This window comes from Pan troglodytes, chromosome 14 (assembly GCF_028858775.2).
Source record: "Pan troglodytes isolate AG18354 chromosome 14, NHGRI_mPanTro3-v2.0_pri, whole genome shotgun sequence".
Classification (NCBI taxonomy): domain Eukaryota; kingdom Metazoa; phylum Chordata; class Mammalia; order Primates; family Hominidae; genus Pan; species Pan troglodytes.
In genome coordinates this window covers 118244911-118785691 of record NC_072412.2, presented here as the reverse complement: position 1 = coordinate 118785691, position 540781 = coordinate 118244911, and the positions used below count along the sequence as shown (strand labels likewise).

General features: G+C 52.3%; 5 protein-coding genes, 3 long non-coding RNA genes and 1 pseudogene across 63 annotated transcripts; 2 read left to right on the top strand and 7 right to left on the bottom strand.

Moving 5' to 3' along the window:
• Positions 1 to 4539: 4539 nt before the first annotated feature.
• F10 (coagulation factor X) lies at positions 4540 to 30928 on the bottom strand. Its single transcript, XM_509746.8, has 8 exons — positions 30779 to 30928; positions 24118 to 24278; positions 15560 to 15584; positions 14571 to 14684; positions 13002 to 13133; positions 9956 to 10200; positions 6549 to 6666; positions 4540 to 5153 (listed from the first exon to the last, which is right to left on the bottom strand). Exons 1-8 carry the CDS (start codon positions 30846 to 30848, stop codon positions 4552 to 4554), a joined length of 1467 nt encoding a protein of 488 aa, XP_509746.2. The 5' UTR covers positions 30849 to 30928; the 3' UTR covers positions 4540 to 4551.
• LOC129136879 (uncharacterized) lies at positions 21405 to 25584 on the top strand. The gene is made up of 3 exons (XR_010150586.1): positions 21405 to 23795; positions 24857 to 24999; positions 25309 to 25584. It is a non-coding gene; the product is annotated as an uncharacterized LOC129136879 (long non-coding RNA).
• A 2748-nt stretch (positions 30929 to 33676) lies between the features above and the next one.
• Positions 33677 to 50823, bottom strand: F7 (coagulation factor VII). 4 transcript variants are annotated; one of them, XM_054665611.2, is made up of 9 exons: positions 50002 to 50823; positions 48790 to 48876; positions 46695 to 46855; positions 39811 to 39835; positions 39624 to 39737; positions 37774 to 37914; positions 36689 to 36798; positions 35968 to 36091; positions 33677 to 35268 (listed from the first exon to the last, which is right to left on the bottom strand). In XM_054665611.2, exons 1-9 carry the CDS (start codon positions 50222 to 50224, stop codon positions 34673 to 34675), a joined length of 1581 nt encoding a protein of 526 aa, XP_054521586.1. In that variant the 5' UTR covers positions 50225 to 50823; the 3' UTR covers positions 33677 to 34672. The 4 variants fall into 4 exon arrangements, with proteins under 4 accessions (XP_054521586.1, XP_063648435.1, XP_054521584.1 ...); XM_063792365.1 differs by lacking the exon at positions 48790 to 48876 and having other exon boundaries at positions 46695 to 46960; positions 49999 to 50823; XM_054665609.2 differs by lacking the exon at positions 48790 to 48876 and having other exon boundaries at positions 49999 to 50822.
• A 6578-nt stretch (positions 50824 to 57401) lies between these two features.
• MCF2L (MCF.2 cell line derived transforming sequence like) lies at positions 57402 to 272164 on the bottom strand. 38 transcript variants are annotated; one of them, XM_024348361.3, is made up of 32 exons: positions 191345 to 191833; positions 142013 to 142096; positions 131855 to 131969; positions 110529 to 110619; positions 93970 to 94089; positions 90087 to 90203; positions 89322 to 89471; positions 88237 to 88361; positions 86216 to 86330; positions 81815 to 81934; positions 81190 to 81381; positions 80221 to 80412; positions 79166 to 79325; positions 77834 to 77907; positions 77531 to 77604; positions 74662 to 74728; positions 73399 to 73514; positions 71874 to 71943; positions 70949 to 71041; positions 70755 to 70847; positions 69622 to 69747; positions 68434 to 68655; positions 68068 to 68160; positions 67315 to 67393; positions 67093 to 67159; positions 66070 to 66188; positions 65638 to 65730; positions 64615 to 64689; positions 61178 to 61299; positions 59493 to 59605; positions 59323 to 59426; positions 57402 to 59202 (listed from the first exon to the last, which is right to left on the bottom strand). In XM_024348361.3, the coding sequence occupies exons 1-32, from the start codon at positions 191592 to 191594 to the stop codon at positions 59117 to 59119; spliced, it is 3717 nt and encodes a 1238-aa protein (XP_024204129.3). In that variant the 5' UTR covers positions 191595 to 191833; the 3' UTR covers positions 57402 to 59116. The 38 variants fall into 38 exon arrangements, 37 of the variants coding, with proteins under 37 accessions (XP_024204129.3, XP_024204142.3, XP_054521565.2 ...); XM_024348374.3 differs by lacking the exon at positions 191345 to 191833 and adding an exon at positions 190409 to 190636; XM_054665590.2 differs by lacking the exon at positions 65638 to 65730 and having other exon boundaries at positions 64615 to 64830.
• Positions 118458 to 131847, bottom strand: LOC129135245 (uncharacterized). The gene is made up of 2 exons (XM_063792366.1): positions 125301 to 131847; positions 118458 to 125269 (listed from the first exon to the last, which is right to left on the bottom strand). Exons 1-2 carry the CDS (start codon positions 125439 to 125441, stop codon positions 125081 to 125083), a joined length of 330 nt encoding a protein of 109 aa, XP_063648436.1. The 5' UTR covers positions 125442 to 131847; the 3' UTR covers positions 118458 to 125080.
• LOC107968004 (uncharacterized) lies at positions 175726 to 179379 on the bottom strand (annotated as a pseudogene).
• LOC129136880 (uncharacterized) lies at positions 254498 to 269902 on the top strand. The gene is made up of 3 exons (XR_008538920.2): positions 254498 to 254636; positions 266144 to 266406; positions 268720 to 269902. It is a non-coding gene; the product is annotated as an uncharacterized LOC129136880 (long non-coding RNA).
• A 7209-nt stretch (positions 272165 to 279373) lies between the features above and the next one.
• On the bottom strand, positions 279374 to 477454 carry ATP11A (ATPase phospholipid transporting 11A). 14 transcript variants are annotated; one of them, XM_009427277.5, is made up of 30 exons: positions 477270 to 477454; positions 379294 to 379416; positions 361742 to 361831; positions 360499 to 360579; positions 356063 to 356170; positions 350244 to 350372; positions 346673 to 346776; positions 346130 to 346180; positions 342673 to 342737; positions 341656 to 341737; positions 340501 to 340651; positions 338974 to 339171; positions 334277 to 334450; positions 332872 to 333035; positions 331236 to 331307; positions 329647 to 329720; positions 323252 to 323355; positions 314264 to 314445; positions 310942 to 311193; positions 309393 to 309567; positions 307551 to 307653; positions 307181 to 307326; positions 306017 to 306076; positions 305055 to 305182; positions 303115 to 303250; positions 294369 to 294434; positions 292732 to 292835; positions 290474 to 290639; positions 288113 to 288199; positions 284452 to 284541 (listed from the first exon to the last, which is right to left on the bottom strand). In XM_009427277.5, exons 1-29 carry the CDS (start codon positions 477306 to 477308, stop codon positions 288122 to 288124), a joined length of 3405 nt encoding a protein of 1134 aa, XP_009425552.3. In that variant the 5' UTR covers positions 477309 to 477454; the 3' UTR covers positions 284452 to 284541; positions 288113 to 288121. The 14 variants fall into 14 exon arrangements, with proteins under 14 accessions (XP_009425544.3, XP_509744.4, XP_009425545.3 ...); XM_009427271.5 differs by lacking the exon at positions 288113 to 288199 and adding an exon at positions 285768 to 285871 and having other exon boundaries at positions 284468 to 284601; XM_009427272.5 differs by lacking the exon at positions 288113 to 288199 and adding an exon at positions 285768 to 285871 and having other exon boundaries at positions 284477 to 284604.
• A 5765-nt stretch (positions 477455 to 483219) lies between these two features.
• LOC107972219 (ATP11A upstream neighbor lncRNA) lies at positions 483220 to 488671 on the bottom strand. 3 transcript variants are annotated; one of them, XR_010150582.1, is made up of 3 exons: positions 488091 to 488671; positions 484348 to 484450; positions 483220 to 484097 (listed from the first exon to the last, which is right to left on the bottom strand). It is a non-coding gene; the product is annotated as an ATP11A upstream neighbor lncRNA (long non-coding RNA). The 3 variants fall into 3 exon arrangements; XR_008538917.2 differs by lacking the exons at positions 484348 to 484450; positions 488091 to 488671 and adding exons at positions 486597 to 486670; positions 487133 to 487145 and having other exon boundaries at positions 484012 to 484097; XR_010150583.1 differs by lacking the exons at positions 484348 to 484450; positions 488091 to 488671 and adding an exon at positions 486597 to 486681 and having other exon boundaries at positions 484012 to 484097.
• Positions 488672 to 540781: the final 52110 nt, after the last annotated feature.

Below are 540781 nucleotides of genomic sequence, written 5' to 3'. Positions count from 1 at the left end.
AGATTTTCTTTCAGGATCGGGGAGACTTCTGGAGTAGAAAAGCCACTCCTGAACCCCTCCTCCGCCTCCCCCACGCCCCGCCTCCCCCACGCCCCGCCTCCCCCACGCCCCGCCTCCCCCACGCCCCGCCTCCCCCACGCCCCGCCTCCCCCACGCCCCGCCTCCCCCACGCCCCGCCTCCCCCACGCCCCGCCTCCCCCACGCCCCGCCTCCCCCACGCCCCGCCTCCCCCACGCCCCGCCTCCCCCACGCCCCGCCTCCCCCACGCCCCGCCTCCCCCACGCCCCGCCTCCCCCACGCCCCGCCTCCCCCACGCCCCGCCTCCCCCACGCCCCGCCCGTGCCCCTGCCCTCCGCGCAGCATGGGGTCCCTGCGTCCCGGCTCCACGGTGCGGGAGTCCTCCATGGTGGCTGAATTCGCCTTTCAGGCCCTATGTTCAGGATTTGTGATCTGGGTTTTAAAAACATTTTTTTAGAAGTCATTGGTAATTAAAAACAGTAAGTTTTTTATTGTGGTAAAATATACATAAAATTTACCACAGTAATCTTTTTTTAAGCGTACAGTTGGCTGACCCTGAGTGAATTCGCTGTTGATAATCTGCTCCTCTCTGAGCTGCTGTCGCCCACACTCACCGCTGGCCGTGCTTGTTTTTCTCCTGGAACTGGGGCCTGTGTCCCTGTTGACCTTGTCCTGGGTAGCTGAGCCCAGGGGACTCTCCTGCTTAGGGCTACCGCTCAGTATCTGCACAGCCACAACGTCCAGCCAGGGAGGGCATCCGAGACCCTCAGCACCCACCCCGGGGGGCCCGGCCCGTGTCAGGCTGCGAGTTCCCGAGTCCCTGGACCCAGCTGTGCCTGCTGGGGTCAGCGCAGTCTGTGAGCCTCAGCCCCCAACTGTTCAGCGTCATCAGCAACCCCCAGCTCCCAGCAAGGCCTGTCGGAACCCAGCAGAGGCTGGCGGCTGGGGCTTGTCCTCGAGCAGGGGGGCAGGACACGGGGCGCGGGGCTCCTGGCCTTGTAGCGTCCTGTCAGGATGGACGACCCAAGCCAGACGGTGCTCCCTCCCGCCACACCTGGCCATACTGGCCTCCACCCATGCCGGTGCTGCCGAGGCCCCCGTGTGGGACAGGCCCCCCCCACTCCCGCCTGTCCTCCTGGCTGCATCTGCATCCGCCCGTACCCGCACCGGGCCTCACTGGCCCCTTCTGAGACCTGCACAGCCAGGTCTTCCCTAAGCACCGCAGGTCGGGGTGGCTGGGCGTTTTGTAAGGACAAACTGCGACTGTGAACACTGGGACGGCTCAGCACCCAGGCAGCGCGGCCTCTGAACGCTGTCTGCGGACTCCTCTCTCCTCTCCACTGGCCCGGCCACACGTCCGTCCAGCCCCGCTGTCTCCCTCTTTCTGTTTCTGTCTCTCCGCCCTCTTTGTGTCTTGGTGTCTCCTCTCTCTCTCGCCCTCTCTCTCTCCCTCTCCCTGTCTGTCTCTCAGCATCTCTCTCTGTCTCTGTCTCTCTCCTGTGTCTCACTGTGTCTTTCTCTGTGTCTCTATGTCTCTGTTTCTCTCTTGTTTTATTCTCAATTTTTTTTTTTGTTTTTTACCTGGACTTACTCCCTCCTCTCTGTTTCTCTTTCTCTGTCTCTCTCTTTCTCTCTGTCTCTGTCTCTCTTTCTTTTTGTCTCTCTGTCTCTGCCTCTCTCCCTCTCCCCTCACCCCCGCTGAGTGCTGTCTGACGGGAACCCCCAGCAGTCTCCCTCGCTCTCCTGGCAGCCTGTGGGCTCCTCTGGTCTCACTGAATGCAGAGTCACTGGCTGTTTCTGGTCTTTGCTGACGCTGACGTTTTTTAGGAGTCTATGGTTTCCTCCATTTGGACTTGCCTGACTCAGGATCAGGCTCTGCTTAGACAGTGTTTTGGCAGCCCCCTGCCCTCGGCTCAGGAGGAGGCTGGGTCCCCAGGTTTTGCCACGCTGAAGGCATGCTTTCCTGGCATAGTTAACAGGCCAGTTCTGAGGTGATCCTCTGAGTCTCGAGGGTGTCCAGTTTCTCAGTGCCCTTCCACCAAGGTGGGGTCTTCATGGCAGGCGCTTGCCCACATCAGTGGCTACCCCGTGGCTGTGGAGTGGGGTCCTTCTAAACGGGAGCTTAACCCCCAGCCCTGCTGAGATGGCTCCATGACAGTGATGGTGGGGCCGAGGTCTGCCGTCCACCAGCTGTCCTGGCTGAAGCTCTCATTCCTGCTTCCTCTTCCTCACAGCCTGGGCTGCGTGTTCCCGGACAGCAGGCCCATCTCCCCATCCAAGCGCAGCTCTGGACCCACACAGGCTGGTCTCCCAGCACCCACAAGGGCCTCCCTGCCCCACCAGGCCCCCGACACCCGCTCTCACCTTCGTCCTCCAGAGGTGGACCCCCCAAAGCTCCCCTTCCTGCTCAGGGGGAGGGGAGGTGTCACTGGGGGAGGCGATGGGGCTGCTGCAGGTTCTCTCTCCCTCACTCTCAGGCGGAATCACTTTTCCCCTCTTTTTTCCCCACCGTGACCTCCTGCTGCTCTCGGTCCTCAGGGTCTCACCTGGGTTCTCTCTCCCTCTCAGGCGGAATCACTTTTCCCCTCTTTTTCCCCCACTGTGACCTCCTGCTGCTCTCGGTCCTCAGGGTCCCACCTGGGTTCTCTCTCCCTCACTCTCAGGCGGAATCACTTTTCCCGTCTTCGCTCCCCACCATGACCTCCTGCTGCTCTCGGTCCTCAGGGTCTCACCTCGCACAAACAGCCGCTTCAGTTATTTCCCGAAACAGAGCTGGGCCTCCCTCAGGGAATTCTGGGGGTCTCAGGTCACAAAGTGTCCCCTGGCCCAGGCCTAGACTATTCTGAGTTAACACAGAGATGACATAGGTTTAGCCCACTTGCCTTTACTTATGAAGAAGATATTTAGGCAGAGAGAAGATCCCTGCCACGCAGCGCAGGAGCCTGCAGAGCTGAGACTTCAACCCCCAGCGCGTGTCCAGGACTGGGGCCTCTCTGCCTGCTGTCTCCCTCCCGAGGCTCCCTCCCACACCTCCCAGGACGAGAACCTATTTCTAGATGGGGCTTCGGCAGACGCTGAGCTACGACCCATCAGGTCCCTCTCTCTGCAGCCTCCAGTTTCCTTTCTATCCTGAGACGGGCACGGGCACCAGACACCCAGTGTGGCAGGAACCAGGGTGCAGACAGTGATGGCGATGGGGGGTTTCAACTGTAAATTTTTTCCCAGAGTTCTCTCTGGACCCCACTCAACCTTTGATTTCCAGAAACGGGAATCCAAGTCCAGGGTTTACCTCTGGGGCCCTGGGGACCACGTTGCTGCCTAGGAAACTCCGAGGCAGAAGCCTTTTCTCCAGGAAGGGCCGGCGAGGAGCCCGACAGCCAGCTCCACGGAGAAGGCCTCAGAGCGGGCAGGCCAGGAATGCCCTCCCGCCCACCCTGGGAGACCGGCCCTTCCTCAGACCGTTTCTGGGAGGTCGAACACCTGTCCACTTTGATTTTCCCTGACTTCGCAACATCTGTTTACGAACGGTTTTGCCCAGCTCATGACTTTTTGGGGAGTTTTTGTACTAGAACTGTTGAACTTTGCTTAGGGACATTACACAAGACGCAAACTGCAGGGGACGTTTGGGAGACACACGGCAGGCCTTGTCCGGAATCTTTTCTGTTTACTGAAAGTTCATTTGGTTTTCATGGCCAGTTAACTTGAGGCCTAGGGACAGTGCCGGATTGCAGCAGGGCAAGGACTAAACATCTGGACCCGAGGAGAGGAGGAGCCCCCCGAAGCCCCTCCTGCCACGCCACCACCACTCAGCACCTGAGGAGCTCCAGAAGCTTCCGGAAGCTCCTGGCCAGCTTCACTCCAGAGACTGATTTCAGTGGCCAGGCTGTGGCCTGGATGCAGGCATGCTAAAGCCCCCAGGGGGTTCTAAGGGTGGCCACGGTGGGGGCCAACTGTGCCAGGTCAGGTCGCTGCCTGGTGAGCAGGTCACCTGCCCGGGGGATGCCTGTGGCCCCCACCACACAAGCCTGAGCTGGGGTGGGGCCTGGCACCGTGCAGTTGAAGAGCACCTGGTTGTTTAAGTTAATGTAAAACGTCCGCCCCAATGAGAAGCTTTCTGGACGTTTCCCTCCCAGGGAGTCTGCGGGTCATAGGCAGTCACCGGGGAGGTGTCCAATTCCCAAGAGGAACAAGAGAGACCAGGCCAAGTGGGGGGCCTTGGGGAGGCTGCGTCAACGTGTGGGCCCCTCCCGACGCCACGGGGCCTGCACAGGCTCCCATCTGCCTCTGGGCGTGGCCCAGACGCAGGAAGGTATCTGGGGAAAGGAATGCCCATGGCAGTCATGGCACAGTATCATCCCTGGAGCCTCCATCCTGCCCCCACAGACTAGAATATTCCCTGGAGGAATCCCCAGCCTAGCTGGGAAGGGCGGAAGCTGGTGTTCCAGACAGACACTTCACCTTCCCATCTCAACAGGGCGGGAGAAGCCAGGGCAAGGTGGCAATCGAGAGACAAACCAGGCCTTGAGTGGGATCTCACTTTAATGGAGAGGACGTTATGACCTCCGGGGCATGGCTCTTGGCCTTGGGCAAGCCCCTGGTTTTCATGGACCTGTCGATCCACTTGAGGAAGGCGGTGACCTTGGTGTAGATCCCGTACTTCCCCTTACGGGCACAGCCCTCTCCCCAGCTGACGATGCCTGTCACGAAGTAGGTGTCCTTGAAGCGGGTGACGTGCGGGCCCCCGCTGTCCCCCTGGCAGGCATCCTCCTGCTTGGTGTCGTAGCCGGCACAGAACATGTTCTGGGTGATGATGAAGCTGCTGGACAGCTTGCAGCTGTTGCGGTCCACGTAGGGCACCTCCAGCATCTTGAGCCTGGTGGACTGCCGGCCCTTCTCGTGGGTGCGCCCGAAGCCGCTCACAATCCCCGTCTTCTGCGTCATCAGCGTGGACTCGGCCCAGTCACGCTCGGGGAGGCAGGCGGGCGCCACGTTCATGCGGAAGGTGATGGGGGTCTTGAGCCGGAGCACGGCGATGTCGAAGTCATAGGTCTCCTTTGTGAACCGGTTGTGCTTGATGACCACCTCCACCTCGTGCACCGCCTCACCGCCCTCCTCCTGCTCCGTGTTCCGGTCCCCTGGGACAGACGGGTGGGACTGTGCTCAGCTCAGCCGGGGACATGCTCTCGCACATCCGTTGCTTTTTAAGGAAGTTATATATATTTTTTTAAATTAAAAATGGCACGTGATCACTTTTGAAAATTTGAAAAATAGAGGGAAGTGCAAAGCAGCAAATAAAAGTGCCTGTCAGCCTTGCTACCCAGGGAACCACTGGTCCTGTCTCACACGTTTAGTTCTTTAGACGGCCGCCACTCTTGTGTCCTTCGGCGGGTGCATCGTCTGTGCCAGTCGTGGGCACCAACGAGGCGTCCCAGGGCCGAAGGCTTTTGGCATCCCAGACCCAGATTGTGCGGTGTGGCCGCCGGCTGAGAGTGTAAAATAGTTGTGCCATGAATGTAAAATAGAGACTTAGCATGAAAGAAAATGTGCGGAATGTGTTATTACACCTTTAACATGATTACACATGGAAAAAGTAATATTTTCAATATGTTGAGTTAAATAAGATATATTATGGAAATCTGTGTGTGTGTGTGTGTGTATATATATATATATATATATATATATTTTTTTTTTTTTTTGAGACAGAGTTTTGCTCTGTCGCCTGGGCTGGAGTGCAATGGCACAATCTCAGCTCACTGCAACCTCCGCCTCCCGGGTTCAAGTGGTTCTCCTGCCTCAGCTTCCCAAGTAGCTGGGATTACAGACCTGTGCCACCATGCCCGGCTAATTTTTGTATTTTTTAGTAGAGATGGGGTTTCGCCATGCTGGCCAGGCTGATCTCGAACTCCTGACCTCAGGTGATCTGCCCGCCTCAGCCTCCCAAAGTGCTGAGATTACAGGCATGAGCCACCACACCCAGCCTGTTTTTTTATATTTTAAAATGTATAATAGAACATTTAATGTTAGAAAAATATCAGTTTACATATATTGCTTGCATTTGTAGCTTGTGTTGGGTTTGTACTGAGCAGCTCTAGGGTCTAGTGGACAAAGACAGATGTTAATGAAACAATCCCACAAATAAAAATAGAAGAGACAGAGGTGCTTGGTGTTCAGAGTATGTTAAAGAGCAAGGGAGGTCTGGAAGGCTCCCAGTAAAAGACACTGAGACACAGAACATTAGCTGGACATGCAGACCCAGAGACCCAGGACCCAGAGACTCGGAGACCCGAGACCTGGACACCCAGTGGGAGAAGGGCTGGGCTGGTTCCCCTCCCCTCCCCGTCCTCCTCCCCACTCTTCCCCTTCCTCTGCTTCCTCATCTTCTTCCTCTGTGAAATGCCCCTAACCCCTACAAATAGGATTTCAGGATTTCAACCAGTGTTCCCAACAAATTCCATCAGCTTTAGTGGTTTCTGAAAAGCAGACAGTGACAGTGCCCCCCACCACGGCCCTGGGGGCTGTTGGTCACTTACCTACCCTCACCTTGAATCTCTTGGCTTGGTAGAGACAGTGGGCTGCCGTTAGGATGTAGAACTCACTCAGAATGGTTCCACCACAGAACCCCTCGTTTTCCTCATTGATGAGCAGGGCCTGTGACAGACGTGACAGGCTCAGTGTGGCTGGCCAGGTGGACAGGTGTTGCCTGACTGAGAAGCCAGCTCTTCAGGTGGCACTGCCCGGCCCTCCCCATGCCAAGCTGTCCTCTTCGGTCTCCTGCCATCCACCCAAGGACAGTTCCTTGTCTGTCTCTTTTCTCTGCCTGTGCCACACACTCACTGATATAGGGAGTCATCTCTTCTTTCTACCAACTCCATCACAGAGCTCTCTAAAGTCTCATGCACACGACACATCTGTCCATGCTTTGGAAAAGATGCTCCCTGTGGGAGCAGCCTTTCCTGTCTCTGTGGCAGGATTTCTACCTGGGACCAGGAGACGCCAGTCTGTGCAGAAACATCTGCCACAACCGGTGTGCCTGCCTGGTGTCCCGACGGTTCAGCAGTGTGAGCCTGTCCCCCATGGTGCACGGACACCTCCACCCCAGGTGACTTCCTGGGGGTCCCTGTGGCAGCTCCTGTGAAGGGTCTCCTACCTGCCAGGACTTGGAACACGGTCCCAGGGGAGCAAGCACTGACAGGGGTGCCACATGCTGTCCCTAGGGAGCTGGACTTGCAAGTTTGGAGCCCGGGCATATTTTGGTTTTCTTTTCTCTGGGGAGTTTCCCGTCCTGTGATAGTGGCTGGGCACATGTACAGACCAATGAAACTACTGACAATACTGAGTCTTAAAACATTTCTTAAAACATTCATGGCTAGAAAAGGGGTCATGTTTTTGCCTCTTTTTTGCATAATTTGTCAACTCATCATCCAGCTTACATGAGGGAAAGTCAGGCTTTCTAAGACATGAACACCAACCGTTCTTCCTAAAGATGCAGATGAGGCCACTTGCCAAGACTCGAACCAGGAAACAAGAATCGCAAACCTCAATAGACTGGGCGAGGGCCCCTCCAGTGAGCCCTCCAGGGCGCCCCGCCCTGGTCCCCCAGCCCAGGACCCCCTCCAAAACCCCGCCTGCAGCTCCAGGTCCAGCTCCTCAGCCCCACAAGAAGCTTTTCCTGCTCATCCTCTGTGGGGTCTCCTGCATCGAGGTTCTTGCCCCAACCACACAGTGCCTGGGACTGGGAGGATTTCGGTCTCAGCTCCCTAACTAGGTTGAGATTTCTGTGTATTGGTCACAGAGAGGCTTCACGGTTTCATATCCCACCTACACAGCACCCGGCTCAGTGCCTGACACACAGAAGGCCCTCAACAAACATGCATTGCAGAGCCACCTCAGTGCATCCCTCTCTCGCTTGGCTCTTTATAGTTAGACAGAGGCTCACCCGCCACACAGTCTGGGGTAGGGGAAGACCTGGGGGAATTCATGGGGGCGCTGGCAGCTCTGAGATTCTTGCTTGTAGGAGAGGACATTCTGGTTTTGGGCGCTGAAAATTCAAGTCCAAGTGAGGATTGCCAGAGAAAATACAGGATGCCCAGCAACAAGGTTTGGCTGTGTCCCCACCCAAATCTCATCTCAAACTGTAGCTCCCATATTTCCCATGTGTTGTGGGAGGGACCTGGTGGGAGGTAACTGAATCGTGAGGGTGGTTTCCCCATGCTGTTCTGGTGGAAGTGAATAAGTCTCACAAGAGCTGATGGTTTTCTAAGGGGAAACCCCTTTTGCTTGTTCTCTCATTCTCTGTCTTGCTGCTGCCATGTAAGACGTGCCTTGCGCCTTCCACCGTGATGGTGAGGCCTCCCCAGCCATGTGGAACTGTGAGTTCATTCAACCTCTTTTTCTTTATAAATTACCCAGTCTCGGGTATGTATGTATCAGCAGTGTGAAAACTAATACACCTAGTTTGACTTGAATCAGATAAACAGCAAATAATTTTTCGCATATGTATGCTTCATGCGATACTTGGAACATACTTACACTGAAAGTATTTCTAGTTTATGTGAAATTGACATTTAATTGAAAGTATTGTGTTTTTATTTGTTTAATGTATTTCTAGTTTATGTGAAATTGAAATTTAATTGAAAGTATTGTGCTTTTATTTGTTTAATCTGGCAGCATTAGTCCAAATCAACAATCAAAGATTAAGACCTGGTATAGTGGCTCACACCTGTAACTCCAGCACTTTGGGTGGCTGAGGAGGGTGGATCACATGAGGCCTGGAGTTTGAGACCAGCCTGGCCAACATGGTGAAATTCCTGTCTCTATTAAAAATAAAAAAATTAGCCAGGCATGGCCGGGCACAGTGGCTCACGCCTGTAATCCCAGCACTTTGGGAGGCTGAGGTGGGCAGATCACCAGGTCAGGAGATGGAGACCATCCTGGCTAACACGGTGAAACCCCATCTCTACTAAAAATACAAAAAAAATTAGCCGGGCGTGTTGGCGGGCGCCTGTAGTCCCAGCTACTCGGGAGGCTGAAGCAGGAGAATGACGTGATGAACCCGGGAGGCGGAGCTTGCAGTGAGCCGAGATCGCGCCGCTGCACTCCAGCCTGGGCGACAGAGCGAGACTCCGTCTCAAAAAAAAAAAAAAAAAAAAAATTAGCCAGGTGTAGGTAGCGGGCGCCCGTAATTCCAGCTACTTGGGAGTCTGAGGCATGAGAATCGCTTGAACCCAGGAGGTGGAGGTTGCAGTGAGCCGAGATCGCGACACTGCACTCCAGCCTGGGCAACAGAGCAAGGTACTGTCTCTTAACAAAAAAACCTCAAAGAGTGATTTTCTTTTTTACCTTTGAAAATAAGTAGATGTGTTTTTCTCTAAGGTACTATCTACCTCCATAGGATTTAGGTGTTTGGGTAAAAAAATTCCAAAATTAGAAATGAAGCGAGGACACCAACTCTTTCTGCCTCCCGTCAAACAGAAGAGCAGATGGAGGCCTTGCCCACCCGGCACCGTCCTCCTGCCCGCTGATGCCCCTGCAGCGTGGGTGGCTCCCTGGCTTTAGCCCTGTCTCCTGGTGTAGGGGAGGTTTGAGGACACTTGAGCGTGTGGCTGCGCCTTCTCCCTCTCTTCTGTTTCACAGGACAGCATCGTCCTGGGCATGCCACGGGCAGCCATGGAAATGCCCAGTGGGAAGGGGCTGAGGGGGGCGTTGCCTGGGCCCAGCCTCTCCCTCAGCCCCGGCCACTTCCCTGTGGAGCTCACAGCCTCCTTGGCTGCCTGGAGGGACGGGACAGGCAGGCAGGCTTGGGTGGCGGAGCCCCTCTGTCCTAGTTCGGAACAGTTCCTTCCCGGATTGCTATTCCAAGTGTCAGGCTGGCCTCCCCGAGGTGCACAGCGGGACAGGTGGTCTCTCCAGCAGGCCCGAGGGGACATCCTACTGTTACCTGCCAGGGACACTCCCCGTCCTTGCATTCCTGGCCTCCCACGATCCTGGTGAGGTTGTTGTCGCCCCTCTCAGGCTGCGTCTGGTTGAAGTCAAGCAGGTCGAAGGGATTCTCGGTGGGGTCCAGGTCGGCTGCGTCATACGGCTTCCATGTGATGCTGTCAGGGGCCTCCCCGCTGCTGCTGGTGGCCTGGGCCACTGACCTCTTCCTGCGTTCCAGGGTCTGTTTCCCACAGGGGTAGGGCCCTGAAAGAAAGAGGATGGCCGGGGCCTTCAGCACAGAGAGAGGCTCCCCGTAGCCTGCACAGCTTACCCTGCGGGAGAAGAGTCAGAGAGCCGGGAGGCAGAGCGCAGGGGCAGCCGGAGGGGCAGCAGGCTTGCGGGGCGAGGCCCCACGTCATCGGCAGGGGTCGGATCTGCAGGTGAGCACAGCTGTCCCAGCGTTGGCCTCCCCTGAGGTGACCGCCTGTGAACACTGGACGCCAGGCAGCAACCCAGGCAGCGAGGGGAGTGTTGGCGTCTGCGGTTTGCCTGAAAAGGCACCAAGAAGTCAAGAAAGCTTGACGGATGGACAGAGACAAACGGGCTGGGCGAAATGGGATGAATGCATCTGGCCGGAGGATGCCAACAGGAGAACCCAAGTGCTGGGCGTGTGCGGCTCCCTGCAAAATTCTTTCCAGTGTGCTGTGTGTTGGAAAACTTTTCCTAATGAAACATTGAAGAAAAAAAAGTTTTCAGGCAGAAGGAATAGCGCACGCAAACAACTGGAGGCACAGGAGAGCGTCTGGAATAGCACAGCTCCCAGAGAGGCCACGCTGAGATGTTAGGAAGCTTCCTTTTGTATAACGGCCAATTAGGGCACCAAGGCCAAGAGAATGGCTGAAACATGGTGGAGGAAGGCAGGGGTGTGGGGGAGCAGGAGAGGAGAGGAGGGGGGAAATGGATGGCAAGGGGCTTCTCTGTGGCCACACGTGTCTGGGGTCAGATGGGCACAGCTTAGCTGTTTACTTGCTGTGCTCCTGCACAGTCTGAGGAGGCTCCGGTGAATTTGCCAGCCGCAGGGGCCTTCACCCCGCTGTGCCTCAGCTCTGTCCATGTGTGCAGTCACCACCCTTCCAAGTTCTGAGTTCATCCATTATTTGGAACTGAACTTTTTTTTTTTTTTTGAGATGGAGTTTCTCTCGTCTCCCAGGCTGGAGTGCAATGGCATGATCTTGGCTCATTGCAACCTCCACCTCCTGGGTTCAGGCGATTCTCCTGCCTCAGCCTCCCGAGTAGCTGGGATTACAGGGGTGCGCCACCATGCCCAGCTAAGTTTTTGTATTTTTTTTTTATAGAGACAGGGTTTCACCATGTTGGCCAGGCCGGTCTTGAACTCCTGACCTCAGGTGATCCACCCACCTTGGCTTCCCAAAGTGCTGGGATTACAGGCGTGAGCCACCTTGCCCAGCCTGAACTTTTTGCACTATGAAGTAGATTATGTAATTTTATTTTCACACATCACATTTGCCTTTTGATTTTTTTTTTTTTTTTTTTTTGAGACAGAGTCTCACTCTGTTGCCCAGGCTGGAGCGCAGTGGCGCAATCTCGGCTCAGTGCTCAGTGCAAGCTCCACCTCCCAGGTTCACGCCATTCTCTTGCCTCAGCCTCCTGAGCAGCTGGGACTACAGGCGTGCACCACCATGCCCAGCTAATTTTTTTTTTTTTTTTTTGTATTTTTACTAGAGACGGGGTTTCACTGTGTTAGCCAGGATGGTCTCCATCTCCTGACCTCATGATCCGCCCGCCTTGGCCTCCCAAAATGCTGGGATTACAGGCATGAGCTACTGCACCCGGCCCACACTTGGTTTTAAATGGATTTGTGATTGTTTCTAGAATTAAAAAATATTCGTGTGTATGTCAAGAAATGACTTCAGTTAAAATATTTTTTAACCAGCTTAAGCTTGAATGTCATTGCCAGTAGCAAGGTCAGCCACAGTGTCTTTCACTTGCTGAGATGTTTCAGGCACATAATTGAAGCAGCGCTTGAAGGATGCATATGGAACCTGGTCTTTTCTTGATCACTCATCTTTGGAAGTAAATTGTTTTCGGTAAGAAGGATATGAAAGGAAGAGTGACAGAACACTCGGGAGTAACCTGTGTCTGGAGGGGACAGTCATGGTAGCCAGGGGCAGAACACGGTCTGGGGGCTGAGCCGCACCTGAAGCCGGAAGGTGAGCTGGGTCACCAGGCTCTTGAAAAGGCGGGCCTGGAACTCTGCCCTTCGAATATGCCCCTGGGTGAGGCCAACGCTGCGGGTCGGGCCAGCTATGAGTGGGAGTGGGGTCGCTGTGCAAGGTGCAGCTGTGATGCCTAGGCCCCACCTTCGAGGGCCTCACCTGTGCTGGCCGTGTGGAAGTGCCGGCAGCCAGGCAAGCCCAGCGTAGGCAATGCCCACGGGGTCAGGACAGGGAGGCTCGTCCCCACCCTGCCCAGTCCCCTGCCTGTCCTGTGCTCACTGCCCTCTGGCCGCCTGTTGTCCACATTCATCAAGGAAAAGAAAAACTACGTTCAATGCACACTGGTCCTGGTAAAAGGAGCTCAGAGCCTGAGCGTCCTCTGACTCCCATCCCAGCCCCGCACCTTAGCTCCAGTTCCTCGGGCCAGCTCTGCCCTTTGCCTGCCCTGGTGCTTTGAGCCCTTGCACTGGATCCCCCCACAGTCCAAACGCAGACTGAGGGCCTGCGGTGGGCCAGGCATCGTGCAAAGTGCTCCAGGGATCACCCAAGCAGTCAGGCAATAGTGTTGGTCCCATTTGTCAGATGGGGAAGCTGAGGTTAAACAGCAGATCTGGCTTACAGAAATAATGGGTCTGTTTCCAAACCTCATGGTCTTCATGTTTGAACCACCTGGGCCCAGAGCCCAGGGCTCAGTCCTGTCCTCTTGGTGTCACTGTTACCTGCCAGGCCCGCCCAGAACATGCCTGTGTCCCCGCCCCCCGGCATGGGCTTGTCCTCCCTGGCCCGGCCCAGCGGCAGCTGGCGGCTGTGGCCCAACGTGCCTCCTACCTGTGGGAATGCAGGCCTTGCCGTTGTCAGCCAGGGTGTACCCGCGGGCGCAGGAGCACACCACAGAGTTCTGTTCCTCGTGGCAGAACTGGTCACAGTCCCCGTTGTCCAGGCTGCAGAGCTTCCGTGTGACTGCAAAGAAGAGGCACGTTGGCTCTGGGGACAGCTGGAGAAATGGAGGCTGGGCTGGCCCAAGGGTGCCAGCTACATCCACTTGCCTGTCAGCCACAAAGCGGCCATTGGGTTGAGCAAAGGGCCAGAGCCAGGCGACAGGTACACTTGCCTTGAAGGGCAACCTCACGGGTCACGGGGAGCTCGTGGTGCAGTGCCCGGTGTAGCCAGAAGCCAGGCTCCAGGTACCTGCCCCTCACACCTCCGGGATGGCCGGTACCCCCTGCCCCAGCAGCACTCACATTACGGTCACTCCACATCCCTCTGTGTGGGTTTTGATGAAAAAGTAATCACAGTGCAAAGATCAACATGCCTGAAATTTTAGAAAATGTGCATAATAGCCCTGGGAGCCTGAACAGGGTTATGCCTCATAAGTTACCAAATGGTGTTCCAGGGAGGCGACTGCGGACTTGGAATGGAATGATGCGTAATTGATATTCTCATCAGGGAAAACTCAAAAGTAATCCTATCTAAGAACACAGTCTAAAGATGATCAATTAGGCTGGCGCTGTGCCTCACGCCTGTAATCCCAGCACTTTGGGAGGTCGAAGCGGGCGGATCACCAGGTCAGGAGATCGAGACCATCCTGGCTAACACGGTGAAACCCCGTCTCCACTAAAAAATTAAAAAAAAAAAAAAAATTAGCCGGGCCTGGTGGCCGGGGCCTGTAGTCCCAGCTACTCAGGAGGCTGAGGCAGGAGAATGGCGTGAACCTGGCAGGCGGAGCTTGCGGTGAGCTGAGATCGTGCCACTGCACTCTAGCCTGGGCCACAGAGCGAGACTCCGTCTCAAAAAAAAAAAAAAGATGATCAATTAAGTACTTTAAAAGAAATGCAAATCTTTTTCCTTAGGGAAATTGATCTAACAGTAGCCTAACTTTTTATTTAAAACTTAATCACCACATTAGAGAAAGCACTTAGTGATTTTTCCACGTAGAACTAATTAAATGTATCACATTTTTATAATTGGGCAATCACAAATATTCACAAATATTGACACCTGCATCCATACACATAAATAAGAGGTGATTTAGAATCACTGCACAGGGTCATAAGGAGCAGGAATAACAGGGCAATGCACTTGGCCCCAAGGAAAACAGAGAGTCCACTCTTGTTTACACATGAATGGATCACACGCTTCATCAATGTTCTACAGTCTCTCTCGGAGGAGCAGAGAAGTGACTGTGTCTCTCTCATCATGCCCCCAAACCGAATCGTTTGGGGGACATATTGGGGCTTTTTTTTCTATTGCTATAGTGGCACGGTATAATAGAGCCCAGACTTTGTAAATCAGAAATGACTTAAGATTGTTTCATTAGGCGTTTTCACTTCTTCCCCCGCCCACCTGCCACTCTTCAGGGGCATCTGATCTGAAGGTACACCAAGCAGAGGAACCTACATAATTCACAGTTTTTGCCTTCGAATCCTTCTAAACAGGTGCAGGTGTATTCCCCGAGGCCGTCTTTACATTTGCCCTGGTTCTGGCAAGGACTGGTCTCACACTGGTCGCCATCTGCAAAGAGAGGATTTCGAAACTGGAGTCTGCAAGCTGTTTCCGGCATCATGGAAACAGTTTTGCTGTGCTAACCTTGGCCCTGCCGTTCAGATAACTGGAAGAGTCTTCCGGTTTCTCTGTAAACAACTCCCCCTCTTTGGACTTTATTTGATCCACCCCCTTTTGTGGCCATGTGTACGTGATGCCTTTATCTAGGTGGATCACCGGCCCAGCTTTTTGATTTTTGCCGGTGTTTTGCAGTGTGTTTACAGTCAGAGGTGATCACAGGGACCAACTGGAAGGATGGAGGAAAGGTGAGAGCCTGATGCTCATTTCTGGGCTGGGCCTTGATGGGAGAGGAGGTTAGGGTTCCTCTTTCCAAATCATCCTGGGGCAAAATGAGAAGGCAAACACTAACACGGGGCTTCCCATTTCTTGGAGGATTTACACAATCTCATTTAGAGATAGGCCCAGTTGTCATTTTGAGAAATGTGAATACTGTTACCAGGTAGTCATGACTGAGGCCACTTCAGATGCTATTAAGCATTAAATCAAGGTGGTTACCTTAGTCGGGAATCTAATCTTTCAGACTCTGTTTTTTGCTTTTACCGAATACACTTTTATTTAAGAAAAGTTATCATGGAATTTGGTATCCTCAAATGAGAATGAACTGATTTAAATATATATCTCTAACTCAATAACAAAACTAGGATTAGTATAAAATTACTCTAAAAACTCTTTTACAATAACTATTATGGAAACACCCTGAAGGAAAAAGTCTTAAATGAGTAAAATTAGAACAAAAGCAGAAAGGAAATTCAGGAAGTATTTTCAAAATTCAAATATCCTAATGAACCCCTCTCACTGAAGGTTAAAACAGAAAAAATACTGACCTTTGTATTTATTCCAGAATTCATTCTAAAAGGAAAAAAGAGATTTAAAAATATATTAGGGAAAACAGAGACATTTTATACCAATAACAACCATAATTAAGTGGCTCAAGCTGAATAGGATATTTTCCCCAATGGAAGTCACTTTTAGGAATGAATTGTTCTAGAGCTATTCAATCTAAAGAGGAAAGCTATTCAGATCTTCTGCATCTGTGAAGATGTGGCTTCAGTCCTCTTAAATGAACCATCTTTGTTGAATATTGAAAATATTTTCAAGTTAATTACCTAGAAACGGGTTGCACCAAGAATGGCTTGCTCTGTTTGCTACTCCCGAGCTGGTCAATGGATGGTTTTTAGTTGCTATGCCTGAGTTAACATTCAGACAAGGGTCACGTGCTTGTCAATAGTCATTACGTTAGCTGAAAAATATTCATTGCTGATTAGCTTAAAACAGGTCATCAAGAGCCTAGATTACACTAAAAAATGTCCACAGTCTTATTGTTTTTTAACTCTCTGCAGTTGGTTGAATAGTGTCCTCCCTGCTAATTCAGGTCCACCTGCAGCCTCAGAATAGAACCTTAATTGGAAATCAGGTCTTTGCAGATGTTAACTAAGCCAAGGCTGTAGATGAGATCATGCTGGGTCAGTGTGGGCCCTAAATAAAGGAGAATGTCCTTACAAGAGACAGAAAAAGTCACACAGAGGCACAGAGAGAGAAGGCCATGCGAAGATGAAAGCAGAGACAGGAGCGACGCATCCGCAGCCCAAGGATGCCCATGATTGCCGGGTGCTCCTGGAAGCGAGCAGAGAGCCTGGGACAGAGACTCTCTCAGAGCCTCCAGAAGGAACCAACACTACTGACACCCTAATTTCAGACTTGTCTCCAAAGCTGCGACAATAAATCCCTGTTATTTTAAGGCGTTTGTAGTGCTTTGTTATGGTTGCCCTAGGAAGCAAATACACTATCTTCTTACTTTTTTACTTTTAAAATTCTCACACAGCAAAACCAATGTTTTGGTGTACACTTCTATGAATTTCAACACATGGAGAGACTTCTGTAGCCACCAGCATCATCAGAATGCAGTACAGGTCCATCCTTCCCCCCAAATACCCCATGCCATCTCCCGCACCTGCCAACCCTTGGCAAACCCTGTCCCACCACTAATCTATTCTTTATCACAATGATAACAACTTATTGAGCATGTCATGTAAATGAAAGTGTATATTATAGGACCTTGTGAAACTAGCTTTTCATTCAATACAAAGCCTTTGAAATTCATGCAAGTTGTATCAATACTTTCTTACTTGTTGTTGCTGACAACTATTATATTGTATGGGTACACCCAGCAAAAGACATTTATCTTACTTCCAGCTTTTGGCAATTAAGAATAGAGTTGCTGGCCAGGCATGGTGCCTCACGCCTATAATCCCAGCACTTTGGGAGGCTGAGGTGGGTGGATCACTTGAGGTCAGGAGTTCGAGACCAGCCTGGCCAACATGGTGAAACCCCATCTCTACTAAAAGTACAAGAATTAGCCTGCCATGGTGGCACACACCTGTAATCCCAGCTACTTGGGAGGCTGAGGCAGGAGAATCACTTGAACCTGAGAGGAGGAGGTTGTAGTGAGCCGAGATTGTGCCATTGCACCCCAGCCTGGGCAACGGGAAGACTCTGTCTCAAAAAATAAAAATTAAAAAAAAAAAAGACTAGAGTTGCTATAGACATCTATGTACAGGATTTTATGTGGAAATAAGTTTTCATTTCTCTAGGGTAAATGCCCAGAAATGGGATTGCCGAGTCCTGTGGTAACCTTATATAACTTTATAAGAAACTGTCAAATTCCTTTTCAAAGTGGCCGTGCCATTTTGCATTCCCACGAGCAGTGTATCAAAGTTCTGCTTTCTCCGTGTCTTAACCAGCACTGTTCTGTGTCAGTGTTTTTTACTCTACGAGTATATAGTCGTTCTTATTGTGGTTTTTATCTGCATTTCTGTAATAGCTAATAATGTTGAGTATCTTCTCACATGTTTATTTTCTATCCATATATCCTCTTTGGCGAGTTGGCTGTTAAGGTCTTTTGTTTAACTGGGTGTTTATTTTCTTCTTCTGATCTGTTAAGATTTCTTTATATATTCCGAATATGATTCCTTTGTTGGATATGTGATTTGCAAATATTTTCTCTTAGTTTGTAGCTTGTGTTTTCATCCTCTTAACAGTGTTTATTTCTGAAGTGCAAAAGTTTTTAATTTTGATAAAGTCCAATTTATGACTTTTTTCTTTTATTAATCATTCTTTTGGTGTCATGTCTAAGAATTTTTGCCTAGCTCCATGTCATAAATTTTGTTGTATTTTCTCCTAAAAGTTTTATAGTTTTGTATTTTATGTTTGGATCTATTATCTATATTGTGTTAATTTTTGTATAATTGTGAAGTTTGGGTCAGGTTCATTTTTTTGCATATAAATATATAATTGTTCCAACACTGCTATGGTCTCAACATGCCCCCCATACATAAGTTAAAATTTAATCGACAATGTAATAGTATTAAGGGTGAGATCTTTAGGAGGTGATTAGGCCATGAAGGCTCTGCCCTTGTGAATAGGATTAATGTCCTTATAAAAGAGGCTTCACACAGTGTTTGTCCCTTCTGTGCTTCTGCCTTCTGTCAGGTGAGGATGCAGCCATGAGGCACCGTCTTGGAAGCAGAGACCAGGCCCGCATCAGGCCCCATATCTGCTGGTTTCTTGATCTTGGAGGACTTCCCGGCCTCCATAACTGTGAGCAATAACCTTATTCTGTTTATAATTTACCCAGTCTGATCTATTTTGTTATAGAAGCACAAACAGACTGAGACTAATATAATTTGTTGAAAAAGACAATTCTTTCTTTTTTTTTTTTTTTTTTTTTTTTTTGGAGACAGAGTTTCGCTCTTGTTGCCCAGGCTGGAGTGCAATGGCTTGATCTTGGCTCACTGCAACCTTCACCTCCCAGGTTCAAGTGACTCTCCTGCCTCAGCCTCCCGAGTAGCTGGGATTACAGGCTCACACCACCACGCCCAGCTAATTTTTGTATTTTTTTAGTAGAGACGGGGTTTCACCATGTTGGCCAGGCTGGTCTCGAACTCCCGACCTTAGGTGATCCACCCACCTCGGTCTCCCAAAGTGCTGGGATTACAGGCATGAGCCACCGCACCTGGCCGAAAATTGATATCTTAATATGTTGAGTCTTTCAATCCATGAACACTGTATGTGTCTCTATTTATTTAGGTCTGTTTAAATACTTTCATTGGAATTTTGTAGATTTTGGGATAAAGATCATGTATATGTTTTATTAGCTTTACAAATAAGTATATAATTTTCTTTGAAGCAATTGTAAGTGGCATTTAAAAATTTTTGGCTTACAAATAACTGTGCATTGCTATTACATAAAAATGTGATTAACACGTGTGCTGACCTTGTATTCTGTGACCTTGTTACACTCATTTGCAAATTTTAGGAGCATTGATATGGTTTGGCTTTGTCCCCACCCAAATCTCATCTTGAATTGTAGTTCCCATAATCCCCATGTGTAGTGAGAGGGACCCAGTGAGAGGTAACTGAATCATGAGGGTGGTTCCTCCATGCTGTTCTCGTGGGAGTATGTTCTCATGAGATCTGATTTTTTTTTTAAGAGGATTCCCCTTTTGCTTGGCTCTCATTCTTCTCCCTCCTACAGCCATGTGAAGAAGAGCACGTTTGCTTCCTTTTCTGCCATGATTGTAAGTTTACTGAGGTCTCCTTAGACATGTAGAACTGAGTCAATTAAACCTTTTTTCCTTTATAAATTACCCAGTCTCGGGCAGTTCTTCACAGCAGCGTGAGAAGGGACTAAAACAAGCTTTTCCCCCTTCACATTCTTTAGGATTTTCTATATGCATGATCATGTCATCTTCAAATAGTGATAACTTTATTTCTTTTTCTTGACTTACTGAAGGCCTTCCTTAGAGCTAGGACTTCCAGTATAATGTTGAATTAGGAGTGTTGGGAATGGACATTCTTGTGTTGTTCCAGTCTCAGGGAGAAAACCTTCAGTTTTCACCTTTAAGTATAATATCAACTGTAGACTCTTTGTAGATGAACTTTATTATGTTGATAAAATTCCCTCCTATTCATATTCTGCTGATAGGTTTTTTATAAAATCATAAATGGATGTTAAATTTTGCCAGATTTGTTTGTTGCATCAATTGACATTATTATGTGGATGTTCTCTTTTGTTTATATGGTGGATTACATAATTATTTTAAAATATTGAGCCAGTCATGTGTGCCCCAGAAAAACTCACTTGGTCATGGTGTATTATTACTCTTTTAAAAATATATTGCTGCACCGTTTGCTAATATTTTGTTGAGGATTTTTATGTCTAGATTCATGAGAGATATTGTTACGTAGGGTGGTTTTTGTTTTCAGTATTTGTCTGGTTTTGACATCAGGGTAATGCTGGCCTAAAACAAACTAAGAAGTGTTCCCTCTTCTATGTTCTGGAAGAGTTGTATAGAATTGGTGTTCTTTTTGAAATGTTTGGTAAAATTCTACCAGTGAAACCATCTGTACCTGAACATTACTTTTTCAGAAGGTTTTAAATTAAGGATTGAATTGGCAGGTATCTCTTTCATCTTGTGTATGTTTTGGTGGCTTGTGGTATTGAAGAATAGGCTCATTTCATCCAAGTTCAAATCTCATGCAAATTTATATATGCAGAGTTGTTCAAAGTATTTTCTTATTATACATTTAACATCTACAGTTTCTGTAGTGATGTCCCCTCTCTTCCATTTCCAACATAGGTCCTTTTTCTTGTTTTTGTTTGTTTTTTTTTATTCCTGTCAGTCTTGAGTTTCATCAGCTTATTAATTTTGTCTATTATTTTTGTTTTAAATTTCTTTGATTTCTGCTTTTTCAATTTCCTTTTGGTTTATTTTTTTCTTTTTTTCTAGTTTATTAAAGTGGAAGCTTACATAAACAATTTGAGACCGTCTTTCTTTTCCCATATGAGCATTTAATGCTATAAATTTCCCTTGAAACACTGCTTTTTTAGCTGCATCCCACAGATTTTATGTTACATATTCATTTTTGTTCAGCTCAAAATACTTTCTTACTCCCCTTAAAATTTTCTCTTTGACTCACAGATTATTTATACATGTGTGACTTAATTTCCAAGTACTTAGGGAAGTTTCCAGTTATTTTTCTGTTAGTAATTTTTAGTTTAATTCCATTATGGTCAGAAAACATACTTTATGTGAGTTCAATCTTTTTATTGAGGTATGCTTTAAGACACAGGATATAGTCTACCTTGAGGAATTTTCCATATGTGGAAGGAAAGTGTACTTTGCTATTGTTGAGAATCCTATAAATGTCCATTAGATTCAGGTCAAGCGATGTCTGGAAGACTGGAGGAAAAAATGATAAACTCACAGCCAGTTGTATCATATCATACATCTAATTGTAGTCTTATTCTGCAATACACTGCGATTTACTTTTTAGGGTCCTCAAATAGCTGCTACATGCATTCTATCCATGTTTTGGAGCTACACTCAGTGGGAGAGGCAGTGTGGAATGTGATTTCTTCATCTTATCTGGAATTGGAACTTGTTGATAACCTTTAATTCAGTCGTCTCTCTCTGGAGAAGCCACTCTTAGATGATAATCTAGAAGAAATGCATGCATATGTGTTTTCTTAATAGCAATATTTAGAAATAACTTATATGGCCAAACTCTGAGAAGAGTAAATGCATCATACAATAAAATATAGCTTAGCTATAGGGTAGCTATGTATAAGTAAAGAAGAGTGTTTGAGAAACGATGCTGAGTGAAACATAAACTTGGATCAGCATTATTTACTTTTACTAAAGAAAAATTCTACCAGTGGAAAAAAATATATGTATATATAAGAAGTATTTGAAAATATTTCCGAAAATTCTAAATTTTTTCTGTTAGAGACAAGTCATTTATTTGCTAACAAGTAATAAAAAGGAATTCTTAATTTAATTAAGAATTAGAGTAGACCTTGATCTTTTGCAGAAATGCAAAGATATCTGAGTCACACAACTTAGACAATTAAAATTTTCTAGATAGAAGTGTCAATGTTGCGCTTTCCATTGTATTAGTGGCTGCTACATTCTCTTTCTTCAAGTTTCATGCCAGGAGTCAGAAATATTTCCTTGATGTTGTGGGAGTCTGTGAGAAACATGGTAACACATTTGATTGTCACGCTCCAACCAGCTGTGGGCGGAAGCCCATATTCCAGGGTTGCATGGAAGCTTTCATCTATGAATGTGGCCTCATCATCTTTGCTGGCCTTGTCTTGTTTGTCAACAGCTGCTGCTGTTGCTGCATGGAAACATTCAGCTATCTTCATGACAAATAGCTCAAAGTGCTCAGTGAGACCCTCTTAGAGTGATCATTTGGTCAAAGAGCTCATTATCTGCAGGTGATAACAGATAAATGTGGGACTGATGTAAGTCACTTTCAGGAACTCCTTGACAAGTTTATCAAGGCGCCTGAATATGTTCTGAGGTAGAAGACTTTCAAAAGCTTTTGTTACATAGATATCACCAAGAATTTTTTGAGTTTCTTCAGTTCCAAAGAGGTTAGTTTCTGGCAGCGTCACACCCAGCACTTTTTCAAGCTCTTCTACCACACCGATTCTCCAGAAGGGTGAGGAGAAGTCAACCCATAGGTTTGGCTTTCTGAGCCATCTGGATGGTGGGTGACCTTGTAACCACCTGTGATGTGCTTCATCCCTGACATAATCTTTTCTTGGATTTCAATGAGATCATGACAGTCTGCACAGACCATATAGGGTGGCAAATCAAATACATTCTCTTATTCCTTAACTGGCATCCAATTTCATAAATCCAGTCAATGCTACTAACCAGCATCTGAAGGTAGAGTCCTGGAGCAATTCTCAAATACAAGTTAATGTCCAGCTTGTTGTAGCAGGTGATGAAAGGCTTAGCCCCTGCTACCCGGGATGACGTTCATCATGAGGGTTTCAATGTCTAGAAATCTCAACTCATCCAAAAACCTTGTCATATATGTGGTGATCTTAGGGCAGATGATACACTGCTTTCTCAGAAAGTCACTCAGGATCAAATCCAAGTACTCAAATAATATTGGGTCTCCTTGCCTTTGAGGCTAAAGTAAGGATGGGGCAACATGTGAGCCAGGAGGCAGCAGTGCAATTTTGCAGGGGCTGATGCTGCGCTCGCCCTTCTTGGTGTTTCCTAGATTTTCCTGGACTCTGAGAACGTCTCCCTGAGGCAGTTTATTTATTGACTTATAATTCCTTGACCTGGCCATAACTTGTAACTTCACCCTGGTCCGCAGGGGTCATTAGAAGGCGAACTTTCCCCAGCTCTTTTGGCATGGATCTCCAGGGTGACATCAGTCAGGTGGTCCCAGGCTGCAGGTGACTGCACTACGGGATGAAGCAAGCGAGTAATGTCCACATGGAAGCTGCAGGGGTCTTCCCCAGTAACCTTCGGCGGTGGCCTGCGCTGGGGGACCTGTAAGGGGCCTCAAAGTTTCCATTTGGGTCCACAGTTAGTGGTGTGGCTGATGGCACCAGCCGCGGCTGGCCTAGCTGTTGCTCACTGAGCTCCGGCTTGGCCCCCTTCTCGGCTACTTTCTTCTCTTCAGCTCATTCTTGTCAGTTCGGCATCACCACCGCCCACTTCCACTTCAGAGCCCTGTCCTGCAGGCACCTTTCCTGACGCCTGGGGTGAGGAAGTCGAGACCTCTCGGCCATTTCCAGGTTCGCTCGAAGCCCCGCCTCTTCGGGGGAGAGGAGGGTAGCGTCTTCCGCGCGGGGCTGCTGCGGCTGCGCAATCGCGGCCTGGTGTCATTGCTCTCCTCCTACTGCGCAGACGCGGTGCTGGGTTCGTCGTCCGGTGTGGATGCCGGTCTGCCTGCTGCGCAGGCACCGTGCTGGGCTCGCGGCCTGGCCTCAGTGCGTGTCCTTTTGCTGCGCAGGCGCAGTGCCGGGTTCGCGGCCCAGCCTCAGTGCTAGTGCTTCTGCTGTGCAGGCGCAGTACTGGGTTCGTGGCCTGGCGTCAGTTGTGCGCCTGCGCGCTGGCGCTCTAGGCTGTGGCTCTCAGCGACTACGGAGGCCAAGGCAGGACGCGGGCTGCGGGCGTGGGAGGGCACGATCTCAGCTCACTGCAACTCGGCGAGGCGCTGGCCGAGACCATGACTATTGGTTTTTAGGTTAACATTTTATTTTTAAATAGAACTTAACTTTGGCAGAAGCCCTGTGACCTTCAAGGGACTTGGGCGCATCTCTCCCCGCTGAGTCCTCGCCGGGAAGGAGTCAGCGCGGGGGCGGCACTGATGTCCCTGTGGGCGGCACTGATGTCCCTGTGGGCAGGACTCCGCCGAGGCCTCGATTTGCTGGGCCCCGCCCCTGAAAGCCTTCGCGCACGCTGCCCCTTCCTCCAGGCCGCCCCCCTGGATGGACGGAGCAGCGGGGCCAGCGAGGGCGCTGTGGCCTGAGCTCCTTACCAACAGCCAGGCTATCCCCAGCCCTTACCGTCTTGTCGCTGTCCTCAAAGACCTCGCGGGCCTCTTCGTATGAGCAGGTCTCTTCCATGCACTCTCTTTCGAGGTGTCCTTTCTTCATCTCTTCGAGAAAGGAATTGGCCCTCGTGACCCTCGCCAGGATGTTGTTGGCCTGCTCCCTGCGGATGAACACTGGAAGGCAGGGAGGACAGGGTTAAAAGCTCTGGTCACCCTCACCCAGGCCCCTCTTCACCCAGGCTCCCCCTCACCTATGCTCCCTGACTGCCATGTCCCTTGCCATATCCAGATCACAAAAGGCGGATCACTCTCTTGTAAACCAAAAATAAAATTCTAAGCCCCCAACTCACTGAGTGGACCCCTCCTCTCTGCCAAGGGAATTCCATAGGAACCTGAAAGACTAGTTGAGGCCATGAGGGGAAGCAGGTCCCACACGCCTCATTATTTCTTCCTTTGGAATTCAGGCACAGCTGACCAGCATTCACATTAAGAGACCTTGAGGCTGACCAAACAGATTCTTTGTAGCAATAAGATACCAGTTTCCAACCTGACTTCTCTAGTATAGGATCACATGACATATAGCAGGCCCTAAAATAAATGATTTTACTCCAAATTGTATTTGTTTGACATATTTTGAAATGGCCCTGCAAAGCTATCTCAGGGAAATCTACATTCTGTAGAGAACCCCCTTACCTTTCCAGGTCTTTTTCTGAGCTGAGAGTCTAGCACCTTTTTTTTTTTTTCTCTTTAAGGTGGTGTTTTGCTCTGTCATCCAGGCTGGAGTGCAACGGCACAATCTCAGCTCACTGCAACATCTGCCTCCCAGGTTCAAGCCATTGTCCTGCCTCAAGAGGAGATTCTACTGTCTCAGCCTCCCGAGTAGCTGAAACTACAGGCAAGCACCACCACACCCGGCTAATTTTTGTATTTTTAGTAGAGATGGAGTTTCACCATGTTGGCCAGGCTGGTCTTGAACTCCTGACCTTAAGTGATCCACCTGCCTCAGCCTCCCAAAGTGCTGGGATTACAGGATGAGCCAAGGCGCCTGGCCATGTGTGTAGCACCTTTTAAAGGTCTGAAGAGGAAACAGTTGCCATCTATTCCCTCTAAGGGTGGCCACCTATGAGTCTTCATCTACATAACAAGAACCTTGGTCTCCACAACCTCTTATCTTAACCCAGATACTCCTTTCCCTTTATTCCAGGTCTTTAGATAATAACGCTTTCAACTGATTGCCAATCAGAATATCTTTGAAGCCACCTATGACCTGGAAGCCCCCACCTTCCCGTTTTCTGGAACGAACCAGTGTACAACTTATGCTTATTGATTGGTGTCTGTATGTAACTTCTGTCCCCCTAAAATACATAAAATCAAGCTGTGACCCAACTACCTTGGACACATGTTCTCAGGACCTTCCAAGGCTGTGTCATGGGTCATGGTCCTCACATTTGGCTCAGAATAAATCTCTTCAAATATTTTACAGAGTTTGGCTTCTTTATCAACACTTTCCTCAGGCACTTTGGGGGCTGTGGAGGGAAATGCCCATTTCCCCCCCTCCCCCCAGTTCTCTATGAGGTACAGCATGAGGCACCTGCTCTAGACTCATGCACCCTTCTCTGGAGAAGTAGACACATCCCACCCAATCAGCTCACCAGCCTCCTCACATGCTCACGCTGGCTCAGCCTGGCCACCCAAGCCCCCTTCCTTGAATTCTCCCTCCCTAGGGTGCTTTCAGCCCACTGCTCTGTGCTTTGGCTCAAGCTGTGCCCCTTCAGCCTGGCCCCACTCGTCTTTAAGGTCTCTGCTCTTTGTTATGTGGGGATTGGTGATGCTGTTTCGATTACAAACTATAAAAGTACAATTTATGAAGTGCCAGGACACACATACATGCCAACTTTCAAGAAATAGTATTTATTAGTATTTCCTAAAATACAGTACTTAGTACAAAGTTTTCTATTTGATTCTACTCTTTAAAAAAAAATACTGAGTTGATTTCATGACTGGCAAATGAGTCTTGATCTGCTGGTTAAAATGCCCTGGATCCGAGAGTCTGTGTCCCTTGTAGAGTGTGTGTCTGTGGGCTGTGCTGTCCGCATCTCTCTGCCTGTGTCTTCTTTGTCTCTCACCCACTCCTCCTCTTTTCATTTTGACAGCCTCAGTTTCTTTTCTTGACCCTCTGTAGTCTTTTTCTGTGCTTTTTTTCCACTGAAAAATTCAATGTCTCACTACAATAAAGATGACTCTTCTAACTGATCTCTCTAGCACTGACTTTTGTCCTGAGCTCCATGTTTTCAGCTCTCTCACTATGACAGATGCCTTCCCTCATCTCAGAACTCCAAACTCTCCATGTCCAAAATTTAAAACAAGACTGCAGAATCAAGCAATCTTGAGCTTCAAAAACACCTTAGTCACTTATTATTTATTATTGGCAGAAGGGAATTATAATATCTACTCTTAGAGTTGTTTTAAAGATTGTATAAACTCCTAGTGTTGAGTTTGGTATACAGAAGGTGCTTAGTAAATCTTGGGTTCATTCCTACCTCCAGTTACTTTACCTTCCAAATTCCCCATTTCTTTTAGTGACACTGACATTATCCTACCAACGCTAGGCTTAGATTTATTATTTGTTGACCCTGCCCCATTACTCTGCGTGTCTGCTCCACTGCCACACACTTGCTCTGAAATGCAGCCCACACGTGGCTCCCTGCAACCTGTAGCCTCATGTCACCTCCACTCCACAAAAGGCACTGAGGAAGCTGAGGGGTGGGGAATGCCCATCTCCTTGGGACCCCTGGCTCTCATGTTGGGATGACCACAGCCTCAGACAAGCTGTCCAAGCCTGGCTTAGTGTTTCCCAAACTGGGACTTGCAGGCCTCCTGGGCTCCAGTTGGGGTCTGAAGACTGCGTTCTGCCTTGCCCTCGGTGTTCTGACGCACCTCCATGTGAACACCTCTCTTGGTACCTTCTCTCTTCCCCTTGGTCTCCTTCCTTGTGGCCAGATGGACATATGCCTGCTTTTTTCTCTGCTGCCCTAGAGCCACAGTGATGGTTCACAGACTTACCACAAGGATTGGTCCCCACTCAACCGGAGCCTGACGCCCTCACTGTCTCTGGTCAATCCCTTGCGCCTCCTCTGACCTCTTAGAGGAACTCGCTGTTCTGTGATAGCGGCCACAGCTCTGTTCCCCTTGGCATCCACCCCCGAGCATCCCCAGGCTGATTGACCAGTAAGAAGTCACCTTTCCTTTGCAGCCCTTGTCCAGTTCCCGCCTTTTCCCATCTCCCTGAATGAAGCCTGCTCAGCTCTCCCCAGCTCATGGGGGTAGGACACTGCCTATAAGGTTGAGCTGGACTGTGTGAGGAAGAGGGTACAGGTGGCAGGCACGGGGTGGAAAGGGTGATGCAAGGAAGTCAAGGACCACCCAGAATCTGCCTCTAGTGGTCTTAGAACAGAGCCCAGGGTCTTCCCATGGCCAGGCCTCCCAGGCCTCACCACCTTCAACTCTGCCCTCATTCATCTCTCTCTGCCACACTGGGCTCTGCGCTGACCCTGGCTGAGCCCAACACTCACACCCCAGGACTTTTGCACCAGTCACCTCCCTGTCTGGAACATTCTTTCCACAGATACCCAAGTGGCTCAGGCCCAGCGCCCTCCGAGACACCCTCCCTGACCACACCCTCTGACGTTGCCCCCACTCGTGTCTCTTTCATCCCCTTACACTGTGCTATTTGTCTTCTAGCACCCAACCCCTCTCTGACATTACATGCTGACAGGCTCATCCTTCCCTCTGCTGGAAAAAGACTTGACGTGTTTGGTCACAGCTGTATGCCCGTGCCTAGCACGGCCGGAACTTAACCAATATGTGTTGACGGAATGAAGGAAAGATGGCGTGCCTGGCTCGGCCCTCTGGACTGAATCTGGGCGCTTCTGCTATCTGTTATGGCTGAGTCGCATCAACGCTTCAGTCAGACTGAGCAGGCCGGGTCTCGGCCACGTGGCCACACTTTCTGATGTGAGTAAAATGGGATTGGCAAAACGAAATTAAAACAAGGTTTTTAGATACTTGTCTCAAGAAATTAATGGAACACTCTAGAACTCTGATGTGGAGCATCCAGATTGGTAGACATTTGTCGTGTGGTTTGTTTCTTCAGAAGCTGTTGGGAGCATTGCAATCCTCGAGCACACGGTTGTGTTTGTTGTTTTGGCAACATCAGTGAATTCCACAGTCAGCAACTGCATTTGAGCAAGTTTTACCAGCAAGCAAAATTTTCAGTCAGTAAGGTCCAAACTCATGAAGAATGGGTTTAAACTTGTTGAATGTAAAGATTGAAACTGAAGCCACGTAGCTTTAATGATTGCCAGTACAACAGCAGTAGTTTAAAGGCTGGCACTGCAGGTGCTCTGCATATTCTGATTTTATTAAAATAAAAAGTTGGATTGCAGAAAACACTCACAGGTGGCAGGACAGGGCTGAATAATGTCCCTCCAAATTCATGTCTTTCCCAGAACCTCAGAACCTGACCTAAATTGGAAATAGAACTTTTGTGATGTATTTAGTTAGGAAGACATTTTATGGGAGTAGGGTGAGCCCTAAATCCAATGACTGGTGTCCTTCTGAGAGAAAAGAAGACAGAAAAACAGCCATGGTGAGAACCCCATGCAATTATGGAGGCAGCGATGGGAGCAATGCTCCCACAAGCCACGGGCTGCGAGGCCGCTGGCACCCCGAGGCCAGGAAACAGGCCTAGAGCAGACTCTCTCCCAGCCTCTGGAGGAACCAGCCCCGCTGACGCCTTGATTTTGAACTTCCAGCCTCCAGAGCTGTGGGAGAAATGTTTCTGTTGCTTTAAGCTACTTGGTCCATTGTCCTTTCTTGTAGCAGTACCAGCAAAGGAATGCTGAGGTCCCACCACCCCAGAAGAACTTCCGTGACTGCCAGGACAGCTGTGCTCGTTTAAAGGCTAGACTGCAGATGCTGTGCGCATTCTGATTTTATTAAAATCAAAAGTGTGCACAGCAGGGTCCTGAGTGGGACCTTCTGGGACCTGTGTTCAGCCCCACCCACCCCACAGTGCAGCTGCCAAGGCCTCTGAGGCAGAGTAGGGCAGGGAGATGGCCTGGCCCTGGCTCTCCGGGGCTGGCCATGTCCACCCAGGGTCCAGGCCGGCCCCCGGGGACACCACAGGCCATGGTTATGAGCCAGGCCCGCATCACACAGCTAAGGGTGTCAATACCCTGTGGACCCAGAGGTCCTCGAGGTGGGCGCCTGCATTTCCCATTGGCAGGAAGGGAAGCTGGCGCTCCACCAGGACTCTGCATAACTCCCCTAGTTTCCTCCTGTGGGTCTGGGTGGGCTCCTGGCCTGTCCTCTCATCCCCACCCTCTGCTTCTTCCCAGGAAGAGGAGTCCTGCCAACTTCCATTCCCAATAAGCCAGAGCAGCTTCCAGAGCCCCGGGCCGGGCTTAGGGCCTCAGGATCCTAGAGCATTCCGGCTGCAGAATTTTCTACCAATTCACAGAAGCATCTGTCTGTTTGCAGAGTAGCTTTGCTGTCGATGATGATGGCATGGGTCCTTCCAGGGCCTTGTTCCACCCACGCTGATCTCATCCCACCACAAGCATCACAGTGGGCTCCTGCACAGGGCAGTGTGGCCCGAGGAGGAGGAAGAAGGCTGGGCGAGTTGGAGCCACACAGTGCCCCATGAAGACGGGAGTCCCGTTCCGCGTGGGAGACAGGAAGATGTGGCTCAGGGGACAGAGGCTGGGGAGGGCAGGGGGTTGAGGGTGGGATGGAGAAGACCCCCGTGTGATGTGACTGGAGCTCCAAGTCAGCAGGCGGAGGGGCCGTTTAGGTCAGTGATGCACTGAGGATCCACTCAGCCTTCCCAGGGGTCTCCCCTTTCCACCCCATGAGGGTCTCCCCCTGCTCCGTCTCTCCCTCACACATTCCCTTCCCAGGCCTGGGTCCCCTTGGTGCCCCTGCCTGTCCACTTTGTCCAGGATGCAAACAAGTCTAGGGTCCCTGTCTCTCGTGTCCCCACCAGAGGGGCCTCCTCTTCCTCCGCTGTCCCCAGGCTTGCCTGGCTTCTGTCCTGTCTGGGCCTCTGCTTTTGGACAGACCCGGGGGTCCTGGACAGCCCTGCTGCCCCCACCTGTCCAGCTGTGCATTAGGCAGCTCCTTCCCAGACGGAGCCAGTCCGAGAGTGGTGGCACTGGCTCGGCTCAGCCTCCTCCTCCCTGGGAGCTCCTTTGCTGTGCCCCTCGTCCTGTGCCTCCCTGTGATGGCCGATGGCTAACTGTCCTGTCTCTGCCTGCCCCAACCCCTCCCTCTCTCTCTGTCTCCGTCTTTCTACCTCTGTCTCTGCCTCTTGGCCTCCCATCTCACTGTGTCTCCGTTTCTCCCTCCCTCTCCCTTTCTCTCTCTGACTCTGTCCTTGTGTTTTTGTCTCTGTGACCTCTGATCCGCCCGTCTGACTCTCAGCCACAGGGAGCCACAGCTGGCCTTGAGGATGCCGTTGGCTGGAAAGGCCAAGCCCAGCCATCCGAGCCCAGCCTCTGGCAGCACTCAAGGCACCCACCGTCCAGGCTGCAGAGATGAGAGGGTTTCCCCAACTGCCGCCCCTCCCTGCTCCCTGGCGCTGCTTTTGGGTCTGAAGGGCGAGGGGCACTTACGACTTTCCCCGAGCAGCAGGAGGCCAGCCAGGGAGGCACTGAGCAGGACGAGGTGCAGTGGGCGCCCCATGGTGTGGCCGAGTACTGTGTCCCTGTCCTCACTGGGACAGGCTGCTGGAGCAAAGTCCACGCCCCAGCTGGGATGGCTGTTGTCTGGCTGCTTATCACTTGGCTTAGGCCTCCTGATTGGAGCCGAGACCTGCTGGCGAGGCAGGGGAGTGACCACGCTGGGAACACATCCACTCTGGCCCCACCTTCCCCAGGCAGAGCTGGGCGGCCAGAGAGGCCCCGTGGAACCTCATCCTCATCAGTCACCAGGGCCGCGGGTGTGGGGACTTTCTGTTCTAAGAATAAAAACATCATTTCGTGCTCATTTTGTAGTTTCCAGATGTTTACATTTAACTCTCAGTCCTCACAATCACATACAAATATCATTTTCCCCATCATTTTTCCAGAACAGAAAACTAAGTTTAGAGAGCGCAGAAGCCTGAGCCGAGGCCGCTGGCAGTGAGCGTGGGATCTGAGCCCAGGACTTCTGCCCCAAGGCCCTGCTTGTTTCTGGGCGGGCCCTTCCGCTCACAGCCACTCTCTGGGTGGTGTCAGGTGGTCTCATGTCACGGGGGGCTTGGCATCTGCACCATGGCCTCCCACAGGCCAGGCTGGCACCTGCCCCACCCACCCCCAAACCTTCTGTGCCCGCATGGCCCCAAAACGTAGTTCTGTGGGGAGTGACCTTCCCGTGACCATCTGGAGGGACAGGCTGTGTCTGAAGCCCCTCCTGACCTGCCCACCACTGGCCACACTGTTCCGAGGCTGAGAGGGCTTCTGGGCTCGTTCTCCAGCGCAGAAACCTCCCATCACAAGGTCCTGAGCGTCTCTGCTCAATGGCTGTGGGAGTCACTGGGAGGTGCAGCCGGGCTTTTTGCCTCTGGGGTCTCTGGAATAAATGGTCTAAACCTTGGCCAGTGTGGCGATCACTGCCTGCTATGCCGTAGTGGCCGGGGAGCAGTGCCCCTAAAACCCACAGCACTGGCCACTGCCTCATGGTGCGTCTGCCTTGATGGGCCGCCCTGTCTCGCAGCCACCTGCACATGAGCCTGGTGTGCACACATTGTGCGTCATTGTGCCTGGCACACAGGAGGCACTCACTGAGCCCCACCTGACTGCACAAACTGATGATGCTGGATGCCAACGCCAGGCTGGCCTCCCATGGCGGGCACCACGAACAGCCTGGTCCTCTGAGAGGGGCCTTCCTGGTGGCACCAGATGTCTGACTCCTGCCTCTCCTGGTCTCCACCCTCTGACATCGCCTCTAGGCATGTTCGTATGGAGAGACCAATGCGGTGTGTGCACCAACAGCAGGATGCTCATGGCAGACACGCAGTCTTTGTCATCAATGCTGGGTGGTGATGCTGGCTTTGGTGGCCCAAGCCTGCCGCCTCATCCCACCCTGTCCCAGGCCCATGGCCAGTGGCCTCCCCGTATTCTATCTCGCCACTCACAGAACGCTGGAGCTGAGCCGTGGCAGGTGGCACGTCCCATATGAAACATGTAGCCTTCGGGGGCGCCCAGGCCCTTCAGCGAAGCCTCTGGGGAGTCCCGGGCCCCCTCCTCCGGCAGCACCATGAGGTGGGCACCTGCATTTCCCATTGGCAGGAAGGGAGGCTGGCGCTCCACCAGGACCCCGCATGACTCCCCTAGTTTCCTCCTGTGGGTCTGGGTGGGCTCCTGAACTGTCCTCTCATCCCCACCCTCCGCTTCTTCCCAGGAAGAGTCCTGCCAACTTCCACTCCCAAGAAGTCAGAGCGGCTTCCAGAGCCCTGGGCTGGGCTTAGGCCCTCAGGAGCCCCGGGCATTCTGGTTGCAGAATTTTCTACCAATTCACTGAAGCATCTGTCTGCAGAGTGGCTTTGCTGTCGATGACGATGGCATGGTTCCATCCATGCTGATCTCATCCCACCATAAGCATCACGGTGGGCTCCTGTTTTACAGATGAGGAAACTGAGGCACGGTCACTCGGACAAAAGAGAAAGCAGAGCCAGCTCTGACCTGGATCAGGGCCCGCCCCTGGCTCCCGTCCCGTTTAGGGGGCATTAGGAACCGGGGTCTGGCCAGGGTCAGCAAGCATCTTCGGCAGAGGTCCTGACACTAACCATGCTGGGCTTGGCGGGTCAGCTGGTCTGTCCGGCTGGACGTCTCTGCCATGGCCACTCCATGGACACTAATATGGGTGTGTTCCCATAAAACTTTATTTACAAGAGCAGGGTGCCTTGGAAGCAGCCCACGGCTGTAGTTCACAGACCCTGTCTGCTCTGAAGTAGATGATGCCTGAGTGCCCCCAAGGTGGGTTGCTGGTGCCTGCCTTGCTGCTGTGCCACTGGTGCCCACCTTGCTGCTGTGAGTGCCAGTGGTGCCCAGGACGGCCCTGCAGGGATGGCATTGAGTCCACTCTCTGAGCCGTGCTTGCCGGAGTCTGAGTGGGGGCACTGTCTGTCAGCTCCCCATTTCTCTGTTCATGTGTTTCTCATTCTTCTTCCACCACCCTGGGGACTCAGCAAGAGTGCAGCTTGCCAGGTCCTCCCACTGCAGCCAGGGCCTGGGAACTTGCATTTAGTGATGTGTGTGTCCCTGACTCTTGAGCAGGTGCTCCCAGGGTCTCTGTGAAATATCATTGACAAGGGCTGTGGCAGGGAGAGAACATCCAATTCCACAGGATCCTGGGAGCTACAGCCTCAAACATCTATCAAACAGCTTTTGTTTTTAAAAAATAGCTTCCATGTGAGGGTTCATTTCAGTGATGTTGAAAATTGTGAAAGAAAAGAGCATCTCAGAGGATGAGCACCGGGGGCTCCAAAAATGAATCATGGGCAACCCAGTGGGTGGCAGGCACCACAGGTGTGCGGAGGAGACGCAGCTGTTTATTGTGAAGCTGGGAAGCAGGTGGGGAATAGTCTGTGCAGCCCGGCACCCAGCGAAGGGAGAAATACATTTGGGGGAGAGTTTGGGGGCATTCGCCACCATGCATGGTGATGCTTCTGAATTGTCTGAAGTGAGGATGATAATGGATAAGAACCAGAAAAGTGAGAGCTAAACAATTGCCTTCAGAGGACAGCACACATGGAGTCAGCATCGGTGTGTGTGCATCTGTGTGTGTACATCGGTGTGTGTGCGCATTGGTGTGTGTGTGCTCATCCATGTGTGTGCATATCTGTGTGTGTGCGCACATCGGTGTGTGCATATCTCTGTGCATCCGTGTGCACTGATGTGTGCGTGCATTGGCGTGTGCGTGCATCCATGTGTATATCTGTGTGTGCATCTGTGTGTGCATATCTCTATGTGCGTGTGCATCGGTGTGTTTGCGTATCTCTGTGTGACCATCTGTGTGTGCATCCATGTGTGTGCATATCTCTGTGTGTGTGCATTGGCGTGTGTGTGTGTGCATCCATGTGTGTTCATGCCTCTACTGTCTCCAGCAATGAAGGCAGAGCAGCAGCCTGAGGCCAGCAGATCACGTGCAGGTGGGCTTGGCTGAAGGGAGGTAAGGAGGCTCAGCTGGGCTGTCTGCCTCCAGGACAACCTTGGCACTCCCCTGCCCCTCTGTCCAGCGCCTGTCTGCCTCTGCCTCTCATCTTTTCTATTCCATCTCTGTGTCTCTATTAGTCTCTTTGAATCTTGGAGTCTCTTTGAGTCTCTCTCCATGTCCTCAGAGTCTCTCCCTCAGTCTCTCTCTGTCTCTTTGTCTCTCTCTCTGTTTCTGTCTCTGTCTCCCTCCCCACCTCTCCCTCCCTCCCATGCCCTCCTCTACCCCATGAACTGCAGAAGAATATATGGGATTTGGTGCCAGGACAGTTCTACGCAGCCTTGGCTTTCTCTCCACAGGCCAGGGCTGCTGGGCTAGGGAAATGGGGCTCGCAGGAGGACTCCTGGGCGTGGCTCTGAGCGCATGAGCTTTTGCAGCCACTCGATGTACTGGGAGACCCTGGTGTACACCCCAAAGTGGCCCACGGATGCGCAGCCCTGGCCCCAGCTGACGATGCCTGTCAGGTACCACGTGCCCCGGTAGTGGGTGGCATGTGGGCCTCCACTGTCCCCCTTGCAGGAGTCCTTGCTGCCATCCGAGTAGCCGGCACAGAACATGTACTCCGTGATATTTGGGGAGTCTCCCACCTTCCGTGACTGCTGCAGGCAGTCCTGGGTCATCAGCCGGGGCACATTGAGGACCATGAGCTCCAGGGCCGTGGCGCCACGGTCCAGCAGCTGACCCCAGCCGCTGACCAATGAGAAGCGCACGAAGGCCAGCGTCCTCTCGGAGAATGCCCGTTCGGGCAGGCAGAGGGGCACCACGTGGTCAGTGAGGACCACGGGCTGGTGCAGGCGGAGCAGCGCGATGTCGTGGTTGGTGGTGCCCGGGATGTACGTGCTGGGGATGATGACCTGCGCCACCCGCCGGCTCTGCTCGTCCCCGTCGTGCTCGCTGAGGTCGTGCTCGCCTGGAAGGAAGAAGCCCCCCTCAGGCCCTTTCCACCACCTGCCACCTCGCCCCCTGGTGCATGGGGATGGGCTGTGGCCATTTCTAGGTCTGCAGGGGCTGCAGTCTCCTTCTGGGGCAAGGGGGCCTGCATCTAACCCCAAGGTGGGGCCAGCCTGCCCCAGGTGGCAGCCTGTGGCTCGTGTGGGGATAAGTGAACTGGTGAATCTGGGGTCTGGGTGTTGAGGTGGGGAAGGGATGCTGTGCCCTGGCAGCTGGGAGGACAGGGCGTGCCCCGATTCTCCACAGTTCTTCCCGGCCCAGTGGCCCTCCTGGGAGTGCTCGTCTCACCCATAAACCCAGTGAGCAGAACCCCTGCCAGCCGGTGGTCCCATGAGGCCCTGGGCGTCGCATCCTCTTCTGGGCTCTTGGTCAAGTGAGGCAGGATGGGCAGAACCCCCCAGTCTTTTATCGTTTTATTTGGGCATGGGAAAGTGGCTGAGAGCACGGTGGCCACAGCAGTTGTGCCCAGCATGGTCACTCCCCTTTTGGGGATGTCTGTCTGTGGAAGTGACAGCACGAAGCCCAGAGCCACGGCCCCTGAGACACTTGAGAGCTGCGGTCGGACAGGGGAGAGTGGCACCCACCCAGCACCGCGGTCGGACAGGGGAGAGTGGCACCCACCCAGCACCGCGGTTGGACAGGGGAGAGTGGTACCCACCCAGCACCGCGATCAGGTTCCTCCAGTTCTTGATTTTGTCGAAACAGTGGGCCGCGGAGACCACCCAGATGGTGTTGATCAGGGTCCCCCCACACAACTGAGCTCCATTCACCAACAACAGGACCTGGGCGGGGGGACAGGAGGTGTGGAAGTCACATTGCTGTCATTGTTTCTCTGATGACTCGCCCTCCCGGGCATGCCAAGGGACCTCTGGCATTGCACAATTTCTTTCTGAAATCCTGGGGTCTTTGCAGATTCCTCCCGGGCAAAGCTGCTCAGACCTGGCTCTGGGAGGCTGTGCCCCTCTCTAGCCGAGACGTGCTCTTGGGCACGGCCCAAGAATACAAATGTCGCTGTGAGATTTCACTGTTCACCTCACAGAATCTTCACATAGCTTTGATCCAATGCTCCTGATTTTGCAAAGATCAGGCAAAGATCCCACCTCAAAGAGTAACCGTGAGGATGACGTGACAACTCGGATGGGGCATCTCGCAGGGTTCTCTGCACAGGGTAGACCCTCAGTGAGTGTCGTTTTCTTTTCTCCTTCCTTGCCCCACTATAAGCATGGGGGTGCCGCGAGCTGGAGGAGCTAGGTGTGCTGACTTGGAGCCTGGTGGGCTTGGGGCTGACCTGCCCATTTTCCCTTCCAGAGCTGTTGTTCACATTCAAAAGGCTCCAAGACCCTCAGGGCTTGGAATCCTGAAGCCAGGGGAAGCCTTACCTGCCATGGACACTCCCCTTTGGGGCACACCTTGCCCCCCACAATTCGGCCTTGGGGTTTGCTGGCATTTCTTTTTTCTAGAATAGGTATTTTTCCACATGGATATTCAACTGTGTAAAACAAAAGTCAGAAAGATGCAGAGATTTGTGAGGGATGAACGTGCCACTAGGAAAGATTCAGAAACACCCATCCTCTGAGAGGCCCTGAGGCCGAGGCTATGGGAGGCCCCAGGAGCAGGAGCTTCCAGGGCCCAGGGGTGGTGGAAGGCAGGGCCTCGGCTGGGCCTGACTGGTGGGGCCCGGCCATGAGAGGCCCTTGAAGAAGTGGCTGGCTGAGGAGACAATGGTCAGGGCTGGTTTTGGAGGAAACAGAGGGCTTACGTCTTAAAACCGCCCTCTGCTCACTTTTCAGGGAGAAGATGTGTTGCTTGACTTTAGTAAAAGGTGAATGAAATTCTACCTAAAGATGAATCAATGTCACAAACAACTGTGTTGTTTTGATCCCATGCTTAGTTTTGATCGGCTTCAGTCAAGGTCTTGGGCCAGAAAGAAAACCCGAGGAGGTGGCAGGCTGAGTCCCAGGCTGTGTGGCCAGGGTGGGCACGTCCACCTCTTTGAGACACAGTGGGTGTGGGGTGTCCCTGCTTTTGGAAGTGCAGCCCATCCGTTCCAGGCTGGTTTGGAGAAACATCCCATTTTCCCAGGAGCCTTTACGAGTTTTGGAATGCAGAGTGGGCAGCAGTCAGTACAGACATTGGCTGTGCCGAAGTAGATTCATGAACCCTGGCAGAGGTCCTGCGAGTGGGAGTTGGACGTGAGATAGTGCCTTGCTTGGCTCCCCTGGTCTGCCTAGAATTGGCAGGGGGCCTGAGGCCATTCAGGGATTGCCCCCAGGGTGCCCATCCTAGTCACTGTCGCTCTGGCCTGTGCCACCCTTGGTGCCCAGATCCCGCCTCACAATTGGTCAGTGCATAGCTAGTGCTCAGTAGATGTGAAGCCACTCCCACCCGTCTTTTGTCCAGTAAGATAATCCGTAGTGGGACAGGGAATGGTGTCATCTGGGACTGGGACATGAAGCCTGGTCACCTGTGGGTGTGCAGGACACCCCGTCTGCCAGCAGAGAGTACCCCTCGTGGCACCGACAGGAGCGCTTGGTGCCCGTGTGGTCACTGCAGTACTGCTCACAGCCGCCGTTCTCGTTCACGCAGATCAGCTGGTCATCCTTGTCTGGGGACAGGAAGGGGACACCCTGAGAGGGGCTTCTGGGGGTCAGCGAGAGCCAGCCCCCGGGGTGGCCATGCCCTGGGTCAGCAGTGGTGTTCTGCCTGGAAGGTGGCACTGAGCTGTGGGTGACAGAGCCTGAGCTTGGCACCACCTGCTCCGTGGACTGATCCAAACGACAAGGCGTGGATCAGAGGAGCCACATGTCTGAACAGCCTTGCCAGTGGGTGGCAGTGCTGGCTGCGGTTGCATTTGGGGGGTGCCTGGCTGGTGGGCAGTGGCCTCCAGGGTGACCACTCTTCCGAGCAGCTGATGGGAGCCTGGGGGAAAGTGAAAGTCCCATGGGGATGGTAAAAGTGTCCAAGGGACTTTCCAATCAGAGACCCAACTGACGAGAGGACCAGAGAGCTGAGACAGTTCTCCAAGCTGGCCTCGTACCACCGTGAGCCCGCCTGGGGACAGTTAGTCCCAGCACTGGTCATGGGCTCAGACAGAAGAAGCAGAACCGGCAGCCCGACTTTGGTTGACATGGGCAAGGGGAGTGGCCCTGAGCAAGTCCAGGACTCCGGCGGGAAGGCCTGCCCTGCAGGATGCACACCAGGGCTGCTGGGCACCAGGGCTGAGCAGAGATCTCCAGGCGTTCTGGACCCAGATGACCAGCAGGAAGCCTCTCTCTTCAGCCTCCTCCAGCTTGCTGGGCTCTCTTCTGCTTAGAGAAGAAAGTGGCTGCTGCACAGGAGAGCTCGTTCAGTGTAAGAATGTGGTCTTGGGCGGTCAAGGATGAGCTGCTGTGCCAGAGAAAGGGTAGCCTTTGCCTTGGCTCCTGGGAAATGACCACTAAGCCCTTGGAAGGTCTTGCCTGAGGGAATGTTGGTGTTTACCTGGGCCTTGAGCCATGCTGGATGGTCTAGCTGACAATGTGATGTATGGCGGGGCCTTGGGCCGCACTATCGGCATAGCCTCTGGAGGGGCTGAGACTGAGGTCAGCCATGTGGGTGGTCAGCTGGGTCTATGTGATTGAGCCCTGATAAAACCTCTGGACACCGGGGCTCGTAGAGCTTCCCAAGTTGGCAGTACTTCCCACGTCTCGTCACACGTCATTCTGGGAGAATTAAGGACTGTCCACATGACCCCACAGGGAGAGGACAAGGGGAAGCTTGTGCCTGGTCCCTCTGCAGACTTAAGCCTGCATCCTTTGCTGTAATAAACGGTACCTGTGAGTGTATCCACTTCAGTGGGTTCTATGAGTCCTTCTAGTGAATTACTGAACCCAAGGGAGGTTGGGGGCCTCAAACTTTGTGATAATTTAATATTCAGATGGTAAAAACAAACAAACAAAAAAAAACAACCCTCAAACCTTTGTAATGGAAAGTAGAGAAGGGGAAGTTTACCAAGCGGTCCTGCGTGGTGGGATGTGGAAGTGGGACAGGGACACAGGGACTCTCAGCTGGGCCATCTCGAGGGCTGAGAATTGCCCAGGGCCGGGAGCCCAAGGGGCCACTGAGTCTGAGAATTAGAACCTTGGGTCCCTGTCAAAGACCTCAGACTGGAAGGGATTTCAAGGTCACCTAGACCAATTTCCAACTGGGGCTGAGCCCTGAATGCCCGGTCCACACACCCCACCAGGTTGTGCACCCTGCAGCCCGGTTGGCCAGGCCACCTCCACCAGCTCCCCAGGGCCCTCTGCAAATATGCGACCCAAAGTGGGGCCTTACACGTCTCACAGTTCCGGCCCTCGAAGGCAGGGAGGCAGAAGCAGATATAGGACTGGAGCTGGTCCTTGCAGGAGCCCCCATTCTGGCATGGACTTGAGGCACACTGGTCCCCATCTGTGGAGTGGGCTGGTGTCAGTTCGCTGAGGAGAAGGGTTGCAGGCAGGACTGGTGGTGATCATCCACTCACCACTGTAAGAAATCCAGAACAGCTTCTGAGGGAACAAGAGAGGAAGCCTCGTGAGATGCACCTTCACCAGAGCACCCAACGGTAAGCACTGGACACACCATGAACTGGGGTTGGGGGACTTGGACCTGGGTCTGGCGGGGTGGGCTCAGGAAGCCAGACTTTCCTCTGGAGCTGAGGTAGGTTTCTTCTAATCTTGGCCCCTCCCCAGGACATCTGGAACTATGGGTGACCACACATTTCCTGCTCCCAAGTCAGAACACCCGAGGTTCAACCCTGACTCTTCTGTCGCTGAGCTGTGGACCTGGGACGAGGTACACAGGCTCTGAGCCACAGTTCCACCTCTGACAGGGTGGCCACACATACGGGGAGAGGGTGCAGTAGCAGATGCAAAATATTCCACAAACAGCAAAAGCACTCCACGGAAAAAAGTGATTGCTGAAGAAACTGTTGGCCACCTGAACTTAAACTCACGGGGTGCTGTGAGAATACAACAGATGAGAAATGCTTTCAAAACTAGGTGTATAAAGATGCTAGGCACGACCGTCCTCAATTTGTCTGGAAAGGGTCATGTTAGCCTTTGCCTCAGACAGCTGGACCTCCTGTGAGTGTGAGGCTTCCTTGAGCATGAGGTGTCCTGAGTGTGAGGTGTCTTGTGCATATGAGATGTGGTTCTGTGAGTGTGAGGCATCCTGTGAGAATGAAGTGATCTGTGAGTATGAGGTGATCTGTATGAGGTATGGTGACCTGTGGGAGTGAAGTGTGCCCTGTGTGAGGTGTCCTGTGTGAGGTGACCTCTGTGAGGTGTGCTGTGAGTGTGAGGTGACCTCTGTGAGGTGTCCTGTGAGTGTGAGGTGACCTCTGTGAGGTGTCCTGTGAGTGTGAGGTGTCCTGTGAGTGTGAGGTGACCTCTGTGAGGTGTCCTGTGAGTGTGAGGTGACCTCTGTGAGGTGTCCTGTGTGAGGTGACCTCTGTGAGGTGTCCTGTGAGTGTGAGGTGACCTCTGTGAGGTGTCCTGTGAGTGTGAGGTGACCTCTGTGAGGTGTCCTGTGAGTGTGAGGTGACCTCTGTGAGGTGTCCTGTGTGAGGTGACCTCTGTGAGGTGTCCTGTGAGTGTGAGGTGACCTCTGTGAGGTGTCCTGTGAGTGTGAGGTGACCTCTGTGAGGTGTCCTGTGAGTGTGAGGTGACCTCTGTGAGGTGTCCTGTGAGTGTGAGGTGACCTCTGTGAGGTGTCCTGTGAGTGTGAGGTGACCTCTGTGAGGTGTCCTGTGTGAGGTGACCTCTGTGAGGTGTCCTGTGAGTGTGAGGTGACCTCTGTGAGGTGTCCTGTGAGTGTGAGGTGACCTCTGTGAGGTGTCCTGTGAGTGTGAGGTGTCCTGTGAGTGTGAGGTGACCTCTGTGAGGTGTCCTGTGAGTGTGAGGTGACCTCTGTGAGGTGTCCTGTGAGTGTGAGGTGTCCTGTGAGTGTGAGGTGACCTCTGTGAGGTGTCCTGTGAGTGTGAGGTGACCTCTGTGAGGTGTCCTGTGGGTGTGAGGTGTCCTGTGTGAGGTGACCTCTGTGAGGTGTCCTGTGAGTGTGAGGTGACCTCTGTGAGGTGTCCTGTGAGTGTGAGGTGACCTCTGTGAGGTGTCCTGTGGGTGTGAGGTGTCCTGTGTGAGGTGACCTCTGTGAGGTGTCCTGTGAGTGTGAGGTGACCTCTGTGAGGTGTCCTGTGAGTGTGAGGTGACCTCTGTGAGGTGTCCTGTGTGAGGTGACCTCTGTGAGGTGTCCTGTGAGTGTGAGGTGACCTCTGTGAGGTGTCCTGTGGGTGTGAGGTGTCCTGTGAGTGTGAGGTGACCTCTGTGAGGTGTCCTGTGAGTGTGAGGTGACCTCTGTGAGGTGTCCTGTGAGTGTGAGGTGACCTCTGTGAGGTGTCCTGTGAGTGTGAGGTGACCTCTGTGAGGTGTCCTGTGAGTGTGAGGTGTCCTGTGAGTGTGAGGTGACCTCTGTGAGGTGTCCTGTGAGTGTGAGGTGACCTCTGTGAGGTGTCCTGTGGGTGTGAGGTGTCCTGTGAGTGTGAGGTGACCTCTGTGAGGTGTCCTGTGAGTGTGAGGTGACCTCTGTGAGGTGTCCTGTGAGTGTGAGGTGACCTCTGTGAGGTGTCCTGTGAGTGTGAGGTGTCCTGTGAGTGTGAGGTGACCTCTGTGAGGTGTCCTGTGAGTGTGAGGTGACCTCTGTGAGGTGTCCTGTGGGTGTGAGGTGACCTCTGTGAGGTGACCTCTGTGAGGTGTCCTGTGAGTGTGAGGTGACCTCTGTGAGGTGTCCTGTGAGTGTGAGGTGACCTCTGTGAGGTGTCCTGTGAGTGTGAGGTGACCTCTGTGAGGTGTCCTGTGAGTGTGAGGTGACCTCTGTGAGGTGTCCTGTGAGTGTGAGGTGTCCTGTGAGTGTGAGGTGACCTCTGTGAGGTGTCCTGTGAGTGTGAGGTGACCTCTGTGAGGTGTCCTGTGTGAGGTGACCTCTGTGAGGTGTCCTGTGAGTGTGAGGTGACCTCTGTGAGGTGTCCTGTGAGTGTGAGGTGACCTCTGTGAGGTGTCCTGTGAGTGTGAGGTGTCCTGTGAGTGTGAGGTGACCTCTGTGAGGTGTCCTGTGAGTGTGAGGTGACCTCTGTGAGGTGTCCTGTGGGTGTGAGGTGTCCTGTGTGAGGTGACCTCTGTGAGGTGTCCTGTGAGTGTGAGGTGACCTCTGTGAGGTGTCCTGTGAGTGTGAGGTGACCTCTGTGAGGTGTCCTGTGTGAGGTGACCTCTGTGAGGTGTCCTGTGAGTGTGAGGTGACCTCTGTGAGGTGTCCTGTGGGTGTGAGGTGTCCTGTGAGTGTGAGGTGACTTCTGTGAGGTGTCCTGTGAGTGTGAGGTGACCTCTGTGAGGTGTCCTGTGAGTGTGAGGTGACCTCTGTGAGGTGTCCTGTGAGTGTGAGGTGACCTCTGTGAGGTGTCCTGTGAGTGTGAGGTGTCCTGTGAGTGTGAGGTGACCTCTGTGAGGTGTCCTGTGAGTGTGAGGTGACCTCTGTGAGGTGTCCTGTGGGTGTGAGGTGTCCTGTGAGTGTGAGGTGACCTCTGTGAGGTGTCCTGTGAGTGTGAGGTGACCTCTGTGAGGTGTCCTGTGAGTGTGAGGTGACCTCTGTGAGGTGTCCTGTGAGTGTGAGGTGTCCTGTGAGTGTGAGGTGACCTCTGTGAGGTGTCCTGTGAGTGTGAGGTGACCTCTGTGAGGTGTCCTGTGGGTGTGAGGTGACCTCTGTGAGGTGACCTCTGTGAGGTGTCCTGTGAGTGTGAGGTGACCTCTGTGAGGTGTCCTGTGTGAGGTGACCTCTGTGAGGTGTCCTGTGAGTGTGAGGTGACCTCTGTGAGGTGTCCTGTGTGAGGTGACCTCTGTGAGGTGTCCTGTGAGTGTGAGGTGTCCTGTGAGTGTGAGGTGACCTCTGTGAGGTGTCCTGTGAGTGTGAGGTGACCTCTGTGAGGTGTCCTGTGGGTGTGAGGTGTCCTGTGAGTGTGAGGTGACCTCTGTGAGGTGTCCTGTGAGTGTGAGGTGACCTCTGTGAGGTGTCCCGTGAGTGTGAGGTGACCTCTGTGAGGTGTCCTGTGAGTGTGAGGTGTCCTGTGAGTGTGAGGTGACCTCTGTGAGGTGTCCTGTGAGTGTGAGGTGACCTCTGTGAGGTGTCCTGTGAGTGTGAGGTGACCTCTGTGAGGTGTCCTGTGAGTGTGAGGTGACCTCTGTGAGGTGTCCTGTGAGTGTGAGGTGTCCTGTGAGTGTGAGGTGACCTCTGTGAGGTGTCCTGTGAGTGTGAGGTGACCTCTGTGAGGTGTCCTGTGGGTGTGAGGTGTCCTGTGAGTGTGAGGTGACCTCTGTGAGGTGTCCTGTGAGTGTGAGGTGACCTCTGTGAGGTGTCCTGTGAGTGTGAGGTGACCTCTGTGAGGTGTCCTGTGAGTGTGAGGTGTCCTGTGAGTGTGAGGTGACCTCTGTGAGGTGTCCTGTGAGTGTGAGGTGACCTCTGTGAGGTGTCCTGTGGGTGTGAGGTGTCCTGTGTGAGGTGACCTCTGTGAGGTGTCCTGTGAGTGTGAGGTGACCTCTGTGAGGTGTCCTGTGAGTGTGAGGTGACCTCTGTGAGGTGTCCTGTGAGTGTGAGGTGTCCTGTGAGTGTGAGGTGACCTCTGTGAGGTGTCCTGTGAGTGTGAGGTGACCTCTGTGAGGTGTCCTGTGGGTGTGAGGTGTCCTGTGTGAGGTGACCTCTGTGAGGTGTCCTGTGAGTGTGAGGTGACCTCTGTGAGGTGTCCTGTGAGTGTGAGGTGTCCTCTGTGAGGTGTCCTGTGAGTGTGAGGTGACCTCTGTGAGGTGTCCTGTGAGTGTGAGGTGACCTCTGTGAGGTGTCCTGTGAGTGTGAGGTGTCCTGTGAGTGTGAGGTGACCTCTGTGAGGTGTCCTGTGAGTGTGAGGTGACCTCTGTGAGGTGTCCTGTGAGTGTGAGGTGACCTCTGTGAGGTGTCCTGTGGGTGTGAGGTGTCCTGTGAGTGTGAGGTGACCTCTGTGAGGTGTCCTGTGAGTGTGAGGTGACCTCTGTGAGGTGTCCTGTGAGTGTGAGGTGACCTCTGTGAGGTGTCCTGTGAGTGTGAGGTGTCCTGTGAGTGTGAGGTGACCTCTGTGAGGTGTCCTGTGAGTGTGAGGTGACCTCTGTGAGGTGTCCTGTGAGTGTGAGGTGTCCTGTGAGTGTGAGGTGACCTCTGTGAGGTGTCCTGTGAGTGTGAGGTGACCTCTGTGAGGTGTCCTGTGTGAGGTGACCTCTGTGAGGTGTCCTGTGAGTGTGAGGTGACCTCTGTGAGGTGTCCTGTGAGTGTGAGGTGACCTCTGTGAGGTGTCCTGTGAGTGTGAGGTGACCTCTGTGAGGTGTCCTGTGAGTGTGAGGTGTCCTGTGAGTGTGAGGTGACCTCTGTGAGGTGTCCTGTGAGTGTGAGGTGACCTCTGTGAGGTGTCCTGTGAGTGTGAGGTGTCCTGTGAGTGTGAGGTGACCTCTGTGAGGTGTCCTGTGAGTGTGAGGTGACCTCTGTGAGGTGTCCTGTGAGTGTGAGGTGACCTCTGTGAGGTGTCCTGTGGGTGTGAGGTGTCCTGTGAGTGTGAGGTGACCTCTGTGAGGTGTCCTGTGAGTGTGAGGTGACCTCTGTGAGGTGTCCTGTGAGTGTGAGGTGACCTCTGTGAGGTGTCCTGTGAGTGTGAGGTGTCCTGTGAGTGTGAGGTGACCTCTGTGAGGTGTCCTGTGAGTGTGAGGTGACCTCTGTGAGGTGTCCTGTGAGTGTGAGGTGACCTCTGTGAGGTGTCCTGTGGGTGTGAGGTGTCCTGTGAGTGTGAGGTGACCTCTGTGAGGTGTCCTGTGAGTGTGAGGTGACCTCTGTGAGGTGTCCTGTGAGTGTGAGGTGACCTCTGTGAGGTGTCCTGTGAGTGTGAGGTGTCCTGTGAGTGTGAGGTGACCTCTGTGAGGTGTCCTGTGAGTGTGAGGTGACCTCTGTGAGGTGTCCTGTGAGTGTGAGGTGTCCTGTGAGTGTGAGGTGACCTCTGTGAGGTGTCCTGTGAGTGTGAGGTGACCTCTGTGAGGTGTCCTGTGAGTGTGAGGTGTCCTGTGAGTGTGAGGTGACCTCTGTGAGGTGTCCTGTGAGTGTGAGGTGACCTCTGTGAGGTGTCCTGTGAGTGTGAGGTGACCTCTGTGAGGTGTCCTGTGAGTGTGAGGTGACCTCTGTGAGGTGTCCTGTGAGTGTGAGGTGTCCTGTGAGTGTGAGGTGACCTCTGTGAGGTGTCCTGTGAGTGTGAGGTGTCCTGTGAGTGTGAGGTGACCTCTGTGAGGTGTCCTGTGAGTGTGAGGTGACCTCTGTGAGGTGTCCTGTGTGAGGTGACCTCTGTGAGGTGTCCTGTGAGTGTGAGGTGACCTCTGTGAGGTGTCCTGTGGGTGTGAGGTGTCCTGTGAGTGTGAGGTGACCTCTGTGAGGTGTCCTGTGAGTGTGAGGTGACCTCTGTGAGGTGTCCTGTGAGTGTGAGGTGACCTCTGTGAGGTGTCCTGTGAGTGTGAGGTGACCTCTGTGAGGTGTCCTGTGTGAGGTGACCTCTGTGAGGTGTCCTGTGAGTGTGAGGTGACCTCTGTGAGGTGTCCTGTGAGTGTGAGGTGTCCTGTGAGTGTGAGGTGACCTCTGTGAGGTGTCCTGTGAGTGTGAGGTGACCTCTGTGAGGTGTCCTGTGGGTGTGAGGTGACCTCTGTGAGGTGTCCTGTGAGTGTGAGGTGGCCTGTGAGTGTGAAGTGTGCCCTGTGTGAGGTATCCTCTTTGAGGTGATCTTTGAGTGTGAGGTGACCCGTGAGTGTGAGGTGGAGAAAGTCCCAGGTCCCTAAATGTTGTTTCTCCCCGACATGTGCCCTGAGGAGGTGCCGCTGGTGGCATGCTGTGGGCCGCGAGCGGCTCCCCCGGGCCCGCTTCTCAGCACGTCCCTTCTGCGAGCCGCGCGCGTCTGTGATGCGCAGGCTGCCCCGGATCCTTAGGGGATTGGGGGGACTCCCTTGGGAAGTTAAGGGGGACACCCTAAGTGTGCTTTTCAAATCGTATTTTCTGATGTGAAAACTGGCATGCGCGGTGTGGCCGCGTAGGGAGAGCGTGTGCCTGGGCGTGGGGGGCGTCCCTGGAAACGGGGAGGGAGGGGCATCGCCCAGGAAAGCGGAGTCACCCCAGGCGGAAAGCGACCCCCGCAGGAAGCGCCGTGCGGGCGCCGCTGCGTGTTCGCCGCTCACAGCCACAGCCAAAGAGACGCAGGCGGCCCCACACGGCCTGGTTCACCGCCGCCTGCAGGCTCAGCGGCGCGGGGCGCCCCGAGGCTGGGCTCACCGTCCTCTCCAGGTCCTTGAAGATCTCCCGGGCCTCCTCGAAGGAGCACTGCTCCTCCTTGCACTCCCTCTCCAGGGAGCCCGGCCGCAGCTCCTCCAGGAACGCGTTGGCGCGCCGGCGCCTATGCAGGACGCCGTGGGCTTCCTCCTGGGTTATGAAGACTGAGAAATGCGAGTTCCGTGAAACGCTCACCGCTTGCCCCGCCCAGTGCCTCGGAGACCGCCCCACGGCCCACGCAGCGGGGGCATCGCAGGTTCCCGCCCGTCCTGGAGGAGGGGAGCCGCGCTGCTCGCAGGTCTGGCTGGGTGTCCTCCCTGCCGTGCTCCCAGGTCAGTCACCCCCGTCGCCCATCCTTCCCGGCCTGGCCTCTCTGCTTCCAGGAGCTGATCCCGAGGGCGCGCTCAGGGGCACGCGCGGAAGCTGGGCCGAAGGGGGCTGCGGGCGCCGCCGCGTAAATGTGAGGCTGGGGGTTGATGCCGGCGAGGAGAAGGCGGCGCGGCCCGGGTGCTGGGCACCCCCCTGGGGCCCACGTGAACCGCGCGCCAACGCCGCCTTGGCCCCGTACAGCCGCCCGCGGAAATCCAAATCCCTCGTCTCCACCCGCCCCGCGTCTCCGGCGGCCAGATCTGCCTTCCCCAGGCCTCCGTCCTGGTCCGAGGCGCGGCCCCTGCCCGGCTCCCCCGACAGCGAGCCCCAGGCTTCCTCGCCAGCTCTTGGCGGTCCTGGGCTTCTGCCGCCTTCCCCGCCTCCGCTTGGGGCCCCTCTGTCCCCTGCGACCCCTCAGAGCTCCAGACCTCGCGCGGATCCTCCTGGGGCCGGTCCTGAGAGCAGAGCCCCCCGCTGCAGCTCCTGGCCTCTCCGTAACCCCGACGGTTACTTGTAGGCAAACAGGACCCCCGTTTTGCCCATGGTGAGGGCCAAAGACGCCCAGGGCGAGGCAACCCCGTGCGCTCAGCTCCGAGCAGGCCGTTCTTCAGGACGCCCTACAGCTGAGGGGACCGTCACCCGGGAGCGCTGTGAGCTGTGGACACCACGCGGTGGTGGAGTGAAGAGTGACCCCCCCCCGGGGCGGCCGCGCTGCCTGAACCTGCCTCAGCCCGCGAGGGGAGACGGGCCGTAGGGGCAGGCGGGAGAGGGAGGCCCCGGGAGGAGGCGAGCGGGGCTGAGAGGACGCGCGGGAGGGGCTCTGGAGAGGCCGCAGGAGGCGCGTTCGGGAGGGACGACCTTTGCTGGGAGGACGAGGCCTCAGGTGGACGCTGTTGGCCGGTGGGCAGGAGCCCGAGTTCTGCAGGAGCGGCCTAAATTGGTTACTGAGCGCGGAAGAAGGGACGGAAAGTGAGCGCTACTGGGCCACGTGGGGCCGAGAGAAAGGCCACCGCCTGTTTTCTTTAAAATCAGTTTCACACGTCGACGCCCCTAGAGAACTAGGGGGCGTCGGATGCACGTCGGAAGGAGGCTGAGGATGCAGGCGGGGACACCAAAGAATCGGGCTCAAGGAGGTGGGAACTCATGGACTCCGAGTCCTCACAGGAGGTGCCCTGGGCGGCAGGAGTGGGAGGGGAGGCCCATGTCCCTGCAGTCCCCGACACCGACGCTCCCGGGACACCCACACCCCCGGGACACCCACGCCCCCTGGACACCCACGCCCCTGGGACACTCACACTTCTGGGATACCCTCGCCTCCGGAACACCTACACTTCCGGGACACCCACGCTCCCGGGACACCCACGCCCCCGGGACACCCACACTTCTAGGACACCCACACCCTTGGAGGCTGGTGTGAGCAGAGCCGGTGACCGCCCTGGGATGAAAGCAGATTTGCATCAGAAAACCTCTCAAGAACTGAGGAAAACCTGATGAAGAACACACGATTATCTGGAAGGAACAGAATGGAGCAAAGAAGATAAAATCGCCTGCACCCCAGTCCCAGGGAAGGCCAAGCTGGAGCGGTCACTTCCTCTCGAGCAGGGAACACCCTCCTTGGGGGGCACTGTGGTAGCCACCCCGCGGGCTGGCTCTTTGCCATGGGAGGCGAAGGAGGTGATGTTGGCCCCCACTGGGCCCCGGGACAAAACCAATGGCAGTCCCTGCTCACCTCTGTGAGGCCCCGGCTTCCACGGCATGTCCCGTGTTTTCTCCTCCTGAGGCCTCAGCGACCCCGCCTGGGGCAGGAAGGTGGCCGGGGTCATAAGGCCATGCTGTGAGCTAGGGCTGCAGCCCCACATCCCAGGCACTGTCCCTCACAGCCCACCCCCACTCGCCATCCCCACACGCCATCCCCACGCCCCACTAGCCATCCTCACGCCACACCCCCTACTCGCCATCCCCATGCCCCACTCACCATTCCCAGGCCCCAGCCCCACTCGCCATCCCCACCCCCCACTCCCCATCCCCATGCCACACCTGCCATCCCCATGCCCCACCCCCCACGCCATCCCCTCACCCCATCCCCACACCCCACACACCCTTTCCATGCCCCATCCCCCACTCCACACGCCCCATCCCCCACACCTCCATGCCCCATCCTCTGCACCCCACACGCCCTTTCCATGCCCCATCACCCACACCCCACATGCCCCATCCCCGACACCCCACACACCCCATCCCCCACACCTCCATGCCCCATCCCCTGCACCCCACACGCCCTTTCCATGCCCCATCCCCCACACCTCCATGCCCCATCCCCTGCACCCCACATGCCGTTTCCCACGTCCCATCCCCCACACCCCACACACTTTTCCACACCTCACCCCCACACCCCATGCCCCATCCCTCATCCCCCACATGCTGTTTCCCAGGCCCCACCCCCCCACGGCCCATCCCCCACACCCCACACGCCATCCCCACCCCCGATCCTCCACACCCCATCCCCTACGCCCCACATGCCGTTTCCCACACCCCATCCCCCATGCCCCAGGCGCCATCCCCCACGCACCGTCCCCTACCTGTGCTCCCCAGCCTGGGAGCACCCTGTGCGCACTTCCTGCACTCTGAGAGGCCCCAGACTCCCTGCGCTTGTCCGACCTCACAGGCAGGGGCCCATGGGGGCCAGGAAAGCACCACCCACTCCTAAAGTTCTTTGAAAAATAATCCCGCCAAAGCCTGGGCCACCAAGAAGGGCCTCCCCTCCTGTGCCTGGATGCTGGTTTCTAGGAGGAAAGAAATTGAACAGGAGCCGCCAGAAAACCCTCCTGGTGGATGGGGGTGTCCGGAGCAAGGGCGGGGTTTGGGAAGCCCGGGCTGGCTCCTGGATTTGCCCACTGCCCTTCCACCAAGTTTATGGAGAAAACCTCCCCGGACGCACCTGCAGCCAGGCAGCCCTGAAGCCCAAGCAGAAGGCAGAGGAGCCTGAGGGCCTGGGAGACCATGATGAAATCTCTGCAGTGCTGCCCCTGCCTGTTGACATTCCCCATGGGACTGACGGGCAAAGTTCTCTGCCTCCAAGGGTGACAGAGGGATGGGGGAGGGGAGGACAGAGGCGTCCTCTGAACACCCCAGCTGAGAGCTGCACCTGGCCGGCCAGTGGCCATGCATCCCCTGCTGCCCAGCCACTGAGCTCAAGTAGGGGGGACAGGAGAAAGGTCAGGCGACCCCAGCTGTGCTGCAGAGCGGACGGTTTTGTTGCCAGCGTGCAGGTGTTAAGGTGTGTGTGGCACCAACACTTCAAATACGATCTAGAATTCCAAACCCCTAGGATATAGGAATGTAAGTTGGGAAACAGATTTAAACTGCAGATGAAAACTTGTCCCATAGCAATCATGCGAGTCAAATCTCAAGAGCGTATCTTGGGTGTGGATGTAAATATTTGAAGAGAGCCTCCAGACCAGGCCAGCTAGGCCGTTGCCTGCAAGGGAGGCTGGTTTCTTAGGTGAGCCACAGAGCCTCACTGAGAAGTGCCGGGAATAGGATCATTCTGGCCCTGAGCTGGGCACCCCCACTCCGTTTTGACTGCAGGCAGCACCCCCATTCTCCAGCGGTCCACATCTTACGTCTTTTTGTTTGTTTTGTTTTGTTTGTTTGAGACAGAGTCTTGCTCTGTTGCCAGGCTGGAGAGTGCACTGGTGCAATCTCACTGCAACCTCCACCTCCCGGGTTCAAGTGATTCTTGTGCCTCAGCCTCCTGAGTAGCTGGGACCACAGGTGCACGTCACCATGCCTGGCTAATTTTTATATATATATATATATATATATATATATATATATATATATATTTTTTTTTTTTTTTTTTTTTTTTAGCAGAGATGGGGTTTCACCGTGTTGACCAGGCTGGTTTCGAACTCCTGACCTCAAGTGATCCACATGCCTCAGCCTCCCAAAATGCTGGGATTACAGGCGTGAGCCACTGTGCCCGGCTGGCGGCAGTCCACGTCATTTCTACCTGTTGTCATGGGCCCAAGCCACAAGCTGTGGTGACTAACCACCCCAGGTTGCCCAGGGACTGAGGGTTCTCAGAATGTGGAACTTTCCATCCCAAAAACACTGGGGTAGACGGTCATCCAAGCCTCCTGGGTTGCCCAGCAGGCCTGTCTGACCCCTCAAGCAGGGAGTATCCTCCATGTGAACAGTTGCATTGCTGATGACTTCTTTGGAAGCTGATGTCCAGTTCTTTTTACGGCTGGAGGGAGGGAGGTGATTCCTTCCCACCAGCCAAGTCTTAGCTCAGGGGTGCCTTTCAAAGCAGCCCCCAGCACCCCCAAAGCCTCCCTGCTTGCTGCTGACCTGCATCTCAGTCCAGAGAGCAGAGCACTTGCTGAGGGGCCGACAGGGCATGTTTTCTCTTCCACTCAGCACAGCTGAAGCCCATCTGTGCCCCTCCATGATATCGATCCCAGGGAGATCGCTTACAAAGTAGCTGCTCGGTCTGGAATAAAGCTCACGTCCAGCTCAAATCTGGTCCCCGCGGCTCTCGGCCAGCACAGCCCAAGGTAATTTCAGGACGTGGAGGGGAGGGGGCCATATCTAAACCCTACCCCTTTCCCACCTGAGAGTAGATGGCTGGCTGGTCTTGGGGTACCCTTCCCCTTTGGGGCTCCAGGTCAGAGGTCCTCAACCCTCTCTGGGCAGCAGAATGACCTGGGGAACCTCAAGCGCCAAAACCCCCTGAGAGATTCAGCGGCTCATGGCCTGGGGGCTGGTGAAGCTCTTCAGGTGATGGACCCTCACCTGCATGCAGCCCTCTCTGTGCGGACAGGCGGGAGGGGGCAGGAACCGGGCTATCTGGCTGGGCTCTCTGCCCGTTTCACTGCTGGCCAGGGCGGCTGCAGGTGCCCGCCTATGGCCATTGTCCTGGTGTGGGTCCTTGAGGACACAGGTGTGAGGGGCTCCACCTGGCCCCGGGGACCCGCTCCATACCTCCCTGAGGGGGCCCTGCCTGCTGGTCTCCCTCCCACGTCTGTCCCAGGGGCGTGCCTGGAACCTTGCCTGGGGCTGGACCTGGCCACATGGAGCAGCAGGTGTGGGGGCTGCTACACCATCCCTCTCACAAAACCCCACTTCCTCCCTTCAGGGAGGCTAACCAGGCTCTCCCAGGACTCCCGGGACCTCCTCTGAGGCCTCCTTGGACATGCTGTGGCCCTGTCACTAGGATGGGAGGGTCCTTCAGCCCCCACCCTGGGGAAGGGCATGGTCACAGCTCTGTTCCCAGGCCAGGCCTCCCTCTCTCCTGTGGCAGCCTCTGTTGATCCACCCATCCACTCATTCCCGCCTGCAAGAAGGGCTGGGCCCCTCCGCCTCACAGTCACTCTTGAGTGTGGAGGACACAGGAAAACTTTGGTTGTCATCTCAAGGCAAGTTGCTTGTTTGGGGGCTACAGAAACCACGTCAGCACCTTGTTCATCTGCAGCCATCCCTGACTGTGGTGGTGGGCATACGTGAGCTGTCCAGGGAGTGTGTGAGTCAGATGTCTGTGACATCAGAATCTCTTGGGTGGTGGCTCATGCCTGTAATCCCAGCACTTTGGGAGGCTGAGGACTGAGGATCGCTTGAGGAAAGGAGTTCCAGACCAACCTGGGCAACATAGCAAGACCAAAGCTAGACAAAAAATAAAAAAATTAGCTGGGCTTGGTGGTTCATGCCTGTGGTCCCAGAGACAGAGAACCCGGGAGGCAGAGGTTGCAATGAGCTGAGATTGCGCCACTGCACTCAAGCCTGGGCGACAGAGGGAGACCCTGACTCCTTCCCTACCAAAGAATCTCCATGCTCACACTCGTACATGAGCACCACGCTTGCACAACCCAAACTCACGCCATACACACACCACACACACACACACCGTACACATGCCACACTCATACCCCAAAGTCACACCACATAAACACACCCCTATACACATGCCACACACCTACACACACGCAATTTCCAGGCTCTTCCACACCCATAAGGAATTGGAATCTACGGGCAGGTCCCGGGAATAGTATTGAACAAACATCCAGGGAAACTGCTATGTGTTCTCGTTTTGGGAACCGGTGAGCACATCCCACCTGGTGCCAAATGCATCTCGGCAGGACGCATGTATGCCAGGGAAACAGGCAGCCGCTAACAGGATTTGAGCTTGGGCACCAATTGGTTCCAAATCCTATTTGGTGCAATCCTAGAAGCAAGCGTTTCCTTGTGACGGAGGGTGCGGGGCATGGGAGGACAGAGGAGCTGCGTGCACGGATGCCTGTGTGCCCTGTGCCTGCAAAGCCGCCACAGCAAGCTGTCTTGCAGGCCAGTTCCAATGGCTGACAGTTGTGCACTGGCGAGGAAAAGCCTGTGCTAAGCGGAACTCTGCTGTCTGTGCAGAGAAGGGAGCTGGGCCTGGGCACCACTGTCAGCCAGCAGAGCACGGGGCTGCTCCCTCCACCCCACCCGGGTGCTTTGCCTTCTTGGGGCCACAGCTGGAGGCAGCTGAGCCCTCGGGCCTGCCGGGTGTCACACCAGTGCTGTAGGATGCTAACTTTCAGTTTAAGAGAGAGAATGTATGCAAGGTTGAACAGTTATGATTTTGAGCAGAATTTTTCTTCTCTGGGCCTTGGTCCTGCTTTTCACCCTTGTCCGGGGTCTTAGTGTGGAGAGAAATTCACCATGGGATGTGCTCAGATTGTCCATCTTATCTTTTTGTCCATCTCTTAAAGTGTAGCTTGTCTTTTGTAAGAAATCTATCCTTGCCCTAGGCAATAAGAATATTCTGTTTCCTCATAATAATGTTTTAATCTTAAGTTTGGGGGGGGCTATACTTTTATGCCATCATCCACATGGAAAGGCAGCTGTCCGAATAACACCCGTTCCTGAAGAGGCCATTCCGTGCCAAAGATTGACCAGCCCCAGGACAAGCCAGGTCCCTGCACACATCCCTGCCTGGGAATCTGAATTCTGCTCGACCGGTTTAGCCTCTCTCCCCCTTGTCACGACTGATGACAGGTTTATGATCTATCCAGATGCCTGGTAGGTGAGCCCTCCCCCTCCTGCCTCTGCTCCCCGAATCACCACGGCTATACTCAGACCTTTATCTTCTATGTTTATTACAATCAACTTCCTAATTCCACAAAGAATTCTGTTGGAATTTTGATGAAATACACAGATTAACTTGGGGGAGAGTTAACACTTTGGTGATACTGAATTGTCCCATCCATAAAAATCTCCCATTTAGGCCTTCTTTTATGACCTTCTATCATGTTTCATAATTTTGTCCAAAACTTTTGTTACATTTATTTTAGTATTTAGGTTGCTGTTAAAATAGTATTGTTATTGCTAGGAATGTTAATAACTTTTTGTGGGTTGATCTTGTGGACTTCTTAGTTTCAATAGTTTATGAATTCACCTGGTTTTTCTAGATATGAAAAGTTATTTTTCAATTAGCATGCCTTGGTTCCTTTTTCTTTTTTTGAGACGGAGTTTCACTCTTGTTGCCCAGGCTGGAGTGCAATGGCGACATCTCGGCTCACGGCAACCTCTGCCTCCTGGGATCAGGCGATTCTCCCGTCTCAGCCTCCTGAGTAGCTGGGATTACAGGCATGCACCACCACACCCGGCTAATTTTGTATTTTTAATAGAGACGGGGTTTTTCCAAGTTAGCCAGGATGGTCTCGATCTCCTGACCTCGTGATCTGCCGCCTCGGCCTCCCAAAGTGCTGGAATTACAGGCCTGAGCCACCGCGCCGGCCTTGTTACCTTTTTCTTTGTGGTGGTAATCACTAGTACTGCGGCTAAATGGCACTGGAGAGTAGTGGGGCCCCGTTCAGTTCTGCTGCCAATGGGGATGGTTCTAAAGGATTTCAGTACTTAAAATTTTTGCTGCAGCCGGGCGCGGTGGCTCACGCCTGTAATCCCAGCACTTTGGGAGGCTGAGGTGGCAGATCACGAGGTCAGGAGATCGAGACCATCCTAGCTAACGCAGTGAAACCCCGTCTCTACTAAAAATACAAAAAATGAGCCAGGCGTGGTGGCAGGCGCCTGTAGTCCCAGCTCCTCGGGAGGCTGAGGCAGGAGAATGGTGTGAACCCGGGAGGCAGAGCTTGCAGTGAGCCAAGATCGTGCCACTGCACTCCAGCCTGGGCGAAAGAGCGAGACTCCGTCTCAGAAAACAAACAAACAAACAAACAAACAAACAAAAGTTCGCTGCAAAGATTTTGTTTGATATATATTATTTAGTTAAAGAAATTTTCTTCTACTCCTAGTTGGCCTAACATGACAAGTACATGTTGAATAAAAATTGAATTATTGTTTTGCATTTGTTAAGCTGGTGATTTTACCCTTCACTTCATTAATATGGCAAATTATAGCCATATTAACATACTACCCCTTGCATTCCTGGGATGAATTTACTTGCTTAGAAAGTATTACCTTTATTTATAACACAGAATTGGGTTTTACTTAATTATATTTCATTTGGAATTTTTGCATTCATCTTCATAATTTTATTTTTTCTTACATTGTCTTTTTGTTTGGTTGATTTTGAGAGACAGGGTCTTGCTCTGTTGCCCAGGCTGGAGTGCAGTGGCATGATCATCATAGCTCACTGCAGCCTTGGACTCCTGGGCTCACTTGTAAGGTCTCAGCTTCCCAAGTAGCTGGGACTACAGGTATGTGCCACCATGCCCGGCTAATTTTTAAATTTCATGTAGAGATGGTGTCTTGCAATGTTGCCCAGGCTGGTCTCAAACTCCTGGTCTCAGACAACTCTCCCACCTCGGCCTCCCAAAGTACTAGAAGAACAGATGTGAGCCACCTGGCCCAGCTGATTCTTTTCTTACATAATCTTTGTCAGGTTTGGGTACCAAGGTTAAATTTGATTCATAACTTTATTGAGTTGCTTTCTCTTGTTATATTCTTTTAAATAGCTTTTATAAATATGTTTGTATGCTTACAAAATCACCTAGATCTGGTATCTGTTTGGGGTATTTTTTTTTTAATTGCAATGCAATTTCTGTAACTGTTATTCATCAACCCAAGTATTTCATTTCTTCTTGACCAATTCTAACAATAAATCCTATTTATCTGTTTTCAAATATATTGGCAGAAAGGTGTTCATAATGGTTCTCTCATATTTAAAATTTTTTATTTGATATGGAGTTTCTTAGGTTTTCTATAAATTAGTCAGTTTTATTAGATTTTTCAGGTACAAAGTTTGAGTTTTGCTTTTGATTTTGTTATTCTCTTTTCTCAACTGTCCTAATTGACAGAAGTATTTAAATACTTTCTTTGGGTTACGCTGGTCTTATTTTTTTGGCTTAAATGGTTAACTCGTTTATTTTGTCATGTATAAAATCAGACACCACTAAGCTGTCGACACCAATCTGAGCTGGCCGTGGCTGCTCCCTCCCGTGGCTCTGTGCACGCTGTCCAGTTCTAGAGAGCAGACTGCCCGCATCTCGTGAGTTAGAAACAAGCTTTTAAATTGCCAAACAGTGTTTCAATGCTCTTCCCATTGTTTTGCAAATATTTTGTTTGTGCTCCATGTGTGCTGGAAAATAACGCAGATTTCTCTACGTTTAGGGGCAAACAGGGATCACTTTTCATGACAGTCAACATTGCTGTCTGCCGACTGCCAACTTTGCTGTGTTTTGAGCTTTATAGTCAGTGGCTTATGAGTTCCTGATTGCCACGCAGCCCCCTTTACTCTATGAACTGTCCTGAATTCCATTTCAGGTCATTGATACTGCTACACCAGCTTTCTTATGGTGTTTGTCTGTTCTGTCTTCTTTTATTTTAAATCTCCAATCTATATATAAATTTGCTTGATGGTCTCTAAGCAGTGACTTGTCACGTCTGATCCGATGCTCTTCCAGGCCAGCATAACATGATCACGTCTGTTGTGAGCCAGACACATCTGGGCTGTCTCTTCCGTTACATGTTGTTTCCTGTTAACCATGCTTTCCCCTTTCTCCACCCTTCCCTTCTTCTATTGGATCAATACCCTTTCTTTATGCTCCCTTTTCTGGTCTGGAGCGTGTCGGCTGCATTGTGATTCTGTAATGGTTCCGCTACGCTTCCTCTGCTGCCTTTGCGTTTCTGACACGCACAACCTTGTTGCTATTTTGTCATCATCGCCGTCTGACAGAAGAAAGCAAAGCGGTTGCTCGGTGCCTGAGCCGCACGCTGGGCCCTGCCCACTGCCGGCTTCTTTTCCGTCCCAACAATGACTTACCATGTGCAAGCACAGTGCACTGCGGCCCTGGAAACCCCGACCGCTGAGACGTTCTGTGTCTTGACAGACAAAGGCAGATGGCAGGAGTTGCTGATATTTATTCAAACGTCATCCATACAATAAAGAACTCTGCTTTTAAAATTCCATTTACATCAGCAGTTAAAAAAAAGTGACAGTGGATGAAACATGAAGCTGTAAAGTGCCTTTATGGGGAGGGTCACACAAGGGCGCGCAGCTGTGCGACGAGACGGAGGCACCGCGCCTGCACAGTACATCAGGGACATCGCAGGGCACAGCACGCATTCCAAATAACTTACACATCAGAGGAAAAACTGCCGAGTCTCTGCATGCTTCCTATTTGATTCCGCATCCTGGAGGTCTGGCCAGTGACGGCTACAAGCCGCTGGGAGGGTAGCGTGAGGGGAATGCAGCCACGCCTGCCTCCACTGTGCTGGGGCTGGGAACCATGAGGCTGTGAGGCGGCCCTCCCAGCAGCATGGGGACAGCGAATATGTCCTTTCCAGCAAGACACATATGTACACACATGGTCAGAGGTGCACACATACAAAAACATCTGCAGACTAGACGCCGAAAGGGCTTCAAAAGTTTTGAACAGAATATGTTTCTGAAACACAAGAAGTTGGTAAAACAGAAGAGTTTTTTTCCAGTTCTGCTGTGACTTGAATAAAATACTCTCCCCACTTTCACTTCTGTACTCAAGGTGGTCACCAGGTGGCAGGTGGACCTGGGTGGGAGGCAGGGGGCGCGTGGGGAGTGGAGTGGAGGTGCGGCCTCCGAGGAGGCTGCAGTGCAGTGAGGCAGGGGCAGGGCTCTCTGAGCTATGGTCGGCAGCACTGGTCCACGCCACACCCTGCAGAAACTGCATCTTTGTATTTTCTTTAAAAGCAATAAAAATATCCTAATTCAGTGAAGCTCTTTAAAAAAAATCAAGTCCCTGCATTTTTTTTGTAGAAAAGAACGTTAATTGTTTAAATTATAGTTTAAATTTTCTTTTGAAAATGAACCCTAGGTAGATAAAGGAATCTCCTTGGCTTCTAACTGCTTTTGGTGGTGGAGACACCACCTGATGTCACCCACGGACACGTTTTCATCCACCTGTGACCAGGGAGCTTCAGGGAGTGCCATCCGTTTCCATGGGAGAGCCCCCCCAAAGTCATTTAGTGGTATAAACAACGTGCTTCTATGTAAACCCCGGGAACAAAAAAATAGTTTTCTATCAAATACAGTATCAAATTGTCATTTCATGTAAACACAGTGATTCCTGGTAAAGAATTGAGGCCAAAGTACCACAAAAAATGGCCACGGGATTGATCCCTGCTTAAAAAAATCCTAAAACTTGTAAAAGATAAAGAGACCCCGTGCCCCGCTCTCCTCAGGCCGTTGGCCAGAGGATCCTCCACTTCTCCGGAAGCAGCTCCACCACGGTCCGCGCGTCCCCTGAAAGCACCGTCCAGAGGCAGAAGCAGCACTACGGTGGAGCCAGGAGGAGATGCCGCTGCCCGGCGCCTCCTGCCCGGGGCTGTTCCCTGCGGCCCCTCCTCTGTGGGCTCTGGAGTCTCCGGGGAAGCCCCAGCGGGCCGGGGTCTTCCGTGGAACCTGCCTCTGCCCTGGAGGGGTCCTCTGCAGCCCGCACGGCCAGGCGCTCTGGGTCGGGGCGGTGAGGTGCCCCTTCCTCGGGGCGTCCGGGGGCACTGCGCCCTCCCCACGCCACACCAGCCCTCGCAGCGGCAGCCCCAGACAGCGCGCGGGTCTCCGGCGCCGAGACTGCGCGGCGCTACCCCTGCAGGTCGGAGAAGGGGGCCTGGCCGCCCTCGCTGCAGCTGGACGAGTTGCTCAGCACGGCCGACCCCGGGCTCGACTCTGCGGGGAGATCAGGCGGGGACAGGCTTCGGCGTCTGCTCTGCCGGGCACACACGGAGCAGCTTCCTCGCACGGGCCCTCGGCAGCGTCACGGGTGGGCTCGGGGCACGTGGGCCTTACCTGAGCTGCTCAGGCACTGGGCCGAGCCGGACGGGCCGAGCTGGACGGACAGGCTGCTGGCCGGCACCCAGCCCTCCTTGCCAGTGGTCGGGTCCCTGACGTACCTGCAAGGGGCGAGGGTCAGCGGCAGCCACGTGCGGGGCAGTCCGGGGGTGAGCGCGGGGTCTTACCAAAGGCCCTCGTCGCCCTCCTGCACCAGCTCCACCACGTCCCCGCTCCTCACGAGCAGCGCATCGGGGCCTCCCTTCTCGTGGTCCGCCACGACCGTATATTTACCCGGAACCTGGTGGGAGACGGGCAGGGGCACAGACAGCGTCAGCACCGGCCCCGGCAGCAGCCCCACAGCAGCCAGGCGGAGTGCTGGGCCTTAGCGCCCTGCCCCGGTGGGAGCTCCTGGCCACGGCCAGCTCAGGGGAAGGGCTCCAGCCTTGGGAGGAGGCTACGCCGCAGGTCATGACTACGGCAGCGGCGATGGAAGGCGTCTGTGAATCTGTCTTTGGGCCCAGCTGCCCCAGCCCATCACGCTGGTCTCCACACAGAGCTCTCGGCCCCAGGGCCTCTGCGCCTGCATACCCGCCTCCCGGAGGGCCCTTCCGTGCTTTCAGGTCTTATTTCCATGCTGCTTTGCTGAGGCCTTCCTTGGTACTCCCCGACTCGCCCGTCCTCTGCCCTCCCTCTCCCTGCAGCTGTCCTGCCCAACCTCCCCAAGCCTCACTCCTCTTTCTCTCCTCACTGTAAGAGTGGAGGTTCCTGTCTGTGCTGTTCCCGCTTTGTCTCCAGGGCCTAGAACTGTGCCTGGCACACAGCGGATGCTGCACAGATGTCATGGAACACGTTCCGTTGGGGAATGGGGACCCGGGAAGCGGCAGCTGTTCCTACAGAGTGGGGAGATTCACAGCCTCCTGGTGCTGCGTGTGGTGGGCTGCGGAGGGGTGCTGCCGGCTGCAGGGCCTGGAGCAGGAGGACAGTGACTGGGCCACCTGCTCTCACATGATGGCCTGGAGCAAGAGGACGGTGACTGGGCTGCCTGCCCTCACGCGATGGCCTGTACTGGCTCCTGCCTCTGTGGTGCCCAGAGTAGCCAGGATCACTCCCCACACCCCAGAAAGAATGAGATCCAAATCCCTCCCCAGGCCCCGTGCACCCTGTTCCACCAGCCTGTTTCCCCTCCTGCCACGTGGCCTCCGCCTCTGTGTCCCCCACATCTGTTCTCACGCCCAGGCCTTCCTTCATGCCGTCTCTGTGGGAGAGGCCAGAGGCCCCGAGGGCTCTCCCTACCCTTCCACGCCTGGCTTCTCTGCCCTTCCAGAGCCTCCGGGACCTGTCCCCTTTGCACCTCCAGCCTTGGTGCATGGACCACGCACAGCACAGAAGGTGCAGCAGACGCTTCTTGGTGTAACCCTCACTGGAATGATTAACACATGGCAGCTTTTTCTTGCTTCTGACATTAACAATGAATGTTTCAAATGCAAATCCATGCTTAGCAGTTCCATTTTCTTACAAAATGAGAGTTGTGTGTATAGTTAGGAAGGCTCAGTGACAGCATTCTATGACATAAAGGGTAGGGGGGTGGGGACTGTCTCCTCTGAGGAAGGTGCACCCATGAGTGGGCTCTACAGGAGGCTGGGTGGGCACCTGGAAATTAACCCAGAAACACAAAGTGCTGCTGAGACAGAGGAGCTAGGAGGAGCTGGGGCTGCGTCCTAAGACACAGGCCCAGGTGGACCTTCCAGAGAGAGTTAGGAGGAGCTGGGGCTGTGTCCTAAGACCCAAGCCTGGGTGGACCTGCCAGAAGCACCCCTAATCCCCGGAGGGCAGCCCCCACCCCAAGTGCCCACAGGGAAGCCATGGTTACCAGCTTCTTGGGGCCCAACCCGCCGTCCTCCTCTGCGTCGGACGAGTTAATCTGCTCCTCTGCACTTGACCAGCCCCCGTCGTCCTCAGGTGCCTCCAGTGAGTGGGATGTTTTGCTCCAACCTAAGAGAGACAGACACCCGTGAGGGACCCCCCGGTGATGAGCCGCTGTCTGCATCTGTCTGAGGTGGGGTCAGTTAAGTCCCACAGACCCCCTGAAATGTGTGCCGTGGGCCCCCAACAGAGCCTGTCATCTTCCTGGGTTCATAAAGAGCTGAGCAGGACACCCCTGCAAACTTCCAGAATGCCTGGCACGTTTCAGGGTTTGAGACCATCTGCTTCCAATTGCTGGGCCACCCTGTGGGAGACCTCGATCCCCAGGCCCTGGGAAGCCACGCCCTTGTCAGGCAGGGCAGTGCCCCTCAGCCAGGAGGGAAGCAGCCTTCCTGCCGCAGATGCCTTCCCAGGCAGGTGTTTTCAGTGAGTGCCACGGTCATGTTCAACACCTAGCAGACCGAGCCGGGAAGCAGTTTCTAAAGTGAATGACTGAGGCTCACTGAGAGGGCCTGACGCCCTTGACCTATGGGATACTGAGGGCTGTGGTCCCCACTGGCAAGAGAGTAGCCCCCGGCACAGCGGCACCGAACCGGAAGGCTGAGACCATGCAGGTGCCGCGGTGGAGATGGGCTCCCATCAGCCACACAGCTCCCAGCGGGAGAAGAGGAAGGAGCTTCTTCCAGACTTGGGACCACACATGCCCCCCTCCCCAACCCAGTGTTCCTCCTGCCAGGCTCCCAGAGGGCAGCACCTGCCTTTCCCATGCGGGGGAGATGGGAGACGCCATTGGGGCTAAATAAACACGCAAAGGCAGCAACCAGGCAGCAGGCCCAGCGCATCCCACCTGGTGCCAAATGCATCGAGGCAGGACACATGCACACCAGGGAAACAGGCAGATGCTAACGAGATTTGAGCTTGGGCACAAACTGGTTCCAAATACTATTTGGTACCACTGGAAGCAAGCGTTTCCTTGCGATGGAGGGTGCGGGGCATGGGGAGGACAGAGGAGCTGCATGCACGGATGCCTGTGTGCCCTGTGCCTGCAAAGCCGCCATGGCAAGCTGTCTTGCAGGCCAGTTCCAATGGCTGACAGCGTCTGCGCTGGCGAGGAAAAGCCTGTGCTAAGCGGAACTCTGCTGTCTGTGCAGAGAAGGGAGCTGGGCCTGGGCACCACTGTCAGCCAGCAGAGCACGGGGCTGCTCCCTCCACCCCACCCGGGTGCTTTGCCTTCTTGGGGTCACAGCTGGAGGCAGTTGAGCCTTCCAGGCACCACACCAGGCCTGCATCTGTGTGAGAATTGAGGACTGTGATTTTCCGGTTGCAGACCTGCAGCTTGGCCTCCTGAGTGCACCTGCAGCTGCCCCCAGCAAGGGAGGCTGAGACACAGCAAGGGTGGGGGCCCAGGTGCCTCCTCTACAGCAGCAGGGACTGGCCTGTGGGGCCTGGCTGCCAGCGTGCCCTCCCCGTCCAGGCCCCCAGTCACTCTGAGGCACCGCACGTGGGGCCTCTGGCCGGACAGAACCAAAAGTCTGATTGAGGACAGTGGGAACAAAAAAAGGGGGGCTGCTGTGTGTGCACAGGAGCTGGTGTGGCGTGGGCAGGACCTTACACACGAACCTGTCCACAGGGGCAGCGAGGCCGGCCTGTGCGGGGTGAAATCCAAGCGACTCTGCCCCTGGCACCATCAGAGACACAAAAGGATTCTTGAGCTGCCCTGGCCGTGGGTGCTCAGTGCTCCCCAGAGCCTCTCTGCGGGCCGTCAAGAGCGCCGTGCTGGAACAGGGCACGGGGGAGGCCAGCAGCAAAACGCAGAGGTCTGACCGTGATGGGAACGGCAGTGCCTGGGAGCGGGCAGCCACAGGCCAGGCCAGCACTGCTGCACCAGGAGCTGGGGGATTCTGTGTGAAGGCAGGGGGCCGGGTGATGGCCAGGAAGGTGCCCTCTGTTTTCTGTAAAACAGCCATTGGCCTTTGCTCATTGGAGTCACCACCTGCAGGGCTTGGGGAGTGGGTGCTGGGCAGCGCTCAGGCCACCCAGAGCCACCTGGGCTCACTACCACCGACCACAGCAGAAATGACCCACGGGCAGTGGCCCGGCTTCGACGCCACACTGGCCACAGTGGAAATGACCCACGGGCAGTGGCCCGGCTTCGACGCCACACTGACCACGGTGGAGATGACCCACGGGCAGTGGCCCGGCTTCAACACCACACTGGCTTTCTCGAGACCCTGCAAGGCTGTACTGTCTTCATTCATGGATGACGAGACGGAAGCAGAGGCTGAGCTTGGCCAAAGTGCAGCAGAAGTGGCGTTTGGCCCACAGGGCCCACCTGGCCCACCTTCTCCACCAGGGACCGGCTCTGCCGACTCCAGTTAACAAGCGGAGAGGGTTTGACAGACAAGAATAGCCTCTCCCAGGAGACTGTCAACAGGGAAATGACTCCCTTCTCCCAAGCACTCCTGGGGCCTCGAAGCAGCAAGCCGGGCGCCCACCCACTTGCAGGCAGGACAGTCAGTAACGCCGGGCCAGCTCCCTGCCTCTGAACTCACGCCCAGGGTGGCCACAGCTTCTGCCTGGATCTGTGAGGCTCACCGTGTCATGTGAGGAGGCTGTGGAGGCGGGCGGGATGGGAAGGCTGGTTCTGCTTACATCCCTGGGAACCTTTGCAAATTTTTGAAAACTCAAGATTGCAAACATGAGCCCCCTCCCTGCACTTGAAGGTCCTCAACAGGCCAGGGGAGGTCTCTGGGCTTCGCAGGGCAGTTTTCACCCTGAGAATATAAGGGAGGCAGGAAACGAGAAGGGCCAGGTTCCACAGGGAGCTCAGCCTCGTCGGCCCGGGAAAGGAGGGTCCGGGTCGGACAGGGAGCTCGGCCTCATTGGCCCCGGGAAAGGAGTGTCCGGGTAGGACAGGGAGCTCGGCCTCATCAGCCCCGGGAAAGGAGGGTCTGGGTCGGCCCTGCCAGTTGCTATGCTCTGTGTTCCCAGCAGGAAGTGTTGGGGCAAACTGTGCCACAGGGAAGGGCAGGGAACAGGGTGCCCTATAGCCGACAGCAGCCACTGGGCAGTGAGACCCCACCCAGCTCCACCCAGCACGGCCAGGTGACCAGCGCAGCAGCCGTGGCCAGCAGTCACCGACGGGGTGGGCAGTTCCGCAGGCTCCAGATAGACCTGCTGTGAGGAGTTGGCTGAGAGGCGTGCTGTCCTCGAGGACCTGTCACCAGAGCATCACACATTGAACACAACCGCGTGTCTGCCTCCGCAGCATAAAGACCCACGCGAGCATCCCCCTTAGGTGGCCTTGACGGCCACCTGACAGCCAGCTGGGCCATGCTTCCTGCCGACGCAGAGTGGGTGCCGTGCCCGAGGGTGCCACTCTACCTCGCACACCAAAGGGAGTCGGGTCGCTCTTTACTTCATGCCGCTTGGCTTTTTTGTCAGGACTGGTAGGAGAAGCTGCAAGAGGAGGAGGAGGCAGAAATACAACCGGAGAGAGAGTGTGAAGGACGGAGGGAGGCGGCGAGGAGGCTGACCCGCGCTCGTGCTGGAAGGGGACACCCACGTTGTGGCCCCTTTCCACCGATGAAAAAGGAGCTTCTGTGAGCAAAACACAGGGAGCCGAGGGGCCGCGCAGTGAAGGAGGGGCCGGGAGGGCATGGGAGTGGGGGCTGCGGCACTCAGAGGCGTCCTTTCGGGGCCCGTCTCTAGGGACGTTTTCTTAGTTCTGCGCTAGCAGAGTTTGCAGCACCAGAATCTGTTGTTTGTTTGTTTGTTTCAAGTTTCAGGCCAACTTAAAAGCATTTTATAAATTGGAAAACACTCCTACTTCTCTGGAAAGAGCCCTTGTCCACGCTGGCCTTCAGGGCTTCCCAGAAGAGCCGCCTGCACGCCAGGGCCGGCTTCCAGGGCCTCCTGGGCCCATTTCCCCGCCATGTATTTCCCATCGTGGAGCTCTCGCAGGTGAGCAGGGCATTAGACGTCTCCGTCTCAAGGGTCCCATCAGCCCCGTTCACTAGCGGATGCCCCAGAAGATGGCTGAGGGGCCTCTGCCACCAGGCGGAGCAGAGACACGCAGCCGGCAAGGTCAGCACCCTGCAGGGAACTCACCTGAGAAGGCGGGGGTGGGGGGCAGGGAGAGGAAGGAGGGGGCCTGGAAAGCCAAGGGCAGCTCCGTTTCTGAGCAAGCCTCCATTTGAAAAGCTCGCCTTCATTTTCCCGAAGGCAAGGCATCTCTAAATAACTCTGGTGTCTGCGCGAGACACGGCGTCAGGGAGCACGTGATTGGGTGGAAAGAAACGCTTTTGCGTGGCCGCCCTTGTGACGAAGGAGGCACGAATGGTCACACACGATGCATGACAGACGCCACCGCGGTGAGGGTGGGTTTCGGGCAGGCACTACTTTTACCTTTCTGACCTTTGAGGTTAGCAAAGCCCTGCAGGGTAAAGCGCTTTCTGGAAAGCGCAGAGCTTTCTGAGGCAGAGCTAGTGACCGTGTCATCTATGAAGGAAGAGAAAGAAACTATGCAGAGGGCATCGCAACCCGATGCGGAGGCGGGTCTGGCTGTCGCAGGGAGGGCCCAGGGCGGCTCCGGGTTGCACGCTTGGCCGAGGCTCCTTCTGGGGCTGGCCTTGCTGACGCAGGGGTGCAGAGCAACGGAGAGGGAGGGGCTCTTCTGTGGGGTCCTAGGGCTCTGTTAAGAGGGGAGCAAGGGGCCCTGAACGCTCTGCAAAGCTTCTTCACACTGCAGGAAGCGCAGGTTTCTCGGAGGCAGTGAGCACTCCGTGAGCAGCTCCGTGTGAGGCCTCCGTGTGAGGCCCGGTCCCTGCACACACCCACCTTTGCCCTTTTCGGGGGGCTTTGTCAGTGGCGCTGAGTTGACGTATCCCTCCAGGCTTAGGGGGTCTGTTTTCCTTTCTTCCAGCTTCTTGATGTTCCTTGAGTTTCCTCTTGAGGGACTGATGACATCAGACAAATCAAAAAGGAAATAGTGTGTTGCCTGGTTAGTCTTTCAGAACGCCCTGAGGACCTGAGGCATTCAGATATCTCTGAGCTCCCGGCCTGATCCTAAAGCAGCATCTCCTGCACGTGTTTCTAAGTTAAACCCGGACGGGCTGGATGAGAGCAGACGCCCACCCTCCTGCTTCTGAGGGGCCACACACTTCTAAGTTAAACCCGGACGGGCTGGATGAGAACAGACGCCCACCCTCCTGCTTCTGAGGGGCCACACACTTCTAAGTTAAACCCGGACGGGCTGGATGAGAACAGACGCCCACCCTACTTGCTCTGAAGTATGAGGCTTTTTTTTTCGGGGGGTGGGGCGGGGGAGTGTTTCTTTTTTAAAACTACTGTTCTACGGATTATTTATTTAGGCCATATCCTGTTCCATGAATGATTAAAGGTAGCTTATATAAGAAACAGGATAAAGTGAAAAAAATAAGTGGATGAACAAAATAAAGAAAAAACAAGGGCAGAAGAGACACGACGAAGCCACGGTCAGGGTCGGAGTCTGAAACGTGCCCACATGTGTGCTGGGCCATCAGTGCCGGCTCCCAGCTGAGCCCCGACTGTCTGAGGAGTGCTGGGGCGTGGCTGTGATCTGGACAGGCCGTGTGCGCGCTGCCGTGCTGTGGAACAGCCCACCCCGGGAAGAGCTGGAGAGGGACTGGGCATTGTCGGAGGCACACATCTGTGAAGTGCACCCTCTGGGACGGACCTGTCAGCACATAAACACCAGGGGCCTCAAGGAAAACCCCAATAACCACAGGGTCCCACTGACAGAGGCCGAGGACCCTGGCGTGCAAATGCCCTGCTCGGGACTGCTCCAGAAACGCAGGCCTGCGGCAGCGTGTCCATTCTCACCTGGTGCTGGTCGGGGCCGGCAGGGGCAGGCTCTGTGACTGCTCCAGCGCCCGGTGCTGGCTGGCTTCTGCGAGGAGGGAGCAGACAAACCACGTGAACGAGCGTCTTTACTTCAACGCCGAGGCACCTTGCGCATGCGGGGACTGTGCGGTTGCTCTGAACGTGGTAAAAATGCACCTGGAGCGGAAGCTACGGGAAACAATCGCTTGAAGACAGCCTCACCTCTGCAAGCCTGCAGCTGGCTGGTCAGCACTTTCCGAATTTCATTCACCCACGCGGCTTTAATCTCAGGAGTTGGCGCCTGTTTCCCCAAAAGAAACGCCAGGAGGTGAGTACTCAGGCCCCCGAGGAAACACGCTTTGGTTTCACTCTCGGAACATCCAAAGATAATCTTAGGAGTCAAAGGTCAGGTGGCTGCGTGTGAGGGGAGAGGAGGAAAGCACTGTGGGTGGCCCCGCATTGCGGGACCCTCTGTGCCCCATGCACGGGACTGACTGAAGAACTGTGCCTGGCACCCAGGGCACGGCACCCTCCCCACCGTGAGAATCGGCCCTGCGTGCCGGATGCACACTTGCACCGTCCAGGGACACATGAGCTCCCCTGGGGAGGGCGAGCCCGTTTCCTCGCAGCACCCCCTCTGATGTGTACTTTTCCCCACATTTCATCCTGGGTCCAGCTCAGGGTGAAGACAGCCCAGGGCAGCATCCTGAAGTGTACAGCGGCTGCTCCTGGGCTCGATGCAACTTCATGGCAGATCCTTGCACTGGTTCCCATGAGAAACCATTCGTGGCAATGTGTGAGAAACCATTCGTGGCAATGTGTGAGAAACCATTCGTGGCAATGATGTGTGAGAAACCATTCGTGGCAATGTGTGAGAAACCATTCGTGGCAATGTGTGAGAAACCATTCGTGGCAATGTGTGAGAAACCATTCGTGGCAATGTGTGAGAGGCCAGGGGTAGGGTGGGTGACCCACCTGGACAATGTAGACCTCCTCGCGTGCGTTGTACCAGATCTCGAACTTCTTAGCATCTCCCTTCACGTTCTCCGTAATGCCAACGGCAGCCATCTGCGAGCAGAGAGTGGAGACGGGGTTCGCGTGCACAGTGAACCCACTGCCTTGTTTTTAAAAGGTGTTGGTGCAGGCACGAAATGATGGAAATACTTTGGGGGTGAGGGCTAAGAATGGCAGGATACCCCACCCCTACACCTAAGGCTGAGAGCTGGGTGTCAGCGTGGCCACCTCAGACCGAGGTTTGTGGCAACAGAGACCCAGTTACAGACCTCCCCCCGTCGGGGTCTGTGGCCAGGAGCGTGCTGCTGCAGACCCGGCCTCACTTACGTTTAAGGACTGCTTGTAGCTGTAGGAGGGAGCTTTCTCATACCCCTCCCCATTCTCCTCCCTCTTCTTGCAGAAGAGCACTGCCTTCTCGTGCAGGAACAGGTGCCGCTGCATGGGCTTGAACCTGGCCAGCTCCTTCACCTTGGTGTGGCCCCTCTTGTGGTCGGTCCAGACGCTGAACGAGCCCTGCATCAGCAGCTTGCCCAGGTCGCCGAGATTCCCCTAAATGTGCGACAGCAGGGGTGTGTTCAGGACGGGATGGGCCTGGGGCCATGGACGCGCATCGCTGAGTGAAAGCAGCCACTCTGCAAAGCCCACCCATGGTGGGATTCCAGCTGCAGGGCGTCCCAGGAAAGGCAAGCTCGTGGAGACCATGACAGGTCAGTGGGTGCCAGGGGCTGGGGGAGGAGGGATGGACTGGCGGGGCACATGGGCTTCTAGGACAGTGAAGCTGCTCTGTGTGATGCTCTAGCGCTGGGTGTAGGATGTTACACGCCTGTCCAAACCGCAGAATGCACAGCACCCAGAGTGAGCTCCGAGGGGAACGGCCCTCAGTCACTAATCAGCATCAGCGCTGGTTCACCACGTGTGGCGGGTGTGGCACCCATGCTAGATGTCAACACTAGGGGAAGCCTCAGGGCCTCTGATTTATACTCGATTATCTCACAAACCAAAAATTGCTGCAATAAATCAACTCTATTAGTTAAAAAAAAAACACCTGAGAATGAGTGCTGGGTGGACATAAAGACGGGCAAAAGACGAATAAGCTGTGACCTCATGTGGGGCTCTACGGGGAAAGTGACATCTGCCTTCTGGGGCCACTTGCTCTAAGTCACCAGCCTGCAAATCGCAGCCCAGAAAACAGAAGTCACGTCTGCTCCGAGCCACGCCTCCTCCCCAGGAGAAGACAAGGAGTGAGGAGGTCTGAGCTGCATTCCTGCTGGAGATGCGTGCCCTCCAAGCAAGGGACGCTTCCTGATTTTCTCCACGTCCCAGAGAGCCCAGTGGGGTCTGTGGACCCGGCTGTGGGGCTTGGGAGTGGGCTTATCTAGGGACCACCCCAGACCTCCTGCCCAGAACCTGCACATTCACACCAAAGCGTGGGGGGTGTGCAGGGAGGCCGCCGAGTTGCTGGGCTGGTGTATTCCACGGAGGCGGCGGGGAAGACCGGGCGTCTGGGCGCCTTACGTCATAGCCGGTGATAGCGATGAGGTGCATGGAGTCGTTCACGGCCTTCAGGATGCCCAGGATGGAGCTCAGCGCCTCCTGCAGGTCCTCAGCCCCCTCGCAGTTCCTGCTGTATTTCAGCATTTCCTGAGGGGCATGGGGTGAGGCAACTGCGTCGGGACACGGAGAGCCCTGGCTCCCCTGGAACAGACCCCTCAGGAGCTTGGCACGAGGTAGGGATGCTGCTCACCCTCCCCTGGTCTGTGGGGAGCTGCCCTGCCTGCCCTCCTGCAGCTGGGACAGACTGAGTGGTGCTGCAGATGGGGCAGCACCCCTGCCAGGTGCAGACCCTTGGCACCTGCTCCCCGGGGAGTTTCCTCCTACCACCCTGATGCCAGGTGCAAACCCCTCGCACCTGCTCCCTGGGGAGCTCCCTCCTGCCACCCGGATGCCAGGTGCAAACCCCTCGCACCTGCTCCCCGGGGAGCTCCCTCCTGCCACCCTGATGCCAGGTGCAAACCCCTCACACCTGCTCCCCGGGGAGCTCCCTCCTGCCACCCTGATGCCAGGTGCAAACCCCTCGCACCTGCTCCCCGGGGAGCTCCCTCCTGCCACCCTGATGCCAGGTGCAAACCCCTCGCACCTGCTCCCCGGGGAGCTCCCTCCTGCCACCCTGATGCCCAGGTGCAAACCCCTCGCACCTGCTCCCTGGGGAGTTTCCTCTCACCACCCTAACCCTGGCCAAAGGCATGGAGTTGCAGTTTCCTGCCTGAAGGTTAGAGGGACCCACATGGCAAACTCATAGCTGGAATCCCCAGTCTAGGCCGCCCCATGTCCCTGCTGTGTGCCAGATAATCCGGGCACGGCTGCACCCTGGAGGGACGGGTCAGCCAGCACATCACACAGAATCCCATGTGGGCTGGGCTGTGTGCCAACCCATGGGGACGGGGACTCGTCTGCTCACCCGCGTCCTCAGACCCCTAACAGCGGCGCACAGTAGGGCCTCGAAAGGCATCCCAGCCTCAGCACAAGCTCGGAAGAGGTGCCCTTGACCTGGGAGGGGCAGGGCGCGATGGGGACGGGGCCCCAGGGTGGCACAGACACCTGGCCAGCAGGTGCTGGGGAGGCCGGGCCACGGTCACCGCGGAGCCTACCTTGAGCAGCAGCTGGTACTTGGTGATCCTCTGCACTGGCTTCAGCAGGTAGGAGTCCAGGCTCAGCTTGTGGTCCAGCTTTCTCTGGCATTCCTGGAACCAACCCAGAGCCTTTGGTTTGCACAATTTTCATTATTCCTCAGGAGTCGGCTAGGAAAGGGAGTAACGTTCTAAAGGAAGGTCTGGGGACAAACCTGGAAAAACGGGCAGTCGGAGCACTGTCTCCACAGGCTCTCAGAGCGGGGCTTGTTCTGACAGTACTTCTCGTAGATCTGGAAATCCTCCATCTGCACCGAGGGACAGGCACCGCATCACGCAGTGAGGGACGGGCAGCGCATCACGCGGTGAGGGACGGGCACCGCATCACGCAGCGTCTTCCCGGCCCTGCGAGGCATTGCTGCTGGCCCCACAGCTTCCGAGGGCCGGCACTGGCTCCCAGGCTCCGCTGGGGGGCCTGCCCTCCATTAATGGGGCTCCCTGTCCCAGAGCCCCTGACTTCCCAGAGCACAGGCGTGGAGTGGAGACGGGGTTCCACCGCAGCCATTCTTAGAAGGCCGTTTATGGTGTGGTTTGTTGATTTGTTTATATAATAGAACTTCTAGCATTTTCTCTGGCAGTTTTACAAATTACCTGTTATTCAGCAAAAAACAGACCCTAGCCCCATTGTGAAGTGCAATTGCTCCTGGGTGCCTCTAGGGCACAGATGGTTCTAGGGGCACAGAAGGTTTTAAGGCACAGGGCTCAGAAGTTTCTAAGGGACAGGAAGTTCTGGGGGCAAAGGAGGTTCTGGGGGTATAGAAGGTTCTGGGGTTCAGGAGTTCTGGGGTTCAGGAGGTTCTGGGGTACAGGAGGTCCTGGGGTACAAGAGGTTCTGGGGGTTCAGGAGGTTCTGGGGGTTCAGGACGTTTTCTGGGGTTCAGGAGGTTTTCTGGGGTTCAGGAGGTTCTGGGGGTTCAGGAGGTTCTAGGGGTACAGGAGCATCATGGTATCTCAGCCAAATTGAAAACATCATATTTTGTGATTTCAGTTGGTTAGAATAGGAACTTGCAGTAGAATCTGAAGTCATTATTCAGTAATTTTAAGAAGTTGTGACAAAATACACGTCAAAACACCACCTACCCTCTCCAGAAAGCATCTTCCAACCAGTTCTGGGCAGTCAGTGTAGTTTTCCAGCTCCCTGAGGAATATCCTAGACAAAGAAGGTTTTTAAGTAGTATGAAAGACAGGACGAGTCACGTGGACCAGTGACAAGTGGATGGACGTCATTTTTCAGAAGCCTGTTACGCCTTGCTCTGGGCAATCTGCCCCGCATGACTTGGGGACGCCGCAGCCACGCCTGTCCTGAGCACCAAGCTCTCAGGCACCAGCAGGTGCAGCCCCACGCTGAGTCTCCTTATATTTCTGGCCTTGGCTGCACACAGAAGTTGGAGGGAGCTGCTTTTCCCTCAGCACACACACGGCTCACAGAGCCACAGGCAAAGACAGAGATGGGACCTTTCAGGGCCCTGGAGGCGCCACCCCCATAACTGGCCGTGGGTCTGTGGGTTCTCTGCAGACACACCCTGAGCCCTGGCCCTAGGCAGCGCCGCCCCCAGGCTCCTGGGCTGTTTTCTGTTGCATCTGTCCCCTGGAGGAAGTCCGGCTGGAGGGGAAAACCGTCTGGGGGATGGATTTGGGGCATGAGCACAACAGCTGAAAGCTGTGGGGACCCCTGCGTGCAGGACTGGCTGAGACCCTGGGGGCCATGAGGACAGATACTAAGGGACACTAAGGTTCTGCCCAAGCTCCGTGGACGTGGAAGGCTCCTTGGTGGTCAACTGCAGACCTGCTGCCTCCTTGTAAGTGGCAGGTGAGGTGATGAGGGGGCAAGAAATAGGTATCAGAACAACGTCCCAAGCACTGGCGATTCCCATGGCCAGTGGGGCACGCTGGTCCCCAAGCACATGGCCGCACGGGAGCCACTCACATGGGTTCCTTCCAGGACATGCAGCGGGGGCTGTCCACTGCAGCCTCCCTGGCATTCTGCACTGCGTGTGCACCCTACACCTTCCCATGAGCTCCCCAAAACTGTGTTAAAGCAGCCAAACAGCTCAGAGGAGTGGAGGACAAGAGGCCAGACAGGCCACCTGCACTGGAGAGGCCACGGGTCGCTTGGGGGACAAGCAGCCCCCGTGATGGGTAAGGAACGCCTAGTTTGCCGTCCTTTTCAAGAGCTTGGGAACAAAAGAGGCCTTGCTATGTGGTATGGCCTTCGGTGACCCCCTAAAGGGCCGAATACACACCTGGGAGGGGGTTCCGGCTTCCACCTGCCCAGCAGGATGAGGAGGGGATGAGGGGCAGGCGGGTCCCATTTCCTGCACCACAAAACAGGGTGCACTCGGGCTCAGAGCCCTCTCCTTACGGCTGGCGGCTCACTTACAACTCGGCTGCCTAGACACAGGCCACCAGGTACGGTGCCACGTGGGCGCTCAGAGATGGCCCCATGTACCCACACTCATGCCTGTGCCTCTGTGAGTCCACCCCTTGGGCGCCCCTCCCTAGCCAGGCATGGCCTGGCCTCCACCCCCATTCCAGCCCCCTGAAGCCAGCACCATTAGCTGCAAGAGATCACGGGTGCGTGCCTGTGTCGGGGGGAAGGGCCCACCTGTTGTGGAAGTGATAGATTTCCTCCATGTTTCCAAACAAAACATCCTTCTTGTTGTGAAGGCCTGTTGACAGGAGGTGAGCCATCAGCGGGTTATCCATCTCCGCGGCGTAGCCCTGCAGGGAGAGCGCAGAGGTCGGCGGGGGTCCTGGGCCTGATGCTGTGGGGGGGCAGGTGGGCCAGGGATGCCGGCTCATCTGTGGGCCAGGCCAGCCCTTCATCTTTATTCTCGGGTGATTTCTAAGTTACCGGGACAGGCATCCATCAAAGCAAAAGCATTATGAACAGCACCAATTTGGGGGAATGGGGTGGAGGTTCTACCCTTCTCCCTTTTAACCTTTTATGATTCAGGTGTAACTGAAACAGAGGGCACAAATCTTATGTCTACACTCGGGTGACCTGCTCACACTCAGTAAATCAGACACCCGACTACACTCAGGTGACCACCACCTGTGCACACTCGGTGACTCAGACACCCGTCTACATTTGGGTGACCACCACCTGTGCACACTCGCTGTCTACACTCAGGTGGTCACCACCTGTGCACACTCGCTGTCTACACTCAGGTGATCACATGTGCACACTCGCTGTCTACACTCAGGTGACCACATGTGCACACTCAGTGAATCAGACACCTGCCAACACTCAGTTGACCACCACCTGTGCACACTCGGTGAATCAGACACCCGTCTACACTTGGGTGACCACCACCTCTGAACACTCGGTGATTCGGACACCCGTCTACACTCAAGTGACCACCACCTGTGCACACTCGCTGTCTACACTCAGGTGATCACTACCTGTGCACACTGGGTGAATGAGACGCCTGTCTACACTCAGGTGACCACCACTCACATCAAGCTCACCCAGGCAACAGCCCACTGCCAAGGTCACCTCTAATCTGCCTCCCACCTCCGACGAGTTTTGCTTGCCCTGGAGTGCCCTGTGCCGGGAATCGCACGCACCCTGTGGCCTGTGTTGGTGACGATGTGTGTGTGGTTTGTGCATCTGTTGTGTGTCAGCTCCTCTTTCTTATCACTACACTTGTCCCCTGTGTGGACTCCCCTGAGCTGCCTGGTCTGTGTCTTGTTGATAGGCCCCGAGGGGCTCCCCGTCTGGGGCCCGACCAGGCTGCTGTGGGCGCTCTCTCACATGCATTTGGTGGACAGCAGGCTGCTCCGAGCAGCAGTTGTCAGAGGAAGCCCCACCAGCTGGCCCAGGGGAGTCCGCGTGGCAGTCGGCCCTCCCCAAGTCCAGCCTCACCTCCAGGACGCACAGCAGCTCCTCCACGTAGGCCCGTTCTGTGTCCAGGAGCTCGCTCATCACGTGCCTGGTGGCAGGTCATGTGGAGAACAAAAAAGGTTAGCACTGGGAGAGCAGGAATGGTCTGCTCCACAGTCTCACAGGTGCCACCTAGAATGATGGCCTGCCCAGCAGGAGGGGACTGGCGGCGACCCAAAGCCCACGGGCTGGACGCTCCTCGGGGTTCCCCTCCCAGCTCGCGGCCTCAGACCCTGCAGATGGCGGCTGAAGCCTCCCTGGTTCCCAGACTGGCCGGCAGTGTCTTGCCCCTGGCCCGGCACACACCGCCTGGTAGGAGGGATTCCCAGACTCGCCTCCTGAGCTTTTGGGTCCCACCTGTGCAAAATGAGCTGAGTTCCTCACGCTCATGGGCAAGTCATCCTACTCCTAGGACCCATCCCTAGAATCCACCTGAGTCTCTTCTGCCAAGAAGACGCCCGCTTGCTGCCCGGCCTCCCTGAGCCTTCCTCGTGGTGGGTATCTGTGTGGCCCCTCGTGGCCAGGGCGGGGGTCTGGCATCGCCGGAGCTGCCCCCTGCCCATGCCCTCACACACAGCAGGTGGGCAGTGGTGGTCCGGGGAGTGACCCTGCACCCACCACACTGGATCCAGAAGGGGAGGGTGCACAAGCTGGCTGCGCAGGTCTTGCTGTGGGTGTGAGCACCTTTCAGCAGCCTACGGCCCTGCCTGCTTATGTGATGCACAGAAACTGGAGCCAGGGGGCTGGTCCTGGGTTGAGGTTGTTCAGCAAGTTTGTTCTAAGACAGCTGTCGGCCCGCAGAGGCCCCTGCCTCGGCACAGGGGAGAGGACTGGGGAGTAAGAGGGCTCTGGACTCCCTCTCACAACCCAGGAACTGCCAGCCGAGGGCCACTCCTTGTGCGTCTCAGGGCCGAGCACTTGCTGCTCCTCCCTGCGGACGCCCCTCTGCCTAGACCCTCCTCCGTGGACACTCCTCTGCCTGGACCCTCCTCCGTACAGACACTCCTCTGCCTGGACCCTCCTCCGTGGACACTCCTCTGCCTGGACCCTCCTCCGTACAGACACTCCTCTGCCTGGACCCTCCTCTGTACAGACACTCCTCTGCCTGGACCCTCCTCCATACGAACACTCCCCTGCCTGGACCCTCCTCTGTGTGGATGCCCCCCTGCCTGGACCCTCTTCCGTATGGACTATCCTCTGCCTGGCCTCTCCTCCATACGAACACTCCCCTGCCTGGACCCTCCTCCATACGAACACTCCTCTGCCTGGACCCTCCTCCGTGGACACTCCTCTGCCTGGACCCTCCTCCGTACAGACACTCCTCTGCCTGGACCCTCCTCCGTACAGACACTCCTCTGCCTGGACCCTCCTCCGTACAGACACTCCTCTGCCTGGACCCTCCTCCGTACAGACACTCCCCTGCCTGGACCCTCCTCTGTGTGGATGCCCCCCTGCCTGGACCCTCTTCCGTATGGACTATCCTCTGCCTGGACCCTCCTCCATTCAGACGTTCCTCTGCCTGGACTCTCCTTGGTATGGACACTCCTCTGCCTGGACTCTCCTCCGTGGACACTCCCCTGCCTGGACCCTCCTCTGTGCGGATGCCCCTCTGCCTGGACCCTCTTCCGTATGGACTATCCTCTGCCTGGACCCTCCTCCATTCAGACGTTCCTCTGCCTGGACTCTCCTCCGTATGGACACTCCTCTGCCTGGACCCTCCTCCGTGCGGATACCCTTCTACCTGGACCCTCTTCTGTGTGGACGCTCCCTTGCCTGGACGTTCCTCTGCCTGGACCCTCCTCCGTGCAGACGCCCCTCTGCTTGGACCCTCCTCCGTGTGGACAATCCTCTGCCTGGACGCTTCTTGGCAAGCCCCTCTTCCTTCCCATCCTGTTTCACCAGCTTCCATCAGAAGCCGGAAGTGACAGACTCAGCTTTCACACCAAGCTCAGTTTCCTGTAATTCCCAATTTTGCTCCGTCTCCCAACCCTGCAGGGTCACACTGGCGCTGCCTGCGGACACCTGCTTGTCAACACATCAGGAAGAGCCTTTTCTTCTTTCCTGATTTTGGAGTTTTGATGGTGAAAGGGGGAGACGTGGTTCCAAGCGTCTCTTGCAAACATATTCCGTGCAAATACTAAAAACGGAGACAGTGCAAAGTGTGAAGCCAGTGGCGGGTGCCTGGTCGGTGTGTGGCCTCCTCCTCTTCCTCGAGGGCCTCTGGGAGGGAGCCGCGTGTGCCTCATGGGTGTTTGGCTCCTTCCCAGTTTTGCTCTGGGGACCTGCATTCCCTGGCCCTGCACCAGTGAGGTCTTTCTTTCTTAAAGGTGAAGGAGGAAAGAGAACTGCTTTTGTTTGCACAACACTCCCTGAGTTTGAGGGTCCAGGAATCCCAGGGGAAAAGGAGGGCTGGAGACGATGCCGTCCCACACACCAGCTGCCTGGCACCACTGCCTGCCACACTGAGCCCTGAGCAGCTGGTGACTGCTGCTGCAGCTGGTGCTGGTTGGGGCCTTTGAGTGGTGTCTCCTGTGAATGGCAGTGGCGGGTGGAGGCTCTCGCTGGGGCGAAGATGCCCCTTCACTGTTGCGTTCAGCCATCGCCCTCTCTTCCCTCCTGAATCCCCTGAGTGGTGTGTGTGCGGTATGTGTGTGCTTCACGCGGTGGGGACCAGGACACACGCTCGAGCCACGGCAGGCCCTCTGGGTATCGGTTGGTGCAAAAGTAAGAACCACAATGACTTCTGCACCAGCCTTCTATCTGTGAGGCATCTGCTCGAGTGCCTGACGGCATCTGGTGGTTCAGGCTGCAGTCGGAGGGCCCCGTGAGGACAGAAGGGCAGCGCACCCACCTGCGCAGAATGGCCAGGCTTTCCTCCTCCTCCCCCGCTGAGCCGCGGCCCTGCCGGCTCTCACTCATCTCACTCTGGGGAGAAGAACAGCGTCAGGTCTGAAAGGCGGGACGGAACCTCAAGGGCCAACTCTCAAGGCCAGAGCCCACCAGTTCCCGTATGGGGACAGGGCTGAGTTCCCATGATGGGGAGCTGGCCAGGTAGCTGGGCAGTGCCCGGGAGGGGGGGCCACACAGAGAACCAGGCCCGGCGTGAACCGAGGAGGGGGGTGTGGATGGCGGGGTTGTCTTGGGCAAGCCTCACCTTGGCCCTCCGGTAGGGCCCTCTCCGGAGAGCACCGCCCTCGGAGCTGGAGTTCTCAGAGCCTCGCCGAATGCCTGTTGGGAAGAAGGGGAGCGGGGCATGAAGTCCCCTCTGACCCTCTGGAGAGGGGAAGTGCACCCAGCGGGAAAAGGCCCCGAGGAGAGGGTAGGACTCGGCCTCTGAGGCCACAGGGGGTGGCATGGGCAGGACTTGGCCTCTGAGGCCACAGGTGGTAGTGTGGGCAGGACTTGGCCTCTGGGGCCACAGGTGGTGGCGTGGGCAGGACTTGGCCTCTGAGGCCACAGGTGGTAGCGTGGGCAGGACTTGGCCTCTGGGGCCACAGGTGGTGGTGTGGGCAGGACTTGGCCTCTGAGGCCACAGGTGGTGGCGTGGGCAGGACTTGGCTTCTGAGGCCACAGGTGGTGGCGTGGGCAGGACTTGGCCTTTGAGGCCACAGGTGGTGGTGCGGGAAGGGGGAGGACGGTGGGGCCTCACTGCCCTGAGTCACCCCACGTTCCCACAGCCCACGGGGACACAGCGCCTGTGGGCTCCGACCTGGGAGAGCTCCCAACAGGCAGAAAATAAGGTCGCCTGGGACCCAGCACAGAAAGGCAAGAGCCTGGCCCCCGGGGCCCCTGAGATTGACAGCTGACTTTCGCCAAAGCTGGGGCAGCAGCTCGCCTGGTGGGTTCGTGTGTGAGAAACCAGCAAGGATGGGAAGAGGGTTCGTTTTGAGACACGGAGGTGGCGGGAAAGTCTCTGGGAAATGGCGCGGCGCCTGGCTCGGCATAGAGGGCGGGTTTGGGACCAGCAATGCGCGCCGGACTGAGGTGCGCGGACGTGGCTCTTCAGGGCTCCTGGAGCCCAGGTCTGGGCCGTGTGTGAGGAATGTTGTTTGGCAATAGCACCGGGAAAGGACGGACTGTGGAGAGGCTGGAGCTGGGAAAGCCGGAGGTGGTTCCTCTGTGGGAGCTCTGCGTTTCCAGTTTTGGGCCACGTGGGCTTCACTGAGACCACTGAACCCTGCCAGCCTCATGGAAAAGCAGCCACAACGATGCCTACAAGATGGGCGTGGCACAGGATGGGCGTGGCACAGGATGGGCGTGGCACAGGATGGGCGTGGCCGGGTCCTGACAAAACTCCATTTATAAACATGGGTGAGGGGTGGCGGGAACCGGCCCTCAGGCCCTGAACTGGGGCCCGGAGGTGGAAGGGGAGGAGGCGTGTGGAGACAGTTTTCGCAGGTGGCTGCCTCAGATGTACCAAGCTCTCAACGCCCGGGGCTCCCCCGAGGGTCCCACAGCACCCGGGGCACCGGGCGGCCACACAGACCTGGGGAGGGGCAGGGCGACTTTGCCAGTGCCTCGGGTCTGGGGGCCACCGGCTGCACGGGCCGCGTCTGCCTGGCCGCCAGCTTCTTCAGGCTGGCCTGCCTGCGGTGGAACACCTCCTCCATGCTTGCCTGCTTCTGGAAGACCTTTCGCACGTGCTCCTGAAACCGCATGCTCAGTAAGGTGCCTTGCACATGTTGGTGTCATCACTAAAAATACACAATCAGGCCCAGAACGTGCCGGGGCACGCCCAACCCCCGCTTTAAATGTTCTCCATGCGGGGTCTGTCAGCGCAGCGCAGCTGTGTCCAGCCCTGGCCACTACGGACGGAGAGGGGGATGCAGCCCCCACATGGGACGGGGCCCCGGCCTCGGGAAAGGGCAGCTCCATGCGAGGGAGGGGCCTGCAGCCTTCCCCAGGCATGTGGAGGGCTCAGGAGGAGCCTGGTCTCAAGGGCATCACCAGGTCCCAGGGCCAGGCCCTTCCTGAAGAACACACCCATGCCACAAAGTCTGCCAGCGGAGGCGGGATGGCCACCTCGCAGGGTTGGCGTGGAAATAATTTCTGTGTTGAAAGGAAAATTCAGCTTGACCTCGCAACTGTGTGTTTCTCTCATATGCCCATTATTTGGTAGTAATTCATTAAATGGCCAGGTGCGGTGGCTCACACCTGTCATTCCAGCACTTTGGGAGGTCGAGCTGGGTGGATCACCTGAGGTCAGGAGTTCGAGACCAGCCTGGCCAACATGGTGAAAACCCGTCTCTAATAAAAATACAAAAATTAGCCAGGCTTGGTGGTGGGTGCCTGTAATCCCAGCTACTCAGGAGGCTGAGGCAGGAGAATCACTTGAACCTGGGAGGCGGAGATTGCAGTGAGCCAAGATCGTGCCACTGCACTCCAGCCTGGGTGATAAGAGCGAGATTCCGTCTCAAAAAATAAATAAATAAATAAATAAATACAAATAATTCATTAAATGATTCTTTCAAACTTCCCACAGAGGAATGCCTCACTGCTCGGGACAGCAAGCTGCAAATGGAGAGCCCGAGTCAGCGTTACCATGAGATCTTGGTTGAGGATGGATTCGTATTCCTTGTAAATCGCGTTGAGCTCCTGGATCTTATTTTCCGCACCGGTCTCCAAAAACTTCTCGATTTCCTGGAGGGCAGCCTCCGCGCCGTCCTGGGACTGGCACTTGTCCACAGGTTGTGAGGCCAGCAGGTAAATCCCTTCATCACACCACTTCATGGACTGGAAACACAGAGCATTGCCGAGGGCAGGACGCCGTGAGAGGGTGAGCACGTCACCCTGTCCAGGCACACACTGCCAGGGTGTCCTCCCGACAGATCCCGGGCCACCGACTCCTCGTGCTCCCGCCACCCTGTCCAAAGCACCCCAAGGGGACACAGTGCTGGACAAGGCCAATCCCAAGGGGACACAGTGCTGGACAAGGCCAATCCCAAGGGGACACAGTGCTGGACAACACCAGTGAATTACCCAGGGCGGGGCCTGGAGAGGCAGGGTAAGTGCAGTAGGATCAACCAGGCCTTAAGCTTCTGGATCTTTTAAAGAAATCATTATTGGCTGGGCAGGATGGCTCATGCCTGTAATCCCAGCACTTTGAGAGGTGAAGGTGGGAGGATCACCTGAGCCCAGGAGTTCGAGACCAGCCTGGGCAACATAGTGAGACCCCATCTCTATCACACACACACAAAATACAAGAATTAGCTGGGTACGGTGGCATGCACCTACAGTCCCAGCTACTTGGGGGCTGAGGTGGGAGGATCCCTTGAGCCCAGGAACCAGAGGTTGCAGTGAGAAAAAAAAAAAAAAAAGAAATAAAACTGTGGCAAATGAATTCTAGAAAAAGACCCGCTAGGTCAACAAGACCAGAAACGAAGGGTACAAGGACATTTTCCAGCCAAAGAGCTGCCCTCCCCACGACAAGGGTCAGCTGGTGGTGGATGTGGGAGGAAGAGGCTGGTTCCGCAGCTGGGGGGGAGTGGGGTGGGGTCCGGCTCGGCCTACCGTCTCCAGGCGGCGGTGCAGCTCCAGGGACTTGCTGAGCAGCCCCCTCCTCCTTGTGATCTCCGCAGAGAACTGGTCACAGAGGTGCCGGAGCTCCTGGCACTTTGGGCGGATGGAGTCTACCGCGTAGTGTTTGTTCCCAATGAGCTGCTCGCCGTCCAGAGACAGGGCCCGGGCCCTCTCCACGGCCACCTGTGGACGGCCACCCAGAGGACCAGCTCAGGCCTCTTTCTGTTCGAGGCAGACAGTGCCTTGCTGTATGGGATGTGTGTCCCGGGGCACACGTGTGTCTTGATTTCTTTGTTTACTGCTGCGGATGCCTGAGATGCTGCCTAATCCCCGAAGCTGTTCTGTGGCAAGTGCTTCTGGGGGCTGTGGTGGTCCCAGCAAAGGCATTGACCGTCTGCAGGGACCTGACCCAGAGGAGGCCGGGCAGGGCCATGTGCTGTGGGTGGGGTGTGGGAGGGGAGGGGTACAGGCAGCAGCCCCCCCACCCCGTGGACATCCCCGGGGGGCTGTGGGGTCCGTTCTCCGTAGGCGGGAGGCCCATTCCTGCGCCTTCCTGAGCAGCACTTGATGATGCTGCCCACACTCTCCCGCCGCCCCCTCCGGGACCCCGCCTTACGCCTGATTTCTCCTCGAAACTGGCCAGGTCCCTCAGCAGGTGCTCCACATGCGCCAGGCTGTTGCCGATGTCTGTGAAGGTTGCTATCTTCTGGGACGCTGCGTCCAAGATGGCTTTGACCTGGAACAGAGGAGGGCCCATCTCAGGGGGGTGTCTCCCTCACCTGAACAGAGAGAACCCACTCCAGTGCTCCAGATCAGGGAAATGACAGAATTCAAAGTCGGGCCAAGTGGTCATCAATCAAGCAGGGACCACAGTCAGACAGGTGCAAAGTCGGCCCCGAGTGGTCACCAATCAAGCGGGGACCGTGGGGCCTCTGGGTCGACGCTACCCACCAGTGACCTCACTGGCAGAACAATTGTTTCTCTGTGGCTTGTGTGTGCCTCCGTTTATCAACCACACGCCTGAAAACAGCATGAGGAGAAGATGAGATCACGCAAGGACAAAGGCCCTGGGAGCCGAAAGCCAGCAGCAATATGGACACTGGAATTGTCAGCATTCCTACTGGATCCTAGGTGTGGAGAGTTATGTAACTCAGTCCCTTCTAGCTTGCTACTAACTTCTAATGTCTACGATTTCTGCTGTTGGCAGGAAGACAATGGGTGTCATAGAAATGATTTTTATTTTAATTTTTAATTTTTTTTTTTTGAGACGGAGTTTTGTTCTTGTTGCCCAGGCTGGAGTGCAATGGCGTGATCTTGGCTCACTGTAACCTCTGCCTCTCTGGTTCAAGTGATTTTCCTGCCTCAGCCTCCCAAGTAGCTGGGATTACAGGCACCAGCCATCATGCCCAGCTAATTTTTGCATTTTTAGTAGAGATGGGGTTTCACCATGTTGGCCAGGTTGGTCTTGAACTCCTGACCACAGGTGATCCACCCGTCTTGGCCTCCCACAGTGCTGGGATTACAGGCGTGAGCCACCATGCCTGGCCTGATTTTTAAAACATATAACCACTTATTCCTTTAAATACAAAAGCTTTTAATTTTTGTTATTGGAAATGATCCTGAGAATGGGTGTGTACGCAGACATCCCAGTGCCAAGGGGGTTGTAGTTCAGATGGCCTGGGGTTGAAGGCCAGGAAGGCAGGATTCTTGTCTATCCTTGAACACCCTGCATCTGGCACAGCTGATGAGTGAGACTTCTCTCCATGTTACGCACAGCCACTGAGTTATGGATAATGCACCACCTCTCAGAAACTAGCTCGGATATAGAAGAACTCAATACCATCAACCAACAGGATCTAACTGATATGTATAAAACTTCACCTAACAATAGCAGAATACACATTCTTTTCAAGTGAGGAACATATACCAAGAAAGACCATATTCTTGGGCTGTAAAACAAATCTCAACACATTTATAAGAACAGAAATCATACAGAGTATGTTCTCTGATCACAATGAATCAAACTTGAAATCAAGAATTGGAAAGACAACGGGAAAATCTCTGAACACTGGAAGCCAAACAACATACATTTAAAGAATGGATGGGTCAAAGAGGAAGTTCCAAGGGAAATTGGAAAAAAAAAAAAAGCTGGACTAAATGAAAAAGAAAATACAATACATCAAAATTTGTGGAACACAGCTAAATCAGTGATGAGAGGGAAATTTATAGTGTTCTTATTAAATATGTATGTTAGAAAAGAGGAACAGTCTCAAATAAAGAATGTAAGTTCCCACCAAAGCAATTTGTAGAAATAATAAAGGTAGGACCAGAAATCAATTAAACTGAGGACAGAAAACAACAGAGAAAACTAATGAAACAAAGAATGAGTTCTTTGGAAAGATGAGGAGTGATACATCTCAATCTAGATTGACAAAGAAAAAAGGAAAAGATGCAAATTACAAATATCAGAAATGAAACAGGGAATATCACTACAGACCCTGCAGACGTCAAAAAGATAAAAAAGAATACTATAAACAACCCTACACATTGCCTTGAAAAGCACACTACTATATCTCATTGTGAAACAGATAGTTTCAATAGTTGCGTAACTATTAAGGACACTGAATTCATAATTTTAAAAGTCTCCCAAAGAAATCTCTAGGCCCAGATAGTTTTATTGAGCATCTACAAGGATCCTACAACTAACATTACACCTGACAGTGAAAAACTAAACACTTTCCTCCTAAGGTTGGGGACAAGGCAGAGATGTCCAGTCTCGCCACACTTATCATATGGTGGAAGCTCTAGTTGGGGCAGTACGCAGTGGGGCAGGGTGTTGCGGGTGGGGGGGTAGAATAAAAGGCATATCTTCAAAAAGGAAGAAACCAAACTGTCCTTATTTGCACATGACATGATGGTCTATACGGAAAATTTCAAGGACTTCACAAAAAACCATCTCAAATACGTGTGCTCAGCAAGGTCGCAGGAGACAAGATAAATATACAAAAATCAATCGTGTTTCTATATGCAGCAATGAATACATAAATGCCAAAATTAAAAATATAATACTGTGATGACTTCTTAAAATGGAATATTAAAGGTAAGTCAAACAAAATACGTACTGAACTTGTGTGCTGAGAACTACTCGACGCTGATGAAAGAAATCAAATGTTGAGAATACCATGTTTGTTGACTAGAAGAGTCAACACAGTAAAGACATTGATTCTCCTTAAAATATAGGTTTAACACAACTCCTATGAAAACCCCAGGAAATTTGTTTTCATATACGTAGATAAGATAATTTTAAAATTGGCATGAAAAGGCAAAAGAACTAGAAGCTAACACAATTTTGAAAAAGAAAACAAAGAGGGAAGAATGAGTGTACTTGATTTCAAGACATTATATAGTTGCAGCAATTAAGACCTTGTGGTACAGACTGAGGAAGAGGTATGTACATAAACGTAATTGAATAGAGAGTCTCCAGAACAGACCCACACAAATGTGCCCAGAGCTTTGACAACGGTGGAGAAGAAATCCAGTGGAAGAAAGGGCCTTTTCAACAAACAGTGCTACAGCAATTGGACATCCAGAGGTAAAACAAATCATGATCTAATTCTCATACCTTATACAAAAATTAGCTCAAATTAGGTCATAGACTTCAATGTAAAACTATGAAATTTGAGGGGAAAAAGGCTTAGGGGAATATACTTGGAATCTAGGACCAAAAGTATAATCCTTAAAAGGAGAAATTGACAAACTGGAGTTCGTCACAATTAAATGCTTTGGCTACGTGAAAAACCCTGTTAAGAGGATGAAAAGACAAGTTACAGACCAGGAGAAAATATTCGCAAACCACATATGTGACAAAGAACTAGCATCTGCAGTATATAAGGAATTCTCAAAATGTAACAAAACCGTAAAACAAAAGCACAAAACCAAACAATCCAGTTAGAAAATGGGCAACAGAAATAAGACATTTTACCAAAGAGGATATGCGAATGGCAAATAAGCACGTGGAAAGGTGTTTAGCACCATCAACACTGGGGAAACACTACGGAAAACCACCGTGAGATGGCACACACATCAGGATGTGAGCATAATATGAAGAATCACTACCCCACCACGTGCTGGGGAAAGGGGAAGCAACTAGTCTCTCATACACTGAGAACCGTTTGGCATTTTCTTAAACGAAACATGCAACTACTATATAACCCTGCAATTACATTCTGGGCACTTAAGTCCAAGAAATGAAAACTTACATTTACACCAACATCAGTATATCAATGTTTGTAACAGCTTTATCTGTAATACTCAAATCCGGAAACAACCCAGATACCCTTCAACAGGTGAATGATTGAAAGAACTGTGGTCCATCCACACCGGGGAACACAATGAGTGAGCCACCGGCACCTGGGGGTCTGCAGAGAGCTGTGCTGAGCAAACAAACCAATCCCGAGAGTGACATTCTGTGGGATTCATTAATGTCACATTCTTGAAATGGCAAAAGTACAGCCACGGAAACAGATGAGTGGTTGCCGGGGGCTGAGGAGGGGTGGACTGGGAGGAACATGGGTGAGTCCACGAAGGGCTGCAGGAGGGAGACGTCTGGGTCTGGCTGCACTGGCCGTGTCGCTGTGCACCTCATGACTGTGACGCCGTCCTACAGTCTGGCACACAGCAGGCACATCCTACATGCATGTTGAATAAAAGGGCATGCAAATGACTATGAAGGGAGAGCAAAGGCTTCCTGCTACTTTACGAATAATGCAGTGTAAGTGCATCCCAGTGAGCTGATTTTCAATCACCTTTCTATACAATGATGCAGTCATCAATCGTGCATTTCAAGGCTCAGCCTGACTTAATCTCACAGGCTCCACCTGGCAAGCGGAGACTTTTCTGCATTAAGCCCAAGTCAACTGGGTGGCACGGCTCAGCTCCCGGCACTGGGACCGGGGCACAGGCACAGGAGGCCCCGTGGGCATCAGGGCGGCTGCCGGCTCCACCCAGGGCCACTCACCTCCCGGAAGCCCTGCTCAAAGTGCCGGAGCTGCAGACACTGCTCCAGTTTCTGCTGATGCTTTGCCCAGAACTCATCAAAGGCAGCCTCAGTTTCGTTCAGCTGGGCCAGGAGCCTGGGAAAGAGGAGGAGTTGACCGTCTGTGTGGCCCACGGCGCCCCATGCAACGTGGAGCGCGGTGGGTGTTCAAGCGACCCCAAGGCTCATCTCCACCCCGGGCCTTCCTGAGATGCTGGCCTCCGCTCACTCCCTGCACTTAAACCTGGGATCCACGGGCACGGGCACTCAGGGCTGTCAGCATGGGAGGGAGGCCCTGGAGAAAGCATCAGGGGCTGTGTCCTTTCCTTCCTGCTTCTCTCCCTCTAGGTCACTGCGACTAGGCTGAGCCTCCGAGTTTGTTCATTTTTATTTTTTAAAAGTTTAAACACTTTTTTTAAAATTTATTTTTTGAGATAGGGTCTGGTTCCATCACCTGGGCTGGGTGCAGTGGTGCAGTCTCGGCTCACTGCAACCTCTGCCTCCGAGTAGCTGGGACTCCAGCTGTGCACCACCCAGGTGCAATCTCGGCTCACTGCGACCTCTGCCTCCGCGTAGCTGGGACTCCAGCTGTGCACCACCCAGGTGCAATCTCGGCTCACTGCGACCTCTGCCTCCGCGTAGCTGGGACTCCAGCTGTGCACCACCCAGGTGCAATCTCGGCTCACTGCGACCTCTGCCTCCGAGTAGCTGGGACTCCAGCTGTGCACCACCCAGGTGCAATCTCGGCTCACTGCGACCTCTGCCTCCGAGTAGCTGGGACTCCAGCTGTGCACCACCCAGGTGCAATCTCGGCTCACTGCGACCTCTGCCTCCGAGTAGCTGGGACTCCAGCTGTGCACCACCCAGGTGCAATCTCGGCTCACTGAGACCTCTGCCTCCGAGTAGCTGGGACTCCAGCTGTGCACCACCCAGGTGCAATCTCGGCTCACTGCGACCTCTGCCTCCGAGTAGCTGGGACTCCAGCTGTGCACCACCCAGTCAGCCCCACGCCCACCCTGCCAGGTGTGTGCACGGATCAGCATCACTTTACAGATGAGGAAACTGAGTCTTTGGGAAGCTGACAAGGTGCCCGACACAGGCCAGGGCAGGGCCCACCCTCATGGGCTGTGCTGCAGCCTCTGCCTCATGGGTCACGGCACCCCATCTACGAGGAGCCCCTCAAGGATGCGCCGTCGAGTCCCCGGGGCCTCTGGCGTGTCCCTGGCAGAGAAGGCAGCTCAGGGTGTGGGCCACGCTGCGTGGGAGTCAAAGGCAGCTGAGAGTCAAAAGGACCAGCTTGGTCCAGGCCTGGGTGCACCCTGCACGGCCCTGCCGGACAAGCCGCTGTCCAGCTGTGCGGGCCCTGCTCCTCAGCTGGGAGGTGGGGCTGATAGCACCCACCAGCGAGATGGGACAGGGGAGGCTTGGGGAGTCTTGGGGAGTCTGGGACGGGGGAGGCTCGGGGAGTTCTGGGGGGGTGAGGGGGAGGCTCGGGGAGTTCTGGACATCCTAGAGCACCATGCCAACCACACGAGTGCCCTACCCTGTGCTGCTATAAAGCTGGAAGCCCAAGGGAGAAATATGAGAATCACACCTTTCACAATGAAAGTAAGAAACACTAGCTGCAGCAAGGAGAACCCCAGGCTTTCTCCCTGTCCGTGGAAGCCCCGCTTGGAATGCAGAAGCCCCAGGTCTAAGGCACTCCATCGCCTCTGCTTCCCCTAACGCCTCCTTCATGCCGGCAAAAGGGCGTTTGCTCTAGGAAATTGTCCCCAAAACAGTGGCTTTCTGTGGGGTTCGAGAGAAAAGCATTTCAGCAGGAGGAGCCAGGCCCACACAGAGGCTCGGAGGCCGGCTGCTGTGCTGGCCCTGGCCAGGAGTGGGGTTGCCTGCCACGCTGCTTGCTATTTCCGTGGCCTCTTTCTTTTGCAGAAGCTGTGTGCCTGAGAGGATCCTGCCCTGGACTGGGACAGGATGAGGGCAGGAAGGCAGCCGGGCCTCACCTCTGCACGGTGGCCTGGTTGTCAAGCTGGTCCTGGTTCACACTGGGCTCTGAGCCCTCAGCCTGCAGCTCCCTGAGGCTCTCCAGGACACTGTGCCCCTCTTTCAGTGCCAGCCTCAAATCCTCCTGTGGAGAGAATGCAGCCTCACGTCCCGGCCCCGTCCAGGTACACAGCGCAGGCCGGTGGTGAGGCCTCGTGGGGCCTTGCTCTTGAGGGAGCAGGGACTGAGGAAGGGGTCAATCCCCAACCCCCGAGTCTTCCCAGTCTCTTCTGTGGGGTCGTGCGGGCAGGCGGGGTGATGTGGGGGCCTCCCTCACTCCTGTGTGCCCCGGGGCAGAGCTGCCATTACAGGTCACTCAGGGCAACGGGTTAAAGTGAAAGAGTCACTGGAGACCAGGCTTTCTCATGGTGCCTGCTCCTGGTCCTCAGTGTCCTCACGGTGGAGCGGCCCAGTGAGCACAGAGGCACAGTCCTCGGGGACACACCAGCAGGTCATGGCCCTGGGCTACCATTGCTGCAAAGCCAGCAGCGTGCCGGTGGGCCAGGGGCAGCACAGAGCAGGGAGCACGTGCTCATCAGAATAGGTTTGTTCCAGCAAGCGCTGTGGACACGTGAGCACTGGGAGTGTTCTGCAAACAGGAATTCCAACCGCCACTTCATCGCCTGCTCGGCATGAGAAACCGGCACAGACATCCTGTCTCGGTCACACTCAGAAGCAAGAGATGTCTATTCGGGAGCTCCCCGCACAGACAGCCAAAAGCGCTCCTGAGGGGAGCCACCCCTGGTCCCACTCCTGAAGCCACGGCCGCCCAGGGCCAATGGTTGACCCAACGCCAGAATGGCAGGCGCAGCCAGCAATCTACAGGGTTCATTTACACTCCTTTTATTCCGTTCTCGTCGGAGAGGTTGCCGAGCTAATTGCCATCAAAAGGCATCTCAAGCCTGCTGACTTCTTGGTCTTACGTGCTGCTGACACAAACTCCCGCTGGGACGAAAGACCCCCCGCAGCTTCCGACCGGAGCCCCGCGCAGCTTCCGACTGACCAGAGCCCCCCACAGCTTCCAGCCGGAGCACCCCCCATGTACCTTCGCCTTGTCCTTCTTCTCTGTGTGCGCACACAGCACTGAGCTTGTCGACTGGACGTCGTTGGGCAGCTCTGTTTCGGCCAGCTCGGTCCCGAAGGACTGCAGCATCTGAGCCGTCTGCTTCACCATGAGGGCGAAACTTTCGATGGCCTTGGGGACAGAGAAAACACAATTGCATGGCTTGTGCACTGCACCCACCTCCTGCTGCCCTGAAAGCAGACACCGGCGGAAACCGTTCCCACACAGACCCATCAGGCGACACCGGCTGACGCGAGGACGGTGAACGCCCTCCCATAGCGTCCTGCCCTCCTTGACCTCTTCAGAAACATACCAGGCACACTCTACACGCGTGCCCGTCACCTAGAGTCGCCTGTGCCTGCGCTGCCTCTCCCTGTTGAGACCCGTCACCTAGAGTCGCCTGTGCCTGCGCTGCCTCTCCCTGTTGAGACCCGTCACCTAGAGTCGCCTGTGCCTGCGCTGCCTCTCCCTGTTGAGAGCACTGAGTGTTGCAAACCACAACGCAAGGGTTTTTTTTTTTTTTTTTTTTGGTCTCCAAGCCCAGAGAAAGCCACTCCCAAACTTATGACTCACGTTACTTCTTTACAATGACTAAGGTCCACTGAGACCATCTCCTCATTCTTGGGAAAGAAAACGACTGTTAATGTGAACATGTTTTTGGAAAGGGCCGTGTTGTAATGCAAGAGCAATTCTGTGGAAGTACTCGAGCTGGTATCAGCCAGCCCCGCTGGACCCGACGCGGCTCACCGTGCGCTGGCACAGCCACCGGGAGTGGCAGTAGTCCAGGGTCCCACCCAGGTCCTCGGTCAGCTGCGACTTATCGATGTAACCGTGTAAGTCTGGTACGGAGCTCAGCATTATGACCTGGAGGAGAAAGGGAATGCGTGGTAGTGTTTGGGATTATTGTTGGCTCCCAAAAGAGCTGCCCCATCAGCAGAACACCCAGCAGCACAGAGAGGACCATGTCTGCCTGGATGCTGCGGGCGGCTGTGCGGGTGGGGGCACCTGGACGCTGCGGGTGGCTGTGCGGGTGGGGGCACCTGGACGCTGCGGGTGGCTGTGCGGGTGGGGGCACCTGGACGCTGCGGGTGGCTGTGCGGGTGGGGGCACCTGGACGCTGTGGGTGGCTGTGCGGATGGGATGCAGCTCAGCGCCCCGCCGACACCTCCTCTCTTGGTGGCTTGTGTGTGTTATGGCCCTTATGATGGAGAGAACTCTGTGCGCCCTCCTTCCCTGCTATTTGGCAGGCACTGCACACTAGCCATAGGCTTTGTGACCACAGACGTGTCACGGGGAGCAAGACCGACCTCACGGGTCATCCATGCCACAGGCTCCCCTGCACAACGGCTCCACAGCAAGCCGTCAAAATGGGTTTCACAGAAATCACCGGCATCTTCAAACTCACAGCCCCACTTAGATAATTCTTGAAATTAGAGTGGATGATGTGAAGGATGCAGTTCTTGACACGTGTGTGTCCGTGTTTCAGTGCCATGTGCTGAACTCAGCCGTAGAAAGGAGACATGAGGGAGAACAGTGGCCCCGGCACCTCTGCTGCTGTGACTATCTGGCAAAATCACCCCCAGTGGAGTCCCCACTCTAGACTGATACGGTATTTAATAAAACATGATGTGGTGTCAAATAACCCCTGAGCTAAACCTCAGGAGACCCATTTTGTGGTCCTGTCTGACAGCTTGCAAAGCCAAGCCTAGATTTTATCCAAACCCTGGACACCGTGGGCGGCTGTGCGGACAGGGGCGCCTGGACGCCGGGGGCGGCTGTGCGGACAGGGGCGCCTGGACGCCGGGGGCGGCTGTGCGGACAGGGGCGCCTGGACGCCGGGGGCGGCTGTGCGGACAGGGGCGCCTGGACGCCGGGGGCGGCTGTGCGGACAGGGGCGCCTGGACGCGGGGGGCGGCTGTGCGGACAGGGGCGCCTGGACGCCGGGGGCGGCTGTGCGGACAGGGGCGCCTGGACGCCGGGGGCGGCAGTGCAGGCAGGGGTGTCTGGACACTGTAGGCAGCTGAGCGGATGGGGGCGCCTGGACATTGTGGGTGGCTGTGCGGACAGGGGCGCCTGGCTTCGGACCTGTGTGGACCCGGATGTGGGTCCCACTCGCCCGCAGGCCAGCCGCCCACTCTGTGTCTCAGCTGCCTCCTTCGTAAGTGGGCACGTTGTGCCTGAGCTCATCATGCCACGGTGAGCAGCAAATGGTGCTGTTGGAGGTGCACAAAACTCAACACGAGTGCGGCCTGTGATGGCCAAGGACACGCAACAGGCATTTACACCTCCTCCAGCAACATCATCAAACAGTGCTCTGATGGGAAAGATGATCATTTTTGTCCCTGTTCCTGCCGAAAATACCCCGCGGTCATTGTAGACACCAGTTGAAATCAACACACCACCACTGAGGCCGGACGGGGAGAGTGGCTGGCAGTTCCCACATGGTTATGGTTATGTGGAAAACCTGTGGTTGCGACGGCCACATAAGCTCCTCTACACACGCCTTGTCTTCATTTTTCTGCATTTCTCTTGCCCTTTTTGAGGTCACTCCATCCATGGGTTTGGATAGTCAGTCACGGCAGCAGAGGTGCCAGGGCCACTGTTCTCCCTCATGTCTCCTTTCTACGGCTGAGTTCAGCACATGGCACTGAAACACGGACACACACGTGTCAAGAACTGCATCCTTCACATCATCCACTCTAATTTCAAGAATTATCTAAGTGGGGCTGTGAGTTTGAAGATGCCGGTGATTTCTGTGAAACCCATTTTGACGGCTTGCTGTGGAGCCGTTGTGCAGGGGAGCCTGTGGCATGGATGACCCGTGAGGTCGGTCTTGCTCCCCGTGACACGTCTGTGGTCACAAAGCCTATGGCTAGTGTGCAGTGCCTGCCAAATAGCAGGGAAGGAGGGCGCACAGAGTTATCTCCATCATAAGGGCCATAACACACACAAGCCACCAAGACAGTAGCTGTCTGCGGGGCGCTGAGCTGCACAAGCCACCACGAGAGGTGCTGTCTGCAGGGTGCTGAGCTGCACACGCCACCACGAGAGGAGCTGTCAGAGGAGCTCTGAGCTGCACACGCAATGCCTAGCTCATCCTGGTGTCAGGACATGAGCCTCTCACTGCCCACGAGTCCCTGCTCTGCACGGTTTTGTCGCTGGTCGTCTCTAAGGAATGGACTGTTCAGACACTAAGGCTTCTCCAAGGCTACAAAAAACGGTACATGCACAGAGTTTCCCAATGGCTTGGAAGCTGGTGGTTCTGGGGCCACCAAAGCACGATGGCACAGAGCCCCATGGGTGCCATGCAGAACACCCTGCACCTGCAGTTACTGCTCCAGGCCAGGCACCAGGGTCACGGGTGACACCTGGAGTGGACTGCGTGGGGGTGGGCAGAGTGGATGGGGCCTTGTGACCCCCAGGGCTGTCTTGGGTAGGGGGAGAAGAGGGGGAAGGGGAGGAGGAGGGGGAGGGGGAAAAGAGGGGAGGGGAGGAGGAGGGAGGGGGAGGGGAGAGAAAAGAGGGGAAGGGGGAGAGGGAGGGGAGGGGAAGGGGGAGAGGGAAGGGAGGGGAAGGGGGAGAGGGAAGGGAGGGGAAGGGGAAGAGGGAGGGGAGGGGAAGGGGGAGGGGAGGGGAGGGGAAGGGGGAGGGGAGGGGAAGGGGGCAGTACATGGGGAAAGGCCCCAGGTCGTTTTCTTCCCTGTCAGAGAAGGGCTCTTGCACGTTTGGCATTGAGGCTGTAGCGCAACGAGGGTGGGGAGGGAGGGCTGGTGCCACCTGATTCCCAGCGCACAGGGAGTAGCTTCACAGTGAGCGACCTGCACCCCAGATTGCCTGGTTTCCAGCAGCATCTGGCTGGTGCCATGGGGGGCTCTGCGGTGCCTGGTGCTGGCCCATATGTCTCTGTTCTCTTTGTGGCAGAGAAGATGTGAGCTCGCCGAGGCAGCTGACCAGGGCTCTCCGGGGGAGCTACACAGCTCGGGCTGGTGACCGGGCTCCACAGGCTCTAAGGGACTTTGTGAAGCCTTTGTTCTTTAAAGGACAGCAGATCAGGACTGAAGGTGCTTTCTCAGTGGGCAGTGTTGGGAGATGCTGCCCTGTGCCGGGATAGTGTGGTGGCGATGGGGCAGGGGTCACCCTGTTGGCTGCTCCAGGACAGGTCCGGCCCATCCCTGTCAGCAGTGGGTGCTCCCTCCCAGGTCCAGAGATGCTTACAGCCCCCTCCCCAGCCCTTCTCTCATCCCTGGGGTGCAGGCAGGGCCTGGGCTGAGTTCCTCGCAGGTGGGCCAGGGGGACTCTCAGCCCTTAGGGTCTCAAGTTCTGTAGTTTTCCTGGGGGTATGAATGTCGCGTGACCCGCGTCCTGATGGGACGCCCACACGGTGGCCTGTCTGAGGTTGATGCTCTGTTCACCTCTGGCGGGGTGGGGGCTGGGGGCGGGGGTGGGGGAAGAAAGGATTGTGCTGCTTCTGACAGCATTGAGGAGGTGCAACTTCCCACCAGGTCCTGCGGGGTTTTGTTGACTGTGTGGCCCTGAAGTCAGCTCCTCGAGGATTTCGATGATCACAGATGGGCCAGGACAGCAATGAGTTCCGTTCTGCTACCGCAGGATGGAGGCGGGGCGCACTTACCGGCACCTTCATCTTAAAGTCATCTCTATTGAATTTGAAAGCGATGTCGGAGAGAGTCCTTTGGAAAAAACCCGTCGGGCGAAGCACGAGGACGAGCTGCAGGTTTGCCGGGAAAGATGCCTGTGAGAGAGGGAGAGAGACAAGAGCCTGCAGCGTGCTCTGCAGACAGCAGCCCCCGTAGTGCGGTGCCTGCACGCTGGGCTGACCGGGGGCACGCAGCTCGCGGCCAGGCATCCTCAACGCAGCAGGTTTATGCTGGGATAAACATGGTAGAGATGCTGGCCTCTGTGAAAGGCATCACTCTTTCCTAAAAGAAAAGAGGAAAAGCCTCATGTCTTGGCAGAACGTTATGCTGCTTACAAATGTAAAAGTCCAAAGCTTACGACAGTTGTTAGGGGCTGAGCTGTGTCCCCCCAAATTATGATGTCGAAGCCTAACTAACTCCCAGTGCCTCCGAACATGACCTTGGCTGGTGACCGGGTCTTTACAGAGGTAACCAAGCTAAAGTGAGGTCATTAGGGCAGGCCCTGATCCCAGCACCGCGTGGAGAGCTCCCAGAGAATTTGCTGGTGGAGGCCAGGGCGGTGCTTCCACACCCAGGGAGACCCAGGAGGCAGCCAGGCCAGAAGCTGGGGAGAGGCCTCGAGCAGAGAGACGGGGAGAGGCCTCGAGCAGAGAGACACTCCCCATAGCCTTGGAAGGAGCCCCCTCCGGCCACACCTGAGTTCAGACTCCGCCTCCAGGGCTGGGAGGGAACAGCTTCTGTGCGTCCAGTGGCCAGTCTGTAGTTACTTTGTTACCATGGCCCCAGGAAACCAAGACACTTGTCAAATTTTATAAAAGCAACATAGACACATGTGTGTGTTACCTACAAAAATAAAAATAATCTTGTGCCCTGGTGTGCACACACGGCCTTGGACACAGTTACATGAATTTATTTGGAAACTGGCTCTGCCTCTTACAAGGCGTGGGAACTTGGGTAGGTCACTCCCCTTCTCTGTGTCTCAGCTTCTCCATTGGGAAAGTGGGGAGACCGGCAGTGCCTACTCATGACACCCTTTCGAAGATGAAATGGACCACGGCGTGCGTGGCGTTCAGTGGACGCCTGCACCAAGGAAGCGCTCAAAAGCCGCGATGACAGACGTGCAGTGACGGCTGCTCTCGACGCCAAGTTATGTCCAGATGCTGAAATCCAGGGAGACCCCATCACCAAAAAAGAAACTGAAGCAACTGAGTTTGATTTCTGGATAACTAAGTTAAATGCATCTAAAATATGACATATAGAAAAGAATGGCATTGCCCTAAAGCCCGAAAGGAATATAGCAGCAAGGACTAGAGGAGGAGTGACCAACTCACCAGGATGTCCTGCCTGGGCACTGCCCCAGCCACACTCCAATGTTCAGGCTGGCCTAGCGAGGACCATAAGAAGAGGGCCCTGAGGTTAGGAAGCTGGGGTAGGGTCTGAAGTCAGGGGACGCGTGGGGCGTGGGCCAAGGCTGGGCCCTCCAGCCACGCTGGCTGCAGGGACACCTGGGCTCATCTCTACTGCTGACAACATGGTCTCAGGCGGGAATTCTAGATCGCGCACCCCAAGTTCCGACCCAGCTCTGGGATTGCAACATAAGTGGCTGGGACCTCACTTAGGATTATACAATGCCTTTTCCACAGTTGTGGAATCCTAGTAGCAAGACCTTGACAAGTCTGTCCTCAGCACCCAAACACTCAGCGCCCACTCAGCACCCAAATGGCACTGAAACACTCAGCACCCAAACAGCGCTGAAACACTCAGCACCCAAACACTCAGCACCCAAACAGCGCCGAAACACTCAGCACCCAAACACTCAGCACCTAAACACTCAGCGCCCACTCAGCGCCCAAACACACAGCGCCCACACATCACCCAAACAGCACCCAAACACTCAGCGCCCAAACACACAGCGCCCACTCAGTGCCCAAATACACAGTGCCCACTCAGCCCCCAAATACTCAGCCCCCAAACACAGCGTCCACTCAGCGCCCGCACAGCGCCCACACAGCACCCACTCAGTGCCCAAACAGCGCCCATTCAGTGCCCACTCAGCGCCCAAACACACAGCGCCCACTCAGTGCCCAAACACTCAGCACCCAAACACACAGCAAACACACAGCGACTAAACACTCAGCACCCAAACACTCAGCAACCACACAGCAAACACACAGCTACTAAACACTCAGCACCCACACAGCGCCAAAACACTCAGCATCCAAATGCTCAGCTCCCACCACTCAGCACCCAAACACACAGCACCTAAGCACTCAGCACCCACTCAGCACCCAAACACACAGCACTCAAACACACAGCACCCACTCAGCACCCAAATACTCAGCACTGAAACACTCAGCACCCACTTAGCACCCACTCAGTGACCAAACACACAGCACCCACTCAGCACCCAAACACAAAGCACCCGAACACTCAACGCCCAAACACTCAGTGCCCAAACACTCAGCACCCACTCAATGCCCACACAGCACCCACTCAGTGCCCTCAGCGCCCACACACTCAGCGCCCAGACACTCAGCGCCCAAACACACAGCGCCCAAAAACTCAATGCCCACATAGTGCCCACTCAGTGCCCAAACACACAGCGCCCACTCAGCACCTAAACACTCAGCACCCAAACACTCAGCGCCCAAACACTCAGCACCCAAACAGCACTGAAACACTCAGCACCCAAACACTCAGCACCTAAACACTCAGCACCCATTCAGTGTCCAAACACTCAGTGCCCAAACACACAGCACCCAAACAGTGCCAAAACACTCAGCACCCAAACACACAGCACCTAAACACTCAGCACTCAAAAACACAGCACCCAAACACTCAGCACCCAAACACACAGCGCCCACTCAGCACCTAAACACTCAGCACCCAAACACTCAGCGCCCACTCAGCACCCAAACAGCACCGAAACACTCAGCACCCAAACACTCAGCACCTAAACACTCAGCACCCATTCAGTGTCCACTCAGCGCCCACTCAGCACCCAACACTCAGCACCCACTCAGCACCCAAACAGTGCCAAAACACTCAGCACCCAAACACTCAGCACCCAACACTCAGCACCCAAACACACAGCACCCAAACACTCAGCACCCAAACACTCAGCATCCAAACACTCAGTGCCCAAACACACAGCGCCCACTCAGCGCCCACACAGTGCCCACTCAGCACCCAAACACACAGAAAACATGCAGCTACTAAACACTCAGCACCCAAACACTCAGCACCCACTCAGCACCCAACACTCAGCACCCAAACAGTGCCAAAACACTCAGCACCCAAACACTCAGCACCCAACACTCAGCACCCAAACAGTGCCAAAACACTCAGCACCCAAACACTCAGCACCCAACACTCAGCACCCAAACACACAGCACCTAAACACTCAGCACCCAAACACTCAGCACCCAAACACACACCACTCAAACACACAGCACCCAGACACACAGCAAACATGCAGCTACTAAACACTCAGCACCCAAACACTCAGCACCCAAACACTCAGCACCCAAACACTCAGCACCCACTCAGCGCCCACTCAGCACCCAACACTCAGCACCCAAACAGTGCCAAAACACTCAGCACCCAAACACTCAGCGCCCAACACTCAGCACCCAAACACACAGCATCTAAACACTCAGCACCCAAACACTCAGCACCCAAACACACAGCACTCAAACACACAGCACCCACTCAGCACCCAAACACTCAGTGCCCAAACAGCCCCCAAACACTCAGCGCCCACACAGCACCCACTCAGCGCCAAAACAGCACCCATTCAGCACCCACAGTACCCAAACACAGCACCCATTCAGCACCCAAACACACAGCACCTAAACACAGCACCCAAACACTCAGTACCCAAACACACAGCACCTAACACTCAGCACCAAAACACACAGCACCTACTCAGCACCCAAACATTCAGCACCCACTCAGCACCCAAACACACAGCACCCAAGCACTCAGCACCCAAACACACAGCACCCAAACACTCAGCGCCCACTCAGAGCCCACTCAGCACCCAAACACACAGCACCCACTCAGCACCCACTCAGCGCCGAAACACTCAGCACCCACTCAGCACCCAAACACACAGCACCCACTCAGCACCCACTCAGTGCCAAAACACTCAGCACCCAAACACACAGCACCTAAACACTCAGCACCCAAACACACAGCACCCAAACACTCAGCGCCAAAACACTCAGCACCCAAACACACAGCACCTAAACACTCAGCACCCAAACACACAGCACCTAAACACTCAGCACCCAAACACACAGCACCCAAACACTCAGCGCCGAAACACTCAGCACCCACTCAGCACCCAAACACACAGCACCTAAACACTCAGCACCCAAACACTCTGCACCCACACAGCACCCAAGCACTCAGCACCCAAACACTCAGCACTCACTCAGCGCCAAAACACTCAGCACCCAAACACTCAGCGCCCACTCAGTGCCCACTCAGCACCCAAACACACAGCACCCACTCAGCACCCACTCAGCGCCGAAACACTCAGCACCCAAACACACAGCACCTAAACACTAAGCACCCAAACACACAGCACCCAAACACTCAGCGCCAAAACACTCAGCACCCAAACACACAGCAGTTAAACACTCAGCACCCAAACACACAGCACCCACTCAGCGCCGAAACACTCAGCACCCACTCAGCACCCAAACACACAGCACCTAAACACTCAGCACCCAAACACTCCGCACCCACACAGCACCCAAGCACTCAGCACCCAAACACTCCACACCCACACAGCACCCAAGCACTCAGCACCCAAACACACAGCACCCACTCAGCACTCACTCAGCGCCAAAACACTCAGCACCCAAACACACAGCACCCACTCAGCGCCCACTCAGTGCCCACTCAGCACCCAAACACACAGCACCCACTCAGCGCCGAAACACTCAGCACCCAAACACACAGCACCTAAACACTCAGCACCCAAACACACAGCACCCAAACACTCAGCGCCAAAACACTCAGCACCCAAACACACAGCACCTAAACACTCAGCACCCAAACACACAGCACCCAAACACTCAGCGCTGAAACACTCAGCACCCACTCAGCACCCAAACACACAGCACCCAAACACTCAGCACTCACTCAGCGCCAAAACACTCAGCACCCAAACACACAGCACCCAAACACTCAGCGCCCACTCAGTGCCCACTCAGCACCCAAACACACAGCACCCAAACACTCAGCGCCCACTCAGTGCCCACTCAGCACCCAAACACACAGCACCCACTCAGCGCCGAAACACTCAGCACCCAAACACACAGCACCTAAACACTCAGCACCCAAACACACAGCACTCAAACACTCAGTGCCAAAACACTCAGCACCCAAACACACAGCACCCAAACACTCAGCGCTGAAACACTCAGCACCCACTCAGCATCCAAACACACAGCACCTAAACACTCAGCACCCAAACACTCCGCACCCACACAGCACCCAAACACTCAGCACCCAAACACACAGCACCCAAACACTCAGCACCCAAACATGGACCAGGTCACCTGCCTTGTAGGAATTAAAACCAGAGATGTGCCCATGCCCCAAGTGCATAAACTAAGGGCTCGGTCACTGCCCTCCCCGTCCAGGGCAGGTGGACAATGTCCTGTCGCTGGGTGGACACTGCACACCTTTCCCACAGGACCCCTCCCATGGAGACCTCTGCTTCATCTGCATTGCGTGGGGAGGGCAGGGACCACGGCCCTCAGTGGCCGGCACACTTGGCAGGTCCTCTGCGGGTGTCTGCTGCGGAGTGGATGAGGGAGGGGAGGCTGATGGCTTCCGGGGGACTCTCCTGTCTCCGCTGCTCTCCACACCCGTTCCCTCCAGCCGCGGCCCCCAGGGAAGTGCTCTGGAGGGGCCCTGCATCTGCGGCCTCTCTGCCCCACCATCTCACATGACGCCTGGACATAGACTAAGGCCACGGCCATTCACCTTCTGCAGGGAGCACGTGTGGGTGAGATGCTGTGACGGACAGGCTGAATTACAAGCAGGGAATCGTGAGCTGAGCATCTGCCGGGAGTGCGATCCTGGTGGACGAGGCGCCTGGGCAGTCCTCCTTCGAGAAGCAAGCCCCAAAGAGTGGGACGCCCCAGGGCAGATTCTGTGTCTCAGCAAGGGGTGGACTGAAAATCCCTCACACTGCTGTGAAATTGGACACCACTATTTACGGAAAACCAGTCTTTTTCTGATGGTGCGATGAATCATGCTCTTCTACATTTCACTGTCGTTTTTATCACCTGGATCTTTAAGGACAAGCTGAGAGCCTGAAGCTCGGAGATGAAGCCAGGTGTGTGTGTGTGTGTGTGTGTGTGTGTGTGTGTGTGTGTGTGTGTGTGTGTGTGTGTGTGTGTGGCGGGGGGGGGGTCCACGTCTCCAGCAGGTGCAACTATTTGCCCCTAAAGCCTCTGGGAGTGAAGCATACCCCTGCAGCAAGGCTGGTCCCTGAGGCTCTGCCAGCATCAAACATGACCCCCTCTTCCTTGGCTCAGTTTTAGGGTTTCGTATTTTAAGTTATTGGATCATTATATTAAATAGAATAAATTGGAAGATCCTAGCTGAGTGAGAAGGTGCTAACGATGTACACAAACACATACTCTGAATAAATATAACAGCAAATTAAATTTTCTCTGAATTGGAGTCGACCATTTGTATTAAAAGCTGGGGAAAGTTCTAAAATAAAAACTTTATTTTAAAAGATGGGGGTAAGTATAAATGGTAACTGGATGAAGAATTTGGGGTGGAGGCTGTCAAGTCTTTTTGTAAATTACTCAACAGTAAAGTAATCCTATAGGTTTCTATCTAATATGAAAACAATATTGCTCATTTTCTGGGCTGACCTGGATGAACTTAGGAACACATATGTGTGATGACCACAGCACTGTAGTCTGGAGATAGAAAAAGAGTTCACTGGTTTCTGAGTTAATATTCTTAGAGACTCACAAAACAATCACTGCATGTATTTACCAATGCAGCTAAAGCAACAGGACATGCTGGGAACTTTGTAGAACTGGGTACTTTGGGGAACCCTGTTTGAAAAACCCTCCCCAAGTTCAAATCACCTTCCTTAAGGTCTGCTCCAAGCCACACCTATCCAGCTTGACATTATATATTTAATTTCAGAGCAGCTGAAACCTCACCAATTACATTTGTCTGACAGTAGCCAAACAGTAAACACAAGTTTATATAAAAATATGCATTTGAAAGTTTGTTTGTGTCTCTGTGTTAACAGATGAAGAAGACGTTAGAGCCGGAATCAGAGACACTGGACCGGGTGAGGAAAACAATGGGCGTGGACCCTGTTCCTGCAGATGTTCAGACACAAGTGCTCAGGATGGCCGCTGCCGTGTGCGTGAGGCCATCACTCCTAAAACCAATCCTAAAAGCGCGGCCGTTTGGGGACTGGTCCCCTAGCAAATGGTCCTCTAGAAAGCCTGGGAGAAAATACAGGGAGAATCTGCAGACACACATCCAATCGCACTCCCACTCCAGAATGTACAATAATCTCCATGAATTTCACGGGAAGCAGACCTGGAGAACAGGCGTACATCCAGGATCCTGAGATTGGACTCGAATGACATTTGGGCGGGGACTACTATGAAAATAGGACAGTCTGCTGATTGATTGATGGGAGGGAGCTCGCCGTCTCTCCCACACTCACCCCACAGCTCAAGCCAAGCCCCAGAACCTCCCCTCGGCTTCTCAGCAGACACTAGCAAAGTTCTGCCAAGGTTCTGCCCAGCGCTGGTTGCGTTTCACCGATTTGGAGCCGTGTGAACTGAGCTCCCATCAAGAGTTGAGGAGTATTCGGGTTGTTTTTCTGGTCAACTTGTTAACCAGCTCCCTAAGGACCAGGACCCTGAAGGGGCGTGCATGTTTACTTTGCAATCAGTGCAAAACCTCACCCTGCAGAGGCGGAGAGTACAGGCAAGATCACTGGAGACACAGCTGCAGGGACACAGGAGGAGACAGAGTAACAAATGGAAGGAGGCTCCAGGCAGGTGTGGATGCAGACGCCAGGCACCTGCTGCTTCCCTTGAAAACACAGCCCTGTGGCAACCACCACCGAACCACCCATTCAGGCAGAAACGGTCAGTGGACACCTCAGCCACGGGACCTTCGCCCCGTCCTGAGCATCACCACACATGACCCACTGATTACCAAGAGGAGAGGCACCTTCTCCTGGGGAAATCCGGACGTCTCCTTGGCCGTCTGAGCACACAACACCGCCCCAATCACGGGACACATGGACATCCTGGGCCTCCACGGGCTGCCCCAGAAGCTCACCCACCAGGATTCCCGCCCCAAAGGACCACGTGGAACCTAATTACAAGGAAACCAGATGAAAGGATATTCCACAAAGCAACTGGCTTCAACCCTTCGCAAATCTCAATCTCACAAAAGACAGAAAGCAAAACAAAAACCAACAACTGGGTGGATTAGAGACGACTGAGAAGGGTGGACAGCTGACGGGGGCGCCGTCCTTCACTGGACCTGGATTTTAACAAATACAGGAAGGACATGACGGGGCACGTGGAGAAAGCCCCATGTGTGGGCGTCCAGAGGGCAGTGTGGCCGCGATGCAGACTCGCCTGTGGTTATGCAGAGGGCGGCTCCACTCAGGAGACACCACGTCAGCAATCCGGGATGAACTGACACGATGGCAGAGCCGGCTCTCACCAGCAAAACGTGTGTGTGTGTGTCTGTGTTTATGTGATGTGTGTATATGTGTATATATGTGTGTGTTTGTGTGTCTGTGTGTGTGTGATGTGTGTCTCTGTGCCTGTGTGATGTCTCTGAGTGTATGCATGTCTGTGTGATATGTGTGTGTGTTTATGTGATGTATGTGTGGGTATATGTGTATATATATGTGTCTGTGTATGTGTCTATGTGATGTGTTTTGTGTCTGTGTGATGTGTGTACATGTCTGTATCTATGTCTGTGTGTTTTTGTACACACACACACACACACACGAATGGGCACTTTGTTTATGACCACAGCTGAGGTTTGTTCACTGTGAGACTCTCCCAAGTTTTCCGTAGGTCTGAAATTTTTCTGAACTGAAAGTTGAGAGGAAAAAGACACGAGGCTGCTGCAGCTCACAGCTCTTCTCCTCCATGCGTGGGGCAGCTGCATCTCCCCTCCCTCCTGATCCAACCTTCACTCAAATGCCTGAGCCACCAGGATGCAGGGGCTCTGACTCTGTGCAACGAGCTCTAAGCTGAAAAAAATAAACCAGGCAAATAGTCTCGCTCCAGGCATCAAGGGGAGTGAAGAGCAGCGCTGGAGAAGCTCAGCCAGCAGTCCCTGGCCTCTCACCGGCAAGGCCTGGCTCTGGGTTTATCAGTCAGGGAAGCTGGCGTGGCCTGCAGGGTCCACGGCCCACATGGAGCCTCATGAGGCACCTGGTCCCAGGGACCCCCGGGCTCCTTCCTCTTCTCTGTGAGAAAAAGCCGCTGAGTGAGCTCGGGTCTCAGAGCTCTTTCTTTTTCTCTGTTTATCTTTTTTAAAAAATGTTTCTACATTTAACTGACAAATCATGATTGTATCTACTTACGGGGCACCCAGTGATGTTTTGCTATAGGTATCCTCAGTGGAATGATTAAATCAAGCCAATTAACCGATCCGTCACCTCACCCACTCACCAGTTTTCTGTGCTGAGAACATTTAAAATGGATTCTTTTAGCAATTCTGAAATATACATTTGGTGTGGTTGGAATGTTCCTCCCTACCAAACTTCGAAACTGATGGCAGCATTGAGAGGCAGTACCTTTCAGAGGTGACTGGGTCAGGACGGCCCCACCCTCATGAATGGATTCATCCATTCACGGATTCTCGGATTAACGGGCTGTCGTGGGGGTGGGTGGGGGCCTGGTGGCTTTGTAAGCAGCGGGGGCAGCCCTGGGCTGGCTCACTCTCCCCTCGCCAGGTGAGGTCCCGCACCGCCTCAGGACCCACCAGCAAGAGGGATCTCACCAGATGAGGCTCCTCAACTGTAAGGCATGAATTCTTTTTCGTTGTAAAGTGCGCAGTTTCAGATACTCTTGACATATAAGCAGCAGACCCGGACTAAGACAACCTTGTTATTCACTGTGTCGCCTCCGAGGTCTTTAGAGAGAGAAGCAAAGTGGCTCGTGCCGCCCGTTATTGGACCCTTGGATTCCATGTTCCAGGAAATACACAGTGAAGAAGGGCTTGGGGCCTCTGGATCTCCCACCCCTGCTAGATACCTCAAGGCTGTTAAATCCACCCTTAGGTGGGAGGAGCGAACCCTCGGATGAAGGACAGTCGTTTAAATAGACGCTCTCAGCGTCGTGGAAGCCTCACGGGCTGTCTCTCCCTGCAATATTCTGCATGACCGGCACCGCCCACCGCCGTGGCCCTGGGACCACCGGAGTAGGGAGAGAGCTCGGGCTTCAGAGACAGAAAGGCCCAGGCCGCCCCCAGAGCCGCCCCACCCCATCGGCAGGTTCCCTCGTCGCCCCGAAGCCCAGCTCCTCCCCTGTAATCGGCGGTTGATGAACGCGCAGGGTGCGCTGAAATGCATTTGCCACAGCAGCTGGTGCGTAGGAGACAGCCTGCAGATCCTGGTCCCCTTCTGTCCACCACGGTGGGACTGTGCTCACCTGGGCAGGTGCTTGCTGCACACAGCAGCGGTGTTCTGAGAAAGCTCAGCCACACTGGGAAGAGCTGGGTCCCCCACCCCCATGTCGCCACAGTTATGCAGCGCGCATTTCAGTTCCCTGCCCTGGGGGACCGTCTCGCCTCTTCAGAGAGGGGCACACGGACCTGGCCCTCTCTCCCTCGGCAGCCAGCTGCTTTGTGTTCCCAGGGGAAGCTCCTCGCCCCACTCCATCTGGACAATTCCTCCTCCCGTCAGGCTCTCACCAAGCATCACCTCTGCCGGGAAGTCCTCCTGGAGTTAGCACCGCTCCCACCGCCCCCTGCCGCCCGCCTCCCCCCCCACCCCCTGCTCCTCCCGCCCCCCCCGCTCCCCCCGCCCCCGCCCCCACCGCTCCTCCCGCCTCCCCGCTCCCCCAGCCACCCCCCCTCCACCCCCCTCCACCCCCCCTCCACCGCCCCGGCCCCCACGGCTCCCACGGCTCCCACCGCCCCCACGGTGAGCTCCTCCGCAGAGCCCCAGTAGCTGGCACAGGGGAGGAATCTGGTCGCGGGGCCGCATACAATCGTACTTTGCAAATGTGAAAGATTTGCTGGACGACCTAGAAGTCCGGGGTCCCTCAGACACCTTGTTTTCTACCTTTCCTGCACACACAGACTGCACCGGCGTTACAGGAAAGAGAGTTCTGGCCCCATGCAGTCTAAAAATCAGATTCACTTTCTCCAGCCACCTACTTGAGGATCTAGATTTAGTTTGATTTAGGCTAGCTCTAAACATGAATATATATACTCTATTACAAATTCCCAAAATGTGAACACGCACACACACACATTCACTCTCACACGCACACACACTCACAAGTCTCACACACATTCACTTACACTCCCACTCACGCGCACACACACACTCGCACACACAGTCACACACTCACACTCGCAGTCTCACACACTCACACTCACACACTCACACATGCAGTACAGTGGAAGAGGGTTAGATGTTGCAACAGCATTTTATAAAAGATGCTTCTATCTGAGGACCGCACAACTGCCTAAGGGAGAAGAGACGTGTGAGTTCTCAGAGGATCTCATCTTTCTGCCCCCGGGTGGGTAGCTGTGAACCTATCCTGCTCCCACACGCCCTCAGCATCACATGGGTCTTGCTCTGGATTGGGAGCCTGGTTTTAGGAACACTGGATTTTGGCTCTTCCAATGTCTAATTTTTCTGTTCCAAGCCATGCTGAAGGCATCCAGAAAAGAAAAAAGAACACCCCAAATTAGGGAGAGCTCAGCTCTTAAGACAGCACATATGGTGGCTAAAAATAGCCCCGGATCCCGGCACATTATGTAAGCACTGCGTCTTCCTTGGTGGCCGAGCGCTTGGAGGCAAGTCTCTGCCACGGGCTTGCTTTGTGGCGCCCGCAGCACCATGAGCTGGGCACCCTGGTGGGGTCGGGCAGCTGGAGCCTGTGCCTGTTTGGAAACCTGCTTGAGGGCTCGGCTGGCCTGGGCTGTTGCTAAGTGCTAGTTTTCCCAAAGCCACTTTAGGTGGAAGCCTAGGCCAGCCAAAGCTCGCTGTCAAGGCCTGGAGCCCAGGGTTTGGCACCCAGGTGCCCCTCTGCAGCCACTACTTGGTGTCCCCACGTCAGGTCAACTGCACCATCTCCAAAAAACTGAATCAAGATGCCCAAGGGGTCATCCCTGGTCTGCCCTCTCCAAGGAGTGCGTGGCTCATGGACAGAGCCTGGGGCCTCCCCCCCAGCCCCACCACCCACCCCTTCCCCACTGCAGAGACCCTCACCCCTCCTGGTCTGCCCAGGACCCAGGCTTGGCCGGGTCCACAGCTGCCCTCACTCCTTTGACCAGTGACCCTCTAAGCCTCAGCACATGCACAGCCAGCTCCTATGACAGTGCCACCACTGCCCGCCTCCTGCCTCCTTGGCCTTGTGGCCCACTTCTCCTTCATGAAACCAGGGCTGTGAGCTCCATGTCTCCTGGCCCATCCAATGTCCACCATCATCGTCTCCTGCCGGTTGCTCATGCCCCTCCTGCACCAAACCCTTCTGGAGGTGGCTGGGCTCCTGGGTAGCAGGGGCCTGGGGACAGGAAGACACCCTCTCCGGGGTCACAGCCCAGGTGGATGGGGCCTGGCATGTGGGGCCTGACTCTGCCCCCTCCCCATGGCTCAGCCACCCTCCTGGCTGCTCCCTGCCACCCCTGCCTGTGACCCCATTGTGATGCCCCTCAACTGTCCTCGCCCAGCTGGCGGTGAGCCTTGCTCACTTCCTCCCTCACATCCGTGATGCCCGGGCAGTGCCTGGGACAGAGAAAAGCCTCAGGACATGCTAACTACACAGAGTCTGTGTATTAATATGACCATAAGCCGGGCGCGGTGGCTCACGCCTGTAATCCCAGCACTTTGGGAGGCCGAGGCGGGCGGATCACGAGGTCAGGAGATTGAGACCATCCTGGCCAACGTGGGTGAAACCCCATCTTTACCAAAAATATAAAAAATTAGCTGGGCACGGTGGCAGGTGCCTGTAGTCCCAGCTACTTGGGAGGCTGAGGCAGGAGAATGGCGTGAACCTGGGAGGCAGAGCTTGCAGTGAGCCGAGATCGCGCCACTGCAGTCCAGCCTGGGTGAAAGAGTGAGACTCCGTCTCAAAAAAAAAAAAAAAAAAAAGACCGTAAATTATTATAGCAAGAAAGCACTGGTGTTCAGAGAGAATTCTGGGTGATTCTGCTGGAAAATGCTGGCTTCTGTTACTTCCAAACCAATGTCGGTCAACTCTGAGAATTAAAGGAAGAACAGAAAAAGCCGTATTTTTATGGTGTAAGAATCAATGCAAAAATAAAAACTCAAAACACTAACTGTTCAGTTATGATGTTCACAAGACAGAGCTTTCAAGATGAGCCAACCTGCTTAAGAAATTCATCCGATCACACACTCGGTGGACAGAACAGGACACTCGGCCGCTGAAGATCGACACCTAAATCACGGGTCTGCTGTGGGCTGCTTCGCTATCCTGTAGGGTGACCTCGCAGAAATACTTTGCTTTTAGAAAATGATTTTTGTATTTCTTAAAAAGTAACCTCGTATCTGGGGAAGCTCTTGTCATCTAACCCGGGAGTGACTGATTAATCTGAGACACACACATGGTGATGTGTGTGCGAGGGCACTGGGGCACGCGTAGCGAGGCGCGAGCGGAGGGGCCGGGGCACGCGCAGCGAGGCGCGAGCGGAGGGGCTGGGGCACGCGTAGCGAGGCGTCAGCGGAGGGGCCGGGGCACGCGTAGCGAGGCGTGAGCGGAGGGGCCGGGGCACATGTAGTGAGGCGTGAGCAGAGGCTCCGGGGCACATGTAGTGAGGCATGAGCCGTGTGAGGGACGGGCTGTGGCAGGCGTGTGAAGATGCAGGTGCCTGGACCCCACGGGCATGAAAGGCACCCAGGTGCGTCCTGACACCGCAAGTGCCCTGGCAGGGAGGCCGACTCCTACACCCACGTGTTGCTAAGAGTCGTCCTGATGGCTGGTTTATATCAGCGGCAGGTAAGCGTAAAAGATGCAGCTGTAACGGTGTTGTCTGTTGTTTAAACGACGACGTGCCTGCTGGGAGCATTGCGGGACCCGCCCAGGACAGATGGGTGCTTCCCAAGAGTATCTGTTGTTCGTCCATGTGTGTCTGACCCCGTGGGTTCTTATGATTTAATTTTTAGAGTTGCCTATGACTTCACGGGCAAACTCATTTAAAACGTACAATAATGAAAGGCACACATGGCTGTTAGCTGGTGATGGCTTTTATCTAAAGAACTTTCTGCATTTCTGGGGATGCTTGATATGGATGGGATTTTTGTCCCCTCCAAGTCTCATGTTGAAATGCGATTCCCAGTGCTGAGGTGGGGCCTGGCGGGAGGTGATTAAGTCTGGGCGTGACCCCTTATGAATGGCTCAGCGCCATCCCCTTGGTGACGGGTGAGTTCTCGCTCAGTAAGTTCACTGGAGATCTGGCTGTTCAAAAGTCTGGGACCTCCCCCTTCTCTCTCGCTCCCTCTCTCACCATGTGATGCCGGCTCCCCGCTGCCTTCCACCACAACTGGCAGCTCCCTGCTGCCTTCCACCACAACTGGCAGCTCCCTGAGGCCCCCTCAGAAGCTGAGAAGATGCAGGTGCTAAGCCTGTGCAGCCTGCAGAACTGTGAGCCAATTACGCCTCTTTCTTTATCAATTGCCCAGCTCAAGTACGTCTTTATAGTGACGCAAAAGCAAACGAACGCACTGTTAAAACAAAGGAAGACCGATTCTATACACGTCTACTTTTTTGGAAGCATCCTGAAGCGTTTTGAATTATTTCAGATAACGATGCCATAGGCGGTGTGTGCCAGGTTGAGGCAGGGTCAGGAATGGGGATCCGCCGCGGCGAGGGGCAGAGAGGTGCCGTGGGGGTGCAAGGAGATGCCTCATCCTAAAGACTTCAATGAGAACCAGCGGCTCAGGGACAGGCTCGCACCAAAACGATGAAGGTTGTGGGCATCGGAGCAGATATGGGGTCTCTAATTCTTGTAAAAGATGAAGGAATGAGGCAATGTGCGGGGAAAGGAATGACTTTTTTCACTATACCTCGAACCTTGACGCACCAGCCAGCAGCCACCGAGAGGCTGGGGAACCCAAAGGTAGTCTGAATGCAGAAGCCAGGAAAGGCCAGGAGAATCTGACTTCACTGGGAGAATCTGACTTCACCGGGACAATCTGACTTCACCGGGAGAATCTGACTTCACCGGGAGAATCTGACTTCACTGGGGTTTGGTGCTGGGGAATGCTTGGAGCAATTGTGCCATCACAGCTGAGGACCCAGGGTCCCAGAGCCTGGGAGGGACGGGCTGTGGCGGGCGTGCGAACATGCAGGTGCCTGGACCCAGGCTCTGGGTCACCTCCTGGCAGATAGGCAGCCTTTTTTGGTCCTTTGGCAGCAATGAAATTTGGACTGACAGGCAGGGAGAGCGAGCGTGGGTGAAAAATGCTCCCTGCCGGGGTCATGCATACGGGTGGGAGCTACCGACAAAAATAAGATTTGGAGGCTTCTGCTGACTTAATCTCTTCCCTCTTAAATGATTACTCTGGGTTAAAACCAACAGCAAACCCAGCTCCTCTTCTGCTACGGAAGCCAGCGTGCAGAATCTGCAAACAGACCCTCGGACGCCCAAGGGAAAGTCCTTGGAAAGGAGGGTGGCTACATGCGAGGCTGGGTTACTGGGGAAGGGAGGCGGTGGTGGCTAGTTCAGTGTCGCAGCTAGATGGCCCGATTTGGAAAGGAGAAAATCACGTAGAAAAGCTGTGCAGTACCACTTCAAACTTCCAGCCTGGAGCGTCTCTGCACACAGCCCCCGTCCTGCCTGTTCAGGACTGTTGTGCTTTGTGTAAGAGGAAGTGCATGTTCAATCCCACTGGGGAAGGGAGGCGGTGGTGGCTCGTTCAGTGTCACAGCTAAAGATAGACGGCCCAATTTGGAAAGGAGAAAATCACTAATGAATAAATATGTAAGAGGCATATTCAGTCCCGAGCATCTCAGACTTGGTGTTCGGAAACATATGGGCTGCCCTGTCTGAGGAAATTGTTTGCAAGTCACACTGGGCTCCCTAAGAGTTCCCTCATCTGGGAAAACTCACACCCAGGCACCAGTGCCTTGGGAGCCCAAGCAGGGGGGGCCTTGGCGCCGGCCTCCACCTGCCGGGACTGGGCTCTGTCCCACTCAGCACAAAGCAGGAACTGCGGCAGACACAGAGGAAGGGCACCATGCGGTCATGCAGCCCAGGGAGGGGCCGGGTGCAGGGCAGAGCCCCGGGCGGCACTTACTGCGATGCGCAGGACGGACGCCTTCACGGAGGTCCATTTGTCCCGTCGCCGGTCTATCACCAGGATGAATCCGATGCCAGCGTCCTGCAGGCTGCAGTGAGGAAGAGACGCCGCCGTTAATGTGTGCAGGTGGGAAGCCGGCTGCCCACGAAATCCCTCAGAAAACCTCTTGGGAGAGCGATCCCCCATATTCATGATGCCATTTCTGCAATACCAGGTGAGAGGCATGGCACACGGGGGCCCCGGCAGCCCCATCCCCGCAGTCCCAGAACCTGCTCTCATCTACGGAAGGGCAGGCACTTTCGGTGTGTTCTTATTTCTCAGCCTAACACCAACCACCTCGAGTCACAGATTGAGGCAGAACCATCTCTCCCGAGCTCAGTCATTTGCTATTCCACAGTAAGAGCCGAGTCATTTTCCTTTCCTGGGTGACCAGCTGACTAAACCCTCCAAAACAGTCTTATGGCGCATACATCACGCCGGTCCTGGCATCTGAGGTGCCCGTGCTGGTCCACGTTAAGGGTTCACTCGTGGTGGCATGGCTACGGTGCTGGGAGAAAATCCCCAAGACTTCTGAAGGTTCCCAAGCATCTGCTGGAAACGGGAGAGGAGGCAGCACTCTCTGCGACAGCCACATCTGTGACAGAGACCACATTTGCGCGTTGTATAACGACAGCCTCCGTCCTCGGATGAGCCTGGTAGTAGAAGCCTGAGTCACAGAGTGGGTGCGGAGAGCCCTCTTCCGCGGGCTCACTCTGCAGCCAAGCCAATTGCGTGATGCCAGCAGCTGCTACCACCAGCCAATCCAAAGCAGAAACAACCACACGGGCATGCCTAAGGCAGGGGCTAGAATCGCTAACTTCCAAGTCTCTGAACATGTCCTAGGTTTACATGAAAATCAGAATTCTGCAGGATGGAGATAAATTATGCAGTCTGTGGGCATGGCCGCTCTCTGTGAGCATCATTAACAAGCCAGGGATTTATATCGGGTGTCTCAGATCCTTCTGACGCTCGGATTTAAAGACAGAAACAGCAACTCCCAAGACATGAAGACGAGGCAGTGACCCCCGAACGTTCATGTGTGGTGGGTGCTGCTGCGTCTGTGTCCCTGTCTGCATCTGGCTGTGAAAAATGCCTCACATGTAGGGTAATTTGATTCAATAACAGCAGAAACCTTCTGGGTGAGTGCACGAATAAACACTAGCTTTCATTCAAAGCAGCCTTCTGCAGTGGGCACTAAGCACGTGCATGAGCATGGCGAGTCAGCGACTCCATTTCACAGCTGTGGGGGCCACAGACAGAATTCGTTTTCTGATCTGGCTTAGTTCTTACGGAGCTAAGATTTTTTTTAAAGTTATATTTTCAGCTGGGCATGGTGGTTCATGCCTGCAATCCCAGCACTTTGGGAGGCTAAAGTGGGTGGATTACTGGAGCCCAGGAGTTCGAGATCAGCCTGGGTAACATGATGAGACCCTGTCTCTACGAAAAATACAAAGATTAGCTGAGTGTGGTGGCGCATGCCTGTGGTCCCAGCTACTTGGGAGTCTGAGGTGGGAAGATTGCTTGGCCCAGGAGTTTGAGCTGCAATGGTGCCACTGCACTCCAGCCTGGGCAACAGAGCGAGAATGTCTCAAAAAAAGAAAGAAATAAAGTCATGTTTTCATATTTCCTTAATTACTTCTTGAGTCTGAGCACTTTGACGACTTTTTCTGAACTGTGAGACACAGTGGGTATGGGGAATCTTACTTCCCGTGTAGACCTGTGTGCTCCCTTGGGAGAGGCACAAAGTTACAGGTTATCCTCCAGTAACGGGTGCTACACGTGCCTTTTCCACAAAGGGACCTTGGATGTGCCAGGCCACGGAGACGGAACCCAGCGGCCCTCCCTCTTGCCCCAGGCGGCGTGGTCAGAGCTGCTTTTGGACTCCAAGCCAGGGAGCTGATCCCGGAGCTCTCTGGGTCCCAGTCCTCCTAGAGTGAAGGAGAGAAGAGCCCAGAATGACTAATTTCCACCGAGCACGTAATCCTCAGGCCAGCGAACCCAGTCAAGTGCTTTCAAGTCCTGAAGCAGGGGTGATGCTAGCTGAGAAACGCCCCAAGCTGCCCACCTGCAGGTTTGCTCAAGAGCCCCTGCCAAGGGGCTGTGTGTTGGGCGGGAGGGGCTCACCGCCTCTGCGACACTGGCGGGCTCTGGTGGGCCCCGCAAAGGCATCACCCTGGACAGGTGACTCGGCTGTGAACCATCTCTGCTTCCTTTTCTGTAAAAATGAGGATAATCGTAGAATCCACCCCCAGCGGTTACCGTGAGAGTGAAATGAAGCCACTGAGTATGCTGGAACCCGCAGCGCTGGCTGAGCGGCGTCACTGTTTTGCAGAACAACAAAGCCTGACTCAATTTCTCCCCTTTTCCCTGGAATAGAGCTCTGATTGGGGTGGAATTTCAGCCTCTGGGTTCGCCCATGAATGCCCCCGCTACTCCACAACAGGCCGGACCAGCAACGGGGACCACGACTGCCATGTGAGAGCTGCTGGATGCAGAATGCACCCCCCAGACCTCTGTGGCCCAAACACATCCAGTTATAGCCAGAACGCACCCCCCGCCCCCAGACCTCTGTGGCCCAAACACATCCAGTTATAGCCAGAACGCACCCTCCCCCAGACCCGTGACCCAAACACATCCCATTCTAGCCATGGAGCTTCTGCCCCACACGCGGCCAAGCTCCTGCCTCACTGCCCACATTGCCCGGTGCCTCCCACATCTGGCTTCTCACGCCGTTAAGTGCGCGTCTGTCTCACACCCGGCAGTGCAGGCTGACGCTGCAGCCACGAAAAAGGCGCCCGATGCCACTGGATGCCGCCCGGCCTGCCTGTGTGGGGCTTCCACTCACTCTACGTTTAAATCTTTGTGTTACATTGTAATGGGAACACCAGTATCACAAATAGGCATCCGTTTTCAATGAGAAACCAGTTACCAACGACTAAAACATTTTTTAGAAGTCAAAATTGCAAGTGAAATCTAAGGTGTCGTAAATTTATTCGATTCAAAAAATGCATACTAGAAAATCAGTTTCTCAACGAGAAGGACGGACTGGTTTCCAGGTGGTGTTAACGGGGCAGTCACTGTCGCTCAGCTGCAGAAGGTGTGGGTCCTGGGCAGGAAGACAGCGCTGGTTCCTCCTGCCCCAGCCATGCTCACCATCGTGGGTGCGGGCATGGGGCGTGCGTGGGAACGGGGTGCGGGCACAGGGCATGTGTGGGAACGGGGTGCAGGCAGGAGGCATGCTTCTTCAGGGTTAGGGACTATCCTCAGCTGTGCTACGGACCAGGCACTGTGCCAACAGCCCTACAGCTATTCATCAAGCTCCAGCGACCATCCCATGAGGTTGGTGCTATGATCCTCTCCAGGCACAGAGAGCTTTAGTCACTTGCCCAAAGTCACATAGCTGTGAGCACGGACAGGGGAACCTGGCTCAGACACCACGTGTGCTGCCCCTAAGGCCACGTCCACCCTGGCGGCCTCCTAATGTTCCCACCAAGCAGGGACCTGACCCCAGATGCCCACACACCAGCACTCAGCCTCCTGCCCTGCGCAGCCCCCACCACGACCTTGCCCCCTACGCAGGGCCCAGGTGGACACTCATCCACACCCCCTCAGCCCCATGTCTCCTCTCCTACCACATTTCGGGAACACTGACTCAGAAGGTGCAAAGCCTGGACTAAAAAAGCCTCTGACGTGAGGATGTAAAGAGCCCCTAGCACCTCCTCTACCCATACTGACTGTGGTCACGAGGGCAGGGCCACGTGATCCCCCACCATGGCCCACGGCATTCCCAAGGCTCCTCTACCCATACTGACTGTGGTCACGAGGGCAGGGCCACGTGATCCCCCATACTGTGGTCACGGGGGCAGGGCCACATGATCCCCCATACTGACTGTGGTCATGGGGGCAGGGCCACGTGATCCCCCATACTGACTGTGGTCACGGGGGCAGGGCCACGTGATCCCCCTTACTGACTGTGGTCACGGGGGCAGGGCCACGTGATCCCCCATACTGACTGTGGTCACGGGGGCAGGGCCACGTGATCCCCCTTACTGACTGTGGTCACGGGGGCAGGGCCACGTGATCCCCCATACTGACTGTGGTCACGGGGGCAGGGCCACGTGATCCCCCATACTGACTGTGGTCACTGGGGCAGGGCCACGTGATCCCCCATACTGACTGTGGTCACGGGGGCAGGGCCACGTGATCCCCCTTACTGACTGTGGTCACGGGGGCAGGGCCACGTGATCCCCCATACTGACTGTGGTCATGAGGGCAGGGCCACGTGATTCCCCGCCCCCCCATGGCCCATGGCATTCCCGAGGCTGCACTGCCCAAAACCGTGAGGCAGGACCTGGATCTGCTCACAGGAGTGAGGACCCAGGGCTCACGGAGCTCGGATCTATGCCCACATCTGTGGCCTGTGTCTGAGGGAGAGGGTGGTGTGGCTTCTGCCCAGTTTCAGCAGGAAGCAGTCCCCAGAGTCACCAGAGGGATGAAGGTGATGGTGCCGGAGGAGTTGGGGTAGAATAACTCAAGCTGGCAGCCACCCCAGAAATGTCCCTCGCACCCAGGGCACAAACACAGCCCATAGATGCCCCATCAGCTGCCAACTCCGCAACAGTTGGCCTTGGAGGGGCTGCCCTGGCCAGTTTCCCAGCAGCTGAGTTTGAGGCCAATGAGCTCACTTTTGGCCCAAATAAGTAAAAAAGGCCCAGTGGTCTCATAAAGTTTCAGGAATGTTCCAACTGGCTGCGTCTTCTGTGACAGAGACCCAAACTGCTCAGGGCTCGTGACCTTGGGAGCCCCATGGTCCCCCACCCATGTGGGCAGACAGCCCACTGGCCTGCGGGTGCAACCACAGCTCACTGGACAGGAGCAGAGCGTGAGGGATGGTCTGCAAGCAGAGGCTGGCTCCTCTCTACCAGTGGGGCGGGGAGGCCCCAGCACCACGTTCCCCCAGTGCCTGGCCATCTGCCTCTGTGCGTGGACATGGTGGGGGCGAGGAGGATGCTTTGTCCCAGGGTGGGGGCAGGTGGAGGCCAGGACACGGGAGGAGCAGTGCTTGCAGAGGGTGGCAGACCTTAGGAATCAACAGTGCATGGCCAGGAGGGGCTGAGGGGACGTGAGGCCTGGGTGGGAGGAAGGGGACCCTTGGTGTCTTTGCTTCTCAAACGTCAACCTGCACCCAAGACGGGAAGAGGAGTCTGGGAGAAAGGTCCCTGCACAGCAGGGTGGCTGTGTCCTCAGGAAAAGAAAACACACACACACACACACACAGGAAGGCCCTCCCTGCACAGTGCGACTCGGTTACCTTGGCCCATCTGGGATACAGTAGGTGGCACCTAAGTTCTTTTCCTTGGAGGACACCATTCTTTTTGTGAATACTTTGTCCAATTATAATGCACATCATGCAAAAGCACAGAGTGTGAGTGACGGCAGCGAGTGCCCAGACTGAGAGGCCGTTCCCACCATCCAGGGTGCCCCATCCCGACTCCCGTCACCATAAATTAGTTTTGCCTGCCGTTGAATTTTGTCCAAATAAAAATATACAATATGTGCTTTTTTGCTGTCTGGCTTCTTTCAACATTGTGGGATTCACCCATGTTGTTGCAGTAGGGTGTCTGTTCATTCTTGTTGCTGGGTTATGGTATACATATATGATGAAATATGATTTATTAATAAATTCTACTCTTAATGGACATTTGGGTTGTTTCCAGTTTGGGGCTAAACTGAACATAAGACAATGAGCATTCTTATACATGTCTTCTAGTGCACACAATACACACTCCTGTTGGACATATTCTTAGGAATTGCTGTAATTATGTAGATGTGGACAAATATACACCTGCCAGAAATGCACGTGACTTCTGGTTGCTCCATGGTTTTGTCAGCACTGGATACTGTCTGTCAGTAGAATTTTAGCCATTCTTGTGGGTACAGAGTGGCGTCCTGATATGGCTTTAATTGGCATTTCCCAGAGGCAGGAAGCCTTCTGTGTTTAGTGGCTGTCCTCTTTTATGATATGCCTGTTCACATCTTTTGGTTGTTTTTCTACTAGATTCTCCTTTATCTTGTTGGTGTGTAGTTCTCTGTATAAGCTAGAAACAAGTTTCTTATTGGATGTGCATATTGCAAACATCTGCTTCCACACTGTGGCTTTCCGTGTCGATCTCTTCATGTTTCATTTTGATGAAAAGAGTAACTTAACTTTAATGTAGCCCAACTTACTGACCTTTTCCTTTCTGATAATTGCTTTTTTGATAACTGCTTTTTAAACCTTGCGTAAGAAATCTTTTCTTACTCTGAGATAGGCATTTTCCTATGTTTGTCAATAATAGAGACTATATTACTTTAGGGTTCACATTTACACCTGTGATCTATTTGGAATTAACTTTTGTATATGGTGTGAGGCAGGTATCAGCATTCATAATTTCCCACACAGACAGCCAATCACATCCACTCCTCTTACTGAGGACGTCCATCCCCCTCTGTGCTACAGTATCACTTAAGAAATAAATCGAGAGACTGCAATGGCCGGGCGTGGTGGCTCACGCCTGTAATCCCAGCACTTTGGGAGGCTGAGGAGGGCAGATCACGAGGTCAGGAGATCGAGACCATCCAGGCTAACACGATGAAACCCCGTCTCTACAAAAAATACAAAAAAAAAAATGAGTGGGGCGTGGTGGCAGGCACCTGTAGTCCCAGCTATGCAGGAGGCTAAGGCAGGAGAATGGCATGAACCTGGGAGGTGGAGCTTGCAGTGAGCCGAGATAGCACCATTGCACTCCAGCCTGGGTGACACAGCGAGACTCCACCTCAAAAATCAATCAATCAATCAATCAATCAAGAGACTGCAGATGTGTGGTCTGTCTGGATTCAATATTCTGTGCTGCTGCTCTTCTGTTTGCACCATCTGTGTTAATCACTGTCACTTTAATAATGTCTTAATATTTGGCAGTATCAGCTTTCAACTTTTTTCTTCAAAATTGGGTGACTATTCCTCACCCCTTGCATTTTCATATAAAATGTAAAGGCAGCCTACCAATGTTCACACCTAAATAAAGAAAAACCTGCTGGAATTTTATTTGGGAACTGCATTCGATCTATATGTTTATTTAGAGAGAATTAACATTGTTATAATACTAATTGTCTTCTAATCTGTGAACTAAAATATTCTTCCATTTATTCATGCTACTTAAATTTTTTTTTTTTTTTTTTTGAGATGGAGGCTCGCTCTGTCGCCCAGGCTGGAGTGCAGTGGTGCCGTATCAGCTCACTGCAAGCTCCACCTTCCGGGTTCAGGCCATTCTCCTGCCTCAGCCTCCCAAGTAGCTGGGACTACAGGCGCCCACCACCACACCCAGCTAATTTTTTGTATTTTTAGTAGAGATGGGGTTTCACCATGTTAGCCAGGATGATCTCGATCTCCTGACCTCGTGATCCACCCACCTCGGCCTCCCAAAGTGCTGGGATTATAGGCATGAGCCACTGCGCCTGGCCACTTTAATTTCTTTCAATAACATTTTGCAGTTTTCTGCTTAGAAGTCTTGCACGTCTTTTATTAGATATGATTTTATTCCTATGTACTCAATTTTGATGTGATTATAAGTGATATCTATAAATTTCATTTTCCAATTGTACATCGTTGATATATATAAAAATACTAAAATACAATTAAGTTTAGTATATTGACCCCTGCCCATTGATCTTGCTAAATTACTTACTCAGCTTAAGAGTCTAACTGTTACTTAATTTGGATTTTCTTCATACACAACCACATTGTCTACAAATAATGAATGATACCTGTGTTTCTTACTGTTTCAATCCTTAAGACTTTTCTTTTCTTGTCTTGTTGTCTGCCTGGTACCTCCAAGCACAATCCTGAATAGAAATGAGAACAGTGTTCCTGACCTCAGGGGCAAAGCATTCAATACTTCACCATGAAATGCAGAAAGTGGGGCTCACCTCTGTAAAATTCCAGAACCTGGCTCCCAAAGTCCTGGCTGCCTCTGCAGCCTCTCAATCCCTCAAACATATTTTTAAACAAAATTTTACCCAGGTTTTACAGTTGCTCTTGGTGGAAATATCAGTTGGCTACAAGATACTCTATTAGAGCCAGAATGGAAGTAGGTAGTGGGTTTTGAACCTGTTTCCATCTAACAGAAACATTTACATGAATGATGACAAATATAACCCAGGTCGAAAGGGGTATCCTGGCTCTGAACCAGTTTAGTCTGACCTGAGTCTCCGACCCCATGCTCTGCAGATGTTCAACCAACTCTCCAAGGTCCCTACAAATGGTGCCGCTGGGCAGGGGTGGTTTCATCTTTGGTTACAATTCCCTGCTTCCCCAGAACTTGTGTTCTTCACTCTGTCTAGCTCAACTCTGCCCTGGCCTGCCCTCCACCTTCTACTCCTAGGGGCTCAGCAAGGTGCTTTCTATCGTGGTCATTATCATCATCCTAACAGCACACAGAGCTTAGGACGCAAGCCAAGGGTTGAGCCAGCCTGTGGGGCTCCACTGTGCACAGATGCCAAGAACACGGCAGGCTGTTAGTTGAGAGGAATTCTTCTAGGATGACACGCTTGCACCTCCCCCAGCCCCTCTCTGCACCGAGATGGACAGGAGGGCCGCTGGACCGCACGGCACTAAGTTCAAGTCTGGGGGTTCCAAACACCAGTGTGCAGACCAGTGCCAGATGGATGCAAGAGAAACATCCGGGAGCTTGCTACAACACAGGTCTTCTCGGGCCACTCCTGGATATTCTGATGTGATGATTTGAGAGTGAGGCCTAGGAATTCATGGTTGTTAAAAGTTCCACTTGGTATCTGAACCCCATGGACTGGATAGGAATAACACAAATAGAGGCTGGGGGTCCCCTGAGAGTCAGGGTCTGGTGGAGGAGTTGGGGGGCCACCCACTGGCAGCAGCCAGGAGGCAGGAGGAACACAAGGGGAGCATGATATCGCAGACACCTGAAGAAGAAAGGCGCGAGCTCAGAGGGCTCCTGGGTGAGAGGACAGGGTCGCCTGCGACACACGCACTCCTGGGGATGCGGGGCCAGGACAGCGCGTCCTTCTGTGGGTGGCTGCTGCCACTCACCCACCCCGCACCTGCCCCCACCACTGCCATTGCCCTCCATGGAATCAGCCCCACCTGATGCCCTGGCCTGCTTTATTCTCCTGCCCTCCGTGCCCAGTTGCCTGTGGGCAGCTGGCATCTCACGCAAAGCTCGTAGGAAAAGCCCCCCAGAGCACAGAGACACAGGCGGCCTTGGTTGCCCAAGCACATCTGTGATCCCTAAAACCCAACACATTCATAAAGAAATAGCGAAAGAAAAGTGTTACTTAAAATTGTCTTAGAACTCTGGCTGTGGAAAGCAAACCAGCCTCAGTTAACTTATGTATAAAAGGAAGGAAGACCTATGACACAATTAAAAGAGAATGGTGGCGTCATTCTCATTTCCAAAGACTCCTCTGTGAGCTTCTGCAACGCTGGCCAACTGCGAACCCAGAATCAGGCTGGGGTCTGTGGGACTGAGGTGCCTCTGGGCATGGAGAATGGGTCCTTGGAATTATAGACACGAGTGTCCTCTATAATAACAAAATCCACTAATGTGACTGCAGCAGTGTTGTTTGTGATGCAAAATCCTGACCTGCAGCCATCCTCCACCCGCTGAGGCCAAACATCCCTCAGGCCCCTGCTGTACCAGAGAGGAAGGCCCCATCGCCCGTCACACAGACTCACTACCGAAGGGGCCTCTGCCATTTTAAACGTGCAGAAACTGAGGAACGCAGAAGTGAATGACATATCCAGGGTCAAACAGCTAACAAGTGGGGCGCTGGGGTCTGAGCCCAGAGCCTACCTGGTAAACACTGGGGTCTCTGATCGCTCACACCACAGTAAGACCTTAAAATCGCCATCCTCCAAGGAGCTTCGCGCGGAGGGCAGATAACACAGGAGCTCCCTGCAGGACCTGTGCCCACCCGAATCCATGGAGGCGGCCGGCCACGAAGCTGTCCTGGGGGACACTGGAACCGCATCCTCATGGAAGAAAAAGGCAGCAGGCGAAGGAGCCAGGGAGGGGGCCGGAGGAGGGGAGACAGGACCCCTGAGGGATCAGACACCCAGAGCTGCACACCGCAGAGGGGGTTTGAGGCGGAAAACGGCAAAACAGACTGCAGAGCCGGGTGAGGTCAGAGGACCTGGTTTCCCGCCAAGGAAGTCTCTGTGGCTGCAGGAAATAATTCTGTGGCTTGTAAATATTAAAAACCTCACTGTCAGGACGTCTTACCTGAGTAGGGTCATTTATTAGGGTTTACAGACAGGCCTTAGAGTAAAATATGCACGATTCATAAGTGCACTACATGGTAGTTATAGCAGGACACAAAAATTAAACGTGAAGCAATGAGAGCGTCAGAGTCACCCAGAGAAGCCGCCCCAGTTTCAACATTTTTCCAAAAGCTGCGGTTGCCCAGCTGCGCCCTCGTGTGGTTGGAAGTGAATATCGCAAGTGTTCCCGTCGGGAATGGTGAGGTCTGCACGGGGGTGCTGAAGGTGGACAGGAACCCTTCCTCCCGAGGGGCTTCACGGGGGCCATGCTCTTCCTCCTTTTCCCGCCCTCCGGTGTGGGCGCCATAGGTCCCTTGCTATCAGGGCGCCCACCCTGATGCCACCGCCCGGGACTGCGGGCCTGCCTTGCCTCAGGCAGGCCTTCCTCACCTCTGATCTGTGGCTCTTTGGCCACAGCAGCCCCTAACCTCCGGGGACTGTCACTCCCCAAGGAAGGTCGGTCCTGAGCTGTGTCCTGGACCCTGAGCACAGACACTGCAACCCCGGGCCTTGTCTTTCTGCTCATGCCAGTGAGACCTGGGCAAGGGCGAGGGCGCGGGTGAGACCAGGGCGAGGATGAGACCAGGGTGAGGGCGAGGGTGAGACCAGAGCGAGGGCGAGGGTGAGACCAGGGTGAGGGCGAGACCAGGGCGAGGGTGAGGGTGAGGGTGAGGGCACTCACTCCTCCAGGACGGAGCCAGCATAACCATCGTGCAGCCCAATAAGCAGCCATTGGTCATGTGTGAATGAAAATGAGGCTGCCTGGCCGGGCATGGTGGCTCACGCCAGTAATCCCAGCACTTTGGGAGGCCGAGGCAGGTGGATCATTTGAGCCCAGGAGTTTGAGACCAACCTGGGCAACATGGTGAAACCCCATCTCTACAAAAAATACAAAAATTAGCCGGGCGTGGTGGCATGCGCCTGTCATCCCAGCTACTCGGGAGGCTGAGGTGGGAGGATCACCTGAGCTGGGGAGGTTGAGGCTGCAGTGAGCCAAGATCACGCCACCGCACTCCAGCCTGGGCAACAGAGCCAGACGCATCTCAAAAAAAAAAAAAAAAAAAAAAAGAGGCAGCCCTGCCTGCCATGGGCTGGATTTTTAATATTATTTTGCTTTCATTTTACATTTAAATGGCCACAGGTGGTCAGTAGCTGTTGAATTCAACAGCAGTAACAGAAAAGGACGTGGAGAACACGTTTTGGGAAGGTGTGGGGAGAGGACCTCGGGGGAGGTGGTCACCGCGGTGCGTGCAGAACCCGGAGGAAGGAATGGCAGGGCCTCCGCAACGTGTCCCCAGTGCTCAGAAGCAGCAGACTCCATGAACAAAATGCTGATGTGGAGACGGGAAACACACCTGAGAGGTGGCTTCCCACCCAGCGCAGCGCGCAGACACCTGGGCCGCGTGATGTCTCCCGGTTCCTCCTAACGAGACTGGCTGCGGGTGGCAGAGCTGCCACTCAGGGCTTCAGACCATGCAGGGCGACCGGGGCCAGCACAGCCTCAGGCCAGCCAGGGATGGCAGACAAGGGCGGCCCTGAAACTGCCAACTCCGTTGGGGTGGGGGTGGGGGGGAAATCATCCAGCTGGAGCATTTGAGAACTGCCAGAAACAGGGCACAATCTCACAGACAGAACACCATGGCGGGGCGACCCTTTACAGCAGTGACCCTAACAGGGAAACAGTGGGGACCACGAAATGCCCGCAAACAGGCCCAAGCGAGCACACGGGGTCCACTCACGTCACGGGGGCCACTCACGCCACGAGGTCCACTCACATCACGGGGGCCACTCACGTCATGGGGGCCACTCACGCCACGGGGTCCACTAATGTCACGGGGGCCACTCACGCCATGGGGTCCACTAATGTCACAGGGGCCACTCACGTCACGGGGTCCACTCACGTCACGGGGTCCACTCACGTCACGGGGGCCACCCCAAGTGAGCACACCGGGTCCACTCACGTCACGGGTTCCACTCACATCACGGGGTCCACTCACGTCACGGGGGCCAGCCCAAGTGAGCACACCAGGTCTGCTTACATCACAGGGGCCAGGAAGCCTTTAAAAGGAAGGCACAGGCGGGCACGGTGGCTCACATCTGTAATCCCAGCACTTCGGAGGCCAAGGTGGGTGGATCACTCGAACCCAAGAATTCTAGATCAGCCTGGGTAACATGGTGAGACTCCATTTCTACAGAAAATACCCAAATTAGCCGGGTGTGGTGGCTCATGCCTGCAGTCCCAGCTACTCAGGAGACTGAGGCAGGAGGATCACCTTGGGCCCAGGAGGCTGAGGTGGCAGTGAGCTGAGATCCTGCCACTGCACTCCAGCCTGGGTGACAGAGCAAGACCCTGTCTCAAAACATGAAAAAATATATATAAAATGAAAGGCAGCAGCAAATGGCGCCAAGGTAGAAGGGCGCCACGACGCACCGCTGAACAGAAGCAGCAAGCTGCGAGGCGGCATGTCCTGTGCTGTCCCACCACACGTGGATGAACAGCCTGGGTGTCACCCCAATGCAGCTCCACAGTTAGCTGTGGGGGAGGGAAGCAGGAGGTGAAGCGGAAGCTTCACTTTTTAATGCACACGTATTAAATTGTTTAGCACGCTCACACACGCTCACAGACACTTCCTGTCCTTATATTCCAAAGCCAATTCAAAGTTCAATAGGAAATCAAACCCACAGCGAGAAGTGGGGCTCTTCCAAGGGCTGGGGTCCAGCTGCCCTCCAGCTCAGACAGCAGGACAGGGTGCTCAGGTCACCACAGGGGGACGACAAACCGAGTTGGCTCCAGGTGCTCATCTTAGAATCAGCGAGATAGGAGGACTCTCCTCTTGACTGGGAGCCTAGTGATTACATTCGTGTTTCTGTTGCGTCCCACACGCACCCTCCCCATACAGTCCACACAAACTGTGCATGCATGTGGAGTGTACATGTGCAGGTCTGTGGGGGGGTATGCATGCACTTGCATGTGTGTGTGTGTGCACGTGTGTGGTTATACACATGCACATCTGTGTATGTAAGTGCATGAGTGCCTGCGTGTCTGCGTGCATCTGTGTGTGTGTGTGTGTGGCATGTGCAAGCCTGTGTAGGTGCGTGTGTGCATCTGTATGTGTACATGCCTCTTATGGGCTGAATGTGACCCCTGTCCCAGCAAGCTGGCTGGTAGATGGAGTCCCTACCTCCCAAGGAGCTGGGAGCTTTGAGCCAGGCCCATGGAAAGTAAGCGTCATCATCAGCTTCAGTGAATTCCTTCCACACTGCTCCTCCAGCAAGCTCCAGGCTTCCCACCTCGTCCCTTCTCTGAGGGCCGCCGCCCTCCTCCCCATCTCCCAGCTCCTCCCTCCACCCCGCATTCTCCCTCCACCCTGCATTCTGGCAGCTCATGAACTCTTTGGCACCCACTTCACAGAAAACACAGCCCCTCAGAAAAGGCTCCACATACCCTGTCTCACCTCCCAGACTCTGTCCCTACAGCCCCCGACTCCCCGGCACTCTGTCCTGCCCCCTGGTGTGTTCGCTGCCCCCAGAGATGCCGCTGGCGCCCTCCTGGGGTCTCTGTGACGAATGCTTCCCAGTTTACATTAAGTTCCTTGTCTGCAGTGATGCTGCCGCCCCTGCCCTCTGCCTCCCTCGTGCTCTCTTTATCTCTGTGTCTCCGTGTCTCTGTCTGTCCCTATCTCTGTCACTCTGTCTCTTCTCTCTGTCTCTCTCTGTCTCTGTCTCTCTCTGTCTCTGTCTGTCACTCTCTGTCTCTTCTCTCTGTCTCTCTCTGTCTGTCTCTCTGTCACTCTCTGTCTCTGTCTCTGTCTCTCTCTCTCTGTATCTGTCTGTCTCTGTCTCTCTGTCTCTCTTTCTTTCTCACATTGTTTTCCCACAGCCCTGCTGCCCTGTACGCCCTCCATAGCTGACATATTGTCTCAGCACCACAATTTTCTCTGTTTATTTGCTGTTGTGTTCCCAGTGTGCGCTGACCACTGAGACTTCTCAGCAAGCAGTGCCTGGACACACAGGTCTGACCGTCTACCTGTGCATCTCCTCCCCGGCCATGTGGCTCTAAGGGGGCCATACAGGGTCTGGAATCTGCTTGTCGCTGGTCTCTATCGCCTGAGACCTTGGCTCCTATCAAGGCCTGGCCGGTGTTGGTTAAATGGGGCTCCATTAGGAGTAGGAAGGGCTATAGGGTTTTCAGAGATCTGAACCTGCCCTCTGACGAACGAGGGCCCACACCTGCGTCGGCGGACACCTGAGCGTCCACACCTGCATCAGCGGACACCTGAGAGTCCACACCTGCGTCGGCGGACACCTGAGAGTCCACACCTGCGTCGGCGGACACCCGAGGGCCCACACCTGCGTCAGCGGACACCTGAGAGTCCACACCGGGCGTCGGCGGACACCTGAGAGTCCACACCTGCGTCGGCGGACACCCGAGGGCCCACACCTGCGTCAGCGGACACCTGAGAGTCCACACCGGGCGTCGGCGGACACCTGAGAGTCCACACCTGCGTCGGCGGACACCCGAGGGCCCACACCTGCATCAGCGGACACCTGAGCGTCCACACCTGCGTCAGCGGACACCTGAGAGTCCACACCTGCGTCAGCGGACACCTGAGAGTCCACACCGGGCGTCGGCGGACACCCGAGGGCCCACACCTGCATCAGCGGACACCTGAGAGTCCACACCGGGTGTCGGCGGACACCCGAGGGCCCACACCTGCATCAGTGGACACCCGAGGGCCCACACCTGCGTCAGCGGACACCTGAGAGTCCACACCTGCGTCAGCGGACACCTGAGAGTCCACACCTGCGTCGGCGGACACCCGAGGGCCCACACCTGCATCAGCGGACACCTGAGAGTCCACACCCGCGTCGGCAGACACCCGAGGGCCCACACCTGCATCAGCGGACACCTGAGAGTCCACACCGGGCGTCGGCGGACACCCGAGGGCCCACACCTGCGTCAGCGGACACCTGAGCATCCACACCTGCGTCAGCGGACACCTGAGAGTCCACACCGGGCATCGGCGGACACCCGAGGGCCCACACCTGCGTCAGCGGACACCTGAGAGTCCACACCGGGCATCGGCGGACACCCGAGGGCCCACACCTGCGTCAGCGGACACCTGAGAGTCCACACCGGGCGTCGGCAGACACCTGAGGGTCCACATCAGGCATTGGCGGACACCTGAGTCAGCAAAGCACGAGGTCACCCCCTTCGCCCTGATGAGTCATCTTTCCAAGGACCAAAAATTTGGTTTATATTAACAGGTGTCCCAAACCATTTGGGGCAAACCTATTTTAGTCTAATATTCCAAAAATGATGAGTATAGTCAGATGTAGTGCTTAAATTGGGACACCTGGCATTTGCGTATGAAAACAGAAGGAAAGTTAAAATTAGAATACAACATTCTTTCTAAATTGATAAAAGTGATGCTTGGTTTAGAATGTAACAGTTGAAACCCCTTAAAAGCAGCCTTCCTGAGAGATTTGTCCATTTAATTTGCATTGACATGTGAAAGAACAGGCCTGGTCAATTTCACTTTTTTCCCACTTAAAGAATGTGCTGGCTGTGCAGCTGTCTGGAAACTGCGTGCTGGGGAACCGCCTGTGCCAGGGTCTCGTCCACCATCTCCTGGAAGAAAAGGTCCAAGCTCCCCTCCCTCTCTTGGTCTCCCAGGGATGTCCCGGGACCGAGCCGCAATGCTCCGCGTCTCCAGCAGAGGGCAGCCCCGCCCCCACCTTGGGAAGAGGGTCCCCCGCAGAGGGTACTTCCCGGGGACACAGCACCCTCAGGGCGCCGTGGGCAGGTCTCCTCCTTGTCACTAGCCTGGCAATTTTGCTCGCCAGGGATGCAGAGACTTCCTCTGGGACGGTCCCCTCCGCCAAGCTGCACCTGCAAGGCTTGCGGGGACCCTGGTTTTATCTGCAGAGGCCATGATTGACCCCCACGTTTTTAACACACTCTGCACTTCTCAAGAAGGCATCCCTTAGATGCCCTTAGGAAGAAGATTTCCCTTAGAAATGTGTCAAGAATTGTTCACTCTCTCTGGAAGGACATGCCCAATGGCAACACCCTGGAGGCACGGGGTCCCCACAGCACGCCTGCAGCCCCCGTGCTCACAGAAATCCAGGGGAGCTGCCACGGCTGCTGCGCCCTAGGATGCCGGGACAGCCAGGGGACAGGTGGCTCTTACAGGCCCACAGCTTCCCTTCTGTGGGTCCTTCTGATCAGGGCACACGGGCGTCCTCCCAAATTCACACAGGTTGGGTTTTGTTATCAAAGAGTTTTATTTCCAGATAGAAAGGGAGCATTGGGTCTGACACTGATGAGACCTACCTGGGAAGAAAGGAAATGTGGGTAGAATGCACGCATACACTCGCGCTCACACACACCCCACACACGCCACACACACCCCACACACACCCCACACATGCCTCACATAGTACACACATACCACACACACCACTCACCCCACACATGCCACATGCTCACATTACACACACACCACACACACCTCACACTCACCCCACACACACCTCACACTCACCCCACACACGCCACACATACTCCACACACACCACACACCACACACTCACCCCACACTCACCCCCCACACACACCACACACACCACACTCACCCCACACATGCCACATGCTCACATTACACACACACCACACACACCTCACACTCACCCCACACACGCCACACATACTCCACACACAACACACAACAAACACCCCACACACGCCACGTGCTCACCCCACACACACCACACACCACACTCACCCCACACATGCCACATGCTCACATTACACACACACCACATACACTACACACTCACCCCACACTCACCCCACACACACCACACACACCACACACTCACCCTACACACTACATGCTCACATTACACACACACCACACAGGGAAGAAGAAAGAAAATGTGGGTAGAATGCATGCATACATTCACACTCACAGACACCACACACCCCACACACCACACACCCCACACACCACACTTACCCCACACACACCCCCACACACCACACACTCACCCCACACACACCACAGGCTCACATTACACACACACACCACACAGACACGCCACATGTTCACACTACACATACCACACACTGACCCCACACACTCAGACACCCACACTGAGTCTGGTGGGGGAAACAGATCCACGGTCAGCAGCACTGCTCATGGCTGAATGAAGCTGGCATTTCCAGGATCTGATTTAGAGCGTTTGGTGATACAAAGGCCTCTTCCACTTTTTATTATCTAAGTGTGACCAGAAAACCTGAGTTTCCATACACAGGTGAACAGTGGGGATCCATGGAGCTGCCTCTGAGCAACCTGGGGCCTGCGTGTCCACAGCGGGGACTGGGCCTGCGCTCCGGCCACCTTCAGCCAGACCAGGCTGTGCGACTCACAGACGCGCAATCTACAGAGGTGGCTGAGTGGGTCTTGTCCTGCAGGAGTCTGGACCCATCTGAGATTCCTGGATCTCAGGAGAAGCAGACAGACAAGTGGGGCAGCAGCAAGGAGGCCATGGAAGGTTCCAGAATATCAGATAAACAGAGGCGTGCACACATGAACACGTGCCACCTACCACACTCTTATGGCCTTGATGGGTGGCCTTTGAGTGCTGCAGATTCTAGACAAATCTCAAGAAAAGGGATGTGGGTAGCTAAGGAACTCCGCAGATTCTAGAAAAATCTTGAGAAAAGGGATGTGGGTAGCTAAGGAACTCCACAGATTCTAGAAAAATCTTGAGAAAAGGGATGTGGGTAGCTAAGGGACTCCATGAAGTTTCTAAGACAAAAGAGACAGGAAGGTTCAACAAACAGGAGGCGCCCCAGCTCATGGCTCCAAGTAGCAAGCACTGACAACAGCCCTGATTTCTGAGCATGAGTCTGACCAGTCAGCATTCAGTGTGGACGCCACAGAATCTCATTTAGCCCCATGCCAGGAGGTGCCATCAGGGGGTGGATGTACCTGTCAGGCCGGCCGTCCCCTGGGACACAGGCCCTTCCTCCTGTGCAGGTGACAGACAAAGGCCTGGAGGCTTGGAGATGACCGCCCTCCCCAGGACACCCCTCTGGCCACAGCACACCTGGAGCCTACGTCCTCGGGGTACGGCCATGTGGTCTGAGCCTTCGGGCGCTCCCCTGCCCAGCCATCCCCTTTCTCCAGCCATCACCGCGTTATTAAGCCTCATCTATAACATGGGCTTAATAACTGCCTTCCTGCCACAGTGTGGCTGAGAACCAGGGAGGAATGTGTGGAAACCGCCTGCAGCATCGCAGCCTTGCCCCACCAAGCCGGTCCCATCAGCCCCTCAGGGAGCTCGGCCGCTCGGCCCGAGACCCAGCCCCTCCACCGTGCACTCAGCTCAGCCAGCAGAGCCTGGCGCATGGGGGGTGCAAGATTCTCACAAAAGACAAGAGACTGAGGTCAAAACCACAAACCCAACACACAGTGATTTGGGGCTACCAGGACACCGCCGTGTCCAGGGCTTTGACCATAGTCAGTCACGAGCCCCCTTCTTTCTGCCCACCAAGACGTCCTGCCCCCGAAAGGCCCACCAGTGAGGGTCCCCGCTCCGCCAGCTCCCACCTCAACCCGCCAAGTGGACAGAGGTGCCCACCGCTCTCCCTCTCCTTGAGGCATGACTGCAGAGGCTGGCTGCTGCCAACTGGTGGTTATGTGATATTTATCGGGATCAATGTGCTGTTTTCCAGGTCAGGCCAATGCGCTGAGCTCTCAGTTACCAGGCCCAGTGCGCTGTTGTCTTTAAAGACTGAAGAATGAAGAACCTTCACGGTAATGGCTACGGCTGCACTTTCACGCTGATGGTTAAACATCTCCTCTGTGTTTTGCCACCTTATGTAATGTGAGGGATACAGATGCCATATTTAAGGATATTTCTGTTTTTACTTGGTGTGTGTTCACTATACCCCAAATGGAAGCAGCAACTACACTGTCTGGTGTGAGGCTGACATTCTCAGCATCTTCCTGGAGGCTGGGATGAGCACATCAGATGCGAGACCCCCGCGGCACCCCTCCCAAGTCAGCCTGCAGCTCACCGGCCTGACGCTGCTCTCCTGCCGGCCGCTGGGGAGACACAGAACTGGGCTCCCTACCTTTTCAGAGGACGGGGACCCAGCTCTGCCTGGAACAAAACAAAAAACTGCAGCCTGAGGGAACCATTTTTGTTAACCGGATTTTCTGGTACCTCTGGGGTCAGTTCTTTCCTGGAAAGGGCAGGAGGCGGCCACGCCCCCAGGGCCTGGCCACGCCCCCAGGGCCTGACCACGACACAGACAGGCCACATGGACGGGCTCTGCTCCCATGAGCATCAGGCCCCGTGCAGACGGGCTCCTCGGCATTAAGAACACAGAAGCCCTCGCACCGCAGAACTCTGCTGATCGAACGGGCATGCGCAGTGACGGTATACGAGGGAGCACAGCAGCGCTCAGGCTAAGTCAGATCCTGACTGCTGAGCAACTGGGCCTCCAGGTGGGCCTCCGAGCTCCAGGAAAGAACGGCAGCTCGGGAGCGAAAAAGCTGGATTCGGACCCCAGATCAGATCTGAGGCAGACTCCTGAGCTCCTCGGAACCATGACGCTGACAAAGCTCTAACCCCTCAGCAAAGCCACGGGGAACTCAACGATGGCTCCCAGAGACCCTAATTCATCCTGCAGTCATGGGGACCCCACCATGGTGGAACCTCACAGAGACTCTGCCCCGACCCACAGTCACGGGGACCCCAGCCTGGTGGAACCTCACAGAGACTCTGCCCCGACCCACAGTCACGGGGACCCCACCATGGTGGAACCTCACAGAGACTCTGCCCCGACCCACAGTCACGGGGACCCCAGCCTGGTGGAACCTCACAGAGACTCTGCCCCGACCCACAGTCACAGGGACCCCACCATGGTGGAACCTCACAGAGACTCTGCCCCATCCCAAAGTCATAGGGACCCCACAATGGGGAAACCTCACAGAGACTCTGCCCCATCCCACAGTCACAGGGACTCTGCCCCAACCCACAGTCACGGGGACCCCAGCCTGGTAGAACCTCACAGAGACTCTGCCCCGTCCCAAAGTCACAGGGACCCCACAATGGGGAAACCTCACAGAGACTCTGCCCCAACCCACAGTCACAGGGACCCCATGACGGGGAAGCCTCACAGAGACTCTGCCCCAACCCACAGTCACGGGGACCCCACAATGGGGAAACCTCACAGGGACTCTGCCCCAACCCACAGTTACGGGGACCCCACCCTAGTGAAACCTCACAGGGACTCTGCCCCGTCCCACAGTCACGGGGACCCCACAAAGGAGAAATCTCACAGGGACTCTGCCCCGACCCACAGTCACGGGGACCCCACCATGGTGAAACCTCACAGGGACTCTGCCCCAACCCACAGTCACGGGGACCCCACCCTAGTGAAACCTCACAGGGACTCTGCCCCGTCCCACAGTCACGGGGACCCCACAAAGGAGAAATCTCACAGGGACTCTGCCCCGTCCCACAGTCACGGGGACCCCACAAAGGAGAAATCTCACAGGGACTCTGCCCCGTCCCACGGTCACGGGGACCCCATAACGGGGAAACCTCACAGAGACTCTGCCCCGTCCCACGGTCACGGGGACCCCACCCTGGTGAAACCTCACAGAGACTCTGCCCCGACCCACAGTCACGGGGACCCCACCATGATGAAACCTCACAGAGACTCTGCCCCGACCCACAGTCACGGGGACCCCATGACGGGGAAATCTCACAGGGACTCTGCCCCGACCCACAGTCACGGGGACCCCATGACAGGGAAATCTCACAGGGACTCTGCCTCATCCCATAGTTGCAGGGACCCCACCCTGGTGAAATCTCACAGGGACTCTGCCCCAAACCACAATGTCTGCCGGGCTCTGGGCGCACGTACCTGGGGATGCTGGTGAGGTAGGTCATGACATTCTGGAACTCCTTGTCCGGAATCTCGCTGAAGGCCGGGTAGTCAGGGAAGGTGATGACCGGGCTTCCGTCCTGCCCCCGCCCACCTGGGGAGAGACCAGAGGCAGACCCTTAGCCGAGGGCTCCATGCCCCCGGGGGTTCCACAGATGTCGGCCTGTTTTCATCAGCACCCAGTATTTCAGTTAAAACCGAGGCATGTTCTTCATCGTTACATAATTTTTATTTGAAAGAAATGTGTGCTGCTTGAAGAAAATATTTGGAAAGTACACAAAAGTGATGTGAATTTAGACAATCACTCATTATTTTGGCCACCATGGGACAGCTACCGTGACAATTCAACATGTTTCTTTCCAAGCCCTTTTCTATGGGCTTTTTTAACCTTGTTGAGGTGATACTGCATAGAGAAGCTTGTCTCCTGCCTCCTTCCTGACACTGAGAACAAACCGTTTCCATGCTTTTAAACAATGTAACCATTATTTTAAATATTGCATAATATTCCATATACGCATGTGCACTAATAACCTGCCTAACTGTACTGTTTGTGGGTATCGTCTAGCTTCTCCGACATTGGCACCTTTTAAGCAATTCAATTCCAAAGAGCTCCATTCGAACACTGACTTTGGAGTCACACAGGCTGGGCTCCAGGTCTGCCTGCTGGAGCCGGCCACTGACCCTGCCACACTGCCTCGGCCGGACGGAGTCCATTTCCCTCCCCCGAGCCTGGGTCCGGCCTTGCGATCTGTTTTGCCCACAGGACTTGGCGGAAGTGAGCCTGGGACTCAGGACACTGCAGCTGCCCTCTCATGCCCTGTAGTCATTGGGCAGGTGGTCCCACGACCCTGCATCCACCTGCTCTGAGGAGGCCAGTACCCAGGGTTGAGGGTGGACTTTGTGAAAGGGCAGGGAGGTGGAGGTGCGGGACTGCAGCCCCCAGGACCTCCCAGCCCAGCCCCCACGAGGACACAGCGGCAGCCCCCAGGACCTCCCAGCCCAGCCCCCACGAGGACACAGCTGCAGCCCCCAGGACCTTCCAGCCCAGCCCCCACGAGGACACAGCTGAGCAGAGGACACAGTCAGTGCCCCGTGGAGTGAAGAACCACCTGGCTGAGCCCTTTTGGAACTTCTGAGCCACTAAATGAAGAATAAATCTGTAAAATAGGGCTTCTCAAGCTAACTAAGTTTAGGGTAGCTTTGTATGGAGAACAGATCATGGTGGGTTCGCCGCCCTCATCCACGTCCTCACTGAGGAGACCCAGGGCGCACACAGCCTCCGACAACTGCAGCTTTGTCTCGTAACAGCGACAGTCCCCCGCCGCCTCGCGCCCCCCACAGCCACTACCTCCAGCTTCCGGAACTTCTGCTTCTGGGTCTTGGCCAAGCCCAGCCACGCCAGGCAGGGCGGCTTTACCATCCAGTGATCCCGGGACGCTGGGCCCGCGAGGCTCCTTGCGGGCGTCTCCTCAGTACAGGGCTCCGTGGCCTCCTCCCGAGTCCTTGTCGGCACCCCTCAATGGGACACGACTCATTATCTGATACAATTGTTCTCACTTCGGTCAGGATGTCACACAAGCATATCTTTTCTCCCTCGCTCCTTCCTAACCTCCTTTGAGGGCTTATGCCTTGAGCCCATCCTGGCTGCCGAGTCTCTTAGAGGGCTGAGCCGAGGGGCGTCCACACACCGTGACGGCCCCCCTTCACCTGGGACAGCTCAGTACCTGCAATGCTGCATTCTAAGGAAGCCCCCGAAGGGGAAGGCGGCTGCAGGGTCTGGCTTCATTGTGCTCTGAGGACTTCTGTCCTCCGAACTCTCCCAGCCCTCGAGGGCTCTTGACCTCTGCCCCCGTCTCTGGTGGCACACAATGCCCCATGCAGTGCTCAATAGAACGTGCCTGTCACTCACTCACAAACCTTTCATCATTGTTAATTTGCACTTCCTCTCGGAAAATTCCTCAGATCCCAATGATAAGAGGCCCTGGAGTGAACACTGCAGCCCTGTGTCCTCCTGTGCGAGTAAGACAAGCCTCCCCTCAGCCGCTGCCGCGGTGGGGGCTCAAAGCCCCCTGGGATGTGGCTCACGCACGTCTCAGCTTCACGCAGCACCTACCACAATGATCAGGAACTCGTGGCAACTTTTCAGTCGCCATTAAAGGTAAGAGTGTTCTGCCGGGACAAGGCGAGGCAAGCCGCACGCCCCAGCTACGAGGTGGATCGTGGAAACGGCCGCAGCCTGCGCCTGCCTTTCCTTTCCCTGAAACGGGGCCTGGGGGGAACGTTCAGGGGCCAGAAGCTTCCAGCACCGCCCAGAAGCCTATGTGTGTGGAGTGACGCCGACGGCAGCTGGGGGCGGACCCTGCCTGTGTGTGAGACCCCCTGCGTCCCTGTGCAAATGGGCATGGGCCATGGCATGAGGACCCCTGGCCGGCGGGGGTGGGTGGGAGGGAGAAGCTGCTCCTTGGGGTACACTGGCTGTGGAGGGCCCAGCTAGGAAGAGGAGCGGATGCAACGAGATCCCCTCATGCCCAAACGTGGAGGCAGCCTGGGAGCTTGGAGTGGATGGTGGACACAGAGGTGGAGGCAGCCTGGGAGCTTGGAGTGGACGGTGGACACAGAGGTGGAGGCAGCCTGGGAGCTTGAAGTGGACGGTGGACACAACGTGGAGGCAGCCTGGGAGCTTGGAGTGGACGGTGGACACAACGTGGAGGCAGCCTGGGAGCTTGGAGTGGACGGTGGACACAGAGGTGGAGAGTGGCTCCTTCTCAGCACTGGCTGGCCCACCCACAGTGTGGAGGTGGCATCTGGGAGCTGCTGCCTCACTGGAACCACAGAGACCGGGGACCCCCAGAGGCCAGCCTGAGCCACAGGGTCGAGGGTGCAGTCAGCCGGGCAGCCTTGGGGCGGGAGCTATCCACAGGAAGGCCTGGAGCCTCCAGCTGCCCAGGGGAGAGGATGGGGGCCAGGTGACCCGGAGCTGAAATCGCACGGCGGCCTGGCCTGGGCCGCACAGCCTGGTTCAGTTGGTAGCTGGTGCTGGTCTCAGGCTGCTGCTACCCTGGATATCTCTGAACTCTCTGTGCTCCACCGCAGCCTCAATGCAAAGCAAAGACCCTGTTCTTTCTTTCCAAGTCAGGAGTGGAAATCCCAGTCTGTCCACTGAGACTGAAAAGCAGGCGCCAAAGCTCCCAGTACCTGCAGGTTATGAGGCAGCAAAACACCGCTGGATGCGGAGCTGGGGGCACAGCCCCTCTCTGGAGAAACCCTCCCCACCAAGGTGGGCAGTGCCAGGACCCGGGGCCAATGGCACCAAGAACAGGCTCTACTTCTGGGTCTACACCCGGCCTAGTAACTGGAGGCGGACTGAACGCCGCAGAGGACAGAGGGCTCCGAAGCTCCTCTGTGGTTCAGAACAGCACCCTGTCCACACAGCACCAGGGGCAGCCTCCGGTCCCCACCCACGTCCAAAAACCACTGTCCTGGCTGAGACCTGTCACACCTGCACGTGAACTCTCACACTCAAGCAACTGGGACTACATCCACTCGCTAGGGGCAGAAGGCAGATGCAACTCCCTCTCATCTCCATCACCAGAAAGAAGTGTGGTTCCTACGGGATCTGCTTTAGTGTGAGATACACACTCAGTTTAATACACACACAGCTACACACACACACAGCTACACACAGCTACCTATACACACATACATGTACATATACACACATACAGTTACACACACAGCTACTTATAAACACAGACACACATATGTACACAGCTATACACAGATACATAGCTGCACATACAGCTAGACAAACACCTACACACACATGTATACACAGCTGCACACATATGCATGTGGATGTGTAGGTATGTATATGTACATATATGTACAAACATACACACCTATACATACACACATGGATATACACACACAGCTACATGCACATACACAGCTACCATACAGATACACAGCTACACATACACACACATACACATCTACAAGTACACACATATACACATACACAGCTACACATGCACACGCATACACCCTACACATACACACACATACACACATCTACACATACACACATATACACATACACACATATACACACTACACATACATGCAAACATACATAGCTACACATTCACACGCGCACACACTATACATACGCACATCTACACATACACACAGCTACACATACACACTGTTATGGACTGGATATCTGTCTTCCCCTGAATTCATGTGTTGAAATGCTGACCCCCACGGGGACAGTGCTGGGAGGTGGGGCTTGTGGGAGGGGAGGAGGCCGTGGGAGTGGGGCTCCCGTGAATGGGATTCTGTGGGCTTGCTCTGCTCGCCTGGCCACATGAGGACAGTGAGAAGGCGGCAGTCTGTAAATCAGGAAGTGAGCCCTCACCAGGCAGCACATCTGCCGGTGCCTTCATCCGGGACTTCCTGCCCCAGAACCAAGAAAAATAAACTGTGGCTTAAACCACTCAGTCTAGGGGACTTTGTCACAGCAAGCAGCCTGAGTTGAGACACACAGGTAGATACACACACGCACACGCATCCTGGGCAGGAGGCATGTGTGACGGCCAAGCCGGGTGACCAAGGGTGTGACGACTCACACGTGTGTCCTGCTTTGTTTTCTCCATGGACGTGATGCATCTTAGGGACACCCTCTTGTGTGATGCCTCAGCCCAAACATGGCTTCAGAAACTCACCCACACGAGCTGCTTAGGAATGAAAGCATTCCAGTGATTAATTTACTATGACATCTGTATCCTAAGTTAACTGTCGGGTAGAAAAATCTTAAAGTAAGAACTAAATAAAAACCTCCTCCTGCCAACGTGGAGATGACATCAAGAAGGCGTCACATTCTGAAACTAGACACTACTCAGCCACGCGGAACTCCTACCTGGACAGGATGCCTCTGTCAACACCACTCGTTTATGGCTCGCATTTTCACACAGGCTGTTTGTTGGTCTGTCTGGGTGGCCATAACAAACCACCATAGGCTGGGAGGCCCAAACAACAGAAATTTATCTCACAGCTCTGGCCAGGTAAGTCCAAGATGAAGGTGCCCATAGACTTGGTGTCTGGTGACGGCGGCTTCCCCATTCAGAGGTCTCCTTGAGGCATGACCATGCTGCGGAAGGAGATCTGGTCTCTTCAGCCCCTTATAAAGGCTCTGATCCCACCTGGGAGCTCCACCTTCATGACCTAATCTCCTCCCAAAGGCCTCACCTCCCCAAACATCACCTCTGGGGTTAGGGTTTCAACATCTGAGTTTGGAGGGACACAAACATTTATCCTATAGCAACTGGTTGGAGGTCGTGCAACCATCGGATTCCTTGAAGCAGGTCCAGAAAGGAGCACGTGCGACTCTGCCCAAACCTAACGGGATTCCTGTCTCCGTCTCATGACTTTGATTCTCCACAGAACACCCAGGGCCACCCCAGTGACCTTCTGTCCATTTCTGTTTCTCTCCAGCAAGGGCAAACCCCCACGGGCAGGGAGCAAGGGAAAACCCCCACGGGCAGGGAACGTCTGTCTGTCTGTGGCTGAAGCCTGGGTGTCAAAAAGCCATCGGCCTCAGGGAGCGCAGGATCGGATCGGTCCTTCCAGGTTGGAGCAGCCGTCGGGCCTTGGTGAGTGTAGACTGAGCTTCGGGTCTGGTGGCTGGAGCCTCAGACCATGTGCCAGGGAGACTCCGGGGTCCTTCCCCACTTCGAATCCCTCTCTCAGGACTGCCCAGGCAGGTGCCATGCTGGAGCCCTGCAGCTCACCTGAGAACTGCAGCTCAGCTGCACAAACACTTAATCCTTAGGACGAGATGTAAGCTGGGACCAAAACCGAAATGGGGTGGGAGAAGGGGCAAGGCAGGAGGGGGCTTGTGCAGCGAGCGCTTGGGGAAGGTGAGGAAAGGAGAAGAGACGAAGGTCTCCAGCGTTCTTCCCGGGAGGAGAGCACAGGCCAGGGGGGAGGGTCTCCTAAGTCTGCCCTGTCTCCACGCACCTGAGGCTGCCTGGACATGGGATGGAACAATCCTGTCAAATCCAGGTCCCTGGATGGCTGATGGCCACCGCTGACCATGCCACATTCCCGTAAAAGCAAAATGAAATTCCCAGGAGCCGCCTGGGCAGTGGGAGGGGGGCCGCCGTCCATTGCAGGGAGTGAGACACACAGTGGCGGTGGCCTCTGCCTTCCGGGCAGGGCCTCCATTTCAGCTTTGTGGTTTTCACCGGTGGCAAGTCTGTTCTCTGCGTTTTTCACTTCAGATCATAAGTTCCTCACTGGTAAATTCTCCCGCCCTGTTTTTAGCTCTTGCTGACGGTCGGCAAGTTGAAGCGTCTTTTCTAGGATGACACAAGGACTGAGTTCTGAGCCCACGACCTCCTCGGGGCCTGCTCCGACTGCCATGCCAGGGGACGCGCCATTGCCTCTGGGTTTGGAGCACCCATGCACCCCCCCAACCCTCAGCCTTCAGTAAGAAAGAGTCAAACGGATGACTCAGGAGGCAGCTCTGCCCGGAAGGACAAGAATAATCAAGAATTTACATGTAGGATATTTCCTGATTTTACACCCAATTCCTTGTTCCTCAAATATCAGAAAACTAGAGGGGACAGTAGGGTGGCAGGTCTCGTAGCTTCAGGGTTAAGCGAAGCGCTTTTGGGGCAGACGTCACTGTGAGTAGAGGGTGTGGATTATGAGGGACGCAGGCTGAATGGGGAGCTGCTATCTGCGGATGACAGACACAGAGTCCAGGTGTGACTTCCGCAGCTTGTCCTGACTTTGGGCGGCAACGTACAGGAGTCCGGAGCCCCCGAGGTTTACGCATCCCTCACGTGGCCGCCTTTCAAAAGCTGCCTCATTTGGATCCAGGATCCGGACAGAGCTGTAGGGTTCTGCATGGCACCTGTGCATCTACAGACAATGGAGGGAGAAGATGGGACTGCATATGTCACAGTGGCAGCCATGGCTCCACGGCAGACAGCACAGGGCTGGCGCGAACGTCAGCAGGGAGGGGAAATCAGCAGGGCAAGTGGAAAGAAACGCAGTCTCCTCTTGAAAAGGAAAATTCGGAGCCGTTCCTTCCTGACATCTTTAGTTTTTTGCTCCGGCACTTCACGGAAGCCATTCCAGGCATCCAAAGACCAGGGAATTAAGCAAAAGTCCACGGAACAGGCTGGGGCTTCAACCTGTGGGCTCCAGTCACAATGAGGGGCCTCACCCAGCTGGGCCCCAGCCCCATGGTGGTCAGTGTGCAGGAGTGGCGGGCGGGGGAGTCTGTGTTTCCTTCGAGTGGAGCGAGACAAGGAGAGCGAGTCCCATGGGTGATGCTGGGGCGGGAGGGGAGCCCCCTTGAGGGCAGCTGTCAAGACAGCAAATCTCTGAGCCAGATTTACCCTGAGTCCAAGGCGGCCCCTGAAAGGCACGTCCACTCCCTGTCCCAGGAGCCTGTAAACGTGACTTTGTTTGGAGAAGTCTTTGCAGCAGAGGTAACAAAGTTTTCAGGGTGAGACCATAATGGATTATACGGTGGGCCCTAAATCTCGTGATGGGTGTCCTGGGAGAAAGGCAGAGGGGCTTTGAGGCAGAAGAGGAGACACCGACGTACAGGTGAGGCGGCTGCATGAAGATGCCAAGGGACACCAAGGAACACCTGCGTCCCCAAAGCAGGAGGAGCCTCCGGAAGGGGCACAGCCCCACGGAACCTGAGAGACGAGCCCCAGTTGTTTCGGTCCCCCAGTGCATGGCCTTTGTCATGAGGACACAAAAGGGGGCTTCATGGCAGGAACCCGGAGTGCAGGCGCAGCCTCAGGACACAGCAGTGCTGGACGCGGTGAGGAGGGGACGGGGCGATTGGAAACGCACACACCCGAGGCTGCCACAGGCTTTATCCAAATCCGCGCACATCTGCAGGAGAAGCGCCAGCCGACACTGATCCGTCTCAGACATGGTACTGCTGCTACGACCTGGATCCTGAGAACAGCGTGGTGTGCCAGGGTCCCACCCCAGATGGGCCCGTGGCTGAGCCCTCAGTACATGGCTCTGAGGCTGGGTGCACCTCTAGAAGCCGGGAGGCAGCTGTGAACAAGCCCAGCCCTCAGGAGGGACCCACGCCACACACGGGAGGACGTGAGGTGGTGTAACGAAGGGGGCGGAGCAGAGCGCAGGCGAGGAGGGAGAGGGCACGTACGAGGGCATGCCTCTGAGCCAGGGCCTGAGGGGCCGGGCCAGCCACGAGCCCCGCGGAAGAAATTCGCTGCATGGAGACTGCCGGCTGTGCAAAGGCCCCGAGGTTGGCGGGAGGCAGGGGGATGGGGAGGCAGCCTGCCTCCAGGGGGTGGGCAGGATACGACACGGGGGCAGCATACGACGCGGGGGCAGCAGTACCACAGGGGACTCCAGCTTATATTCCAGGAGGGAGAGGAGCCGACGGAGGCTTTGGTGTGGTTCCCAAGACCATTGACGCTCAGGCACTTATCAGCTTGCGGGTCTCTGCTCAGGGTCTCTGGGCCCACATGGAGGGGTTGCCAGGCTGTGATTCTGAGCCCAGTCTCTCCAGCTCCCCCAGGGGCTTGGCAGAGCTCTGCCCCCAGCTACAGTGTTGAGGCCCCGGGTTCCTGGCGGCTGCCCGTGGGGCGGCTCTTGTCCTGGTCAGGCGGCCTCTGCCTCCTTCGGGGCCACACAGAGAACCCCCTTGTGTCAAATCCTTCTTGCACCTGGGATCCCTCATGCCAGGAAGAGCCCCATCTCTTCTAAGGGCTTAGCTGAGTGGGTCAAGCCCACCAAGGAAGATCTTAAAGTTAGCTGATTTGGGGCCTTAAATTCATCTGCAAAATCCCCCCCCAGAGCTCCTGGGCTGGCGTCTGAGGAACGATTGAGAAAAGGTGGGTGGCTGGGGCCGTCCTGGGACTCTGCCCTCCCAGGCACCGCTGGGGTGGGGGCACTGCCTGGCAACTGGAGGAAGGTCAAGGCTGGAGGCCCAGGTCGGGGCCCTCCTGGTGGCAAAGCTGTGAGCCTCTTTGGGGTCGTGAAAGGGGCAGGGAGAGGCTGGGGACGCAGGAGGAACCGGCAGAAACCACGGCGCCTCTCCTGAGCCATCACCACGCCTGGTCCCCGACACAGGGGGATTGGAGCCCTTGTCCTCTGGGAGTTTTCAGTTCTCCAGAGACCCCCTGCTTTCTCTCCTTCCTCCTCCTGGGCCACTTGGCCATGGGAGGCAGGGACCGAGTCACTGCACAGCACTTCTCCTCTGGCCATCATGTTGCTGGCTGCCTCTTCAATTTTGGTCTCATAAAACTCACCAGCTGCACCTCCCAGTCAGCCTCCCTCAGACCCCAAGGCCCGGCCTGGGGTGCGGGCTGGCTCTGTAGGTGCAGGTGCGGGATGGAGGCCCCACCGTGCCAGCCATGGATTGGGGGCCGGGATGCTGACGGGAATGCAGAGGGGCAGAGGCTGAGCTCCCAAGAGCACCGCGTCCTCGGTATCGGGGCACCCTCCTCAGCATCGGGGCACCCTCCTCGGCATCGGGGCACCCTGATGGCCCAGGGTGGGCACACATGTGCATGGTTTTTTTTCTGACGGGTCCTGTTGGGCAGATTTGTTCACATAAGAACAGCATCTGCACAGCTCGGGGCCACTGCAGGTGCCCTTGCTGTACCCACACAGGGGTGCTAGGAGCCTCATTATGTCCCCATGACTGCAGGCACCACCTCCACAGGTGTGCCAGACGCAGGGCTGGAGGCCACGGTGGACAGAGGCGTGGCCTGGGAGGTGCCCAGATGCAGCAGGAACTGGGGTTCACTGAGGCCCATGGGCTGGGCCACCCACACACCACTCCATCTGTCCCTGGAGGCTGCTGTCAGGGGTGCCCAGGCCACATCCCCCTGGGGACCCTGACCCTCCTCCACCCACCTCCTCCCAGTGGCCATGTGCCAACTGGCATGGAGCTGCCCACTTCACAGAGATGGGGAGAGCCAGGTCACAGGTCAGACCCAAGGCAGTGAATACGCAGCCCCTCGCATGACCCTTCTCAGCTCCAGCCCGGGCCAGGCCACGGGGGCTGCTCGGCCCACACCCGGCCCCAGACCCCTCCCTCTCCACCCCATCCCGGCTTCTGGAACTCACCGGACAGGTAAGCAAAGCGCTTCTTTAGCTGGTCCTGGATGTCGGCAGCACAGAGCGGGACGATGTCCTGGTGCATGATTTCATCTGCACGGAAAGAGCAGACGGCACGTGTCAGTCCCAGGAAGCTGCCTCACCCTGCAAGCGCCCACCCGATCCCACACGGAGCTGGCACATCCACAGGCACCTACGGGAGCGGCGTCACGTGGCTGGAAAAAGGCTTTTCAGTTTCCAATACGTGGAGGCCTTTGTTTCTCAGCGCACAAAACTGTGTGTTGAGTGATTCACCATCAATTTTGAAAGTGTGGTATAAGAGGTTCAGAGAGAGGGACTGAGAGACAGAGAGAGGGAGGGACAAAGAGAGAGACCTGGGCAGAGGGGAGGCAGGGGAGCAGTGGGAAAGGGCTTGGTCCTGGCTCCTCGGATAAATACGCTTTGGTCTGAGTCCCACCCACATTAGGGAAAATGTTCAGGCGACCCCTGCCCCCCACCTGTTGCAGGTGCAGTAACTTGTGGCCCAGGAGGAAAACCTGGCCACGGAATGGGCCTCTGCCTCCACACACACAGGACCCTCGGGGGTCTGTGCCACAACCCTGGCCTCGCCATTAGACGGACACAAATGAGGCAAGATGGCAACAGCAGGGTCGACCCCCACACCCATCCCCCCACCCAGCAGGTTCCAGATGGCTCTGGACGCACTGCAGCACCTGCAGCCACCAGGCCAGCACTGGCTGGGAGCACGGGGGGAGCATGGGGCCAGCACCAGCTGGGAGCACTAGGCCAGCATCAGCTCGGAGCATGGGGTCAGCACCAGCTAGGAGCATGGGGCCAGCACCAGCCAGGAGCACGGGGCCAGCACCAGCCGGGAGCATAGGGTTAGCACCAGCCAGGAGCACGGGGCCAGCACCAGCCAGGAGCACGGGGCCAGCACCAGCCAGGAGCACAGGGCCAGCATCAGCTGGGAGCATAGGGTTAGCACCAGCTAGGAGCATGGGGCCAGCACCAGCCAGGAGCATGGGGCCAGCATCAGCTCGGAGCATAGGGTTAGCACCAGCTAGGAGCATGGGGTCAGCACCAGCTAGGAGCATGGAGCCAGCACCAGCCGGGAGCATGGGGCCAGCAAGACCCTCCAGGGAAAGCTGTACGGACTGACAGGCTGGTGGTCTCTGCCACAGAGCGGCTGCCAGGCCACTGTGCCTGGGGGACACTGACCACTGACCACGGAGCAGACATGATTTCTGGCCAACGCTCTCATCATATAGCCACATTTGCAGTCTTGAACATCCACACAATTTCTCTCTAAAAGATGCAGGACTCATGCTGATGACCTGAGAATGGCTTAAACGCTCAATTTTTCCACACCTGAGGACCCAGGCCACTAACAGCCTGAAGATATGGGACAGAGGTGTTTGTACCTGGAAATTCCCAGCGGAGGCTGCAAGATAATATCTACCTGGCATCAGACTTAAATCTTGCTCTTCCAGTCTTGCAGACAAACAAGTGTAAACACGGGACACAGTGGAACACAAAGGGGCCCCTCCTGGGCCGTGCTGGCTGTGGCCCTGCCAGCTATGGGACGGCTTTGCCTCCGAGCCAGAGACAACCCTGGTGTTGGGGGGGAAGCAGCAGGGCCACGGTGTCACGGGACCTGCCAGAGCCAAGCAGATGTCAAGGCCCTTCCGCAGAGCCTTGCAGGGCGAGCTCAGGGCACAGACCCATTCCCAGTACGCAACCACGTCTCGGCGATGGCTTCTTTTGTGGGAGAAAGACAGAAACAGTCAATCAGTAAAGCATGAAATACTATCTCATGCTCCTGGCAAGGTGACTTCCACTGGTGCACACCTCTCTGGAATGTGTGTCTGGTGCAGCCGACGGCAGCCTAGACTGCGCAGTTGGATGTTCAGATTTTACGGTAAGTTTTTCTCTCTCACCAGGAGTGACTGTAACCTGAGAGGAAACCAGGAGGCACTGTCCTCAATCCACTGCCTGCCTCACAGACCGTGGGGGCACTGTCCGCATCACAGTGTCCACTGTCCACACCGCCTGTCCACCGTCCGCATCACAGTGTCCACCGTCCACACTGCCTGTCCACCGTCCACACCACCTGTCCACCATCCACACTGCAGTGTCCACCATCCACCCCGCCTGTCCACCGTCCACACCGCCTGTCCACCGTCCACCCCGCCTGTCCACCATCCACACCGCCTGTCCATCGTCCACACCGCCTGTCCACCGTCCACACCACCTGTCCACCGTCCACACTGCCTGTCCACCGTCCACACCACCTGTCCACTGTCCTCATCGCAGTGTCCACCGTCCTCATCGCAGTGTCCACCATCCACCCCGCCTGTCCACCGTCCACACCGCCTGTCCACCATCCACACCACCTGTCCACCATCCGCACTGCAGTGTCCACCATCCACACTGCCTGTCCACCATCCACACCACCTGTCCACCGTCCACACTGCCTGTCCACCGTCCACACCACCTGTCCACTGTCCTCATCGCAGTGTCCACCATCCACCCCGCATGTCCACCATCCACACCACCTGTCCACCATCCGCACTGCAGTGTCCACCATCCACACTGCCTGTCCACCATCCACACCACCTGTCCACCATCTGCACTGCAGTGTCCACCGTCCACACCACCTGTCCACCGTCCACACCACCTGTCCACCGTCCACACCGCCTGTCCACCATCCGCACTGTGGTGTCCACCATCCACACTGCCTGTCCACCGTCCACACTGCCTGTCCACCGTCCACACTGCCTGTCCACTGTCCACACCACCTGTCCACCATCCACACTGCAGTGTCCACCGTCCACATCGCCTGTCCACCGTCCGCATCACAGTGTCCACCGTCCACACCACCTGTCCACCGTCCGCATCACAGTGTCCACCGTCCACACCACCTGTCCACCGTCCTCATCGCAGTGTCCACCGTCCACACCACCTGTCCACCGTCCACACCGCCTGTCCACCGTCCACACCACCTGTCCACCATCCACACTGCAGTGTCCACCGTCCACACCGCCTGTCCACCATCCACACTGCCTGTCCACCGTCCACACCGCCTGTCCACCATCCACACCACCTGTCCACCATCCGCACTGCAGTGTCCACCATCCACAACGCCTGTCCACCGTCCACACCGCCTGTCCACCATCCGCACTGCAGTGTCTACCTGCTGGCAGCCCCCAGTGCCTCTGGACTCTGGGCCAGGACAAACTCTAAATATTGTCCCTCAGATCAAATGCCTCATTTTGGGTTTGAAAAGCAGGGTTCCCCCTGTGTGTGATCAGAAACTGCACACAGCTAAGCCCTCATACAAACAAACTCTAAAATATCGCTACATCTGAAGTGGTCACTGGCCACTCTGTGAACCTGAAGAGGCCTGTGGATGCTCTCTGACCCACACCAGAGTGTTGGCCTTCTCCCGTTCTTCATGGAGGCCTTCTGCAGGCGGGGCCCTGGGATTTTCAGGGCGCTGGGCGTTTCTTCCATTTATGTGTGTAAGTTTTCATTCTTCTTGATTTTTTGAACCCACTCAAGAATGATGGGAAAATCTGCCCTTATGATCATAGTTTCTTTAAAAGTTCCAGTCTACTTAATTTTGCAGCCATAAGACTAAGAAGCACACGGAGGAACAATAGTGGCCACTCAGTTCAGGAGACAGGTCCCCAGAGGAGACGCAGGCAGGCGAGCATGGCCTCTGTGGGGCTCTGTGCTGTCAGATGTCTGGGAGGTCGTGGGCCCCTGACCCGTCTGTGCCACCCAAGGCCAGGCCAGGCCCAGCTCCCTCACTGAGCCCTGCTCCAACCAACTCCCCAGTGATGACCCCATTGCTCAGAGGCAGGTCTGAGAGGGGAGGGTTAGGGCCTCACATCTGAGGCCGGGCAGAGGCTGCCCCGTCCATTCCCCTGCCACGTGGGCAGAGGCAGCAGGTGGGGCAGACGAGGGGGTGGCCAGGCCTGCCCCTGCCCATCCCCAGCACCGACCACAGCAGCCCCACCTGGGAGGGCCAATCTCTTCTGGCCACTACGGGGACGACATGGTGAGATTTCCCAAGCGTGGGAAGGGCAGACGTGCCCTTGGCTCACCTGATACACAGGTGAGGCCCCACCACCGAGTTTTCCTCACAGAAACAGGGTCCTGGCAATGGCAGTCCAGGGAGGGGGACCATGTGTCTATCCTTAGATCTCTTTGTTCCAACAAAACCAGACGACTGAAGCAAACTTCCTTCCTCTTGCAAGTTGACTCAAAAGCTTGCTTTATTTGAGGACAATTTCATCCTGAAAACCAGGAGCGGGGTGTGGGGGGGTGGGAGGACGGCCAAGACGTCTGAGCAGCATCCCAGGCACCCCTTCCAGCCCAGGGTGACCTCGAAAGCAGCAGAGAGAACGGGGACTGGAGGCGGGTGGGCCCTGGAAATCCTCTCACGGTGGGGGTCGGGGGGGATGTGGGGGGTGGACTGTCACAGGTGGAGGCAGCAAGGCAGCTCCTGGCAGCAGGAAGAGGCCCAGGTGCAGCAGGAAACCCCGTTCCTGGTGCTCACTGGTGACCGTGGGCAGAGGAGAGGACAAGTCTCTCCACACAGCAGCCTGGGGCCGTGGGGTACAGTCCATCTTTTGCCAATTGTCTTCTTTTATTTATTCTGGCAAAAAGCCCATTCCCAAAGGCTTCTGCATCCTGTCCATCAGACAGGACAGTCGTGCCTTTTCAAAGTCCAAGGCTGAGCGTCAGATGGGATTACGTCACCAGATCATCCGGCCGGAGGCCTTCCCGAAGCCCATCCTTGAGGATCTCCAAACCCAGGAAGAGCAGGGCCACAGAGCAGGGCAGTAAGAAGAAACACAGGCCACAAAATCGGAACAAAATCTAAATTCAGTAAGGAGGAGGCTTGAAACCACAGCCTTCAGATAAGGACACCCCAGGAGGCCAGCATCCCCGTCCCCTCCAGACAAGCTCCTGACACCATGTGGGTCAGGGAGGAGAAACAGGACACCCTGGGGGCCAGTGCCCCGTCCCTGCCATTGGGACAAAAGGGGCGTCCACACCTCTGTTTGTGATGTGTGTTAAAGGATCTGTTTGATTTTGCATTCCCGATGTTTAAGGTTTATCCTGACTTGGTTGGCAGAATTCTCACTTACATTAAATCTCAAATATGTTTAACGAGCCATTTGCTAGTGGGTTAGGTATAAATATTTCATGTCACATACACAGTGACTTAAATCACATGGTTCACTAAATATTCTTTTTCTGATCTCAGAAAGCTTAACCTTTACACATTTTAAAAATACAAGGCCCTGCCAGAAAAGATGGTCAAAAGAAGCGGTGATCAGGGAAACCCCGCTCCTACCGCGGGGGCGTCATCTCAGACCCGCAACACCAACCGGCAAGGGCCAGGAGCCGGCGGACTCCCACGTGGGGGGCAGGTGTCAGTGCACAGCCGCCCCGCAGAACCCTCCGGACGCCCTTTGGAGTGAGACAGTTTGCGCCTCGGGCAGGGAGGACTCGTACATCCGCACTTGGCCAATCTCCTCTGGGGGTCGTCTCCAGAGCTTCGCTCTCCGCTCTCCACGCTGCCTCGCCCGCCCGCCTGCCCGCCCGCCCGCAAGCCCTGGGGGCCGTCTCCAGAGCTGCGCTCCCTCTCCACGCTGCCTCGCCCACAAGCCCTGGGTTCTCTGATGCAGGCGGGCGTAAGAATCCCCTGGAGCCTGTCCTCAGCACACGTGGGTGTGTTGTTTGGGACCAAGCTCCTGCCTAGACCCCAACAGATCAGACTGAAAATCAAAATGAAGTCCCCACACTCCAAGGGAAACTGAGTTGTTATCGGACCTTGGAGAAAACAGGAGACAGAGGAGAGGCCAATCTTCCAACCAGGCCAGGCTCTGTCTTCCTCGGCGTGGTCACGGAGGTCCCTCTTTTTGTTGTTCTTGTTCTCAACTTGTTTAATATGTAAAAGGACAATCAAAACAGTGGTCAGAATTTCCACTTTTGATACATTCTTAGGATGCAGCCCATCCAGAGAGCATCACTTCAAATAGATGAAGAATTACCCAACTTTTTCTGTCTTAAAGACAGTTTGCTTAGATTTTAAAAAGACTTAATTCCATGAGTTACGGCACTGAATTTAACCATGAGAATTAAATATAAAAACATGGAGGCTCTGAGCTGCCCGCAGAGGTGGGACTCCTATGAGGGTGACTGCTGGAGTCCAGGGGCTGAGACACAGCCACTCACAACATTACCGTTCCCCTGTAACAAAGGATTAAGACTTTATCATAACTTAATTATACATTCATTATGGTGCTTTAAAACAGTCAAGACTAAATAAATTCTTCACACTGCCAAAAAGATACACGTTACTTGGCCGGGCACAGTGGCTCACGCCTATAAATGCCAACACTTTGGGAGGCCAAGGTGGACAAATCACTTGAGGTCAGGAGTTCAAGACCAGCCTGGTCAACATGGCGAAACCCCCTCCCTACTAAAGATACAAAAATTAGCTGGGCATGGTGGCAGGTGCCTGTAGTCCCAGGTACTCAGGGGGCTGAGGCTGGAGAATCTTTTGAACCTGGGAGGTGGATGTTGCTGTGAGCTGAGATTGTGCCACTGCACTCCAGCCTGGGTGACAGAGCGAGACTCCATCTCTAAAAAAAAAAAAAAAAAAAAAAAAAAAAAGAAAAGATACACATACTAAAAACCCATTTAAGCACAAAGTTTGTCACGTGACAGCTCTTGGTCTGGGCCACACGCGTGTGCAGGGATCTTCTGCTTCTTCAAGCTTGACGTAAGTCCGGCAATCACCTAATGTGAAACTGATCCTTACGACACAGAGCCGCCTGAAGGGGCCAGTCGGTCACGTTTCTCCCGCCGACTCTCCAAGCTTACAAAGGACAGTGACTGAGGCCGCCGAACCGCGTTTGCACAGTTTCTGCTTTCTTCAGCCCTGTCCGTACAGCCGGCCCCGCACTGCGTGTTTCACTGGAGCTCTTATTCTAGTTCATGGAATGCAGTGCTGCCCCACTCTAGAATCGCCAACACAGCCCAGTGAGATCTTTAAATTACACGGATTGCAATTTGATCTTCTGGCAGGTATTTCCTCTTTCTCTGCCTCACGGTGGCCACGGCCCACTCAAGTGATTTCAGAACCACAATGCAGGGGTCTCAAGGTGAGGCTCCCAGGTGACACGGACGCTGGGGTCAGGGGTTAGACCCCCGCTGTTCTCAAGGTCACACTGTCTGAGCCAGGGGCACCAGGAGGGTCTGTCATGAAGGGGGGCACTTGCCTGCTCACCAGCTTGCATTTTCATGAACGTTTCCTGACATCAGTAAAATGGCCTGAGTGCAGTTTCAGCCAGGTGGGCCTGGCGGGCTCTGCACGGACCCTGGATCTGTGTGCACTCATGCCCTGGCTGGGGTGTAGTCACACCATACACGCAATGGCTTCTGAGCTAGAACAACTTAAAAAATCATGGGGCAGAGGGACCAGAGACCAAAGTGACTGAGAGCCACTGTCTGAGAGACACAGGAGGCCGGGTTTCAGGATGAGGGACGCAGGTCCTTCCAGAGTTCAGAGACCCTGGCCCTGCCACCCTCTCCCCCAAGGGCCGGGCTGGCTGCTGGCTTTGCCACCTCCAGTCACAGCCCTACCCGCTACATAGTACCCATGGCTCCGCTGCCTCCCCACACCCTGCCACAGACCTGGGCCTGCCCTTGGGGGCTGAGCCAAACCCCCGCACATGTGAGGCTCCGGGCCGAGCCTCCTGGGCCAGATGCTCGGGGCGTTCTCAAGTGACTGCTGAGTGGGCAGGGCTGGTGGCACCCTCAGGGAGCATTTCCACAGGGCCCAGACCCGAGGGTCTTGAACACCTTAGTGTCTCCCGCCAGCCCCCACTGAGATGCACACGTCTCCCTTTCTCTCCTGGAGGCTGCCCAGGGTGCGCCTGCTCTCCCAGCCACTGCCTGCCAGCGCCTTTCCGGTTCAGAGGCAGCTGAGCCCTCACACGGACCTCCTGTCCGCAGGAGGGGTCGCACTGGCAGCTGCACCTGGAATGACTGGGGGTCCAGGGAGAAAGTGCATGCCAGGGAGACCCCCTCGGGGTTCAGATGAGGACCACCCTGTGCTCCTGGGGGGAGGATCAGGCCAGAAAGGCAGGTTTCCTACTCACACCTGGCTCCAGTGCATTGAGTGAGTCCTCGCAAGGACCTAGGGAGCATGAAGCCTTATCATCCTTGTTTTAAAGACGGGGAATTCAAGGTCAGGCTCAGCTGTGAGCAGCCCAGGACTGCAGGGCGGGCAGTGCCAGGACTGAGCCCACGCCGTCTGCTCCAGCGCCTGGGACCTTCACTGCCACGGGCTCAACAGCGAGGCTATGGAGAGGCTCTCGCAGAGGGGCTGGGAGGGTGCCCACATGCGTCTGTTTCCAGGCTGATGGGTGAGTGAGACCCCAGTGGCTGGGACAGGGCAGGCTTGTGGGCAGGAAGGCAGGGACATGGCAGGGCACGGCCTCCCATTGCACAGGAGTTGCCCAGAGTCACGGAAGATGTTGGAGCCATCAGGGAGCTTCGAGTCCGATGATTTTCGCTAAGCAGCCCCATTTACTCAGCTCTGTTCACTGTGCAGGGTGTTGTGAACGGAGCCCTTGGCTGGCTCATCACTTCCTGAGCTTACAGCTTCTGGCTATTTTTTCCAGCTATATTGAGAAAAATAATTGTATATATTTAAGGCACACACGTGCTGTTTTGATATAGTTCACGTTGTGAAACCATAGCCACCACCAAACTCACTGGTGACTGACTGTCACCTCCCACAGCTGCCATTTCCTTTTACAGTTAGAATACCCAACATCCACTCCCAGCAAACCTCAGGTACAAATACAGCGTTAACCACAGTCACCACAAACAGGCCACGGCCACCTTGAACAGATCACAGCCACCGCGAACTGACCATGGCCACCACAAACCAACCACAGCCACCACGAACAGCCCACGGCCACCACAGACTAACCACAGCCACCATGAACCAACCATGGTCACCACAAACAGACCATGGCCACCACAAACCAACCATGGCCACAACAAACACGCCACGGCCACCACAAACTGACCATGGCCACCATGAACAACCACGGCCACCATGAACAGACCACAGTCAGTCACCACGAATAGTCCATGGCCCACCACGAACAGACCCCTAGACTTCATTCATTTGGCACAACGGAAACTCTGTGTCCTCCGGCCAGCATCTCCCCAGGCTTCCCCACCCCAGCCCCCAGTAGCCACCGTGCTTGTCGGCGTCTCTGACACCCCACACGCGTGGGGCCGTGGCTTTGCCTTTCTGTGCCTGCAGCTGATTTTACTCAGCAGGCCGTGGCTTTGCCTGTGGCTGATTTTGCTCAGCACGGTCCTCCAGGCTCATCCGTGTTGTCTCGAATGACGGGCTTTCCTTTTTAACAAAGGCCCAGCAGCACTCCACTGTGTGTGCCCCACATCATCTTTACGCGCCCATCCACTAACGGCCACTGGGGTCGATTCCATGTGTGGGCTGGTGAGCTCCAGAGGGCGGGCAGCTCTTTAACACGCTCACTTCTTTCCCCTGATACCCGCCCACAGTGGGGACTCCTGGCTCCAACGACAATGCTCTTTTCAATTTCTTGAGGAACCTCCATACCCCACACTGTTTTCCGTGATACCTGCACCAACTTACATGCCCACCAACAGCATGCACGGGCTGCCATGCCTCCGCAAACTCGTCTTCGTAAGGTCCAGAGAGAAATGGGCACCAACGTGAAGCCCACGCAGCAACTGAACACACGCGTGGTCTGTGGGCTTGGTGTCATCACCACACACGTGGGCCAGCGGCTGCCACAGGAAAGACACTCACTGGCCCTGCGGGAGCACAGACCTCACCCTGAACACAACCTCCCTGAGCTGTGTGACTCTGGGCAGCTGCTTTCTCTCTCTGGGCCTCCTCCTCCTCTGTAAAGCTGAGACAAGGCTTCCTTGTGGGACCATGGCTGCAATTCAGCCGGTGATGCAGGCAGACGGCTTTGGTGATGGCTGCCCCCCACCAGGTGAGCAGACCCAGGGGGATCTTCCTGCCCCCAGGTTATGTTAGGGAGACTACAGGGACCCAGAGGAACCCCCCAGCACTGCGCCATGGGGGCTGGCCAGGGCCCCAGCTGCAGACATGGAGTGGCGGCTGCAGACTGAGGTCCATGGAGGAGGTGGTGTTGGCTACGACGCAGGATGCTGTGCAGGTGGGAGGTGCGCTCAACAAGAGGCCAAGGTGAAGAGGACCACCAAGTGTGGCCGCACACTGACGGGCAGATGGACGCTTCTCTGCAGGGTGGTGCCCCGTCCTCCTCTGCCAAGTGACACCAGGTGGCCTCTATGTAGTAGGGACCAGCTCCCCGAGGACACTTGTGCCCCGGAGGGTCATGCCAGAGCCAAACCTCCCTACTCGCTGGGCCGGGGGGAGGTGTGGCCTGCACCAGCCACGAGGGAAGGGCCACAGCCTGGTCTGCCTGGAACACATGTTAAAAATGCCTAAAGGAGAATGAGAACAGTCGTCATAACAAATTCTTTCCTTTAAAATTAAAAACAACAGTCTGGACTGTACCACGGTGACCTCTCTGTGGAATCCAAGTGTCTCAGTCCTTCTGCGCCTCCCCCAACTGGCACCCTCTGGGCCCGAGGACAGACTCTCCAAGGCCAGTGGGGCTCGCCCCACCCTGCATTTTACCTTCTGAGAAAGGTCACCCACAGGTGGCAAGTTCCTTCCAGGTCCCTAGGCCTCTGCAGGAGGGGCACAGTGAGGAACACAGGCCTGGCTGACCCTGGCTGACCCTGGCTGACCCTGGCTGACCCTGGCACCGACAATGCTTCTTCAATGTACCCTAAGAGGACGTGAGACACTAAAACAGAGCCTGGAGCAGGTCCCGGGTCTGATCAAGGAACCGTCAGGGCTCAGAAGGACAATCCCTCCTCTTGTCCAGGGTGGTCCTGGCTTTGCCTGGTCCTTCAGGAGGGAACTGCAGGATGGAGTGGCCAGGGCATCAGGGGTGTGAAACCAGGGGGCACCCAGGGGACACAACCTCTCTTAAAGCAGCCACCTGCCCCTGCTCACACCGGAGCCTTCCACGGTGCCCCACAGCCAACCTCAAAACCCAGGGGGCCACCTGCCCCTACTCAACCCAGAGCCTTCCGCGGTGCTCCACAGCCAACCCCATAACCCAGGGGGCCACCTGCCCCTACTCACCCCAAAGCCTTCCACGGTGCTCCACAGCCAACCCCATAACCCAGGGGGCCACCTGCCCCTACTCACCCCGAAGCCTTCCATGGTGCCCCAAAGCCAACCCCAAAACCCACGGGGGCCACCTGCCCCTGCTCACCCTGGAGCCTTCCCCAGTGCTCCACAGCCAACTCCATAACCTGGGGCGGCCACCTGCACCTGCTCATGCCCTCACCCAGGCTAGAGTACAGTTGTGCAATCATACCTTATTGTAGCCTTGACCTCCTGGGCTCAAATGATTCTCCCCTCTCAGCCCCCCAAGTGGCTGGGACTACAGGCACACGCCACCACACCCAGCCTATTAATTTTTTTTTTTTTTTTTTTTTTTTTTTTTTTTTTTTTTACAGATGAGGTCTTGCTATGTTGCCCAGGCTGGTCTCAAACTCCTGGGCTCAAGCAATCCTCTAGCCTTGGCCTCCCAAAGTGCTGGGATTACAGGCGTGAACTGCTGTACCCACCCAGTTCTTTACTTTAAAATTGGAAACTTTAGATGTTTATTCATTGCCGTTGATAGTTAAGGTCTGATTCAGTAAAATTCACAAAGATGCTTATTTTATGAATTATTCATCAATACTTGGCATAAGTACCCACTGGAAAATATAATTAGGACAAATCTCTTGAAAACGAATACTCCATTCTTAGAAAAGCATCAGCAAAACCCAGGCTGTTTCCTCCCCACGTGGCCCCTTCTCCAGGGACCTTGCCCCAAAGCTCCAATTGTCAGGATGGGGCCAGTGTGGACCAGCAGCCCCTGAGCCCTGACCAGACCAAACGCACCCAAACCTGAGACCACAGAGGCCGCCCAGCCGGGTTCACAGGCTTGGCCAGGGGCCTCCCACGTCCTGCTTACCTAGAGAGGGCAGCTTGTCATGCCTTGCACCACGGGTGGCCCCGCTGTGGGGACAGCAGTGGCTGGGCGTCCCCTCCAAGGAGGAGCCGCAGCCCCTCCACCAGCCAGACGTGGGCGCTGCCCTCATTTGTCCACATAGCCTGTCTATGAAAAACCTCGAACAAAGGAGCCAGTGGAAAGGTGATCCCAGACTTCTGGGACCAGCACAGACAGTCCCTCACAGGCCAAGGGCAGAGGCGGCCCCACTGCTCACCAGGGACCCCAGGGCCATGGCCCTAAACCATCCATCGGGCAAGGCCCGTGCACACCTTCCCTGCCAAGGAACAGGGCTCCTCTGGTCTCGGAGGCACCCACCCCAACATCCATCCCCGGCATCCCCCAGCCCCGGGCTTCTGCCCCAGCAGCCTCTGAGGACAGGGCTGGGCCCAGAACGTCCACCCCCACCCTGCATCCCCGCACTGTCCCCCCACGACACCTTCCGGGGAGGCGAGGACCCGCCCGCGCCCCACGCACCTGCGCCGGCCTTCAGCAGCAGCCACAGCGCCCAGAGGTCCCGGCACAGCAGTGACAGCCGGCTCACCGTCATGCTGCCCAATGCGAGTCAGGAGTCCCGGACCCGGCTCCCGGAACGCCCTTCCCGGGCACACAAAGGATGGCGCAGCACCAGCACCATCTTGGCCGCGAAGCGGGGACGCCACACCTTCCTGGGTTTGCTGCGCAGACCTGGCCTCTGCAGGGCAGCCAGCCGGCTGCTCCTCCCAGGGCCTCCGATTCGATGTCCCTGATTAAGGAGCAGCATCGGCTCACTTATCCTGCTGCAGGCAGCTTAACTGTTGCGATCCTGGCGACAGCTGAGCCCTGGCCGGGGAGGCTTCAGGTTCCTGGTGTTGCTTGTCTAGACCCTCCCTGCAGGGGCCCCACACTCCGCCAAAGTCCCATCCACTGAGTGGCAGGGACCTGAGCTGGCAGGGGCCATGCTTAGCAGAGATCCGTCCCCTGAGCCAGCCCCACAGCTGTGGGGACCTAGGCTGAGGTCCACATCCCCTGTGCTAGCCCCAGGGCTGCAGGGACCTGGGCTGGCAGGGATGAGCTGTCCGGAGAGTATGCTGACCCAGGGGGCCAAGCCTTCTGCCCCTGGCAACACACGCCCATGGGGAGTTGAGCCTTTGAGTGCCCGGGAGGCAGCTGCGTCTGCTGTTCTCATCCGTCTGTGGTCACTGAGTTCCTTTTAAACCCATGTGAGCAGGGGCCGTTCTCAGAATACCCCTGCACCGAGAACACAGAAGGCAGGCTCCCGGCTGCCTCTCTACTTTTCCAGGACCGGGAGGGGGATACTTAAATACGTCACTTGAAAACTGGCAGTCCAGGAGGGGGCTCCTAACCGCTGCCCTGGGTGGGAGTCCCACAGAGAGCTCGTTCAAACTCAGGTTCTGTCCCTGACGAGCTCCCAAGTTACCTGAGACCATTTGTCCAGGCCCAGAGTTTGAGCCGAAAATCCCAAGGAGCTAAGGGGACCAACGCACATCTCCTGAGAATATCACACCCAGTGCTGGAGTCAACGCACATCTCCTGAGAATATCACACCCACTGCTGGAGTCAGCCCCAGCCGAGAAGGCCTGGGAGGGGTGCTGGGTTTGGGTGGGACCCCGGCCTGCTATGTCCCTGCTGGCCCGGGCCTCTTCCGGCGCCTTTCTCCGCAGAGCCTCACATGTGCACTGCCTCCTGCCCTGCGTGTGCCCAGCACAGCACAGCCAGCCCTCCAGGCTTCAGCTTCTCCCGCTGGGAACACTGGCTTCCGGGGGTGGCTGACCCCAAACGCCAGACACCTGGCTCCTGCCTCTGGAAACCTCGGCTCCCTCAGGTCCAAATGCTTGCTGGAGAGGAAAGCGTGGCCTCGCCAGGCCCTGCCTCTGGGAACATCAGCCATGGAGGCTTTTCTTGCAGCCATGATTGCGCTGACAAGCACCAAAGCTAAGTCTGGAAGCTCACTCTTCCTCCTGGGCCAAGACTCTCATCTCCACGCTGCACACAGTTAGGGGAGGGATGCCTAAGAGGGGCCACTGCTTCCTCCACGCCTGGGTCCTCTGAGAGGCAGCCTCATCCCTGGGGCAGGAATGTCGCTTCTGCAAGCCCCTCTGCACCCACTCACGACCACCGAGGGGCTGTGATGTCCATCCATAATTATTTGTCCTCCCCAGCCCAGCCATCCTTCCCTGTAAGTTTGGACCTAGGGCTGGCTGGTGCCCACGGTGTGAGCTGCCCCCTGAGCCACAGCAGGTTTGGGCTCTGCACATTGACCCAGACCTCCTGTGTCTGGGATCTCTGTGTTCCTACCTTCTGCCGTCAGAACGCATCCCAGATGAGCTATCCCTGGAACACGAGCCCCGGGGGAGGCCACGGCATCATGGCCCCTCACGCCGTCACCACGGCACCAGCCAATGCACCTGCCACCTGCACCTCAGCCCTGCCTCCGCTCTCGGGCCTGCCGGCGTCTTCATTCTCGGCCCACTCGCCACCTGTGCCTCAGCCCTGCTTCCACTCTGGGGCCCTCCAGTGTCTTCATTCCCAGCCCACTCGCCGCCCGCACTTCAGCCCTGCCTGTGCTCTGGGGCCCTCCGGTGTCTTCATTCCCAGCCCACTCGCCACCCGCACTTCAGCCCTGCCTCCGCTCTGGGGCCTGCCGGCGTCTTCATTCCCGGCCCACTCGCCACCTGTGCCTCAGCCCTGCCTCCACTCTGGGGCCCGCCGGCATCTTCATTCCCAGCTGACTCTAATGTCCGAAGCATGTTTTGCAGGCACAACTCCTACATTATCAGCCGGCAGGGGCACAGGAGCAGATCACGGTGCCACACGGTGGGTCCCCTCACAGCTGAGCACAGTCCAACGTGTCCTCACCTCCAGCTTCCAACCCCCAACAGCAAAGCACGCCCAGAGGCCTCAGGCTTGGGACACACGTACCAAACACCCCCTCTCCCACAATGTGCTCAAGGCCTGCAGAGACCCCCGAGGCCCAAGGCCCACCTCCTCCCTCGGTGCTCCCAGCACTGGAGGACACGGAGGGCTGGGACGTCTCAGGCAGCCAGCCGCACAGCGGCCGATGCAGATGGAGCGAGCAAAGATCAGCCGAAAAAGAAGACTGTGTTCTGAGCAGGAGGCTCTCACAGAAGGGCCTCAGTTTTTAAACAGAGGGACAGTGAGCGGTGCCAGAGGCTGTCCTCTAAGGAGAGGGCGTCGTGTGGGGAAGGAAGGGCCCCTGGTACAGATGCAAGGACCCCGAGAAATCAGCTGCTCCCCTCTTCTGTGCGTCTCTCCTGGCCCCCGATGTCTTGTCACGCTGAAGTTTCTGGTGGGCAAAGGCCGTGCTCCTTCAGGGTACACAGTGGAGTCTCACGGATTTGCTCAACAAGCAAGGGGGGCACGCAACAGTCACCACAGGGCAGACCCAGGCGGTCTGGCCCCAAGCCGGGGAGGACCTGGCCATCTTCAGGAGGGACTGGCTCACAATGGCCCTGTGCCAGGGAGGCCTGGCCCTGCTCTGTGTCCCTGGGGGGCCACAGTAATGCCCATCAGAGGCCGGAACACGTGGCCCGAATCACACACGGGAAACCATCCCGGGCTCATCGCTGTGGCCATGGCTGCTCACCCACCGTTTCTCACTCAGTCCAGGAGACTGAGGGCTCCCCACCCACAGCTCTTGACCCTTCCAGCTCCCTGCTGACCAAGTCAAGGCCAAAGGCATCCCTGCAGCTTCTCTGGCTGGAGATGGGAAACAGCTTTCCTCCAAGGGCCGTGGGAGCTCGCACGGCCTCAGGCTGGTTTCTGTCCAGTTTCCGATTCATAAAAGCTGTTCCAAGCACCTGGACCTTTAGCCAGAGACAGTGCACGTGAAACCACACCCACAGCAGAGGCCTCCAATCGGCGCAAGACAGAATCGACCCCACACCTGGGATCGGGAGCGCAGTAGAGAAGCCAAGGCCAGGCCAAGTCGATGCCAGACACACAGCCGTTCCCCAGGGACACACATTTTGAACACACGACCATCCCATCCCCCAGGAAAGCACATTTCTTGTGATTTCTTGCAGGCTTCCCTTTGGTGTGATTTCAGACCCGTCCTGGGAGCCCAGTCAGCTCCATGAATAATGTAACCAATCACTCCAGCCTCCTTGGTGAGGCCTCCAGGACCCTCCAGAACCCTCCAGAAATGTCCCCAGCCCATTTCCCCAACAGCCCCGGCCAGGCCTGTGGCTCACGGCCTCCTCACGCTTGGCCTGGCTCTGAGCTCCCCCTTCCCTGACATGCCAGGGCCCTGGGTTTCTAGTTGTTGTATTTGGTATGCTGTTTTCCAGCTTTTTTACACATTTAAGTTCTGCCTTCCCAAGAACAGCAGTGAGGAGACTTCATGCTTTATTTGGCCCTTACTTTTTATTTGTGTGTTGTGCTTTACAAATGTGCCTAGAAATTACGTGAATGACCATGTCTAGGAGCTGCGCTGTGCACGGGGTTCGGAACACAGGATGGAAAGTGGCCCAGGCACTGCAGTTTGAGCCCAGCAGGTGCCCAGTGGACCCCGGGGCCCTCAGTGAAGTGCAACACAAAGGCCCCGCACACATGGGCTCACGCAGGGCACAGAGCCGACGCACCGGCTTCAGACAGCTGCTGCTGCGGGTAGGCCCAGCACCTCAGCCAAGAGCCCACTCCTGCCCTGTCCCAATCAGTTAAACAGGAAGGTGCTCCCTGCCTGGAGAGGAAACCACACACGCCAGCCCCGGATCAGCAGCTCTGAACAATGAGCGTCGCCACGCTGGTCCCTGCACCTTGGGGACACCCGGGGGGCCTGAGGCCCGTGTCCAGCAGGAACTTGACCCATCGCTTCCCACCCCCAGGAGCTGTGGGAGTGATGGCACCAGGTGTGACGGAAGAGGGTGGGGTGACCGACCTGGATGGGGGGTTGCTTTCTCCACCTCCCGGATGGACAATTTCATTTTACAAACCTGGTCAGCCCTGTCTGGAGACATCAGGCTGTGGGGTGGGACCTGCTGCACAAAGCAAACAGCTAAACCTTAAGTCAAATAAAACACCTCTGTAGCAGCAGATGCAGAGGGCGCGGCTCACCAGGTGGCTGGGGCTGAAGGGACAGAGGACACGGGGCAAGGGTCAGTGACACCCATGCCCCCCAATCTGCTGTCCACGTACGGGGTCCCAGCTATGGGTGACGTGGATGTCTACACAGGTGTCTGCAGGAGCTGCCTGTGTAACACTGCTCCGAGAGTCTGTCTGCCAGCTCCTCGGCTCCCACCCTGTGCAGGGGCAACAGCAGCAACCCCATCGCAAACCTGGAAGCGCAGATGGCATCTGCTGCCTGGGTTCAGTGCAGCAGAGAGAGGGAGGGCAGTGTGTTTTCCTGGGCCAGACCCACCGTGGTCTTGGTCTCAAGACTCACCCGAGGCTCTCGATGGGAATTCGGGGCTCTGGGTCTGCCACTGAGCTGGGAAGTTGCTCTCCCCAGATGGAGACGTGAGGACGAGATGATCTCAGAGTCCCTCCGTTCACGGGAAGTGGCCGCTCAGCTGGGAAAGCAGTGCAGGCGAGGGCGGCCCGGGGCTGGCAGCAGCACCCGCCTAGGCCCAGCTCCCGCAGCTGCCCGGCCACACCTGAGATAGTGAGGGCGGGACTGGCCCGGCGGCTGCCAGGGTGTGTCCAGATCTGTGCAGGAGTTTCATGGGGGTGGCGAAGCCAGAGAAAGCAGCTGAGGATCCTAGGCAGGGGCTCAGCTGTGCACAGACGCAGACAACACAACACAGCCCCCATCTGGGTGCCGTGGGCGGCACTGCCAGCCATCAGGACTCAGGAGAGAGGAGGGGCGGCACCAGGTCTCCACCCACAGGGCTCACCAGGAGCCTGGATGCCATCCTGGGCCATGAACCCATCTGAGGACGACAGTCTCGGGACCATCGGGCGCATCCGAGAAGGGCATTCCCGGGCCCGTGGGGCACACCTGAGGAGCACGGTCGCAGGATGCCGTGGAGAAAAGATGGAGACGCAGAGCCTCTGAAGGGCACTGCACACTCTGGAACACCATTTCCCCAACAGACGTTCCACATGGTGGGAAACATTTGCGACATTCTGGGTGGAAAATCACAGCACAGGTCGAGCCTGGCCCGTCCCAGCCCCGCTGCACACATAGCCCAGGGTAGCACGGCCCATCCTGGCGTGTTGGGGTCACTACAGCTGGCTAGATGCAGGGACCAGAAACATTTCCATTCTTTTGTCAAAAACTCTCTAAAGTCAACGCCTTTTATTTATTTTTTCTAGGCAAGGCCTCACTCTGTCACCCAGGCTGGAGTGGAATAATGCGATCTCGGCTCACTGCAGCCTTGATCTCCAGAGCTCAAGTGGTCCTCCCGCCTTAGTCTCCTGGGGTTACAGGTGCACGCCTCCAAGCCTGGCCTACATTTTATTTTAAATGCCATTTACCTTTGTGATGTAGGATAACCTTAGAAGATGACGAGGGCTGGCCCAGCCTTGGAGACTGCATGAGTCTGGTGGCTTCGGGAAAAGGGGAGGTCTCTAAATGGGGCCCTGGGAGGGGAACTCGGGACTATGTGGGGAGAAGACGTCAGGCTTGGATCTGGTGAAGGTCAGCCTGGCGTGGGGTGAGGGCAGGGCTGTACTGTGCTTGGGATGAATGTAAAGGCTGCACCCGGCATCACTCCCCGGTGGCCCCCAGGTGCTGCTTGGCATGGGGATGTCAGTTCCTGTGGGTGCGCCCAGGACTGAACGGACTTCCGGGCCACACCTGCTCACTCACCTGGTAAGTCAGATCCCACCCTTCTGATGCCACAGGGAGAGAGGAGTCTGGGGTAGAGGGCACACTCTCCCACTGCTCTCCCACTCATCCCCCCGTTCCTGTGGAAGGAGGGTTCGGTGACAGGATGCCAGCAGCCCGCCACCTCCACCCCCAGAGCCACACTCGTCCCTGCATCCCGCACGGTCCCACACGGGGCACATCCCGGGGGTGACTTCAGGCCAGCAGGCCTTGGAGCCACAACGCCGCAGGCTCACCCCACCACCGACCCCACCTCGGCCGCCAGCTCCCCTCTGCTCTCCTGGGGCAGAAGTGGCAGCCCCGAGACACTGCCACCCCGCAGCAGCTCACACAGCGGCAAGGACAGCAGTTGCAGTGCCAACACGTACTAAGCACCAACTGTATACTGGATGCTGCCCTAAGCTCTCATACAGCTTAGTGCTGACGGTATACTGGGCGCTGCCCTAAGCTCTCAAATGGACCCTCTTTCCTTCTTTCTCTTAATCATATGCTCAGCAAACAGGCATGTTCAGGAGGCGGACAGGCTCGAGAGCGAGCCCCGGTCTACATCCCCATTCTGCTGGCTGACAGGAGCTTCGTGCCCTCAGAGACGCCCTGAGCCTCCGTGAGCGAGTCTGTAAAACGAGGGGAGCCCGGGGCACGGGCACAGTGCCTCGACACAGCGGTGTGCCACCAAACAGCCGCATCCTGGAGAGGAGAACACGGGAGGGGCAGACACACGTGAGTGCCACGCAGGTCAGAGGATGCGACACCGTGTGCAGAAAGGTGACAGGACAGGAGGGGATGGAGGGAGGCGCCCCTGGGGACCGTCCTGGAGCCGAACCTGGGGAAGTCTCCGCAGCCCGGTGCACACGGACGCCGGCGTTGTTCCCCTTTTTGGGCGATAAAACCGAGCCACACACAGGTCGAGGGCTGCCTGAGCTCACAGGGGAAGCGCAGGCCTGGGTTTGAGCCCAGCCCGCTGGCTGCGCAGCCCCCAACCTCGGTGGCCTTTCCGACTCACTCTACCCGACCTGTGTAGATGGGACGGCTTGGGAGGCCCTTATGTCCTGCCCGCAGCGGCGACCCCAGGCAGGAGAGCGTGTGCCCGGGAGGACGCCCCACCCTCGGGGCTGGATTTACTGCCCGGGATGAAGGACATCGCGCGGCCTCACCGCAGGCTTCCCCGCAGGCTTCCCGGCTCTCCACACATTGGTCACCGCGCCCAGCTGTTCAAGCAGCCACATCCCTGACCAGCGGGAAGAAACGAGACAGCTCACCAAAGGGGAATCCAAATGTCTGAAAAGATTTTCACCCATATTTTCCCCACTCTCACACACTTTTACAAACTCAGCTCAGAGATTCATGAGGAACTGCCCCACCGACAGCCACCTGGGCAGCCCTGCCAGCCCCTGCCCGAGACACCGGCACAGACAGTGACGTCAGCTTGGCGTCCCCACGCGCCGCGCCCCGTTGGCAGCCACGCCCCTGCCTGAGACACCGGCACAGTGACGTCAGCTTGGCGTCCCACGCACCGCGCCCCGTTGGCAGCCACGCCCCTGCCTGAGACACCGGCACAGACAGTGACGTCAGCTTGGCATCCACACCTGCCCCTGCCCGAGACACCGGCACAGACAGTGACGTCAGCTTGGGGGGTCCCAAGCGCCGCACCCCGCATGAAGGTGCTTTTTTTTAATCAGGAAAAAGACGAAGGCGGAGGGTCGGCTGGGACCCTGTCCTGGGTACTGCCCTCCCACCCCACCCCTCCTCTGCTGTCTTTAAAATGAAGTTGTGTTTGCTGCTGTTGTGATTGTGCCTTTTATCTGAAGGGAAATCGAGCTGTGGATCTCACCTTCTTCGCCTTCCGATCTAAGGGAGGGGAAAATCCTACCCACCCAGGAGGCAAACACGTCTCTTAACTGGAGGCAGATCTCCAAGGTATCTGTGGTGTCATCTTCACCCAGGACCCCATTCCCAGCTCACACAGCCACTTCTGGTGCTAAAATGGGACGGGATCACCTAACCTCTCCCTCTGAAGTCTGTCTTGACTGATGGCACCACCGTCCACCCCAAATTCCAAGCCCGACATCGTGGGGCCATTGACGATGACTTCTCGCTCCCTCTCTCCAGGAAACATCCCTAAGCCCCGTCCCTCCTGCCCTGAAACCTCTCTCCAGGCACCCTCCCCCTCCCCTCCCACTGCCACTTCTGTGGCTGCGATCCTGGAGCCTCATCCCACGCCTGAACGACTAGGGTGGTCCTAAGCCACTTGTTTCCATGCAGTCCCTCCCGACTGCCACCTGCTCCCTGATTACCTTGCTGAAAGCGGAGTCTCATTTCACATATCTGCTAAAAGCCCTCCTGGCGGTCTCTGTGGCTAACAGTCAAATTCCTGGACCGGTGTTGACACCAGAGCCCCCAGGTCGGCCCCTACTGCCCACCAAGCCTCTGCCCAGGAACACCCGCCATGTTGTGTGCCCGGCGCTCCCCCGCCGCCATGTTCACACGAAGACATCACGTGGCTTCACCGGGGCTGTGCCATCTGCGTCTCCATCACCAGATCCTCCCCCTGCCTCTGTCAGTACAGCCTCTCTGTGGCCTCCCCACGCCCCGCGCGACCTCTCCCTCCGCGGCAGCGCGTGGTAATCTCTGGCTTAAAAGCCACCTTACTGCAGAAGCGGGAGCTTCTCAAGGCAGCGAGCCGCTCTCTCCTCACCCCCATGGCCCATGGACTCCTGCCTGATGCCCGCGCACGTTTGGCAGAGACTGAGCCGGGGCTGCCACTGTAAGTATTTTGGGGTTTGCACCAGGGTCTGACCTCAGTGTAGACACCCTTACGAGATGAACACACATCGCAGAGAAATGTTTTCTTTTGTCCCAGCTCAAATATAATGTGAAAGTCAGTGCTTTTAAAGCCAGAACTGAGGTGAACTTTTCAGTGTTCCCGATGTTCTGTAGATTTACAGTATAGGAGACCTAATGCAATAAAAATGATTGGCTACGAAACACCAAGGGGAGAAGGGTAAGTTACGTAAGTGCCAAGTTCCACCTTTCCCCAACTAGAATATTCGGTGTCCATTTCACAAAAACGAGACTGGGCTGAGAAGCTTCCACATCATTATTCAGTGGGCCCAGCTCACTGCTTCAAACTCAGCTTCCTACAGGCCACGCTTATTTCCCTAATCCACTCCCAAGGAACAGACGTGCAGCCACTGAGGATGAGAAGTGGCCACCACAGACGCACGGCGGGAACGTCTGGAGCGCCCTGGGCGGGTGGTGGCTCTCCCCACAGGAGCATGGCTTCCCCTTCCACCGCCCTCACTGAGACGGGGAAGTCGGGCAAATTCAGACTGGGCCTCATGACATCAGGAAGCACGGTCCAGGTTTAGGCAGATTCTTAGATACACATCCATTGGCTCCCACTAAACATGGCCAAGTATCTCCTACAGGCTGGGTATCCCGTATCCAATATGCTTAAGGCCAGAAATGTTTCGGATTTTGGATTTTTTTCAGAGTTTGGACTATTTGCATATACATAATGAGACATTTGGGACGTGACCCGAGTCTAAACACGAAATTCATTTATGTTTCACGCACACCTCATACACGTAGCTTGAAGGTAATTTTATACACTGTTTTAATTTTGTGCATGAAGCAAGTTTTGACTGTGACTGTCGGGTCAGGTGTGGATTTTCCACCTGTGATGTCATGTCAGAGCTCAAAAGTTTCAGGTTTTGGAGCATTTTGGATTTTCTAATTGGGGCACTCAACCTGTAATAAAAAGGGAATACTTGCCTTGTTTAAATAAATATTTTAAATACAGTGAGATCACTAGGGAGGGTAAGACAGGTGCTTTTAACAAGAAATTGTTTTCGTGGGCTGAATCCCACATAGGCCAAGCCCTGTGGAGTCGGCTGTGGTTGAGACCAGAACCAGCCAAATCCTGCCCTGCCAGACATGACTTCCGGTAACTTAACCCGCAGGGAAGGGATCCTGGCTCTGAGCAAATGACCCCCTTTCCCCGCCAGGGAGCACAGCCTGCTGCAGAGCATGAAAATCAGGGTCACAAACAGCAAACGCCAAATACACTCAAAAAAGCAAATTTCAGTTGCATCCTGAGATGTCATCTTGAGGGTCTGTCTTTATAAAATCATTTGCAAACTTCTGATAGATTTTTGAAATACTTAGCAACTTCTAATAAAATTTCCAATGTTCTAATGAAGTCACACTTTAAAAATCTGCTATTATTTCCTTGTGGAATGAGTACCGTAACTGGATAATGTGTCTGAAAGGTGTTCGTATCCTGAGAGACACCCCCCAAAACACGGCGAATCAGGTCCTCGGAGACACCCCCCAAAACACAGCAAATCAGGTCCCGGGAGATGCCCCCCAAAACACAGCGAATCAGGTCCCGGGAGATGCCCCCCAAAACACAGCGAATCAGGTCCTGGGAGACGCCCCCCAAAACACAGCGAATCAGGTCCCGGGAGATGCCCCCCAAAACACAGCGAATCAGGTCCCACACAATGTGTACAAGGTTAACAGAAGCAGGTGGCAGGCGGCCGGATTTCGCAGAAAGCCTCAGTGAGGGCAGTGCTGTGGCCACGCTCAGGTTCAGCTGAGACTGCTTCCTGGAAGGAAAGATCCTGTCCCGTCCCCTCCTGCAGGCCCCACAGAGCAGCTGGACCCAGGTACAGAGCCCCAGGTGCAGAGCCAGGTGGCCGAGGCCGAGCAGGCTTTCTTTGTTTTTGTCTCTGTGGCAACAATGTGCCAGCAAACACCTGTAGTTTACTGTCACATGGCTGCAGGGTGGAGGCTCAGGGGAGGAGGCCGCGGGTTTTCAGGAGCCCGTTCAGCCAGCTGTGCTCTCCTCAAAGCTGATAAGCACGCCGGTTCTCCTTACCCCAGGTCATCCCTGCCCGTTGTTTAGGGAACAGGGGGTGATTTTTGCTTTCCCTGCAGCATTGGGCCTGGCCTGGCCTGGCACAGAGCAGACGCTGGGCACACCCTTCCCAAGTAAGTGAAGAAGGACACGATGAAGAAAAGCACCCCTGGGACCTTTGTCATCTTCTGCTAATTCATTTGTTCTTAGCTCCACACAGAAAACAGTTTTGTTTTCTGAAAATTCGTGCCTGTACATAGAAGTCGTGGAAAGTCCTCTGAACTGCTCTTGGCAATCATGGAAAGCAAAGGTCTCCTTGCAAGAGCAGACCCCTCCATGTGATTCTGAAGGAAACTGTGCGAGGGTCTCTGCCAGCCACTGCTCCCCGCCTCGGCCACCGGGTGGTTTATTATGTCACACTTCTCAAGGCACCGTATGTGGGATAAGCACTTGCACTGGGTTTGCTTAGCACACTCTTTACTTTGTCCTTGAAAAACAGGCTTCTCTGGGGTGAAGACAAAGTGGTCTCCTGTCCCCGAACTTACCTGACACTGCAGGGTTTGGAACAAATATCCCACGACAGGGCTGGACCTGGTGTAACCACCACATTCTGTAAGTTCCAGGGGTCTTTAAACATAAGAAAGTGATGAAGGGTGTGGTAGTTCCTGCACTTTCAGGATAGACAAGGTTCCCACAAATCTGAATGGTTTAACACAGGGGTCTCCAAGCCCCGAGCCACAGACCGGTACTGGTTGGGCTGCACAGCAGGAGGTGAGCGGCAGGTGAGTGAACAGGGGGTAAGCAGGAGGTGAGTGGCGGGTGAGTGAGGACTGCCTGAGCTCCGCCTCCTGTCAGATCAGCAGTGGCGTTTGATTCTCCTAGGAGCAAACCTATGGTGAACTGTGCATGCGAGGGATCTAGGCTGTGAGCTCCTTATGAGAATCTAATGCCTGATGATCTGAGGTGAACAGTTTTACCCTGAAACCATCCCTACCCCTGATCTGTGGAAAAGTTATCTTCCATGAAACTGGTCCCCGGTGCCAGAAAGATTGGGGACTGCTGGTTTAAGAGATTGGCAAATTAGAAAAGAAAGCATCACTGAACTCGCATGGAGTCTAAGAGCTCAGGAAGGACTCGGGCGTGGTAGCTCCATCCCCTGTTCAGGAAGGACTCAGGCGTGGCAGCTCCATCCCCTGCTCAGGAAGGACTCGGGCATGGCAGCTCCATCCCCTGTTCAGGAAGGACTCGGGCGTGGCAGCTCCATCCCCTGCTCAGAAAGGACTCGGGCGTGGCAGCTCCATCCCCTGCTCAGGGAGGACTCCGGTGTGGCAGCTCCATGTCCTGCTCAGGGAGGACTCGGGCGTGGCAGCTCCATGTCCTGCTCAGGGAGGACTCGGGCGTGGCAGCTCCATGTCCTGCTCAGGGAGGACTCGGGCGTGGCAGCTCCATGTCCTGCTCAGGGAGGACTCCGGCGTGGTAGCTCCATCCCCTGCTCAGGGAGGACTCCGGCGTGGTAGCTCCATCCCCTGCTCAGGGAGGACTCGGGCGTGGCAGCTCCATCCCCTGCTCAGGGAGGACTCCGGCGTGGTAGCTCCATCCCCTGCTCAGGGAGGACTCGGGCGTGGTAGCTCCATCCCCTGCTCAGGGAGGACTCGGGCGTGGTAGCTCCATGTCCTGCTCAGGGAGGACTGGGGTGTGGTAGCTCCATCCCCTGCTCAGGACAGAATGTCCCTCCAGGCCGCACAGAGCTGCCGAGAATTAAAACACACCACACCCGTGCACCCACAGGCACCAGCTCCGCAGGGAAAGGTTCACGTGCCCGGGCCCTGCTCCCCACACCAGGCAGGTGCTGGCCTTCTCCACGACTTTCCTTTCCACTATTTTAGAAATACATTCTTATCATGGCAGGGCTGTACCCCAAAGGTGCTTAACAACCTTTTTGGCTCACCATGTAGAATTAAAAAAAAAAAACACAGTAGACGAGGACCACAGAGAGCATCATGCATCCCGGGCAGAGGCAGCTGCACCACCACACACGGTGTGTGCATGTGCGCTGCCACAGACGCCGTTGACTTCCCTCTGAATTGGTGCAAACTCCTGGTCTCAGCCCCAAGACGAGTGGCGTGTGCACCTCCAGAAGGAGGCCTCCTCGCCCCGCAGCCTGACCCTGTGACTCTCTTCTAAACACACTGTTTATTCAGAGCAATCTTCTGATGCCCAGCCCTTTTCCCCTTCTCTGAAGAACAAAAATATAGAGCAGGATTCCAAGTAACTGTGACAATGGGTGTGTGTTGCTTGGATGAGGCTGTCCCCTTGTGGGCTGGGCAGGGTCAGTTCTGGTCATTTCTCACAGGTCCGCTGTGATGAGCGGGACAATCCCACCACTGTCCACCCACAGCGATGGTGCTCATGGGTACTTCCCACACCCCTGCCAGACTTCACACTTTCCAGACACACACTGGCCCCTTCCAGGCCCTGGACAGGGATGAGAGGCCGGATGGGGGCGAGGGAGCCCAACGCCCAACCCTCTCACCACCGTGCAAAGACCAGCAAGCCACAGTATGGAGGACTTCCCTTTCCTCTGCCACTACCATGGAAGTGAAAACGTTGCATGCAGCGCAGGCCGAGGCCTCACACCCGGCCTCCTCCTTAGTCTGCCAGACCGTTTTGGGCAGAGCAGCTAAAATCTCTGAACTCCAGGACTCAACTGTGCGGCTGCAGAAGGCCAACTCTGCTTCCCCTGCTGGGCCTCTCCGACTTGGTTTTAATTTGTCTGAGGAAGGGAGTGTGAGCAGTGAGTGAAAAGCAAGAGAGGAAAAAGACCAATGGGTGCTGGTGCTGACCTTGTGCTGGGTGGACCAGGGGGCAGACAACGAGCCCTGGGCTGCGTCCACAAGGTCCCTGCCCCCCACCGGGGGCTGCAGGTGCTCCAGGCCCACGCCACCCTCTGCGTGGCTGCAGACAACAGCGTTTCGGGAAAGCGCTGGAAGGGGCAGGTGGAGGGAGATGCCTTCTGGGACCCCATCCAACCTGAACCTGAACAAGCTGCAGAGACCCTGCGGCCCTTGCTGTCTGCGGCCCTGCAGCCGGGTGAAGAAATGGCTTCAGGGAAAGGCAGCTCCACTGAGTGAGTTCACTGGGTGCCATCTGCGTAAAAGGACCCACCGAGATGGAAATGCGGCAGCCCAGGGTGGCTGTGGCCCCGTGACCTCATGTGCTCCAGCTCCGACACTGGCTCCGAGTTCCACCTGAAACCTCCCCGGAGCCTTGGGCAGGACGCCAGCTTGTTTTCTTATCAAATCTAACTGCATATTGGCCAAGAGTGGCTCCTGCCACCCTTGAGGCATCCCCACAGTCCTGAGAGAACCCTAGACAGCCCTGGCAGAGTGCAGCGTACGCGCCACTGTCGGGGGAGTCCCCACGGTCTGTGAGGCAGGCAGGGGAGTGAGGGCGCAGTGCACACCCGGCTGCAGGACTGAGGCCCCGTGGGCAGGGTTGGCACCCTAGGCCCAGTGTCTACCCACAGGCAGGCAGGCCCGCCCAGCAGACCCTCCGATAGGGCTTCCCTCCCTCAGGGGGTCCCCAGTGTCACAGAGAGGTTTGCGTGGCTCTTGCGTTTCTGTCCTAACCAGGGGGCCCAGGGGACCGCCTGTCCTCAGAGACATCCCGTGGTCTCCCGGGAGCGCCGCCACTGTCTTAAACACCCCTGTGCGGTGGGTCCTCCGAGGGCAGTGGGACCGTGGGGAGGTGGGAGGTTTGGGGGAAGCCCAGGTGTGAATGGGGCGGTGGTGGTGCTGACGTCTACTAAGTTCCTGCTGTGTCCTCCCGCACCATTCGTGGGACGCTCTGACAACCCTGTGATGCGCATTTCTCTCCGTGACTTCCTGACTCTCCTCATCTGCAGAACGGGTGAGTTCAGAAGAGAGTGGATGCAGTTTTATAAACAGCAAAGCTGCGACTCTGAGGACAAGGACTCAGCACTCTGGGCCCTGGGAAAGCGCCACATGGCATCCGGCCGCGGCCCCATCCTCACAGAGACTGTGTCTTCACAGGCAGGATCAGACCCCGACCGCAGGTCATGCCAGGCAGACACACAGATGGCATTCAGCCAGTGAAGGGGCGAGCCCTCGTTCCAGGGCATTTTCTGGATTTCAAGGTGGAATGAAGGAAATGCCTTCTGAGGCAGGAGACCTGCTCAGCCCCACGCATGGCCCTGGGGGCTCACTGACCATGGGACAGGAAGAGGAAGAGTGGCCGGGGCTCACAGCTCCCTGCACGGCTGACCGTGGGAAGCTCTGCATAAACCGGGCTTCGGTGTGCCGGGGCCGATCCTCAGGCACGTCACCGGGTGTCCCATGGTCAAGGGGACCAGCAAAGTGTTCGGTCACGGCCTTGTCTCTGTCCTGCACCTGCAGCCGTGGCCCCCGGACATCAGAGCTCTCAAGACGCGGGGCAGCCTGGTGCAGGCTGAGCCTCCAGCTGTTTGCACAGTTTGTGAGGCTCAGGCTTGCCAGACAAAAGGAGGTTATTTGCTTTTGGTAACTGTGACATAAATTAGGGTCAGATGATAACTTTAGGGTGAAAAGCTCATTTGCTTCTCGTCCCCACTCCCTGAGCTACTGCAAATTCCACAGGGGACACAGACTGCCCTGTGGAGCACGGGGCATCCACAGAGGGCACCTCCACGCCGCCTCACCCAGAGGCCGCCTCGACTGCTCCGAGCACACCACCTGCGAGGGACTCACAGGGGACGAGGAGACTCACCCTCAGCCACGGACAGCAGCCAGGAGCACCACTCAGAATACAGGTAGTAGCTTTTCATTTCTGCCACAGAAATCCGGACAGCCTTTCCATCCCCCATGGCGAGGATCAGCTGCCGGGGAGGACGCGCGCTGCCCTGGGCTCACCACAACCCTCTCCTTGTAACAGGACCTTTCTATGCTGAACTTTGTCCCCTAAAATCTGCATGAGGGACCAGCTGGCTTTTTACTTTCATTTCACCCACTACCTGGGACAGAGCACGCCAGGCAATTACCCTCCTGGAGGCCGATTCCTGCTCCGCCCTGATGTTTACATGCAGGTCCAGGCGACACACCGTGCCCGCCCGAGAGGAACTTGAGGAAAAAGGAACAAGCCTGAGCTGTTCTTGCCTTGGGTCCAGGCACAAGGGACCCCGCTGGGGGCATGGCCTCCCTTGCTTTAAACAGGCAGCCGGAAGATGAAACGCAGCAGGTCTTCCGCCGTGCCTGGGGAGCAGCATATTCCTGGGGAGGCTGAGCCAGAGAGTCCTGTCGGGGGTGACTGCTTGCCAGTCTTCCTCCATCTGATCACGGCCCCAAATGCTGACACCACTGGCAATTGGAGGGATGGACAGAAGCAGAGGGGCCTCTGAAGGAGGATAAGCTGCACAGAGACACCGGGACCCGCATCCTGACGCCCTCTCCCCTTCCAGCTTTCCCTCGAGGGAGTCAAGTGTGATTGCCGAGGGATTGGTTCCTCCCAGAACAGCTTTTGTTTGTGCACGATCTTCGATCCACATGTTTTCCTTTTTGCACGCGCTACCAGGAAGCTTAAAGGGGAATTCCGCTGAGATCACTCACCCCGGGTGCCTCAGATGTATTTATCTGCTTCTTATGGTGAATCCTGATTCTGTTTGAAACTTCCTGTGCCAATCTCAAACACGTTTTATGAAGAGAATTTCTAGGCCAGGCGCAATGGCTCACGCCTGTAATCCCAGCACTTTGGGAGGCTGAGGCGGGCGGATCACATAAGGTCAGAAGTTTGAGACCAGCCTGGCCAACATGGCGAAACTCCATCTCTACTAAAAATACCAAAAAAAAATTAGCCGGGTGCGGTGGCACATACCCGTAATTCCAGCTACTCGGGAGGCTGAGGCAGGAGAATCGCTTGAACCCAGGAGGCAGGGTTGCAGTGAGCCAAGATCACACCATTGCACTCCAGCCTGGGTGACAGAGCGAGACTCCATCTCAAAAAAAAAAAAAAAGAAAAAAAAAAAGGAGAATTTCTAAATTCTAAGTAAAACAATCTGTTTTTCTTGGCTTAATTGGAACTCAGCTCCAAATACCCCAGGGCAGAGCAGCACAGGTGGACCCTGGGAGATCCGGCACCCGGCGAGGGTGCTGCTGTCTCTGAAGTATGGTGGTATCTCTGCCACCATGCCATGCAGGACAGAGGGGAGATGGACAACCCTGGCACCGGCCCCAACCTCCACTCAGTAAACAGACAACATCCACTCTTGGTTATCAGAAAATCTCCACCTGCAGCTACATTTTCTCCCAGCACCGTCTCCTCCGGGCAGAGGAGGCTCCTCCTCCACGTGAGTGGAAGTCCACCTGCCTCCTAACCCAAAGGGGCTCTTTTCAGTGCTCAACCCAAGGAAAACAGCTGCAGCACGGGGAGAGGTCTGTCCACAGTGATGCAGAAGCCAGCCTGACCCAGACACACGGGTGGACGGGTGGAGGAGGAGGAAGCCAGGCAGAAGGGAAGGCCCAGGAGGCTGCAGACACCACGCTTCCCCGGGGCCACAGTGCGTCAGAGCACTGAAGTGTCCGTCACCGCCTCACATCCTGATGACCAAGGGCAGAGCCAGCGAGATAAGGCAGGCGACAGAGCTGTAAAGAGGCCACAGGCATCCGACGCTCCTCCCGCCTCCCTGTCTCCGCCTCCCTGTCTCCGCCTACGGCTCTGCCGTGCCCAGCACCACGGGCTTTGGAGATGGGAACCTGCAGCGTGGCGGGCCTCAGATGTCGGGTGCCGCATTTACAGAGCTTGACTTAAGCCCCGCTGCCCCTCGAGGTGCAGGGCAATGCCTGGAGAAGGCCACCTGCCGGATAGAAGGGAGGAGGCTCATCCTGCAATTGTGAGGTCCGGCCTGGGTTTCCGCAGTGCCACTGGGCACACTCCCCAGCAGATGGGAAGCCAAAGACATGTTAACTTTTTTATTCTCACGACACAGAATTAACTTCTAGGAGTTTCTGGTGAAAAATCCCATGGTGAATCTTACTGGAGCTTCCCGTCCCTACCCAGCTGCCATGAACCTGCAACCCTAGACCTGTGTGAGGGGCCCTGCTACCCCCTCACCTCCAACAAACCCTGAGGTACCTGCTGAGTGCTGCGTCCCTGCTACAGCCCGTGGGCCGCACCTGAACCTCACCTCAGGCCTTGCACTGAACCGGCCTGGCTGCCCCCACCACTTTCCACGCCCAAAGGCATCAGGAAGTGCTTTCCCCAACCTCCCCACCGGAACCAGCGCCTCCTGAGCATCACAACCATGGACTCGGGGACGAGCTGCGCCCCAGCCCCAGCCCCAGCCCAGCTCCTGAGGGTTCTTCCACCGACACCCCCTCCACACCTCGGCGCCCCTCAAGCTTCCATCCTCGCCCTTGTTCTCTGCAATTTCCCTGATCATCCTGTCCTTTGTCACGGCTCCAGCTGGGTGTCAGCTCCAGCCCAGACGTCACTTCCAACCACAGACACGATCACAGACATCACGCCAAGCCCCTTATGCAGCACGGGCTCAGCCACTGCTGGGACAGCTCACCCTGTCCTGAGGGTCCGCGGCATGGTCCCTGCCCAGCTCTCCCTCACCACGTCTCCCCCCTCCCACAGCACGCGAGAGCAGGCCTCTCGGCACAGCTGTGACGCCCGCCTCCCACCAGACACAATGAGGGCTCAGCAGCCTTCCGTGGCGCACACCCTCCTCCGCAGGAGGCCCCCCAGACTCCCCATCTGCCGCACCTCCCACCTGATGGGCAGAGGGGGCAGAGCCTTGGGGAGATGCCCCCGGCGACCTGCCACGGAGCCTGGGCTCGCTCTATCCCTAGGTCCCCTGCTGCCACCCACTCTGTGGCTTCCTGCAGTCCGCAGGCTCCAGGCCCCATGGATGCGGCCACCCTTGGCCCAGCGTCCAGTCCTCTCCACTGCACGGCCAACATCTTGGAGAAAGCCTCCATCACTGCTCTTCCTACGCCACCACATCCTGTGCCTTCGGCCCCAGCTCAGAAATCCCCTTCACGAGGTGGGCACGGCCTCTATTACTAGGAGTACGTGGGGCTTCTCTGCAAATCCCCTTCACGAGGTGGGCACGGCCTCTATTACTAGGGGTACGTGGGGCTTCTCTGCAAATCCCCTTCACGAGGTGGGCACGGCCTCTATTACTAGGGGTACGTGGGGCTTCTCTGCAAATCCCCTTCACGAGGTGGGCACGGCCTCTATTACTAGGGGTACGTGGGGCTTCTCTGCAAATCCCCTTCACGAGGTGGGCACGGCCTCTATTACTAGGGGTACGTGGGGCTTCTCTGCAAATCCCCTTCACGAGGTGGGCACGGCCTCTATTACTAGGAGTATGTGGGGCTTCTCTGCAAATCCCCCTCACGAGGTGGGCACGGCCTCTATTACTAGGGGTACGTGGGGCTTCTCTGCAAATCCCCTTCACGAGGTGGGCACGGCCTCTATTACTAGGAGTATGTGGGGCTTCTCTGCAAATCCCCCTCACGAGGTGGGCACGGCCTCTATTACTAGGGGTACGTGGGCCTTCTCTGCAAATCCCCTTCACGAGGTGGGCACGGCCTCTATTACTAGGAGTATGTGGGGCTTCTCTGCAAATCCCCCTCACGAGGTGGGCACGGCCTCTATTACTAGGAGTACGTGGGGCTTCTCTGCAAATCCCCTTCACGAGGTGGGCACGGCCTCTATTACTAGGGGTACGTGGGGCTTCTCTGCAAATCCCCTTCACGAGGTGGGCACGGCCTCTATTACTAGGGGTACGTGGGGCTTCTCTGCAAATCCCCTTCACGAGGTGGGCACGGCCTCTATTACTAGGGGTACGTGGGGCTTCTCTGCAAATCCCCTTCACGAGGTGGGCACGGCCTCTATTACTAGGGGTACGTGGGGCTTCTCTGCAAATCCCCTTCACGAGGTGGGCACGGCCTCTATTACTAGGGGTACGTGGGGCTTCTCTGCAAATCCCCTTCACGAGGTGGGCACGGCCTCTATTACTAGGGGTACGTGGGGCTTCTCTGCAAATCCCCTTCACGAGGTGGGCACGGCCTCTATTACTAGGGGTACGTGGGGCTTCTCTGCAAATCCCCTTCACGAGGTGGGCACGGCCTCTATTACTAGGAGTATGTGGGGCTTCTCTGCAAATCCCCCTCACGAGGTGGGCACGGCCTCTATTACTAGGGGTACGTGGGGCTTCTCTGCAAATCCCCTTCACGAGGTGGGCACGGCCTCTATTACTAGGAGTATGTGGGGCTTCTCTGCAAATCCCCCTCACGAGGTGGGCACGGCCTCTATTACTAGGGGTACGTGGGGCTTCTCTGCAAATCCCCTTCACGAGGTGGGCACGGCCTCTATTACTAGGAGTATGTGGGGCTTCTCTGCAAATCCCCCTCACGAGGTGGGCACGGCCTCTATTACTAGGAGTACGTGGGGCTTCTCTGCAAATCCCCTTCACGAGGTGGGCACGGCCTCTATTACTAGGGGTACGTGGGGCTTCTCTGCAAATCCCCTTCACGAGGTGGGCACGGCCTCTATTACTAGGGGTACGTGGGGCTTCTCTGCAAATCCCCTTCACGAGGTGGGCACGGCCTCTATTACTAGGGGTACGTGGGGCTTCTCTGCAAATCCCCTTCACGAGGTGGGCACGGCCTCTATTACTAGGAGTATGTGGGGCTTCTCTGCAAATCCCCCTCACGAGGTGGGCACGGCCTCTATTACTAGGGGTACGTGGGCCTTCTCTGCAAATCCCCTTCACGAGGTGGGCACGGGCTCTATTACTAGGAGTATGTGGGGCTTCTCTGCAAATCCCCCTCACGAGGTGGGCACGGCCTCTATTACTAGGAGTACGTGGGGCTTCTCTGCAAATCCCCTTCACGAGGTGGGCACGGCCTCTATTACTAGGGGTACGTGGGGCTTCTCTGCAAATCCCCTTCACGAGGTGGGCACGGCCTCTATTACTAGGGGTACGTGGGGCTTCTCTGCAAATCCCCTTCACGAGGTGGGCACGGCCTCTATTACTAGGGGTACGTGGGGCTTCTCTGCAAATCCCCTTCACGAGGTGGGCACGGCCTCTATTACTAGGGGTACGTGGGGCTTCTCTGCAAATCCCCTTCATGAGGTGGGCACGGCCTCTATTACTAGGGGTACGTGGGGCTTCTCTGCAAATCCCCTTCATGAGGTGGGCACGGCCTCTATTACTAGGAGTACGTGGGGCTTCTCTGCCCTCCTTGGAGCCCACTAGGCCCCTGGACCTCTTTCCAAAGCTCCTGAGCTCTTGTCCCTTTGTCCCTCTCATTGGCCCCATGCTCTCTGCTGGGGCCCCCACTGCCTGACCCCTCAGACAAGGCCTCCACTGCTGCACTCTGGGCCTAGTTTCCCACAACCTTCAGGTCCAACACGAGCTGAGCATCTTCCCCCAGCCCTGACCGGGGCCTGCCCAGTCCAGGCCTGGAAACACAAAGGGGCATCTGTGACTCCTCCACCTTCCAATCGGAGACGCACATCCTGGGACGAAAACCTGTGAGGTGCCGAGCTCCTGCCGAGGGAGACAGCCAGGGCTGGGAGACGGCCGGACAAGGCTCAGTCCCCAGGCGCCCATGCCAGGTGGGTCACGCTGGCGGCCCAGGCAACAGGAGGCAGAGGGCACTGGGCTCTGAGCCGCACCCGCACCGCCCGGCCTGGAGGGGGAGGCCCCACACCTGGGCTATGCGTCCCCCTGCCTGTGCCTCGGGGTGTGGACCCTGCCGGGAGCTGGTGGTCATCCAGTCTCAGGCTCGCAGGCCCAGGGACCCAGAGTCTGCCTCTCACTACGCCCAGGTGATCTGTGCCACGGAGGCCGCTCCCCCCAGATGCCACGGGACCAGGGCTCGGTGCACACTTCCTTACAGGATGGGGGTGTCTCACCGCCCTCACATTCCAGCCAAGGGCAGGACGTGGCTCAGTGAGTGTGAACGTCGTGGACGATGTCTTCACGGGGGACCAGAGCACCGCAGAACTCACAGCGGATGACACTCTCATCGCCTTGTCTCCCAACACTGCCACCGCAGAGAGGCCCTGTCGCTGTGAGAGTTACAGGGACAAGTTCACTGTAGCTCCTGCATTCTCCTGCTCCCACAAGGAACAGGGTGCTACCCCATGGTGTGGAGACATCTCGGAGGTCCTTATGTACAGTGAGGGGATGTCTCAGGAGTTCTCAGGCACAGGAAGGGACGTGTCGGGGTCCCCAGTGCACAGGAAGGGACGTGTCAGGGTCTCCAGTGCACAGGAAGGGACGTCTTGGGGTCCCCAGTGCACAGGAAGGGGACGTGTCAGGGTCCCCAGTGCACAGGAAGGGGACGTGTCAGGGTCCCCAGTACACAGGAAGGGGACGTGTCGGGGTCCCCAGTGCACAGGAAGGGGACGTGTCAGGGTCCCCAGTGCACAGGAAGGGGACGTGTCAGGGTCCCCAGTACACAGGAAGGGGACGTGTCAGGGTCCCCAGTGCACAGGAAGGGGACGTGTCAGGGTCTCCAGTGCACAGGAAGGGGACGTGTCAGGGTCCCCAGTACACAGGAAGGGGACGTGTCAGGGTCTCCAGTGCACAAGAAGGGACGTGTCGGGGTCCCCAGTGCACAGGAAGGGGACGTGTCGGGGTCCCCAGTGCACAGGAAGGGGACGTGTCGGGGTCCCCAGTGCACAGGAAGGGACGTGTCGGGGTCCCCAGTGCACAGGAAGGGGACGTATCAGGGTCCCCAGTACACAGGAAGGGACGTCCTGGGGTCCCCAGTGCACAGGAAGGGACGTGTCGGGGTCCCCAGTGCACAGGAAGGGACGTGTCGGGGTCCCCAGTGCACAGGAAGGGACGTGTCGGGGTCCCCAGTGCACAGGAAAGGGACGTGTCGGGGTCCCCAGTGCACAGGAAGGGGACGTGTCGGGGTCCCCAGTGCACAGGAAGGGGACGTGTCGGGGTCTCCAGTGCACAGGAAGGGGACGTGTCGGGGTCCCCAGTGCACAGGAAGGGACGTGTCGGGGTCCCCAGTGCACAGGAAAGGGACGTGTCGGGGTCCCCAGTGCACAGGAAGGGGACGTATCAGGGTCCCCAGTGCACAGGAAGGGGACGTATCAGGGTCCCCAGTGCACAGGAAGGGGACATGTCAGGGTCTCCAGTGCACAGGAAGGGGACGTGTCGGGGTCCCCAGTGCACAGGAAGGGGACGTATCAGGGTTCCCAGTGCACAGGAAGGGGATGTGTTGGGGTCCCCATCTCCAAGCCCCCACTGTGCTCATGTCCAGGGTCTTAAGACTTCAGCTTTGGGAGGGTGGTGGGGCGTGAATGGAGCACTGGTCACCCTGGCTGTGCGGGATTCACGCACAGCCCCTGGCTGCCTCCCTCACACGGTGCTGTGGTGGATGTCAGTGGACTCGGAGGGAAGCTGGGATCTGTTATTTTAGCCCTGGGGTACTTGCACCCACACGGTGCACGCTCAGCTGACCGGTAGTGAGTGACACAGCCCTCCTCAGTGTTACAGGCTCTGTCCATGCCCAAGGCGGGGGAAAGGGGAAGGCAGGGGAAAGGGAAAGGCGGGGGAAAGGGGAAGGCGGGGGAAAGGGAAAGGCGGGGGAAAGGGAAAGGTGGGGGAAAGGGAAAGGCGGGGGAAAGGGGAAGGCGGCAGCCTGAGAGGCTCTCCTGTGCATGGTGGCCCTCCTGGCCGGCGCCGCTCAGCCCCAGGACAGTCAGGCATCGCCTGGATGTGTTCGCTGCCTCCCTTTCCTCTCCCTGACGCCCACCTGCCAATGCCCAGCCGCCGCCCATCCATCTCTTAAATAAACGCTCCCAAACTCCGTGGGGAGCCAAGTCAAAGCAGGGGCGGGGGCTGGCCCCAGCCAACTTCTGCCCCACGTTCCACAGCCCACCGTGGTTCCAGGTCGCCAGACAGGGGAAAGGGCAGGATGGAGCGGAAATCAGCAACAAGCTCCTTTCTCCCCCTCAAGCCAGCAGAATGCCCTTGCTCCTCTGAAGTGAACAAAAGCACTGGCTGTGACTTGTGAGAGTTTAGGCTGTTCCATCGGGCCGAGCAAACGTGCTGTTCCTGAATGGCATTGTTGGTCCACCTGGCCTGGGCCACGCCTGTGACAGCTCTGCACCCTCATCCCACCCAAAACACACCTCTTGTGATGCAAAGGACACCCACCTGCCCACAGACCGCGTGTGCCCGGGGAGCCTCATTAAACCCACCACTGCCGCTTCCCTCGCTTTGAGTCCACTCGTCTTTCCAATCAGAGCGGAAATTCGTAAGCCCAGGTTCCAGAACTGCAGGACAGGGCCGACCCAGAGATGTACAAAGAAAACTGGACCCACAGACCTGGAGCGGGATGCCCAGCAGTCATCTCTACCTTTTTAAAAAGTCTCCGAGCTGCACAGGTTTTTGCTGGTCAAGTGGTGAGAGAAATACCCCAGGGAGGCACCTGCCCGCAGAGAGGACACCTGCAGAGGGGACACAGCACCTGCCCCCATGCCCTGCGACCCCATTGTATCTCACCTGGCCTCGAGCGCCCTGCAGTTCCCCGGCGCCTCCTGGGCAGTGACCACAGCCGCCGCAGGGTTCCCCGGGATGCTCCCTTCTCGGCCATCGAACCGCCCTGTCACAAAGGCTGCTACAAAGCGGACGCAGCTCTGGTTCTTCACGCAGGGACCACAGGCGACCCCCTGATGCTGGAGCCACAGCCTTCGGGTCTCTGCTGCGACAGCTAAAAGCCGGGCGGGTGCCGCATGGTCACAAGAGACAGGTGCTCAGGACCCTGGTGACTCTGGGCTTCGCCAACTCACAAGAAAGAACCCAAGAGGGCTGAGCCACCTCCTCAGAGTGCCCGGCCTCCCGGAGCCTGGCCCGAGCCACCACTGCCCTGCACGCCTGGAAGAGCAGGCAGACAATGCCGAGGTGCTAGAGAAACCCAGCCGCCGGGCCTGCCCTGCTGTGTGCAAGTTCTGGGCCTTTCCTTCCTCAAACAGGGCGGGGGCTTGTGTGGGCTGGACCTCCTTGCCTTATGGAGCAAGCCAAAAACACCTTCCAGGCCTCAGGAAGTCTCAAATTCAAACAAACAACTACAAACCCAGAGGAAGGGAGGGACGTGCTGCTGGCTGTCCTGAAACAAAGTGGGAAGTTCCACGCCTGTGGCCCCCGTCTGCTGCCGAGCTCCTCGAGGGAGGAAGTGATGAGGTTGCTTTGCGTGGCCAGAGATGCTTTTCCCCAAGAAGTGTTGAGCCCGTCCCAAGCCAGCAGCTCCCACCCTCTGCCCCATGGCTGCTTCCGAGGGGTGAGAGGTGACAGCGTCCAGGGCTCCCAATGGCCCCCGAGGTGACGTGCCACCCTCAGGCTCTCAGAGTCCCTGGGCACCGTGCTGGGCACACACAGGGCTCCAGGCCTCACAGCTGATGTGCAAGGCCGTGCAAATGGCCTAGTGCCATTTTAACTCATTATTATATGCTCCAGGCCACAGGAAGAGAAGGTGGCAGGGCTGGCGCTCAGGCCTGCTTGTGAAAGCCCACATGCTGTCTGGAGCACCACATGTGCCCTTCTGTGAGCTGATGTGATTAGAATACGCATCTGGTTTGCAGCAAAAGAAGGCATTTATTCAACATCGTTTACTGAGTGCACACCCGTCCTGCCACCCTGCACAGGCGCTCCCAGAACGTATGGAGGGTCCCTGCCTATCATGTCCTCCCACTGGCATCGGGGACATCAAGAGGAAAAGGCTGCTTCCACAGCCTGAGAGGTGGCGCCTTGGTGTCCTATTAGCCTCCACAAATACAGTGATTCTGTTCAAAGTGTTCTGTGCTGGGTTTGCTCCTCTGAGAGCTACAGGTGTTGAGAGCCAGCTTCTGCCAGGAAAGACAGAGCTCCACATACCATCCCCCTCCTGCCTTCCACACCCACCTGCCAGATGCAACAAGGTGGTCCCAAGGCTGCCGTCCCCTGAAGCAGCTGGAAGCTTGCTGCCTGTGCTGCATCCTCCAAAACAGCTACAGAGGAAAGCAGGGTGAGGGGATCAATGTCTCAGCCACCCAGGAGCAGAGACCACGAACCCCGTTTTGTTGGGGGCTTGTGTGCGAGCCCAGGACAGGTCAGCCCTAACCTGACTCACATGAAAATGGGGAAACAGATGGCGCATTTCGCGTGGTGTTTCCAGAGCTCAGGCCTCTTTGGTTTTGTTTGTTTGTTTGTTTGGAGACAGAGTCTTGCTCTATCCCCCCGGTTGGAGTGCAGTGGCATGATCCCAGCTCACTGCAACCTCCACCTCCTGGGTTCAAGCAATTCTCCTGCCTCAGCCTCCCAAGTAGCTGGGATTACAGACCCCTGCCACCACACCCGGCTAATTTTTGTATTTTTAGTAGAGACCAGGTTTCACCATGTTGGCCAGGCTGGTCTCCAACTCCTGACCTAAGGTGAGCCTCCAAGGGCCTCTTTGAATAACCAGGAAATCAAGCCCTAAATGTTGGTTTCATCCACAAGGACAGATGCAGACAGGCTTTGTATTCACGGAAGCAGTGAGCGGTGCGCACGGGAGCCATCAGGGTCGCCTCTGGGGTCAACACCAAACCTCTCTCTCTGCCTTTCCTTCCCTTGTGCATGGTAAGGTGCTGAGGAAGTCAAGGAAATTGGAACGGCAGGGCCACTTCCAGCTGAGCCGATTGGATGTGCACACACGTTCATCATTCAATGTCCTAAACATCTAAATAGTTTTAAAGATGTTACTAATTAAAACCATTTTTCAAAAATTAATCCTGAGATATGAACCTCACTCACGATCTGCTGATTTCTTCTCATATGTAGCGCATACAAGCTTTGGCTTCAGCGACCATCGTGAAAACGCGGCCGTCCTCTCCTGGCTGGTGGGGGCCACTTCCTCCCTAAGCTCCTTGGTAGCCCCTCCATGAGAAAACACAAAAAACCCATGTGAGATCCAAGTTCTTCCTGTCACCCCGCTGGTTGGCCTCAGGGAGGCTCGAGAATGGTTGGGCCCCTGAGAAGTGGGTTGACTTTTGTGAACCCCGGGAGTCTATTTTATACAATGTGGCCCCAAGCTACTGTTAAGAAATCCATATCAGTAAGTGGTATCATTTTTGGCAGTAAAAGAGTCTTACATTAACCACTCCATTAGTCGTGGAGTAGGGAGTTGTTTAGGGCTGGTCTTAAATGAGCTGTCGGGTGATTTAAAATTCAGCGCTCCTGGGCTGATGCGGGTGGGAGCCGCCGTGCACACCTGGGTTGCGGCACAGACGAAGGTGTCTCGTTTCCTCTCTCAGTAAAGCGTGGGGTGCAGGGAAGGACAGAGCGTGCTTGTGGAAACCGATGACTCCCCCATGCAGCCCCCACAGGGTAGTGACAGCAGCACTGGGAAGCCCCGCACTGTCCGACTGGGCGACCCCAACCCCTCTGCGCCAGCCCTGCTGGACCAGGTCCTCGTCTCCGGGTTTCCCGCTGCCCAGGAGGCCTGTGTGTCCGGTTTGGTGTGTGTCTCCTCACGGCTCTGTCGTCTTCCCGCCATGGTGTCTGAGAGGCCACTCACCGAGCAGCCCCTCCTCTCCTTCAGTGCCAGCCCGGGACCCGCCAGGGAAGGTCGTGGCTCCGGTCTGGCGGAGGCACCTTTGGTGAATGGCTGGGAAGGCCACACAGCTCTGCCTCAGAGGTGCAGGTGACCCAGTGCTGCTCCCTACATGAGCATCACACACTGCCCTCCGCCACAGCCTTGCCGCCCCATGAGCGACCTGAAGGCCGAGCCCAGAGCCGCGTGTGGTCCCCTGTGCAGCGTTTAACAGGTGCTCCAGCTGGAATGCTTCTCTTCATTGTCCATGACAAGTTTCGTTTTAAAAGATAAGGCATTCTTACAGAAACGAAGTCTTGTTTGGGGCATTAGCTCACCATCTCTAATATATTGCCAAAAATGTCATTAATGAAACTTAATACTAGTTCTTTCCTTTAGTGAATTAAGTAGCACAATTAAGTAATATGACTAATGCTGAGAAATTGGTTTTCATGCTTTGGGGATTTGTCTCATTTCTTTAACATTATTAATAAAGGAGTAAAGCAAACACACACACACACACACACACACACACACACACACACACAAAACAAGCAAATAAAAAAAACCCGGAACATTCGCTGAGAGCCCAATTTAGAGGCAAATGCCAGGCAATCCCATAATTTAGAAGGAACAATCGGATCTGTTGTATTTTCAAACTCGCAACTGTAAGTTTTCTTGAGTGTCTCTTCCCAAAGGTTCAGTTTCTTCTCAGCACTGCACATCTCCTGGGATTTACACTGGACAAAGGCTCCTGGGGTGGAAGGAGGGAGGGAGGGCAGGAGCTCGCTATGGCAGAGGGGCCTGTGAGGTGCTGCGTGCTGAAGCCCGGGCTCATGCTCTCTGCGACCATGGGCGTCTGGGAGAACAGTGACCACGGATGTCACCTCTATCACCGTGCGACCGCAGCGAGGTCAACCACAGACCGTTCCTCTCAGAACCTTCCTTTTCCTTCTCATTTACCTGGAAAATCCCCACATACTTCATTACTGGGATCGTCAGTATGGTCACACACCTAACTGTATGTGAGGATGACCACGGCAGCGGCTCCCTGCTGTGCACAGGCACTCATGGCGGGCACCCGCCGGCACTAACCAGGTGCACAAGTGACCCCAACAGCAAACGGGTCCCCACAGCTTCCTGCCTGCTGGGTGCTTCTCAGTGCTTTTCATGCAGATTTAACTTATTTGATCGTCACATCAACCCTAGCAGGTAGGTGCTCTCCTGAGTCCATTCTACAGATGAGGAAACCGAGGCACCACACAGCCACAGACGGCAAAGCTGGGGTTTGACCTCACAGGTCACGGGTCCAGCACCAGTGATGTTAACCTAATAGTCAATGCAACCCTTCACAGGGGCCCCGCTAACCTCACAAGGTGCAAACCTCATCCCACATCTTATCCACATATGACCACAGGACATTAGACATTCTAACTTCAGTACTTCGCTAGAATTCCAACGTAGGCAGCTCCATTTTTGTGTGTGTATCAGACAAGGCCAGTTAGCTCGTAAACATTCCGAAAGGCGTAACAGATGCTTCTTTCTCCACACCCAGAGTTATAAGATGAATGTGACCAGATACATTCTGAGTTAATCCGAAAGGTAGAAGTGTGAAAATACTACTTACAGTGGTATCCTTCCAACTGTACGGATGGTGACATGAGCTGACGTGGAAACGATAGTTCTGGTGAAAGAAGGGGCTATGTTGAGAGTGCTGCCTACACGTCGTGGGTGGCGGAGGAAACGAAACACACAGAAAAGGCAGCTGAGCTTTCCATAATTAGGCTGCAGAACTAACTTGGCTCCAGAAACTGTATTTGGTTAAATTATGAATCAGTAGACCCTAGGGTCTGTTAAAATTATTCTCTACTCATGAAAATGTGTTTATCAGACATAACATGCCTTTCATGAGCAGCTGAAGCTTGGAGAACTTCTGATTGTGATGCTTATGCCTTGTTTTTTATTATGGCGAAAGCAGGTCTCCCGAGCCAGCTTCTCTCATATTTACTAGTCCCTAAAGTACTAATTCTGGAGTTCACCCTCCAGTATCTCTCATATTTACTAGTCCCTGAAGGTCTAATTCTGGAGTGCACCCTCTGGTATTCAGCTGGTATCAATGATCAACAAATGTGATTTTCCCCAGAACGTCTGCAAAATGAGTGGAACCCCTAAAATCCATGCACTTTCCACACCCAAGGGGCCAGGCTTACAAAAAGCAGCAGAACAGCAGCATGCCAGGGGTGCAAAAGTCCAAGCAAACTCATCCAATGAGGTTGGCCACGCCGGGGGCTTCATGGACTCAGAGGCTGGCCATGCCAGGGGCTTTGCAGACTCGGAGGTTGGCCACGCCAGGGGCCCTTGCAGACCTGGAAGTCAGCCACGCAAGGGGCTTTGCAGACTCAGAGGTTAGCCATGCCCGGGTGCCTTTGCGGAACTGGCGCCCCTAGTTCTGAGGGGGAGTTTGCACCACTATAGAAGGTGGTCTTACCCTTAGGGAAGCCAAATGCAGGGAACTCCAAACGTAAGACTAAAGGAGGAGGAAGCCAGCAGGTGATGTGGAGCGGCAGGTGATGAAATGCCAGATAAGGAAGTGCCGGGCAGTGAGGCACCAGGTGAGGAAGCGCCAGGATGGGAGCTGATGAAACAGTGGGGGATGGGGTCAGAGGGGGCAGTGGAAGAGTCAGGAGCGGCTTTGAAGACGGAGATCGGGAAGACGCTGGAAGGCGGCCACCATCCCAAGGCACAGGTGCAGCGTGAAAAGGGGCCAGTGACTCAGGAGGCGGTGGCCAACACAAGTCCCCACGAAACTCGGAACGCACCTCGCAGGCATCCCCTTCTCAGGTGCTGCCTGGCATCACTCACTCCTGAGACCTTGCCTGTGGTCACTCAGCGCCAGCCCCTGGAGCCACGGGTCTCCCTGAAGGGCGCTCCAAGCAAACACAGGGCCAGCCCCCGAGTGTCCTCAGAGCAGGCTGGAACTGAAATCCCCGGGAGCTCATAAGTCTGCCCCTGGTTCCACAGGTGAAGCCATGCTCGCGCCGTCTTCGCATGGAGGGCGTCGGACTCACCCAGCTGGGAGGCCTGAGCGCTGCGTTCTCAGGAGCTCTCGGGAAGCACTGAGCCGTGGCGTCAGATCACAGAAGGTCAGCAACACGGGACACCAAGGATGCTCAGAGGACTCACTGTTTCCTCACAAGCCTCCCTCCGCTCAAATCTCTAAAACCTGCTCCGGAATCCCTACTAACAAGATCCATAACAACATCCCATGAAAGCTAATTGTTTCTTAAATGTTTCTGTACTTTATAGTCACACCTATCTAATTAGAGACCTAAATTTCATGTTACAAAATAGTCAGCAACCCACACAGACGTACCTCATTTGGCTGCATGGTTTTTCTCCTAAAGGGCCTCAGCACATTTAAAAAATGGACAAAGAAATCATGGCTCCTTGAGGAGACGCCAATCACTGAGGCCAAAGGCAGAGGCGTGAGAGGGGAGTGCTAAGGCATCCGTCAGAAACCGCTGGGCTGGCTAATGAGCAGGTGGCATTTTGCCAGGGAGCCGCACCTACTCCACTGAGAGCTCTTCAATTCCACACAGAAATGCACGACCCTGCCTCCTGGGCGCGTCCCCCCAGAGCTTTTCCTCTGACACCTGCAACTGGGGGGCGGTGCCAAACAGCTGTGCCTGTGTGGTGGTCCTGGGAAGCCCCCTCATCCCCCAAAGCCCCTCCGTGCTGCTGTGTCCCTCAGCCCATTGCTCAGGCCACAGGCCCCTTCCCAGGAAGAGCTTAAGGACAGGAGGCAGCACACAGCTTTTGCTCATCCATCCATCCATCCACTTATCCATCCACCCACCTTCCATCCATCCATCCACTCCTCCACTCCTCCATCCATCCACCCACCCATCCACCCATTCATCCATACATCCAATCACTCACACACCTACACATCCACCCATCCATTCATCCATCCATCTACCTACCCATCCATTCATCCATCATCATTCATCCATCCATCCAGTCATCTATCCATCCACCCACCCACTCACCCACCCATCCATCATCATCCATCCATCCAGTCATCCATCCATCCATCCATCCATCCACTTATTTACCCACCCACCCATCCATCTACCCATCCATCCATCCACTCATCCATTCATCTATGCATCCACCCACCTGTCCATCCAGTCATTCTGTCCATCCACCCACACATCCATCTATGCATCCATCCCTCCCTCCCTCCATCCATCCACCCACCCATTCATCTATCCAGTCATCCAGTCATCCATCCATCCATCCATCCACTTATCCATCCATCCACTCACCCACCCATCTACCACCCACCTATTCATCCATCCATCCACCCATCCACCCACCCATTTGTCTAGTCATCCATCTGTTCACATACCCATTCACCCACTCACCCATCCATCCATCTACCTTACATCCATTCATCCACTCATCCATCCATCCATCCATCCATCCACCCATCTATCTACCCATTCATCCATCCACCTTCCATCCATCCATCATCCATCCATTCACTCACCCATCCATCCACCCACTCACTCATTCATCCATCCAGCCACCCATCCATCTATCCATCCATCATCATCCATCCACTCACCCACCCACACATCTACTCATCCACCCACCCACACATCCATCCAGCTACCCATCTACCCATTCATCCACCCATTCATCTATGCATCCATCCATCCACTCATCCATCTATCTGCTCATTGATGCATCCACCCACCCATCTACCCACCCATCTATCCATCCATTCCATCCTCCACCTACCCATCCATCCAGTCACCCAGTCATCCATCCATGCATCCACTCATCTATGCATCCATCCCTCCCTCCCTCCATCCATCCACCCACCCATTCATCTATCCAGTCATCCAGTCATCCATCCATCCATACACCCATCCACCTACCCCTCCATCTACCTTACATACATACATCGACTCATCCATCTATCTACCAACTCATTCATCCATCCATCCATCCACTCATCCGTCCAAGCATCCACTCATCCATCCAACTACCCATTCATCATCCTCCATTTATCTATTTATCCATCCATCCACCTACACATCCATCCATCCACTCACACATCCATCCATCCATCATCATCCATCCATCCATCCACCCACCCACACATCCATTCATCCACCCACCCACCCATCTACCCATTCATCCATCCATCCACTCATTTATCCATGCATTGTCCATCTATCATCATCTGTCTATGACAAGAGTTAGTATTAGGTCAACTAATGGAAAAGGTGGGGCTAGATTTAAAGATTCTTCTACTACAGTAGTTCCCCAAGTTTGATTCCTGAAGAACTTCATCAAGAACTTAAGAAATGTCAATTATCAGACCCTACCCCAGACTTCCTGAATCAGAAACTCTGAGGGTGGGCCCAGCAGCCTGTGCTTTAACAAGCCCCCAAGGTGATGCATATACATGCTGTAGTTGGAGGACCACTGTTCTGTTTCATCGAATGCTTAAATCAACTAGATCCATAGCATTGCTCCCTCGAATGTCTTCTACCTTTTCACCAATGACTAAAATTCCAAAGAGAAAACCAAAACAGACGAAAATGAGCTCTATCACATAGAAGGGGGGCCAGGGAGAAGTTGCCACTGGAAAGTGCCCCTGGCCTTGTTACTGAAGATCAGGTTCAGAAGAGTATATAAAATGTCAATTCTCAAGGTCAAAGGCTACAGATTCACAGACCATATGGACAGCACACATTATCCTCCTTTACATGCAGATTAGCCTAGATAATGAAGGTTCTAGGTGACAGAAGAAATGCATAAATCTGAAATTAAAACACAGCAGCATGTTCTGGACAGCAGCAAAGATAAAATGCCTGTGGGTTGGGGGTGAATCTACAGAGGGTGAAGCTCTGCACAGCTGAATGAGGCAGCTGCTCTAAGGCCAGCCGCTGTACGCAATCCCTCAGCTGTGACCCAGCCCCGCCACTGCCCTGAGGACCTACACCAGCCGCCACATCAGTGTCCTGTTGCCATCAGCTTTTACCTGGCACAGATCCTAGCATGACCCCGGAAGGAGAAGCAGCTCCATGACCTCCCGCTGAAGAGTGTTTGGCTGCAGGTGGGGAACTCTCCTGAAGAAGTGCTTGGAATTTAAACCCGAGGTGGGGATCAGGTTTACCTTGACCTTCACCCCTACCAGAGAATGTGCACCACACACCCCTACACTCTGTGGTAGCATCATGTCAATACTGCATCATAAACCCCCCTCATGATGGTTTTACAGCCTTCAACCTAATAACTTGCCTCCGCTGAGCAGTACCTCACACAGCGTGAGCAGAAAATGGGTTTGTGCTGAAGGAAGAGGCCAGTGTTAATGGGTGGTAAGTGGAGTATGATGCAGGGTCACCTCCCCTACCTAAACACTACAGGGTGCTCATAACCGAGGATATCTGGTAAGCTGGATTTGAAAGCCCTGGTGAAGCATGCAATTATCGGTAATGCAGATGTGTGGGAGGACGCACATCTCACTGCCTGTTCCAGATGAGACGATGGCCCACACCGAGCGCCCGGCTCGTACGACATTCAGTGAGCAGCCAGTGTCACTGCTGCTCTTCTGAGATAGCCTTTTTCCAATTAAAAATGCGCACACGTCTCTCGGAGCTCATGAAGAAACCCCAATCCCTAAAAACCTGGGGAATGACATCAGCCTCTGGAGAGGTTCCCACTCTGTGACTCTGACACCGAACAGCACGCAGAGGCACGCAGTGCAAGGGGGGCTTTCTCCTCCACCCCCACAGCCGATCGGAAGCCTCCCTGTGAACCTGGCATCCACGCAGCCCTTCACCATACTCAAACCCTGCAAACCCTGCACGGAAAAGCTCCACTCAAGCTTCAGAAAAAGAGCTGATTCTCTAAGAATCAGGGAGCAGACGGCATGAAAATGGTTTTGTTTTCTTTCGACCCACATACAATAAACCCAGCAGCTTTGATCATAAAAGCCTTCATTAAAAACATCTTGATTAGACCATCCCATACGATGGTGCTTATGCTGATTTAATCACTGGTTCACTCTCAGAATCCATCGGGGTGGGTAGAGAAAGAGAACCACACCCAAACCAAGCAACTGACATTTTAATCTCCCAGGCAAGTACTAGTTAGACAACTAGTAATGGCATATATGACATAACATATGGCAACATCAGGCAAAACACTTGGCAACTTACTTTTAATGATATATCATTATTTCCTCTTCACGTCAAGGAAAACGAGTTAAGGATGCCTCTCCCTTCTGCATAACACAGCCTGAGAACTCAGATGCGACCGCCTGAAAGCCACGGCCAGATGCAAGCTGTCAGCCCAGTCTCTGCTTACACCTAAAAGAATCGATCTGAACTGCTCTTCAAAGCTTATTTGAAGTAATATTTCGATTAATACTGAAAATGAACGTCCAGTCCACTCTTTACCCATATCGTCTCAAACATTTGTCTTAGGTTTAAATTGCATTTAATGAAGAAAAGAACCACCTGATTAGTCCAGGTTTTTTCATCCTCAAAACGAGCTTCCAGGTAGCTTCACCATCCCTACCCCTGGCTCTGAAACCCCAAGCTCTGAAAGCCCTTGGCTCAGATCATTCTCCATTCGCAATGCATTCTCCATTGCGAGGGCTGCGGACAGGCAGGTTGATGGGCAGATTTCAGACACACAAATGGCTCCGCATGCAGACCCAGCAACCCTGAGAGAGCCAGTGTCACCAATGTGCAGTCATTTTGACTATCCCGGGCAGCATACGATCGCCGACAGCCTCTGAAAACACACCAGCTACCAACCAGTGCCCCCCATGTCACAGCTACCACGGCTAGAAAGGAACACGAGGGCGGCTTACAAAAATCAGACGCATTTCCCCACATTTCAGCCCATGATGTCAAGCTTAAGCACAGATCACTGACGGCCAGCACCTCCTCCTACCCGTGTGCTTGGAAACCGCATTTAATCTCTGCACCATTTCTTCCAAGGCCATCTCTTCAGTCCTCAGCCAAAACCTCATCCTCCGACACAACAAAAATGATCCTGGCAGATCCGCTTCCTCCGCACGGGGGGCGCCTGCGGGTGGCGCCGTGCGAGTGGGGAGGGGGCGCGGCGGAGGCGGGGAGGGGGCCACGGCAGCGCTTTCAGCCTGGAGCCACCGCCTCCCTGCTCAGGATTGGTTCCGCGCCACCGGGAGGGGGGCGCGCGCTGCGCCGCGGGGGGCGGGGGGCGGCTCGGCGGAAGCGGAAGCGGCGCGCGCCCGCCCCGGTGTGTCACCACCGCGGGTCACCTGGGAGTCCTGTGAGTGCACCGCCGAGGTCACCTGGGAGCCCCGCGGGTCACCGCCGAGGTCACCTGGGAGCCCCGCGGGTCACCGCCGAGGTCACCTGGGAGCCCCGCGTGTCACCGCCGCGGTCGTCGGGGAGCCCCGGGGCTCACCAACGAGGTCACCTGGGAGCCCCGCGGGTCACCGCCGAGGTCACCTGGGAGCCCCGCGTGTCACCGCCGCGGTCGTCGGGGAGCCCCGGGGCTCACCAACGAGGTCACCTGGGAGCCCCGCGGGTCACCGCCGAGGTCACCTGGGAGCCCCGCGGGTCACCGCCGCAGTCACCTGGAAGTGTCACCTGTGTCACTAGGTCACCTAGTGTATCACACAGGTCACCTAGAAATTCGTGTCACCGCCAAGGTCACCTAGAAATTCGTGTCACCGCCGAGGTCCCTTGGGAGCCCCGCGGGTGCCGCACAAGTGCCCCCGCCCTTCCCCCCGGTTCCGGGTCTCCACGCCCTCCTGGTTTGCGGGCAGCCGCGAAGCCGCGAGTGGACCGAGCGAGTGCAGCTGCCTCCGCGGGGCCGCGCCTGGCCGCCGCCTCCCTTTACCTCCGGCCGCCCCGTGGCAGGTGCAGAAGCTGCAGAGGCCGCAGCAGCCCAGCGCGCCCCTTCCGTGTGGCCGCATGCCACCCGCGCCGCGCCCAGGTAAGCAGGTCCGTGGGTCGCTGGGTCCATGCGTGGGTCCGTGGCTGGCCGGGGATGGACCAGCCCCTCCCCGCAGGGGCATTGCCTGCCCAAGGACGCAGGACCCAGTGAGGGAAGCGCGCGCTGCAGGCACGGGGCTCTCCACCCTCGCCATGGTTGGCACCAAGCCACACTGTGCACTCGACACACGCAGCGTCCTGGCTGCCACCTGCAGATTCCAGCTCCTGTCTATGCAGGGCCATGGCCGCCATCACAGGGCCATGTGCAAGAAACTTTCTGAGCTCTCCTCGCCCCAAACCGCGGCTATCCTTTTGTGGTTTGGTATTGTAGGTAACATGACCTTCCTTAAAGAAACAGTATTTCAGGCCTGTAGTCCCAGCTACTCCGGAGGCCGAGGCAGAAGCTGAGGCAGAAGCAGGAGGATCATTTGAGCCCAGAAGTTTGAGCCTGGGCAATGTAGCAAGACCCCCCCCCCCCACCTCACTCCCCAATCAGTTAAAAAAGAGAGAGAGAGAGAGAGAGAATTCCAGCAGGAAGAAGTACACATTTCCATGAATGGTTTGGGAATTCAAGCATCATATGGCTGAGGTTTGAACTACAGCTCATGCCAATAACATGTGCACATGCGCCAGCATTCCAGCGTCCAACAGAGCATGCGTGCACCATTCCAGCATCCGGCAACAATGCACCAGCATTCCAGCGTCCAACAGAGCATCCGTGTACCATTCCGGCATTTGGCAACAACGCACCAGCATTCCAGAGTCCAACAGGGCATGCGTGCACCATTCCAGCATCCGGCAACAATGCACCAGCATTCCAGCATCCAACAGAGCATGCGTGCACCATTCCGGCATCCGGCAACAATGTACCAGCATTCCAGCGTCCAACAGAGCGTGCGTGCACCATTCCAGCATCCGGCAACAATGCACCAGCATTCCAGCGTCCAAAAGAGCATCCGGCAACATCCCGGTGTCCAGTGGCACATGTGCACCTGGACGTTCCAGTGTGGTGAGCTTTCAGGCACGGAGCAAGGCCAAAGGGATAAAAAGATGAAGGTGACGCAGTACTCCCCCTTATAGTGCCTACCGGCCTTATAAGCCAGACAGATCTGGAAATAAATAATTCATAATAAAAAATAATTACAGAATAAGAGGCATAATAACCAGATAGAAAGTATTGAGTAAATCTGTAAGAAATGGCTGCTTTGTTTTTGTTTTTGTTTAACATGAGAAACGTATTGAGTATCAGCAGTTTCACTTGGTTCTACAGAATCTCTTTGGAGACCAGTGAAAGGAGAACTCTGGAAAGGCCTCAGAGTGGATGGGAGCCTCTCCCTCTGTGGACAAGTGTTCCCTGGGCTGCCCAGGGTGCCTACGGCTGCACAATTGCTACCTCTTGTCTACACATGGTCTGCAAAAAGTGCCCTCAAATGGGTCTGCTCCTAACTCATTCCCTGTCAGTTCAGGGAACCTTCACCACTCCCCATCCCCCACCGCCCCCCTACCCCAACCCTGCCCCTCCAGCTTCAGGGAAAGCCTGTCATCAGGCAGAAGGGTCCTGAAATGCAGGCCCTGCCCTTTCCACTAGTCTAAGGCACAACACCCTCCCTGGTCCTCAGCCCACACGGCCCTAGGCCACACTCCCTCTGAGCACCTGCCCTCTTCTCCTGGCCGCTCTCCTGGCATGCAGGTGCCCTCCAGCCTGCCCAGCCTTGGGCTGCGTCAGGATCTACCGAGGGCTTGTTAAGCTCACACAGCTGGGCTCTGATGGCTCCTTGCTGATCCAGGAGGTCTGGGATGGGGCCCGAGGATGTGCATTTCTAGCAAAATTTCCTGGGATGTTGAATGTGCTGGTCCACACTTTGAGAAACACTGCTGAAATCTGTTGCATCTTAAAAGCAAGATGAAAGGAAAGGGCCACACCCTCTGGCCTGTCCCGCTTCTCCGATCTCCCTCTTCACCCCTTGGGCATTTCCACACATGCTATTGGCTTCTTTCCTCAACCCTGTGCCATCCACTCTGTCCCCTGGCCAATATCCTCTGGCTGGCACCATGTCGGGGCACCAGGGTGGAGACCCTTGGTCTCTGTGGTCATTGGCTTTATTACTTGTCAACTTGGCTGGGCCACCGTGCCCAGATATTGGGTCAAATGCTAGGTTAGATGTCTCCGTGAAGGTATGTTTAGATGAGATTGGCACTTATATCAGTAGACTTTGAGTAAGGCGTGTGACATAACGTGGGTGGGCCTCACCCAATCTATCAAGGGGCTTGAGAGAAAAAGACAGAGGTTCCCTGAGGAAGAGGGAGCTCTGCTCCCAGACAGCCTGGACTGCAACCCAACTCTCCCCAGTTCCCAGCTGCCCCTGGACCTTCCAACACCCACAATTTCAGGAGCTGATTTGTTAAACTACGTCTCTCTCTAGCTCTGTCAAGTCTTTATTCTGCCTTAAATTATAGCACAGATGATGCCATCTTTCCATAAACATCATTTAATACTTGCCTAAAGAACGATTGTCACCATTACACCTGGCATTAGGGAGCACTAGGCGCTCCAGGTACCTGCCAGAGTGCTCCCCATGCTGTAAACTATTGGTCTTTACAGAGAGCTGGGAAAAGGCACTGTTTTTCGCATTTTACAGAATATGCAGAGAGGTTCAGCGACTTGCCCCAGGCCACACAGAGGCACAAAGATGCAGACCTGTGGTGTCTGCATCGGGGACGCCTGTAGTGTCGCGAGGGGAATGGCATCGAGTTCCCGACAGGTAGACCCAGGACACTTAGGTAAGGTCCCAAGCCGTGTGTCCCAAGGGATGGGCTTCTTTCCATCCCTGGCTCGGCCTCTCTCCCGGGAACCAGAGGCGCCCCAGGAGGGAGGCTGAAGGTAACGCGACACCTGGATACCAAACATCCTCATGGCGACCTTTCTGGATGATCAGCCACAAAGCGGAGGTGAGAAATGGGAGCTGGAGCAGGCAGGGCCAGGCTCCCAGAGCCAACCCCGAGGCTAGGGGAGCAGGGCTATGGAGTGGCACAGTGGCCCCGGCCACAGAAGGGCAGGCATAGGTGTTTTCTGCACAGCCTCACTCCATGTCTTGGGAGGGGTATCAGAGAGGGTAGAGACTGGAAAAGGACTGTGAGGAAATTCACAAGCTCATTGTGACTGGGAGAGCCCCGCGGGACAACACCCAGCACATCAGGGATGCACTGGAGCCGTGGCCCCAGAAATCTGGAAACGAACCCTCGATTCCGGACAACCAGGGCTGGCTCTGAGTTGCAGCACTGAGCAAGGCTGGTGACTCCTGCATGCCCAGAGCTCATGCTGCAGCGGAGGTGACACGGCACCTGGGTATGTGACAGCCTCCACGCGGTGATGGGAGGGCACCTGCTGGCACCTCCCCCTCCGGGGCCAGTGTGACGTGTGAACAGGTCCCTGTGTCCCAGCAGCAAGCAGGTCCTGGTCCACACACGGACGACTGAAGGACTGCACTTCTGAAGTGGGGGACAGGGAGGGGAGGGGCAGGAGAGGAAGGAAGAGGAGGAGCTGCCGGACTTCTGACTTTTTTTATGGCTTTGCCCAGCAAGGAAGTCTGGAATTCACATAAACTACAAACGCAGAATCAGTTGATGAGGACAGTTAGTGAGGAGATGGTCTTTTGGGGATAAAATCTGGCAGGATTGCTGACCTGGACTCCATCGTCTAAAGTTCTCACACAAATGACCATTACATTGTGACGCATGAAACAAGTAACTTAATATGTATTTTTGTCTGAGTACAAAATCCTTGTGTTCACTTTGGAAAATATAGAAAATAAAAATAAAATATACTTTAACAGCATCACCTAGAGGTCTTTATCCTTCTGATGCCTTTTTATACAAAATTGTAACAGCAATGTCTATTCTTTGTAACAAATTTTTCACTCAAACGTTTTTTCATGATGCTGCTACTCTACATGATTTTAAATAGCTGAGTGAATATTTCCTGGGATGTGTGTTTCAAATTTTAATCAGGTTTTCTAGTGATTCTTGACTGTCATAAACACTGTGGCAAAGAAACACACAGGCAAATCATTATCTCACATCCGATTGTTTCTCTGGGTTAATTTCCTACAAGTAGAGATACAGGACAAAGGGTATGGCTATTTTAAAGTTTCTGAAATCTGTACATGATTTTTATATGTGCAGTGTTATGGTAACATGCATCCACATGAGCAGACACAGGGCGCTGTGGGATTCTGCACCTTGTTCCTTGGCAGGGGTTCCCTGTCGCAGGGAGCATCATGATGGGTTCATGCCATCCTGGGGGCAGCCCGGGTATTGCTAGGATGGGTTTGTTTGGTTAAAAAACAAAAGGCAAACTCACTTAAGCTAGAGACCATTTCTGCATGGTGGGGAGACCTGCTCCTGAGGCAAGAACCACAACTCAAAGCTTGACATCAACGTGGGCAACCGTAGAACCTGGGGTGCCGGGGCCGCCTCAAGGGAACCTCGAGAGTTGTCGCCGTGGGCAGGGGCCATCCAAGGTGGGCTATGCACAGCCCCAGCTGGGCCCCCCCGCCCCCTGCAACCCTGCACTGAGGTGCACCTGCAAGTGGACGCCGTCTCCTCCCAGGCAGCCTGGTTAACCCAACCTCTCTGTTACATCGAATGTGTCAGAACCCCATCCACAGCCCTTCCAGTGGGGGCTGCAGGCCAAGCCTCTCTGAGTCCCCTGCGTCCTTGGGGTGGAATCTCTGGGGCCTGGAGCAAGTGGGTGGTTGGCGTGGCCGTGCACACTGAAGCCAGTGGAGGAGCCGCCCTGCCTCTGCCAGCTTCTGGGGGGCCAGCACTCTTGGCTGTGGCCCCACCCAGCTGCAAGCTGGTCTCCCTGTATCTCTCCCCGTCTTCCATGGACACCGGTGGTTGGATGGCGGTTCCTACTCCAGGGCGACTCCATCTGAGCTCATGCATCTGCAGAGGCAGCGGCCCTACCTCCACATGAGGCCACACCCACAGGCGCTGGGGGTTAGAACTCAACACATCTTTTCAGGGGACGCAATTCTACCCACAATAGCAGGAAAGGGACCAAGACAGGCTATGGAGCAGCAACATGCAGGACTGGCTGGAGACACGGGTGCAGGGAGGTGAGTGGCCCTGGGGACCCCCTGAGGGCCCTTGCTGACAGACCTGAGGTTCCACCTGGTGCCTATCCCAGTCCCCACACAAGTCATTCCCTCCTAGCCATGCCGCGCTGTGGAGTCCTGAGCAAAGAGAGCGCTCTGAGGAGCTGCGGAGGCTCAGTGACCCTCCACCCGCTCTGATGCCAGGCCCCAGAATCCTGGCCAGGAGGAGCACGCTCAGACCCTGCCAGAGGAGGAGAAGGAATCTGCTCCATGGAGAAAGAATTCCTTCAAAAGCAACTTTAGATTCCACGAGACATGCCTGGGCCCCAGTTTGGGAGGAGGACATGAAGAGACAGCGGCATTCCCTGCTGAGAGCGGTGGAGGTGGGTGGGAGCCACGGGCCCTTTCAGAGGGGACGTCTGTGCCCAGGGCAGAGCTGAGCCAGGCGTGAGAGAAGGCTGCCATGACAGATCTGGCACCAGCCTGGAATATTCCAGAACCCCTTCGTCCACCTCCCAGAGCTCCAGGCCCAGACAGGTTCTCACCCACGGGCCCCACCCCTTCAAACATCTTTTAGCTGCTCAGAGAGGGGAAGCACACCCCGCATCTGGACAGGCCAGATGCTTGGTGAGCAGTGGGTACCAACGGGATTCTTCCTGGAAGAGCCAAAATGAAGGCAAAGATGCCTGGATTCTGGGTTCAGCAAACTACTGTGTTGAGGGCATCGGCTGCCTGGGGGGCTCCCCTTCTGCCTGTACCCTGGAGAAAGGGGCAGAGCCGGTGCACACGGGGGGCTCCTTCCTCATACCCTCTCTGGGTAGGGGTTGGGGCCTTCCCTCCCAGAGCCTGGGGGGAGGTCCCGGGAGAACGGCTAGGGAGCTGGGGCCTTCAGGGGTTCTGCTCCGGAGTTAGGCCTGTGCTTTGCCCAGCAGCCCTAAGCTGAAGGAGAGGGAGTGCCTGATTGCTGCAGTCTGGGCAAGAAGGGTCTGTCCATGCTGTCAGGTGTGAAGGCTGCACTGGCCAGGGACCAGGCCTGGGCACCAGGGATGTGGCCACCAACTGGGTCAGCTAGAAGTGAGGCCCACCCCCATGGCTGGCTCCTCACAGCACAGCAGGCCCAGCCGACACCACACAGGGACCGCAACCCACCAGCACATGCAGGCCTCTGAGGAGACAGCACCACCTCACTAGATGGAAAATCCACGTGTGTTTGTATGTGTGTGTGCACGTGTGTATGTGTATGTGCATGTGCCTGAGTGTGTGCGCATGCGTGTGTGAGCGTCTGTGCCTGCACGTGTGAGCATGTCTGCAAGCGTGTGTGCATGTGTAAGTGTGACTGTGTGCATGTGTGTGAGCATGTTTGTGCATGTGTGTGTGTGCATCTGTGCATGCACAGGTGTGAGCATGTCTGCATGAAAGTGTGTGTGTGCATGCGTGTGCGTGTCCGTGCGTGTGTGTGCATGCCTGGGTGTGAGCCCATGTGTGAGCGTGTTTGTGTGTGCATGTGTGTGTGCATGTCCCCTCGCTGTGCAACGGAGAAGCTGGCGCAGGCAGAAACTGGAGGAGGTGGGTGAGTGAGGAGCAGAGCGGGAGGGTGGGAGTGAGGGTGAATGGCCTCTCGTGGTCACAGCAAGGCAGGAGGCCCCTCTGATTCCGTACCCCAGCAGGCCATCCATCAGTGGCCTCTCCTGGGCTGGGGCGAGGACTCAGTGTCACAGGAAGCACCTTCTGGAAGGACCTGAACTAGGAGGACAGAGGGGCTCACTGAGGGTGACCGCAGCTCCCGGGAAGTAGCAGTGGGGATGCCCTCAACAGCCCAGCTGTGTGTGTGGCCACAGACATGGGAAGGAGGGCTGCAGGTCCCGGCCAGGCCATGGCAGGAAGGGCCTCGAGAGGGGTGGGCTCTGGCCTGGGCCTGGGACCCCACACCAAGCCCACAGCAGCAGGAAGGGAACGGCAGGGCCAGTCCCACCAGGCCTGACCATGTTCCCTGAGGAGGAACCAGAGCTCCTCAGATTTTAAAGGAAGACTTGAGGCCCTGTCCCCCAGCCCTGCTGCACGATTGCCCCTGGGGAACCAGGCATCTCCTCACAGGGCCAACCGAACCCCAAGGCAGAAGACTGCTCGTGGGAAGGCAAATGCTTGCCTAAGTACAAAGCAGTGAATACCTGCAAAGATCACTCGACACTTTCAAATTAGTGCCCAGTTGTATTTTATTATAATGACAATACAATAACAGCAGAGTCACTTCATCACATTTTGTATTATTTTAAGACGTGGTATATGCAGAAAGCTTAGCAGCCTGCATCTTCAGAAGTTTTCAGGGCTCTGCCGTGTGCTCACATGGACACACGTGGAGAACAGGTGCAACGTGGAGGCATAGCAGACTCCCCTTGGTAGGAATGCATGGGAAGAGCAGGGGCAGGGAGGACCCCAACATCCCTGGAAGTGTGTGTTTCGATGCCTGGTCACTGCAGCCCAAACACTGGAGGCCCCTCAGGGGTCTCCACTTGACCTGCGGCATGGCCTGCAGTCACTCACGGTAGAACCTGGGCCCCCACGTACCACACAGAGCCATTGGGGGCTATCCAGGAGATCCAGGGTCATCCCCGGGTCCTTCCAGCAGGGCAGCAGGAGGCTCAGGCAGGGAGGAGATGTGAGGATGGATGCAGGGGTCTGGGTGGTGTGGCCATGAGCCCAGGAATGCAGGCAGCACCTGGGGCTGGACAGGGCGAGGAAAGGATTCTTCCTGGAGCCTCCAGAAGGGACTAGCCCTGCTCACACCTTGGTGTTAGAACTTCTGGCCTCCAGAGCTATAGACCATGAATGTGTGTGGTTAGCCAGTATTTGCGGTGATCTGTCAACTGCAATAGGAAACTGACACAGCCCTGGACACCGAAACCCCAAAGCCCCCCTTCCCCAGAATGACGGCCTATCCCGCCCCCTTGGAGAGAAACTCCAGCATCCATCACACCCACGTTTCAATGCAACAACCAAAATGAGCAGGGGACAAGGCAGTCTGCTGGGGTTTAATGTGTCCCCCAAAGGTCGTGTGTGGGAAACCTCACCCCCAATGCCGCCGTGCTGGGACATGGAGCCTAAGAAGAGGTGACCAGGTCTGAGGACCCTGCCCTCGTGACTGGACGAGCGCTGTTTCAGTTGTGAGAGCGCGCTTGGCCCCCTCTCGGTCTCTCCGCTCTCTCGCCGGGTGAGGCCGTCTCTTGGAAAGATGCAGCTCAGGGGCCCTCACCAGATGCAGCCCCTCAATCTTGGGCTTCCAAGCCTCCAGGACCATGAGCCAACTAAACTTCCATTGTGTGTAAATTACCCAATCTGTGACACTCTGTTATAGCAGCAGAAAACAGACAAGACACAGCCCCTGAGGGCAGGCGTCCGGGACAGAAGGCCTCTGCCCTGAAGTTACCGAGGGACCTCGGTGACACAGGCACCTCTGCTGCAGCCCGACGCGTGAGAACAGAGAGAGGGCTTTCCCCACACCTGCAGGAGGCGCTGCTGCCGTCACAGACAGCACAGGCCACGGCGTGTCCACTGTGCATCTCCCATGATGTAGACAGGCACGACCATTCAGAAAGCCTCGTGAGCCTGTGTGCACTCCAAATAGTCTAAATTCGGTTTCCAGCACCGGTGCGTTGCTGCTGTGGACACACCATGCCAGGCCACTGTGCAGCTTGGTTGTCGTGGGTGTGTGCTGCACGTGGGTTGCTACCAATAATTCACCTTTGGGTTTTGACATCCCTCTTGCCAACAGATATTCCCCCTCTGTCTATGCTAGGGGAATGAGATATTCCCTCTAATAGGGAGAAAATCTAACCTAGAAGTCAAACGCATGGAAACACGGAGAATACCTTTGAACAGCTCAGACCTAGACAGCCATGGACAGTATCCTCCTGTCCTATTGTTCCGTATGCTGCCAGGAGTTCTCCCCCCAGGATGACCCACCTCCCTCACTGCAGGAACAAAGCACACTGTGTTCTCGAGAAGGAACAGCTTCCCAGAGAGAGGAAACCCCTAAACACCGAGGCCGTGCCAGAGAGTAAGGAGAACGCGCTTGTTCTGAAACAAAGGACCCACTGATGTCACACCATGTCCGAGAAACTCTCGATGAGAGCCCCAGATGGCAGGATGTATAATATAAATATAACTGACACGCCAACTGCTGGGGCCAGAGTGGAGAGACCCGGAGGACGGGGGGTGGTGAGGGAGAATGATATGAGGGTGATCCCAGCACATTTCATTAAATTCTTTCTAAAAGAAAAACTAGAGGAAAAAAGCATATGGTATGTCTTGAACAAGCAGAATTGGTAAAAACAAGACTTTAAAAATTAAACTGGAACTTTTCAGATAAAAACCTCTAGGTTAACATTTATCCGCAATACCACTACCAGGCATTTGGGATGCGACGCTCATTCTGTGCGTACGGAAGTTTCTGGAAGAGGCGTAGCGGCCACAGGAGACCTCTGCTTTTCCTGCAGGACCCCGGTGCTCTCCGGGGGGAGGTGCAGCCGTCCTCTCGCCCAGGATTTGCTTCCACGGCAGCTTCTGTGTTCACGGCTCTCCCACGAGCCATCCAGACCCAGTGCAGGAGGGTCTCAAAGAAGTCCCCTTGAGCCTCCAGGTGCTCTTAGCCCCAAGGCAGAACCTGGAATCCCACCAGGAGGTGCCTGGCACACGTATCCCACACACGAGCAGGGCTGGGGGCATTCCAGGCCTGAGGAGCCGCATGAGGAGAGGCCCCAGGGGTAATGAAGGCACGGGAAGTAACAAACCCTAGGAGACAGCAAATGGTCCGTGCGGTCAGCCTGGGCGTGTGCCGGGCAGGTGGCCAGGAAGGAATGATGCATTTCAGGGAAATGAGGAAGGTGAGTCAGGATGCAGCCTGGTCTCGGGTGGGTCAGGGGTCAGCCTGCTGAGGCCCCAGCCCCAGCCACCCAGTCCCACCCTCGTCGGGGGCTGTGCGGGTGTCCTGTGGATGTGGCTGATTAACACCTGTGGTCAGCTGGCTCCGAATGGAGCATGTGCCCCTCCACAGTGGGCTGGGCCTCATTCAATCCCTGCATGGCTTTAAGAGAATAGGACAGGGTCCCCTGGAGAAGCGGACACCTGCCTGCAGACTGTCACATGAAAATCCTGCGTGGGTCTCCAGCCTGTGTCTGCACTACTGAGGTCAGACATGCCAGCCGCACAATTACATAAGCCAGCCCATGACACGGGGCACAGACGAACCACGCACGTCCACGCATCTCCTAAGGTTCTGCTTCTCTGAGAATGCAGCAGGCCTGATCTCGAGAGCCCAGGAAGAGCTGAAAGTCTTTATTTGTTGGCACAAGAGGCATCAGGGAAAGAGAAACACCTCAACAAACTGGCATCTGAGGAAGACTGACGGCGACGGCTGGGGAACGTCCCAGGTAAGGGAGTCAGAAGAGTTGGATGCTGAATGAAGAAATTTTAGGAAAATCTAACCAAGTTATTTTGCTTAGCTTCCCTTTGTGTATATACAACACTGATAGTAAAAATCTGAATAAGTCAAATAGGCTCTTTAAGTATAAAATAAAAACTAAGTGATAAAATTAAATTCACTTTCTTTGAGTTGCTCAAAGCATTATTCTAAATGAAATGTATGTTAATTAACTTCACAAAAGTCATCCACCAAAGCAGAATTCCCACATTAGGATACACAAGGCGGAAGAAGAGACTGCAAGGGTCACAGGTTAGAGGTAACTTAAGTTATAAAAACCCATGAAAATGAGATATTGTAATAAAAACACACACACAGAAATGTACGTAATACATGAACCATATTCTACTTCATGAACAAAAAAATCAATAAAACAAAAACCTGACTGGAATAAGACCTTGAAACAGCACGACTGGCCACGTCTATCTGGCGTCTATCTGGCGAGGAGGCGCGGCATGGAGTCCAGGGTGGAAGCCCAGCTCACGTGGCTCAGGACCCCGGGGCCTCGGCCTCTCGTCTGCAAACCAAGATTAAACTAGGGCAGTAGGATCCTAAATCTCTATCGTTCTATGAAGAAAGTGGGCCAAAAAGTCCAAAGCCACTACAGTTGGGAGGCATCACAGCTGACTGCTGCTGACTGATGAGCACACATGTGAACTCCATTTCTGAAAATACTGCGTCCTCTGAAAGGAAACCAGGGGCCCCGGAAAATGCCAAGCATTGGCCGCCTGTGCTGCGATGGCATTTGTAAGAGCAGCCCCTGCTGAGCTGAGCGTACTGTCTGTGAGCAGCAGGGGCCGGTGGGGGAGGATTCTCCCATTTGTACAGTTCAGTTAGAGCTCTCCAGGGTCACGTCAACAGATAATGCACCATTATCCTTTGCTCTCGGGGGCGGCCTGTAAATAAGGCTCTGCACACAAAATCACAAAGCCATCACAAGAACGACACGCAGCAGCCACGGTTCCTCAGCAGCCAGGAGGTGGGCAGAAACACACACATGCTTCTAAAACATGCACCAATGGGCAGAATGTGACCAGATCTGGGTAGTGAATGCCTTCCTGGCTGTAAGTAAGGCTTGGTTTACTCGGAGCTGATGAAATCCAGAGATGTCATATGAAATGCATGTAGAGTTTGATAGGAAAACCTCATCGTGTGTCCCGGTCAGGAGAGTTTAAGGAGTGTGAGAGTGTAGACACAGCAGGCCTGGATTCCCAGTAGACCTGGCCTCAAAGTGGACAACCTCGAGGCTGGACCTGGATGCACCTAGCAGGGCGTCACCTATGTGGCCACCCTCGCTGCAGCAGCAGCAGCTGCTCCACACAGGTCTGCATCCGGCCACTGTCCCAGCAGCCTGAAAGCCGCAGCCACTGGCAGGGAGCTGTGCACTGTCCTCCAGCATCCTCTGAAAACTCTGCCTCCTCATCATCCGTGGGCCAGACGCTTCCAGCATTACTCGATTTTAACAATGAATTTTATAAATTTATAAATGCATAAATATATCAGGGGTCCTGTTATACTAGCAGTGGATCTCTTTAAACAGTGAGGTTTCAGAATGTCATTAACACTTAATTCTCAGAACAGTATTTTCATGAGCCTTTTTCAGGCCATATTTCTTGATGTTTTGGCTCTAAAAAGATGATCTGGGTATAGAACAAATGCAGGTCTTAAGTATGATATTTTTTAAAAGGTGAAACATTTTCTTTTTTTAACCTGGATCTCTGGCAAAAAGAAGCTGCTGCATTGAAATTTAGCTGCTCCCTTGACTCCAGGACCCTCCCGTCACCTCCGTGCCTGCGCCCAGGCTTTGCGGCACAGACCGGCCTCTGCGGACCAGGGATGCCCTCCCAGGCCAGCCCTACACGCACGGCTCTCGAGGAACAGCCCACGCCACGGCCTCCACACAGTTTGCCATTTTGGCTCTTTGTTAATCACGCCTCCTGGGAAAAAAGAAACTAAATCAATACTCTGACATCCAGACTTGATTTCTACGTTCCAAATACTGAAAAGAAACCAAATGAAAAGCCAGAGGGAAGAATGCCTCTGGCCCCTGGGTGCGGCATCCATCCTCCGGAACTAAATGCAACGTCTAAACGCTGGCAACCTGAGCTGACGTTTATTCTCCAGCGTTTCTGGGGATCTCCTGGATATCTGTATTTTAAAGGCACCCACATTCAAGATGTGTGTAGATGGCCACTCTCGGACAGCAGACAAGCCCTCGATCTTAGCTTCCACATTCAAAGCTCGCAAAATGCTGAGCGCAGGGGCTCTTTTGGGGAATGGAAACAGCCTCCAGCGCAGTCTGCCTTATGGCAAAGGGGTTCAGAGTTTGGGTCCCAGAGTCACCTGCCTGGGTTCCAGTCCTAGTTATCAGGGGGTGACCTTGAGGGAGTTACTCAATCTCTCTGCCTCAGTAGCCCCATCTGTAAAATGGGGTCACAAAGTCCCCACCTTGTGGGTTATTTCGAGGATTAAATGCATATAATTGATTTGAACAGTAACCTGGCACATGGTGAGCAATAAATAAATATCAGCCAATGTCACAACGTTCAGACAATCAGAACCTGAACACAAAAATGGGCCATGGAAATAGCCATACCCAATCAGACCCACCGGGTGCGGCTCCCATGTCTCCGTTTGCTGGTAGCTTCCTGAGGGGCTGCTGGGAGCCTCTGGCTACTGCCTACGGGACCCAGGACGGAGGGCTGGGCTCCACTCATCCTGCTCTGATGCAGGTTTAGGACGTGTGAGGCCTCCTCTGTGTCAGACACTTCATGCTGGGGACCCAGCACTGAGCAATGGGACAGGGTCCCCACCTCATGAGCCCCTCACTCCTCTCCTGCTGCCTCAGACAGCTTTCCCTCGGGTCCCTGAGTCCCCAGAGAGGCTATGCCTGGGACCAGGGTCCCGGCCATGTTGCCCGTCACTCAGCAGAGCTCTGGAGGTCTGATGCATGCAAGTATCCATGTCACCAACGGCACAGCATCTACATTAAACTGTGGCTGCTGGATTCCACTACAGCTGGGACCCTGCAGCCACAGCCATCGTGACCAACTCACCCTAAACAGCATGAGTTCCCATGGCTCCCGCAGGCCCCCCAGGTGCTGGACTTGCCCCACAGATGACAGCAGGAAGGTGTAGCACACACAGCTCTAAATATTCAGGATTGCTTTTCTCTTTTCACAGCAAAGCAGCAACTAGGAGCACCTGCTATTTACACAGCAACGTGCCAAGCTCCATAAAGAGTGCAAAAAGCACCCCAGAGGTCCTGGAGCAGCTGTTCTGCACCATGGGGCAGGTTAGAGCCACTGGGGCTGAAAACACCCTGAGCCCACCCATGCCCCCTCGGGAGCCAGTCAGAGCCCGGTGGGAAGAGCCCACTGAGGGCCATGCCACAGAGGGAGGCCCGCTCCAAGCAAAGCAGTCATTCCATGCAAACCCTCCTCTGGTTCCACCCTGTGGACTCCACTAAGTCCAAAGGATAGTGAAGTTAAATGAGGAGGGAGTGAAAATGACCGCAGGTCCTCCACATCGCAATGGGAAGCAGGGCATCAACAGCACGTCAGGATGCAGCTGGCAGAAGCCGAGGGTGCTGCTCCTCGAGGTTTCAGGAAAGGGTGGTTGCCTCGGCCACTTTCCAGCCCCAGGAGGTGTCCTGGAGCAGGGAGGAGGGGTGTGGACAGGTGAGAAGGCTCAGCTGAGAAAGCCCAGGACAGTGCTTGGTGGGCAGAGCTGGGCACACTTTCTCTTCCAATGTGGCTTTGTGTGAAGCCTGGAAACAGGAGTTCCAGGGAGACAGAGCAGGCCCCAGGCTCCAGGCCACCTCCCCTCTCCTCGGGTGACAAGACAAGTGCATAGCAAGTCCCAGGATGAGTGCACATTCCACAATGGCCTCACCTCACTTCGCAACATCAGGCACAAGATCAACAATAAAATGACATTCTGAGGGCAGTGGCGCACAAGCCAAGCCCAGCATGCCACAGCGTTCTCAGAGCAGACAGTTCCGTTGGCCACACAGAGACCCTTTTCCCAACCTAGACACTCATATGCGACCTGGAAACATGCATGGGGAGGAGAGGTGAGGCAGCGAGTGCCCACAGCGGGGCCCTGGCAGCCTCCTCGTCCTCCCTGCCTTTGCCGTCTGACCCAGCCCCTACCAGGTGGCTGAACACTCCTGTCAGGCTGGGGTCTGGCTGGGGTCAGGCTCAGCCCCAGGTCTGCACTTCCCCTGGGCAGGGAGGGCTCTGACGCAGGACCAAGGCAGGCCTGGCCTCAGGTGGCTGGGAACCCAGGTCAGCCGGGGGCAGACACAACATAGACTGAGCTGGTCTCCTGCCCAGGCCCCTAGAACCACCGGCCACAGGTGAAGTCTTCAGGCAGGATCTTTCCCACCCCTGCTTTCTGCCTGACCCTTGTTCCTGCCTCTGCAGAGGTAAATTACGTGGAACAGAGCAGGCACTGTGGTCTTCGAGCTCCCAACACCCTTGGCAGATCTGTGGCTCCGTGCATACCGGTTAGCTTGTTTTTGAGAGGGGAGCGGACACCATATCAATTCAGCACCAGTGACCACCTCTCACCGAGGAGCCCCTCCCCGCAGCTGTGCTGTTGTCTGGGCCATGTTCCCTGGGAGCTCCTTCAGTGAGAAGGGGGCCAGGCAACCCCACCCACCCTTTGTCCATGGGGGCTGGAGGAGGAGGACGCCAAGGCTGACACAGTTGTCAGATGGCCAGAGCTTCCCCACATTCCTACAGAAAAGCAGACCTGGAAACGTACCTTCCAGTTCACCAAGAGCACACCAAGTAAATACTGATTGCAAAACACGGCTCCAAGCAAGGAAGGCTTGTGTTTATTTAACTCTTGAAGTAAACAGAGGCCATTTCACTCTCTCCAGGAGGAGTGGGGCCCAAGTCCAGGCCGCAGGACAGAGGATCACCCAGAAGAGCAGCCCTCGGGCCCATCCTATTTAGACCTTCTGAGAACCAACTGCCCCCCGTGTAAACAGTCCATTCCAAAAATGGGCATTTAGTGTCGCCTGCTTTGTGGCTGATCACACGGGGTGCCCCGTGTTCTCTCTGGCCAGTGGCTCTGACATTTTGATGGAGAGGAAGCTGGAACAATGGACACCCTGGGACCATAAAACGCTAGGTTTTGGGAGCTCCAGCACAGTGGCACCTGAGTGCTGACGCAACTGATGCTATGTTCCTGCTCCACATGACTCCAGTCCCAAACAGCAAATGCTGGGGACATGCCAGTTTCTAGTTAGCTGGTGTTCATTGCCCTGTTTAGAAATTTACTAATAGTAATGCATTTACCCTTCATTTTATTGCTTATTTTCAACTTTCAGATTCTCCCCACCAGATATGCCCCAAACAATCCACAAACTATTGAAAAGATAAGGAGAAGGAAGGCAAAGTTATTCAGATTCTAAACCCTTGGGGTCCTCATTTTGCCAAGAGGATCCGGTGACTGGTCTGTGGGAGACCCAAACATTTGAAGAAAACGGAGATTCCTCCTCACCTCTCCTTTAGAAGGAGGGGGTTGGCAGGAAATTGTGATGCAGCAAGTTCACGATCACATTGGGATCCCCAGAAAACAAACCTGCCACTTGAAGCATCCCTGGGCCACCCACACCCACCTGGCTGGAGGGAGAGGTGGGGCTGCAAGGTCTCTGAGCCTGAACCAGAGGAGGCTTCAGTCCAGGCTCACAGAGAGCAGGAGGGAGCCCAAAGCACAGTGTAGCCTGCTGCCTTCCACCTCCCTCTGCCCGGCTCTGAATATTTGAACACACCCGATTCAACCTTAGAACTGTTACTTATTCAAGCCTTAACTGGGAGGCAGTGTTTCAAAGGCTCAACACCAAGGTCACTGAAATTGAATTAACCTACCTTGACATCTATTTAAACTTTTAGATCTGGACCTGCAAATCTGAAGCAAATATTGATTTTAAGTCAGTCAAGGTCATAATTCCCTAAAAGGAAAGCCCTTTTCCCTCTTCCCACTTCACATGATTCCACATATTGGTAAAGCCCTTGTAATGCGGTGCGTGTATGTGGGTTTGTTGACAGAGAGTGAATAGGTGTGAACTGATTTTTCTTGCTTTAGATAACTGTAGGTTCACATGCAGTTGTGAGAAACAGTAAACAGAGGTCTTGTGTACCGTTTTTCTCCAGGGGTAGCATCCTGCCAAACTACAGCACACGACTACAGCCAGCATACTGACAATGACGCAGCCAGACCCGGGCTGTCTCCATCCACAGGACCCTCTTGTGGCCCCTCCTGGACACACCCACGTTCCTCCCAGATCACCCCTCGTGGACCCCCCCGCAACCACTGAACTATTCTCCACAGCTACACTTTTGCCATTTCAAGAATGTTATGTAAATGGAATCATACAGTAACCTTTTGGAATTGGCTTTTTTCACTCAGCATAATTCTCTGGAGAGTTCATCCAGGTTGTCACAGGTATCAATAGTTCATGGTGCGGACGTACAATTTAACGTTTCACCCACCGAAAGACATTGGGGTTCTTTCCAGTTTTTGACTGCGACAAATAAACGAATATAAACATTCATATGCCTGTATTTATGTGCACATAAATTTTGATTTCCCTGGGATAAATTCCCAGGAGTGCAATTGCTGGGTCATATGAGAGTTGCATATTTTGTTTTAAAAGAAACTGCTAAATTGTTTTCCAAAGTGGCTATACTATTTAACATTCCCACCAGCAACTTACGAGTAACCCAGTTTATCCACATCCCTGCCAGCATTCGAAGTTGGCACTATCTTTTATCTTAGCTCTCCTGAGGGTGTGCAGTGGTACCCAGGTCTTGCACTTCTCCACTGGCTGCTATTGACTGACACCTTTCCGTGTGCTCTTCTGCCATCACTGTGGCATCTTTGGTGGAATGTCTCTATGTCTGTTGCCCATTTTCTAAGCGAATTGTTTGTTTTTGTACTGGTGAGATTTGAGATTTCTTAATCCTTTATCAGCGATGTGGTTTGCACATATTTTCTTCAGTTTGTAGCTTGTCTTTTCATCCACTTCGCAGGTGCTTTCACAGAGCATAAGTTTTCAATGCTGGTAAGGTCTAATCTATCATTTTTTCCTTTTATGGATCATGCTTTTGGCATCAAGTCTAAGATCTCTTTGTTCAGCTTCAGGTCCTAAGTGTTGCCTACCATATTTTTTCCTAAAACTTTTATAGTTTTATATTTCATGTTTAAATTTGTAATTCATTGTTAGAACTTATCATTCTAATATAAGGTGTAAAACTTAGCTCATGGGTTCTTTTGTCTCCCTGTGGACGTCCAATTACTTCAGCACTATTTGTTGAAAAGACTATCTTTCTTCCACTGAATTGATTTCGCATCTCTGTCAAAAATTAGTTGGGCATATTTGTGTGGGTCTGTTTCTGAGTTCTCTGTTCTGTTCTATTATCTGTCAGTCTGCCCAGGACCACACTGCCCTGATTACTGTGGCAATAATAAGCCCTAGTATTGGGTAGAATGATTCCTCTCATCTTATTCTTCTTTTTCAAGATTGATTTAGGTATTCTAGCTCCTCTGACTTTCCATACAAATTTTAGGATAATCTTGACTATACCTACAAAAAAAATCCTGTTGGGATTTTGATAAGAATTCTGTTCATCTGTTTGAGGAAAACTGACATCTTTACTATATTGTGTCTTCCAGTCCTTGAACATGGTATGCCTCTCCATGCATTTAGATCTTCCTTGATTTCTCTCATCAGCATCACGCAGTTTCCAGCACAAAAGTCTTGTATATATTTGGGTGAATTTACACTTAAGTGGTTTTTTTTTGTAATTTTAAATGGTATTGTATTTTTAATTTTGGTGTACATAATTTTGGTATTTATGCTATACAAAGAAAGACAATTGACTTTTCTATGTTTATCTTGTATCTTGCAACCTTTTTGAACTTGCTAGCTTTAGGAGTTTTTTTTTTTTTTTGTAGAATCCTTGGGATTTTATAATCAGATGATCATGTCATCTGTAACCAGAGACTGTTTTAATTATTTCATTCCAATCCATATGCCTTTTATTTTTCTTGATTTATTACACCAGCTAGAACTTCCAGTACAATGTTGAATAAAAGCGATGAAGGCAGACAACCTTACCTTGTACCTGATATTATGGAGAAAGTATAGTTTTCACCATTTAGTGTCATGTTAGTTGTGGGTATTTTTTGTAGGTAGTCATTAATAAGTAAGACGGTCCCCCCTCTACTCCTATCTGTCCTAGAGTTTTGTTGTTTTTTTTTAATCATGAATGTGTGTTAAATTTTGTCAAATACTTTTTCTGCACTGGTTGACACGATTATATGATTTTTCTCCATTAGTCTATTAATATGGTAGATTACGTTGATTAATTTTCAAATATTGATCCAGCTTTGCATCCTTGGTATAAACCAAAACTTGGTCATGGTGGATAATTCTCTTTATCTATTGCTTAATATATTTACCAATATCTTGTTATGGGCTTGTGTGTTATATTCATGAGGGATACTGGTCACTAGCTTTCTTTCTTGTTTTTGTCTGGTTTTGGTATCAATGTAATACTGGCTTCATGAGATGACTGAGAAGTATTGCCTCCTCCTCTATTTTTTGGAAAAGATTGTGTAGAATTGGTGCTAATTTTTTAAATGTTTGGTAGAATTCTTTAGAAAAACCATCTGGGCCTGAATGTTTCTTTATTGAAATTATGAATTCAATATATTCAATAGCTATAGGGCTATTCAATGATCTACTTCCTGTTGGGTGAGTTGTGGTAGTTTGTGCTTTTTAAGAAAGTAGTACAATTTGTCTAAGTTATCAAATTAATGTGTATACAGTTGTTTGCAGTTTTTTCCCTTATTATCCTTTTGATGTCTGCAGAGTCTGTAGTGATACCTCTGGGGAGTCTTGCTCTTTCACCCAGGCGGGAGTGCAGTAGCACAATCTCGGCCCACTGCAACCTCCGCTTCCCAGGTTCAGGCAATTCTCCTGTGCCTCATGAGTAGCTGGGACTACGGGTGCATGCCACCATGCCTGGCTAATTTTTGTATTTTTAGTAGAGACGGGGTTTCACCATATTGGTCAGGCTGGTCTCGAACTCCTGGCCTCAGGTGATCCACCCACCTTGGCCTCCCAAAGTGCTGAGATTACAGGCATGAGTGACCATGCCCAGCCACTTTTCTGTGTTTTATTTCATTGATTTCAGTCATTTCCTTCCTTCTGCTTTTTCTTTGGGTTTATTTTGCTCTTCATTTTCTAGAGAGGTAGACAAGAAGTTCTTGAGGTAGAAGCTGAGATTGATTTGAGACTTTTCCTATTTTCTATTGCATGCATTTTAGTGCTAAAAATTCCCCGCTCAGTACTGCTTTAGATGTGTCCCATAAATTTTGATATGCTGTATTTTCATTTTCTTTGTCACAAAGTGGCAAAAAACTTGACTGAATTGTGTCCATGTCCTAGGACTTTGTGGAAGGCAGAGCTTAAGAGTGATGAACTAAGATAATTTGGCAGAAGAAATCTCCAAGCAGCAAAGTATTCAGAATAGATTTCCTTAACTGCTTATGGTAAAATTTGAGAACAGAAAATTATTTAAGGACAAAATTTATAATTAAAAGGGAAGCAGAATATAAAGATTTAAAAATTCTCAGCTTGGCCATGTAAAGAACAACAAAGAGTATTGAGGGAAGAAAACCAACAGTGTGGCCTACTTTCATATGAAGATTAGTATGGATTGAAGGAAGCCTGGTGTTATTCATAAAGATTATGGACTAACGGCCCCAAGGGCATTTCGGAGATCTTCAGGGTTGCCATGCCCATCACAGCACAGAATAGTTTAGGGAGAGAAGCCCAGGACACCCATGCAACCTCACTGCCCACAGCCATCTGAGGTCTCTATTCTCCACATTCTGGCACAGCACTCCTTGGTCACACAGCTATGGCTCAGGTGTCCAGAGGATGCAAGCAGTCATCCTTGGCAGAGTCCACGTGGTGCTAATTCTGCAGGCACACAGAGTGCAAGAGCTGTGGGGGCATGGCTTTCTCCTCCACCCAGATTTCAAAGTATGCTGTGGATAGCCTGGGTGCCCAGGCAGAGACTTGTTGTAGGGACAGAGCCACCACAGAGAGTCTCTACCAGGGCAATGCCTAGTATAGCTATGGAGGTAGGGCCACCCCTGAGACTCCAGACCTACCGAGCCACCAGTGTGTAGCCCCAGCCTGGGAGAACTGCTGAGGTGAACTGAGCCCAGCAACCCATGGGGGCAGGGCTGCCTGAGACCTGGGGTGCCCAACCCCACCCCAGGGTGTCCAGAAGGTGGGGCATGGAGTCGAAGATGATTCTGCAGCCTTAAGATTTAATGTTGTTTGCCTTGTTGAGTTTTGGACTTACTTGGGGCCCGTTACTCCCTCTTGCCTATTTTTCCTTTTGGAAGGGAAATGTCTGTCCTATGCCTGTCCCACCATTGTACTGTGGAAGCACAGAACTTGTGCGATTTCACAGGCCCACGGTTGGAGAGGAATTTGCATCAGATGAATCGTTCCTTGAGTCTCAGTCACACCTTATTTAGAGGAGACTCTGGAATTTAGATTTTTGAGTTGGTGTTGGAATGAGCTAAGACTTTTGGGGTATTGAGATGGAATAAATGTATTTTGCATGTGAAAAGAACATGCATTTTGGGGAGCTGGGGGTGGAATGCTATGGTTTGTATGTGTCCCCTCAAAAATCACACATTGAAACCTAATAGCCAATGCTGTGAACAGGCGGGGTCTTTGGTAGGTGGTTAGGACAAGGGCTCCTCCCTAACAGAGGCTTCACTGGCCCTCCTGCCTTTCACCCTGTGATGCTGGCTCCTTGATCTTGGACTTCCCAGCCTTGGGAACCATGAGGAAATAAATTTCTGGTTTTAATAAATTACCCAGTCTGTGATGTTTTGTTATAGGAGCACAAACACACCACAGTAGACAAGCCCCGCGTTTAGGACGCACGAGACCAAAAGAAACCCTGGGAACTCACCCTGCCACTGCTCCCTGGGTCCTCAGGCCCGTGACTATTCTGCCTCCTCTTCCCCCCCTCAGAGTTGTCCTGTGTGTGCTTCCTACATTGAGTCCAGGGTTCTTTGTTTTACTCATGGGAAGAGCAAGAAAAAGTATATGTGTTCCACCTTCCTGGGATGAAGTCTTTTGTGAGTTAGTTTCTAAAGTAAAGCCACGGGATACGCATCCTCACAGCGCCTCTTCTGACTACGAGTCCTAAATACACCCTTTATTCAGGTTCTCTACCTAAATTCATTCAAAAGGAAGTCCTAAGACAACAAGGAGTGTTAGGTGTCAGTTTCACCACCTAAGAGGAAAACAATGACCTTGAGGAAACCTCATCTGTGACACCCATTTTCATCACAGCAAAATCTCAAGGGGGCTGGATCAGCAGACACAGAACTCTAAGTCCCTCTGAGCCCTCTGGAATACAACCCTGACTTGTCTTTGTAGTTCCCACTTCCAGCCCATTTGTACAATGTTTAATTTCCTATAGTAAGGCATGTACTTCAATATAGGTTTTAAAAATTAAACAAAGCAATACGTTTACCACAAGGTATCTAGCTACTGATTATCTCATGTGGGTCACAACCACGTGTGTTTTATTTATTTAGGGATTAAAGTTACTATAGTTTTTTTTTTTATCAGAAAGGGAGAAACATTATCTTTAGTCATATGTATTTCTTGGAGGATCTTGGATAGTTTTAGTCAGAATACTTCGGCAGGGTGGCAAAATGATGCTTCCTACATAAATTTTGACATTTCAAATAAAAAGATGATAAAGCGAAAAGTGATTTAAAAATTTTAGCATGAGTTATCAAAAGCTCTAGAATTTCAACAAATACAAATGGAAGAGAGTTTAAAATTTCAAAGAGAAATATTCTCAAAACATGATACCCCAGAAGAGCCCGGGCTTGCGTGCTGATGAGCTCAGGTTTCCAGTCTGAACACGCAGCAGCTCCTCACCTGTCTGAAGCCACATGGAAGCCACAGGGACAGTCCCAAAGAGAATAAGAAAATTAGAAGAATAAAGTACACGGCACAAACCCATCTCTCCATGGGCCCCTCCTCATCAATTCACCATCTACATGTTACTTTTGTACATCTATGATGAATGTCAGTGCCAACCCAATTATTGCTTTTGACAACCACACTTACTGAAGGTACAGACTGTGCCAGGCACACTTTATCACTCTCCCACTAGACAGAACCGCCATGATGCAAGATGCCATCCCATTTCACAGACCAGGGCATGAGGCCATGTGAGCATCCAGGCTTGTCTCCCACTCACTGTGTCTTCCTGCTCAGCAGGGCAGGAACTGCTGCTCAAGGTCAAAAAGGCATCCCAGAAGAATGGTGCCATCACTGCAAAGCAGTCACTACTTTAAACAAATCTCATAAAAAAAGATCCCAAAGATAGTGAATCAAAATCATTTCTTTATATAATAAGCACTTTAAAAAACATTAATAGACTTTATATTTTAGAGCAGTTTTGGGTTTTACAGAAAAATTGAGCAGAAAGTACAGGGAGTCCTCATATACTCCCCCTCTGCCCCACTTCCTTCCACAGTTATTATAACTTCTTGCATTGGTGGCCCATACATTACAATTTGATACATCATTACTAACTAAAGCATATCGTTTACTTGAGGGTTCATGTTTCCTGTTATGCAGTTTTGGGTCTTGAGAAGCGCATAATGTCATGGATCATGCAGAATAGTTGCACTGCCCTAAAACTCCCCTGTGTGATAAACACTTTTTAAAATCAAAAAGGCAATGGAACTTTCTGTATGAGACTGCAATGGTAGATATGTATATAGAGCACCAAGACTGAGCCTAAACAGCAGCTCCAGGCAGGACCCCACTCCCTTCAGGGCCCACCCTGCATCATCTTCCTCAAATGTTTTAAACACAAAAAAAATAGTGGTGCCTAATTGGCATTGCATCGATTTTCTTAAGAGCCAGGACTAACACAAAGTGATTTCAAAGCTTCCATTAGGACACCATGAACACTGGGCCCACGGTGGTGGCATCAGGCAGACCTTGCTCCCTTCTGCACAGAGCTTGCAGAGAAAGCCCAGGCAAGTAGGGTGGAGGGCCTTCCCTAAGAGGCTGATTCCCTGGCTCTTTCAGAAGTTCAGGTTTGGCCGGGCGCGTTGGCTCACGCCTGTAATCCCAGCACTTTGGGAGGCCAAGGCGGGCGGATCACAAGGTCAGGAGATCGAGACCATCCTGGCTAACACAGTGAAACCCCGTCTGTACTAAAAATACAAAAAATTAGCCGTGAGCCGAGGTTGCGCCACTGCACTCCAGCCTGGGCGACAGAGTGAGACTCCGTCTCAAAAAAAAAAAAAAAAAGAAGTTCAGGTTTAGCGGGACAGGACTGACAGATTGACAGCTCTTCTGCGGCTTAGCACTGGTGGTGCCTAGCCTTTCTGGAACGCATACTAGGAACGCGACCCTTGAGCAGGCGGCATCCCCCAACTCCACAGACAGACCCAGGTGTTCACCCAGGCCAGATGGAGCCGTAACAACGTCTGTGCTGCCCCCAGACACCAGAGCACACATACGCTGTACGGATTGGCCCAGTCTGCGAACCCCACTCATGACGGGGCCAGAGCAATGGATTCCCAGTAAATGAGGGTCATGAGCTTGCTCTTCACCCGGGACCCTCCCTTCATGGCCCGGGACCCACCCCTCACCCGGGACCCTCCCTTCATGGCCCGGGACCCTCCCCTCACCCGGGACCCTCCCTTCACGGCCCGGGACCCTCCCCTCACCCGGGACCCTCCCTTCATGGCCCGGGACCCACCCCCCTGTCGGGACCCTCCCCTCACAGCCCGGGACTCCCCTCACGGCCCGGGACCCTCCCCTCACGGCCCGGGACCCTCCCCTCATCCCCCGGGACCCTCCCCTCACGGCCCGGGACCCTCCCCTCACGGCCCGGGACCCTCCCCTCACGGCCCGGGACCCTCCCCTCACCGCCCGGGACCCTCTCTGCGCCCCTGGCCCGCAGGGCTCAGCTCCTCAATGCTGGTCTGAGAGGCCCGAGAGCGTCTCCCTCTCAGTTCTCAGTTCTCGGGGCCGCGCTGTCCCCGCTGCCACCGAGATCCCCTCACCCCGCCTACTACGCCTCCCGCCAGGTCCTTCCTGTCCGCCTGAAGCCTGTGGAGGCTTCCAGAAAGTGCTCCCAGATCTCCGCCGGCCCGAGCCGAGCCACCGCAGGCTGCTCGGGCCCCCGGCGGTGTGGTCCCTCCGGAGGGAACTGCGAGCGCTCCCGCCTTCCCCGTCTGTCCCCGGGTAAGGGACTGGCCGGCAGGGTCCCGCCCCCCGCGCGTCCTCTGCCCCCAAGCCCCCGACCCCAGGCCCTGGGCGCCTGCACGGGGCCTCCTCCTTGAAAGGCGCGGAGTGTCGGCTCTGGCTGCGGTGTTGCAGGCGCAGGCTCCCTGGAAGGCACCGCGCCGGGAAGAGCGGCCCGTCTCTCAAAGCCCGGGCCGCCGCGCCCCGGCCCCTGCAACCAAGGCGGCGCCTCTCCCGGGCGCCGGCGCCCTCCGTTGGGCCTGCTGGGCGTTCACGCCTGCGGCGCGGAGCCGGGAACCGGGAGCTGGGAGCCGCCGCCCTCCCCGCGCCTGGGCTCTGCGGCCGGGGGCCCTAGAGCTCGACCGCGACCCCCCAACCACAGCCTCGGGAGTGCGGCGCACAGCGTCGGGACTCAGCACCCGCGCCGCGGGCACAGGCGTGGCCGCCCCACCTGAACTCAGGCTGCTCAAGGAGGCGAGGCCTCCCGCGGTGCGAAAGCCCAGGGCCCACGCAGGCGGCGGCGAGCACCGGAGCAGCCCGAGACGCACGAAGGCCGCGCGCGAGGCCCGCGAAGCAAGGCGCGCAGTGTCCTTGTCCTGACCTAGCCGAGGGCTCCAAACATTGTGCTTGAATAGTAGAACAAGCAAACGATTTTGCCCCATAGAAGATCCGATGAGCCCTAAATACATATTCCTCCTCCAGCTCGTCTGTCCTGGCAGCGCCGGCAGGGACCAAAGGGGCGGACGCGCTGCGCCCCCACTCCTGAGCCGCCCCGGCCCTCAGGAAACTCAGAAGGAACCGCGGGCCCCTATGAGCCCGAGGGAGCACCACAGAAACCCTTGGAGGAGACACAGGAGAACGTCCTTGTAGTCTTAGATTAGGTGGTGGCTTCTTAGCACACAAAAAGCACAACTAACAACAACAACAAAAAATAGACCAATTAAACTTCATCACAATGTAAAACTTTTATGTTTTATAAAACACCATCAAGAAAGTGAATACAACCTACACAATTGGGAGAATGTTTGCAAATTTGTATCTAATAAGCGATTTGCCTCCAAAACACATTAAGAACTCCCACAACTCAACAGTAAAAAGACAACCGTATTCACGTGTGAGTAAACCCTTAAAGATAAAATGGCCAATAAGCATATGAAAAGATGGTCAACATCATTAGTTGTAAGGGAAATGTAAATTAAAACCACAATGATATACGCTTCACCTGCACTGGGACGGCTAGAATAAAAAAAGACAGAAAAGACAGATAAGAACAGCTGTTGGGGAGGATGTGGAGAAATCAGAACCCTCCCACATGCCTGCTGGGAACACAGAACAGTGCAGCCGCTGTGAAAGACAGTCTGTCAGTTCCTTACAGAATTAAACAAAGGCCGGGCGCGGTGGCTCATGCCCATAATCCCAGCACTTTGGGAGGTCGAGGCTGGAGGATCGCTTGAGTCCAGGTGTTTGAGACCAGCCTAGGCACATGGTGAAACCCTTTCTCTACTAAAAATACAAAAAAGTAGCCGGATCTGGTGCTGCGCACCTGTAGTCCCAGCTACTTGGGAGGCTGAGGCAGGAGAATTGCTTAAGCCTGGGAGGTGGAGGTTGCAGTGAGCCGATATCGCACCACTGCACTCCAGCCTGGGTGACAGAGCGAGACTGAAAAAAAAAAATAATAATAACATACAGTTACCGTACGACCAGGCGATTCCACTCTTACCTATATCCTTAAAAGAAATAAAAACAACTTACATCCACATTAAAACTTGTACATGAATGCTCACAGCAGCACTATTCACAATGGCCAACAGCAGAAACATCCCAAATGTCCACCATCTGATGAACGGATGAAGTGTGCTCTATCCAGACAAGGGACTATTAGGCAGCCATAGGAAGGAGGGAGGTTCTGATCCATGCTACAACATGGGTGAACCTTGAAAACTGCTGAGGGAAGGCAGCCAGACACAAAAGGCCACAAGTCATATGATCCCATTTACATGACATGTCCAGGATGGGCGACCATAGCAACAGAAAGTAGATTCGTGGTTACAAGGGATTGAAGAGAAGGGGGGATGGGGAGCAACTGCTAATCGGTGTGTTTGCTTTTGGGGTGATGAAAATATTCTAAAATTAGATAGTGGAGATCACTGTGCAACTCTGTGAATATGCCCAAACCACTCAATTGTACACACTGTATGGTGGATTGTTACGGTGTGAGCTATGCCTAAATGAAGCTGTTATTAAAAGTAAAGTGAATGCTGGACCAGACAATCTGCACATATCCACCAGCACCTCGTGGACAATGACAGTGGGGCTTTTTGAATGAATTCCCCTCATAGACTTTCCCTGCAAACCAGCCAGAAGCCAGTGAGAAACATGGTGAGGACACAAGTCCACTGAGGGCGGTCACCTGCGATCCTTTAAGTCACATCTGCTGAGCCCTAGGCTGGATGCTCCTTGCAGCTATTTCTGACAGCCTTCACCTCAAAGTTTACCAGGTTTTTGCTAGAAATCTCTCAGGCCTCTCTGAGCGTCTTCCTGGCTCTGCATTTCCATTTCTTCCAAATGGCATTCCAAAATGTCCCCATTATCTTCACACACCATATCCTTTGGACACATGTCAATCCTAAATAGAAGGAAAAATAGAACAGCAGCTCACGAGGGTGCTGTCCCACCTTTCCTGCCCAACAGCACCCTCTGCTGGCATGTGGGGATGGTGCGGAGAAGGACTTAGTAGGACATGGCCACGCCTACCAGGTGGGTGGAGAGAATGTTAAGTCACCCACAATAGGGGAGCAGAACCACATCAAGAGATGTCCCTGCCTGCACCCCCTGCACATTCCTGCAGGCAAAACTTGGTTACCTGCATCTGAACTCATTCACTTCATTTTACACGTAACTAGACAGAGTTTTTTTTACTAATTTAAAACTAGACTAGATTTTCTTAGAATAAATTATTGTGTAAATCAAACAGGTGGACTGTAGGGTCCAGCCCCACAGGGTCAGTGGGTTTTCTCCCCGTGTGTGGAGACGAGAGAGTGTAGACATAAAGACACAAGACAAAGAGATAAAAGAAAAGACAGCTGGGCCTGGGGGACCACTACCACCAAGACACGGAGACTGGTAGTGGCCCCGAATGCCAGGCTGCACTGATATTTATTGGATACAAGACAAAGGGACAGGGTAAGGAGTGTGAGCCATCTCCAATGATAGGTAAGGTCATGTGGGTCACGTGTCTACTGGACAGGGGGCCCTTCCCTGCCTGGCGGCCGAGGCAGAGAGAGAGAGAGGAGAGAGAGAGACAGCTTACGCCATTATTTCTGCTTATCAGAGACTTTTAGTACTTTCACTAATTTGCTACTGCTATCTAAAAGGGAAAGCCAGGTGTACAGGATGGAACATGAAGCGTGACCACTGAAGCACAGCATCACAGGGAGACGATTAGGCCTCCAGATAACTGCAGGTGGGCCTGACAGACCCTCCACAAGAGGTGGAGGAGTAGAGTCTTCTCTAAAATCCCCCCAGGGAAAAGGAGACTCCCTTTCCCGGTCTGCTAAGTAGTGGGTGTTTTTCCTTGACACTGACGCTACCGCTAGACCACGGTCTGCTTGGCAATGGGCGTCTTCCCAGATGCTGGCGTTACCGCTAGACCAAAGAGCCCTCTGGTGGCCCTGTCTGTGCATAATAGAAAGCTCGCACTCTTGTCTTCTGATCACTTCTCACTATGTCCCCTCAGTTCCTATCTCTGTATGGCCTGGTTTTTCCTAGGTTATGATTGTAGAGCAAGGATTATTATAATATTGGAATAAAGAGTAATTGCTACAAACTAATGATTGATATTAATATATAATCACATCTAAGATCGATATCTAGTATAACTATTCTTATTTTATATATTTTATTATACTGGAACAGCTCGTGCCCTCGGTCTCTTGCCTCGGCACCTGGGTGGCTTGCCGCCCACAGTGGACCATGGTTTTAGGAACTTTATCCAGAGGTTTTGCAATTTCAGAAAACTCCATGACAACATCAAGGCTGTTTGTGAACTCGATCACCTGACATCCACACCTGCGCCCACCTACACCTGTGTTAACTCAGGATGCTCCACACACAGTGTGCTCAATACTAATAGATTTACATTTTACTATAAGTTATTTTCCTTTTACACCTAAAGGAAATGTACAAGGAATTTTATTTCAAATAGAAATTATATAATATATTCAAATATATATATTTTGATATAATTTCTATTTGAATTATATATAATATATAATATGAAATATATATATATGGCTTATGGGCTTCCAGAGTGCCACCACACACACCACACAGACCTGTACCCTGGGCTTTGTGAACAGGACACATCCCAGGAACTATGTTTCTAAAGCAAACCAAGATAGCACCAAGATAAAACAAGGTGGCATTACGGGCTGATGACCTGAATTTTTGTAGGTTACATTTTTATGTGATAAGCACGATGGCCACTCTGACCCTGCGGAAAAGATGGTAAAAATATGCTCCCTATGGTGGTGCCAGACGCAGCGGGGCTGCTAGGTGGATTTCACATCCAGAGCCCATGTGTCTGATTCACTCACTCTGGGCTTCATGCTCCCAGGCAGTCCTCTTCCAGGACTGTACAAGGAGGAGGGTGGGCTCAGCGATCATGACCCCAGAGCAAAGAAAGGTGCTGGCTGCCTTCTAAATCACATGCCACCCAAATGCTGGGGTCTGCGTAGGTAGCTAAGTAACTACAGAGCAAGCCCATGAAGATGTGATTTTTTTTAAGTGCTCATGAAATGAACCATTGATATTTGGCATACATATACAAATATGTGCACAGTGAATACATTATGCCATTTTTGTAGCTATATTTATGTTTATAATAATACACATAAAGCTATACAGAAGATTGACTGCAAAACAATATATTCTAACTGCAAAAACTGATTTAAATGTACACGTACATTTACGAAAAGATTCATATTCAAGTGTTGGCACACGAGGTTTCAAAGTCAAAATGGAAGTTGTCTATTTTGCCGTGTCCCTGAAACCCACTGAGAGGTGACCCACATAGGCAGCGGGTAGGGAGCTGGGCCAGGCGGTACACAGCCGGCAGCGCCTCAGGGCCTTCCCCGCCCCAGCCGACCACGGGAAGTGACTGCCCACAAGGCCATCTGGCTTGCCTGGCGCCCCCGGAATTCTGCATTCAGTTCCATTCAAAGCCTGGGCACCTTCCCCGTGCTGGCACTGGAGATGCATTCATGAAACTCCCTGTCTCCAGACAGATGAGACAGTGAAATGAACAACTAGAGTTTCTGGCCGTGTCCAAATAAACCAGTTACAAATTACTTATCATAAAACACAGATTTACATGAAAAAGTATCAAGATGTTTTTAAAGACAAAATATTTATTATGAAAACAATGAGAAATGAAATTCTTGTGTAAGGAAACTGACGCACCTCAACATTATAGAGGGACCGACTTAATGATATGGATGCCCCCACTCCCCATTGTATAAAAACTTGATAAACTGCCCTGAAGAAGGCCTCTGACCCAATCACCACCCCCAGCTGCAAGTATCCCCTGTAAGCCCGCTCTGCACCTGCCTAGAACTTTTTTTTTTTTTTTTTTTGAGATGGAGTCTCACTATGTCTTCCAGGCTGGAATGCAGTGGCACCATCTCAGCTCACTGCAACCTCTACCTCCTGAGTTCAAGTGATCTCCTGCCTCAGCCTCCCACGTAGCTGGGATTACAGGCATGCCAACATGCCCAGCTAATTTTTTGCATAGAGATGAGGTTTCATCATGTTGGACCGGCTGGTCTCGAACTCCTGACCTCTGGTGATCTTCCCACCTCAGCCTCCCAAAGTGCTGGGATTACAGGCGTGAGCCACTGCATCCGGCTTGCCTAGCACTTTTGATACTAAGAAGAGTGTCTCTCCCTCTGCTGCACATCCGTAGGACGCTTTCCATTTAACCCAAAGTGTCCAGGTACAGAGTTAGCATCAGTGGATCTTCAGGTGACTGACAGCCAGGCAGACATGGGGTCCACGCATCCAGCAATACAAGACATCCCTGGAGAGTATGTTTGTGGTTGGATTTTTATTTCTCTTATTAGAGACCAGAGGTTGATAACCAAGAGACAACTTTGTCCCCTGGTGTGGGGGCAGTGGGGGCATGCACTGGGCAATTTCTGGAGACAATTTTGGTGTTGCCACTGAGGAAAAGTCCTGGCATGGAGTGGGTAGGGTCCAGGGATGCTGCTGAGACCTCACACTGCACAGGTTGGGCACCCAAAACCAAGAGCCACCCAGCCCCAGATGTCCACGACGTGGAGGCTGAGAAACCTGCCGGAGGCCCTCAGATGCCAAGGAGACCTTTTGACCTTCGTTTGCTCAGACTATAAAACAAAATTCTTTATGTGTCGTTCTGTGAAGTGTCACAGATGAAAGTGAACCATCAGTTGTATCTGGAAATTGAAACCCAAAAGTGACATTTTTCTTTCTTCTGTGTGAATAATTTTCCTTTCTTAAAAAGCTACACTGCTTATATTTCATGTTATGTACATATTCATAGCTCTTCCTGTCCTCGTGCAAGAGGGACTTGGGGCAGCTGTCACACAGCCCTGAGAACTCAGCCCACATGTGTGGTTCACTCCAAAGCTGGAAGAACCTGCCTGGCCCCCACGTGGCAAGGCAGGAGGTCTCTGCCTCCAACCCAAGACCTCCCACCCCCTGCGCTGGCCCTGTTGCCCTCCAAGTTGCCCCAGCTCTCCTGCCTGGCCACAGCGTCTGCCTCGGTGGTTGTGGGAGCTGGGTTAGTGAATGTGTGCTCCCCAGAACCTTGCCCTGGTAGCGCCAAAACTTTGATTGTTACACAGGCTACCCAAAAGGCAGGTCTTTTATATTAAATAGTTGACATGAGCATGATAAAACTGAGGCCAAAAATGTGTTCAATTTTCAAATTGATCATTTTGGTTTAAAAAACAAAACAAAAGAAAAAGCGTCTTCTCTTAACACCCCAGTTTCAGGTCCCAAATCTGCCGTCAATGCTGCCGCAGTCATATTCCTGCAATTCCTTCATTTCACAATGAAACAAATTGTGAACAAATGTGGACCCGAAAGAGCCCACCCGGAGTGCCCAACTGGGCCTATGTTTAAAACAGCCCCAAGAGGCCACTTGCTGACAATAGGCCACATGCTTTGAGCCCCCAGAACTCGCACCTCCAGTCAACTTCTGGACTTTCAGGGCTCACCTGAACCAACCATTCAGAGCTCACCTGAACCAACCCCTCAGCGCTCACCTGAACCAACCCCTCAGCGCTCACCTGAACCAACCCCTCAGCGCTCACCTGAACCAACCCCTCAGTGCTCACCTGAACCAACCCCTCAGTGCTCACCGGAACCAATCAACCAATCAAAGCTCACCTGAACCAGCCACTCAGCGCTTACCTGAACCAGCCCATCAGGGCTCAACTGAACCAGTCCATCAGCACTCACTTGAACCAACTCATCAGAGCTTCACCTGAACCAACCAACCACTCAGAGCCCACCTGAACCAACCACTCAGAGATCAGCTGAATGAACCAACCACTCAGAGATCACCTGAACCAACCAACCAATCAAAACTCACCTGAACCAGCACATCAGCACTCACCTGAACCAACCAATCACAGTTCACCTGAACCAACCAATCAGAGCTCACCTGAACCAGCTCATCAAAACTCCCCTGAACAAATGCCTCAGAGCTCACCTGAACCAACCAACCAATTAGCGCTCACCTGAACCAACCACTCGGAGATCACCTGAATAAACCAACCACTCAGAGATCACCTGAATGAACCAGCCAACCAATCAGAGCTCACCTGAACCAGCACATCAGAACTCACCTGAACCAACCAATCACAGTTCACCTGAACCAACACCTCAGAGCTCACCTGAACCAACCACTCAGAGCACACCCGAACCAACTTATCAGTGCTCACCTGAACCAACCCCTCAGAGCTCACCTGAACCAGCACATCAGTGCTCACCTACCTTGGCTAATCAGGGCTCAGCTGCATCACCCAATCAGGGCTTAGCTGTATCAACCAATCAGAACTAACCAAATTTGAATCCTTCATGTGCATAAATGGACCTGAATGGGACCTGGGCAGGACCCATCACTATAAAACCCAAACCCTCCCTGAGTTCTCTGGAATACACTTTCTTTCACACCAAAGGCTGCAGCTTCCAGGTTTGTAAACTGTTCACTGGAATAAAGTTTCTTTCCTCCAAACTCCTTTTCAAAGAACTTTTGTTCGTAAAATAATTTACCATCAGCTTTACCTAAGGCTTATAAACAATATATTAAGAAAATGTTCTAAATTTTTTCTGAAGTGAAGATAACGTCCACCATACTATAATTTCAAACCTGGAGTTTAAAAAACATACGTAATCATCCCAGCACTTTGGGAGGCTGAGGTGGGCGGATCACTTGAGGTCAGGAGTTCGAGATCAGCCTGGCCAATATGGTGAAACCCCATCTCTACTAAAAATACAAAAAATTAGCTGGGCGTGGTGGCAGGTGCCTGTAATCGCAGCTACTCGGGAGGCTGAGGCAGGAGAATAGCTTGAGCCCAGGAGGCAGAGGTTGCAGTGAGCCATGATTGAGCCACTGTACTCCAGCCTGGGGGACAAAGCGAGACTCTATCTCAAAAATAAATAAAAAAAAATATGTAATCATTTTAAGTAAAATTATTGTACTTTACAGTGACTGCGAACAGTCATATCTGTGAGGTTTGGATTTCTAGATTCAATATACTGCACATTGAAATATTCTATTGCATCTGTACTGAACATAGACTTTTTCTGATGATTATGTCTCAAACAATACAGTGTAAAAACTATTTCACAGCATTTACATTATATTAGGTGTTATAAGGAACCTGGAGCTGATTTAAAGTCTACAAGGGAATGCACAGAGGTTACATGCAAATTCTATACCATTTTACATCAGAGAGATGATGGTATCTACACTCCATTGTTATGAAAAGACATGTCCTAGGAAACAATTTCCTAATATAATCTGAATTATAAATGTTTGGGAGCATACTGTAAAACATTTCAGATTATTTCCAGATTAGGGAAAGATCTTTTACCAGCAGTTTGAGGTAAATAAACTTGCTAAGACATCCCTGAATTTTCTGCTGCCAGTGAATAAATCACACCCCTTGTCACCTCCTTCTCTTCTTCCCCAAAAACACCTTTTCCCAAATAACCAGCATTAGATCAAAGCCTTTCACCCAAAGCTCATTAACTGCATTAGATGGCAGAGGGTGATTAGGAAAACTGTGTTTACTTCCTGGGCTGCAGAACCAAAGCACCATAGATTGGGTGGCATAAAAATATAGTAAATTTATTCTGTCTGCTCTGGAGGCTGGAAGTCCAAGGTCAAGGTGTCGGCAGGACTGGGTCCTTTTGTTTTGTTTTGTGTTGTTTTTTTGAGACAGAGTCTCACTCTTTGCCCAGGCTGGAGTACAGTGGCACGATCTCGGCTCACTGAAACCTCTGCCTCCCGGGTTCAAGTGATTCTCCTGCCTCAGCCTCTCAAGTAGCTGGAATTACAGGTGCATGCCCCTGTACCCGGCTAATTTTTGTATTTTTAGTAGAGACGGGGTTTCACTATGTTGGCCAGGCTGGTCTTGAACTCCTGACCTCAGGTGATCCAGCCACCTCGGCCTCCCAACGTGCTGGGATTACAGGCAAGAGCCAACATGCCCGGCCAAGGGCTGGGTCCTTCTGAGGCTGCGAGGGAAGGATCAGTTCCAGGCCTCTCCCAGCTTCTGCTAGCTGCTCCTGATCCCTGGTGCTCCTTTGCTTGTGGCCGCATCAACCCCATCTTGGCCTCCATCATCACATGGCCTTTTCCCTGTGTCTGTGTCCAGATTTCCTCTTTCTATAAGGATACTAGTCATATTGGACTAGGCAACCCCCACTCCTGCATGACTTCATCTTAACTACAGATTCTCCTCAATGTATGATGGGGTTATGTCCGATAAACCCAGTGTATGCTGAAAGTATCATAAGTAGAAAATGCACTGAATACACTCGACCTACCAAACATCACAGCTCAGCCCAGCTATCTCAACTCACTCAGAACACTCACATGAGGCTACGGTTGGGCAAAATCATCTCACAGAAAGCCTACCTTAAAATGAAGTATGGGGTTGGGTGTGGTGGCTCACGCCTGTATTCCCAGCACTTTGTGAGGCCGAGACAGGTGGATCACCTGAGGTCAGGAGTTCGAGACCAGCCTGGCCAACATGGTGAAATCCCATCTCTACTAAAAATACAAAATTAGCCAGGCATGGTGACACGTGCCTGTAATCCCAGCTACCCAGGAGGCTGAGGCAGGAGAATCGCTGGAACCCGGGAGGCGGAGGCTGCAGTGAGCTGAGATCGTGCCACCGCACTTCAGCCTGGGTGACAACAGCGAGACTCCATCTCAAAAAAAAAGTATGGAATATCTCATGTAATTTATTGAATACTGTACTGAAAGTGCAAAGCAGAATGGCCGTATGGGTATGTGAGGTATGGTTTCTAGTGAATGCACATTGCTTTTGAGCCATCATAATGTCAAAAAATTAAACCCAACCACTGTAAGTTGAGGGCCATCTGTGATTACATACATCGGCAGTGCCCCTAACACAGTTTGAGGTACTGGGGTTTAGGGCTTCAACATACAAATTTTAAGGGGACACAATTCAACCACCTTGCTGGATTTCAATCTTGTAATGTGATCTTATCACATTTTCTAAAGTATTTATTTGTTGGGGAACATGAACACTAACGTGTCCAGGACCAGGAAGCAAAGTCAAGCCTCAAATGACTCCATTAGTGTCTCTGGCCCAAGCATTGCGGGGAGTGGCGGGGGCGCCCAGGGGAAAGGCTGGCCTATTTGTAATGTGGGGTGTCTGAACATCTCCGGGAGGCCAGCAGTGCCAGGCAGTGCTCAGTGGCCTCCAACCTTCCACCTGCCTGTGGAAGGGCCGCCCCGGCACACAGCCCCAGCACACGCGACCTCTTACCCCAAGTCACGGTGACAGCATCTGCCTGCAACTGGGCGGCTGAGAGCGGGCAGCACAGCCAGAGACAGACTTGAGGTCCCAACCAGTGGTTCTCAAAGTGGGGTCTCCAGACCAGCAGCAGCAGCAGCAGCAACAGCATCCCCTGGAAATCTGCACACTCTTGGAGCCCACATCAGACCTCTTGAATCACAGACTCTGGATGTGGGGCCCAGGGGTCTGAGTTGCACAAGCCTTGAGGGTCCTGAGGCACAGTGCAGTTTAAGGCACTGTTCTAGCTCACCCTGCTGGCCCCTTCTCTGGCCCCGTGGCAATCCCGTGACAGGCAACTGGATAAAGATGTGCAGACCACATGCCCGGCTCAGGGCAGGTCCCTCTAGAGACAGTGCTGAGCCTCCCCGCTGTGGACCATGCTTCCTGTTGCTACAGTGGGAAGGACGTGTGCCCTGCAGGCTGCTGGGGGCCTCAGGGGCGTGCTGCATATGGTGACAGTCACATTCCTGTGGCGAGCAGGGGGCTTCCATGCATCTGCCACCAGGGTCCCTGCCAGGGAGGTGGATGCACAAGTGAATGGCCAGATCCTGGCCCCTGGTGGGAAATAGGGTTAAGACATGGTTTCCTTATACCTTTAAAGCCAGGAACCCAGTGAGCAAATAAATGAATGGGCAAAAGGCTGGATGAAGTTTTATGAAATGAGCAAAATGAGAATTTTGATTTCTATTTATTTACTAGTGGGCAGAGCTCAGGAGGAGGTCAGTACCTGCAGATGGCATCAGCACTGGACACAGACTGCCCAACAGAAGCCCAGGCCATGCCAGCTGAGCGGCCTTTCCTCCTGCAGGCATCTGTTAAGAAATGTATCCTCGGCCTGCCACAGGGGCTGCAGGGCAGAGCCGTCAGGGACACAGCCTTGGGTTCTCCTGCCTGCTCTTCGCTGACCGATGGCCAAGGGCCAGCTGCGTCATGATTTCTGCTATGAAATGGGTTAATAAGACTCGGGCACACCTCACAGGGTTGTCATGAGGATGAAGAGTTAACATCAACATATTCCATCTTTGTGCACTACTAGAAATATTTGTGCTGAAATAATAAAAACACCTGCTCACAGATTAAAAGAAAAATACCGAAATCCCAGACCCAATCCCCCACTTTCTGAATCTGCAGCAGGGCCAGGGCTGTCCTGGGGCCTCTCCTGTTCTCCTCCATCAGCGCACGGTCCCAGCACTCAGGTTTGGAAGGCGGGCGGCACGAGGCTGGACCTGGTTGGTCCTGACCCACGGGGCCATCAAGCCTCTTGCTAGAGCCAGGGCTGGGAGAGCAGACGCAGGGCTGGTGACAGAACACACCTCAGTATTCCTGGAGCACAGCTTCCACGGAGCTCCTGGTGGGACGAACAACTGGCAGAGGAACCTCCGAAATTCCAACCACGCAGACCTCTCTGCACACAGAGCCCAAGGAGACGGCAGCCTGGGCGTCTATGAAAGTCCCATTGGATCAGACACACAACTGGAGCCAACCCCTGCGGGGCCAGAGCCCGGACCTCCAGGAGGCTGTGGGTCTCCCAGAAGGCTGTGGGCCTCCCAGAAGGCTGTGGGTCTCCCAGAAGGCTGTGGGCCTCCCAGGAGGCTGTGGGTCTCCCAGAAGGCTGTGGGCCTCCCAGAAGGCTGTGGGTCTCCCAGAAGGCTGTGGGCCTCCCAGAAGGCTGTGGGTCTCCCAGAAGGCTGTGGGCCCAGCACTCCTGCTCCTCAGCTTGTGGTTAAGTTCGTTTCTTTCTTTTCTCCTTCCTTCCTTCATGTTTGTTTGTTTGTTTGTTTATTTATTTATTTTGAGATGGAGCCTTGCTCTGTCACCCAGGTTGGGGGGCAGTGGCACAATCTTGCCTCACTAAAATCTCCACCTCCTGCGTTCAAGCAATTCTCCTGTCTCAGCCTCCTGAGTAGCTGGGATTACAGGCGTGTGTCACCTCACCAGGCTAATTTTTGTATTTTTAGTAGAGACGGGGTTTCACCGTGTTGGCCAGGCTGGTCTTCAACTCCTGACCTCAGATGATCCACCCGCGTTGACCTCCCAAAGTGCTGGGATTACAGGTGCGAGCCACCGCACCCAGCCAAAGTCGTTTATTTCTCTTTTGCTAAAATACAGATACCTATGAGGGGCCACAGAGGCCCACTGACGGTACTGAGATGCTTCTTTTTTAAGTAACTTTGTTTAACTTTGTTTAGCTTTGTTTAGAACAGCTTTAGATTTACAGCAAAACTGACATAGAACAGGGCTCCCACACACCCCTCCCCCAGTGTCCTCCAATATTCATATCTTAAGCTTATGGTGCCTTTGTTGCAATTAATGAGCCAATATTGGTACATCATTATCAACTATGCACAGTTTATTCAGGTTTCCACAGTTTTTGCCTAATATATTCTTCTGTTCTAGGATTCAGTCATCCTGTCTCCTTCAGGTCCTCTTGGCTGTGACAGCTTCTCAGAGCTCCCTTGTTTTTGATGACTTTGACAGTTTTGAGGGCTACTGGTCAGGTATACTGGAAGCCTCTGTTGGAACTCTGACGTCCTTCTCATGACTGGAGTGGGGAGGAGGACTACAGAGGTCAAGTGCCATCCCGGTCACGCCTTACCCAGGGCACATGAGTCTACACGCCTGGTCGCCATCGGTGCTGACCTCGATTGCCTGGCTCAGGTCGTCAGGTCCTCTGCTGGGAAGTTACTCTTTCTCCCTCTTTTCGTCTTGAACTCTTCGGAACCACATAGCTGCGCACAACCCACACTCAGGAAGTAGGGTTCTGAGCTCCCCTCGTGACAACAACTCATCTACATGAAGGATGGGGAATTCTTCTGCAAGGGAGACTTATCTCTTGTCTCCAGTCATGTATTAATATCTATTCAATCGTTTACGTCAGTGTGGACCCACGCTTCTTCATCTTGTTCTTGGGGTTATAATACAACGCGACTTGACTTTGCTGCTCAAATTGTTCTGCTTTGGTCATGGGGAGTGTTCGGTGGTTCCTGCGTCCCTCTGGCCTGCCCCCATCCACGTGGGTTTGGGTTTGTTTGTTTTGTTCCTCCCTTTCTGTCACTGTAAGATGATCCAGTCTCATCTTGCATACTTCCTGCCTCCATCCTGGAATCCGCGGTTTCTCTAAGAAGCCCAGTTGCTTTTACTGAAGAATGGAATTAGAAACCAAGATCTGGCCACTGGGGGCGCTCGTGGACACTGGCTGCTGCTGCTTCCAGGCCCTCTCAGCTGTCAAGGCGAGGAGAGGCAGGCGCGTGCTATGGGGTGCGCACAGTATTTCTATATGTCGCCACCTGTATCTGCACTAAGCTAAGCGTCAGTTCACACTGACGCCGCACACCTGCTCTGTTACAACACGGGTGTAGCCTCTCCTGGAACAGTGAGAAAGCAGCTCCCATCCGCAGACAGCTGCTCACCTAATCGCTCAGTTTCAGCTTCCGGCAGAGCAGCGTCAGCACTGCCGACCTGTATCTATGGGAAACGACGTAATTAAGTGGAGCCTGGGGCGTTTGTGTGGCTTCTTTTGCCTCTAGTCTCACAGACCCCACTCCTGCCCAGAGTCACGCAGGTCAGCACCCTGTTCCTCTTCTTCCGTGAGGCGGTTTCATGCATCTTCAGCACAGGTTGGCTCTCTGCCTCCTGTGCAGGCAGGAGAAAGGGATGTGGAAACACAGAGTGCCACTCCCTCCCCACTGGGAGGCCCCAGAAGACACAGCCAGGACTCTGAACCTCTGTTTGTCATCTGCACGCTGAACCGCTCAGGTGAGAGGCGCGTCCTGGCTCTAACACGCTCCAGTAAAGCTGGCTTGTGTCTCCTGGTTCCTGCATTCCTTCCGGGGACCCCTCTGACCTCCGAAATGATTTTTACTATTTATTTATTTATTTGAGATGGAGTCTCACTCTGTCACCCAGGCTGGAGTGCGATGGCGTGATCTTGGCTCACTCCAACCCCTGCCTCCTGGGTTCAAGCAATTCTCTTGCCTCAGCCTCCTGAGTAGCTGGGATTACAGGCACGCTCCACCATGCCTGGCTAATTTTTGTATTTTTAGTAGAGATGGGGCTTCACCATGTTGGCCAGGCTGGTCTTGAACTCCTGACCTCAACTGATCTGCCCTCCTCAGCCTCCCACAGTGCTGGGATTACAGGCATGTCCTAAATGATTTTTAAATTTGCAGGTATTAAGATTTACTCTGTGCTGTGCATCTGTATGGGTTTTGACAAATACATGATATCATATACAGTAGTTTCACTGCCCTAAAATCCCCAGAGCTCCACCTACTCACCCCTCTCTCCTCTCAGCAACTATGGATTTTGTCACTGTCTCCATAGTTTTGCCTTTTCCAGAATATCACAGAGTTGGAATCATACAGTCTGTGGCCTTTTCAGATTGGCTTCCTCCTCTTGGCAATAAGCATCTAAGTTTCCTCTATGTCTCTTCATGACTTAGCCCATTTCTTTTCACTGCTGAGTAATATTCCATCATCTGGATGGAATATTTTTGTTTGTTTATTCATCTACCGAATGACATACTGGTTGCTTCCAGGTTTTAGTGCTTGTGAATAAAGCTCCTATAAACACTTATGTGCAGGTTTTTGTGTGGACATGTTTTCAACTAGTTTGGGTAAACACCAAGAAGCAAGATCACTGGACTGTATGGTAAGAGTGCATTTAGCTTTGGAAGTAACGGCCATACTGTCTTCCCCACTCCCTCCACTCCATCCCAGCGAACGAGAGCTCCCCATGCCCTGTGTCCTCGCCAGTACCAGGCGTCGTGAGGTTTTGTGGAAGCCGATGCTCTAACAGGTGTGTAGGGGCATATGTAACTCTCTAATGACAAATGATTCTGAGCATGTTTTCTGGCACTGTTTTTTATTAGAGCGTTATCCCAGCAATGGCTTTCAATGACAAATGGGAAGAATGAACGTCACAAAACAGGGGTCACCTGGGAAAGAAAGGATCGCCACAAACGGAAGAAAACAACAAGCAGCCAACTGCTAACTCAGCCACAGTGACCGTCCCAAGTCACTTCCCGAGCCTGTGGTCACTCGCCATCCCGACCATGCGGTCCGTGATGCAGGCGTCATCATCTGCTTTCTGCAGAAGAGGAACCCGAGGCCGGAGGTTCTGGGCAGGGTGCTCAGGATGCTGTGGCCAGCGGTAAGGGGCCAGGGTCTGGAGCTCCACCCACCTGGTGATTCTGACACCTGCTGTGGAGGGGCCTGAGGGCAGGGGCAGACTCCATGCACTTCACAGATTTCATCAGGAGTGTGAAGAGTTAACCTGGAAATGAGTTTCAAATGAACTCCCTGTTGTTTTTCCCGAGTGGTTTTACTAATGCATTTAAGAGAAGGCAGAAAGGGCAGGCTCCCATCCCGATAAAAGATAAATGGCTTTATCCCATTTCCTGGCCTATAAGTGGCAGTGTGCCAAGAAGACCAAACTGCTGACAGCGTCCTGCAGCCACGAAGTTGAACAAACCGCAGCGTTGCTGCAGCCGCGCAGTAATCGGGGAAAGAGATTCACATTAAGGACAACCACGAATCCAGGAATAAAGAGCAAACACCCCTTTGAAGAGGGAGACCCAGTGGCCATTTACGGAACCAATATAAAACTGATCAGGTAAGTCCCTGATTTCTCCATGGCAGGAAAAGGCAAAATGAGCCAACAGCTGGAGCTCCCTGTGCAGGCAGGAGAAAGGGATGTGGAAGCACTGAGTGCCACTCCCTCCCCGCTGGGAGGCCCCAGAAGACACAGCCAGGAGGACTCTGAACCTCTGTTTGTCATCTGCACGCTGAGTAGCTCAGGTGAGAGGCGCGTCCTGGCTCTAACATGCTCCAGTAAAGGCTGGCTTGTGTCTCCTGGTTCTGTGTCCACAGGTGCCAGCCACCGACAGCCCCACTGCAGATGCCACAGACTGTCAGCTGGGAGGAGGCGCAGACCTCCATCCATGTATGTGGCCAGAAAAGGCCCTCGGCCGGGAAGTCCTCTCAAGGAGGATCTGAGGAGCACGCACATCCATCTCCCCTGCAGGGAAGCGTCAGAGCTGCTGGAGACTGTTTTTAAAAAACATATGGTCCTTTCCCCGTGCCAAGACCACATGCATTTTACATGTGTCTCTTAGTCCTGTGTGTGTCCCATACAACAGGCAAACTAAAGTTTCAGAGTGCACACTCCAGCTATTCACAGACACTAGCGATGCCAATGCTCCTATAAAACAAATACTAGGAGTAGACAGTCATCATGACTTTTTTGGGGGTGAAGGGAGGAAAAAAGCACCATATTTATTTGAAAGATGTGGACATAGTTCCTTTCCATTTAGATAGCATCTTTGCAAGTCACAGTAACGGCTGGCATGGCTAGACAGAAATAGGCTCTGTGCACATTTCCAAGGATTATAACGAGGCACATTCACGCAGAGAATTAATTATGACTGTGAGGAAAAAAGACCACAGCAGTGCTTAGAAGACTGAGGAATCAAGCAGGTAGGGCAGTGTCTGCCATGCAACTTACATTATAGAAAGTTTTCTTTAAATCATAGAAATTTCAAACGAGTGCAAAAACATCAGAAACGGTGCAATGACTGCAACAACGTTGGTGCACGGCCGGCCGCGTTTCACCCGCATCCCCAGCAATGGCTGCCCACCACCATCAATCCAAGGCAAACCCCAGACAGCACAGAACTGTTACACGTACAGAGTTCAGCAAACATTCCTAAAAGGTAATGACTTTTTATACACATAAACACAATACAATCAATTCCACAGCCACAATACAATAATTATTCAGAATTAAATATCTAGCCAGTGTTAACGTTTCTCCTGTTATTTTTTCTCTGTGTTTTCTAGACACATTCTGTTTGAACTAGGATCAAAATCTTATCCAGTCCATAGCCTGCAATTGGCTGCTATTTCCTGAGTCTGTTTTGATAGACAGGTTTTCTTGCTGATTCTCTTTTCTTTGCATTTTTGTTGTTGTTGTTGGAGAAACCAGGTCATTTGTCATGTGGAGCTTCACATGAGGTGGGTTTTGTCGATTACGCCCCCTTGGAGGTGTTTATCATGTGCCTCTGTCCCCGGTATTTCCTATAAATTGACAGTTACATCTAGGTGCCTGGTCAGATTCTGGTTCAGCTTTTACTTTTACTTTTTTGGCAGGAGCAGTTCACCAAGGGAGGTGCTAATGTCCAACTCGCCTTCTGTGATGCCAGCAGCTTCCTGATCAGAGGCTGTGGAATTGACTGTATTGTGTTGATGTTTTATAAAGAGTCATTCATTACCTTTTAGTCTTGCACTTGCTGGTAGAACAAGATGTTGTAGGCTCGTTGGAAACATTTTTCCCCAGACCTGGTCATTTCTCCAAAGACCTCCAGATCTTCTCAGTGGGAATGACATGAGGAGACCACAACTGGGCTCTCTGTGTTCAGTTTTTTCCATGGACAGGTCTAGAAACCATGTATTTTAAGATAAAAGACACTGGACTTATACAGATGCTTCCAGTTCAACATCAAGACTAGAAGACTATTAAAAAATTGCAAATAACTCTATTTCTGCCAGAGTACTTTTGGGACAGATTCCTAGAAGTGGAATTGCTGGTCAAAGGGCAAACGTGTCTATGACCTCGCTAGATACTGCCAAGTTCACATGATGAGGTCATGCCATTTGCCGCAGCCATGCCACGGGAGAGTTCAGCCCTCCCCACTTCTCCAGCTAAACTTCTGATTAGCAAGAGGCAGTATGTCAGTGTGCTTTTAATTCATATTTCTCTGTAAGTGTGATTTAGCATCTTTTTTCTTTTAAATTGACAAAAACTGTATTTATAGCACACTACATGATGGTCCGAAGTACGTATGCACAGTGGAAAGGCTAAATCGAGCTAATTAGCACATGTCTTAACTCACATGCTTATTTCTTAGTGGTGGGAACACTTAAATCTACTCTTAGCAATTTCAGAAATTCATTAGTTATAGTCACCATACTGTACAATAATCCCTGACCAACATCTTCCCAGCGCGTCCCACCCCGCCCCCTGCCCCAGGCAACCACCACTCTGCTCCTATGAGTTCCCCTTTCTGCGAGTACACATGTAAGTGAGAACATGCAGGATTTGTCTTTTTGTGCCTGGCTTATTTCACTTAACAGAATGTCCTTTGGGTTCATATATGTTGTCACAAATGATAAGGTTTCATCCTTTTCCAAGGCTATACAGCACTCCACTGTATATACAGATGAAGCCACACAGCACTCTGCTGTGCATATCGACCAGGTGGCACAGCACCCCCCTGTGCATGTAGACCAGGCCATGCAGCACTCCGCTGTGTATATAGACCAGGCCGTACAGTACTCCGCTGTGTATATAGACCAGGCCGTACAGTACTCCGCTGTGTATATAGACCAGGCCGTACTGCACTCCGCTGTGTATGTAGACCAGGCTGTACTGCACTCCACTGTGTATGTAGACCAGGCTGTGCAGCACTCTGTTGTGTATGTAGACCAGGCCATACCGCACTCCACTGCGTATGTAGACCAGGCTGTGCAGCACTCTGCTGTATATACAGACCAGGCCGTGCAGCACCCCGCTGTATATACAGACCAGGCCATGAAGCACTCCGCTGTGTATATAGACCAGGCCGTACTGCACTCCGCTGTGTATATAGATTAGGCCATACAGTACTCCGCTGTGCATATAGACCAGGCCATACTGCACTCCGCTGTGTATATAGACCAGGCCATACTGCACTCCGCTGTGTATATAGATTAGGCCATACAGTACTCCGCTGTGCATATAGACCAGGCCATACTGCACTCCGCTGTGCATATAGACCAGGCCATACTGCACTCCGCTGTGTATATAGACCAGGCCGTACTGCACTCCGCTGTGTATATAGATTAGGCCATACAGTACTCCGCTGTGCATATAGACCAGGCCATACTGCACTCCGCTGTGCATATAGACCAGGCCGTACTGCACTCCGCTGTGTATATAGATTAGGCCGTACAGTACTCCGCTGTGCATACAGACCAGGCCATACTGCACTCCGCTGTGTATATAGAGCAGGCCGTACTGCATTCCGCTGTGTATACAGACCAGGCCATGCAGCACTCTGCTGTGTATATAGACCAGGCCATACTGCACTCCGCTGTGTATATAGAGCAGGCCGTACTGCACTCCGCTGTGTATATAGACCAGACCATACTGCACTCCGCTGTGCATATAGACCAGGCCGTACTGCACTCCGCTGTGTATATAGATTAGGCTGTACAGTACTCCGCTGTGTATATAGACCAGGCCATACTGCACTCCGCTGTGTATATAGAGCAGGCCGTACTGCACTCCACTGTGTATGTAGACCAGGCCTTACTGCACTCCGCTGTGTATGTAGACCAGGCCTTACTGCACTCCACTGTGTATGTAGACCAGGCCGTGCAGCACTCCGTTGTGTATGTAGACCAGGCCGTACTGCACTCCGCTGTGTATGTAGACCAGGCCGTGCAGCACTCTGCTGTGTATACAGACCAGGCCGTGCAGCACCCCGCTGTGTATGTAGACCAGGCCGTACTGCACTCCGCTGTGTATATAGATTAGGCCGTACTGCACTCCACTGTGTATATAGACCAGGCCGTACTGCACTCCGCTGTGTATGTAGACCAGGCCGTGCAGCACTCTGTTGTGTATGTAGACCAGGCCGTACTGCACTCCGCTGTGTATATAGATTAGGCTGTACTGCACTCCACTGTGTATATAGAGCAGGCCGTACTGCACTCCGCTGTGCAAACAGACCAGGCTGTACAGCCCTCTGCTGTGGATACGGACCATGTTCTGTTTATCCCCTCATCTGTGACCGATCCCATATCTTGGCTACTGTGATGGATTTCTTTTTCTGTGAACTACTGGTTGATATCTCTAGATTTTTTTTTCTATAGGGATAAAAATTATGCTATTCTTTACTTTAGAAACTATATATTAAATAGCAACCTTTCATTTTGATAATTGCCAATATTTTTTCCAGTCTGTCACAGGACTTTTCACTTTGCTTCTTGTTTTCTTCTCATGCAAAGTTTAAAATACGTTTAATGTAATCAACGCAATGCTTTCTTGTGTGGTTTTGCTTTATGTTAAGATTCCTTTACTAGATATAGGAACATGCATGGAGCAGTTTATCACATCAAACGTATGTATGTACCCAGTGACCACTGCCCAGGTCAGCTAAAGAACATTTCTAGTACCCCAGGAGGCTTCCTGGCCCCTTCCCAGCCAGTATTTCCCAAGAGGTAGCAGCCATTAATACTATGACCACTACCAGAGAAGCTAGTTTTGCCTGATCTTGAGATTGATGTGTGAGCTGCAGGCATGTTGTAGTGGTTTATTTCTTCTCGTGTAGCTTTGTGGGGTATGAATATGATGCCCTTTATTTAACCCGTTTTCTCTTAAGGCTCCTAGAGGTTAGGGTGTCCAGCGTGGGGCTCCTGGGCATCAAGCTGCTGTGAACGTCCACATACGTACACGTGCAGAAGTACTCCTTCCTTTTGGGTGCACAGTTAGGGTGGAATCGGAGGGCAGGCACAGGCTCATCTTTAGACCCTGTCTGTGTTTCCAAAGTGGTCATAGCAATATGCCTTCCCACCAGGAAATGTGAGCACTGGTATCCCACTTCTGCACCAACCACTTGGAATAGCCAGTCTTTAATTTTAGCCACTCTGGTGGACGAAGAATGGTACCCTATTGTGGTTTTAGCGTACATTTTGCCCTTGAATCATGATGCCAACCACATTCTCATATGCTTATTGGATATGCCTATTGGATTACTTTTTACATTTAAATCACAGGTCCATCTGGTACTTATCCAGGTGAAAGGTGTGAAGAAGACCTGACTTTCATCTTTTTCCATGAGGCTATCCAGTTATCCCAACACCATTGATAACCAAGGTCATCTTTTCCAGCACAAAATTTATATGCTGCCTTGAGCTACATGGATCATCCCCAGGCAGCCTGATTTGCTTCTGGATTTTTATTCTGTTCCATTCACCTGTCCTCGTTCTTATGCCGGGACCCACACCATTTTCATTAAAGAGGCTGTATAGAAAATTTTAACGTCTGGGCAGCCCATTCCCCTCTGATACTCTCCAGGGTTTTCTTAGGTGTTCATGTTTGTTTCTCTAAGTGGGTTTTATAATCAACTTGTCTAGCACCTTGAGGAAAGAAAAAGATGATGTGTTTATTGGGGCTCCTTAAGTGTATGCATTAATTCAGGGAGAACTGATGTCTTTGTCATGTGGAGCTTCCCTATCTAAAGCTATCATATACCTTTTCCATGTGTTCAAGTCTTCTGTGTCTCAGGAGTATTTTATAGTTTTCCTCGTATCAGCATTTATTAAACGAGAATGCTAAAAACAGAGGTACTTTATTTTTGCTACTATAAATATTATCTCTCCCATTAGATCTTCTCCTTGGTTTTTGTTCCTACATATGATTTCTACATGTTAAGCAGCAGGGTATAAAATTTATTAATTCCCTTATTTTTTTGTAGCATTTTATCCAATGATTATTTTGGGTTTTCCAGAAATGTAACAACTGCATACAGAGAAATTGAAAATAGAGATAATGAAAAGGAAAAGGTAAACTCCCGTGTCTGTGCTGTCTCTGTAGCCCAGCTGCGTGGGGGGGCACTCTAACGACAACACATCGTGTGGGGGTTGTGGGGAGCTTCACTTTGTTCTTGGCTTCAGTGGGAGAGCTTCCAGCATTTCCTGCTGAGTAGGATGCTGGCTTTGGGGATAATGTGTGTGTGTATTTTTAGGTCATGTTACGGAAGCTCTCCCTTCTTAACCATGTCGTCAAATTTAACACCACCAGTAACGGGATAAACCGGTCTCGTATGCTTCCTGATAGAACGCTCTGGGAAGGACACATCAGCATTTCTGGGCCAAAAATGCATCTCCTGGATTTAGCAATAAACATTAGACAAACCCCAATTTAGGAATGTTCTACAACATAACTGGCCTGCCCTCTCCAAAGTGGCGGTGTCATGAAACAAAGAAATGCTAAGGGGCTGCTCCAGAGTAAAGAAAGATAAAACACAGGACAACTGAATGCAGCTCCTGCTCCAAATTCTCATGCTCCTGAATTTTCTTTTGCTTTAAAGGACATTTAGGGGGACAACTCATAGACTCTGGATCTACATACAAAACAGCAGTGATTAGAGAAGAGTGTGTTGAAGTTAATTACCTATTAGGTTGCTGCAAAGGTAATTGTGGGTTTTGCCATTCAAAGTAATGGCAAAAAACAAACAATTTGGAGAATTATACTCTAGTTTTATAGGCGAACAAATATATTTGTTAAGAAGTAAACACTGGCCAGGTGCGGTGGCTCACACCTGTAATCCCAGCACTTTGGGAGGCCGAGGCAGACAGATCACCAGGTCAGGAGATTGAGACCATCCTGGCTAACACGGTGAAACCCCATCTCTATTAAAAATACAAAAAAATTAGCCAGGTGTGGTGGCGGGCACCTGTAGTCCCAGCTACTCAGGAGGCTGAGGCAGGAGAATGGCGTCAACCCAGGAGGCGGAGCTTGCAGTGAGCCGAGATCATGCCACTGTACTCCAGCCTGGGTGACAGAGCAAGACTCCGCCTCAAAAAAAAAAAAAAAAAAAAAAAAGAAGCCAACACTGAAGTTCATGGAGATAAAAGGGTAGCCTGTCTGTCACGTACTCTGACACCTAGAAAATAATAATGTATATTTGTGTAATATGCACACATGAGAGAAGAAAGCAAACATGGTTAAACATAATATTGAGGAATCTGAGTGTTTTATATACGAGAATTCTTTGTGCTACCCTTGCCATTGTTCTGTACATCTGAAATTGTTAAAATAAAGGTTACAGAAAAAAGTATCCACCAATTCCTATGTGACTGGATTTCTTTTAACATAAAGAGGCACTGCATTTGTCGAGTGCTTTTTCCACATCTATGAAACTTACATGATTTCTCTCTATGCATTAATGGATTCTAATGTTAACCATCTTTGCATTCCTTGAATAAACCCCTAATTGTCACGATGGTTTTTGTTTGTTTGTTTGTTTGTCTGTAAAGATGGAGTCTTGCTCTGTCGCCCAGGCTGGTGTGCAATGGCATGATCTCAGCTCACTGCAACCTCCGCCTCCCAGGTTCAAGCAATTCTCCTGCCTCAGCCTCCCAAGTAGTTGGGACTACAGGCACGCGCCACCACGCCTGGCTAATTTCTTCTGTGTTTTAGTAGAGACAGGGTTTCACCATTTAGCCCAGGCTGGTCTCGAACTCCTGAGCTCAGGCAATCTGCCCGCCTCGGTCTCCCAAAGTGTTAGGATTACAGGCGTGAGCCACCGCGCCTGGCCAATGGGGTTTTTTTTTTTTTTTAATGTGTTGTGAATGCTTTCAGATTTTTACTTCAATGCTGAGAAATGAGATTGAGATCAGTCCATAGTTTATTTCTGCCAAAGTACTATGTTGCCAGGTTTGGGGATCAATGTTGAAATCACTACATAAAGTGACATTAGAGGACAGAAAAAGAAAACCTCGCAAAGCAGTTTAAGTTGCACTGAAATTGTATGATCTTTAGAGATCTGGAAGACGTTCCGTGTGGAATAATCTGGCTTGCTCTTTTGGGGAAGAGCTCTTTCCTTTCCCCATTTATTCTAGACTTTGGCTCTATCAGGATCAAATTTGGAAAGCTGTAATTTTCTGAAAAACTATCTGTTTCTTCTACGCTTTCAAATTTATTGAGTTTTGGTTGTACAAAGTCGACTATTGTATAAAGTGCCCTCTGGCAGGGGCTGCTCCCGGCCCACACGTTTCCAGCTCTGGGCCTCTGGACTTTTCCTCCATTCACTGTGAGCTGGGGCCTCATGTGTCTCTTTCAAAACAGCTTTTGGATTTATTATTTTTATTATTTCTATCCTTATTTTCTGCTTTTATCTACTTTTTGTGGCTTGTTTTATTGTTCTTTTTCTACCATTTTTATGTAGGTATTTGCATCCTTTTTACATTTTTACTGATATGAGTATTGATATAATCTTCCTGACACTCTCTCCTGCCATATTTCTCCTACACTCTCTCCTGCCATATTTCATGGATTCGCTAAGTTGTGTGTTGTACTTTTAGGAACTCTCCACTTTAGCTGGCATGGTCTCCAACTCAAAAGCTGCTTAGTGGCATTTTTGTTTTGTTTCTTTTCCAGCCTCCTGATTTTATTATTAACGTCTAGGACAGTGTTCCTGTATTATTCATATCCCTGGGAATTTGAGGGTGTCTCTGTCGTCCAAAATACAATCAATTTTCTAGAAACTGTGTCTCGTGTATCTAACAGGAAGGTTTATTTTGCAGCAGTGTTTGCAGGTTGACAGACTCTATGGGACTTCCCTCAGGGTTTCTGTGTCTTGACAGAATTTTCTTTGATCTATCTTAGACGAGGAGGTGGGAGGTCGTTTGGTTCCTGATTGTTTTCCACACAAATCCTATAGACTCTGATTTATTAAAGTTATTGCTGCACTCCTGGATGCTGACAGATAAACAGTGTGTGGAGCCTCCCTGCAAATCTCAGACTTTATCAATGGAGGCGTCTTTATCCTTCAAGGCTTTTGCTCTGAATTCTGCGTTGTTAGGCATCAAACTTGCAACCTCTGTTTTCTTACTTGGTTTGACCAGCCTGCCCTATTCGTCCTTCTATTTTAACTTCTTCTGGCTGTTTTTTTGTTTTGTTTTCTGTTTTGTTTTGTTTTGTTTTTTGTTTTTGAGACGGAGTCTTGCTCTGTTGCTCAGGCTGGAGTGCAGTGGTGCAATCTCAGCTCACTGCAAGCTCTGCCTCCCGGATTCACGCCATTCTCTTGCCTCAGCCTCCCCGGTTCACGCCATTCTCCTGCCTCAGCCTCCTGAGTAGCTGGGACTACAGGCGCCCGCCACCACAATCGGCTAATTTTTTGGATTTTTTTTTTTTTAGTAGAGACGGGGTTTCACCGTGTTAGCCAGGATGGTCTCAATCTCCTGACCTCGTGATCCGCCTGCCTCGGCCTCCTAAAGTGCTGGGATTATAGGCTTGAGCCACCGCGCCTGGCCATGGCTGTGTTTCTTTCAGGAGTGTCTCTTGTGCAGAGTGAGTGGCTGCACTGCTCTTTGTGAGCCAATCTGTGCCCTCAGCCTGTGGGGCTCTTCCTCCTCTCCACCTTCTGAATCCTGTCCACCTGGAAGAGCTCGGTCGGGTCCTCCCTGCAAGCCCCCCGCCTGCCCACCACCAGCACCCACCCACAACCTGACTGTCCCTGCAAGCCCTCCCCCTGGCACCCACCCACAACCTGACTGGATTACTGTTGACTAACTGCTCCCCTCCAGCTTCAGAGCAGCCCGGTAACCGAAGGGCGGCAGGCCATACAACGTGCAGGCTACTTGCCATCCTGTCCTGTGTTCTGGGGTCACTGGCCATCCACAGGCATCTAGTTTCAACAGATGGTAAATTCTAGTCTTTCTGCATTTAACCACATCTCAGGAATTCAGCTCAGCTCAACAGGTACAATGTGCCCCATGAATATCAGATAACTGATCACAAACACGTGTGCGCACACACACACACAAGCCAGCAGCAACACACAGACATCACTCTTCATAGCTGATTTTGAATGCAGAGTTTTCTTCTGCATTGTGCACCAACTACAAACAACGAAAACTCTACGTTTTCTGTTAGAGAACAACAGAACTGTACTCTACAGACACACGCCTCCTCCCACCTCTCCGCCATGCACCCATACATGAGCTCTTCGCTCTGCAGTTCAGCCAGGTAACACGGGCTTGTCCGCCAGATTCTCTCCCTTAAACACCTAACTGTCCAGGTAGCATGGTTACCTTCCTGATTCTAACTTGAGACCCAGAAAAACTCCAAACTGTGGGAGGGACAGCACAGCTTGACATGAAGGAAACCTAACAGTCACTCCAAATGCAGGAAAACACTGATTTCATGGAGGAGGGGTGCCTCGCTACCATAAGAAAAGAAGGAAGGAGACATCGGAAACATCCATAATTCAGCCATGCCTTGATATTTGAGGGAAGAGAAATTACACTGGTTTTGGGGTCCTTCAAAGCATGAAAAATTTGATATTGCATCTCAAATACATTTCATGGTCTACTTAGTTTAATTTAAAAAATTGCATTTCGGAGTTACAGATGGTACTGATAAAATGAATGAATACTGTTACCAAGAGTGTAACTAAAAAATCTGTCTAGTAGGTATGGAGAACAAATGTTAAACTAGCTAAGAAAAGACTACAAATACAAACTCTTGGGAAAAACACCCATTTAATAACAATTACTCTCAGAATTTGCAGGCTTTATGTGCTTTCTATTTTCTCAAGGCGTTTCTAGGCATTTTTTTTTAAACAAAACAGTGATTCCTAACAGTTTTGAAAGAAAAATTTCATTTAAATATTATAAAAATTGCAAATTCTTACCTGATAGTCTTTTGTTAGAATATATAATTGAAAAAATGCCTAAAAACTAAAAGTTATATTGTGTGGTTTTATATCTTGTAAATGAATTTGAATTAATGAAATTGTTGCTACGCACAAGGAAAGAGAATGAAGGAATAGTAAGAGAGGCACGGGGCCCACAGACCACAGGTGCCAGCATAGAGGTCTGAGAGCCTTTCAACAGCGCCTCTGCCAGCAAGTCCAGGGCCGTGTGCAGTGGAAGGGGGCGCGCGTCAGGGAAGCGCAGGGGCAGAGCCCACAGGTGGGGACACGGTGGATGGGGCACTTCAAGAATCCGTGTAATCCAGACGGGCCTCAGCTCCTGCACTGGGAAAATGGGACCCCGCTTGTGAAAGTCTGGGCTGATGCTTCAGTCAGGTCTCTTACCAAAACGACTCTCCAGTCCACTTTTGCTCAGTGAATTAAAATGCTGCATCCCTAACCAGAAAGCGCTGCTGCTCTGCATATAATGTTTATATCCACAGCACCTCCCAGGAGACAAAAGCAGGAAATGCCAGCCAGCTGAGTGACAGACACCAGCTCTGCCCCTGTTCATCATTGGAATCTTCCAAGGCAGCTGACTTCGGAGACACCCCACGCCCCTGCATCCCCCAGGCTGCATCCCCCCAGGCCTAGGTTTTTCAAACTGGCCTTTCCGGGGTGTGGTCCCCTCCCTACTCTCTCCCCATGGACATTCTCTCCATATGCAACCCAACAAGGACAAGGGCCTGCACACCCTCAACTTGCCGAGGTGTGGGAAACCCCACGGGGAAGTGAACTGCGTCAGTTAGTCCTGCTCTCCCTCCCAGTCTACTGGAGTTCCCCAACACGGAGCTTCCACCAAGCTGGCTTCCCAAAATGACGTTCTCGTGACGTTCCTGTGATCCTCATCCCCAGTGTTAGGGTAGTAACAGTTCTCCCCTCAATGGGACTGTCAGCGCTGTTTCCAGGGACCCTCCTTATCCCTAACATGCACTCAGGAGCTTCAATGCCTCCCCTGCAGATGCCTTCCCGGACACAGTGCGTTCCCTTAATTTGCGATTGCTAGGAATTATGAAGGCAGCACAATGACTCAGAGACAGGTCCTGCCTTCAAGAAGTTAACACCCAACTAGGTGAAGACAAATACTCAAATAATTATGCCACCGGTTAGAAAAAGTGGCAAGTTATCTGAAAAGATACAAAGTCCCAGCGGACTTCGAACAGACCAGGAAATGGTACTGGACTGTGGGCTCAACCCTGAAGGTGCCCTGAAAGGACTGAGTTCACCTGGGGACGCAAGCCGGCCCGGAGTAGGGAGGTGGGCAGGTGAGGTTAGGTCAGAGTCCAGAGGGTCTAGAAGCCAGCTTTCTTGTAAGTCTTCACCCTTAGTAAGGAGAACCCCCGCAGCAAACAAGAGAAGGGAAAATCACATTATGAAATGAAACCTACAAACACACAAACTCCCATCCAGTGGAAGTACCTCCAGGTCAGAGCTGAACAGGAAGACACCAAGGAGGGCCTGGAAGAACATCAGGGGGAACTGCGGCCTACTCTGGAGGTCTCTCAGGAGAGGGTCCCACCCAGAGGGAGGAAGGAAGGCACGAAGGGCCAGGTGGGCCACCCGGAGAGCGCTGTGTTTACCCTGCTGAACTGAGGATTTCAGCAGAGAAGGGCCCGCACTCACCTTCGAGAGGTCACCGCTTGCTGTTCTGCGAGATGGCGGTGGGGAGGGACAGGCGCAGAGGCAGCGCGACCTCAAGGTGGGAGACAGGGCGGTAGCCTGGCTGGATTCTGGATCTGTTCTGGAGGCACAGCCAACAGGATTTCCCGGGAGGTCGGATACGGGCATGAGTGAAAACACAGATGAGGACGATGGGGTTTCTGGCCAAAGGAACTGGACGGAGAGGTGCAGTGAACTATGGTGGATGGAGCTGCAGTGGATGACGCGGCTCTGGGAGACCTGTGGGATGCGGGTGGAGGCTCTGCGGAGGCAGGGCGGTGCGGTGCCCGGGGGAGGGGTCCGGACTGGAGCTGTGGACTAGGAATCATCACACTCAGGTGGGTCACAAGCCAGGGGACTGAGATCGCCGAGGGGCTGAGTACAGATGGAGAGATCAGGCAGGTTTAGACAGGAGAAACGACAGCACCTTTGAGTTGACAGGAATCCGGGGAGAACTCAGACTTGACGATGAGGGAGGATGACTGCCCTGGAGTGGGAAGAGGGATGGGGACACAGACCAGTGTGGGGAGAGCGTGCAGGACCCTCAGAGGTCCGGCAGGAAGGCAGGGGTGTGGTGCAGAGCAGAGGTTCAGGGACAGGCAGGGGACAGGCAGGGACGCTCTTCCAACTGGTTCAGCTCCGTCAAGCAGGAGTCCAGGCCACCCATTAGAAGTGAGGATGGGGAAGAGGCCTTGGGGGCGAGGGGAGAAGCAAGGCGTGAACTGGTCGTTCGGGGAGTGGCCCTGAGGACCACTCTGAGGACCACTCGGAGGACCACTGTGGCTCAGAGACTGGAGGATCAACACCGTCTGCCCGGTGGAACGCTTCATGCAGCTATACTGAGCTATGCTCGGCACACGACAGCCACCTATACAGACCCCAGTGCAGGGGTGGAGCTCAACAGGGTGCTGGTGCAAGGAATTCAGAGGACACGGGAGCCGAGGGGTCAGGGCGTGACGCTGGGTGAGAAGGGAGAGGACCTCACGGGTGAGGCACGCGAAAGCACGGAGGTGCGGAGACTCATCCCACCACCTCCCCAAAGACTGATGAAACACCAGTGAGTCAAGCAGGAGCTCAGAAGATTTTCTAAAGAAAAGGACAAGAAGTAGAGGCAAAAGCACAAATCAATGAATCAGAAATTGGAAAATCAGTAGAACTACATTTTGAAAATGGCTTCTGGGAACAAAAACAATAAATAGATAAACTATCCGCTAACCTAATCAAGGAAAAAGAGAGAAAGGACAAATACTTAAAATAGGAAATGAAAGGGGAAAAGTCACCTCGGAATCAGAGAAGCTTAACAGTGACACGCAATCACTTTGTATACCTGTGCGGTGAAGGGTGAAACCCCGGGTAAATGGTGACTTGCAGGGCACATACACTGCACCTAACAGTTCCGGTTTCACGGAGGAAAGAAAGCTGTTGAGCAGCTCCCTCCAAAGGCATCAGACCCAGAGGACTTCGAAGGGGGATTCCATCAAACCTTGACGGAATGGATAATTCCAAAGCCATTTTACAGCCCGGGCATAAGAAGTGAACAACTTCCAAATTATTTTCATGAAGAGAATGGAACATTGATTCTAAAATCTGACAGAGACCAAATAGCAGGAATATTATGGTTTAATCTCACCTGTAAGTATCCATGTACAGAGTCTTAAGTAAAATGGTATCTAGTCCCCCACTCCTCAGGCGTGGGCTGTGCATGGGATGTTTTTCCCAGTGAAGGCAAGAGCATCTCCGGGTGCAGAGCCTCGAGAAGAGTGGCCTCGCCGGGCCATCCGGGCAGCACCACGGGGACAGTGGGCATCCTGACGCGGTGTGGTGAGAAGGGACTCCACCTCTGTGGCGTTTCTCCCAAAAACTCTTAACCCCAGTCTGATGGGAGAGAAACACCAGACAAATTCCAACAGAGAGAGGCATCCTGCAAACACCTGACCAGCGCTCCTCAAAGCTTCCGGCTCACTGAGGAAAGGAAAGTCTGAGAAAGAGTCCCAGCCAAAGGGACCTAACAAAGAAGACCCCGGTGAAAACTACAGAGGCCTGTACAGAAAGGGGACTCCAGGGACTCCGGTGAAAACCACGGAAGCCTGAACAGAAAGAGGACCCCGGTGAAAACCACGGAAGCCCGAACAGAAAGAGGACCCCGGTGAAAACCACGGAAGCCCGAACAGAAAGAGGACCCCGGTGAAAACCACGGAAGCCCGAACAGAAAGAGGACCCCGGTGAAAACTACGGAAGCCCGAACAGAAAGAGGACCCCGGTGAAAACCACGGAAGCCCGAACAGAAAGAGGACCCCGGTGAAAACTACGGAAGCCTGAACAGAAAGAGGACCCTGGTGAAAACCACGGAAGCCTGAACAGAAAGAGGACCCCCGTGAAAACTACGGAAGCCTGAACAGAAAGAGGACTCCGGTGAAAACTACGGAAACCTGAACAGAAAGAAGACTCCAGGGACGCCGGTGAAAACTACGGAAACCTGAACAGAAAGGGGATTCTGGTAAAAACTATGGAAACCTGAACGCAGGCTTTATTAGACGATGATGTATCCATACTGCTTCATCAACTGTAACAAGTGTATCGTAAACTTATGAGGTGTTAGTAATTAGGAAACGTGTGGGGTGTGTGGAACGCCCGGTATCATTATCATAACTTTCCTGTTAACCTAAAACTGTTCTCTGAAAATTTAGGTCTATTAGAAAAGAGGATTGTCAAATAGGTAATTGAACTGTGTCACATCTGAAATACAAAAAATGAGGTCAATCTAAGTAAAGGAAATGGAAAGATTTCCAGGTGTGAACCAGAAATAAAATCCTAAGCCCCACAACAGACCGAATGGACCCTGCTCTTGGCCAAGGGGAATCCACAGGAACCTGAAAGACCAGTTCAGGCCCTGACCAGAGGGAGGGGGATCGTACAGGCCTTGGTATTCCCTCCTCCCTTTAGAATTCGGGTACAGCTGACCAGCACCAATATTAAAACCGAGACCTTAAGACTGACCCAAGCAAACTCTTTATAGCAATGAGACACCAAATTCCAACAGACTCTAGAACAGCATCACATGGCAGACAGCAGGCCCTGAAAGAAAGTGAAGTATTTGACCCCAAAATACATTTCTTTGACATGTTTTGAAGTGGCCCAGCAAAGCTCTCTCTCTTGGGGAAATCTACATTCTGTAGAGAACTCCCTTCCCTCTCCAGGTCCTTTCCTGATCCAGGAGAGATGAACTGAGAGACTGGCTTGGCTTTTAGCTCTGATTGGAGACATTTACCATCTGTTCCTGCTACCTGGGGGCTTCCTCTGTGTAGTAAGAACCTTGGTGTCTTTCTGTGTAAGAACCTTATCTTAACCCAGTCACTCCTCTCTACTGATTCCAGCTCTTTAGGTAGTAACTTAACTCTTTCAACCAATTGCCAATCAGGAAATCTTTGAATCCACCTATGACCTGGAAGCCCACTCCCCCGACTCGAATTGTCCTACCTTTCTGGACAGAACCAATGTATACCTTACACGTATTGACTGAAGTCTGCCTGTAACTTCTGTTCCCCTAAAATGTATAAAATCAAGCTGTGACCCAAGTACCGTGGGCACATGTTCTCAGGACCTGGGCTGTGTCACAGGCTTTGGTTACTCATATTTAGCTCAGAATAAATCTCTTTAAATATTTTACGGAGCTTGATTCTTAGTTGACACAGGACGTATTATATATAAATATCAAACTAGAAAGAAGGAAGGGGAGGGGAGGGAAGGAGGGAGGGAAAGAGGGAGGGAGGGAGGAAGGCAGGAAGGAAGGAAGGCAGGAAGGAAAGGACAAACATCCAGTAGAATCCAGCATCATATCCCAAGGGTGACGTCATGACTGGCGGGCTTTATGCCAGGAACACAGCAAGAATGTTGCAGGGGATTAAATATGGGAATATTCACTAATGTAATGCCTCATGATGTCATACCTAAATAAAAATGTGATGATTATCTCCACAGATATTGAAGAAACATTTGTTAAATTAAACATTTATTCTTGATTTTTAAAACACTCAATGAAGGACATTGGTGGGTAGTCGAAAGTGATCTTACACACACTAAAGTACCCATCTCATGAATGAGCTCTGGGGTCTAATGCTCAGCCTAGTGACTGTAGTTAACAATAACACATTGTACATCTGAAACTGCCTAAAGGTAGATCTTAAGTGTTCTCACCGCACACACAAACGGTACCCATGTGAGGTGATGGACATGTTAATTACCTTGACTATGGCCATTACTTCAGTGCAAACATACATCCAAACACCACGTGGTACACCTTAAATACAGACAGTAGTTATCCATTCATTATAACTCAATAAACATGGGGAAAATTTTTTTTTTTTTTGAGACGGAGTCTCGCCCTGTCCCCAGGCTGGAGTATAGTGGCGCAATCTCAGCTCACTGCAACCTCCGCCTCCCAGGTTCACGCCATTCTCCTGCCTCAGCCTCCTGAGTAGCTGGGACTACAGACAACCGCCATCATGCCCGGCTAATTTTTTTTTTTTTTGTATTTTTAGTAGAGACGGGGTTTCACCGTGTTAACCAGGGTGGTCTCGATCTCCTGACCTCGTGATCCACATGCCTCGGCCTCCCAAAGTGCTGGGATTACAGGCGTGAGCCACTGCGCCCGGCCTGTTTTTAATTTTTAAAAAATTAAAACAACAACAACAACAACAAAGTACTCATCTCAGCCTGAAGGCCAGTATAATATTGAATAGGGATATTACAGAAGGCAGGATCACCAAACCCGAACATCACTATTACTACTTAATCACGTCCAGGAGATGCTGGGCAATCCTTTGGGACGAGATGGGAAGCACAAAAATTGACAAGAAAGAAAACCATGATTATCTGCAGATTTGTCCATGCAATCATGTAATTAGATAACAGGAACTTTGGTTCCTAGGAAAAGGTACACTAGCAAGAGTGTCCAGGAAGCTCTTACCAAGGACAGCAGTGAAACGAGACCACCAGCCCCAGTAATTAAAGTAGTGGGTGCGGGAAAATGGAAGGCAAGCAGAAACGAGACAGAACAGGGAGTCCAGAAACAGACTCAAATATGTATGAAAATTCAATCTATTTTAATGGTGGCAACTGCTGATGCGTGTAGTGAGGATGGATTTTTTTTTTTTTTTTTTTTTTTTTTGAGACAGAGTCTTGCTCTGTCACCCAGGCTGGAGTGCAGTGGCGCAATCTCAGCTCACTGCAACCTCCGCTTCCCGGGTTCAAGCGATTCTCCTGCCTCAGCCTCCTGAGTAGCTGGGACTACAGGTGCGCACCACCACACCCGGCTAATTTGTTGTATTTTTAGTAGAGATAGGATCAGCCAGGGTGGTCTCGATCTCCTGACCTTGTGATCCACCTTTCTTGGCCTCCCAAAGTGCTGGGATTACAGGCTTGAGCCACTGCACCCAGCCAACATGGAGATTTTGATGAACAGTGTTAGGATCCCCAGGTCAGAAAAGCAAACTTGGACCCATACTTGACGCCATACAACAGAATCAATCCAAGTGGGTCAAAAGTTTAAATGCAAATAAAATATTAGGAAAAAAACGGGTGAATTCCTTTATAACCTCAGAATAGGAAGACCTTTTCAACTACGACTCAAAATCCAGAAGCCCCCAAATACTGAGATTCAACTACATATTTTAAGGGGCAAAAGAAAAAAAAAAAGGAAAGTCAAGACAATGACGATTTGAAAAAAATACTTTCAACTCAAATCACTACAGCTAAACTCCCTAATTTATGAAAAGCGCCTAGAAAACATTAAAAGATTAGCAACCCAGCTAAAATATGGGCAAAGATAAAAACATAAATGAGAAGCAGTTCAATTTCACGCATGAGATGCAAGTGACGAAAGTCTGCACTGAGAGAGCAGCTCACCATTCTCAGGTTGGAGCAACCATCAGACAAGGACATCAGCCTCTCCCATCAGACACCTCTGCAGGGAGCCGCTCCCATGATCACGTGGCTCACAGAGCGAGTGTGTGAGTACCTGAGGAATACTGTCAAAAAGCCTTTATTCTTTCACTCAGCCTCCGGGAATGTGAGATCCATCCACCAGTACACACGCTGAAGGGCATGTATACTAGGTTACTAATTGCACCATTGCAATAGTGCCCATCAGCAGAGACGGGTGAATACAGTGTACCCACTGCCCACTGTGCAAGAGAATAAGGATGCTGCTTCTTCATGGATGTGGAGTAGTCCTGAAGACAGAGCGAGGGGAGAAGCGTGCAGACGCTGTTTACCATGTGCTACCTTTTGTACAAAACAGGAGGAAAGTGTGAACGTGTGTGTCAGCTCGCGCGTGGCAAGGCCCTCTTGGGGGACGCACCAGGTCCTGGCGGAAGGACCAGTGTAGAGCAAGAATCCTCAAGCCGTATCTTCTTTATTATTTTGATTTCTTAACCACAAGACTGTATATTACTTATTACAAACCCAAAAAAGAAAGAAGGAAAACAGGGAAGAAAGGAAAAAGAAAAGAACCCAGGCTGGCTCACAGGGGGAGAAGGGGCTGGAGATGCTAACGGGGAATTACGTCCCAACGCAACGCTAAGGAGTCTGGACGCGAGGTGCAGGCATTGGGGGGCTGATGGATTCTTGGCAGGAAAAGAACATAGTCCCAACGTCTGCCTGTCAAGTGAGCGAGAAATAGTCTGCAGTGCTGAGAAGACAGAGCTGTTTAAAAATAAATGTTTTAAATGTGCACCTGTTGTATGAAATGGAGTGCAAAATTAAAGACATTTTTAAAAGCACACATTCGTTGAGAGGACGTCAACGAATCTATCTGTTGGGCTGAATCCTTCCCCAGCATCCCTGAGGCAGCCGTGAGCCACACAGGGCACTAAGCCCTGGGGTAAGGGAGGTGGCAGGACAGACTGACCCACGGATGGACGTGCAGAGAAGCAGCCTGCCCCATGCACTTGAAGGAGGAAAAGGCAACGCATATTTGCCACAAATGTTTACCAGCAGCCCATCCTCCCACACCGAGGCATTTTAAAATTATTAAGTAAACTCATTCTCAACTCAATGATCAAAGATCACATTTGTCCCTGAGAAGAAAGGTGCCAGCTGCAGCAAACATAACAGGTAACTTTGAAAAATTCCTGCAGCTGAGACATAATGACGGCCACACATCTCTCTGAAAGCTTTTTGTTTTGCCAGGTGAGGTGAGTGATAATGTTCTCTTCTGGGTTTGCCATATACACAAAAAATCACACAAAGACACACACACATAAACACAGACACACAATCACACACAGACACACCCCATAGACACAGAGATACACCAGACACACACACAATCACACAGACACACCCCATACATACAGACACAGAAATACACCAGACACACACACAATCACACAGACACACCCCATATACAGAGATACACCACAGACACACACACAATCACACACAGACACACCCCATATACACAGAGATACACCACAGACACACAATCACACAGACACACCCCATACATAGACACAGAAATACACCACAGACACACACAATCACACAGACACACCCCATATACACAGAGATACACCACAGACACACACACAATCACACAGACACACCCCATATATACAGACACAGAGATACACCACAGACACACACACAATCATACAGACACACCCCATACATACAGACACACACACAATCACACACAGGCACACCCCATACATACAGACACAGAGATACACCACAGACACACACACAATCACACACAAACACACCCCATACATACACACACAGAGATACACCACAGACACACACACAGACATGTGACACACACACAGGCACACAAAGACACAAGCCATTTATATAAGAAAAGAAGGATATAAAATATATATGGGGATATTTATTAGGTGACTTCCAGCAAATAAATCAAAAAGAAATGACACAATGAGGACATTTGCAGCTCTTAAGAATAAATTGGCCAGGCATGGTGGACTCACACCTGTAATCTCAGCACTTTGGGAGGCCAAGGCGGGTGAATCACCTGAGGTCAGGAGTTCGAGACCAGCCTGGCCAACATGGTGAAACCCCGTCTCTACTAAAAATACAAGAATTAGCTGGGTGTGGTGGCGTGCACTTGTAATCCCAGCTACTTGGGAGGCTGAGGCAGGAGAATTGCTTGAACCCAGAAGGCAGTGGTTGCAAGTGAGCCCAGATTGCACCACTGCACTCCAGCCTGGGTGACAGAGTGAGGCTCTATCTCAAAAAAAAAAAAAAGAATAAATTAATAGATTTAAGCAACAATGACCCCTGGCTGCCAATGTCCCCGGACACTCACACCCAGACATTACCCACTCCTGAGATGGAGAGCACCACTCTGAAATTGCCTGAAGAGAAAGGTGCCCTCCTGGAGCTGGTTCAGGTTCTGAATAAACTAAACACAGGGGACAGAGACACATGTTAACTGACACTCTGAGGATGTGACTGCTGGGCCCGGGGATGGGAAACTTCACAGAACAAGGGACTTGGGCCACATGCACGGCCACCTCCCCAGCCACGTGACTCTTGGTGAGGGTGGGGTAGAACTTACTCAATGAAGACATTGTTTTTTCTTTTTAAAAAGAATTCAAAGTTCATCTCATTCCTATTCTTGGCGGATTGGCCACCTAGCCTGCATGTAGCCTTTTTCTTCTCTGCTGCTAAACAGAACCTCTTTTCCTTGAGGTACCTGAAGTCTAAGTTCTGATGACACAGCTCAGTAATGTTTAGGGAAAACCCAGTAACCAAAGATCACATTTGTTTCTAGAAGGAAAGAAGTCGGAAGAGAGGAAGACGGAAGAAATCGTTGCTCAGCGCATCCGCGTGAGGTCCTGGGTATTCTGTGAGGAAAGGCTGGCGCAGGCCCGCCGCGCCCTCGGCCTCGGGGAAGGAGGTGAACACAGAAGGGGGTGCCGGGCCCACGGCTGAGACACCTGAGAGGACGCCTGCAGCCCGGGTGACCACAGCAGGGGCTTGGGTGAGGCCCGGGGCCCCGGTCTCTGGAAGTGAGGGAGGGTTTCAGAGGAGCATGGTGGGCGGGCCATTCCCAGAGGAGCCTGCGGCAGGCAGGATCCGGGGATCACGGCCAACATGGCGGCCACGCTGGGAGAGAAGAACCTGGTGTGCGCACAGGACGAGCGGCGGGGCCGCTCTCCCAGGCAGGAGAGTGTCTGGGTCTACACCCTGCATGGATGGTCCCGGGCGGAGCTGCAGACAGACCCCGGGACCCAAGGCTACATGTGTAGACACAGGGGTCCGCCAGCCAGACCCATCCTGGCCGTGGGACATTGCAAACGGGCTCCCTCTGGCCATCACCTCTGACCAGACCCAGCTTCTGGGTCTTCTGGAGTCACTGACATGGTATGGAAAATAAAGCTGGGCTTAGGCTCCTGAGGGGGCCTTGGCATTCGCCACCCACCGCCAGGACAAGCTCCCGAAGACCCGCGGGGGTTCAACACCAGCTCCATCACCATGCATGCACCAGCTGACGCCGGGGAGCGGCCAGGTCCCCGGGCAGGGGCGAGAGAGTCAGCCCCACCCCCGCCCCGCCCCCACCCCTCAAATTCTGGGAAAGTGCTGGGCCCCCTGGCCTGCGTTTTGGCTGCGGCTTTATTTACACGCAGCTGTTTCTCCAAGGTGCCTCCAGCAGAATTTCAGACGAATTCTCCCACGAAATATTTTCCCCTTGAAAAGTGTTAGGTAATTAACATCCCCCAGGTCACCAGCGGCACAGTCCCGGCGAGACAGCCACCAGGAAGGTGAAGGCGAGAAGAGCTCTCCACTAGCGTCAGCAGCAAACCAGGGGACCGGGGGGCAGGAAGCCCGAGCCCCCCTCGTGCCTGTTTTCAGTCTAATTTCCTTTTCTAAGAAACATTTATTCTGACATAGATAAGAAGGTTTCCTTATGCAGAAAAACAAAAAGAACAACAAATGGCACATGTATGATTAAAAACATTTATATTTAGGTGCATATCTTAAGTCTTTTACAAAACTGCACATATTTGTTGTTTACAAAATTGAAGACCGTGTATCGTTTTTATAACTGGCAATTTCACTTACTATAGTGTAAGATGTGCCAGGGAGAATTATGATCTCAACAACTAAATCATTTCCAAACCCTTACTGCTGTAATTTTGCTTTCCTGCAAGTGTTCATAATTATAAATAACGGCTGTGATGATCACCTTTGTTCATGAATGTTTGTGACAATATTTTTATCATTTTCTTCGTTTAAATTCTTAGAAGTGAACATTGCTGACGAAAACTAAAAATATTTGAAGACTTTTACTGACATCAGTTGTTTTCCAGTATATTGATAAGGACTGGCATTCCTACCAGCAGGCTTGGAATTTTTGGCCATAAAAATGGAAAGAGAAAGAGACCTTGTGGTCAGCATTACATTTCTTTAAACTGAACAGGTCAGCCTATTTCTGTGCAAGCTTTATATTCACTTTCTATGAACGTGTGCCTCCTTTTCACTCTGCTATGTAAGACAGATGCATAGATAAATATCTATCCTTTGTTGCCATTTTTTTCCAGGTTTTCATTTGCTGGTCAGTCTTCTTGGTGATTTCTCAGGAACAGTTTTAAGGTTCAGGTAGTAAAATCTCTTCATTTCCTGGCCAGGCACAGTGGCTTATGCCTGTAATCCCAGCAATTTGGGAGGCCAAGGCGGGCGGATCACTTGAGGTCAAGAGCTTGAGACCAGCCTGGACAACATGGTGAAACCCCGTCTCTACTAAAAATACAAAAATTAGCTGGGATGTCAAAGTGCATGCCTGTAATCCCAGCTACTTGGGAGGCTGAGGCAGGAGAATAGCTGGAACCCGGGAGGCGGAGGCCGCAAGGAGCTGAGATTGCACCACTGCACTCCATCCAGCCTGGGCAACAGAGCAGGACTCTGTCTCATAAAACAAACAAACAAACATACAAAAAACAGAGCAAGACTCTGTCTCATAAAACAAAACAAAACAAAACAACCCTCTTCATTTCTTGTTTCCATCAGATCCTTCAAAGAGATTCATCCTCTTGGTTATTAGACTCTCCTCCGAATGCCACTGAGCACTACCTGCATCCAAGTTGACAGACCCGCTGGCTGCGCACCCTCTGCGCTAGTGTAGGAATTCCCAAGTGCGCTCCTGACGAAGACGTTTGCACAGGACGCTGGGGTGAATGCTCAGGCCTGCCCCAAACCCCTGCAGACAGCCCCTTGGGATCAACGCCTTAGCCTGGCTTCAACCCATGCTGGGCGGGGAGGCCGGGTCTGTAGACACAGAGGTGAAGGATGTACTCACACTGCCGAGTGCCTCCCGAGACTGGCAGGACACCAGCTCACTGTGGACGAGATGCCAAGACCTCTGCTGGAATCACAAGCAAGGGATTAGACATCTGGGGAGAGGTTGGTTAGAGGGGCTCCCTCGGGAACAGGCAGTGTTTTTGCCAGTCCTGGACTTAACCCAGAAGCGGACAAGGCAAGCAGGAGGGAGAGAATTTCTTTGCAGTGGGAACAGTTCAAACCAAGTGAATCCCCCTACCCAGATCATCCCCTCGGCAAAGCCGAGAGCAGCGTGGATAAACATAAGCATGGGCAGGGCGTGGTGGCTAACACCTGTAATACCAGTGCTTTGGGAGGCTGAGGCAGGCAGATCACGAGGTCGGGAGGTCGAGACAATCCTGGCTAACATGGTGAAACCCCATCTCTACTAAAAATACAAAAATTAGCCAGTTGTGGTGGTGTGCACCTATAGTCCCAGCTACTTGGGAGGCTGAGGCAGGAGAATGGCGTGAACCCAGGAGGCAGAGGATGCAAGATCATGCCACTGCGCTCCACCCTGGGCAACAGAGCGAGACTCTGTCTCAAAAAAAAAAAACACAAAAAAAACAAACCAAAACAAAACAAAAAACATGAGCCTGGTGTTTGTGTCTGACGCGCTGGTGACTAGTGATGCTTGCCTTTGATTCTGTCATGTCAAACACAGTTTCTTCAGAGGAGAAATCTGACTTTAATCATAGAGCACATATTGTAGAGCACTCAGGCAGAAACCCCTAACTTTCTGATAAAACACCCACAGAATCATGTGTGCTCTGGGGCGTGCAAAAGCGGCTCTGGCTCTGAGAAGGGGCTCTTGGGAGAGAAGCTGCCTGCTGTCTTCAGACACCTTCCGTTCACCTGAGGAGTCTCTCCAGCAGCTCAGAACAGTTACTCCTGGTTTCAGGTAATACGCCACATCCATTTTAATTAAAAGATGAAAAATACTGCAGCCAATTCCATTCAGAACAGTCCATTTAGGCACCCTTGAATCAGAGGGCGCTCGGGAGACCAGAGGACCCCTGTGCAAGCTGGCGCGGTGGTCCACCCCATCCCCCTAACACGGGAGCCCTGGTAAGTCAGAGCACCTGTGCCCCCATGCCAGCATCTCATCTGGCCTTGGGAAGCTGCCCACACCCTTGGCATCGGACACGAGCAGATACCAGCCATGCTTCCAACATTCACCAGTAACATAATTCGTTCCCAAATGTCTGGAGGTTCATATGCACTGAACATATGTCTTAAAAAAATTAGGAATTCCTGCCAGCTTCCTGAGTAATACACAAAGTCCAAGTAGAAAGATGCTGAGGAATCAGGAAAGGTTGAAAACAAGAAGTTAATCATTGACAGCCACACTACAAGTACCATTTCCACAAACAACATGTTCATCTTCAGAGGCCGTCTCACTCGAGACTCAGAACTATAAAGAAAAGATGAGTGGAGGGAGCAGTGGGTGCTCATTCTCCCAACATGCGCTGTTCTTTAACACGGCGTGCTGCTGAGATCGCCTTTTCTCAGAGCTGTTTTCTGCAACACTAAATGGCATGCAAGGAGAAAGCAATGAATCTCCCAAGAAAATCATGAGCTTTGAGAACTGCATGAAGAACCAGGAAGTTTCAAGTCCAGAGTCTACCAAATTATTAAAGAACATTTTCTGTGGGCCAAGAGAAACCAGTCCATCAGCATACAACAGCTAGCACCCAACCACAGAAGGAGCCTGAAGATGTGAAGAAACACATCTTCCCCCGTCAGATTCACGAATGCACAACTACAGCCCCTGCAAAGGCCACAGTTGCCAGGATTCAGCCATTCTCCACCAAGCCGCGACTGACCCATGCTGGAAACACCGAGGATTCTCCACCAAGCCGCGACTATGACCCATGCCAGAAACACTGTGGATAGCCAAAAAGCCAATTTCCTTCCAAGTATCTGTTTCTTGTGGTCATTTTCCCCTTCCCCAAAGTACATTTTCAGCTCCAGCTAATTGTTTCTGCAAACCCCTCTGTGAGACTCATATCTGAATGCTGCAGCCCCATCACTTCTCAAGGCTGGGGCAAGTCTAGGTCCTTCCCGAAGTGCTTCCCAACCCTCCCGCGTGCCCCCAGGTGGAGACAAGGTCCCCCCTCAGAATCCTGTGTAATCTCCTACCATAAAGCGTGGAAGTATTAGGTCCAGCCACGGAATCATCCATGCTCCAAGGCTTCTGACATAGAAACAGCAATGTCGCGACTCCACCCAAGGCGGCAAATGTGTCTGTTTCTTCGCTGCTCTTCTTCACCCTAAGCCCAAGTCAGGGATTGTCTTCCACTTGTTCTTTTATCCTCAAAGCTTTGCCCAGCACCTGAACAGTGTGATGCTCAAAGGTTTGCTGGGATGAAAATCACTGGCATCTTTAAAGACACCACTGACCAACGGGGATAGATGGAGTTTCTAACAGGAGGCCCCGCGAGCCACCCTAGAGCTAGAGGTGCTCGCCTGTGCCGGGGGCACCTCACCTCTGCTGCGCAAGGAAGTTGTGGGCGAACCTCTTGCTCTCTCACGCTCAATTCTAAGATGATAGCGGTCCTTCCAAAGAGGCTGAACAACATGTTCCCAGGCCTCTGCTCTCACCTGGCCCACCAGAGCCAGAACGCATTACGCACCACTGAAGAGCAAGACCACGCACTCACGGCGGAGCGGGCGCTGGTGTTTTGATAGGAAAGCACTGCCAGGGAGAGGAGAGCCAGACAAGCTCCACACGCACCCCATGGAACTGCACTGTGTGTGCGTGTGTGTACATATGCGTGTGTGCATGTTCCTGTGGGCACCTGCTGTTCTCAGTGAGACAGGCCCTGCAGAGGGTGAGCTCCAGAAGCCACAGGGAGCTGATGCTGGCCACGCCTTCCCCATTCACCTGCAAATCCTGCAGCACAGCTGTGAGAGCTGACCTTTAGTGGAGTGAGTCAGCTTACAAAACGCTGCAGGCTCAGGCAGGAGCCCTGAGGAGGCCTGTCTGCAGTGTGTCCCCTCGGATTAGAGGCCCTTCCATAGCTGACTGTGAAACAGTTAATCGCAGAGTCACTGAAACAATGTGGTGGAACACTGTCACGATAGCTGAAATGAAGAAGCCTGAAGGAAACCAAGAGCAAACAGAGCAGCTTCAGACTGCACCGAGCGAGCTGGAAAATAAGCTCATCAATGTTTACCCAGCAGGACCCAGGCCTCCTGTGACCTTCTCAAAGACCAGTGTCTGTTGACTGAGAACAGGGAAGTTGGACGGGACACTGTTCATCGCCCAGCAGGAAAATAAAGGTAGAACCAGGGGGAATCACCTTCTATCATGGTTTCAAAATAAATAGTTGCATGATGCGGCAATTCCACTTCTGGGGAGGCAACCCCAAGGCCTGAAAGCAGGGGCCTGCACAGGTATTTGCACACTGTGTTCATAGGAGTGTTATTCACAATAGCAGAGGCGGCTGTGACCCAAACGTCCGTGGATGAATGTGTGAAGAAACAAATGTGGTCCATCCACACTATGGAATATTACTCAGCCTTAAAAAGGAAGGAAATTGTGTCACACGGTACAACACAGATGAACCTCAGAACGTTATGCCCAGTGTAATAACCTGCAGTTACATGAGCTCCCTAGAGTTGTCCATTTCATAGAGAAAGAAAGTAGGATGGTGGGTGTCGAGCTGGGGGCAGGGGTGTTGGATACAGTGAGTTCCTCTTCAAAGGTTCCACTTGTTCAAATCCCTCATCTTTGTCCGTTATGCTCAAAGCCTAACTTCCTTGCCTCCTTGCCCCTAGTTACTGTAAACAAACTTCCTGCCGTTCCCAATCTGTAACTCACATTCATTCCCAATCTCTAACCCACATCCATTCCCAATCTGTAACAACCCACATCTATTCCTTATTTGGTGCCTTTAGTTCTGAAACTGCTCTTCCCACCACTGTAGCCCCCACCCCTGTTCCATTTGAAGTAGCCAATCAGGATCAGCTGAGATTGTGTAGTCTGACTCCAGCCAATGGGGACTGAACACAGTAGCAGGGACTGACTGCGTTAGGGATAAAAACCCCTCTCCTCCTTTGTTCGGTGTGCTCTTGCAGTGACCAGAAGAGTGAGCAGCACCCTTCTGCAGAAGTAAATTTGCCTTGTTGAGAAATCCTTTATTTAAGTGCTCATTTTCTTTGCAACTCTGAGTTCTTATTTCCAACAGGGGGAATGGGAGTGTGTGTTTAATGGGGAAAGAGTTTCAGAGAGATGAGAAAGTTCTGAAGATGGACACTGGTGGTGGTTGTACAACAGTGTGAGTATATTTCATACCAGGGAACTCTACACTTAACAGTAGTTAAAATGGTAAATTTCATGGGTGTCTATTTTATGACAAAAAAAACTATTACTGATTTCAAAATTGTTCTGATACAAACAGGTTTCATCACCACCAACTGTCTCCAGCCAGCTGGGCTAGGACATTGCCAAGGCCCCAGGTCACCTGGAGACGGAGCAGGTGTGGTGCAGGCAGGGCCTGAGAGCCGAGTGCGGTTCTCCTGCAGGCCGCAGTCCACGCCGTGCACTTCTCCTTCCACAGAGCAGATGAGGCGAGGACAGCCAGAAGGGCTTCACCGCTCAGAACTCTAAGCAGATTATCTTCCAATTCCCTGGAGTCCAGGGTTGGAGGGAAGCTGCCTAAGGGGTTTTCTTGGTAAAGCCAGCCCTGGGCCTCCAGGACTCAGGGATCAGAGAGGTTTTGCGAGTTAGGGGAGGAAGCAGTCAGATGTGACATTATTAAGAGCCACAGCTTGCTGAGTGGGTGCTCTGACCAGCCACACGTCCGGGCTCCTCACAGCAGCTGCCTGGATGCTACTACTGCTGCCCACACTTCAGAGGCTTCTCAACCCGCCCAAGCTTGTGGGGACGGCAGGGGCAGGAAAAAAGCCAGAGCGTGGGCCCAGGCTCTGCTCCACGGCTGGTGCACGGTGGACCCCGACACGCTCCTGAGCCTGGGAGAGCTCGGTACGTTGAGAAATAATAGGAGCACTTGGTTCAGCTGTGAGGGTTCCCTAACCCTAGTCCTAAATCTGCCTTACCCCAAACGCTACCCCTACCCCTACTAACACCTACCCCTACCCCAGTCCCAACCCCTAACCCTAACCCTAACCTCTAACCCTAACCCTAACCGCAGCCAGCTCCCTCAGTCCCCAGAGCTGGTCCACGCGAGAGTTGGGCGCTCAGGGAAAGGCACCAGTCCGAGGTTCTGAGCGGCCATGGGCAGTTAATTCACAGCCAAGCTGAGCGCGGGAAGACTCAGCAACCTTCCAGTTGCAGACAGAGGTCAGGGCAGCCAGCTGTCGGCACGCGCCAAGTAGCCCCTCACTCCCGCCCTCTTCTGAAGCCCCCTGCACAACAGCTAAGCTGTGTGCAGCACTGTCCTGACAGCCCCGCTTCACTCTTGTAGGAAGTAGCTGTCTCCTCGCTCACAGGGTTTCTCAGGTGTGTACATCCCAGAGAAGCAGGCGGTGTGCCAGGGAATAATGAGAGCACCTGGTTCTCAGTCCGGGAGAGGTCCCAAGAGGCTCAGTCTTCACCTCTCATTCGTGACAGTCACTGACAAGGGAAGTGATGGAAATCAAATTCTTAATCCCGCAAAACTAAGCACATACCCTGACTGGGGTGACTATACCGAAACGCAGCCCCCCAGCCAGCCAGCTCTAAACCAACAGCCTGCGTTTCCAAGTGCAAGAGTCTACACAAGTTGTGGCCCAGAACCACTGGGCCAGGGAACCACAGACAAGCGGCAGTCACCAGGTGGAATCTCTTTCTACAGCAGCAGACACACAGAGCTGAGCTCTGAAGACAGGGCCAGGGCAGTTCTCACCTGAAGACACGAAACAGGAGGGAATCCCCAGGCACCAGCCCTCAGGGCAGCAGCCGTGGGATGGGGACAGGATGGACTCTGAACGCGAAAGTCTCAGAATGATGCCTTGACCCAGCAACTCCCAAGACTCCACTAATCAGCACAAATGCCAGCTCAGCACAAGGCCCAGAAAAGCACCAGATTTAGAGCAGGCAGCAGAATTATCAAAATCCCTTCTCAGCTCAGTGGCCACCCCATTGGTGCTGGAAGCCTGCACGTCCTGTCCAGCCAGAGGATGGATTTTGCAATGCCAGGCCAGCACCCGGCCATCAAATCCATGCCTGCCCTCAGTGGTGAGTGCCCACACTGGCTTTGTCTAGTGACAAATTTTGGAATCAATTTGGGAAGAAATGGCAACAAATAATTAAATGCAGGCAAAACTAGGAACAGAGAACTCAGCCCCTTGCTCAGGTTAGAAAATACATGCAGAACATTCAGACAGGCAGGGGCTGGAGAGAGAAGCATTGTCTGGCCTGGATCAGGAGGTCAGGCTGAGCTTGGAGAGGCCACTCACACCCCAGGCCTACCCAGCTCTCACCTCGGGGTACAGCCAATTCCAGACGCCCAGGCAGGGGCACTGGTCTGGAGACCAGCTGAGGCTTTGCCATGTTAATATGAAAACATACAAATTCAGACAATAGCTCTTTTGTTTCTAAAGAATGAAGCAAAGCCTACAAATTGTTCCCTTCAGGTATACTGTGCTTTATTTGGAACCCAAAGAAACATTTCTCATGATCTCTAACCGGAGCCAAACTCATTTTAAAATACTCACTTAGATAACCAATGCCAAGTCAAACAAATGACCACACATCTTGAGACAAGTTGTCCCAACTTGGACCTGGGCAGGTAAAAGCCACGTGAACCCATTCGAAGCCCCTCCCACAGCCTGCTACCTGGGGGGTCATGCATTCCCAGGATCTAAACCTTGTCAATCTCTAAAAGGACCGGAATAGCAAAGAACAGCACAGGTCTGATCAGCAGTGAGACCCGCAAAATCAAATGAGGCCGCAGCACCAGGCGCCTACCTGTGGCCATGGCCGTCGCCTCCGGTGTGTCTTGAACAAGCCTGATGACGTCAGACACATCAATTTGGTGATCCGTTTCCTCCTTTTTGGCCTCATTGGGCCGTTGTGGGGAAGAATAACTGTTGCTTCCAGATCTCTTGCACAGGATAAATCTCCAACAGTCAAACATGAGGCTGCAGAAAAAAGATTTTAAAAGCACGATGAGGTCATGCTGCAGAAAGACTTAAGAACTGTTGCTCTGAACAAAACCGAAATAACTAGTTACAACCTTCGTGGTATTTATTCTGCAATGAAGATAGTATGTTTGAAACTAAATTCATTCTTCTCCAGTCAATTTCTAGTGTATCAGGGTTCACTTAAACAAGGAACCTTCTTCTATAACTCTGACACAGAATAAAGGGTCGCAGGAGCAAAACATATTATCGACTTCTGCTGCTGAAGAAAAGAAAAAAAACAACAACCGAGGTTTTCCCCTCGACATTTAGACTCCTGTTTCAAAGACACAGACGTCCCTAGTTCTCCAGGTTTCAGTATCTAATTCGCCGAACTGGCAAACTTTCAAAATCAGTGCTGATTGCTTATTCAGATTACCTAAAAACATTTCTAAATCCCCTAAGCAGAGAATGTCCTCCGAGTTCCAGAAACTTTAAAGCATAATTCCTCACTGAAAGTTTGGCAAAGAAACTTACACGAAGTTTTTGGGAAGAATCTTAAATGTAAAGAGAAAACTAGTAGCTGCATTTCCAACCGAAGCCTCAGAGTCATTCGCCGGCAGCCCTTCCCTCCCAGGCGGTGACCTGTGGTGCCTTTCCGTGCTGTCTTTCAGCACATTTATGGCTCACTGCTACTTCCCACTGTTGGCGTCCCGCCCGCAGGACCCCTTCCCTAGGAATAAAGACAGCAACAGTTTACTTAAATAAACCATAATGTGGCTCACGCCTGTAATCCCAGCACTTTGGGAGGCCGACGCCGGCAAATCACCTGAGGTCAGGATTTCAAGATCAGCCTGGCCAACATGGCGAAACCCCGTCTCTACTAAAAATACAAAAATTAGCCGGGCGTGGTGGCCGGCGCCTGTAATCCCAGCTACTCACGAGGCTGAGGGACGAGAATCACTTGAACTCAGGAGGCGGAGGTTGCAGTGAGCTGAGATTGCACCACCGCACTCCAGCCTGGGCACAACAGTGAAACTCCGTCTCAAAAAAAATAAAATAAAAAATAAACAGTATCGGTGGCGCCACCAGGGATGTCGCTTTCTACGCCACTGTTCACACTGCATCCTGTCGCCCAGTTCTGCTGCTGCCTGGGCCTCAGCTCCCTGGGGAAATCCCTCCTGCCCTGGTATTCCCCTGGGAAGGGGCCGCCTGCCTCCCTCCAACCTTAAATCCCTGCTCCAGCCGCTTAGAGGCCCCTGCTGGGATGTCTCCCCCTTTCATTGTCTTCAGCTAAACCCCATCCCCATCCCTCAGGTCAGACCTGCAGGTGCCCAGACCACCCCACAGGTGCTCTCAGGGCCAGTGCTGTCAGTCCCCAGGGAGCTTTGCAAACACCAATGCCCAGCCCTGGAGAGCAGGCCCGTCCCGAGAACCACTGCCCCACTACATGGAGCCCTGAAGGACGAAGCCTGCCCAGGACAGGGTGATACCCATCGCCAACGCACAGTCCAGGTCCCAAACACTCTGGGGACACCAGGGCCACACCCATGCCCCTCACAGCAGAGGCTGTGCTTCTCCACCTGCCCCACTTCCCCCAACACACAAGCTCCACAGCCTTGACTCCCACCCCACAAACACACTCACCCCTTGGTGTTCATCAGGGCACAGGCCTTCGAGACCACCCCACAAACACTCACCCCTCGGTGTTCAACTCATCCCTTTGCTGCTACTGTCCAGAACTTGTTACACGTCCTGGCTCCTGTGTGGTTTTCATACATGTCTTTTGCTCACGTGTGGCGTGTTCTCCAGCTGACTTGCAGAGCCTGCCACGAGGCTGCCTGCGCGTCTCATGCCCACCCTCAGTGGCTGGCACTGGGACCCAGCTGTGCTCACCACCTTGTCCGGGCACCTGCTTCATCTCTGCAGAAAGGTCCGGGAGGGGCACAGACCTGAGGACAACCTGGCGCAGGTCTAAAGGCTTATTTTCTGGTTGCTTAAATCTAATTTCAATGATTAAAAAGTAGGAAGAAAAATGTCCCTGGTTAAAAAAACAAAAGCAAAATGCTATTTTGTCCTTTTTCTCTTCCAAATTCTCCTCAGGGAATTTCAAACATGAGCTGGCTGATCGTGATCTGAAACCTCCAAAAGGGAAAATGAAAGGCCAGGTGTGCACAGTCACGTTTATGCCCCTGGCTGCAATCGCGTCCCCAAGCTGGGCTCTGCAGACACCAGGCATGAGGGCCACATCCTCCCCATCCTGAAACCAACCCAAGGGGCTGTTCCGCTGTTTCTCTCCACTATGAGGCAAGACTCTGCAAGCATTCCTAACCACTTGATCTCAAGATACGGTGGAAAAGATCCAGGTGAGGGACCTTCACTTTTATCCAGTGAAGGCTGCAGATGGCACGCGCGGCCCGTCATACTGACATGGTGGAGAAAGGGATGCAGCAATCCCTCCATCCACAGAGCAGGTCCAGGCCATCCTCTTCCGCAGCAGGTGCCAGTCAGCTCCGGGGTCCTGAGGACCCCTGGGTATTGTGTGAGGACACCTGGGGCCAGGAGTCTTGGGGCAGGTGTGGCCCCTGCTTAGAGGTTCCTCCTTCCTCTAGGATCTCACTCCTCCAGCTGCTTCGGACAACAGCTCTCACGTGGTGAAGGACATCAGAGTTAACCCCAAGATACGTGGGTAGAGAGAGTCTGGAAACTGCTGTTTCTCCAGCAGTGGGTTTTCCTGAGGGCAAGAAAACAGACTTTCCCGCCCCGAGAGGATGGATGATGAAGCCAGACGCAATGCTGTTCACGTCTGTTCTCTTCAAAATCCCAAGACCGGCCTGACCACAGGGCACCCAACAGGCGCCGCCACCCTTGGAGCTTCTGCTTTCCCCTGGGCAAAGCCTTGAGAAGCCGTCAGCAGCGAAGGCCAAAGGCTGGACCGAGAGCCAGGCCCCCTGGGTTTTGTGGTCCTGGGCTGAGCGAGGCGCCTCGCGCGCACACACACACACACACACACACACACAATTAAATCTGTCTACAGATGCAGACACGGTCACAGGCGGCTAGAACTCGGCCCAGCCCCACGGAAGCACCAAGTCAGCACGGCTTTGTGACTCGTTTGCTCGGTCCTCGTTTATGACGCAGGTGCCGAGGACACAAATGTCAGGGAAGCTCCTGTCCCCGAGGAGCTCGGATCCCAGGGAGAGCCAGCTTCTCTGCAGGTTCAGCAGCCACCACCAAGCGGGGGCAGACCTGGCATGGAGGGAGGGGGCCCTGCCCAGTGCTCCCTGGGAGGGGGCACAGGGTGGGGTGGTGGGATGGGGTGGTGGTGGGTGCAGGGCCTGAAGCAGGTGGCGAGAAGTCAGGCAGGATAGGGGCAGAAGCTCAGGGCCAAGAGTGGCACCTGGGGCCTGAGAGCAGCTGACACTGACCGGTGGGGAGGGATCCCGAGGAGAGAAGCAGGAGGCAGAGGTGTGATGGGCAAGGGGAGTCTGGAGATGATGGCAGCTGGGGACTCAGGGACTTGGGGGGCAGGGAGGCCGTCTGGGCTTCTAGCCTGAATAGCTGGTGAAGTGACACAGGCAGCCGAATAGCAAATGGAGGAGGGGAGGCGAGTGCTGACGGTCCCAGGGGTGGGAGCACTACAGGGGAGGGAAGGGCGCTGGGGCAGGAGGAGCAGGGCCTGCATGGCCGTGGGCGTTACCCCTGCTGCTGCCGCGTCTGGCAGGATGGGCCTGAGGGAGGCTGCGAGTGGCCAGTGGTGAAAGGCTGGACCTGGACTCAGTTCCGGCACCTGCCGAGCTCGGTTCACGGGGATGGTGCCTTTACCCAGCAGCAGCGTGGGCAGCCTCCTCCGCACACAGGTTCCAAGCGAACAAAACAAACACGCACCCACCTCACGCCCCACAACCAGCTCGGGTAGAGCGCGGAGAGGCCCAGAGGCCGTGTAGCACCTGTCCGTGCTGGGGGAAGCTGCTGAGGACTGGGTGGACTTTACGTCGGCCACACATGCGGGGGAAGCAGTGAGCTGGCAGTCACACAGTGTGTCTCATCCCAGGCACTGGGCACTAAAGATAGGAAGGTCCCCGCCGCTGCCGCATGGCTTCCACTCACGACACCGTGTCATCCACTGTAAATCGCCAGTATTAATAATAACGTGAAGGAGAGGTGGGGGCAGCGGCCCTAGGACAGGTGGAGCTGGGAGACCTTCCCTAAAGAGTGAAGGCTGCAAAGTCATGACCCAGGGCCAGGGCTGGGGCCGGGGCGGGGGCCGGGGCTGGGGCTGGACGGGCCACATGGCACCTCCAGGGCTGTCTCTGATGCTGCAGGGTGAGAGGTCAGCTGGGCCTTGGCACAGAGCGGGTGCCAGGCCGACACCCCTGACTGCAGCCCTCACTCCAGTCCCCACTGCCAGTCAGCACCGCCCTCACCACGGCTCCACCTGCCATGTCTCTGCCTCACTCTAGTCTGCCCACCTGGACACAGAAGTGGGCCTGTCCCCACAGGAGTCAGTCCTGCTTTCTTTCTGCCATTTCTCTAATGAATGAAAAGTGAAGATGGTGACTGTGAAGAAAACACGGTTACCCTCTCCGGTCTCCACGGCATCACTTTCTCACTAGATTTGCTTTGATTTCCTTACATCATGATGGAAATGTCAGTAATGCTCTTCACTTTCTCAACAGGTGGGGCTGCATGGCCCCCAACAGGGACTTACATCCTACATTTCATCTGGGACGTCCCACAGCTTCCCAGCTCTGGTTCCAATGGCCGCTTGAGCCATCATTGTCCCTGCTGTGGAACCCCATGGGGACGACCTTTCAGGGCTCCGAGGAGATCCCAGGCATGGCTGGGGAGGAGGAGTGGGCTTCCTGCGAACCCCGCAGAGCTGGCTGGGGCAGCCCTGATGCTCAACTGAGTCCGGTTCATGCTGGGCTCCTGACCACCACGTTCACGATGGTGGCCCTCATGGATGTCCAAAAGCTTCTCGGTGGCCATACCGTGTCCCGTATCCTACCGTGGGCTGAAAGCTCAGAGAGGTTCACTTTAGGAAGCCAGGAGCGACCCTCATGATGTAGCTTTCCCAAAGCGGGGCTTGCCATGAACAGGCCTGTGAGTCAGAGGCCACCAAGGCCTCTGGACAAGACTTGAAATTCTCAAAGCGCCACTGCTGCTTCCAGCTGGCCACGCACTAAAGACTCTGCCACCCGCACTCCGAGCTGGGGCCCTGTGCTCTGCCGGCCTGGCCTCCTCTCAGGGTGGGCTCTCAGCCTGCATGGCCCCTGACCAGTGCCCTGCTGTCCCCTGAAGGACCCTCCACAGGGAATCCACTGATGACTCAAGTTGGAACCTAGAAACACCACTGAGTACCTGCCGAAGACGCAGGGCCCTGTTCTGTCTGTGAGGCGGGAAGCTCTGTGGTGGGACTCAGGAACCTGCATTGGGATGCCAGAGGGATGCTGTCACCAAGATGCAGCCCAGAGCCGTGCACCTGCCACATGAGAGTCTCACAGCGTCCTTGGGAGCCAGTGCAGACAGTGAAGCGGGGTGGGCTGAACAGAAAGGTGAGCTGCACCCAGAACCTTACAACTCCATCCTTCCGGTCACAGTGCTAACTGTGGCTGCTCCAGGAGCCTCCAAAAATGATCCCAAATCATCTCAACTGGTGACAAAAAGCTGCCAACCGGTGGCGTTCTCGGCCAGTCTATCTACACCACTCATCTCCTCCATGCCCTCCATGCCCAGGCCTTCTCCCACCACATTACGAATGCAAATTACATGGCTGTAAAGACAGGGGGGCCTCTCTTCTGAAGTGATCTGGAGTCACCAAGAGGCTGCCTTTCCAAAATAAACGTTCAGATTCCAGTCAAAGTCTTCCCTGGGGTCCTTGATGTGAGCAAGGGTGCATCTCCACAGCAGAGGTGACTGGGACCACCCATTTGGGGACCAGGTAAAGGGAAACCTCAGGAGGAGGCCTCGGGGGGGCGGTGAAGAGACCTGAATTCCAGAGAAGGACAGATGTGAAGCTGCACACAGCCCTTTCATCTTGCAGCGAATCCATCACCTTGGTGAGGATGATGACTGTGCCCCTTCCCCTCTGCACCTGGCTGTGCCTGCAGGCCCTGAAGTCAGCACAGTGATGGGGGAGGTGGTGCCACGGGGTCCCTGCCAAAGTCTGCAGGTTCCTAAGCCCACCGTCTAATGTTGCAGACCCTTCACGGATTCCAGCAGTTTCCCACAATCTCAGGTTTCACAGCAATTCTGTCAGGCCCCCAGGGGAGGGGCCCCCCTCATTTCACAGACATGTGGGGGGTTCTTGGGGAAACCCAATGTGGAAGTTTGAGCCACGGACACCTGGGCCCCTGCACAGCCCGGTGAAATCGGGGACCCCTGGGCCCCTGCACAGCCCGGTGAAATCGGGGACACCGGGACCCCTGCACAGCCCGGTGAAATCGGGGACGCCTGGGCCCCTGCACAGCCCGGTGAAATCGGGGACGCCTGGGCCCCTGCACAGCCCGGTGAAATCGGGGACACCGGGAACCCTGCACAGCCCGGTGAAATCGGGGACGCCTGGGCCCCTGCACAGCCTGGTGAAATTGGGAACACCGGGAACCCTGCACAGCCTGGTGAAATCAGGGACTCCTGGGCCCCTGCACAGCCCGGTGAAGTTGGGACCTGGGAGGGCGGAGCCGGCCCCACAGGATGGGGAAGAGCTGAAGGAGAGTCCTGAGGGAGCCTTAAAACCCCGGTCTCCTGCCCACCTAGCTGTCAGCTCGCCCCAGAGTCCTCATTGCCCCCCCGGGACTGAGGGCTCCACAGGCTCCCGGGGTCCTGTCCCCCCAGCTACCCACGGAGGCTGCAGAACTCAGGCAATGCCTGGGTGTGCACTCCGTTCTCACGACCAGCCCTGGACCCCTCGCTCCACAGTTCGCATGTTAGGAGCCCCGGAGGGCTAGAGGCTCCTCCTCAGTCCCAGCATCCAGCACCCACCTGGCCATGTGGGTCTCCTGCTTGCCAGGGAGGGGACCACACCGACACTCTGCAGCCTGCAGCCCTGGGGACTGCACTTCTATTTTTGTGGCCAGCCGTGTCGGTCCCCGTGGCCACACATCCTGGGGCCTCCTACAGCCATGCCGGCACATCCTGCCTGGGCGGCCCGGGCCACCTTAACCCCTTCGGGGTCCCGGCTCTGTGAGGGTCATGCGGGCCACGCCCCTGGGCGGGAGTCTCCAGGGAATGAGCCTGCCTGGGCTCCAGAGCCCCCTCTGGCCCAGCCCTCCCGCAGCATCCTATATAAGGGTCTGAAGCAAGGCCAGGGGCCCACAGCTGGGAGAAGAGCCACAGAGGGCCCACGGCAACCAAGCCAGGTCAAAAGGAGCTCCTAGGAGGAGTCCGCCCAGCCCGCGCTCCACGGCCTTCCCGCTGTCTGTCTGGGGACCTGTGGCCAAGGGGACCCTGGCCCGGGACAAGCAGGCAGATGAAAGATGCAGATGTGGGCCCAACCCCAGGCTACCCTCCCCTCCAGCACTGTCCCCAGCCACCAGGTGTGGGCCCGACCCCAGCCGGACCCCAGGCTACCCTTCCCTCCAGCCCTGTCCCTAGGCGCTGTCCTGGACACTGGCCCCCCATCGCTCTGGCAGGAAGGGGTGGGCAGAGCTCCCGGGGTGGTCCTACGAGGTGCCCAAGGGATCGTCGGCAGAAGCCCGTCCAGGGGGTGACACCTGCCAGGGTGTGAGGACCCCCGTGACAATGCGGAGGGGCCCTGGGCGCCTGGACACTCGCGGGGTCTCCTCCACTGCCATTTCGAGCCCCCCCAGGCGCCTCGAAGTTCCCAGCGCAGGACGCTGGGCAGGGGCCGCGGGGGCCGATCCCGGGCCGCCCTGACCGCGAGCCGGGTCCCAGCGCCTGTCCCCAGCCAGGCTAAGGGGGACGCGGGGGAGACGGCCCCGCTCCGGGAGCGACCGCGACGCTTCCTGCCCGGCTCCGCCCCGCGCCCCCTCCCGTCACCCCCCGCGCCCCCTCCAGGCCCCCGCCCCGCGCGCACCTGCCGCCCGTGGTGCTGCCCTCCCGCGTCCGCCGAGCTCCGCGCCCCGCAGGTGTCCGCGCGTCCTGACGCCTCCTCCCAGGGCTGCGCCGACACTGGGCGGGGAGAGAGAAGGGGCGGGGCGGGGCGGGGCGGGGCGCGGGGAGGGCTGGAGGGGGAGGGGCGGAGAGGGGCCCGGAGGCGGGGGCGGGGCGGGGGCCAGAGCCCAGAGCGGCGGGGGAAGGGCGGCGAGGCGGGGCAATGGGAACAGCCTACCCCTCTCCCCCTCTCCCACCCATTGCTCTCCTCACCCATCCCCCTCTTCCCACCCCTCCCCGCCGTGCCCGAGACGGGGGAGGGGGCGACAGGTGGAGGTGTGACCGGGGCGGGGGGTGCGGCTCGGGGCGGGCAGCGGGGCGGGGTCGTGCCTAATGGGTGCAGTTCCTGCCACCTGGGGTCACCCTCGGCCCCTTCCAGAGGGGAGAGGGCTGGACAAGGGGACGGGTCGGAGGTCTTCTGGGGCCCAGGCCTCACTTCCTTGGGCTCACATGTAAAACGGGGTCCCACCTGCCCCCCTGGATCCGAGCCAGCTGGCAGGGAAGTTGTGTCCACTCTGAAGCCCCACAGGGACCCAGCTGGGATCGCCCTAGCTGGACCCTTCCCTGCAGCTTCCCAGGAGAAAGCTGGGGCACGTGGGACAGGGCTGGGGCCACTGGAATGTGGCCCAGCTGAGCTGACCAGCCTGTGACATCAGATAAGTCACTAACAAACCCTTCTGGCCTGTGTTCTCATCTGTGCAGCCGTCCCAGAGCGTCCTGGGGTCCACGGGTTAGTGCACACAGAGCTCCCAGCATGCCAAAGAGCAGATTACCAGTTAACCAGGTTAGCAGCAGAAATCAGGGCTGCCCCTGTTATGTATCAGAAGGGCTAGGGTTTCCCATGTTTAGGTCCTAGGGTAAAAAGGGACTCCACCTCACTCCTCAGTACTGGAGTGGGTAAGGAGCCGCTGGTCTGTGGGTCGCGGTACAGGACGCTGGCCCCTGTCAGCGCGGCCTCACTTTGGTACCTAACAGTGCAGCAGAAGTTGTTTGCAAAACAAACAAAACAAAACAAAAAAACTATAAAAGACCCCACCATTTAATTCTTGTGTCTCCAAGATTCAGTGGAAACTTATTGATAACTTAAAAACAAAGTAAAGTTGCATAAAAAGGTGAAATCATGGAAGATGTGGACCCAGCTATAGACTTTAGCACTTGCAGTTGGAGCTTTAAAATGTCTCCATTTAGTGGGTAAAAAGAGGAAGCCTGTTTGAATGAAATGAAAACAAAGCTCTGGCAGGAGGGAGGTAAACATTAACCAAGCAAGCAGCGGGAAGTGCAGTCCACCGCGCCGTGCCCACCTGAGGTCAGAACACTGGGGACAGGCATGTGATATACAGAGACAGACTGAGGTCCAGGAGGAGGGTGTGTGGGCCAGGAGGAGGGTGTGTGGGCCGGGAGGAGGGTGTGTGGACCGTGCCTGGCTGCAGAATTTCTCCCGGGGGGAGCACGTGCGTTCAGGGACTGGATCCTTGCTCCTGCAAGCCCGCTCCCTGGAGCAGCAGCAGCATCGGTGACCGTGCAGGGACCCCGGGCCCCACTCAGACCCGCAGGGAGTGGCTCCACTGGGGAACCTGCCCTCCCCAGCGTGCAGAAACCCTGCAGAGACCTGTGCAGGGGACAGGAGAGGGGTCCAGGAAGGGCCAGAACCTGCCAGCATGGGCAGGAAAGGGGGAGGCTGGGCTCAGGGAAGGAGGAGGGATGATTTGAGAGGGACAGGAAATTAAACCCAAGGGAACTCCCTCAACCCAGTAACGTTTCTTCACATAATTAGCCACGGAGACAGGAAGGGCTTGTCACTAGCAACGCGTTCAGGAGCTTTGAGAATCGGAGTGGAACAGGCTTTCCTTCTGAAAGGTGCCTCAGTTAAAAAGGTCAGAGTGGGCCCACATGGTGTTTCTTACCTGTTTTTTGTTTGTTTGTCTTTTTGGAGACCAACGCCCCCTTTCTCATGTTGGCATAAGACCCTCTGGTAACATAGCACATTCTGTCAGACTGTCAGACAGGCTGAATTAAATATCATTTAATCGAGCAATAAAAGTCCAAAGGGAGGCTGCCCGTGGGAACCCGCCCTGAGGATCTCCTGCAGGACGTGCAAGCAGATGGCACCGCGGCTGCGGAAAAGGAGGGGACAGGCAGTGACCCCAGCCAGCCACGACCCCGCTCCACACATTCGTGCAGGGTGCAGGCTCACACCCACAGGCGCGTGGACAGTGGGCACCACACTGGAACAGACTTTGCCAGGAAGCACGGATTCCCACCTGATATCCTGAAAGATGCCTCCACCTGCACACCGTGGACGGGCATGGAGCTGGCCCGCAGCCCTCGGGGGACAGACAGACAGACAAGAAGCCAGAACGTCTTCTCCATGAAAGCTTTCCGCGTTGGCAGCCAATGCAGCGAAAATACAGAGGACAAAACCCCAAGATGTGTGTGCTTCAGAAAAGGCTAGGGCTCATTCTAAAGTTGAGGCAATTCAAGAGGAAATTAATTCAGCCGAGGACAAAGGCCCAGAGCCGCGCATCAGAGGCTGCCCGCGGTGCCCTGCTGGGGCCAGGCTTGTTAGGGCCGGGCAAGCCCTTTGTGCTCCACCAGCTTTCACAGCCTCAGAAGCCCAGTGGGGCACAAGGAGATTACGTCACAAACAGGTTCCCCTGTGAGCACAGCAGGAGGAGCAGAGACCTCAGGGACACCTCCCGCCAGGGCGTCACTGCCTACCAGTGAGCAGATCCCGCAGGAGCTGAGGCTGCAGGGGAAAGCCAGTTGGACGCCGCACTGTAGCACACCTGCAGACTCGGCACACGTGTCTGGGCTCTGCACATGGAGGGGGGAGTACGGGCTGCCTCTGTGGATTCCACATAAGCCGTGCGGCACTTACAGCGAGCTCAGGTAGCAGGCACCCGGGAAGCTGTGGTGCCCGTGCCTGTGACCCCAAAGGCTGGAATCCTTCCAGGGCATCTCCATGTGGTCACTGTGTCCCATAAGCAGTTTAGGAAGGTTCATCTGCTTCCAAATTGTTCCAATGTCTCGACTTAGTGTTGGAAACTTTACCATTGGAGATTAAGCGCTTTATGTGAAAGCATCGCTCCCACAAAGATGTCTGTACGGGAAAGAAAAGGAGTGATCGTATCTCAGGTGGGAGACTCCTTTGCGCTCGCCTTACACAGCCGAGGAAGGTGGCGACAGTGTCCTCCCACCTACAGAGGAAAGACCACAGGGCCCCCTTGTAAACCTGTAGCCACCCTGGTTTGTCTCGGAATCTGCCCTTCTGTGTTGGACACGCCACAGGCAGACTTGGGCCTGGCCCCTCTGCGGTTCTGGGTGGCTGGAGGGAGCAGGGCAGGGCTACGCTGGCCTCCTCCAGTCCCCAAATCTGCACAAACCCTGCCTAGACAAGACAGCGGTACTGTCCCTCCCTCACCCCCTCCTCCAGAACGAAAGTGCCGAGGTCTTGGCTTCTCACTGCCCAGGTGCCGTCGGGCTCTGCCTCATGGGCTCCAGCTGTATGGGAAGGGCTTCCTGCCAGCCCTTGTCCCGAAACCTCTGACCAGGGTGGTCTGGCTGGCTACAACCAGGCACCCAGCACCTGGAATCCTCACTGGGAAGCTGAGCCGGGCAGGGGCCCTGAGTCTGTGTCCAGCCAGCCCCATGGTCACTGAGTCCTTCCTGCACCCCAGGCCCCATGCTGGACACAGGGCTCGGCCCAGAGCGAGGCAAAGTCTCTCACTTCTTGGAGCTTATGTCTCAGTAAAAATACATAAAATAGGTTAATGTACACAGACACAGCCTCAAATCGGGGTGAGATTCATGCTGTGAAGGCAAAGAACGCAGACCAGGAGGGCAGGTGGGGTGGTGGCCTGCGCCAGGGCCCGCTGAGAAGCAGAGACAGACAGGACCCAGCCGTCCCACGAGGGCCCAGGAGCCGTCCACAGATCGGGAGGCAGATGAGGGTGTGTACGGAGACAGAGACAACAAATATAGCCACCTTTTGGGGAGAATTTTGCTGAAACAAGGAGGTGAGAAACAAGAGCTGAGCCGGGTTTCTGTTTGAGACTCTTCTGCTGCCCCGATGGCTTGGCCGGCAGAAAGACAGTGATGCCGCCACAGAGACGGTGAGAGGTCACCCGGCCGCCACAGCCCGCTCCTTCCCCCAGGGCCACGGTGAGGGGTCACCTGCCCGCCACGGCCTGCTCTTCTCTTTTAGAGTAAACACGGATGTCTTAAGAAGTCAGGAAGCCTCGTGAGATGAGTGAGATGCTAACTTTAGCCCCGTGTTGGTGCGTGCTGCCTCGGCTCATCCTCTGCGGGGCGGCTTGCCTGTTGCTGTGTGTCTGGCTCTGCCTTGCTCTAAGCAGGGGCCCTGGGTGGCTTCCTGGATGCCTTTGCGGGTTGGGGACGCCCCGGACCCTCTCGATCCATTGCAGTCACCCAGGTTGAGCCACTCAGAACCGATGGCAAGCGAGCTCCCCTGGTGGGTTCCAGGTTGTCATCCAAGGAGCAGCCATGGCCTCAAACACCCCTCCAACCCCACCCCACCGCCGCAGGCCCGGATCCACCCCGCAGGCCGCCGCGGCTGCTCCCAGGTGTGACTGCCCTGAAGCCGGACGAGGCATTTCCATGGCCCCTCAGAACGGAGTGTTGGGGGTTGAACTGTGTCTTCCAAAAAGAGATGTCGGAGTGCTAACTCCCAGTGCCTCAGAATGTGGCCTTGCTTGGAGATGGGGTCTTTACAGAGGTGACCGAGCTATAAGGAGGTCAGTGGGGCGGGCCCTGACCCCAGCGCCGCATGGAGAGCGCCCAGAGGAGATGCAGGTGGAGGACGGGGCGGTGCTGCCACACCTGGGGAGACCCCGGGGGGTTGGTGCACAGACGAGCCTCCGCAGGGCGCTCACAGGAAGCACGCATGTCACCCACGCTTTTGAGATAGGCACATGGCTCTTCCTCTCCCAGCAAACAACTTTTGATTTCAACTTTTATTTCTTCTCCGGGCTCCATCCTCCTCCTCCCTCTTGGCCCCAGGTGCTGCTGGAATGTCCCCTTTGCTGGGACACTGGAGGACACCCGAACAAACCAGCCTCCCTGTCAGAGCCTGGAGGCTGCCCCAAGCCAGCATCTGTGGCTCCACACGGGCTGAGAACCATTTTTTGCCGGCCTCGCTCTCCCTCCAGCCCTTCTGGGCTTGGCTGGCCTTGCCCCGTCCCCTGAGCCCTCCCAGCAATCCTGTCCCAGGTGAGAGTACGAGGCTGGCATGGAATAGCCCTCAGTTGATGTGGGGGAGCAGCGGATGCCCTGGGCAGGCTGGTGGATGCCAGAACACCCTGAGGACACCTGAGGACACCCGGAGGACACCTGAGGATGCCCCGAGGACACCGGAGGACGCCCCGAGGACACCTCTCGAGACACCGGGAAGGGGCTCCTGTGGGTTCTGTCCCTGCGTCCCTCCCACACCTGGGCCCGTTCACTGGCAGGCCACACGCTATGCTGTTGTGGAAAGCAGTCGTCAGGACAGGCTGCACGAGGTGAGCGGGTTCACTGCGCGTGCGAAGGCCCGGCAACCTCCTCAGTACAGGGCCAGTCCTTGTCCACCTCAGGACCCGCCACTGAGCAAGTGCGCCACAGGCCACGTGGGCGGCTCTGGGAGCCCCAGCATCAGCGCAGGGCACGCAGCGCCACACGAGCCACGCCTTCCTCCATCCTCACCGCTGCAGGCACACAGACACTCCCATTCAGGTCCACAGGCAGCATCATCTGCTGTGGGGGCCTCGGGTGGCCTGTGTGGTTGATGATGTTTGCTAAACACCCACAGAGGCCCCCAGTGACTTAGCATCTGCAGTTAAGAAAAGATCTTTGGCACGGGACAGATGGGCCAGTGTGGCGGGCAAGCTTGCATCCCCCTCTGGCTTCCCCAGGAGGCCCTGATGGGCAGGGAGGGCCAGGCTTCCTCCTCCCCGGGCAGTGGGCAGGGTCACTGGGCATCTCACTTTCAGGATTCATGTCTTCTGTCTGGAGAGCAGGGGGAGGTGGAGCGAGTTTGGGTGACTCATTAGGGCCAGGCCTTCCCACCCTAGTGCCGCCCCCTGGGACCAGCCTGCTCTGCCCCTCCCCTCTTCTCCCCATGACCCGCAAAATCACAGCATTATCTGTTTTCCTGCTACAAGAGGAAGAGACAGCTGTACGGAAGATGGCTTCAGGGTTACAAGCTGGAAAGGTAAAGCTTTCCACATGAAGATGCTGAGAATCCAGGGAACGAGAGGAAAGCATTTCGGAGAGAATCCAGGGCAGCTGTAGGTTCATTCACCCCACAGATGCCTTCGGAGCACTGCCTGTGAAAAGTACCCCCGACTTTGTGGCGTTCAGGAGCCAGAAAAAGTCCCATGTTTAGAATTCCAGCCTGCGAGCCAGGGGCCCTCTGTCCCCTCCCGGGGTGTTTCCCACGTGGCCCTGAGCTGAGACTCCATGGGAAGCAGGTGGCTGAGCAGGGAGAGATGTAGCCAGGCGGGACTCAGGCACCAGCCACCAGGAATGCTCTAGGATCCACCCCAAGGCCCCTCTCCGGGTGCCCCAGTGGAGCTGGGATCCCAGAAGTTGGGACCTGGTGGTGTTTTGAAGTTGGTGTTTCCAGACAAGACACAAAACTGCAGAGTATGACACGGCCGGGCTGGGTGGAACTCGAGAGAGGGTGAGGTCAGGGTTGGGACAAGGCCACGGCCTCCAAGGCCAGGGGGCATTCCGGGGGCTCTGTGGCAGCACCCAGAATTCTGCCAGGGCTGGGAGTGGCAGGGGGCAGGGAATGCCCTCTACTTCAGAGTGGGAAAGGCTGGGTTCAGCCAACAGAGCCTAGGAGGCTGAAGGGCCTGGAGGAGCCTGGGGTTTGGTCAAGAGGGAAAATTGGGATGGAAAGGGGGCACCTAGACCCCAAGCATGAGGTGGCAGGCAGGAGCTTGGCAGAGGTCAGGGAGGAGCTTGTGGTGGGGATGGACCAGAAGGTTGGGAAACCCAGTGGTGTTTCCGGTTCTGTGCAGGCACTGGCATCCAGGGCAGTCAGCACCAGGGCCCTGCACCTGGCACACCTGGTATCCCTGCAGGGGGTGGCAGCCGAGGGAACAGCCAGGGAGGGCCCACATCACCCACTGGGCTTGCCACCTCCATCCCGCACAGAAGCACACTGTGAAGTGTTCTGACTGCACAGTTTCTCAGAGCAGAAAATGTACACACCACTTGTGTGAGTTTCTTTATAAAGAAACTGAAGCAGACTTTTATTCTTTATTGCAAGCAGATTCAGGTCTCCTGCTTAGATAATCTAGAGAAAAGTCCAATATAATATTATCCAGTCAGTTTATCTACAGAAATAAAAGTTAAAAACAGAAGCATACAAAATAAACTTTACAGAAATGTTAGATTGGTTTAATTAACAATTTAATTTTTCAAAGCAGATTAATGAATTATCAGTTAAATGTTACTGTGTGGAGACTGATTTATGTTAATGCACCTACTATGTTTAATAATTTAAAAATAAACTCCAGTATTTATGATGATGACAACTATGGATACCATTCATGTTAAATACATTTTTGAAGACCTTCTTTTATTACATTACATAATGAACAGACATTTTAAATGGTGACGCAGACATTATAATTTTAAGTCAGACACAATATATGCATATTAAAATTCTGTATACTTTGATAAAGTAAAAAATAAAGCTATATAAATTGATCTTTAGATTTTTCTGCAAAAGTAGAATCACACTTTCATGACACTTCTAACATATCCCATCAAGGCTGCTTATAGACACAACATCAGAAAGATTTTCATTCCAGTTCACCCACCTTTAGCTTAAAAAAAAAAAAGATTGCATTTGCCAACTGATATTTTTCCTGATTTAAAGTTACAAATGGGTAACTTCCTAAAGAAATGTAGGATGCAAGGACCTGCATATCAAGCTGTTAGACACTGAGTTGTCAAATAAATAATACTAACATTAAATAAGAGTGGTTGTATTATTCAGTACTAGTCAGTGCAAAACACATGAGCTGAGTGGTTTGAAGAACAAGGCTGGAGGTTTCCCGCTACAGCACCAGACCCCTGGCCAAAGCTCAACTCAGGGGAGTCCCCACAGCCTGTCTAAACATTTGTTTAAATGCTCAGCAAGCCGAGCGGATGGTCACCCTGTTGGAGACGCTGGCCGCATCTGGCCTCCTCCCTCGAGACGGTGTGGCCTGCTTGTTCGCCCTGTCTGCTCAGACACAGGCTGGGTTGACTGGGGCTTTAGGAGGCCGCGGCCCTTCCCAGCTGGCTCATGGCGGAAGGCTGGCCGTGCTCCGACGCGTGCAGGGATGAGGTGCGGCGTGGGTGTGGCCAGTCCTGCTGTGGTCGCCTGGTATAGGGCTGAGCCGACGGGAGGTTTCAGCTTGCGAGGCTGGACCTCCCTAAAGGGGAAGGGCCTTGTCCAGGGCACCAAGCTATGTACGTGTGGGAGCTCACATGTGTACGATGTGTGCACGTGTTTACAGGTCTGGGAACTCACTTGTGTGTGTACACATCAATGTGCATGTGTGCAGGAGGCTGCACGTGTTTGTAGTGAATGTACGTGTGCGTGTGTGTGCATGTGTGCAGTAGCTCATACATCTCTCTGCTGTGCATACACGTGTGTGAGAGCAAGCCTGTAGGAGCTTGTACATGTGCGCTTACCTGTACATGCATGTATCACACGTCCGTGTGTAGGAACTTACGCTGTTCATGGTATGTGCATATGTATTGTGTAGGAGCGTGCACACGCGTGTCTGTGGTATGTGTACATGTGCATGTTCTGCATATCTGTAGGTCACACATGCTTTGGTGCATGTACACGTGTGCGTGTGTATGCGTGTAGGAGCTCACACTTGTGTACACGTTTGTATGCATGCATGTGTGCAGGAACTTGCACGTTTGTGGTGTGTACATGTACATATGTGAGTGATCCTGTGTGCAAGCCCCCATGTGGACATGGCTATGAGTGAGCGTGGAGCCAAAAGCCAGGGAACACGCATGCAGCAGGCCCACTGTGCGTGTCTGAGATGGTCTGTGGCAGGGACTGGGTGTGAATCAGTGACCGTGTCTCTGACCAACATGCTGAATTACAAATTGATAATTTATTAACCTGTGCAGCAGCAAATAAGATTTTTCAAAACTCAACAAAGTGCTCAAAGTTGACATTACTTGCTTCAAAGTTAGTTTAAGGCAAGTAAATACTAACTACTGCGAGGTGGAAAATTGCATGAAGACCCTGCAACGTCATTCACTGAGGATCTTCTCATCCTTTTCTTTTTTATCTCGTGCCCCTTGTCTATTTCAAATCATCAGGCACATTCATTTAATAATTTCCCAAGCAATTTTTAAAAAGACGTTTGGGAGTGTGTAAAAGTTTAGTGACTTTCACACTAAAACTTGTTGTCAGAGGTACATGGTGACTATCTCCACACAGGCAGAGCTGGGACCCAACTTACTAAACCTTCACGTGAGAATCTTCTATTTTTAAGGCTGAAGGATGGCAATTAACAATGAAACATAGAAAGCAGATGAAATTGCAACAAATTGTAAAGAAAAAGTGTAGCAAATTATCGTGCCTTAAATATGCTGTTCAACTAATCACTGCCACCAGAAATACCAAGAAAAGAAGATGTGTGTGTAGAGAATAAAATCAAATCTGAAAATTCGCATTCATCAGAGATTGGAACATTCAGTCAAAACTCTCACCAGAATCTAAATGTAAAGTGGCCAAAATTTCATAAACTTAAAAATGAAAGCTTTAAAAACCTATTTTTAAAATTAGACAATATGTTAAATAAATGAATAAAAGAGATATAAACAGCTATGAAAATACTTCAGTGCAAAGGCAATTTTAAGATTTCTAAAAAAATACATTACAAATAATTTGTTAACTGAACATACAGAGAATCTGCCCCCGCTACAGGTATTACATTTATGCCCATATTGGGTTCCTAAAAAGGGCTGTAAAAACGCACACACCATTGTTTGCGGGGGCAGCGTGGGCAGGGCTGCCAAGCCAGGGCGGCCACACAAGGACCTCAGGGCAGGGTGGCCCTGGGGACGCCTGCGGCTCGCCCCTCGGGACAGAGTGGAGTCTTCCCCATTCTGTCTGCTCAAGCCAGTTGCTCACTACCCTCATCTTTGGTGTGATGTTTATTTGTCACCTTATTTTATCCCAACCACTGTGTTCGCTGTTCTTACCGCTGATTTACCCTCTAGTTCAAATAAATATTTTATAGGTAAAAGATTATACAATCAAATGGTGAAATCTGAGCTTCCAAAAATACCTACTGTCGAGCACCTCGGAAACACCCTCTGGGTTTCACTGGCCGGAGCCCCGTTCCACAGCGTGGCGCGGGGCGGGCGTGAGGGCCGGCTCCTCCTCCAGCGTTGGTGGTGCTTTCCTGAAAGGCAGCAGTTTCAGCGTCTGACGTCTGAATCTCACACTGAAATGTCTTCTTTAAGGACCATTAAGGCTATGTCAAAGATTATTTCTAGAAATAGAAATGCCAGTACGGAGAGCAACAGGGACTTCCTATCACAGCAGCCCTGGGGTTGCTAACCCACCCAGAGCAGTGCTGGACAGATCCTAAGACGGAGAGCCCTGCGTGGGGACATGGGGATGAGGGGACGTGGGGACGTGGGGACGGGACAAGGGGACGAGGGGACGAGGGGACGTGGGGACGAGGTGACGAGGTGACGTGGGGACGAGGTGACAGGACAAGGGGACATGGGGACGAGGGGACGGGACGAGGGGACATGGGGACGAGGGGACGGGACATGGGGACGAGGTGACGAGGGGACGTGGGGACGAGGTGACGAGGGGACGTGGGGACGAGGTGACGAGGGGACGTGGGGACGAGGTGACAGGACAAGGGGACATGGGGACGAGGGGACATGGGGACGAGGGGACATGGGGACGAGGTGACGAGGGGACGTGGGGACGAGGTGACGAGGGGACGTGGGGACGAGGTGACAGGACAAGGGGACATGGGGACGAGGGGACATGGGGACGAGGGGACATGGGGACGAGGTGACGAGGGGACGTGGGGACGAGGTGACGAGGGGACGTGGGGACGAGGTGACAGGACAAGGGGACATGGGGACGAGGGGACGGGACGAGGGGACATGGGGACGAGGGGACGGGACGAGGGGACATGGGGACGAGGTGACGGGACGAGGTGACAGGACAAGGGGACATGGGGACGTGGGGACGAGGGGACGAGGGGACGTGGGGACGCAGAGCCCGGCGGGCGGAGCTGCAGCGCGGGAGGCGGGCGGAGGTGCGGTGCTGCCTGTTGGGATCCACCCGTGTCCCGTGGGCCACCCCCATTAGCCCGAGACAGGTTCTGGTGCACGAACACCACCTTGGTGTTGACCCTTCCACGGGGACAGAGGATGTCTGCTCATCACAGCCAAGTATCTGTCTCCCGGCCCTCGCACCCGCGAAATCAATATTCTCCCATAACAGTGGACTGATGGCTCCGTGCCCTGGCGAGTGGCTGATGGACATCCTGGCACTTCTGATGCAGGGCTGGAAGCTGCCGGCGTGGCCTTGTCCTCCCACGTGGCACTGCCTTCTCCACGAGGCGGCCGGTGATGGGGAGACCGAAACTCAGCCAGCCCCAACACACAGGGCAGGCGGGCTTGGACGTAACCGCAGGGAAACCACTCCCAGATGAGCAGGGTACGGCGGTGCATCCGCAGGGATGATGGTATCCGAGTGACCCGGCCCTTCCCACAGCATCCGGATTGGAGGATTGTTGAGTAAAGGATGCACCGCCATGGCTCCACCTCACCCTATGGAGGGCATGGGTGGTGGCCAGGCAAGCAGGAAACAGCAGCATGTGGCGTCCACATGTGGGCCACCATGGGTCCCTGGACGGCTCTTCTCTCCCAGTGACAGCAAAGGCCAATGACGGCAGGTGGGTGAAGACACAGGCCTGGGGGAATGGCCTCTGCGTGACAGCGCGCAGGGTGGGCCAGCAGAATGTCCCTCCTGCGTTGAGCCGAATGCCCAGAGGCCACTGGTGTGGCTCAACAACCACAGTGCTGGGTCCAGGCGGCCAGGGTGCCATGCTCGAGGGCAAGGCTTGTGACCCCCCTCCTTGCCTGCTGGGGGCCAGGAAGAGGCACGTGCACAGTCTCCACAGGCTTAGGACCATCCATCACACGAGCATTCCCACACGGGACCTAGGGCAGCTGTGACTTGGGATGGAACTGCAGTGGTGACGGGAACCGCCGAGGGTGGGTGGGGGCTCCGTGGACACCTTCTCCTTCCAGGCCGTGAGTGTCACCTGCTGAGAGTGGGAGCTGTACCAGGCGGCCGAGGGACAGGTGCTCTGGTAGCCTGGGCTCTGCAGAGAGGCAAGAGGGGTGAATTCTGAGTCGCGGTCCCGAGGCTGTGCGCACCCATTCTGCTGAGAGAACGAGACACATGGTCAGTCTCAGGGATACCCACGGGGCTGCCTGGGGTGACCTGAGCCACTCTGGGATGCACTCACTACCATCGCCTCCTGCAGGAACTGCTAGACTCAACTCAGGACACACCCTCGTCCTGAGGGCAGGCCGGGCGGGATCCACCCCACCGGAGAAGCCATATGGAGGTGAGCGGTCTCTGTCTACGAATGAGGGCCTCTCCTTTTCGGTACCAACAGAGTGACCGTCCCCCTGTCCCACCATCCCAGGGAAGAACCCAGGGGCCCCAGGGATACAGGCCATGGCCGGGAAACCTATGAGCTTCCTCCCTGTAGCTGGCCTCCTGTGCAGTGAGCTCGAACGCCATACCGGTCCCCAGAGACCCTTGAACAAAAGGCGAACTCACTGCCCCAGGGAAGGCAGGCCCCACCCCACAGGGACCGGGTTGATTCAGTACTGGACGTGCCCAGCTTGCGTCCCCTTGGCATGTTGCCTTGGGTGTCACCATACGGATGGGGCCTGCATGGCTTCTGACAGCCCACTGGGGCCCCTGATGTGCACAGGCCCTGCGGGTCTGACCAGCAGGGGGAGCGGCAGGAGGCCGGCGGCACGCATCTGTCTGATGAGGGGCCGTCCCCAGGTCAGCCCGCTTTTAGACCAGGGGGCAGCGGTGGATGCTGGCAGGAGCAGATGTCTTCGTGGCCTCCATGTCTGTTGGAGAGGCGACAAGCTATGTGCTCTGGCTGGCACACAGAAGACCTGCACTCACACCTGCCTGGGCCCCAGTTCCACACAAACCATGCAATAACCACATTTGATTTCAAAGCACGCTCCTTCCTGACGGGCCTTTTAAGTGAAGCTGTGTCCCCCAAAAGACCAGGATCGTGAGCCTGTGTCTGACGATGCTGGGTCTCGTCAGGCTGTGTACCGTGCGTGTGGGGTGAGTGTGCACACGTGTGTGTGCACAGCATGTTCCATGTGTGGTCAGCTTGCCCTCAGGCGTGTTACTTACCTGGGACAGCAAATGCATGTGTGTGTAAAGAGGGCTGCTCTTTTTCACCGTGAACCTTTGTTATCAAAGACAGCACAGCACAGCACAACTTTGGAGGAAAAACGGGTCTGACAGTCACAGCACACGGGCGGCGTCCAGCAGCCGCACAGTTACCTAGCGTGGAGCTAACTGCGCCTTGGCCGCCGTAGGAGGTCCTTCAGGAGGGGCCCGTCGCTGCTCTGTGCGGCCTGGACTGGAGCCTTGTGCTTCACACCCCTCTGCAAGGCGAGGAAAGATACTGAGCGACGTGGGCCACACAGGGCCACCAGGAGTGCTCGGGCCTCTGCCTGCACCATCCGTGGGACCCCAGCAGGAAGAGGCTCAAAGCCCCTGTTGGAGTCTGCATGGGGTGTCATGGAGCTGCCAGGGCAAGGGCTCGGGGCCTCCTGGGAAAACACTGTCCCAGCAGGGCCGCTCCCGTGAGGGGCCCAAGCCCAGAACTGAGACAGCGACAGGCTCAGGGACGGGCCATGGCACCCGCGGGAGGCAGAGGGTCCGAGGTCCCATGGCTGGAATGTCTACCAGGCACCGCTGGAATCCTGAAGCCACACGTTCAGCCACACGCCCACTTCCACGGCAGACAGCGAGCTCCAGGAACCACTCTACCAGGGCCCTGTGACGGACTTTCCTGAGTCCAGCATGCTCACAGAACTCCACTGAGATCTTGTAGCCCAGCCTTAATCAAGGAATAAGGGAAGCACAGGAGCTGAAGAACTGCGGGCTTGGAATTGCAGAATTGCACGTCTGAAAGGGCAAATGCCCAGGTGAGGAGAAGTAGGAAACAGAGGATGAGGCTGCCACCCTTCCTGGGGACAGTGACGGAGAAGTGAACTGCATGCAGATACGCAGAGATGCCAGCACGGGCATATATGTGCAAATCGCACATATATAACATAGACATCTGAGGCCTGTGATGCTTTTCTTTTCCGTAGAAACAGGTTAAAAGAAAGCCATCCACTGGAAGTAACATATGCCCCACGTGAGGACTAGGGACACGTTTATTCCTCCAAAGTTTTGCAGAACGCAGGTGGTCTCAGCGCCATGGCGTGTTCCCGTGTGCGCCGGGCATGTGCTGGCTGCAGGCGCTTTCTGTTCAAGTGCGGACGCCGGCCCTGTCTGTGGGGGTCATGCCGGGGCCCAAGGCCTCGCAGGGGGCAGGAGAAACTCCGTGCCACTGTCTCTGCGCAGCCGGGCTCAGCTTCTGTATGTGCTCAGAAGCAAATCAGCTCTCAACAAACTACATCAATCGTTAGAATGCTTATTTTTAGCTCAGAGTTGGCATGATTTAATCAGTTTCTTAAGGACCTCTTATGAGTCATTAAAATGTTCCTAATAATTTCATCCTAAATGTCTTCAAGTACAGAAATGGTGAGATGAAATTCTGCAATTTAATCTAACAAATTCTGATGACACTAAATTAGAAAAATTTTGATTCTGATTAATTGCTTGGACTTAAAAAAGAACCATTTTGTCAGTTAAAAATCGTGTTTAAAATATATAGAAGATGATGTTATTAAAGGGAAAAGAAGCCTTTTTCTGCTTTGGGCATTTTTCTAAGCTGCATTTGGTAAAACAGTAATACCAAGTATGCATTTTCAAAGCATCACTGATTTGGAGGCATGTGTGAAGGCGGTATTTGGTGCAGGAGCACACGGCTAAAAGACAGAACGCGACTTCAGGACGGCGTGCAGGCCCCTGCAATCTCGGCTCTTACCACGGACACCACCGCAGAAAAATGGCGTGTGAACGCCTCTACACTGCCCAGAAAGGCCAAGGTCGTCATTTTTAAAGCAAATTATTAATAGAAGGCTTTTTTGAAAAACAATGAGGTTTTCATTTAAAAAACAGTAAAAAGGGAATTTGGTCAAACATTTGACACCAAACACTTCCGTCCCCTCTGTCTCCAGTTGTGTGGCTCAGCCTGGCTCCCCTTTTCTGAAATGTGCGTGGGTCCTGAGCAAACCGTGTTATCCTAGCTGCCCTCAGTCTTTCCAGCTGCAGAATGGGCACAGAAGTGGGTGCGTGAGGGAGGAGGCCTTGTGATCCACGCTCTACAGGCTGCAGAGGGAAGGGTGTGTGAGCTCAGGGCCTGGATGACCTGTGAATTGCAAACTCTCACACCTTCCTGCTTAGGAACCCCTCTGACACCTGTGTGAGGGGTCATGTGGCCAGCTCTCCGCTGTCAGCTGTGTCTGAACCCTCACACAGGTGGGTTCTGAGGCTGCACGGACGCTGAGGGAGAAACCCTGGTTAACTGTGACTGATGGAAAGCACAGCCCACGATCAGTCTGTGCATGAGAAGGTGTAAGTGGTGGCGGGACTTCCCGACGTGAGGCTGCTGTACCCAGCGCCTGGTGGACGCCGCGTCAGAGCACGTGGACTCAGGGCTCTGGTGAGGGGCATGGCCCTGCTGCCCCGTGTCTACCATCCCAAGTGCGTGGAAGGCAGAGGAGCATCACCTTGTTCCGTCAGAAACTCAGGCTGCTGGAAGTCTGAGAAAGCATAAAGATGGTTGACTGCTCGACAGAAAGGCACTGGCTCTTAGTCTTAGTCCCGAGGTCAGCGGCCACGCACACAGGGGTGTGTGAACAAGGTGGGAGGATTTAGGCAAAGCGGTCGGAAGACGGAAGGAAATGGGAAGGAAAGAGAAACAAGAGACACAGCTGAGTTAGTCAGAGGCTCGCCACCACGTGCACGTTCTTCTGGTCACTCTGGGCGGACACTGGTGCCCCCCACCGTGACCCGCCAGCCCCTCCCACCCCCTGCTTTATGCCTTCTGCAGGTCCCGCTGTGTGGCTGTTCATAAGCATTCCCGGGGGTCTTGTGGGACGCAGAGACCCACAGCAATACAGGGGCTTCTAAACAAAGGGTGGGACGGGGAGGGTCCTCACTGGCATTCCCAACGTGCCCACCCATCCTGGAGATGAGTCGCAGAGCAGAGGGCCTGTGGTCAGACACATCCGGGGGCGTGGCCCTCGGCAGCCCCGACTCTGGAGGCTGCGTGCACAGTGCATGGAAGAGCCCAGACTCCTGCGGGGAGAGGCCCTCCTAACCCCCGGAGTTGAACTCCTGCCTGCTCAGGCATCTTTGACCAAGCACCTCTGCAGCCACACGCACCCAGGGGCCAGGTGGGGCTGAGACTCTTGCAAACCCCAAGCCACACCACTGTGGCCACAGCTGGGGGCCCAGCAGACACCCCCAAGCTGTACCTGCTTTCTCTCGGGGTCAGACCCCCAGCCCTGCTGTCTTTTCTGTGCCTGATGTCCTCGTTACATGCGTGTCTGCCATGTCCCCATGTATGGGATGTGGTTATGAACACGTGTCCCATGCACAGAGCCCTGTCATGAACACGTGTGCCCGCTGTGGAACTGCACAGCTAAAGAGCTCAGGAACCAAGGACCGTGCTTAGAGAAAACCACCACTGGACAGCTGCTTCTCGGGCCACAGGCAGGGCTGGGCAGTGAGTGGCTGCTTGGGGCCGGTGAGTTTCCCCTGAAGCACTGGGGGCCGCGGAGTCTCAGCCTGGGCCCCGGCTCCAGCTCCCACTGTCTCCCCTCCTGCACAGAGGCCCCTCAGTGGGACCTTCTTATAGCAGCCAACTGGCACGTTCTGCTGCGTTTCTCCTGCCTGTGGACCCCGAGTCAGTGGAGCTGTGTGTGGACATTTTCACTACATTGAGAGACAGTCTCTTCACCACGAGTTTTGCTCGCTCTGATTTTACAAACTGTGGCGGGAGGCATGAAGGAGGGAGTGCCGGGAACTGGTGGCATCGGTTTCAACATTTCAAATCGGCACCAATGTCCCAAGAAAGCTCTCAGGCCAGGGTCCCATTCTGATTGTTGGAGGTGGGCGGTGGGTGAGGCTGTGCCCCCCAAGGGAGGGCGGCCTGTCTTCCCTCCCAGCACAGCAGCACCGCTGCGAGCCAGCCCCCGGGTGTCTGAGCTACGTGAGTGAGTCGGGGCTGGGGCCCCGGCCCCCACTCACTACCCGTCTTCCTCCCACCTGGGCAGCCTCACACCCTGCAGGAGCAGCCACTGCCAGGGGCCCCCACCCCTCGTTTCCCCATTGGGCTTCAGCACTGCCCAGTCCAGGGCTCCACCTCAAGGAGTGATTAGAAATTTCGGGGATGAAACTTGAAAACTTGCATTGTTAATAGAGTCCTGAGGGACCGTGACAGGTGCAGCGGCCCTCTGAGGACAGGCAGGCTTCCCAGTAAAGCAGCAGAGGTGGGTCGTGGTCACTGCCTCTGATTTAGGGTTGAGCTTGAAGGCAGAGGCCAGCTGCTGAAAAGGATGGGGGACCGGGAGCTAAGTCCTCACACCTGCCAAACCCTGCACCTGGGGGGACACTCGGCATCGTCACGTCTTCCCTGGACCCAGAATTCTGCTTGTGCCTAAAACTTGGGCGTGTGTAAAATAAGCAGCTCCACCAATACCAGCATTTCCTGATACAGATGCTACCGTTTCCAGCCAGATTTACCATCCTTAAAAATTATGTAATTCAACCTTTTAAAGTAATGATTAATTTTAAAAAAGGTTTGCATTTACATGAAATAATTTGCCTTTTGCATCAGTCTTTTTTCTCTTATTTGTGTCTCATTTCAGATGACTGTTTAGGTTGAAACATAAAATTAGACATCGGTCATCGCAAATGTACCTGATGTTTAACACCATGCATCATTAGGAAACTCATTAGTGACACTTGAACTGATCACGTTTCATGAAATCCAAACCTTTCACACTGTCTTTCAAAACGGTCATCTCCCAATCCTAACGCCAGGGCCCTGAGGCACCCCCGCCCCGGCTGGGGACACTCCGTACCTGGACTCTCTCTGTTGCTGTTGGCCACAGCTGCCGGCACAGGACTTTCTTGAGGACATCGGGAAGGAGGCTGACAGTCACCAGCAGCACGATGGCCAGCCAGGCGGGCCCGCTGGACAGCATCTGGATGAACACGTAGTACATCCTCTGGTAGTTGAGGAACGGCCTGAGGGGCAGGGAAGAGAAGCCGCTGGTGAGGCATGTACTCCCTGGGGCTGGCCTCTCTACTCACTGGAGAGGCCGTCTGTTCAGGGAGTTTACACTTTTGTCAGTGAGAGTTGCTTGGCAAGCCACGGAGCCTGCTCTGAATTTATCATATAAAAAATGAACACTGAACCTCCCGGTAATGCTGGGGTAAGAGGAACGGGAGAAGGAATTCTATGAAGTCATCTCAAATGGGACATAGAAGTCTCTGAAGTTCAGTTTCACAGAAGCAAAAAAAAACAAAAAACAAAACACAAAGGGATTGAAATAGGGATGTTTTTCTATCTTGAAGTCTCGGATGGGAAGGACGTCCTGAGCACTGGTCGTCAGTACAGAGCAAGCAATGACTTCTCTCCCCAGAAAGAGGATGATTCAAAGACGTCTGCGTCAGCCTCCATGAGGGAGGCTGGCAAGGATGCAGGGACCAGTGACCCGCAGCCAGCCCGAGTCCACAGGTCCACGTCTATACGTGCCTTCCGGTAACGTTTCCTGATCGCCTTTCACATCCCAAGCACTATGGATGGTGGCAGAGACACAGAGATAGGGCCCCACCTCCAGGAAGCACAGTGAAACTGGTGTGTGGACAACAGGAGGGAAACGGAAGCAGGGCATGGTGGGTAACGGGAGGGACACGGAGCTGCTGGCAGACCTGGGATGGGGCTGGGGGCACCCACGTGGTGCTGGTGGCGGGCAGGAGGATGGGGTCTCATCACCAAGCGGTGGTGACATGGTGAGCTCCCAGCACATCAGAGATGTGGGGTCAATGTTTTAGGAAACAATGTGAGAGGCCGTGGTTCTACCAAGGCTGACGGGCTGTGGCTCCTTGGCTACAAAGCCCAGGAGCTGGTCAGAGAGGTTTGGGATGGAATCTTCCTCTTACAGAGCCATCGCCTTCAGGGCTGTTAGAATGGCCGGGCTCTCCAGAGCCGGGCTGGGCTCTCTAGAGCTAAGCAGGGTTCTCTGGGGCTGGCAGGGTGACTGACACCCTCCAAGCTCGGCTCTCATCTCTGAGACTGTGTAATGCAACTTGGGGCCACCAGGGGCCGCTGGCTGAACGAGAGAATCCGGAGGGACTCTTCCTGGGCTGAGAGTCCCGCCCAGGTCAGGGGCCCTGAGGCATCCTGAGTGGGTTGCTGGCTTTCCCTAGGCCGGCTACTGACCCCAGGTCTGCAGAGGGCTGTGGCAGAGGCTGCTGCGCTGGGGCTGAGACTGGGACCTGGTCCTGGGCCCATACCACTCAGCGTCGTTTCCTGGCTTACAGCGACAGTCTCTAGACTGACCACCCTGCCTATGTCGCTCTCACCAGCTCAACACGCAGCCACCGTGGGGTTTTTAAAAGAGCCACTCAACTCTGCTGTGCTCTGCCTCGACTGACCACGACAGCCTCGAGCCAGGATCCTCACGGCCGGCGGTCCAGGAGGCCGCCATGCCTGCTCTGCAGCCTGCTCCGGGCCCCTCTCCGCTGGCCACGGCTCCCACTCACGGAGGACCTAATCCCGCCCGGGCCTGCGTGCCTGCTGCTCTCCCCCAAACCAGAGGCTCCCCCAGGAGTCAGGCTGCTGCGGGCAAGGTCCAGCCCCACCATGCCTGGGCCCCATCTTGCTGCGGGGCGTGAGGATGGAGTGAGACAGGACCTGTCAAATGCCTGGCCAGTGCCTCGTTGTGGAAGGCGGTTACCAGCTGGGACTTGCTGTGATGATGGCTCTTCTTCCAGGTTTCAAATGACTGTTTCTGAAAAGTCACCTCTGGCCTTTCAATCTGACATGGGTCCCCTGGTGCAGAATCCTGGTCTGTTCCTCCGTGTAACTCGTCACAAGCTGTTATCAGTTAGTGTCTTTCTCCCCCGGAAGATGCAAGTCACCGGAGCAGGAAACCCCTGGTGTCTTGCCCCCGACTGTATCCCAGGACCCCACGACACCCAGCACACAGCAGCCATTCAACAAACACTTGCCCCAACCAACAGGGCCGCACGGAAAATGTGTCTTCAACCCTTGATAAAAAAATAACCACCACATGATATTTATCAGATTATCAGCTACTTATCAGATATTTACCAGATCACTCCTCCCCAGAGAAGCGAAAAGACAACGTAGAACAGCAGCGACCCCCAGATGACAAAATGGTTGATCCAAGTCCAGTAGTGTGTGTCTAATGCAAGCTAAAAGGAAAAAAAAAAGGGCAGTTAACGGTGTCATCTGAGCAGTCAGAATGATCGTGATGGGCAGGACAGAGAGCCAGGGGGTGACGAAAAACTAAACCAAACCCAAGACCCAGCAATGATGACTCAATGCCTGCAAAAAACGGCTCAGGAAGAGAAAGCCACACCTCACACCGCTCCGGAGACAAAGCCACACCTCACACCGCTCCGGAGACAAAGCCACACCTCACACCGCTCAGGAAGACAAAGCCACACCTCATACCACTCAGGAAGACAAAGCAACACCTCACACCGCTCAGGAAGACAAAGCCACACCTCACACCGCTCAGGAAGACAAAGCCACACCTCACACCGCTCAGGAAGACAAAGCCACACCTCACACCGCTCAGGAAGACAAAGCCACACCTCACACCGCTCAGGAAGACAAAGCCACACCTCACACCGCTCAAGAAGACAAAGCCACACCTCACACCGCTCAGGAAGACAAAGCCACACCTCACACCGCTCAGGAAGACAAAGCCACGCCTCACAGTGTGCATGGAGAGGAAGAATGTGGGGACGCCACAGCCCTGGGTCCTAGGTAAGGGAGCCATGGATGTATTTCCCAGATGGCAGCATGTGGGCCACAGACCAAAGTGTTGTTTATATCACCACCGAAGAAAGTCATTCAGATTAAGGTGTTCTTTATGTCTCTACTGAAGAAAGTTACTTCTTAAAATTTTTTTGAGACAGTCTCCCTCTGTCGCCCAGGCTGGAGTGCAGTAGTGCGATCTTGGCTCACTGCAACCTCCACCTCCCGGGTTCAAGCGATTCTCGTGCCTCAGCCTCCCAAGTAGCTGGGATTACAGGCGCGTGCCACCACGCCCGGCTACTTTTTGTGTTTTTAATAAAGATGGGGTTTTGCCATGTTGGCCAGGCTGGTCTCAAACTGCTGACCTCAGGTGATCCATCCACCTTGGCCTCCCAAAGTGTTGGAATTACAGGCGTGAGCCACTGTGCCTGGCCAGAAAGTTACTTTAGAGTCAGGTGTTGTTTACATCACTATCTAAGAAAATCACCTTAGGAATGTTTTGGTATCACTTTTTAAGACTCAGTCTGATAGGTTTTGAGATTTCATAATGATATATTCTGTATAGAATTTCACTGAACTTTAAAGAGTGAAATTTTTCAAAATACATTAATTTGTTTCAATTAAAGTGTATTTTGATGGCGCTGGGGGGAGGGCTACTTGCCACTGAAAACAATTCTAGCCTGAATTCTTTCACAAAGAAGCAGCTTGCTCCCGAGGTTACCTCCGGTGTAGCTCTGGGGTTTGCACATGGGGTGGCCGGGTGTGCTGAGTGGCTGTGCATTACTTGTCTAAACAGCAGGACAAGGATGCCCAGGGGTGCCCCAGGAGCCAGCCAAGGCTGGGTGGAGAGTGGCTTCCAGCCTCAGTACAGAGTTATAATTCAGAGAGCTCAGAGTGCGTGAGGCCTACACTGCAGGGGTTCACTGTGGCTGGGGGAGGAACGTGAGCGCGAGACCACTTACCTTTAGTGTAACTGTGAACACCATCACGGTGAATACCAGCGTTCCAAACGTCCAGTTTCCAAATATCTGTTTGGGGAAAACGGTCCAAGTCATCTCGTTTTTATGTATTTTTTTTCTCTTTCACAATCAAGAGTTTTAGAAAATACACCTCATTTTTCTTGCATGCCAACACTTCAAACCCCAAAGATATAAGCACTATATTTTCTTATTATCCCGTAAAAGAAGATGCAGCAACTCCCCAGAGCACGGCAGGACGCCCCCATTTCCTGGCTGCATCTCCCACCACCAGTTCTGTGGCTTGGTGATGGGCTCAGAGCCTGCCTATCTGCAACTTGCTGCCCGCTCCTGACGCTGGCCCTGCTCAATGCTCTCAGCCACAACAGACGTCCCAAGGTCTCAAACTGAGCACAAAAACTCCCTCACAGCTGGCATTTAAATATCCATAATGCAAACTCGGGTACACGCAAACCTCCTTTTTCTGTTTTGTGTTTTACGTAGAAGAGACGGTTGCCTGAGTACCCAGCTACATTCCACGGGTTTCAGGAACAAACTCATAGATTGTGTCTGTTCTCTTCTGAACTCAGCTCAGACTCCTGCCTGCTGTTGAAGAACAGCGGCGGGAACGTTCTGCGAGTAAATGCAGAGGAAACACCCCAGGCACCCATGCAGAGGGGGAAGCCTGGGGGCTTCCCTCGGGGAACCTCCCTCAGGACAGAGAAGACAAGCCAGCAGACAGGACAGGGCTGGACAGAGGCTGCCCCGCGTGCGGCCAGAACCACAGATCCGCCAGCAGTCGCGCCCAGGTGGCCGTGGAGGAGGGAAGGTCAGTGGGACCCACGAGCTGCCAGCTGGCAACGCAGCACAGACCCAGACACACCTGTGAGGACCGCGCACCCAACCCGTGAGGACCGCGCGCCCGACCCCCGAGGACCACACACCCAACCCGTGAGGACCGCGCGCCCGCCCCGTGAGGACAGCACGCCTCTCTACCGCACGAGGCACAGGCCAGAAAGGGCTGCTGCCCAGACCACCCCCCGCCTTGGGGAAAACCCCCGACTGGAAACTTGTTTCGGGAGAACCTGCTTTCCTTTGGGACGCTCCTGCGCTGTGGCCCATATGATTTCTAGTTTATCGGATTCCATGAACTGCACCTCGCAGGGAATTTTATTTTATAAAGAATTAAAAAGCGGGCCGGGTGTGGTGGCTCATGCCTGTAATCCCAGCACTTTGGGAGGCCGAGGTGGGCGGATCATGAGGTCAAGAGTTTGAGACCAGCCTGGCCAACATGGTGAAACCCCGTCTCTACTAAGAATACAAAAATTAGCCGGGCGTAGCAGCGCATGCCTGTAATCTCAGCCACTAGGGAGGCTGAGGCAGGAGAATTGCTTGAGCCCGGGAGGCGGAGGTTGCAGTGAGCAGAGATCACGCCACTACACTCCAACGTGGGCGACAGAGCACAGACTCTGTCTCTTAAAAAGCTGGAATACAAATGGCTGTTCTTCAGAATTCAGTTTCAACCAAAACAATATACCTATCACCATACCCCTTGATTCAGCTGAGGTGAGGGTGTGGGCTACAGTCCTCCGACATGGTCAGTGGGATAACATCTTATTTGTAGATTCTAGAAAAAAGTGTTAGGACCTTTTGTAGTGAACACCGGCTTCTTAGGGGCCCCCGTCAACACATCCTTCAGTTTTTCCCTCACTTCCTCATTGTGATCAGAAGTGGGCCTCCTCTTCTGGCTTGGAAATGCCTGGCCTACCGTGTCACTCGGATCTACACATGCTTGTGGTTCTCGGCTGGGGCAGCCTTGCCCCCAGGGACACCTGGCCGTGGTGGAGACATTTCTGGGGCGTGGGGTCTGCTAGCTTTGGATGCGGGGGTGGAGGGGCTGCTGAGTGCACACGACAGTGGCCCACGAAGATGTACATCTGGCCCCAGTGTCAGCAGAGCCCGGGTGAGAAGCCTGTTTCACACTCACCAAAAAGTACCGTCTCTTCGTGGCTTAACTTCTGGGGCAGGAAAATATCATGCTTCTAGGAACAGCTGTGGCTTGGCAGCAGCCTACAAGCACATGTGGCCAGCAAGGTGCTGGAGGGCAGGAGGCTGCTGTGCTGTAACTGGAAGCTAATGCTTTCAGCCAAGTGGTGCCTCCACAGCAGCTGAGGGCGGCTTTGCACCCAGACAACCACATCAGCTGGGCCTGGAGGAAAAGCCCCTGACGCTGCCCAGCTCTCCTCTTCCTCCCCCAGGCCTCACCTTGGCCATCCCAACACAGAACTCTGAAAGAGTTAGATGGCAGCAAGACATGAACTCAAGGGTGCCCTGTGAAGCAGTGTGTGTCACCAACAGCGCCACAGGTGATAACTGCAGTGAACTCACACGGCCTCCTCACTGTCCCCTCTCCCTGCTGTGAGCCGAGAAGCTGCCTTTCTAAGCTCCCAGCTGGGGCTCCCTGGGTTTAGGGGGTAATGGCAAAACTGGGATAAGGAGTTAGGCCTCAGGATGCCTGGTCCTGCAGAGCACATGGGCCACAGCTGTAAGCTTTATAGGTGAGGAACAAAGCACAGCTATCGTGAATCCAGAATCAGGCATCTTGGTCAGGGCCCCTGAGAAACGGTGACCCATTACTAACCTGTGTCCACGTCCTTTGGAAGCTAGTCCACTGTGGAGCTATCCTGAAACGCATCTCTGGAAAGCCCTCTTATTCCCCTGGTGGCCTGAAGTGGGGCCCCCAGGTGAACTGCCATGATGTGGTTTGGCTTTGTGTCCTCACCCAAATCTCATCTCAAATTATAATCCCCGTGTGTTGGAGGGAGAGCCTGGTGGGAGGTGACTGAATCATGGACGTCGTCCTTGCGGATCTCGTTGACGGTGGGCGAGTGAGTTCTCATGAGATCTGGTTGTTTCAAAGTGTGTAGCATTTTCCCCTTTGCTCTCTCTCTCCTGCAGCCTTGTAAAGAAGGACCTTGCTTCCCCTTTGCCTTCCGCCATGATTGTAAGTTTCCTGAGGCCTCCCCAGCGATGCTTCCTATGCAGCCTGCAGAACTGTGGGTCGATTAAACCTCTTTTCTTCCTAAATCACCCTGTCTCAGGTAGCTCTTCAGAGCCATGTGAAAATGGACTAACATGTGCGGATAGTTTATTACTACAATTGCTGGTCGTTATTTCCATCAGATTCTGGGGGTGGCAGGCATCCCTGGGATACCAATCTCCTTTTTCAAAGGGCTTTTCACAGGGACCCTTTTCTTCCAAGTGACATCAACGCCATCCCCAGTGAAGCTCCTGTTTCTGATTTCTGTGGAACCCTGTCCTCATGTGACAGGCACATCTCAGCCAAGAACCTGACCAGTGCGAAAGCCTCACTCCTTCAGCAGATCTGCCTCTGGGGCTGGCCACCCTCCACCACTGCAGGCTAAGCCCCATGCCCCCACTTCCTCCCTCCTTTGAGAATGAGTATTCCTATAGAAGCTTTCTGCTCAAAAAGTCCTCAGACCAGACCCATTTAACTCTGATGTATAAAAACATCCACGGCCAGCATAACTTGCGGCTTCTCAAGGTCACGGTCATGAGTGGCATCCACTGCCTCCCCTCCCTGTGCAGATCCCTCTGCCTCCCACCTGGCCCATACGTGGACCGCTCGTGTTTCAGCTGCTCTCACCGCATCCTACGTCTATCAAAGCACGTTCCGAGCTTTTAACCGTTCACTTAGGAATGTCTTGCTGTTCAACAAATAACTGTTGTCTTCGCATTCTCATTTGTGGCATCAAAATGAGAAGTTACTATGGCTTACGATGTCAGTGTAGAAAATGCTCCATTGGTGAATTTTGAAAGAGATGTACATAATTCTATTGTTCCTCCAATCCTACACAGGATCTATAGACATTCCTATAGAATAATTTAGGTCTTTAAAACAAAGTAGCTCTCACCCAAGAACAATCAATCCCAGAGGGCCTCTGAACTGTAACCCCGTTGGGAGTATCCTGGTTGGAAGGGAGATTCTCAGGGGTGAGCACCCCAACCCCAAATTGCTACGTAAGGACCAAGAGGGCTGTCAGCCACTAGGACTGCCCCCAAGTTCCCTGAGTGCTGGCATCACCCCGGGGCTACACGCGGGTTCCGTGGGGGCTCAAGCTACCTTCCAGGACATAGCCAGGAGCTGGAGGGTACAGCCGGAAGAGACCAGGAAACAGGAGCTAGTAGAAATCCTCGGATCCCAGGAAGGCAGCAGAGCCACAGTGCCCACTGACCACCTGGTGCAGCTGACTGGGGACACGCCAGGGGTCCAGGGATCCGAGAAGGCGGAGACGCTGCAGAGACCCTGCCAGGAAGGCTGAGAGAAGCCCCTGGCACTGCGTTGCCAGCACCTCATTCAGGAGCACAGCCGGGCAGCCCTCCCAGGACAGTGGCGCCCGTGTCCTTGCCCCTGAAGCCCATCTCCGGGGGCTCTTGGGAGGCACCTTCACATTCACGCTGCGATTTGGAACTAGAACAACCCAGAGGCCGCACTGGGCAACACCATGAAGTCTGGAGCCGGACGTCCGGGTATGACCCAGGCCCTGCCCCTCGGGAGCTGACACTGCACAGGGTGTCTAGTGTGTCCGAACTTCTCTTTCCTCAGCTTTCACATGATCTGAACGTCCAGCTGATAGGGTGGTTGTAGTGAACCAGGATGGTGTCTGTGAGAGAAAACTGGAAAATCAAGTGTGGGAAAAAGAGGACTTGCTCTTGCCATCGGCAGCCGCCAGGAGCCTGGACTCTCAGTGCTCAGGACACCACCTCTTAGTTCTCTCTAAGGGCTACGCGAGATGCTTACGTAAGCCCAGCTCGGAAGAAAATCTCACAAAAGATACAAAAGAATCAACAGGTAGCTCTGTTTGATGACGTTCACAGCCTGGTGGCATTCAGGAATTATTCAATTAAAATAAACGAAGACAAAGAATAAGTTCTAGAAAACTTAAAGCTTTTAAAACAGTGAAATAATATTTGAATTGGTTCTCAAGATAGACCTGGTAAAAACTGATTTAAGTGATGACGAAGGATAACAGCAGTGTTTAGTAAAGAGAAATGAAAACAACTAAAGCAGGTAAATGGTGCACAGGACACAAAGCAGGACTTTTGTGTTTGAACCCAGCAGTCTGAGGGACAAACACACAGGGAGAGAGAGGTCAGGCTAAACAAGGAACGAAGCCGATTTCTGTTTAGAAGTCACCCAGAAGGGGCTGCTGAAGAGGGACTTTCTCCGAGGTCAGCGCTGGTGTCTGCTTGTACGGCTAGTTAAATACCTGAGGCATTTAAGCAGGGATGGTCTCTGACATCTACCGAATGCCTGGTGTGGCTCTCTCAGGAAGCACAGGGCCCCACCGGGCCTCCCACACATGCCTGTGCTGCCTTTAATTTAAAATCGAGGGAAGCTCCCATGAATCCAGTCAATTCGGAAAACATCCCTGGCTCAATGGGCCACCCTGACATGGAAACCGAGGGAACACAGCAAGGATGTGCGTCAGGAGGCGCACACACCCTTCTAACACAGAGCTAGCTCTGGGGTGCGTGGGGCAGCAGCAGCTAACGGCGTTTCTACTGACAAAGCACACAGGAAGTCACGTTTGAAAATATTTTCGAGAAATATTTCATTTGTAATGCACTCCAAAAACACAGAGAAACGACAAACCCATGATTGTCTTACCATATGTGTGTTGGTAGTCATTATCTGAGAGTGGGAAGGGACGCCAGTGGCAAAAAGAAAAAAGCAAGATACAAATAAAACAAACCCCCAGGGGTTAGGCAAACAACCAGAGAGTGAATGTCCGCTAGAAAACTACAAATCTACTCATCACAGAGGAAGCCGACTAAGTATGGTACTCAGGGAAATCTAACACCGGCTCAACGTGGAATTCATTCCCGCATCAAAAACGCAATGTCTAAATGGTATAATGGTACCACCAGGTAACAAGCTGATGGTGAACTGTTAGTTAGAGATAAAGCCTGAAAACCTCAGCAGGCTGGCCGTGCATGGTGGCTCACGCCTGTAATCCCAGCACTTCGGGAGGCCAAGGCGGGCAGATCACCTGAGGTCAGGAGATGGAGACCATCCTGGCTAACACGGTAAAACCCCGTCTCTACTAAAAATTCAAAAAGTCAGCCGGGCGTGGTGGCGGGCGCCTGTAGTCCCAGCTACTTGGGAAGCTGAGGCAGGAGAATGGCGTGAACCCAGGAGGTGGAGCTTGCAGTGAGCCAAGATTGCGCCATTGCACTCCAACCTGGGCAACAGAGCGAGACTCCGTCTCAACAACAACAACAACAACAACAACAAAAACAAAAAAAACTTCAGCAGGACATTTCCTTACAGCAACACTGAGCACTCAGCTAACGCGATCTTTAAAGTGACCCAGAGCTATGCACATGTGGTGATGGACCCCGCTGGGAAGCTGCATGGGCCGCACTGAATTACTGCGCAGGTGGTGATGGACCCCGCTGGGAAGCTGCACGGGCCGCACTGAATTACTGCGCAGGTGGTGATGGACCCCGCTGGGAAGCTGCATGGGCCGCACTGAATTACTGCGCAGGTGGTGATGGACCCCGCTGGGAAGCTGCGTGGGCCGCACTGAATTACTGTGCAGGTGGTGATGGACCCCGCTGGGAAGCTGCACGTGCTGCACTGAATTACTGCCCATGTGGTGATAGACCCCGCTGGGAAGCTGCACGGGCCGCACTGAATTACTGCGCAGGTGGTGACAGACCCCGCTGGGAAGCTGCACGTGCTGCACTGAATTACTGCACATGTGGTGATGGACCCCGCTGGGAAGCTGCACGGGCCGCACTGAATTACTGCGCAGGTGGTGATGGACCCCGCTGGGAAGCTGCACGTGCTGCACTGAATTACTGCACATGTGGTGATGGACCCCGCTGGGAAGCTGCACGGGCCGCACTGAATTACTGCGCAGGTGGTGACAGACCCCGCTGGGAAGCTGCACGTGCTGCACTGAATTACTGCACATGTGGTGATGGACCCCGCTGGGAAGCTGCATGGGCCGCACTGAATTACTGCGCAGGTGGTGATGGACCCCGCTGGGAAGCTGCGTGGCCTGCACTGAATTACTGCGCAGGTGGTGATGGACCCTGCTGGGAAGCTGCGTGGGCCTGCACTGAATTACTGCGCATGTGGTGATGGACCCCGCTGGGAAGCTGCGTGGCCTGCACTGAATTACTGCGCAGGTGGTGATGGACCCCGCTGGGAAGCTGCATGGGCTGCACTGAATTACTGCACAGGTGGTGACGGACCCCGCTGGGAAGCTGCACGGGCTGCACTGAATTACTGCGCAGGTGGTGATGGACCCTGCTGGGAAGCTGCACGTGCTACACTGAATTACTGCACATGTGGTGATGGACCCTGCTGGGAAGCTGCATGGGCTGCACTGAATTACTGCACATGTGGTGATAGACCCCGCTGGGAAGCTGCATGGGCTGCACTGAATTACTGTGCACGTGGTGATAGACCCCGCTGGGAAGCTGCACGTGCTGCACTGAATTACTGCACATGTGGTGATAGACCCCGCTGGGAAGCTGCATGGGCTGCACTGAATTACTGTGCACGTGGTGATAGACCCCGCTGGGAAGCTGCACGTGCTGCACTGAATTACTGCACATGTGGTGATAGACCCCGCTGGGAAGCTGCACGGGCCGCACTGAATTACTGCGCAGGTGGTGATGGACCCCGCTGGGAAGCTGCACGTGCTACACTGAATTACTGCACATGTGGTGATGGACCCCACTGGGAAGCTGCATGGGCTGCACTGAATTACTGTGCACGTGGTGATAGACCCCGCTGGGAAGCTGCACGAGCTGCACTGAATTACTGCACATGTGGTGATAGACCCCGCTGGGAAGCTGCATGGGCTGCACTGAATTACTGTGCACGTGGTGATAGACCCCGCTGGGAAGCTGCACGTGCTGCACTGAATTACTGCACATGTGGTGATAGACCCCGCTGGGAAGCTGCACGGGCCGCACTGAATTACTGCGCAGGTGGTGATGGACCCCGCTGGGAAGCTGCACGTGCTGCACTGAATTACTGCACATGTGGTGATAGACCCCGCTGGGAAGCTGCATGTGCTGCACTGAATTACTGCACATGTGGTGATAGACCCCGCTGGGAAGCTGCATGGGCCGCACTGAATTACTGCGCAGGTGGTGATGGACCCTGCTGGGAAGCTGCATGGGCTGCACTGAATTACTGCACATGTGGTGATGGATCCCGCTGGGAAGCTGCATGGCTCGCACTGAATTACTGCGCAGGTGGTGATGGACCCCGCTGGGAAGCTGCATGGGCTGCACTGAATTACTGCGCAGGTGGTGACGGACCCCGCTGGGAAGCTGCATGGGCCACACTGAATTACTGCGCAGGTGGTGATGGACCCCGCTGGGAAGCTGCATGGGCTGCACTGAATTACTGCCCATGTGGTGATGGATCCCGCTGGGAAGCTGCGTGGGCCGCACTGAATTACTGCGCAGGTGGTGACGGACCCCGCTGGGAAGCTGCATGGGCTGCACTGAATTACTGCCCATGTGGTGATGGACCCCGCTGGGAAGCTGCATGGGCCGCACTGAATTACTGCACAGGTGGTGATGGACCCCGCTGGGAAGCTGCATGGGCTGCACTGAATTCTGCTTTGGCAAAATCATCATATGAGCTTGGGAGGGTTTATTCCTAAGCAGCTAAGTCAGCGCAATCGAGCTCTGTACTGACCTGCCCGTTGCTTGTCACAGTTGTATTTTCAAACACGAAATAAGCACCAAAGAAGAACACCAGTGCGTCAAACAGTCCCAGGAGCGTCCAGTAGATGAACACACGCCAGCGCAGCAGGGCATTCTTGGCGACGTCCCTGGTGAGGAGAAAGGTGCACAGCGTGTGTCCTCGAGAATCAGGGCCCAGCACCTCCCCCAGGCTCTGGGGTGGCCATCCCTGGACGTTGTCTTCATGGGATAAGATGTGCATGTCCAGTAAACATCAAGTTTGTGCTCTGGCCACAAATGTGGCATGTTCGTCACAACCAGCATTTCACTACCCACTCATGTCCTTGGCTAACTTTTGCTCAGATATTTTCTCTCTCATATTCACTGCAATATCATCATAGGCACAGAGATGCTGCCACACGCTGCTGCTTCTGAAAGCAACGAACAGAGAACACAAGGCACACACCTGACGTTCACCGAGCTTGTGACACCTTACGCCTGACGTGACACCTTACGCCTGTTCAATAAGAAGAATTTGCAGGATTCCTTTCAGACACATGTCTAGAACAGTGTATCTTCTCCCGTTTTCTTAGATTTATTCCCAATTATTAAAGATGTACAACAAACTCAGAAGTTTGCCTTTTTATCATCGTCCTTAATCACCTACAGTGATTATTTTTGGATCCAGGCCGTCAAGATCCCACAGAATGGCTAAACATTCTGATGAGGGCAGTGAGGCCGACGCACAGATTCCTGCAGAATCCCAGGCAGGGAAGTGAGTGGTCTTGGCTATGGTGGTGGATGCAGGAAACACGCATGTGAGAAGACTGCACAGAACTGAACACACACATACACGTGTCATGTACACACACATACATGAGTGCAGGGAAAGCTGAGTGATCTGAATAAGGGAACGGGTGAACGGCACCAACATCAGTACACTGGATGTGATGCTGGACTGCAGTTTCTTGCGTGTCACCACTAAGGGACATGGGATCAGGGCCCACGGAATCTATTATTTCTTACAGCTGCATATGGATGTAAAATTATCTGAAAAATAAAATTTTAATTTATGATAGGGTTTGGCTGTGTCCTCACCCAAATCTCATCTTGAATTGTAGCTCCTATGATCCCCACGCATCATGGGGGGACCTGGTGGGCAGTGATTGAGTCATGGGGGTGGTTTTTTCCCATGTTGTTCTCGTAATAGTGACTAAGTCTCACGATATCTGATGGTTTTATAAAGGAAAGTTCTCCTGCACACGCTCTCCTGTCTGCCACCATGTAAGACGTGCCTTTGCTCCTCATGACTTCCGCCATGATTGTGAGGCCTCCCCAGCCATGTGGAACTGTGAGTCCATTAAACCTCCTTCCTTCATAAATTACCCAGTCTCAGGTATGTCTTCACAGCAGGACGAAAATGGACTAATACAATTTAAAAGACCATGGAAAACAGTAACATATTGAATCTGCCAGAGACCTTGGGGGGCATTTCTGAAATAGCAGAAAAATATCTCTTCCATATTATTTTTAAAAAATAACGGGGAGAAAAGACACCCTGAAACCAGAGGTGTTAATTTTTGTTTTTTCTCACTGAATGGAACACACATGGTTTTAAAGGATAACTTAGGCCACAGATTCCCTAGGGTCACAACGAGGAAGACGCTTGTACCCCAGCTCCCTCAGGACTGTCAGAAAGCACAGGAAAGTGCAAACTGGCTCCACACAGACGTTCCAAATGCAGCGTAAACCATCCAGCAAGACTTGAAGAATCTCCATTTGAGCTATGTTGCTTCCAGTTTAAACAAGCTCCTGATCAAGCAAGAGTATCAGCAGATGCCGAATGCTTCTGGCCCTCAACTGGGGTCTGCCAGGTGGCTATTGGAAGGAACTGCCAGAGTGCTGCCTAGTTATTCTCTCTGCTCTCAGGAGAGGCTGTTTGGAGGATGGTACCTGTACAGGGTCGGGTCTCTCTTGAGCACGTCGATGCCAACATGCTGCTCCATGAGGCTGTACAGGAGGATGGGGAGGGAGGTGAAGCTGATGTTGTAGAGGGTCAGATACGCGGTGTCGTACAAAGTCTGTAAGAGGAAAGTCACAAGAAGTGGCACCTCAGTGCATTGTTACAAACTTTTTGGATCTTTTGATTAAATATATTTTCTTTCTGAAATGCACAGAAAGACCAGAGCGCTTTTCAAAGCTTAACAATATAAACTAGGGTCTGTGATATCAACTGTGATTTCAGGATGAAAGTCACAGCTGGCAAAAAGCCTAACACTGACTCATCCCATTCTATCAGCACAAACTTCAAGAAAAAAAAAAAAAGGAAAAAAGTCACAGAAAACATTTGCAATTCTGATTGCCATCTTCAAGCTTCAGTGACTCTGGTCGCAGTCACTTCCCATGAAGGCAGTTGGCCCGCCAACCACTGAGCACACATGTGACAGAAGGAGGTGTCCATCTAGGGCAGATGCCCGGGGGGTCCTTCACCCCTCCCGGATGGGAACTGTCTTCTTCCCCTGTGGGCACGTTGCATGTGTTAACGTGCCAGGCACCGGGGTGGCCCATGTCCACAAGGACCTCGAGTTGGAGTTAATTCTTGCAGTGGCGTCAGGTTGCCCAGCCCAGCACTGCTGGGCCCTGAGGAGACCACATCATCACTGGCCCGCATCTCAGGGCCACGGCAGTTTCAGAAGACATGGAACAAGCGGCCTCCAGGACGGCAACTCCTCAGCTCCGTGGCTCCCCCTCCCCAGGCCCGACCCTTCACCCCCGCCTGCTGCTGGGCAATCTGGCTTCCTCGTGGTGCCAGGGAGTGCTGCTCATTCCCAAGTCTCCCCTCCCCACAGCAGCCACCCACTGCGGGAAGGAAAAGAAGGCTCAGACAGCCTGTCCATGAAGACCCTAGGACTGACCTGTTGTGAAAACCCACAGAAGAACTGGTATAAAAACTGAGGGAAGATGAAGCAGACGTTCTGAAAGGCAAGGCAGAACTGTTAGTTCGGTGACGGGACAGAGGGAGGCAGCCGCCACCTACCAACGTGGCCCACCCCACATGGGAGGAGGGATCCACGTGCACCCAGCGTGCGGCAGAACAGCACTAATGGGTTCTAGAAAGCTTTCTCTTATTTCAGGGGCAACTGAAATGCACATGTGACCACGTTTTGGCCACTCAGGACAGACAACGTATAGGGGAAATTTGTTAGCTCCAAGAGAAACAAGAAGGCAATGCAGGTATCAGTATAAACGGGAAAGAATCGAACTGCACAGTGAATAAGGAATTCTAAAATACCCTTCCTCAAACATTTCCACCTGAAAGGTTCTCACTGGTTCCACACTCAATTCTGTGGGGGGAGAAAAGGGCTGGGGGTCTCCTCCCACGGCACGGCAGGCCCTCCTCATCCTCAGGGGTACATCCTGGGGGGATGCAGAATCTGCGGATGGTCCTGAACCCTGTCTATGCTCTAGATGGGTATGTGTGTTCGTACACATTCACACCCATGATAAAGTTTAATTTATAAAGTAGGTGCAGTAAAAGAGTAACAACAAAACATAGAATAACTATAATAATATACCGTAATCAAAGTTACATGAATTTGGTCTCTCCCTCCTCCTCTAAAAATATATTATTGTGTCATATTCACCCTTCTTCTTGTGATCTGTCAACCTCATCACCAAGACAGCTACAGAGTGACTGAGGGGCAGGTAGTGTACACACAGCATCGGCACACCGGACAAAGGGACAAGCCACATCCCAGGAAGGAGACAGCAGGACGGCGTGAGACTTCATCACGCTGCTCGGAATGGCATGCAATTTAAACCTGAGGAACTGTTTATTTCTGCAATTTTGCGTTTGATATTTTTGGGCATGGGTTGACTGTAGGTAATGGAAACGGTAAAAAGCAAAGTCACAGCTAAGCAGGAGATGACTGCAATCAGATTCACCCCTTCCTTTCTGACAGTTGCTGCTACTCGGAGATCAATGACCTCTTGTGGCATCAAGTGGCTCAGACAAAGGTCGTGCCACCCTGTGCGTGACCTGCTGCTAAAACCGTGAGGGGGAGCGGCGATCCTCCTACCTTATAAAAGAAGTACTGCACGAGCTCAGATATCCTAATGTAATAAAAATGCCCGTGAACAAGCAGCATCTTCTTCAAATGCTTAAACTTTGGGATTGCATAGTCGCTGTTCCTGGCAGCCTGGCGGCCTTCCTTGCCGATGACACCTAGAAGACGGAGGTGAAGGGGCTGAAGAAATGCTTTCTGCACACCACACACAGGGCAGGGACGGGGAGAAGAACGGATGAAACCATCATCATGAGCCTTCCCGGTCACACACGAGGGTGGTGACGGGGGTGTCCTGAATGCACCTGCGTGCTGCCATGGGCCTTTGTCTAGCGAAGGGGTGACCTGGCCACCAGGATGTGCCAGCAGCAAGGACGAAGCTCACCTATGCCCACGTGCGCTTCCAGAATCATGCTGACATCATTTGCACCATCGCCAATTGCTAACGTGATTGGGTGCTCTTTTGAAAATTTGATTAATTTAACAATCTGCAAAAGAAAGAAATGCGGAATTTATCTTCTCTGTTTCACTTCTGAACAGGTTATTCATTCACTAGGCAGAAATAACAGAGATGAAAAGTTAGCCTAGGCAAATAAAAAAATTAACTACTTAGAGCTAATTTACGACATTCTGTCTGTTTTCTCCATATAGGATAAAACCTTTTTCATATTGAAAGCAAAACAAAATAAAGTAAAAGAAATGAGGTATGATTAAAATGACGTGAGCTGGAAAAGGCTGGTAGACAAACTTTGGCGGTAGAGATGTGAGATATGTGAAGTAGCTTGTAGTTATTGTTATATTCCTCTATTTAAATATATGGAAAAGTGTGTAAATCCTGGGAAAATATATTTAAATATACAGGGGCAAATGTGAACCCTGCATTCTGTAAGATCACTATTCCAAGGTACTTCAAGCTATTTGGTATAAAGCATCTATTTCTAAACATAAACTATTCCTAATGCTATTTTAATTTTCAAATTTGTAATGTGCAAAATCAAATATGACAATTTTATGTAAAAATAATTTCCAAGTTTTTAGTCAATTTCTTTATAATCTTTTCCCCCCCATCTATGTGCCTAAATGTAACAGTTCAAGCTGTAAGAATGAAGAGATGGGGGGAAACATGTGGGTGCCTTCTTGTTTCAAGATAGGAAACTGAAACACAAGTTAATTTGTATGAAATGTTTCAAAAGCCAGTTGAGAACTTAAAAAAGTACTATGGAATACATGAAGAGCGAATGGCAAATCCTTAGTTGCTGTTCCGCTTGGGAAGTAATTCTGTAAGGTTTATGTGCAGTTACGCATGTGAGGGAGAGGACGACATCAAACCGTCTTCCTCACATGGAAGGTCTGTGAATGCTCTAAGCTCAGCTTGTCATTCTGAGGACGCCGGTTCTGTGTTTTTAGTGAAATTGACAGATTAGTGCACCCACATGCACAAAGGCTCAACTTTTCACCTCCTTGGTTTCCAGAGTTTGTGTGAGACGCATTTTACCTTAACCACTGGGTTGCTCTGACCAATGATGGATTTATTCATGAACAGTTCAAGAGAAATTGGCCCATCATATCTAAAATGTGGTATAACAAAGTCAGAACTTTTCTAGGCTTCCTGATACCAGAATTACATCCATGTTTACACATACATTCCATAGTGCTTTCAAAACTATTTAAAGAAAAAACTTCAGGTGTGCGTTTCCCACAAGAACATGGCCGCGTGAGACGTTTGGGGTTTGACGGACAAGACAAGTTGAATCCTCGTGGCATTTCCCAACTGCAGCCTTTTCGGCAAATTATTCCCATTTGTAAAGCTGGTGCCCTCATTTGTCTGAGAGGGTTATTTTGAGACTAAATGCATTCGTATCTGTAGGAGGCACACACTAGGTGCTCAGTACTGTCAGCTCCCTTCCCTTACACCTTTAGTGTAGATTCTCAGGAGTGATTGAGATAGCTTTTTTTTTTTTTTTAACAGAAGTCAGCCAGGGCAGCTGTCCTGGCCACTGCATTTGGAAGGGTCATACATCTGACTGGTCATCACCCACTAATCACAGAAGCTGGCCTGACAAGCAAAACAAGATCTGCGTTTTAAATCTCTATCACGGTTGCTTCTATTTTTAACAGGTGGTACCCTGCTAGATTGTTTAACAATCTGAGGCGGTGAGACCTAACGGAAGGTTTTCAGTGTTTTGGACGCCCTGACCACCAGCTATCGAGGACGGGCGGGCAGCACCTGAGCCTTCTGCAAGGGCGCCATGCGGCAGCAGAGCACCGCGCTGCAGCTCCGGCAGATTTCCAGGAAGAGCTCTCTGTAGTTGCCGGAACTCCCGTCTTCTCGAGGCTTCATTATCAGAGACAGTGCAGCTCCGTCGATAATTAAACCGTAGTCCTGCATATCTGCTGAAAGTCTGTTAGAGTACGCGAGTCAGAAAGATTGCTCAATCACTAAATCTATAGATTTTAGAAGACTGTATTGTTTTTGGATATCGACAGATGCTACAAATCCATGGGATTAAGAAACTAGTGTTTCTTGTTTTACCAATACAATTTTTATACTATTGAACATGACACCTTTGTCGACATTTAAGAGTGTATTTTATGAAACATTCCTATTTTAGGTAAAGCAAGTGCAGACTCTGTTTGTGGACTCGTTAAGTCCCTGTACTTTTGAAACAACAGGAAGGTGTTCATCTTGTGGTCTAAGATCTTGGTCAGTCTTTACTCTCAACCTTCTTGGTCACAGTCTTTACAGCTAAGTCCTTGGGTTTCTGCCTGGATGACCTAAGTTGGAAAGAACATGGTCATAATCTCCTCTTTGCTGGGTTTCAAAATGACAAGAAGGCTGGGTGCGGTGGCTCACACCTGTAATCCCAGCACTTCGGGAGGCCAAGGCGGGTGGATCACCTGAGGTCAGGAGTTCAAGACCAGCCTGGCCAACATGGTGAAACCCCGTCTCTATTAAAAGGTGAGCGCTTTTAATCCCAGCTACTTGGGAAGCTGAGGCAGGAGAATTGTTTGAACCTGGGAGGCGGAGGTCACAGTGAGCCAAGATCACTGCACTCCAGCCTGGGCGACAGAGTGAGGCTCCATCTCACAAAAAACAAAAAACAACAAAAAAACCCTCTAATCCCTAAAAGGAGTTCTGCAGATTGCAGATCAGGTAGAGGGAATTATCTGTGCTATTTATGAACAACTTAACATTTGTGTAAATTAGAGAGCTGCTTTCGCTTTATCTACATGAATGAAACTGAAATGATTCAAATAACATGTAATCTCAGATAATGCATCTAACACCGGTAAGGACAGCATCGATAAAATGTATCTGAATAAACTACTGAATATTCTTGGGAAAAAAACAACTCTTGGGCATGTACTGCCTCGTCTTAGATGAACAACTGTGCATTATTAATATCTCCACTTCCTCCAGCAGATGCTCGAAGGTGCCTGAAGCAGAGCCCCTAAGTCTCAGAAACAGATGAGAATTATCCCACTCAAAATATTTTATCCATCATGTCTTTTTGCATCTGTTAGCCGGCAGTGTGAAACTGAACATACACACATACACACACATATGTGAAAAAGACACATCACAATTGCTGGAAAAAACAGCCCGTTTTGTTCCCAGTGTTCACCTGACCCCTAAGAAGCTGGCATTAATGCCCCAGGGGAGAACCGAATTCCCAGTAGAGACAATGCGGTTCCCCGACTTGCGGGTGAAGGCCCCTGGGTCTGAAGCCCCTTTTGCGGGAGCGTGGGGGTGGGGGCGGGGACGCGCTGCCTACCCGGAGAGGTTGTCTCTGGTCAGGGTCCCGCTGTGGCGCAGGACCGTCTTGCTCAGCTCGAACAGGACGTCGTGCAGGCTCTGCTCCTCGATCCTCTTGGTGGTCAGCTCCAGCAGCTGCGTGTTCCTGCGGAAGAGCTTGCAGGCGTAGCACGTGGCCGCGGCCGTCTCCATCTTGTCTCCCGTGAGAACCCAGACCTTGATCCCGGCCTTCTGCAGGGCCTCGATGGTGTCCGCAGCTTTCTCCTGCAGCCTGAGGGAGGCAAAACCAAACACAGCATAGAGAAAAGTCAGTGCTGACCCAGGAAATCCAAATAAGGAACTGCAGAAACTTGCAAAGCTGTCGAAATATCGTAGCCCCTCAAAATCAAAACACTCCACACTGTGGCTCATGATCTCACCACAAAGTACTGAAGCAGCTTCAGAAGGTCTGAACTAGTGCTTCACAGCGAAACACTTCCTAACAGCAGAGAGATAAACATGGATCAAACATTTGAGAAGTAAAGGGCTGTCTTGTGTCACTGACGTCTGACAAGCCTGGCAGCTTTGTGTGTAGGTGGGACTCACAACCTGGGGAGGGTTTCAGGAAATTATAACCACCACCAAAAATGTCTCAACCATGGAAAGATGGGATCTGGACTCAAGGTGGTCAGGAATATTGATTGTCTTTTGTTTTGTATAAACTGTTCTAAGTTTGTCACTTAGAACCCACTTGGGGTCCAGGTACCTCTAAATAATATAAAATACTGAGAATAACACTAGTGATTCTATGGCCAACAGGTACCATGGGCTTGCCACATGCCAGGCCTGTGTGACACTTCCTATGTGCAATCTTTCATGCTTACCATGATGTCACGAGTAAGGATGTTAGCATCACACCCATTTACATATGGAAAACCCAAAGCCTGCAGACGCTGCAAAGGTATCGGGGGTAAGCGGCTCTTCTGACACCAGTCAGACCACTTCCCTCTCCTTGGGAGATCTGGGGTCAAACCATGTTTGCCTCATTTTGGGGCCTGCATTTTTTCTAAGTTTCAGACTTTACTTTCGTGTGAAGTAACGTGCCATGCTTCTAGAAAGTATGAAAGGAATGGATTTAAATTCTAACTGGAATGATCTGGTTAGGTTTTGGGAAGAACTTCCTAGCTAAAAGTCTCAAGATCAGACAATCATAGTATTCTATAGATGAAAAAAAAGCCTGTAATTTTATGTGTGTGTATGTATGTGTATATATATATGTGTGTGTGTGTGTGTGTGTATATATGTGTGTGTGCATATATATAGAGAGAGAGAGAGAAAGAGAGCGAGCAAGAGAACGAGAGAACGCCTTATTATGTTGCCCAGGCTAGGGTACAGTGGTATGATCTCAGCTCACCGCAGCCTCCAACTCCTGGGCTCAAGCGATCCTCCCTCCTCAGCCTCCCAAGTAGCTAGGACAACAGGTGCCTGCTACCATGCTTGACTAATTAAAAAAAAATTCAAGAGATGGGATCTCACTATATTGCCCAGGCTGGGCTCAAACTCCTGGCCTTAATCAATCCTCCTGCATCAGCCTCCCAAATTGCGAGGATTACAAGCGTGCTCCACCGGGCCTGGCCCTGTTTACAAGCGTGCTCCACCGGGCCTGGCCCTACAATTCGATTCAAAAGGAAGCTGAGGCTCAGAGATGTTTCGCACTTGCTGACTGGAGATTTTAAGGAAATAATTTATAAGCAAGCATCATCACGTCAAAGCCACTGAGACCCCCCCCACCAGGCATTAACTCTCCACTCTTCTACATTCCCTTTCCAGTCAAGTCAACCTGCCCCCCGCCCCAGGGGCTCTGTCCCATCTGCTCTGCCGGAGGCATCCCCACGCTCCTCCACCACGGCCTCTAAAGATCGACCCAGCTGCTCCCCAGGCAAACACCATCCTACGGACACCCCTCTTCTCCTGGACAGACAGCAGGTGAGTGACTGGCCACTAGAGCAAGGACGCAGCCCCCAGCAGCACCAGCAGCAAAGCCTTTCGGCGGCCGTGGCCCTGCGCTCTGAAGCCTTCCCGCGTGCAAGTCGCGTTCTTTACACGGTGCTCTGTGCGCTTACTCTGGACTGAACAGGGGAGCGTGACTTCAAAACAAAACAAAACACAAAACCACCAAACCAAAACTTCCCACTTCACTAATACTCCATTCAGATCGAGAACTCAAGGAACATTTGTTCAACACACTCAGAAAATGCAGGGTTAGTGATAAGGATTTCAGTTTTGGACCGAAATGGATCTTAAAGACTTTCAAACTTGATGCCTTTAACCTCTTCTAGGAGATAAACTCCCAGTGAACTTTCTGAAGTTTCTGCTTCATTCTCATCAATTGGGGCATTTTTTTTCTTCCATTCCTACAAACCACTGAAATCCATGCCTTTCACTTAGCTCGGAAGGCACCATGTGGACCAGACGACTTGTTTCTTAGTGGCCTCAGCCTCAAACAACTTTCAGTCCCCATTGTGGAGCTGGGGCACACTGGCAGCTCTTGCCTTAGAGGTACCTGAAAATCTGTAATTGGTAATTTTGCCAGTTATGATGATTATTAGTTTTTGTAATTTTCTACTTCATTAAGTTTTTTCAAGTAATGATAAACACATTGAGTATGTAATGATCTAAGAAGTAATACCAGTATTTGGAAAGAACTAGCAACAAGTTTAGGAACACAGTTAGTTGTTGATTCCATTCTAAAGAGTAATTACAGTCAGGCATGACTGCTCATGCCTGCAATTCCAGCACTTTCAGAGGCTGAGGTGGGAGGACTGCTTGAGGCCAGGAATTTGAGGCTAGCCTGGGCAACACAGTGAGATCCTATCTCTACAAAAAATATAAAAAATTAGCCAGGCATGGTGGTATGTGCTTGAAGTTCTAGCTACTCAGGAGGCTGAGAAGGGAGGACAGCTTGAGCCTAGGAGTTTTAGATTGCAGTGAGTTGTGATGGTACCACTGCACTCCAGCCTGGGCAACACACCAAGATGCCATCCCTTAAAAAAAAAAAAGAATTTGTAAGAGCCCTTCTATCTTGCCTGTTCATAATATGATATGACGAAGCTATTTTCACTACTTCCTGGCAAAGTGTGCTTTCAGGCATCTTATTCATGGACAACAAAATATCCCCCAGGCATGACCTTCCTGACATGACTCCAGGGTGTAGCAAGACACCTAGCCTCTCCCTGAGCAGCAAACACGCCCCGTCGGCTGTGCGGGTGGCCTCCCTCCCGTCCACTCGCCCTCACACGCCCTGGGCCGTCGGCCTGCATCCCAGTTTGTCTCTCAGGACGGGATGCATGCGTTTACTTTACCGGTCCTCAACAGCTGTAGCACCAAGCAGAGTAAGATCTTTCTCTATTTGCTCATAGGCTTCTGCTAACTTTTTCTCTCGATCTTGAAGGGCCACTTTGGCAGCCTGCAGCAGCTTACAAATGCCTTCATATTCTTCTTGGATCAGCCTTTTATAAGCAACACACAAAGTTCGGAGCCCCTCCTGCAGAACACAATGCAGCGTTTAGCACGAATTCAAGGTGTCACTTGCTGAAATATTATGCTCCACGGCCTTCCCAGTATCCCTTCTCTCATTAGACTAACTAACCCAAGAATTGTAACCCTTTCAAAACTTACAGTACTAAGTAAACAAAGAAAGAAAGATTATAACCCAACCAAATCTTGAAAGGAGTAAGTCATCAACAAGTGAATTATTTAAGTCCACATTAAATACCAAGAATCATTATGGATCACAGCATTTTCAGACTAGAAAGCCTGGAAATAAGTAACAGAAATCAGAGTCATCTATCAAAAGATAAAATTTGTTCCTTTATTTTGACAAATGCAGAGTTAAATTTAACCTTTTTTTTAAGGATAATCATTTGTAATTTTATGGGCAATATCAAGTGATATTTCTAAAGTAAACATGTTTTATGTGGGAAGTTTGTAAGGTAGGTTGTTCTTTCACAATGAAGGAAAGCTGCCAGGTTATTTATCAAAATCATTGGTTGCACAGGAACAAAAGAAATTAAGAATCACAAATTCCTTACTGTGATCATCATTCTGGATGTCACCATACAGAGAGAATGCAGCCGCCACCAGCAAGACACAAGGAATGGGGGCAGAGGCTGAAGCAGCCACACAGGGGGCGGTTTACAGATGAACCTCTTCATTCCACCAGTCAAGGCTGCTGAGTGCGACCGTCACAGAGGTTCACACCTGATCATCTAGGGTGTTCCCCTTCCGTTTTCCCTGCTCCTTCAGCCCCAGCCCTACTGATAATAGTAAAAGAACCATAATCCTCCCAAATAACCATTTTAAAATCCGGCAGAATGCTGGTTTGTAAGAGTTGAAACAATGTTTTCCGTTCTATGAGATGAAGCGTCTCCTAACTCTCAGGGAAGGCTCATATTTATCACTAGTTCCGACCTCTTAACTCGTGTGGACAGAATTGCCACTGGGTCAACGGCTGTCATGGCCCTTGAGCTCTCAAAAGCCAGAAGTTGGGAAAGGGGGAGTTGAAGAAGTCAGAACACAAGACAGGGTCTATGTGTGCCTGAGTCCTGTTCTCCAGGAACATTCTGGAACTCCTTCCTTCCCATCCTCCAGATATTGTCTCCTGGTCAAGAATAAGTGAGAAGCCAGTGGACCCGTCTCAGAGGAAAGTAGCACTGAACAGATGCTGCTCAGCCGCCCCAGCCTCACCTCCTGCTCAGCACACGACCTTGCAGCTTTCTGCTCACGGGTTTGCCTCTATTGTTAGGCACTGGGTTCTCTGGCTGTGGGCACTGTGTCTGACTTCACCACTGAATCCCTGGCACACAGCCAAAACTCAACAACGTTTGCTGAATAAATAAGTGCTTGAAATTAGATCTTTTGTGCACCTGTTGATCAAGTTACAGATTGGAGACATAAATGCGCATTGCAGAATGAATTCTCTGACTTTTCCTAAGAGGCAATAAAACATACAAGATATATAGCTTCAGTCTGAAACCAGAAAAATTACATAACAAGAAAATGGTTTTACAGGATAATAACCCAAAATGGTCCCAGAACTTAGGTTGCTGTGAGTGGTAAGCAGAAGCTTTTGGAAATAAATATGTCGCTGCTTTTAAAAGTCAATCAGGGACTTTCTCTTGTGGTAACACAGAACAGAAATACTTTTCTCTATTCCTCCTGCTAAGTACTACGAAAACCCTGGACACAGCACATAAAACAAAGCCAGACAAATACCCTACAAGAAAACTGTAGAACAATATCCCTTAGAAATATAGATGCAAATATGCTCAACAAAATACTAGCAAACTGAATCCAATGGCACATAGAGGATCATACACCACGACCAAGTGGGGTTTATTCCAGGAATGCAAAAGTGAGTCAACATATGAAAGTCAATGCAATACATGACATAAATCCCACATGATCATCTCAACTGATGCAGAAAAGGCATCTGAAAAAAATCCAGCACCTTTTGGTGATAAAACCACTTAATAAACTGGGGAGAGAAGAAACCTCCTCAACGTGGTAGAAACCACTTAAGTGAAAAAACCAGCAAGGCATGATGGCTCACGCCTGTAATCCCAGCACTTTGGGAGGCTGAGGTGGGCAGATCACCTGAGGTCAGGAATTCAAGACCAGACTGGCCAACGTGGTGAAACCCCATCTCTACTAAAAATACAAAAATTAGCCAGGCATGGTGGTGCATGCCTATAATCCCAGTTACTCAGGAGGCTAAGGCAAGAGAATGGCTTGAACCCAGGAGGCAGAGGTTGCAGTGAGCCGAGATCGTGCCATTGCACTCCAGCCTGGGCGACAAGAGCGAAACTCTGTCTCAAAAAAAAAGAAAAGAAAAACCTACAGCTAACATCACCCTCCATGGTGAAGGACTGAAAGCTTTTCCGTAGGATCAGGAACAAGACAGGGATGCCTGCTTTTGCCACTTCTATTCAACAGAGTATTAGATGCTCTAAGTGAGAGGATTAGGCTATAAAGAGAAAAAGAAAGTTTCCACATGAGAAAGGATGCCTTTCTAAGGCCTATTTGCAGATGACATGATCCTATATCTAGAAGACCATGAAGAATGTGCTCCCCGCTAACTGAATTCAGCAAAGACACAGGGTACAAAGTCAACACACGAAAACTAGTGGCATTTCTATACACTACCAATGAACAATATGAAAAGGAAATTAAAAAAAAATTCCACTTCAATAGCATCAACAAAAGTAAAATACTTATGAATAAATTTAACCAAGGAGGTAAAAGACTCGAGGCTGAAAAATACCAAAGTTTGCTGAAAGAAATTATAAAATACCTAAATAAATGGAAAGATATCCCATGTTCATGGATTGTTAAGATGACAACACTACCCAAAGTGATCTACTGATTAAATGAAATCCTATCAACATCCCAATGGCTCTTCCCTCCCGCCCTTCCTCCGTTTCTTTTTTTGAGACAGGGTCTTACTCAGTTGCCCGTGGAAACGTGCAGTGGTGCCATCACGGCTCACTACTGCTTTAAACTTCTGTGCTCAAGCGACCCTTCCATCTCATCCTGACTAGTAGCTAGGACCACAGATGTGTGCCTCCACCCCTGGCTGATTTTCCTTTTGTATGTTTTGTAGAGGCAGGGTCTTGCTATGTTTCCCAGGCTGGTCTCAAACTTCTGGCCTCAAGTGATCCTTATGCCTCAGCCTCCCAAAGTGCTGGAATTACAAGTATGAGCCACCGTACCTGGCCCCCAGTGGCATTTTCTGCACAAATGAAAAAGCCCATCCTAAAATTCCTATTAAATCTCAAGAGGTTCAGAATAGCCAAACCATTTTATAACAGAAGAACAAAGTTGAAAGACTCACACATCCTGGTTTCAAAGCCTGCTAGAAACTGACAGTAATCAAAACAGCGGGAACTGGGATAAAGACAGACATAGAGAAAATGGGATGGAACAGAGAGCCCAGAAATAAACCTCCAGGTAAGTAATCAAATGCTTTTCAGCAAGAGTGTCAGTATCACTCAGTGGGAGAGGAGAGTCTTCACCAAATGGTGCTGGGAAAACTGGATAACTGCACACAGGGAAATAAAGTAGGACCCTCACTTTATGAAAGATGCAAAAATTAGCCAAACATGGATTACACTCCTACATTTAAGAGCTAAAACTAGAAAACTTATAGAAAAAAACACAGTGGTGGCAAATCTTCATCATCTTGGATTTCATAGCAGTTTCTTCGATATGACAGCAAGCACAGCCAGCGAAAGGAGAAATAAACTGGACTCGAAGGACACACAGGCCCCTCTGGACTGTCTTTCTACTTATTTTAACTTCTCCTAAATCTGTAATTATTTCAAAATAAAATGCTGCCAACCGAGGGGGCCCTGCAAGTGCCCAGCTCACTACCCGGAGAGCTTCCAGGCCGAGGCTCGGGCAGGGGAACGTAGCCGGAGCCAGTGAATTCCCTGAGTTATGGGGCAGACCTGGGTGTCAAGGGAACAAGCACCAGAGTTCCTAGGATGGAGTGCATGCCAGAGGCTGTGGACGGCCCCTCAAGCACCTGCAACTGTGAGGAAGCTCCTGGAGGCCAGCAACAAGCCATTAGGAGGAGGGTGGGACAGACTGCTGCCAGGAGGCATGGCCACTCACCAGGCACAGCGCTCAGGGCCTGGCAGGCTGGGGAGCACCACCCGGGGCAGGCACTGCTGTGGGTCTGCTGGACATCACGAAGGCATGGCCTGAAAGGAACAGACTGTTCCCAGGAACTCAGCCACACCCCAGAACAAGATTTAAGATCTCCAGGAGGACCACGATACCCAGCATCCAACAAAGCCCACAGGCAGGCATCCGGCCACAGGCCACCATCACGCAGGGGCACCGTCCCTGCCCCAAACAAGGGGACTGTGCAACACTGTGGCTGGTCCAGAGCTGGCAGCAGGGGTGCAGTTAGCGAGGAGGATTTAAACAGTCACTGCCACCGTTATCACACACGCCCCATGTTAAGTAGGGGCATGAGGATACAAAACCACGCTGGCAGAATTTCTAGACATGAAAACTCCGATGTTTGAGGAGAGGGGTGTCCTGCGTGGGGTGCTGACAGGTTAGACGCTGCACGGGAAAAACTCGTGACATGGCAACAGAAACTGTCTCTAAAGAAACGTGGAAAACCTTAAAGGGAAAAGCCTTTGTAAGCGGTGAGACAACATCCGGCAGTTGAGTACATGGGTCCTGGAACTGCCGAAAGGGAGCAAGGAAGAAAAATATCTGTAGAATAATTGCTGAAAAATTTTAAACTTGATGAAACCCCACAGATCCAAGATGCTCAACACTGCTGAGCAAAGAAACACAGCATCACTCCACCACGGCATCCCATCACGAAACACCTCAAAAGCAGCCAGAAAAGGGAAGCTGTGGAAAGAGAAATGAAGACGCTCTGACAGGAGGGTCCCCAGGAGAAAAGGACACGTCGGCTCAGCCCCAGACACGCACAGCAGGCGGCCCGCAGTGGCTGCTTCCAAAACTGGAAGCAACCCAATGTCTACCAACAGGCGGAAGAATCAAGAAACTGGTCCATCCGTAGAAAGAACTAGCACTGCGAGTGCCCGGCAAATGAACGAGTGCTGCTAGTGCCGGCAACTGGACTGGTTAGTATCGCTAGTGCCAGCAACTGGACTGGTTAGTACCGCTAGTGCCTGGTAACTGGATTGGTTAGTACTGCTAGTGCTGGCAACTGGAGTGGTTAGTACCATTAGTGCTGGCAACTGGACTGGTTAGTACTGCTAGTGCCCGACAACTGTACTGGTTAGTACCGCTAGTGCCTGGTAACTGTACTGGTTAGTACCGCTAGTGCCAGCAACTGGACTAGTTAGTACCGCTAGTGCCTGGTAACTGGACTGGTTAGAACCACTAGTGCCAGCAACTGGACTGGTTAGTACCGCTAGTGCCGGCAACTGGACTGGTTAGAACCACTAGTGCCTGGCAACTGGACTGAATAGTACCGCTAGTGCTGGCAACTGGACTGGTTAGTACCGATAGTGCCAGCAACTGGACTGGTTAGAACCACTAGTGCCTGGCAACTGGACTGAATAGTACCGCTAGTGCTGGCAACTGGACTGGTTAGTACCAATAGTGCCGGCAACTGGACTGGTTAGAACCACTAGTGCCTGGCAACTGGACTGAACAGTACCGCTAGTGCTGGCAACTGGATTGGTTAGTACTGCTAGTGCCCGGCAACTGGACTGGTTAGTATCACTAGTGCCCGGCAAATGGAATGGTTAGTACCGCTAGTGCCTGGCAACTGGACTGGTTAGTACCACTAGCGCCTGGAAACTGGACTGGTTAGTACTGCTAGCGCCTGGCAACTGGACTGGTTAGTACTGCTACTGCCCGGCACTTGGACTAGTACTAGTACCGCTAGTGGCTGGCAACTGGACTGGTCTGTACCACCAGTGCCCAGTAACTGGACTGGTTAGTATGGCTAGTGCCCGGTAACTGGACTAGTACTGCTAGCGGCTGGCAACTGGACTGATTAGTACCACTGGTACCTGGCACTTGGACTAGTACTGCTAGTGCCCGGCAACTGGACTGGTTAGTATGGCTAGTGCCCAGTAACTGGACTAGTACCGCTAGCAGTCGGCAACTGGACTGATTGGTACTGTTAGTGCCCAGCAACTGGACTGGTTAGTACCACTAACACCCAGAAACTGGACTGGTTAGTACTGCTAGCGCCCGGCAACTGGACTGGTTAGTACCACTAACACCCGGCAACTGGACTGGTTAGTACTGCTAGCGCCCGGCAACTGGACTGGTTAGTACCACTAGCCCGGCAACTGGACTGGTTAGGACCACTAGCCTGGCAACTGGACTGGTTAGTACTGCTAGTGCCCGGCACTTGGACTAGTACCGCTAGAGGTACTTGGACTAGCGGCCGCTGAACTAGTACCGCTAGTGCTCAGCAACTGAACGAGTGCTGCTGTTCATCACGACAGAAATGAACGGGCCCACACGGCCGAGTCTCAGCAGTTATGGGAGTGAAAGACGCCGGATACAACAGCCGCCTTTTGTGATTCTGCTGATAGGAAGCTCCAGAAGGTGGGCACGAATCTGCAGTGACAGCGAGTGGAGCGGCGGTCTGCAGCGAGTGGGAGTTGGCAGGGATGGGAGTATGAGGGCGCGAGACAGTCTCTAGGGTGAGGGATGCGTCCCCTTCCCAACAGGCAAAGCCTCCACCTGTGTGTCCCTTGCTGCTCTCGCATTTTAAATATGTATAGATCAATGTATGGCAATTACATCTCAAGAAGACTTTCTGAAACAAGCAGCAAGTGGACTTTACAATCATCACAATTCACATAATCCATGCGCCTACTCTCCCGGGCAGCAGCAGTGGGGATCCAGCAGGTGGACTTTACAATCATCACAATTCACACAATCATGTGCCTACTCTCCCGGACAGAAGTGCGGATCCAGCAGGTGGAAGATATTTGGGACTCAGGCCATGAAGACCCTCCATGGAGGACCAGTCACCTGTGACCTGTAGCCATCGTGTGCTCAGCATGGCATGGCGACCACGTCACAGCAAAGCACAGCCTCGCGCTGTTGGAAAGCAAGCTGCAGATGGAGCTGCCCGCTCAGGAGCCCCCACACGCCCCTGTACTGAGGCTCATTGTGTGTCGAAGCGCAGGACGCTTGTGCTGCTCAGAGGAACCCGCTCGGCTTCCACCCTGCAGCTCTGTGGCTGGTGGAAGTCAGTGATGTATTTTCCAGATCCCTCACAGAGAAGTTCAACAATCCTTAACCTGCTGCTGATTTATGGATTCCTGTTGGCTCCAACGCAGCTACTTTGTAGTGCCAGGAGCTGTTTTAATAGCAACGTAAAGATGATGATCTGCACATCGACAGCATTCCACGAAGTTCACAGGCTCTGGCTGCTGCACGCACGGGCTCGCGAGCGAAAGGGCTCCTGTCCATCGGCAGGAATTCTTAATGCTCTGACATCTACAGTAATCAAGTGTTGCGACTGACAGCGAGGACAAACATTGCTTTACATTTAAATGGTCAGTGAAGGGAGTGCTGAGTACCACGACCTCTAGTCCAAGGTTCTCTTGGTTCAGCCTTCCCTGGTGCAGAGCCAGCCTTGGAAGTCTTGTTTTCCAGTGCGTAGCCACTCTGGCCAGCGTCATTTTGGACCTCTGGGAGGAGAGCCTGTCAGTTACTGTTTCTTTTTCATGAAAAGATGATAAGGACGGTGTGAGAGGAGGGGCTGCCCTGGGCTGGAGTGAGGGAGAAGACCCCAGGGTGGTGTCAGGAGAAGGGTGCAGACACCGTGGGACAAAGCAGCCACGTGGGGAGCAGAGGGAGCGCGTCCACCCAGCCACGCATCACCCAACGTTAGGGCATCTGATGGGAGGGAACGCGCCCACCCGGCCATGCGTCGCCCAGCTTTAGGACGTCTGACAGGAGGGAGTGCGTCCACCCCAGCCACGCACAGTGTAGCTTTAGGGCATCTCACAGGAGGGAGCATGTGCACCCAGCCGTGCGTCACTCGGCGTTAGGACATCTGACGGGAGGGAGCACGTCCACCCAACCATGCGTCGCTCAGCGTTAGGACCTCTCACAGGAGGGAGCATGTCCACCCAGCCACGCATCACCCGGAGTTAAGGTGTCTGACAGGAGGGAGCGTGTCCACCCCAGCCACGTGTTGCCCGGCTTTAGCGCGTCTGACCGGGAGGGGAGGCCCTGCTGTGAGAGACACTCAGGCCGGCCCCCTACCGCAGCAGCCCCAAAGACAGAAAGCCGGACCCACGGAGTGGGAGGCTCAGGTGTGCGGGCTGCTGGGCAGTGCTATACAACAAGTGGTGGAAAGAAACCTTCTCATACAAGCTTAAGACCCAGATGGGGAAAGAAACCCAAACAGGTGATGTCACAACAGAAAACGAAAGTGCTGATTTGTTTTGAAGCAAATCACTAGAAACGTCAACACAAAGACTTTTTGCTCCAATACAATAACCACAAAGGTGCTAATTCTGACTCCCCAAAACATCAATCAACCAACCTGGCACCCACCCGAAAATAAAACCCTGTGCAAGGCTGGGGAGGAGATGGCCTGTGCCTGGCTGGATGGCCTGTGCCTGGCTGGGTATTGGAGGCCCCTTGGGGTCGGTGCCGGCTGAGGCTGCCTGTCTGTCTGCCTCTGGCCCAGCTGATTTCTAAACATTCCCCAAGGAATACAATACGCCATTCCCAGCCAGGAACTTGTGGAACATGGAATTCCTTCCTGACAGCAGGGGAGCTGACCGCCACAAGGCCCTCCCCAGCCCGGCTCTCACCACTGCGTTACGCTCCACTCTGGCTCGGATCTGGTCAACTTTGCCTTCTATCACTCGGGGGAATATCGAAGAATCCGCTCCTTTGCAAAACAGATAAATTTCTCCTACAAAATGAGAAAAATGAGGAGTTTAATCACAATATGGGGAAGACTAGATTATTTTTTAAAATTATGCCATTATTAAAAAACAAAAAACAGGGATAGCAGTGTGGAAAGCTTTTTAAAGATTTTAATGGACCAGTTAACACGCTACAGTCAGGAAAAAATAAACCCACAGATAACCTCCAAAGCCTCGTTTTATTCCTACACCCTAGAAATTCCACAGGAGAGGCAGGAACGAGGAAAAGAACTTGGCTCCGGGACTCTGTTTTTTCTCTGGGAAAGACACGAAAGGGGACAAAATGCCCTCGGGACGGGCGCTGGGGTGACCCAAAGGGGGTCCTGGTTTCTGAAATGCTGGAAGGTGAACACAAATCCCCTTCGGAGAGTCATCTGTCCTCACGCAGAGCAAGGCAGCCGGGCCACCTCTGAACTTGGAAGAGTCAGGGGAAACGTTTGCGTCATTTTTTCCCACATGTCCAGCAACACTGTGATCGCTGTGGACATACTTGTGCTGTGAACGTGGGCTTCTCAGGCCTCAGATAAAGCGAGTTTCTCTTCCAGGCACTGCAGCATACAGCAAAGGCCACGACAGTTCTGCTGTGATGTCACCTGCTCCCGACACACAGAGCCCCCTCTGCACCTGAAGCATCCCTGGACGGCGAAGCCACGTGGCACTCTGCCAGGCGGCTGGTTTCTGCCTGGGCGCAGGTGCTCCCGACACACAGAGCCCCCTCTGCACCTGAAGTATCCCTGGTCCACCAAGCCACGTGGCACTCTGCCAGGCGGCTGGTTTCTGCCTGGGCGCAGATGCTCCCGACACACAGAGCCCCCTCTGCACCTGAAGCATCCCTGGTCCACGAAGCCACGTGGCACTCTGCCAGGTGGCTGGTTTGTGCCTGGGCGCAGGTGCTCCCGACACACAGAGCCCCCTCTGCACCTGAAGCATCCCTGGTCCACCAAGCCACGTGGCACTCTGCCAGGCGGCTGGTTTGTGCCTGGGCGCAGGTGCTCCCGACACACAGAGCCCCCTCTGCACCTGAAGCATCCCTGGTCCACCAAGCCACGTGGCACTCTGCCAGGCGGCTGGTTTGTGCCTGGGCGCAGGTGCTCCCGACACACAGAGCCCCCTGTGTACCTGAAGCATCCCTGGACGGCGAAGCCACGTGGCACTCTGCCAGGCGGCTGGTTTGTGCCTGGGCGCAGGTGCTCCCGACACACAGAGCCCCCTCTGTACCTGAAGCGTCCCTGGACGGCGAAGCCACGTGGCACTCTGCCAGGCGGCTGGTTTGTGCCTGGGCGCAGGTGCTCCCGACACACAGAGCCCCCTCTGCACCTGAAGCATCCCTGGTCCGCGAAGCCACGTGGCACTCTGCCAGGCGGCTGGTTTGTGCCTGGGCGCAGGGAAACGCCGTGCCACGGCGCGGTGACGGCAGGGTGGGAGAAACAACAGCAGCCTGAGCGGCACGCGTAGGAAGCTCCATGCCCAGCTCCTGGCGGGGCAGAGCCCTGAGACCCCCAGACACTGAGGGCCCTCGGGAAGTCTACTGGGGCCAATCCAGAGGGCCCCAGGGTGGGCAGGCAGTGGTCCCCAGGGTGGTGGTGGGAGGGACATGGGGAGGGGACGCTCCCGGGCTGACGACCCGGATCCAAGGCCTGGAGCTTGGACGAGGACTCAGGAGTAGGAACAGGGGTCCGCCTTGCCTTCCTTCCTGGATCCCAGGAAGCACTAACTCCTGAGACACCAACAGGGAAGCTGTGGGAACACGGCTACACTTGACGCTCAAGTGGCCGAGGTGGCTGCCAACCTGCAGCCAGAGAGGATGGCACCTGGTGACACAGGTGTTGCCAATACATGCAGCAAACCAGTGCCGAGCAAAGGCTGGAGGGCATGGGAGAGGACGGAGGCTGAGGCTGGAGGGGACAGGAGAGTAGGGAGGCTGAGGCTGGGGGGGGATGAGAAAGTGAGGAGGCTGAGGCTGGAGGGGACAGGAGAGTAGGGAGGCTGAGGCTGGGGGGGATGAGAGAATGGGGAGGCTGAGGCTGGAGGGGACAGGAGAGTAAGGAGGCTGAGGCGGGGGGGATGAGAGAATGGGGAGGCTGAGGCTGGAAGGCACGGGAGAGTGGGGAGGCTGAGGCTGGAGGGCACGGGAGAGTGGGGAGGCTGAGGCTTGAGGGCACGGGAGAGTGGGGAGGCTGAGGCTGGAGGGCACGGGAGAGTGGGGAGGCTGAGGCTGGAGGGCACGGGAGAGTGGGGAGGCTGAGGCTGGAGGGCACGGGAGAGTGGGGAGGCTGAGGCTGGAGGGCACGGGAGAGTGGGGAGGCTGAGGCTGGAGGGCACGGGAGAGTGGGGAGGCTGAGGCTGGATGGCACGGGAGAGTGGGGAGGCTGGGGGGGATGGGAGAGTGGGGAGGCTGAGGCTGGGGGGATGGGAGAGTGGGGAGGCTGAGGCTGGAGGGCACGGGAGAGTGGGGAGGCTGAGGCTGGAGGGCATGGGAGTGAGCAGGCTGAGGCTGGGAGTTGGACCCTGGAGGATCTCTGCAGAACTGCAGAGATGTGACCACAGAGTCTCAGTTGCTCAGCATAGAAAAGCAGGGCCCGGGGGTTAAACTACCCAATCGATGTCAGAGCCGTTTCCCGACTCCCATGGTTTCCAGCCAACGCTGTTGTTTCATCAGATACAGTTCAGAATGAGAACTGTGGTCCAAATGACATAATGATGCATTCTTGAACAACAGCACATTTTTTACTAGAAAATTCATGTTTCATGGCTCACAACTCATGCCAAGAGCATGTGAATGGCTTAACTTTCCCACTGTCTCAGCTTGTGAATTCCACTGTAAGACACAGGATACCTTCAGCCTGAAGACTTGGTGAGGAACAGCCTTGGAATAAAAAAACCCAGAGGACAGAGCAAAAGTTAATCTACAATGAGCAACTGAAGACCGTGCGCACACAGGTGACATAACCGAACACACAGGATCCTGTCCCCAAGACAGCTGGGTTGTGTCGCAGGTGCAGCCGTGGTTGGTGGCTGTCCCCTCTGGGACCAAGAAGGGCTTACTGCCATTTGGAGAAGAGAAAGGGCTATAGAACCACAGTTTGAGCCCACGGTGGGGGGTCTTTCACTGTGTCTCACAGACCAGCTCAAGGACATGGAAAGCCAGGCGTGACAGCAAATGTCCCCGAAATGGCTGGAAAAAGGGCATCGAGGAAGCGGCTCCTGGAGGAGCTCCAGGAGGGTGCACTGTTAGGACTTTCCTTCTCTTTCGTCTTTTCTGCTTGCTTTTCTTTTTCATAGATGAATATGCTTATGTACTCTCCTTTTCTTCTTTCGAGTCGGTCTTCTGTGTACTGCGTACATAATACCTTGGGTGCAGTAAGCATCCGCAGGATCCCCCGAAAGAGAGACTTCACATCTGCCTCTGAAAGGGAAGGCCTGATGCAGCCGAGTGGCCTGTGACTTCCGAAGTCCTTCCTCAAAATTCCACCGTGGAGAATCCCAGGAAAGCACACATGACTGAGGTACAGACATATAAAAAAGGGTCCTGCGGACACCATGGGAGGCCCCTGTTGGAGCTGCTCAGCCCCACAACAGTGAGATCCGGCTCTGACAGCCGCACGCCCCCACAGGGCTGAGCCCAGGAGGAAACACGAGCTGTGAGCTGGTGCAGGGTCTCCCCGCCCAGCAGGCAGAACTCCAGTGCAATTAGTGAGCCTCTCCGGGGATGACTACTACTTACAGAACACCTTGCTTAATTACATATTCAAACTTCTCTTAAAAGTAACTGATGAGTGGCTGGCTTCAGATGGCAGGGCCGTCTCTCCTGCAAGCTCTCAGTTCCTTGGAGAGGCCCTAGGAGATCCACAGGCGTCCCAGTGCGGATAGGGATATTCTCATGGCACAAATGCCTCCAACCCGGATTCTTCGAGTGATCCAGCGGCTTTTCAGCCTTTTGATAGTAACAGAAGTTATTTACAAAGATTCCACGGCATAGCCCACAATGCCCTGAGGTCTTGGGCATTCAGGATGCAGCAAAAACCCCTTGTGAGCGTGTGGCAGGGCCAGCTCCGGGGTGAGTGTGCGGCAGGGGCGGCTCCAGGGTGAGTGCGCGGCAGGGGCGGCTCCGGGGTGGCTGATGCTTGCCTTCTTGGGCACCGTGGTCAGCCCTGCAGGTCACGGGCAGCATGTTCCAGCCACGGCTCAACAGCTAGATTCGACTGCTACGGGGAAAACCACGTGACGGGATGGACCAGGAACTTCCTACCCAGGATGCGTTTATCCCAGATAACTCCGAGTGGCTGAGACTCTCAGGACTGCGCCTCATCCGAGCCGGGGGGAAGGGTTCTGACACACAGAAGTCTCACGCATCTGAACCTGTTCTCAGACCCTGTCCTGCTGATCCCACAGTCCGGCTGGCAAAAGCTCTTCGTGGGAGTCCTGGCAACATTCACACACAGATTGTTCCTCATCCTATGACCATCAGTAGACATCTCACTGTGGAGCCTGGATTCATCCCATATTTGATGGCGTGTCTCAGAGGTGATGCTGTGTGACGCAGTGGGACTGTGTCTAAGGAACCAGCGAAGGCAGGCGGCAGCCCCCCAGAGCAGCCATGGCACCCTCCTCCCTCCTGAGGCTGCTGCCCACCCCAGAGCCGCTATGACTCACAGGGCGTCACCGAGAGTCACACTGCCTCCCCCTACAGCTCCTTCCGGGTCTTAGGAAGTGAGGCACCATGGTCCTGATCCGAAGGGTGCCCGACGGCACTGATGATGGCCCTGCTCTGTCTACTGTGTTAAAATTAAACTCGGCACATCTTAGGAAAATGCTGGCATGAAGCTCTCCAGCCTGGAGTCTGTCTGGTTCCGGGGAGTGGCTGTTTGGTTGTTTGCCAGGCATCTTTCCAAAGAGCTAAATGCAGCCTGGGAGTGTCTGGTTTTAGGAAACAATGAAGAGTGAGATCCCACAGCTCTTAATGAAGCCCTGCTCTGACACTGCGTGGAGGGCTCTGAACGGCACAGGATTTGGGAGCATTCGGCGGAGGGTGGCGCGACGTGAGCGTGTTGCTGAGAAGAGCATCGGTTCTGCGTTCGGGATGCGTGCAGGCAGCCAGCAGCTGCAGACAGACAGACAGCTCCACCATAGAGCAATGTCCCACACACTGCTATGGGGCTGAGGGCCGGGAGAGGCTTCCTGAGCCGTCCGTGGAAAGGACAGATGGGTGAAAGGCCCTTCCTATGGGAAAGCCCACGGCAGGAAGCGGGGAACGAGGCCACTGTGGGGGCTGTGGGCAGTGCCCTCTGGGGACACTTGAGGACAACCTGGTGATGAAGGTGAGTGAGAGCCTCAGAGGGGGCGGTGGGAGCTCTTAGGAAGTGATGGCCATGCAAAGGGGTGGCCTCTGCAGACGGAGCCCATGGGCCCTGCCTGTCCAGGGCAAACAGCCAGGGGCGCCTGCACCTTCAAGCCTCAGCACTGTGGGCGGGAGCCTGAGGGGCTGCGGTGTTGAGTGACCTGTGGCATGTGTCGTGACCTGCTGAGGGTCGGGGGAGACGAGGTCGTCCACCTGTGCACGGGGGATGCAAAGTGCCTGGGAGAGCTCCTCGCAGGGAGGTCAGCGGACCACAGATGCATCCACCTGGCCTGCAGAGGCAATCGTCAGGGACAGGGGCAGCCACAGGTCAGAGTGGGAGGATCAGGAGAGTTCCCACCCGTGCGGGTCACCAAAACATCATGGCGGCCACAGGGCTCTGACTGTGCCCTGCCACTGCTCATCCCAGCATTCCGGAGCACGAACCGAGTGTGCTGTTCTCACAGACACACTGTTACGGCAACTGCCAATCAACAAAGCTCACTTTGCAACTTTGAACATTATTATAGATACATTTGCAAACCCACGTCACCTTTTCCTTGAAAATGGTTATTTAAAAACATTTTATGTCATTTAGCTCTGCATGGAGAAAAGCAGGTGGGGGATAGGGATGGGCAGGGGAACTTTCACAAATGGAATTAAGCAATTTTCAAGAGTAAAGTGGCCCCAACTCGACACTAAAAGATGGACAGAGCAAGGGTGCCGGATGTTTAGCCCAGGACTCCTTCCTCAGCATTCCAGAAATGTTGCAGTTTTTAAAAATAAAAAATTAGTATTTTGAGAGGATTTGTCTATAGTTTTTTAAAAAAGAATAAATCATTCTTAAACCCTAAATCCTTAAAGCTCCTGTAGAATTTAGTCATCAGAATAAAACACAACCACCATGTATAACTTACTAAATCAAAAGAAAAAGAAATTTTACCTGTAGCAGATTTTACAATTACACTCATTCTCCTTCTGACTGAGTCAAAACTCAAAATTTCCAGCAATTCAAACCTGAAAGAGAAATGCAGAAGGTCACACCGTCCACACGGGTGCTCACGTGATTCCATCTGGTAACTGTGGAGCTCTCCACAGCAGAATGGCTGGGGCAGCCCTGGCCCCTCCTCAGGGGACACACAGAGGGCTGCTGGGTGAGGGGTGTCCTCCCATGGATGCCCTGAGAGGCCTGGATTTGAAGGACGCAGCAGGTGTACCCAGTGGGGCAGAGTCTGGGCCCTGTGGCACCGGCTCCTCACTACGTCCCCATCCTACCCAGGGCATAGGCTCAGATTCTGCCAAGCAGGCTACATTCCCTATGTACCGACTCCCTCCCTAAACACTGCTGAACAGAGACTCAAAGTTGTGTCAGAGATTGGAACCTTGTCAATGAACTGGCGTTACCCTAAGAGATCAAAACCAAAGGAAAAAGCGTTTTGGCTGGTGCTGTCCTGTTACCGGAAGACTCAGAAAACCTGTATGGCGTCTGGAGCATCGGAAGTGTTTGGCAGCCCCCGCTGCTGCCCCTCAGCCTCCTCAGGGCCTTGGACTCAGTGGGAAGCTGCGGAGGGGCTCTGGCCGCAGTGCCAGCCCAGCTCAGAGCCAGGGGTCCCTCGGCAGAGCCCTGACGGGGGCTCTCATCTAGGCCACGACCTCACTACCTCCACGGCTGCAAACCCGGAGCCTCAATGGCAGTGAGTTGCAGCCCCCGGGAAGCCCAGGGTGCTGTGGAGAGGGTGCAGCTGGTGCCAGCGGAGGGCCCAGGAGCCCCGCCGAATCAAGGGATTTGTCCTTTCTCTTCCACTGGGGAGTTTATTTTCCCTAAGAATGAAATTTTAAAATCCACGTGTTTTGAGGCCATCACCACCAGATCTTGTGTCTTTGCCGGAACCATGACCGCACATTCGTGCTTGTTGATAAGCCACCACCCCCTCTCCTGAGTCAGATCTCAAGATGGGTCACTTATCTCAGGGACAAGCAATTTGGGACAGAGACAGTCCCTAAAAAATGGGAAGAGTTTTAAAGATATGAAAAGTAAAACAATCCAACATCAAACTGGTGACTGAAAAGCGTAACTGTGCAAACTGTTTTCGACAGGACGCTGTGCTCCCAGCACGTGAGCCAGGGTTCCTCCCTGCGGGACTCATGGCCACACCGGGGGCAGCTGCTCACTCCCCTCGTGGAGGCAAAGGGGCCTGGAGAGGTCAGAACACGGCCTGCAGCAAAACCTGACTTTAGGTGGCTTAACCCAAAACATATTTGACAGTGAACTTTTGTTCACCGAACTCCAATTTACATCTCCAAGAAAAACCATCCAGGGGAAGCAGCGCTGTGGCTGCACCCAAGCCCTTCTCTAAGTGTCCAGCACTTCTCCAGAACATTCTGGTGACATTCCTGGGGTGTCATTGGGAAGGAGAGGAAGCGAATTGTGGGAGAACATAGAGAACTTGTCTTTTCCCTCAAACGCAGAACCTTATAAAGAACACTCCTTATTCTTTAGTCCTTTCACATCTGAGGGTGAGGTGCACATACCTTTCGATGTGGTTCTCCCTGTTTAATATCTCCATGTAATTGTCCTTCAGCCTTAGGTAGGTAAAGCCAAGTCTGCAATGAGAAGGGAAACCTCGGGGTGAATCTGAGATTCTGATGTTCCTCTTTCATAGAGTATTTGCTTTATATTTTGGTAAAGCATTCTTTTCAAAAAAGAAATACTTTCAGTTAAACAGAGATTATAAACTGCATTATAAAGTTAGGAAATTATCATAATGAACTTATTCACCATTCAAAAAATCTTCCAAGAGCAAGAGAATTTCTACCCAACCCAACCCTACTTGGCACACAGCAGTGAGGCACATTCTTGTCAGTATTGTTCTCCAGAAGAGCATGGCAGGCACATGGCCTGCAATCCTTGCTTCAATGACACTTTTGCTCATTGATTCGTGGACTTTGTTGTTGTTGAGCGGAGAACACGATGCCAGAGGGAGAGGGACCCTGAGAGGCTGTTACCCCCACATCAAGGCCCTTGAGTCACTGACAGGGAACGAAGGTCCAGCGCAGGCCTTCAGCCAGCACGTGGGTGCACCCATCTATACAATGCCTCCTCCTGCACGCCTGGGGGTCAGCGACCTTCAGGGCCTTGTGGGAGCCACTGGGACGGCAGAGACAGAGCATGGCTTCAGGATGCGAGAGGCCAGCAGAGGACCCGGGAGACAGACGTGCTTCGCGGCACCAGGGGGATGGGAGTGGAGGCCTCTGGCCAGCCCAGGTGGGAGCAGCGGCTGGAGGAAAAGCTTCAGGGCAGGGAGGAGTCTCAAAGGTGGGCGGGGCGGCCTGCCCTGACTTCTAACACCTGTGATGAAGGCAGTGGCATTCCTGGGCACTTGTGTTTCAAGAAGAGAGAAACCCAGCTCCAAGAAGCCTCACCTACGCATGTGTGGGTTTACGCATGGAACGAAGGGCCCCGGTGATACTGTTGACGTATCTGTGCTGCTACTCAAGTTGCATGGAGAAAACACATTAGTTTAGCAGCGACAAAAACATGGCTGTAATGAGGTGAGAAGCGCGAACATGATTCTCACCATACTCAGTCCCTGAAGGCACTTTTGGGGAGGGGAGGTTCAGTAACACAGAAGTCATGAGCTGGATGGATTTGAAAATGGCTTCCCTGAGTTGAAATTATGCCATGTATCTGGAATGTTTAAAGTATTTTTCCAAGCGTTTGCTTAAAGGGTGGGCGGTGACAGGTCCCGCACCAGCTCTGCTCTGCCCGGCCCAGGCTGTGGCTCTGGGAAGGCCGCTGGGCCTCTGGGCTTCAGTTTTCTGAGATGCAGGAGGGAGATTTGTGTTAAAGGAATGATTGTTTCCGTATTTTGAAGCCTGTGGTTATTTGGCATGACCTCTAACTTACTGCAGACCTCAGGAGGAAAAGCCACCCACGCAAAGTCAGAGATGAAGACTCACGCGCCGGGGACCAGACGCTGCTTATCACGGTGGGAGGGGCTCATACAGGGACAGGGGTCCAGAGAAGCTGGGTGCAAAGGCAGCACAGCTCAGTGTGGAGGGCACAGGGTGGGGCTGAGGACGCCTCTAGGTGCAAATCCCTGACTGGGGCTGGGGTGGGGCTGAGTCACATCAGGAAACCCAGGCAGACCCTTGGCCTGTGACGTACCTCTGGACACCTTCGACCAGCGCCACCTCGTCGGGCGAGGATGAGATGTACACACAGGATTTCCCCCCGTCCGGCGATTTCCTGGGGCCGTCTACGCTGTCATCGTCTTTCACCTGGACGGTGTGGCAGAGACAGAGGGCCCGGAAAAACAGCTCCTCGCGCTCCTATAAAAAAGCAGTTCCCAGAACCCCCAAATCACGGTGCGTCCACTGAAGATAGAGGGAAACAGGCGCAGAGAGATAACAAGAAGCGGGTTGGGGGGGGGGTCCCCGCGGCCACGAAGGCAGCTTGTGGGCGGTGAGGGGTTATACAGTGGGATGGAATTACAGCTTTCCATCGTTCTCAAGCACTCTGTTTTGTAATTGAGACTGACGGGTGAGGAAGGCTAAACGGGTGTGCGTTCAGCACCGACACTTCTAGAAACCACAGAGGCTTCATGTGCGCTCAGAAATGGCAAGTGACCGCTAGCGTCCAGGAAGGGAGACTGAGTCACACGGTGCCACGAACACAGACATTCACAAACACCCTGGACCCTGGCTGTGCCTCTGCCCTGGTGCCTGTGCGATGGGGACGTTCTCCTAACCAAAGCGTGTGTTAGACTAGGCGTGACCTGTGGCGCTCCTGCTGTTGACTCACATTGTCACATTCACCCTGAAACCCCTTAAGAAGTTGGAGCTATTATCCTGCGCCTGCAGCTGCAGAATCAGCGTTTAGGAAGGCGAAGTGATGTGCTCAGGGCCACAGCCGGCTGGGACCTGATCCCCGAGGCTGCCCTGTGTGCGGGGAAATTCAGGAACAGCGTCAGCCTGGGACTCCAGCCCTGCCCAGAGATGCTGAGATCTGGAGCCACAGCATTTGGGGCGTGTGTGAGAGTGCATGCCTGTGTCTGCGTGTGAGCATGTGTCTGTGTGTGCACACGGTATCTGGGCGTGTGTGAGAGTACGTGTGTGCCTGCATGTGAGCATGTGTGCACACAGTGTCAGGGAGTGTGTGAGAGTGTGTCTGCATGTGAGCGTGTGTGCATGTGTGTCTGTGTGTGCACACGGTGTCTGGGCATGAGTGCGTGTGTCTGCATTGTGTGTGCACACAGTATCTGGGCATGTGAGTGCATGTGTTTGCATGTGAGCATGTGTGCATGTGTATCCGTGTGCACACGGTGTCTGGGTGCATGCATGTGTGTTTGCCCTGCTTCTATGGTTTTCATAACCAATTCTAACACGGGTATCACTGAGCAGATGTGTCCTAACGGGACACCACACACATCGCACCTTCTGACCATCCCTCCCACTGAAGTCCGTAGAGAGGGCCTGGATTTTCCTGGACACTTGAGTGAAAAGGGGTGGACTCAGCATGCACAGCCGCCCACTCACTCACACACTTGGACGGCGTGGGGGCTGCCACCTACCCTCCCGTTGACGCTGGGGGACGAGTCAATCATGTCGATTCCTGAGGACTCTGGGAGGACCTGCCCGTTGCAGATGACGTGGGGCACGTAGACGTGGCCTTCGATGCAGCACTCCTTGAACTCCATGTTGTTTTCCGTGAGGGTGCCGGTCTTGTCTGTGAAGATGTACTCCACCTGCGGGCAGGGCACAGCAAGTCAGCACGCTCTGAGGGAGGCCCGCATGTCTCCGACTCAGACACACAGCAGCCGTGTTTCCTCCCCAGCTCCCACTGTGACTTGAATAGGCGGTGGATTTCTAAAGGCTTTCCCCCAGACAGACCCCCTCACTGGGCTGAGCCATGCTCCTGCCTCATCCTCCTTCCCAGAGTCCAACAGGACCCTGCAGTCCTGGCAGGTGCAATTCAGGAGGATGGGTGGGGAGGCCTCGGGACACCTTCTCTGGGTTGGGAGCAAAACAGAGTATGGTCTCATAGTCCCATTCCCCGGGACAGAGACATGGGTGGGGCCAGGGCTCCATTTGTTTGGGAAGACAGAGTGTAAGTGGGTTGTCCCGAATCTTAACAACAACAATAAAAAACCAAGGCTACAGAGAGGACGAACTTACTCTATACAGTCTCGGAGGTCAAAACCTACAATACCATGTAAGGTTGAGAAGGTAAAATTCAAGCAAATAAGGACAAAACAAATCTCGGAGAAAACTGTGATATGTGTTACAGATACAACCCGTCTTAAACTCTGATTTTAGATAAGCTCATGGGTCACACGTTTATCGTGAATAACTGAAGGTAGGAGTTCTGGAACGCACGGCAGCATCTTGAGACTGAGCTTGGGCGCGTCCACAGGGACACTTCTTCCCAAGCATTTTGAATAAGGGATATTCAACCTGTGTACCCTTCTTACACAGGACTTTGAAGTAACTTAGAATAAACGCTTTTCAATCCCAAAAGCATTTTTATTTTTATTTTTATTTTTTGAGACGGAGTCTCACCCTGTCACCCAGACTGGAGTGCAGTGGTATGATCTCGGCTCACTGCAACCTCCGTCTCCCAGGTTCAAGCAATTCTCATGCCTCAGCCACCAGAGTAGCTGGGATTACAGGCACCTGCCACCACGTCTGGCTAATTTTTATATTTTTAGTAGAGATGGGAGTTTCGCCATGTTGGCCAGGCTGGTCTTGAACTCCTGACCTCAGGCGATCCACCCACCTCAGCCTCCCAAAGTGTTGGGATTACAGGCATGAGCCACTGTGCCTGGCCCTAAAAACATTTTTAAAAGGGTAAAATGGATAAGAATGAGGTAACAAATGTTAAGAGGTTTGGTTTATCATCCTGTTTAGCTATAACTAAATAGGTGGCATATTTCTAGGAAACATGACCATGAAAATGAACAATTAAAAAAATTAATTATAAAAGACCTTTACTGAGCACTCACGGTGTGCCAGCCACTGGGCAGAGCCTCATTTAATCTTCAACTGTTATTAACACATCAACTGTGTTATTATCCCAGTTTTAAGAACGTGGAAACAAAAGCTTAAAACCTCTGGACACAAATCCAGTCAGTTCTGTTAGCTCGGGACGCAGAGATAAGATTGTTTGCTTTGTTACTATTAAGCAAGTTTATTAAAGTCTTTGATTTCTTTTTCAAATAGTTTCTTGTCTGGTATATAAAATCACTACTGATTTTGGGTGTTGATTTTGTATCCTGCAAATTTAGTGAATTTGTTGATTAGTTCTAAAAGCTTTTTGGTGGAGTCTTTAGGCTTTTCTATATATAAGATTGTGTCATCAGCAAACAATTTCACTTCTTCCTTTCCTATACGAATGCCTTTTCTTTTTCTTGCCTCACTGCTCTGGCTAGAGCTTCCAGTGCTATGCTAAATAGAAGGGGTGAATGTGTGCAGCCTTGTCTTCTTTCTGATCTCAGAGGAAAAGCTTTCACCTTTTCTCCATTGTGTGTGAAGAAAAACTTTCAGCTTTTCTCCATTGCCAGCTGTGGGTTTCTCATTTATGGCCTTTATTGTGTTGAGGTACATTCCTCTATACCTAAAATTTGTTGAGAGATGTTATGAAAGGATGCTGAATTTTGTCCAATGCCTTTTCTGCATCACAGATAATCATATTGTTTTGTCCTTCATTTTGCTGACGTAATGCACTACACTTACTGATTTGCACACATTGAGCCACCCTGGCATCCCACAGGTGGGGTATGATCCTTTTGTATGCTGCTGAATTGGTTTGCTAGTATTTTGTTGAGGATTTTTGCAACTTTGTTCATCAGGGGTCCTGGCCTGCAATTTTCTTTTCTGGTGGTGGGACAGTCAACCCTAAGCCCAGTGCTGGTCAATGCTGCCATCACCCTCAGCTCTAGGAACAAAAGATGGCCCTCACTACAACGCACGCCTGCCTGCTAACTTGGCCTGAAGCAAGATTTGTGTTCCAAGGCACTCGTGCTCGGGAGGTAGCACTGCATCGCAGAACGGGGCACTGCCTGCTCCTGACTCAGTTTCTCATTTGAGAAACGGGGCAATGGCACTGAGCACACAGGTTACAGAGAAGGTGCATAAAGTGTGCACAGGACACAGAGAAGGTGCACGAAGTGCTTCTGGCACAGGATCTCCATGGCAGATGGTTGTTTCTGTTGTGGACACAGACGCTTGACTGGTGGGTGAATCTATTTCACATACAAAAGAAGTCGTGTTACTGTACTGCACAGCGACAGTGGGCACAGGCGTTTACCCACAGAGCTGCGGTCAGATGAACCTGCCTTTTGGGCTTGTCCACCCATCTTGACCTCAGTGTGTCCCCCGTGAGCAACAGTACACACTTCTTTGTGTACGAGGAGGTCAGCCTCCAAGCTGGAGCCTGGTTTTGGTCAGGACAGAACAACAGAAATTAAATTCTGTTTTGCAGAACTCCAGGGAGATGGACTGAAGAGGGCAGAGAAGAAATCTGCCGTGCTCAATGCTGCTGGGCGCTTTCCCTTGCACTCAACACCGCTGGGCACTTTCCCCCGCACTCAACACTTCTGGGCGCTTTCCCCCCTACTCAACACTGCTGGGCACTTTCCCCCCACTCAACACTGATGGGTGCTTTCCCCCACACTCAACACCGCTGGGCGCTTTCCCCCCTACTCAACACCGCTGGGCGCTTTCCCTCCTACTTAACACTGCTGGGCGCTTTCCCCCCACTCAACACTGCTGGGTGCTTTCCCCCCTACTCAACACTTCTGGGTACTTTCCCCCCTACTCAACACTGCTGGGTGCTTTCCTCCCACTCCATACTGCTGGGCGCTTTCCCCCGCACTCAACGCTGCTGGGCGCTTTCCCCCCTACTCAACGCTGCTGGGCGTTTCCCCCCACTCAACGCTGCTGGGCGCTTTCCCCCACACTCAGTGCTGCTGGGCGCTTTCCCCCACACTCAGTGCTGCTGGGCGCTTTCCCCCGCACTCAACGCTGCTGGGCGCTTTCCCCCCTACTCAACGCTGCTGGGCGCTTTCCCCACACTCAATGGTGCTGGGCACTTTCCTTGTTACAGAAAAAAGTTCTTTCCCAAAGAATTTATCAGAAGCTCACAAAATGTACCATCTATTGTTGCAAAGGAGATAGAATATTCCTAGATAAAAATACCTGACTATTGAACAACTAAATTATAGTTTGCGCATTGCTGACTCAAACAATAAAGCACTGTGAGGAGTATGGGACATGCTGGAGGAACACATTCAAAAGTCAAACTCATCAAATGTGGAACATGATCCTTCCGTTTGTTGGCCTTCCTCACAGGAGGCAGAGAGAGGCCTCTGTATCTGCCAGAGTCTAAGTCTATTTACAGAGTCTAAGTCATCTGGGTGCGAGATGGAGGTTTCAGCTACCTGTCTAAAGTGGCCTTGTTTGCTAAAATATCATTCAAAATCGCTATTTCTTCAGAAAAATCCAATTACCCTTTACTGGTACCTGCTCTGGCAACCCTGCACTCTGCAATGTTAAGGCTGGGAAGGTAGGGAAGGTCACCGCTCTAGGCTGGGGAAACCCAGGGAATGGGTCTTTCCCTAGCTCCCTTCAAGCCAGCAGGTCTGGTGTGTGCCTCCCGGTGGTGCGGTGGCAGGGCGGTGGTCACACCAGACCCTGTGCTGTGCACCTTGTGTCCATTATCTCATTTAATCTGCAACCCAATCCTGTAAGGCCAGCATCTGTTATCATCTCCATTTCACAGACTGAGACACTCGAGGTGTGGCGGTGAAGCCCGAGCTCCCGCAGCCATCATGCAGCAGCAGGATCTGAACGGAGGCGTTTGAACTCTTTGCAATCCACCAAGTCACTGAAACTCTGGTTTGTTCATCTTTAAAGTGAAAATACCCAGCTCGCCATGAGACTTGAATATCAGGTGCAGAAGCAGAGTGCAAGGCTGGCAAAGCCACTTTTACCCACCAGCCTTGATTCACACCTGCACACAGAAAGAGTTCTGCCCAGGAAGCTCCAGATGAGTTTCCAGGAGTCAGCAAGTGCAGGTAATTCTGCATCTGTTGTAAATGTAACAGCACGGCCGACTGTTTCATAAATAGGGTTCAAAACAACCCTGCTGCTGTCTTACGCCAGCTACAGGTACAGCCACGCTCGGATGACAGGCACAGGACCTGAGGAACGTGAAGCAGACTCACCCAGATGTTAATAAATCACAGCAGATGACTCAGGAGACACCAACCTGTCCCAGCTCTTCATTGAGGTCCGACGTGTTCACCAGAGGCCCCTCGCCAGTCTCCTCGTCAAACATGTCTTCGTCCCAGGTGATGAAGTAAGAGCCGAGGAACTTCTGCATCTCGACCGTGACGTACATGGACACAGGGATGATGTAGTTAAAGAGGACCATGAAGGCCAGGAAGTCCGTGAATGCCTTGAGGAACTGCAAGAGCAGAAGGTGCGGGTCAGCGCCTCCACCAGGAGGGACAGCAGGGCTCCAACATGCTGCTCTAACACCTCAGGCTTAGGCATAGGTTATACGAGCGCTACTACTAAATACAAGATTTCAGAGTCCAAAGACAAGGACTATGGGCGGAAGGCAGCCACTGGGTCACCTGGTCTCTGAGCCAGGACCTGCCAGGTCCAGGGGCTGAGCTGTGGGGCTGTCCTGCCAGCAAGTGGAGATTAAATCACGAGTTAAGACAAGCATGTGCCGATGACAGGAGACACGCCAACCAGACACCAGCGGCAATTTTACTTCTGCATATTCATGGGATCTCTTTGTGTCTCTTATAACAAAACATACTTGGTAACAACCTACAGATGTAAAAACTAAGCCTGGTGAAATGACTTTTCAGTATACTTTTATCCTGATCTGTGGGGCCATGTTAGTTTTGTGGGAAGGACAGATGATGCAGAGATAGCCCCGCTCTGGACGGAGGGGACACAGGTCTGGGTTTGCACACGGCCCTGCTCCAGGCTCAGTGGACACGGGTCTGGGTTTGCACACGGCCCTGCTCCAGGCTCAGTGGACATGGGTCTGGGTTTGCACATGGCCCTGCTCTGGACAGTGGGGACACAGGTCTGGGTTTGCACACGGCCCTGCTATAGGCTCAGTGGACAGGGTCTGGGTTTGTACATGGCCCTGCAGTGGACAGAGGGAACATGGGTCTGGGTTTGCACATAGCCCTGCTCTAGGGTCAGTGGACACAGGTCTGGGTTTTGCACACAGCCCTACTCTAGGCTCAGTTGACACAGGTCTGGGTTTGCACACAGTCCTGCTCTAGGCTCAGTGGACACGGGTCTGGGTTTGCACACGGTCCTGCTCTAGGCTCAGTGGACGGGTCTGGGTTTGCACACGGTCCTGCTCTAGGCTCAGTGGACGGGGTCTGGTTTGCACATGGCCCTGCTCTGGACTGGGAGCAGACCCTTTTTTCCAAGTATTTACCACAAATATGTGCCATTTATCTCATAACCATTAACAAGCATTTTCTCAGCACTCTCTAAACAAAGGACACAGTGCAAGTATTTAAGGTATTGTCCTGATGATTTCACTGTGGGAACCTGTACCTTTCCAGATCCAAAGATGGCAGGAGCAGCTGGTGTCCACTGAGACTTTAAATTTCAGTGAATGCATCTATCACAGAGACTGAATCAATCAAGCTGCTTTTTGCCTACAGTAAATTCACCGTCATCTTTTTCTTGCACCACATTTTTGTAATAACGGCCCACAGGTCACCTCGGATCATACAAGGGCAGTGATTCTCCATACCAGATTCCTCTGCCTTTCCGACTCCGTTTTCTGATTATACCACGGCTCATCCCGAAAGGGCTCACTCTGCCACACGTATTTCAGCACAGTGTTTATCAGGGCTTTGCTGATCAGAATGCAGAGATACACAATGAGGAACGCATTCATCGATCTAAAACAAAAGGACAGAGGTGATCACTGGTCCCTGAGGAAATGAGCTCTGCACTTCCTTCTCACAGATATCAAGATGACACCTCGTGAAGAAACAGAATAGGAAGGGCACAGTGATGTGTTCGCCCTCAACGCACCACGGTGGGTCCTCTGTACTTGCGTCCGTGCCATGGTCCCTGGCACGTACTTCTAGAGGCCAAAGGTAAGAACCAAGACGGGGTAAAGTGCCACAAGCAGGAGAGAGAGGGCTGCTCACAGCCACACTGCGGACCATGTTTCTGCACTGCCTGGACTTCCGTCATTGAAAAGTACATCCAGAAATCAATTTCTACCATTAAGCATCAACAAATTGGTTCAAAACTTAGTGACTACCCACCACTGTAGAGGAAGGAAGGAAAGGAGAGGAAGGAAGAGAGGGAGGGAGGAAAGGAGGGGGAGAAAAGTAAATAACTCTGAAAGGAAGTGTCCTCAGTACAGGAAAAGCACAGATCCTTAACTAAGGTCTTAGCAGATCTCAGGAAGAAGCCTTTCTTTTCCAGCACAAATTCAGCTACCATCCTGATATATTTATCATCAGGACTTTACTGTTTAATGAAAAGATGATTCTGTTCTCTCTGCTAACGCTTTCCTTTGTAAAACCATAGCAGAGAATGCGTGGTTTTGACCAAATCCCAGAGTTAAAAGTAAGCCCATTTGGAGTTTTTCATGAAATGGTGAGAGGAGCTGTTGGATACTGAACTGATTTCAGAACCGGAACGTCAGGGCGTCCGTAAGAGGCAGCGCTGTGAACCTGGTATCAGGCGTTAGAAAGAGCAGGAAGGAGGGGTGTGGCCATCCACCTCACCACAAAATAAGAAAGTCCATCTGAATGGTCAGCTCTGCAGTTACTAAGATGCTGTACAGTGGCAAAGGAACTGCCAATAAGGCCAAGAGGAAGCTACTTCCATTTCTACAGTGGGTAATGATACTTTTAAGTTGCAGGTTCTCATGCGCATCCAGCCTTACTTTTCCACGGCAGATCGCTTCTGAGATTTTGATTGATAATTTAATGCCATCTTGGTTTCCATTCCCGTGTAAATAGCCACACCTACAGAGAGGAAGAGCAAGGGTGATGACCAGGGCGCAAGTGTGTCTTGCCTTATGGTGAGTTACACACAGCTGCGGGGAAAATCAATTCTTGGGTAAAGCGAATCTTATTTTTAATTTCACAAGCTAGTGTCCATAGCCACATAACACTAGCACTTGATTCCTTAGGATAAAGACTCTTCTTCATGCATAGGAAGCAATCTATGCTTCATTTTTTAAGAGTTCATATCTTAATATACACTGGGCCCGCCATGTCCACGAGTTCTTAATCTGCAGGTTCTACCAACTGGGGATGGAAAATATTTGAAAAAAATCCCCAATAAAAATAACAATACAATGATACAAAATACAGATGATAAAAACAGTACAGGGTATTTACATCATGCTAGGTATCAGAAGTAATCTAAGATGATGTGAACTACAGGGGCAGACATGCGTAGGCTACATGCAAATAGGGCCTTGGGCATCCGTGGATTTTGGCATCTGCAGGCATCCTGGAACCAGTCCCCCAAGGACACTGAGGGACACCTGCACAGCATTTTCTGACAGTGGGGCACACTTCTATACTTCTAAAGGTTACCTCAATTAAAACAGACAACAACCCACAAGAAATGGGAGATCCTAGTCAAGAAACGCAGACATGAAAAACATTTCCTGCACAACTAAATTTCATAAATTCCTTCACGGATGCAATGTTCTGTTTCTGAATCCAAAAACTAGAGGCCTTAATCCGTAAGCCGTATTCTCTGATGCAGCTGCTTCAGGATTGCACTTATTCACTGATCAAATCTCAGTGGGGCAGAACTTGCGCGGCCAGAAAGCCTCCAGCACCTCAAGGTGCCAAGAAACGCTCTCGGGTTCCGCTGCGGGTTTTAACTTTTGCTTCATGCATCCTTAATGTTAGGGGCAATGGTTAATAATTAATTAAATATTTACCAAAGATTTTCTCAGTGTTCTTCAGTGTAGCTCCTCTAAGCAGCAAGTTTTCCGATCCTAAGGGCCTGTAAAGATACGATGATCAGAAATGATGCGGACACGAAGGCAAGTGGGCAGGGCGGGGGGCAAGAGGCAGAGGCGAAACCCACTTGTTTGCTCAACAGATCTCATTTTCAGAGGAGATAGCATACACGGAGGTTTGCTTATATTCAGATGATTAAGTCAGCCCAGGTCCATGTGAACAGATGTGGTCTTATCTTTGGGGGACGAACACATGGCTCCAGGAGTAGCGGCAAGGGCCTCCCATTGGCGCACGCGGGACCTCAGGCCCCACCCAGACCCACTGAGCTGCGCCCGACAGCCTCAGCAACACTCCCCGAGAGACCTCTAGAGCAGGGGTCCCTGAGGTGGCCCCACCAGTGCCGTCAGCAGCACCTGGAGCCAGTCAGGAACCATCACACTAGTCAGGAAGATCGTCCCAGGCCTACCGAGTCAGAACCTGAAACCCTGGGGTGGGGCCCAGCAGCCCTCTCCTAACAAGCCTCAGGTTGAGAACAGCTGCACTGGAAGGAAGGTCCCAGAATGTTCTGGAAAGGCTAAAGAGGGGTGGATGTGAAATAAAATAAAAGTCACTCAACTTTCAACTGTTTCTTTTTTTTTTTTTTTTTTTTGCAACAGGGTCTGTCGCCCAGGCTGGGGGCACGATCATAGCTCATTGCAGCCTTGACCTCCTGGGCTCAGGTGAACTTGAGCTTTGGCCGCCCAAAGTGCTGAGATTACAGTTGGGCATCCCCATGCCCAGCCTCAATTGTTTCTATTACATCCTCAGTGAGATTCAGGGAGTCCCATGAAACACAGTCTTATTCCTGGAGACAAAGGCTGATACTCTATCCGGCCATTAGAAACACTGGTAGCCACACTGCAAAGCTCCTCTGAATGGGGGGACCTGTAAATCTGGGACAATCCATGCATGGCTGCTTTGGGGGAAAACAAGCAACAGCCAAAGAACTTAAAAATCTCACACATGGAGGAACAAGCCCCGCTCTGCGCACTGAAGCCACATGAGCAGCAGGCAGGGTCTCTGCCATCAGGGGCTTATATTCTTGATATAACAGGGTTCCCTGCTGATGGAAAAATAATCTCTTCTCATTTCCTAAGTAGTAAGGGAGAAATAAGCAGCAAGATTCAAATGTATAAATTTTGCTATTGATAACATCCAGAGGATTGCTTCAGAGGGTAAAGGGTCAAAAGTGTTTGCTGAAGTTTGCTTTTCATTTATCATTGTATTTACTGTCCTTCTATCATGGAAAATTAAGAACCTACTGAATATTATGAATGTAAAATGCATGCAGTATATTTGGTCGATAGACCTCAGAACTGCATCCAGCTGAAGACAGGCAGAGTGGGGCTGTCTACCCCAGGCTGCGGCTGAGGGCTCCACGCGCGTCCTCCCCGGCAATCACTAAAAATGGAGCTCCCAGGCTGCATATGGGTTGTCTGGCTGTGTTATAAGGACTGTCAGCTTCTTTTTGCAACACACTTATAATAATTCCTGCCATGTGTTTACGAAAACAAACAGCGTTTTTAAAAAGTGACTCAGGGAAGTCTAAAAATAATTTACTTGGAAAAGTACTTTGCTTCTAGTTAGGACAGAAGGAAGAAGAAACGTCACTCTGAATGGATTGAGAATTTGGGTGCGTAATTCTTAACTGTCCACATCACAAATTTACAAACATCTTCAATAATCTAAATATTAAAAGTCTATGGAATACCATAAATATTTAAAAGTGAAACTAGGCCAGGCGCGGTGGCTCATGCCTATAATCCCAATACTCTAGGAGGCCGAGGTGGGTGAATCACCTGAGGGCGTTTTGAGACTAGCTTGACCGACATGGCAAAACCCCATCTCCACTATAAATACAAAAATTAGCTGGGCATGGTGGCACACGCCTGTAATCCTAGCTACTCAGGAAGCTGAGGCAGGAGAATTGCTTGAACCCGGGAGGTGGAGGCTGCAGTGAGCTGAGACAGCGCCACTGCACTCCAGACTGGTGACAGAGCGAGACTCTGTCTCCAATAAAATAAAATAAAATATATAAAATAAAAGTGAAACCAGAGTTAGTATCAAAATGCAAAATACATTAGCAATTATCGTCCCAAGTTGTTCAGCAATAAACTTGGTCTAACTATAAAGATGAAAAGCCTGCAATGTTTACTATTTTGGATTCATCCCATAGGTAATATGAATAAGCCTAAGTCTGTTCAAACACAAATTAATTCTCACGGCACACAGAAATACAAGAGATTTCTCCAAAGAAAGGAGGAATTTACCTTTAGAACAGTATATACGTAGGCAAACCAAGGCAAGGCCACTATCAGTTCTCAAAAGCACCTCCTAGCCTGCTGATGGGTAATGATAACAAACACATGCTAAGAAGTGCACAAATGGTTTTCTTAAAACAGTAGCTCCTGGAGACTTACAAGGAGCTAAGCATTGCAGGAACTATTCACTTTGCAGTAGTTTCCCAGTGAGTGTGTTTCTGTGTCTGGGAGATGTGTTGTTTAACACACAATGCCGTACCTACCCAGACATCAACAACTTGGAGAGTGCTTACAATGGAAGAAAAATCATTTCCCTAACAAGTGGAGTTTATGAAGAAGATGCAACTTTAAAACCCAGTGAAAGCCAATTCCCTAAACTGTGACATTCAAATATCTCGTCAGCAACAAATGCTAGATCTTGAAATAATGTCAGGGAAAATATCCCTAGGCCTGGGAGGTGGGCACTGCTCAGAGCAGGGCTCAGCACAGGCTGGCTCTCAGCTGAGGCTGCCTCGGGGCCACAGATGAGGTGTCTGAGGGTCGCTGTTTCCTCATGGGTATGCGATGTGACTGCCGCTGGGTCCATGCTGGTGAACGGGAAGGCACAGCAGCCAACCGTGAGCTGCCCCGGCCTTGCCCCGGCTACCGATTCCACCTTCTCAGGTAGGTGTGAGCCCCAGATAGGCCTTGAGCCAGTAATGCACCCCAGAATGATGGTGAGTGGATGAACAGATTCCCAAAAACGGCCTCCAAATGAGAAGTCTTTCAACTTCATATCTGAAGACAAATCAGTACCCGGATCATGAAAGGGCATTTCTCCCAGGGAAGCTGTACTCTGCCCTTCACTTTGAAACTGCTCCACGGGACCCTGACGCCTCCCGGCCTGTGAGACAACCCTCTCGGCAGAGTCTTGCGCGAAAACTTGTTCCACGAGCATCACTAACTTGTCAACATTCACAGACGTGTGCCTGAGACAAACCAGAGACGAGAGAGGAGCCCGGCCCTGTGGGAACGTGGAACTCCACCTTCCAAATCTACCAGAGCAGCCGCCGTGGAAACCCGCGTCCGTCAAAGAATGCATTTCTAACGCAACAAGGGAGGTGACCGCGGCCAAGGCATCCGCAGAGGCACTCACCTCACCACGGGGTCATTCAGGTCACTGTAAACGTTGATGCGACCCACAAACCTGGCGACAGAAAAGCCACGTTACTGACCGGACGCGCCCAGCGGCCCCCCGGAAGCGCGCGCCTGGCCCGCCTGCCTTCTGTGAGCCACACGTCGTCACCTGGCCCGCTCCGTGTGCGGCTAAAGCAGCCCCGCTCCAGCCCCTTCCCTTGTGGTACTTTCTGTTCTGATCAGCCCAAGGCTTCGGTGATTTTCCTTAACCCACAGTTTACAAACGTCTTCCGTAAAATAAAGAAAACTTATTCTTTTTTTTCCCCGCAAATATAGTTCCATGAAGCCACTTCAAATATTTGTATAAAAAGCTACAAATCTGAGTGGTACAAGTCTATGAGAATAAATAAGTAATGTATTTTTGACTCAGTCTTAATCTTTAAGCAGTGATTTACATTCTCTTTCCAAACCACCACATGGCTGGACTACTTGGAGTGAAAAAGCAAGAGCAATGTTGAGGGCATAAAAAACCGTTTCTAAAGAACCCAAAGCTCCCGCTTACTTGTAGAGGTCGGGCTGGGGCTGCTCACACTCGATGGTGGCGTGAAGTCTGCCGATATCCTCCTCTGTGTGGAAGCCTTTGGTGTCCTGGACCGCGTAATGCGTCTACAAATGCGCAAGACATGTGAGCTCACCGCCAAAACGCTCAACACAAACCCAGACGCTGGTGCCTCCAACCAAGTGATTACAAAGCCTGGCTGATCCTATGAGTTTGTAAATGTTTAATAGTTACAGAAAGATAAGGTACTACTGTTATTCCTGCATCTATCAGGTGCCAGAAAATTCTCATCCTTCCATTCTTACCCAGTGTCCTCCACTTAAAACAGGACAGATAGCAATGCTCGAATTCTTCAAGGGTGGACACTGATTTATCTGTCATAGTAGTAGCTATTAATTAGGAAACAAATCCAGGACCTGAAATATCCCTTTCCTTTTACAGAACGCCCTGTTGTTTACGGGGAGCGGTCACAGGATCACTTCACTTCATTTTCACTTCTCGGCAACAACCTGCCTGTGCCCGTTGCTGTTGGGTGGCACAGGCCTTCTACTTAACTGTTCACGTGGCCTGGGCCGGGGGGCTCCTCAAGCCTGCCTGAACGTCAGTTTTACCCAGAGCTTCTGAAGCACCTGATTCCTGGGCTCAGCCCTAGAGTTTCTGATGCAGTGGGTCTAGGGAGGGCCTGAGAACTGCACTTCTAATATGGTGCCCAGTGATGCCGATGCTGCTGCTCTCAGAACACATTTTGAGGCCTGGTGACCTCAGTAGCATCTGTGAGCACCAGCAGGTCGGATGAAGGCCCACCTGAGGTGGGCATGAGGGCTGCACCGGCCCTGCCTTGGGAGGAGAGAGGAGAAACTTGTGCCCAGGGATCTGCGAAGAGGCAACAGCATCTCTGAATCCCTTCCTGTGTTTCTTTCTAGTCGAGGAGTATTGGACAAATAAAACACAGGAATCAGAACAAATGGGAGAAACAACCACTGCATCATCACCAAGTGCACAAATCAGGGGGACACGGTCACTGCTCCGTCACCAAGCACACAAATGATCACCGTTCCGTCACCAAGCGCACCAACGGTCACCGCCCCGTCACCAAGCGCACCAACGGTCACCGCCCCGTCACCAAGCGCACCAACGGTCACCGCCCCGTCACCAAGCGCACCAACGGTCACCGCCCCGTCACCAAGCGCACCAACGGTCACCGCCCCGTCACCAAGCGCACCAACGGTCACCGGCCCGTCACCAAGCGCACCAACGGTCACCGCCCCGTCACCAAGCGCACCAACGGTCACCGGCCCGTCACCAAGCGCACCGACGGTCACCGGCCCGTCACCAAGCGCACCGACGGTCACCGCCCCGTCACCAAGAGCACCGACGGTCACCGCCCCGTCACCAAGCGCACCGACGGTCACCGCCCCGTCACCAAGCGCACCGACGGTCACCGCCCCGTCACCAAGAGCACCGACGGTCACCGCCCCGTCACCAAGCGCACACACGGTCACCGCCATGTCACCAAGCGCACAAACGGTCACTGTTCCATCACCAAGCACACCAACGGTCACTGCCCCGTCACCAAGCACACAAATCAGGGGGCGCTTATTTTCTAAATTCAGTGGGAATTTTCTAATCTTATCCTCACAAGAGCCCCTGAGAGATAGGGTTGTCCCCATTTCACAAATGTGAAGAGTCCAGAGAAGTGAACAGGCCTGTGCAGTCACGTGAGCCCCACGGGATCCAAACAGAGGTCGGGTGGACCCTTCCCACGCCCCTACTCTGCTTTTAAGGAAAGGGCTCAAATAATTCCAGTCCCTCAAGCTAAACAAAATGCACAAAAAGGACATTAGAGAACACAAAACTATAATGCAAACTGCAAAGCCACAAAAGGTCAAAGTGCAATAGCTGTTTTAACATCTTCCACAACTGCTACAACATTTCATCTGGACAAACATGGTGTATCTGGAGACCCACAGCATCTGTTCACTAGCATGGCTGGGATTCGTCTGAGCCTGACCAGCCACAGTCTGCAGGGAAGGGGTGTAAAGGCAGCGACTGGCTGCAGAGAGTGTGAAGGGCTCACAAGGTCTCTGGGTGGATGGAACCTCAACCTCCTCCCAGGTTCCAGAGGGACCAACACCCGCTTACAGCGAATACCTGAATCATCCAGGGATTCCGACCCCCTAGAAGCTGCTGACAATCTTTTAGGTTAGCGTGTTCATTCTCCTGGGATATGCTACACAGAAAATGTGAAAGCTAATTTAACTGAAAAAGATCCACAGGTTTTTCATTTATCAATTCATGATACATATCATGAATTATCTATGAAAGAGTAGCATATCCTTCAGTGATTTTGTAAAGAAAATGTCTCTATCTCATAGTAGAAATGGCCTATATCCATACGTATTACCTAAATACCATTTTAGAGTTGCACTTTTGTGAGCTGATGACTTAGTTGAATCCACTGAGCTATGCTCACTTTCATAAACTCCTTAGAAACTTCCAGATTTTTTAAATAAGAAGAATCTTAAAATTAATGGTGCTATATCTTTTCTTGTATGATTGACAATTAAAATTCTTGTAGCATCAACTGCCCGTGCAGAATTTTATACTGAGTGCAGGAAATTACTTATGTAGTAATTTCAGAAAATCCTGACTAAGATACATTCACAAAAAGACACTCATTGAAGTAACAGGCAAAATCTAGAATCGTGTGTGACTTTTCACATAATTCTAGGCCAGTTTTCACACTAATTTTAACTAATAAAATGAAAATTCTTAAAATTCCAACAATCTATTCATTAAATCCTGAATTTGGTACATTAGCTAATTGACACAGGTTAACACTGAAGTTATTTTTGTTAACCTGAGGTAATTGGTTGTTACAGACATTGAGACTGGAAAGAAAAAGTGAAAAGGAAATGGGGAGGTGTAGGTCAAAAAACACAAGATAGTATTATTTAGGATGAACTGTCCAAAAACCCAACGTACAACATGAGGACTAGAGTGGACAAGAGCGTGCTGGGCTCAGGGCTTCTGCTGCACTGAGGGGACAAGAGCATGTTGGGCTCAGAGTTTTTGCTGCACTGAGGGGACAAGAGTGTGTTGGGCTCAGGGCTTTTGCTGCACTGAGGGGACAAGAGCGTGTTGGGCTCAGGGTTTCTGCTGCGCTGAGAGGACAAGAGCGTGCTGGGCTCAGGGTTTTGCAGCATCGAGTAGGTTATGGCTGCTCCTGCATGGGTGCCAGGGGAGAGAATGGGAAATCAGTGAGATGTGGGTGTGTTAATTTGTTGCACTCTAATAACAACTTCACCATAAAAATATGTATCTTATAACATCATAATATATGCCTCAAATATACACAATACAATTTATTTTTAAAAAGGAAAAAGAAGAAAGTGGAAAATAGGAGGAAGGAAAAGTGAGGAAAAACTTGGCTGGTGTAACTCCCTGGGTTTTCACTGGACACACTGAAAACGGTGACTTTTCAAACAGGATGTTAGTTTCTGTGGCCACATGGGCACAGTCCGAAGCAGGACAGGAAGATCCTGCCATGGAGTCTAACGAAAAGGCCCCTTACTTTATGGCTGGATTCTCCATCCAAGCTGGCGGTGGTGACGTGGCATGTCCCATCTCCCCGGTTGCTGGAAAGGAAGATCAAGTCGCAGGGAAAGGTCTCGTCCTCCTTGACCATGACAATGTCCCCAACCTACAGGACAAAGCAGAAAGGACGGTCAATGGAAAGCCCCTCCGTGAAAGCTCGCCCGTCCTGTGGGACTGCTTCCCTCAAGCTGCTCATCTATTCACAGGAAGACACGGGGATGTGGACATGGTTTCAGGAAAAGACTCTTGCCAGACATTCTGCTGGGACCAAGGAAAGACCAGGTCAGGTTTCCATGTTCTAACTTCCGCAGCAAAAACATAGACAAACACCTGTAACAAGGTTATCTTTGATTCAGATCAAGACGACGAGTTGGAGTGTTCTGTGAGCGTGGCCAAGTGGGAAGTACTCCTGTGAGAAGTTTTGATCTAAATCTAGGCGTTTTATGAACCAGGTAATCGAGTTCTGAGAGCTTCCTGATCAACAGAACCAAGGCGCTGCCCAGATCATCAAAGCATGAGGACAAATAAAGCAAAAGTGGCAACAACATTTCAAAAACTAAAGTAAAAATCAATCACAGAAAGTTGATCATGTGGGTTTTTAATTAAAGGTCATGGTCTAGTTTGTGTCTGTATCCATTTTATTTCATCAGTGAGGAAGGCATCTCAGTGGCCTGGGCTGTGGCTGTTGTGTCTGAAGGGTGAGGAAGGCATCACAGGTCTGGACTGTGTGTCTGAAGGGTGAGGAAGGCATCACAGGTCTGGACTGTGTGTCTGAAGGGTGAGGAAGGCATCACAGGTCTGGACTGTGTGTCTGAAGGGTGAGGAAGGCATCACAGGTCTGGACTGTGTGTCTGAAGGGTGAGGAAGGCATCACAGGTCTGGACTGTGTGTCTGAAGGGTGAGGAAGGCATCACAGGTCTGGACTGTGTGTCTGAAGGGTGAGGAAGGCATCACAGGTCTGGACTGTGTGTCTGAAGGGTGAGGAAGGCATCACAGGTCTGGACTGTGTGTCTGAAGGGTGAGGAAGGCATCTCAGTGGCCTGGACTGTGTGTCTGAAGGGTGAGGAAGGCATCTCAGTGGCCTGGACTGTGTGTCTGAAGGGTGTGGAAGGCATCGCAGATCTGGACTGTGTGTCTGAAGGGTGAGGAAGGCATCTCAGTGGCCTGAACTGTGTGTCTGAAGGGTGTGGAAGGTATCACAGATCTGGACTGTGTGTCTGAAGGGCGAGGAAGGCATCTCAGTGGCCTGGACTGTGTGTCTGAAGGGTGAGGAAGCCATCGCAGATCTGGACTGTGTGTCTGAAGGGTGAGGAAGCCATCGCAGATCTGGGCTGCGTGTCTGAAGGGCGAGGAAGCCAACGCAGATCTGGGCTGCGTGTCTGAAGGGGAAACGATCATCAGAACCCTTGAGTGAGTCACTGCAGGGCTCCGGCCAGTCTCACTGCCACTCGGGAGGCATGCCAGGATCAGGGCGTCACCTGCTTCTGTCTACACTGCAAACAGAGGTCTCTGTCCCACTACACGATGGTCACAGCACACTGCGAATTTGTGAGACTTTAAAATCAGAGGGTTACTCTTCCCAAATGGACCTTTGGGTTTAGTAAAATCCCTATCAAAATCCCAACAAGGATTTTTATAGATATAAATGAGCTAATTCTAAAATTTATATGGGAAGGCACAGGCTCTAGAATAGCTAAAACAACCTTGAAAAAGAAGATTGAGGGGGAAGGAATACGTATCCCCAATGTCCAGGCTTCTGAGATAGCTACAGAGACCAACAGTGTGGGATTGGTGGACATGGGCATGGAGACCAATGGGACAGACCAGGGAACCAGAAACAGACCCACGCAAATGTGTTTAACTGACTGGGACAGAGTGCAAGCGCCACTCCGTGGAAGAGGGACAGCCAGCCATCCCCTGGTGCAGGGGCGACAGGACAGCCATGGGCAAAATAATAAGGACAGAAACAAACCTGACTGAAACCTCACACCTTATACAAAAATCATCTCAAAATGGATCATGAACTTAAATGTAAAACATGAAACTATAACACTTTTAGAAAGAAACATGGGAGAAAGTCTTTGGGTCTGGGACCAGGCAAAGAACGCTTCATTCAGGACGCTGAACGTACAGTCCTCAAAAGAAAAAAAAAAATCAGCCAGGCGTGGTGGCTCACCCCTGTAATCCCAGCACTTTGGGAGGCCGAGGCAGGCAGATCACTTGAGGCCAGCAGTTCAAAACTAGCCTGGGCAAAATGGTGAAACCCCATCTATACTAACACTAAAAAATTAGACAGGCATGGTGGTGCACGCCTGTAATCCCAGCTACTTGGGAGGCTAAGGCAGGAGAATAGCTTGAACCTGGGAGGTGGAGGTGGCAGTGAGCCAAGATTGCGCCACTGCATTCCAGCCTGGGCAACAAGAGCAAGACTCTGTCTCAAAAGAAATAATAATTAAAAAAAAAAAAGAAAAAAAATCAAGAAATTGGACTTGAACAAAATTAAAAACATTTGCTTTGTGAAATATCCTGCTGAGTATTAAAAATCATATATCTGACAAAGTATTACTATCTAGATTATATGACCTCTCAACATTTAACAGTAAAAAGAAGCTCAAAGAATCCAACTAGAAAAATGGATAAAAGACATGAAGAGTTATTTTTACTGACAAGGATACACAGATGTCAAATGAGCGTGAAAAGATGTCCCACAGAGCCATCAGGGACACATTTAAGCTGCACCGAGACATCAGGAACAGCAGTAACACCCAGTGCTGGTGAAGATGCTGGCAACGTCGTGCGTGGGAATGAAATGGGATGGCCATGCTGGAAAACCGTTTGGCAGTTCCTTTCAAAACCAAACGTGGATATGCTAGATGACCCAGCAATCCAACTCTTGAGCTTTTATGCAAAAGAAATGAAAACTAAATTCACAAGAAAACTTGCACACAAATATTCATAGCAGCTTTCTTGATAACAGCCCCAAACTAGAAAAATCGAAAAGCCCTTCAACTTGTGAATGGTGAAACTGCAGTATGCCCCCATCATGGAACGCTCCTTAGCAATACAAGGGAAGGAATGGCTGGTGCACAGACTTCGTGAATCCCGAGGGAATTAGACTGCCTGAAAACAGCCAACCCCAAAAGGTCACAGGCTGCAGGATTCTCTTTATATCATATCCTTGAGATGACAAAATCTTAGAGCTGGGCAGCACATCCGGGCAAATGGAACACAGGATGCCTGTGTTTTATTTCTTACTACCACATGTGATCCTGTAATTACCTCGAAATAAAAAGTTTAATTAAAAAAGAAAAACTAATTAAAGGATTGCTTTTCTAGGACGCTCTAGCACTCTCAAAGGCCTGAGCCATTACGACCGATGGAAGCTGGATGTCTGCTGTTGTAGGAAAAGCCTGATCTTTTCTTTCTCGTCCTGAGTAGCCTGTTTAGCATCCTCTCGGTTACGACACACAGGATACAGAGCTGGCATTTCCCACAGGAGACCGATACATTAAAAATTCAATTTTCTGTGGGCAGACACTGTTTAGGTCTATTTTTTAAGAAAGATGTTTAGCTACAAGTATGAAGGCTTTGCAAGGGAAATATAATCGTTAAAGGAAATGGCGTTGAAGGCCTGGGACCGGATGCCTGCTGACACAGGCATGGAGCTCGCGGCTGTTCCCCAGGCCAGGGCCATCTGCTCTCTGAACCCCCGACCTCTAGGGAAACATCACTCATCTGAACTCACTGAAGGGAAAAGCTGTCTCAGAAGCATTTAAACACCTGGATAGCACGTTTATAAGTGAAAATGTTTAAATGCTTAAAAGTACATTTGGTGACGTGTGTGATACACAGAACAGTGAGAACAAGGTGAGCGGTAGGGGGTTGGTGGTTGATGCTGGCTCCTCTGAAGGGCCTCTGAGTGCCTCCTGGGGTCCCGTCCCACTGGACAGGGAGGGGCTGCGGCCTTGTCCGGAGAGGTTCACTGAGCCCAGGCTGGCTGGGCTGCTTGGAGGCCCTCCCTCCAGGCTTCTGGAACGCGCCTGGCTCTCCACATGCACAGGACCCAGTGGGGTGCTCCCTGCCTCCCTCACCGAACCTCCTACGGCTCAGCTGGGAAAACAGCCAGGGAGGTAGTGGGGCTGCACGAGGGAGGGAGGCGTGGGAGTTGGAAAGAGCCAGGCAGGGTGCACGAGGACCAGTGGGGGCAGGAAGGGGCCGGTGTGGGCCTGGCACCTAGATCCACATCAGATGGGGGACTGGAGCAGGCTGCTGACCACTACCTTGACACAAACGTGAAAAACCACACTCATGGTTTCTACCTATAAAGGTGCTTCCAAATGACTAGTATAAGCTTGAAACTATCTCATTTAAATAATTTAATCACATATTTTAAAACATATTGAGATATTAGTTACACAGATAATTCATTTGAAACAGATTTAAAATGCAGCCTTCAAGAAGAACTGTAATATTCCCAACACAAAGAATCAATGTTTGAGGTGACGGACATCCCAGTTACCCTGACTTCATCATCACACATTGGTGTGCAGGCATCAAAATATCACATGGACCCCCAACTACGTACAACTATTATACATCAATAAAAAACAATTTTTTTGGCCGGATGCGGTGGCTTATGCCTGTAATTCCAGCACTTTGGGAGGCCAAGGCAGGCGGATCACAAGGTCAGGACATCGAGACCAGCCTGGCCAACATTTTGTTAAGACCCCATCTCTAATAAAAATGCAAAAATTAGCTGGGTGTGGTGGCAGGCGCTTGTAATCCCAGCTACTGGGGAGGCTGAGACAGGAGAATTGCTTGAATCTGGGGGCGGAGGTTGCAGTGAGCTGAGGTTGTGCCATTGCACTCCAGCCTGGGTGACAGAGCAAGACTCTGTCTCTTAAAAAATAAATAAATACATTTTTTTAAAAAATGCAATCTTCAATGAAGTTTTCTGTTCCAATTTTCATAAATTTCCACCTAGTCGAGTTTATATTGATATGATTTTATTATACTTTATTCTAAAACAAATTTTAGAAACAGTGTTTCCAGTCTTTCTCTGTCTTGATTGGTTCGTGTGTTCCCATAATTTTAAATTCCACCAATCCTGGTGTGGGATGAAATTCCACCAATCCTGGCATGGGATGCTGGTGATGGGGAGGCTGTGTGTGGGGATGGGGGTGGTGATAATAATTTTAAATTCCACCAATCCTGGCATGGGATGCCGGCAGAGGGAGGCTGTGTGTGGGGATGGGGGCAGTGATAATGATTTTATATTCCACCAATCCTGGTGTGGGATGCTGGCAGAGGGAGGCTGTGTGTGTGTGTGTGTGTGTGTGTGTGTGTGTGTGTGTGTGTGTGTTGGAAGGGGCAGTGGGTACATCCACCTAATGCTGCTGTGAACCTCAAACTGCTCTAAAAAGTCTATTAAACATAAACAAATAAAAATTAAAGGTAAAAAAAAAAAAGTAGTAGGGAGCTTGGGCCTACACCCAATAAAAAACATCTCAGTCTGTTTTACCAAAGAAAATAAAAACTTAAAAACATTTATTATTTGTATTTTAAAAATGTTTTAAGAGACAGGGTCTTTCTCGGTTGCCCAGGCTGGAGAGCAGTGGCTATTCACAGGCACGGTGAAGCCTCCTGAGTGGCCTCCGACTTCCAGGCTCAGCGATCCTCCTGCCTCAGCCTCCTGAGTAGCTGGGACTGGAGGCGCGAGCCACCGCACCTGGGTAAAACTTATTTTTTAAACAGTTACTGGACTTCACCAGCGTAAATGTGTCGGGTGTCACTTACTCGCAGCTTTCGACTTTGTTTCCGAACGAGCTTGCCGTGCTGAATGAAATGAACAGGACACTGGTTCATGGCATTGTCCGCTTTATGTCGAAGCCAGTCTTCATAACCCTAAAAAAAGGAAGGAAAGAAGGGAGAGAGGAAGCGGGGAGAGAGGGAAGGAGGAGAAAGGGAGGGAGAGACAGAAGGCTTGTGTTTAATTATGTCTAAGCATAATCCAAGCCTGTGGGGGTGTATTTTTCAGCATGAGGATGCACTACACACACTATCCTTGACAGAGCATCGGCATGTTCCACGGCAACGCGAGCTGCTTTAAATGTCTGCAGTTGTAGAACTTCAAAGACGTTGGAGAAGAATGCTCATCGAAGTGTGTATAAGTACTATACAACTGTACTTTTTGTGCCTATTCATGACATGGACTTAGGATAAATTCCTAAAAAAGAAGTGTCTGAAAGAAATGATGAGCAAGCCTTCCAGGCTCTTCACATCCACAACGAAAAGCCCGGAAGACGTGGAGCCAGTTACATTTCCACCCGCTGAGTGTCAACCTTCCGCTTGGAAAAGCCCCCACTGGCCATTCTTCTCTTTCATTAAAAACTGATTGTTATGAGATCTGGCAGCCCAGACTCTCGGTGAAACGCCGGCTTACTCTGTGACACCCGCAGCAGCCTTAAGGTTCTCTGTGCGTTTCCGCATCTGAGTAACCCACACGGGAAACATCCCATCGTGACTCCTGTGCACGCACAGGCAGGGCGCTGGAAAAGCAGCCTGAGCTAACCCTGACCCCGGCCGCGCTGCCGGACCTGGATGCCTTCCACAGGCGCAGACACGTGCACTCCGATTCCAACTACGAAGGCACACCCTCTGGTTGGACAGTCAGGTGGCATCTTGAAAGAAACGATAATAGGAGATGCTGCACACAGATGATTCCTGGGATGACGAACGTGCCTTTGTGTTTGGCGTTGCTGGGTGCAGGTGCCTTAGATAAGGATGGGGAATGCCGTTCTCAGTAACAATCCCCAGCATGTGAGAGACTGCACACCAGGGGCCTATGGGCGTCCACGTCCACCGCATCTAATGAGTGTCGAGATTGGAAACACAGCTCTGCCACACACAACACACAACACACAACCACGCAGGATGGCAGCAGGAAGCCTGTGCCACGGGCCCACTGCATGTGTGCTGAGACACACAACCACACAGGATGGCGGCAGGAAGCCTGTGCCACGGGCCCGCTGCAGGTAGGTTGCAAGAGCCTGTGGGGCAGGAGGCTCACTGGGGGCCTCCTCCCTGTGGGCCACGTGGCGGCATCAGTGGCCCTGTGACTGGAGTCTCCTCCGAAGGGAGCATAAACAAGTAACCCAAAACCTCCAGCTTCTGGAGAATTAAGAAGCCTGGGACGCATGGATATCCGAACGTGCGAGCTTTCTCCAGCTGTGACCATTAATAAGTGACACTGTGGCATCTGATTGCTTTTCAGAGATTCCTCCCAAATCGCTGAAATACTCTCTTTCTGGGGAAACTGAAGAACAGTCTTCCTGGAAGGTGGCAGTGGGTAGATGATTCCTGGGTTCATTAAACACACTTATTTAGCACCAACTGCATGCTCAGCAAGTGCCAGGCACCAGGGGCCCACAGACGAAAGACCTTGTCCCCAGAGCTGCTGCTCTCAGGATTGGTGGAGAAGAAACAGAAATAACTGCAAGTTCAATGCAGGTGAGAGACACCCAGGATCCCCGAGAAGCCCAGCGCCCGGGCTGCGGGAAGACGCCAAAGAGGAGGTGCCCAGGAATGCCCAGCGGTGAGGGAGTCCCCAGGGGCTGGCACTGCCCACCGGCCAGCCTGGCTGGGACGGGAAGGACACGTGGAGGCCCATGCATGTGACGGGCTGATCGGAGGGGCCCTGCACACGGCAGGGGAGGCTGGGCGCCACAGGGAAAGGCCGCTCTGGCAGGACCTGGGCGATGGCGGCGGCAGAGCCAGGTACAGTGAGATGCCCGTCAGTGCCCAGCGGAGACAGCGGGGAGATGGTGTGAAAAGAGAGGCGGGAACCTAAGAGAAAATCAGGGAGGCCTCTGTGAGTGCAGGGGGCTTTCCAAGGCAAGCGAGGAGGGGCCGGGAGCATGGGGACCCCAGCACAAACAGCCCTGCTGGAGCCACAGTGTGGGGAGGCCATTTGGGAAAGTCCCAGCTGCGGAGAGAGGCGCTGTTCCCGAGGAAGAGGGACAAGGAGGTCAGTAGTGGGGGAAGGTCGAGGGGGTGGGGGGGCTCTGGCACACACAGGTCCAGACCAGCAGTAGGGGAAGCAAGGCCATCCCCAGAGTGAAAGCTGGGTAGTAGGACGCGCGGGAGAGGAAGAGACCCCTCTGGGCAGCGGCAGGGGTGCTGGTGATGGGGCCCAGACCTGCAGCTCTGTTCATTTGCCGCCTTGCCCTGACCCCCTCTTAACATCCCCAAAACGCCCGCCCACTGCCCTGGGATGGGAGGGGACACAGCCAGGGAGGGGACATAGCCAGGCCGATGGGAGGGGACACAGCCAGGGATGGGGCACAGCCGGGCCAAGGACACCACATGTTGTCTGGGGCCGTGGTCTGCACAGTGTAGAGAGGCAGCCTCTGCATCCATGGGGGCTCGGGCTCCCCGGCCGCTGCCTCTCTGGCCCAGATGCGTCTTCAGAGCCGCCCTCCCTACTCCACGCTCTCCTCTCCTCTCCTCCAGGACACTCCTGGAGATCTCAGGAGTTTCCTGCTCAGTAGAGTCCCGGGAGGGATGGAATCCTTAACAAATGCAGAGAAGAGGACGCTGAAGAACAGTGCTACGCCTGCCTCCCGGGGCCAGGCTGGAAAGAACAGAGCCATAGAGCCTCAGCCCCTTGTTCTGCACCCCCGCGCCCCTTCTCTCTGCTCCCCTTGAGAGGCTCAGGGGTCTCCTTCCTGTCTGCAGCCTCTGCTCCTACCACACAGATGTATCACAGACAGCACGGGACGCCCTCACCTAATCTCCACGATGGGTTCCTGGAAACTGTGACTTTAGGCCCGAGGACACATGGCAGGTCCCCGAGTAACATCGTTTCCTTCAGCACCATTTCCTTGTGAAGTTGATGAGAAAACCCATCGTTTTGCTTAAAGTTGAAGTTTGCAAGAGCCTGCCACCGACATGAAGTGAGGCCTTATCCCAGGTAGGAGTTAAACTGCCTGAGTCACAGGCAGCGCGTCCTTGGGAAGCGTGAGTCTCCCTCATGTTCTGTTTTCCAGGCAGCACAGTTCGTTTCGTTACTGTGCTGTGTTCTGCCACGCACCGCAGCGGAGCTGTCCATTTCCTTACGGAGGGACACCAGGTTGCCCGAGTCCTTTGCTAATCAATGACAGCCACCATGAATATCCTAGTTCACGTATCCCGGTAGGCACGGCCGGCTCTGGCCTAGTGAAGACACACAGGCCCCATGTACTGACTGCACAGCTGCATGTTTATCATCTGCACTGGACCCTGTGTGTCCTCATCTCTGCCTGTGTCAGATGTTGCCAACTGCTGTGCTTGGTGGCTCCGCCACGCTCCTGCCGGCGGCCCGTGGTGCCTCCCTTGCCATGCCCTCTCCAGCCTTTCACATCTGAAAGCCAATCTTGTGGGTGTGAAACACAAATGTTCTCAGCAGCATTATTCAGAACAGCCAAAGAGTGGAAACACCCCAAATGTCCATCCACAGAGGATGCGTGATACACAAAATGCCAGGTACGTGCAGGGGACCGTGACTCATTCATCAGACGGAATGAAGCGCTGACGCCTGCTCAGATGCAGAGAAACCTTGAAAACATCATGCTGAGTGAAAGAGCCAGTCACAAAACACCGCCTATGAGCCGCGAGTACGAAATGTTTAGAATAGGCGACTCTACGGTGACAGAAACATGAGTCTTTGCCAGGGACGGGGAGGAGAAAATGGGGAGGGACTGAACACGTGTACAGGGAATCTGGGGGTGATAAAATGGATACATAGAGAGTAAAACTGAGACGTATTCTTCTCCATGTTAGTCACTGGCCTTATTTACTGGGGCTATGAAAAAAAAAGCAAAACCAAAAACAAACAAAAAAACAGCATCCCATTTGCTGGAGTCCATAAACAGCATGTTCTGTGGTGGTCAAGACGGTCAAGGATACAGAAAGGTTAAGTGACTCATCTGATCAGATCATCTCTGGGTGATTTGGGATGTGAAAACCACAGATTTCTTCTCGAACTCGCACGGTGCCAGACTAGCAACTAAATTATATAACATCTCTTATTTCGCTTCAAGTATCAATCTAACGCAGTTATAAAAATGAATTTCTACAACTTGGTTGAATTTTCTGTGAACTAGCTACAACAAACCAATCACCTCGCTTTGAATGAAAGGCAGTTCACATGGTGAAGATGATGATTGCTTCTTTTTCGTCTGTAAAATGCTTACCTGTTTGATAGCCGTCACAGTAATGACAAAGAAGAGTGGAAGTCCGCTTGTCACTGGGCTTGTGGGTGTATCAATAATCAACTGCAGAAAGAGAGAATTGTAAAATCATCTTCAAAAACGCAAATGAGTGACTTCAGGCAGGTTAGTTTGCCCTGAGCCAGCACCTCCCATTCCCTTTGACTTATTTAAAGACCTTTGCTGGCACCTGACTGCCCACCACGGGAGATAGCAAGTCAATCGTCCTATTTCACTGACTGTTAAAATGAGGGCACCTTTTTTAAATTAAGGCACATGCTCAAGGAAACCACCGAGAGTGGCAGACCCAGGCTGAAGTCGGGGCACGCCTTGTGTTAATTCACCCCACGGCCTCAGTGTCACATTTTAATTACATGATTTGAATAATTTAATGTTGGAAAAATTTTTAAAGTCCTTCAGTAGCATTTTGTATGATTTAGAAAAATTAGAGTGCTGTTCTTAAAACACATTTGGCACATTGCTCCCTAACTCATACCCCGAGATATTTTTTCACTCTTTTTTTTCTTTCCTTTAAACTCTCTTTTCATGTGTACTGTCTTTGGATTTTCTTTCTTTCTCTTTCTCTTTTTTTTTTTTTTTTTGAGACAGTCTCGCTCTGTCGCCAGGCTGGAGTGTAGTGGCACGATCTCAGCTCACTGCAACCTCCCACTCCTGGGTTCAAGCGATTCTCCTGCCTCAGCCTCCCGCGTAGCTGGGACTACAGGTGTGCGCCACCACACCCAGCTAATTTTTGTATTTTTAGTAGAGACAGGGTTTAGCCGTGCTGGCCAGGATGGTCCCTATCTCTGGACCTCGTGATCCTCCCAGAGTGCTGGGATTACAGGCGAGCCACTGTGCCCGGCCTGGATTTTCTTTAGAGCATCCACACACACTTCGGAAGAGTAAAGTAAGTGTAACGATGCATAGCTTGGCAGTGAACTTGTCCAAAAGATGACAAAGCTCTGATTTCCCCTCTGGTACTAGAAGGAAAGGGGCAGGAAAGGCTGTCACCAACTTAAACCCAAAGTAGTGTCGTGTGTGGTTTAGCTTGTGTGGATCTCACAGAACCAACACATTTTGTCCTTCCTTAAGAAAATAAATAAATTAATCATAGGTGAGGGGCACCATGTCCTTGCTCTTTCATTAGCCGTGTGGCAGTTACCTGAGAATAAAATGTCACTTATTTAGATTTATATGTGATGAGATGGAAAACAATGACCGGCCTTACCTGCACCAGAAATATGATAAGGAAATAAAAGTTGGCTACTCTTCTGAATTGTTCAAATAAATTCTTGGGTATAAAGTTCCAAAATGTGTACTGCATAAAAGAAAAACAAACATCCATCATTGAGATCAGATTTTACTCTCGTAGTGTTACTCTAGGGCATAGTAAGTAGCACTGGATTTTACAGTACAAAATGTTTAGCTTTAGATATAAAACTCATAATTCATAATTTAGAGTGTTTGTTGACAGCTAAGACGGCTGAAACAAAGTGTGTACTCTGAAACACGTATGTAAATTACCTAACTCCAGAGAATTCAAGATAAAACGCAAGGTAGCTCAACAATAGTTTGATTATTAAGATGTCTTTTATAAAACGTAAACCTGTGATCATTAACTCAACACATTAGCATTTTACTTCAGTAATTTCTGCATGATCTCTCCTCTGAGTGAGAGCATGACAGTGAGCTGAATGGAAGCCTTCACCCAGCTCCAGGCAGCTTCTGAGGCAGGTGTGTTTCTTGTCCACAGCTCAGGCACAGGGGCTTTGAGGCCTCAGGGGGAAGGACAGGAAAAGGAGGGGAAGGAGGGCAGAGAGGGGATGGGGGGAGGGAGGTGAAGGAGGGAAGGAGGGGAATGAGGGCAGAGAGGGGATGGGGGGGAGGGAGGTGAAGGAGGGAAGAAAGGAGGAAAAGGAGGGGAAGGAGGGTAGAGAGGGGATGGCGGGGAGGGAGGCGAAGGAGGGAAGGAGGGGAATGGGGAATGAGGGAAGGAAGAGAAGAAAGGAGGAAAAGGAGGGGAAGGAGGGCAGAGAGGGGATGGGGGGAGGGAGGTGAAGGAGGGAAGGAGGGGAATGAGGGCAGAGAGGGGATGGGGGGAGGGAGGTGAAGGAGGGAAGAAAGGAGGAAAAGGAGGGGAAGGAGGGCAGAGAGGGGATGGGGGGAGGGAGGTGAAGGAGGGAAGGAGGGGAATGAGGGAAGGAAGGGAAGAAAGGAGGAAAAGGAGGGGAAGGAGGGCAGAGAGGGAAGGGAGGGGAAGGAGAAGGAAGGAGGAAAAGGAGGGGAAGGGGAGGAAAAGGAGGGGAAGGAGAGGAAAAGGAGGGGAAGGGGAGGAAAAGGAGGGGAAGGAGAGGAAGGAGGAGAAGGAGGGGAAGGAGAGGAAGGAGGGGAGGGAGGGGAAGGAAGGCAGGGAGGGGAGGGAGAGGAAGGAGGGAAGGAGGGGAATGAGAGAAGGAGGGGAGGGAGGGGAAGGAGGGAAGGAGGGGAATGAGAGAAGGAGGGGAAGGAGAGCAGGGAGGAGAGGGAGGGGAAGGAGGGCAGGGAGCAGAGGGAGGGGAGGGAGGGGAAGGAGGGCAGGGAGGGGGGCAAGGGGAAGGAGGACAGGGAGGGGAGGGTGGGGAGGGAGGGGAAGGAGGGCAGGGAGGGGAGGGAGGGGAAGGAGGGCAGGGAGGGGAGGGAGGGGAAGGAGGGTGGGGAGGGGAAGGAGGGGAAGGAAGGAGGGAAGGAGGGGAAGGAAGGAGGAAAAGGAGGGGAAGGAGAGGAAGGAGGGAGAATGCCCAGCCACCACAGCATCTCCTCTCCACACTTCTCATTTTGCTTCTGTAGCAGTTTCATTCAACTTCTGTGTTGAAAACAACAACGTCCCAGATGTCACGAACCTTCACTGAGTTTGGAAATAGTTTCTGAAATTTCATCTGGCATGTTTTTACGCCATAATGAAGACAGTCTACCAAAACCTGAAGAAGGTCTCACAGCCTGTGCTGCGGCCTCTGCCATCTGTGTGTCTCTTCAACGGGGCTTATTTCAAAATCCCATTCCAAGGTGGGTTCTGGCTCCTGGAAGCCAGAAGTAGTTGTCAAATTCTCACACCAAGAATTTCTTTAATTCCAGGCTCATGAATATAAGTTATTTACAATTCAATGTAGCAACTAAAGCCTGGTATGGTCCTAAACTAACCAACATGTTCTGAATTTGGTGTTTACAAATATTTCAGAGGAAATCCATGTGCGTCTTTTAAAACTTCTCTGCCTCAAGCTTCCAGTGGCTTAGAGAGTATATAAGGAATTTCCAGTTTCTATTCTAATTCACATTTACAAAGTGATTTTACCTTTCATAATAAAGTTCCTTAATGAGGGTAAAAACAGAGTAGTGGCTCCCCCCAGTTCATGACAACTACGACCATATTTTCAGTTCCCGTCTCAGGTTGACTGTAATAAAAAAGGCAAGGGGAGCTCCAGAAGAGAGTCTCTGGAGTTTTAAAGAAGAAACTAACTTTCCATGTCCTCCCTAGGTCATCCCGCCCTACCCATCCAAACACCCTTATTTTCCATGTGTTGTTTGATACCAGGTTTTTATCAGGTATGTGTTTTGCAAATCTATTCTCCCAGTCAGTGGCTCATATTTTAATTCTCTTAACTGTATTTTGCAAAGCTCAAGTTTTTAATCTTCACGAAGTCCAACTTATCAATTTTCCTTTCATGAATAGTGTTTTTGGTGTTATCCAAAAACTTGTTGCCAAACCCAAGGTCACCTAGACTTTCTCCTACATTTCTATGAGTTTCATTATTATACATTTTACATTTAGGTCTGTGACTCATTTTGAGTTAATTTTCTTGAACGGTGTGTGATCACTGTCTAGAGTCACTGTTGCTGGTTTTTTTTTTTTTTTTTTTTGTATGTCCAGTTTTTCTAGCACTATTTGTTGAAAAGAAATAGTGCTTTTCTGTCTGCCCTGAATTGCCTTTGCTCCTTTGTCAAAGATGGGTTGACGATCTGGGTAGATGGGTTGACTATCTGGGTGAATGGGTTGACTATCTTGGTGGATTTACTGGGTGGATCTACTCCCAGGCTCTCTATGATGTTTCACTGATCTATTTGTCTGTTCTTTTCTTTTTTTTTTTTGTGAGACGGCGTCTCGCTCTGTTGCCCAGGCTGGAGTGCAGTGGCGCAATCTCGGCTCACCGCAAGCTCTGCCTCCTGGGTTCACGCCATTCTCCTGCCTCAGCCTCCTGAGTAATTGGGACTACAGGCGCCCACCACCACGCCCGGCTAATTTTTTCTGTATTTTTAGTAGAGATGGGGTTTCACCGTGTTGGCCAGGTTGGTCTCAATCTCCTGACCTCGTGATCCGCCCGCCTCGGCCTCCCAAAGTGCTGGGATGACAGGTGTGAGCCACCGCGCCCAGCCGCTATTTCTCTATTCTTTCAGCAACACCACACTGTCTTGATTACCGTAGTTTTACAGTAAGTCCTAAAGTGGGCTAGTGTCAGTTCTCCAACTTGGTTCAATACTGCGAGGCTATTCTGGGTCTTTTGCCTTTCCATATAAATGCAGAATCAGTTTGTTGATATCTAGAAATTAACTTGCTGGGAATTTGATTAGGACAGGTCAAAGTGGGAAGAACTGACATCTTAAAAACATGGAGTTTTCCCATCCATGAACATGGAACATCTCTCCATTAATTTAAGTCTTTGATTTCGTTACAGTTTTGTCGTTTTCCTTACCTAGACCTTGTACATATCTTGTTAGATTTATACCTATGTAATTTGGTGGGTGGGGGGGTTAAATGTAAATAGTGTTGTTTTCAATTTCAAATTCCAACTGTTCATTGCTGGCATATAGGATAGCGATTAATTTTTGCCTCCTGCAACCATGCTATAATCGCCTCTAACATCCAGAAGTTTTTTTGTTATTGTTGGTTCTTTGGGATTTTCTGCATGGACAATCATATCACTTGTGAACAAAGATAGTCTTATTCCTTCCTTCCCAATCTGTAGGCCTTTTATTCCCATTTCTACTCTTACTGTATTAGCTAGGATTTCCAGTACAATGCTGCATAAGAAGAGTGATAAGGGATTTCTTGCCTTTTTTCCAATCTTAGGGTGAAACCGTCTCGTTTTTCACCATTAAGTATGACGTCAGGTGTAGGGCTTTTATTCCCATTTCTACTCTTACTGTATTCGCTAGGATTTCCAGTACAATGCTGAATAAGAACAGTGATAAGGGATTTCTTGCCTTTTTTCCAATCTTAGGGTGAAACCATCTCATTTTTCACCATTAAGTATGACGTCAGCTGTAGGGCTTTTCGGAGATGCTCTTTATGAAGCTCAGGAAATTTCCCTCTGTTCTTAGTTTGCTGCAGTACATGAGTGGGTAGTGAATTTTGTCAAATTCTTTTTCTGCACCTATTGATATAATCATGTAAGTTTTCTTTTTTAGCCTGTAAATATTATGGGTTATATTAGTCGATTTTCAAATGTTGAATCAGCCTTGCATACCTAGGATAAACCCACTTGGTCATGGTGTATAATTCTTTTTATACATTGTTGAATTGGACTTGCTAATATTTTATTGAGAATCGTTGCTTCTATGTTCATGAGAAATACTGGTGTGTGATATCATCTTTCTGGTAATATCTTTTTCTGGTTTTGGTTTTAGGGTAATGCTGGCCTCATAGAATGAATTAGAAAATGTTCCTTCTGCTTCTATTACCTGGAAGAGATTGTAGAGAATTGATTTTTTTTTTTCCTTAAATGTTTGCTAGAATTCACCAGTGAAAACATCTGAGTCTTGTGCTTTCCGTTTTGGAAGAGTATTAATTATTGATTCCATTTCTTTTAATTGATGTAGGCCCACCCAGATTATATTTCTCCTTGTTTGAGTTTTGGTAGATAGTGTTTTTCAAGAAACTGGTCAATTTTATCTAAGTTACCAAGTTTATGGGTGTAGGGCTGTTCATGATATTCCTTTTAATCTTTTTATTAGCCATGTTACCAGTAGTGATGCCCCTCTTTTATTTCTGATGTTTGGAATTTGTGTCTCTTTTCTTTTTCCCTTGTTTAGCCTGGCTAAAGTTTTATTGATTTTATTGATTTTTTTTTCAAAGAACCAGCTTTTGATGTTTAAAATTTTCTCTGATTTCCTGTTTTCAATTTCATTAATTTCTGTTCTAATGTTTATTATTAATTTTTTTTTAAGTTTCCTAATGTTGAAGCTTGTAGATTTTGGATCTTTCTTCTTTTCTAATCTATGTAGTCAATACTATAAATTTCCCTCTAAGCACTGCTTTTCCTGCATCCCACAAGATTTGATAAGTTATATTTTTTGTTTAGCTTAAAATATTTTTATGCCTCTTGAGACTTCTTTGATTCATGTGTTATTTAGTAGTGTTTTGTTTAATCTCCAAGTATTTTGGGATTTTCCAGTTAACTTTGTTATTTATTTATTTCTAGTTTAATTCTACTGTGGTCTGAAAGAGTACTTGGTGTGATTTCTATTCTTTGAAAAGGTGCTAAGGTGTATTTTATGGCCCAGAATGTGATCTGTCATGGCAAATGTTCCATGTGAACTTGAGAAGAATGTGTGGTCTGCTATTGTCGAATGAAGTATTTTATAAATTGTCAGGCCTCTGAGCCCAAGCTAAGCCTGTGACCTGCACATATACACCCAGATGGCCTGGAGCAACTGAAGAACCACAAAAGATGACATTCCACCTTTGTGATTTGTTCCTGCCTCACCCCAACTAATCAATCGACCTTGTGACATCCCCCCCCCCCCCCCGGACAATGAGTCTCATGACCTCCCCACCCTGCACCTTGTGACCCCCGCCCCTGCCCACAAGGGATAACCACCTTTAACTGTAATTTTCCACTACATACCCAAATCCTATAGAACTGCCCCACCTCCATCTCCCTTTGCTGACTCCTTTCTCGGACTCAGCCCACTTGCATCCAAGTGAATAAACAGCCTTGTTGCTCACACAAAGCCTATTGGTGGACTCTCTTCACATGGACGCGTGAGACTTAAAGGTCCATTAGGTCCAAGGGACTGATGGTGCTGTTCAGTTCAACCGTGTCCTTACTGATTTTCTGCCTGTGGACAGAGGTGATGAAGTGTCCAAATATAACAGTGGGTTTTCTTTCTCTTTCCAGTTCTATCCGTTTTTGCCTCACATATTTTGACCCTCTGTTGTTACAGAGACATTGAGAATTGTTATGTTGTCTTGGAGAACTGACCTCTTTGTTGTTCGGCAATGCCCCTCTTTATCCCTGGTAACTTCTCTTGTTCTGAAGTCTGCTTTGTCTAAAATTAATATAGCTAATCTTGTGTCCCTTTGAGTAGTAGCAGCATGGTCCATCTTCCTCTATCTCTTAAACCCGTGTTTTTATATTTAAAGTGCCTTTCCTGCACACAACATATGGTTAGGTCTTGTTTTTTCTATTCTGACAGTTTCTGTATTTGGTTTATTTAGACAATTCACACTTAAAGTGATTATTAATATAGCTGGATTAATATTGACCATATTTGTAACTGACTTTTATTCCTTTCTTCATAGTCTTTGTTTCTTCTGTGACTTATACTTTTTTCCTGCCATCTTGGGTTTTAATTGAGCATTTGATGTGACTATTTTCTCTCCTGTCTTAGAATATCAACTATACTTATTTTTTAAAAAAATTACTTAGTGGTTGCACTAGAGGCCACAATACACGTCCACTCTCACATAACCCGCACTGTGTGTGTGGCGCAGATTCCTCGCAACAGCATGCCCAGTTCCTTCTTGCCCCCCAGGGCACTGCTGTCATACATTTCATTCACCCCTGAGCAATCACCACTGAATAAGTGCTATTATCATTCTGAATAAAGTACTCTCTGTTAGACCAATTAAGAACACAAAAAGCAAGCTGGGTGCTGTGGCCTGTAATCCTAGCACTTCAGGAGGCTGAGGCGGTGGATCCCTTGAGCCCAGAAGTTCTAAACCCGCCTGGGCAACATGGTGAGATCACGTCTCTAAAAGAAATAAAAAACAACAAAAAAGCAAAATATTTAATTTTACTACCTTCACTTATTCCTTCTTGCTACGGTTTGAATGTGTCCCCTCCAAAATTCAGGTGTTGCCAATGTGACAACTAGTCACGGTCCCAGGAGGCGGGGCCTTCAAGAGGTGATTCCGCCATGCGGGCTCCTCCCTCATGAATGGGATTAGGTGCCTGTATAAAAGGGCTCGGCAGAGGGAGTTTGCCCCTTTGCCCTTTTGCCTTCTGCCACATAAGGACACAGCCTTCCCCCCCTCCAGAGGATGCAGTGCTCAAGGAGCCATCTTGGAAGCAGAGACGGGGCCCTCACCAGACACCAAACCTGCCAGTGTCTTGATTTTGGACTTCCCAGACTCTAGAACTGTGGGGAAATCAATGTCTCTTCTCTATAAATTACCCAGTCTGTGGTATTCTGTTGTAACAGCACAAAAACTCACACTTCAGTGCTCTGTTCTTTCCTAAGTAGACCTGAATTTCTGACCTATATAATTTTCCTTCTTTCTGAAGAACTTTTAACATTTCTTGCAAGGGAGGTCTACTGGCAATGAATTCGCTCAATTTTTGTTTGCCTGAAAAAGTCTTTATTTCTCCTTCACGTATGAAGGATAATTTTATGAGATACAGAATTCTGGGTTGCTGACTTTTTCTTTCAACACTTTAAATATTTTTCATTATTCTTTTCTTCCTTGGATGGTTTCTGGAAGAAAGTTTGATATAATTCTTACCCTTGTTTCTCAGCAGGTAAAATGTTCTTTTCCTGTGGCTTCTTTCAAGATTTTTTCTGAGTCTAATTTTCTGCAATTTAAATGTGATATGTCTAGGTGTACCCTTTTTAAAAAATTTATTCTGCTTTTGTATTTATCTCTGAGCTTCCTGGATCTGTAGTTTGGCATCTGCCATTAATTTTGGAAATAGCCACTTTTACTGGAGATATTTCTTCTCTCTTCTTTTGTTTTTTTCATTATGTATATATGCTTTACCTTTTTTTTTTGAGATGGAGTTTTCACTCTGGCTGCCCAGGGTGGAGTGCAGTGGTGCTATCTTGGCTCACTGCAACCTCTGCCTCCCGGCTTCAAGGGATTCTTGTGCCTCAGCCTCCCAAGTAGCTGGGATTACAGGCACCTGCCACCACACCTGGCTAATTTTTTAAAAAAAATTTTTTATTTTTTGTATTTTCAGTACAGACGGGGTTTCACCATGTTGGCCAGTCTTGTCTCAAACTCCTGACCTCAGGTGATCTTGCCCACCTTAGCCTCCCAAAGCGCCAGGATTACAGGCGTGAGCCACCGTGCCTGGCCTGCTTCACCTATTGTAATTGTCCACAGTTCTGTTCTGTTTCTTCACTCTTTTTTCCTCTTTGCTCTTCAGTTTGGAAAGTTTCTATGGACATGTCTCAAGGTCACGGGTCCTTTGCACACCACGTCAGTCTCTGAGCAGCCTGTATTATAAATCCCCGATGTGGCTAGGGCAGGTGTATGATTCTATGGGCATGTCTCAAGGTCACGGGTCCTTTGACACCGCGTCAGTCTCTGAGCAGCCTGTATTATAAATCCCCGATGTGGCTAGGGCAGGTGTATGATTCTATGGGCATGTCTCAAGGTCACGGGTCCTTTGCACACCACGTCAGTCTCTGAGCAGCCTGTATTATAAATCCCCGATGTGGCTAGGGCAGGTGTATGATTCTATGGGCATGTCTCAAGGTCACGGGTCCTTTGACACCGCGTCAGTCTCTGAGCAGCCTGTATTATAAATCCCCGATGTGGCTAGGGCAGGTGTATGATTCTATGGGCATGTCTCAAGGTCACGGGTCCTTTGCACACCACGTCAGTCTCTGAGCAGCCTGTATTATAAATCCCCGATGTGGCTAGGGCAGGTGTATGATTCTATGGGCATGTCTCAAGGTCACGGGTCCTTTGCACACCACGTCAGTCTCTGAGCAGCCTGTATTATAAATCCCCGATGTGGCTAGGGCAGGTGTATGATTCTATGGGCATGTCTCAAGGTCACGGGTCCTTTGACACCGCGTCAGTCTCTGAGCAGCCTGTATTATAAATCCCCGATGTGGCTAGGGCAGGTGTATGATTCTATGGGCATGTCTCAAGGTCACGGGTCCTTTGCACACCACGTCAGTCTCTGAGCAGCCTGTATTATAAATCCCCGATGTGGCTAGGGCAGGTGTATGATTCTATGGGCATGTCTCAAGGTCACGGGTCCTTTGCACACCACGTCAGTCTCTGAGCAGCCTGTATTATAAATCCCCGATGTGGCTAGGGCAGGTGTATGATTCTATGGGCATGTCTCAAGGTCACGGGTCCTTTGCACACCACGTCAGTCTCTGAGCAGCCTGTATTATAAATCCCCGATGTGGCTAGGGCAGGTGTATGATTCTATGGGCATGTCTCAAGGTCACGGGTCCTTTGCACACCACGTCAGTCTCTGAGCAGCCTGTATTATAAATCCCCGATGTGGCTAGGGCAGGTGTATGATTCTATGGGCATGTCTCAAGGTCACGGGTCCTTTGACACCGCGTCAATCTCCGTACAGTCTGTATTACAAATCCCCAAAGTAGTTAGGACAGGTGTATGAGTTTCTTTTGCTGCTATGACAAATTCCACTTTGTGACTTAAAACAACGCAAATTTATTACCTTACTGTTCTGGAGGTCAGAAGTTTGCAACGGGTTTCACTGGGTTAAAATTAAAGTATCAGCAGGGCTGGTTCCTTCCTGGAGGCTCCAGGGAGAAACTTTTCTTGCCTCTTCTTGCTTCCTGCAGAGGCTGCCTACATCCTTTGGTCCCCTTCAACCTCTGAAGCCAGTCGTAGCTCGGACAGTCTGTTCTGCCTCCCTCTTCCACTCACAAGTGCCTCTGTGGTTACTTTTGGCCACGTGAATAGTTCTATAATCACCTCCCTATTTTAATGTCAGCTGTTTGGCAATCTTGATTCCCTGGCCACAGACAGTGTCACAGTCAGAGGTTCTGGGGATCAGGATGTGGACATCTGTGGGAGGCCATCCTTCTGCCTGCCACACTAGGTTTTCTTCATGGGAATGCAACCAAATTGAGAACCAAAAGGCAAGAGCTCTGGATGGAAAAGTAGCCATACAAACTGAGACAGAGTAGAGAACACATGGCTAGCTCTTCATTCCTTTTGTTTCTCATTCAGGAAAAAAGCAAACAAAAACACCAGATTGCCAATAAAAGTATAGGCACTTTCTTCCTTTACAAAAACCACAATCTTAATTCACAATTTGCTAACCCCACCTCAAGACAATTTAGGTACTCTATCGAAATTCTGGAAATATTTACTCTTTAGCATACTATGAAACACATAGACTTCAGAGTCAGTCCCCACATTCGATCCTGGCCCTGCCATTTAAAAACCATGTAAACTTCAGCAAATTATTTAATGATTCTGAGCTCTAGTTTTCTTGTGTATACAACTTGGCAAACATTACACATGTGATCGATCTTTTCAAATATTTGAGAAAGATATATTTTCTCTCAAATGGGCCATAATGAAAAACTCAGTTACTCTCCATTAGCTTTTAAAAGGACACATTAAAGAAATACCTTAGCCCACCCATGTGAGGCCAGTCTTACTTTCCAGCATCCAAGCCAACAAATTTATTATAATTATACGTTTCCACAAATTTCTATAATACATCACTCAGTAACAAAGTCACATTAATGAAAAAAGAGTCTACTTAAAATTCCACCTTTCATTTACTGAAGTACTTTCAGATGAAAAGTACACGCTGTCCAGGATTCCTTCCAAAGGACCCTTGGAACTAAAGTGAAGGTGCAGATGGAACAGGCTGGCCACAAGCTGGGAACTGTGACAGTGGAGACGAGCCACAGAGATTTACAATGCTCCTCTCTATGGTTTTGAAAGTTCCCATGTTATACGAGGAAGTTTTGGTAATATTTATGAGATAAAATATGATCTGCAATCCTTCCAAACATGCAGATCTACTTCCATCAGGCCTGGAAGGCTGTGCAAACTCATGGACTTGCCATAACTTATTTATTTATTTATTTTGAGATGAAGTCTCACTCTGTCACCCAGGCTGGAGTGCAGTGGCGCCATCTCGGCTCACTGCAACCTCTGCCTCCCAGGTTCAAGCGATTCTCGTGCCTCAGCCTCCCGAGTAGCTGGGATTACAGGCAACCCCCCAAGATGCCCGGCTAATTTTTGTATTTTTACTAGAGACGGGATTTCACCATGTTGCCCAGGCTGATCTTGAACTCCTGACTTCAGGTGATCCACCTGCCTCAGCCTCCCAAAGTGCTGGAATTACAGGCCTGAGTCACTGCACCTGGCAGGGCCTTGCCATATTTGAATGTTACTGTACAGCTTTGGAATCTGAAACCACCTGCATGATTGCTTTATTCTTTTTTTCTTTTCTTTTCTTGAGACAGGGTCTTACTCTGTCTGTCACCCAGGCTGGAGTGCGTTGGCACAATCTCGGCTCACTGCAACCTCTGCCTCCCGGGTTCAAGCGATTTTCCTGCCTCGACCTCCCGAGTAGCTAGAAATACAGGCGCCCGCCACCACGCCCAGCTAATTTTTTATTTTTTGGTAGAGACAGGATTTCACCATGTTGGCCAGGCTTGTCTAGAACTCCTGACCTCGTGATCCGCCCGCTTCGGCCTCCCAAAGTTCTGGGATTACAGGTGTGAGCCACTGCGCCCGGCCTCAATTGCTTTATTCTAATCAGGCACTGAGGGCCGCAGCCAAGCCCCATGATGCTGTGTAATCTCTATGTTTCACAGAGTAAGTTATTACTGCTGACCATTACTATTGTCAAAAGGAGGGTTATTAATTCCTGGTGATGTCTAACAAGAAAAGTGAAATCCCAGTGAACTCATTTAAAGGGTCGTGACTGCACTGACACAGCAGTACCATCGGGATACAATCAACTGAAATGAGCATTTTATTCCACACGTTAGAGCGGGAAGGCTGACAACGGTGGACAGTTTTCCTTTGCTCATCGTTGTTGAATTGTAAAAATGTAAGTATTTGCCTGGGGACACAATGTAATGTAACACTGGGCCCTTCAACTGTGATACAATCAGTAGATGTCCTCAGTCCTGGGAGCTCCTGGCGTGAAAGCCACAGCACAGAACCAAGTGGTTTTCCTCCTACAGGAAATCTGGGAAAACCGAGTGGCGCTTGGCACCTCTCTTCACCTCCAAAGACACCATGCATTTTGCTGAATGACACGGGACAGTCATTCTTTTCGTTTCTCACTTGTACGACAGACGCCATAGCCAGAGTCCACAGCTGCCCTGGCTCTGATTTTGGCCCTGAGCTGGAACGCCTCACTAGTGTCTGAGCCTCAGGTTTCCGCTGCCTCCTGTCTCTCGTGGAAGCCAGTCTCTGGTTTTGTGTTACTCGCCAGCAGTGTGGTGTGCAGACAGGGAAGAGCATGGCCTCACCTGGCCTGCCTCTGGCCTCTGGCTGCGAGACGAACCCGGGCACTGTCCTCTGCCAGCAGCCCAGGCGCCCGCAGGAGCACCTGCCAGCTGTCTGAAGCCTCAGCTAGTGTTCACCTGAACACAGCTCCAGCACCACGGGGCCCACCTGACAGTCCTGAAACAGGCGGGGACACCGGACACCCATCTGCTTGGGACAAGCAGCCACTCGCATGGAACTGAGGTCACTCTTTTGTTTATGACCGGGAGGCAGGGATGCAAAACACAGAAAATTATGCCAGGATGGTGGATTACTGATGCTGGAAATTCGTAAGCGCCCAGAGGGGCTGTTAAGAAAAGCACCCCTGGATGGGCGCGGTGACTCACGTCTGTAAACCCAGCACTTTGGGAGGCCGAGGTGGGTGAATCACCTGAGGTCAGGAGTTCAAGACCAGCCTGGCCAACAATGGCAAAACCCCATCTTTGCTAAAAACATAAAAATTAGCTAGGTGTGGTGGTGGGCACCTGTAGTTCCAGCTACTTGGGAGGCTGAGGCAGGAGAATCACTTAAACCCGGGCGGTGGAGGTTGCAGTGAGCCAGGATCGCACCATTGCACTCCAGCCTGGGCACAGAGAGAGACTCTGTCTCAAAAATGAAAAGAAAGGGCCCCTGGCTCTGCGGAAGGAAGTCCAAGCCCAGTGCCAGATTACAGGGGCTCTATCCTCTTCTGTGGCCTCAGGCACATGACTGAGCTCTAAGCCTCAGCTTCCTCATGAATACATTGGTAATCATCAGTATTGGTGGGCTCACAGGGTTGTTTTAGAGATTACATGATATAATAAACATGGAAATCATTTATACAAATATAAGTCATGAAAACACTGGCTATACCTACGAATTGTAGAGGGAATTTTTCCTCCCCAATTACCAGAAGGATTCAACTTTCTTGAAGGCATGGAGGGACAGTATAGGCTAAGCCAAGATTTAATTCTGTAGCCTCCTGTGGGCAAAGCTGGGAACCATGTGAATTCTGTGCCCCGAAGTACAAATCTGGAAAAGGAGGCATGCAGTGATCCATCCCTTTCTGGAGTTCAGGATTCCCCACGTGGGGGGTGCAAGCAGGCCTGGGGGAGCTCTGCACAGCACAGGAAGCAGGGAACGGGGCGTGCTGGGCTGCCATTTCAGGTTTTGACACTGCCCAAAGTCTCTTCCCCCAAGAAGGAAACAAACTCTATCATCACCGATCACCAGTAACTGCACTTCCGTCAAACAGATGAGAAGTTAAAAATAATCCGACAGCATTTTCATCCTCTATTACGACTTCTTCCATGACAAAGGCTTTCATCCTTTGATTTCATAAAAGCAAACTTGCTGAGAACAAGCTTCTGTGGCACTTAAAAAGTCTTAACTACTAGCATTTCTTTTTTTTAGGTAGAAATCATTTCCTCCGCCACCCCAGGAAAACGTAGATACATTATCACAAATGTATTCTCCAAAATCAGTCGTAAACTTAGGTCTTACGAATTAAACAGCATTTTTTTTTCACACATCCTGAGCTGTTAAATGAAAACAATTATGAGTCATCAATTCCAGGCTCGAGAATTCCACTTTGGTTTATCTGGATCAAGGTTACTGTCAGGCCAGCTACCTGCCTAGATTCCAGACTCCAGCCTTTCTGAGGGCCTTTCCTTCCTGAGTTCCATTAGCAAAAGAGGTATTGCCGGATGTAATTTTCCCTTGAAATTACACAACCTCATCCACTTGAAACTGAGACTAAGCTGCTAATCCCACCTCTGTGAAGAGCGAAGATCTCAATGCATGGGCGGATTTGACAGCCCCCTTCTGTCCTTGGAGGTGGAGATGAAAGGCGGCCAAGTGCTCTCCTGGCCCCGCCACACCCTCCACCTGCACTCAGATGGCGCTCCTGAGAGGCTGTTGACCCCGGTCTGTGCGTTCCTGAGTGAGGGCTTCCTGGTAGGAAGGAGACTTACGGCTTCTCAAAGGTCCTGGAAAGCAGCAATAAGCCCACAAAACCCATCCTGACAACCTGCCCACCGCAGGGCTTCCCGGATCAGAAACTGAAGAGACCTCGAGGGGCTCCAGTTCCACAGGGAGCAGCGGAGAGGAAGGGCCCAGCCGAGAGGGAGAGAGGGTAGCACAGAGCCAGGGAGCAGGGCCAGGCGGCGCGAAGCCACCGAGGCCACTGCCTGCAGTGACGTTCGAAACGGACAGTAGGAAAAGGACAAAACTTGAATGACACAGCAGAGGGGTCAGGAGTGGGAGGCAGAAATCGCCATGCTCTGTCATCTCCTCCAAAGCCGCCATGGGCAATGACAGAAGTGCAGCTTCCCGCCAGCCCCTGCCAGGGGGACCAGGACCCTCCTCCAATGCCTGGATCAAGCTTTGCCGCTGCTGCTGGTTTCTTCCCTGTGGCCCCACACAGCACCCTCATCTGCAGGGAGAACCAGGCATGTGGGGCTGTCGGGCGAGCTCTGCCCCAGGAAGGGAGAAGCCAGCTCCCAGGGGGCAGGCTGGGTGATGCCTTCATGGCCCCCATCCGGCTCAAATGAGCCACGCTGTGCGGGGGGGCCGCGGTTCCACACGCCCATCACCCATATCCTGGAATCCTGCCCTACATGTCCACAATGGCACCGCGTGTGGACACCTGGGTGCTTCCTGCCTCTCTGTACTCTGGGCTGCGCAGGCTGAGTTCTAAGCAGTATGTTTGGGATTTGTTTTGGGCTGGAGGGTGGGGGATGGGTGAAGTACATATAAGCTTGGAAACCATCTTCAGTGAGCTCCGCCTGAGACTGCGTCGACTTTGTAAGTATTACCACTGCAGAGACAATATTTTGGATGTGATTTCTCATCAGTACATTTCTCCTTCCATGAATCATGACTGGGAAACCACCCACAGGACTTATCTGGTTGGGTCTTTGTTTTTCAGCATTTACATGTCCTGTTTCTAGAGGTTAAAGCTATTAAAATTTTTTGCAATCCTGTAGTTACAAATTAATCCCACAAAAAAGGCTTTGAAAAGGTGACCTTTTCTGTTGTAAAATATTCTTTAAAAATGTGCAACTCTTCAAGAGCACATAAATAATTAAGAACCACAGGGGTCTACATGCCAGGATGCTTGAGTGTGAATTAAGTAAGTCTCCACAGGGGTATACACATCAGGACCCCGGTGTGGATTAAGTAAGTCTCCACAGGAGTCTACACATCAGGACACCCGATGTGAATTAAGTAGGTCTCCACAGGGGTCTACACATCAGGACACCCGGTGTGAATTAAGTAGGTCTCCACAGGGGTCTACACATCAGGACACCGGTGTGGATTAAGTAAGTCTCCACAGGGGTCTACACATCAGGACACCCGGTGTGGATTAAGTAGGTCTCCACAGGAGTCTACGCATCAGGACACCCGGTGTGAATTAAGTAGGTCTCCATAGGGGTCTACACATCAGGACACTTGGTGTGAATTAAGTAGGTCTCCACAGGAGTCTACGCATCAGGACACTCGGTGTGAATTAAGTAGGTCTCCACAGGGGTCTACACATCAGGACACTCGGTGTGAATTAAGTAGGTCTCCACAGGGGTCTACACATCAGGACACCCGGTGTGGATTAAGTAGGTCTCCACATCAGGACACCCGGTGTGAATTAAGTAGGTCTCCATAGGGGTCTACACATCAGGACACCCGGTGTGGATTAAGTAGGTCTCCACATCAGGACACCCGGTGTGAATTAAGTAGGTCCACCATAGGAGTCTACACATCAGGACACCCGGTGTGGATTAAGTAGGTCCACCATAGGGGTCTACACATCAGGACACCCAGTGTGAATTAAGTAGGTCTCCACAGGAGTCTACACATCAGGACACCCGGTGTGGATTAAGTAAGTCTCCACAGGAGTCTACGCATCAGGACACTTGGTGTGAATTAAGTAGGTCTACACAGGAGTCTACGCATCAGGACACCCGGTGTGAATTAAGTAGGTCTCCACAGGGGTCTACGCATCAGGACACCCGGTGTGAATTAAGTAGGTCTCCATAGGGGTCTACACATCAGGACACTTGGTGTGAATTAAGTAAGTCTTCACAGGAGTCTACACATCAGGACACCCGGTGTGGATTAAGTAAGTCTCCACAGGAGTCTACGCATCAGGACACTCGGTGTGAATTAAGTAAGTCTCCACAGGAGTCTACACATCAGGACACCCGGTGTGGATTAAGTAAGTCTCCACAGGGGTCTACGCATCAGGACACCCGGTGTGAATTAAGTAGGTCTCCATAGGGGTCTACACATCAGGACACTTGGTGTGAATTAAGTAGGTCTCCACAGGAGTCTATGCATCAGGACACTTGGTGTGAATTAAGTAGGTCTCCGCAGGGGTCTACACGTCAGGACGCCGGTGTGAATTAAGTAGGTCTCCACAGGGGTCTACACGTCAGGACACCGGTGTGAATTAAGTAGGTCTCCACAGAAGTTTACACAGCAGGACACCCAATGTAAATTAAGTGCGTCTACATGTGAGGGCACACGTGTGAATGGTGGGCCGCCACACGCATCCCCATGTGCAGCCCGTCCAGGCGTGTGCCTGTGTTTAGCTCATCCATTTTGAAGGACGGTGAAGACAAATGGAGTCTGAATGCAGGCACGTGCATTCCGCATTATCTGGAAAGCACAGTTTACCCCGTGTTTAATGGCAGCAGCTAAATTTCCACCTTGTTCTTAAGACCTGTTTCCAGGTCACTCTCTGAACGTGGGAAATGTGTGTGCACTTCCACGCTCCAGTCCATGGAGAGAAACACGCTTCGTTTAGACCGCGGCACTCTGCTCGTGCTTCCTACACATTATCTGGGCTGCACCTCATGAACAAGCTCAAAGATTTCCCCCCAGGTTTTGCTGTCCAGCCTGCGTTTGTTGGCTCTTTCTCTGGGGTGGCTGGTATCGTTTCTACCTTACTGGCACTGAGACTCTGGCCAGGGGGGCCCACGACAAGCACATGGCCAGGCGCCTCAGAAGTGGGACCTGGGTAGGGTTTGGATCCTGGACTTCAGACCTGCACTGCCTCTGTGACACGGTCACCCGAGAATGGAGACACTGCGCTGTGAGCCCTGGGCAGGTGGAAAGCCTCCTGTGGGCAGTCACCGAGAGGGAGAGAGTAGTGCCCTCGGTGACGTCCTGATCCGAAGCCCTTGCTGGGGGTGGCTGGTGGCCGTGACAGCAGGGCCAGGAGCAGAGCTGCTCTTTGAAACCGAGAAGCACTAACACCCCCCGGCAGCTGCTTTTTAGACACATTATGGTCACTCAGACCCAAGCCAAGTTACCTTGGACGAGACGATCCTGTTGTCTGGGTATCTCTGTGGGATGTAGGCCTCTGCGCCCGGAGGTGGCTCCCTGTGTCCCACGTAGATGGTCCTGCTGTCCACCCAATTCTCTTCTCCTGCACACTGCGGAAAGGAGAGCAGTGTTAGGCAGCTGCCTCAGAACCTGCATCAAAAGCTCTTGCCCAGAGTGTTGCCTTGAGGCACGTTCGTCGGAACGGAGACCTGTACCTGCTGCTGAAAGCATCGTTCAGGGCTGCAGGAAGACCTGGGGCCCAGCACCCCAGGCCCGAGCCACCCTGTCTTACGCAGCCCTCATGGGCCAAGGTCTTCTGGTGAGCACCAGGAGGGTCTGCGCTCCTGTGAGAGCCACACAGTGAACTTCAAAGCTGACTGCCAGTGGAAACAGCTCAGGGCGTGTACATAAGAACAGAACGCGGCCGGGCGCGGCGGCTCACGCCTGTAGTCCCAGCACTTTGGGAGGCCGAGATGGGCGGATCATGAGGTCAGGAGATGGAGACCATCCTGGCTAACACGATGAAACCCCGTCTCTACTAAAAAATACAAAAAATTAGCCGGGCGTGGTGGCAGGCGCCTGTAGTCCCAGCTACTCAGGGGTTTTCTGAGGCAGGAGAATGGAGTGAACCCGGGAGGGGGAGCTTGCAGTGACCGAGATAGCACCACTGCACTCCAGCCTGGGTGACAGAGCGAGAGTCTGTCTCAAAAAAAAAAAAAAAAAAAAAAGAACAGAACGTGTGGCCAAATCGTAAGGCTTCCAAAACAGAAGAGACAGTGATGTTGGGAAAGGTCTTTAATGGAAGAGGAAAGAAAAACTATGATACTGAGGTAGAAGGCGGGACTCGACTCCAGAGGTGGGGCTTGGACACCGGACCAGATTGAGGACTGGTGAAAACAGGGCTGGGGCAGAGGCAGCTTTCCATAAGACATGCCCGCGGTGTGCCTGTCAGTTTACCATTGCCATGGCAACAGCCAGGAGCTGCAGCCCCTTTCCATGGCAATGACCCGATCGCCTACAAGTTACATCCTTCTCCTAGAAATTTCTGCATAAACCACCCCTTAATCTGCATGTAATTAAATCTGCCCTGAGCTACTCCTCTCCGCCTACGGGGCAGCCCCGCTCTGCAGGGGCAGTCAGGGAGCTGTAGCCTCTTCAATGAAGCTGTTTCTTCCACCTCCTGCTTGCCCTTGAATTCCTTCCTGGGCAAAGCCAAGAACTCTCCAGGTTCTTGCCCCACTGTGGGGTCACCAGCCGTCCATCTGCAGATGGGTAAGAATCGCTCAACCCTGCTGGGTGTCTGCTCAGGAACAGGAAGGCTCTCCTGCAAAGATGACTTGGGCCTGACCATCTCTGTATTACTCAGAACACTGTATTTGGAGGAGTTAAGGAAACAGCTCTGACAGGAAATATTTCAACAACACTCCGGCGGGCCATTTGATGTCAGCACTAAAACCACAAAAATACTTTAGCTCGTAACAGGAAATCCAAACGCCACATCTGAATACGCAGCCCTGGCCATGGCCCTGAGCCCACCTCAGAATACGTGGCTTTAGCGTGTGGCTCTCGTCCCACGCCCCAGTTCGCTGTAGGAACTGCAAGACATCAGCCTTTCTGGGGCATGAGAAACACAGCTGAAGAGGAGACGGAAGCCTCCTCCATGAGGGGAATGCTGGTGCAGTGGGACGGGAAGGACGAGCGGGCACTGCCGTCGAAGGGCTGACCCTTGGCTGCTGGGCCACTCCTCGCCGCAGGCACGGGGACAGTTTCCCGCTGAGCTTCTCACCCATGATGGGGAAACCAGCACTTTCTCAGGGTCCTGGAGCATGAAATGAGGCAACGGGAACAGAACAAGGCCAGGGGCCCGGCCCAGCACAGACACTTGTAAATGCTCAGGGCCAACTCCTCTCTGTGTGGGCTGCCCCTCGGTGCTTCAGGGAACTCTCATTTTTTAAAGCCAAAAAAGGCAGGCAGGGTCTGAACAGTCTGAAGTCCCTGTCTGCGTGGTGCTCTTGTTTATAAACCTCATGGGGCTGTTTTTGGACTTGTTGATGTCATCAGCTCCTCTGCTCCCCTACCAACCTCTCAGAGGAAGTCTTTCCACACTGTCCCACCCAGAACGTCCCGGACAGGAGCTGTGTGGATGTCTGCACATTTGCTTTAATAAATTCCATCGGTAATTCACCTGCAATTTCTTTTATTAGGACTCAGCTTTGCAGAAAAGTCTAAGTAAAATAACGGAAAGAGACCACAGCAGTCCCCATGTGCCCCAACTGTGTTTTCAGAGATGTTCGGCTGAGACTATCAACCGGTGTTTCCACGGGGAGCCGAGGCTTCCACGCTCCTGGGGACAGACGTACACAAGGCAGCCACCAGGCCAGGGAGGAACACTCCACCCTCAAATGAGCCAGACGCAGTTTTCCTCAGCGCGACCTTGGGTCATGGCCTCCCCGCGAGCCTGCTGGCCATGCAGTAACCGTCATCCTGGACTCAAAGCCAGGTGGGCAGCACAGCCCCACTGCCCTGACCATGCCACAGCCTGGCTGCCCCTCCCCACGAGGACGGGCCCTCCTCCTCCAGGACTGGGTCTCCCTGCCTGACGGGGGCCTTCCCTGCTGTCTCTATTTTGTGGTGAAGCCAACAAACCACAGGGATGTGGACTTTAAAAGCATCCTACGAGCTTCGTAAATAAACTGCTGCCTATAAAGGCTAAGCAAAGTCCCTGGCTCCTTTGTTTTCACAGAACATAGCCAAATAGATGCTTCTCATTCTCGTGAAATCAGGAAATTGCACTGAATAAGAATATAAGTGAACCAGAAAAAGAGAGAAAAGCATACAGATATCTTTTAATACAAAAGTGAAAATCCTAGAAACTTTCTTCGAAGCTTCAAAGACGGCAACCGAATTTCAGGAGTGGCCACGAGCCCAGACACTGGTTTGGAAAGCTGAACACTTCCCTGAAGCCGTGTGGCATTGCCCATGCCACAGCGAGCCCACGCTTCCCGGCCGCTTCCAGCCAGCAACAAAGGGACCCTGTCTCATGGAGGAACGATCAGGATGAATGGATGAAGTCCACTCCATAGTCTCAACACCGGCGAGCAGACGTTTCTCATTAAATAATTACATCAAAAACAACTCAGATACAGCCCAACAGTGTAGCGGCGTTTAACCCGACACAAGTAGGAATGAGTATTCTTGTCTGTGCCATGGCTTCAGAAAACAGGCTGCCTGCCAACATGCAGTGGGCCTTGCCTGGCAAGTGGGTGGCCTTGCCTGATGGCCTCGTCAGCATAACAGACACCAGATTGGAACAGGAAAGGACCTGAGGCCATGAGGTCACTTAGACGCCTTCACCCAGGGCATCAGGAAGGTCGGAAACATACGTGTCTCTTCGGGTTCACACTTCAAACCAAAGGGAGCTCTTTGTGTTGTATTCTCCACAAATGTTCAAATTCTTTTTTTTTTTTTTTGCAAAGTGAAAGCAAGTTTATTAAGAAAGCAAATGAATAAAAGAGCGGCTACTCCATAGACAGAGCAGCCCACACATGTTCAAATTCTAGGAAGACTAAACTGTCCAAAAGGAACAGAGCCGAAAACACGCTGGACCCCCAGAGGATGCAGACACCGTCACAAACAGCGGCCTGGGGACAGGGCGCCCGGTCCCTGCTGCTCACTGGCTCTGTGGCTAAAGGAACAGAGCCGACAACACGCTGGACCCCCAGAGGATGCAGACACCGTCACTAACAGCAGCCTGGGGACAGGGCGCCCGGTCCCTGCTGCTCACTGGCTCTGTGGCTGCGGCTGCCTCACACCACGTGTCCGTCAAATGTTGTCAGCAGCCACATGAAGGGATTAGAAGGCTCAACCTTTGTGGTCCTCCCAGCCCTAGGATTCTGGTTCTCTGTACAGTTAGCAACGAAAACAAACTCAGGAGCCTCAATCGTGTAACTTCTGAACCTCACCGGTCTTGAATCCAGGGCCAGACATACTGTGCATAAACGGGGACATAGACAAAACGGGGTCCCTGCCGGGCATGGTGGCTCATGCCTGTAATCCCAGCACTTTGGGAGGCGAAGGCAGGCGGAGCGCTTGCGGCCAGGAGTTCAAGACCAGCCTGGCTAACAAGGTGAAACTCCATCTCTACTGAAAAAAAAAATACAAAAATTAGCCGGGCATGTGGGCACCTGTAGTGCTACCTGCTTGGGAGGCTGAGGCAGGAGAATCACTTGAACCTGGAGGTGGAGGTTGCAGTGACAAGATGGCGCCTCTGCTCTCCAGCTTGGATGACAGAGCGAGGCTCCGTCTCAAACAAACAAACAAACAAAAGACGGGGTCACATCACACGGGGCTGTTTTCAGGATTCAGAGCAAAGACACGGGTAGTCGGGAAGCTCTCCAGGGCAGGAGGATGGAGACCCCAGCCTCTCTCTCTCCGCGTTCCCAGACAGGATCAGCCACACGGCTCAGCCAGCCCTGTGCAACCCCTCGCAGCAGAACCCACCCACGGCTAGAGGCTTCCATCAGCAAAGCAAAGCTGAAACCAGGCACCAAACTGTCTATGTCAAGTAACAGGTTTCCTAATGACTCATTAACAACCCATTGTCCAAACTGCATCGAGAAAGCCACGTGGCAAGTCCCCTGGAGGGCTGGCATCAAGTTCCAGCTGAAGTAAAAATCTACCCTGTGCTGATGGGACTGACCATAGGACACAAACCGACCAAAGGAAACATCTCGAGCGACTCCTGGAGGGGCACAAAAAATTTGGCGAGAAGGTTCACGGCTGCGCTGTTCATGGAAGACAAAGGTGGCAGCCTCCAAACGCGCGTCCACTGATGAAGGGATACACGCAAAGGAAGGAAGCGCCGACACCCACAGCAACACGTGTGGGGACAGAAAGCATCCCGCGTGTGAAGCAACACCATGTTGTGAGTCCATTCTGAGGAAATGCCCAGAAAAGGCGAACGCAGAGACGGGGGCTGCCAGGGGCTGGGCAAATGGCTGCTGATGGCCCCTGCCCGGGGGATGAAAACCTTCTGGGTTGGAGGGCGGTGGTGGCTGCCGACGGCCTCTGACTGGGGGATGAAAACCTTCTGGGTTGGAGGGTGGTAGTGGGTGCACGACTTTGAATATTTTCCAGTTGGAACCAACGGATTGCATGCTTTAAAAGGGAGGATTTTACGGTACGTGAATTATACCTCAGTAAAAATGTTATAAATATTTTTGCCAAATGAAAGGCATGCATGGTTTGCAAACGAGATCATTATTTCCACACTTTCTCATTCTAGAAACCTAACAGTCATCTTGGCATCAAGAGATATCACTCATCTGTACAACTACCACCATCAAACTTGCTCTGATTTTCAGCTTGCCTTTGGTTTAATGCTTTAATGACTCAAGTGATTTTCTTTACTACCTTAAACGAAAAAGTCATTCTTTTTTTTTTTTTTCTTTTTAATGAGACAGAGTTTTGCTCTCATCACCCAGGCTGGAGTGCAATGGCAAAATCTCGACTCACTGCAACCACCGCTTCCAGGTTTAAGCAATTCTCCCGCCTCAGCCTCCCTAGTAGGTGGGATTACAGGCAAGCGCCACCACGTCCAGCTAATTTTGTATTTTTAGTAGAAATGGTGTGTTGGCCAGGCTAGCCTCGAACTCCTGACCTCAGGTGATCCGCCCGCCTTAGCCTCCCAAAGTGCTGGGATGACAGGCGTGAGCCACCGCGCCTGGCAGGAAAAGTCATTCCTAGATGTCAGAAGTGCTTCTCTGTTTCAGTCTTCTGTGTAAATTCTAGCAACTTAGATATAAGGCTCTTCCTGAAAATCTCCAAAGAAGTGAAAACTATTTACTTTTAAACAATAATTAATTACTTTTTTTAAAGATGGGGTATTGCTGCCCTGTCCCAGCTGAAGCACAGCGGCTACTCCTCACTCCAGCGGCTACTCCTCACTCCAGCGGCTACTCCTCACTCCAGCGGCTACTCACTCCAGCGGCTACTCACTCCAGCGGCTACTCCTCACTCCAGCGGCTACTCCTCACTCCAGCGGCTACTCACTCCAGTGGCTACTCCTCACTCCAGCGGCTACTCCTCACTCCAGCGGCTACTCCTCACTCCAGCGGCTACTCCTCACTCCAGCGGCTACTCACTCCAGCGGCTACTCCTCACTCCAGCGGCTACTCCTCACTCCAGTGGCTACTCCTCACTCCAGCGGCTACTCACTCCAGTGGCTACTCACTCCAGCGGCTGTTCACAGGGACAATTACAATGCACCGTAGCCTTGAACTCCTGGGCTCATGCAATGCTCCCTGTGCAGCCTCCCAAAGCACTGAGATTGCAGGCATGCCACCATGCCCCAAATTACCTCAACTTAGAATGTATTTCTAGCTACCTCAGTGTTTTACGTCCAACTCTGAAGGGAGTTACAAGGTTTTGGCCCTGTTGCCATTTCCCACGCAGCATAACTGCATGGGAGCTGGAGTGTGCCGGGGCTTTCGAAGCCGCTGACCTGGACAACCTCCTCTCACAGAGCCGCTGAGCTCAGCAAACCTGCGCCTACTGCACCTCACACACTGATGAGAGGCACGTGGAGGCCGCAAGGCCTTGGGGCCTGTGGTGAGCTTTCTGTCCACCACATCAGCTGCTCACCTGGCCGCTAAAAAATACATTTTTGCAAAAGGTATGTGTGGTATGATGCTAAACATGCCCATCTGACTCATTTCCACGATTCACACGGAAGACTGTAGAAGAAGGAACAGGAAGGAGTGCCACAGGGTTGGGGAAACAGGAAAATGGACCCAGCATGCCTTCCAGACAGAGGCGCCCGCACATGGGCTGTGCCTTCTTCGGGGCCAGGCCCAGGCCTCTCCGTGCAGGGTGCCATAAGAGCACCTCCGAGAGGAATTCCACATCTGGCGTTGGGGGAGAAAGGCACGGTGAGCGGCGTGTGGGGAGCGCGTGGGGAGGGAGCGGCAGGGCTTCCCGGCTGCATGGAGCCCACGGGGGAGGAAGTCTCACATCCCTTCTCCTAATATGCGTGCTCAGGACCCGGCACGGCACAGCATCCTGGCAGCCTTCCGGCAGCCTTCCCACCCACCTTCCAGCGGGAGGGGGCTTCGCAGAGGGGCAGCTGTAACCGCACAGCACAGCAGCCTCAGAGAAAATGTCACCACAAATTGCATCAATGCAGCTACCTGGGCAGCCTCCGTGGCTCCTTCCCTTAATTATTATGTTATTATATATATTTTTTGAGACGAAGTCTTGCTCTTGTCCTCCAGGCTGGAGTGCAATGGCGTGATCTCGGCACACTGCAACCTCCGCCTCCCGGGTTCAAGCCATTCTCCTGCCTCAGCCTCCCAAGTAGCTGGGATTACAGGTGTATGCCACCACACCTGGCTAATTTTTGTATTTTTAGTAGAGACTGGGTTTCACCGTGTTGGCCAGGCTGGTCTCAAACTCCTGACCTCAGGTGATTTGCCCGCCTCAGCATTCCAAAGTGCTGGGATTATGGGCGTGAGCCACCATGCCCAGCCTTAGTTATTTTTTTAAAGATAGTTTTGACATTTGGGATTGATCCACTGCTGCCTGAAAACACACAGTCTTTGTGCACATGCCTGGCAGTGTGGCTTTCTGACAGGTGCCAGCGCCTGAGCTTGGTGGTACCTGGCAGTGTGGCTTTCTGACAGGTGCCCAGGACCTGTGTTCAGTGGTCGAGGAAAATTTCCCCAAGGAGCAAACACCCCTGAGGCCACTGCCACAGGAGCATGAACTCCAAACCTGCGGTGCAGAGAGGCTCAAGGGGCGAGACGCTGCATTTCAGAAGATCTACGATGCGACACTCTCAGTATGCACCACAGCATTTCGTCAGATATTAATCCCAGGCCAGGAGCTGGAGCCTCTCACCCGACAAGTCATCTCGGCTGGTCGCCGGGGCTCAAGCCTGTAATCCCAGCACTTTGGGAGGCCAAGGTGGGTGGATCACCTGAGGTCAGGAGTTTGAGACCAGCCTGGCCAATATGGCAAAACCTCGTCTCTACTAAAAATACAAAAATTAGGCAGGAGTGGTGGCACATGCCTGTAGTCCCAGCTACCTGGGAGGCTGAGGCAAGGAGAATGGCTTGAACCTGGGAGGTGGAGGTTGCAGTGAGCCAGGACAGTGCCACTGCATTTCAGCCTGGACGACAGATTGAGACTCTGTCTCAAAAAAATAAATAAATAAAATAGAATTTACTATCACTTCCTACTTGACAGAGCGTGACACCAAACCCAGAACCATCGCCAGGCAGGCCGGAGCACAGCGTGCAAACTCACACCCGATCAATTATCCAGATGGTTTAGGCAGCGTTCAGCGTCACGCAGCACAGACACCTGCCTTTTGAGGGGCAGCACTGGCCTCACTGGCCCTCTGACCCTCCCCACATTTCCCCATTAATAAAGCATGGAAAGGAACAGGACAAGGGAGAGGACGGAGCAGGCAGCGTGGAGGAATTTGCTCCAATGCGCCCAGTCTGGGGATGGAAGGAGGGTCTGGGATCTGGCCTGCGCTTTTGCTCACACACAGGACACAGTAGAGGGGCTGTGGGGAACTGTCAAGGATGTGGCTGACTCAGCAGCCCCGAGGTGTGCCTTCATGCAGACGGGCTCACTTGAGGACGAGTAACAGATGTCAACATGAATCCCCGTGGAAACAAACGACGGCCACTGGAACAAGCAGCAGCAGCCACGGACTCCGAGCCTGCAGGTCAGCCGCCTCCACGGGCTCCCAGGGACTCCAGCCGGGCCAGGGAGGTGGGAAGGAGTCCGGGGAAGAGGGCTGGGAGGGCAGCTGTGGGCCTGACGGGCGCGGTTTCACGCCCGGGAGGCACAGCAGCCTGTGGGGCTGGCAAGGGGAGAAGGGGACGGGGGCGTACTTGCTGTTCTCTGGCTGACCCCAAGTTGGAACTGGGGGCAGAAACTAGGTTGTCGTGAACTAAGTCGCGCCCGCCCTGCGCCAGGGCCACGGAGGTGTGGGCTGGGCTTCCCTGGTCACAAGTGGCTCAGCCACTGTCCCTCTTCAGGAAGGATGACACCTCTCCAGATACACCCACTCACAGGCGGGGGAGGGGGGGGCATTATGAAATAATTCAAACGTGCAGAAAACTGGAGTAAGGAAATCACCCAGATTTCACAAATGTTAACATTTTTGCTATATTTGTACCAACCAATTTTTTTCTTACAGAAATAAATTTAAAACATAGATTTTTATATAAGTCATTTGAAAGTATTCGCCTCCTTCTTTTTAAAAATTCTGGCAATGGTAAGTAGGAGAGGAGAAGACTGCAGTTACCTAACACCCCTGTAGAGGAGGCATGTCCTGGAGGCCCCCAGCTGCTGGGCCAAAAGCACCGTGAAGCTGCTGGGAGGGGCTCCTCGTGTCAGCGGCCCCCTGAGTGGAAGCCCGCCTGTGTGCATCCCGTGCCTCCCTCTGTGTGGTAGGAAGGAAGAGGACGGGGCTAAGGCAGAGTCAGATAACGAGCCCTTCAGCAGAGAGGGGCGCTGTTTTCGGCATCTTCACAGCAGAGCTTCACGCCGTGTTCTGCCAACCCCACTGGAAGAAGAAACACCTAGAAGCTACGCGGCCAGCCCACGGGTACTTCACCTGCACATCAAGGGCCTGCCTCAAAGCAGGGAAAGACCGATAAACTGAGTCACACCAAACGCTGTTAGCTCTCTAAGCCAGTGCAAGCAAGGCCCCTGCAGGCAACCCACTCGCTGTCCCTCAGACGCCACATCCGAGGCACACACTGCAGCTGGCCTTGCCGCCTACCCCGATGAAGTGGGACCCACTGAACAACAAAGCCTCCATTCCCCAGGGTCTTGCAACTCTGCAGCTCCCGTGACGGGGGAAGGTGGGAGGAGCTGCTCACACACACAGCCTTGCACGCCAACGACGCTTTTCACCGATGCCGGTAGACATGTGTGTTGCTTAGCCAGTCTGACATACACAGGGCAGTGATAGGAAAAGGCCCATAGGAAAGAGCGTTCATTCAGACCTGACCCAGAGACCCAGGGCTCTCACACTCTGAGACTGTGACCTGGGATGAGAAATACGCTGTAAGTCACCATGCAGTCCGGGCTGTGTGTGCAAACACAGGAACGCGAAGCCTCCCCTGTCTGCTCAGTCTGGGTCTTGCAACTGCTCTGGTTCTGCATGTCTTTCAGGGCTGCTTTACCTTGAAATGAGCTGCAACTGTGATCTGGTACACGTCTTTTGTGAGTGGGTGCAGCACATCGCACATTTGCAATTTGTAAGTTGGAATCTCACCCTCCCCTGAGAGTCCCTGATTAAAATAGTTGCTGGAATGGGATCTGTGTTCCTCTAAAGTATCATCGTCTCCCATTTCTCCAAATATAATAAACAGGGCCCAGGCTTGACATCTTCTCAAGGGCGTCACCCAGGAAGACATGGTCCTCAACCACCCTCTTCTAATTTCTGCAACTGGAGATACCGGAAGCTTTGATGTAAGACACCTGGCTTCCAGTTTAGAACAGATGACTTACGAAACCTGGGAGGCATCAGCTGATGTGACAAGTAAAGAAAAATCCTAGCACCAGACCCAAGTAAAATTTGCTTTCATAAAAGTTCTGTTAAAAAATGAGTAAAATCAAAATAGCCTGCAGTCTATCCTTTGCATTGGACATTTCCTAGAAGGCTGCAACCTTCGGCCGCAATGCTTAGCCAGGTTCTCTCTCTGCCAGACACAGGAGGGAATTCGTAGTTCCCCGTGAGGTGGACAGGAAGCAGGGAGGCAGCAGGCACTGTGTTTGAGGAGCTGAGGTTCTTTGATGCCTTCCACCGCTCTGTGAGTTCCTCCAGGACCCCTTCTCTTCCCAAGGCAGCAGAGGCACAGGCAGGACTTCCCTGGGAAGGCACGAGGTGGGGTGGAGGGGGGAGGGTGGAGGTGGCATGGAAATCCCGCACAGGTGCACCTCTCCACACCCCGTGATGTGCGTCACCCACAGATGCAGATAGCCACTCACGCACGCGGGGCGTTGGCAGCTGCCACACAGAGGGCACCACGACTAAAAACACCCTGTTCTGCAGGCTGCATGGAGCCCAGCACCACAGCTGCTATCGACAGTGTTGAGGAAGGACCAGTTACCCAAAAGAGCACAGGAAAAGCTGTTTCTGCAGACAAAGCCCTGGGCCTTTCCTGGGACCCCCATCCGCCACAGGGCTGCACATTTACAAAAGGGCTACAGCTTCCCAGAGGTTCAAGGATTCCCTTCATTTGCTCTTTCAGAGGGCAGGGAGAGTGGGGAAGGACTCCTGGCCACTGCCTGGCATCGGCTTGGGACCCGTACAGCTCGGGAAAGCAAGACTCACCCGTGGGAAGAGAAAGGCATGGTGGGTTTGGTCGATACAGAGAGAGGCGGCATTTCCTTTGCTCAGATTAAGCAGCAAATAAATTAAAATACATGAAAACAGAAGGGCAGGGTGACACCACGCAAACTGCTGCAGGCCAATCCAGGCCACCACTAAGCGGTTTACAGCCTGCACTCTGTTCTGAGGGCGGCGATGGTGGGGCAGGGCAGGGCAGGGCAGGAGGCGCCACAGCTCATCAGAACCCAGAGGCGATGAGAAACAGCCTCATGGCACCCTCTGGGGAGGGAGATGGATGGGCCATGGCACAGGGCAGCACCTCACAGGCCACAGCCCTCGGGGCTCTGGGAGGCTTCTGAGTCCCTCCCAGACAGAGATCACCATGGACCAGGCCTTCCCTGTATGGCCCACGTGGACACACTCAGGGTTCTTGGGCTTTCATGGCAGAGCCATTCCCTACATGGAGCATCCGTGATCAGATGCCAATCATAAACAATTAGAGATTGTACCTGGAATATATACAGAATGATTCAAACTCAAAAATAGAAAAGACAAGGCGGAATTTCTCTAGAGACCTGCAAATGGCCAACAAGCCCAGGAGAGGACGCAGAGCACCCTTAGTCACCAGGGAAATGCGGGGTGACCCCGCCAAGTGGCAGAGCCAGTCGCAAAGCCCCAGGCTGCTTGACTCCATCCACGAGAAGCGTCCACATGGGCAAATCTGCGGGCAACAGAAGGTGCATTAGCGGCTGCCCAGGGCTGGGCTGGGGCATGACGGGAGGGGAGCTGGGGACAGGGCTTGGGAGCACCTGGTACTGGGCACGGGGTTTCATTTGAGGGTGATGACAAGCACTTGGGAGGGCCTGGTACTGGGCATGGGGTTTCATTTGAGGGTGATGAAAATGTTTTAAAATTAGATTGTGGTGATGTTGTGTAGCTTAGTAAATATAATAAAACTCATCAAATTGTTTAAGTGGGTGATTTTATGATATGTAAGTTATATTTCAACAAAGCTCTCTTCCTACACACTCGCGACAGGCTGAGCACTGCTCACTGCCCTGCTTCCAGCCACATGGCCCCACCGCGGCTGCTCCAGGTCAGCACCCCTCACCACTGGAACCTTCTACCTGCCCATCTTCTGCACAAACGTAGGCTTCTCTCAATTTTCGTGTCAGCAACATTTTTAAAGTTTAGTTTTTATATATAGTATATAGAGCACTGTTGACATAATAAACTCCATCTTAGAAAAAGACTTTGTTTTACATTTCATAGGGCACTTTGCCAACAAAGATAAGGTAATTTGCTTAATAAACAAATAAAAAAAAAATAAGACAGTATCCAACCAGGTAAGGATATAAAAAGCACTCAGTTCTCATGGGAGGACTCTGCCTCAGCCGCTGCCGCCTCGCAGTCACTTGTGATAAGAACTTGGCATCTGCCCCGCAGGCTCTGCCACCTGAGTCCTCCTCGTAAGACCACGGACCACCCTGCCCAGCCCAGGGCTCCCGGTGTCTGCTTCACTCCCCACCGGACTGGTTCATTAGCGTTTCCTCCTATCTCCCTTTTTCTCTTGATATTAAATGTTACTTTGTTTGTTGTGGAGTGTTTATAACATTTATGTATTGATTAGGTATACTATTACTATGGTTTACAACATTGACTGACGTGAGGAGTGGCTTGAGCCTGCGTGCCCGCGGCTGGGACTACCCGAGTGACGGGAAGCACCAGCAGTTCCCGGCTTTTGTGACTGAAATAACGTCAACAAAGGCCTCACACTACAGAAAGACACAAGCGCATGTGGACCTGGTTATCTCTAACCTTGCACTACTCATGACAGATAGCATCTCATAGTGGGTAAAAGTGAGCCCAGTAAGTTTCCAAAGGAGTATGCCTAAGAAAAGAGAAACTAGAAAAAAAAGAGATTATTCTCAAAGTAAGAAGAGAGAAATGGCTGAGGGCAAGCACCATGCAGCTGTGTCCTCCGGATTTAACCAAGGGGGCAACTCCTCCCACCAGCGCAAATACAGTCGCCTGCGCCCGTCCCAGAACCCAGGAGACACATCCGGGCTGGGTGGGATTCCAAGGTGTCTCTGCCTGGCGCACGCCTTGCCTCCCCTCGTTGCCCCAGTAAGGGCAAGATGTTTCCGCATTCGAAGTTCAATCAGAAAATCACTGGATTACCCAAAATAACCAACTTTCCACTGTGGGTCACGCCTTCACCATCCTCACCATGAACTCTGTTAGGGCCTGGGTTGTGGCTGCCAGAGTCAGGTTAGAATGGGGTTAGAATGCATGCAGGGACAAAGGAGATTTTTAAAAAATAGGCTGAAAACCACTTTTAGCCAGGGTTAGACACCTAATGGAAGTTTAACATTTCAGCTGAGACAAACAAAACCTGTCAGCTGAATTACACCGCAGGGCAGAACAGAAGCAAGCCAACCAGCCTCAATCACTGGATCAATGTTTACAGGGCGATTCTCCCTAATGGCCGGTATTCAAATGTACAGGTATCCAGTGACACAGCCACTTCTTGTTCTGCCGTCTGTGTATAGCTTCAAACAGCAACGTTTCTTGTTTGATGGTCAGAAGATCGTGGGCACTTAAGCGTTTCTAAAAATAGGCTTCCTCCTGACTCGCCATCCCCGCCTCCTCGCAGTCCAGGGAAGCGGCGCGTGGAGCCTGTGCCTCCCCCGTCTCTCAGCGGCTCCCGGGGGCACCCTGGCCCCTCCGGTGGGCGTGCGGGCCTTGCTCGGGTGTAATAAACGCAAACAGGCCCTCCGCAGGTGGACCGCGTTTCCACCGCCGTGCTGAGATGCACGGTTCTCTCCCACCTTCGTCCCGGCATGTAAGCAGGGTCTGGGGTCTGGGGTGAGGCTTCACGTGGGCACGCCCGTCCCTCTGTCCTCCTTGGTCCGAGCCACTGGCATCTGCTGGGACAGGATCAGAAGCTCCACTGGTTCTCCCCACTCTCGTCACACTCATGGTAACGACTGGATTTCTCTCCTTCCTTTTTTCTTTTCTTCCTCAAACAAATCTCAGGTATTTTCAAGGCTCTCAGTGGCATTCTCCTGCCATGAAGATATTTTCTGCACAAAATCACTTGGGTCACAATGATCCACAAAAGCACAGGGACGTCCCTTTGATCTGGAAACACAGTCGACCTGGGAAATGTGGGGTGCCAGCGGACCTAGACCATAGTTTACTGGGTCCAGAACTGAAATAAAAATATAAATTCTCACCCCAAATCATTCTTGGCCTACTCTGGATTGCCTAATTCTGATAGTTCACAGCAGTGGGAAGAAACACAGAGCTTCCTAAGAGTCCAGACCCAGGAGACACAGAGGAAAAGAGCCGGCGACCAAAGCATCACTTGGAGCCCACAGCACGTCCAGGATTGGGGGGTGCAGCTGGAACAGACTCCGCTGGACTCATGAAATGCAGCAGGAGCAAACGTAACGCTGATTTCATGCGATTCACCCTCCATTTTTGACAGGAGTACATTTCTGACCAGGCTGCCTGTGAAGCAGCAGCTGTGGTTAACGTGTGTCCATTTACAGCCGCGTGGGATGGCACAGAAAGTGCTGGGAAGCGATCAGACAGACCTGGCTTCCCCGCGGCTCTGAGGCTGGCCTCAGCACGGTGCCTTCACGGTGCCTCTCTCAGGACAGAGACTCCTCTTCACCACAGGGCACTGGGCAGGCTCACCCATCCCTCTGCAAATCAGTGCTAGAAATCGGCAGCTTTCCCTTAGACTCAGGCCGGTGCGTTCCTCATGGCCACGTGTTTCTGCCTGTCACTGAGGCTCATCTCACCTGGAAAACCAGGGCGGTGTCGAGGTTCACATGACTGAGCTATGGGCCGGCTCTGGGGAAGTTGGGAGAACTATAAACTCAGGCATTAGAATTTGAGGCCAAGGTCCCTGCTCCAGTGTGCGGAAGAGAACCTGGTTTTGGCTCTGGCCAAAGAGGAAGCCCAGCAAAGAGGCCACAGCTGCCAGGGACCCGGGTCACGGGCTCCTTCAGCTCACCCCCAAACGCAGCGGGCAGAGAGTCACAAGCCACTGGCCGGGAAAACCATGCTGGGAGCCTCAGGGCCAAGGCTGTGCTGCACCTGCTGTGCCTCTGAGCCTCAGAGAGGAGGGCGGGGCTGCAGGCATGCCGTGGGGCCAGGAGGTCCTGTGCCCGGTTTGGAGCTCAGCCCTGGCACATGCTCAGGGGTGTGAGTAGTGGTGCTGACTCAAGAAGAGAAAGGCAAGTGGGGGAGGCTGGGCGTGGGGAAGGGTAGGAGCCTGGAAGGAGGAGCCGGGGGGCAGCCCATGGGGCCCTGTCATTGCTCCCGTCTCCCGACTTGCAAACCTTCCCCCCATAGCAGTTCCACCCCCGACCACAAACACCTCCCCATCAATCACAGACATAACCAACTTTCCACCATGGGTCACACCTTCACAGTTACTAACGTCACAGTGCAGCCTGCACTGCCCGCAAGTGAACTGCAGGTGAAGACAAGAGAGCACCAGGAATTGGAAAACAGGCCCAGCATGAGGATGAGCAGCAACTCCGCCCTGAGGACCGGGCAAAACCAACCTGCAGGAGAGACGCTCAAGCCTCAGCACCCGACCTCCAGATTCTTCCCAAGCCACCGGAAAACACTGCGTCACCCACGAGCCCAGCGGGAACACCGAGGGGTCGCTGCGTTTATTCCCCACGACTGAGTCCCTCCTTCTAAAGATGAATTAGCCAGAAAACTAAGCAAGCATATCCCAATTGACAAACAAACATGTTAGTATACGTGTCGCCTTTTAAGCAACGGAAATTATATACCTTCCAAGTGCAGAGGGTCACGAGCCACTGGCCGAGACAACGAATGCATTGTAGGCATATTTCCAAAATATTGAATATATATCTAATGAAGGCAACTGCAGGACTGCGAGTCAGTAATTGGATAACAGCATACACAGAACAACTCCAGACACCAGGGCGGTTCAGCTGGCGACAGTCTGCGAATGCGCTGCCTGAAATCCGGCAGGCACCCTGGATCCCCGAAGCTGAGACTCCACCATAGGGATGGTGCAGCGTCCGCTGGAGAGGCTGAGGTTGCCCCACAGCCAGTGGCCGACGCCAACTCCACAGAGGAAGACACCGCAGAGGGCAGAAGTGAAAGCAAAGACGCTGCTGGTAGAGGTGGAGGCGGGCGCCTGGGGCTGCCTCTTGTGTCCCGTGTAGCTCATCACAGGGCCGCCCTGGCAGTGGCCGGGCTCCACGCAATCTTGGGAGGCCGGAATAAAAGAACGGCTATGAGGAAGTCGGAGGAAGGCAGAGAGGAAATTCCCAGAAGCAAACAGGCACTTGGAAAACCTTCAGGAGAAACAAAAGAAACAGGAGGACACGGATCGCAGGGGTGACGGGGCTGCCACCAAAGCCACCACCAAGCCAGGCCAGAGAGCAGTGACCAGAGAAGGGCGTTTCTGTGACCAGCGCTTGGTGGGGAAGTGAGGAGCCGGAGGGGGTTCCCCAGCCAGCAGCGAAACCACAAGTCCACGGGCCACACCTGAGTGCTGCGAGGGGTCTGCACGCAGGCACTGCCACCGAGCAGGTGACAAGGATGAGCCTCAAGTCAAGCCCACCACCACAGACGCACTCACGCTCCGGAGTCCTAGACTAGAGCTCTGAGAGATTTCAGAGTCTGCAGTGTGGCTACTGATATCATTGGCCAAGTGGGGAAAGTAAAGGTAGCAACTTTTTATTATGAGACTGGGTATCAGAAGAATGTCCTCTTCAGAGTTAAGAGAAAAGAGTCACACACACCTTTCAAAAGCCAATTATGTGCAGATGATCAGACAGCCACAGATATTCTGTGGTTAGGCAAATAGCCAGGCTCCCAACAGCACCCCCACATCCTCCCTACCTTCCTACAGGGGCCCCCGATACCCCTACATCCTTCCCACCTTTCCACGGGGGCTCCCAGCACTCCCACATCCTCCCCACCTTCCCACAGGGGCCCCCAACACCCCCACATCCTCCCCACCTTTCCACAGGGGCCCCCAACACCCCCACATCTTCCCCACCTTCCCACAGGGGCCAATGCCCCCACATCCTCCCCACCTTCCCACAGTGGCCCCCAACACCCCCACATCCGCCCCACCTTCCCACAGTGGCCCCAGGCACTCCCACATCCTCCTCACAGGAATCCATGTTCAAAGCCTGTTTCCTGCAGAACTGGGCACCTGCTGCAGCTTTCAGCACAGTGAATGTGGAGGGAAGAGGCAGACTCCCTCAGGTGCTTCTGCCCCCATCCTGGGGGGTGCGCAGAAGCCAATGAGGGAAACCCTCCCCCTTCCCCTTCCCTTACAGGGAGACTGATGCAAGCATGTGACGGTGGTCCTGCAAGGACCCTGACCCCAGAAGACACTGCCGAGGCAGTCACTGACCTGAGGCTGCAATATAGATTCAGCCGGGACGCCCCTTCTGGACGCAGCTCGGCAGGGAGGAGAGTCTGGGAAAAAGAGGGTCCCAGGAATGCCCTGTGACAGCCTCTGGGTGAGGGGCTTCTCCCCCAAGCACAGGTGTCCAAAGGAGAGAATATAGTTTTGGGTTCTTACTTTTTGTTTCTGGTTGGGCCAGTAAAGCCCCTTACTCATCCCTCTTCCGCTTATTACTACAGACAGAAATGAAAAACCATGGCTTCAGGCTGCTAAAAGCCTAAAACAAAAGAAAACAGAAAAACAACAACAAAATAAGGCAGGTTGGACGACTTTGCACGGAGAGGCAGAGATTGCCTCGTCAGAAGAATAAGAAGTCCATCTCCACCACCATTCCTTCCTCAAGCAGGTGGGCATATCTGAAGAATAAGAAGTCCGTCTCCACCACCGTTCCTTCCTCAAGCAGGTGGGCACATCGGAAAATGCTGTGTCCATTTCTACAACCCGTGACGGGGGATCCGCCCCTGACCGTATCCCAAGAATCCACACTCGTGAACTAAAACTGCCCATGGTCAGTTCAAGGATCAACGCCGGACACCGGCCTGCAAGGAAGCTGCGGCTTCAGACGGGGGAGGACCCTGGCGGTTACGCCTGCTCAGCGCTGTGAGGGGAGTGGCTGCTTTACAGGAGTTCGTTACAGAAAATCGTTTGTATTGTTGGTTTATTAAGCTCTGCAGCGAGAATTGTTCGTGAGCATCTTTCAGATCCACTGCAGCAGGCTCCGGTCAGTCAGAGCTTTCGTTCTCAGAGACATTGCCCCACACTAACTGGAGTATTTAGCACCTGAGATATTTTGTTCAAAGTGAATCTAGTTTTCAGACTGAATGGTTCTTAGGTCTCTCTCAAACCCGTGACTCATTCAAAAGATCAACCCTCGTTCTCACCATGAACATCGACTGAGCGCTTCTTCCTGTGTTAGAAGTTCACTCAGGCAATTTCAGTATGTTCTCCCTCGTTCAGAGGCCGCTTCTTAATCTTAACCGTGTCACAGAGACACGCTCAGAAGAACGTGGAGTGGATAAGGAAATGGGGCCAAATCAGATGGAGTGAGGGGAAGGGAGCAGAGGCGGGGCCTGCCCGGAGGAGGCTGCACCAGCGAGACCACGACCCCCCCAGGCCAGGACCAGAAAACAAGGCAGGGCGGGCCTGGGGTTCCAGGCGTCCTCAGAGGCCTCCCCGAGGATGGGCCTGGCCGTCAGAACAACTTGCCAGGCCTCCAGGTCACAGGAACTGCCCGGGCCACCCCTGCAGCTCCTCCTCACCTCTCCTGTCTGTGTCCAGACATGAGACTGGAAGGCCCAGGGGCAGAAGCTGCCAGAGCCGGGGCGGGCAAGCCAGCCACTGTCAACGCACTTTGCTGGCTGGGAAGCACTCACCCCATCTCACTGAAACCCTCAAAGTCGCCAGGCAGCAGCTAAGGAGCAGGTGCCGTTCAAAGGACTTGCAAGAAAAGCGTGCGGTGGGGAGGCTGCCAAGATGTCCCTGCCTTGCCCCAGTGCCCATATGATCCTCCTCCAGGGATCCGAGTGGGGCAGGTGTCGGGGCTTCTACCAGCCCAGGTAGAAAGCTAAGGAAAGAGGTTGGCTCGTGGTCAGAGGGTGATCACTATTATTGATCTTCTGGGATAAACAACCAGGCTGTGGACATTCCGTAAGAAAACGTGCCTGGGTCCCATTCACCTCAGTACCATCCAGTGTGAACGCAGGGCTCTGCACTTCCAGCCCACTGCAGCCCCAGCCCCAGGCAGACGAGCCCATCAAGGGGACACAAACCCTTTGAATGCGGTGACTTAATGCACAGCCTGATGCAGGGGACACGTCACCAGCTTCCTGGGCTTCCAGGTCCTCTTCGGCTCCTTTAATGCCGTCCCTGCAGCAGTCACAGCCCACAGGCCCCACCTGGGACTCTGTCTGGATGGGAGGCAGGGTGGGGGCCCAGCCCAGGCCTGGACCTTCCAGACAGAGTTCTCCCTGCCCTCTTCTGCTCATCATCAGGAGGTCTTCTAACCCTGACAGACCCAGGAACCCCTCCATCAGGAAACAAATATTCCTAATGTCCCCATTCCATGAACTCGTAAGGAACAGGGCTATCTGCACCAGTAACTTCTACAAACCACTACAGTGCACTGTCTGTGAAGGACAGAAGGAAGCTAAGTCGTGATAAACACTCAAGCATGAGCCTATAAGGAACAGGCCGGGGCCCCGAAGGTGTCAGAGGCGAAGTGTCCAGGAGCGATGTCACCGTGAATGCAGAGGCACCACTGTGCCAGGACGCCTGGGGTCGGGGTTCCATCACCCCACACAGATACTCCTGCTTTTATGGGGGCTACGGCCAAACAGGGCTACTGCAAGCTGTGACTTTCCAAGATCGTAACAACTCCTGGTAACACTCCAAACAAAACATGTCATCTCTTTCCACAACTTATGTTTATATCAAAAAGTATCTGAAATGGCTCTCAATCAATTTAGGGGTTTATTTTGCCAAAGTTAAAACCATGGCCTGTGACATGGCCCCAGGAGGTCCTGAGAACGTGTGCCCAAGGCGGTTGGGGCACAGCTTGATTTGACACATTTTAGGGAGACAGAAGTGACAGGCAAAGACATAAACCAACACATGGAAGGTGGCATTGGTTTGGCCTGGGAAGATGCAACATCTCCAAGCAGGGGGTGGGGGAGCCTCCAGGTCACAGGTGGATTCAAAGATTTCCTGACTGGCGACTGCTTGAAAGAGTGAAGCTCAGCACGAAGAGTTGAAGTCAGCGTGAAGTTAAGATAAGGAGGTCGTGGAAGCCAAGGTTCCTCCATGTAGAGGACGCCTCCAGGTAGCAGGCTTCAGAGAGAAGAGATGGTGAGTGTCTCTTAGCAGAGCTTAAAAGGGTTCAGACTCTCCAGAAAAGAGCTGGAAAGGGAAGTGGATTCTCTACAGAATGCAAATTTCCCCCACAAGAGACAGCTGTGAGGGGCCATTTCAAAATATGTCAATGAAATGTATTTTGAGGTAAGATAATTTCTCTCAGGGCCTGCTATCGGTCATGTGAGGGTACACTAGAGTCAGGTTGGAAACTTACTGGTACAGAGAGTCTGTTTTGTCAGTCTCAGGTCTCTGTTTTAATGTCACTGCTGGTCCAAAGGGAGGAGGGTGGGATGAGGCCTGTCCGAGCCCCTCTTCCCATCAGAGCCTGAACTCGCCTTTCCCATTTCCTTGGGGTCCCCTTGGCCAAGATGCAGGTCCATTCCGTTGGTTGGGGGCTTAGAATTTTGTTTTCGGTTTGCAACGTAATAGCTGTTGTTATAACGTGTACCTGGGATTTGCTATAATCAGGCATGGTAAGACATGCAGGCATAGAAATTATCACGAAGGAAGAAGATCTTTATACTCAACTCCCTGGACGCAGGCACTCAGCCACCGCGCAGGGCTGCTCAGGGATGCGCTTTTCTGCGTCTGTCAAATGCTTTTAGAAATTAAAGGCATAAAATGGGGCAAACTGAAGAATGGTTTTATTGTTTGCCCCTAAGAAGTTACCAGAAAAGGATGGGTCACTGCCACCGTCTGCCTCACTCAGAGCTCAGGAGCCGCGCACAGCGAGGAAGGCCTGTGCTCCCGGCACACACGTGACTGAGTGCCCCAGCCTCCACGCCACTCCTGGAGGGCTGCCCGTCATACCGTGAGCATTTGTAAAGAGACACTTTTTGTTTGTGATGTTTTACGTTTTATGATCTTGAATGAAATTATTCCGTGGAACTTAGCTGAGCATAACTGGGTTTCGAGCTCATGACTTTACAGCAATGGAATTTTACCACAAGGACATGGGAGTTAAGGGGAAGAAAAATGAACCACTTCTGCACATTTCCAGCCTGCATCACACCCAACACACCCGTCTGTAGCTGGCTCTTATCTTCGGGTGAGGAAAATGATGGAGCAGTATCCTGAAGGAGTTTATCGTGGTCTCCTCCGAACCACGGCCGGGACTGAAGACACCTCCTGTCAACAAGTGATTGTTGCATCAGGCGCACAGCAGTCTCGGGGGCCCATAGAGACAGTTCTCACAAAGGCCTGCAGGCTGCTGCTGTCTTTCCAACAGCGGCCTTTCAGGTCCCAGCTCATACTCTGAGAAACTGCCTCTCAGCCTCAGAGACCGATTTCCTAATCTCAGCATCGGGCATCAGGAATGATGCAGAAATGCCAGTCTCCACAGTACAGATTCCAACCTCGCTGTGATAGGAGGCCAGCAGGACCCAGCCCAGAAGCCCACCCTGAGCTGGGGCAGAGGAGGAGGAGAGGTTTGGGAGGTCTGTAGTTAGCTGCCCTGTGAAGGTTTCCCACACACTTAAAACACACATAGACCTCATAAGCACGAGTCTCCATGACCTTAGGTTACAATGCCTTGATAACAGGGACTGTCTTTCCTGCTGCTTTCTATCTTCCATCGAGGTCACGAACACAAACACCCACAGGGCTAGGCAGGTGACTCCAGTAGGGAGGAGGTGAGTGTGACACTCAGCCTGTAAGCCTGGGGCAGCTGATGCCCGCTCGGCCAAAATGTCCCTGGGGAGGCCCCACCCCTGCTGCAGGTTCACTGTGCAACCTGGCCGAACAGGTGTGTCTCAAGACTTTTCTAAAAGCACAGCTAGAATGAGCCACAGTGTTCCAGCCGGGGCCACACCGGCTGACAAGTGACAGACTAAGGTGTGCAATGGTGTGGGTGCAGCAACCCCCTTATCCTCAGGGGCACCTCCAAGACCCCAGGGGATTCCTGAATCCGAGATAGTACCCAAACCTATGTGCACGATGTCCCCTTTATCCTCAGGGCTGCTTCCAAGACCCCAGGGGATTCCTGAATCCGAGATAGTACCCAAACCTATGTGCACGATGTCCCCTTTATCCTCAGGGGTGCTTCCAAGACCCCAGGGCATTCCTGAATCCAATAGAGTACCGAATCCTATGGACACAATGTTTTCCCTATGAACACACACCCCTGATAAAGTTTAATTTATATATTAGGCACAGTAAGAGATTAACAATAACTAATAATAAAATAGAACAATTATAACAATATGCTGTTCCCAGTTTCACAGAGAGAAGATTCCATCTGACTGGAGATCTTGGCAACATAACAACATCTCCGAGATTGCTGAGCGTACCATTTTCTTTTTCCCTATTAAGTCGAGAACTTTCACTTTTCACTTAAAGGAGCACCTTTTGGCTTCTCTTAGGTGTACCCGCATTGCCTGCCTCACTGCTCTTGTGCTTTGGGGCCATGATGAAGTCAAATGAGGGTTCCTTGAACACGAGCACTGCGACCCCTGGACCACGGATCTGATAACCGAGAGGCCATAAGAGGGGTGGGGAGCGTCCGCAGCCTGGAGACACTGGACGAAGGGAGGGTTCAGTCCCTGGAGCGATGGAGCGGGCGGAGCCAGGTTTCACCACGCTCCCCAGAAGGGTGCACAAGTTAAAACTTGGGAATTGTTTATTTCTGGAATTTTCCTGTTAATATTTTCATACCTCGGTTATCTCGAGTAACTGAAACTACAGAAAGGGAAACTGTGGCTAAGGGGTCATCATCCCCACTCCACCTCCCAACAACGTCTAAAAAGTCCTGTGGACTGAAGGAATAAGGAGTGTGTCATTACAATTTCCTTTGATTCTTCCCGGGCCACTGTGTTTTAAATCTCAGTTTGATTATCAAACTCAGAACAAAGCAATAAATATTTATTGGCAGAACTGTTAACAACTACGCTGGTAACTATATTTACATAATACAGTGTAATTATATTTACGCAAACATGACCTGGTGCATGGGAAGTTCTTCCAGCCTCTGAGCAAGAAGAGGGAACAGGGCCAGCTGATGAATGCATATTGAATGTCTGTGTGAACTAGCTGAAAAAAATTAGGCAAGTTCGTTTACATTGAGATCAAATCTTTTTTAAAAAGAACATTAAAAAAACAACTTAATAACCCAACCCAAATCATGTTGATATCATTTGAGCACGTTTCTATCTGGCATGTAAAACATCTTTTTTACTGAAATCACCAGGAACTCTTCTTCCATAGTCCTCACCCAAATGGGTAATGCTAAACTTACTGGGGGCTTCTGGATGCGTCTCTGCCACCCACACTGGACTCGGCGGGGGCCCTATACACACAGCACCCAGGACACAGCAGCGCGTGGACGAAGGGAAGCATGAAACTCACAGCGAGGTGCCCCTTCCTCAACTGTACTACTATGAATTTTGAATAATTAGAGAAAAACAAGAGAAGTTACTTTTATTCCCACTTTCTGGATTGCTTACACGGAAGACTGAGAAACGAAAAGACTCACGTTTTGTTTATAAGATGTTAAATGGAATCCGGCTCGGGGATGACACACTGCTCTTCAACAGAGTCAAATCTTTCTATTTCTCTTCCTTTAAGCCCCAAGCTGCATCTGCCACCCTAAGGCATATTGCCAGACGGCTTCCTTCGGTTCCTGTCCAGTTAATGATGACAGGAATTAGCTCAGCACATCGATTCGACAAGGTGGTGCTTTCTGTTGCATGCACTTTTTTTTTGTTAATGATGACAGGAATTAGCTCAGCACATCGATTCGACAAGGTGGTGCTTTCTGTTGCATGCACTTTTTTTTTTAAGTGAAAAGCAACTCACATGAAAAATGCATAACTTGTGCGAATAACCTACCCAAGGGCGTTTACAAAAATTAACGTGATTATCTGGTGATAAAATGTTTATAACATTTTATAAACAGAAGAACTTGCCATTTCAGAATTGACTTCATTCTGTCTTCTTGGCAAAATAGGAAAAAATAAAATTTTCTATTAAAAAAAATTAAAAGTTTACAAAACAGGCACTGAAAACCTTCTAGATCATCCTGGAAACATCCTTTACACAGTAAGCAGACGATAAAGAGTACCAATCTCCAATTTCTGCATCAATAAATGAAAGTACATTTGCTGAGCCCTTCACAGTGATACAGAAGTTTTATTGGTGTATAAGTTCAATGAACTGTTAATGTAAAACTGAAAAGTCATCGTCACAGCTGGCTGAATTTGTTACATCGCTCAGGTTAAAAATGTGTCCACGCGCTATTGTTGAAAGAGCACGCAGGTTAGGAAGTCTTCAGAGCAGGGTCTTGGGAGCAACCCCCACCGTCATGACGGTCAGAAGTCTCCGGACTCTGCCAAGTGTGTTGCGGGTGGCTGCAACAAGACTGCTCCCAGGTGAGAGCCTCTGCTTCAGAGCAAGACAGATCCAGGTTTAAACCCCAGCACGCAACAGGAAGAACCTCTCCAGAGGGCTGCAGGATGTGGCCTCATCCACCCAGAGTTACACAGAGCTCCCCCAGCCGCCTCCTGCTCTAATCCTTTCCTTTGCTTGCAGGCACGAATGTTTCTGCAGCAAATCCTCTGAGTCCTCACCAAGGATAAGAGGGGACAGGGGAATGGATGAATTTCTATACCCTGCACACATTGCTGTTTTTACAAGAGAAGTATTTGGTGTTATGTTTACCCACGGAAGTGACAAAATATAAATGTTACTCAACTTTTTATTAAATGAATTGGTTCAATGATTTTCACATCTTAACTGAAAATGTAACGTAAAAAATGAAGGCTACAAAACTGTACATTCTAAAGCCAATTTTTTGGCTGATGGCTGCTTCTGCATCAGTTTGCATTTATGAAGAGCACACACCCCACGGTAATGAACCGTTCTGAGATAATGTAACTGTGTAGGAAAATTGAAAAATGCTTCACAAGTGTTAGTTGCTGGAGTATTTAATTTCAAGTGCGAGAGGAGCTAGCAAGATAGATTTAAGAAATGTAGGCCGGGAGCGGTGGCTCACGCCTGTAATCCCAGCACTTTGGGAGGCCGAGATGGGCGGATCATGAGGTCAGGAGATCGAGACCATCCTGGCTAACACGATGAAACCCCATCTCTACTAAAAATACAAAAAATTAGCCGGGCATGGTGGCGGGCACCTGTAGTCCCAGCTACTCGGGAGGCTGAGGCAGGAGAATGTCGTGAACCCAGGAGGCAGAGCTTGCAGTGAGCCGAGATTGTGCCACTGCACTCCAGCCTGGGCGACAGAGAGAGACTCTGTCTCAAAAAAAAAAAGAAAAAAAAGAAAAAAAAAGAAATGTGAAATGTTTACTGATCCATTCTTCTTACTTCAAATGTCCTTAGTGGCCAGGTGTGGTGGCTCAAGCCTGTAATCCCAGCACTTTGGGAGGCAGGGGTGGGTGGATCACCTGAGGTCAGGAGTTCGAGACCAGCCTGGCCAACATGGTGAAACCCTGTCTCTACTAAAAATACAAAAACTAGCCAGGCATGGTGGTGCGTGCCTGTAATCCCAGCTAGTTGGGAGGTTGAGGCAGGAGAATTGCTTGAACCTGGGAAGTGTAGGTTGCAATGAGCCGAGATCGTGCCACTGCACTCCAGCCTGGCAACAGAGCAAGACTCTGTCTCAAAAACAACAACAAAAATGTCTTTAGTGTAAAAACAAAGGCTGAGACTCGGATGGAACCTGAGTAGCATGTGTCCCGCACTCGTGCATGTGGCGTGGACTCCCTGGAAGCTTCTGGAAGTTCAGAAGCAGCTCTCTGGGAACCCCACCACGCTGGCCCCTGGCTCCCCTAACACGGCGTGCAGACCTGCAGCCACTCACTCTTGCCAGAACCTCGCCTTTCTGCCGCACACACACGATGCCATCCTTGGAAGCACAGACTGCGGCGAAACACTCAGCAAGACAATCAGGAAGAAAGACGTTTTGAGTAAGTATTTTTAAAGACTTTTCTTTTTAATACAACTTAATTGTTTATGTAATTTAATGTTTAACAATGTCTCCTGAGATTCCTGAACACTGAACAACTGGCCTGCTGGTCCGTGCCCCTGGCCCTTCCCTTGCGGGATGAGACAAGGAGACCAGCCTGAGAAAGGAGTGGGCGTCCTGTCCACCTCCGTGAGGGGACCTCCTGCTTTTCCCGATTCAAATCAGTTCTCCTCTGCAGAGGTCTAAAACAGCCCAGTTGTGGAAACACCAAGTAAAATGCGAAAAAACAGAGAAGCTAGTCTTGACCTGAATAGACCTTGTAGTTTTCGCAAATACCTGTGACAGTAATTAACACCGACATAAGAGGAAGTCGTGATGACACTAAGAGACTCGGAAAACAAGTGGATTAAACACATTGCCTTCTAGAAAAAGCTGCGTGAAATGGGTTTGGAATTTCTGTTTACTCTGAAGATGAAAGCTTCCTATGTTTGTTCACCACTGGAGAGAACACAAAGGCCAGAAACACAGCACGTCTTTGTTCTGCCATGAGCACAGCTCTGTTCCCAGACGCTCGCCCCTGCTTTCCGTCACAGGTGGCCATTCTCGTAGGCTGGACTCCCTAAATCCACGAGCTTGCATAGCTCCACCAGTAACACTACAGATCGTGGCAGCAGTAACTTTTTATCTTTTGCCTAAATAAATAAAAAGCACTTAGCATGCTATCTCATGTACAGTAGGTGCTCACATCAATGTGGAATAAATCCACAGAAAGCTAATTCAAATATGATCATTTTGTAAATGATGTAACTAGTATGTAACAATTTCAACTAGTAAATTACTAGATGTAGTGGATGCGTTAGGAGCAGGCCCCGCGCTGGGAGCAGGCCCCTCGCTGGCAGCAGGCCCCTCGCTGGGAGCAGGCCCCGCGCTGGGAGCAGACCCCGCGCTGGCAGCAGGCCCCTCGCTGGGAGCAGGCCCCTCGCTGGGAGCAGACCCCGCGCTGGGAGCAGGCCCCTCGCTGGGAGCAGGCCCCGCGCTGGGAGCAGGCCCCTCGCTGGCAGCAGGCCCCTCGCTGGGAGCAGGCCCCTCGCTGGGAGCAGACCCCGCGCTGGGAGCAGGCCCCTCGCTGGGAGCAGGCCCCTCGCTGGGAGCAGGCCCCGGCTGCCACAACCTGCTCTGGCTGCTGTGGAAATCGTCAGACACCACACACGCTGCCCTGGGGTGCAGAGGGCCGTGCCGCAGAAGAAAGGCAAAGAGGCATCTGGGAAGCCTCAGCCACCAGCCAAGAAGCACCTCTGACACCGTCCAGGCTCTCCAGGTGAGGCGCACCTGAGCTCAGCCGCCACCAGCGGTCTGAAATCGTGTCTGCTGTTTTTCGTGCCGTCCCCCGCCTGCCCCGCCATCCGCTAGACCCTGGGAGGTAAGGTCTAGTGACAGGGACCCTGTTACCAAGAGAGCGCCCCAGTGAGTGGTCAGACTCAACAGGCACACACACTCTGGGCAGAAGGCAGATACAGGTGCCTCTCCTGGACTGGAAGGGGACCCTGATCCTGAAGCCCAACACGCAGGTGAGAGAGGTGGCCTGCAGGGTCTAGAGAGAAAGAACTGCCAGGAAAAACACTTTCCCCTTTCCTGAAGGCACCGCAACGATAGACATGACTCTTAGTTATTTGGGGTCAGAGGTCGATTTGCACAGCCAGCCAGAATCGTAGACCCTGCCTGGAATCTAACCTGTTTCACAGGCTAAGTTTTATTTAATTTGTATTTTGGTTTTGGCTTTGTAGTTTAATGTTGTAAGGATATCATTATAATCAACGTATGTCAACACCAGGGTTGCTAAGAAATTTACGCTGCTCTAAGTAATGCTTCCATGACTGGAATGGTTCTAGAAGCTGCTCTGAGTGATGGTTCCGTGACTGGAAATGTTTCTAAGGAGCCGCTCTGAGTGACGCTTCCGTGACCGGAAATGGTTCTGGGAGCCGCTCTGAGCGCCGCTTCCGTGACCGGAAATGGTTCTGGGAGCCGCTCTGAGCGCCGCTTCCGTGACCGCAAATGGTTCTGGGAGCCGCTCTGAGTGACGCTTCCGTGACCGGAAATGGTTCTGGGAGCCGCTCTGAGTGCCGTTTCCGTGACCGGAAATGGTTCTGGGAGCCGCTCTGAGTGCCGCTTCCGTGACCGGAAATGGTTCTGGGAGCCGCTCTGAGTGCCGCTTCCGTGACCGGAAATGGTTCTGGGAGCCGCTCTGAGTGCCGTTTCCGTGACCGGAAATGGTTCTGGGAGCCGCTCTGAGTGCCGCTTCCGTGACCGGAAATGGTTCTGGGAGCCGCTCTGATTGATGCTTCCCTGACTGGAAATGGTTCTAGGAGCTGCTCTGAGTGACGCTTCCACGATTGGAAATGGTTCTGGGAGCTGCTCTGAGTGATGGTTCCGTGACTGGAAATGGTTCTGGCTAACCTTGGCTGCAGTCCTGCAGGGAAGGCTCTTCTTGTGTCAATTTTACATGCAAGAAACGGAGGCTCTGAGAGGACCTGGAGGGATCCCATAGGCCGTTCGGGGCCATCCTCTGGCAAGCACCATGTGGGTGACTGCTACAAGGGACGCAGACAAGAAGCGGAAAACCGGTTTCTGGGTGTAGAGAGACTGTCCAAGCTGGGCAGAGTTCTAGGATCCAAGGAGAGGGTGGGACTGTGCAATGGAAAGCAGAAGACACCAAAACCCAGCGACCTCTGACCTGTGAAGCAGGGGCCCACAGACCCGCCCCCAGTCCACCTGCAGCCTGCAGCCTGTCTGTGTGGTCCATGAACTGAGAATGCTTTTACGTCCTTAAATGGTTGAAAAAAATCAAAAGAAAAGTAACTGTTTGGGGACACGTGAAAATGTTCAGAAAGTACAATTTCCTCGTCCACAGTCGCATTTCATCGGCCCACAGTGGTCCTCCTGAGCCATGGACTGACGACGGCGCCCCGGCTACTAGGGCACAGCTGGCACTGCAGAGGCCACGATGCCCAGGTCTGCACCATCCAGCCCTCAGCAGGAGCTCTGCACCCACCGCGGAGCAGGTCAGGCACAAGCGCTCGGGAGGGGCAAGTGCAGGGTGTCTAGGAGGGCTGGGGAAGCCCTGCAGTGGGGCCGGGCCAGCATTCCCGGAGCTCCATGGACAGGTGGTCGATTGTGGATCGTGGAGAGGCCTCCTGAGCAGGCTTGCGGGGTGGAGCCCCGCCCCCCCGCCCGCATTTGTGACACGCCCCTAGGTGGCCAGGTGCCCTGCAGTGTGAGACATTCCAGCCAATGAGACCCACAGGCTTTGGAGGCGATGGGTCCACCTGTGAGTGGAGTACAGAACGTGGGGGAACAGCTTCCCAGGAGTCTGGGGCTCAACCTCTCCAGGAGGCCCTGAAGGTGGCCTGAGAGCCCACTCTGGAAGTTCTGCCTCTCGGGGGGGCAGCGTGGAGCACAGGGGCCGCAGTGAGTCCCGCCTGGCTCTAAGCACCACTTTCCAAGCATGCAGCTTTGGCAGGTGAATTAGCCCAGTTCTCAGTTTCCTCGGCGGGAGAGCAGGGCTGTGGGGTGGCACCTGCCTCACAGGGCCGCTGGGAGGGATGCCTGGGTGACAGAGAACACAAGGAGCATGCTCATACACCCCAAACATGGCGAGCGTTATCTGGAGGCATATGCAGAGGTGGGACTGGGGACGAGGTCTCCAAAGACCAAGAATCAGCCGAGGCACTAAGGGGCAGATTGCAGAGGTGAACAGTCCCGCCAGTGAGAACCCAGCCCTGTTATTCCACGGCCTTCTCTGCCTTCTGCGAGAAAACGAATTTCCCAGATCCCAGCGCAGGCCTTTCTCACATCTCAGCAGCAGGGACCGTGGCTCCAACTGCGGCTCAGGATGAAGGCCCCAGGCGCTGAAGAGAGTGAAGCCGAACCCCTCCTCAATCCCAAAACACCGGGGACCACGGTGAGACAGCAACACCCTGGATGCTGCCTGGTCAAAGTCAGGCTGTGATCGGCCTATCACGCGTGTGGCAGAACCAGCTTCAGAGGCAGCGGTGTCCACGTAATGAGCTCAAATGATGCCCCAGGAAGAACATAGATGGCTTCTTTCTCTAATTCCTCAGCATGTTTTTAAATTTAAATAACTCTACATTGGATTTTGGAAAAAGCGCTTCTAACATAAGCCTGTTTGACTGCAGTTAAATAATTTATGTGTCTCTTGGCCTGGGAATCACTGTCTCCATTATTTTTTTTTATGTGACTCACTTTATTGCTCCATTATTATTAATAATAAATATGTCAGGAATCAGGCACACAAAAATATCAAGAATAAAGAAGTATATAAAGAGCTCCTCAAGACACAACCCAAATGAAAGATGGGCAAAAGATATAAACAAGCTGTTCTTTTTCAAAAAAGAGAAAAGAACAGCAAATGGACTTAAACACATAAAAAGATTCTCAACCTGCCTGTTAGCAGGAGAAGTACAAGATAAAACCACAACGGGACGTGGCATCTCATCCAGCAGCGGTAGGCAGGCCCAGAAGCTGGCAAGCCGGGCAGTGCAGGCTGCTGGAGAGGTAGGTGGAGAACAGGCATCCTCCTACGGCACTGACAGAGCAAACCGCAAACGTACCCCCCTTCTCAGAAATCTCCCTTCTCCAAAGCGATCCCAAAGCTGTCCTCGCAGAAATATAGCTGATGTACTCACAAGGCATCTGCAGCACTATTTATAAAAGCAGAAGATTGGAGCCCAGCTGTCCATAATGGGGGGCGGCCAGGGGCGGGGGAGGTTGAGTCCACAGGGGAGCATCACGCAGCTGTGCAGACACGTGCACGCCATCCACATAACACGCAGGTACAAAGGGACGGAGGGACAGAGAGAAAAAAGTCCAGGCCGGGGTAACCGTAAGCCACCGTATATGTCATTGGGAACACTGACTCATTTACCCTGGGCCTGATGTCACTGACTTCTACCTCCTGCCCCAAGACTTAGAGTGAAAGATGAAAAGATGACCTGTTAACTCACCTGTGGGCAGGATGTGGAGACCATGTAGCATATGTGACTGAATACACAGCCAGTCCTTCCATTAACTCCAAAGGACACGGCTCCTTCGGCAGCTGCTGGAGGCCAGGCGGAAGCCACTCCCAGGTGGGTGCATCCTGGCTGACTTTCCTGGAAAGTCCCGATGCTACACTGACAACTACATTCTCTTTAGCAATTGTAGGATGGCCAGCAAGGACACTGTGGTTATCGGCGGTGGAAAGTAAATTCTTGGCATCCTACTGCTATTCCAGGCTATTAAACTACATTACGGTATTCTGTGTTGTAGAAATGTGTGGTTCATTCCACTGAAAGGGCAATTAAGTTTGTATGGTCAGAACAACTCTCAGTAAAATTCCTCATTAATTTTCTCACATAGAAATACACAACCCGTCAGACGGACGCGTATTCAGTGCTGAAGACGACGGCAGCAGGCTGGGGGTGGGGACAGAAAGAGGAGCCCCCGTCCCTCACAGCCCGCTCCGCACAGGGGCGCCCACCAGGCACAGGGGTACCCGCTCCACACAGGGGCGCCCACCGGGAGGATTCTCCTGAGCTGCACTCTCCACCCCCGGGAACCCAGGAGACTTCGGGAAGGGCGCTGCATGTCACTCCTGTGCTCAAACAGGTCCTTGCAGGAGGCCTTCCTGACTGCAGCACAGAAAACGGCTGCCCTCCTCCCGGCCCCCTGAGCTCCACTGTCCTGCCCCATTTTCTTCTCCAGGTACATCCCCACCTGACACGGCCGCCGTCACTGTTGTGACTTCTCTGCTGCCAGACGTCCCCCACCTTGAAGCGAGGCAGGCCATTTATGACATAATCAGACACAGGGTTTACAGTGAGAGGCCCTAAGAAAGGAAACATCCTGAATTTCCTAACAAATGAAAGACCAATACTAGACCAACTCCTGAAAGGCTTATGCCTGTGGAAAGGGGGAAGGGGTCCCTTAAAAGCATGGGGCACTCCGGGGGTCAGGAAAAGATCAACAATTTAGCCACATCGTTATTTACAAAGATGCAATGACATATATATTTGTGTATTTACACACACATGTGTGCACACACACACACGCATGTGTGTATGTGTATAGCATATCAAAACACAAATGAAAAATTGGGAGGCCAGTCACAGTGGCTGATGCCTGTAGTCCCAGCACTCTGAGGCGGGAGAATCACTGGAACCAGGCTGGTGACGCGGGATCACAGCACTGCACTCCAGCCTGGGTGACAGAGTAAGACCCTGTCTCAAAAAAAGGTGGGGGGATTATCTGCAGTATGCATATTAGTCAAAGGGCCAATGTCTGGGTTTTGTTTAGTTTTGTTTTGTTTTGAGATGGAGCCTCACTGTCGCCCAGGCTGGAGTGCACTGGTGCGATCTCGGCTCACTGCAACCTCCACCTTCCGGGATCAAGTGATTCTCATGCCTCAGCCTCCCTAGTAGCTGGGATTACAGGTGTGCGTCGCCACATCTGGCTAATTTTTGTATTTTTAATAGAGATGGGGTTTCACCATGTTGGCCATGCTGGTCTCAAATTGCTGGCCTCAAACAATCCACCCAACTCAGCCTCCCAAAGTGCTGGGTTTACAGGCATCAGCCACACTGTACCTGGCAAGGGCTAATTTATTTAATATAAAAAGAGCTCTCACAAATCAAGAGAAAAAAATGAACAGCCCAATAAACAAATGGCAGGGTGTATTCGCAGGCTGTTCATGGACGAAAAACGTACTGTGGCAATTTAGCAGTAAACAAACAATACCAAGACACATGCCTTTCGACACAGCAGCTCCACCTCTACAAACATCCATGGAAGGACGCGAAGACGCGCTTACACCGGTGTTCATCTTGCTGGGAAAGGAACAGCCCTGCTCACAACAGTGAGAAAAGGGCGGTCCCACAGGGAGCAGAGAGACCCTGCGGCCCCACCGCCAAGGTTCAGCTCCTCCACAGTGGGCAGCCGTCTACGTGTTATGCCTCAATTCCCATCTGTAAAGTGGGAATAATAATGCTATTGTACCTCATGATGACATTACACCGATGAAGTTAGAATGGCACAGAATTAATTGCTCTATAAATGTTTGATGCAGGAGAGGATAATGATAAATAAAAATATCACCATGACGGTAATTATCATAACAATTCTACTTGTTATAAAAAGGCAGGGGGAAGCTACGTGACCCAGAAGAGGTCAGAAGTCATCTCTCCCAAACAGGCAGCTTCCACTTCCAACCTTCCCCGAACTCAAAGGAGGCTTTGTCATTCTCCCAAACGAAAACCTAGTGCAGTAAACACTAGTGAGCAAAGTGGACTGAAAGACTGAGAAATTCACGAGAGGCTGAAGGGGGATTCAACCCCGCATCCTTCAGCAGGCGTGTCCCCACGTGGGAGGATGGAGACTCTCCTTCCCTAAGACAGAAATTCACGAGAGGCTGAAGGGGATTCAACCCCGCATCCTTCAGCAGGCGTGTCCCCACGTGGGAGGATGGAGACTCTCCTTCCCTTTCTCTTCCTAACACAGTATCCACCTTCCTAGGAATCAACGTTCCCAGCTTTCTCTGATTAATATCTAGGTTCAGTACTTTCCCCAAAGCATATCTGTGTCTTCTCTTCTTTTCTGAGTTCTGTAAATCTCCTTTGCTTATTTTTATCTGTAAGACTTTTAATACTCAACAAGTTGCAACTTTTAGTAAAAAATTCCTTAAGCCTTTGACCAACGCTGGGAATATTTTTGAGAATGTAGTTAATTCAGGAAAGTCATTCAATAGTGAAAGACTTTTAAAATAAAAGTTAGAATGCTACGAAATGAAAGTTTCCCTTATTCTTTTAAGTGTGGCAGAAATTCTTATTTTCTATTAAGAAATAAAAGGCTGGGACCAGGGATGACACATTCCAGCTCTCTCCACTTGGCTGCTGCTTGAGTTGGGCACAGAGCCTGGCGGCTTAGGGAGCTAGACCGGCTGCACTGTGCGGAGATGGAGGCGCATCCATGGCCCACGGCATCCACCAGAGCAGACAGCCTCATGCTGTGGCACGCCAGGGAGGCCGCTGGGGACGCTGCAGCCACCTGCCCTGGGGCCCCAGCAGAGCTGAGCTCTGTAGGTCACTCCAGCTGTGGGCACCCTGACGCCCGGCCCACCCGTGACCCAGTGCATGGCTCAAATGGCAACATTCTTTGTGTGCTCCGTGATGTGGAAGAGGTGAGGCACATAGCCGCAAAGGGCGGCAGTGGCTGTCTTTTACAAACGCGAGTGTTAAGGACACTGGCATGACCTCGAAGCTCCTCCAGTAGTTAGATCCGACCACATACTGAAATTTTAATGGGAAACTGTTGAAGATATTGATCTACAAGCACCATTTTCTGCTTGATAATATGGTTTTAAAACATTTTTTACATTATCTCTGTAGCTGGCTAGCAAAAACACAATTGCTTATTTCAGATTAACAGGAAGACGCATAAATGACTATAATGTAAAAATTGCATTCAGGCCGGGCGTGGTGGCTCACGCTTGTAATCCCAGCACTTTTAGAGGCCTTGGCGAATGGATCGCATGAGTCCAGGAGTTTGAGACCAGCCTGGGTGACAGAGCAGAACCCTGTCTCTACAAAGAATACAAAAATTGGCTGGGTGTGGTAGCGCATACCTGCAGTCTCAGCTACTCTGGAGGCTGAGATGGGAGGATTGCTTGAGCCCAGGAGGCGGAGGCTGCAGTAAGCTGAGATCATGCTATTGCTCTCCAGCCTGCACAACAGAGCAAGATCCCATCTCAATAAAAAGAAATGAAAGAAATGCATTTATATTTATGATCGTTTCTCAGAATAAATATGTCTACTACATGATCGCCAAAGTTAGAAGGTAATGAAGACCCATCTTAGTTTGAGAGTCCCACAAATGCCTTCTAGCTTCTGTCTATAAATACAGGTTGAGTAGCCCTTATCCAAAATGCTTGGGACCAGATGTGCTTTGGATTTTGGGATATTTGCATATGCATCATGAGATACCTTGTGATGAGACCCAAATCTAAACACAAAATTCATTTGTGTTTCACATACACCTCATACACACAGCCTGATGGTAATTTTATACAATATTTTAAATAATTTTATGCATGAAAGTTTGTGTCAACAGCTTATGAATGGAATTTTCCACTTGTGGCATCATGCTGGTGCTTGAAAAGTTTCAGATTTTGGGGCATTTTGGATTTGGGATTTTGGAATGAGGGATACTCAAATTCATCCCATCCCTTCAATTTTGCCTTAACCTTTCTTTCTGCATACAATCCTGTGTTCCTTTGTTTTGTTTTGTTTTTGTTTTTGGGATGGAGTCTTACACTCTGTCCCTCCGAATGGAGTGCAATGGCGTGATCTCTGAACACTGCAACCACCGCCTCCCAGGTTCAAGCAATTCTCCTGCCTCAGCCTCCCGAGTAGCTGGGATTACAGGCGTGCACCACAATGCCTGGCTAATTTTTGTATTTTTAGTAGAGATGGGGTTTCCTTTTTTTTTTTTTTTTTGAGATGGGGTTTCCCCATGTTGGCCAGGCTGGTCTCGAACTCCTGACCTCAAGTGATCCGCCGGCCTTGGCCTCCCAAAGTGCAGGGATTACAAGCATGAGCCACCATACCAGGCCCTGTGTTACTTTTTGTAATTTGCTAAAAAGCTACAGTAGGGCTATTGAATGTGCACACAATGCACTCTCTGTTTCTTTGAAACACTGCCAAAAACACTATTTTGCCTTTGCAGTTTCTTGGCACGCTGGCTGAAGACATGTTGCCCACAAGCTGAGGGAGGTCCTTACCCATGGACGCCAAGCTCCGGGAGGCTGCAGTGGCGGCAGCTGAGTCTGCAGGTGGAGAGGTGCAGGGACTGTTTTGCCTCCACCTCCTTCAATACCTACTTTTCTTTCCAGCAAGAGTCCCTTCCCTTACGCTCCCGAATCCACCCTGGCCCTGAGGCTGCACCTGAGTACCACATCCTGACCCCACTTGTTTGCAAGACGTCTGCATGTCCACAACTGCAGCGTTCATCTTATCTCAACAAGCGATCCCTCCGGAGCAGACGGGTGATCCCTACCACCTTCTGAACACTCCTACTCATCATCTCGGTAACACCCTCTACCTGTTCCATACCTAGGCCAGAGGTTTTCACCCCGGCCACACGTCAGTACCACTTAGGAAGTTAAAAAAAAAAAAACTATGCCAATGCAAGCCAATGACAGAAAAAAATCAATTACCCGATTTTAAAATAGGCAAAGAACCTCAATAGACATTTGTAGCAAGAAGGTCTAATAAGGAGATGAAAAGTGCTCAAATTAAAACCACAATGAGGCCAGGCACAGCAGCTCACAGCTGTAATCCCAGCACTTAGGGAGGTCAACGTAGGAGGATCACTTGAGTTCAATACCAGCCTGAGCAACCTAATGAGACCCTCCCTCTCCAAAAAAAGTTGTCTTTTTTTTTTTTTTAATTAGCCAGGCATGGTGGTGCACGCCTGTGATCCCAGCTACTGGGGAGACTGAGGTGGGAGGATCGCTTGAGCCCAGGAGGTCGAAGCTGCAGTGATGTATGGTCGTGCCACTGCACTCCAGCCTGGGTAAGAGAGCGAGGTGCTGTCTCTAAAAAACAACAAAACCCCACAATGAGATACTACTTACACGGAGCAGGATGGCTGCTACCAAAACACTAGACAGTGCCAAGTGCCGGTGAGGACGTGGGGAACCAGAGCCCCAGTTACCCGGGGAGGACGCGGGGAGCCGGAACCCCAGTTACCCGGTGAGGACGTGGGGAACCGGAACCCCAGTTACCCGGGGAGGACGTGGGGAGCTGGAACCCCAGTTACCTGGTGAGGACGTGGGGAATCGGAACCCCAGTTATCCGGTGAGGACGTGGGGAGCCGGAACCCCAGTTACCCGGTGAGGACGCGGGGAACCGGAACCCCAGTTACCCGGTGAGGACGTGGGGAATCAGAACCCCAGTTACCCGGTGAGGACGTGGGGAACCAGAGCCCCAGTTACCCGGTGAGGACGCGGGGAGCCGGAGCCCCAGTTACCCGGTGAGGACGTGGGGAATCAGAACCCCAGTTACCCGGTGAGGACGCGGGGAGCCGGAGCCCCAGTTACCCGGTGAGGACGTGGGGAATCAGAACCCCAGTTACCCGGTGAGGACGTGGGGAACCGGAACCCCAGTTACCCGGGGAGGACGCGGGGAGCCGGAACCCCAGTTACCCGGTGAGGACGTGGGGAACCAGAGCCCCAGTTACCCGGGGAGGACGCGGGGAACCGGAACCCCAGTTACCCGGTGAGGACGTGGGGAACCGGAACCCCAGTTACCCGGGGAGGACGTGGGGAGCTGGAACCCCAGTTACCCGGGGAGGACGCGGGGAGCCGGAACCCCAGTTACCCGGTGAGGACGTGGGGAACCAGAGCCCCAGTTACCCGGGGAGGACGCGGGGAACCGGAACCCCAGTTACCCGGTGAGGACGTGGGGAACCGGAACCCCAGTTACCCGGGGAGGACGTGGGGAGCTGGAACCCCAGTTACCCGGGGAGGACGCGGGGAGCCGGAACCCCAGTTACCCGGTGAGGACGTGGGGAATCAGAACCCCAGTTACCCGGTGAGGACGTGGGGAACCGGAACCCCAGTTACCCGGGGAGGACGCGGGGAGCCGGAACCCCAGTTACCCGGTGAGGACGTGGGGAACCAGAGCCCCAGTTACCCGGGGAGGACGCGGGGAACCGGAACCCCAGTTACCCGGTGAGGACGTGGGGAACCGGAACCCCAGTTACCCGGGGAGGACGCGGGGAGCCGGAACCCCAGTTACCCGGTGAGGACGTGGGGAACCAGAGCCCCAGTTACCCGGGGAGGACGCGGGGAACCGGAACCCCAGTTACCCGGTGAGGACGTGGGGAACCGGAACCCCAGTTACCCGGGGAGGACGTGGGGAGCTGGAACCCCAGTTACCCGGGGAGGACGCGGGGAGCCGGAACCCCAGTTACCCGGTGAGGACGTGGGGAATCAGAACCCCAGTTACCCGGTGAGGACGTGGGGAACCGGAACCCCAGTTACCCGGGGAGGACGCGGGGAGCCGGAACCCCAGTTACCCGGGGAGGACGTGGGGAGCTGGAACCCCAGTTACCCGGGGAGGACGCGGGGAGCCGGAACCCCAGTTACCCGGTGAGGACGTGGGGAACCAGAGCCCCAGTTACCCGGGGAGGACGTGGGGAACCGGAGCCCTGTGCACTGTTGGTGCAAGTGTGAAACGACACGGCTGCTATGGAGACAGCACGGAGGTTCCTCAGAGAATTAAACATAGGTATGACCCAGCACAGGATCCAGCAGTGCCACCTCTGGGCGCGCACCCAAAAGACATGAACTCAGTACGTGGAGGAGACGTCAGCATACGATCAGCGCCGCAGCACTCACGATCACCGCCGCCAGCATTCACAGCGGCCAACGGCAGACGCCCAAGAGTCCATCCACAGGTGAACGGACAAGAAAAACGTGGTGTATACACACAACAGAACGTGATTCCGCCACAAAAAGACACAGGATGAGTCCACTGAAATGACGTATCTAAAGTGGTCAAAATCACAGACAGAGAAAGCAGAATGGTGGTCACCAGGGCCTGGGGGAGGGGAGGTGGGGACACCTAGTTTAAGGGCCCAGAGGCTGAGTTTTGCAAGACGGAGAATTTCTGGAGTTTCGCTGCACGACAATGTGGAGGTGCTCAATACTGCTGAACTGTACACTTAATATGGCTATGATGGTCAGTTCCATGCATGCTTTTTTTTACAATTCAAAACTTTAGAAAATTATTTAAAACAGAACAATACCAAGCCTGGGTCCTGCCTCTCACAGCTCCTAACCTTTTTGTTTTATGCTTCTCGATGATCCTTTTGTTTTTTTGGCTTTCCTCACTCATTCTCATATGATTCTAATATATAGCTGTGGGTAGGAACACCTACAAATTATAAACTAAAATTTGAAACTGTCTCTGATTAGGGGATGTATATTTATTGTGCATCCTTTTATTCTCTTCATACTAGGGTACACAGTAAGCGCTTAGTACTCACTAAACATTCACATTATTACCAACTGAATAAAAGAATGAATGATTATTTATTTGGGTGGTACTAATTCTCTAAACATACTTTAAAACACTGGGATAAAATTTTGAATAGCTACATTCTAATTCTGATTATGGGCTGGGGTGGTGGCTCATGCCTGTAATCCCCACACTTTGGGAGGCCCAGGTGGGTGAATCACCTGAGGTCAGGAGTTCAAGACCAGCCTGGCCAACATGGTGAAACCCTGTCTCTACTAAAAATACAAAAATTAGCCAGGCGTGGTAGCGGGCGCCTGTAGTCTCAGCTACTTGGGAGGCTGAGGCAGGAGAATTGCTTGAACCCAGGAAGCGGAGATTGCAGTGAGCCGAGATGGCACCACTGCACTCCAGCCTCAGCAACAGAGTAAGACTCCGTCTCAAATAATAGTAATAGTTATTATTATTATGCTACTAACTTATCTCGAAACTAGTAAGTCTTAGCTATCCAGTGCCCAATTACCCCATCAGTAAAATCCTTACATTTTCTGATGAATTACTGTGTGCCACGTACTATTTTAAGACTCCCAGATGTATGATCACATTTAAAACTCACCATCGTTTGAAAGGGACATCCCTGTTATTTTCATTTCCCAGTTGACGAAATTGAGGCTGGAGAGCTCACGTATCTTACATGAAGTAGGGAAGGAATTTGAACTGGAGTTGGCTAACCACAACGTTTTAACTTGGGACACACTTGGAACACTGTTCAGAGCACTCTGTGCTTTACACACCAGCCGGGTGACTAAGAGTCGACCAGGAGGGAAGGTGTGGAGGATGCACTTTCCTGGCAAAAGCAAAACACCTCCACAGCACCGAGCCGAGAGCTGACTGCAGGCCAACGAGCCCGAGAAGTGCAGCGGCTCACCCGTGAGGGCAGGTGGTGAGCAGAGGGCCGGGGAGGGAGGCACCAGCAGCTAACGATCAGCTTTCACGTGAGAAGCTGCCAGGGAGAGTCACCAAATGTGAAGATTAGGCTCCCCATGTCTGAGATGCACTGGACAGAAATAAGCATCCCTGAAATCGCCACTCAGAGAAATCCATCAACACACATCAACATACAGAACACTGCACTCCATCACACCCTCCCAGACCATCCGAAGCCGGGTGCCGGGAGGAAAGAAAAATCCATCCACACACATCAACATACAGAACACCATACTCCATCACACCCTCCCAGACCGTCCCAAGCCGGGTGCCGGGAGGACAGAGAAATCCATCAACACACATCAACATACAGAACACTGCACTCCATCACACCCTCCCAGACCGTCCCAAACCGGGTGCTGGGAGGACAGCGACATTCTCCTGCCTTCTTGTTTTAACTTTCTTGACCACTGACAAATGCATGAAGAGGAAGCCTTCCTTACTTGAAAGAGGCAAGTGGCCCACTCACCGCAGCTGGACACGCAGCTCAGCCGTCATAGTATGATGACTAAAATGACCACGTCCATACCAGCAGGAAATATTCTAACCTGAAAACTGGCTTAACCTGTAACTTGCACTGTTGGTTCAATCAAAACCAAATACTTTACAAATGCACAACTCCCCTTTTTCCTTCAGACCTGGTTAAAGTTCTTAGCAAACTCCCCAAATTCAAAATGAAGCCTCTGGATGGTGGACGGGCCTATACTAAACTCCAGGGAAGGACACCCTGAGACCACAGGAAATAAACAACCAATCCTCTTTTCCTGAAGCTGTATAGGTTACCTTAAGCTTACTGTGTTACAGTCCTGAGCTCAAAGGAACCTACATCTGCCTAAGCCGTCAACTCTAGCAGGAACCTACAACACCTGCCTATGCTGTCAGTGCTAGCAGGAACCTACAACATCCGCACAGGTTATCACGCTCTAGCAGGAACCTACAACACCTGCCTAAGCCGTCAACACTAGCAGGAACCTACAACATCTGCACAGGTTATCACACTCCAGCAGGAACCTACAACACCTGCCTATGCCGTCAACACTAGCAGGAACCTACAACATCCGCACAGGTTATCACGCTCTAGCAGGAACCTACAACACTTGCCTAAGCCGTCAACACTAGCAGGAACCTACAACATCCGCACAGGTTATCACGCTCCAGCAGGAACCTACAACACCTGCCTATGCCGTCAACGCTAGCAGGAACCTACAACATCCGCACAGGTTATCACGCTCCAGCAGGAACCTACAACACCTGCCTATGCCGTCAACGCTAGCAGGAACCTACAACATCCGCACAGGTTATCACACTCCAGCAGGAACCTACAACACCTGCCTATGCCGTCAACGCTAGCGGGAACCTACAACATCCGCACAGGTTATCACACTCCAGCAGGAACCTACAACACCTGCCTATGCCGTCAACACTAGCAGGAACCTACAGCATCTACACAGGTCATCACACACTGTAGCAGGAACCTACAACACCTGCCTATGCCGTCAACGCTAGCAGGAACCTGCAACATCTGCACAGGTTATCACACTCTAGCAGGAACCTACAACACCTGCCTATGCCGTCAACACTAGCAGGAACCTACAACATCTGCACAGGTTATCACACTCTAGCAGGAACCTACAACACCTGCCTATGCCGTCAACGCTAGCAGGAACCTACAACATCCGCACAGGTTATCACACTCCAGCAGGAACCTACAACACCTGCCTATGCCGTCAACTCTAGCAGGAACCTGCAACATCGCACAGGTTATCACACTCCAGCAGGAACCTACAACACCTGCCTATGCTGTCAACACTAGCAGGAACCTACAACATCCGCACAGGTTATCACACTCTAGCAGGAACCTGCAACATCTGCCTAATAACCACACCCTTAAAAACCTCCCTCAGCCCATTCTATTTTCCAGCAATGCTATTGAATACAGCCATATTTTTTTCACGACGGTGAAAATACACGGTTCCCACCCATGTGGCAGACATCTCACAAAATACATGCGTTCATCACAGGGAGTAAGCAGACCAAGGATGAGGGCACTGGAGCAACTGTCTGCCAGTCTGAATCTTCCCCAGAGAAGCCACAGCAGGCTAACGACTTCGCCTCTCCATAGAACCCTCTGCACAGGTGAGGTCTGCTGGCACATGTGCTGTCATACACTGTTCTACTGACGCCTAGAAACCTAACTGGATTCACGGGGTGAGTTCTGTATCAGACATCTAGGAAATTCTTGAGTGAGTGCCTCTCCCCTCTGCCCGTGTACACAATAAGGAAAAACAGGTGTCTATCTGCGGAAAGTCTCGCTACACAGTAAGGATTGGAAAAACAGGTGTCTATCTGTGGAAAGTCTCGCCATTGTCAGGGGTCAGAATGGAAAATGCTCTTTCTGACCTTCAGTCTGAGCACATGTCCGAGCCCCCTGAGATCCAGCCGCACTGCAGGGAGGCACAGGGCAAAGGCCGGCCATCACACACGGGGGATACCATCTAAGTGAAATAAAATGGAGCAGGCTGAGACTGCCTCAGGAAGCCGATGTTGCGCTCCACAGGTAGCTGGCATAAGCGGTAGCTTCGCAGAATTATCGTAAGTGGCATCATTTTTACACAGTTGAGCAAATTCTCAGGTATTCCCTTTTCTCACTTTTGGTCGTCCAGTGCCTGAAATTAATGCTAACGAACATCCAGACTACGAAATCAGACAGCACCTGTCATAAGTCCCCACACACACAACCTGTGACACCGCGTGCTCACACCCCAGTCTCCCACAGAGACCAGCGCCTGCAGGGGCTCCTCCGTGGGACCACATGCTGAGCAGCACAGACACTAGTGTCTCAGGTGCAACTCGACATGGGAGGTGACAGGACAGCACCCCCTTCCACAGGAGGCGTCTCCCCCACCCCCCGAGGGTTCCCATGCTACATTTCCCATGCAACATCAGGCCAGGCAGCAGCCATCTCTAAATGAGCCTGCACTTATTTTAAAAACCCCCTTTCAACCTGGCACCATCTAGATCAGGAATTAGTGTTCCTGTTTGCCTCCAGGGGTGGCTGCTCCCTGCGGACAATGCGTTCACCCCGCACCACCCATACTTAGGACACATGAGAAAAGCGCACTGTGGGGAGGGGGAGCACTCCCCTGTGGGGGAAGGGGAGCACTCCTCTGTTGGGAGGGGGAGCACTCTTCTGTGGGGGAGGGGGAGCACTCTTCTGTGGTGGGGGGACCACTCTTCCGTGGGGAAGGGGAGCGCTCTTCTGTGGGGAAGGGGAGCAGTCTATGGAGGAAGAGGAGCGCTCTGGGGAAGGGGAGCAATCTTTGGGGGAAGAGAAGTACACCTCCACAGGGAGCAGAGCACTCTTTACTCCCCTGGACCCGGAACAGTCACTGTGAGGCTCAAAATACCCGGTAAAACATTAAAGGCCCTGATGCACAGAGGCAGATGGAAAACAGTGCAGAGAGAGCCACAAACAAAAACGGCCAGCATCCACTGAATATGGGCAGAGAGAGAGGTGGCTTGGCAGGAACAAAGGAGTAAGGAGCACGGGCCTCTGAGTCTCCCTGCAGCCCACCTGTCCCAGATCAGCACAGGGACGGAGTCTCCAGCCCACAGTGAGGCTATGGCCTGCCCCAGTTGGCTAGTGCCTCCACCCTCCACCGCTGATGCAACAGGCAGCCTGGAGCAGCCCAGGCCAGGGTAATGGTGCTGGACCATTGTTCTCTGCCCTCCACCATGACAGGTGCCCCCAGAGAGTTCATCTGCCCCACAGCCCCGCAGGGACCGGGCCACCTTCTCCATCCCCAGTGTGGCTGCCCAACCCTCCCGACTACAGCTCCTGCCCCACAGCCCCGCAGGGACCGGGCCACCTTCTCCACCCCCAGTATGGCTGCTCAACCCTCCTGACTAGAGCTCCTGCCCCACAGCCCCGCAGGGACCAGGCCACCTTCTCCATCCCTGGTGTGGCTGCCCAACCCTCCGGACTAGAGCTCCTGCCCCACAGCCCCGCAGGGACCAGGCCACCTTCTCCACCCCAGTGTGGCTGCCCAACCCTCCCGACTACAGCTCCATGTCCCTCACCTCCCCAGTCCCCAGCCTCCCAAAAAAACATAAAGCTCTGTGGAAACACAGACACAGGAAACAGAGCACTTCCACCCACATCTTAAATCTCTTTGTGGCTTTCTTTGGCTTTACGTTAGAAATATAAAGTATTAGAAACACTGACCTAAACAAGCAAACAAGGCCCATGTAAGTGATTCAGACCCGTGCCGTGCCTTGCTTGTTTGGTTCTCAGACAACCACAAAAATTCTGAAAACGCACTATTTTAAAATGCTCCCAAATCCATTTCTGACGAGTGAAAATTCCGCCCTGAATAACGCTGAGCGCAGCATGATGTGAGCAGCGGAAGTGGGTGGGTCAACGACCCGGGACCCTGACGGCGAGCGCCTTCTGCAACAAAACAGCTGGATCTTTCCTGCACAGCCAGAGCTCCCCAGCTTCCAGAAGCTTCTCTGGATGTTACACAACAGGAAGTCCTCCCGTGGGATCTGTGGGGAGGAGACCGGTGGCGACAGTGCAACCCAGTTACAGCGAAAACTGAGCTCCCTGGGCAGCACGCCTTGTCTGCTGAGAGCTACAAAGCCCTCTCTTCTCCGTGCAGGTCTTTTTCTGGAGCCCTGGGCTACGTTGCATTTTAAAACCTCCCTCTAAAAGGTTATCGGATGCCATCATCACTTGAAGAGTAAAATGTTCCTACCTTGGCTTTGTGGCTATTTCTGCCAAAGGCCAGACACAACTTAAGAAAGATTTGGGCCGAGACAGTAGCTCATGCCTGGAATCCCAGCACTTTGGGAGGCTGAGGTGGGTGGATCACCTGAGGTCAGGAGTTCAAGACCAGCCTGGCCAACATGGCGAAACCCTGTCTCTACTAAAAATACAGAATTAGCCAGGTGTGGTGGTGCGCCAGTAATCCCAGCTACTCAGGAGACTGAGGCAGGAGAATCACTTGAACCTGGGATGAGGTTGCAATGAGCCGAGATAGCACCATTCCACTCCAGCCTGGGCAACAGAGCGAGACTCCGTCTCAAAAAAATATATATACATATAGATATCTATATGTATATATATATATAGAGAGAGAGAGAGAGGGAATTCACATGCTATAAAATTCACCCTTTACAACATACAATTCAGTGGTTTCTTAGTTCATTTACAGAACTGCACAATCGTCACCACCATCTAATTCTAGAGCATTTTCATCATCCCAAGAAGGCACAAGACCTACAAACAGTCGCTCCCACGCCCCCTCCCCCAGCCCCTGCCAACCATTAATCTACTTTCTGTCCCTACAAATTTGCCAGTTCTGGACATGTCACATAAATAGAATCATACAACGTGTGGCCTTTTATTTCTAGCTTCCTTCACTTAGCATCATGCTTTCAAAGTTCATTCATGGTGTACATAAATCAGTATTTCGTTCCTTTTTGTGGCTGAATACTACTCCATTGTAAGGATAAATCACATTGTTTACCCATTCGTCTACTGATGGGCATCTGAGATGCTTCCACTCTTTGGCTATGATGAATAATGCTGCCAAGAACACAAGACATTTGTGTGAAAGTTTCCGTGTGGACACGTGTTTTCAATGCTTTGAGGACATATTTAGGCGTGGAATTGTAAGGCATATTGGTAACTCTTCATATTCCTGTATTTCGAGGAATTGCCAAGTGTTTCCGAGCAGCTTCAACATTTTACATTCCAAACCAGCAACGCACGAGACTTCCAACTCCTCTACATCCTCCTTAACACCTCTTCATTGTCTGTCTTTTTTATTACAGCCCTCTTAGTGGGTATGAAGCACAGAGTTTTTATTTGCATTTCTCTAATGTAAATAAATGCAAATAATGTTGACCATCTTTTCATTCATTGGCTGGCCCTTTGTATTCCTCCTTGGTAAAATACCAATTAAAATCTTTTGCCCACGGTTAGATTAGAACATCATTTTGTTATGAGTTGACAGAGTTCTTTGTGTCTTCTGGATGCAAATGCCTGACCAGAGCCACGCTCTGCCAATCTTCTCTCCCATTCTGTGGATTTTCTTTTCACTTTCGTAATGGTGTCCTTTGAGGAATAAAAGTTTTTAATTTTAATCTAGTCCAATTTATCTATCTTTTTCTTTGGTTGCTTATGCTTTTTATACCATATCTAAGAAAAGATCGCCTAATCCAAGGTCACCATGATTTGTCCCTGTGTTTTCTGCAGTCAACTCAATAAAGTAAGTCCTAAGTATCTGCAGTATACTTAGTCCTCTGCTAGGCTCCATGGAGTAGGTGAGACAGGTGAGACACCACTTCCTACCCCAAGGAATCTGCTGTTTCACTAGGGGAAGAAGACATACAAGCAGGCCCCAGAACTGCATGGGCCAACCTAGACTCACAGTGGGACACAAGAAGGGAGGCTCTGTAGGGGCGGGGCAGGAGAAACAGCCTCTATGGGAGCAGTCATCCCACAGTGAGCAAAACAACACGGCTGACGGCTGGGACCTGGGGGAGGAGGAGGGGGACGGGGAGGCAGGTGGGTGGGGGCATACCGGCAGCAGAATAGGGTCAGAGGGGCTAGAACTGAGCCACATCGCCTTGGGCCAGCACAGAAAGCTCCTGCTTGGCAGATCCACCTGTCCCACAATGCTTAAAGGAGCTCTGCACTGCATGAAGCCAGTCGGCTTATCTGCAAACACTGCTTTGGTGAGAAGAAACAAGCAAAATGTCCCCAGCTCACATTTCTTTTCCTATTTGCAGTAAATTATGGCAATAATCTCAGGTTCGTTCAATACTCTACGAGCAGAGGGGTAAATACTTTTCTGAGTCGCTAACACTTTAAGTTGGAGCTATTTCTTTTCTTTCCTTTTTGAGACGGTGTTTCACTCTTGTCGTCCAGGTTGGAGTCCCGTGGCGTGATCTCAATTCACTGCAACCTCCGCTTCCTGGGTGCAAGCAATTCTCCTGCCTCAGCCTCCCGAGTAGCTGGGATTACAGGCACCCACCAACACACCTGGCTAATTTTTGTATTTTTAGTAGAGATGGGGTTTCACCATGTTTGGCCAGGCTGGTCTCAAACTTCTGACCTCAAATGATCTGCCTGCCTCAGCCTCCCAAAGTGCTAGGATTACAGGCATAAGCCGCTGTGCCCAGCCCAAATTGGAGCTATTTCAACCCGAGGCAAAGAGCTTTGGGAAGCCGGCGCTGAACAGATATGGGAATGTTGAGTGCTTCTGACCATAGCTTGAGTTCAGAAAAAGTAAAAGGGGTGAGGGAGAGGACCTGTGAACTCTTCAAGGGTCAATTCCAGGCTACAGAGGAGACTATGAATGGGCTTCCGGAAGCAGCATTTCCCTGCACCATGAAAAAGCAGAGAGGCCAGTTATGGAGGCACAGGACCAGGCTGACCGCTGTAGCACTAGCAGCAAACCTGTGTTTGTTAATCCAAGACACGGAGCTGCTTCCACCTGAGCTCCCCGCTGAGCCCACTGCAGTTATTCTCAATACAAACCAGAGTGACCATGTAACCTTACAGCCTGCTTGTTTCGTCCTCTTCTCAAAACCCTCTGAGGTTTCCATCCACTCAGATAAAAGGAGAAGGCAGACGAGGCCCTCGGTGACCTCCCTGTCTGACGGCTCCTCAGACACAGCCAAGCTGAGTCCTGTCTTGGGGCCTCTGCCCATGCTGTTCCTCAGCCCAGCCCCTTCCCTCCTCTCCTTCTGGTCTTTATGACCACGGCAGCTCAGCATAGCTGACCCTTGCCAAACCCTCCCTGGAAGCCCATCCCTTCTGGAGGTTTCCCTGTAATATTTAACGCTACATGACTCATGATCTGTTTTAATGAACATTTCACCGAAGGATAACTTGCTCACAAAGTGCCTAACCTGCCCTGGGTGTGCGGCTCAGCCTTCACCTGGGTAACCACTGTCACCAGGGCCAAGAAACACAACATCATCAGCATCTGAGATGCCCCTGTTGTGACTGTGGGCCCTCCCACCTGCCAAGGTCTCATCCACTTTGACCTCTGCCTCCATCCCCCAGGAGTGCCCAGCTTTGAACCTCACATCAATGAATCTTATAACATACTCTTCCTGTCTGGTTTCTTTTCCTTGTTTAGGCTGTCAAAAGTCACCCATGTTGTTTGTTCATTTTATTGAATGTGAACATTTCACGATTTATTTTTGTTTTTTTCTACTGTTGATAGACATTTGGGTTGTTTCCAGGAGCATATATTTACTGGAAACTGCCAAACAGTTTTCTGAAATGGTTTTGAATGCTCCCACCAGAGGCACATATGGGTTCCAACAGCTCCACAGCCTTCCAACGCTGCCCTGGATACAAATCCCTGACCAGACCTGCGCTCTGCCAATCCTCTCTCCCGTCCTGTGGATTTTCTTTTCAATTTCATAATGGCGTCCTTTGAAGCACAAAAGTTTTTAATTTAAATCTAGTTTAATTTTAATTTTAGTCTCAATGTAAGTTTAGTAATACATTTGTTTGTTGTCATCTCTGCCTAAAATGGACAGTGCATTAGATGCATGCCACTAGGGGAAAGATTTCCAAAATGTACTCAATATAGAAAACCTGCACACTCAATTGTATTATAAATATAATTCTGGCATGCTGGAAACAACACACATTTTAATTTAACTGGGAGGAGAAAGATCAGGACTTCTCATCAGCAGCTCTCTTCTCTTTTACCTGCCTGGTGCTCCTCGCTGAACAGCATCAGTGGCTCAGGCCCCCTTATATTCTAGAATGTGAAGCACATGTAAGATAACGCTTCGTTGCTGAGATGCTACCGCAGGAGGAAAGCTCCAGGCCACCCCAGAAAACACAGTGATAACATCTTTTCCTATAAAGTTAGCTGATTTTTTGTGTGTGTTCCTATGTGTCAGACACTATTTAGCAGCTCTATATGGGTTTCTTATTGATCATCATGCAACTCCCATGAAGGTGCCATATAATCCCCGTTTTAGAGACAAGCAAACTGAAGCTCAGAAAAAACAGATAACGTGCCAAAGATAAAACATGTGCTAAGTGATAGGGTCAAGTTCAAACAGTGTGGTTGGATCAGGGCTCGAGTTCCCACCCTCTGTCCATGCTACCCTCACAACCCCCATCCTGGCACCATGGTCCACACCTGTGCGCTCCTTAAGCAAGGTCAAAGGGACTCTGCACCTGCTCTGGACACGGGAACACAAAGGCACGGGAGGAGGCCCTGCACCTGCTCTGAGCATGCGCATACGGAGGCCCTGCATAGACTCTGGGCATGCGCAGACGGAGGTGCGGGAGGTGGCCCGGCACCAGAGCATGCGCACACGGAGGCATGGAGGAGCACACGGACCATGGGACTTATGGATGCACCTCGGAAAAGTCACGTGCTCCTTAGTGCTGAGCCCAACTTAGCGACTGCTGAAAGGTTTGGTGCGCTGCTTAACTTTACACTGAGAAATGTAAGCGATGTTAAGTGAATCACGCAATGGCTGGTGAGTTCAACTCCGTTATGCCTCTGTCAAGGTTCTGGAGCTATTTGAGGATGCACGGTGCAGGATTCTAAGCCCTGTGACCACTTAGCACTTCTTATCTGCGCGAGTGAAGGTTTCCTCTACACAATGCAACCAAAACGGAACCTGGAAATGAACAGATTGACTCCAGCAAGCATCACAACCTCTCGCTTCAGATTTTGTGTTCACTAAAGTCTTACTTTTTCACTGAATTCATACTAAGTAATGTTAAGACTTGGAATTTATAAATTTATGCAAATAAAATGCTTTGAGAAGAAGTTCTGTTGACAAACCCGTAGAAATCACTGCTGTGGGTTCTGTAATTCCTGCCCTTGTGTGAGCTCAGGCAATTGGAAACAGCCTCCATCAGCCACGCGGAAGGCTGTATCGCTGGGCTGCCATGCAATGCCCGGCTTTCGGGGCACTCAAAGAAATCAACTTTTTATTTAACGGAAAAAAACTCAATCTCAACATTCTTGAAACGTTAGCAAAACCCGTTTATGGTATTTAGATTTCCCAGTGTCCTTCTATAATTAATTCTCCCTTGAATGAAAAAGTTTATTTTCCCCAGTGTATCTATGGAGTGCCTTTTATTAGACCCAGATGGAGATTTCCTTTTTTACCTTCACTGCCAGAAAATGCACAGCTAAATCCATCCCAGACGTCTGCTAACATTTTTCTCAGCTTTTTTCTTTTTTTAAAAAAAGTCCTCTTTTATGTTGCGTTTAATTGTGTCAGCTACTTCAAATCCTTCCTGGAAGGGAGACTAGAAGCCCCAGTGGGCAGCCGTCTTCTCTGTCTCCTGGCACTCCCCCTCACCAGTTGGTATTCATGGTCCTACTGCTGACACGGCCTGCTGGAAATGGGGGCGTGGGCAGAACCATGCTTACCTTTTGGGGTTGCTGCCTCAGGAGGAGGCACCTGCCACCCCACCAGGCGCCACAGTGATGCCCCCCAAGTGCGGCTATGAGGGCAGGTGAGCCAAGTACAGGGTATAGGATAGTTTTGTGGTGTCGAGAAAAACAGTATCACTGAAAAAGAGAAATATTCATATTGCTATCCACTTTGAAAACCACTAATTTATGAAAAGTACAGGAGTGTGAAAGCATTGGGTCACATTTTTGAAGTCTGCATTTGTCACTGATATTTATTTTTTGAGTCCAATACAGTCAGGGTTTGACTCTCCGGGCAGCCTGCAGTTCCACGGCGGTTGATGGCTGAGGTCACCAACAGGCACTAGAAACCCAATTTCTGCCCAGACTCACTTTTCCAGTTTGCAAATTAGAAATAAAGACAAGAAATTTCACTCCTGTCTTAAACTTTGGGTTACTAAAATTCCATGAAGACCAACCTCTTTCAGCCCAGTATTATTGTGCTTGCAACAGTTTCTTAACCAAGTTGCAGGAAAGGCCCTTTTCTCAAGTATTTCAAGGTTCTTTCCCTGCCCCTCACCCCCGCCCCCTGCACCTGCCTCATCCCAGCACCAATTAAAAGCCAAGCAGGGGAACAGCTGAGCTCGCATGTCCATCCTGCTGGGAGGCCACATCCAGAGGGCTTAGTTTCTCAAACAAAACCTCATTATCAGCTGGAAGCAGCACAGTTAGCGAAGCTCAGGAGTACCCACTCTCCTGGTGGCTCACTGTCTACCATGCCATTTTAGCTCATTAACCCGGACGAAATCATTTTCTGGATAACTAAGTAACACAAAAGCCTGGTTTAATGGTATTAATAGAAACTCAATGAGTATTTGTTTGACAAATGACCGATCAGTGAAACATAGAACTGCTAATTTAAGATTGGAAAGAAAAGGAAAGAGAGAACCACTGCTAAATAATCCAAGCAGCTCTGAAGATAAGAATCACAGAATTGAGTCAGAAAAATGAGATTTGGCTGTCCACTGACTTGGACAATGTCAGCAAGGAATTTCTGGAGCTCTTAGACAAAACAGAAACCAAAATATATAAATATAGGATAGACTTAATATATTTTAAATATATTATTTTTCCCCTAAAGTCGTATTTGCATAGACTAATGCATTTTATAAGGAAAGGAAAAAACATTCTGTGCAATACTCCTTCACTTGTGATCCACACTTGTGAGTTTAATGTGATAATGTGGGCCTACCTCGAAGGTTCTGGATTTAACAAACCATTCAACCTGTTAGCTTTTCAGCAGAAAGCCAGTCAACAATAGAACTAGGCTCAACAGCTCAACTCTTAACCATCAAGACATGAAATACAAATGAAAATATGTCAAAGATGTTTTAAATTGTTAATATCCAGTGTTAGTAAAAACAGTGAAACTTAACACCTGAGGCTTTCACATTCCTGCCTAGAATCTCTGCATCAAACAAGCTCTACAGTCCTATTCATCCTGTCCCCACTGCGGATCCTGCATCTGCACAGCAGGATCCTGTGTGTGCCCTGCATGCTCAGTGCGCCTGAATCCTCCACCCACTGCTCATCTTTAAGTAAAGCGGAGATGCTGTGCCCCGCGCCGTGTGCCCCCAAGCCATATTCAGCTTCCCCTCTCTGCTTTTGTGGGGAAGTGCATGGACAAGGAGAAAAACAGATGCCTTGTTAAATATTAATAGTGTTTGCCTGTATAATTAGTTCTTTAAGAAATGTATCATTGTGCTTCTAATGCCCAATTTAACAATGAAATGTATTTTTAGAACAAAAACATGTACAGAAATCTTTATATAAATAACTTGTAAACCTGTGTCTATTGCTCCAACTCTAAAATAGAAGGGTTTTAATCAAAACTGTAATTCAACACCTGCCACCTAAATAAAACATAAGCACTAATTAAACTAGAGGCAGAGGCCGGGTGCAGTGACTCACACCTGTAATCACAGCACCTTGGGAGGCCGAGGCAGGTGGATCACCTGAGGTCGGGAGTTCAAGACCAGCCTGGCCAACATGGCGAAACCCCATCTCGACTAAAAATATAAAAACTAGCCAGGCATGATGGCGTGCGCCTGCAGTCCCAGATACTCGGGAGGATGAGGCATAAGAATCGCTTGAACCTGGGAGGGGGAGGTTGCAGTGAGCCGAGATCGCACCACTCCACTCTGGCCTGGGCAACAAAGTGAGACTCTGTCTCAAAATAAATAAACAAACAAACAAACTAGAGGCAGATATGGTCATAAAATAAATTTGTAAGTGCTTTTATTTTTATTCTCAAGTTTAACCACAAAGGCCAGAAGAGAAAATGGAGAGAGATGCAGCTGGAGAGAGATGCAGCTGGAGAGAGATGGAGCTGGAGAGAGACAGAGCTGGAGAGAGAGAGATGGAGAGAGACACAGCTGGAGAGAGAGGGAAGCAGGGAGTAAGAAAGAAGAGGATGGGGAGAGAGAGACTCACTGGCCCAGGACCTCTAATCACCCACTACAACACATTATTTCTTTTAGTTTTTGTATATATTCTTACATTTTTATGCCAAGTTTTCATTCTATTCTACAGTAAGTTAGACTTTGTTTTAACTTAGAAACGTTTAAAGTTGCCCACCTCTGAGTGCAATGGAGGAACCAGAAGGTGGTCTGTGGCTCCTCAGACTCCAGACCGTCATGGGCCCTGAATGGAGGAGCTGCTTGGGACGCAGTTATTGCCACGTCCCTAAAACCCCCAACCAACTTCCCGACAGGACCGAACTCATGCCAGAGCCTTTTACTCACTGCACAACACCGTAGGTGCAGGTATGCACAGGATGCCGCTGCGGGCCACTGTCTCACCTGGGGAGGCCAGTGCCCACACGCCATGCCTTCCCACACCGGAACATGGGCTACCTGCTCCCCCTGCCCCCATTTCTCCACCATCTAGTAGGTTTACCCCACACACTGCTGGGACTGCCACTGTCCCATGCACCCCTCAGGCCACTGCTCCCTTCCTCACCTGCACTTCTGCACCTGCTCCTAGAGTCTTGTAGGGCAAGATGGGATATTTTTTGAAGGATAGGATGTGATATGTTTGTAGCATAGGTTGTTGTAAGTCTCACAGGATAAGATGTGATGGATCTCATAGGATAGGATGTGACAAGCCTCGTGGGACAGCCATGAACATAAGTGACACCTACTGTCTCCTCCCGCACCTTCCTTGGGGACAGCAGTACCTGCTGGGCCATCGATAGGCAATGAGTTGATTCACATCCAGTTCCCACTCTTGAATTTTCACTTACATCGTCACACTTAAAACTTTACTCATAAATAAAACACAAAACTAGTGAGTGCCGTGCAATTGATTATCAACTACAGAACCTCAGCTGGCTGGAATGAGACTTGGGCTGTGGACTCCTGGCTGGGAATGGAGTGGGAATGAAGTGTGTGGCGCAGTCATCAAGGGAGTTCTGATACTTAGTTTCTATTTCTGCTTAGATGGCATTTCTGTTTTCTTTAGTAATAAAGCTAATCTGTTTTCTTTAGTAATAAAGCTAACCCTTCCTGTTTTATCTAAGAAAGACTGTATAGGAGGCCGGACACAGTAGCTCATGCCTGTAATCCCAGCACTTTGGGAGGCTAAGGCAGGCGGATCACTGGAGCATTTTGGAGGCTGAGGAGGGTGGATCACTGGAGGTCAGGAGTTCCAGACCAGCCTGGCCAACATGGTGAAACCCTGTCTCTACTACAAATACAAAAATTATCTGGGCATGGTGGTGGGCACCTGTAATCCCAGCTACTCGGGAGGCTGAGGCAGGAGAATCACTTGAACCCAGGAGGCAGAGGTTCAAGTGAGCAGAGATCGTGCCACAGCACTCCAGCCTGGGTAACTTAGCAAGACTCCGTCTCAAAAAATAAATAAATAAATAGACTGTCTACGGAAAGAACACCTGTCCCACGAGAAAGTGCTGCCCGAAGACACACTTCCACCCCGCCCCCGACCTGCTGCCGTCACAGCGGCATCTAATTCCGAAAATCCTCCCTGCTCTGCAGCGCGACTTGATTCATTCAGGCCTCCTGGGGGCAGTTTTCTACCCTTTCCCCCCAAATATCTGAAAGCCTAAAAACCTCACCTTTTAAGGTTCATTTACAAATATATGATCTGCCATGGTAGGCTCATGTGATGGACCCAGCAGTGTGTCCAGAAGGGCGCAATTTCACCAGGAGGCCCTGCGCAGACTCCGCACGGGAGCCCCATCCTCCCGCACCTGCGCAGGCACCCGGTGCTCACGCCATGGAGTTTCCTGGGAAGCGGCTGTGTGTCCCATGCCTAGCACCGTGTTACTAGAGAACAAGGATGTGTCAGGAGTTATTCACGCATCAGCAGGGGAGTTCATCACATCACACGCCAGCCACGAGGTTCCAGATTACAAAACTGCTGTGGGCTCAGCTGGCTCTTTGAGAACAAACTGTTCCATGCCAGGAATTTGCCAGCCTCACCTTCCCTCATCAATGCCCGTCCTCCGGCCTCCACGAGGCTTCACAGATCCATGTGAATCACAGATCCACACAAATAAAGATAACAGCATCGCCTCCGGTACAGAACCTCTGCGGCTGCCCATGTCCTGGCAGATTGGACTCCTCCGAGGTCGTCCTTGCCATGTGACTGCAGGATGCCCCCTTCTAGGTCACCAGCCCCACGGCTCCCACGTGGTCTGTGGTCTATGTGGGCCGCTGCGAAGGGTTCCCACGGGCTCTTTTATTTCCCATGAAGAAACTCGTCCTCCACCATCATGAGAAGCTGCACTTAGCGTGGACACAGAGATGAGACTCTGCACCCTCCCAGCTCCCAAATCTGTAACTAAAAATTATGCTGCCCATTTTCCTAAGTTCAAGCTTTGGCTATTGGAGAAGTAAGTACTACTGTTACATCTAAGCCCTGGCCAAACCATTGTCAGGAGCCATTTAAAAGTAACAACCATTCCCCGTTTGCTTCAATCAGATTAATCACTGACAACATTAACAGTTTGCGCGTTTTTTTCCTCGAAGACTTCCCACAAGCTGAGGGGCCAGCGTCACAACTTCTGAAGCCTCCGTGAGATTCAGCGGCCTGCTGGCCTCACCGTGGCCTGACTCTATCAGCTAAAGATAGCAAGACGCTAAAAATAGCAGGAGCGCTGCGGCAGTGCCTTCTGACGCTGTTCACACTCAGACGTGTTACATGCTCCAGGTCCGCAATGCCGAGATGGGGGGACTGTGCTGCCTCAGTGCCTTCCAACATTGTTCACACTCGGATGAGTTAGATACTCCGGGCCCATATGCCGAGGCGGGGGGACTGCGCTGCCTCAGTGCCTTCTGACACTGTTCACACTCGGAGGCATTAGATACTCTGGGCCCATATGCCGAGGCGGGGGGACTGTGCTGCCTCAGTGCCTTCCGACATTGTTCACACTCAGACACGTTAGATACTCCGGGCCCGCAATGCCGAGGCAGGGGGACTGTGCTGCCTCAGTGCCTTCTGACACCGCTCACACTCGGACGCGTTAGATACTCTGGGCCCATATGCCGAGGTGGGAACTGCGCTGCCTCAGTGCCTTCCGACACTGTTCACACACGCAGACGCGTTAGATACTCTGGGCCTGCAATGCCGAGGTGGGAACTGCGCTGCCTCAGTGCCTTCTGACACTGTTCACACTCGGAGGCGTTAGATACTCTGGGCCCATATGCCGAGGCGGGGGGACTGTGCTGCCTCAGTGCCTTCTGACACTGTTCACACTCGGAGGCGTTAGATACTCTGGGCCCATATGCCGAGGCGGGGGGACTGTGCTGCCTCAGTGCCTTCTGACACCGTTCGCACTCGGATGAGTTAGATACTCCGGGCCCATATGCCGAGGCGGGGGGACTGCGCTGCCTCAGTGCCTTCTGACACTTCGCACTCGGACGCGTTAGATACTCTGGGCCCATATGCCGAGGTGGGGGGACTGTGCTGCCTCAGTGGGCAGAGTCGGATAAACCCATGGAAACAGCAGGGGTGGGAAAGCAAACGTAGTAAAGAGTGATAAAAACAACATCCAATCGTTAACGAGGTGGCCTGTCATAAGGTCAGGCTCAATCATAAATGAGCTGACCGCCAACCAGACGTGTGGAGAGTCCTGCGTCCAGGAGCACCCGGGATGATACGCTAACAGAAATGTTTTCCAATTCTAAATTTTCACTCAGGTTCACCGATTTTGTCACTCAGATTCTTAAGACGTCAGGATCCTTTCCTGGACTCTCAACAGAGAACAAAGCCTTTGCTTTAAATGTGTTAAAAAACTAACCATCCCAAATGTCGCCAACATGAAAACCTGCTTTAGTCAAGCCTCTGGTCACTGCATTTGCTTGTCACATGCACCAGGGCCACGGTGGAGTTTGCAGTGGGCCACCCCCAGGAGGGAAGCCGCTAGCAGAGGTCAGCGGCCACTGTGTATTCTTCTCTTAGCTTTGAATTTTGAACTGTTTGTATATCCATTCCATAAATCCAATCAGTCCATAACTATATCAAGATAGACAAGAAGAGGAACAGCAGAGGTAAGCGATCACAGAATATTTGTAGTTAAAGGTCCATGAGTACTAATAAGGCGGTACATGCAGGTAACACAGGGAGCCGGGCCGCGCAGTCTCACGGCCCCTCCACACGTGGACACTGACAACGTGGTACATACAGATAACACAGGGAAGCGGGCCGCAGTCTCATGGCCCCTCCACGCGTGGATACTGACAACGCGGTACATACAGGTAACACAGGGAGGCGGGCCGCACAGTCTCACGGCCCCTCCACACATGGACACTGACAACGTGGTACATACAGATAACACAGGGAAGCGGGCCGCAGTCTCATGGCCCCTCCACGCGTGGATACTGACAACGCGGTACATACAGGTAACACAGGGAGGCAGTCTACACAGTCTCATGGCCCCTCCACACGTGGACACTGACAACGCAGTACATACAGGTAACACAGGGAGCCAGGCCACACAGTCTCACGGCCCCTCCACGCGTGGACACTGACAACGCGGTACATACAGGTAACACAGGGAGCCAGGCCGCACAGTCTCACGGCCCCTCCACGCGTGGACACTGACAACGCGGTACATACAGGTAACACAGGGAGCCAGGCCGCACAGTCTCACGGCCCCTCCACGCGTGGACACTGACAACACGGTACATACAGGTAACACAGGGAGGCGGGCCACGGTCTCACGGCCCCTCCACGTGTGGATACTGACAACGTGGTACATACAGGTAACACAGGGAGCTGGGCCGCACGGTCTCATGGCCCCTCCACACGTGGACAGTGACAACGTGGTACATACGGGTAACACAGGGAGGCAGGCCGCAGTCTCATGGCCCCTCCACGCGTGGACACTGACAACGTGGTACATACAGGTAACACAGGGAGGCGGGCTGCACGGTCTCACAGCCCCTCCACGCGTGGACACTAACAACATGGTACATACAGGTAACACAGGGAGGCGGGCCACAGTCTCATGGCCCCTCCACGCGTGGACACTGACAACGTGGTACATACAGGTAACACAGGGAGGCAGGCTGCACGGTCTCACGGCCCCTCCATGTTGGGTCCACCAGTCCAGTTATCTGGGTAAGGGTCAGTGACTGGCTTTGTAAATTAACCTAACTGGCACCAGCCACACTCACTCATTCCATTTTCTCTGTGGCCTTTTTCCTGCTACAATGGCAGATGTGAGCAGGTGCGCAGACCTCAAGGCCCCATAAGCCTACAACATTCACTATCTGCCCTTTTCAGAAAAAGGTTGCCAGTCCCTGGTCTATGAAAAAGGGGTGTTTTTCCCCTGCTCACCAGACATGGCCCTTGCTGGAACCCTACATGTATCGATCTCTCATTCACTCTGAGTTCTGAGTTACATGGAGAATTTGATTCCGCAACGCATGTGAGAAATGGGGCTCAGCCTTTAACAAGATGCACCTGGAGCCGAGTTCCTCGCCCAGCGCCAGAGTCCCCGAGCTGCGTGGCAGGCTGCACGAAGCCAGAGTTTAGCTCCAGAAACAGATGAAAGCCGATTTGCATTTCAATCTGGTGTCAGGTGAATTTCCCAGGCAGCCACCAGCCCTCAAGAAAATGGGCAGGGACTACCTCTGCCTGCCAAATGGGGCCTGTGCGGGCCCTGCACGGTGTGTGGAGCCCCTACACCTCAGGCAGCCTGGTTCCTTCACGTGCAAAGAACAAAAGCAGTGTTCTCTAGAGTCACCTGTGGCATTTATCTTTTTTTTTTTTGGAAAGAGACTGCTGCTGCTCCCATTAGATTTTAAATTCCTACCAGGAAAAGACCAATTCTTATTTCTGTTGTTTGCTTTGTTTCCTGTGTTCCCAGAACCTGCCTATAGCAGATTCTCAGTAATTGCTGGTTGAATAAAGTAAATAAATATAGTAAACTTGCTAAAAATAGAGCAGCAAGTTATCACTAGAAACAGCGTTCAGTAGGGCACAGTGGCTCACGCCTCTAATCCCAGCACTTTGGGAGGCCAAGGCGGGCAGATCACCTGAGGTCAGGAGTTTGAGACCAGCCTGGCCAACATGGTGAAACCCCATCTCTACTAAAAATACAAAATTAGCCAGGCATGGTGGCACATGCCTGTAATCCCAGCTACTTGGGAGACTGAGGCAGAAGAATCGCTTGACCCTGGGAGGCGGAGGTTGCAGTGAGCTCAGATTGTGCTGCTGCACTCCAGCCTGGGCGACAGAGCAAAAATCTGTCTCAAGAAAACAAAAGAAGCAGCAGCAGCAGCGTTCAGATTTACTATTACCTACAACCCCAAGTTATAGTAAGAAATTCGCATAAGCTATGCAAGAATTGTAAAGCTGTATATGAGACAAAAAATTTGCAATGTCCCCAGTTTTCTATGAGATTTTTCCCTATTATCCACGTCCCAAGGAAGATGTCTTTACAATTATTTATTCAGAGGACCTACAGTAGCATTAGGTGGTGCATTTTTTATTCTGCTTGTACCTTTCTCATGGCACACTTTCAGCTTCAAGTTTACAGGTTAAGGCACTGTATCCGATAATTTTATAACACTCTTCACCACTAATTTTCTGCTCCTGTGAGCCCTTCAAATTGCAAAAGCAATGGACTTTTTTTTCCAGTTTGCAAAGCCAGGCATTTGATTGGCTCTGTTTTCTGTCCCCCAGCATCTGCAGCACCCCCGGCTGGAGCATTAGAGAGGACATGGCAGCAGCACAGATGGAGACGGTCAGGAGCTGCCATCCGGACGGCCCCTTTGGGCTCCTTCACCTCATTCACCTGCAAATCTGGGAATCTGCCGGGAAAAGCTCTTGGAAGTACAACTGCCTTTAGGCCTGTCCCCCAGCACCTATCACCTGCCCCCGGCCATTCTCCCTGCACACAGATGGTGCCCCATGGCCCCTCTCCCTGCATGCAGACTGTGTTTCCCCACAGCCCCTCTCCCTGCACGCATGCAGTGCCCCCCAGGACTTCTCTCTGCATGCACACTGTGCCCCCGGCCCCTCTCCCTGCACACAGACTGTGCCCTCTGGCCCCTCTCCCTGCACGCACGTGCTTCCTCCCTGGCTCCTCTCCCTGCACGCATGCAGTGCCCCCTGGGCCTTCTCTTTGCATGCACACTGTGCCCCCGGCCCCTCTCCCTGCACGCACGCCGTGCCCCATCCCCGGCCCCTCTCCCTGCAAGCACGCCGTGCCCCATCCCCGGCCCCTCTCCCTGCATGCACACTGTGCCCCATCCCCGGCATTCACCTCCTGGTGACACACACTATTCCCTCCAGAGAAGCCTCCTCTTTTCAAGGACCGATTGCGACTCCCTAGACACCAGCTGCGTTTACAGAAGCAGAGTCGGTGAAAACTAAAAGCACAAAGCTTGCTTGGCACAGAGGTGCGGTAAGCAGGCCCCAGGGCCACCGCTTCCCGCCCCCTCCCCAGCACCTTGCTCTGAGGGCGTCCTTCAGGGGCGCCCTTGTCACCTCAGCTGCGGGGGAGGGGCTCCTGAGTCTCTCTCGGCCTCCTTCACCCATTTCTATCGTTCTCACCTGCACGCAAGGATCCGTTCCAAACCTCAGCTTCCTGTAACCAACAGGCCACCCTCAGGGACGTTGTCCTTAGTCATCCTCCACAAATAGAAGCTTCTCCTGTCCAAGGAACTCCAGGGATGGGGACTTTGCAGCCACAGGTGTAGCCACACACTCACTGGCTGGGGCATGGGAGGGCTGGTGCATCTGTTCTGTTTACATCTGAGCTATTTCATTATTACACACGAAAAAAGCTTCCCACACTTGGTCGTTAGAGGCATTAAGCACATTGAGCACACACTTGTGCCAGTCACTCCTGGGCACCTAGGCAGAGCCAGCCGCGTGCAGATGCAGCCTCTCACTCCAGACTGGTGCGGGGAGGGGTGAGTGAAGGCAGCGGGTGAGAAACCCAGGTGGCAGGGGCCAGGTGATGGGGGCGAAAGAGGCTGGTGCATGCCCGGGCAGTGGGCTGGTGAGGGCTGAGAGCAGAGAGAGTGGAGGGGGTGATGCCTCTGCCCGTACCTCGTCCGCTCCCCAGGGGTCTTCTTTTGGTCACTCTGCTCCCAAAGCATTTGGGATTCACCTTGGCCATGGGAGGTCCACATCGTATCATGATCACAGGTTTACCTGTCTGTCCCCACCCCACTGCTTTGAGCCCAGCCCGAGCCTGAGTCAGCTCCCACAAGGGGGGTTTGCAGTGTCTCTTGTGACTCAGAACAGGGTTGACAGAGGGATGGAGTTCAAGTCTTCCCCCAGGTATGCATGGCCGGCAACCTACGGCAAGAGGCGTCGGCCATCAGCTGTTGGTCCCACACCGGGCCCACAGACAATCCACCCCAAGGGAGAAGAAAATGACGTGGGGACCAGGTCCAAGGCCACAGCCCAGTCCACACAGGGGACCACAGGCATGGCCGCAGGGGTGGCTGGAGCAGAGGAAGGCAGATCACCTTTGGAAACAGAAACACTTGGGTCAGACCCTGGCTCCGTGGTGGAATGAGGAACACACCTGGCCTCTGTTCCGGTGCCCAGCATGCTTCAGGACCCTTGGAATTTCCCACATGGCAGGAGTGTTTCTGTTGCTCACCAAGAGCCCCTGTGGACCACACCTGAGTTTATGCTAATGAGGAGACTCAAGGTGGGCCCCAAACAGCTACCTGGGGGGGCCGGCCTCACCCCAGGACAGGGCTGCAGCTTCCATCCCCAGCCTGACCTCTGACCTGTGGGGAGAAGGGAGACACTGGAGACTGAGCTCAATCTCTTGGCCAATAGTGTGATGAGCCCCTGGTGCAGTGATGAGACCCCCGAGCAGTGATGAGACTCTGATGAAACTCTGGGTGCACGATTCCTGGCTGCCGCACATACACGGTTCTGGAGGAGGGAGGAGGGCCACGTGACAGCTCCACGGGGACAGGGGGCTCCCAGTGGACCCCTCACATTGCTCCCACCATCATAAGCCCCTTGTCCTCAGCACAGTGACCTCCTGAGTTCCGCGAGTCCTTCCAGTAAATCGTCAACCCTGAGTCACAGGGCCCTCCCTGACGTTTATGGCAGGTGCTCAGAAGTGTAGGTGGTCCCTGAGACTTGGAGCTATGTCTGAAGCAGGCCGTCTTGGGGGACAGAGCCCATAACCTGTGGGGTCCACTTGAACTCAGGGCATGCAGTGTCGGAATGGGGCGATGGTGCTGATGGGGGCGAAGGGGGCGATGGGGGAGAAGGGGGCAATAGGGGCAAAGGGGGTGAAGGAGGTGATGGGGGAGAAGGGGGCGATGGGGACGACAGGGGCTGGTCCACACCCAGGCAGTGGGCGCTGGTGAGAGGTGTGGGCAGGGATGATGGAGGGGGCGATGCCTCATCTTCTTTATTTAAAAATTGAGATCAACTGCGCCACACGACAGGCTTGTAGGTACATTAAGTGCTATGTCCCCGCACATGCCACCCGAGCCCGTGTGACACGAGCGTTCCTGGGAATCCACAGGCCCTGAGGGCCTCCAGGTTTCGGGCGAGACAGAGGACCAGATATGCACACTTTGGGAGCATCCAGGCATTTGGCTTCATCAAATAACCTTCAGTCAGCTGCCTAGACATTCAACTTGCAAACTAAAAATAAAATCCTAAGCCCCTTCCGACTGAATGGATCCCCTCTTGGTCAAGGGAACCCCAGAAAAATCTTAAAAACTGAGCTCCCAGCCATGACAGAGGTTAGACATACCTCCTTCTACCCCTCCCTTTTGGAGTTTAGACACAACTGACCAGCATTAACATCAATACAGAGATCATAAAACAAACAGAATACACTCTGGCCAGGCACGGTGGCTCACGCCTGTAATCCCAGCACTTGGGGAGGACAAGGCAGGCGGATCACCTGAGGTTAGGAGTTTGAGACCAGCCTGGCCGACACTGTGAAACCCCGTCTCTACTAAAAGTACAAGTTAGTCAGGTGTGGTGGTGTGTGCCTGTAATCCCAGCTACTCAAGAGGCTGAAGCAGGAGAATAGATCGAACCCGGCAGGCGGAGGTTGCAGTGAGCCGAGATCGTGCCACTGCACAACAGCCTGAATGACAAGAGGGCGGGGGGAGGGGGGGTGGGGGGTGGGGGAGGGGGTGGGGGAGGGGCGGGGAGGGGGTGGGGGAGGGGCGGGGAGGGGGCGGGGGAGGGGGTGGGGGTGGGGGGTGGGGGGGCGGGGGGGAACTCTGGCAATAAGACACCAATAAGACATCATCTGCGTGATAAAGCCCTGGTCTCCACAACCTCTTTACCTCAACCCATGTTCACAGGATCGAAGAAAAAAAACCAGACTCTGTGGCACTAAGATGCCAAATTATAAACAGGGCCCAGTGCCATTACAGATGAGGGTTAAGTCCCGCCTGCGGGCGTCAGTCCTGCTAAACAGGGCTCTTTGACCCTGTGGCTGACTCTGACAGGGCCTCCTTATCTTAAACATTCCTTTCTGTTGACTCCAAGTTTTAGATAGAACCTTACTCCTTTAATCAACTGCAAATTAAAGAATCTCTGAAAAAAAAAATACTTAAAAAGAAAAAAGTAAAGCATTTCTGAATCCGCCTACTTTACTTCAAGTCATCCTGCCTTTCCGGCTGAGCCACGTCGACCTTCCACGCATTGATTTACGTGTTTCCTATGACTCCTGCCTCCCTGAAATGTGTAACATCCAACCAGCCCGACCACCTTGGACCACTTCCTCAATGCTTCTCAGGTTTGTGTTTTTCCAAGCCACAGTCACTCATATTGTCTCAGAATAAATCTTTCTAAAGTATTTTACATATGTAAACCAAAAGTAAATTTGAAGGGCCCTCACCCATCTGAATGGAGCCCTCCTCTCCGCCAAGGGCACTCCAAAGTTATCCTGAAAACCTGCTTCCGGCCCTGATGGGACTCGGATGCCTCCTCACCCCCTCCTTCCTTTTGGAATTCAGGAAAGGCTGACCAGCACAAACGTCGGCACAGACCTTAAGTCCAATGAGAAACATTTACAATCTATTCATTCTGAAACTTGCTACCCTGATAAAGCCCTGGTCTCCACAACCTCTTTACCCCAACCCAGACATTCCTTTCTACTGATAAGTCTTTCAACCAACTGTCCATTAGAAAAAATTTAAATCTACCTATAACCTGGAAACCCTCTCCCCAGGCCACCCCCCTCCCCCCCGGCCCACCCTCCCCCCCGGTCCCCCTACCCCCCCGGCCCACTTACAGCTGTCCTGCATTTCTGGGCAAAACCATTGTACAATGATTGATGTCTCATGTCTCCCTAAAATGTATAAAACCAAGCTGTGCCCCGACCACTTTGGCACCTGTTCTTAGGACCTCCTGAGGACTGTGTGACAGGCCATGGTCACTCATATTTGGCTCAGAATAAATCTCCTCAAATATTCTGAGTTTGACCCTTCACTGATACAGAGTTTAGTTTTTGCAAACTGTAGCGTCCTCCAGATTGCAGGGTTATGTGGCCCCAGGATATTTAAGTTAAAATGACCCAACAGCTCCCATGGTGGGCAGTGTGCCGGCCTCCCCTTGTCTGCCACGGCCTGCGCTTTGCGCCTCCAGCGGCTGTGGTGCTGACGGCCTGGTGAACCTCCTGGTCGCCCTCACATCCTGGCTCCTATGTGGTCTCCTTCTTTTTGCTCATACTAATCTGAATTTGGGAAACAGCCTTTTTCTTAACACTCTAAAAAAGCAGTTATATGCAATGTCATTCGCTGGGGGCCAGAAGAGGCGGGCAGGAGACAGGTCCATGACCCCGGGAAGCCCAGCCGTGGAGGAGAGGGAGCACCAGCGTCCCACAACTGACCCCGGGACTAACCCAGGCCCTTCTGCTGTCTTGTGGGACCCTCCCACTTCCCCACTCCTGGCTTCCACGTTCCTCATTCCCAGGCCGCATCCCTGTTCCGTCTTTGATGTCAAGTCCAAGAACATGGGAAGCTGTTTCTGTGTCTTCAGCAGTGACCGCTGCGGTGTGCTGCCAGGGTGACACCACCTCTGGGCCCTGCCTGGAGTACCCGGCTTCCCTCGACATATCCAAATGCACACGCAAGAGAACAAAGCCTCTTGTGTGCTTAGTGAGCAAAGGTACGTTTTCTCTTTTCAGCCTTCCTTCCTGCTTCTTTCCCGTAACATTTGCGATCTAAGAGACCAAAACAAACAGTTTTCTTGACTAAGATGGACCCTAACGCTAAGGAAACAAAAGTTACCTGAGGGGCAGAGGGTTCCGGCAACTTCCTAAATTCCTAAGGCTACAAGAAAAACACACACTCCAACTCCCTAATGACAGGAGCAATTGGACCCGTCCTAACTCTGATTTACAACCCAGACCCTTCCACTTCTGACCGGACAGAGGACTGGCCTTACACACACCCTTTCCCGATCAGCAACTGTAGCCCTCAGCTGGCGGCAGTAGCTCCTGGAGGCTGCGGACTGTGGCCTGTGGTTCACCTTCTGACTTCAAGAGCCAAATTCCAGCTCGGCCCCCACTAACAGAATGGACCCCTCTTGGCTAAAGGAACCCCAGAGGCACCTTCAAAACTGAATTCTCGGCCACGACATAAGGGAGGTTGAACACACCTGGCCCCTCCCATTTGGATTTTAGGTACTGATGTCAAAGTAGACATCACGGAAGACTAATCTCAGCACTTTGAGAGGCCAAGGCAGGTGGATCACAAGGTTAAGAGATCGAGACCAGCCTGGCCAACATGGTGAAACCCCACCTCTACGAAAAATACAAAAATTAGCCGGGCGTGGTGGTGCACACCTGTAGTCCCAGCTACTCAGGAGGCTGAGGCAGGAGAATCGCTTGAACCTGGGAGGCAGAGGTTGCAGTGAGCTGAGATCACGCCACTGTACTCCAGCCTGGCGACAGAGCGAGACTCCGTCTCAAAAAAATTAAAAAAAAAAAAAAAAAACAGACTCTACCCAGAGGCTTCATCTGCGTGATAAAGCCCCGGTCTCCACAACCTCTTTGCCTCAACCCAGGCTCACAGGAGCCGCGGCCACAGCAGACGAAGGTGAACGCACCCCACAGGTAACCCTGACCCTGCACGTCGGGCGTGGGTTTCCTCATCCAAACACTCCCTTCCACTGGCTCCAGGCTTTAAACAAAGCTTTACTGCTTTAACCAATCGCACATTGAAGAATCTCTGACTCCACCTATGGCCTGTGACACCCGTTTCAAGAAATCCCACCTTTCTGGGCTAAACCAATGTATATCTTCCATGTACCGATTTGTGTCTTTGCCTGTGAGTCCTGTCTCCCTAAAATATACAAACCCAAACTGTGATCTGACTGCCTCAGGTGCACCTCCTCAGACTCTGTTTCCCCAGCCCACAGTCACTTAGACAGGCTCAGAATAAACCTCTTTAAAGTAGTTTACAGACTTTGGTCTTTCCATTAACAGAATGGTCATTAACGTATTTAATCAATCCCTTATCCACAGACTTGAGATGTTTTCATTGCTACAACAGATACTGCTGCAAAGAACATTCTGATATGATTGTGGGCACTTGGGATATGACTTTCTTAGGCTGAATTTCCAGAAATGAAATGGAAATACTTTTTTTAATTATGGGAGACTGTTGTTTTGGACTGAGCTCCAGCACTAGGCCCCAACAGACCAGACCAAACAGGAATGGAGTTGCTCCTGCTCAATGCCACGTCACCAAAATGGAACTTTAAAGAAGTGACAGGTCCCAAAACAGACCGGTTTTTCTCAAAAATAGGAGATTCTGTTGACCTGAGTCAGCAAGTGACAAAGTCCCCTCTGCTTTACCCTCTACAAAGAAGTAACCTGAAGTAACCTGAAGTTCACCATCAGCTTCTTATTCTGTTTCCTTGCTTCCACCTTACAAAACTGACTGTTCTGTCATTGCCCAGTGGGAGCTCTCATTATGTAGAATGGAGGCTGCCCCGTTAAGGAATTGTAATTAAAATCCAATCAGATCTATAACTAAATGTTTTGTAATTTTGTCTTCTGACAGTTGGAATCAAGGATACATTATTTTGATTTGGCAAATGGGATTATTCCCACAGCCTACAAGTTAATTAATGTTACATTTTAAAAGTGTTTCAAAACAAAGTCATGAACAGAAGATTGAAGATTACGTGAGAATATAACAAAGGCATGCAAGGCATGAGTCTTTTTATATTGACTTGCTTTTGTGTTGCCTCTGGTGCAGTTCGCATACCTGAGACACACCATCATAATTTCCTGCCTGCGCGTCACAGGGCATCCTGAGGGCCCCTGACTATTCACCAAGACGGTCTTTGATGCAATTCAAAGTCACACCTGTGCGTCACAGGGCATCCTGAGGGCCCCTCCAACTGTTCACCGAGATGGCATTTGACGCAATTTAAAGTCACACACACACAGTTCAAATAAGCCGGACTTTCAGCATCGTCTCTTTTTCTGTTAAAGCCATCGTCGAAATCCTAACCCTCCCTCAATCCCTACATCCTATTTCAAAAGCAGGCCGGGTGCAGTGGCTCACGCCTGTAATCCCGGCACTTTGGGAGGGCAAGGCAGGTGGATAGCCGGAGGTCAGACGTTCGAGACCAGCCTGGCCAACATGGTAAAACCCCATCTCTACTAAAAATACAAAAGAAAAAAAAATTAGCTGGGAGTGGTGGCGTGCAGCTGTAATCCCAGCTACTCAGGAAGCTGAGGCAAGAGAATCCCTTGAACCTGGGAGGCGGAGGTTGCAGTGAGCCAAGATCGTGCTATTGCACTCCAGCCTGGGTGACAGGAATGAAACTCAGTCTCAAAAAAAAGAAAAAAAAGTGCAGCCTGCAAGCCCACCCTGGTCTGACTGTTAATCCAAACCCAGGGATCCAGGACCCAGTGACAATCTCTCGAGGGCAGTTAGAAGAACCTAAGTGGCAAGTAGCTGGGTGCTGCCTCTGCGGGTTCCCATCCCCGCCGCACACACCTCGGAGGGAGGACCCCCAGCAGAGGCGGCTGCCCTCTGGGGGGATTTCACATGAAACTCGTGGCAGGCAGCACAGTTGTCTTCTTGCTTAGGCTGTGTTTGGAACAGACAGAAGAGTTGTAAATTTAACTAGAAACACTTGGCTTTGGCTGGCTAACAAATAAAATTTCATGAGCACAAACAAAAAGCAGAGTTGAACATTGTCACCTGAAAAGAAATTTAAAATTGTTAAAGCATCAAAAAAATCCAGGTGCTTTTAATATCTATATTGTTTTTATGCTTTTTATCCAATGGTAAAAGCAATGAGTGTTCTTTACGGGAAAGCAAAATAAATTCAAGCAAAAAGACTATCACACAGCAAAGGGGGAGAGACAACTCCTGTTCACGCCTTGGCGGGGTGGGGGGCAGGGGGCGGTGGCAATCATTTATTTATTTATTAATTTTTTGAGATGGAGTTTCCCTCTTGTCACTCAGGCTGCAGTGCAGTGATGCAATCTTGGCTCACTGCAACCTCTGCCTCCCGGGTTCAAGTGATTCTCCTGACTCGGCTCCCGAGTCAGGGAGTCATGGGATTATAGGCATGCACCACCACGCTCAGCTAATTTTTGTATTTTTAGTAGAGATGGGGTTTCACCATGTTGGTCAGGCTGGTCTCAAACTCCTGACCTCAGGTGATCCACCCACCTCAGTCTCCCAAAGTGCTGGGGTTACAGGCGTGAGCCGCCATGCCCGGCCACGTGGCAATCATTTCTAATGCACAGGTGTGTGTTTGAAACTTTTCCGGAATGGCATCACACAACATGTACTGTTTTCTCACCTACGACCATAACTTAATCAATTCAGTATCATCATATGTTTAGACAGTTTATCAGGTCTGCCTGATTTACAAGCAGTGCAGAGAACTGGAAAATGAATTAGCCAATAAAATGAAAATCTATAAACTTGACAGTAGTGTTTGTAATGTACAATGTGAAGGTTGTACATTCAGACCAGAAGCATCAAAATCATAAACATGTACCACAAGAGTACCCGAGGATGTTTATTTTCAACCAAATCATGTTCAGCTGTTAAAAGGGTGCTTTCTAAAAATGTGTTTTCAAAAGAATCCCACACACCCTCTTGAACAACCCGCTCAGCTTGGAGGTAATGGAGCTCAGTCAAAGAGGCAGAGAGCTGCTGCCTCTCCTGGGATGGCGGCGGGGCATGTTCTGAAATAAGAGTAGAAAAACAAGTTGGGTGTGATTAGGAGAAAAAGTATTACGCTAACTTGGGCCACTCCTGCACCTACTTTCCAGCAGCCTTTTATTCCAAATAAATGAGGCCATATTTGCGTTTTAAATTTTGTCCCGACCACTCCGTTCTTCACACTTGAACAAGGGCCGTCCTCAAGGCGGAAGCGTGTCTGCTCTCCTCCTGGCTTCTCTTTCTCTTCCTGGTCAAGGTCACAACAGAAGCCTCCCCCTCATTTCAGAACATGCTCGTGTCCCCCACTCGCCACCAGGGCCAACAACAGCCTCTACGGGCCCTGCAGGCTGGTGGGTCTGCGTCTGTGGGTGGACACCACAAGCCTCTGCCTGTCCCAAGGAAAGTGCAGGTGTACGGGCCTCCAGCTCCCGGATGTCCACCTGATCCAGTACTGCCCCATCATTTCACCTTTATTTTGCACATAGCCATCTTTAGAACGCAGAAATTGAGGGAGGCTGGGAGGCCAGCAGGCTCCCCGACCTACCCACACCCCACCTGGGCCCTGCAGGAGCTGCCACTGCCCCACTCACGCAGAGCCCCCAAGTCCAGGATGGGCCCTGTCACTGGCTGAGACCTGGGGAGGAACCTGCTCTCACACCCTCTCCAGCGGCCCGGCCCCATCGACGTGCCCAAGACATGGGTGAGAGTCAGGACCTGGCTCAGTGCAAACTCAGCCCCGAGCCAGGCTCTGGCCCTGCATGAAGACCGGCACGGTGGAAGGTGGGGAGCGCCCCAGTCCCAGGAGGCCTCCTTGCCCCCTCTGTCCCAGCTCCTGTCCTCCCAGAGGCAGAGGGGATGCCTGCCAGGAGACTAGAGGTGGTGGCCCCCACAGGCCCCCAGAGCCACCACAGACCACTGGGTTGGTGGTTCCTTCTGAGTGTCTGCGCCACGTGAAGTGAAAAACTAGGAAGTGAATCTGGGGAGACGCCAGGCCACATGCACCTAGGTGGGCATTCCCACGGGTTCCCACAGCTGTCGGAGCAGAGCTCACCAGGAGGGGCAGAGAGAGATGAGACTTGCTAAAGCCCCCACTTCCCACCAGACAGGGAATGCCTGGGGCCTAGGGACTTGGCCCCACCACGGTGGATGCTTCTCATGGGAGCTCTGGCAAAAGGTCTATCACAGGGTGCTGTGGCTCCCAGCATCTGCAGAAGGCCAGAGGACCAGGCTCAGAAGACGGAGCAGCCACCGGGAACTCCACTGAGAATGAGCTCCAAGCCTCTCCAATACTCAAAGTCCAGGCAGGAGCCACCCCCAGGCCCCCACAGAGCCAGCCTGCCCAGAGCAGCTGGGGAGAGAAAGCAAAGCAAAACCCAATTCCACACCCAGGCACTACCGTCCCTCAGAGAGCCCTTAGTGGGAGAAGGGGAAAGGAATGGGATGGGATTTCTAAGGAGAAGGTGCCCTCAAGGCCATACACTCTGTCTCTCTGGCAAACACCTTCCCCGGCCCCCAGAGGTGTGAGCAACAGGGCTCCAAGACGAAGCCACTTGGGAATGTTCACAGAGCAACACAGAAACAGGTGCGCATTCGTCCTGCAAAACAGCACAACTGCTGAAAAGGCACAGGTTAGGGTTGTCTTTGGAAGAAGATTAATCTGTAAAGAATTCCCAGAGAAAGTAAGATTTTAATCAACTGTAAATACAGAGGGGCAACTCTCTGGGGAGGAGGGGCAGTGTGACCAGGTGGGGGGATCAGCCAGGTGGGGAGGATCAGGCAGGTGGGGGGGATCAGGCAGGTGGGGGGGATCAGGCAGGTGGGGGGGATCAGGCAGGTAGGGAGGATCAGCCAGGTGGGGGGGATCAGCCAGGTGGGGGGGATCAGCCAGGTGGGGGGGGCCTCAGCCAAGTGAAGGGGGGGATCGGCCAGGTGCGGGGGGATGGGCCAGGTGTGGGGGGATGGGCCAGGTGTGGGGGGATGGGCCAGGTGTGGGGAGGTGGGCCAGGTGTGGGGAGGTGGGCCAGGTGTGGGGGATGGGCCAGGTGTGGGGAGGTGGGCCAGGTGTGGGGAGGTGGGCCAGGTGTGGGGAGGTGGGCCAGGTGTGGGGGGATGGGCCAGGTGTGGGGGGATGGGCCAGGTGTGGGGAGATGGGCCAGGTGTGGGAGATGGGCCAGGTGTGGGGAGGTGGGCCAGGTGTGGGGAGGTGGGCCAGGTGTGGGGAGGTGGGCCAGGTGTGGGGGGGTGGGCCAGGTGTGGGGGGGTGGGCCAGGTGTGGGGAGGTGGGCCAGGTGTGGGGGGATGGGCCAGGTGTGGGAGATGGGCCAGGTGTGGGGGGATGGGCCAGGTGTGGGAGATGGGCCAGGTGTGGGGGGATGGGCCAGGTGTGGGGAGGTGGGCCAGGTGTGGAGAGGTGGGCCAGGTGTGGGAGATGGACCAGGTGTGGGGGGATGGGCCAGGTGTGGGAGATGGGCCAGGTGTGGGGGGATGGGCCAGGTGTGGGGAGGTGGGCCAGGTGTAGGGGGATGGGCCAGGTGTGGGAGATGGGCCAGGTGTGGGGGGATCAGCCAGGTGTGGGGAGGTGGGCCAGGTGTGGGGAGATGGGCCAGGTGTTGGGGGATCGGCCAGGTGTGGGGAGGTGGGCCAGGTGTAGGGGATTGGCCAGGACACTACAAAGCCAAGAGTGCACATGTCACCCCAGGTTGGTGCCTCTCTGTAGAAGCAGGCAGGTGACAACACAGTCTTCTGCAATCGAGTTTGGGGCACCTGAGGGGGCTAGTCCTTTTGAGAAGCTTTGGGTTAGGAAAAGCTGCCGCAGGAAACAACCCAAGTGTCCTTCAACAGGTGAATGTGTGAGCAAAACGTGGCATATCCATGCAAAGGAACGGCGGAGTCATACAGGCTACAACACAGGGACCTTTGTGGACTTTGTGCTGAGTGAAATGAGCTGGTCACAAAAGGACAAATCCTGTGTGAGTCACTCATTTGAGCTGACAAATACCTAAAGACAGAAAGCTGAATGGGGGCTGCCAGGGTCTAAGGGAAGGGGGAAGGGAGGAGAGAATTTAAGGGGGACAGAGTTTCAGTTTGGGAAGAAGCGAAAGTTCTGCAGGGGGGCAGTGGTGATGGTGACACAAGGTGAACGTGCTAAAGCACTGAACTGTGCACATAAATCTAGACAAGATGTTGCATGTTTGTTATATGTGTTTTCCCATGATCTTAAAAGCCTGATCCACAGTGGCCTCACTGACCTGTCAGAAGCCGAGGCGGCAAGGGGCTCTCGGTGCTCTCAGCACCCCACCCGCTCCAGCCCAAGGTCGGGAAACTTCACCTTCACATTCTCTTGCGTCTCCATAACAGTCTCATCACGCAGAACGCGTATTCCATCACAGACACACAAAGAAGGCAGCAGAGGGGGCTGGAGCCAGAAGCCAGACGGGCCTCCAGCTCAGGAGTGGAGACGCCACCTCTCCTCAGCCCTGGGGAGGCCCAGAGCTGGGCAGGGTTCGGGGAGTGAGGAGGGAGAAAGGGAAGGGGAAGGGCTGTCCTTCAGGTCTCCTCCACACCGCTCCCTGAAGAGCCAGCCACACACATAGGAAAGTCACCGTAAACATTTCCCTGCAGAGACGTGGGTTCCCACAGTGGGGTCCTGTGGCTGCAGTGGAACACCCCAGACCAGGAGATGGAGAACACAGCTGGAGCGGCAGCGGGAGGTGCTAATCGGGGAAGGAAAATCAGTGCTAATTGGGAAGGAAAAGAGAAAACAAGGGGAAAGAGAGCGGGTGCAAGACAGCTGGGAGGAGTGGAATTCCGGCAGACGTGGGGCCAGGAATGGAAGCCGGGTGGGAGGAGTGGAAGGGAGTTGTGGGATCAGGGTGAGGGGAGTGGAAGGGAGGTGTGGGATCAGGGGTGGGGGGAGTGGAAGGGAGGCTGGGACCAGGGGTCAGGGGAGTGGAAGGGAGGCGTGGGATCAGGGGTAGGGGGAGTGGAAGGGAGGTGTGGGATCGGGGTGGGGGGAGTGGAAGGGAGGCTGGGACCAGGGGTGGGGAGAGTGGAAGGGAGGCATGGCATCAGGGGTCAGGGGAGTGAAAGGGAGGTGTGGGATCAGGGGTGGGGGGAGTGGAAGGGAGGCTGGGGCCAGGAATGGAAGCTGGGTGGGAGGAGTGGAAGGGAGGCTGGGACCAGCGGTGGGGGGAGTGGAAGGGAGGCATGGCATCAGGGGTGGGGGGAGTGGAAGGGAGGTGTGGGATCAGGGGTGGGGGGAGTGGAAGGGAGGCTGGGACCAGGGGTCGGGGGAGTGGAAGGGAGGCTGGGACCAGCAGTGGGGGGAGTGGAAGGGAGGCATGGCATCAGGGGTGGGGGGAGTGGAAGGGAGGTGTGGGATCAGGGGTGGGGGAAGCGGAAGGGAGGTTGGGACCAGGGGTTGGGGGAGTGGAAAGGAGGCACGGCATCAGGGGTTGGGGGAGTGAAAGGGAGGTGTGGGATCAGGGGTGGGGGGAGTGGAAGGGAGACTGGGGCCCAGGAGCCGTGGGAAGGGAGGTGTGGGATCTGGGGTGGGAAGAATGGAAGGGAGGCTGGGATCAGGGGTGGGAGGAGTGGAAGGGAGGCTGGGGCCAGGAATGGAAGCTACACCCTCTGAACTGCTCCTCCCCATCCTAAATAGGTTGCCTGCCTGCGTCCTGACAGCATCCTCGGCCTTTTTCCCCTCAACTGGACACATGCAAACCGATGTCTGGTTTCATTTTATCCTTATCAACAGTTAGCTGTCTGTCATCAGAAGATTAAACGGCCAGAATGTGATCTTCCCGCAAATTAAACCGCGAGTGAAATGTCCACTCTGCCTGAAACAAATGGAGTCTCAGAAGCTGTGGCATTAAACAAGAATCAGACACCTACTGAGACCTCTTTCACAGGCGGCTATGATGGCACTTTAACAAATACTACAAAATTATCTGTCACTTATGCAGTGCACAATTTTTTTATTTATACTTGTTTAATAACATGAATTCTTACATGCATGAGAACCATTACACTTTGAAGTCACTTCGTTTCATGATTATTCATGCCACTTTGTGAACTCCATGTTTTTATTTATTTTTTTTAGAGACGGAGTCGTGCTCTGTCACCCAGGCTAAAGTGCAATGGCATGATCTTGGCTCACTGCAACCTCCGCCTCCCAGGTTCAAGCAATTCTCCTGTCTCAGCCTCCTGAGTAGCTGGGATTACAGGCGCCCACCACCATGCCCAGCAAATTTTTGTATTTTTAGTAGAGACAGGGTTTCACCATGTTGGCCAGGCCGGTCTCGAACTCCTGACCTTGTGATCTGCCTGCCTCAGCCTCCCAAAGTGCTGGGATTCCAGGCGTGAGCCACCGTGCCCAGTCCTCCATGTTTTAGAATACTCTGAGAATGCTAAAATGGATGGATGTGTAGCTGCTGTCATAAGTCTACTGAAATACAGTCGAGCGTGCTCTAAATTTCCAAGCCTCTGCTCACATTAACCAGATACGTCTCTTTCAAACATTCAAACAAATACTCTAGGTCTCCTCAGACACTGAGTTCCAGCATGGCTGCTATAAAAAGAAAGCCCTCACCTCCGAGGTGTTACCACTTTCATACGCTTTGTGCTCAGCAAACACTAGACACACAACCTCCCCTGGCCTGCGCTGAACCCCGAGTCCCAAAAGACAGGGGATGACAAACACCCTCTTTATTTTTTCCAGTGGACATAAGAAAAGGCAGAGGTGGCACCCTGGCTGGAACTGGCCCTCACCTCACCGATTGTGGTCCAGCCATAGAGCCACACCTTGGAAACAGGTTTCCAGTCTCTGTGGGGCACTGACGCCGGTCCAGTGAGAGGGGCTCTGTGCAGGGAGTCGAGGGGCTGTGGACGCTAGCTGACCAGCCGGGACCATCACCCACAGCAGAGAGAAAAGCCTGTCCTTCAGGCTTGTCTCAGAGGCCTAGACAAGGACAGGACGGGGCTGCTGTCCCTCACCTCACGATCCCCCACCCCCAGACCCTCACTGTCAGCCACACTGTGGGGCCCAGTGAGCTCGGATAAAGGCTGGTGTGGCACAATGAAGACATCCAGGTAGGGCTTTGACGGCCATTTAAATGACACCACCCAGCTCCGAGGCTGCTGCACAAAACCAGCCCTGACTCCCTTAGCCCCAGCAAATTCTAACCATGGAGGGAGCGTTCTGTATGCGGGGGTGGGTGCATAATTAAGCTGCTCTTCCCCCGTGGGCACCACCACATTGTTTACTCCTGGGGAACTACCGGCCACATTTCACCGTGAAGCAAAATGCATCTGTGCTATTTTCAAGCAGCATAGCGTGTGTCACTCAGGGTGGGGAGGGAGAACGGGGAAAACACGTGGGAGCCAACATGCGAAGGAGGCACCTGGCAGCTTCTGCTTTGTTTTTTAAACTCATCGATAAAAGGTCCTGCCCCTGACACTGCAGCCAGCCGTCCTCACTCTGGGTTCAGCACGTTGCTACCCAGACAACAGGGCTGGGAGAAGGAGCCTCAGATTCCTAGGAATGTTAATTAACTAAGGCCTCTCCCCTCCACCCCCTCCTTATCTATGTGCTCCAGAAAGTGAGTCATCCAGGCTCCTGGGCTGTATTCAGAAGGCAGAGAGGCTGGGAGAGGGCGCGGAGCCTTGCTCCCCTACGTTCACAGCAATCCAAGAGCTGCCTCTTACTCCACACATCCGGGCTGTTTCCCAGTCCCGGGAACACTAGCAATTCAAGCCTGGAATTCTGAACAGCCAGGACTTCCAGAGGCTTCAAAAATGGAAGCAAAACACAGTCTTGCCCGGTCCAAAGCCCTGACCCCTGGCTCAACGCACGGTGCCCGCTGACGGGATGTCCCTGCAGTGCCCCTCCCAGTCCAGAGCCCTGACCTGACTCCTGACCCCTGGTGGATGCGGTGCCTGTTTACGGTGACGTCCCTGGGCTGCTTTTTTTTTTTTTCTCATCAGGTGGATTTAAAATTGGATCTCAGGTTCCTCCCCTTTGAGTTTTAACTTTTATTTTATTTACGTATGTATCAGAGACAGGGTCTTGCTATGTTGCCCAGGCTGGCTTCGAACTCCTGGGCTCAAGCGATCTGATCCTCCCACCTCGGCCTCTCAAGTAGCTGGGACCACAGGTGTGCGTCACCACACCTGGCCCAGCTTTTATTTTTAACAAGTAATTTGGGACAATTTTCCTGCTGAATACTTCAAGCCACTTTTTTAAGCGACAAAATTTTAGAGCAAATACTACCTTCTAAATTTCAGCATTTTTTTTTTAAATGGCTCTGGCTCAGGAAGCATGATGAAAAGTCGGAAGAGCCGCACGCGGCCCAGCTGCCTCGTGGTAAAGTGTCAGCATGCAGGACGGGTCCCCTGGGATCCTGCCTCCTTCCCCCAAATACGAACATGCCAGGCCTCCAACCCTGATTTCAGCAGCCTCTGGTGACCTCTGACCCCGGCACTTTGAGAACCAAGTCCCTGCTTCAAACAGCGGTGGGTGGGTGGGTGGCTCCGGGTGGTTGGCAGGGGCCCTGCCCTCCAGTCTGAAGCCTCCCGCACCGTGACTAGTGCCCCATCACATGACGCGGGGCTGGGAGAGCCCCAGGGAGCCGAACCTTCTCTCCCTGCAGGGATGACAGTGACGGCAGGTGAAGACCAACCAGAGCTGTGACTTGTCTGCCCTGTTATGATTTTTAAAATGATTTTCATTACTATCAGCATTTGCCAAAGACTGGAACTGGTCTTCCCCTCACTGTCCACACTCACCACCTGTGAACGCCCTCCCCATGAGACAGCTCTGCCGGGAGTGTTACAACCCCTCCCTGGAACCAGAGAGCAGCCCAGGCCCAGGAAAACCCAGCAGCTCAGCCCTGCGGGGCCTGCTTGGCCACCACAGAGGCCTCCGCCGCCTCCTGGAGCCCTGTCTTCTCCCGCAGGCTCCTTCCTTCCTGTTAACGTTCTAGTCGAGATGGCTCCGAGGGCCCTCATGGGTAGAACTCTTCCAGGGCAGTGGTACAGGAGAGGGCAAAACCTGGGGCGCTTGTTTTCTGGGGAGCGGCCCTGCCCTGCTACAGCCCCATTTGTCACATCCTGTCGGGAAACGCTGATTTTTCCAGTCACACACGGTGTGGGCCACTTGCTTAGGGGCGAATTGGGTTTTGAGTTTACATTTGGAGGCATGAGCTGGCTTTGCGAACACGATGCATTCTTTGTGAGAAAGAGCCTTTCCAAAGGGCCAAGGCAGCAGACACAACTTAAACACCACGGCCACACACACGTCTGCAAAGAAGGAGGAGCACATGGATGACACTCGTGATTCCCGACCGCAGCCGGCCTCCCCGTGACGCTGAGGGAATGTGGATGCTGAGAGTGGCCACCTGACACCCGGGTGTCATGCACTTCCAGGCCCTCACCATGGCTGATGCCCAGCTCCAGGGCAGAGTGCAGGCAGAGGACCTGTGCTGTTGAGACCCTTGCTCTCAGCTGCGGGATGTGGGCAGCATCAGCTCCAACAGGGGCTGGTCAGCAGCAGGGAGCAGCGCGGCCCAACTGGGCTATGCCCTCATGGGCGCAGCTCCTATTTGCAGACAGTTGACAACAAGAGTCAAACTCTGTAAAATATCTGAAGAGATTTATTCTGAGCCAAATATGAGTGGCACAACCCTCAGGATGTCCTGAGAACATGTGTCCAAGGTGGTCGGGCGCAGCTTGGTTTTATACATTTTAGGGAGGCATGAGACTTCAATCAAATACATTTAAGAAATACATTGGTTTGGTTCAGAAAGGCAAGACAACTCAAAGCGAGGGGCTTCCAGGCTATAGGTAAATTTAAACATCTTCTGGTTGACAATTGGTTGAGTTTATCTGAAGACCTGGGATGATCGAAAGGAAATGTTCAGGTTAAGATAAAGGATTGTGGAGACCAAGTTTTATTGTGCAGAGGAAGCTCTTAGATAGCGGACTTCAGAGAAGGCAGGTTGTAAATTGCTTTTTATCAGACTTAAAAGGGTGCCTGGATCTTAGTTGATTATTGTCTGGACCTGGAAAGGAAAGAAGGAAAACAAAGGGGGAAGAGGATTCTCTACAGAATGTGGATTTTTCCCACAAGTGACCTTGCAGGGCAATTTCAAGGTATGACAAGGAAATATATTTTGGGGTAAAACATTTTGATTTTCTTCCTTGTTATGCCAGAGTCAGATTGGAAAGTAAGTCATGATATACAGGGTTAAATAAAACCCATCTGATGAGAATTTATGATTTGTAGGGCATGACTCCCCAGACCCCTTAGAAAGGAATTTGGGTAAGTTAAAAAAAAAATCAGAGCTTAGTCCTGAAGACACAGCCAGGAGGGGCACAGAGGGCTGGCCAAGAGTCCCACACGGGCCCCTGAGACAGGCTGGCTGGGGACACCCAATTCCCCCTCCCAGACCTGCTTCCGGCACTCCCCTTCCCGCCTGGAACCCTACAGACACATCACACCCATCCCTCCTGGAGTCTACCCTGGAACGTGTGCCTGCCCCAGAGGGTCTTCAAGTCAAGACAGGAACCAAATCACTCTCTCTTCCTTGGCCAGGCCCATTAAAAAAATAAAATCAGATGCACATGATCCTAGATTCTCTGCACAAACTCCCCCTCCCCCTCCCCCTCCATGAGTTCAAAACACAGGCGGGAGAGCCACTCGTTGGAAGACGACCAAAGCTACAGGCTTGTCGGGCAGGGGTGGGACCGACTCACAGGGCCACACGCAGCCCACGTGCGGCCCACAGTGAGAGGCCACATCTGAGTGACAGCCAGGGAAGCTGCTGTGAGAGAAACTGTCCATCAGACTCAGTCGCTCTGAGGTTTGCAAGGGTGACATGTTGATAGAAATCAATATCAACCCATTTTTTAATGAACTAAAATTGTGAGTGAGGGTGCTAAGGAAAAGCCATTAATACTCCTTTTACGTTTTACTTTTCTGTCAACTGCGAAGATTGCCTGCCAAATAGGGTTTCTAGTCAATTTCATGCTATACTTGCGGTTTTTAAATGAGTCTAACGATGTAAAATATATAATTACTCCATTTTACAATTAAGTTTCTTACTAATAATAAGGGGACTTAGGTTGGTACAAAGGTAATTACGGTTTCGGAACGTGAATTTTAAATCATTATAACTAGGCTCAAACACATCTTTACTAACAAAATAGTAACCATTACAATCAACACATTTTTGCCAACGAGAAATAAGTTTGTTTATTCCTGCAGCATAAAAATCAGGCTTTGGGATTCGACAAACTCTTGGAAAGCATTTTCTGCATCCTGCTGGTTGTGGAAGCATTTTCCCTGTAAAAAGTTGTCGAGATGCTTGAAGTGGTAGCTGGTTGGTGAGAGGTCAGGTGAATATGGCGGATGAGGCAAAACTTCGCAGCCCAATTTTTCCACTTTTGAAGTGTTGGTTGCGTGACGTGCGGTCGGGCTTTGTCATGGAGAAGAATTGGGCCCTTCCTGTTGACCAATGCCGGCTGCAGGCGTTGTAGTTTTCAAAGCGTCTCATGGATTTGCTGAGCATACTTCTCAAGATGTAATGGTTTTGTGGAGATTCAGAAAGTTGTGGTGGATCAGACCGGCATAGACCACCAGACAGTGACCAGGACCTTTTTTTGGTGCAAGTTTGGCTTTGGGAAGTGCTTTGGAGCTTCTCGGTCCAACCACTGAGCTGGTTGTCACTGGTTGTCATATAAGATCCACTTTTCGGCGCACGTTACAATCTGATCGAGAAATGGTTTGTTTTTGTTGTGTAGAATAAGAGAAGATGACACTTCAAAATCACAATTTTTTTGATTCTCGCTCAGCTCATGAGGCACCCACTTACTGAGCTTTTTCACCTTTTTAATTTGCGTCAAATGCCGATCGACTGTGGAATGGCTACATTGAGTTCTTCAGCAGCTTCTCGTGTAGTTTTAAGAGGATCGGCTTCAATGATTGCTCTCAGTTGGTCGTTGTCAACTTCCAAAGGCCAGCCACTACGCTCCTCACCTTCAAGGCCCTCGTCTCCTCTGCAAAACTTCTTCTTCTTTTTTTTTTTTTGAGACAGAATTTCACTCTTATTGCCCAGGCTGGAGTGCAATGGTGTGATCTTAGCTCACTGCAACCTCTGTCTCCCGGGTTCAAGCAAGTCTCCTGCCTCAGCCTCCTGAGTAGGTGGGATTACAGGCGTGTGCCACCACACAGGGCTAATTATGTATTTTCGGTAGAGACAAGGTTTCACCATGTTGGCCAGGCTGGTCTCAAACGCCTGACCTCAGGTGATCCATCTGCCTCGGCCTCCCAAAGTGCTGGGATTACAGGTGTGAGCCACCACGCCCAGCCTGTCAAACTTCTTGACCCACCACTGCACTGTATGCTCGTTTAGTGGTTCCCAGCGGCTCCTGGGCCCAATGCGGTGCTGATGTTGCTGAGTTGTCTCCACTGCTTTACAACCCATTCTTAACTCGAATAAGAAAACCGCTCGAATTTGCTTTTTGTCTAACGTCTTTTCCACAGTCTAAAATAAACATAAATGGCAAGTAATAACTCAGTCGCAAAAAAGCATAAAGTGAGAAATTCACATTAAAATGATGTGTGGCATAACCACATTGATTTAAGAGCGTATTCCAATATCAAACAGCAAATTTCAACAATGCAAAAACCACCAATACATTTACACCAACCTAATAGCTTCTGAAACCATGCCGTCCTTTAAAAAGCAGCACAGCAATTTAGGAAATCAAAGAGCTATTTCAATATAAGAACAAAAAAAATTCTCATCGTATTTAGAGAAGAAATAACAGGAATTGTTTTTCACAGAACCAACAATTTTACAGGAAAATACTCTCAAATGTAATTTTCAAATTAATCAATCTATTTCTTCATAATTTCTTAGATAGTAAAAGAAATGTTATAGACCAACTGGAAAGAGAGCACTTATTCAAACCAAGCAATTAGCAGAACCGAGCTCCTGGAAGAAAATGCCACAGAAAACATCCTCGTTCCAATTTCTTATAAACACACTTAGGAAAAAGCCATGGAATCATGTAACACCATCAACTAACATCATTATGAGCTGTATGATTTAAATGTCCTGCCTGCTGAACATCACGCTTTTATGACTTTCTGTCTCTTACTATCAAGTATGATTTGCTCTAAGATGAAACACCAGATCCTCCTCTCTTGCAGCTCTCAGCATATTAAGCAAAATATGAAGTGCAAATGAGTCCTCACATTCAAGTTTTTACCTTTTTACCTTTTACTATGGCCAATTATTTAAAAGAAAAAAATCCTCCTATCTCGGTCCATCCTGCATTTAAATGTAACTAGCACTTGTGTTTCAATGTCTTCTCTTCACCCCTTAAGATCTTTTTCACTGATGAAAAAAAAGAGTGTTGCCCAAAAAGCAAGCTACACAATAGTAGATGCAGAAACTACTTAAAATTGCCCCTAATCAGTTTCAGTTAGGGATGATGAAAAAGATCTGGAAGTACATGGCAGTGATGATCGTACAGCACTGAGTGTATTTAACACCATGGAACTGTGCGCTTCATAATGGACAAGATGGTAAAGTTTATGTATGTTTTGCCACAATAAAAAAATTACCTATAAATCAATTTATTGTATATTCGTTCAATAAAGCAATACATCTTTATAATGTTAAAAATCATCCAAATTTACCTACTATGTAACATTTTCCTCCTTTGGCCGTATAATATTAAACAAGCTTAAAACACTATTGAAAAGCAACACATATATTCTGTATTTTGAGCAAGAAAACTAAAGGGGCAGTCGACACCTGCTTAGGTCTCAGACTAGGCCTCTGCTCATCCCTCCTGGGGGGCTTCCTCTGCCTGGAGCTGTCCTCTGATGGCCCCTGCCGGCTTCCCATCCTCCATGCCCCCTCCCGGACACCCTTCCCTTCTCATTTTGTCCCTGGCGCCTCCTCACAGCGGGTGTGCTACATGCCATGTGCCTTCCATCCTTGCCCAGTCTCCAGGAGAGCCGGGGCGCCTGTACCTCTTGCTCCCCACAGAATCTTCAGTGCATACAACAGCTGCTCAGTGCGTGCGGGATGAACATCAACTGCTGAGCACCCCCGTGTGCTGAGGACATCACACACCCTTCCCTACGAGAATCCCAGGGTTTCCCTCTGAGCACCCCCGTGTGCTGAGGACATCACACACCCTTCCCTACGAGAATCCCAGGGTTTCTCTCTGAGCACCCCTGTGTGCTGAGGACATCACACACCCTTCCCTACAAGAATCCCAGGGTTTCCCTCTCTACGTGTCATTCGCTGCCGAGGGCCTGCACATTTTGTTTCCACATTACATCCGAGAAATGGTAAAAGGCGTTAAATAACATCAGAAATGAGGACAAAAGGAAACTCCAGCCACCATGACAGTCGCTCCAGCTTTCTTTTTACGTGTGTTGCTTTCAGATTTATACCAAAGTCATTTATTACTGAAAACAAAAAAGCACGTGTATACTTGATGGTTACCTAATATTTTAATGGTTTGTCTCCATTTATCTGAGTGAAATCACGTCACCTCACTGCACTTTCTAGAGAGAAAAGGAGATGCCGGTTATTCCACGTGTGTGAGGCATTTTATCGGAAAGTGAAGGAGAATCTGTGGTCCCATTTGCCTGCAAACCTCCCATCCCCCACACCAGGGGTCCCACTGAGGTCTGAAAGCCATTTCCACGTCTTCGTGGGCAATCTGAGACCTTGGAAAACCACACCAAAATCTAGATGGCATTCTACTGGCAGGACCTCATTGTCCCTAATCCTTTGCTGAAAATAGGTTGGAGGAAATCCTCTTTTCTCTGAAGCAGGAGATTATTTAATTATTTAGGCAGCCACTTCCTTCCCAGGCAATGGTGAGCAACAAAGCCAGAAAGAATGAAGGAAATGGGTGAGCTGCTCCTGTCCCTGAGCAGGTACAGAGAGTGGGGGACACCCCCAGCCCATCTCAGACTCAGGCGAGCTGCTCCTGTACTTGAGCAAGTACAGAGGGAGGGGGACACCCGCAGCCCATCTCAGACTCTCACGTGCCCCAGATACAAACCTGAGACGCGCGCCGCAGTCAGAGCCTCGCCTCCCACAGACCTTTCCAGATAAGACAACGCGGGGGTAAGAGCAGCCACTGTGGCCTTGGGCTCCCAAGAGCATCAAAACCAGTTATGGTTTCTGCTGAGCGCTGGAGCCACTTGGCCTTGCATTTTCAGTGAAAGAGAGCGCAAAGTACCCATAATTCCTCCAACAATCGCCAGAGGCCACCCTAACTACCGACTGGGAGCAGTCACAACCTACGATCACCTCTGAGTTGTGCGTACGACAACTGGGCCGGTACTTAATGGATGGTAAAGACCTTTGATTATTTAAAAAGACACTAACCCAGAAAGGTGGACGACCGCTGGCTTGGGAACTCACTGCTTGCCTGGGGAACCCACATGGCGGCTGACGTGTGGGTGGTGTGGCACTGGAGCCCTCCCGTGACTCCCCCGCCTGGGACAGCAGGACCAGCGTTTCCCGCTGTTCTGACCTGCATTTCAAGTGCAACTTCCAACTAGCACGGTCCAATTTTGTCAACGGTAAGATGTCCTCCTCCACACACGCAGGTGAGCAGAGCATGGGCTCCAAAAAGCAATTCCATTTACTGGAAGAACCAGATCATGATCCGGCAGCCTCCGAGTTTACTGAGCAGACAGGCCCAATCCCGTTTTGTGATGTAAACCCTAACATCTGTCTTGTCAATAAGCCAGATGCTGTGTGTTTGGATTGTAATGCAAACACCAAAACAATACGTTATACCATTGTTTTAATACCAACCACCTCTCCCCTACCAGCTTTCTCCCGTGGAAAAAAAAAAGCAAAAAGAAGACATAAATACACAGAACCTTAGATCCGAACCAACCACGGGAACTGCGGTCTGTTACATCTAAGAAGGGTCAAATTACCTAACTTTGTTCCACAACTTAAAAAATAACCCATTCTCACTAAGTAATTACGTTGTGTCTTTCCAGACTTCGTGGAACATGCTTCTGTCATCTATTTCACAAAGCAACAGACAAGGCGTAATGTGTTTTTCTGACTGTCCTCTTTGCCATTTCCCATCCGTCTGAATATTCACCATCTAAATAGTGCCTCGGTCACCAGGACACTGCTGTGGGCTGAACTGTGATCCCCTCAAAAATCTCATATTGAAGCCCTAACCCCTAATGTGATTGGACCTGAAGATTGGACCTTTACGAGGTACTTAAGATTAGATGAGATCATGAGGTCTGTGTCCTAATCAGACAGGATTGGTGTGTGGTTACAAGGAGGGAGGGAGAGAGTTCTCTCCCCGCCTCTGGGAGGACACAGCCTCCTGCCCCCCGGGAGGGCCCCTCACCAGACCTCACCATGCAGACACCCTGATCTGATTTCCAGCCTCAAGAGCTACAAGAAATAAATTTCTATTGCGTAAACCATGCAGCCTGCAGTATTCTGTAACAGCGGCTGAGCTCTCTGAAACACAGGCAGTAACTGTTCAGCTCCACACTAAGATGCTAGGTGCTTAAATAACAATAAAACCATTTAAGTTTGTAATCTCAGCAACAAGCATCTCAGAGAATCATGTCGTAAACAATGTATCAGTTTTTCATAATGAAAATTATTCATTCCATAGTCACATTCTCAGCATCTGCTTTCTCAATCATCAAGCCTGTGTGTTAACGTGATTCTCATAAACTCACTTTGCTGGTGAGACGCTGGGAAAAAGCCGGAAGACAGCAAGGCCCTGAGACACCGAGGTGGGGGCGCTGCGAGACACACACACTGCCCGCCCTTCAAGCAAAGCCCTCAGACCCATGCCTCTGGCCACCTTCCTCTCATGCACATGTGTTAGACAAGTTTAGTTACCGCTTTTGAAACCGAGTGGACCTGAGAGGGGATAGATATCAGCAGAACGAAGAAAGCCCTGAGAGATGCACCTGTCTCACAGAGAGAGAAGCCCGGCCAAGGCCACCCAGAGAGACGCACGCACAACACAGCAGACAGAAGGGACAAGAAGCCCGCAGAACACAAGAACCCACCCTGGCACATCGGGCCCGAGGCCTGGCCATCTGAGGGCAGAGGGAGACACCATCACGCACCCCCCGTGTGCACGCCTTCCGAGGCTCTGCTTCCCACTGGAACACGCGGGGGGCGGGGCGGGGGGCCTCCGTGTGGTTGCTACGGTGTCTGTACTTACAGTGGTTTCTTTTTTTTTTTTTTTTTGAGACAGAATCTCACTGTGTTGCCCAGGCTGGAGAGCAAAGGTGCGATCTCGGCTCACTGCAACCTCTGCCTCCTGGGTTCAAGCGATTCTCCTGCCTCAGCCTCCCGAGTAGGTGGGATTACAGGTGCCCGCCACGATGCCCAGCTAATTTTTGTATTTGTAGTAGAGACAGGATTTCTCCACGTTGGCCAGGCTGATCTCGAACTCCTGACCTCAGGTGATCCACCCGCCTCGGCCTCCCAAAGTGCTGGGATTACAGGCGTGACCCATCGCACCAGGCTGTACTTAAGAGTGTTTTTGCACACTCTGTGACAAGAGGAGGAACTGCTACTAGCAACGCCTGTCTCCATCCATCTCCTCAGGCATGTGTGTGCTCATGAACCACCAGCTGGATAACCGCAGGCCCCATCCACAGGATGCCGAGACACAAGCACAGTGCCGGGGGTAACACTCGGAGGAAAAGGGCAATGCAGAACCTACTCACACCTCAGTCCATTGCTGGGGCTATAAATGTGTTGACAGCCTGCTCTGTCGCCCAGGCTGGGGTGCAGCGGCGCGATCTCCTCTCACTGCAAGCTCCGCCTCCCCAGTTCACGCCATTCTCCTGCCTCAGCCTCCCGAGTAGCTGGGACTACAGGCGCCCGCCATCACGCCCAGCTAATTTTTTTGTATTTTTAGGAAAGACGGGGTTTCATCATGTTAGCCAGGATGGTCTCGATCTCCCGACCTCGTGATCCGCCTGCCTCGGCCTCCCAAAGTGCTGGGATTACAGGCATGAGCCACCGCGCCCGGCCCTGACAGATAATTTTTTATAGGAAAGAAATCAGTGTGCTGAATACCCACTGTGGACCAGATCTTCCTCTGGGCACTTCCTTCAACATCTCTGGGATTCTCGGCATTTCAAAGGTCAGGCGAACTTGGCAAGTTTTCCTTCAAAAGGCAGATTATTCCTGTATTCTATAACCTTTTAATCTTTAAGTCAAAACTAAACACAACTTGACTGCCAAACGCCAGACACTGCCGAGATGCCTGGAAGTTAGTAGCTGTGCCTGAGCCTAACTGATAAGCACGCAGCAACAATACTTAACACACTTGTAACTGCCAAGCAACCTCCCAGAGTTCTCCTCTCCTGGCTGGGATGGGTCGCTGTTGCAGGGGACGCGGAGAAATCATGGTAGAAAGGACCGTGGAGACGGCCACAGGCGGACTTGAATTTCTGTGTATTCCACATATTCGGGTGCCACTCCCATTCTCAGGTGGCCGCCGGCCACTCCTGCCCCCCAACGTCCTCCTGAAAGGGCCGCAGCAACCTGGGGTCGGCTGATCCCTCAGCAGCTGAGCCAAGCCCAGCCTCTTCCCCACAGTGCTAACGTGGAAGTCTCACTACTCAGAGATACACAGATAAGTGGGCGAGAGAAGCAGGTCCAATCCCACGCACGTAGAGATGGATTCAGGGGTAGCGGGGATGCTAGTGAACAACTGCCCTGGATGTGTGGCACGGGGACAAGTCCTGAAGCAGCTGGAGGCTCCTCAGGGCGAGGCAGGTGACAAGCAGAACGGGGCACATGGCGGGAGTTGCAGGCCCTGGGTTTGAGACCGCAGGTTGGAGTGGCCGTGGAACTTGCTGTCTAAGCTCGGACGCTTCTGCGAGTGAAGGGGACGCTATGGATAATTATTAACGATGTGGGGACAACAGGCACAACCTGGGGCTGAACTGGGCCAGGAGGGCATTCACTCACCCTTCACAGGGTGCAGACCACGCCGGGGAGAACAAGGTCAGAGTCAGGCATCAAGGCCCACGCCCACCCACCACCCTCAGCACCCAGTGCCAATGAGACCCGGCTGCCCTGTCACAGGATGGCACGGTGCTCCTTCACAGGGCTGCTGTGAGGATCGAGAGGGGCTGTGGATACAACCCTTGGGGAAGGAAGGACCCAGCCTCCCAGACATGCCGGACGGCAGCCCCTTCTCTCTCTGGAGCAGGACCTGCCTGTCCCAGGCTGCCTCCCGGAGGTGCCCACAGCACGGAACACGGGTGCTTCATGCCAGCCTCTCCTGCCCTTCCCGTATTGGGGGTGGGCACGCTAAGGACAGAGATGCCTTGCCAGGCTGCACGCTCTTCACATCTTTGTTGAACGTGTAATTTCCATCCTTGTCGAATGCATAATTCAACCAATTATGCCTTTGATCAAATCGTTTTTTTCACATGTAACAAACCTTCTCTTTAAAATCTTTTACCTTCCTACCAGGAAGAATGATCTTATTTTCGTTCCCTTTCCAAGCCAAAAAAAAAAAAAAATTACCTTTGTCACATGAGATGTGACAAAAATTGGCAGCCCTTTCCTGAGATATTTTTACAGCGCTTTACAATGTGTTACATTGAAAAGCGTACGAAAAGTGTAATTTCAGTGTATGAAATTACAAGGTTATTTTCATGTCCATTAATAAAGGTTCATTTGATCCTCACCACCCAGGACAATAGAGACAGCAAAGGCCATGAGTTTCATTTTACAGCTGCCTCTGGAGGTGACATGAATGGCTCAGAGCAGAGCCAGGTGGGACACAGGCTCCCCGGCAGGAGGCTGCACAGGGGCCCAGTGTAGACCATCGTCCAGCCAAAGCACACGCAGACAAGGTGCTGGCAGGCTCGGCCTCCACCAATGACATCATCTGTGAAATGTGCTCCTTCCAACTCAGCAGAAGTAACACGAACAGAAGTTAAAACCCTTCTTGCCCGCAGCAACCTGTCTTTGTTAAAACGTTTGCACATAAAGCACACACACTATACGGTGCAGAGTTCACAACGGACCACCAACCCCAAGCGCAGCCAGCTGATGTCCTTCAACTCTGCAGCCACAGCCGGGGGAAATTTTGATACCAAATGATGTGTGACATAATACCACCTCCAGGAAAAAGTGACTTATTTTATCGTCTCAACTGCAAACTTCTAATATGCCTTCCAAGAAGTGATCTGGTTCTGAAAGCCACAAAAAATAAAATAAAAACCACTGAAAAATAGGAAACATTTTGCCAAACGGGGTAGAGGGTGGTTACTTAAACACATTCAGAGTAAGAATTTGAAAATATATTCATCTAAGTGGTCTTTATCCTTGAGAATAACTCATCTGAGTTGAGTGGCAGAAAAACTGTAAGGAAAGGCACTTGCAAATAAGTGAAAATATGTCTAACAAATTTCTGAATGTGAACACAAATCACATTTGAAAGAACGACTTACACAATCTTTATTCATAGAAAAATCAGTTTCTTCCCACTCTACTTTGAAAATGGAGAATATTTAAAGGATTGGTTTAAAGACCAGGCGCGGTGGCTCACACCTGTAATGCCAGTACTTTGGGAGGCCGAGGCAGATGGATCATTTGAGGTCAGGAGTTCGAGACCAGCCTGGCCAACATAGCAAAACCCTGTCTCTACTAAAAATACAAATTAAAAAATGAGACAGGCGTGGTGGCAGGCGCCTGTAATCCAAGCTACCTGGGAGGCTGAGGCATGAGAATCACTTGAACCCAAGAGGTAGAGGTTGCACTGAGCCGAAATAGCGCCACTGCACCCACTCCAGACTGGGTGACAGAGTGAGACTTTGTCTCAAAAATAAATAAATAAATATAAATAAATAAAAGATTGGTTTAAAGAGGCAACTAATGATTAATCTGCCCAAAGGGTTCACACATCAACCCTGGTTACAAAGGTAAAAGGTGGCAGAGAAAGCCTAAAATTCCATCTCTTGACTCCCAGCCTGATGTCCCAGCATCCCTGCATGAGTGAGCCACATCACCCTCTCTCAGGTCCGGCTGCCAGGGCTTCCTTCTCAGGATATGTAATAAGGAGAAAGCTCTCCGGCTCTGCTGCAATTACTGCTGTGGTGAATTACAAACAAACGCACCATGGGACAAAAGCACGCAGCAGCTAAGGCACCATTAGGTAACTCGCAAAAACAACTCAGCAGTTTTCTTTAGGCTCTGCAAGTCTCAACCAAACCAGAAAAGCCCGTGTCCTCCTTGGGACCGGGTGGGGTGGTCTCAGGCTTCGACGCAGCAGTGATGGGCCCAGCAACTCAGGCCAGTGGAGAGCACCGACCCTCCCCAAGTGGCCATCGCTCCAGCAGAAGCGGTCCTCGGGAAACCAGCAGGCCAGGAGTCACGAGACTTCCAAAAAAGTGGGGAAATGTGGGGATGTATGTGCCGTCCTCTGTGTTCAAATGTCAGCAAGAAGTTCAAATTGTATCGAGGCTGCTGAGTGCGCCCGTGCAGCCACATCAGAGGAGCCTGCCTGTCCCAGCACAGGAGTCTTAACTTTAGCAGGGGCAGGGGGTCCCTTGAGAATCTGACAAAATTGGGAAATGCCTGCCTGGAAAGCAAAGGTCCCGCATGCCAGAGGTTGGCATGTTGTTTCCAGGGATCAGAGTCTAGTTCTTAGGAACTCATCGTTTTAAAATGAAAATAGTTTCAGGGCTGGGCGTGGTGGCACATACCTGCAATCCCAGCACTTTGGGAAGCAGAGGTGGGCGGATCATCTGAGGTCAGGAGTTCAAGACCAGCCTGGCCATCTCTACTAAAAAAAAAAAAAAAAAAAAAAAAAACTGGCCGGGCGTCGTGGCACAAATCCCAGCTACTCAGGAGTCTGAGGCAGGAGAACTGCTTGCACCTAGGAGGCAGAGGATGCAGTGAGCCAAGATCAAGCCACTGCACTCCAGCCTGAGCAACACAGTGAGACTCTGTCTCAAAAATAAAAAATAAAAATAAAATAGTTTTAAAACTATGAGGAGACCCTCGGAACTCTGGCTCTGGACACCAGGCTCTGGGGACAGGGCACTGCGGCTGCTCTCCCTGAATTCCCTTCCGAATTGCCAAGGGCAACCTCTTCATCACTGTGATTAACACTAATGACCTGGGGTCTCGGTGTTGGCCCAGCAGCTGTTTTCTGCGTGGCTTTTCTGTGCCAGGAACGTTCTAGGCACACGGGTGACACTGGAACACGGAAATGAACACGGCTGGGTGGCGTGTAGCAGGCAGTGGACGCCTCTTCCTGGGACAAGGATGTTGATGGAGAGGGAAGAAAGGCCACTAGGAGCCCACCGTGGCCCTGGGGAAGGCAGAGGCCAGCACCGGAGCCCACCGAGGGGCGGCCAGCCCGCAGGACGCCGCAGGAAGCAGCCCACGGAAGGCCCCAGGCCTCCCAGAGGCTGCTGCGTGGGCCGCCCCTCAGGCTGGACACGCAAGCACCCACCTGGCCAGGCCCTCACCTCGTCCACCCCGCCACCCACTGCGCGCAAGCACTGCACCCACGCATCCTCCACCCGCCTCACTCACCCGCCAGCCTGCGCATGCACTGCCCCCAACCCCACTCTCTTTTTCTCAGCACCGTCGCCTGCGGGGCACCCCAACACTCACTGTGGTGGTTTCCTGTTCGCCTCCCCCATTCCAAGGGGGCCCCAGAGGGATGGGACTTGGGTCTCTGTCCTTCCTGGCTCACTGGCGTCTCTCTGAGCACACAGGGGCACTCGCTAACTGCAGCTGGGATCACAAAAGCCCCACGGAGTCGCTGAGGTGGAGGGTAAGGGCAGAGAGGGGCCCGAGGGAGGTGGGCCTAGGGGTGATGGAGACCTTGGTAAGGGAACCCCCCGCGGTAGGCACAGAAGAGACAGGAGAAGGAAGGAGGTCAGCTACACGGGGCAACCTGCTAAAAAAAACGGTAGCTGGAAGTCAAAAAATGAGCAGGGGGACCGTTGGGAAATATGGGGTCTAAAGTGGTGCCAACAGCAGGACGGCAAGCAGCAGGGCAGACAGTGTCACTCAGAGAGGGAGAGAGACGGGGCCGGAGCACACACGGGACTGGACTTCGGCAGAACGGGTCACTCGCCCCAACCGGAGGAGGCAAGGGCAGAGGCAGAAAGGCTGCTGGGCGTGGCAGGGGCGTTCCCGCCAGTGACCACCGCTCTCCCCGGGAGAGCAGGGCAAGGTCACCCACTCTCCACGTGAAGAGGAGTGCGGGGAGAAGGTTCCGGAAAGCCCAAGGTGAGACGCGGTCTCCTTAAGAAGCCCAGAAGCATGGACGGTGATGCAGCCGCAGATCCATGCGCGCAACAAAGACGCCCCGTGCACTGGGCACCCAGCGTGCACGAGCGCCGTGACCTGTCCCGTCACTGCACAGACCCACCAGGTGGGCACCATCATAGTCCCCACCTTGCAGATGGGGCACCAAGCGTACAGGAGGCAACCAACTTGCCAAGGCCACGCAGCCGTCAGCCGAGACGGAACTTGAATGTGGGTCTGTCAGACTCCGACGCCTAACCTCGGCACCTCTGGGATGTACCATTTTGTTGTTCTCAGATAATAATATCCAAGTGAAAGAGAAAATCATCCCTTATCTGATCTTCTTGAATTTCTACTCTGTAAAACTTGCTTGCTATTGATTTTTACTGCAAATAAATAGCATTTTTACCAGCATTTAACTTGGTTAAAAAACATTTATAAGTCTGGGACTTGAGAATCTTTTATTAACCCTGTTTCTATTGAACATATGCTCCAAGCACCAGAGAACAATTTGTATTTTGGGTTTTAGGGTTTAATACATCTGTAAATAGAGGATTTCATGTGTAGTTAAGCAACTATGTATTTTTGTTCATGGATTCAACACAATTTTAACTAACTGTAAACTGAAGACAGTGTTCTTATCCCTAGAAATTTAGCTGACTATAGCCAAACCTAATAATACAAACTTTTTTCCCTCTAGGTTATTAAATTCACTCCCTGGCAAGAAATAAAAGCACCTCAAGATGCTTGTTCCTAATAAGCAGATATTCAACAGGGCTCCAAAAAGCAATGGAAATGATTCAACCTTTGTGTAGACACAAAGGTGAAATTATGCATCTGGGCAGACTGCTTTAGAATGTCCAGGTGGAAGACACGAGGCCCTGAAGACAAGAAGGGTGCTTGGTGAATTCGTGTGATGAGCTGCCTGGTTAAACATTTGTTAATTATGAACACTTTACGAGTCTGTACTGCAGGCTTGCCACCACACTGCTGGAGACAGATTATTAGTCTTGGATTCTATGCCTCAGGATTCACTTATTTCAAATACCTGAAGACCTTGGCAGCTAAAGCAGCTTAACTTAGTGCTCCTGTGGTGTAGACTCCAGCAGCTGAACAACAGCAAGGCCCCACTGGATCGTCTAATCCTGGATTAGGAAAAGAAACCCCAAAATTATGTGGCATTTCTAAAATTTTAAAACAGGGGCTGGCATAACTGAGTTAAATAAATAAGTCTGTCTTTCAGAAGGGGCAACCTCACAATTGAACACTGATGTTCACATTATACACCATTTGGTAATAAAGAAGCAGATATGTATGCATGCATATAAATAGCTGGACTTTCTAGAAGGTTTAACACACTCTAATATAGCACTGCTTCAAGTTCTCGGGAAGCAAAAATGTTTATTTTTCTCTTAGAAAAAACTTATAACAGTGTGTGTTGAAAGTAATTATCTACTGTCAGCAAGGAAACCCTTCAGATCTTTCAATGTTTTCTTAGAATGTTAAGAAGCAAGAATGGTAAGGTAGAAACAAGCAGAAGCTCTGACAGGCAAAAGAACAAAACGAACAAGGAATATCTGGGCTGAATCATTGAAAGAAGATTATAGGATCATAACAAGACTGAGTTCTTGACCCACAGAACTCTGAAGAAAAATCAAATGCCCTACATAGAGGCATGGAAGGGAAGAGGGAGGGAAGTGTCCTGCCCGGGCCGGGATGCTCAGCCTTACAGAGATCGAGGGCTGTTTTACCACAGCGTGTAAAGCTTTCTGAATCCTACCTGAGCTCCACACCATGCTCAATGTCAGGGTGCCTGGTTTACCTCCCCTGTGACCCACGATGCCAGCAGGCCGGGACCCACAGGTAGCTGAGCGGCAGAACTGGCAGCCCATAGGTTTGCTCTCTCCCCAGCCAACCCTACCCAGGGACTCAGCTATGTTAACAGCCAGGCATGACAAACGGACTGAGAGCTTCCCCATTCTTGGCTCTCCACCCAGATTACCTCATTCAACCCTCACAATAGCTATGAAATAAGTACTGCTCTTACCCTCAGAGGAGAAAACTGAGGCAGAAGGAATTAAGCCACTTGCCCAAGGCCACATGGCTAAGAAGGGCAGGGAGGCTCCCACTCAGCATTCAGGCCACTGCCCAGAGAGTATCTAAGAAAAGTATCTAAGCTACCCGCTGAGGCTGCCCTGGTTTCTCTCGGAACTTAAACTACCTGAATCGGTGTTGCCCACCTTACAACTCTGAAGAGGAAATGGAACTAGCTCTCCATCCATGCTGTTAAAAATCCTCTTATTTATTTTGAGACAAGTTTCGCTCTTGTTGCCCAGGCTGGAGTGCAATGGTGTAATCTCAACTCACTGCAACCTCCGCCTTCTGTGCTCAAGCAATTCTTCTGCCTCAGCCTTCTGAGTAGCTGGGATTACAGGCACCCGCCACCATGCCCCGCTAATTTTTGTATTTTTAGTAGAGACGGGGTTTCACCATGTTGGCCAGGTTGGTCTTGAACTCCTGATGTCAGGCGATCCACCCACCTCGGCCTCCCAAAGTGCTGGGATTACAGGCATGAGCCACTGCGCCTGGCCTAGAAGTGCTTTTAAAGTGTTACGTCATGGACGTCAAACTACCTCATGGCACATGCACTACCCCATGGCTCATATGCTACCCCATAGCACATACGCTACTCCACAACACATACGCCAGTCCACGGCACACATGCTACCCCATGGCTCCCACAGCACATACACCACCCCACGGCACACACACTCTCCACCCCGTCCCCTCTCCCCGTACCCACAGCACGTACATCACCCCAGAGAGCATACACCACCTCACGCCCCCCCCCCAGCACATACATCACCCTAGGGAGCATACACTACCCCACAGCACATACACTACCCCACGGCACACACGCTTTTCCCCGCGCCCCCCAGAGCACATACATCACCCCAGGGAGCATACACTACCCCATAAGCACAAGCACTCCTCGTGGTATACAAACACGGCACCATTTACAAATACAAAGTATCTCTGCATGGCTCCTGTCCATCCAAACACCCAAACCACCAGTAACACACAGTGTGGAGTACCCGGGCTACCCTGGCCTGACCTTCAGCTGTTCAGTAACACACAGTGTGGAGTACCCTGGCTACCCTGGCCTAACCTTCATCTGTTCTCTCACTCATTTGCCTCTGCTATCTCTCCAGGGTTAATCCACAATAAAATGCCTACAGCAATGTTTTCCAAGGACTTCTTTATCTTTTAGCCACCCTCACACATCAGAAGGAGCTGGAAAGCTTTCTTTGTCCCAGGAATTCTGACTATGTGAACACCAAGAAGGAACAGGGTCTATTTATCTATCCTTTTTAATAAAGTAAGTCACATAAGGAAACCATGAGGAAATATGAGTATTCAATCCCAGACTCTTTTTTCTGTAGCAAAAGGAAATATAATTTAGTCCTACATAGTGGACGATAACGAAATTACAAGAAAACAGATCATGACTGTTTCTGGAAAAAGTCAAATTAGTTTAATACCATAGACATGAACTTAAAATGATAGAGATGAATGGCTCTGTGTGTAACTATGGGTGAGGTAGCCAGATGAACACACTGCAAAAAACACAGGTGGAATGAGAAAAACAGAAATAATATTATCCCACAACTCGTATTCCCGAGACGTTATCCAATAATGTATATGCTGGAAAAGTTCGCTAAAGAATATTTACCGCTTAGATTAAAAGAAAATGTGATGCCATAAGCGTAATAATACAGCAAAGGGGAATTAAAAATGCAAGCTACGCAAACACTTATATAGATCTATATAACAGAAAACAGCTGAAGGCCTGGAGAAAGGGAGTCAAGCATCAAAATTGGACGTCTGTCTGTCCCCCTCCCAAGATGAAGGGGTCAGAAACCGGCTGGGAAGGGGGGATTCTCCAAAGGGTGAGCCGGGCTGGCCCATCCATCTCTCATTTCTATGGAAAGAGGCTGCACATTGGCCCCACAACGTGACCCTCCTTTTTAACACTGAGTGTTAGAAGGGAACGGAATGAACTGGGAACACCGCGGGCAAAGTGAATGTTAGTCCCTTCCCTCTTCCATTTCGCTCGAAGGAAACAAAGCAGGAAAATAAGGTGTCTAGGGACCCACACTTCTGAGCGACACAACTGAGAACAGAAGCTTCCGCCCAATAAAGCATTTCTCTTACACTGCAGGTTACCTACAGTCACTGTGATTGGGCCTTCTATAACGTTACCACAGTGAAACACAGGTTTACCACTCACATTAGGATTTGAACTGGGGGCTCGAGCACCAGTGAGGGAGTAACACAAGGCTCCTGGAGCCAAGCCTTTCAAGATCTAGCATCGGAATCATCAGAATCACCAGGGGTGAGTTCTCTCCACTTAAGTAAATCAGGCTGACCTTCCTAAGGCTTCCCCGAGATCAGGAAACGATGTAAGGTGCACTCAAGTCTCCTTGACTCTCCGAGGTTTTTGGTTAATAAATAAATCCGGGGGAAAGCATTGATCTGGCATCCCCCACTGAAAAGAAACCTATCTATCTTTGGCCAAGGTCTCCTATTTAAAGAAAGCTCATAAATATGAAAGGCTGCCTGAGGTAATTCCTATGCCGAGAAAGAACAAAGTTCCCATAATACTGCCCTCTCTAGTATCAAACCCGGTGCATGCGACTTCTCGAACCTGTGATTGACCAGTGACCGCCAGCCTCTATGGAACAATGAAGCCTCTTGTGCAAGACAGTGGCAGGAAACGCTGTGCTTGGGACAGTTTTCTTCCTCTCCTACACACACACACACACACACACACACATTTTTTTTTTTTTTTTTTTTTGAGACGGAGTCTCGCTCTGTCACCCAGGTTGGAGTGCAGTGGCTCGATCTCGGCTCACTGCAACCACCGCCTCCCGGGTTCAAGCGATTCTCCTGCCTCAGCCTCCTGAGTAGCTGGGATCCCAGGCGCCTACCACCACGCCCGGCTAATTTTCGTATTTTTTTTAGCAGAGACGGGGTTTCACCATGTCGGTCCGGCTGGTCTCAAACTCCTGACCTCGTGATCCGCCCGCCTCGGCCTCCAAAAGTGCTGGGATTACAGGCGTGAGCCACCGCGCCCGGCCACACACCCCCTTTTACACCTAACGCCAGGGATTCCGGTTTCCCCTCCTCTGGTGTAAAACAAAATCAACTTTTCCCCTTCCGAGTCTTCCCTCCTGAGCTCTTCACTTGCTTATCACTGAAGGGGCAGATTCCAGAGGAACCCAAGACGACCCCGGACTTCTGATCTAATTGGTTACTTTAAGGTAAAAAATAAAAAGATTCCAAACTCCGCTTCTGAATCCCCCAGGGGTGTTAAAGAACAAACACAATTGCTACCTTTTTCTGCAGAAGTGTAACGCTTCCTCCCAATCCCTTAATCTTACAGACACGGCTGCGCGGAAGCCGCATCTGAAGGTTCCTCCCCAGACCCGGCCCCGGCAGGGTCGAAGTTGGCTCTCTCCGGGCGCCCGGTCCGCCGGGACAGCTCGAACCCCAGCCAGCCTCTCCGAGGGACCCCCAGGGCGCTGCGGGCTGGAAGGGGGCGCCAGGCGGCCGCGGCCAGGGAGCAGGTGGCCGCCCGGGGCGGGGGCCACGCGCTGTGCCCACCTAGACCCCGTCGGAAGCCCCAGGGTGTCAACTCCGAGGCCCCTCCCCAGCATCCCGCTCGTCCCCGGGGGCGGTCCGAGTCCCAGACATCGGAGACCTCCCGGGACCCCGGGGCTGGACCGGCCACAGGGTCCAGGCTGCGGGGCCGGCCCGCGTCTGTCTGGTCCCCGGGTCCCCCAGCCCGCGCCGGGAGCACTCACGTATCTGTGCACGAGCGTCCGCACGAGGCTGCAGTCCATGGCTCCTCCGGCCGCTCCCGCTCCGCCGTTCAGCGCCCCCGCGCCCGGCTCGGCGCGCCCATGGGCTCCGGGGTACTAGTGCGGCCGCGCCCCCCGCTCCGGTCACGGCCTCGGCGCGCCGGGCGGTGCAGGGGGCGGCCGCGGCCCCTCCGCGCTCATGCCCGGCCCGGCCGGCGAATGCTGGGTCCGCGGCCCCGCGCGTCGGCAGCTGCTCCACTGGCGGCAAGGCTGCTGCTCGGGGCCGCGCGCGCGCTCTGGCGCCTTCTCTCTCCCCGTCGGTCCGCCCGCTCGGTTGGGCTCGGCTGGAGCACCCCGGCCGCGGCGGAGCCTGCGCTCTGCTCCTCCCGAGTCTCCTCCTCCCCGGCCCGCCGCCCTCTGGAGCCTCCGGGCCCCGCTGGCTCCTGCCCCTGCTCCGGGCGCGCACGTCACCGGCGCAAGTGAGCATGCGCCCCGCGGCCGCAGCCCCCGCCGGCCCCGCGCCCACACCCGCGCTCGCACCCGCGCGCCAGCCCTGCCCCCTCGCGCCTCCGCCCGGGCCCCAGACCCTGGGGGCAGAGGGCAGAGGGCAGAGGCCGCGGGGAGGAACTCCCCTGTTGCTTCCGCCTCCCGGGGCGCAGGCGCTGGGCGCGGCGGGGAAGGGACTCGGCACTGGGGAAACCCGGAGTTTCAGCCAGGGTCCCAGGGCTTCCTTCCCGGGTTCCTGCCGGAAAACTTTTCTCCTCCGCCCGGAAGCCTCGATGGGGCAGTGAGATCGCGGGGCGAGGTGGGAGTGTGGGAGGGGGCCGCGGGGAGAGAGCGGGAGTCCGGCTGGGTGGGAGATCTCCTGAGCCGAAGCTGGGTCTCGCCCCAGCGTGGCGCCACCGACCCGCAGGCTTTTCCTGCTCTGCAGGTGGAGAGACACAGGGACGCTCCTCAGGTGGCTGCCCTGGGCTGCCAGCCTGTCAGTGGGAGGGGAGGGTGCAGACAAGAGGCCCCTGTTTCCGAAACCCTTCTGTCCCTCTGTCCCCAAAGCTGCGACAGCAGAAGACACTTAGGCGGCCTGAGGGGTTGGTGAACCACAGAGGAGCTCAGCTTCGCCTGGTCTCCAGCTCCCGGTGGCGTGTCCTTAATGCTGCTGGCTTTGAACTGGACTGAGAACTATTTACCACGCAAACACCACCATTTCAATCCCAGAGAATGCCTGTTTTCCCTAGGGTGACCTGGCCGGGGTAACAAACACTTGTTCTCTAATTCCACGGTCAGCCTTGACTTAATTGAGGTACTTGGTTTCAAACTTCCTGTCTTGCTGCCACAGATAATCACTGATGAAACCAAACAGGCAACACCTTTTGGTGGCCTGTGGAGAACGCTGCCCCGTCTGGGTCTTAGGAAGGCAATTGAATATGAATGTTCTCCCGAGTGCTTGTGGAAAAGAGATGGTGTTGGCCACTTTTTAGACGAAGAGAAATGAGTACTAGTGAACACTAATCATAGTGACTAAACAGTAAACGGCTCCCATTTGTTGTCGGCTAAAGCACCGATTCTTCATTTTCCATCCCAGCCTGTCCTGCTCCGGCCTGCCCTGTGCTCAGCAAGCTGGCGGTCCCCCTCAGTGGATCTTCACCCACAGGGACACCTGCTGCAGACCGGGTAGGAGAGAGGCAGGGGCCTCCTCCCCTCTCCTTCCTGGCCTGGCCCCACACCCACCAGTGTTGGTTTCCCTCTGTGGCCACGATTCTTCCTGGGTGCCCTTTCCATTGCATAACTCCTCCAGGCTCTACGAACAGAACTTCTCCCCGCCCCCAAGCCTCTTAGGGTGAGGCATGTTGTCGGTCTGCCATTGTTGCTGGTCCCTAAATAGCAGCACCCTTTGAAGGATCCTTGAGCCATGACCGCACCGCAACAAACAGTCCTTCATCAAACTCGCTTCCAAATCCCCTCCCAAGAACACCTTCAGTTTCCTGCAAGAACCCTGACTGCTGAAGCCGGATTTTGACTAAGCTTCTACCTTGTAAACTGTGACTGTGGGATTGGGGTCGAGGCGCAATCAGAGGTTGTATAAGGCACTAGATCAAGGCTGCCTGTCTGTCAGGAGTGTCTGCTTTATTCAGTAGTAAATGTGAATTGTTTTTCATTCTGTTGTGAATACTCTTGGTTGCCAATGCAGCAGCCATGCCCTCTCTATCCTTGCTGGTTCAGGTATCCACTCTGTGTGGCTAAGGGTAAACTCTGTCTCTTGAGAAGTCTTGGTAACTCCATTTCTCTTTCCAACGATTGGCTTCAAACAAGCTCAAGTCAATGAGTCCCAACAGGAAGCCTGCTGGGGGTTGTCTGGCAAAGGTTTTCTCACTCCTACAGGAACATAAAGAGGAAATGCTCCTTCTTCCCTGGTGGATGTTGCATTCCCTGTCTGGATGCAATGCCTGGTGCTCCGCAGCCCTTTGCACTTACAAGAGAAGGTGGCCGGAAGAGCATCTTCACCCTGGGGTGGCCGCCTGGGAAGACGAGAAGAGCAGGAGTCCTTGGTGGCACAACCAGGCAATTCACCAAAATCCTGCTGCCCTCACCTGGAATTTCCTGCTATGAGAGACGTCTCCGTTTAAACCACATGAGCTGGATTTTCTGTTTCTAACACATGTCAGCATCTTCACGGTAAATCTAAGAAAAAAAAATCAGGACTATTAAAAAACAAAGTCCAACTCACCCTGTGCTATGGTCTGAAAGTGTCGTCCCAAATTCACACGTGGAAACCTAATCCCAAATACCTGATCCCTAATCCCAAATATTAAGAGGTGGGGGCCTTGGGAGGTGGTTAGGAATGGGATTAGTGCCCTTTAAAACTGAGGTTTTTGGGAGCCTGCTTGCCCTTTCTGCCATATGAAGATGCCTAGAAGAGGCCTTCTATGAAGCAGAGAACTTTTCTCAGATGCCAGATCTGCTGGGACCTTGATCTTGGATTTCTCAGCCTTCAGAACTGTGGGAAGCAAACTTCTGTGTGTATGAATAGCCATCTAAAGGATTTTGTTACAGCAGCCTGAGCAGACTAAGACACCCTGTGAGTCAGTTATTTTTGGCTGTGTCACGAGTGACCGCGAGTGCAGGAGCTGAAACGGCAGTGAGTGGGTTACCATTTCTCAGGACCCTGCGGAATTGGTGCGATGGTGCTTCTGCTCCACCTGTTGTTGGCTGGGGTTGTCCTGCAGCTGCATTCTTCTGGGGGCTCAGCTGGGGCTGGAAGGTTCCTGTGGTCTAGTCACACAGCTGGGGTCTCAGCTGGGGCGATAGAACACTGGGGGCAGGCCGGCCTTGCTGTCTCTCTCTCTGGCTTCTCATCATTCAGTGGTCTAGCCTGAGTTTTTCACATGGCAGCTCAGGAGGGTCAATGTGGACGCTATACAGCCTGTAAGGCCCGGGTTTGGAAGTCCAAGAATATGACTTCTACCATGTTCTACTGGTGAATATAAATTCCAAGGCCAGCCTAGATTCAAGGGATAAGAACATAGATTTCACTCCTTGATGGGAGGATCCCATGTACAGACAGGGATCCTTATGAGGGATTATGAGAACTCCTAATCCTTATGAGGGATTATCATACAGAGAATTTATGGGGGATTATCTTTGGAAATAATCTACCATAGACTGAATAAACGATAATGTAATGTGTTGGTGCCCCTCACAGTGCGTTCAAAAGTGAAACGACTGCCAGAACTCCAGGGCCTGCAAGTTTCTTCCTTCACATGTAAGCAGAAGGAGAGACTTCACAGTGATTTGTCAGCAAAGTCACGTGCCCACTCCTGCCCAGTCTGTCACGCAAGTAGCAGAGTCCCTGAGATGATTGGCTTAGGCCCGACGTCAGTGCACATCACCAAACTAGTAAGTGTCCAAGGGGAATGAAATTGTCTTCGCCTCAAGTAACCAGGACCTACCCCTGACCCACTGCGAGCACAGCTGCTTCACAGTGCTGGAGGGATGGGATGAATGAGGAGGAGGCAACAGCTAGGAGGCCAACCCCAAGACTTGAAATTGTGGGTTTGCAAATGCGTGCTTCAGGTGACACCCTGGCCACACCCTCACCTACACACAGACTCATAAACACCTATCCTGCATTCCTCCCTCCACCTTTCTTTCCAAAGAAATCTTGGATTCATTGGCCCCTAAGTGAAAAAAACTGGGGGGAAATAAGGGAGTGGGGGCAAAAAAATGAGGTCTTCCTGTAGAGACAGTTCAGAAGAATTGCTGCACCGAGACCTGAAATGACAAACCCAAAGCCAGAGCCAACTGCTGTAGACACAGAACCAGGAAGTGTGAATTATTAATGAGTGTCATTTTGGTGCTAGAAAGAGCTATTACCTGAGGGTAGTGACTCAAGCTGGGCCTCCGAGGGCAAACAGCCTTGCTCCTCCAAGTTACTGGCCCATGCCGTGAACACGTGTCTTCAGTCGCTATCCCCACAGGTCCAGAATTACCTAGGTGACCATCTCCCCAAGGATTGGTCCTAAAGTTCTTTTTTTTTTTTTTTTTTTTCCTTTGAGACAGGGTCTTGCTCCGTCTCCCAGGCTGGAGTGCAATGGTGTGATCCAGGCTCATCACAACCTCTGACCCCCAGGTTCAAGGGATTTTACTGCCTCAGCCTCCCCAGTAGCTGGGATTACAGGCACCCACCACCACACCTGGCTAATTTTTGTATTTTTGGTAGAGATGGGGTTTCGCCATGTTGCCCAGGCTGGTCTTGAACTCCTGACCTCGGGTGATCCACCTGCCTTGGCCTCCCAAAGTGCTGGGATTACAGGTGTGAGCCACTGCACCCAGCCCCTAGAGTTCTTCAATGGCAGAAACGTCACTTTCTGCCCCTCCGCAGGCCATTCTCTAACCTCCCTGGTCCCTTGGTCTGGAATCTTCTGCCCCACCCCATGTTTGGCCCCCTCTTAGTCATTCTCAGATGCCATCTCTCCCTACACCTGCCTGGGTTCCGGCTCGGTTATCATTAATCACTCCCCCACTTAGCATTCCTAATGGCACCACTTAGTAAAGCTTAGTTATTTTTCCACAGCAGTATTTCTCAACCCCGGTTACAGATTAAACTCACTTAGGGAATTTTTTTTTAACCAATAGCACTTCCCCAGGCTGGGCGTGGTGGCTCACGCCTGTACTTCCAGCACTTTGAGAGGCCAAGGTGAGACGATTAGGCAACATAGCAAGACCCCATCTCTACAAAAAAACACAAAAAAATAAAATTAGCTGGGCATGGTGGCCCACACCTGTAGTCCCAGCTACTCAGGAAGCTGAGGTAGGAGGACTGCTTGAGCCCGGGAGGTTGAGGCTGCAATGAGTTCTGATCATGCCACTGCACTGCAGCCTGGGTGACAGAGTGAGACTGTCTCAAATAATAATACTAATAAAATAGCACTTCCCAGGCAGCGTTTCTCCAGACATTTTGACTCAGTTGGTTTGGAGCGGGGTCCAAGCTTTTGTAAAAGCTCCCAGTGTAGCAGGTTTCTGACTCGTTCATCTCAATGTCTGTCTCCCACCTGAACGTGAACCTGTTGGATGATCAGTTATGATCAGTTATCGACCTTTCTCTCCTCAGGCATAGCGTGGTGCTCAGCCGATGCTGAAAGAAATAGTTAACCTGCTATTTTAGCTGACGAGCACTAACAAAATGAAGAGCATAAGGCGTGAGCACTCACAGAGTGAAAAGTGCCCCGTGCAAGGCCATCCATCCCGCATGACTCCTGTCACCGGGAAGGAGAGCTGTGGACAGTGAGGTCCTGCTCAAACGCCCCCTGAGATCATCTGCCATGCTCTGCCAGGCCATTTGTCCTGGAACGTGACGTAGAACATTGTCTCCTGTTCCGGGAAAGGGCCACATATGCAACATAGCCCTCAAACGCAGAAGGAGCTGAGAAACCAAAGAATAAGCCAGACCAATGAAATCTGTCAGTAAAGGGTGTTTTATTGGGGGAACCTACAGACAGAAGCATGGTCTTGGGTGGCTGGAGGACAGGCAGGTCTCTGCCCCTGTCACCCCAGACCCAGGGCTTCTGTGCCGTAGGGAAGAGGTATAAGTGCTCTTTGCAAGACAACTAAAGGCAGCCCTTCACAACAGGCAAGAGTGGTAGATGCGTCATGGCCCATAATTTGTGTGATCACATCAATGCTGACATGTTCATATACTAGGGACAGGAAATCACATAGGAACTGGGAGGCGCTCAGGGGACTGGTGCCGGTCTGAATTCAGCATGGTGGATCAGCACCCAAGAGGAGTCACTACTGACTGGCCCCACATCTTCCTGTGCCCAGGAGGAGTTTGCGGGGCAGGGCCTCTGATTATTTTTGAAAATCTAGTTTAATTTGGTCATTACATTGGTGTCAAAAATGGAATAAGTTAAATTTCATTGTACTTCTTAATAAAAAAATTTGAATGGCATGAGTGCCAATCTCAAAGCATAACAACATTTAATCTTCCAGACAATGCTGGTGTGAGCTCCGCTGAGAAAACTTTCACGGCATCTGGGGATTCCTGTGAGCTCCACTGTGAAAACTTTCACCGCATCCCGGGATTCCTGGACATGCCTGGGTTTAGTTGTCAGGGGATCTCATATTTGTTACTTTCACACCCATCCTGAGACACCATGAGTTCTTGAATTCTGCACCTTTGAGACTTTTGTCTCCTCTGTCACTTGAAGTCTTTTTCTTCTTAAAGTTTCTTCCTTCAGGTGTTCAGATGCAGGTCAGGAGCGAGACTGGATAAGCCGTGGTCTCCAGGTCTTTTCTCCTCGACAATGAGCGATCATTGGCTCCGTTTCACACCTAACAATGGGTAATCATGCAAAGTGGTTGCTTGTCCCAAAGCGAGCCTAATCGGGATTAATTTTGCTTCTCAATGTCCCATTTACTTTTTATTTCTCAGTAAGAATACAGGAAAGTATGGTAAGAATTCTTTTCTTATTTATTTTGTACACTCCCTTCTCCTTTGTTTTATTTCTCTAAAGGATCAATGATTTTAATTCCAGTTTTCTTCCAGAAAAAAACAACTAAGTTGTGTAGTGCTTAAAATTACCAATAAAGTAATGAAAGCAATTTGTTGGAATCATCTGTCTGAACAGTAACTTTAATATAGACCATTATAGCTCCTCTCCAACAGAGTAAAGATGATAGGGTATCTGAAATAAGAGGTGGATGATAATTAGAAATTTAGCATTATTCAAAGTAATTCGTACCTTTGCTCAAGCAAGTTGCTTGGATATTACATAACATCACTTTAATGAATGTTCAATTTATGAAAACCAAACTTTTTACTTTTAAAGGTAAAACTAAACTGTTTACTTTCTACAAAACTGAAAACTCACCCCTTTGCTTTTTTTTTTTTTTTTTTTTGAGAGTCTTGCTCTGTTCCCAGGATGGGGTGCAATGACACGATCTCGGCTCACTGCAATCTCTGCCTCCCAGGGTCAAGCAATTTTCCTGCCTCAGCCTCCCGAGTAGCTGGGATTACAGGCGCCCACCACCACACCTGGCTAATTTTTGTATTTTTAGTAGAGACAGGGTTTCACCGTGTTGGCCAGGCTGGTCTTGAATTCCTGACCTCGTGATCCACGTGCCTCGGCCTCCCAAAGTGCTGGGATTACAGGTGTGAGCCACCGCACCTGGCCACCCCTTTACTTTTTTAAACAGAAAGATAAAATGGTTTCCCTTAAAATATTTTTCATCTATTGTAACTTATAAGAATACTTAAATATTCTTAGATAACTGGAAATTATCTCAGTCTACTCAAAAAGCCAAAAAAGTATGAAAAAAAATGTAATGGTTTTGAATATATGCTGCTCAGTGAAGCCAGACTCAAGGGGCAAATATTGTAAGATTACACTGATATGAGATCCCCAGAGATATAAAATCCATAGAGACAGAAAGTATAATAGAATGGGGCCTGACAGGGGCTGGGGTAAGGGAGGATTGGACAGTAAGTATTTAATAGGCACAGAGTTTCAGTTTGGGATGATGTAAAAGTCATGGAATGGATGGTGGTGCTTGTACAACAATGTGAGTGTCTAATACTTCATGCCACTGAACTGTGCACTTAAAATGGTTAAAATGGCAAATTGTATGTTACAACAATTGTATGTTAACAACAAAAAAATGCTGTTTCCAGAACCAGAGATAACTTTTTTTTTTTTGAGACGGAGTCTTGCTCTGTCGCCCAGGCTGGGGTGCAGTGGCACAATCTCAGCTCACTGCAAGCTCCGTCTCCCAGGTTCATGCCATTCTCCTGCCTCAGCCTCCCGAGTAGCTGGGACTACAGGCGCCCGCCACCACGCCCGGCTCATCTTTTGTATTTTTAGTAGAGACGGGGTTTCACTGTGTTAGCCGGGATGGTCTCGATCTCCTGACCTCGTGATCCACCTGCCTTGGCCTCCCAAAGTGCTAGGATTACAGGCGTGAGCCACTGCGCCCGGCCCAGAGATAACTTTTTATGTTAATGTTCAATTATTCTGAGTTCCACTTCAGAAGACAGAGCTCAAGAAGAAGAAAGACTCCCAAAACTAGTCAGGAGTTCAAGACCAGCCTGATCAACATAGTGAAACCCCATCTATACTAAAAGTACATATATATATATTTTTTTTAGCCGGGTGTGGTGGCATGTGCCTGTAATCCCAGCTACTCAGGAGGCTGAGGCATGAGAATCGCTTTGAACCTGAGAGGCAGAGGTTGCAGTGAGCCAAGATCGCCCCACTGCACTCCAGCCTGGACGACAGAGTGAGACTCTGTCTCAAAAAAAAAAAAACAAAAAACAAAAAAACAGCCAGTCACAGTAGCTCACATCTGAAATCCCAGCACTTTGCAAGGCCGAGGCAGGCAGATCACTTGAACCCAGGAATTCGAAACCAGCCTAGGCAGCATAGGAAGACCCTGGTCTCTACAAAAAATAAAAAATTAGCTGGGTGTGGTGGCTCACATCTGTGGCACCAGCTACGAAGCAGGCTGAAGTGGGAGGATCACCTGAGCCTGGAAGGTTGAGGCTGCAGTGAGCTGTGATCACGCCACTACACTCCAGCCTGGGCCACAGAGCAAGACCCTGTCTCAAAACAACCACAGAAACAAAACAACATCGACGAGACCGATTTCTGCCTTAGTAACACACGTGAAGAAAAACTCTGATGCTGCCGTAGTTGTGTTGGCAGCCCACAACCTCACCACGTTGAATGTCGTGATACAGGCTGCACCGGTACATGCTTCAGCTTGGATAACTTTAAGGAGGAGACGGAAGCTGGCGCTGGAGACCTGGCCATGTGCCAGGAATCTCACACCCACCTTTGTGCACTTCTGTAAAAGGATGGCAACACGAGTGGTGGGCTCCACTGCTCCGGTTTTTCTGATGAGGAAACCTAAGTCCAAAATCCCACTGCTTGAAGACAGTGAAGGCAGGAATCACCCCTGGGCCAGCTGGATCCCAAGGCCACCACAGGCTTGTGGCTGGATCACCTGTCCCCTAATCACGGCCATTCCCAGCCCGGTCCCTGCAGTCCGCTGGGCTGACCCACCTCAGGACGGCTGGGACCCACAGTGGGTGTTGTTGGTCTCTGGCACACACCTGCTTCTCCCTCACTCCCCCACTTCCCTCCAAGGCCCATCTTGCTAAGATGGAATAAGAGGGAATTGAGAACATCAGCTGTGCAGTCAGGGGAGGGCCCATTGCATCCTGCAGCAATGCCTCAGCCTGCCGAGGCCCCTGCTTGCCTGTCTGTAAACTGGGCACAATCATGCCACCTACTTCTTGGATCCACAGAAAAAGACTTTGCCTGAGGCCGGGCACTAGGGGCCACCTTCCCCAAGCGCACTCCTCTCACCTGTCCTGCTGGGTCTCCCTGGCTTTCCCCACCTTGTCCACGGAAGGCTCTGGCCCAGGTCCCTCTCTTCCTTCAGGTCCAGGGCGGGACACTCTCCTGCCCTGCTGCCCTCCTGTGGATGTGGAAAGCAGGATGGCAGTGGCTCCCGGCCTGGGTCCCAGGGCCCTGCATTTCCCCACCACTCAATGACTCCTGACGCCCACGAGCACTGGTCTTGCCTCCAGGGCACCTCTCCTGTGACCCTGGCCCGCCCACCCTTTGCTGCAGTGAGTAGGGCAGATGCAGGAGGGGAGGAGGGCATCGTCCACCCCTGCTGTTCCTCCACACTTGGCAGCATCAGTCTGGGAAAAACGGAGAGAGGTTTAAGCAGGTCCGGGAGAGAGGCCTCCCCTTCCACGTGTCTCCGCCCTTGCCTTTTATTAAGCACTGCCGTGGCTCTCCATCCAGTGGAAGGTGTTGAGAGGCGGGGCTGGGTTGAGAAGTGCATGGACCGAGGACAAACGGGCTTGGGCTTGGTCCCACCTGAGACACTGGCACCCTGTGGGAGAGGGGAGCCCGGCACCCACGTCACTGCCTTCAAGCATGAAACAGGAGTGATGGGCCTGGCCCAGGGTGATGAGGAGAGCCAGATGGGCCGAGGCTCTGGAAGGTAAAGGGCTCTGTGGCACGTTTCCCCAGCTGGAGGGAAGATGGTCTGGTGGGTGTGGTTAGTATCAGGGAGCAGAGACCCCAGCTGAATGACAGAACCTGTATAAAGCGGCCGGCAGGCTGCCCAATGCACAGTCTGCTCAGCAAGGGTTTTTCCCTTCTGCTTGGTTCCCCCACATCGGATGCACAGAACCCGTATTCTCCTGGTCGCTGTAGTCCAGCGGCAGGTTCCTGATAGCTCACACCCCTGCTGAGGTTCCGCACAGTTTTCAAATTGCAGCCACAGCTCGGAGCCCTCCCCAGCCCCTACCTGACAGCTGTAACTGCTTCTGTCTCCCTGAGGCACTCCTGTGACCTTTATAGGTCAGGCAACCTTGTGGCTGGTCCCATGACGCAGCCCGAGCTCGGATCAGCGGCTCATCACGGGATTCATCACAGGGGCCTCCCTCCAGACCTGCCGGGTCCATCTTCAGGGAAGAGGCCCAGGCACGTGTATCTTTCAGAGGCTGACACCCTGGGTAAGAGTCTCTGCATTGAGCAACGCAGAGCCTCGCCTCTGGTGAGTTCATCCTAACAAGGTCCCAGGATGCACGGATATTCAGGACCACCTGGAGATGGGCCTCAAACCTTGGTTCAGCTCTCAGATCACTAGAGGCTGCTGCGGGAGGCTCCCGTCTTCTTTATAGGTAATATTTCAATGGGTCAGAAACAACCTTCTGATTGGGAATGGAAGAAGAAAGGCATCGAATGGTTGGTTTTCTTCTGTGTAATTCTACAAGGGTACACCAAGAGTTTATTTTCTGTATTACAATGAAACTTTGTAAAAACTTTACCTCTCCCTCTCCCCGGTCTGCCTCTCCCCCGTCTCCCTCTCCCCCGTCTCCGTCTCCCTCTCCCTGGTCTCCCTCTCCCCCGTCTCCCTCTCCCCCGTCTCCCTCTCCCCCGTCTCCGTCTCCCTCTCCCCGGTCTCCCTCTCCCCCGTCTCCCTCTCCCCCATCTGCCTCTCCCCCGTCTCCCTCTCCCCCGTCTCCGTCTCCCTCTCCCCCGTCTCCGTCTCCCTCTCCCCCATCTGCCTCTCCCCCGTCTCCCTCTCCCCCATCTCCCTCTCCCTCTCCTTCTCCCTCCACAGTCTCCCTCTGATGCCGAGCCGAAGCTGGACTGTACTGCCGCCATCTCGGCTCACTGCAACCTCCCTGCCTGATTCTCCTGCCTCAGCCTGCCGAGTGCCTGGGATTGCAGGTGCGCGCCGCCACGCCTGACTGGTTTTTGTATTTTTTGGTGGAGACGGGGTTTCGCCGTTTTGGCCGGGCTGGTCTCCAGCTCCTGAGGGCGAGTGATCTGCCGCCTCGGCCTCCCCAGGTGCCGGGATTGCAGACGGAGCCTCGCTCACTCAGTGCTCAGTGTTGCCGAGGCTGGAGTGCAGTGGCGTGATCTCGGCTCGCTACAACCTCCACCTCCCAGCTGCCTGCCTTGGCCTCCCAAAGTGCCGAGATTGCAGCCTCTGCCCGGCCGCCCAGCGTCTGGGATGTGAGGAGCGCCTCTTCCCGGCCGCCACCCCGTCTGGGAGGTGAGGAGCCCCTCCGCCCGGCCGCCATCATGTCTGGGATGTGGGGAGCGCCTCCTCCCGGCCGCCATCACGTCTGGGATGTGAGGAGCCCCTCCGCCCGGCCGCCATCATGTCTGGGATGTGGGGAGCGCCTCCTCCCGGCCGCCATCACGTCTGGGATGTGAGGAGCCCCTCCGCCCGGCCGCCATCACGTCTGGGAACTGAGGAGCGCCTCTTCCCGGCCGCCATCACGTCTGGGATGTGGGGAGCGCCTCCGCCCGGCCGCCATCACGTCTGGGAACTGAGGAGTGTCTCTGCCCCACCGCCACCCCGTCTGGGAGGTGAGGAGCCCCTCCGCCTGGCAGCCGCCCCATCAGGGAAGTGAGGAGCGTCTCCGCCCGGCAACCGCCCCGTCCGGGAGGGAGGTGGGGGGCAGCCCCCGCCCGGCCGCCCCGTCTGGGAAGTGAGGAGCCCCTCTGCCCTACCGCCACCCTGTCCGGGAGGTGTACCCAACAGCTCATTGAGAACGGGCCATGATGACGATGGCGGTTTTGTCGAATAGAAAAGGAGGAAATGTGGGGAAAAGAAAGAGAAATCAGATTGTTACTGTGTCTGAGTAGAAAGAAGTAGACATGGGAGACTCCATTTTGTTCTGTACTAAGAAAAATTCTTCTGCCTTGGGATCCTGTTGATCTGTGACCTTACCCCCAACCCTGTGCTCTCTGAAACATGTGCTGTGTCCACTCAGGGGTAAGTGGATTAAGGGCGGTGCAAGATGTGCTTTGTTGAACAGATGTTTGAAGGCAGCATGCTCGTTAAGAGTCATCACCACTCCCTAATCTCAAGTACCCAGGGACACAAACACTGCGGAAGGTCGCAGGGTCCTCTGCCTAGGAAAACCAGAGACCCTTGTTCACATGTTTATCTGCTGACCTTCCCTCCACTATTGTCCTGTGACCCTGCCAAATCCCCCTCTGCGAGAAACACCCAAGAATGATCAATAAATACTAAAAAATAAAAATTAAAATTAAAATTAAAATTTAAAAAAACTTTATTTTAATTTTAGCCAAAGAAATGCTTTTTTTTTTTTTCTTGAGTTGGAGTCTTGCTCTGTTGCTCAGGCTGGAATGCAGTGGCGTGATCTTGACTCACTGCAACCTCTGCTTCCCGGGTTTAAGTGATCCTCCTGCCTCAGCCTCTAGAGTAGCTGGGATTACAGGCATGTGCCACCACACCCAGCTAATTTTTATATTTTTAGTAGAGACAGGGTTTCACCATGTTGTCAGGCTGGTCTCGAACTCCTGACCCCAGGTGATCCACACGCCTCGGGCTCTCAAAGTGCTGAGATTACAGGCATGAGCCAGTGCGCCTGGCTGCATTTGCATAGTTTTAAAAGAAAATGGTGCTACCCGGCCTGTAAGAATAACCCGATGTCCTTGTCATCACCTACTCCAGAGCCCCCTGCAGAGACAATCACTGTGAGCTCTTTGCTCTTCTACCTTTATCGTGTCCATATTTCCAAATTATGTGCTTATAGCATGATTTTGAAAATTTCAACAGCACCAGTTACATAGGAAGATAAATATTTAGCTCATTCGTGCTCCTACCTCTACCTCTCTCTACTGCACGTGTCCCCACAGAGGCCACACCGGTCTCCATTCAATCTCTGCCTGTGATGGTAACAAGATTATATGATCATAGCTGCATGTCGGTGCATGTGCTACACGCTGCCCCTGTGTTGTTCATGCATTTTCACTGCATCTTCTTTCTTATACCACCTTTTTTCCTTGAAGATAATCATTGCCTCCATCTTTCATTTTCTTAGGTTTCTTTCTTTTTTTTTTTTTTTGAGACAGAGTCTCACTTTGTTGTCTAGGCTGGAGTGCAGTGGCACAATCTCAGCTCACTGCAACCTCCGCCTCCCTGGTTCAAACGATCCTCCTGCCTCAGCCTCCCAAGTAGCTGGGATTACAGGGGCCCGCCACCATGCCTGGTTAATTTTTGTATTTTTAGTAGAGACGGGGTTTCACCATGTTGGCCAGGCTGGTCTCGAACTCCTAACCTCAAGTGATCCTCCTGCCTCGGCCTCCCAAAGTGCTGGGATTACAGGTGTGAGCCACTGTGCCCGGCCTCATTTTCTTAGTTTTCTATATAGTTTCTACTAGTTCAAGGCCATACGCTCGTATTTGTCAGTGCCATTCTATTTTTTTTCTGCAGACATCCCTCCTGTCACCCTTTGGCATCCTGCTGCAATCTGACGGTGACTTTCTAAACTTGCTGCATACTTCTATACTCTGGTCACAGCCATACGCTCGTATTTGTCAGTGCCATTCTATTTTTTTCTGGAGGCATCCCTCCTGTCACCCTTTGGCATCCTGCTGCAATCGACGGTGACTTTCTAAACTTGCTGCGTACTTCTATACTCTGGCTACACTTCACAGGTATCAGGAATTCCCTCCACTTCTCTCATAAGCCCTTATTTTCTGCATTCCATGATGTCTTCCTCCTTGATTTATCGGTTTAATTTAGTGGACTGTATTCTCTAGTGGCTTCCTGGGAAAGGGTGCACGAAACATCAGCAGTTAAAATATTTTTCTGACCTTATAGTGATGGATAATTTGGCTGGATATGTTAGTCACAGGTAGGAAATATTTGTCTTCAAAATGTTCAAAGTGAAACGTGGTGGTGGCATAGTGTTTAATCTTTCTAAATCCCAAAATTAAAACAGAACAGCTAGATAGCAAAACCAAAAACCTATGAATCACATTGACAACAAAATTAGATAACAAAGTATCCCCATGAACCTTTGGATTGGGGGTGTGAGTACAAGTGGGTGTGTGAGGAGAGGTTATGAGGGAGTCTTCAGAAGGACTAGACTTTTTGCATTTTACTAAATACAAGACTTTAAAAAAGCAAAATGCATTATGAAAATTTCTTAAAATGATGTTTTACACAGAGAATTTCACTTTAACTAAAAGAACTTGTTTCAAATAGCAAGTAGGTTAAGTTTAAACCAGTACCTTTCCACTATAAATCATTTTCTGAAAGTTTTCTCCTGTTCTTCAATCTGAAATATAAAGGAAGGGAGGCTTGCCAGTTCTGGATAGAAATGATCAATCTCTGGACTAGCTTAGCAGGAGGTAGTAAAATTACAGTGCTTGGGTTAATGTGACATCTCACATGAAAAGCAAATGCCTGGAGAATCTCTGCACCAGGGAGGCTACGGTGGGGAGCACTTTCTTCAATCTACTTTCAGAAGCTGTAAGAAATGAGCTTTTGAGCAAACATCGTCAGCCAGAACCCAACACCCAGAGCAAACCCTACTGCAGTCTGTGCACCTGACGCGCCTTCAGGCTTTGAAGATAAAAATAAAAAGTCTTTTGCCTCCTGTCCAATAAAATCAAACAATTGAAATGTCATCGAGTTCCGTGTGCCCACTTTGAAATATTATTAATAATAATAACAGCATTTGCATTCATTTCTATCTTCAAGGCCTTTCCTAAACACCAATTTTTTCCAGCTCTTCAAGGGGAGCATCTGCTGAACAGGACGGGTGAAGTGATGGGAAGCAGGAGCAGGCCTGCGGTCGTGGTGAGTACATCACATTGCGTGATAGGGAATGGGGAGTGTCTGTGGGAGACTGGCCAGAGGTCGTGTCTTTCACAGATATAAGTGTGAGAGGGATTCTGGATGTGCTCTCAGTTTCGCAAGGCTCTTAATGAACTTCTTTGTCACCTGTTTGGGCTCTGATTTTCCATTGTTCAGAATTCCATATAAATTACAATGGAAAAATAAAAAAAATTAACTCTTGTTGTTGTTGTTATTCCTGAGGACTTGGAACCATGACTGATGCGAGGCTGGTGAGGCCGTGTGAGCCGGGGTCAGCGGTGGGCAGGGCTGGGAACCTCTTGCCACTCCGTGAACCCTAGCATGACAGGATGCCCCACCTTTCCCTTAAGCTTGCCTTTCTCCGCCTCCCTCCCTCCCCCCTTCCTTTCCTCCCACCTGCTCCCACCTCTCCCTGTCTGCCCATTTTCCTCCATTTATTGGCACTGGATGCCCACACCCAGGACACACTAGGAAGCTGCTGAGGGTGAGCAGGCCTCATGACAATGTCATCAGATCAGCGTTTGCTTTAGAGACAGGTGGGGAAGAGGAGGTACAAGATGTTCGTCTTGATCTCTGCTGTATGAGAATCGATACCACCAAGACTTCCTCAGCAGAAAGAAAATGTCAATAGCTTTGTGGCTTTCAGGCCCAAATGAGTATTAAGTGGCTGCTTATTTTTAAGGCTCATTTTTAAGGGACCATTTTTAAACCCTGTTGTTTGCTATAATACAATTATAAAATAATTTTACTTTTGTAAGCTTTACTGTAAAGAATCTGATCCTATTACCCAACTTAGGGTATATTAACTAGATTTGGTTGCTTTTTATAGCATGAAATACAAAATTCTCCAACTGGTCGTCACAGTCTATCATAATGTGGCCAACCTCTACATATTTACCCAGATTTCCTTCCTTTCTCAGCATTGCTGTCTCATCCCCCTGGAACATCTTCCTTCCGTGCTGGGCAAACCGCATCCACCCTGTAGACTCAGTGCTGCCGTGCTCCCCTCATTCCTGAGCCGCTTTGTCTCTGGGACTTCGGGAGGCACAGTTCTGATAGGGCTCACAATGTTCCCACCCCATGCTCGGGGGCTCCGTGCAGTCCCCTCTCCTTGGTGGGAACGGAGGCTGATGTTTCTCCCCTGATCAGGCTACATTCTCTTGTAAATATGAAGGAATTCTGCAGTGGAATTAAGATCCCTAATCAGTCAATTTTGAGCTAGTCAAAGGGAAGGTTATCTTGGGTGGACCTGGTTAAAAGATAGGGAAAGTTAGAGCGATTTGAGGCTGCAGAGATGTGCTCCTGTTGGCCTTGAGGGAGGAAACTACCATGCTTTGTGGCGAGCCACATGAGAGGGAGCAGAGGGGCCTCTAGTAACTGAGAGCAGTTCCCAGCAGGCAGCAGCAGGAAACAGGGGCCTCAATCCCACAAGCACAAGGACCTGGATGCTGCCAACAGCCAGTAAGCTTGAAGGTGACCTTGACCTTCGGATGAGCACCTGGCCCCAGCAGCACTTTGACTTCAGCCTCGTGAGGCCCCGATCAGAGGACCCAGCTGGTCACATGCAGACTCTTGACCCATGGAAACGAAGAGTGAGAAACGTGTGTGGTTTTAAGCACCTAAACCTGGGATCATTTGCTATACAGCAAAAAGAAACTAATACAGGGGCCGGGCACGGTGACTCACGCCTGTAATCCCAGCACTTTGGGAGGCCAAGGCGGGCAGATCACCTGAGCTCAGAAGTTTGAGACTAGCCTGCGCAACATGGTGAACCCCGTTTGTACTAAAAATAGAAAAATTAGCTGGGCATGGTGGCAGGTGCCTGTAATCCCAGCTACTCCAGAGGCTGAGACAGGAGAATAGCTTGAACCCGGCAGGTGGAGGTTGCAGTGAGTCGAGATTGTGCCACTGCACTCCAGCCTGAGCAACAGAGCAAGACTCTGTCTCAAAAAAGAAGAAAGAAAGAAGGAAGGAAGGAAGGAAACTCCATCTCAAAAAGGAGAAAGAAAGAGAGAAAGGAAAGAAAGGGAGAAAGAAAGAAAGAGACTCCATCTCAAAAGAAAAAAAAGAGAAAGAAACAAAGACAGGTATCCTGTGGCACATGGTGTGGCCTTCTCTGCTAGAGAGAGGGCTAGAACTGTAATTCTCTGACGCTATGATGGCCTCTTGCACTGCTTTTGTGAATTCCTTCGGTGGAGGGACGTTCACGTTGCCACCGTTTTTTGCGAAGCCCCACCCTGACAGTCATCCCTGTTGCAGGTGTGAGCCCCCCAGGCTGTGGGGCACTGGGACACGTCTCTTGGTGTCTTCCACGCCCTCCCTGTTCACCCCAGCTGCTCCCCTGACACGTCAGCTGTGTATCACGTTCCCTCTGCCTGTGGAGGCTGGACTCAGCTTCCTCCTCTTGGTGGGGCCTGCTGGGGGATGTGGGATGGTTTCTGGGCTTCCATTTTTCCCAGCAGGCACCCGTGCCTGCCTCTAAAGCCTTGCTCTCCCTCCTGGAGGTGCCACTGTGCATGGCCTCAGATGGAGGATCGTTCCAACAGCCACTCGCCCCTTACTGCTTCAGGTGAGCGGCTCTCCCTCACGCACCCCTTCTTCGGCACCTGATACGGGAGGGGACCATTTGGTGTGGAACGGGCAAGGTATGGTCTTCGACTACAAGGAATGTGAGGAGAGAGGCTCCTCTTTCTGTTCCCTGGGACAGCCAGTGCGTGGTGTTAGACCAAAGCGCACGGATGTTATTCTTGGACCAGGGACCCAAAGGAATGTTTGCAGCTCAGACTCAGCCAGACTTGCCTGCAGCTCCGGCCCCTCCACCTCTCTGGGTAATTTTCGGAGCCATTTCTAATCCTGGCTTTCTGGCCTCCTTCAATTCTGTGAGCTCCTGTATCCTTTCAGTTAATTCCCTCTGACTCTTAGATAGCATGATTTGGCCGGGCGCAGTAGCTCACACCTGTAATCCCAGCACTTTGGGAGGCCAAGATGGGCAGATCACCTGAGGTCAGGAGTTTGAGACCAGCCTGGCCAACATGATGAAACCCCATCTCTACTAAAAATACAAAAATCAGCTGGCGTGGTGGCAGGCGCCTGTAATCCCAGCTACTCGGGAGGTTGAGGCAGGAGAATCGTTTGAACCCAGGAGGCGGAGGTTGCAGTGAGCCAAGATTGCACCACTGCACTCCAGCCTGGGCGACAGAGTGAGACTCTGTCTCCATAAAAAAAAAAAAAAAAAGCAATAGCATGATTTGTTTCAGTTGCTTACAACTGGGACCCCGATGGATTCAGCTCTCCAGTGATAATGTATAACAGCCACCGCCACGTGTGTCTCATAAACATCTGTAGCATCCCTTGTGCACATAACGACTTGGACATGGGTCAGTGCCGCAGACCTGAGCCACACTGCTGGGGCTCAAGCCCTGGGTTTGCATGTACCAGCTGTGAGGCATGGAAAGCTAGAGGAGCCTGCGGCCCCTTGTCTGTGAAACAGGGACAATGACAGTCCTCGCCTCACTGGATGGCGGTGGGATTGCATGAATTCATATACACAATGCTCTCGGAACTGTGTCAGAGGAGTGTTTGCTATTATTTCTTCCTATTCTGTTTGACTATGGAAAATGATATTTTATTATTTCTCCAACTAAATTTTAAGAGGTTCTTTATTTTCATTCCCTCCAGTGCACCAAGCCTGGGCGGGGAGTACGTGGTTCCGCACAGGTATCGGGGTCTGTGGCCTTGGTACCTCCCCAGCCAGAAGATCACATGCACCCCCGGATCTCACAGCCTCTTCAGGAGCGAGCCCCGGACAGCACTGTCAACAAGACGGGTGCTCTGTGGTTTCCCTGTTTTCTGTCAGAGAATGTTCTGGTTTCTGATGACTCCAACCTGCATGCAGATTACATCCCAGCAGGGAGTTGACGGCAACTGGAATCGTGCCGGCTTCACTTCCTACTGTGACCCGACAACCCTTGGCCTGCCCTCTAACCCTCTCCACTCCAAGGTCGTCTCTCAGCCTCAGTGGAGCAATCACGGCTTCTCTTCACAGCACAGGGCAACTTGGACCTGGTCTTGCGGCTCTCCTATCTGATCTGGGGACAAGGACTGTTAATCTATTAAGACTACATTCAGGGGGCTGGGTGCAGTGGCTCACTCCTGTGATCCCAGCACTTTGGGAGGCCGAGGCGGGTGGATCACCTAAGGTCAGGAGTTCGAGACCAGCCTGGCCAACATGGTGAAACCCTGTCTCTACTAAAAATACAAAATGAGCTGGGCATGGTGGTGCATGCCTGTAATCTCAGCTACTTGGGAGGCTGAGGCAGGAGAATCGCTTGAACCCATGAAGCGGAGGTTGCAGTGAGCCTAGATCGTGCCACTACACTCCAGCCTGGGTGACAGAGCGAGACTCTGTCTCAAAAAAAAAAAAAAGAAAAAACTTGGCCATGACAGCACCAGGGACTTCTCTGACAGGAGCCTGGAAGGAGAGTGAATTACCCAAGAAATGCAGCAGAGGCCGGGGTAGAACAAGGGCACCCAGGCAGGAGCCAGGGTGACCCCATCCACTCTCATGTCACTGGGAGCTGGGACAGTGGTGGCGCTGTCTTCAAAGCAAGGTGAGCTGGACGGAGGCTGGGATCCTCAGGACTTCCAGCCTGGGCTGCTGGCCTCTGCACTGTCTGTATGAGCGTGGATTTCATCTTCTTCTCTTAGTTTGGTCACATTGTTTTGAGTCATGTCACTCTCACCTGAAACTACAGTTAATAATAAACTGACCTGTTCTCCACACCCGACCGGTAACTTAGACTGCGTGAAATGGATTGTGTTTTCTGATCTCTCCTGTCATACAACTCGTATGGGCTGCAGACAAACGTGAATACATTATTAACAAACCAGCAGACTGCGTAGGGGAGAGCACAGATGGCTGCATATGTTAAGAGCTGGAGGCATTAATTATGCAGCATCCTCATCTTCTGGGGCTCACTCACATAATGACAGTACAAGTGTTTTTCCTGGTAAATTTACTGACATTCTGTAAGTAAAGTAAAGCTTCAATGAGGATTTCTTAAACTCGAACCAATTTAACAAAATAAATACAACAAGTGAGGATTTTCTTTAAGGTTCTATTAAACGTTTTAATAAGCTTCCTTTTGGAAGGGGCCAATTAAATTAATTAATTACACCATGACATTTAAAAAAAACCTAATAATAGTTCTGGCCAAGTAGAATTTTACTTTTTTTTTTTTTTTTTTTTGACACGGAGTCTCACTCTGTCACCCAAGCTGCAGTGCAATGGCACGGTCTCGGGTTCAAGAGATTCTCCTGCCTCAGCCTCCTGAGTAGTTGGGATTACAGGAACCCACCACCACGCCTGGCTAATTTTTGTATTTTTAATAGAGATGGGGTTTTGCCATGTTAGTCAGGCTGATATCGAACTCCTGACCTCAGGTAATTGGCCTGCCTCAGCCTCCCAAAGTGCTGGGATTACAGGTGTGAGCCACCATGCCTGGCCTAGAATTTTACTTGGATAAAAATATAAAATGATCAAAGGGAAGTATCCTATCAAGTATATGGAAATATTAAAAGATTAAAAACAGAGGGATCATAAACCAAATAAATAAGTTTAAATGGCTAAGTTTGATGTACTTTATAAAGGTATAGAGAAGATACTGAAAAACATGGAAACTTCCTTTTTGTAGATTGTGTGGTGTACAATAACGACGGGCGAGGCATTGGCGAGTAACAGTGTGAGTTCGTTTGTCTCTTCATCTGTCCCTTCTCACATCTTCTCACTCAGCCCTGCCAGGCTCATCCCCTGTCCTGTGTGTGCCAGGCACAGCCCTTGGCCGAGTAAGGACGATGCAGGCCGATGAGGGAGCCCCACCGTGGCCCCTGATCTTACAAAGGAGCCTGTGGCAACCCCCTGAGTTAGACGCTGGGGAAAAGTGACGGAGCCTCCTACGTGGGGCAGAGGCTTGAGACCCAGCCAGGAAGCGCTGGGAAGCCAATCCCCAGGAGAGTGACATCGGAACCGAGTTCTTAAAGAATTCATTGGGTTAATTACAGGTTAATTAGGGGAAGAGGAGAGGGACGGATTTGTGAATTATTTATGTTCCGTAAGGAAGAATGACAGGGAAAACAGTGGCAACAACTTACATCTCTACATACCTGTTTGTTATGAGCGCGGACTGTTGGGTTTTTCCCTATTAATAAAATAAAATCAGTAAGTATTTCACTAGATGTTTTGTGATAGACTTGGATTAAATGAAAAGTTAATGGGTTCTGATTTGTGTAAAATTAACCAATAGCTTTAGACCCCAATCATGAACTGGGGCTAACCTGCCTCAAAAAGAACAAGGAAAAGGCGGCATGGTTTCTCTTTTGATTTAGAAATCTCTGAATTTTCTGATAATGTGTATTACTCCTCTAAAAACATCTTCCAATATTAAATTTTATTTAAAAGTTACATAATTTTTTTTTTTTTTGAGACAGAATCTCACTCTGTTGCCCAGACTGGAGTGCAGTGGCGTGATCTCGGCTCACTGCAACCTCTGCCTCCCAGGTTCAAGCGATTCTCCTGCCTCAGCCTCCCAAGTAGCTGGGATTACGGGTGTTATGCACCACCATGCTGGACTAATTTTTGTATTTTTAGTAGAGACAGGGTTTTGCCATGTTGGCTGGGCTGATCTCAAACTCCTGACCTCACGTGATCTGCCTCGGCCTCCCAAAGTGCTGGGATTACAGGTGTGAGCCACTGCACCTGGCCAAAGGTTGCATAAAATTGTAAGCATGTAAAAAATTAGAGGAAAAGTTCATCCATCATTATCAGCTCCTGGCCAACCCTGCTCCACTTCTACTGCGCCCACCCTGCCTCGGTCTGCACTGTTCTCATGAAATTTCAGACAGAGATAATTTCATTTCTTCATTTCCAGCATGGAGACCTTGCCTTTCTTTCTCTCTTTCTGTCTTTCGTTCTCTTCTTATTCTGTACTAACTGTTTTATCTAGAGCCTCCATTACAACATTAAATAGAAACAGGAGAGCAGACCTCCTACTTCTGCTCCTGAGCTACAGGGAAAGCGTTCAGATTCTTGTCTATAACTGTGGCTTGTCTGTAGATGCCCCTTGCCGGGCTGAGGAAGTTCTCTTCTATTCCCAGTTTTTTAGGCGCTTTATTCTGAAGGGGTGTTGGATTTTCTCAAATGCTCTTTCTGTGCCTATTGAGATGACTACGTGGTTTTTGTCCCGTACTCTTTGGAAGTGTTGTGTTACGTTGATTTTCGCCTATTGAACTGCCCTTGCATTCTTGAGGTAAATCCCACTCGGCTGTGTTGTATAATGTTTTTTCGATGTTGCTGGATTTGGTTTGCCAGTATTTTTTTGAGGATTTTGCACTGATATTCAATGAGGATATTGGCCTGTAGTTTTCTCTTCCTTTGATCACAAGTCAGTCTGATTTTGGTGTTAGGATGATACTGATCTCATTGGATGAGTTAGAATGTGTTTCTTCCTCTTCTATTTTCTTTCTTTCTTTCTTTTTGAAAGAATTTGTGAAGGTTGGTATTCTTCTTCTTCAAATGTTTGGTAGAATTTACAAGTTAAGCCATGTGGGCCTGGGCTTTTCTTGGCAGAAAAGTTTTAATTACTAATTAAACCTCTGTTTGTTGTTAGTCTACTTGATTTTCCATTTCTTTTTGAGTCTCTTTTAGCAGTTTCTATTTTTCTAGGAACTGGCTCATTTTACCTAAGTTATCTAACTTGCTGGCAGAGAGGTCCATCTTCTGTTACTTCTGTTGTGTCCACAAAGTGAATGAAAAGATGGCCTCGTGCTTTCTGAGATGAGCCTCCTCTGTTCTCCATCACTGTGGTCTGGGCTTTCCTTTCCTTTGCTCTTAGTGTCTCTATCCTGCTTGATTTGCTTCTGATCTCAGCACTTTCCCCCCCAGAACAGAGCTCTGGACAGCTCTGGACATACACACATCCTCACGCACTCCCACACACTCACACATAGACACAGACACATCCTTACACACTCACACACGGACACAGACACATTCTCACGCACTCCCACACACACGGACACAGACACATCCTTACTCACACACTCATGGACACAGACACATCCTCACGTGCTCCCACACACTCACACACGGACACACACATCCTCACCTGCTCCCACACACTCACACACGGACACACACATCCTTATACACTCCCACAAACCCACACATGGACACACACACACAGCCTTATGCACTCCTGCACACTCACACATGGACACACACACATATCCTTATGCACTCTCACACACACACACGGACATACACATCCTTATGCACTCCCGCACACTCACACATGGACACACACACATCCTTACTCCCACACATTCACACATGGACACACACATCCTTACACACTCCCCACACACATCCTTACACACTCCCACACACATGGACACACAGCCTTACACACTCCCACACACATGGACACACATCCTTACACACTCCCACACACGGACACACACATCCTTATGCACTCCCAGACACACAGGGACACACATATCCTTACGCACTCCCACACACTCACACATGGACACACACATCCTTACACTCCCACACACATGGACACACACATCCTTACATGCTCCCGCACACCCACACATGGAAACACACACAGCCTTATGCACTCCTGCACAGTCACACATGGACACACACACATCCTTATGCACTCCCACACACACATGGACATACATATCCTTATGCACTCCCGCACACTCACACATGGACACACACATCCTTACTCCCACACATTCACACATGGACACACACATCCTTACACACTCCCACACACATCCTTACACACTCCCACACACGGACACACATCCTTACACACTCCCACACACATGGACACACACATCCTTATGTACTCCCACGCACACAGGGACACACATATCCTTACGCACTCCCACACACTCACACATGGACACACACATCCTTACACTCCCACACACATGGACACACACATCCTTACATGCTCCCGCACACCCACACATGGAAACACACACAGCCTTATGCACTCCTGCACACTCACACATGGACACACACACATCCTTATGCACTCCCACACACTCACACATGGACACACACAGCCTTACACACTCCCAGACTCACACATAGACACACACATCCGTACACACTCCCACACACAGGCACACACATCCTTACACACTCCCACACACTCACACATGGACACACACAGCCTTACACACTCCCACACACTCACATGGACACACACATCCTTATGCACTCCCAGACACTCACACAGGGACACACATATCCTTATGCACTCCCACACACTCACACATGGACACACACATCCTTACACTCCCACACACTCACATGGACACACACATTCTTACACACTCCCACACACCCACACATGCACACACACATCCTTACACACTCCCACACACTCACATGGACACATATCCTTACTCCCACACACTCACAATGGACACACACATCCTTACACACACATGGACACACACATCCTTACACACACTCATGAGTGCACTTGCACACAGGCCTGCATTCACTCACACACTTCCTCTCGCACCCACATACACAAGCTGCCTTGCTTTACTCAGCTGTCAGAGTTTTACTGAATCTGGAGAAGGAAACAGCAAGATAGAAAGGGGGTTGAGCCCAGTTTTCTCAGCAATTTCAAAGGGCAGGGAGACCACAGATGATACCTGGGTTACATCTGCCACTAGGGAAGAACTGGAACATCGAATGGTGGGCATACGGGGAAAACTTACTTGGTAAAAGCTGAAAACTTACTTGGTAAAGGCTGAAAAAGAAAATATGTGGGACTTGTAATTATATTTTTAAGGATAAAGCACAACCCTTTTATTAGTGCCGTGATACTTGCTTCATCTGACCAGGACAGCTGGTAAACTGCAAACATCAGGAAGAAACATTAAACCTGGGAAGAAAGAATTGAGAAACATTTCTTCTCTTAACTCAGCAGTAGACACTGGAGGAGAATCACAGGGGAAGCCTGTGATGCAGAAGCCACCAGAAAAGCACCTGCTGCAGCAGAGGCAGGCTTGGCGAGGCTTCCAGGAGAAGCGCTGAGCGCAGAGCACGGCCCCGTGCAGGGAAAGGGAGCAGCCTGCAACCCAGCCCAACCTGGAGGGAGGTGGTGCACACGCAGTTCTGCCAACGATGCAGGTTCACCAAGTTCCTGCAGGCCAAGGATGTGCAGGGTGGGGAGCACATCCGTGTTCACGTAAGCAGCACGCCCCTGACGACGCCCCAGCTGCGAGTGGCCAGAATGCATGCAGAACCACACCTTGCGGTTCCATGTGGGATGGAACTTCGCTCAGCCTTGTTATCAGGGAGAACCCACCAGATGTGGGATGCAACAGAGTGTCCTGTTTGTTAACTGCTGGGACGTCTTGAGCAACGATGATCAGGGTTCACTCCATCTGCCACAGGAGGAAGGTAGCTCCTCATTTGACTCTTCTAAGGCAGTGCTTCTCACGCTTCCACGTGCACAGAATCACCAGGAGATGTTGTGCAAAGACAGATTCCAATGCAGTGAGTCTGGGGCACAGCCTGATATTCCGTGGTTCTAAAACATGTCTGGGTAATGCTGCTGCCACTGGAGTGGATGGTGCTGTGAGCAGCCAAGTCTAAGCTGTCTGGGATGAGATGAGCATGCTGTTGGCCTGGGCTCACTGACCTGCGCCACCCTCTTTTCCTAGCTGAGGAGAAAGAAGAGGAAGGTGGGTGGGAAGTGGTTCCAACATTGGATTGTACTTTTCAAGGTGGGGACATTGACGAGATCGACTCATAGATATCCTATCACTTTCTCTTTGGTGGGTCCCACACTTGGGGCCCTATGAGACACTGGACGCTCCGGCAGCACATTCAAGGACACACCTTTTGTTTTCCTTCTCACAGTAGTGATTCTCTACCCTCGGATGTCAGTCTTCTCAACAGAGGTGGTCGCATCTCCCGGGGGCATTTTGGAAACATACCGAGGCATTTCTGTTGTCAGTAGTCGAAGGGCATTTAGTGAGTGGCACCAGGGATGCCGGCTATCATTTAGGTGTCTTCAATGTCACCCAGGACTTTCATGCAGGAGCACAGGCACCTTATAATTCTCTGAGTCTAGACCTTATCCAGTTTACATATACACACAAAGCTTTTTTTTTTTTTTTTTTCTGAGACGGAGTTTCGCTCTTGTTGCCCAGGCCGGAGTGCAATGACGTGATCTTGGCTCACCACAACCTCTACCTCCCGGGTTCAAGTGATTCTCCTGCCTCAGCCTTCTGAGTAACTGGGACTAGAGGCATAAGCCACCATGCCCAGCTAATTTTTTTTTTTTTTTTTGTATTTTTAGTAGAGACGGGGTTTCACCATGCTGGCCAGGCTGGTCTCGAACTCCTGACCTCGTGATCTACCTGCCTTAGCCTCCCAAAGTGCTGGGATTGCAGGCGTGAGCCACCGTGCCTGACCTGCATTTTTTTTTTTTTTTTGATGGAGTCTGGCTCTGTCGCCCAGACTGGAGTGCAGTGGCATGATTTTGCCTCACTGCAACCTCCACCTCCCAGGTTCAAGCAATTCTCCAGCCTCAGCCTCCTGAGTAGCTGGGATCACAGATGCACACCACCATGCCCAGCTAATTTTTATATTTTTAGTAGAGATGGGGTTTCACCATATTGGAGAGGCTGGTCTCGAACTCCTGACCTCAAGTGATCTGCCTGCCTTGGCCTCCCAAAGTGCTGGGATTACAGGCGTGAGCCACTGTGCCTGTCCTAAACAGAAAGCATTTTTGCATGACTTAAAAATGCAAACTATACAGAGTTTTAAAAAATTGTAGTATCCCTTTGTACCACTGTACCCTTTTTCTCCACTTCTTGCACAGTATTGCTTCTGAACTTACTCAAATTGTTCCTGTTTGCAGGCAACACAATCACTGATATATATCCCTGAGGACTCTACCAAAACACCAACTAATAAACACATTTAGTAAAGTTGCAGTATACAAAATTAACCTAAACAAATTAGTAATGCTTCTGTACACTAACAGCAAAGTATCTGAAAAAGAAATCAAGAAAACAATCCCATTCATAATAGCTACTAAAAAAAACAGATACCTAGGAATAAATGTAACCAAGGAGGTAAAAGATCTGTACACTGAAAACTATAAAACATTGATGAAAAATATTGAAGTTTACACAAATGAAAGATATCTTGTGTTCGTGGATTAGAAGAATTAATATTATTAAAATGTCCATACTACCCAAAGTGATATACAGATTCAATGCAATTCCTATGCCAATGACATTTTTCACAGAAAAAAAAATTCTAAAGTTCACATTCATAAAATACCCAGAATAGCCAAAGTGAGCCTGCGTTAAATAAAAATAAAGCTGGAGGCATCACACTACCTGACTTTGAAATATAATACTACAAAGCTGTAGTAAACAAAATGGCATGATATTGGTATAAAAACAAACACTCAGACCAAAGATGCTAAAACACGCATTAAGGAAAAGATAGCCTTTTCAATCAATGGTGCTGGGAAAATTGGATGTCCACAGGCCGAAGAATGAAACTGGACACCTATTTTTCACTATATACAAAAATCAACTCAAAATGGATTAAAGACTTAAATGTAAGACAGAAAACTATGAAATGATTAGAAGAAAACATAGAAGAAATACTTAATGACACTAGACTAGACAAGGATTTTTTTGAATAAGACTCAAAAGCGCTGGGTGCGGTGGCTCACGCCTGTAATCCCAGCACTTTGGGAGGCCGAGGCAGGCAGATCATGTGGTCAGGAGATCGAGACTATCCTGGCTAACACGGTGAAACCCTGTCTCTACTAAAAATACAAAAAATTAGCCGGGCGTGGTGGCATGCACCTATAGTCCCAGCTACTTAGGAGGCTGAGGCAGGAAAATCGCTTGAACCCAGGAGACAGAGGTTGCAGTGAGCTGAGATCGTGCCACTGCACTCCAGCCTGGGCAACAGAGTGAGACTCCATCTCAAAAAAAAAAAAAAAAAGAAAAGAAAAAGACTCAAAAGCATAGGCAACAAAAGCAAAAATAGACAATTTTGATTACACCAAACTAGAAAGTGTCTGTACAACAAAGGAAACAAGCAACAGAGTGAAGACAACATATAGAATGGGAGAAGATATTTGCAAACGATCTATCTGACAAGTGATGAATATCCAGAATATATAAGGAGCTCAAACAACTCGACAGCAAAAAAAAAAAAAAAAAAAATCAGATGTAAAAATGGGCAAAAGACCTTAACAGACATTTTTCAAAAGAAAACATATAAATGGCCAACATGCACGTGAAAAAATGCTCAACGTTACTAATCATCAGGGAAATGCAAATCAAAATACGAGAAGACATTACCTCATTCCTGTTAGAATGGCTATTATTGGAAAGACAAGAGATAATAAGTGTTGACGAGGATGTGGAGAAAAAGAACTCTTGTGCACTGCTGGTGGGAATGTACAGCCATTGTGGAAAACAGTATAGAGGTTCCTCAAAAAATTAAAAATAGAATTACCATATAATCCAGCAATCCCATTTCTGGGTATATATCTGAAGGAAATGAAATCAGTATGTCTAAGAGATGACTACTCTCCAATGTTTATTGCAGCACTATTCACAAAAGCCAAGATATGGAATCAACCTAAGTATCCAACAACAGATGCATGGATAAAGAAAATGTGGTATATAAACACAATGGAGTACTATACAGCCATAAAAAAGAACAAAATCCTGTTATTTACAATAACATAGATGAACCTGGAGGACATTATGTTAAGTAAGCCAGACACAGAAAGCCAAATACCCCGTGTCTCACTCATCTGTGAAATCTAAAAATCCTGATCTCATAGAAGTAGAGAGTAGGATAGCAGTTACCAGGGGCTGGGGAGGGTGTTAGTAAGGGGAAAACAGGGAGAGATTGGTCAATCGGTACAAAGTTACAATTAGATCGAAAGTATAAAGTCTGGTGTCCTATTGCATGGTAGGGTGAATATAATCAATAATAAGGTATTATATATCTCAAACTAGCTAGAAGACAGGATTTTGTATGTTCCCATCATAAAAAATGATAAGAATTTGAGGTCATAAATATGCTGATTACTCTGATTTGATCATTACACAATGTATACATGTATCAAAATATCATATTGTGTCTGCTCTGTTGATGGAGTAGCCACTCTTTAATTTCTTTATTAATAAACTTGCTTTCAATTTAAAAAATCATATTGCACCCCATAAATAAGTACAATTATTCTATCAATTAAAAATAAAAATAATGATTAGAAATCCAAAATAAATAAAAATCAAAACTGCTACAGGTGACCTTGAACAACACGGGTTTGAACTGCATGTGTCCACTTACACACAGATGTTTTTCAACAAATGTATTGGAAAGCTTCGGAGATTTGCAACAATTTGAAAAAACTTGCAGATAAAATGTGTAGCCTAGAAATATTTTAAAAATTAAGAAAAGGTTAGATATCTCATGAAGACATAAAATATACGTAGATACCAGTCCATTTTATTATTTACCAAAATAAAATATACACAAATGATTATAAAAAGTTAAAGTTTATGAAAATGTATGCACACAAACACAGACTGTACATGGTGCCACTCACAGTTGAGAGAAATGTAAACCAATATGAAGATGCAGTGTGAGGCCAGGTGCGGTGGCTCACGCCTGTAATCCTGACACTTTGGAAGGCCGAGGGGAGTGGATCACCTGAGGCCAGACGTTTGAGACCAGCCTGGCCAACATGGAGAAACCCCGTCTTTACTAAAAATGCAAAAATTAGCCAGGTGTGGTAGTGCACGCTTGTAATCCCAGCTACTTGGGAGGCTGAGGCAGGAGAATTGCTTGAACCCAGGAGGCAGAGGCTGCAGTGAGCCGAGATTGTGCCATTGCCCTCCAGCCTGGGCGACAGAGCAAGACTCATCTCAAAACAAAACAAAACAAAACAATAACAAAAAAAGATGCAGCGTGATGTCATAACTGCATAAAAATAACTGTAGTGAGTGTCGGGCGCGGTGGCTCACGCCTGTAATCCTAGCACTTTGGGAGGTAGAGGCGGGTGGATCACAAGGTCAGGAGATCGAGACCATCCTGGCTAACACAGTGAAACTCTGTCTCTATTAAAAATACAAAAAAATTAGCCGGGCGTGGTGGAAGGCGCCTGTCGTCCCAGCTACTCCGGAGGCCGAGGCAGGAGAATGGCATGAACCTGGGAGGTGGAGCTTGCAGTGAGCCAAGATCGTGCCACTGCATTCCAGCCTGGGTGACAGAGCGAGACTCCATGTCAAAAAAGATAATAATAATAGAATAAAAATTAACTGTAGTGAGTACTGTACTACTGCAAAGACTTTACAGCCACCTCCTGTAGCTGTCATGGTGAGCGTGAGCATCCTGAGGAATCCCTTAAAACTCTGTGTGACGCTAATCATCTCCATGTGAACAGGTGTCTCTTCAGTAAATCGCGTTCGGTAGGAAACAGTGACCTCTTGCAGTTCTCACATATTTCTCGTGTTTGAATAGCACCATAGGACCCACACGAAGTGCCACTGGTGATGCTGGAACCCCCCTCAAGAAGCAGAAAAATGTCACGACATAACAGAAAAAGTGGAAATGCTTGGTATGTACCGTAGATCGAGGTCTGCAGCTGTGGTTGCCGCTATTTCAGACAGACGATTCATCTTATAAAGAAAGTAAACTTACGGCATCCATAAGTGCAGTACAGTCCTATAAATGCATTTTCTCTTTCTTCTGAGTTTCTTAATAACATTTTCTTTTCTCTAGCTTACTTTATTATAACAATGCAGTGTACAGTACATATAACATATAAAATATGTGTTAATTGACTTTCGGTCAGCAGGAAGCTATCAGTGGTTAAGTTTTCGGAGAGTCAAAAGTTACCTGGGAATTTCCGACCCCCGGGGAGGATCATCCCTGCCCCCGGAGAGCTTCGGGGATCCCTGTGGTCTTTGGTTTATCTTGGCTTCTCTTTTCTGTTTCAGTCTGGGCACTACAGAGATTTTCAAAAACTGTCTGTGAGGGTAGATAACATGTATGAATTTATTTCAAGTTACGGAAGCTGGTATTAACAACATGTGTTTGTCTGAAAGAGATGGCATGACTGTTCTGGAATCCTGTTTTCCTCTGCTGGCCACCACGTGCTGCCTAAGAGGCCTGGGAAGGGTCTGGGAGACAGGGAGGGGCAGGAGGTGGGGCAGGGAGTGAAGAGGGAGAGACAGGTTAGAAACACCATGCTTCCCCTCAGGCCTGTCACATATGGACATAGTCAGGTTTAGACAAAATATCACATATTCTGCTGCTGACAGGGAAAAACAACAACAAATAAACAAAGTAGCACATAAATACAACTCATAGCATGTTCTCTCTTATTTCCAAGTACACAATGTATCGTCTCAAACTGGTGCACTGTCTCACAGGGGTTCCCAATATCTCCTCCATATTCCCGTTATGTACTAGAGGGTTACACATGTGTATGCACACATATAATACAAACCTAGGTTTCTATGTGCCTTCCTTTCTTCCTACCTTCCTCTCTGTCTGTCTGTCTCTCTCTCATTCTTGCCAATATGGCTGTGAGTCTCTAATTTTCACTTTATTTCCTGCAACTGACTCCAAGCCATTTCCTCAAGCTACGTGAAGAAACACCATTCAATGAAGGGAGAAGAAAGCCTGGAAACGTATCCTTTTTAAGTTTATTCTTTCAAACTCAGAGTTTTGAGGGAAAAAGCTAAGCTAAAAACACTGGCATTTGCAAATGAAACTTCTTCAGCTGCCTGCCAGAGCTGTAAATTATTTAACAAGTGAAATTAAATCTTCACACAGAAGCCCGGGGCTCTAATCACACAGCCAAGTTCGCTCAGCGTGTGAGCCCTGTGGGTGCACATTCCAAGACGCTGACAGCTGCAGACACCCCAGATGACGTGGGTTTGAGGCCTAGCCCCTAGGCGGGTGGGATGCATCTTAGCTGACTGCGGTGACCTGAAATTAGCAGTGCCGCCATTGGCAGGTGGCAGTGTCCCTCCAGCTGGTGAGATAGTCCAGGCCACTGCCCTGCGACTCGGGGGCTCCAGCAAAAGCCTGGGCTCTGGGCTCACTCCCACCTCCCTGGGACATTCCTGGTTTTAACACCGCAAGTCCCATCCTTCTGGGAACCCCTCAGTTTGGGACTAAGGGGAAGGCAGGTCCTTTGTGACCCTGGTGTCAGGTGTCTCTATGCACATGGCAGACAGACTCCTTAGGAGGGGGAGTCCCGTCCCTACCTCCTCCCCATGGGCTCTACCAGGAAGGAGGCCCCACCAGGAAAGAGGTCCCATCAGAAAGGAGGCCCCACCAGGAAGGAGGCCCCACCAGGAAGGAGGTCCCACCAGGAAGGAGGTCCCATCAGAAAGGAGGCCCCACCAGGAAGGAGGCCCCACCAGGAAGGAAGTCCCACCAGCAAAGAGGTCCCATCAGAAAGGAGGCCCCACCAGGAAGGAGGTCCCACCAGGAAGGAGGCCCCACCAGGAAGGAGGCCCCATCAGGAAGGAGGCCCCACCAGGAAAGAGGTCCCATCAGAAAGGAGGCCCCACCAGGAAGGAGGTCCCACCAGGAAGGAGGCCCCACCAGGAAGGAGGCCCCATCAGGAAGGAGGCCCCACCACATCAGGAAGGAGGCCCCACCAGGAAGGAGGCCCCACCAGGAAGGAAGTCCCACCAGGAAAGAGGTCCCATCAGAAAGGAGGCCCCACCAGGAAGGAAGTCCCACCAGGAAGGAGGCCCCACCAGGAAGGAGGCCCCACCAGGAAAGAGGTCCCATCAGAAAGGAGGCCCCACCAGGAAGGAGGTCCCACCAGGAAGGAGTCCCCACCAGGAAGGAGGCCCCATCAGGAAGGAGGCCCCACCACATCAGGAAGGAGGCCCCACCAGGAAGGAGGCCCCATCAGGAAGGAGGTCCCACCAGGAAGGAGGCCCCACCAGGAAGGAGGTCCCATCAGGAAGGAGGTCCCATCAGAAAGGAGGCCCCACCAGGAAGGAGGTCCCACCAGGAAGGAGGCCCCACCAGGAAGGAAGTCCCACGAGGAAGGAGGTCCCACCAGGAAGGAGGCCCCACCAGGAAGGAGGCCCTATCAGGAAGGAGGCCCCACCACATCAGGAAGGAGGCCCCATCAGGAAGGAAGCCCCACCACATCAGGAAGGAGGCCCCACCAGGAAGGAGGCCCCATCAAGAAGGAGGTCCCACCAGGAAGGAGGCCCCATCAGGAAGGAGGCCCCAACAGGAAGGAGGCCCTATCAGGAAGGAGGTCCCACCAGGAAGGAGACCCCACCAGGAAGGAGGTCCTAGTAGGAAGGAGGCCCCATCAGGAAGGAGGCCCCAGGGCCTTGTCTTGGGTCTCTGTACTGGCTGCTTCAGAAAGACACCTGGTACTGGCCGCTACCTGGGTCTCAGCCCCAGACAGAATCCAGGAGGCAGAAGAATCAGGTGGAGGATGTGTGTGTGTGTGTGTGTGTGTGTGTGTGTGTGTGTGTGTGTGTGCCCTGTGTGGGTCCCAGGCATGGAGAGTGTGTGTGTGGGTGTGAGCCCTGAGTGGGGTCCCAGGCAGACTCCTTCCTGATAAGATGCCCGTAGCCACCCTCGGCCATCTCCACCCTCCATGTCCTTGTCTGTGTGATGAAGAGAATTCTATGACCTTGAGTCCCACAGCGGCTCTGCCATCAGGGACAAAATCGGTGGAAAGTGCTCCTCAAGACGCGTGGAGCTCAGTAGGTGTTCAGTGACGTGCTCCCCCAGACACCTGGCGCTTAGTAGGTGTTCAGTGATCTCCGTCTGAACAATCCGCACAGCATTCACAGGGGAGCTCAGGGAAGGCTGCGGACGGGCCCCAGCCACCGGCAGCTCTGAATCGCACCTTTGAGTGGAGACGCATTTGCTCTTCCTGACCTTGACACGACCCGTTTGCCTTAAAGGAGAACTGAGAGGTAATTTCCTCCACTGTTGTCTGAGAGCACCAGCACTTTTTGGATTTGTAATTGAGTCCTGCTTTATTTATTTATTTATCTGAGATGGAGTCTCACTCTGTTGCCCAGGCTGGAGAGCAGTGATGCGATCTCGGCTCACTACAACCTCCGCCTCCTGGGTTCAAGCAATTCTCCTGCCTCAGCCTCCCGAGTAGCTGGGATTACAGACAAGAGGGGGCCGCCATCTTGAAAATGATTGGCACAACTGCCTGCATCTATGTCTGCCGCTCGATTTCACAGGCTGCTCTTTGTTAGAAAGGAAAATGATTTGGGGCTGATTTTCATTAAAAGGAAAACCGTACTGAGGACTTCTACACCCTTACTATCTGCCTAATTTCTTCTTAACTCCTGTATCAACAGTAGACTGTGAAAAAATTAATTTATTTAAAACATTTTTCTAAAATCAAAGGTTTTCTACACTAATTATAGTAAATTATTCTCAAAAAGACCCAAAAGCATCAATGCCAGTGGAAATAACTTGTTTTCCTACCGTATGCTGTATTTGGGGCTGTGGGGTGGGCTGCTTGATCCATTTAGCCAACAACAGTTTTGCTTTATTCATTGGCACTGAAATTATGCAGTTGTACTTTCTGCTTCTACCCACCCTAGCTTTATCTCAGATCTTGAGGTCAGCTCAGCCACCGGGCTGGGGGTGTTTAGCAGTGATAAATAAATGCTTAGTAAACAAGGCACCCACATCAGGCCCCCTGGCAGGAGGCATCTGTCTCCTAGGTTCTTTGCTTTATTCCACTGCTGTGGGATTCCCCCAAGGAGAAACGTTCTCTCAGACGATTCTGACCTTTTCTTGTGGTGATTCCTCTCCCTCTCACCTCCTGTCCACCTGGAGCTAGGAGGGGTTTTGGCTGCAGGGAGGTATCAGGTCCTCCTATGCTACTAAAAAAAAAAAAAGCAGAGTTTGGGAGGCTGAGGCAGGCAGATCACCTGAGGTCAGGAGTTTGAGACCAGCCTGGCCAACATGGTGAAACCCTGTCTGTACTAAAAATAAAAAAAATTAGATTAGCCGGGTGTGGTGGCGGGCACCTGTAATCCCAGCTACTTGGGAGGCTGAGGCAGGAGAATTGCTTGAACCCAGGAGGCGGAGGTTGCAGTGAGCCGAGATCGCATTGCACTCCAGCCTGGGCAACAAGAGTGAAACTCCATCTCAAAAAATAAATAAATAAAAATAAAAAACCCATATTGAATTATATCACTCTATCATATTCATTTCTCCAGTCTCCTTGTGATAGATGTCCATATTGTATTCATTTTTGGTTATTGCAAAATATGCCAGAGTGAACTTTTGTCCATACAGATCACCATTGTCTCAGCGTGAAGTCTTAAGTGGAATCTCCACCTTAAAAGTGTGCATCTTAATAGATGATTTTCATTTATAAAGTCAAATTTCTCCCCAAAAGATTCTACCAATTTATTCTCCCCCAGCAGCCAAGGAGAGTTCCGGATTCACCTCCCTGTCTCTCCAATGCTGAGGGCTAATCAAATAGGTGTGAAATATTTAATCACTGTTAGAATTGACATTTCTCAGATTCATCGTGAAGTTGGTCAATTGGCCATTTTGTTTATTTCTGGATGCATATTCAGACAGTTTTACCACTGTGGTTTTTTCTTTTGTAAAATTTGTTGCATCAGTAAATTAGCCTCTTGTCATATGTTTGCAAATTTTTTTTGCAGTTTGATACTTGTCTTTTTCCTTGAAGTATTCTCTTTTTTCTTTATGCTAAGAAATGTTACTTCTTTTTTTTTTTTTTTTCTTGAGACAGAGTCTCGCTGTTGCCCAGGGTGGAGTGCAATGACGTGATCTTGGCTCAGTGAAGCCTCCACCTCCTGGGTTCAAGCGATTCTCCTGCGTCAGCCTCCCAAGTACCTGGGATTATAGGCATGTGCCACCATGCCTGGCTAATTTTATATTTTTATTAGAGATGGGGTTTCACCATGTTGGCCAGGCCAGTTTTGAGCTCAGGTGATACCCCGCCTTGGCCTCCCAAAGTGTTGGGATTACAGGTGTGAGCCACCCGCGCCCAGCTGAAACGTTAAGTTTTTGTAATCACATCACATTGTAATCAATCACATTGAGTACATCCAGGTCCTTGGTCCTGCAGTCCCCCAGCACTGCTATTTATAATAATCTTGAAGACAGTACCTTGCAGGGGTGTGAGGCCGGTGGGACTGCAAGCCAGGAGAGGAGACCCGTGTGCACGCCCTCATGCCACTCTAGACTGTACGGTTCAACCCACAGGATCATCACTAGAGCTCTGTCTGCCTCTGGCCTTCCCTCTCCCTCAACCCCCAGTTAATTGTGCTCAAGTACCTTCTTAATGTGTCTTGTAATTAGCCAATGTAAAAGAAAAAGCAAAGCAAATCGCATTATCATTATTATTATTATTATTTTGAGACGGAGTCTCACTCTGTCGCCCAGCTGGAGTGCAATGGTGCCATCTTGGCTCACTGCACCTCCGCCTCCTGAGTTCAAGTGATTCTCCTGCCTCAGCCTCCCCAGTAGCTGGGATTACAGGTGTCGCCACCATGCCTGGCTAATTTTTGTATTTTTAGTAGAGATGGGGTTTCGCCATGTTGGCCAGGCTGGTCTCAAACTCCTGACCTCAGGCAATCTGCTCACTTCGGCCTCCCAAAGTGCTGTGATTACAGGCTGAGCCACCACACTCGGCTGCATTTATATTCATTGAGGTAGTTTTCTTGTGATGACAGTATTAGCCTGCTTTTGGTATTGGGGTAATACTGACCTCATACAGTGAATCAGGAGGTGTTCCTTAGAAGTGGTCTTCTATTTTTTGGAAGAGTTAGTGAAGTTTTGGTATTACTTCTATCTGGGCCTGGGCTTTTCTTTGTAGGAAAATTTAAAATTACTAATTAAGTCTCTTTACTTGTTATAGGTGTATTCAGATTTTCTGTTTCTTCTTGAGTTCATTTCAGTAGCTTTTATTATTATAAAAATTTCCATTTCCTCTTAGTTACCTACTTTATTGGCACACAGTTCTTCTAGCAATCCCCATCACATCCCTTTCTGTTTCTGTAAGGCTGGTCAACAGTGTCATCCACTCTTTCATTCCTGAATTTGGTAATTTGAAAAAGTCTGTGAATTCCTGACCCAGAGGGTCTAAACATGTGGGTCCAAGTCAAAACTGACCCCCACCAACAATATATCAAGTCAGACCTGACTCCCACCAATGATATATCAAGTCAGACCTGACTCCCACCAACAATATATCAAGTCAGACCTGACCCCCACCAACAATATATCAAGTCAGACCTGACTCCCACCAACAATATATCAAGTCAGACCTGACTCCCACCAACAATATATCAAGTCAGACCTGACTCCCACCAACGATACGTCAAGGGGAACTACATGAAATTCTCCAGTTTTACCGGCAAAAATGGCTATTTCATATGGTTCAACACAAAACATTGAATTAGGTTCAACTTAATAAAATAAAAATGAGTTAAAAATTGCTTCATTAAACAGTGTTATTTGAAACTGATAAACTCCCTTTCCTGTTCCTCCTTTTCTTGTTCTTCCTGGTTTTCTCATTTTCTTTCTCTTCTGCAGCCAAGGAACTGTCTTGGGCCTCAGTTCTCTGCGTTTGTAATGGAAAGGGGGCTGGGTGCCAGGACTGTGTTGGGCCTCAGTTCTCTGCGTCCATAATGGAAAGGGGCTGGGTCCCGCTTGAGTGCAGCTTTCTGTCATCTCTGCAGACAGAGCAGGAATGCCTTGAAAGGTGTGAAAAGAAAATAAATCTTGGCACCCCAAAATCAGTAAGCTAAAGGGAAAAGTCAAGCTGAGAACTGCTTAGGGCAAAGCTGCATCCCATTCTATTCCTTAAAAAGGAAGCTACTAAGATTAAAAAAAAAGAAAGAAAGAAAGAAAAAAAAAGTGACATGCCTCCCTCATAAGGAATTTCTCTGTGGACAAAGGACAGACAGAACTCAAACTCGCCCTCCGCTCACTGACATAGATGCATATCTGATGGCTGGAATTGGAAAGGCTGATCAGACACTCAAAAGAATGCAACCTTTTGTCTCTTACCTACCTATGACCTGGAAGCTCCCTCCCTGCTTCGTGTTGTCCCGCCTTTCTGGACAGAACCAACATACATCTCACACGTGTTGATTGATGTGTTATGTCTCCCTAAAATGTATAAAACCAAGCTGTGCCCCAACCACCTTGGGCACATGCCAGGACTTCCTGAGACTGAGTCACGGGCACTCATCCTTAACTTTGGCAAAATAAACTTTCTAAATTAACTGAGAACTGTCTGTCTCAGATATCTGGGGTTCACAAAGGGCCCACAGTGTGCTGGTGTTGGCGAGTCGCTCTCTTTTCTGTCTCTCTCTGTCACTTGGATCTGACTCTCTCCTTTTTATTAGCATCTCTCTCTTCTAGTCTGAGTCCCTGTCCTCTCATGCCCAGGTACCCCAGGACTGAGGGACCATGAGAGCTGCTGAGACCTGCCAGTGGCCACGACAGCTGCAGGAGCAGGTGACCTCCGTCCGTGGCCGTCTCCTGGCAGGGGAGATGGCGCTGAGTGTTCCAGTTTCCCATCAAAGCCTGATGCTCTGCAGACTAGACACGGAATCTTTCCCATGGGAGCTCCCAAGCTCCCTTTTGTCCTAATAGAATTGCAGATCTTTAATTTTTGAAGCAGAACTTCTTTGGCCTGCCAGACTCTTAAAAGATCTCTGTTTCTTAAAGGAGGATTTTATCTGTTCAATGTTATCAGACAGCTGGAAGGGAAGCTGCAGGCCATCTAGGCATCTGGTGTTAGGCAGAAGTTGAATTTTCGTTTTGTTGACAGGAACATAGGACAAGAGGGTGTTTTACACACAGCCAGCCTATTTTATTAAATAAAGTTCTCCATAAATGATGATGATTTTTTCCATGTAGACTAAATGACTAAGGAGAGGAATTTCTCTTGGTCAGCTTTTTTTAAGTGCTTGTGATATTTTGTTGTTATTGTAGATCTCAAGTCCTTGAATAATTTGGAGTTTTTTTCTCTCCTTCTTATTTCAGTAAATTTACTTTCTCATTTTCTAAGTCAAACTTGATAAGCATCTTGTATATTATGCATTATTCATCAAGAGCTGGTTAAAGTAAGAAAATTTAAGTTAGCCACTTTCTCTAGAATTTCCACTTATAGTACAAATTTCCCTGTGGTCTCAATGTTGATGAGGCACATTCATGAATAAGACATGAGTATCAGGAGGGCATTTTGCAGCAGATTCATATTCATTTTTGCTCCTCTCATTCTCCTTGCACAATAGCTGTGCTTTTCTTGTACAGCACGTGAAGCCCGAGACCTCAGTGCAACAGAGAATCTTTCCAGTGGAAGAGGCTGCCTGATAATAAACCTCAAAGGCTGACGTCTTAAAGTGGGAGTTCATTTAAGGTCTTAAGTGGCAAAATGCCAATCATTGTTCTTCTAGATTTTCTCAAGGCCTTATCTGCTTGACAAGTGTTAAAATCAGGTTTGCCAAGAGTGCGCCATTTACACTGAGCCCCCGGGAAGTGCATGAGTGTTTTATGACGTTTGGGTCCCAGGGCCTCGGAGTGGGCAGAGCACAGGGTGAAACCTGGGTTTGTCGTGTGACCCAGCACCTCTGAGTCTCTGACCTACAGGATTCTCTTCGGCACATCACTCTACCTTCCTGGGTTTCTACTTGCTTTAAAATGGGAATTAACACACGGCTCCTCCCTCAAGGGTAGTGCCTTCCTTGCTTATAGGGCCTGGGATCACGCGGCAGTGCTTTGCATGCTTACACGCGCTGGAGAGATGGACTAGCTCACCAGGGCTTTAGATAGAGACTGTGGGCCCTTTGGGGAGCTGTTGTCATTGTTATTTTTGAGTTCTACCTTGAATCAGTCTCGCATTTCAAAGCTTTTAGAGAAACCCCTTTTGACTTGTTTGACAGGCATGAGGTTCTGGCTTTGCCCAGAGAAGATCTGTGTGGAAGCTTTAGCATAGCAGCAGCATTTATGGGCTTGGTCTTGTCCCCCACTAAGCTGTACATCAGCCTTCTCTTGCAACCTCCACTCTCAAACAAACAGAAAAACAACCATTAAAATGCAGGGAGCTCGATGGACCAGCACATGACTTAGGTAGGAACAATGGCAGAGCTAGAGGAAAAGGGAACGGGCATTGGTTCTGTGTGGTGAGAACAGACAGCTGGCCGTGAACTTCTAGAGAATCACCTAGGGTTGTCGGTGAGTTGACATTGTTAGTGTAAAAGTCAGTGCCCTGCAGGGAGACAGAATGGCAACCCCTCAGCCACCTGCGCAGGGGTCTCTTTATGGCACCTAGCACACAATTGGAATTCTGTCTCTTTCTAGACATCTCCAACCAGATGATGCAGAGAATGAGGACTATTTGGCTAACGGGTCCAAAGATGGTTCCACGACTCCGTTTGGGAAGAGGAGGCCATTGTGTCTCTCTGTGTAAGTGACGCTTCTCCCATGGTGGTCCCCGGTTGCTCCAGATCCAGTTAGAACTTGAGACTATGAGACCAACCCCTTCCTTTTATAGCTGGGGAAACTGAGGCCCAGGGAGAGTCAGTGACCCGAGGGCGCAAGGCTAGATCACAGGAAAAGCCTCACCCACCCATATCAAGGAGAACATGTTTCCTTCGCAATAGCATTCCAGCCAGGATATTTTTGTTTGCTTATTATTATTATTATTGAGACCGAGCCTCTCTCTGTTGCCCAGGCTGAAGTGCAATGGCACAATCTTGGCTCACTACAACCTCCGCCTCCCGGGTTCAAGCAATTCTCCTGCCTCAGCCTCCAGGGTAGCTGGGATTACAGGCACCCGCCACCATGCCTGGCTAATTTTTGTATTTTTAATAGAGACAAGGTTTCACCATGTTGGCCAGGCTGGTCTCAAACTCCTGACCTCACGTGATCCACCTGCCTTGGCCTCCCAAAGTGCTGAGATTACAGGCGAGAGCCACTGCGCCCGGCCTGTTTGCTTATATTTTGTTAGTTGAAAAAATATTTCCATCATCTTGTGTTGGGAAGGTGTGCGGAGGCTGAGACCACTGAGGAGCACCCTTAAAGTACCATAGATGGTCCGAGTATCAGCATGACTTTTGTTTGGCTGAATGGAGCCCAGAAGCTGAGCTCAGAGGTAAATGGTTCACAACGAGGGAGAGAGAGGTCAATGCTTCACATAGAGACTGTGGGGATGAGCAAAAGGAGAGAACTTAGGAGGGGAACACAACTGCCCAGGAGGAATCAGGTTACCTTCTGCTACATGAAGAGAGAGTGAGTCCCCTGCCCGTTAACTCTTCCGTACAAATTTCTCATTCCTGAGTGTGATACTGGATCTGCTTCTGGGAGCGGGGACGGGACCAGGGCTGGGTGTGGCCTCTAGGTGTGGGCAGAAGAGAACGAGGGCTGGCTCTGTCTAGTGCCTAGGTGGGAAACAGAAGGCCCCTGGGGACACGGCACCTAAAGGCCAAGAGTAGAAACCACCGCTGCAGTTCTTAGCGTCAGATGGAGGGGTCCCACCGTGGCAAGGACCCCACCCTGCCTTCTGGAGAGAAGTGAGCATTTCTGAACCTCGCAGACGCTGTGCTGAAGTGGAGGCTGGCTACCCAGAGGCCACCTTGCCCCAGACCAAATGGCCTCTTGCGGAATTGCAGCAAGATGTAGGAACTGGGCGGTCTCGGGAGTGAGTGGGCGCGCGCCCAATTTTAGATCATCGATGTCAGCCAGTGAAGTAGAGTCTCGGGTGCCTACGCGAGTTATCAATGTCAGTTATCAAATGACGGGACTCCCAGCACAAAGCCAAGAGAACCCAGTGTGTTCTCGGAGGTGCGCCGATGAGACAGCATCGCGTGGGAGGCAGCGCTGACCAATCCCAGCGGCGGCCCCGGGAAGGACCGGACTCAGCGCAGCTGTGTGTGGAGCTTCCCACACACCCAGGGCCCAGTACGGGGCTCGGCTCTTAGATGGTGCTTGAGAAATATGAATTGAATGGACGAATGATTGAATGGATGAGGCCAGGTGTGGTGGCTCACCCTGTAATCCCAGCACTTTGTGAGGCCGAGGCAGGTGGATCACGTGAGGTCAGGAGTTCGAGACCAGCCTGACTAACATGGTAAACCCCATCTCTACTAAAAATACAAAAATTAGCCAGGCGTGGTGGCACGTACCTGTAATCCCAGCTACTCGGGAGGCTGAGGGGGGAGAATTGCTTGAACCCGGGAGGCAGAGGTTGCAGTGAGCCGAGATCACGCTACTGCACTCCAGCCTGAGCGACAGAGTGAGACTCTGTCTCAAAAAAAAAAAAAAAAAAAAAGAGTAAATGTAGGAAATGTTGCTTTCACTGGTCTTTTGGCCTAATATATAGTATTCTACATTCTACCTGCATAAACCAGGTAACGCAAGGAGCCCACATTTGAATACTCACAGTACTTAAAACCTGAAACTAACAAAGGTTAGAAAAACAGAATGAGGCCCTCTTTCTCCTGCCTGGCCCGGCCCCAGGCTCCATGTGGTCACCTCCCCTCACCATCACCCTTGCTTTACAAACCCGCCCCTGCTGTGCTTTCCTGTGCTGCTGGCTTTATCTGAGCCCCCCAGGGCAGTCACCACCCTGCTTGGGCCCCCTGCTGCTGCGCCTGTCAGGATCATCGCGAGATCTGTGAAACCTGAAGCTGGGCGCTCAGTACCGCTCCCGGCTGCAGGTAGGAGCTGACCGAAGGGTCTGTGTGCCCCCCGTGAGCCTTGACAACCTGGTCAGGAAAAGACTCGTCTCCATCTCCCACCTGTGGGTGGAACAAGGAAGGCTTTGTATGTGATGAGGAAAACAAAACAAAACAAAAAATGCCCACGAACAATCCCGAACTCTTCCTCTTGGCAAAATCCTTCCAGTGAGATTATTTTCACGAATTCAGTTGTTAAATCCGTAACTCGATCAGGCCTTTTAAGAATTAAGCAAGGAGGCGTGGCGCGGTGGCTCACGCCTGTAATCCCGCTACTCTGCGAGGCTGAGGCAAGCGAATCATGAGGTCATGAGTTTGAGATAAGCCTGGCCAACATGGTGAAACCCTGTCTCTACTAAAAAATACAACAATTAGCCGGGCGTGGTGGCGCATGCCTGTAATCCCAGCTACTTGGGAGGCTGAGACAGGAGAATCACTGGAACTCAGGAGGTGGAGGTTGCAGTGAGCCAAGATTGTGCCATTGCGCTCCAGCCTGGGTGAAAGAGCGGAACTCCATCTCAAAACTACAACAACAACAAAAAAGAATTAAGCAAGGCCCCACCCAAGACATAGAACCTACCTCCTCCGGCCTCCTTGCCCAAGCTCGGTATGATTACAAACCAGGGCTTCTCTCTCGCAGGGTTGCATCTCCAGCTCAGAAGCTCTGGCTGGACATGTGAGACAGGTCCCTTCTCCGAAGAAGCGGAAACGTGGACATGACACTGGCATTTCTGGTTTGGGCACCACGTGAGCAGACTGGCGTCTTCCCCCCGACGGTGTTCAAAACCCTGATGGCGTTGAAGCAAGGCCACCTAAACTCGGCCACGACTAAAACTCCACAGCTGAGCTTTCCAGCGTTTGTGGGTATCCTTGCTGTGTTTGCAAGGGTCGTTGTTTAGATTCTCTCTGCTAAACCTGGAGATGGTCACCGTGTTGAGGGGAAAACAACTTCAGTCTGTTTTTGCTTTAAGCAGAGGTCTGCTTGGGTACTCTTGCCTGGGTTCCTATGAAGTGGACACACGAAGAAAGGGCCCGTTCTCTTTACTCCCCCACCCCCCGGTAGCACCCTGCTCTGAATTTGCAATAGCAGATGAAGCCCGGAGCTGTGGCCCCTTTCTCAGTTGTTTTTGATACTGAGGCATAAACAGAACGACATTCAAAAACTGAGGTGAGGGAATTAATTATTAAGCAGCCTACCACAATCAATACAATATTGCTGGTGTGTTTCCTTTTAGATATTTCTGGAGTTTGCTTTCAATATTTAAGTCAACCCAAACTGGTAGGTCACCACCATATGTAGCTTGTATTATACGGTCACACACCACAGAAAGCTGAAGTTCTCGATGCAGAATTCAGGTGTGTTAGGCTGTGATTTTAAAAGGCTTACCCTTCCAGGGCAGGTTACAGTAAGAGACACTTTCACACGCTCTTTTCTTGTCTGCCTTTTAAAAAACACAGTAGGGTTACTTCCTTTGCAAATTCTTCTTAAATTAACAATTTGTCAGAGTATTGGTTAAAGATTGTAAGAAATGGAATAATTAGTATCAAAGTGCAATGGCTGTGTTTCTCAGAATTAGTATGTGAACAACCAGATGAAAGTGGGGAGGAGGGAATATTTCCTTTTTAAATCACTTTAGGAGGCCGACGTGGGCAGATCACCTGAGGTCAGGAGTTTGAGACCAGCCTGGCCAACATGGTGAAACCCTGCCTCTACTAAAAATACAAAAATTAGCCAGCTGTGGTGACGGGCTCCTGTAGTCCCAGCTACTCAGGAGGCTGAGGCAGGAGAATCACTTCAACCTGGGAGGCAGTGGAGGTTGCAGTGAGCCAAGCCGGCACTATTGCACTCCAGCCTGGGTGACAGAGTGGGACTCCGTCTCAAAAAAAAAAAAAAAAAAAAGTCATCGAGTTATTTTGCTGAATTATTGAGTGAATTCGCCTCTTCCCTGGCCAGCATCTCCTTAGCAGGGAAAAGGGGGCGGTCTGGGATGAGGAATGATCGGGTTGTCTGATCAGGGGTGTCTGTTACCAGCAGTGCTTAGAAACAGACAGTTATGCCTTCCCATGTCTACATGGTCGCCTTGAGCACAATTGCTCAGAAAAGTGACATCAAAATGCCCACCGTTCCTTCAAAACCTGCAGATCAAAGCAGTTTTCTCAAATTCTCCTCTTGCATTCTGAGATATGATTTCTTCCTGCTGAGTAGCTGGTCCGACGCCTTCACCATTTTAGATGTTTCCTCCTGAGCTGAGACACTGTCCTGCTTTAAAACCTTCTTGGAAAGGACACCCTGGCCAGTCACTGACGCCTCCTGAGTTCATGTCCTAGGACTGCCGTAACAAAGTGTCACACACTGCATAGTATACACAACAGAAGTGCGTTCTCTCACCGTTCTGGGGACCGAATGCCCAAGGTCAAAGTGTAGGCAGAAACATGCCCCCTTGGCAGGCTCTGGGGAAGACCCTTCACCCCTCTCCCAGCCCCTGCTGGCTGCCAGCCATCCTCGCCATCTTCGCCGTCCTCGCCGTCCTCGCCGTCCTCGCCATCCTCGCCGTCCTCGCCGTCCTCGCCGTCCTCGCCGTCCTCGCCATCCTCGGTGTCCTCGCCATCCTCGCCGTCCTCGCCATCCTCAGAGTCCTCGCCATCCTCACCGTCCTCGCCGTCCTCGCCGTCCTCGCCATCCTCGCCATCCTCGGTGTCCTCGCCATCCTCGCCGTCCTCGCCATCCTCAGAGTCCTCGCCATCCTCGCCGTCCTCACCGTCCTCGCCGTCCTCGCCGTCCTCGCCGTCCTCGCCGTCCTCGCCGTCCTCGCCATCCTCGGTGTCCTCGCCATCCTCAGAGTCCTCGCCATCCTCGCCATCCTCGCCGTCCTCACCGTCCTCGCCGTCCTCGCCGTCCTCGCCATCCTCGCCATCCTCGCCATCCTCAGAGTCCTCGCCATCCTCGCCGTCCTTGCCGTCCTTGCCATCCTCGGTGTCCTCGCCATCCTCGCCTTCCTCGCCATCCTCGCCATCCTCGCCATCCTCAGAGTCCTCGCCATCCTCGCCGTCCTCGCCGTCCTCACCGTCCTCGCCATCCTCACCGTCCTCGCCGTCCTCGCCGTCCTCGCCGTCCTCGCCATCCTCGCCATCCTCGCCATCCTCGCCATCCTCGCCATCCTCGCCATCCTCGCCGTCCTCACCGTCCTCGCCATCCTCACCGTCCTCGCCGTCCTCGCCGTCCTCGCCGTCCTCGCCATCCTCGGTGTCCTCGCCATCCTCAGAGTCCTCGCCATCCTCGCCATCCTCGCCGTCCTCACCGTCCTCGCCGTCCTCGCCGTCCTCGCCATCCTCAGAGTCCTCGCCATCCTCGCCGTCCTTGCCGTCCTTGCCATCCTCGCCATCCTCGCCATCCTCGCCGTCCTCACCGTCCTCGCCATCCTCGCCATCCTCGCCATCCTCAGAGTCCTCGCCATCCTCGCCATCCTCACCGTCCTCGCCATCCTCACCGTCCTCGCCGTCCTCGCCGTCCTCGCCATCCTCAGTGTCCTCGCCATCCTCACCATCCTCGCCATCCTCGCCATCCTCGGTGTCCTCTGGTTGGTGGACACATCGCTCCAGCCTCTGCCTTGATCGTCACTTGCTGGTCTCCCCTGTGTGTGTGTGTGTGTGTGTGTGTGTCTGTGTTCAGATTTCCTTCTTCTTTTTTTTTTGATATGGACTCTCGCTCTGTCACCCAGGCTGGAATGTGGTGGCACCATCTCAGCTCACTGCAACCTCCGCTTCCTGGGTTTAAGCCATTCTTGTGCCTCAGCCTCCTCAGTAGCTGGGATCACAGGCGCCTGCCACCACACCAGGCTAATTTTTGTATTTTTAGTAGAGATGGGGTTTCACCATGTTGGCCAGGCTGGTCTCGAACTCCTTAACTCAGGTGATCCACCTGCCTCGGCCTCCCAAAGTGCTGGGATTACAGGCACTGCACCCGGCCCAATTTCCTTCCTTTAAGGACACTGGTGGTTGCATCCAAGCTCACCCTACTTCAGTGTGACCTCACCTTAACTTGATTCCACCCACAAAGACCCTATTTCCTTTTTTTTTTGAGACGGAGTCTCACTCTGTCACCAGGCTGGAGTGCAGTGGCGTGATCTCGGCTCACTGCAACCTCTGCCTCCCAGGTTCAAGTGATTCTCCTGCCTCAGCCTCCCAAGTAGCTGGGACTACAGGTGCAGGCCACCACACCCAGCTAATTTTTGTATTTTTAGTAAAGATGGGGTTTCACCATGTTGGCCAGGATGGTCTCCATCTCTTGACCTCGTGATCCACCTGCATTGGCCTCCCAAAGTTCTGGGATTACAGGTGTGAGCCGCTGCACCCGGCCCACAAAGACCCTATTTCCAAATAAAGTCACATTCACAGCTTCTAGTGGACATGACCTTTTTGGGGGCCACTGACACCGCCATCTTTCCAGCCTGAAGCCAGAGGACAGGGATGGGATCCTGGGGGTATGAGGTGGGCTCAGGGCCCTGGCACAGCTCAGGGAGGAAAAGCTGATGCGTGCTCAGGGCTGTGGCCTCAGGCAGTGAGGGCCTAGGACCTGGGAGACTCCGGGAGCAGGGCAGGGAAGTTGGGAGAGAAACTCCATCCAATGGGCATCTGTTGCAGGTGCGTTCCTGGCTGCCTGCCCGTCTCACGCTGGCCCTACACAGGAAGCTGGCAAACTCCAGACAGTCTGGAGTCAACTAACATCTGAGTCAGGGTCAGATGCAGCGGCCGCCACTCCAGGGAGACTGGTGGACGGTCAGGCGACGGGGAGGCCGCACTTGCTTGACGTCCAACTGGGCACTTCATTTCACAGCCTAACAGGGTTCCATTTTGCTAATTTTAAGTAGGATCACTTATTTTAAAATAGAGACAGTGTTTACATTTTAGCCCCATGTCAGACTGTAGTGTGTTAATGAAAGGCAAATTCCAAAGTCCAATCCAGGGAGGGCACGGTAACATTTAAATAATTTACTAAAGTTTCTTGTGAACAGGTGAACGACTGTATGCAGTTCTCATAGAGGATGTATTGAGGAGGCATGAACATACTTTTGTTAAAATCCAATCAAATTTAAAGAGTAAATTATTTTTCTAGGTCAGGTATGGTGGCTCATGCCACCAACAGTTTGGAAGGCTGAGGTGGGTGGATCACCTGAGGTCAGGAGTTCGAGACCAGCCTGGCCAACATGGTGAAACCCTGTCTCTATTAAAAATACAAAAATTAGCTGGGTGTGATGGTGGGTGCCTGTAATCCCAGCTACTTGGCAGGCTGAGGCAGGAGACTTGCTTGAACCTGGGAGGTGGAGGTCGCAGTGAGCCGAGATCACGCCATTGTACTCCAGCCTGGGTGACAGAGCGAGACTCCATCTCAAATAAATAAAATAAAATAAAATAAAATAAAATAAAATAAAATAAAATAAACTATTTTTCTCACTCATGGGAACCCAGTGAGGGAAAATCTCTGACTTGGGAAATGACTGCGCTGCTGTCACAGCCCTGGAGATTTTCAGCTCCTACTAGTTATGTTCTTTTCCAGTTGTGTTAAGGGTCCAGAAGTAAAAAAATAACGAGGAAAAAGAATCATTCTAAAAGAACAACAGGCCAGGCGTGGTGGCTCACACCTGTAGTCCCAGCACTTTGAAGGCTGAGGTGGGCGGATCACAAGGTCAGGAGTTCGAGACCAGCCTGGCCAACATGGTGAAACCCTGTCTCTACTAAAAATACAAAAATTAGCCAGACGTGGTGGCAGGCGCCCATAATCCCAGCTACTCCGGAGGCTGAGGCAGAAGAATTGCTTGAACCCAGGAGGTGGAGGTTGCTGTGAACCGAGATCGTGCTACTGCTGGGGGACAGAGTGAGACTCAGTCTCAAAAAAAAAGAACAACAACAATGAACCTCTCCTATATAAGGTAGAAAAGTTACAGGAATCAGCGTTGAGCTTATCACTGTTTTCGTTGTTCCTCCAACCAGAACTAGCAGCTGATTCACAGCCACAGAGGGAAACGCGGTGTCTGTGTGCTCTGAGTTAAACCTGAAAATAATTTTTTGGTGGGATAACTGAGATCACACTTGTTTCAATAAGGGGAAAACGTACCCTGAAGAAAACTAGAGGGATAATTTGAGTCTTAGCTTCCGTAAACAGGTAAATTACCTCATAAACCTTGTTTCTATTTATCTGCTCTTTTTCCTTGTTTAAACTTACCTGAACAGGAGAGAGAAGAACCTTCAAATATTAAAAAAGAAAAATAAAAACATGCTTTTGTATCCAACCCTAGAAATTAAAACCAGCAGATGATTTTTAGTATCTAGGAAATACAGGGTATGAGATGAAGGCTAACAAGGAAGAAATCAGGTAAACCTGGAGCACTGGACCTTCTACAAGAAAACTGGCCTGGCCTCTGCAGAAAGAGGCCTGGCCTGGCCTCTGTGAAAAGAAACAGGGGAAGGATTTGGGAGGATATTCTAGACTAAAAGAGGCAATAGAGGCCAGGCGTGGTGGCTAATGCCTGTAATCCCAGCACTTTGGGAGGCTGAGGTGGGTGGATCACTTGAGGTCAGGAGTTTGAGACCATCCTGGCCAACATGGTGAAACCTCATCTCTACTAAAAACACAAAAAATTAGCTGAGCCTGGTGGCGGACACCTGTAATCCCAGCTACTCAGGAGACTGAGGCAGCAGAATTGCTTGAACCCGGGAGGCAGAGGTTGCAGTGAGCCAAGATTGCACCACTGCACTCCAGTCTGGGCAACAGAGTGCGACTATGTCTCAAATGAAATAAAATAAAATAAAATAAATAAAATAAGAGGCAATAGAGACAGAAAAACAAAATACAGTGCCTGAACTTTGACTGGTTCTGTAATACAAGGCATGTGGGGACAATGAGGACATTCTGAATTTGGACACGATAGGAGATGGTATTAAGGAATCGTTACTGACTTTCTTAGGTGTGAGAATGGTACTTTGACTGTGCAGGAGAACATCCTTGTTTTTCAGAGACATGTTGAGGTTGCCAAGGGTGAACCACATGAGGTCTCATGAAGTGGCCCAGCAAAAAAATAAAAAAATAGATAAATAAAAATAAAAATAAATAGGTGTGGGCAATGGGTTATTTTTCTCCAAACTTCCTCTAACGCTGAGATTGCTCATGATGAAACATGAAAACAGAGAGTCTGACAAAGAAAACTATTAGCAGATGACTTCTTGGTACAGATGTTTCAGTAAGCCCAGCCTTTCCGAGTCATCTGTTGGTGGGTCTGGGAGTGCTGGACATGCCACCTACCTGGTGCTCAGAAGGGCCCTGATGTGGCCGTCGGAATCACGGATGCCCGCTGCTGTTCAGTGACAGCACTCAGGCACACGGGGACCATCCCTGACTTTCCTACCCATTTGTAATCCTTCTCCCTAATCTGGCATCTTACTTGTAAAGTGAAATCCACACGACTGTGGTTGCTCTTGGGCAGAGTTGTTTGTTGGTTTGGAGATGTTGCTGGAGCAGCCATGGGAGGCCAATGCCTCAGCCTTCCTGATAGGAAGGCTGCCTGGCCTAAAGTTTACTTGAAATACATGAAAGCAAGATGGGTTGGTGGACAGAGCATTGGACCTAGGGGCAGATGTGATAAAATGTCCATTGCTAGCATGTAGGAGTGGGTGGCGGGCAGGCGGCGGGTGGGCAGGTGCTCACTGAGCCATTCTGGCAGCTTTTCTATGTTTAAATTTTTCCTTAACAAAATATTGGGGGAAATATTAAGTGACAGAAGTGAGATTTGAACCAAGGCTCCAGGATCTGGGTTCTCGGCCACGGTGCTCCGACGCCTCTCAGGCAGGGATGGGTTTGATGGAATTCATGCAGCAAAGGCATCATAGGCCTTCGTGCAAACTGAAAAGTGTATGGCCAGCCCTCCTCTCCAAGACTGGACTCAGAGGCAGGAAGTGCTTGCCCACGGTCCAGGGGAAGGTTAGGGCCCCACCCCGCCTTCCCATTGTAGGGCACGTGCACCGCTTAGGGCTGCCTTGACACCTCACGGAAATGCCGAGCAAGGCACGGGGATGCTGTTCACCTCCTGCGTATGTGGGCCCCAGGACAGCCCCTCTGGCCATCAGTGGGCCTCTAAGCACGGGGGTGCCTTTTCTTCCAGCGCCCAAGGGGCTGGCCTGCTTTCACTCCCGTGTAGACGCTGTCCTCCTCCTTGCATTGTGTTGCCTGCTCCTCTTTGAACACATGGGGTTTATCGAGCAGCACAGGAAACGTTTACCCTTGAGATTAAACATCTTCTGGCTTCACTTCTATTTTTAATGCCTCGGATTCATATAGCACTTTCTTTTGATGAGGTCAGCCCTTCACAGACATTGTCTAATGAATCCTCCTGGACTGGGGGCGTGATGGGCATCGTGAACCGAAGGCCATGGATGAAAAACAACAACCTCAAAGGAGTTGTGTGCAATTGCTGTGTAGACGAAGGGATGAGAGAGCGGTCATCGTGCCTGAAATAGAATCTTTATCTTCCAATTCCTCTTTCAGGGGCCTGGGAAATGGACACCTGCAGTGAGGACCAGGGTGTGGTGTGGAAGCAGGAATGACGGCATCTCAGCACTGGAAGCAGACTTGGAGACTGGCTGCTGCCTCCGCATCTGACCCACAGGGAAGGTGATAAAGCTGGGCTGTGCCCAGGGTCACGAGGCTTATTAGCACAAATCTCCAGCCGGGGCCTGGGCTGCGTAGCCTCAGAAACTCCACATTTCAATGGTTGATATTTCGTTTTCTAGGAACTGATTTTATTTTATTTTATTTATTTTTTAACAGAGTCTTGCTCTGTTGCCCAGGTTGGAGTGCAGTGGTGCAATCTTGGCTCACTGCAACCTCCACATCCCGGGTTTAAGCAATTCTCCTGCCTTAGCCTCCTGAGTAGCTGGGATTATAGGCATGTGCCACCATGCCCAGCTAATTTTTGTATTTTTAGTAGAGACGGGGTTTCATTCACCATGTTGCCCAGGCTGGTCTTGAATTCCTGACCTCAGGTGATCTGCTTGCCTCAGGTTCCCAAAGTGTTGGGATTATAGGCGTGAGCCATCATGCCCAGCCATGAAGTAATTTTAAATTACACACCCCATTCCTTGCTCAGGCCATACAAGCCTTTCTGTCTTTCAAGGAAATTAACTTGTAAGATTTACCTCAAGCCTAGAGGCCTAGAAAAGTCTGTAAACTGGCATCCCTTTTAGGGGGACATTGGCACAGGCAGCTCAAGCTCTGGGGGCTCAGAACAAGCTGAGCCAAAGGACCCCGCCATGCGGGCCAGATCCCAAGAGCGCCACCTGGGGGCAGAGTGCACGGCCGTGCAGGTCCGGAACTGCTGACTGGGTGGGCGGCACCTGCGTTCCCCATCGTGCCGTGCCCAGGCCCGCGAACACCCAAAGGGAGAAACCTGCAATTTCAGTTGTTCCCAGGGTCCCTCAGCCTCTTTGGGACTTCAGGGAGCCAGGCAAAGAGGTCAGCTGATGAGTTTTTCTAGAAATTCCCTCAATGCTGTGGCTGGGTCTCCCTGAACATACAGCAAAGTTGACCACGCCCAGACTGGGGGACTTGAAGGATGTCTCCGGGCTGCGCAATGTAAGAAATTGCTATCACAGGTGTTTATGCAAAAAAAAAAAAAGAAAAAGAAAAAAGAAAAAAAAAAAGCACCGCCACGTGGCATTGGTACTCAGTCCTCTAAACCAATATTCCCGATAAGATGTCTCATTTCATCTTTAGATTAAAAGAAAGGACAAGAGTTCCTGAGTAAGAAACTTCCTCAGGAAGGAGGTTTTCAGCCAAGCTTTTTGTCTGTTGTTTATGTATCCATCCGTCTATTCATCCATGCATTTATTTATTTAATCTATTTATCTGTCCATCCTTATCTAACTATTTTCAGGTAAACAAACTAAATTAATAATAGTCCTTGCGTCACATAGTACAGTTTCATTCATTGGCCAATACGGTGAGCTACTAGTTTTATTTTGATAATGTGGATGGAGTGTCTATAACCCAAACAAAAGCCAGGATTTTGGCTGTAACCTACCTTAAACCACACGGCTGCACCTCATCCCATGCTCCCGCACCGTCCCCTAGCTCTTCACCCCCAGGTGACCGTCATCCTAAATCCCATGTCCCTGCTTCCCCACTTTCACTTTTTAAAAAATAGTTTTGCACCCATAGGTATTCCTAAAAAGTGTGTTAATATAGACATGCTTAACTTTACTAACGTGGTATTATGCTTTCTGTAGTGGTTTTAGACTACTTTTTGCCTTACTATTGCATTGCTGAGTTTTACCATGTTGTGTCTCACTGCAGTGCATTCATTCTGACAGCTGTGTAATCATCCACCGTGTGAACATAGTGCCAGAAACTGTGAAAGACTGAGATTTCACCACTTGTGAGCTAACACATCAGCCTGCCCGTTTCACAGATTCTGTAGGAGGCTTGAGATTCCAAGGTCAGAGACAAAAGCCTGTCACTCGTGGCACAGTCAGCACAGGAATCTGCATCTTTACGGCAGTTCCTCTTGTCTTCCAGTGCCATGGGGTACTGGAAGTGGATGGGCACAGGTGGGTGCCCCCACACAGAGCAGGTGCATTACAGAGAGAAACCCTGAGCTCAGAAGATACAAATCTTTTATCATAGGCAGGAAACATGCTTACCCTTTACTCCAGAGAGAAATGATCTGTATCTTTCAAGGCTGTTTGCTATACAGTCATTCTGGAAAAGACAGCTTTGGACAAAGGCTGTTAGTGCCTTGCCTGCAAGACACGCAGCAATGTGAGAGACCTGTGGGGAATTCTCTCCCAATGTACATTACAGAATCTTCATGCTTTCAACATGGAGGTACTATGGCCAACAGAATAGAGGCATCTCTAAGATGGTAACTGTACTAAGCTTTATCAATCCACTTATATCTTAAAAGGAAATTAATTTATCAGATTTTTAGCCCCTGGAGAGGCAGATGAGTTACATTTCCAGACGGGGCACTGGGAGGGGAGGACTATGCAGGTCGAGTCACAGGACGTGGCGTGAGAGGCTGCTGAGGGTGGTGACGGCATGCTACACTCACCTTCCCCTCCTGGGCAACTGGACGACTGTGGCCATGTGGCTGGTGGGACAGAAGCCACTGCCTACCTACATGGCCATAGCATTGAGCAGATGCTAGTTGATCTGACGACACTTTTATGCTCTGCTGATTCAGCAACAAAGCAAGAACAGAGGCTGAAGGGAACAGGAAAGAGGGGCCCTAGGGCTCTTGGAGCAGGGCAGGGTCTGGCACGGACACTGAGCTAAGAGACTTGGCATTTTTGAAACTCTCCCTTCTCTATAAAAATCATCCCTCCCCTTAACGGTAAACTTGATGGAAGAGGTAGATCCACCAGGAACACCTCCTAGGCAGGGGCTGGATGTGTATATCCCTGGGGAAGTGGCTCTCAGCCCGGACTGTACCCTGTAATTACGTGGAGTGCAATAACCAAGTCCCATGCCCAGTACAAAATATGCCAGGTACTAAATAGGGGGTCGTTGAATTAGTGCTTAACTGAATTGTTGATGCTTCTACTCCAAACTGCAAAACAAAGACCCAGAGCAGAGCTTTGCAGCCGGCCTCGCCGCGTCACATGGGAACTTTTCGGAAACACCGTGGCAGGGCCACACCCCAGGTGATGGAATCAGAAACCTGAGGGTGGAGTCCCAGCCAGTTTGCTTTGAAAGCTTCCCAGGTGGGAAGCGTAGCTCCAGGGGAAAGACATGAAGACTGAGACCCTCATTTGCTATCCGTGTAGAATGTCGGCGGCCAGATCGTGCTGGGCAGGGCAGGGCAAGGGCACAGGGAAGGTCAAGGCACACATGCGATCGTCTGTTCGACCTCATCCTGGGCGCCTTCCAAGCCTGTCCTGTGCCAGAGTCAGCTTTGACCGTTTCTCTCTTCACCACTGCAATCAAATACAATCTTCCTGGTTCCTGCAGAACCCACTTCGTTTCCACGGCGAGACGTTTTCTGCTGTGAGGTGGCAGCTGAAGCCCCCTGCAGCAGAGGTGGCCAGTGGGGCAGGCAGGGGTGCTACGGGACCCACCACGTACCCTCAGGTGGCCGTCAGCTCAGGGATTCTGCACTATCATCCCTTCTGTGGTCGCCAGAAATATGTTACAGGACGGGGTCCCAATCCAGACCCCAAGAGGGGGTTCTTGGGTCTCGCACGAGAAGGAATTCAGGGCGAGTTCACAGGGCAAAGTGAAAGCAAGTTTATTAAGAAAGCAAAGTGGTGAAAGTGCAGCTGCTCCACAGACAGAGGAGAACGTTCCGGAAAGTAAGAGGAGGGACGCGTCCACCCTGGGAAAATGCTGCTTCATATGGGGAGTTGTGCTCTGCTACAAGGGTTTGTGATAAAGGATTAGCTTTCTTAATTACTATATTTTACAAGAATAGATATTATTCGCTTTAAAGCAAAGTTAGGAATGCCTTTGTTCTCCAGTTATGGGGATATCTGGACACTCCCAAGTCTGGGTCTCTTTAGTAAACATTATTAATTTGTTCCCTGAACCGTAAACATCTAGAGGCTCGGAATGCCTGACTTCCTAAGAATGCAGCCCAGCAAGGCCCAGCCTCATCTTCCAGCCCTCACTCAAGATGGAGTTGCTCTGGTTCGAACGCCTGTGACAGTGGCACTGCGTGAAGGAAACCCTGGCTTTGCAAAATCTCCGAGGAATTCTTCTCGGGGGCCTGGAGGCCGCTCCGGCAGCAGCTCCTTGGATCTGTCTGCCAGCGCCAAAGTGGGAAGGAGAATGGCCTGGGTCTCACACTCCTCCTCCCCTCCTGCCTGGCCTGTTCCGTGGGCTCCTGCGCCCACTCCTCCTCCCCGTGGCCATGGGCTCCTCCTGTGAAATCTTGCATGGCCTCGGCTGCCGGGTGGCATAGCCGCTGCGCATGGGCGATGAAAGCAGACGGTGGCTCTGTTGCCCTCCTCCCACCCATCTCCCATGTTTCTGCCACCTTTTTAAGGGTGATGCTGCTTGCTGGAGTAAAAACCTTCGACTGACAGAAGCATGTTGGGCTGTGGGGTGAAATAATGACACCTCGAGCCCTGCCTGTCGTGGACCTGATGGAAGCCAGGGCCTCGCCCTAGAGCAGACATGGGCCTCAGGAGGGTGGGTGTGTCTGTGGGCGGAGTTCCCACCCGAGCCCTTGTCATGCACAGCCCCAGATTTGCCTTTGGCCTCCAGGTGCCACATGGGGACAAGCTGGGAACCACGAAAGAAATGGGATAGTGCTCGGAAAACTGGTAGCTGGCAGTGGATAGCATGACCATGTGCCTGCCCTGTGTGTTACTCATACAAACCCCAGGACCCAGACAACCCCATGAGGTGCAGACAGTGAGGGCTGTCGGTGCAAAGCACAGGCAGAGCAGATCCTGGTTCCTGGGCTGCATGGTCTTGGGTGACTCCTGACGTCTCCGTGCTCCTGGCTCCTCCTCTGTAACACGGGAGTCAGTCATCGTGCACGTTCGCAGGGTCATCAAAAGAATGGCCTGTGTTGGGGCAGTGTCCTGGCCATGGTGCGCACCCGAGGGCATTGGCAGTCATCCCCATCCTCCCTGGAGGGGACGGGACCTGCAGATGAAGCCCTTGCTAGTCCTGCAGCCGGGATCGGCGGGGTCAATCTGCTCTCTGAGTTCCTCAGCCGCACCCCTTGGAGGAGGGAGCCTGGATTCTACAGCAGAGACAGGGAAGAATTGTGGTGTCTGTGGCCCCTGAATTCCTCGGGGTCCCCAGACCTGCACTCCCCCCGGACTTGTGACCCGAGGTGACCCGTTCTCCCGACTGGCCGAGCTCCTCTCATGAGGTTCTCTGTCCCTTGCAGCTGAAAGCATTCTGACGGACACAGCTGGTTTTCCCTGCACTCTAGCACAATCTTAAAATAAAAAGGGAAACCCAGTTCTTCCAATTCTGGATTGGCAACCGAGCTCATTTGCATGAGTAATTGACAAACTTTGAGCACTGGCTTGACAGAAACTGCTAGCAAGCAGCGCTGCAGAATAGAAATGGAAGCCGGCTGGTGAATGAAGACAGAAAAAGAACCCATTGGAAGGGGCAAATCATTTAGATGCTCAATTAAGGAAAACACAATATTCGATCTTTGAAAGAGATGTTGATTTTTCCATCGGAAAAACGTCAGGGGCAGAATATAATTTGGAAGCAACCATAAGCAATAGTCAGTATCAGCTATAGATCAATTCCCATTTTGAAGATGCTATTTCTTGAGCAATTTTGCAATTAAAAATGTCACTCATGTTTTATTATAATTATCTGTAATGCCTCTAGGGCTTTCTTTTGTTCCTTTGAAGATTTTCAAATTCTGAAATAACTGGGTTTAGCCGAGAGTTCAGATAGCCTGAAATAACTTAAGTACCACCTAAAAACTGGTTTTGAATGTTTTCCTCCGGCAGATCGCACACAGTTCTCTCTGACTGTTTCAGATAAGCCAAGGATTGGAGTCTGAACTCCATGAATCTCTGTCAGGGTGGGAGCACACGTGGCTGCAGGACGGGAGAACGTGAAGGAGTCTCCTGTTCTCAGAGCCTGTCTTTCTGTTTCTTTGACATCCAGGATACCTGGGCTATCAAGAATGGCATTGCTGACTCCTGCCTCCTCTAAGCCTGGGGTGGGGGTCTTGGGGTCCCAGAAGTCCTCTTTCTTTTCCTCCCTTCCTCTGACACCTGTGGGCAGAAAGTGGGAGCAAGGGACAGGCTGCCCTGCATGAGACGAGATCCACGCCTTGTGACTGCAGACCGTCTGCCCTGCGGGTCCTGTAATGGATTCAAGAAAGAGTTAGGGGAGGGGTCACAGGTGAGGGCTGTTGATGCTTGGTGCTCTGCTGGGTTGGAGAGAGTTGCGGTGGGTTGGGGGGGGGGTGCCCGCCCCACCCTAGAAGCCCCTGACTCTGGCTCTCTTCTTCTCACCAGAGGAATAGCTCCAATGCCATAAACGCATTCTGTATTATCATTAAAGCAAACACCGCACTGATGCCATCAAAGACAGGAAGGCTGAGGATTAAAAAACAAGAAAATTAAAAGCCATCTATGATCCTAGAATAGATCCTGTGCTGGGGGAAAGAGGACACTGAAGGACATTATCAGTCTGTGGTGAACCTGGAACACAGGCAGTAGATTAGATAAAAATATTTTATCAATGTTAAATTTACTGAAATTGATAGCTGTGCTGTGGTTATGTTAGAGAATGTCTTTGGTTTTAGGAAAGACACTGAAATATTTAGAAGGTAAATGTTCAGAGGCTAAATAAAGTATTTAGAGGCCACAACGTACACAATTTATTCTCAAATAACTTAGGGGAAAATATATATTTATATAGGATATTTTATTCCTCTTTATGTATATATTTACACATTTTATATACTATATATCAGATGAGAGAGCAAAACAAATGCTAAAGCAAATAGGGCAAAATGTTAACAGTAAATGAGTCGAGGAAAGGATTGGATATTCTTTGTACTTTTTTTGCAAATTTTCTATAAGCTTGCAAGTTTCTGAGCAAGAAGTTTCAAGGCTCTGGGCTGAATTGTGATCTATCAAGGAGCAACATCCATCTAAGAGTCACACAGCTGCACTTTCTCCCTCATCTTTTCCTCCTAGTTCCATTTCTAGTGACCAAGGCACGGGTTTTCACCTTTCTGCCTCATTTGCGAAATTAATTTGAGATGTAATATTGTGAAATAACAAGAAATATATACTTGGTCTTTGTCCCCAGTTCCTGGCACAGAGCCCCTAATTCCTTGGAATTTCTGGGGTGATAGGAGCACCTTTTGTTCTAATGAGGTGATTCTTGGTGGCCTGTGGGAGAGGGGCTGGTCACCAGAAAAGACCGAGCCGTCATGAGAAGCCTGGAACTCTCAGCTCCAACCTCCCGGGGGAGCTGGAGATGGAGCTCATAACTGATGACGCCCACGTGACGAGACCTTGGCGAAATCCTCAACTAGGAGGTTCGGAGAGCTTCCGATTTGGTGAGCACCCCCATATGCTTGCAGGTGGGGTTGTTGGGGGTGCACCCCAGCTCCTGCACTGGCAACTTTCTTCATCTGAGAGTTCATCCATAGCCTTTATAATACATCAGTGAACATAAATGTTTCCCTGAGTGCTGTAAGCTGTCAGCAAACTATGAAACCTGAAGAGGGGTTCGTGGGAGACCCTAATATGCAGTTACATTGGACAGAAGTGGGACTCACTTGGGGACCCACTGCTTGAAACTGGTGTCTGAAGTGGAGGCAGTCTTGCAGGACTGAGCCCTCAACCCATGGGATCCCACTAGCTCCAAGTAATACCATGACTGAGTTTTAGGACATTGCTTTGGTGTCTGGAGCACTGGAGGTTGGTTGATGTGGGTTAAAAACACCCCGTTTGGTTTCAATAGCATTCTGTAAGAGTAGAGAAAAACAGAATTTTTTTTCCTCAGACATTATGAAATGTGTCTTTGTTTCTCTTAATTCTCTGCCTTGAAGTCTACTGAGACTGGGACAGCTGATAGTCCAGCGTTCTCACGCTAATTATTTGTATGGTGTATCCTTCGTCATCACTGGTTCTTAGCCCACTCTATATCTGAAGGGGAGCTCCTGAGGACAGCATACAGTGGGCTTTGCATTCTGAAGTCCACTCTGATAATGTTTGCCTTTTAATTAAAGTGTTTAATAATTAATATTTAAGGCCGGGTGCAGTGGTTCACGCCTGTAATCCCTGTACTTTGGGAGGCCGAGGCGGGCAGATTACCTGAGGTCAGGAGTTCAAGACCAGCCTGGCCAACATGGTGCAAATTCCATCTCTACTAAAAGTACAAAATTAGCCGGGTGTGATGGTGGGCACCTGTAGTCCCAGCTACTCGGGAGGCTGAGGCAGGAGAATCACTTGAACCCAGGAGGCAGAGATTGCAGTGACCTGAGATGGTGCCAATGCACTCCAGCCTGGGCGACAAAGCTAAATTCTGTCAAAAAAAAAAAAAAAAAAAAAGCTATTCCACTCTCCTGTGGCCTTGTTGTTTCTGATGAGGAGTTAGCTGTCCTTTGAATAATTGTTCCTCACTATATCACGTACAGAGCGAAGACGAGGTGAGGACACAGGGAGAAGACAGCTGTCTACAAACCAAGGGGAGAGGCCTCAGAAGAAACCAGTCCTGCTGGCACCTTGACCTTGGACTTCCAGGCTCTAGAACTGTGAGAAAGTAAATATCTATTGTTTAAGCCACACAGCCCGTGGTACTTTGTTATGGAAGCCCCAGCAAACTAACATACCGGGAAGCTGTTTCCTTTTTGTAAGTGTCAATTTCCCTCTAGAATTTGTCTTCTTTTGAGTCATTCTTCAGGTAGTTGAATTTTTATTCCTTTTTTCTTGAGACAGGGTCTCGCTCTATCACCCAGGTTGGAGTGCACTGGTACAGTCTCAGTTCGCTGCAACTTCCGTTTCCCAGGCTCAAGCGATCCTCCCATCTCACCCTCCCAAGTAGCTGGAACCACAGGCTCGTGCCACCATGCCTGGCTAATTTTTAATTTTTGGTGGAGACGGGGGTCTTGTCATGTTGCCCAGGCTGGTCTCGAACTCCTGAGCTCAAACAATCCCCCAGTCTCAGCCTCCCGAAGTGCTGAAATTGCAGGTGTGAGCCACTGCGCCTGACCATTTAGTTGATTTTTTTTTAAACTTTGTCTTGAGTTTATAGTACTTTCTGCAGGAGGATTGGTTTGATAGGAGCTTACTTGGTCATCACTAGAGACAGATCTTCATAGTTTGTTTGTTGGTTTATTTATTTGTTATTTTTTTTTGTGACAGAGTCTCACTCTGTCACCCAGGCTGGAGTGCAGTGGTGTGATAACAGCTCACTGCAACCTCTGCCTCCCAGGTTCAAGCAATTCTCATGCCTCAGCCTCCCGAGTAGCTGGAATTACAGGTGTGCACCACCACGCCTGGCTAATTTTTGAATTTTTATTAAAGACAGGGTTTTGCCATGTTGGCCAGGCTGGTCTTGAACTCCTGACCTCTAGTGGTCCGCCCACCTCGGCCTCCCAAAGTGCTGGGATTACAGGCGTCAGCCACCATACCCAGCCCACAGTTTATTTTTGAATATTGACCTGTAGTCACCTTCATCTGTATTTAATTTTTTTATGTATAAAATAACTTTTTTCCATGAGTAAATACAGTTTTATATCTTCATTTCCAATCCTTAATGTATTATTATTATTATTATTATTTGCTTTCGTTCTCTGTCTAGAACTCCTCCAGTTAAAAGGCGAGAGCATAAGTGGTAACAGTAAACCTGCTTTCTGCTCCCGATCTCAGGGTAACACTGTTTACTGTTGTGAGATTAAGTAGAAAGCTTGTTATAGTTGTTCTGTAAATTATATTTTTCAGATTTAAAGTGTTGCCATATGAATTGCTGAGAACTTTGATCATGACTGGATGTTGAATTTTGTTTTGTGCATCTTTGGAGATTGTCACACATTTTACTCCTGTGTTCTACTACTGTCCTGAGTTATATTGATGGATTTTCTAACATTGACTAATTTTGCATTCCTGGGATTAATTCTATTTGGTCATAATGTATCCTCATTTTAATTAGAAATACTACACATAGTTTGCTATTCTTTTTTTTTGAGTTGGAGTCTCCGTCACTCAGGCTGGAGCATGATCTCGGCTCACTGCAACCTCCGCCTCCCAGATTTAAGCGATTCTCCTCAGCCTCCTGAGTAGCTGGAATTACAGGCATGCACCACCGTGCCCGGCTAATTTTTGTATTTTTAGTAGAGATGGGGTTTCACCATGTTGGTCAGGTTGGTCTCGAACTCCTGACCTTGTGATCCGCCCACCTCGGCCTCCCAAAGTGCTGGGATTACAGGTGTGAGTCACCGCGCCCAGCCTGTTTGCTATTCTTAATGTGATTTTTGCATCTATGTTTATAAAGGATGTTGGTCTGTAAGTTTTACTTCTGGCAATGTGTTTAGAAGTTTGGTACGAAGGCTATCCTGGTTCCAAAAACGAGTTGGTGCACTTTCCTCGTCTTTCTTCTGTCTCCATCAGCACATGTGAGACCGCTGTGTTTCCTTAAAGTTGTGGAAGAATTCACTGGAGAGGCATATAGGTTTGGATTTTGTTTTGTGAAAAGTTCTAAAATTATGGATGCCAATTTCCTTAATAGAAAAAGCCTATTCAGATTTTCTATATCTTCTTGTCTCTGTTGGGGTAAATTGTGTTTTTCAAGGAATTTGTCCATTTCACCTAAGATGTCGAAGTACTTACATAAAACAGTTAAAAATATCCTTTTGTTGTTGTTGTTGTATGTGTAACAGCTGCGGTGATGTTTCATTTTTCATTTCTGATATTGGTAATCTGTGTAGTTTTTTAAATTTATGTTTATCAATCTTGCCAATTGTCTGGGTTTTTCAAAATTCTTCAAAGAAATAAGTTTTTACCTAGTTGGTTCTCTTTATTTTTTCCCACATCAATAGTTTCTGCTGTTATCATCACTTTTTTCATATTTTCTTATGTTTTATCTCCTTTCTCCTCTTAACTTTTTTTGAGATGGAGCCTTGCTCTGTCACCCAGGCTGGAGTGCAATGGCGCAATCTCAGCTCACGGCAACCTCCGCCTCCCAGGTTCAAGGGATTCTCCTGCATCAGCCTCCTGAGTAGCTGGGATTACAGGTGCCTGCTACCATGCCTGGCTAATTTTTGTATTTTTAGTAGAGACGTGGTTTCACCATCTTGGCCAGGCTGGTCTTGAACTCCTGATCTCTTGTGATCAGCCCGCCTTGGCCTCCCAAAGTACTGGAATGACAGGCATGAGCCCCGGCGCCCGGCCCTAACTTCTGAAGGTAGATACTTAGATACCTCTTAGGCTTTCTACCTTCTTTAAAGTATGCATTTACATTTATGTAGTTTTTTTTAAGTCTGGCTTTAATTGCATGCCACAAGTTTCAACAA

What these genes read in the sequence shown, in the direction of transcription:
- MCF2L (XM_054665589.2), bottom strand. Translation starts at nt 191,594, where the DNA reads ATGGCGAGGGTGGAGAGCCCCGTGCCTGCAGCGCGCGCTTCCCTCACT. An exon ending in CTGCCACGGGGCGGCCGGAG is followed by an intron (nt 142,097 to 191,344) that starts GTAAAGGGAGGC and finishes CTTTCCGTGCAG; the next exon opens with ATGAAATCATGCACCAGGAC. An exon ending in GGCCCTACCGGAGGGCCAAG is followed by an intron (nt 77,605 to 77,833) that starts GTGAGGCTTGCC and finishes TCTTCTCCCCAG; the next exon opens with AGTGAGATGAGTGAGAGCCG.
- LOC129135245 (XM_063792366.1), bottom strand. Translation starts at nt 125,441, where the DNA reads ATGCAGGTGTGGGCCCTCGGGTGTCCGCCGACGCAGGTGTGGACTCTC. An exon ending in ACGCAGGTGTGGACTCTCAG is followed by an intron (nt 125,270 to 125,300) that starts GTGTCCGCCGAC and finishes GTGGACTCTCAG; the next exon opens with GTGTCCGCTGACGCAGGTGT.
- F7 (XM_063792365.1), bottom strand. Translation starts at nt 50,224, where the DNA reads ATGGCCACTGGCCGGCCAGGTGCAGCTCTCAGCTGGGGTGTTCAGAGG. An exon ending in GTTCTGGATTTCTTACAGTG is followed by an intron (nt 39,738 to 39,810) that starts GTGAGTGGATGA and finishes CCCACTCCACAG; the next exon opens with ATGGGGACCAGTGTGCCTCA. An exon ending in GGTGTCCTGCACACCCACAG is followed by an intron (nt 36,799 to 37,773) that starts GTGACCAGGCTT and finishes TGTTTTACACAG; the next exon opens with TTGAATATCCATGTGGAAAA.
- F10 (XM_509746.8), bottom strand. Translation starts at nt 30,848, where the DNA reads ATGGGGCGCCCACTGCACCTCGTCCTGCTCAGTGCCTCCCTGGCTGGC. An exon ending in CCTGCTGCTCGGGGAAAGTC is followed by an intron (nt 24,279 to 30,778) that starts GTAAGTGCCCCT and finishes CCTGCCTTCCAG; the next exon opens with TGTTCATCCGCAGGGAGCAG. An exon ending in CAAGGCCTGCATTCCCACAG is followed by an intron (nt 10,201 to 13,001) that starts GTAGGAGGCACG and finishes TCTTTCTTTCAG; the next exon opens with GGCCCTACCCCTGTGGGAAA.
- ATP11A (XM_009427269.5), bottom strand. Translation starts at nt 477,308, where the DNA reads ATGGACTGCAGCCTCGTGCGGACGCTCGTGCACAGATAC. An exon ending in TTATCATATTTCTGGTGCAG is followed by an intron (nt 360,580 to 361,741) that starts GTAAGGCCGGTC and finishes CTCTTTCTGCAG; the next exon opens with TTGATTATTGATACACCCAC. An exon ending in CTGTGACGGCTATCAAACAG is followed by an intron (nt 356,171 to 360,498) that starts GTAAGCATTTTA and finishes TCCTTTTTTTAG; the next exon opens with GGTTATGAAGACTGGCTTCG.